Consider the following 576,716-nt stretch of genomic DNA (forward strand, 5'->3'; position numbering starts at 1 on the left):
CCAAAAGCTGCTCTGGCACAAGATGTCACAAAATGTTAAATGGACACTCAATTTGAAGGTGTCTGCCAGGTTCACCGGCTCTGACTGATTTCAAAACATCACATCGATCAGCATTTACAAAGCAATTTGCAGAGGGCATTACTCAAAATAAACTGGAATTTGTCAAAGTCACTGATACATGTAATGTTTTTTATATATTTTACCGTTTAAAAATAAATACGCTTTCAGCTTATCTGTCTTCCAATAGCTCCAAAGTATAATAATTATTTTTTGGATGGATGGCCTATAAAGCAGGACAGGGTATTTTAAACAACTGTTCCCTTCAAAAGAATCACATTATTTTCATGCCTTGGCATCACTTTGCACATAGTGACAGAGCCAGGTATTTCCAGTGTAAAGGTCCAACCAACGATCTGACAGAATATTATCATGTCTTATTGGAGTCACACATGGCTTGCTGTTATAGCTCTGTATCAAGAGCAATCCAAATCCTGCAAGTGGTAGAAATAGGTTTATTATTTGCAAGACAGAAAGAAGATTTCAGACAAAGTTATTTGCACCAAAAGCCAGACTCAGCTTGTTTTGATTTCTCGACTGTTTTGTTCACATTTTTCCATGGATTTTTTTTTTTTGTGTTACACACCATAATATTTTTTCTGTGAATTTCTAACAGAAATAATGATAAATAACTGCTAATCTATTATTATAATTTATTTATATGGGTTTTGAGTTTGTCCTATTAGTTCCATCCCTATGGAACACTACTACCTGGTGACCCTTCTGAAATGGCAGTACTCCAAAATTGTTTTGACAATGAAAATGCATGATTAAAGGCATTCCTGCCATCACATATACTGGTAGCTTTCTGAAATTTAGCTTGATTTAATCCTGGTGTTCATTCATCTAGAAAAGCTGGGTGTAACAACTGTAGCCTGCACACATTCTTTGGATTTCAATGACAAAGTTAATGGACTTTTCATGCTTCATCCATTTCTCTGACTGTGGACAAATTAACAGTCATGCATAGTTATATTTCTGCATAACTTTAATATATAAAGCTCTCTGATTCCAAGTGCATCTTGGAGTGAAATCCTTTCTCCTCTCGAGCACATAATAAAACTTCCACTGATTCCTGTAAGTTTCATAGACTTCACCTGTGTTTGTTTGACTAGGATTGAATTGTACAATTCAGATCTGGTTCTGGATTTCAAACACTGCAAAATTTGAGAAAATCTAAATCCCAGATTTAATGATTGTCCATCTTGCATGAACCTGTACTTATAAAAAAAAAAAGACATTTTGGGACTGAATACAAACAATATTAATTTTGCATTCGTGTTTATTTGGGCAGGGTTTTTTATTTTATAGGGACTGTCCAGATAACTGCTGTACATCTGTGATTTAAAGTAAGACTGTTTTAAATCATTACCCAAATGCTAAAATCCTGATACAAAAGACTGCACCAGTTCCCTGACTGTTGCCCTGCCATCCTATTAACTTCTCAACACATAATGAGGCATAAATCATAGTATTACTCATACAAGTTCTCTAACCCTTGAACACTGCTACAGTGGTTGACATGAGTTTTGCCCAGAATTGAACATTTAGTCCTGACCTGGTTCAAATAATGGAAAAATAATTTTATGAAGTGCACTGTCATTCTGAAGTTTCTTTGTTTCTAAAGGCTTAAAAGTTGACATTTTTTTCCACCCACATGTTTGTGACCTTTCAGAAGAGACTATTCAAATTGTTATTTTTTCCTGTTCCTACTTTTTTCCTTTGAGTATAAAAAAGAACAAGGTTCAAGGTTTACTTTGGGTTGCTTTTTTTTCCCCCTGACTGCTTTTCATCTTTGCTATTCTGCAACTATTCAAAATTGCTCCAATTCTGAAGCAGTTATCAGATCATATCTCAGATATTTTTTCAAAGGTATGGAACTGCTGAAAAATTTCTGGCACAAAGAAGAATATCTAAAAATAAAGGAATAGAGGGAAGATGGTAGATAACAGTTTCTTATATGAACCAAAAGAAGGGAAAAACAAGGGGAAAAGGAGAGAAATTAAAACCAAGTTTAGTTCTCTGAAGATTAGGAGAAAATGGGAAAAAAAAGGAAAAAATTTTTTTATTAAAAAAAGATTTTTAAATTAAAAGTTTGACAGCCTTTTTCTTGGTTCTGCTGATGATGACTCAGTTTCACTAAAGAGAGATACCAGAACACAAACCAAAGTTGTACATCAGCTAACGATCTTAACTAATTTACATAAACTAAAATAAATTGTAAGAGTTTAATTTTGGGGTAAGGTATTTTCCTCTATAACAAGGCAAAATTTGACTACTGTAAAGTAAAACATCCAGAAGAGGTTGTCCTATTAGGAATCAGAAGATTTTTAATCACATCATCTCTCCAGGATTCCTTGTTGTTTGGAAGAGAGCCAGATGCTCCTCTAGGCACACATTATTCTGCTTTGATCCCCACTTGGGAACACAGAGGATCTGTTTCAATATTTAGGAATTGTGTTAGGAATTGAGAAAACTAACATCACTTTTGAGTACAAGTTGCCCTCTCTGTATATTGGGTTCACTCATTTTACGACAAGTTCAATAGGACTTACCTGTGGTTACACCCTTTACTGTGCTAAAGCAAATCTGTAAAATTCAAAATTACATTCTTATTGTTTTGCCAACATTATATATTTGTCATTAATAATAACAACAATTTTCAAGGCATTCTTCTTCCAGTATTTTATGCATTCTTATCAGGTTGCATTAGAAGGATTAGGCAATGCAATAATTACATTAGTCATCCCTCACACCTCTCTGTACAATCCCTTCCAGGTGTTCCTTACTATTACTTTTTCCAGATACACCTGGAATGTAATGAGGAATTGCAGCTTCTCACTCCTGCTTCAGAACATTACCTTGGAGATGAGCTGGAGATTGTTTATCATTTAGACAATGGTAGAGATGAATGATTTATGGCAGTCACTCAGCAGCAGTGAAGTTAGTGCAGAGTAATGCACAGGTTGTCATACCCGCAGAGCAAACCTATTAACTGTGCAGGATAATTGCATAATATTCCAGTCACTGAATTACTTCACATTAAAATCATGATAGAAGATGTCCCAGATGTCTGTGTTTTAAAAATTATGCTCTAATATGAGATTTAAGAGGACTTATATTTTTATGCAAGAATAAGAGGAAGCAACAGATTAACGTAGTGACTTAGAGTATTAATTTTCCAAGATACTTAGGAATGTGCACAGCATAAGTAGCTCTGTCAGAATCTTTGGGACTCAAGGATCATTGCAGAATTGCTCTTACTCTGGAAAAGCATGGATGCACCTTGTAGCTTGTCATCAAAACTCAGAAAGGAGGAGGGATGGAACAAATAATATCAAAGAGTAAGCCTGCTGTACTAGTACTTGTTTCTTAGGAGGAAGTATTATCAATTAATAAGTAATCAGTACTGCTTAGTAACAGCAAGTAAGCTGTTCACAAGCACATACAAATCTACATAAGATGATTTATTGTCTCAGATGCCCTCCAGAATGTAGTATGAGGTGTTAATTTGTTTTACAGTAATGATAGCCATGCAATTAATGTGTGAATGCTGTGTGACAGAATATTGATGTGTCATGCTGTTTTGGAGCCCATAAAAGAAAGAACAGTATTGGAAATTACTAAGATTTTTGGTGAAGTTCTTCTATGCCTATCCTTCATAATTACGCTCCTCTGAATTTTATTTAAATCAGAAAATAAACTCTTTCCCCAAGTTTTCAAGCAAGACTGTACTGGGATCACCTTGCTTCCCAAAAATTAGCAGCAAAATTCTCTTAATTGTAGTCTGAACAAGAGCAGGTCCAAAAATAGCTGTTCCTGAAGCGTCTGACCAGAGAGTTCAGCTGTATTTTCAGACATGACCTTGTGACACAGCATTCAGATTCTTTTCAGCTGCCCCAGAAGCTGGCACTGCATGTGAAACTGCTGTTGCAAAGCCACAATACCAGCAAAGAAGGGTATTAAAAGGGCTGTCAAACAAACAAGGAGGTGAGCAAAAGGTAAAATCAGATATCAGTCCCAGAGAAATAAAACTTACAATAATATCTGGATTCTACATCTGCCCAGCATATGTAATTTCTGGCAATGAGTAACTACAGTTGGAGAAGTAAATAAAGAAGGATGACAAAAGAATCAAGCTCAACACTAGGGCTGTAAAGATCAGAGGGCCAAGTTAATAATGAAATAACATCAATGGTCAAAGACTGCTACAGCTTTTCTGACTCTTTCTGCTTTTTAGAAAAAGACTTAGTCCTGCACATGCTGCAGACAGGAAAATGGTGATACACCAATTGCCAAATTGTATTTTGGTCCCCCAGAGCTGACTTAGCAGACATAGATATGTCAAAATAACACAGGTAACAATCTCCTTCAGTGTGCTCACCAAGTTGACATTTTAGGTTGTTCTTTTCATTCTGCAAAAGAAAAACATGCAAACATGCTCTCTAGACCAAAAGGTGTTTGTAAGCCAGAGAATGCCGAAACAGTGCTTGTATTTAGCATGGAAATGCAGTTCTTTGTCCTGGGTGGATCATAAAACATTTAGTTTAAAAAGAAATGGAGTAGAGAATTGCTGTCCTCATGATATATCTTTTTATAAAGTTCTTCTAAGGATCAGCTCAAAGATATTGACCAATATTATTTTGGGGCTCAAAAGGAGTACTATAGGGTACTACAGAACATTCCCACATGTTCTTCTAATGAGAGAGCCTAATTTTGGCCAATCAATACAAAGTTTTGTGTTGGAAAAACAAAGAATTTCTTCATCCCCGTGGAACAGTGTCTGTATTGGTCGCAGTCCCAACTGAGAGTGCAAAAAGAGTGCTCCAGTGTTTTCCAAGTGTCCCAAGTGAAGTCCAATAACCAGAGTGAAGATGGCTTTTTCTTCTTTATGGGAATAAACTGCAGAAAGTAGCTTCAGCATGCACTTTCTGCTCTCTGTCACAAGACAAATGGCTTTTTAATTCCAGGGGAACACTACTACCTTGGAAACTGGTAGTCATACCAAGAGAAATAGCACCTGAAGCCTCTGCATCTCAATTGATAGAAAGTTTTATGTGCTTAGGACAGACATCCTAAATATCTGGGGGCTTCACATGGGAGAAAGCAGTAATATAAAGTTTTCCAAGCAATCTGTCCTGCTACCAAGTTGGCTGCCATATCTCATACAGCATATGGGTCTTCCTGGATTTCTTCATTTTCATAGTAACTATGAATCATTATGGCTGGTTCTGACCCCAGTAGGAGATGATGCAATGTCTGGCTTTTCTAAATTATCACCATTATTTTTGCCTCTCCACAAGATTTGTTCTCACATGATAGGTATAGGAGTCCAGCAGGTCAAAAATTGGTACAATGACCTTATCTAAGGACCAGAGCTGGATATAGATGAGATTTTACTTGAGACAAGTCCCTTGTTTTGATCAGCATCATCCTTTAGATGTTGCATTTTACTAGCCCTAGAGGAAGCCAGAAGGCAATGATGGTCATATTTGAAATAAAAATAGATGTTGAGTAGTAATCTTGCCAACACTGGACCTGCTCAGTTCCTTCTGCTTCACTGCTCTGGATCTGCACCTGTGAGGGTACAGTCAGTGCCTTGGTGTGAGTCTTGGCTCTAGCTCATCTTCTCTCATCTCACAGAGCAGGCCTGCAATGACAACCAGCCTCAGCTAACAGTCCAAATTGCCAGGTAAATCCATAGGGATGGGACAGCCAGAGTCAAGCCAGAAAGTCAAGTCAGTGGGTGAGGATCATGGCCAAAATCAGGGAAATAAAAGGGTGGGCACTGGTGAACCAACAGTGTAGCTCAGGCAGAGATCAAGAGGCTGAGCCATCTGACAAGCACCAGGTGAAGGAGGGGCAGGCCCCCGTTGCATCTTCTCACAGCACTGGTTTACATCTGAACATCTCTGTTGTCAAAATTGGCCCTGAGCCCAGGGTGCCAAACCCCCAGGAGGAATATGTGGTAAGATCTATGACTAGGTAAAACTACTGAGAGTTTGAAAGTACTGGTTGTTGAAAGGAAAGATGAGAAAAAGAGGATGTTAACTTACTTGAAAGAACACATTTTTACTTACTTACCTATTATTTTAGGCTGTCTTTCTAAATCTTGGGAATGCCTTGTAGACATCTGTTGCAAGATTGGGGAGAACGGGCTGTATTCTCCCCATTCTCCCCAGTCTCACCCTAAAAAGCATTCTCCTAGTAAAGGTTTATAAGACCCATGCCCTGGGGGTCTGAGCACTTCACTGCCAAATGTCTGATTGCTTTTCAACTCTATATACAAGCTGCTACCAACTTGCCTTGATACGTATCAAAGAGGCTGAGTTTTCAAATACACTGAGTAATGAAGACATTAATAGAAGTCTCTAAAATCTAGGGATGAAGTTCACTTACACTTGCAGCTGCTCTTGCCTACCAGGGTCTTCTATGAGGCTGTGTCTGTGTATGATCTGTACCAGATTGCTGAAGATCAGCCAGCAAATTTGGATGAAGCATCCCACAGGTTCATCTTCAGAAATGAGACACAGTGCATAAGAAGGATGCCAAATAATCATTGACACTCTTTACCTGTTTCTAGGATGCATTAGAGAACATTCTTTGATGCTTACGTGATATAAGAAGAGGTGACAGTAATGTTATTCGTCCTTACTCACCTCACCAAGCAGGGAACCCTTAAAAAAAAAAATCAAAAAATCAAGCTTCAGATACATTTGCTATGAAATTCCCTCAGCAGCCCTTTGGTTTTGAAATATGTTTTCTCCTTTTTGCACTGCCTTTTTCAAGACCAACAGATACTGATCACAAAAAGTCTGATGCTGTCCTAAGCTTGTAACAGCTTTCAGAAACTCAGATTTATACTTTGACATATGGAACATGTAGAACGTGTTTCTAGCCAACCTTTAGTCCATGGCATCCTAGAAACCCTTTTTCTTTGCCTCGCTGTGTTCCTACCCACCAGTCTGAGCTTGCTGAGTCGTTCTGAATGCCAACACCCCAGACACCTGAGAGTGCAGCCAGCATAGAACATGCTTGGAAATTTGCCACCTTTCCAACTGAGAAAGGCTCATTAAGTGTTTGGAAATTAAGAAGGCAAATAAAAGGATAGTGTGATTGGTTTGGGTTTTTCTAAAGTCTTTTCGTTTTAAACAATTGGATGGAGTTTTTAAGTGATCTGGAGAGAAAGAGATGTTAGCTACAAATTTGGGGCTAAAAAGAAGGATACAGTAGTTTCTATTCTAAAGAAAATTAACTACTTTCTATTCTAAAGAAAATTAACTCTAAAGCAAAGCAGAAAACTGTTGAGCAGGCAGAAAATGCAGAACAAAGATTGAAAATGTTTTAGTTCCAACCCTTGTATTTGCACATTAAAGTAAAGCTATGCAGTACGTGTTTTAAAGTGATTTATCAAATAATAAGCCCTACAGTTTACTGCAACCTGGAATTGTTTACAGAACCTCACAAACAGCAGTTCTGTGGGCAACAGCTGTGCTCAGCTGTGAGCAAAATCTCTTCAGGCAGAAAAAATGACATTTTGAGAAATCTCTGCATTTTCCACCCCAAGGTCTGCGAAAGAAGGTGTTAAGTCAGGACAGTCTGATGGAAGATAAAATTTATAAGTTTTCCTTAAAAAAAAAGAAAAAAGTTTACCCTTGAGAAATTGAGGACTGGGGAAGGAAGAAGGTGTTAAGTATGTGGAAATGTTTATGAAACAGCATTTTCTTTTCATTCTCTCTCTGTTGGAATTTCTTTCAGTCTTCATTGCACAGAGCAGCAGGAGAAGAGGAGCAAGTCCAAGCTCAAAAGAAGAAGTCAATCAACTTATCATGTATGATCCTTTCATAGTGAACAGAGAAAGGTGAAAGGTCTTCCAGAGAAAGACAGCAGAGGAGAAGCTTCTTTTATGCCCTCTGGGAACCTCTCTTTCCTCATCAACTATACACACCTAGAAGTCCCCAGACTACTGATTTTGGCATCTAACATCCCTGAAGCAGGGAGGTGTGATTGTAGCCAAGAATGATTTATCTCTTGGAGACTGGGGAACAATAATGGAACTGGGTCTGTTTGTGGTGCCCCAGGTGGCCTCTTCCTTGCTGTGTTTCTAAGAACTGTTTTTTGTCCTCTGGAAGACAGCTTTAAAATTTTCCCTTTTTTGAACTGTTTGGTTGACACAGTCTGAATGCGTGCCAGAGGATGAGCCCTGCTCTCTGGCACCAGGAACTGGCTCCAACGAGAAGCCTCTCCCCATTTCCCTCATACACCAGAGAGCATGAAGGAGCTTTGCCCTGCTGAACTAAGCTGTTATCCTAACTCTTATCTACAAGATCTTAAACATCAAAAAAGCTGGAGCTTGAGGTGTCTTACAGTTTCACATTGCAGTTGTAATTTGGGAATCACTTTTTAGCTCATTCTACCAAGGGCTTCTGATGACTTTGGACTTTGCCATTGTCCATGTAGTCTTTTTAAAAGTTTGTAGGGGAGAAAAAACCACTTTTCATTTTGAGGAGTCTCTTTCCAATTTATTGTGGAAAAGGGGAAATGATGGAAAGGCTCAGCAGAACATTTGCAGTCTTTGTTGTTTCCTTAAAAAGCCTTGCAGCAAACTTACAGAGAGACTGAGGAATCCAGTACTTTCTCCCTAATATCTCCTGAACATTTGCCTAAGGCCACTGTGCAGGAGTTTTCCATGCTGCAGTCCCTCTCTGGGAAACTCTCTCAAACCCTTAAAGTCTGTTTTAGCAGGTTGAACTCTAGCATGCATTCTGTGCTTTCAAGTGCTGAGGTACTGTAACAATGCCAGTCAGCTGTCAGGCTTTGGAGCTTACAATGTTTAGGGCCAACAGTTCTTTATGGAATTCAACCACAGAAAGCTGCAAAAGAACAGGCACAGGTGCTAAAAATATCTTGTATGTTCAATATTTTCAGGGTATTTTTTTTTCATTGTTGGGGAGAGCTTGCACTGATACGCTGGAGGTTCTGCCATCCTGGCAAACAAGCCAATATGGACATGAGACTGAAAATAAATAATTCCTGATTTTTATGTCTACCCCCTTCTTAGTTTGAAGACTTGCTTCTTGGGAGTATTTTTCCTCCAGATAAAAGCCTCATCTGAGATTCAGACATATTTGAGTTTGAATTCCAGACGCTGACTTGGAAAATCTTGCCTTGCACATGGAAAAAGTGATACCTGACTCTAATGGCTCGCTGTAGCTCTATCGTTTTCTCATCTAGTGGCAATGCTTTCCTAGCGTTCTGTGCTTAACAAAGTTCTCTTTAATGAGGTCCTGCAAATGATTTGCAAGCCCTGTGAGGAGAAGTCCAAAGTTTGCTTTACACAGTTGCTATCAGAGCTGAATGCCAATGGGCTGCACTGTGAAAACCTACTTTTGTCCACACGTTGTGGGCTGTGTCCCTGTGAGTATGAAGACACCTCCTGCTATACTCCTGAGTATTCCCAGGTGAGGCTGCCTTTAATCCAGACTGCACTTTGTACAAGTGCAGCCTTACCACCTCCATGCCCTTTATTGCTCATCTACCCCACTCCTGCTTCTTGCCAGTTGTCTTCCGGTCTGGTTTTGATCACTTGCATTCAGTCAGCCAACTTCAGTGTGTACTAAAGAGCTTGGAAACCAATGCATTTGCAGAAGATCAGTTAGCAAACTTAGTTTCATTGCCCTATGTAATTTTCTTTTTTCCTTACCCCAACCAGTTAAATGAATAGGATTGTAAAATATTCCTAGAAATTGCTTAAATATATAAGGAATGGAGGTAATTTAAAATGGCATCTGGAGGCCAAGAGAAATTAAATGAATCCAAGCCTAAATTTTTAATTACTAAGGCCTCTTCTTCTGCAGTGCAGTTTTTGGCAAATCAAATTTCTACTGACAAATGTAAACAAATATTATCAGGATTTCACTCTTTGAATGCTGTTTTACAGGAGAAAACAAGTTCTGCCAATATCTCCCTCAAATTGTTATGGAGACTTGAAGCAACAAAATTCTGTTCGGAGTGTTGTGTTTTTTCTTTCCAATGACTATTTCAATAGACCAAAGGGGAAATCTCCCCACAGTACTTGGTTTGGTCCTGTTTAAAAGGAAAAATCTGTAAACTTTATTTGAAATTTTTTATCTTTATCAATCTCTTCTGACAGAAAACAATAGCTGTTGGCTGAAGTGCCTAATGCTACAGCCAAATAAGATCAGGAAAGGTAATATTAGCTTGCATATCCCAGAACTGTTCATGGTTTGTGATAACCATTGAATAACTAGCATCAAATCAGTGTTTTCCTGCTAGTAATTTACAAACGAGCTCCCAAAATAACCTGTTTCATTGTGATAAGCCAAGGGCATGAGGAGACAGCATTACTGATGAGAGGAGCTGGACAAACCCACCTGTGCCTGAGTTCATACATCAGCTGAATGGAAATAATAATGCTTGATTTATTTATTTTACAAGTCTTTTGCAAGTTTAAGTAGTAGCTGTCCCCACGTGGTTAACAAGAACTGTACAGTCTTTCTATTATTGTGACACATCTGATAATTTTCTTGGCCTTAATGATGAATTTCCTTCCTGTCAGCAGTCATTTTGCTATATATATTCTGAAAAGTTGCATATGGTAAATCCAACTGTAGCTACTTTTAGCATCTATTAGAGTCTGATGTTATTTGTTTATGGAGCCTAGTGCAATTTCAAATTGAGGAAAACATAAATTTATTCTCACCTTGGAGACAATGTCTGCTTCTTTACTTTCCTATCTTCAGAATGTCAGATGATAGCTGTGGCTCACCTGTTTACAATGAAGTTCCTTCAGGGCTTTATTTCCTATTTCTGGCTCTGCCTGATCTCTTCAATATGGCCTGAATATTTCTTTGAACTTCAGTTCTTCATTGTATTTAATTTCTAAGCTGATGGTACTGAGTCATTGATTTCTTTTCATGGATTTGAACTATGTTCCAGTTCAAGACATGATTGGAATTTTTTCCTCACACCTACTAAATATTGCTTGCTTACATATCAACTCCTAGCCACAAGTTATTAATCTGGTGTGCAAATCCCATAAATGTGGCAATTATTCTTCTTTTCATCATCCTTATGTAGGCTCTTATCTGATGTTTGCAGGCAGCCAAGAATGTCTGCAGCACATTTAGAAAACCTTGCAAAAACTGCACTTTGATCCTTACTCCCATTGCTGCTCATGCCTGTGCCAAATTCACTTTGCTCTTGAAATGTCTTCATAGGATCCTGCAGACATCATAGCCATTATACCTTACCATTTTGATGCCCTTTCAATCAGAAAATTTTATTTCTGTAAAATTTAAGAAATAAATTATTTCTTACATTTTACAGAAATTTATTTAAGTATTTAAGTCAAGACACTAAAAAATCAAGATTTAAGTCTGGAAGGGAAAAACACAACTTAATTAATGCCAATGCGAGTCTTTACTTGAGATATTTCATCACTGGCTTGTAATCTTATCCTCCTCTGCTTCTTTTAATATTGTGCTAAAGCATTCAGTAGGCAAGATGGGAATTACAGAGAGACCATGCACTTGTGCATTTATCAACAAGAAACAATTGAGGAATAGTTTATAACAAATGTATCTGATCAACATAATATAATTTTATTTTTTGCTGCAACACATTAAATATCTGTTCAGTCCAGTATTTATCAGCTCACCTCCTCATCAGAAATTTAATTTAGTTCTTTTTAAAAACAGTGACAAAATGAAATAACCCTGTGAGGTATGAAGATGATTCCTTAGATCTATTTGTGGGTATCAAATACAAGCAAGATTGTACATCTTATTTTCCAAGATAATGAGGCACTTAAAGATTCAGAAAGACACTTTGCAGAATTGTCAGATGCACATAGACACTTGGCTTCCCAAGATGCAGAGCACAGAGATTCAAGCCCAGAAAGAACATGGGGGCTATGGCATGTGATACAAGAGTATCCTAAAGCAGAACCTGTCACTTAGGCTAGGTGATGGGACTCTTCTCATATGGCACAGACTTGGGAGCTTCAGGTGAAGAAAACAAAGAAACATCAATTAAAAGGCAGTTAGCAGCAAGCATAAGCCCTTCCTTTGATGGGCTGTTCTTTTCTATTTTGGGCTCTGTATTAACTCTGGCCTCTTGAAGACTGGAGCGTGAAGCCACACTTCAGACTTCAGAAAAACAGAGCAGAGTCACTCTGTTTTTTCAGAGACAAGTTATTAATTCAGCAGGTGGGCACCTGTGATGCTTTAAATCAGAAATCTGAGCTCAGAGACTTCAACGCATACACACCTTCTGAGGATTTTTAGAATCTGCATTTTAGACTTCAGTGTCTGTCTTAGCCAATCTTAATACATCTGAGTCCTTTCATGACCAGAACCTAAAAGGTATTTTTGAAATTTCCTAAGTCTTTGAAGTTCTTAATGGGTGGTTATGTATACCTTGGGGTAACACAAGACTTTTGCAATTCTGGATACGGTTGGGATTTGAACAAACAAATGTGGAGTTGGAGTAGGGATGTGAACCAAAGGTCCTTCTGATCTGAATAGTTACATATGAAGTCTAGTGTTCATGAATACTAATATGTTGATATAGATGACCTCAAAAATTTGTTCCCACAAACGTAAGTGCTGCTAGAACTCCATCACTTTTATGTTTCCAAAGAAACAAAGGTAAAAAGGAATGTGAGATTGACCCATGCACCATTTAAAACTTTATAGGGTTACTTACATTAAAAATGTGCGGTATTTGTTGAACTGTTACTATAAATGTAGCTTTTAAAGTATCTGAGACCCTGGTCTAGTTATTTATTGTTCTAGGAAATGGCTTTTATGAGAGCTGTGCAGAAACCAGAGACTTTTGATTCTAAGTCTAGACTAAAGCTCAGCAAACAGTCCAGAGAAAGTGGCTTTCTGACTTATTGCCCAATGTGGAGGAACAGCTTCAGTGACAAAAAGGGTTACCTCAGATGAGCAAGTCAGCTGTCATCACTATGAGATTTTTTTCTCACAGGTCATTCATGTGCTGTAATGTCAAGTAAATTTCTCTGAGGGACTGCAGCCAGTTTTCCCAGTTTGGTGACTATGGCATGCAGAATTATTTGAAGTCTCTTCACCTGAAATGTTGCTTCTATTCCACTTTTCAGTACTCTGAAATTGACAGTCAAAAAAGATGCTACTTATCCACAAACAGAAAACACTGACTGTTTCTCCCATCTTTGAATAAATAGGGCAGGACACGATGTTACAAAAAAGCAAAGCAGAATCCAGCATAGAAGACAGAGCCTGTAACTGGTGATGCAACTTCCTTGTGCAATAAGATTCTACCCTGGTGGTACCCATCTGTGAAGGCAGGTAATGTAAGAACAGCTCTATCACAGCAGATCCGAAATCTTTCTCTTCCAGTACTGCATCCCTGGCATTGGCATCTGGGGGATGCCTAGAGAAAGGAGCACAAGGATGAGATAACCATGCAGTGCTATTTGCCAGCACATATTCTCTGCCTCCATAGGTATGCAGCTGGCTGCCTCTTCCTTTCTACTCTATACCTTTCAAGGGATCTTCAAAAACAAATTTTTTCACTTATATTTGTGAACTCATAGAGCCTTTGGCAACCAGGATTTGGATTTTGAAGTCAGGGCTCTCCCATGTTCTGTGCCTGTTGTGAAGCAGGGACATGCTATCTGCTTAGAGCAGTACCTTTCAGTTCTGTTTGATTTGCAGGTCCTTATGCATTTGTAGTATAGCAAAAACAATCCTTGACTGACTTATTGTTCTTAGTTACAGCTTGTGGCTTCATTACTAATAGTCTGTGGACTCCCAGAAGCCTTCTAACCCCAGGTTTTACTCTCTAATATCCCTATGACCTCTCTTAAATAATGCTATTAGTCTACCATACAATTTTCCCAAAGAGACCTCTTATTACATCACCAGACTTTTGCATTGGAACTATTTATGTTTCCAAAAGACATTCCAGTTTTGTAATAATGTATTTAACACCATTAACAGTATGTAAGAATATTAGACTCCTTCTGTCTTAAATTGAGCTTGATTTTTCAAAACAAAGTTAATTAAGAGTACACATGAATTATGCCATCTTTAAGCCTGACATATTAAAAAAGTAATTAGATTCATTGAAGAAATGTGTATTTTATTTGTGATCTGTAACACCAAGAAATTGAGATGTTCCTTTCAGTTTTAGTTTCTATATCCATAAATTTTATGTGGAAAGTATTTGGATATATGAATAAAAAGTCTTACATAAAGACTGAATACTGTTCTGCTACTTAGTTGGCAAAGGTACATTATATAACTGTGTCAAAATATAGAAATACAAAAATTTCTATGGCAGTCTGAATCAGACCATGAAACTAATTTCTTGAGAAGGCCCCTACCAAATACTTTAAATAAATTTCAAATGCAGCAGGCAGAAAAGCTTGCTCAATACTCCACTGAAGTACAGAGTACTAAAGGGTATTTTCATTCTGTCTGGCTGTAATACTGAAACCATACTATTTCTGGAAGACTCAGTAGTATCGTATGGCAGTAACTTTCAGATGTTAATCAGGCATTGTGAAGAAGATGTGTCAAGGTTGCTTTCCCATTCAGAGCCTTTCTTTACCTCTCTCCATGACAAAGCAGAAAGCTGGGGACCTCCAATGCACAGAGAGCATTCATTATTTTCTGAATGGTTTGTAAGAATTACCTACTGGAGCTCTTTTGTCTCCAGATTGTTTTGCAAAGAGAAGCCAAAGCAAATATCCTGAATAGCACTAATGTGTTGGGTTGTTTTCTGTAGCTGAACCTTGTGTGATTCAAGATCTTAAACTGCTCAGACAATGGTGGGGGCAAAGGGACCTAAATTTCACATTGTTTGCACAACAGTGCTAAGAGCTGCACCAGAAAGAGTTACTTTTTGATTCTAAATAATATGTGTACTTTCCTGGTATTAGTGACTGTTTAATAATTGATTATACAAGACTTGGAAAGGGGAAAGTTGTAACCACTGAGTGGGCCAGTGATGAGGGCAACTGTGTTCTGGTAGGTGAAAGACAGACAATAAAAGGGAATAAAAGAAAAAATGTACCAAACAAGTGACTCAAAACCACATCACTCTTTGGAAAGTCATCTTAATTTCAACAGGCACATACACAGGCCAGTTAAAATCTTCAGTGGAGGTCAATCAGCACATTCTTCCATTAACATGAATGACCTAATGATGATTTAATCTACCAGAGGATCTGGCCCTGAGCATTTAGCCGCAGGTTAGATCTGATTCTATCAGGTTTTCAGCCTAATTTTCCTGCCTGGACACTTGGAATGGCTCTCCTCTAAGCACACAATGTTTTCTGTGTCATCATTTCAAGTTAGCCAGCAAGTTCTGTATGGCACCAAAACCAGTGCTGGAATGAAGTGCAAGCCAGAGATCCCAGCTAAGACAAGCAATGCTTCTGAACTCACATGCTCATTGTCCAGAGTTTGTGCTAAAGAACAAGCCCAAAACACCTGCCAAAAATCATAAGACATTTGCACAGCTAGAAAGAAAAAATAAAAAGAAGGAAAAAGTATCTCGACCAAAGAGTTTTAAAACTATTCTGAAAACATTAAATAAAACCTCATCATCTCCAGGCTGGATTTCCTTTTTTTCCTCTAAAGCATCTATTTAAAACACACCAACCCTCTACAGATACCCTCTTCCATTATGAAGTCTCTCATTTTTGGGCCAAGGAGCCTGAAGGAAAGCATCAAATCAGGCCAGGCCAGGTGACTCAGGGCAGAGTGGTTTGCTTCCAAAGTCAAAGCTCAAGGGTATTTCATGACTGTAAATTCTTTTCCTCTTACATACAGGTCTGGTGAGAATTTACAGGAGAACAAAACTGCTCTAATCTTGGACTACGTTTTCTAATCTCAAATATTGTCATTTCAAGCCAATTTATTTCAAAGTAGCTAGAGGAGTGCTGCAGCACCAGGGTGAGGGTGCTGGTAGGAAGGGCTGGGAGCAGCCTGGGTTGTGTCCTCCCTCCCTCCCTCCACGTGCTGAGTTGCACAAGAACAACCTGGATAAAACAGGTTCAGACATTGCATTTTTATTTTGTCTTTACAGGTCTGGGGACTGTGCTAGCCTCACTGCTTTGTGGTCCTACAAGAGAGGATGTTTGGGTGGGATGAGAGAGGCAACAGAAACTTTGATCATTCACCACCAGCTCCAAACCCTTGTCAGGTAATCATGATCCATTGGCCTTCCATTAGGAAGAACTTTGTTAAAGTAACAAAGCAAGCCTTTCCCTACAGAGGACCCCAGGCACTGTGTCACTACTAATTGCTACATGCCATCTGGAATTCTGATAGATTTAAATGTGTTATTACCTTTTGACTAATCCCTTTATTTCTGTCCCTCCCAGCAGTGCCATTGCTGCATGGCGGGAGAGGGGAGAAGATTATCGCCTGTAGATGTGGGCACTCTTTTGGTTAAGAGAACTGAGAAGGGAATAATCAAGAACATTTTGCAGCTCCCTGAGTAATGAAAAAATTTACAGCCAGTAAGTCGGCGCCAGACTTGTAATTCTGTGAACTTGTGCAGTTTACCTGTGAATGGGAATCCAATCACACCACAGCATCATCACACACAGACAGGCAAAAGGCCAAGGTGCACAAAGTCTTTGTCCAGTACAAGAAGGAGCCAAACCCATGCCAAAATACTCTTTGAAAGATATACATGACATTTTGCATGATACTGTGTTTGTGTACCTTTGAAAGCTGTCCCACAAATGAAGAACTAGTTAATAAACATTTTTTTTCCATGTTCAATACATCCAATTCATAGTAATATAAGATATAGACTTTGAAATCTATATTTATGGGCAACTTTGGAAAATTATGCTCTTAGGAAGTGCTGTTTGGAAGGGAGCTGTTTACAGAAGCACAGGTCCTGAGGAATAGCCAACAGTGCTTTTGGCCCAGGTTTGGTACCAGCTGAGTTGTGTTCACCTTGCTTTGGGCTTGTCTCCTCCACAGTGGGTGGAGTACAAGGCTGAGAAATGCAGAAGGGAGCAGATGAGAAGTGAATGGAAGAAGGATGAAGAAGATGCAGCATATGTAGAAATAGTGTGACAGAGAGAAGAAACCTACTGAGCAGAACTCTTGTAGCAAAGGAAGAATAACAGATGGGACAGAGATGAGAAATAAACATGCTGCAGAGCACATCAAATAGAGCATATGATGATAATGTGAGCAGGTGGCATATAATCACATCCTATTGAATGTGGATGCTTTTTATCCATCTCTACAACATTGGAGTGCCTGCTGTGGCACCGTTTGCCAAGTCTGCATTTCCACGTGCCACATGCCTCCAGGTTGCCACGAGCCTGCTGCCTGTTTGTCCTGACAGCACCCCAACCATTTGTGTAATTACCCTTAAGTGAATCCAGGCTCACAGACAGGACATCCTGAACTGAGTGGGAAGGACTTGAGTTGGGTAATAAGAATCACAAAGCATCAGGCATTTTGAAATTTATAAGAAAATGAAAGTAGCATCTACTGCCATTTATTTTCAGCTACATAAAAGTTCAGAGAATCTACTCCTGGCCCAGGGAAGACTAAGTATAGAAAATAGTTGTTTTGGACCAAGAGTGGAGCTTGCTGTGCAATAGAGCTTTTACAGCATGTATTTACTTCATAGGAAAAAAAGGTTTATTCTCTTGGTAACCCTTCTCTTTCAGTTACTCAAATATTAGATACCCTCATAACAAACATACGTGGTTGTATATGAGCCACTGCCATTCTGCCTTTGAAAAAGGTCCCAGGTAAAAAGAAAAAGGCTCCTTTGCTGGATTGTCTGAAAAACGATTTGGAGGAACCAGTCAGCATGTTAGATCAGAGAGTACTGTGTGCTTTTTATCTTCTTGCTCTATCTCCCACCCTTGGTTTCTGGTCAAGAGTTATCTTCTCTCCGGCTTTCTCTGGAGATAACTTGTTCATTCTCAAAGCTCTTGATCCTGGCAAGTTTTATCTGCTACAATGTCTTACATGCTTACCACACAGATTTTCCCATGCTCTCTTTGCTCTAGCCAAAATATTTGCAGGAAAGCTGAATATACATCTCTTCTGTCTCCCTTTTACCTTACATTACCTAAATTAATACTTAGTTATACTCTTCTTAGTGGTATAATGTGGTGAAGGCAATTTATTTGCCATTTCCTGGCATGTTTGCTTTTTGTTAGTGAAACTAAGGGATGCTAAAAGACGTCCAATTGGAGACATATAATTTTACCAGGGAAAAGACCAAGAATCCTTTAAATCACATAAGTACATGTATGCTGTTGCATATGGATGTACTTAAGTTTTTAGAGGGCTAGACATTTTTTGCAGTTAATGTGTTACTATAGCAACAGCAATACTTATTTTGGTTCCATTTGACATTCAGACATTAATAGCTGACAGCATTTTGGATGGGTTATTTGGGGGTTTTAGCCTCCATTAACCTTGCAAATAGCAATGAAAATTAAGCATTGGGACAGATTCTGTTCATATTTAGAGAGGTGCAAGCTTGTTCTCAGCTGAAGAATTGCATAAAGTGATCAGTAGCAAAACTTGGCCTGTCTAAAATATATTGGGAAAATCCCTTAAGAAGATGAGCCCTTACCTTACAAGCTTTCTGAAATGAGCAGCAACAGAGAGCTAAAAGGAAAAAGTTCTTTGGTTTTTCCAGAAAATAGGTTTATCTCTGTAAAAGTAAAGCTTGTACTAGGTCTCTCTTCTTTGCAAAATATAAAGTGCTTTATTAATATTTGACTGAAAATACCCTTTGGTATCATGATTAGATGTTATGGTATTCACTGCTTTGTGGATTAGAATTCCTGGATGTTCAGAAGTCTAACTAATCAAATTGGGAAACACTGGATACTGCTTGGCAGAACATGGTGGTTAATCCAGGGAATAATAATTTGCCTCAGAAATTGTGTTGATGAAAACAATTTGGCCCATGGTGACTGCAAGAAGCTGCCCTTCCATACTGAGAAAGCTTGGCATTCACCTAGAAAAAGAATGGGGTATAGAGAAATGCTGTAACTTTCACCCACGTATACTATCACTGCTTGTCCACACAGATATATGCAGTTATACTGCCTTTCTGCTTTACCAAACAAAAAATATCTAATAATACCCTAGAAAAAGGCATCTGTAAACATATCAGAACAATATCTGTGTTTACAATGCAATATAATTTCAAGGCCTTTTATTGATAGTACAATAACTCTGTTTATGTTTCTGGCAGAGATTTTAGAGTACATAATACAGTATAGGAAACAGGTGGGACAGTAATTTAATATTCCTAGTGGCATACTTTAATATCAGAAGAGGCCACTGAGAGTCTTCAAAGAAGTCTCAGAACAAGAATCCTTTACTGAAATGATGTGTAGTGTGTACCAGATTTTGCATCAAAGCATGCTTTTAAAGACCACTATAAAAGAGGAGAAAACACCACTTTTATTAGGAAATCTATCTTTACAAAGGGAAAAAGTCCATCATCATTGCATTATCTAGGCAGCAGCTAGGAAGCGTTCCAAGGTCTGGGATAAGTTTACGGAATGGTAGGTAAAACATTTAGCCATAAATGTTTAGGCATAAATGAGCATAATTCATGTTAACACCAATGTCTCTCAAGTGGTGCAGTCACCGACCAACTTATCAGAAAGTGATCTCCTCAATTCTAAAGTTATATTAAAAATCTTAAAGGAAAAAAAGGTAAATTGTTAAACTGATGGGTGAGGAGCTGGATGCTAATTTCCTGTTTAAAAACAGTAGGAGTTTTAAGTTTGTTACCCTGCTGTAGTAGCAATGTCATTGTAATAATGATGACTAAGGAATCTAAGTGATTTGTAGGGCTAAATAATGTGTTTCTGGGCTATAAAGAATTGCTTATAGCTTAAAAAAACATAAGCCCTTTTGGCCTTTAATGTGTGGCTGAATGGGACAAAAGCTACTGCTTAAGTGAGAGACGTGGTGTTTTTGGCAAACTGGCAATCTTGTTTGCCCTCAAAAGACAGTGCTCTTGCTGTCTTTCCAGGCAGTGTGCCTCTTTTTCACCAGATGGTTTGTTTTAGCTGTTATTTATACCCCCCTATCTATTCCTGCACTGAAGAAGGCCAGGGTAAGGCTTTATTAAGGATTGGCGGTTTTATGAAAGAAGTAGACTGGATTTTTCACTTGGAAGAGAGTCTCCTTCATGTACAGTTGTACTGTGAGCAACTACCCAAATGAAAGGTATGGTGGGATTTCTTTTATTGCCCTTCATTTCCTTCTGATTCAGATATTTTCCATTTGCTTGCTTAAAGCTCTAACCAACCCTCTAACCAACAGCCATGAAATATAGCTTCCCAGTCAACACCCTCCATTTAAAGAGGAAATAGGTCTGTCACAAACCTACTAATAGGAGAACTATGCAGTGCCAGTTACCATCCTTTTCCCCTGACAAACAGGCATTTTGCTTGTTTTGTCACACAGCCTGGCCTCAAGTGAAGAGGTAAAAAACCTCACAGTGGCCATCAAGATGGTGCAGACACAGAGCTGCACAAGCCCAGTGATAAAGATGACATTCAAGCATCTCTATTCATCATCAACAATAAAAATTCTGTGAGTTGTTACTAACCATCTGTTGTTATTTCTGCTGCTGAAAGGCAAAACTGTATATATTCTGGCTCAGCATACCAAGTCTCTGTTGCTTTCTTCAAATTAGGAGGTCTTAAAGGGAACTGGATAAATATTGAGATGTCTGTCAAACACCATTGGTATGTTTCTCAGCCATCTCAGAAACTACCCTCATCATTTATTAAACTGAATTATTTGATTTATGTAAGTAGTAGCCAAGATAGCCTTCCCAAGTGCAGTAATTATAATAGCAGAGAACCACCAAAACCCATAAATATCTTTGGAAAAGCTGCAATGTGGGCTTCAACCTCCCATGTGTCTATCCCCCTCCTCTTCCTGTTTTGTAAAAATGATTAAAATATGATGTTGAAATAGTAATTGTCTTTAAAAATTTCAATTGGAGACTCCACATCTGAATAACAAGTCATGGTATATTTTCCATATGCGGGGTGGAGATCCCAGCAAGCTAATGGGAGCTCATTTGCAGATGGGGTATACTGCTGTGTTCATTAATGTCTCCTCTGGATGCTTCCACAAGACTTATCTTCAAGACTTACAAGACTTAAATATTGGCATAACACACTCACCCAGCAAACAGTTCATTGCAGGTAAAAAAGGTTAATAAACATATGGTGCAGATGAGGTAAAACATCTATTCTAAATTATATCGAATAATTGGGGAAAAAACCCCCAACAGATCAATTAAAACTATACAGCATAAAATGTTATTGCTTTTTCCAGTGTGAGGCAAATCAGCTAAGAAGCCAACAGAGTAGTAGTTCCTTGCTGTCAGAAAGGCATTCAAAGCATCTGTATAAAGGGGTCAGCTCTGAGGAAGGGTAGCAGGGCTGTGGGATGCTGGGGACCAGCCCTGCTGCAGCATCACTGGGGCAAGAGCTGGGGCCATGGGGCTGACCTGGCCATGGGCAGGATGCAGGGAAAAGGGGCAGTAGAGCCTGAAATTCCCTCTGGGTACAGACAATCTGGTCCCTATGAAGCTGCAGACATTTCAGAATCCAGCCTGGTGCCCAGTTCTGCTGTATATTTGGGGAATTTCAGATTCAGACTGAAAATAAAAAGAAAATTAAAAAAAAAATAATCTGAGGCAAAAGTTCCTTTACAATATGATAGCCTTTCTTGCCAGACAGGATATTCTAATGATGTTTTTCTGCTGAACAATATGAAACATCAAACAAGTCACTTTACAATAACATGGGTGGATCTAACTGCCTCCATATGCACATTTTTAGAGCATCATTGTTCAATTAATACTTTATATGGTAAAAAAAAGAGTAACAAAAATATTTCATCTTGAAATATGATCAAAGATTTGTTTCTCTCTGCTGAATATTGTGAGAGTATATAATATGGGACATAAGTCAACTTCTTTTTCCAAAAATGTCTTTTCATGTAATATTTTGCAAGTCTTATGGCTTTTATTGCAAAGACTATATGAACTGTCTGGGGAGGAGAAATATATGTCTATATATGTCTCAAATCGTCCTGAAATGCATCAAAGAGGGGAGAGGGGGAAGGGGAAATAGAAAGTCATATTGCAATATTGTTCTCAGCTTTAGCAATGAAATGACCATGATGTAATGTTGAGTAGTTATAGGGTTACTGCAGTTAAAATAATTATTTTAAGGGACAAACTCCTGGAATTCTTGATTTTCAGCTGTTAAAGTCATACCTTCTAGTAAAGAGAGGGAACATCTTTTCATCACAGGAATAATAATCTTGTATATTAGAAACGTGAAATATTAATATCAATTTTCATCTATTTCTAATTCAATAAACCAATATAGATTAGAATTATGTCAGAAAAAATAATTCTCCATGTGACATTTCTTATTGCGTGGCATGTTTCATTTCAGGGTGAAGTTATGGCTTCCTATGATAAAGGTCATGGCTACCTGAAATTCCCAATGATTTTGCAGCAGAGATGGCCTCAGGTCTGTGGTCTCCTTCCAAGCACAACAAAGAAAACACAGATTAAAGGCAGCCCTGGGATTCCTGATTTCTGCATTCAGAGCTTGGCTCTATCACCAATGTGATGTGCTACAGGGAGCAAATTCACTTCATACTTTCTAACTGTGAGTTGAAAAATAGGATAAATATTTTTCTGTACCATTATGGTGGAATATACAGGGAAAAAAAATCACCCATCAAGAAAATAAAGAGCAAAGAAACAGACTGAAAAAGTGTAACTGAACTTCAACTGAACCCAAAGGACATCCACATCTTTACATGGCTCCAAGCACAGATATGTCTACTCAGTGGATTCAGGGAATACAAGCATCCTCTATATTTTGAACCTGTTTCCTCCAGGGAGGAGCAAAGCCATATTTGAAATAAAGGAAAGACAATGACTTTGCAGTTCCATTTTTTTCCTTTGAAGTCTGCAGAGAGAGAAATGTGGTGGGCTTAAAAATGCTGAAAACAGCAATGCAAAATAAAGCTGATTGATCCAGAAGTTTTCCTATGGTGAAAACGAGTGAGGCAGATTAATGCTAAACATAAAAAAAAACCCCAACAACCTAACAACTGTAAATCTCACTTGCTTCCTCATGTTAAGGTATAAGCACTTTTTAATATACATGTGCACATTCTATATGAAGAATCCCCATCCCTTGAGGTGTCTGTCCCTAGGGAAAATTTATGTTTCATGGAATTTTTGCTTTGTTCTCTGTGGTTTTATAATTTTCAGTTTTGCAGTTTTGGGAGTTTAATTTATTTTGTATAAGTCAGAACTCTGAATTCCTTGTAACAAGAAGTGTTTTCATGATATGTTGTTAAAGATGTAATAGGAAAAGTTTTTATGTTTTAACCACAGGCAAAATGCCAGAATTTTGTCTACTCTGGACAAAAAGTATGTGTCTAAACAGACCCAACAAAACACTTAATTTCTCCTCATAGCCAGAGTATGAATTCATACTTCATTTTCTGAGGTACTTCAACTTTAAGGCAATAAAGTTGAAGTACCTCAGAAAATACCCATTTCATGACAGATGCCATGTTCAATACAGGGATTACACCATGTGATTGCAAAATCTGTTTACTATATTCTTTTGAATCCCAGTTTTGCTAACACTCAAACTAGATCATAGTGTATAGAATAAATCACCTGAAAAAAAAGATCACCTGCAAAAAAACTCCCACATCATAACAGTGCTCTTTCATTTCCCTCCTTAGCCTAGAACCAGCTTGAAGCCGTAGCAGGGAAAGAGAAAAAAATGGATTTTTTATTTTAACTGAATTATTAATTTAGTATGTCAGACATTTTTTAATTCAGCACTTCTCTGGAATACTTCAGTCAAAAATTTATCGTCCCCACTCGAATGTCCTTGGGATGGGCAAATTACAATATGTGAGATATGCACTCCTCAACACGTTTCAAGATGAAGCCTATCTATCTCTTTCCTTGGCCCAAGCCTTCTGGCATCCAAATCTGTATTGCACCTGAGGAGACGTTTTCCTCCTGCAGACATCTGTCTGCATCTCTGTTGCAATGAAGCTGGTTGTGTAAATCATGGAGAGGAATGTCACATTGTGATCTGCCCTTCAGCTGCGCATTCTCCTCCACGTAAAGAACCGAGAGGCCACGGGGAGGAGACCGCCAGGAAAGGTGATCCAACTACAATAACTGTTGGCATCAGGTTAAAGCAGCCCCTGCAAAACACACACAGGGAAGGGAGGCAGGGAGATGAAGATGAAAGCCCCTCCATTGGCCTCGTGCAAGCCTTTCTCCTCCTTCAGTACAGTCAGGGCTTTACATACTGAACTTCAAAAGTTTGAAGACTTTTAAATTATTAAAACATCCCTAACTCAGCTAAGTATGGAGACTTGTTCTTTATGTCACGCTAGTCTTCTCATTTCCAGGAAGGAAGAGATAATGCAAGGATGATTTAAGCGTTGCTATTTAAAATGACTTTTTAAAATCGTGATTGAAAAAATATCAAATCTGTGACAGAAACTGATGAATGTGACGCCTGGTAAACTATGACTTTGGACATCTATGTCTAATGGCGGAGCACACTTGAGCTTCTCATACATTCTGAATTAATCGAAATACACAGGGGTTATCTGTCAAATTTTGGTGGTTGCTGAGGCCGGTTTTCACCCCTTTGTCACACAAAAAGGGAGGCTATAAAGTCTTTTAAAATACACTAAATAATGACAGAAGAAAACATATATTTTCCCAAAGAAAATATGACCTTGAAGAAGATTTGTTTTACTGCTGCAAGAGTGACAATTTCAACAAAATAGAAGTAGAACGGTTCCCATTATGGCACATTTTTATTAAAGATAACACAATGCAATGGAGTGGTGGGGAGCATCTGGACCATCTTCTGTATGGGGAGAGAAGTGACCAGGGCCACTTCAGGAGCATGAGCCTTTATTGATACTAACTTAATTGCTTAAGAGACTCAACAAGTACTCTTTTTCTCGTCATGTTATTCTTAACACATAAAAATCAGGATTTCCAGATGTATTTTTTAGTACTTTTAAAATGAGACTCCTTACCTGCTGGGAGTAGAATGGCCCATGCTGGCCTTTACCAAATGCAGCAAAGGAAGTGGAGCAGCCCTATGGCCCAAAATTTGATCAAAGCAACTCTGAAATGAGTTGTCTTCTGATGAACACTTCTTGCAAATACTTCCTTCATTATGTTTTGCTGTGCAACTGACTTTCCAAATGGGACTTGTCACAGCAACAAAAATATGTGGCTATGGACTCAAAATGTTGTCATTCTAGCTTTGCTGTTGGTGGGATGGCAGAGGAGACAGTGCATACAAACAGCTGAGTCCTCAAGCAGGCTAATGTGCTTGAAAAGCTTCCCTTCAGTAGAGTGAAAATATTTATCTGCTGTGCAATCTTATTTAATACTAAGTTAAGTTCAAGTCTCCAGGGCCAAGCTGAAAATCAGGATGACCTTTCTTCTTTTTGGTCTAGTAGCCTATTAAGGTTATTCCTACTTCTTATATATATCCTCTATTTACTTGTAGTCCATCTCAGAAAATATTTTTGATGTTTTCAATATTTTGATTGTCATATAGCATTAATAGCTTTCCGTAGAAGTAATCATCATTCTTCTTCATGCAGTTCATACTTTAGGGTGAAGGAGCTTACAATGGCTCCTTGATTGAAGTACTGTCTAGAAGTTAATAAAAATGGACTGTAATTTTTGTGTGTGCATTTTGTAGTCTTTCTATTAATTAATTCTTATTGCTCTAATTTCTTAAGGTAGCATTCAAAGGAACAAAGTTTTAAAACAACTGAATCTGAAGTTCTTTTGGCCTTGTCATCACGTTGCTTCAGACGGGAAGATTCAACACAAGAATCTGTCACAGAGTCAACAAATTATTTACAGCACTTCCCTACCTTTGGAGGTCTGGCACATACAGAACCATACATGTACTTTTTTGATTTCCTACTTCAGAAGACAAACTCTGCCCTTTTTTTTAACATATCCTAAGAGAAACTACAATAGACCTATGGATAATCTGTTTAAAGAGATGTTTACATTCAGAGCCAATACATGCCAGATTGTACGTGAAATAGACTTTACATAAGTCTCTTCACCTCATCAAGTGCAGCATATGGCTGATTTACACAAAACAGCAGGTCTTATTTAGTGAAGTATAGCTTTCCAGAGCTTCCACCAATGTGGTTTCTTCTGTGTTTTTCCTTGATGGCATGGCCCAAGAGAAAAAAATTGGGGTTTCTCATTCTAAGGAGAGTAGTCTTCAAATGCTTAGAGGTATGCGCAGTTTGCATCTCTACAGTAAATAAAAATATAACAGTGTCTGGTGGTCATTGCACAACTCCACTTGTGAGAATAGCAAATCTTCCTAAAGGCGTGTTTGGGAGGCTGCAACGTCTCTGGGAGACGTGAAAACAGGCTGGATACAGTTCTGCCATGGTTCAGGAAAGATTGGCCCTGCTGTAGGCTAGAGGGATAGCTCTGGAGGTTTTCTTCCTATTTTGTAATGCTTTGTCTCATGCTTCCAAAAAACGAATCATTTATTTGTGTGGCAAAAATAAAATATAAAAAAATATAAAAATATGTGAGTTCCTTTTCCTGTGTCTTGATTTATTTCATGCCACCAACTTGGAACAGGGTACACACACACACAAAAGAAATATGGAGATGAAACTTGACAAATTTGTTTTGTTAGTCAACTTATCATCTGGTGTCTTAGTTCTACAAGAGTGCTTCAGGTGCAATTTAAACTACACCTCCATCATTTTTCTCCCCAATTCAACTATCATGTTGCATGTTCCATGGAACAACTGCTGTTCTCATGAAACATCAGCTAGGCGAGAGGTTGCCAGGTGCTCATGTCTCCTAGACCAAAGTTTTACAAAAGAGAACTCTTGTCTGTCTTCAAAGTCAGGATAAAGCACACCTGAGGTTTAAATGGGGGAAGAGATCTTTTTAGAGTATTCTTCAGATTTGCATTCATTTTAAAGAAATGGTGCAAATGAGAGAACAAGTGTGCCATCGTGTTCTTGAGCATCCCTCACCCAATGCTTTTTCCTCAGAGCGCTGAAGACATGATATGCAAGTGCTGAGCAACGTTCCAGAAACAGTGTGCTGCAGTGTATTTATTTCCTTTGCATGGGCTTATCACCAGTTTTGCACGTAACTTGTGACCCACTGTTTCCCTTCATGGCAAGCAACCAAAGGGAATGTAGGCCCTTAATAAGAAACAATCCCTTTTGCAAATGGACCTCAGAGTAGCTTTGAGAGGCAGCAGGACTGTGAGTGCTAATGCTGTGAGGATGCCCAGGAAACATGCCCACTACATAGTTTTGGGTGTTAAGTACTTAAAAAAAAAAAAAAAAACAACAAAAAGAAGAGACATGTTGGCTGTTATTGGGTATGAGCCTTAATAAGGTTGTTTCTGCCATTTGTTGCTAGACAGAACCTAAAGCTATTCAGTGAGATTATCTGCATAAATTTGTCTTTAGAAAGCAGCTGCTTACCAGATGTTCTGCAACCCATACAGTAAAATTACAGGTAGATATATTCCCTTCTTTTTAAGCCACAAAAACATATTGATAGGCATGAAATCTGACTTTAACTATCTTCTTACTATTGCCTTCTAACAGAAAAAAAATTTACAACATAGTGCCTATTAGCAGTCACATAAAAGTGTGTATGCTTGCTAATTACTTTAAATACATTGAAGATTCCTTTCAGAATGTGCTGGCAACTGTCAATATGGAACTGATTAATCCATGAAAATGCTCCTGTGATTCCAGAAATATCTGCCTGCAACATTCATTCTGCAGCTATCACTATGGGAAGATCAAGCAATGTCATCTACCTAGACATCTGTAAGGCCTTCAACAGTGTCCCACACAACATCCTTAACTCCAGATGGGAGAGACATGGGTTCAAAGGAAGGGCTATTTGGTGGCTAAGGAATTAGCTGAATGGACAAAGCCAGAGAGCTGTGGTCTGTGGCTCTATGTCCAGGCTGAGGTCAGTGACAAGTGTTGTCCCTCAGGGCTCTGTCTTGCCATCAGTGTTATTCAATATCTTCATCAACAACACAGACAGAGGGAAGGAAGCTGAGTGGGGCAATTGGCACAACACAAGGATGAGATGCCATCCGCAGGGACCTGGGCAAACATGAGGAGTTGGCCCATGAGAAGCTCATGAAGTACAAGTCCAAAGGCAAGGTGCTGCACCTGGGTCAGGGTAACCCCAGACATGAGCACAGACTGGGGGAAGAACTCATGGACAGTCCTTCCCTGTGAAGAAGGACTTGGGTGTTCTTGTGGATGCAGAGCTGGTCATGACCCAGCAATGTGCACTGGTAGGCCAGAAAGCCAAAAGTATTCTGGGCTCCATCCAAAGCAGAGTGGCCAGCAGGGTGAGGGAGGGGATTCTGCCCCTCTGCTCTGCCCCACCTGCAGTGCTGCATCCAGCTCTGGGGTCCCAGCACAGAAAGGACACTGACCTGTTGGAGCAAGTGCAGAGGAAGGACACCAAGATGGTCAGAGGGCTGGAGCACCTTTGCTGTGAGGACAGGCTGAGAGAGCTGGGGAAGAGAAGGCTTTAGGGAGACTTTGTAGCGCCTTCCAGTAGTGGGAAATATACAAAAAAGGGAGAGTGACTTTACACAGGCAAATAGTGACAGGATAAGGGAGGATGGCTTTAAACTGAAGAAATTCTTCACTGGGAGGAGGGTAAGACAATGGAAAAGTTTGCCCAGAGAAGCTGTGGATGTTCCATTCCTTGGAGTGTTCAAGGCCAGGCTGGATAGAGCTTTGAACAACCAGGTTTAGTGAGACGTGTCCCTGCCCATGGCACAAGGGTTGGAACTAGATGATTTATAAGGTCCCTTCCTACCCAAGCCTTTCTGTATTTCTGTATTTTTTATGATTCTCTCAATTCTGTAAAAACAACTTTGATACATTTTTACTATGCAGTACAACATATTTTTTAACAAACCCTAACAGAAAAAATATTGAAGACATGCAAGTTATATGTGCCACTGTTATATGTGCTTGTTCAAAGTAAATTACTGCTTTTATCAGTAATTACAGAAAAATTCAGAGCAATGTTGCCTCACATAAAATTGAGAACGGTTTTGTAGAAGAAGAAAGTCTGATAGAAGTAGTCAGAGAGATAATTTTTTCAGAAACAAAAACTATTCACCAGATTAAGCCGAGAATAACTAAGCTTGACAATTTATGTGTATCACGGTGTGTTAGGAAAATGTATTTGTTTGCTGCAATTCTATATCCCCTCTTATTTTAATTTATCTTTAGATTTTTGTTGTCAGTCTGATATTTCAAAGTGCATCTGTAATAAAAAGAAAGATCCATAGCATCTAAAAAGGCAAGCAAATGTTGAGCAGATGCTAGAAAATGAAATAGAGAAATCTGCAGAGGATAACTAAGTCAAGTGGACAGAAGTATCTTCTATCAGTGAAGTTGTCAGTGGGCTGAAGAAGCTGCTTTTAAGAGAAAGGTCCAAAGGATGGTCATGAACTCAGATTTTTCAGGGACCCATGAGGGACTTTACTGCAACAATACCTAGAAACCATTAAGAGAAAGATGCTGTCCTTGTGGTGGGATGATGAATGAAAATGTGTCCCAATTCACTATGTCTTATAACAAGTTTCTACTACATCTATGTTTTAAAAATAAGGATAGGGGGATTGACACCAGCAGGCAAAATCAGCCTGGCTGAAGTTTCTTGTTCACAAATTTACGGGACAACCATGAAAACCACACACCTGATGAAACACATCTTTACCGCCAAGATGAACCTGCAGGTGAACCTGAGGGGAAAAATCCATTGCAGTAGGAAATTTTAGTGTAGGAATTCAAGAGGACCTCAGATAAACTTTGGTCTACACAGACTTTAAAAAGCTTTTGCTCCTAGGAATTCTTGGTTATCTACCTAGCACATCCTTGAGAACCATAGTCAGACCCTGTGTGTGTGTGTGTGTGTGTGTGTGTGAGAGAGAGAGAGAGAGAGAGAGAGAGAGAGACAGAATGTGTCAGATCAGTTTTTCCTAGATCTCTGCAAGACCCAGGCATTGAGTAAAAAGGAAAATGTCATAATCTGGAAAGATATTTGATGAATATGTTTGGTGATAAGAGACACTAATTTCTACCTTATCAGAAAAAAAACAACAACTATAGCAAGGCCCCTTTGCATGCAAGAAAGCTTTAGAATAAAACAAAAATATGGAAAGGGAAAAATTTTGCTTCAGGTGGAAGCCTTGTAGAAGAGTTAGACAACAGAACATGATATCAGCTGTGCAGAAACATGGATTTATAGTTTTTTTGGGACAGCATAAAAATGCAGCAGACTAACCTTCATCTTAATAACAGGCACAGTGTAATGTCTGTCTTACAGAATGTCTTTAAGGTTGGATTTGGTCATGTTTTGGAGGGTAGAAATAAGAAAGAATTCTGGCAGTAAAAATCCCATAATATTTATCTCACTGGAACGATACTGCAGGATGATAACACTGATGTGTGTGTGTGTACAGTTGTGTCTACACACGTACTTTAGCACCTGCTCTAAACAAAAGTCTGTTCTCTGCTCTGAATGTTGGAGCTATCTGATTAACAGACCACCTGGCTACACCCTCCTTCCAGGCAACTGTAGAGGCTGATAAGGATTTTCCTGAGCCTCCTTTCCTCCAGGCTAAAGAACCCCAGCTCCCCCAGCGACTGCTCATAGGCCTTGTGCTCTAGACCCTCACCAGCCTTGTTGCCCTTCTCTGGGCAAGTTCCAGCATCTCAACATCCTTCCCAAACTGAGAGGCCCAGAACTGGACAAAGCACTCAAGGTGTGGCCTCACCAGTGCCAAGCACAGGGGGACAATCACTGCCCTGCTCCTGCTGGCCACACTATTCTTGATACAGGCCAGGATGATGTTTGCCTTCTTGGCCACCTGGGCACACTGCTGGCTCATGTTCAGTGTGCCATCAATTAGTCCCCCAGGTCCCTTTCTGCTGGGAGGATTTCTAGCTGCTCTGTTCCTAGCCTGCAGCACTGCAGGGAGTTGCTGTATCCAAAGTATACTGGCACTTGGCCTTGTTGAACATCATGTTATCAGATTTGGCCCAACAGCCCAGCCTGTCCAGGTCCCTCTGCAGAGCCCTTCTACCCTCCAGCAGATCAACTCTCCCCACTATTTGGTGTCATCTTCAAATTTCCAAATGGCAGACTCGATCCCCACTTCCAGATCATCAATAAAAAAGTCTTAAAGAGCACTGGGCCCTGCTCATTCACCACCACTCTCTGGGCCTGACCATCCAGACAGTTCTTAACTCGGCAAAGGTCCCACCTCTACAAGCCATGGGCTGCCAGCTTTCCCAGGAGGATGCTGTGGGTGATGTTGTCAAAGGCTTTGCTGGAGTGCAGGCTGACACATCCACAGCCTTTCCTTCATCCACCAGGTGCAGAACCTGGTCATAAAAGGAGATCAGGTTGGTCAGGCAGGACTTGCCTTAAACCATGCTGGCTGCATTCCATTCTACAGGAATGAGTGCCCTGTGATGCAGGGAAGATCACTGATGTGAAAATTGAGATAAGTCTAGAGTATGAGCATGGTGTAGATCAGGGATCAGCAGTTGGGTTTTCTCCTGGCAACTGGGCAAAAGAAGCATCTAGATTTTGAGCCTGATCAAAGCTTGTCAAAGAAGCAGATGCGGCCTGTAGTTTTATCTTCAGGACCCCTCCAATATCCTCAGGAGCATGATAATATCTCCCCCACAGCTTGTTATGAGGTAAACACCAAGCATGTGCACACATGTAGGACAGATTGTCAGAATCAAGCATTAATGCAAGGAGCATTAATGCCACATAAGCCCAAAATGTCATTCTAGCTTATATAACTGACAGCAAAAGTGTATTTAAATACTTGTGCTACTTGGGTAACTTTTGGTGGCAACTACAGCAACTTGACAGAGGGATTATCTCACAAAACGAGAAATAAGTTAAAATATTTGAACTTTCACATTTTTATCCTATATGAAGAAGTATATTGTCTTTTATGTGGAGTTTAGCAGGAGGCTGAGGTGACAGCTTCCAGCTAAAAATGAATTGCATCTAAAAATTAATTGCAACAACAGAGCTTTTTTCCAAACTCAAAGTTGTTATGCCACTAAATGCTGAGGCAAAGATACACAGTAGACAACAGCAGCTCAGAAACACATGGTCCTTGGGGGCTAATTTTCCCTAATACTTGATGAACAGGAGTTTGTAAGTGGTGTATGTAAACAATTTCAAGTTTGTATATCTATGCAATCGTGAAAGAGAGGTGAAAATTTTCTCAGGAAATACCTTCTGCAGTGACAGGAGAGGGAGTGGATTCACCAGTCACCACATGGGGGTCACACCACAGCTCTGCTGTTCCAGAAACTCCTTCCATTTGCTGGTGCACTGCAGATAATATCCCCAGTAAATTCATTGCATGCAAAATATGTTAAAGGTGGGGATAAAAGATTATATGAATGCAAAGAATTTGCTTGTAGGTAACAGCAAATTAGAGACCTGCATAATGGTCCCTTAGCTATGACAGAATAAAAGAAATCCAGCAAATCGTTTTAAAACCAGCAACAAGCGCATGTCCGTTTACTTTAAACATTTGATGCCATGTTTATGTTGACCTTGCCATCTGCTTCTTTCTACATATGGGGCTTTGTGGGTCTTGAAATCAGCATGATTTCCCTTTCCAATAGCCAGCACGTCTCTGGAAAGAGGGACTCCTTTTGTTTTTGTCAGTTCTTGGGCTGCTGCCCTTCTGGACAAAACCAGTCCAATAGTCTCAGCAGGAAATCACAGCCAGTGCTGTTGGAGCCAGTTGGTCTCCTATTATCCTATTCCTGTGGAATGGCTTATCTTGACTCATTGTTTCTTTACAGCCTCTTTTTAGACTGAATCAACGTACTCACACAGTGTCTACCCTGTAATAAGGCCATCAGAATTTTTATATACTTTTATGGCCCAGTCAACATCCTTCACAACAATTAACTTGAGAGATTTCTGTCAGTGTAGAGATGGGCCTTAGGCCCACAGAATTTTGGCTGAACTAAAAAAAAATCTTTTAGAAAGACACCCAAAGCTTAAATAATTTTTGGAAAATATGATCAAATCCTTTATAAAAACAAATGTGTAATGAGGCAAAGAAATATAACCATAAGAACATGAAAGACTGGGCAACCGTTTTTCTTTAAGAGATGGGAATGTGATATTTGAGACAATAAATAATATTAGAAAACAATTTCAACAACAAAGTAATAAAAAGGATCAGGAAGAATACCCTGGAGATCAGCTTCACTGAGTCTGGTTTCCACATCAATTCTTGAGTGTACTAATATTACTCACTCTTGTCCTAAAACTGCCCCTTCCAAGCAAGACACAGTTCTGTGTAGCCCCATTAATCCCCCACATCCCCTCTCTGCTGATTAAGTGGCTTAAAGAAGTTTATTTAGTCTCTCTAGCTTTCAAGATGAAAGGCTATTTCCTCAAATACTCAAGACTTGTAGATACAGAAGGTTGAAGCTTCATTCCATATACTAGACAGGAATATCCTTGGCCAAAGGAGCCCCTCAGAACACAAACATCAGAGCACAGCTCACTGGGAAGTGCTAAAATGAGAAGAGACAGGATGACACCACTTACAGGGACACTCTTTAGCTCTTACAGGTCTTACAGCAGCACTCTTACAGGTCACAGTGTGCTGTTCTTGCAAGATCTACAAGATAACAAAGAGAGTGAGGAAGGCAAAACAGAGCAGTGTCTGCTTCACTTGTCACCTTCATTCAGAGGAAAAGAGTGAATGAGAATCTATCCTCAGCCATGGCTAAATGTACTAAGGGGCAGAGCTACTTAACTACTTAATATTTCAGTAAAATTAAGGCAATATTCATGCAACAGCCAAAGAGCATCTCAAAGCTCTGTCACAGATTGGAAACTACTCATTCTGTGTGGACATTTCTCCTGTCTTGAGCCTTCTGGAGCATCTGTCTCATGAGATGTCTAACTTATCCAAAATTGCTAGATCTCCACATCATGAAAAGAAAACTTCCAAAGGCTTTTTCATCCCTTTTTGCAATTTAAAATTAAAGAGGTTATCAATAGGAATACTAATGTGAAGCTGTATTGAAGTTACTATTAAGAACAAGAGATAAAAATAAAAGCACTTTGGCTGAAATGTGAAAAATTCAAAGTTAAACTCCAGGATTTGCATCAGGTAGGTATAGAGCTCCAACATGAGACTTTGGCCTCTCTGGAGGTCCCTGGGCAGAGGAATGAGAATCTCCTTCCCTAGTACATGTGAATTTCTGCACGGACAAACCTGGGCCATGCCCAGCAGGTTGGATCCAACAAGGAGCTCTCTCACTCAGTGCACAGGAGCAAAAGTTTTACCTTGGTGATGAGTGGTCTCCTCTGCAGGGACATTTTCAAGTGAAGGGAAGAGCATCAAGCTTTCACTGGTTCCATCAGCATGTGCAGCTCTGGCACACACAGAAATAGAAACTTGCTTTTAGCATGATTTTAACCATGCCTTCTGTTAGCAAGTAAGGACCAATAAAGACAATTCTCCTGTTCTGGGAGGACACACTGATACTCCAGGTATCTTTCAAGCTAATTCACCTTCTCTCCAAGGCAATAAGGTAACAAAATACTTGAATACAACTGGCAGGCTTGCAAATTGACTGGACTTAAAAAAGGGCATTTACAGTGCTTATCATACACAGTGTGTATGTGGAGCCATATTCAGAAAAAGTGCACCTTGATTACTGACATTTTTACCATTTGAATTTTGCCCAGTAAATCTGATAGAGGACAAGTAGGGGAATTTGTTCAAGAGCACTGTCATGTTCATTATTTACAGCTGCAATTTTTTTTGAATGTTCACTGCAACTGTATCCCTGCTTGCGTCTAGAACACTCTAACAATATCTAATTTTTGCTTCTATCTTTTGAAAATGTTAATGGTAGATAAAAATATATTAAATCACCGTGATCATTACCAGCTTATATATGCAAGGAGAACACTCAATGTAAGAATATTTTTGGTATTTAAGTCTAAAAAATATGGAAGAGAAATAAAGGGAAATGGAAAATTTGGAAAAAAATTGTGAATGAAAACTTAAAGAATTCTGTGAGAGCTGCTGATTAGATAACTGAGTTTCCTGATTATCCAGTGGGGAAAGAAGATAACTTTGGCTAAAATCTCATAATTTTTAATGGTTAAGTGAAATCTGTAAGGTGACAAATGTCAAAAGAAAAATAAGATGATGGTAGAAACAGAAATCATGTCTGGCAGAGCAATGAATGTTAAGAAGAAATCTGAATATACTAGTCATTAATTCTTGTAATAGGAAGGCTGTTTGTTTAGGAATGTTGATGGAGAAAAGACAGAAGTCTTTTCTGTCACTAATATGACACTAATATTTCTATTCTGCTTCTATTTCTGTTCTATTTGAAAAGAAACAGAACAAGATAATGGTAAGAGAAAAGTATGCTTGTAACCACTTTGCTAAGCAGTATTCAGTGAGAGAAACTAGGAAAAATTACTGAATATCTTGAATGCTAAAGTTCTGAATTTTTTTGCTGGGTGGCCTTTAGTCCAGGGAAATAAACTTTTTATAATACTTTGAATACCAGCAGGAATCCAAACTGTGCAGGAGTCAGGGAGGGCAAGGGAGTTATCATGCTGGACTAGAGCAGGCTACTGTTAGTCCCCCAGAAACTAAATGGAAAAATTACTATGGTATTGCCTCAGCTGGAGGTGTCCAAGGACAGTGATATAATTAATGTGTGTTGTAGGAATTAAGTTCATTCATAGGAAATAAGTCCATTTAAACAAGTCCCACGTGGTTGATGCCTGTTTACAAAGGTGTTTTTATGCATGCAGATCATCTGCTGGCATAGGTTGAGGCTGAGGAGGTGAAAACAACAATACTCACTTCTGCTAAGTGGTGATTACCTTTTCTGAGCTGGGCTTTTCATGCTCTAAAGGCACTAGTTAAGGACTTTGTTCAGACACATTCTCTTCTTTCTTCAGATTTTGGAGAGCTACTAAAATAAAAGCACAGCAAAATTTGGTTCCCTGCTTATCCTGGCCAAGATATGATCTGCAGCATAGAGAGAGTACCTCACACCAAATGAAAGATGCTTTTCAGCTTCATAAAGCCTCTTTATCTAAGTGTTCTTGTACGTCTCTAGAGGGTGCTGCTCCAGGTGATGTCTGGGTGACTTGAGATGTCCTCCATGTGTGTGAGGAGTGGCATCAGCTCTGCATTTCAGAACTCTCCTTGATGAGAAGCTAATCAAATGTATCCAGTATGCTGCAGTGGAAAGTCCCCCACACAAAGTCCCTGGGGAAGTTTTCAGGATCACCTTCTAGAATTACTCGGTTTGGTCAGGCTGGGTTTGGTTTGGTTCTTTGTTTTGTTGTTTGTTTCCTTTTTCCATTTCTGCTCCACTGTATGAACATCTGGGCAAACTTGGCACATTGTACTGAGATGCAACTGGACAGTAAATAAATACTAAACCCCTTGTTTAGATTTCACACAATGAAATCATGGGAGTTGCAACTACTCCACCTGACAGCATGGATCAGTCCATTATAACGTAAAAGACACACATTTTAGATGGCAGTGATATTTTGTATCCTCATACACCAACTTTAAATCATCAGGGGTGACACAGAGAGAGTACTATAATTTAAAAAAAAAATCTCTCCAAGAACTTGTGGTCTATGTCAATGCCAATTCTACTTTGGGCATAACTATATGCACAAGAGTTATCACAGACAGTAACTTCTGCCAAAAGTTCTTTCCAAAACTGTGGTAATGCAATTTCTGCCAAGTATAAGTAAAGGCTTTGAAAACACAAACTGCTACAAGGCAGTTATCCTGCAACCACACTCCTCTAAGTTAAGAGTCTTGTATTCATTGGTTGCAGCATTTAAAATGTTGACAGGCTGCTCTTAAGGCTTATGTATTTTTCAAGAAGTCATTTGCTATCATGTGCTACAAATTCAGAACTGTTGAAAATCCACTTAAGAATAACGCAGGCTTTACTGACAGCCAAGTATTTTCAGACATTGGTGCACTCAGATTGCATTCACATTTTATAATGGGAACAAGGAAAGATTGCCTCTATTCCTTGTTGCTGTGGCAAAGTGCTGTTTTATCCTGCAGCTGTTCTGAACACAAGCATCCTTTAGTCTGGTTCAACATCAAACCCTTGGTAAGCAACCCTGACTAAGTATTACAGAAACAATTCTGTATCCAATGGTATTAGAGTCTACTCTGAAATGCATTTACAGCTCCAAGTTGCAAAGATGTCTAATGTTCAAAGTAAAAGGAAGAAATTCCCTTCTCCTTCAGTTTGTTCTGCTGAGGTCACACCTGTAGCTCATAGAAGCAAGACAATATAATGATATCAGAATGAAGAAGCACCAAATTCAACTTCTGTTTTCTGCCTATCTGCAAGTCCACAAAGATGAGTATACATAATTGCCTACAAAATTTAATCCATCACCTATTCAAAAATTATACATCCATTTACAGTCCAAAAGCATCACATCGGAGCATTTTGTTTTAAACTACCTTTTACTGAGCATTACTGAACTCTTACCATGAGTATTGATATTAGCAGTAGCACCTTACAATCTTTCTGAAGTACAATTTATATCTATAATTTTCCATATTGTCTTGATTTTTTCAAATGGATTTCAACAGCCTCACTCTAATAAGGCTCACAGATGTATCAATTTCACTTGTATTATTCCATCTTCAGTTTTCTTGATCTCAAATTCCCAGTGAAGATATTACAATAAGCAAATTGTAGATAATAAGTAATTATTCCTTTACACAGGCAAATTCTATTCCTTATATCAAGATTCGCTTAGCCTTCCCATCTATTACCTCTTTATCTTAAAAATAGTTAATTTTCTTTCTTCCTCTTTTTTCCAGGAGATTCACCAAGACTAATCACCTTTACAAAAACTGTTGGTTTTATTTTCCTCATCAAGAAATTCCAACTCCATTCTAATTACTTTGATTTTGCAGACTGGATTCTACAATGTGTCATCATATGTGCATTGTCATGTCCTGTCCATCACTACAAATTTTACCTCCTTCCCTTTGACATTATGAGTTTTCTTACAACTTTCACATTGAAGTTTTCCTTTTCAAAGCCTCTACATTTGTCTGTGCCAGTAATGATAGAATAAAGTCAGAAAATTTTTGGCATGAACTAGTGGAGAGCATGAGCTTATTTGTCTCCCTCACTTGCTAGCAGTAGCTTCTCCAGCAGATATGAAGATGACATTAGGAAATGAGTGTTTCACCCTTGTTTCTGGACCCCAGGAAGGAAACACAGAAGAGGAGCACAGTGACATTAGTCGGCAAATGGGATGTGGTCAGGGTTCTGCTCTGAGGAGCCTCTTCTCACTCTTGGGCCAGCACTCTGGTGTCAGGGATCACACAAGGAAATTTATAGATCCCTTGTAATGAATTCCCGGAACCTTGTGCCAAAAAAAATAAAGAATGGACAGAAACAGTAACATATGATGATGAGTGACTGGAACACTTAAGCTGATGAAAGAGAAAGCCAACCATTTCCTACTTGCACTTAGAAAAATTTCTCAAGGACTTATTCTCTTCATACTCTGTAAGGAAACTACCTCTAAATACTGCAGAGATGGCAATGTTGTCAGAAACAGTATACCTTCAGTAAAGATTTTTAAGAGTTTCCTGCAAATTGTGGTCCTTATATGCAGAAAACATACATATTTTCTACAAGCCAGCCTGCTTTCTCTCCACAATTACACCCTTTTAACTGCCAAGGAGAAAATTAAGCTGCTAACAGTCTGACTGGGGAGACCACAGAGCTTTTGACTGTCATCTTCCTATTTCCTCTGATCAGATTTGGCAGCCGGGGATGAATTGCATTAAACTTTGCTTGTATCTGCTAACCCAAATGCTTTAGTAAGAAAGAATAACTTCTTCAGGGTGTATGAAGAGTGACTGAGATAGACAACAACCCCAGGTTTGACTGAAGGTTCTGTGAGTGAGATCCCTGGCTGCAAGGGGAGTGATCAACAGCACATTTCCCTGAGCATCCAGAACCACTAACATAATCCCCCTCCAACTTCTTCTTGCTTAGGGGAGTTAAATTTGCTACATTTGCTAAATCCTTCTAGCTGTGCACTGAAATACTTCTTACCAAGATCTGGTGCAATTTAAAGCACACTGCAGCCATCTCCACAAAATTCAGCCCCCAGCTAAGATGAGAGGGACCTCAGTGCCCTCTTTCTGGGGCCAAAAGACTCTTTGGCATCTTGTCTGCAGCCTCCAACTTGTTCTCACCTATTCCAGTAGCACTGTATCCTTTTTTAGCCATCCTGAGGGTACAAAATTTTGCCTGAAGGAGCCCTAAGGCTACTTGATGTAAGGAAAAGAGAATAGCATCTGTTACCAGGGAGAATTTCTGGCTTTTTCTGTGTCCACTACTGCTCCAATATAGATAATGACAACGGGAGTCACAGGCCATGATGCTGATGATGCTCAGCAGAGTCCAGCCTCTCAGAGCCTGAGGAATACAAACTCCTGGCACAAACAGAGGTGCAACACCAGCAGAACCACAGATTATCCCATATTCTCCAGTCAGAATTTTATTACAGCCCAACAAGAGGTGATGCCCTCACTGCCACACACAGAATTTGTGATTGTCTGAAGGCAGCAAGGCCCAGACCAGCTCCTTTTTATGAGCCATGCCTCATTTTTGTTGCACTTACATTTTTTCTCACCTCAAAAAAAAAGCCTTGGTAATTATCAAATTCTTAAAACAGATTAGATAGTCTGTTAGGGCAAATCCATTTAACAGCCTGTGTGATGTCCCCTTTCTTATCTTCTCTCTTTGTCCATACAAACTGCCCCTCCCTCCATATAATGACAGAGGTCATAATCAATCCCCTTCTTCTTGTCATGTAGTTTAATATAAAACTCCTCTATAAGTAAGCCTTTCTACCTTGCACATTAAGCTAAATGTCCCCTTCCTAGCCTTCCAACTCACTGCTGCCCTTGGGCTTCACTTAGTCCAATGCTTGAAAAGTTGCTGTTAAAATGACCTCTGTGCTTTTCTTTGTTGGGTTTGCCTGTATAACAAAATAAGAATCTTGTCCTTGACTGTTTATTTTTACCTTATACTGCCAATTTTGGATTCCTTTCTGTTACCCAAATATCTTCTTTCCCAGTATCCTTTCTGCCACAGGGAGTGCTCTTTGATGGAGTCTGAATTTTCATATGCGACTTAGTGTTCCCCTTTACTGGGACTGTGTGAGGTTCTGATGTCTAAACACATAGGAAGTTGTGATTGTAGAAGAGAACACTAAGAATGTGTAAGAAATAGGTGCTGATCATTCTTCAGGAAATTCATATCCCAGTATATTTAGATCTCCAGCCTTGTTGTTCGCCGAGCCATGCTCTGAAAGATACAAAGAGCAGTAAACCCTGCTACTTTCTAATAGCGTCAGTTCCCTCTACCAATAAATAATCTCCAAAGTTAAACCATGCATATAACCATCTCATTTTCTTCCCACCTTGAAAAAATATGTTCTGAAGTCAAGGTAAGAAGTTACCAGATTATAGAATCCACTTGCATATTCAAAAATTCCCTTAAGGTGTGACAGAAGCATAAATTATATAATGCTGTTGAGAGATACATGAAAATACACATATTTATCCATTACATACCATGATGTAAGGTGCACTCTCAGATTAATTACTAATATCAAGTAATCTCAACTTTATGAATACCCTGATTACTAGAAAGATTTACAGGATATTATCAAACAATAAGCAATTAGCTCGTCATTATGTATGCCAGCTAAGTAATTCCTATCATAGAAAACTAAGAAAACCTAAAGATGGTAGAAGTTAGTTTTGTATGGAGGGTGCAGATTTGGAGAAGTAACTATTTACATTAAGCAAAATTTGTTGGCAAGAAACTTCTTAGAGTTCTTAAGACCAGCCTTAAACCTAAACTTGTTAATTTCTATTAAACTGTGTCTTTCTGTAAAGAAATGATAAAAATTTTGTAATAGTAAAGGAGTTTCTACTGAAATTTTGTTTTCCTATGAGGAAATTTACTGGTTGTCACATTCAATAGTAAAAGAAAAAAAAAGGCATCTGACTGTTTCAGGTTGTTTTGTTTTCAGATTTTGTAGTGTTTTGGCTTCTAAAAAGATGCGGAATTTCCAGACCATTTAATTCTAGATGCTAACTGTGTTTTGTCCCACACGCTTGTAATCTAAACACATTTGAGATAATTTCTCTGGAAACAAGGATTCAATCTTTATTTTCAGGCTATGGTGTGCTGTCCATTCTTGAAAGAGAATTCCCCAGTGTAACTGGTAAGGTTAAAATGATTTAGGGCCTTTTTTGCCAGAGAAGAAATTCCATTTTCCGTCTAGTTTAACATTCTAATAATTATCTTTGGGGGCTTGATTCAGGCTTGCTGATGTCCATCAGGCTCTTTCCACTGCTCAAAGAGCCAATATCATAAAATTTTCATTTGGCTTTGGTCACTACTGCCTGATTTTCAATCTACTTTATCATTACACTCACAGTTTGTTTTATTTAGATCAGAACTGCTGATACAGGGATTATTTATTTATTTTTTATTAACCTGTGCAGCCGTTGCTCCCCATAATTAATGCAGCACATCTGGGTGGTGTTCCAGACAGACCTGTGTGAAGGCAGTCTAGCCCACATTCAAACAGGTATCTTGCCATTTTACAAGAAGAGTTTCCTTCTTTCTTGACTTTACTATGAGTTCAATAATTTTCCGTAAGTTTATGCGAGGAAAAAGTTTGTTGAAACAATATCCAGGGCCTCTTTTTAACAATAATTTTCCTTTGCTATATCTTGCCAAGATTATTTAAGCCTCCCAGTGCATATTTATAGGAAGTTTGGACAATGATGGAAGGAGGATTCATTTTTTTGAGTTCATGTTCAAGAGTCTCAGTATTTCATTGCTTTATTAGAAAGGAGAATTTTTACCCTGCTGTAGCTTTCTGATTCCTGGGAGAAACGTGTTTTCACAGGTTACTCCAAGGTCCATAGTACACATATTTATACCCAACAGACAGTCGTGGTGCATGCCTTTACAGTGGGTTACATATTCCAGAAATGGATCTATTCCAGACCTTTTGTCACCTGCTGGCCCCTCACCTGAGCCCTGCCAGGTTCTGTCAGAGCTTTGTGCTCCCTGTACCAGGGATAGGATTTCAAACCACTGCTGTAAAGCAAATGCAGAGCTCTTCCAAGATAGGCCTGGCTAATGCTGCCTACAGATGGAACAAGTAGAATGTTTCCCGGAGGCTATGACACAGCTTTGACTCACCTTTGCCTTCAAGTTTGTCCAGTTTTAAGTGCTGTGGATTTCACTGACAGTTAATTTCCTTTGTTGCTTGCTAACTGCTGTTCTTCTTGTATTAAGTATGGAACAAAGAAAGGAGACGTACAGAAGTCAAGACTAGCCATTTAGTCTGTTTTCTAGGCAGAAAGATCTGTACACTCACCAAAAGAGGGCTACAAACCTCTTCGCAAGATTTTGGCACATGCTTAAAGCATTTCTGCTCATTATAACAGCAATTATAGAGCAGGATATGCCCATGGATGTGTCCTGAGGCACTGAAAGAGTCTCACCACCCCCAGTGCTGGTACACATCTGTACAGTGACATGTTCCATGGTGTTTTGCAGCTACATAACAAATTACATGCTCTGGAATTGGCTCAAGCAAGACAGAAGGCTTGGTGCAGCAGTGGGAGAGAGGTTGGTGTTGGAGAGAAATGGACTTTGAATCTTGGAAACTGAGAATTGGTATTTTTGAGCAGAATACCTCTTCAGATAGGTGAGTCCTGCTCCTACTCAAAATTCACTCAGAAAAAGCTGTGGAGAGGCCCTCACTGGCATGACACTTCATGTAGGCTGTGTTCCTTTTGGGATTTCCCAGCAGAGGTCTGTCTCATCAGAGCCATGCCAATACAGGCATCATTCTTCATTTCCTGCACAGAAACTTGCAAGAGGTGAAGTTTTGAGAACAGCCCTCTCCCTTTTCCAAACTGCATTCCCATCAGAAAACTTGGAGAAGTTATGATAGGAAAAAATAGTTTGTTTTTTTTCTTTAATTGCTTTGAAGGGTTTATAAACCAGGGCATGCAGCTTTGCAATGGATAATCTGCATACTTACTCATTCCCTGACTACAGGCCAGAGGCTTCTCTGTGACAACAAATGAGTTCTGACTGGGCACCAGGTCTGAAAAATATATGTATGCATTGTCACGGCACATCTGGAATTTAGAACTGCTAATGGATATGCTGTGATAGAAAAGTGTCTGGCCAATAAACTTGGTTTATATATTTATTTTAAAAAGCATTACCACATTTCTGGCTAGTAGCCTTTCATCCTCTAGACTTTACACCAGTGCATCTGGAATGCTGAGCAGCTCTTTCAGGGATGCAGCCATATCCCAAAAAGCACCTTTTAATTTGAAATAACTTTAAAAACTCATTAAAAAGGAGGAAGGCTTACATACCTAGCCTTGTATATCAGCTCCTACGATCTCAGAAACCACAGGTGAGAATTCTCTTTCAGACTGTCAACCTATTTTATTTTCCAGGGTGCTGCTATGAACATGTGCAGCTGTCTTTGAATAATATATTTTGACCTCATTACAAGTACAACTCAAAAGAGCAATTGAGAGTTGCTTTTTCCCAGGACTAGCAGCGGAAGTCTGAGCATCAGAGCTCAGCTCAGCTTCTGTAGGGGCAGGGACACCACGTTTGTCAACTCAGTCTCTCTCCAGTGCTGGGAAATAGCAGTAAAAGAAAGCATCAGAGACCAGCAAAGAGACAAAACTGCAAGAGCGCTGCCTCTCCAGGCATGCTTACAGGCAGCCACCAGAAAAATACATTCCACAATGATGCATGAAGAGTATTTCAGCCAAGTTGAAGGCAAGTCTTGCTTACAGACCACCTTTACAGCTCTGAAGCTCTGCCAGGGACAGTGTTTCACATCTTAATGCAGAGGCAATGTCAAAAGCTTCCCCACATAGAGACAACATAGAGACAACATAGAGGTTGTCTTTCATCCTATTGATGTTTGCTTCTGTAGATCCCATACCTGTATGCTGTGTGCTCTGTGCACAGAGTATTTTTTAGGCAGGAGCCAACTCCAAGCTGATGGCAGTCCCATGTATGTTTACGTGAGGATTTCTAGGGCTGGAGAGTATTGAAAGCTTGGAGAACCAGAGACACATTTTCACTTTCCTGTCTCAAGATTAAGAATGAGGCTGTAACTGTGGAACTAGGTGTAAAGGATCAGCTTTTTATGATCAGGCCACTCAGATGGCTTACTGGTAGCTGTTTTGATGTCCACATGATGGCATTGCAGGCACATGGGGGAAATGAGGAAAAATAATTCGTGATCCTCCTTCCCATCCATTTTCCACCCAAGCTCCCATGATTGGCTTTACCAACAAAACCAGAACCAGCCCAGTCAGTGCTTTATAAAGCTTTATTGCAAGATGTGTTTACATAACGCTGTAGAGGTGAGCTTTTCAACTACTTATATCAAGAACTTTTGGACACTGGTCTGTGGTCAGTTTTCCTCATTGACCCTGCATGGCACAGAAAAAAAAAAAGGGTGTGATTGGATCTTTCCACACAGTTAAGTGGGAAGAGTGGGGGGAGAAGAGGCAGATAAAAATAAAATCCCCCCTAGTTTACACTAAACGTGACACAGCTTCTGAAGGATCAATACAAATGGTAGGTGAGCTTTGTGTGTAATAAAATCTTAAAAGAGTAATTCAAGTTCTTTATGAAATAGAACAGAAACAAAAATGCATTTTCATGGACAATTAAATTTAACACAGAATGAATTCACCTAAAATGAGAAAACAACAAACAAATCCAAAAACTCAACCAAAAGGACCTGTAGATAATATCTCTGACCATGCATGGCTTGTTTTTTAAATTACAATTCACAGAATAACACTGCTGGAGAGCCTATTTTACACTATGCTACACAGAACATGGAAAAACATGAGTAGTGACATTTACACAATTTTACATTATTTCTCCTTTGTCTAAGAAACACATCCTCTTCTACTTTACATTTTTTTACAATTCCCAGCTCACAAAAAAAGGACACTATATGCGCAAAGACAGTCTTTAAAAAGGAGAAATGTATCCAATGCTACAAATAAACTTTTTCTTTCACAGAAGCCTCTGTATTAGATAGTGATTAAACAAAATATATCTCTATCTGCCACTCAATGCGAAATGGGACTAATTAGAATTTTTTTTTTTTTGGCATAAACATCAAACTATACATCTCTGAAACTCCTTGCTATGTAACTATTAAACTGCTTGCCAAAAACTTCCTGGGGTTTCACATCTTTCACATCTGAAATGCCAATTGAGCCGGTTGCTGCCCTAGTTGAAGCAAAGAAAGGTGGGCCTTACATGCTGTTCAAATGTTTGTGAATGGTTTTCAAAGGTTGCCTACAACCAAGCATTTTCTCATTCAAAACCATTTCAGTTTATTTTCTTTCAGAGCCTGTAAGTACCTGACAGTTTTTCCTCCAGAGGAACATCAACATTCATATCCCTTCCAGCTTAAATAAGTATTTCTCGCATCCTGCTGCTGCAAGCACTGAGCCACCATCCGACTGTGTCCCAGGATCAGGCTGCCCACCAGTGCACACTGAGCCTGCCTTGAAGGTAATGGGAGGATTGGAACATGTGCAGTGAGCTACAGGAGTGAAAAGGAGAGAGGAATATGCTCCTGCTTCTGCCTAACACCATGTCCCTGTGCATCCTCTGGATAGAGGCAGGCAGTGCGTGCGCCTGTCCATCAGCTGCAGTGGAACGAGGAAGGATGAAGGATGTGAAACTGGTGGGCTGGCACCTTGTTCTCATTTTATCTCTGTGAAATCAAAGCATTGCAATAGCCACAGCTGCACAGTGAACCTGAACACAGACTGCTGCCCTCAGCCACACATTTTGGACAGCCACTGGCTGTGGGCACATCCCCAGGGAGGCTGCTGCAGGGCAGATGCCTGATAGAAGGAACCATTGCTGCACCTACAATGGCATCATGCCCCTGGGGGTTGGGGTGGTTGTTGAAATCCTCAACGTAACTTCTCAATGGCTTTTAGTGTTAGCCAGGGTACATTTAGAGCACAGCACACCAGGGATTTAAGGTGCTGTCCTGTAGAACCTTACAGAAGGTCCTTGCTGTTCACTCACATCATGACTGACTCAAAATTTCTGTTAAATTGGGACAATAACTCATACCTTGATATTCACATGTGAGTATCTATTACACTAAAGTCAAATTCTTGTTTATCTACAAAACTGATGTGTTATTTTGCTGACAGAATCAACCAGTGAAAAGATTCACTGAAAAAGGGTGTCAAAAGAGAAAAAAAAAAGTATTTTTAAAATCATGTTTGAAGCTACTTCCAGTATTTAAGGGAGAAAGAAAGACCCTCACTGAACCATCTTTTTTTTGTTGATTTTGGATTCTGGACAAGGAGCTATCAAACAGAAAGGTCATACATAGCAGCCAAAGGGCTATAAAACATCTGGAATCCATGAATCTGGTGCCTGGCCTGACTGAAGAGTGAAGAGTGATGAATTTAACTTTTGTGAGGGATCTTTTACTCTCGAGTGTGGCACACAAGCATTCCCCGGGGGTTTCTTCACTGCAACTGGTACTGAGCGTTGTCTCCACTTGGGAGTGAGATTATAGAAAGCATTTGCATGCAGTCTGCTTTTAAACATTAAGTGAGATGAAAGAAAATTAGGATAGCTTCCCTTTGGAGGTAATTTCATGTGCTAAAGCTTACCTCAGCAGCCAGATCAGGAAGGCTTTATGGTGGCAGTCAAGCAGACACAGTGCTCTGGGCACTGCATCTGCAGCTGACTGTATCCATCGGAAAGGGAAGAGAGGTAGTTATTATGGCTGCAAGTGTTTATAAACAGCCTTCATGGATCTCTGAGTGAGAAATGGGAACATGTGTTACTACACTGTGTATCCAAGATTTTTATTTTTGTCAGACACCAATCCATATCTCACACAAAACTTGTCTTAAAACAAGTGTTACATCCTCATGGTGAGTTCCTCCAACGATGGAAGGGCAGGCAGTAGCTCAAAACCTGAAGATTATAACCTCCCTAGGCAGAGGGAGGCATACAGATATAATGAATTCCTCCACTTCATCTGGAATCCACTAGTTAGATGAAGGGGAAGAAATGTTATTTCCACAGTCAGGGCATGCTGGCACTCTGGAGGAAATACTGCCCCCTTACAGATTAGTCAGTCTTTTTTAACAGGAACCAAAATGGAAATCTCTCCTATAGTTACTGGGCTACACTGAGTCTGATCATCTTGTTGCAACAAATGGTGAGGACAGTGGAATTTATCTGACTGTATACTAGTGCGTAAACAAGACCAAGTTATTCCTCAAAAAAGTTGCTATCAGTTTTACAGATAGAGAGCACAAACTGAAAAACGAACGCCATGGAAGAACAGAAAAGGAAGAATCTGCTTCACATGCAAGACACATCCAGAGAATCTGAAAGAAACCACCATTTTTTCCCACTGAACCTATCCCAACCTCTATTATTCCCCATATTTAATGTTCTCCTTGGTAAGGAGCATATGAACTTTTGCACAATTTAGAAAATACATCTGCCCAACCATTAGGAATTCACCAGCGTTGGTATGTCTCAGAGACAGATGCCGTACTATGCTTAAATGAAACACAAATTTGTTCCCTGTTAGAAAGTGGCCACCAACAGCCCAGTGGTCACCAATTTTGCACATTCAGCATATTTTAATTAAAATATGAATTTTTAAGGACTTGTTTGATTTTCTCCCTCCAATCAAATATAGGATCTTTGACAGCATAAATGTGCTTCGTTGCATTTATGGTTTTTTATCACTTAGCAAGTAGGACAGTTCAATATGACCATTTACATTCAGGGTGTCTTCCTCTTGTTTCAGACTTCAAACACCTCCACGAACCCCCATTACCTTCAGTTCTTTGTTCTAAACATCCTTAAGCAAGATTTTAAAAGTCCATAGTGGTGAGCAGCACATAAAGATCCACTTCAAAATCCAGATGCTCAAAGGTCTTGCCTATTTCACAGTGAAATTAGTTATATGCCATTTCTGTTTCCTAACCAGCTTCTTCCTTTCCATAGCCCTCATATACACAACATATTGTATTGATTATCCAACTACTGCCTCCTGTCTACTTGTAAAATTGGCTTTTTAACAAATTGAGGGGAAAACCACATCAAACTCAATGCTGTTCTTAAGAACCATTGCTCATTAGTGACTTTTTATTCCATGGGAGATTCAAGGCATCGGCAGATAAAGAATGAAATGTTACAATCAAGAGGGTGGACAGCACAGGTAGGATATTCAGCCACAGGTCTCCCTGCAGTGTTGCCAGCTGCCTGGCTCTGCCATCACCTGGATGCTGTGCTCAATGCAATGTGATGGGTGACCATGGTTTCAGAGGTTTATTGTGCTCTCTTGAACAATCTCCACTAACTATCCTGTCCTTAAAGAGAGCAGAGTAGAATAACCTGAAGTACCTACCTAGCCTGGGTGCCAAAAGCAACATTGCTATGGCATTAAGACCCCAGCATAGACTATTATTTAACTCTATTTTCCAAGTGTGTTTTGCAGCCAAAATGGAACCCTGTTACCATGACTAAACTGCTGCAGCTCCTCAGTTAACCAGCTTGAACAAAGTCTCAGTTGTTACTGCTGTGCAGACATACCCTTAATCTTAGAGGCTAAGGCAATGGAAAGAGACAATCTTTTGCATCCTTGAGGATCTATTGGACATATACAGACTTTGGCTTAAGAAGTTCCCTTTATGTTATTGTTGTTTGCAGTTCTCTTTAAAATACTTCAGCACTGGCTGGGATGACTGTTCAATTCATCCTCACTGCTGTACATGTCCTCCACTTCAAGGCAGATGAGTTGACTAAAGGTTCTTCAAACATGCTGAGGGCAGTTATAAAAGTCTGTTATAAAACTGTGAGATAAGGGCAAAGATATTGGAGCTGTTTACTGTGGTATCCACTCCACTGGTATCAAGGATAATCACAGAAAACTAGTAAAGAACAGCAAAAACACAGCAGGCTTTTTAGCAGGGCTATTTCATATTCAGATTCATTAAATCGAAATAAAATCACCACCACATTATCTTGCAGAAGAGAAAAGCAGCATGAAGGGCACAGGCAAGTGAACAAAACTTCTTGATCTTAGCATTCAAATGCATTTATCGAGTATGTAAAATTGCTGGCGCAGATCTCTCTGAAACTGTACAAATGCAGAGTACAACCACAGCTCAACAAGAGGGAGGAATTCTGTTCTCTCCTCTGTGTGCATGCTGCTATGTACAGTGTGGGTGTGCACTAATGGACATGAATTCAGGATCCTAAACTCTCCATTGTATTGCAGGCCATGGCCTGCCCCACAGGGTGAGTCACACTGAACAACACTGAGTTCCTGCAAAAAAGACATTCTTTTCCTCCTGTCCAGGTGGAACAGTAAGGCCCCACAGTGAAAATCATGGTCCAGCTGGCTTCAGCAAAAGCATGATTTCACACCATGACTGCATATGTACAGATACATGCACACATGTCCACACATTCATTCTGTACATATACAAAGGTACACATACATTTTTACATTCTTTGGAGGCAAAATAATAAAATACCCAACAAACCACAGGGTTGCACAGACTGTACATCTTTGCTTAATGAATCTGCTTGAGGGAAATTTGTGTTGCTATAACAGGAGTTATTTTGCCTCTTTAAGGACTGTTCCTTGCATTGACAAAACGCCATACATTTACAATGACTAAAACAGGGCACAAGGAAAGCCAACGTAAACACAGCTCACATAATGACAGATAACTTAGAGAGCCCCCTCCTACCCACATGAGGAGAAGAAGAAGTCATGTGCTTTCACTTAGGAACACTCAAATGCTTCCTCAGTTACCGTCTGGATGTCATGCTGAGCTGTGGCACACCCTTCTTCTGCCCTGGATGTGGGGTTTTGCTTTTGTTGCTTATTGAAATTGAACTAACAGAGGAAGGGATGTTGGGAGCAGCAGAGGAGGCTGGCAGTCCAATGCCACGCTGAAGGGGTGTCAGCCTGTGTGCTTCAGATGATCGGTTCTTCTTGTGGCCACTTCTGGGATGTCAAACCTGCATCTCAGAAGTGCTGATGAGGCCCAGTGCTTTGGCTTCTTCTGGTGTTAGCCCACTCTTTAGTGTCCTTCTCACTGCACAGTCGTGAGTTCCAAAAGCAGACAAAACAAAAAAAAAAAAACCAAATAAAACAAAACAAAGCAAAAAACAACAGAGAAAATACAAACAATTAGAATCAGTAATTACACAAGACTTTCAGCGGAAAAATCCCCTGTTAACATGCAAGCTGAATCAAATCAAAAGTTTCTATCTATTTAGGGCGTCAAGTTCAGAAACACAAATGCCCTATGCCAAACTCATGGGAGCATCAACATCAACGCCAAACAGTCAGGCAAAAATACATTTGTCATTTGACATTTAGTCAACAAAAAGTCTTAAAGAAAAATACCCCAGCTTTTTAAGATTTTTTTTTCTCTGAAATTGTATCAGTTGATTTTCAGTCCATAGCAACTATCATCTGCCCTATTATTTTATAATTTCATAAGAATTTTTTGAAAGAGCTTTCAGATCTTTATAGGGATCTATTGAATTTATCGCCATTAAATCATTTGAGAATATTTTAATTTGTAAAACTCTCCCCCCCAACCAAAATTAAAAGACTATAAAAACAACTACTTTATAGTTGATTTAAATCATTAAAATGACTGTTTTCATACATGGTCCCCTTCCTTTTGTAATGTTCCCCCACCCTAGTGCCATTTGTGTCATCTTTGCTATTGGTAGTTTGCAGCATTTCAGCTGAATTTAAATGATAAATCTAAGCCAAAATCTTGTTTCTTAATTTTCCATAGAGTGTTCTGAACACTAGCCCTGACAAGAGTTTTAAAATTTGTGATTGCCTTTTTTATTCAGAAACAAGAGGCTGTGACTGCACACATTGAGCATCAGTGTCCTCCTAGCTCCACTGGTGCTTTGATTTTCAGGTGGGGATGGGTTTTAATTCAAGACACAAGTGGGGTGTTCATACTTTAATGTTCCTCAAGTGCAAAATGCACATTGAGAAGTTCAAGCTTCATGCAAAGCATAAACAGTGACTTAATATTGAACAGAATACATTTAGAGCCTAGAAACAATGAACTCTAGGGGAAATGAATCTTAGAGAAACCAATTGCAAAGAGTGGTCAAGGAGCTCTTGCATCATTTAGCACAATTAAGATCTCTCATTTAATGAGATATTCAGTCCATGTAACTGAAACTGGGTGGTCACACTCAAGGGTTGATCAGGAGTGAGAGAAGGGAACGGATTGGCATAGAAAATAAGGGGATAAGATAAAGGAAGAATATGGCATATCTGAACATTTGATACCATGCAGGTTAAATGAATGGGGTTTATTTCTGATTATCAAACCACTTTCATCAGATACTGAGGTTAATCAAATGAGCTGGGAATGCCACATTTCTAGTTCCTCCCTTATCAAATCCTTACTTGTAAACATTTTTCCAAAGCTCACTCCTTTCTCCTAGATTATTTGTATTATTAAACACCACCAGGGGTCTGCATGACAGCCTTTTAGGATACCCAGTTTTTCCTACAGTACCGATCAGCAACATCTCCCAAGTTTACCAACACTTAGCTTAAAGCACTGCAAGGTTAAATGAAACTGCCAAAACTAAGTTTAAGAAAGACCAAAAAAGTACTACCAGGAGAGAAATAAACTTCAGAAAATGCTCTGGTCTCCTTGCCTTGGTAAACGATAGCCAACAAGATTTTTGAGTCAGTTTTTATCACTGTCACTATTTCTGGCTTCTCAGGTTTGATATGCAAAATGTCCATGGTGATAAGTGGTAATTTCTAGACATAGGCTGTGGAATACCTTAGGATCTTAAGGTCTCAGTGAATCACCCAATCCTTATTTCTATATCAAAATGAACTGTATGAGGAGTGGAGTGGAAGAAAAAATCCAAGAAAGCTGCAGTAGAAACATTTCTTTCATATTAAACCCAAAGATTTCCCTGTGTATTTCGCCTGCTTAGCTGCCTACTCTGCCTCTCCCCTGAATGCTTTTTTCTTTACCCTCTGTAACATCAACAGCCAAACATGGACCGTAGCTTGTTTGGCAACCAGACAATAGTGTCATGCTAAATAACACAGGGGACCAAACTTTCTCAGGGTGGCTATCTAGATGACATTTTATCTTCCCACTGATGCAAAAATGAACTGGAAAACCAAATGTGGAATGAATTTCCATGTTTTAGACACTTCTGTGGAAGTGTCAAACCAAATGCATTCAGGACTGCTCTCATACGTATCTCCAACTCTCTCAGACCACACTCACTCACTCACTCACTCACTCATTCACATTTTCAAACTAAGCACAGTAACTACTGTAAAACAAAGCTGTTTTTCTTGTCAGACAGGAAGAAAACAAATTGTTATTCCTGTTTGTAAACATTTCACAGGAAATTATGTACTCTGGTAACACTGGTTAGATATCAGACTAATGTAATTTCTGCTCTTATTTATGATAAGATAAATCTGGAACAACCTTTGTTAGATCAGTACAATTGCTACTGCACAAATAATTGAGCTGAGAGTCTGTGTAACAACTGAAAGGAAAATGAGGGCCTCTGTAAATTCTACCAAGCAGAACACAGTTGCTAAATTCCTCCATCAGCCTGAGTGAGAGAATTACTAGTTTACTAGGAAAAGCCAACTAGATCTACAATAATATATAGGTTTCTTTGAAGGAAACTACAGGAGTTTATATTCAGAAACCATAATTAAGAGTTAAAATACCATGGTAGAAACCATCTTCATGGAAAAGCAAGTAGTCTTCTTTATGTTAAACAAGATAAGTCTCTGAATCTCCAGATGCGTACCTTCCAAACACACTAAAGTACTAGACTGATGCCTTTTTGTATTAACCCTTTGATGACTGAAGGAAAGAAATCCTGTATGTAGCAGGTGGTAAAGATGAGTGCCCTTTTCTGGGTTTGCTGTATGATTCACACAAGAAGTCTGGAGACCAACCCCACACTTGTATTTTTTGTGCCACTGCAAAACAAGTAGGAATGGCAATATTCAATGAATTACTGGGACATATGCAGTTGTAATTAAACAAAACAATCCCAGGTTCTAACTTAGCTCTCCTTTAATACAGACAATGATAACTTGGGTTTAAAATATTACAGGGGCTTAAGCAGGAAATTTCCAGCAGGAAAAAAGAAAAAAAAAAGAGGAAAAAAAGAAAGAGAGCGTCAAACAATGCAGAATTGTTGTGGTCATAATGAGATTGTCAAGAAAATAATAAAAAGCAAAGATGTGAAGAATATTTTCAGTGACAGAATGATTCCCATAAAAACTGATGGCTACTGACTTGTATAAACTAAGCATGTGGGGCCAAATACTGCAATATACTGTGGCTACTGGCAGGATTAAAGCTGTCCACCATCAATAGGCAACTGGAAGGATAACAGCTGACAGAACCATGGTCCAGACTCAAATGAGGGAATTCTTAACCCTATAATGTAACAGGCCAGTATGACACAAATGAAGCCACTTAGCGTTTGAAGTATTATGTACTTAGGGAGATGAAAGTAGTTTAATAAAAGGTCTCTTTTATATAAAAATTGTATCTACTATGCAGAGATTACAATATATTTCCTCATTTGAAGATATAGTGGATGGGTGCAGCATACATAGTAATACAAGTTCCAGCCCCACTATTTTCTGCACTGATTTGTTGAATATAAAGGCTTGTGGGTGATGAAACCAGGAGAAGGCTGAGTTATCTACAGGAGCAAAAACTGCTGTGGGAGGTGGGTGAACCTTGTCTTGACATTCTGTTACACAGATGTCCTCAGTCATTTGTCTATTTCCTCATAAAGCTTGGTAGGGTTCCTCTACCTTAGGTCATGAACATGTTCTGTCATCAAAACTGAATGCAGGGAGATATTTTCCTTCCATGTTTTATAGACAAGGCAAAATTACATTTCTCAACCTAGGTCTTCACTCTCCCTGCTTCACTGAACTTTGTCATGTTTCTAACTGGACTAGACATAATATCTTGGCCTGTAAAACTCTTGGCCTGCTGCAGATCACATTAAACTGAGTTATGGAATGCATTTTGGAGGCAGTGACAATAAAAATAAGACTTTCAAATGACCTTTTAGGTTCTTTGAGCAATTTTTAAAACATTTGCTAAAGAAACATAACACAGACAGAAAATAACTTTTACTCTTGTCACAAGCAAAGCCTGCTGAGATCCCATAACCAAGAAACTAAATGTTGTTTTTCTGGGGTTAGAGTGCATTATTAATAATGAAATCTAGAATTCTATTTGATATTCTGGCACAATGCAGTGTGCTTAGGATGAACTCAATGACTTTGACTGTTGGGTCAAAATCTACAGACATATAGCCCTTTCTTTATGCTGGAAAAGTTTTTAAAAAGAGTAATTCCTGAAGTATAACTTCTCTCTTGGTCAGAGAACATAATTACCTAGTGTTTGGTTGTTTCTTTTAAGAGCAAATAGCACTTCAAAATCCTCTCTCCATACTTTTTTTCTTTTTTTTTTTTTTTTTTTAAGATTCAACAAAGAGTACAGATCAGTCTGGCTGGCACCATTTGTTCTTGCATTTGCAATGGCTTTTGGCATGTGTGTCTCCATTTGTGTGAGTCACTTGTAAGGCAGATGTGACTATTCTCCTGCTCAGGCAGTCACAGAATGAGTGCCATTCCTGCTACAAAGATGTGGCAGACACAGAACTTTCCCTCGGTCCCAGCTGCAAAGGTAAAGCAGCAAGTTGCTGATTTGGAATGAAGAAAATTCCACATGGTGTAAATTACACAGTGAGGACAGCAAAAAGGGCAGATTATAAGAGACAACACAGGCCAGCTTCATAATCTCATTTCATTTAATGTATTTTAGGTTTTTTTTTCTGTTACCTATCCACATACAGCTTGCACTCTTAAGTCTATGTTTTCATATATTTACATTTAGCATATTGTTTTGGACTTTATTACAGTGAGTCCAGCAATGGCAATTTCCAACTCAAAAGTTCAATCCATACAGTCTTGCTCCTATTTTCTTATTTTAATCCTTGTCATATTTTTATGCCACTGTCTGTATAAGTTATGTTTAATTATGCGTATATCGTTGCTTAATATGAGTAAGCCTAAATGCTTCATAGAAATGCTGTAACATTTTGTGTAGCGATTTTCTTACAGAGATTTGTAGGTGAATTTTTGGAGTATATCACACACTACTCTGAAGAAGTACAGACCACTGAAATGTGGTCTTTGTCTGGGTCAGCCACATAGAAAGCTCTCAGAACCAACACACGGTTATGCATTATTATTCTGTAGTTTTGCTTTAAGTCCTGTCAGCACTTCACAGAGGGCACAAGTTTTTCCTAACAAGAAATCCAGTAGGTCACAACCACCTTTGGGTGTTACTTATGGTGGCTGTGAGATAAAGAGGAGTCTAGCAGTGGGAAAGGACAAACTGGCACTTTATAAGGAAAGCTAAATTTGCTTTTTTCATCTCCAGGTGGCTTATATTATAGGGAACAAAAAGTAACATTGCTTTAGAGAACCTGGGCTGCATATGAAGAGCATATGTGTTTTCAAAGTAATATTTAACATGTAGTTGAAACTGTTAAAGTTTCCAACTTTATGTATTTCACAGATCATCATTTACTCAGTCCCAACAGTAGGGCATAAAAGATTTAACTCCTTCCTTGAAAGACCTCTGTGACAAAATCCCCTTAATTTACATGAATTCCACTATGAAGAGTTACTACTAAAAGCAATCTTGCTGCCACCTCTTTCATAATTTCTCCACTTAACGCCACCAGTCAGAAGTGATTCCACTATTAACAGGTAAAGCATCAAGAGTATAAAGCTCACCAGCAACCAAGGCTGCATGACTGAGGATACAGTGAGTCATGACTGAGTCACTACACACTGTTTTCAAGACCAGACTGTGCATTAAATATGTACAGGTTGGAAAAAGACAGGAGATGGGTTACAAAAAGTAAATAATCTATTGTAAATGCTTAAGGCCTGCAGCCTTTACCTTTTATTGGGAATTTTAAAATGACCCACTAAGGGTATTTATCAAGCTCTGAACACAGAGATGTCTCTTGGAGAGTGACTAAGCAGAGGAGTGTGACCAAGCTTGAGCACCTGGTCTCTGCGGAATACAAATTAATTATTCCCATTAGGAATCCACGCTGGGGAATAAAACAGTACACGGCATCCTCTCTATGAGCCCATCAGATGGAAAATAACTGTGATCAAAATAATCTTGTAAATTCACTGATCAGATGGTGTTATTCTGCCTAGAGAAAGCCACATATACATATATATATTTTCTTAATTTTTTGTTTCTTGGCCACAGTGCTGGGACAAGATAAATGCAAAATAGCTTTTTGTGAAACATGTTTCTTCTTCTTCTAGGAGAGACTTCCCTCCAAACACTGACACTCGTGTCCAAGCAAATCCCTGCTTTCCCAGCTCCTCCTGCTAATCTCCTTGGTGGCAGCAGAGGGCTCCCTTTGGCAGCTGTGGCAGCGCCCAGCTCCGGAAAGCCACGCTGGGGATGGTGATTGTTTGCTGCACTCCTTCAGAAAGGCAGCATGAAAGCTGCACTGCACCTCTCTGCCTTCTCTCCTTCTCAGATGAGGTGCTTTCCAGAAGAACTCAGTGATTTTTCCAGCCAGCAACTCACTGCTGCTGAGTTCTTACTAGGATTGATGTTTTACTAGAAAGACATGATCTTTCAGGAAGGAAGGATGACAAAAATAAGGAATAAATTACTGACTGGAGAAACATTTGCAACTTACTTTAATACCGAGAGAAAGCAAACAAAATACATGTCTTATTGACTTTGGATTAATGGTGTGCAAATCAGCTATCTCTATTTTTTTAGATACTTAAAACTTAGGTATCCTACTTTTGGGAATGAATCCTGTGACAAGAATTCAAAAGCCTTTACCTGTTAAAGATATCAATTAAAATGAAATCAGAGGACAATATAGAGAATTGACTGATGTAGTAAATGATAAACTGGCAAAAGCGAAAACAATTTGTATGTCCTGTAAGAGGCAAACAAATGGAGTAAAATTATTTCTTCTTCCTACAGAACTACAGTTGAAAAAGTAGCAAAACTGTGTAGCATAATGGCATTTATATAGAAAATGTCAATGCCAATATGCTGTGATCAGGGAACAGGAACAGCTTTTTTCCCTACATATAATACTGATAGCACTTTATCAGCTGCTCATCTCCTGCAGGTTCCCCTGCATTACCTTCAGCTTGTTCTCTCCTGAAATTAAGGAAGTGCCACTTGGCTAAGAAGAGTTGGCCAGAGAGATTCCAGCACTTCTAAGTCGTTGTCTAGAAGCCCATGGGAAGTTGCACTTGGTTGTCCCAATGTTGGAGACACAGCACAAGGATGGCCTGCCTATGCTGTCAGATCCTGGGGGGACACTGGCTTCACCTGGACAGGCACTTGTCCCATGAGGTGACAGCTACGCTATAACCACCTGGGACCACCCATCTTAGCAGCAGCTTTCTCCTTGTTCCTGCACCACAACCCCTGTGCTTGGGTTGTAATGTACATGTACATGTGAACGTGTAGTGTTCCTATCTCTCTTCTCCCTGTGAAGTGAAATAAACAGGGATAAAAGATATGTAGCTTTTATAAACATTGCATATTTAATTCTGACTTACCACATCAATGCAATGACTTCTTGCCCCTTTTTCAGGTGATGTATTACAATAATACTGCCCAGTTTTAAGCAAATACTACAGTCCACAAAATCTCTAATAGTGGTACAGGAATCCAACATAAAGTTAAGGAATGGACATATTGGTGAAGCTAGGATAATTTGTTATGTGCTCTTTATTAACAAAAAAAAAAAAAAAAAAAGCTATTTTAATCAGAAAGTTTGAGCCTAGGAGCACCAAAAGAAAAAATTTCTATCAGAATAATACTCATTTTAGAAATGACTCACAGATTCCTCTAAAATAGTGAGTGGAAAATTAATTTAAGCCTCTTTCACAATCCATTTTTTAAACAGATATTTAAACCAGCCTTTTAAAAACCCTTTTGTTTTGAAGGCTATGTGATGCAGAATTGTACAGGATGATTGCAAGTTCCCTCTACATTGCTAGGATCAGGCAAACACTCTTGAGCCAACCCTGAGGTATGAGAGAAATGGCCTGAAACTCATGGAGACTGCCAACAAAATATATAGGTACTACACATTTGAACATACAAAAAGTAGAATGTCTACCCCTATCTGTCAAAATCAGGTATCTTAAAAGAAAGCTATTGAAAAACCCCACAATACACATTGTAAAGCAGAAACTGAACACTTACAAATAAATGTGTGCCAACTTAGAAATGGTATTGACATCAATTACAAGGGACAAAACTGAAAACATGGAACCAACTATTCAGCCTCAAGAGTTAAATAAATTTATAGCTATCAAAACTCATGGCAAGTCCTATGGGTCACACAACTAATGGCTAATGGTTATGCAGCAGAATGGCAGATATGGTGGTACTTAGGCAAAGGTTGGACTTGATGAACCTGGAGGTCTCTTCCACCCTGAGTGATTCTGTGCTTCTATGATTCTGCCTCTCCTGTTTGCTCTCCTATAGCTGTTGATGTTGACCTCTGGCATAGATGAGCTAGGGGACTACAGAGGCCTCACCCTAATTAGATACATCAATTTCTAGAACTTACTGTGCTCAACTGCATTTATTATTACTTCATGAAGTGCTATTAATAATTTAAATTCATTGATTTTGTTTTTATTTATTTTAGATCATGGAATTCTGTTCTCCTACTTTTGCAAAGATCTTTCCATCTTAAGGATGGAAGAATGTATTACTTAAAAGGCATCCAAGACTCAAGCTATCTTGGCATCTAATGGAGATAACCTTCCAGCTGTCAGAGCTCTAAGTGCTTTATCTCACATTCTATTTTTATTCAATAATTACATTTTTTAAAACCATGTACTAGCCTTTTGAAGGCTCAGTTCTTTCTGTAGGAACAAACAGACTTTGATACTGAATACCATCAGTCATACATTTACTTTTTCTAAATGCAAAGAATGGTTCCTAAATATGCATCACTAACTAGATTACTCTGCTCCATAGTCTAACTCCTGATAGGATCCAGCTACTCAAATCCTAAATAATTAATTGCAAATTCAAAGTGATGTTGTTTGCCTTTAAAGCATTTTATACAGTCTTTCTTCTTGCAAGGTTTTCATTTTTTTTAAAGTATAATTTCCATTAACTCCTGCTTTTGGTCAGGCTATAAATACCAGAAGAACAGTCTCCCTCCTGGTATTTTGGCACTTCTGTACATTTTCAAAGCCAGAAAAAGTAAGTGAAGAGACATGAATCTGAAAAATCATGAAAATAACAAAGAAAATATGAAGAAAAAGTTAAATAATGCACCCTATGAATGCTCAACAAAAAATATGCACCTTTGGATTCAAATAGTGTCCCATGTAGTACTTTGTTTGCTTACAACATGTTTATTCCAAAGCAACACTGCATGTGGTACTAAAACTTGTCTAAAGCTGGCCTCCATGCCTGGTCCTTTGGCACAGCTCTTTCCCACATTTCAGCACCTGATGGCACCAGGCTGATTCCTATTTCACTTTTACAGTATAAATAGCCTGACCTAGGATGTTCTGTAGTTAAATTTAATCCCCCAGCCCTGAGTTTACTTGTCCAGGATTCAGGTAAACTTGACACAATTCCTATGTGCACCTACTTGAGTGGCACCTCAGACCCATTTCTGCATCATGATTTGTAAGTATTTGCTACTCCCTGCAAGCCATTACACAAATAAATAATAAATCCTTATGAGATGTTTCCATATCTCTAAGGTTTGTCATTATTAGGCTGGCACATGATTTCAAAGCCTGATAAAAGAACAAGGCACTATCATGTCTCTCTTTCTTTTAAACATCATAAAGCAGTTTGATCATGTTATCTCACATAAATATTATATTAAATTGTGATTCAATTATTATGCATTCCAAACCCTCTTTTCTAACTCAAATCTTAAGCAGATTTTAGATTTGAATGAAATCTAAGAGTAATAGAAGTATGTGCACACAGACAGAGACACTCTGAGTTATAACAATGTGAGGGGAAACAAGCCTCTCACTCTGTGCCATCCCCATGCGGTGTCTCCAGCAGCATCTGATAAAGCCATCAGTGTGCTCCTCATCATCAAATGCCATTCACACCCAGGCCCTACACTATAGTTCATCATCCAGGGTCAGATGAAGATCTGGATCCAAACAGAGCTATTTCCTTTGAAATAAATAGTCCTGTTTGGCTATTTATTTCTAAGGAATTCACAAATGTTGCTCACAATCTCTAAGCATTTTCCATTTCTAAGTGTTGCCCAGCATAGGCTAGAAGTAGTGCAAATATCTTCCATATGCTTATTCATGTCTAATAAACTGGAGTGATTTTTCCTCATGCTGACTCATAGGAATTGTATTATTCTTCTGAGACAGATCCATCCAGTTCAATGAGACCAACACACAGATGGCACTACAGCAAGGGCCTAATCCTGAGGAGACTGATTTTCCTTTAAGGGAGCTATATTTAAATAGACAGCATGGACAAGTAAGAAAATAGTAGTATCTTCCTATTTGCTATTATGGAGCTTTGGGGAGGCTCTTTAATTAAATGTATCTAAGTAAAACATTGTATCCTAAGGATGATACTGCTAGTCTTTATGAAATTTGGAATATCAACTAGAGTGATTCCTAAACTTGCATTCATTGTTATGGCACCATTTGCGAAGGCTTTCCTAAACTCACCAGAGAACCAGACAATCCTAATTATATTATCTTTATTTCATTACTAAGTTGAACATGTCCCTATAATGTTATAGAAAACCTTCTCACAGGAAGCTGCCCTCAGACTGCAAGAACAGAAACAATATATTTTCAACTTAATTTTTATGCTTTTAAAACATGCTGAACTGACATCTCAGGTGGCTGGAGCCTATTTTTTTACGCACAGAATATAAATATAAGAGAAAAAAAAAAAAACCCACAGCAGAATCTTCCCATGGCATATTCCTTTGAATCTGTCTTTTAACAATTACCTTGAGGGGATGACAGAGCATTTCAGTTCCTGTGGCTCATTCAATCCCGTGCCTTTCTGATGAACAAATACAACTGCAATGTTATTTTCTGAGATATAATGCCAATCTAGTGTATCTGGTAGGCAGGTCACTAAACACCTGTCATAAGGCAGTGACTTCCAGTTCATTAGTGTACTTCTAAATGACAAATTTTATCCTGAAAATCTTCCACTGTGTAAAGGTCTAGCACAGAATCTCTCCAGATCATCACAGGAACTCAGTTGTTATGCACTTATCATGTACCTTAGATTTCTGTAATTCACTTCAGCTCCCACTGAACAAATTCCTTCCTATTAGTCATATCTTGATTTATCAGTGACCCTTTCTGTCTTCAACCAACACATACAGACATTTTCATCTGTCTTTTGTTGGGTGACTCCCTGCCTTATTCCTCCTCAAATTTAATAATTTTGATGATTACCCTGAGCTTTCAAACTCCTCTACATCATTATCCCCTAACCAAGCTCTCTCCATACCAGTCACACTGGTCAACAAACACAAAATGTAAAATGCTTCAAATGAACATATCAAGATGTCTCATTTTCCCATTGCAACAATTTAATATGAATTTAACATAACATTTTCCATAAACCTATTTCCGCTTTCCCCTAGCTATAAAGGACTTGATTAATTAGTATGGGGTTTTTTTTTTCTTTTTTTTACTTCACATTTCACTGTCTTTTTGATGGGAAAAAATCCCTTGCCCATGAGAACCTTCTGCTGGAACCACAGCAAACGTTTATAGTGCAACTGCATATAAATATTTTGGGTTTCTGATTTTGCTAGAAACCATGTGTCTCAGTTCATGCTCACTAAAATCTTTGCTGAATGCTAAGTAAGCCTGACAAGTTTTCCAGTTGTGCACTGAAGGCAATGAGACATATGCAACATGATGTACAGGGAAAATAATTCCTTTCAAGTGAGTTTCTCTTTGATGTTTCTGAAAAGATTGAATACCAAGCTCACGGCAAAAGCCAAAAGATGTCTGAAGATTGAAGGTGATGAATCAAATCTATCAGATAATAGGGTCTCTTTGCTCTACAGGTAATAAATATCATAGTGTCTGCTAATCTAAATCATTGAGATATGCCTAAAAATCTACTTTCTTACATGTTTATGTGTTTCTAACTGGACTATCTTCTGCTCATTTAACTCACATCATGCATTAGCAAGGGTTGATATCTCTTCATTTCCTGGAGATGTCATATTATCAGTCCAGCTGAGTGCATTTTAAACTACTTAATTAATTCATCATCCAAGTATATTGACTATCTCTCAGAGTGAAACAGTTCAGTTAGGATATTCTCCTTCCATGCTTCTGCACATGTCAGCTAAAAGAGACATTAAACTACTGAACTTTATGTTTGTTTTGAAACTGTCTTTTAATCCACTTAAGAGTCTCATCCAGATCTTGAAGAACAAACAAGCACAAGAACTGGATTCTATCATGATTAATTACAATGGAAATCAGTCCCAGCCTAAACATTTACTGAATGTTTAATCCTTTTTTAATACTTTAATGCTTTTACTGAGTATAAAAGACAGTTCAGTTGGAAAATAATATAGTATTTTTATTATCATTATCCTGTTTTGTTGTTTCTGCAGCAAGTGCTTCCTAGGGAAAAAAGGTATCTGGCAAAAATTAGGAATAAGAGGTTTTGGTATATGTATGTATGAAGACAGTGTTGCCAAAAGCAGAGATACTTTAATATGGGATAAACCACAGAAATAGGGATAAAGCATGGAAATAGGCAAACATACAGGAGATTTATTTGATTTGCACAAGCCAACTGCAGCAGTCAGCACGTGCAGAATGCCAGAACTCTGTGGGGAAGTGGGTAGCAGCAGGTGATGCCAGAAAGAGGTAAGGCACGGTGTATGACAGAAGGTAAGACAGACAGTCCAGTGTCAGCTCATTTTCTTTGTTTAGAGACTGGCTCATCTAAGCAGAGTGTCCACTTTGCCTCTGCTATTGCCACATGCATAAGTTCCTTTTTTAGCATGTTGGGGAAAGTGAATATGCTTTCAGCACATGCTAATTTATAGCAAATACCAAATGTTTTTGATCACCCATTATGTTAGAACAACTCCACAAGAAAGAAAATCTGTGTCATTTTTCACTCACTGTTGTTGTCTCCTCTTTGTCCTAACTTCCCAGAAATGCTAAAAAAATGGATGGAAAGGTAGTCAAAAAGCCACATATGGTTAATGACTTAAAACACTAAAATCTTATGGTCTTTGCGTAGTTATCCTTCTCATAGTATTTGCACTAGTTTCTGCACATTAGGAAAAAAAAAGAAACCCAGAAAGTTTTATCACCTCTTAAATACTGGATTTACTAAACCATGAAACCAAACTCCTCAAACTTGAGTGTCGCAGCTCATTCCCAAGGCCACACTACACCATTGAAAGACCACCTTATAAATGTGCTACCTTTTCTTCCCAGTGGAAGTTAAACTCCTCTATAACCACTTTGCAGCCAAGCAGCAGTAGACATTTTGTTTTCAGGGCTGCGGAAAGATAGCATACAGCACGAGAGAGAAAGATTTTAAAAGGTGAAATATCTCAGACTATTTTTTGCTTTATGAATAAGTTCAGCTACAGACACAACTATTAATCTTTATGCCAGTTCATGGTAGGTTACAGCATTTTAAGCAGTCTCCATCTGAGGTCCTGATCTGAACTCTCTAGTTATGCATAAGCACTGTCATAAATCACCATAAACCATTCTTCTTACTCTGCTAAGGACATTTCAAGTTCTGTAGAAGACAGAGTCACCCACTGCATACCACACTGATTAAACAATAGTAAGAGGAACATAAGCCAATCATCAGCACACACTCAAGCCACTCCCAATGCATGTCTGCCTACCCAAGGCCTGGTTCCTACCGATATACATAAATATTTGCACATTCCCTTGCTTTGAGCAATTCAATAGCCTTATACTCACATGACTTCCTATTTGCTCGTGACCGCTTCCTCTCTCTAGGCACCGCTCGCTGGCTTGGCACTTGGGTGGCGGACTTGACGATGCGATCCATGATCTCATCCGCGGCGTCATCCGTCGCGTTCGGCGAGTCGTCATTGCCAGCGTTCCACGAACCGATACGGCCTGGAAAAGTCCAGCAGGTGATTCAGGGAAGAGAGGAAGTCTCTTGCGTCACTTTGGTTTTGCAGTTGGTTTTTTTTGGAAATTACAGCAGGCAGCTCAGTCATCCTGACTTCAACTCGACCAAAAAAGAAGAATCTGCCTAATGGAGAATATTTCTAAATAATAGCCTAGACTCTCTGCTGCACCAGGAGAGAGTCAAGAGCTCAAACACAATTATTATGCATATTAATATACACACTTTCTATTCCTTTAAGCCGTAGTGTCTTGCTGTTGAGCACACAACTGGCAAATGCCTGCTAGAGGCTGCCTATAAGGCAAGGATGGATAGTGTAATGTGACCATGTTTCTCTCTGCTCCTATTACAAAGACAGCAGAAGACATGGCACATCTTAGAGATTGATGCAAATCAGAAACACAGGTCCTTTGGTACTGAAAGAAAGACATAACAATTTCTGAGCATCTGTATCACAACCTAGTGCAAAGGAGACAAGAAAAGGGCATAAAGTGTGGTTTGACATGTATTGTTCCCCTCACAATGAAGAATTCACCTTCTTATCACAGAGATGCACATGTCCTGGTGTAACTGTGTGTGCCCTGTTGTGAGTGGAAGAGTTGTAGGCAAGCTGAAAAGCTGAAAGCAGTTTTGGTTAAAACCACAAACAAACAAGTGAGCCATATTTCCAAATCCAAGGCTCTGGCACTCCTCACCCCACAGACCATTGTGTAACACATCTCTGGGCTCCTTCACTACTGGCAACTGTTCTGTGTGCATTTTATTTTTAAATTACTTGAAGGCTAGTGTGCAGTGTGAATATTGACAGTGAGCTTTGCAGAAGTGGATGTGGTACAATTGCAAGCAGCTAAGCAATCACCAACAAGGCCATTTTATACCATAACTCTGAAGTCCATGAACAGCTTTGATTAAGCCTTTACTCAGCTCGTTCATCTCCTTGCTTTTACAGGAGCAGTTCTACTATAACAATGCTTCTGAGAAGCTCTTGTCTGGCTCATCCATCTTCTGCCTCTGCTGTTTTTCTGGGGAACACAAGCTGACTCTCACAGTCACACAAGCTCCCTCATCAGCATTCAGTGGATTACTTCAGCTGTTCAGCTTGTTGCAGTGCAGCTCGAATTAGTTAATCTTCATGCTTTACTTAGCTGACTGGCTTCTGACACTGGGGCTGTAAAACCTCTGAATTAGCCAGGACCATGGTTTTAAGCCTTAATAAGCTACACATACACAGACTTAGAGTTGGATGCTGTAGATGTGCAAAAGTTGTATCAAAAAAAAGGTATCAAGAAAGTGTAAGATATCCAGATATGAAGGAGAAGAAATACCAGGTAAGAAAATGAAGACTTGAATTTTGGTGCATCATCTTTACTCCAAAACCATCTTCCATGTATTGCAACTATGGGAGTGATGAGGGGAGCACAAATGCAAGTACCCATTACCTTTGCAGTTTAGCAGGGAGGTGGTCAAAAGACACATCATCTTTTTCTACCTGTTTTCTCCCCATTTTCTCCCCAGTCATTCATAAAATGCTGCAAGGTCTTTTAACTTGAATTTGAATTGCTGCTTTCTACTTGCTTCTATTGAAAACAAAGAGAAAACCGCATCCTGGATCCTCCAGACGGCCCATTTTGCTTTCATGATGAGAATGAGAATTGGTGTGTTAGTGGACAGTCACCATCATCATGCAGGGAGAAGTGAAATTTTCTGCAGGCTTAGACTCCTGATATCCCTACTCTGGCTGTGAAACATCAGGAAAATTGTTTTGAAATGTCAGGAAAATTCTTCTTCATCCCCTTGCCTCAAATCAATTCTATCATGAAAACACCACTGGGATGTTCTCCTTCCCCTTCCACCTTTACAGCCGTGAGTGCTACCCAAGGAACACGACCCACGTCTGGGCCACGGTGCAGCTCCCACAGCCCAGGAGAGGTGCCCAAGAGGAAAAGTGGCGCTCACCTCGGCTGGCGCGGCTCCGAGTGCGCACGCCCAGGGCCATGGTGCTGTCCCCCCCCGCGGAGCAGGTCTTCAGCACAGCCTTCATGTTCTCGTGCTCGGCAGCATCCTCGGCGTACTGCAGGCCCTGGGGCTGGCTTTGGCAGGGCGGGGAGCTGCTGGAGAACTTGCCAGACTGCGGGAGGAAATGGAATTGTCAACTGAGAACAGCATGGACAATAGGCCAGGGGCTTGACTGTGAATTGCAAGGAAAGAAGTGTTCTCCTAGGCTTGATTTGGAGTGGGGCTATTCCCAAAAGAGCCCAGCAACAGTTGCTCCTCTCCCAGAACATTCACTCTGACCAGAAATAAACCTGACACAGGGTGACAGCAGGGAGCAGACACAGTCAGAGAAAGAACAGATGCATTAGCTTGAGCTTTGTAATTTTGACCTTATGTCTGAGAGTAAAAGGTACAAAGCAAGGACTTGCTTTGAAACCTTCGATCCAGACTGGGCCTGATCTAGGGTCAGGCATAATGCTGAGAGGAACAGCATGAGACCCAACAGAAAAAAAGAAATTGCTTTTTTTTCTGTACAATCAACTTTCACCAGCAAGGCAAAATGGTGACAGTGGTCTAGGAAAAGACACCATTCCCTCCTGCCTTTCTGCTCAGACAACTCTTAGTCTGCTCTAAAATCCGATTATCTACAGGTAACTTTAATACACATTATCACTAACACTTAAAAAGTCCCTGGTTCCAAAACACCCAGACAAATTATTTATGGCTGAAACACAAAAATTGCAGTCAGAAGAACAAAAAAACCTTACAAGAGATTGAGGAGTCTGCCCTCTGCTTCCCTGTCACCACGACTATGTGAACAACAGCAGTTACACTAGCTGGGCATGCACAGTGTGTGTATGCAGCATCCCCACCAGTGACCAAAACAAACACCTGGGAATGGGTGGGGGCAGCAGGAGTGGATACTTCCTAAGGAGAAGGGCTTGCATTGCTGGGCTGCTCTTCCTTCCCAGACTCTGCCTCCAAAGGACTTGGATGCTGGTATTCACCACTGTGCTCTTATCTACAGAAAGGTCAAAGCACCCTCGAAATACAGCCCTGACTGCAGGAAATACCGACCCTGTTGACAGCAAACAGGCATCAACAGATAATAATAAACCTCAGTACTCTCACTCATATCAGCCCAGCATCAGACACAGAAGTATGTTTTATTATTCCTTTTAATCTTTCTTACTCTAATTCAGCACAGATGAAAGGACAAGTGCTGCATTCTCTTCTTCCTTTGCATAATAAACAACATTAATTATTCACTTGATGATATCAGGCCAGTTAGTTAAAGGGATGCAAACCTGCAAAGCTCTTTGTCACAGAGTGGTAAATTGAAAGAAAAGACTGAGCCCTACTTTCAGAGCTTTGATCAAGTCCCCATCTCAAGACTGCAAATTGAAAAAGTTTAATCCGGAAACCAATGATAAGATGATTCTATTTTAACACAGTGACTTTTTGGGGTAAGATAGCAAGTTAACTGAGTAGCAAAACAATAATCCCTACAAGGCAGTGAGCTAAATATATCAGTAAAAGACCTATTTTGATAGCTAGAAGTTTGTTTTCTTGTTAAAAGATTATCTTGAAACATTTTGATGTGAAAAGTATGCAAGTGCTAGAGTTTCACATGTGAAATTAAGAGACAGAAAAATATTAGAGAAAAACTCCTATGAAAGGACATGCCGTTTTCACATTAAGACTACTCTCTTTTACAAAGTGGGTTGTTCAGTAATCAATACAATTTCCAAAAAATTCCAAAGGATAAAGCCTCCACATAACTGTTAGCTCCTGTTCACACAGATTAGTTACATGTTGGCATAAACAGGCAAATTAATGTAATTTTCTTTCCATGCCCTAAGCTATACAGCACAAACCATGACTGGGGGGCAAAGCTCTAGAGCCAAAAGTTTTATTTCATTTTCTTAATTTTTGATGTTGCCATAAATTGCTGCTCAAACCCCAGCCTGGTGGGAAAATGACCACCACTATGAAACAGCATTAAGACACATTGTTTATGTTCAGCAAATTGAAGAAACCTCTAATGCTGAACAAAAAATGCATTACAAAAAAGATGCTCCTCAAATCAATAAACTTTTATTATGAATATAGCTACAACATCCCCTTCAGGAGCACTTTATGATAGATACATGAAATACTCCATGGCTCACCTCTATGATGAATGTAGTGTCTCATTCTCTATTTACACAACAAGGCAAACAGTTAGGATTTGCTTAACATCCCCATATCCTGATGCTTTTGAAAACTTTATAAAAGAATACCATATGGGGTTACACAGCTTAAGGAGTATGAAGTTATCCTGGTAATCCATAGCCCAAGGTAACTTATGATATCCGTAACATTTAGATCACTGATGGTTTGGATAATGGGGAGACTTTGCAGTACATTACAGACAGTAAGATAAAGAAATGAGGAAACTTAAAATTATTCAGGCCTCAGATAAGGATTTCCTTATTCAAGAGGACAGGAATGCATATGGTTAAAGCTGACTGTAAAAATTTATTCTTATGATTGAGACAAAAAGGTATGAGAAGTATGTCATGGTTCATAGTTCCAGTTGAGCAGATGGAGTTGAGCAGTCCATACTGAGTTAGGAATTAGATGTCACAGCACACAGGAGACATGAGATGACATGCTTTTTCAGAGAACCATACCTCAACATCCTCTTCTTCATCGGTCTGCCACTGGAAACAAAGGACAAGGTGGAGAAGGACAAACAGCAAGATTTAGGAAAGACAGCACTGTCAAGCCATGACAGAGTAAGAGGTAACCATGGTACTGTTTATGCAATCAGAGGACATAAAAATAGAAGACATATAAGGAGCTCATTTTCATGCCTTAGACAATCAGCTTGGTTTTCTTTCTCTTTTTTTTTTTTTTTTCTGTCCCTGCCAGTACTGTATGTAGAAATTTCCTGATTTTCCTTACTAAAAAGGTGAACTGAAACTGCCCTTAACCCATCCCATTTCTCTCCCTTGAGTCATGAGGTTGTCTGCCCCATGGAAGCTGACAACACTAGGTAGGGCTCCTTCTCCTTCTTCCAGCTCTGTGCAGCACAGGGAGGTCCTGGCTGCTGTTCCTCTCAGTGCAGAGGTCAACTTCTTGGCAATTCCTTTTCTCTACACTTAAGTGTTTGTTTTAATTCCTTTTTTCAGCTAGGGTTTTTTCAACTTCCAATTCAACAGAGTACTCAAATCAAATGCTGGGTAGTCTTTCAATAAATGCTTAAAGTTCTCCAGTAGCTGCCTGATACCTGATCCCGGAAATCAGAGTTGCAATTATCCATTGTTATTCAGGGCCTTCACCCTCTGTGACAGCAGGCACCTAAAACTATCTTGACAGTTGCACTACATTAAATGCAACAGACATACAAATATTGTGGGGTATGGAGTACTCTTAAATTTGGGGATTTACAGGGAATTAGCAAACTATTTAGATCTGTATTTCCAAATGTCTTGGGAATTCTTCACTGGGCTAGAAGATACCCCACATGGAAGTTTTCCAAAGTAAAACATGGCTTCTCAAGTATCTGGGCTCCCTGTTTCCATAATTTTCAGTTTGATTGTTTATAAAATGAAAACATAGTCCAGAAATTTTATGCACTTTTTTTAATTTGTGGGGTTTGCTTTTTTTTAGAAGAAGCATTCCACCAATAGTATTCCTCTCCCTTGTGTTACTAATACACATTTTTGGCCTTATCTCCATCTCAGTTCTGATTTCTGTCTGGGATTGATACATTCTGTTCCAGAAACATTCATCATTAAATATGAAAGCCTGATTTACTTTGGCCCTCAGTTTAGTTTCAGCACAATCTCCATAAGAAGATTAGCTGTGACTGCTGAGCACCACATTAACATTACTTTTTAAGGGTATGTTTTATGCAAAGAGTGAGATGCTTATTCTAATTTGGACACAGTGGTACTGACAGAAACACAGGCAGTGTGTTTTGCAGAGGGACCATAGCAGGTATGTTCCCTTTGCATTACATTTGTCTGCATTTTTTCTGTGCCCTGGGGGGCCGGGACACACCCTATAAAAAGCAATTTTTCTGAAGTGGACCACGGTTCACTTTTTGTCATGAGTAAGAAACAGAAAGAAGAATAGGCAATATAAACAGTCTAGTATTCTATCATCTATATCTATCTATCTATCTGATCTAATGCATCATTCTGTACATTCAGCCAATAAGTAAAGGGCAGAAAAAGAGTAAATTAACCTAAACAATACAAAAAGGCAGTCAGGGCAAGGTAAAGTATTAGAGAACACACATTACAAGACTGTGCTCCAAACAAAAGTGTATTTCTAGTATTACTTTGTATCAAGCTAGCTTTTTACAGAGTAAAGGCTCAGCTGCTGGCCTTCCAGTCCCATTTAATCTAGCTAGGAGTGATTTGCTGTGGACTCACTTTAAGGGCACGTCTTTGCTTGATTTTGCTCATCTCCAGTACCTGGGCATTACCATTTCTCTGCCTCCTGCTCCACATGGAGAGCACTCACTCCTACACCCAAAGAGAACCACTTTCCTACACCCAAAGCTACTCCAGTGCACAGGAGGAATAGTTCACCATTCCTTTCATATTCCCATGTCTGAAAAGGCATTTGCCTCTAGCATATACTGACAACAAAAGTAAAAGTAGCAAAATAAATAAATCAACCTAATGTTTCACAAGGGAATCTGCCCCTCACCGTGGTGTGTACATTCTGTCTCATATTTACATCTTTATTTCATCATTATAAAAACCATTGAGAAATAGCAATAAATAAGGATTTTTTTAACGTGTAATATTATCAAAAAGCAGTGAAAGAATATTGGTATACTGAATACCACTTGCAGACACAAGATGTTAATTTGAAGGAAAAAAGGCCATTTGATTCTTCTGTCATTCAATATTGTATGCTGCAGGACAGTTTGAGATCTCTCTCCTTCTCTTCTTCCTGCCGTCACATTTTTCCTTTAGGCTAGCATTTCTGTGCAGTGGATTTGCTGTTTCAAAATATTATGTCTATTACATAGCAATTTTGGAATTGAAACTCTTAAGTATCATGAAAAGCAGAGCTTCATAAATCTGGGAGACAGATGCTTATATTACCTACTATTATTAATAATCATTTAAAAGCCGAGACTTGTATCTATAATTGCATTTTTTCCCAATTTTGCTTGCTTGTTATTTTTAGAGTGCCTGAAATTAGTGCCATCATTGGCTAAAGCCAGATATAAGGTTACAGAGACTAGGCAATTTTCTATGTGAAACTGTGGCAAAAAACTTCTTTTTTTTTTTTTTTTTCTTACCCATCTCCTCCAGACAACATTCACCAAGATTTAAACTGACAGTGCCCAGTCCACTTCAGCTATTAAAGAACATCTAAACACAAAGACACCCGTGGTAAAAGGCTGAAGGAAAGACTGGAAATGTTCCCCATTGTGCTCCTGAGCCCTTCTCCATGTGAGCAGTTGCTGAAGTTGATGCAAGTTCTCCATGTCAAGAGCCAGCAGACTCTCCATGCAACAAGCCAGCACCCTCTGCCTTCCAAGTCTGCAGGGCGGACAAGGTTTGAGAGATAACAGCCCTTCTCCTTAAGAACTGGGCTGGTTCTGGCTTATTCCTTTCCTGCTCTTGTTAGAATCCCTCCTCATCTGCCTAAAAGCAGTGTACTGTGAGGTGATAAAAATGAGACCCTGAGGAAACTTTCAAAAGGACAGGGAGGTAAATTTCAAATAACTGTACAATACTTTTAAGTCATCAAAAGCAGAAATTAAAATTACATATGACTACTGCATATTATAATCACTTTCCACAAAGAATTTCTTTCCAATGTCAAGATCTCAACTTTCTTCTATCAGTATTTTGTAACTAGTGAATCATTGTCAATGCATTACTGATCCATCTCCCCTTTCCAAGCCTTCCAAAATAAAACACTAAGAAAATCAAGACCAGATACAAACCACAGCCAAAACAAAACTACAATAAAATTCCACGTTTTCATAATTCTTCACACATAAATATCTTCCATCCTGCTGACTTGGAAACTTGTTCTGAGGTAGATATAACTTTGAAGTTGTCAGAGAAAGCCGTGACAAATAGTCTGATGCAACTTCAATTCAGTTTTACCATATAGTACAGTTCAAATAAAAGGTAAATGAGGCCATATTACAGGGCTATACTCAAAGAGATTTAGCTATGTTCTGAAATAACCATGTGGCTACATTAATAACTCCCTTAAAGGAATATTCCTGTAAGGGCAGTTTTAAAGACTGTTGGTTTTTACTCATGCAGGCTTTTTGGTTTCAAGCTAATAGGACTGTTCTATAATTATAAATTAGTGATAGGCAAAATACACTCCCTTTTTAAAGATCTGTAAGATATTTCTTGGTCTAACACTAACTGTCAGATGGCATTTAATTCTTGCCAAATCTCAACAGAATCTTGAGCTTAACAAGAGATCTTCCTCCAATAATACTTTTGTTCTGGGAAAGGCCTTGATGCCTCCTTCCCTCCATTTTCAGGCCTTTGCCCCTAGTTCTGCCCCTTGCTGACTCACTGTCAAGCCTGATACTTTTTGAGGTTTGAAAGGGTCCCATTTCTCTGATTCCTGAAGCCAGCTGCCAGTGACCAGAACTCCTTTCCCTCTCACATTTTCTGCAGCTTTTTGTCCTGCCACAGCAGTTATTCTGGACAGATAATACATAAACACTACATTATATGGTAGGAACACAGTAGGAAAACAGTAATTCCTTTACATCTCTGTCTTGCGTAAACTAGTAAAAAGTGTCAAGGCTATGTGAGGGAATGAAAATTTTAATTTATAAAACGCTTCCGTTAAAACTGTCTTTTGTCTCCTTTAAAACACATCAGGAAAACCAAGAAGCAATTGCAGAAAGTGATTTCACTTCTCTAGTGGTACTTTTGTAAATTTGTATGACTATATTACACCCTTTGTATAAAATCAGAACCTCTGTCTAAACCTGAGACTAGACCAACAGAAAATAAATCCTTTGATAACAATGCAGGTTTAATATTTTCTTGAGATGGGGAAGATTTCCAAATGTAAAGAGGATATTGCCAGGAAAGATCTACAAATGATTTTGAGTCAATGACCTAAATACAATCTCAATTGATGTCAGTCCCAATACATATATATGTATTTATATATTTATATTGACCCATGTTGCCTGAGTCATAAAACTGTAATCAGCTTCGAGCTTTTCATGCCAAAGGCAGGGGCAGCTTCATATGCAATGAAACACTTGCATTTAATCGAGACTCCAGATCTGGATTTTGAGACAGCTGGAAACTTTTATTAAGTACTGGCACTTCTTAAAACTCTATTTGGATTGAGTCAAACTACAACTTAAAAAACAAAAGATAGAAAAAATATAAAAAGAGGATTTTAAAACCTATTATGCTAAGAAAACTAATCTTATTTTAATTTATTCTATGAGTATGCAATCTTACAGTCAAAAAATTTACAGAGTAACATCTACTGGGGACATAAATTTGTCCATCCTTTCAGAATCCCAAAGCAGTCTATTACCATAAAATTGGCTGGTCTGTGCTTAAAGTTAAGAAAAAAATGCATATGAAATACATGTGTATGTCCATATATATATATATATACACACAGACATAAAAAAAAAATAAAATGTTAAGGCTCAAGACTACTAGAATATTGTAAGATGGAGAAAAAAATCCATTAAAATTTGGTTGCAATCACTTAAATAGCTACAATGAGTCATCATTTAAATTATGTTCTCTGTTAGGACTATAATTTCTAGTTTATTTTTTTTTTTCATATTCTTGCCTGGTCAGATACACACGGCTCCTGATGTCTTCTAGATATTCTGGACACTGTCTGTGCAGCACACAGAGAAGCTCTTTTTGGATAATTAATTTCAGTTTGTTCTTGTCCTATACATTTTTATGAAGCAGAAATTATACACAATCAAGGGATTGCAAGTTTTGTCTTCTAATAGAGGAGAATTCATTACTTACAGCACAAGGACCCCTAAAATTAAAAATGGAATAACAATACTTCATATACCACATGCAATGAAAGAAAGTTTTAAAAATCCATGCTATGGGAGATACCATTTGCCACTTACATCTGTTATCATTTTTCCTCTGGTCTTGTTCCTTTCCCTGTGGTTAGCCCGTTTCTGTTTTTGCTGCAGGACTCGTTCCCTGGTGGTGCGGTACTCCAGAGCAAACTCACTGATAATCTTGCAGAACTTATTGATGTTGACTTCACGTATCGCGTAGGGAGGATGGCCCATAAATAACAAAAATGAGTGAAATCTGGAAAAAAAATGAGTTAGATGTAGAGGGAAAAAATCTTTATTGATGATCTCTTGGAAAAAAAACAACAACGCTATATTTCACTGAGTCCATTTATTACATTACTAGCTCCCATCATTTCCTTTGTGCTACAGAATTTTCATGGATGCTTTGCATAACATTGGTATGTTTTATAATTAAAACCATGAAAGTCTAGCCTATAATAACTTCATCCTAGTCTACTTTCCCAGGCTGATGCAGGAGATAAAATATTTATGGAACTCCATCACTTTATATGACTAATTTAGCACGTGAATGACCAATTTAATTTCTGTAGAAAAAAATATTTATTAAGTTTCAATTCTATTTATTTGTATTGAGCAACTTCAAAGAGGCTGTTAGGACTTTGGGCAAAGTCTAGACAAGAAGAATGCAGATTTACAGGCTAGCAAACACAAGAAGGAAAGAACTTCTGGTTCACAAAACTGACCATAAAATTATATTATCTACCAAGTACATTAGTTTGGGACACTCTCAATTCACAGTTTTACTGCTTCTGTGGCATTCAGAGCTTTTGCACTATTTGCAGTTTTTGCTATTGCTTCTATATTGCATGATTTACAGCAGCACACTGAATGTGTAAAAATGGGAATTCCTTTTAACTGCATCTACATCCCTGAGGACAAAAAGTCTTCCCAATCTTAGAAAGATGCAAGTATATAAAAACATTTTTAAAAACTATCATAGCCATTTCAGAATATCAGAGGAGAAAGTTGATATTTTTTTTACTTGCACAATGCATATGATAAACACAACAGGAAACTAATGAATTCACTTCCCTTCCATTGCAATTGGGATTTCTGCTTACTTGTGGCATAAACCCTAAGTCATTACAAAAATGAAAGAAGAACTGAATCAACTTCTCAAGTGTATACCCACAAATGTGGGATAATGTGGAATCCAGTTCTTAATTTTGACCACAGCAATTTGGAAATTATCCAGAAGTTGGAAAACCTCTCACAGTTTCATTAAACTCAACTGCAAATCCTAGGGAGAGGAATCCTAAATCTGTCTTCAGCTGGTATAAGCATAAAACACGTAGTCGAAGATCTTGCAAATAGGATTGGTTCTGCCTACAAAAGAACTCATTGTACAAGACTGATTTCAGCTTCTGCATATGATGAATTTGTCAAGAAAACAATATTTTTTTGCTACAGTCTGTTCTTGTTTATCAGACAGTAAGTCAAGTCTCCTTAAAAAAATTCCAGGGATAAACAGAAAATCTATCAACTTAACTCTAAAGCTGCTAGCTTTTGGGGACTAGGAGGAAAAAGACACAGTTATTACACCTTGGAAATAAATGATTGCCTGGATGATTGCTTTTTTAAAATCAAAAATATAGAAATTTCTGGAGTGGGGGTGTTTCTTAAATGGAGACTATAACAAAATATGCACCACACACAACTCAGCAACATTCCCTGCAGGAATGGGCATTAAACACTTACAAAACACATATCTTTATGAGGTCATAACTTTTACTTTTATCAAGTCATTTACTATCAAGGTATTGCTGTCACCAATATAATTCTGTACCTGTTAATTATTCTTCTATGAACAATCTTCAGGATTATGATTCTTTCTGCACAGTCTTTAAGGAACTCAGACATTTTTTGCTTTAGACTTGGCTTCATTTCATGCTTTGCTATAGCCTTAAGGTGATCCCATGATGCTTTGCACCGTCTTTCCATCTGACACAAGTTTTCCTGGAGTTGTTCAAAGTCAACCTGGAAAAAGAGAAAGGAAAAGAAAAGGTAACACTTGAAGTGAAAACACTGCAGTTGTATACCTGGATATCCAAGCAATGCAATCTGTGTATATGAAAGAGTCAAGGTAGTGGCAGCATGACATTATTAATTATTAGTAAACAATAAAAAATAGCATTCTCTATCACACTATGTCTAGGCATGTAATGCTAGTAAAGAAAAACTGAAAACAAAGAAATACCCATACACATATATTTGGTTTTATTCTTGGAGGCCTAACATCTAAAGACAGGACAAAAAAAATATTGTGATGTGTTTTTTCCCTTGCTAATAACTTCATGTTTGCACCAAGCAACTGCATGACTCAGTTCTTTCTGAGGTAATACAAAACTTTCTCTTTTTCTTAATCCTTTTCTCTACTATTCAAAGCTTTTTATACCCTGTTTACTGCTCACTGTTGTACCTCGCCAAGCATTCTCCATTTTAGGAAGTACTTGGATCTATTCCCTAGTCATGCACTGACTTGTTAATAGATGATCTAGTTCTAATCACAAAATTCATGGGCCAGAATTTTTTAAAGCTCTATTGAAAGTATGTGTTATTTAGTGATCTCAGGACTAACTTTCATCCCCTGATATACAATCCCAATTTACTGGCTTGTAACGAGATCATATAACGACTCCGAAAGTCTCTCAACACAGTAAAAATAAATGATTGCACCTTACAGTAACATTCATCAGGATAGAGGCCAACACATTCCACAGAAGGTGAGGGAGAGCTTCTCCTTTATTCATCAACCAAAAAAGGTGTTTAAATCGTGATACTCTTACAGGAGACACTCAGGACGTGTTGCTAACAACTCAACAAAGTGCATCAACGACCCAGCCACAGCACACAACAGATGAGAAAAATAAAACTACCCATGTTCTGGAATTCTGGAGAAAGGAAAAAATGATTTTATAATACCATTTCACAGTTCAGATGAACTGAAGCTATAAAGTACAGACTTAGTTCTCAGATTTTAAACACTTCAGTGCTTGGGATGTTACAGTCTCATACTCCAGTTAATTCCTTAATGCTAAATGAAAACCAGTGTCAGGGGTAGGTTTTATTTCATTCTTCTTAGCTGTGTGCAGCATCCACTGCTGAGACCTTTACTGAGAATAGCCATAAGAAATGCATTATTATTAAAAAGCTCCTGGTACTGATTTGATTTGTTTATGCTGTGATTTATAAAGTGATGAATTTTTCCTCTTCCCAAGGAAATAGAAACATCCTTTGATCCACTCTGCTATTCAGAAAAGCCCTGCAGGCGGAGCAGCTGTGGGGTATTTGCTTTCCTTATATCCATATCAATGCATATGTTGAAAAGAAAAAAAAAAGTCCTTTCCAGGTCAGTATTTTCACTGTTGATGATAAACACATTGCTGTTCTCCACAGATGGTGTATCTAAAACACACATGGAGAAAAATACTAGTATTCCTGTTAAGGAAAAAAAAAGACAAGGTTTAGGTCTTCTCAGTAAGAATTATCCAGCCTGGGTGAGGAAGCATCTCAGCCTCTGTAGCTGAGAAATTTAAACTCATGACATTTTATGGCAGAATGAGTTTTATTTTAATCTATCAAAAAAGGTCTGAGCTTCAGGCATGTAGGGGTTCAAGAAACATCTTTGGAGAACAACAAATCTGGGGGGAATGTGGGGAATTCCTGGCCCCTTGAAATCTGCCAATAGTCAGCAAGTCAGCACAATCACAGGAGTGGGAAGTTCCAGCAGGGATGGGGGCTGGTAGGTTGAGCTATGGGACACTCATGAGTTTTTTGAGCACAAACAAAAATTCAGTCCTCTATGGAAGTCCTAAGGAGACTGCAGTAAGAACACCACCTGAACTATCCTGGAATAAACCTCTGTGGAGCACAGGTGTGCTTGAGCAGGAGCTGTAGAGTCCTGGAAGGAGTAAAGTAGGAGCTCCAGTACAGGATAATGTACTGGTGTATTCCCCAAAGGCAAACTGTACAGCGCCTGAAAGAATGTGCCAAACCTCCATGGAATCTCTGTCTGCCAGCTCTCTAGTGTTTGGTCACTTGTTTGTGGACAGAAAGGAATATACTTGCAGAAAAACATCCTCATGTGAAATATTAAAGTTCCATTTTTTCTTGGATTCAATCAAGTACCCCACCTGATACTTTAAGAACTGCTTTTTCATCAGTGCCAATTTTGTGTGTAGACACAGAATCCATTACATTTCAGTCTGCTCCAGGTCTGTGGTTCTGCTTAGGATATTATATAAAAATGTAACAGTAAGAGTGATGAGAAATCCCAACTACAAGAGATCCCAAAACATGTTCATATGATAAGGAGAACATAAACTTGTTTGGGGTAATAATGGCAATTATTCAATATATTATGCATAAAGAAAACATAAAAAGGCATTTGCAATACCATACTACCTCTTTACCAGTTCACACAGCATTGCTAAAGGAGCATAGATTATGCCTTCTGATTTATGTGCTTAATTCCAACACTTCACTAAAGGAAGTAATGATGCATAATAGTAGAGAAATATGAATCCTCTTTTCTGTTCTTTCTTTCTTGAAATGAAAGATGCACCAATTCTTGTGTGCAGGTGGATGGTCATGCTGGAACTAAGAAGGAACTCAGGTGAGCTGTAGCTCCACGAGAGCTCAGCATAGGAGGTACTCCAACAAGAACTGCTGTGGCATTATTTTATAACTATGCTCCACTGACTGAAAGGAAGCAGTAATCTGAAATAGTCAGTACAGCTTTCTTGCTGGACAGTAGTGTGCAGATTTTGTACCTGGCCCGAGGATTTGGAGGAAGGTGGAAACATACATTCTTCTTCTTTCTCAGCACATATATGTGCAAGACATGCAGCTTGCTGCCTGAATAGTTACCTTCTGCTAAAATTTTTTAAATTAATACATGTTCTTTTCTGTGGGAAAAAGAATGAGTGGTCTTAGGCTGTTATGCAAAATAGGAAAGTCCTTTCTTTCAAATACTATGAAATGTTTATTTTAATTTGTAAACTAATTAAAAAACAGCAACTTTCTAAATGGTTCTGGGACATACTTGATATGTTCCTCATTTCTCTGGCCATGCTCCTCTCTGTTAACAATCACACTAGCTAAAAAATTTTCAGAACTATTGGTATCTGTGAAATCTCTTGCTAGGCCCACTGTTCAGTTTTCTGAGAAGTGCCTTACAGACACTGTTTGATCAGAGGGGAGTAACCAGACAGTGTATGCAAACAGGATGTAAAAGTCAGTTTATGTGAAAAAAGCCCCTCGGAGTAAGCCTCAGCAAACCACAACCCTAAACTCACTAATGGGCAACTTTAGAATCAAAAATCTATTTTTCAATTCAACACAACCATGTTTTTCACTCAGAAACAAAGAATAAAATGACTCAGAACAAAGAATAAAACCTTCCAACCACATGCCAGAAACAGCAGCACTCGCTTTAATCACTTTATATCATTATTTACTGCTTGCTACCATAGAAGCAGATGACCTTCCCATAAACAACAAAAATAAAAAGAATTCCACCAAGTTTCTCATTCCACTGGGCTGAGAATTCAGTACCTCGTGACAGACCTACAAACAAACATACCAGAACAAACAGCTTCTGTTCTCACTGTTTTTCACCTGACTCAAAAACTGCCACCACCATCAAATGGCTCAGCATTTACTTCCCTGCTTGTTCTGGTTCCCTGAACATTGGTCCTTACAAGGCATATTTTTTTCAAGTTCAACTCCATCCAATATCACATGCCATGTATAAAAGTTTAAAACTTTCTCATTCATTCATTCATGAAATACTACACCATGCTCTAGTCATTCAGGCAGGAAATGGATCAGGGAGCCTTTCAGGTCTTTGGGTTGGGATGTTATTCCTCTGTGTGGCCACAAATACCTCATGGCAACACAGGAATTGCACACTTTATTATTTTTAGGGAGAGAGAGGAATGGCTGCTTTGGGAATTAAATGCAGTAGTTCAAACCTGAAGTGCCTTCCACTATATATTCCCCAGGGCAGCATATACAACTCCAGGTATGCACTGCCATGCACTGCAAACAACTGCAGCCACTGTGAGATAAGAGGTCATTTTTCTTCAGCTTTCCCTTAGTTGGAATGTGCTTTACAAACACGTTTCCTCTTCCAGCTAAATCTCCTCTAGTCTTTGGGCTAAGCTCCCCCACCGCAAATACAAAACCATCCTAAAGTCAAAGATGCTGCACCTAAATACACTCACGTTTCCTGCCTCCTGTGTTAACATTCAGCTCTTCAACAGGGTCAAAGATGTCACAAGTGGATTGAAGCAAAAACCCCAAAATGAGGAAATTAATGGAAACTGATGAAAGACTTATTTTCAAAATCACTGTATCTAAAGTTTTGTTATGAAGGCCAGTGAATAACTTATTACATAGCCTCAGCATGCTTGCATAAGATTTCTATTGTTTGATACTCTATTGTTTATTGGTATAGCTTGCTTCTTTTAGTGGTGAACATATAAAATCCAGTTATTTTCTAAGGAAGACGTGGATTTCTGCATTTTCTTCTTAGTCACAAGGTACATTTAAGAGAAGATTGATGCTTTCAGAATGACACGTTGTCTTAAATGCACAATAAAATGACAACTATTTCATTGTACCTCATAGAAAGATATACATAACCACACACAAGCTTTCTCTTTTCAAAGTTCAAGATAGTTTCTGCAGCAGACCACAGTCTAGTCTGAGCTGTTTATAATTTAGGGTCAGACCGTTCATTCTCACATTATTACAGGGATGCGTTCTGGCAGGGAACATGAAATCTTCCTCTTTTCCTGAGTTGGTTCAGTGCCAAAGGAAATTCTGAGAATTGCTCGTTGCAAACACACTGTCATCTGAGAGCAGCGACCTTCTGTGGCGTATGTTCAAAACTCTGTCTCCTCTAATATTTCCAGACTGGTTTCCTTCACCAAGTGTCACAAGAATTATCCCAAGACCCTTGTTAGTCTGACTTGCACACTGTGGGCATGCATTTTAACCAAGACAGATGCCATCTCTCTTAAGCAAGCAATATATAAAGAAGGTTCTGCTCAGACATTTCTAATTCCTGGGTAAGAAGTGGCATCCTGTGAAAATAATTTTGGAAATGAGAGCACCTGAATCAACCCACTAATGAAAAATTACAGGACAGAGATGGCAGAGGTGCTTACTGAGGTATGGCCAGATGAGTCTGCCCAATTGTACACACATCTCTACTGCATTTTGCTTCATTAAACAATATCCTAACTACACGGGATCTTTTTGCAGTATGGCAATTCCCACAATCTGGGACAAAGAAGAGACATACCAAACAGTGGTGACATAGGTCCCTTCAGACAGTGTTATGTCACCTGCAACAATTCCTGCAGTCATATCACCTGGAATATTATTGAAACACCACAGTGCCATCAGGCAAATTTGCTAAACTTCATCTGCTGTCTTTGAAACACAACCTCAAAGTCTCATTTGCCATGGAAACTCCTTTCCCCTTGCCCCAGTATGCTCTGCAGCCAACAGGATCTGCCTCTCCCTGCTCTGCTTTCACCTCTGCTCCTGCTAGCCCATGCCACGATCTGAGGCAGCTGCTGGCATCACAAGGAATGACTGCAAGAAACCTTGCATTCCTGGACTTTTTTTCCATGGAAAATAATTTGACTTTTGGCATTTATTTTTGTTTGAAATAATGTAGGGAAAACATACTTGAATGATAACTGCACACAAATACTTTCTGTCAAGCGAGACATGAGAAACCGCACTGAAAGAATACAGGAGGCAACAAGATTTTCCCTACTTTTTAAAAACATTTTTTTAAATCCTTTCTCTGCTTTCCACTGTATCAGGCAGAAGCTACAGCATGTCAGATATCACTTCTGTTACAGCCAGCTCCAGCCTCCTCATGCCTCCCTGCTAAGGTCCTTGGAGGGCAGGCTGCTGCAGGCTTCCTTCTCCTCTCTGCATGCCTTAGGCTTATCCTAAGTTCTTTCCTATCAGCAATCCTTCTCTCCTCCTGTGTTGCTAACATTTCCTATTTCTTACTTTTTAAAGCTGCCTGCTCCTCTACTGCTTCGTAGCTGTGAGTGTCCTGTGCCCAAATGTCTTGCTGCAGAGGTAAATAATTAGACAGAAGTTTAACATCTTGTAAGTCAATTAAAATCAGGGGAAGAAAATTACAATTATAGTTTATCTATAGAGCTGGCCAGTTTTCAGGTGCACAGGGGAAGTATTTATAGGTAAGAGAGAGAAGATGAACATTTTTAATATGGACACATTTTTTTATTCACTAACAGAGGAGATACTGGGGTTGAGGCAACCACTTCTTAAGGAAATTTCTAGGAACAACACTTGATCTTAACTGCAGAAATCTGAGGGTCTGCTTCAGTATTAGGTACATCAGTTTTGGTACAACTTCAGTGAAAAAAACAACTTAAAATATCAAGAAAATAAAAAAGGCAAGTGATTTTAATAATGTGAAACTAAATAATCAGTGCTGTGCATGACTTTATAAATGCTTTTATTTATCTAGAATTGTATTTTTTCTCTAATTTTTTTCTCTTGTGTCTGTTTTTTTTGGTGCCATTTATGACTTCAGTCCTTCAGTAAAAAGCCACAAGTTTTGCAATAACTATACCATTTTGTTTCTGGTCTTTCTAGCTCTTTTTTGGTGGGGCAGCCTGTTTTCTTTATGATTTTGAGTTTTTTCATGAACTAATGCTCAGGAAATTCTTATATGATGCGCATTTCAGGGGAAGGGGCATCTCTGTTTATCTACAGGATGGAAATTGTTTAGCCTTTGTGGTTTCTGAAAGATGTTTGTAGGCAAAACAGAGCTCAAAACACAGCCTAATCCACAGTGATATATTAGTTCTCCTTTCCTGTCAGCTTTCCTAAACCAAGATTTCGCCTTGTCTGTGAACATTCCCTTGAAGAGGGCAGCTTGGATGGCTTCCACATCCTAACTCTCTGATTTGTGGCAGCTATGATCAAGTGGGAATAGAGCTTGTTACAGTAATCCATCAGTGGTTTAACACATGCAGGAACATCCCAAGGAGGGAGACCTTGGGCGACACGGGGAAGGTTAAGGCTATAATTTCTCTTAATGTGATTTTGTCTGGCCTTTCTGGATTTTTGTCCGCTTTGGGCAGGGCCACTGGATCAGCAAACCACAGACTGAAAAACTGTGCTCAATTTTGCACGCTCTTAGACCTAAATTTTTTTTTTAGTGACAGCAGTAGGTTAAGCTTTCTTCCACTTTCTATGACTGAAAAATAGAAGAACCACTTGGGAGAATACCATACATGGTGGTGAGAATTTTGGAAAACAAAGGCTCTTCTCTTTTGTGGTAATTTTTCTTCTTAGTGATTAACTTGATCCCAATCTAAGAAAAAAGGGAAATAACTTCTCAGCAAAGAGAAGAAGCAGGAAATGAAAAAGCAATATACCTGTATTGTAAAAAAGTAAGAATCATGTAAATTAAAACAAAAAACACAATAGAAAGTTAAAATCTTCCAAACATGAGAAACCAAACTCACTGAAGGCAATAAACCAGAACCTAAACATAGGCTGTACAAGAGGAAAACTAGGAGAAAAGAGATGGAATCTAAACAGAAAATATTTAACAATATAAAACAAAAGCAACAAATTCCTTTGTGGTAAAAAAAAATAAAAATATGTAGGAGGTCCTGGATCACTGGGGAGAAAAGAAGCTGAGGAAGACAAAAATCAGAGAAGGGAAGCAAGATTACTTCTTTTCATCCAGCTTCACCACAGAGGATGTTGGGGAAAAAACTACTCTGGTGCTCCTTTCTTTTTTCTGTATTATATTTTTAAGAGATGTGAACTGATAGTGAGGTTTGAAACCTTACTAGCAGAAATTCATGTTGGAGAGAGATGATATCTTACAAAGAAGTAAACAAGTAGAATACAGTAATTATGACATCAATTAAAATAAAGAAATTTAGCACTGGTTAAAATGAACATGGATACGTGTGAAACTATACTTGGTAACTGAGAGAATAAAAGGATAGTAGAAGTTTTGCCTATCCCTAAAAAAGCAGCAAAGTTGGTGCAGGGGTCCAGGTTTTGTTACTGTATCTGGTAACTTGGCTGAAAGGATGAGTGACAGGAAACTTAATACATAAAAATAACCACTATATTCTGAATGTTTATAAAATATGAAATAGATAATTCTAAGTAAGAAAATGAAATTTCAAAATCTTTTCAAGGGACTCATGGGAGGCCACTTATGAATTGTGACGTTAAGAGAGCAAAAGAAAAGAAGGAATACACATTGATTCTCATTTGTTGGCAGGGCTAAGAGCAGGCATCTCATGGGTTGTGCTTTGTATCATACTAATATTCAAAATTATCTGGAAACAAGGAAGCACATCCAGAAGGTAAAATCCACAGATGGCAGGAAATTATTCAGATTAGTCCTGACTGAAGATTATTAGGGGTTTGAGAGATAAGCAGTAAATCTTCTTCAGCAGATCATGGTCACTGCTGTAGACTGCAATGAAGTGCAGAGTGCACGGCAGCATGCCACTCCATTGGGAGTTCTGAATGCTCTGTCAGCTCAGGACAGCCTGGCTGTCCTTGGGAACTGCCCTGGGACAATGGGTGTCCAAAGGGTACCAGCAGTCAAAGAACACATCTAACAAAAGGTAGCAGAATGGACAAACACAGTAAGATTTGACAGTGATAAGGAGAGGCTAGAATACTGCATTTACTATTGTTTAACACATTCCAAAAAAGTAAGATGAAGGAAAAGTGTGGAAATGGTCTCATAAACAAAAGATATAAAAGAATAATTTAAGACTTAGACAAGGATCTGAGCAGCCTAGTTTAATCTGGTCTTGCACTGAAAAGGGTGATGGATCATATGACCTTCAGAGATCCTTTCCAACCTAAGTTATTCTGTTAATTAGAAAGAAAAAATATTTTTATTGTTCAGTATATTCAGACAGTAATTCCTGAAACTGGCAAATTGAACAGCAGAAAAAATAGATTATGAATTCATTGTTGCAAGAACTGCACTAGGAGCCAAAATAAGATTTCATTTTTGCAGTTAAAAAAAAAGTATTGTATTATACAGATGTCCTGGGTTGTGGGGGCAGAGTTGTTTGCCCTGACACTCTCCAGCTCCTCTCCCAATATCCAAATAAGGTGGCCTTTGGAAAATAAATCCTCCCTCTATTTGATGCACATAATGAGAATTATGGCTCATGAAATAACATTTTTCTAGGAGAAATCTTTCATTTCCTTAGGAAGTTCTTGTGCTCTTCTGTCAAGCAGCTGATATTGGCCACTGTCTGAATCAAGACACTGGACTAGAAGGACACTATAATTATCTGCTGTAATTATTACCATTTCCATGAGACTTGACTCCTAAAGAGAATTTTTATTTTTGCTATCTCCCATGTTTACTCCATTCATCAAGCAATGTACTATTTTTAAGGGTTATTAATGAAATTTCACACTCTGAGAGATTCAAGAGTGAGTTTACAGTGTTCCTATGATGCTGGTCACAGCAGTTATAATCTCCATACCATACTGAGCCATTGACCAGACCTATACATTAACTAGGGAATTACCATTTTTTGACAAGATTCTTTTATTTCTATTTATATTCCCTAACTCCTATGGAGATCTCAAGAGATCCTCTGGAGATGCTCAAAACTCGCCTGGACTTTTCTTCTGCAACCTGCTATAGGTGAAACTGCTTTAGCAGGGGGTTGTACTAAGTCATATGCTGAGGTCCTGTCCAACCCCAGCAATTCTGTGATTCTGTGAGTTAAACCAAGTATTTCAAGGACTCTTTAATTCTAGAGATAAATTTTATTAGTAAAAAATTAATTCCTTCCATTGGATTTAAAATACAATCAAGCATCTGCCTTATAAAAGAGATTCCCCCAAGCCACAGAATAAATGAACCTGAAGATACTGGTCAAAGTTTTAACTTGAAAATAGTTCCTAATAGTTATATGTGGGATCTCAGTCTCTCAGAACTGGGGTGCAGGGTGAACAAGACCCCCCCTGGGGGGCTCGGGAGTCCTGGAATGCTGCCAGAAATGTCTGGTGGCTGGACTTTGATCCCACATGGGAGATGACATCAGTATGAGGACGGGAGGATTTCACTGGGGTGAATGGTGAAGGGACAAGTTAATTGGAGTGTGAGATACAGGGTTTAAGATCCCTGTACAGGGGGGTCTAGAGAGGCAAGATGGAGGGATTGGGGCGTGCCCTTCTCCTTCTTCTTCTTCCTCTAGGCCTCCATCTTCTGTGGTGATGTTGGCACTCCGGGATTGGACCTTACTAGGGGAACACTGGTTAATAAGGGTAGAGGGTATTGGAGAAAAATGATAAATATTGTATACGTAACTCCGGGTATAAAGATAGGTGACCGCCCCAGGGGCTTTCAGTGTGTGCCCATGGCTGACTGCTGAGCAGAACTCTGTCAGGCCAAGAGAAAATCTTTTAGATAAGCAATTAATAAACACCGAGACCGAGAACAAATCTGAAGCTTCCTCTCGTCCTTTCGAACCCGGGGGCCCAAGGCCATCTTTGGGCTTTTCCCCAGACCATCTGAACAGCCGAGAAATCCCACAATTGGCGTCCCTGGGTGGGCTATCTCCCACCAAACCTTTCGGGGGGGGGAAAGCCCTGAAGAGCTGAAGAGCCAAGAGAACAGCACTGATAACTCCAGAGGAGGGAAGCCTGAAGAAAGAAAGAAGAAAAAGAAAAAACCGGCCGGGAGAAGCTGCAAAAATCAGCAGTCACTGAGAAATCCCATCTCTCAGCTTCTGCTGAAGACAGCTCGTAGCAGAGCGGCCTGGACTGGGACCAGAAAGGCGCCTCTGATCCATCCCTCGTAATCTGCTGGACGGAGAACAAGGGCCTCCAGACCACGCTGACGACAGATTCGGTAAGAAGGCCAAAATAAAATCATGGGGGCAACACTCTCCCAAGAACAACGGGAAATCTTATCCACCTTACAAAGTGTAGCAGAATTATATACAGAAGGGATCCCAAAGAAAGAATTAAAACAGCTGTTATTATGGGCAAGGCTCAATTATCCACTTGCTGAGACATATCTGTTGTTCGAAGTCGGGTTTTGGCAAGAAATTAATAGGCATTTATATATTTTAGCAACAAAAAAAAGATGAGACAGCGTTAAAGCTACTCTCGCCGGCAAGAATCATGTTACAAGGTATTTCAGTGCAGTCTAAAAGACTGGAAAAGCAGCGAGAAGCTGCGGTACCCTCAGAGAAGGGGGCGGAGCGGCAGAGCTCCGGAAAAAAAATTGCTCTGGCTTTGAAAGGCCAGGGGGAAAGGGCTCTCGAAAAAAGAGAGCGGGAAAAAATATTAAAACCCCCGATCAAAAAATGCAACAAACCCCAAGGGCGTCCTGAAACTCCAGAGAGTGTGGAGGAGTCAGGAGCAGAAGGGGGGGAGCAGGAAGATAAGGGATCGGGGGGGGGGCCTGTTCGCGGCGAAAGCGGCGACACGGCGGCGGCGGCAAACGCGAGCAGCGCGGGTGAGGATGAGGAGACGCGCGCGGAGGGCGAAACTCGCAAAAACCGGGGTGTAGACTCACACGCGAACGCGGAAGGTGGGCTGAGGGAAAATTTGCAGCCTCAGAGGGCCGCCGCGGCGGGACGCAGGACGCGCGCGGTTGTGACGTCAGAGCCGGTGCGACGGTCAGCTCGAATCGCGGGTAGAGCCGGGGTGCCGGCGGGAGAGGCGAACACAACGTCAGAGGAGGAGGGGTCGGATTCCGGGACAGACCGAGGGGCGGGAACCTCGGAGGTGAAACAGGGGGGAGACGATGATGACGTCACCTTGGGGGACACCGGAAGTAGCTCAGAGAGTACGCACGCGCAGAGAGTAAGACGTGGGCGGGCCCGAGCCCGGTCCCCTGTGACGTCACGGGTGAGGAGGGGCCGTGCTAGGGATTCTACGTCCCAGGGCTCCACTCCGTCTCCAGATCTGGCGCCTTTGGTCCCGAGCCTCGGAGTCTCAGTTCCTTCCCTTCATGGGAGACGCCGAGCCGGAAGAGGAAGTGGGGCAGTCGAGATTGCACCGTCATCCGAGCCAGGGAGGCCGGTGACAGCGCCACCTAGTGGCAGGAGGGCAGAAGTGCACGACATGCCGGGTCGGCTCGGCGGAGCCACAGCGCCATCTCGTGGCGAGACTGCAACAATGCAGCAATTTTTTCCAACAATATATAAAAAGAAAAGCACCTCGAAGAAGACAATGTTAACACAACAAAGGGATTATCCATATGATCCACCGATCGTGAGACATTTTCTAAACAACACGCAGGCAAAGCTAAAGGGAGATCCTTTGGTTTTGGTCAGAAACCCAGAAACAGGTCAAATAGAGGGTCCTTTCAAACTAATCTCTTGGGGAAAGGGTTTCGCTTGTATCTCCACAGATTGAGGTCTGAAGTGGGTGTCGGTGCGGCATGTGAAGCCATTCCGAACACGAGAGCACGAGAACGCTGATCCAAGAAACAAAGAGACGAGTACTCAGACAGAAGTCGAGACTCAGACTGCGAAAAACGACCCAGAAGAGAAATAAAAAAGAAACTAAGGACCTTGGGGGGTTTTCACACAAAAGCAAAGTAATGGGTTTCATGATGCTTATGTGCATCGTTCTTTCATTCATTGCAGTAAGCAGTGGGGGAGATTTACCTGTTAGTCAACCAAAGCAAAATGTATGGGAGGCTTTAGCTCGGGCAGCGAATTTAGATAGTATCTGCCTGACACATTCAAGACCAGGTAAACCGTTTTCAGCATGCATGGTTGGATTGCCAGTGGACCAATGGCCAGTTCCAGGGCACCCTGCAATTAACATTTCGCAGGTCATTAAAAATCCTATAAAAGAGTGGTGTGCTTGGACACACCTGCTTCCTGTGGCTTCTACAGAACCTCAGGAATTGGAGATTTTTGGGTCCATGACAATGAGACTCTGCATGCAGTTTGAAGCTCCAAAAGACACAAAGGCGAAAACTATTGATTTAACTCCCACTCATGAATTTTATAAGAATGCCTCAGCTTGGTGTAAATATACAAAGAGAACTACCAAAGGATCGATCCAAGTCCCGGTGCAATTGCCGCGGGGTCTGTTCTTAATTTGCGGGGACAGAATTTGGCACGGCATTCCTGCTAATGCCACGGGAGGTCTATGCAGCATTGGGGAAATTTCAATGCTATCGCCTGATTTGAACATGTTAAGAGAGGAAAGACACAGAGAAAAAAGATCAATACAGCAATATGCAGCAGATTGCAATGATGAAATGTTTTCTTGGGACAAGAAAACGAGTATTGCTACAGCAATCTTCTCACCTCAGACAGCATCGGGGGTGGCCTTAACTCAGATCGACCGCATGGGTTGTTGGTTGAGCAAACATGCGCGGTCTGTGTCTGTCACATTGGATGACATGTTAAAAGACGTCAGTAGTGTGAGACAGGCGACTCTTCAAAATAGAGCAGCAATCGATTATCTATTGCTCGCTCATGGACATGGGTGTGAAGAGTTCGAAGGGATGTGCTGCATGAATCTCTCAGACCATTCAAAGTCAATTCATGAAAATATCAAAAATATAAAGGACAGCATAAATAAGCTTGGTGAGATCACAGGATCATGGATCGATCAATTGGCAGAATTCTTTGACATCTCTCCCATTTGGAGAGGAATCTTAAAAATAGGGTTTTATGTTTTAATAGTTCTCCTAGTCCTCATACTTGTTGTCCCATGCATATTTGCATGTTTAAAACATGCAATGAATCGGATGGCAAAAAAAGGTCTTTTGGTGCAAACAGAAGGGGGAGATGTGGGATCTCAGTCTCTCAGAACTGGGGTGCAGGGTGAACAAGACCCCCCCTGGGGGGCTCGGGAGTCCTGGAATGCTGCCAGAAATGTCTGGTGGCTGGACTTTGATCCCACATGGGAGATGACATCAGTATGAGGACGGGAGGATTTCACTGGGGTGAATGGTGAAGGGACAAGTTAATTGGAGTGTGAGATACAGGGTTTAAGATCCCTGTACAGGGGGGTCTAGAGAGGCAAGATGGAGGGATTGGGGCGTGCCCTTCTCCTTCTTCTTCTTCCTCTAGGCCTCCATCTTCTGTGGTGATGTTGGCACTCCGGGATTGGACCTTACTAGGGGAACACTGGTTAATAAGGGTAGAGGGTATTGGAGAAAAATGATAAATATTGTATACGTAACTCCGGGTATAAAGATAGGTGACCGCCCCAGGGGCTTTCAGTGTGTGCCCATGGCTGGCTGCTGAGCAGAACTCTGTCAGGCCAAGAGAAAATCTTTTAGATAAGCAATTAATAAACACTGAGACCGAGAACAAATCTGAAGCTTCCTCTCGTCCTTTCGAACCCGGGGGCCCAAGGCCATCTTTGGGCTTTTCCCCAGACCATCTGAACAGCCGAGAAATCCCACAGTTATATACATCAATAATGTACATAACATTAACATGGCTGTCACAACCAATGGCTGCCTAAGAGTGCTCTGACGAAGGAACCTTGTGACAGACACAAATAAAGTTCAGGAGAGGGAGTATTGGTATCTTGGAAACTCAGTGCAAATGACACAATGAACACACAGTTATAAACAGTTGCTGCAACCAGGGAGGATCAAAAAATCAAAGAAGAGAATAGAATAAAATCTTAAATATTTCACTTCAAAGAGGTGTTATAAAAATTTACATGTAGATGTATTTACCTACTGGACATACCTTGGCTGACCTAGTGATGGCCCCAATCTCTGAATAAAGATCAGTGCTGTCTGGGAACTTTTCTACCACCATAGTGCAGACGTGGTGCAGGAGGGACTGTTTGTGTACTGTGTCCTTGACTTCTGGAACCTTCTCGAGGTAGCTCAACTCAAAAGCTTTGGCCTGTAATGAAAAGAAAAGGACATTAAAAATAAAGACATTTAAAAAAAAGACATTAAAAATAAAAATGCTTACTCCTTCCCATGCAGATTGGTAGACAAAAATGATGAGCAATAAGGGGTAGAGGGGAAAGAAGAAGAATCCTACAGGAGAGGAAATGCATTGCTTTTATTAATTTTTAACTTGCTGAAGACTAGGCCTAAAATCAGTCCATCTGCAGTGAAATGACCCATGACACAGTTCTCACACTTTGAATACAAAGCATCAATACTACACTTAAGGGAGTTACACTAGAACAGTGCTTAGCTCCACTTTCCTTCAGATTATGCTGAAAGAGGTAAGACACAATACAAAACACTCTAAGACAGAAAAAAAAAAGCACGTTATATTCCTTAAATTACTTTTCTGGTACAAAATAAATAGCGGGTTGCAATTTTCACAATGGTTTTGACTTTTGTTTTTTTGAAGGAAAAAAGCTAGAGAGGAAATCCTGGGACATCAGGCTTACATTGGTTCCATTCAGAAAGTTCCCAATGGCTAGCAGAGTAGAAAGGATAAATCCCAAAGTTTTATTGTGCTCCAGTTGGTCCATTCCCTCCTTCAGGTCTAGCAGCGGTTCTGCAACTTCCTACCATAGGAACAGAAACAAGAAAGTGAAGGTTAGTTTTTAATTCTATGGTTTAGATTAATTACTGCAAAAAGTTCCCGAATTGACGTCTCGCAGAGTGTAAACTGGCCATGTGTGCTGGCTTTCTTCCATGTTCCAGCTAATAAATCACATACAAGGACAGCAAAAAAAGTACATAAAATATTTTCCTACTGTTGTTCCTTTATGTATGCAACTGCCTTACTTGTCCTGGGGACTATCCTGTGATTCCATACAGGAGAATGCTGCTGCATTTCAGTTAAATCCATGAACATGGCCAAGCCCCAACTTATAAAAAAGGCATCTTAAATGTATTTTTTCTAATCTTTGAACAACAAATTTAAAAAGTTATAAACCTTACTGATTTAAAATTTGTAGCTTGACTCTACAGCTTTCTTCAAATGACAGCTATTTCTGTGTTTTAGATATAGTTTTGTGCTTATGAGAATTTAAAACTGAAAAAAAAATCTGCTGTAACCATAGAGCTTTAGAAATAGTTTCATTTCAATATTTTAATTTAATGCATCTTTCATCTTCACATGTTATCTGAGTATCGATGTGCATACTGGTGAGGCTTGAAATCATAAATTCTGTTCCATTACCTCAGGAAGTGAACTGCACCAGAGAGTTCAAAGGAAGAGAGTGAGGGTAATTGAGTTGACAGAACTTATTTCTATGTCTCTGTGTGAGGCCCAGGGTTATTTACTTTGTATGCACACTAACAGTTCACATTGTTCCTATCTTCAAATGCCATTCTAACATCCGTGAGCAGCATTCATTTCACAGAATCGTAGAATGGTTTGTTTTGGAAAAGACTTGAGGATCATCTGGTTCCTACCCCTATGCCACGGGCAGGGAGACTTTTTTCCCAATTTCCCATATTGTTGTACTGTTTATGAGCCAAGAAGCCAAAATTAAGCTGCTATTTTAGACCAAGAGGCAAAGTAATTGAGAATTTCACTTTCTTGGAGACACACGATGGTTTTTTCAACAACTGTAGTGATATTTTACCATAAAAGATGAATGAAATGTATTTCTAGTCCCTACAGAAAAATTTTTCTCTTGAAAAGAATATGGAAAATTCAAGACAAATTAAGATATGAGATAGTGAGCTAAGTAGTTTATACATCAGAGGAGAGGTGCTAAATAATCCAAGACATTATCAAAGTGAATTAAAATGAGACTGCTGCACAGTATTCTTTGAGTTGCTTTAAATTCACAGTTGATTTAGTTTGTTTTGTTGCATTATGGGATGACTCAATCTGCTCTGAATCTGTGGTAAACATGGGCTTCTGAACTATTTCATTTATATTAATTTTCAACCTGCCAAAAAAGCATTGCTAAAAGACTAATTTAAAACATTTTCCAGGTAAATAAGAAGGTGGCATAAGAGGCCTCCAAACCAGGCCATACTGAGCCCTTCACTGAGCTATTTAGACAAGTTATCTAATCTTAGACTTTTTTGCATATAGTTCACATTTGTAATTATTCTTTATTTCTTTTTTTATTGGAGGATTAAAGAACAATAAAAAAGTGTGCAACATACTGAACAATCAGACAAATTTCTGATTTTTTCAAATTTACCCCCTCTTTTTCCTATAAAACTCACCTTCCACCTAAAGAGGGCAGATAGATAAGGCAGAGCTACCTCATATCCTTGGATATCACATTTTTATTTTTCAGCTAAAAATTAGGTTTGAATGAAATTTGAGGACTGGTCCAGAACTTCTGTCTGAAAGACATCTTATAATGCCTGATCCAATGTTTGATGGACATGTACAAATGAACTCAACTCATTGTACTTTTTTCATTTCTGCACCTGCTTTTATTAATTTTGTGACCTTTTAAGTAGTCAGCAAAAAGGATATATTTGTCTGCAGTGATCTTAATTAAAAAAAAAAAAATCAAAGTTTCTATTCCTTTTTTAAGACCTTTACAGCCCCTTTGAGATAATAGAATTTGACAATATCTGCATCATAAGTATTTCCATATGAGGAATGAGTAGCAACGCAGTGCAATTTTTTTAACCTCTTCTGTCTGTGCATTTAAATTAGAATACCAAAAGAAAGGAGAGGGAAATTTTTGTTCCACTAATGACCTTCGGTAGGTATTTATGTTAATATTCATCCATTTTTCTTTAATTTTAGATTTTTTAGAGAGCAAAGAGTGAATATTTATTCATCCAGTTCAGCTCCGCACAGGCTGAGGATGCTCTCTACAAATGTACCCCTACTTGCTTCAGTTAATTAAATTCAAGAAAGATGGTTTCTCTTATTATGCCTGAAAAGTTTTTAATTAACATAAACAATGTATCACTTAACCCATTTCTTGAACAATTAACATTCTTTTCTTTCAGGTTATCAGAGATGAAGCTAAAACCTACTTAGGCAGAACTCTGTTCTTGGCAGGTTAGCAGAAGAGTCTCATGTATAAGAACACCGGTCTTACCAATAACTCAGGTATTTCACACTGCTGGTAACAGGGACCATCTAAAACTTCCAGCCTCATGGAAATAATAGCACTCATATCTTACATAAAATGAATGTGTGACTTGATAAATAATATGAGTGCAGTCTGAACTGCTATGAATTTTCCTCAATACAAAATAAGATTAAAAAAGAAAAGATCAAGCAAATGCCGGACAAAAAAAGAAAGGCAAAGCTGTGGAGCTAAGTGATTTTGGGACCTACTTTTCATGAAGGGTTTGACCTTTTGCAGATAGATCTACAAAAACATAGTTTCAAGAATAGAAGAATGGTAGCTGCTCAAGGGTCTCTTTTATCATCATAATCACTAATGCAAATTACTTCATTTTTTAAAAACTGAATATCACAGTATCTTATTTCAGTCCAAATAACATGTACATTTACTGATTACCTGGAACGCTGACCTTACTCTGTAACTGGAGACACCCAGGTGCTCACTCTGCCTTGCACTCCTGATGTCTGATCCTGTTTCTTTGTCCTCACCCAAGACCCAAGCTGTCTGTCCTATCTATGCTTGTCTGCTAGGCTTATCATGTGCTCCTCATACTTCATCACACTTATCACATGTTACTTCCTCTACCATTTTATGTTAAGTACTGTGCTTAGTCCTATCTACCTTCAAACAGGGACAAAAATGTTGGTTTTGTCTTCCCTACAGATGTTGCTTCTCTGAGTAATTTAGCTATTTGAGACATTTTGTACAAGCATGCCTTCTACATGGATTTTACCTGGCAATAAATTAACTTTGTGACAAAAGGAAACTCAGAATTTCTTTAGCTTTTAGTGGTGCTTCAAATGTTGCTTTTTGATTGAGAGGACCCTAGAAATTTTAGGTATATGCAGAGATTAGTAACTACTGCTAACTCAGCTTACGTGAAAGGTACAATTTAGCCTTGTGGTAACTTCTAAGCAGAATAAATAGCTGTACCAGAGTGAAAAAAACCCAAAACAGAACAAACTGGCAAAGAAGTATTCATGCCAGATACAAATATTTTGCTATACAAGTCAGAAAAGTAACTGGCTAATACTAAAACATTCCAATGAAAATCCTGGGTATTCGTGTGATTCCATGTCCTAACATCTAAGAAAATTAAATAAATGTTGAGTAATCTTGACAGTATCACCTGCAAATCAATCCACTGTTGCACAACTCATTAAATAACCATTTCTAGGTAAACATAAGGAATTTTCACAAGCATGTGAAACTTTTTTCACATGTTTCACTTTTTAGAATCCATATCACACAGTTATATTGATTTTTTCGATACACACCTATGTGCACAGATACAAAAGAAATATGTAGAGGAGAGAGCTGCTTTAGTGGCAATGCCAGGGGGATGCACCACAAATGCAGCCAAAAGGAAGCTCCTGTGCAGAGATTTCTGAAAACCTTGTGAAAGGCAGCAAGTTCCTGAAATCTCCTGAAACACAGCTTCATTCTGTCTCACATATGCATGAAAATTTTATCCTCTTTTTTAAAATTTGTGCCCATGATTCATCATTCTTGACAGATACCCCAATTATAGTGTTCTGTGAATGAATGCCAGCCATGGAGAAGGTGGCAACAAATGTATGTGACTGAGCTGAACTGTCTTTTATTTAGAATTTTGAGAGCTATAAACACAAAAACTTTAATGGATGGTGTTTTCCTTAGTTCAAATGGATGTAAGAAAGATCAATACTCTCATGATATGAGACTGAATATAGTAGTCCTCACTCAATCTATATGAAAGAAAAATTCTCATTGCTCTGAAGTAATTTCCTGAATAACAACATCTGGAGAAGATGTGGCAGAGATTTAACCCTCTTCTTTGTTTCAACATCATTAGTGACTAATTAAAGGAAGGAAGACATAATCTCTTAATTTTCTTTTATAGAAGGAAGAGATTATGAAGGATCAGTTTAGCTGTTTCCTGCTTGGCCACCAAAACAAAAGCGACCCATTTACCATTTCCTCAAAATGTCCATATAATACCAAGGTCAGGGAAAGATTAAGCAAAGCCTCGGAAGAGTCTCCACCCATCCCTGTGCTTTTCCTCACCTTTTCCACTATCTCATAGTCCATCTTGAAGGCCCAGAGCTGGAGCCTGGCGGAGAGTTCGCTGATGGAGGAGAGGGTGAGAAGGAACTGCTCAGCGCTGCCCAGGGGGACATCGGGATTCGCCAGCTGAGCCTCCTGGATCTTCTGCTTTTCCTCCTCGGTGGGGATCATGGTCAGGATTTTCTGTACAGGGGCAAAAGAGGCAAACATCAGTGGTGGGGCTGAGAGGAGTGTGAGGGCTGGTTGCTGTGTGACCCCACAGCAGCCACAGTCAAAGTCCTCAAGTCCTTGGCTGTTAAATTAGGACAGCACAGCAGCAACCAAGAACTAATCCACTGTACAAGGAAGCAAAACAAGGACTGCTATCTCACACATCTGCAGTTTGTTTAAAAATGTGTCTGGATTGAAATTTTTTTTTTTTTTGAAATCTGTGTTTAGTAGATAGTAAGTGGCTAATCATGGGATGAAACACTGAAGGGCATGAAAGGAAATTGGTTAGGACTGATCTCATCGACTTGCATATGTTTAAGTCAGAACTTAATATCTTTTTGTAAATTACATGTGGAAGTAAGGGTAAAAGGAGAACAGTTTTGTGGCCTGTGATTTACAGCAAGTGAGACTAGACTTTAAGGTCTCTTTTAGCCCCAGTATCTATAAATCATCTAGCGCAATTGTAAGTATACAGGAATAACTTGAAGACTCCTGTCCCTTGCTGTCCCCATAATTTCTTACTTTTGTTCAGTCTGTTTTGTTTTTCTTATGGAACATGGAAACTATTACAGCTTACTAGGTCACTCTTAAAGATTTCACCCTAACAACAACTTCCCAAGGAACACATTGAATTTAAAGCTGAATTACGCATTGCATAACATATGGCCTTTTTTCCTTTTATCTGAAAGAGGACCTCAGTATTTTCAGTTTCTGCTGTCAGTGTGGTACAAAATATTTAAATTTTAAGTCATGAATTTTACAGGCTTGCTTAAATGTGGCAGCTTTCCTTCTGAAATTATTGCTCTCTAAGGTATTGCTTCTTAATCAGTTTTTAACACAATAAATGCAGTTCAAAATAAAAAGAAAATCAAAACAACATAAAGGCATCAGATAAGTTGAGGTCTCTACCCTACTGATCAATGCCTCCTTAAAGCAAAGCAGATTTCTAACACAATTTATGTTTATTCATCTCAAGAATGACATGTTTTTGCTGTAGCCGTCTATAATGATAGAGGCTGTTTTGAAGGGGAGGAGAGAATAATAAAAATACAGCCAAAGAGCTATCTGACCTGCCAATCCAAACTACAGCCTTGTTCCAGCACTGGACATAGCCAATCCATCAAAGCAGCACAACTGCCCCCTTCCAGTACTGAAAGTTTCCCTGGCTGTTTCTACATTTCTACAGCACTGTAGCTAAGTGTGGATAGAGAGCAAGGGACTTCTCCTGGGCAATCAGGCCAAGAACAAAAGTGAAGCAGGCAAATAAGGTTCAATTTGTTGAAATGGGATTTATTTAATTTCAGCCACAGCATTTCTATTGCTGTCCATTTTCTTCTGTTGACTTCCATAAACATTAAAAAAGAAGCATTTTCTGTTAATGTTGCCTGCCTCTCTCTCTTGCTCTTTGTTATAAACAATGACAAAACCAAAAAAAAGCCTCCTTGCTTGGACACTCAAGATTCCACCTAAATAAATTATTTTCTTAAGAAAAAAAAAAAAAGAAAAAAAAAGAGGAGGAAAATCCCTCAACACACTCTGGTGCTTTTCCTTAGCCTGAAATGACTGCTTGGAAAATATTCTGATGTACGCGTGTTTCAACTGACAGCATTTGTGTATTGATTTTGAGATGTGCCATCCATCCATCCATCCATCCATCCATCCATCCATCCATCCACCTAGACATGTTAAAATCTGTAACTTGGGTCATACCTAACATAAAACTAGATTCCTAATTAGCTGCTTTATAGTCTCATTTCTGAATCAATACTCATGTAAAAAAGTCTGAAAAAACCCCCAGACTGAGCCTGAAACTCATAAAGAAAGGTGCTTTGCAGTGTGCCTTGAAGGAGTCAGGCATCTTAGTGCCTACTCCTCTTCCACAAGAGGAAGACGCTCTCAGCTGAGACAGGGCAGCTTGCAAATAGGATCATATTGGACATCCATACATGGAGAGTTTAGCAGTACCCATGTGATGGTTGCAAAAATGCTTCTGATGCATTTTTGAAGGCTAACACTGCAGCAGTATTCTCAACTGCCTCCTACAAATAACTAGGATTTTGGCAGCTGCTCAGGGATCCCACAAGTATTTTGTGGTGGGGCAATGCCCTCACTCCAAATTTTACACTGCTTTGGGGCATTTTAAAGAGAGCAAAGGAACAGTAAGCTTTATTTCCAAAGGGACTCTCCTCCTCCTTGAGCTTTATATAAACATCACAAGATAGATGGAGCTGACAAAAAGCATTCAAGTCCAAGTTCTGCAAGACTGCTGTGCTGCATACCATACTATGTGAAACAGGGCATGCCAAACAAGAGGCTGTGCTTCTGGTGCCAGCTGCTGAGGATCAGCCCTGCTGCTGAAAGCCCTGCCTTGGTGAGGCCAGAGCTGCTGGCAGATCACACACCATCCAGGGTGCAAGTGTCCCCATAACAACAACCTACACCAGCACTCCTGATCTGCTTGGGCAAATGATTCTGATCCTGCTGGTCATCATCCCTGGTGTGCCCCTGAGCAAGTAGTGAAATGCTCCTCTTCTTGATTTCCATGCTGTGACTAATTTGAGCCATTTGTTTGGTGCTGGAAACTGATGAGTACACCATCTGCCACTTTTTTATTATTTTAGTTTTTATTTCTATTATTTTTTGAAAAAAACCCCCACCCTAACAGTAAAAGTAGCATAAAATCACAGCAGGGCAGAAGGTTACTGGCACCTGATGTGACCATTAAATCACAAACAGCTTAGAGTCCAATCATTAGTTCATATTGCTCTTCCCAGTACACAGAATCCAAGAGTGGGTTATGTTGGAAGGGACCACAGTGGGACTACTGATCCAAGCTCCTTGCTCAAGGAGCCATCCCAGAACACATAGCACAGGACTGCAACCAGATGGTTTATGAATATCTTCAGTGAGGGAGACTCCACATCCTCTCTGGGCACCCTGTTCCAGTGCTCAGTCATCTGCACAGTAAAGAAAGTCTTCCTCATATTCAGGTGGAACTTCCTGTGCATCAGTTTCTGCCCATTGCTCTTGTCCTGTTGCTGGGAACTACTGAGAAGAACCTGGATGCATCCTCTTGACACCCTCCCTTCATATACTTAAATACTGTCAAGTTTGCTTTTCCCCAGGCTGGACAGGCCCTGCTCCCTCAGTCTTTTCTTGTAACTGAGGTGGTGTCAGCAGCCTTCAGGTCAATGAAAGAAAAACTGGTAATCAATAAACCCTATGCTCATATTCTCTAGCATATGTGACACATATACCAGAGAATATGAGCATAGTGTTTATTGATTACCAGTTTCATTTTTCATATTTCATCTTCACGCACTCTCACAAAACTGTTTGGGCCAGAGCCTTATGTTTTGAGGAAAACGTGTGCAAATACTCGAGGAAAATAAGCAATTTTTGCATGAGATAATGGACTCCAATTATTCTGCTTCCAGACTCAGCCACCTGCTTCAACTTTCAGCAAAGGGATCAAACTGCTCATTTCCTGGACTCTGCCATTCTGAGGTATAATTTCCAAAAGTTCCTAAGAGGGAGGACTTACAAAACCAACATATGGCTGAGGATGATGGACACCTCAGTGTGGGATGCAGGGAAGCACCTAAGCAGTAATAGTGAATAGCCCAGCACCCCTGAGGAAATTAGGTGCTTAATTTTCTCTTTCATGAGATGCTGGGCTTCTCAGTGACAATGAGGTTGCAGGAGTGTCTCATCTTTGGTGTCTGGTTTCACCTGATCTTACCAGGTGAACAACAGCCAAAGAAAACAGTAACTCAAATATCTGTTTGTTGTTGTTATTGTGTTCAAAGCTTTCTGTGGCTTGAGGACCACAAACACATAAGCTCCATCACCAAGCACATGTTAGTGGGTATTTCACCAGATATTTCACAGGCCTCAGAAGACAATCCAACTCCTGAAAGGCTCTCTCACATTTCAGGTTCCCAGGCAGCTGTTAACAAGACCCACGGCTGGTTTGCATTATCTGCTGAAACTCTAAGAAAATGTAACAGCATATGAAGGTCAGAACTTCACTGTAAGGGAAGCTGCCTGCACTAATATTATTACAACTCTTCCAAAAATGATCCAATTCTGAGAAAGAATTCCATCTGAAATGATGATGACCATCCTTGTAAATCAGGAACTGATACCTCAGACAGACCAGTCCTCTTCGTGTGGCTTTTTTTTTTTTTTTTTAATAAAGTCTGAAACAGATTAGGGCTGTGATATGCTGACTGTGGGTCAGCAAGGCACCACTGAGGCCATTCTCACTTCTGTGTAGACTTGTGAAAAAGGTGTTCTTTCAGGTCACACAACCTAGCATCGTTTGAAACATCACACTCTTACAAAGCATTAGACAAACAAATTGGAAACTGCAAATGTTGATGTACCATGTCAATGATCAGAATAAAAATGTAAATACCTTACTTGTTTCCAAAAATCAAATTTTGATTTCTTTTTATACATATCACCATCTGGCTTTTTAACATCAAGCTCTCACATCTTACCCCTTTTTACATCTCAGGGCTATCTAGCCACTCCAGACACCAATATATCAAGCTATTTATTATGGGTGTAGCACACCTGGGTATGGAGGGTACAGCACACCCAGAGAGATTTTTTTTTTTCATTTCGAAGCTTTATTAAAAAGCTATACCTGCTAATGAAATCAACATCATGTAGCATCACAAAGCCATATTGTAAAGCAGAAAACAAACCATGCTAATTTCCTCACAGCATTACCCTAATTTTAGTCTGCTAAATTAACCATAGCCTTTGGTATTAATTGATTTTGGTCCACACTTCCTTACTAAGCAACCCTTTATAGAGAGATCCACTCATTTCCTTCTGTACAGACAAGCACTAAGGACTGGTTTATTGGACTCCCTTCTTGCAGTTGCTTCCGATACACAAAAATTAGGTGCCAGGATTTTAAGCTTGCCTCTTTTGCTTAACTCCCAGCAAGACCTCTTCCACTGTAAGGAGGCAGTTCTTTATTCTGCATTGAGCTCCAGGTTGTTTGAACACAATGAATGCCAGGTTTTCAAAGAAAGGAAAACACAAACACTTTGGCAAATGTAAGGTGGCAAAAATTTTTTTTTAGCTGGACTGGCTCGTGCTTGCAAACACATGATGTGCATTCCTCCGAAAACACATTTCAAACAGTTCCTCCCTTGCATACTAAGTGGACTACATCTGCCTTTCTAGTGTCATGGCCCCACTTTCTGCCTTTTTTCACAGCTCAGAGGAACCTAACTGCTTTAAGACCTAAAAATATGCAACATACTTAGGAACAGAGGGCTATAAAATACCTAACTGCTTTAAGACCTAAAAATATGCAACATACTTAGGAACAGAGGGCTATAAAATACCTAACTGCTTTAAGACCTAAAAATATGCAACATACTTAGGAACAGAGGGCTATAAAATAAGTGGAGTATTTTTTCCACTTAGTCATATAATTAAAGTTAAAAAGTAAAGTGGATTACTAACAAGAATTCAAAAGCAAAGCATCTTTCAGCAGATGTAGGGCAGCAGTGGAGGCTCTACTGGACCCAGTGCTCTAACATGGGACTGAGCAGATTATGAATTGGGCTATCATGAACCTGGGCCTGCAGCCCACTGCATCCCTGCTTGTTGCTAGCAATAACTCCAGCACTGCTCTAGTCCTCTGTCCTTAGAGGAATCCTTAAGGTCAGTTTAAAGGCACCATTTAATCCACTGAGGTGCAGAACACACACACTCACATGACAGTGACAATGCTTCTCAGCAAAGGACAGAGCAGAGAGCTCTCTGCCAAGGCAAAGGATGGTTCAGATGACTTTTACACTGTAGGTGCTCTGCTCTTTGTTGGATCTGACAAAAGATGAAGATGATCCTAAATTGTAGCTTCTCTGAAATATCAGCAGTGAAGGTTATGTTGCCACTGCACATATCTATTTTCCTGTTCTCTTTACATCTCTCTTCTGCTTACCGGATGTGACATTTCTTCTAGATCTAGATCTGCACAATTATTGTGCAGAAAGGCTTTTGAGTGTCCACGGTGGTACAATTTTTTAATTAGGCTAATAGCATATTTTTTTCCATACCAGTCCTGCCTCAATCAACCCATGGATAAGAAATCAATTGCATTATATAGTAAATTGCTGTATTATCCGTGGGGTTTTTAATACATGAACCTGATTCTTACACTATTACTGATTCATTCAAAATGGCCACCAATTTTTTCCTTATATTTAGATAGATATGAACCAGAAAACTTCTAAAAATCTAGACTGAAAAAACAATCTGTCTTCCCTCTATGCTAACTTCAGGGCTAAACAGACAGAAAAAGAGAAGAGACACAGCAAACAAAGTTTGCCTCCATTGTAGACCAAAGGGGCAGTATAGAAAACTGAGGCAGGGATCTGCTGAAAACAGTGGGAATCAGAGTAAAGCATTTTAGTATCAACCTGTGTGCTACGTGGCCAATTCTGAATAGCTTAATCCAGCCCTCTCCATCACTATTAAGGTCTGACTCTGCAGCATGCTGTAAGAAAAGTATGTAATTTGGGAGTGAAAAGGAAATCTGAATTCAGTGTAGGGTTTTACCTGATAAGAAGTAAATAATATAAATAACTGAGGGAAAAAAACTTTTCTCCGTGGACATAATCCTTCCCAACCAATCAAGATCTCATTCCTCAAAGTGCAAAGTATCTGGGCTCAGCTGCACTTACCCTTTCTCTTGATTTCAAATACCTGAATGATCACATGAGGATTACTCACATCTCTAGCTTCAAGCCGTGGGGACAGACCTCAGAGACCTTTTCTTTAGCACTGGGCAAGTATATTAATAGTGCCCAATTTCCTGGTTTCTTGAATTCTTCAGATTGAGATCCACTTTCATATATATTTTAAATTAAATTATGGGTTCCTGGCAGCTAATGGAAAGGCCACCCAAAGGAGGGTGTGGTGGTACAAAGCACAGCTGAGGACACCACAACAGGTGGTTGGCACATGGGCAGCCCAGAGACACATGTTGGCAGTAGAAAGGATGGGCTGTACAGAGCACCTGAAACCAGAGGAGGACACAATTGCAAGGAGATGATACCCAGAAGTTAATGAAGACTTGTCCTCCTTTGTCAGCCATTTTATGTTATGTGCATGGAAACACTGCCTGCAGCACTGAGATCTACCTGGCTGTGAGCTGGGCTTGGCTGGAAGGGTACTTATCTCCGACACTTTAAAGCTTAGTACTGCAGACTGCAGTGGTGGGTATCTGGGCTGGGTCATGAAATAATCACTGGTGTTAGAGTGATCTGCCACCTTCATAATATGAGTAAAATATGCATACAGCGAAAAGTAATATAGCTTGGGGAAGAAATTATGTTCTATAGAGACAAATCAGCCCCTGGCTTCTAACCAGAAGGATCTTTTGCCTTAAGCATTTCTTTTTCATGCAACTGTTGGCAATACCATTTTCATTCCAGGAAGCTTTTCTCATCTTCTTTTGTAGTCAGTAAGGTGGAGGTGGAAAGGGGGAAATAATGAAACACAGTGCCAAACCACAAAAAGGTGACTGTAAATTAATATATGATTTCTGAGAGTCACTGATTGAGATTTGTAGTTGTGCAGATTACTCTTACTAGAAGATACAGGCTTACTGAAAAAAAAAATAAATTGAAATGAATACGACCATAATGAAAAAAACAGTGGAGCCACAGGCTTCTTTTACACTTCACAGAAGAAAAATGTTTTGATAAAAAAAATAATAAACAGAGCTCATCTTGGATCTCGGTAAGAATATCTGCAAAGTCAAACACTTAGTGGTAAAAATTACATCATCTGTAATCTTTATACCAACTGCTTTTCTTCAAACAACAGTAACACAGAAATGCTATTCTGGGCAGAACTAGTTGCTGTATTTGTTTTCCATTAGATATACAATCTAGAATGACTCCAACAGCTAGCTGGGCATGAAATTTATTAAACCCTGTACCAGTTGCATCAGCCCTAGTAACTCACTGCCTATTTTTGCTGCTCACAATGTTTCAGTCAGGCTTCAGATAATACTCTGAAAAACCTGATAGGAATTAACACCATTGCTACTCAAACAAAGCAGATAATCCATGGTCACTGAGCATGCCCAGCCCCATGATACTTCCTGCCTCTGAGTCCACTACACTGGTTTCACAAATTTCAACAATCAGACACGATATAATACACCCCCTTCCCCTTCTTCCATGCCTAGTCTGGCCTGTACCATATACAACATGAGGAAAAAAAGTATTGAAGATGCAGATTTGAAGACATTGACTGTTCTTTCTTACCTCTATTCCTTCCTTGTTTAAGGCATATTCATCAAAGTTCAAAATAGCAGTCTTGATGGTGCGGGGAGGGGGCAGCACAGTCAAGCCAATATTGATGGCGTTGCTCCGCTTTGAGTCCAACACAATGATCTCCTGTCGCTTCCCATCTGCAGCAGTTTTCTTGGTAAAGAATAGAACAAGGTCATTATTCCTCAGATCTGTTTTATAAAGGAAAAGTCACTCCTTTCACTAATGACTTCCCCCACTCAAGAAAGCTGACACTGAGTGTAAACCTAATTTATTTTTAGGCATCAAAACAAGCTGAATTCTTGTGGCACATCCTTATCCTATCAACATGAGCTGCCAGGATTCAATCACAGATCTGAACACCGCTGTGCAAAGCAGAGCTAGTCTGACACAGTCCTCAAAAGGGCAGTTTGGGGCAGGAGCCAGTCTGGAAAATACCTGAAACTGCCTCTGCCAGCCCAGAGCTCTGTTATGCAGCAGGACTGGCCAGCACAGGCCTGCTGGGGCAGCAGCTGGGCACCCAAGGGGCTCCAGGGCTCAATTCCCTGTTGGATGCACCAATCTGGACCCTCTCTCACTTGTGTGTCTGGCTGGGAAAAAGAGTAGTTCCCATGTGCCTGCCAGCATTCTCCACTGTTATAAATCCACCTTGGACACAGGCAAAGGAGCTGCAGGTGCCTCTCTGGAGGCACTGGCTTGGTTTTCTAACCTTTGGCTGCCAGGGAAAGTTTTTGCTGCTCATGATATGTCTGTCAAGTCCTTCATAGATGCAGAAACATTTAAACTCTTGTGCTTCTTACAAAGTTGTATTTGAGACTATCCATATCCTTGGATCTTAGATCCAGTACAAATAATAATAAAATCACAAAGGACTGGCAACATATACTTTAAATTCCATTCTAGATTAGACCCAAGGAATTTTTTCTCTTTCTCCCCATCCTTATAGTGACAAAATGTGAACCAGCTATGCAAGGTGACTAAAAATCCACTTATATGGCATAATGTAGTGTTGAATGAGGTCTTTGGTTTTACACCTCAGCATGTCTCTCTTTCTCTCTCTCAACATCCCATGCTAGAAGGTGTCTCTTTGGTAACTATGTATGTCGTGCTGGGTAGCTGAAAGGTGAGAGGACTCTGCTCCTCATACTCAGGTTTTTTCCTCCCTCTGCATATATGTGAACACTGTAAACATGTTTTCTGTGGTTCTTCTGCCTTTTCCCTATCAGACATGGGCTGAGGAATGCCATCAAGCACAGGAGTGTAGGGAGAAGTCCTGCACACTGATGTTATCAGTCTTTGATCTCTTGTGGATTTGGGGAAAGCCCAAGAGGAGACTTACTGCTCCAGTCTCAATCTGTGCTCAGGATTGTTTTTTAGACTATTGAGCTTTGTCCTTCACTTTCTTTGGGTCAGCACCACAGCCACTGAGACACAAAATACCCCACTGCCAGGCCTACGTGCTGTTTTTGAATTGGAAGTTAGTAAATATGATTTCATCAAAGCACCTCCAGCTGTGGACAGCCCATAATGGGGAATACAGCTGTATCATTAAAAAGATACCTTTTTCTGGCACAGCCCAGAACCTTGCTCACACAGGAAGAGGTTTGGCCACTGGTTCCTGCAGCCTGCTCAGCACCTGTATGATACCACAGCCCTTTCCTCATTCCAGAACAACTAACATGGTAGGATGCAACTTTTGCACACACATGGGACTCAAGGCAGGTGCTGTTTACAGGAATTAGGGAATACCACATGTATATGATCTGAGAAAGTAATAGGAGGGTTGTTTTTTCCAAACTTAAAAAGAAACAACAATTTTGCAGTAAACGGAATAAATTTAAGGAGAGCAAAGATAACATTTTTTTCGATGTTTTTCTATCAGTTCTGTCAGAACTGATCTCTTCTTAACAGCTTAAAAGCATCCCCAAAGCCTTCCTGGATTTTCCCTTTTTTAAATAATAGTCTTCTCTTTTTCTTGGGGAGCTACCTGAAGGATGTGAGATGCAGCTTCTCCTTTGATGCAGTAGCTTTTACTTCCCAAGCCGCTAATCACATTCTCAGGACCACAGTCAGTGGCCAAGACCACATTAAGACCAAAGAGGGTTCACCAGAGACTGCCTCCTTTTGAACTTGTGTTGCACTAAGCCTTTTTAAAACCATCAATTTTTACCTTGTTCTTAAGAACACAGAATTACACAGCTCCAAAGAATTTATGCAGAAGGGAAAAAGCCAGAGGAAAGGAGTTAAATTTAGGCTTCCCACATGTGGTATGGGTAAGAAAGCCTCAAATGTTCAGCTCTGTTTTTAGGCTCCCAAGTCTGACAGGACAGACACTTTAATTTGGGGGACGCAGGACGCTCAGAGCCGGGATCACTGCGATCCCTACAGTGCACACACTCCCAAGCAGTGAGTTATGGAAGACAGATCAGCTGCACAGGGCATGAGTGCATGCAGGCATTTTCCACAGCTAGAACTGCATATGGGATATAAAATGTTGGGGTGGTAACCCTTCTCAAAAACAGAGGCTGAAGAGATTTTAAATCCATTCTTGGGATGATGTCTGAGTTCCAAAGAAATCCTTTCCAAACAAATAAAAGGATGAAGAAAAGAGAAAGATTTTACGACTATGAACTTTACTACCTTACCCTCGGAAAATAATTGGTTTTTGTCTGCAGTGAAGTTGCACAGGTGGAAGTGTCTGACTGTTAAAATAAGCTACAACTACTAAGTTCTACAACAATATTTGGTGACTTCAATCTATGCTTTATAAATTCATTAACAGAGAGTGAGTTAAATGGCTTGAGGGAACAGTGAACTAGTGCGCTTGATTTTATATTTTAATGTGTCAGTATGAAGCGTAATCCCTGAACTTCTGAATATTATATGTACTATATTATTAGGTGTAATTACAAAGTAATTATAAAATACAAACATACCAGCTAGTATAATCTTTAGAAATCAAACACCTCTGCAACGTATTAACAATTATAGTGTTTATAAGACACTTTACAAGACCTAACTGGCCACATTCTCTTGCCTCTGTTGAAGACTGGGTAGTCCAGATGGATTATTTAAAACCTATTACCATCCCACAGAAAGGGATTTGCAGTCTGATGAGAATATAGTCTTAAACATGCCTCTTTGTTTTAATTAATATGGGAAGGAGAAAAAAATTAAAAAACTTTTCAAGTGGTCATTTAAATAAACAATTATATTGTGAATATCAATTTAGAAATATCTTCTGCCTTTAAACTGCATTTTGCACTACTGCAAAAGTAGTGCATAAAAATCTACCTTAATAGTGAGATGGCTTTTTAAATTTTTTAAAAAAATATTATTTAATTTCTATCTCAATTAGCAAGGATTTAATACAAGAGATGTAAAATGGCATCCCTCAGCAGCCACTGACTTTTTCCAGGATATCTGTATGCAATCTTTTTCAGAAATTCTGGTCCACATTTATGAGTTGTCTTGGCATTCACTGAAATTAAAACAAATCCTTCCAAAAGGAACATGTCTAAGCATGTGCACATGAAAACAGATTCCTTCTTCTCTCCTACTAATTTTTATGTCTGCGGGCACATGATGGATCACTATATCCCACAGGGTATACATGAATCAGCAAAATGATACTTTCATGCAAAACCAAGTGGATGGTAAAAGGGCTGAACAACAGCATTTGATTGAGGAGTGTCTGCATGTTTTCACTTCTCTTCACAGAAAAGTAAACACTTTGAAGTACTTTGCCAAAATACCTGCTTTGTTCAGTGGAGTGAGAAGGAAAGAAATACTACACTGGTTTGGAGGGGATACCTGATCACTCCTTCTATTGGCAAATATAATGCAGGGTGCTCTAGTCTAAAAAATAAACCATCTGCAACTAAAGGTGCTCCACTAAATAATATCAATGTGCAAGTTTCTCAGTGTGGCATAAGTTTTCCTAAAATCAAGAATCTCCTCTCGCAGTCCCAGCCCCCAAAATCCTGTATTATATCCTACAATTTTCAATCCACTTTATTTTATTATAGTCTATTGTGTTTAATGAAAAACTTCTCATGAGCCAGGAAGTAGCTGTTTATAGCTGTGTGTTGTGGAAATCACAGTGAAGGATTAGAAACTGGAGTAAAATTGGTTACAGCTGTATGAGAGAGCATAAGCACAAGACAGAGCCAAGCTCCCCCCCCTTTGTGCCCCCTGACTTTGCTTTTCCTCTCATCCTTCTGGACTGTTCCTTTTCTATGCAGCTACTTCCATCTCTTAAAATGAAATCTAGAGATTTGACTTCTGATTTGTTGCTCTGCACTCTCTTTTTTCAGCTGAACCAACTGAGCTGTGAGTCAGACTTTACGATATTATAGCATAAACCTGTTTTGGACTGCAGCCATTGGACAGGAGAAACTAGACACAATGGGGAAAGTGCTCTCTGGAAATAAACCAAGCAGTCTGGAAAAATCGAGAGCTATCCTAATTTGAGTGTAATCTTTGTACCAAACCTCAAGTCTTTCACGGATTCGGTGGTCTGCCTAATTATTCCCACTCTCACTTGATCTAAGGACCATCTCCTGCTCTGGAAGATTTGCTGGTGTTCACGAAAACCAGGCAGGAGTTTCAAAAGCCTGCACAGAGCTCTACTATGGTACTTCTCAGTCCCCATTGTCTTCTCTGCAATGAGACAATGAGACTTCTATGTCTGTGTTATGCGACAGGGTGGAAAGAGAGCCAAAAGTACAATGTCTCATGCAGAGAGCAGTTATTGGTAGCCAAGGGGAAAGCACCTAAATCATTCCTCAGACTTGCACTAATTTCAAAGAAACCTGCTCACTCATCTTCCAGCCAGAAGCCAAAAGCTCTGCCAAAGCATCAGGCAGGTTTGAGAAGCAAGTGTGAGGGAGGGAAAATGGCCAAGGGTAGTTTGGGAACATGCATGATGATTGACTGGAAAAGTAAACAAGTCATAACTCCAACAACTTAAAATTTTATCAAAATTTCATGTGAGAATAAAAAATTAGGAATCACCCAGAGTGCTCCATTACAATGCTGGCACTTAGCACAAAGCTAAATTTTGGAAATGGCAAGTATGTTATCATTCCACGTTCAATTCAAGGAATTAAATATTTTATGGATCTAAGAAAATGCTCTCATTCCTTCCATCTATGAACCATCTGTGTCAGATTTGTATTTACGGGGAGAGAGATGAGGAGTAGCACGCCACGGTGTCACCAGCATTCCTTCCTCAGCAGAGAAGGAATCAGAGAGAGAAATTAATCTCGGCATTGGCCAGATGAACAATCAGCTGGATGTGTTTTTAAAGGTGCTACACATACGTTTCAGATTTGTGTGCATCTGCGTTACAAAGAAATTCAGCTAAGAGCAGTGGCGGCAGGATCTACATGGGCCAGCTCTTTATGTACCTGTTGCATGCTAGGTACTTGGGAGCTTGATTATAGAAATTCCAAGGTTTCCACTTTGTCAAGATGATCAAGAATGACTTTTAGAAAATTTTGACTTAATAAACTGGGCAAGTGACACAGAGAACCTTTACTGTGAGACTTCCAGATTCCCCAGAGTAGGAGCAAACAACAATATCTGTAACACATAATAGGTGTAATAATTTTCTCTAGTTAAAGAGAAGTAAAATATTCAAGATGCTGACTGTTTTTATATTACTATAAAACATATAGGCATACAGAGAAAACACACAAGCCATTAATTTATTTTAAGAGAGATGGACATTTTTTACTACCATTTGAACTGGAAAAAAAAATTGTTTCCCTGATACCAATTATGCTGCTTAGAAGAAAAAGAGTTTATGTAGCCACGAAAAACAAATGTTCAGGCTAATAACTTTTTTAACGCTACTTCAAGTTCCTCTTAAGTGTAACTATAAAAAGGTTCCTTTTATTGTTGATTCCAATGTTAAACAACCATGTCATGAGCCTTTGTGAGTTTATTTTATAACAATACTAAGGAAGAGGGAATCCTAGCTACGGAGGTATTTCCTGTACCAGCTTCTGTCCTAAAATTGCCACATTGTATAAATTAAAGATTTAAATAGGCCTGTTCAACAGTACAAAACAAAAACCCAACACCCCTGCAGATTTCAGCTGTAAACATGACAATTCCATCCTTCAGGACAAAGCACATGTGCAGACTCTTTGCAGCAGATCCAGTCTGATATTCTAACCTTTCCACATAATGATTAGGAAAATATTACCAAGTGAAGAACTGTCAAATACACAGATATGAATCACCATGCTGTGACCTTTTTGTGAATGCAACAGAAAATATTTCAGATTCCAGTATCTAGTTTGGCACTCAGCTATGGACAATCTAAATGTAAAATTTGTTGGTATTTGCCACCTGGAGTGCTATCCCACAACTGGGAGACCTGAGACAGGAGGGCAGCTTGGCACATAACCAGCCTAGGCTCATCTCTAGTGTCAAGCCATGGAATATCTTCCGTCATAGGCCAAGATAGAAACACATCCAGTAATTTCCACTGGTTTGATATAAACAACATAAATCACCTAGATCTAATTCAGAATGAATACCAATACAATAGCAGAAAAATAGCAAACTGAATACAAGCTGTACCTTTGTGACAGGCAGTTCTTTGGATTTCGACTCAAAGAGATGCTCCAGTTTGGAAGTGTCTACCTTAATGGGTTCCAGTTTCGACCACAGGAATTCTCTGCAGCGTTTGTTGTTTTTACACTGCCACTCAAATGGCCGTACCTCATTCCAAAACAGACGGATGGTTTTCTTCTTCTTTATAAATGCTGGCTGACCCCTAGAAACCTGGGGTGACCCTAAACCCTGAGGAGTGCCGAACAGTGGAGGAGGAGCCAATAAATTACCAGAGGGCGGTGGTGGAGGCGGGCATCCAAACAAGGGGGGAGGTGGTGGAGGAGGCAAACCCAAAAAAGAAGGTGGAGGTGGAGGAGGGGGAGCAAGGGAGTCCCCAGGACCCATATCCATGTCTAACACATCTACATCATCCTCCTCCCCCAAGTCTGTAAAATCCATGTCCTTGATTTTAAGTTCTCGAGGATTAGCCATGAGCTGATCCCAGATGTAATCAGATTCCTTCTTTGTCTGTGCTGGTGTTTTCTCAGGGATCTGTTCACTGATTTCATCTTCAGGCACTGCTGTCCCTTTAGCCAGCTCACCACTGTTAAATTTTTCTGCAAAGGCTTTCACACTGCCTTGGTTGTCCAGATTTCCAATCTCCATCTTTTTGACACTTTCATCTTTGGCCTGCTTTGTGGCCTGAAGTATAGAGATCCTGCTGGCTAGGCTAGTGAGTGATTCCTCGCTTTCCTCCGTCTCCTTCTTTTCCTCCTTCGCCTCCAGCTCCTTCTCCTCTTCATCTTTGGGCTTTTTGTTATGCGCATACAACATGTCCAGCATAAACCGCTTGTTGTTGAGGATGTTGCTGCACTGCTCATTCACATCAGCATCCTGAATGGTCTGTGACCATGGACCTGCAATCACACACACAGAGACGGGAAGAGTCAAGGGAGGGAAGTCAGAGCACCAAGAACACTCTTCAACCAACAAAAAAAACCATGCAAGGGATGCATGTACAACTACTCTTAAACTAGGGAAACAGTTACTGTGAAAAGTTTGAAATAAGATACAGCACTGATATGGCCTGATCTTGGGTTCGGAGTAATTCTCAAAAAAGGAAGGGGACTAGAGAAACAACATGTAGTTTTGTAGGGACTATATAACTTTCAGGATTTGAATATTCAGGTTTCTCCTGAAATCTGTCAGGTTTCATTTTGTACTTACTACCTCAGCTCATTTTATACAGTGCATTAATTCTTATAACCCTTGGTATTTCAGAATTGGGCTTAAATATCATGACAATGACACAAAGCAGGTTATTCTTCACCTGGCCATGTACTGGAACAACCTCAGGAAAATATTATCATATGAAAGAGATCTTCCTTGCCTGATGCCAAGGCTGACCTGTTTACTTCTCCTCTTCCCACTCTGCTGGCTAGGGAAGGGCAGCTTTCAGATCCTCAGAACTCCCTGGCTGGGTACCTGGGCCATCTTCACAACACAGACTATTGGAATTCCAAAGTAGGCTGCATACCCAGGTTATAGCTCTCAGGGCAAAGAGTGTAAGCATAAGCAAGATTTTAAAAGTTGTTTATGATACGAAAACCTCTATAAAATACCTCTGCTCATCAACCACTGTTAACCTCCCTGTTATATGTCAGTGTTGAAAGACTATTGGCCTACCCACATTACAATCATTTAACATTTCACTGTAATGAACCTTCATCTTTCTGACTACTGCTTTTCTCACCAATAATAAGGAAAATACCATGTCTGAGACAGCACCATAAATAACAAATTATAGTGGTCAAACTTGAAAAATATATGATGTAAGCATCACTGTGACTTCATTTCCCCAAATTTAATACTACTAACCAATGTGGATAATGTGTCTAACAATTATGGTGTTCCTTTTTCCAGTGGGCATCAGATGAAGTGATTAAACAATGATAATTCTTCACACTTACTGTATTTCCTGTATGGAATTCCTTCTGTTCCCCACAGTCCTTACACGTTTTTCATAAACACCACTTCTTTTATTTCATCATTTTACTTTGATTGCTAGCCCGCCTTTTTTGGGGGGGGGCTTGTGGTTAAAGATTTTATTTTATACCTGTAGGTTGCCTACAGGTATAAAATAAAATCTTTAACCACAAGGCCCCCACAATCTTTATTTTTCTTAAACACTCATTTTATGTTGGTTTCTTCACTTATGCTGCCACTTTTTTCAATACCTTGGAGATTTAAGTATATTTTACAGCTTTCTCGGTCAATGGAGTTGCATTCTTACCACAATATCTAGTCCTGTGTTCTGAGAAAGTGTCCTCTTGGTGAGATACATCCAGGGTCCCACAACTCCCAGCCTCCCCTCTCTTAAAACAACATTGCATTAAAATGTAGGGCCTTGCAGCACAAAGTATATAGACAGCAGTAACTCCTGCCTCTATTTAGATCAAGGTCTAAACCACATTTTAAAATCAGTCCAAAGGTTTAATCCCACAAAAGAAAAAAGAAAGACTTTTTTCAGAAATGGGTACGACCTACTTTCCTGCTGGTGGACTGACTGCTTCCCTTATCTGCTCATTTTTCCTCAGACTTGATCCATGGCATTGCTCTCTTACCAATACTTGTCCACATGAGGTAGTCTCTGGTTTCTCTCTGAGTTTGCTTCATTAGACAACATCATTAGACAACATCACTAGACAACTCCTTCCCCACACCATGGATTCTACCCAGCTGTGCCCTCTCAGAGGATTTCCCCTACTCCAAGCCTTTCCTTCAAAGATGTTCAAGATGGCTCCCAAGATCCATCCCAGAAACCCACATGATCTACCCCTCTCAGTTTCACCAGATGGGATACTCTGGTGTTTAATCCCTTTGCAAAACTACTCATCAGAATTTGCCCAGACACAATCTCTAATTTGCATTCTCTAATTCCACCCCCAACTGTCCAAGCTGATCAAAGATCATATCTGTGAAGACTCTTGCTACGTTGGTGGCCTTTTCTGCTCTCCCCTCCACAGGTGGGGAATACCATTGGAGAAATAAGACTTGTTGGAAGCCAAATTTGGCAGTACGGCTAATGAAGAAGCTTGCACCAAGGGCAAGCCTTTGTCCTCAATGCACCTGGGCAGAACCAATGGGCCATCTTATAAATGGCAAAATGCTTCTTGAGAATGTCAAAACTGCTAGAGGAAGTCCTTGTTTGCTTTCCAGAATTCCTCACCTTCTGGACAGCAAACAACTCACTACATGAGTCCTCCTATACAGCACTACCAAATAAATCTTTGGTCCACTGGTAGTGTAGGACAATTTTAAGATGTTGATTTTAGTAAGAATACATTTCTTAGCTTTTAACAAAAGTACATAAGGACTTTAAATTAGAGCGGTAACAGGTCGGTAATAGACAAGGTAATGAGAAAAGACTTGCAACTGTTCTTTTTTGCACTTGGCCTATCTTGGACTATACCACAGTGTAGCAACATCCTTCGTCTGTGATCCTTCCCTAGCCTTTCCTACAGATATATCCATCTACATTCTTTATGAGTACAATTGCATTCTAGGTAACTCAATCTTGGTGCAGACTGAAAAGAAAATAGCTCTAAAATTTAGGATAAAATTTGTGGAATGCTTCCCAGAAAAAAAGTGACAGATTTAAACTTCAACAATTCAATCTGACAGTTTATGTCTGTGAGGTAATCGTTGGGATTCAGAACTATCCCTCTTCTTTCAGGACAGAGCAGGATTATTTCACACTATGAAGCACATCTCATTTTCTTATCTAGAATTTAGAGAATATAGGACAATTCCATGGTTCAGACCAAAGAAAACTTGGGAATCAAATGCCCTAATTATATTACATTTCTTTACCTCCCTATAAAAAAGGGAAAAGAGTAATCAACAAAGTCAAAATCTGCCATTTATTTCCTCCCTGCCTGGGCTGAAATAATTATTTTTCTGGGCAGAAACTGGTTATCATTATCTCTCTGGGCAAAAGCTTGGTACTTAGGGTGTTTCCCAGGCTGAACCTTTCCCAGCTGGTACCTGGTGGCCTATTTCACTAGAATCCCTCAGCACCATGAAACTGGTCTTTTCCAGATAAGGTGTATTTCATGCATCTCCTCCACATGAGCTAAAGACAGCCACAGCCCAGACCTATCTTCAGCAGCTCCTATTTATCTCCCTCTGCTGTCTGAAGCCTGTCCAAGACAGAAGTACTGAAGGGAAGGAACAAACATCTCAGCCCTCACTGCTCTTCCTTTTCCACTAAAATGATAAATGAGAAATGGTATCTGGAAGTTCATGATGAATCGTGCCAGCACAGCCCTTTGTCTCACTGCCTTATGTACAGAAAACCCAAATATGTTCTCCAGGAGCTAGAGATCCAAGTCTCTGCACATGCTGATTCAGTAGTTAATATATTAATCTTAGGGGAAGGAAATGGTCTCAAATCAAATGAAACTTCATTTCATCAAGGCCCTACTGTCCCTCAAACATAGTAACCCAAATAACATCTGGATGTCCAAGCAGAAAGTAGACAAGATTTGGCCATGGTGAAGAAAGTCTTAGACAGGTGCAAAGGGTTTGTTAGCTAATTAACACAATATCAGAGCTGCTAATTTAACACTTTTTTTTTCACCAGAAACCCTTCATTATTGAAAAAGCTTCACTTTACCAGTTTCATTGTCACTGGTTAACTTGTCCTCTCTCTCTTCCCTCTCTAAAGTGCTGCTTGCTGAGGATATACTGGATGCAGAACAGTTGTCTTTTTCATTCACTTCCTCATTCTGCCTCTCCTTTTCACTGAGTATTGCACTTTCTTCTGGCTCTTTCTCTGGTCCTTGCTCCACCTCACTCTCTGGTCCCACCTCTGCAGCCTCTATTTCCTTGGGTGTCTCCGTTCCCTGCTTGGCCTCAGCCTCAGCCTCCTGCTCTGGTTCTGGTTCTGTCTCTGTCTCAGGTTCGGGTTCACTGGCACTCACTGGTGGAGAGAACAATGGGAGAAAGAGATTCACTTAACAACAGAGCAGTCTCAGGTTCACCCCTCAAAACGAGAGCGACGTGAGAGTTGTACAAGTGCCTTGTGGAAAGAAAATAAAATGCAAGCCCATGGCGTGCTTAGGAACATTAGGAGCAACAGACTGATGGATGTTGTGTGACGACAGCATTGCAGGTGAGAGTGGCCTGGCAGGCCCCTCACTGGCTGTCTGGAGCCAGAATACTGGTTTTATACATACTTCCACAGCTGCAGTGTTGGACTCGCACAAGGATTTGAACGAATCAGCAGAAAATGGGCATCTCACCTGAGCATTGACAACTCAGTGCCCCTAGACAGAGCCAGGAAAGAAGAGATTAAAAAAAACCAAACAAACAAAAAACCAAACAAAAAGGAGGGTGATTGTGGCTTTTGGTTGAATTTTCTTTGGGTTCTGGAAGATTTCTTTTTTCACCTGATGAGGAACACTTCAACAAAAAAAAAATACAAATATTAGTTTTAATAGCACACTTGAATGGCACAGTCTCAAAATGGCACTGTCACACATTTGGCTGACAAAAACCATATGTTGTTTCATGCACATTTACTTCAGAATAGCCACATCAAAATTCAGCAAAGTTTCCAACTGCCTGGCATATGGCACATATTTAGTTCCAGTTGGTTGGCATATGGCACACAATGAGCTTTTTTATCAGTTGGCACACAGCAAACACTGTTGATAGTATACTTGGTTTCTTCTTCCCTGCTTTCTTAGTAAAAATAATTCATTCACTTTTAGGGTTTTTAGCAGTAACAGCAGACTTTCACATGCAAATATTCTCTGCATGCTGCAAAGAAAATGAAGAGCATCCACACATATTTGCATCAAGAAGCTCACAGTTCTCTGAAACCTGAAACGGCCATGCAAAGTGTGGCAAAAATGGACATGCATGTTAGCTCTGCATACTTCCCGAATTCCGTCTGTATATCCCTTCCTCTGTATTCCATCTTGTGGGTGGCTGAACTATAATGACCAAGTCACACATGTTTTGTCCCTCTGTTAACTATTTTTCATTACAATATTGCAAAAGAGTTTTCTGGACTTCTCATTGTCTTTGGATTGCACAAAATACAATGAGAATTTCTTCAAGTACAACATGAACATTTGAAGGGGAAAAAAATCACACTGAAATACTGGAATGCAATCCAAATATTTCAGTCCTCTATTGAACAGGTAAGTAGATTTATCCTAAGTAAATATAAGCCAAAATAATGAACATTCTTCTCCATTGAGAGCACCTAAATGTCTAATACTAGATATGCAAGCACCTCTGCCCATGCCTCGTTTCTCCAAATGTACCTTACCTATGGCTGTATCCTGGACACGGCCTAGGAGAGAGTCAAAATTACAGAGGGCTGTCAAGAAGCTGGCAGATGCTGCAAATCCCAGTGATGTGTTTCTCACCACAGCTGTCAGTGTGTAGGTATAGAATGAGAACACTTAAAAGTCAAGCCAAGATTTGAATATGACTGAGATGAAAGCTTAGGAATTCTTCAGGAGTTCCTGGAACTAATGTGGTACTTTAGCAAGAAAGATTCTCAGCTTGCCATGGTTCAGTGGTCCATATATACAAATGTCACCAATTCATCCATGAATTATCTTAATTTCAGATAAATGTTAGATATTTATCTCTAAAAAAACCCAAAACCAAACCAACTGTCATGCAATAACCAAAAAAGTCAACTCCAACATCTCAGATGGAGAAAGAAGCTAATTAAAACACGGCCAGGATTCCTAAAGCTTACTGCAACTTTGTCATCATGAAGCCTCATTGAAGATTCAATAGAAAAAAGTCAGAGGAGATGTAAGAAATGCTTGAGAAAATTTGAATGTTCAAAAGAATTCCAGATACTCTTCTAACAAGAAATATTCCACATATACCAGAAATACGCAGCAACTTAGCAAAATCTAATATATAACAAAGAGTAAAGAACACTATACTAACATTGTCTGCTCTTTTGAATTCCAGGAATAACAAAATCTAAGTACTGGAACAAAACAAGGATATATTGACACTCATTTTGACAGCCTCTCTCTCTCTCTCTAGGGATAATATCAAACAATCCACCTATATCCAAAATCACTTGAAAATAGTGAGCTAAGTCCAGCAGCACTTCCCTTAAGAAACAATAAAAAAATCAAATCTGCCAGGAAACACTATCAAGAGAACAAAGCCAGCAAGCTAGACATGTGTCTATCCCTTGCACTTCCATCATTGTAATCCAATGCATTGATATTAGTGGAACTTCTGAAGATGTTAAAAAAACCCAATTCTCAGTGAATGCTTGGTAGTGGCCTATTTGAAATGAGCTCAATCTTTCAGTCCCACACCTACTGGTTCCATTTTAATATCAGACAAAACACTATTCTAAGTGGCAACTTCACAGGTGGCAAGAGAAATAAATAACAAACCAGGGTCTGTCCCCTATCTTCAGACTTCTTGCCGGTGGAGACTGAAAAGACTCAGGAAAGCAAGCCTGGTCATATAAAAAAGCATCAACAGCAAAGAAGGTGTGCCTGAGATGTGAAGAAGCATGATACCTTTATAAGCTGATCCCTTCTGAAAAGCAAGCCTAAGGACTTATAATGTGGTAGAGGGATATGGACATTTCCTTTAATACTCAACTATAAATCAACTTTGAAGCAGACACAAGATGCTGTATCCTGCTGATAAGAACTCAACCCTACAGTCCCCTATAAGCCCTCAGAGAGAAGAAATATCCCTCTGGGCTCACATCTAATCCCCTGTCAGGCTAATTGATTAGCCAACCACATCCCCATCTACTTTCTCTGCCTTCTGCTTGGAGGCGTGAGATAGAGATGTTTGGTGTCTCTTGTGGATGCATACAGTAAGTCTGAAAATGTCTATGTCTGCCCAAGACCTCTTGGTCAGTTGTTCAGACATTGCCTAAAGTCTTGGCTGTTATCTCCCTTCAGCTACTCCAGCACAGGATTCCTCTTCCTTTGAATTCTGCAGGGACTCTTTATCCCTCCCCACTCCAATCTTTTCCTTCCATTCTTTGTGTTGGTAAGAACAGGTGCAGACTGAATTGGCTCTTTCTTCGTGCAGTCAGAAATGTTCATTTTTTATCCTCCAACCCCAGTTCCTCCTCAGACTTTCTGTATCATGGTTCCTTTGGCTCTGCAACTGGGGCTGCATTGGCCTCATTGCATGCTCATGCCCTGGTGCTTCCCCATTTGCTGAGATGGCCTTATCAGCCATGCTTTGGGCAGCATCTGAACCCTGCTCAACTACCACTATGTTCAGAAGGTGTCCTACTGTCCACCATGTGCACTTGGGTTGGCCTGCTTACTTTATTAAGAGCTAAAAAAACTGCTTTTTTCAAAGAAGGGTTCACCTGAAATTCCTTTGTAGATTGACTTCAGAGATATCTCAGTTATTGTTGGTCCTCCTTTACTGCATACTTGCACTTCACAAAATATTCTCCAATTAAATTACAAAAAAGTAAGTAGCTGCTCTGAAAAAAAAAAATATTAAGTTCCTTTTTGTAGTTACAGGACTGCCTTCATTTCCTCTGAATACCATAATACAAGTTTTACAAGAGTAAGTCCTACAAGACTTGATTACTTTAGTGGAACCAATTGTTTTATATGAGAAAACACTGCAGCTCAGTAAGTCCAGATTTTTATATTGGGTAATGGCACTGACACATTTCACAGTGTGAGACAAAGTTCCACAGACAGAATCCGTTTCCTTCTTAATAACAGTAGATACCGGATTGGCCAAAGGATATTTCAGCACAAAAGGAATAAAATAAATCTGACTTCAAAAATCCCTTATTGTTTAGCTAGTAGATGAACACTCTTTGCCTTTGACCTCAGGTTCTGAATTCTGCAGATGAATGTCACACATCTGTTAACACCATTCTTGCAGAGTCTTTAGAGCATCATATGCACAGAACGAAGGAACTGTTTTCCTTCTGCAGTTTCATTCCTGCTTGGGAAGATGGTAAACCTCATATTAAAAGCAACCCCATATTGAGGTGCAAGTAATCTGAGTTCTGTGCATGGCTCTGTTTCAGCTTTTCTTACAACTGACTTAAGCAAGTTAATGCTTCATTTTCTCTACGTATTAAGTGGGATTCATAACCCTTCCTAAAACCAGTAAAATTGAGATTTTAATTAAGTATGGAGCATAAGGAAGTAATAGTATAGAGACCATGGCACAGTGTCTACATTAAGCGTATCCCCTGCTGGCAGATATCCAATAATATGGGCACTTCCAGATGGTGTGTCCTGCCCACATGCTCATGACTACCTATGATCTTTCCAATGCTCTTGGTAGATCTGAAAAAACAGTCATTCCCCATGCCCAGACCCCACTGAAGTATGCAGATTTCAGGCCCCTGTTTAGGTTCTATCCTGGCTATCTGCCTGAAGCTGCCCTTGGCTGGAAGGCTACCCTGCCCCATCCATATAGTCTCTCCTTGTGGTCCATTTGCCAGGCTTCCAGGTGCTGCCCTCCAATGCCTACTATATTGCTAAGAGTTTTAGTAGAGATGTCCTGTCTACCCACATGTTGATAGCTTTGCCATATTCTGGCTGTCTGAAGCTGCCCTGTACACCTGCTCTAAATGTATTCTCCAAATGGTTCGTGCTGCTCCATTTCATGCTGCAATTTTTTTAATGCTTCCAGGAGAAATATGTTAAAATAATCATCAAAAGAGATATTTGCTCCCTACCCAGCTCTGAAATCCTAATGGTGGAAAAATCCAGCTTATTTGGTCTAAAAGCAATACAGCACTAAACAAAATGGGATATTGGATATTTCTGACTATCAGTATTGGAGGAAAAAATCTGTGGTTTCTAAGTTCAAATGATTCCACTGAGACTCTTAAGGTTCCAAACAAGAAAACTGGGGAATATAATTGGGAAAATATATAAAACTAAATAAAATAAACTTCACCTACTTAGTATGGTGAGGACAAACATATGCAGCATTCAGTATTTGTAACATTTTTCTTAAATTGCCTTGCTTTATAGCATGCTACCAGCCATAACACTCCATAAAACCAAGCAGTGCAAGTTACAAATGCATTAATCACCAATAGCATGTAGCAGGAAATCAAATAAAATAAAAATGAGTGATGGTGATAATTTGCCCTCAACATGCATTCTAGCTCCCCATGTTAATGCAACATCACGTGGTGCAAATATAAATCTGTATGGCATGTGTTGTTTTGAGGACTGAAGGAGAGGTACATGATGCAAGTGGCAGAATGACATACAAACATAGACAAAAAGCATTGCTCTGTACACCAATAAATTATGTGACAGTAAACCAACCATGCAAACACTAGTTATACTTTCCTTTTTACTAATTGTCTGTGGTCTCTTTTAAGTCCTTTATGACTTGTGCAACAATTTTAAGAGTTTTTTCTTGGTATTAAAAATAATTAACACACTCCCCTGCCTTCAATTCAAGAACTTTTCAGTTGGTCACATTCAGCCTGTGCTCTACTGGAAGGTTATTATAATCTTGGCATTCATCTGTTGCATTTCTTTCAGAGAATCCAAATACACAAAATCTGTTGGCAGGAATGCTGTTTGTCTAGTATTCAGTAACTCCTCATATATAAGGAATATGACACTAATATTAAGACCTTCTTTATTCTCTATTTTCTAATTATTCAATTTGAAAAGCAACAGAAAATGATAGTATGAATCATAGCAACAATTGGCAATGTATCCTATTATTGAACAGATTACATGATATCCAAATCAATGCAAAAAAAAATAGGCAATTTAGGAAGACAGGATGGAACAATGTAGGACCCTTTACTCTGGCACCCAGTGTAGGACCCTTTACTCTGGCACCTTACAGATTGCATTCTTGCACTCATGCATCAAAAATCACCAACCCAAGAGAAACTGATAAACCCAGGATAGTGTCCCCTACCCTCCTTTTCACTTACCTTCTGAGGGCTGAGGAGTTCCACTTGGGATGGAAGGGGTCTTCAGCTCTTCCTGGGACTCTATGGATGCTGGGCTGATGCACTTGGGTACAGGTGAGGATGGAGCTGAAGGGGATCTCAGGTTCAAGGACAGCTCACTTCTGCCTCGGCTGACACTCCGACTCTTCAGCTCCTTCTCATACTCCTCTGCTGCCAACTTCTCCAAGTATTTGTATCTGAAAGTTAAATTCCAGAGGGTTTCCGTAAAGAAAAAGAAGCCTGTGGCTGATGCTTGTTTATGGATGAAACACCTGCAGAAAATGAGCTGACGTCCTGACACAAGGAGTACAGCACTGAACTGCCTGCTTGCTCAATCTGCCAAAAAGTGCACACTAAAGCAAAGACTGCTGCCCTGAAAAATGTTAAATTACTCATTACAATATAAAAGTAAAAACTAGCAGAGTTAAAGAACCTTTAGCTACAGTATTTTGTCTGCACAGTTCTCCTTTTTGGAAGCATTTGTCTGTCCTCCTTTTTACCCTCCTCTTTCACCTCCTCCTCCTCTTCCTCCTCCTCCTCCTCCTCTCAGCCCTCCTTCTGCCAAAACTAAAATGGGAGAGAAAAAAAAAACAACCAAAAGAAGTAAAAAAATCTCTCCAAACCCAGAGCCCCTTAATACTGGTGCAAATTGCCAAAATCTGAGACTTGCTATAAGGAGAGGAAAATGCAGCAGACAAAACCAGATCTTCCTGAAAATAACACCAATAATAAACATCTGAATTGACTATCTAAAGATTCTGAACCTGCTTCTATTTGCTCTGAGAGCAATGCACTGGAATTCACTTTGTTCTCTCCAGAGCCTACAATGGAAAGTTTTTTTTTTTATTCTGAAAAATTTCTCTGCCGGACTCAGACATCCAATAGCTTGTACCTGACGTCACATGTAGTTTATTCATCAAAGTCACTTTAAAAGAACAAAGATACATCTGTTTTGCATTTTAGGCAGGCAGAACTCACTAACTGTTTATTAAGACCAGCTACCAATCATATTCTTCATAGTATGCTTTATACATTTCGACCAAAATAACTTTTAAATATGTGCCTGTTCCAGATGTCTGCTAATTTTATCCACCATTATTTGCTAAGGAATAAATTCATGAATACAGCTGGATCAGGCTTTAGACTGTTTGCCTTATCCACAAGTGAGTTGTTAAACAGGTTAATCAGGACTACTTCTTATGTCTCTGGTCATTCCCTATAACACAGTATTGTAAACACTCCATAACATTGAACACCTCTCCTCCCCCCTTCTGCATCACTGACAGCCCAAATTAGTATAAAAGGGTGCACTAAAAGCAGGCAGGGTAAAGAAGTCAGCCACATGTGGCAACAAACATGCTAAGTACATATGGTAGCCACACATGCATGCACATTTGCAAACATTAATATAGAGGACAGAAATGTGTCTTTGAAGAGCAGTCCTTGTGTTTTCAGAGGCAATTTGCCTTACTGCAAACAGCAATAATGAAGAACAAACTCATTTTCCTTTATTCCTCCAGAGGTATGCATAGGCTTTGAACAAATTCTGCAAGAAAAAGAACCCCTACAGACTCTGGATGAAAATATAACAAGCTACATACTTGCATGGTTATAAAATAGGAACTGTTTACAGTTCTAACATGAAGCCAATTCTCGAGACTGAGTCTTGCCTTTTCAATAGAAGGGAAAGCATTTCTCTGGCATCAGCATGATGTTTTGTTACAGTTCACGAAGCCACTCTTTCTTTGAATGTTGGTCACTTATATACAGTGCCTTCCACCTCCTCACAAGCAGAGCAGATGGGACTCCAGACTCATAAAGAGCCACTCAAATGGATCACTTGGCACTAACAGGTACAGCCCAGCTGGCTGCTGCCAAGGGGGTTTTGCAGTTTGCCAACAGACTACAACAAAAATCTGGATGGATCCTTATATGATGTGGGGAGCTACAATATTTTATTGTCCTCAGCTCTTTTTCAGGTGCTTTAACATTTTCTGTAGCTGTGTGCTGCACTGCCAACCAGCAAAGCAGAAACTATCATCAAGAGGTGACTTTTCAAAATGTATCTGATTATTATACTGAAACAAAAATGGGAAACAGAACAGCAACTCCAATGGCAGCACATCAGCAGAACTCATTATCAAATGGGAAGCTCAATAAATAGGTATCATTGAGAAATAAAAAAATATTCAAGAATCAGTTACCAATGCTTCACACTTGATAAATGACATTATTCAGGTTATTTTTTGTTTCTGACAAATATCTTCATATTGAATAAATGCCAGCAGCAGATGTGCAAGGTCACATAGACCAAAATCTGAAGGGGTTGAAAGGATGAGCTGCCATACCTCCACTACAGATTGACAAATTGCCCCTGCATATGCTGCCATATTCTTTTAAATCATGGCAACCTGCAGACATCATCTCAGCTATGATGACCCTTCTCTATAGACAACAAGCCAAAACTCTGTGGCTATCCATTTGGTATTCCTCATGAACATAACACTGGATTTATCATTTTCAAGTAGATGAAATTACCATTTTGAGTTCTCTAGGCATCTGAGTAATGCCCCAAGGGCAACTTCAAATGTTAAGGCACCAACAAAGTCATGGGGGTGGAGAGCATTTGAACTGTACTTCAAACCGGAGAGGGCTTGGGAGCTCCCCTCTCTTGGTTTTATTCTTTAATTACCATTGCAAAACACCCAGCCAAGCAAAGGGAAAAGGCCGCAAATCATTGAACAGCAAGAACTGATATGGAGGAAACATACAAATCAATTTTTAACTAGGATTTTAGGCACCTTGACGACAGGATTTTCTTACAGTCTATGCACTCTCCTAAAACAAGTTATCATGCAATTTCCTACAGGAAATAAAACTTCATTTGTGCAAAAGTGTCCATAAAAAAGTAGTTACAGAATGTCAGTGTAATGGACTACTGGTGCAAGAATTCATTTGCAGAAGTTTTTCCAATATTTATCTGCTGTGAAAGCAAACATATCTTTCCTCTTCATGAGTAGGAACTGATAGTTTTATATCTCAGTTCAAAAGAGCCCTAAGGATAACAAAATATTACTAATGAAGGGTGGAATAGTCTCAGATTGTGCAACAGTGATGGTGAACACTTCCCCAAGAATATTCCAGTTGACATTCTCCCTTATAACTTGAAAGTTCTAAAGAACTCCCTTCTAATTTGTTTCAAAACTTGCAGATGAGCATGCTCACTGAAGAACAGTTTTACTCTGCTCAATGATGATGCTTATGTGCTCAGATGCATATAATTTCAGAAAATGCTTTAAACTGTTTGCAATTGTTTTGGGACTGGAAGCACAATGGAAAGCCCATCCACATTTTCTTACTCTTAGAGATGCAAAAATATTTTTTTAATATTAGCTACTTCCGCCTCAACAGATAAAACTTCAGTCTGCAGAAACAAACTGTCCCCTGTGTGATGATTTTTGTGAAAAAAAAAAAAAAGGCCAAAACACAAAAGCAAACAGAAAAAAACCCAAGTAAAAATGTAGCAACACAATGATTTCTGAGATGCCTGCTCTCTTATTTTGATAATGTAACTCCAATTCTTGACAATCCAAAGGTATCTCCAGAGAGTAATCTCTAGAGGATCATAAAAGCAGAACTGAAGCACTCTGGATGATTTTTCATCTATTTGTACAGTAACTTGCATATTTTCCAGGTAAAAACAAGCACTCCCTCCAGGATGCAATTACTAGCAGGGGTAGAGATGAAGCTACTGAAAGACAAAAGTCCTTAGTTGAGCATTCCTTGAAAAATATGCTTTTATAAGCACATACCTCCCAGCCTAGCCCAGAGTTTCTAAATTTGTTCATTGAATTAAAAAAAAAAAAAAGGAAAAATAAAACCCAAACCCTCCGTCATTTCAAATATGCTATTTAAATAAAACTAAAACAATGCCCCAATGATAAACACTGCTAAGCTTTGTAATTTACTTGCTGATGTTTAAAGAGATCAGCAAAGAAAACTTGGCTCTGAAAGATAAAAATATGCCGAGAGTGGGTCAGAACCATTTCCATCAGCCTGTTACTGCAGTTTTGCAATGTTTGTGACCCCAATTTCCTTTATCCTCAATTGCCTTTTCTGACCCTCCAGAAAGCTTGGGACCCACTGGGTGAAAAAGACAGGCTTATCCAATTTATAACTCTACTAAATTTGGGCAAATTTCTGAGGCAAATGGGGTAAGCTTATTTCCCACACAAACAGATAAAGGATCATCAATCATTCTTAAGCATTCTCATTGCTCTTCATTTATTGCTGTGCTTACAGCTGGACTTCATTCTGCTCTTTAACAACTTCTTTCTTATAGAAGTCTTTTGGAATAAAAGTGTTTTGTGCAAGCAGAGTTAAAAATGTAAACATATGACAGCTCCACAGCAAAGAAGATAGGAAGTACAAACAACCAGAGGGAAGGATAGGGAAAGATGGATGCATGACATACAAACCTCTCTTCTCTTGCTTGTCTTAGTTCTTCTCTTTTGTCTAAATAATCCCGGCTAGAAAGAGAATTACAGTAAATTGCAGCAGAAACCAGAAGAAAAAGGGAAGTAATAGAAATATAAGTACAGTAGGAGAAACCAAGAGTGGTACACACAAACTGATTGGAGACAATGAAGGCTGTTGTTAAAAAACCTTTTTTTTGCAAAAATTACTGAAAACTGTACACTTATCCATATATACACCACCAAATATGTAGTTTGGAAGGTCATTCAAAGTAATTGTAAAAAACCTGCAAAAAGTGAAAAACTTGAAGCATGCTTTGAAATCTGGTATCTGAAATGAGATTCAATGAACTGCCCTTATCCATAGGGAGCAGGCACATGAGTGCCTATTAAACCATCCCTCATTGACTCCTTCTTAGAATGCCCCAAGACAGTGACTGAGGCAGTGAGCAAACCTATTTGCCTTCTTTCTAAGGAACCTTTCCTTAGTGAATTTTAGTTGTCACAGCCAGAAACAGGACAGGGGAATGGCTTTACTAAGAAGGACAATTCTGCATTCCAAGAGGGTGTGTGCAGCATCATTGGACAGATAACAACCTTTCACTTCCTCATTTTTCACATGGAGTTTTAGATACAAAACTCCTTTTATGTCAGCTGCCACTCCCACAGCTCCTCAAGTAAGCCATATATTTAACTTTTGCCAAGTCAAGTTTGCTGGATGCTTGAGTGCTATGATTTCAGACAGGCCTGCCACATCCACAAACATGGATGCAAATTTAACTTGGAGCACAGCAGAAGCGAGCAAATGTCCACCCTGTCTCACTATCACAGCAAGATGGTTTCTTACAATATATTTTTAATACTTGGTTGAATCTGGTAGACAAAACTTGTGTGACCTTCACCTTATTTGCTAGATTCTTTCACAGTGTAAGTGGTGAGTATTGGAAATATTTTCAGAACTACTCCTTTTATTAATAACTCCTTTTTTTCCCCTTTATATTGTGTCATTAAATGAATTACTTATCCATTATACCAATAGCTATCAAACATCTGGGTGCAAGTGCTCTTCAAAAGTCCTTTAACAGGGAACACACATTACTGTTTCAGGCCATCTCCACAGGCTTTGAATTCTGAACCGATTATACTTTCACAATATTTAAAAAGTATTCCAGGAAATCTTCAGCAGGCAAACTTTAACAATACTCTTTACCTTCTGACAATTTTCACTCTTCCCTACAGCTGAAAAATAACCACTTTATTTTAGGACATATTGTTCTACATTTGCAATGGATACAGTTGTTCTTCTACTGAGAAAAATGTTCATTCTGCAAAGCATTCCTTTAGTGAGCAATAGCTTATGAAGCTTTGTAGCTCTTCTCCTAATCCTCCAGCTCTCCTATCCTCCAGCTCTTTCACAACTAGTGATGCTTTCCTTTAAATTATCCTCAATTTGTCAATAATGGTGCCAGAACCTAGTGCAATGTTCTTGAGGCAGAGTTGGAAAGAATGAGATAACAAATTAGTCATGATGGTAAATCCAGTAAGGCTCACGAGTTTAAAGACTGAATTGCAAGTGCTATTTTTAATCAAAAATACATCTTCAGAGACTGGGTTTCTAGCCAGACTGATGATATGATAATGAAATCCCAGGAACTCTTATGAAACTGTCCATGACTGCTCGCTGTGACTTTGTCTTCCTCCTGCCAGACTGTTTAATCAACTGTGAGATGCTGTCTGTTTGTGAAGTCTGGTGGCTTTGGAGACCCTCTGCTCAAACAAAAGTTATAACTTTTGGGTGATCACAAAACTCAAATCCAAAAGATGAAAACACTGAGCATTGAAAAATAATTTTAAATATGTGCATAGCTATGAGATTTAGTTAATCAGTTTCATCCCTTCTGAAATGAAGGGATGAAAATGTATACTTTGATTTTTTTTTCTGATTTCAAGAAACCTCTTTCAGTGATAGAACAACCAGCATAGCTGACCTCTAATGAAATGTGCAGATCTGTCATTCCAACAGGTCGATCTGCCAAATGCCCTGTTGGCTTTTTTGGTCTGGGAGTTTCCTTTCTGAAAGATCATGTTGGCAGTCCATGGCAGCCTGCTGCAGCCTGATGATACCACTTAGAGGGAGAGTTTTTGGAAGAGGCTGGAAGACTGCAACCTTATTGTTTCTGTTTCAGGAGGACTTGGGCAGCTGCTGGCTGCCAAAGATCCTATTATGGTGCTCTTCCACCTTCCCTCTGCCTCTCATTTCCTTCTAAACTAGCTATCTTCTGGAGTCAGGAGAATATCAATCAACCACTCCTAAGCTATTCCTCTTTCCAAATTCACAGAATCACAGCCTGTTTCCACTTTTTACTAAAGGGATGATTACAGTGAAAACAATCCTGCATACTAATAAACAAGCTAACATGAAACCCTGTGCCATCTTTTCTGTAACTACCAATTCTAAGGCTACAAAACATTTATATTACTCTTCTGTAAGTTATTACATTATGTCTTCTAAATACCAAAAATAGGTTTGCTTTTCACTCTTGTCTATGAGGAAACAAATTGATTTCCTAGTGTACACTCTTCACACAATTTCAGGTACAGATTCCATATCAATCCTTGGCCCACTGCAGTCTTTGTTAATGTCTCTGCTGGGATTTCTAGGCATGGACTGAAGAGGTTGAGGGGGCTTGTCTTTTACTAGCCCCAGGCAGCACATCCTGGGATCCCACATCACACAGCATTTTCTCAGAAGTGAAAATGTGAAGTCCCACATTCAGCCATGCCATTTGTTTGGCCAAGGTTTGAACAGTCATTACCTTCTGTCAGTTGTTGATTCTAGGAGGAAAAGATGTGTTCAAAAATGCAGGAAAAAGTAGTTAAAAACCACTACCATACAGTAAGACATTTCTACTTTGCATAACTTAAAAGCAAAAAGATCTTTCAGTGCTGTCCCTTCCTCACTTTTTGATACATTTGTCCCACTGTTTCACCTTCAAATCCTATGCCTCACTGAGATTGTAATTTGGTGAGAATATTAACTAATAAAATTGAGCCTCTGTACATACTCAGGCAGTGTAATTGGCTACCTTTAACAAAAATAGCTTTTTATTAAATGCCAAAATTTGTGATGTGTTTAATCTATCAGTTTTTAAGATACTTAGGTCAAGACAAGTATCTAAAGAGACAAACTATTCATCAATTAAATTATTTTGCAGTTGAATGTCTTAATGATTGATCAATCTATCACACATTAAAGCAAGAGACTGAGAGCAAATTTGGGTCCTACTTGAATTTGTTTCTTTCTTCACGTTCTATCCTTTGCAACCTTTCTTCTCTCTCCTGACGCCGTCGTTCTCTTTCTGCTGCCAAAGACTCCTGGTGCTGCCGAAAAGATGATGTAAGGAGACCACCCAAAGCTGGCCTGCAGAAAAGGAAGATCAGATTTCTCAGTGTCACTTTTATTGATTATACTGGCAAAAAATGAGTGGCAGTCATGGAGCAAGTAACATAATCCCAACCAGCAGAATGACATGGCAATATTATGTAGAGATCTTTCAAAGCATTGGCTAAGTGTCTTCTTGCTGAATTGATTATAGATTCTGAAATGAGAAACAATTAGGGTAGGCTTCCTAAATAGCCAAATTTCTAAAGCACAAATAAAGTATGTGTAAAAATTCTTCAGTCTGTTTCCATTGCAATATTGTCTATTCTTTTTTAACTTTATAAACCTGTTAATAGAAAAGCTGAATCCTGTAACGGATTTTTGAAATTTTAAAGGAAAAAACTGTTATGCAATGATGTTAAAAACAGATGTGTCACAAACACCTGAGAATCTTCTATACAGAAAAACAAAAGTAAGAGAAGATGTCAGAAGAGCCCTAGAGAATCCAAATGCTCTTGTAAGTATCAGGCATATTTTTCCTTAATAAATTAATAAATTTGATTATAATGATTTCCCTGCTGCATGTGCTGTAAGTGCAAGATGAATCTCATATTAGAATACATCAGTAAAACACAAAGGGAGAGTCTTCTCAAACTATTTTTAAAAACTAACAGAAATTATGGCCTCTACAGTAGAAACTTTTCAAAGATATAAAGATACTTTTACATTCACTTATAGTTTGGTGCTGATATAGATTTTTTTATTGGCTTTACTCTAAGTAGTACTTTGTCTGGGAGAGTGGGTCCTCTTACACAACCCTCCCCCAGCATGGTGGTATTGGTACCACCAACCTCTGACATGGCAACTGAGTGACCTCAGAGTTAAACATGTCTTTCTTTCTGTCTCTTAGACAGGAAAAAATCTGAATTGCACAGGGTAGCTTTATACAGATGCACACTGATTGAATTAGACTGATAAAATCAAAAAGACATAACTCATGTAGAGAGGTTTCTGTGCATTGTTGTAACATGAGTTTTGCAATGAAAGGATTAACGAGAGAAATAGATACTGCCTTTTGTGTAAAAAGAAACTAAACCCTGTCTGCCTAGAGAAAGGTTCCTTAACCAGTAATGAGAACCTGAATAAATTTTCCTTATTTTTAAGAACTCAGACCCTCTCCCCTATTTATTTACTTGCCTATGGCTGCATAGTATAGGCATTTAGCATAATGGCACCAATTCACTAGTGAACAGAGGTGCAAAAGAAGATAAAAATATTAATGCAAACCTATCTTCCCCAAGAGTCTATGTCTGTATAAGCAGGAACACCACAAAACATAGCCATTTCAGCCCCACTGGCAGCAGGGCAGCATGAATATAATGTCAATAATTTCAATAAATTGAATTTCAATATGTCATATCCCACCCGCATAAACATTACATAAGATGGTATAAAACTTGATATTCTGTAAGAGTCCCTGCTGGCACTCCTCCAAAGCTACAGTATCAATGCTGGATCACACTCAAAACCATAAAAATCTCTAATATGCTTCAGCACTAAGAAAAGGGGGAAAAAAATCCTCAAATCCTGACAGTCAAGTACGTGTGGTGAATTTTCCCTTGAGCATATTTTAAATTGATTTTAACTTTTGACCTCTTAGTGCATGTTTCAAGAGAAAGCTCTTAGCAAAAACAGTAGCACCACTGTACTAAAATTCAAAAGCTAGAGCTACATCCCTGTAGTAGCGCAAAAAGCCATGGCTACATGGTTGGATTTAACATCAGAAATTACTTTTGGAAGGGGAAAAATGAATTCTGCCTCCATGTGAAGATATATGGAAATTAACTAGGAGAGATGGCAAAAGAGGGTCCCTATCAAGTCTTTGTTTTTATCTGTTTTGTGTATTCAGCTTGATATCCCATCCGGCCCAGCTGCCATGAAGTCTGCAAACTCCATTTACAGTCAAAGGCAGATATGGCTTAAAAGAAGACGGAAGGAAAAATAAGGGGAAGGATGGGGTGATGATGAGAGACCAAAAGAATGATTGCAAGTCTGCACATCATCTAGCAGGTTGGAAGCCTTCAGCTCTGACTGAGCTCTTTGAGGCCCTACAATAAATGCACATTCTTATGCAGGGGATTACAGGGAAATCACATGGAGATGCACAGCTTAGTCCTGCAGATGGGATTCTAAGCTAACCCCGGTAGTAAAATATCTCCACACCTTGTTTGGAGGTTTGATCTAGCATAGTTTGGCTAGCATTGCTCACTGGGATAAAATGTGCAGATGTATGAAGACCAGCATCACAATCTGAATAGAAGATCCACAGCTGTATGTCCAGAAAAAAACCCAGTGTGTAAAGAACTGAAAATGTTAGCTGGCCATCTCTTCAAAACTAATCAAATCAACAAAAATTTGTCAAAACTTGTAATTCCTGTATTTCCCACTGATTATGAGTGTGTACTTCAGCTGAATTACAAGCTGTGAACACACATAAAATTCCTTTGTCCCAAACACAGCCCTATCATAAATGGATAAGCAAGAAAATGGCTAAAAAAACTTCTGGCATTGAATCAAAGGCAATAAGAGTTTTTTGCATGAAATGGTCACATCTAACAGTCCAAGCTGCCAAAAGGTACTGTACATAGAGGCCATAATTAAACAGACAGGAGCACGGTCAACTGACCCCTTGTGTGACACTGACTTCTTGAAGCACAAATAGTCAAGGTTTTGGGTCTTCAGTCTCATTTAGAAAAGGGCTGGCAAAGAAACAGCACTGCCATAGCTGAGTTAGTGCTCTCTTAGTGGTTACACCCACTTAACCACACACATCTGCCCTCGGTGGGGACCACACCTCACACCAAATGCTGAGACCAGCTGCCTTATGAAGCCTCTTCAACTCACAGCCTCACTGCAGATATCAAACGCTGTGGCTCAACTGGTCTTTGGGTGCACCAATATTCTTTTTAATGTGAACTGCAACTGTAAATGCACAGTTTTAGTATTTAGTAAACTCTATTGGTAATTTTCTACATTAGCATAAACTAAACCTGGGCTAAGCAGGTTACTTTCAGGGTATACAAACCTGTAAAGCAGTCAGAGGAAAAACAAGAATTAAGAGGTATTCCTCTCACATTCTGAACAATTTGAAAAGGGATTTGTCTATTACAGTTCGTTGACAAAATCTGATTTTTATTTCTGTATTTCCCTGGCAATAACACTTAAAGTAAATGTTCCCTTTCAGTGAGCACATACTTAAATTGCAAATGGCAGCATCATTGGCCAAACCAGTTGGTGGGAAGGCTTGGGCTTAGCCATTGGGTAATTTTGTTGCTTTGATGGTGTTTGAAGGGTGACAGTGCCTTCAGGCCTCATGAATTTTTAGGTCTTATTGCTGCAGGCTGCATTTTAAAAATGGATAAGCAAGAAAAAGGCTAAAAAAACTTCTGGCATTGAATCAAAGGTGATAAGAGATTTTAACAGTAAAGAGAAACGTGAATGCTCAATGAAAGCATAATAGAGTGATCACTCGCAAAATGGGGTTACAGCTAATATATGCCAGCATTTTAGTGCTGGTGTCATATGTTACCAGCTGGTAATATCAACCATTTGTTCAGCTCTGCAAATACAATCCAGAAGGATGCTTACTCCGACTACTATTTTTAGTCTTGTAGAGAATGCAAGGCTATTAAGAATGGACTGTTAATATAAAAAAATGTTAAGTAAAGCTTTCTTATGCCTGCTGTTAAGACCAGTAAAAGCTAAACAAGCTATGTTATTATTTTCTCATTCCAGAAAGAAAATACACAACCAGAAAGCATCTAGGTCTGTGGATTTGTGAATAGAGCTCCTCACCACAGAATCAGGACACAGGGCCAAAGAGGTCACTTATCTTACTGGAAGAAGAGATAGGAAAAGGAACGAATGGGGGGTGAAGGGGGAGAAGGGAAGAAAAAAAGGCAAAACATAGACAGAACATAGGATATGAAGCCAAAAGGTTGACTGTAGGCCAAAGCTCTTCTGAATAAAAATTCAGCTAGTCTGACCTACAGCATTTAACACAGCAGTGAATTAGTAATCATTATTATAAACACCAATTCATGCAGACACAAGATCTCTCACACTTTTTTGCAAGTTCTTGCAGTTTCCTGAAAATACTCCATCACAGACTATACATTGTGAAGGGGATTATGTGCCCTGAATTACCCTAATGTTGTTGCAAACTGAAGAAAGTATTTCGGTCTTACTGAAAGCTTCAAACGTTCTTCATTCATGTAAGCTCTGAGATACTATTTTGTGGCTGCCTTTCCCTCTGTTTGGTTGAATTTTTAAAATTTTCTAAATAGAAATGGTTATCTACAGGAAGAATACAAAATAGAAATGTATATTTTTATGAGCTAAAAAAAAATAGATGACTTATGAGAGGAAATCCCTTTAGGTCATAAGGTTAATATTCAGAATTGTTTTTAAAACAACATGAGGCAGAGTCATTAATAATTTTAATAAGGAAGCACTAATTACCTAATTTTGCAAAGTGCTCCTGTTCCAGCAGCCATGGGAATGCTACAGAGAGGGCACAAAAGTAGGCAGCTCCCACTCGGCCCTAAGTAACTCTAAAGTCTCTTGGCTTCAACAAAATAAATCCATTTTCCAGCTTAGGAAGAGACAAAGTGGGAGGCAAAGCTGCCAAGAGCCATATTGCTTTTCACAGTTACAGAAACTCCCTATGTGTTATGTCTCCCTACATGACATGGCAAATTCAAAAACATGTTGATACAAGACTTTGCAAACAGACTAAACATTACTTAAGGAATCTTTATGAAACTTCTCTCAAAAATAAACATAAAATTTAGAGCTAAAACTACTAATGCTTACTTTAGGAAAGAAATTTGAGAATGACCAAGGGAAGAACTGATTAATGTTAGACTTTTAAGTGGTACAGGGACTACCCAAATGAGAACTACAGCAGGACAGAGCAGCACACAAAGCCTGGGCAATGCACAAGGACTTTCTAAATATACTCTCCTCTTCCAGCTGACCTCTGCAGCTTTTACACTGTGCTTCTGTCTTTCTCCAACCTGCAGCTTCTCATCCTCATCTGAGTTACACCTTGCCTGGAAGTGACTTGCAGAGCCCAGGTGTAGATCGAGGCAAGGTGGGTGAGCCCTGAGCATCAGCACTGCACATGGCATGTTCAGCCAGCAACACTCTGCAGTCTGAAACCACAACCAGTTCATGCTTCTGTTTAAACATATGCCCTCTGATGAAGTCCACAAAGCTGCAATCAAGAATATTGCTTACACAGTAGTTTGACAAGCAGCTAGGCCAGTGCAAGCCACCACTGCTTCCCAAACTGTAAATCATCAAGTATTTCCTAAGGCCATTTTTCCTCTTAAAATCTCAGCAATAAAGTTGAGGCTTTTGCTCTGGGCCACTATTATCAGCTACCAAGCTATCTGTCCCTCATTATGTTACTCAGACCGAGAGATGTGCTTGGCAGTTACCACAAGGAAAAATCTCTGGTCTGAGAGACCAGAAGTACATACAGAAAGGACAGAAAGCCAAGGAAAGAGGAGCAGTTCTTGGGAGAGCAGCAGCTTTGCAGGCTGTATAGCAGGTTGTGTTTCATAGGCTTTTGTTTTACCTTTGTGCTTAACAGATGGAGGAAGGGAACTGCAGAGCACAAATTAGTGATAAATGGATAACAAAAAAAAAAAAAGGAGCCTGCCAAGAAGCTTCATCCAGCAGCATCTCCCTGGTGTTGTCAATTACTGAAACCTGGTTTTTTTTTTTTTTTTTTTTTTTTTTGGTTTTTTTTTTTTTTTTGTTGTTGTTTGTTTTGATTTGCTTTAAAGAAAGAAATTTGAAAGAAAGGACCAGATTTCCAGCAAATCACTATTTCAGGCACCTGGAAAGGGAATAAAACTCAAAAGAAGAGTATCTGCAGACTTTTGCTGCACTTTATGCTTATGCTTCAGGTACGGTGTTTAAGTGTCAGAGGAGAAAAAAACCACCTATAATCTAGGCATGCTAATCTCACTGTCTGTGATCTGTTTTAGAATTAAATGTTTGAAGATACATTTCCTTTAAAACATATAGAAGAACATGGAAATGAACACAATATTCAAGGCCCTGCATCATGGGAGCCCAAGGTAATGTACTGCTGTAGATCACAAAGCAAGTGAGATGGAAAACATATTAAAGAATGTGAAATATATTTAATATCTCTTAAGCCTATTTTCTAACGCTCTGGAAAAGCTGGAGATGCTTCAAACAGGAATAAGCTGCAAACACCATAGCAGGCCTTTACCAGGCTTGCAGATTTGGAAGAACTTCTGAGGGAGCAGCCAGAGGTGGAGAATAAGTTCACAGAGACTGGCCAAGAGCCTCAAGAAGGAGGTTTGCAGGCTGAACTTTTTGGCATTTGATTTAACAGATAGAGGTGAGACCCTGAACTCCTGCTCCTTTGGCAGGAGTGCCCCGAGAAAGCTTTCTGAGCTAGGCTGACTGTACTACTGTTTGACTGTCCAGCCCAGGGGGAACCACCTCCTGGCAAATGCATCAGAAGAAACCCACCCTGCAAAACACACCAGCAGGATATTTTTCTGGTGGTGGAATGAATTAAAGCTGGTGCTGAATTTAGGAGCTCTTGCCTTAGAAGCTACACTCCTTCATGATCTCCTTGAAGGATAGCCATGATCACCAGTGCAAACATTTCACCACCAAAAGGACACTATGAGGGGGTGTGAAGCTTTGCAAGTAACAAATTTGATGTCCTGTGGCAGACTCCGGGCTGCAGTTTCAATTGGAGTGACTGTCTTAGATTCCGAGTCTGACAAAGCAGTCTGGCTAGACAGAAATATCCTAGGTGTGACCATAAGGCATGGAAATGCAGACTAGTCCTACAACACCTTCTGGCCTCGGGCAAGGGGTCAACTTGGAGAGACAGAAAAATGCTTCTCCTCCTGATGTGTCTCAGTCATGCATTGCTCTTCCCCTTTGTTATTAAAATTTATGAGGTTATGAGATTGATTTTAAAATTTTTTTAATAACTGAGGAGAAAGAGTTAATTGTGATTTAAGTTGTGAAGAATGGGAGCAGCGTATTTATGGAGCAAAGCACTCTTTGGCATTAGAAAACAGGCAGACTGGGTTATACTTATGCATTAGGAGCGACTTTCACAAGCAGAGATACAAGAGAACTGGCACACACCTTCTTCTCTTCCAATGAAGGGCTGAACAGAAAGTGCCTTGCAATTTGCCCTCCTTCAGCAGGATTCCCATGGCTGCAATATTCACTTCACAAACATGGCTCTCCATAGGGGACCCAGGGAAATGAGAGGGAACAACAGCATGGCAAGAAGTTGCCAAAAGGGTGCAGCTGTATTTAGAAACAGTAAAGTAAGCCTTTTCTTCTGCTGTACAATCAGAAATATATAGATGATGTGGATTTCAAAGAACAAAATCCAGCTACTTTTGCACTGACTTATACTGCTCTTATGATTCCCTACTGATCTCAGCCAAAGAGGGTTTTAAAAGTATGAATGTCAAAATGTCAACCATGCTGCTTCTTTCCACCTAAGTTGTGGCTCTTGTTTACATAAGCAATATGCAGCTAAGGGTTTGAAAGGCCTGTTAGGGCAACTGAATGGAGCATGAATCACTGTGCTGGGCACTGCTCTAAATGCTGCTCCTTCCTTCCTCATCATTCTCGAAGGTCAGATAAACGGTACCAGGACCTGCATCTGAAGCTCTTCCCAGCATGATAAAAGACAGGAATCTTTCTGGGAAGGCTTTGCATAACTGAAGCACAAGCTGAAACTAGAAAACACACCTTAGAGCTAACCATAGATACACATCTGCTTCTTATCAAATGTCTTCCTCTCCCCCCCACTCACAGCTTTTAACTTTTTTTGGGTGTTTGAATCCATGTAAATTTTTACTTTCAGGTAGGAAATAGTGTTTACATAATCTGAGGCAAACACCATTCATAGAAAACTGTGAAAACCTCCACAATAGTTTCCATTTACTAATTAGTGCCAAGCATTGTGTCATACACTACACGGCTTACTCTCCAATAAGCAAATTCCATCCGTCAGTCTCTACATGGGCACTTCTTCAGTGCATATCTTTCAGGACAATGAAATTAAGGAAGGCTTCTGCCCTTCTTCAAAGCAGTCAGTACTTTAGAGCTTGCACAAGTATACATCTGCAGTGGCAGCACTCTCAAAAAGAACAAGAGAATACAAAATGGCATCTGAAACTGTAAACTTAATTATCTTTAAAGAAATAACTGCATCTATTCTGCAGACAACACACAGCCGTGTTGTACACACGTTTTTCACGCTTCTTAGAGACTCATATACAGGAAGCATCAGGCTGCAACATCACTCAAATATAAAAATGCAGGAACCCTTGTGAGCTCATGAACTACCATGAACAGCAAGCTGCAAATTTAAACAAGAATACAGAGATTTTTATCATGTGGAAAGCAGCAAATATAACCTGAAGGAAAGACAGAGATGCAATGCTGAGCACTGTGTTCAGTCCCTTACAACATGTAAGAGGCAGCTGGTAGTTGAAGGTAGAGCCCTTTAGAGTTTCAGAGAAAAAAGAAAGATGAGGTGCGTTGGCTGGAAGATGCTGCTAGAAAAACTGGCTTCAAAATATAAAATATTTTCCTAGCAGTGATAAGAAATATTGGAATATTTTCAGGAGAAATCATGTGCTGCCACTTGAAAACACATGAGAGTACAGGGGTCTTTCATTTCGCTTCTGTGAGACCCATTGTAGGTCACAACAGATGATTGCAGAGCTCCCCTCTGGCCTGACTCTCCATGAATCTGCAAATTTTACAGCTTCATCCTGTGGGGCCAAGGCATTTTGGCTCCAAACCAGCAAGGCACTTACGCAGATGCCGAAATGAAAGCTGGCTTTCCTCACTGGAGCAGGGCCAGCACCATCAGCTTCTTGCAGGACAAGCCCAACCATCTTTAGCCATCTCAGCGTTTGACCACTTTGGGGTTTCTTTGCCACAGTAGCAATCAGAAGCTTACAAGAGCAGGAGCTTGAAAACCTTAAATTTCCAAACCAGCGGGATACTTTTAACTCTTGCTTATCTTGCATCAATTTTGCTGAGGTAAACAGGGGTGAATATGCTGGTGTAGAGGTTTTTATTGTGGTTGCACTTGGCAATAATTTAATTGAGATCAGGAAAGACAAATCGAGGCAAGGTACTCCAGGAAGATGAGCAAATGAAAAACAATGCCTTTCTCCAAAGAGAAACTTAATCTAATTACTCACTTGAAAAAAAGGATTAAATCAATACGTCATGACTACAAATACATGCATGCTGGAAGAACCTAACTTGAACCATTCTGAGTAGCAGTCTGGAAAGGATGTGAGGCATTAGGAAGGTTCAAACATATATAGATACACAAACACACATACATTTACAGAAATATGCCAAAGAGTCATTAGCAAAAATTAACTGGAATACAGAACAAGAATCCTGTACAGAACTGTTTTACAAAACAAGAGTCCTGTAAAAAACCTTAAGTTCAGAAAACAGGATAGAAGATGAACTTTTTATGAATCACAGGCCACTTTGGAAACAAACAATCCAAACCTCATCTGACCTAATTGGATATTATTTACATTATTGTATCATATTATTGAATTAAATTAATCAAAAGCTTTTACCTTTCCTTCTTAAAATCAGCACGGTATCCTTTGAAGCTGTCATTTACTCTTAGGCCGTAACAGATAGTTAATTTCTTGTGGTCCAAACCTCTTGCCAAGAATTTCTTTCAAGTATCCATAACATTTTCCTATTTTTTTTCTTCCTCTAGTACCTTACATAATTCAAAAGAGTATTTTGATTGTTCGAAACATTTTTTTTTTTGCTGGTTTGGGTTTTTTCCCCCTTTAAATTTTTTTCTTAAAGCAAGCTGATAACTGTTTGGTTATTAGGAGTTTGCTTTAGCTACAGTAATAAATGTTTTGCTTTTGATGAAATACAATGAGATATATCACGTATTTTGAAGAAAGGACAAAATTATGGCCTAGGAAATTCTGAGCTAAGCACATTTCCAAGATTTTGCAGTTGATTTAAAAGGATAGAAGTGAAAATAGATCTATCTGAATTTATTTTTAAAAATGGAAAGAGAGAAAATTTTAATTCAACTTATAATACTTAGAACAGCTTATGTGCAAAGCAACTCTGCTTTATCCATTTAAGTAGAAGAAACAGAAGTGGGATGGAAATACACCCAACCTTTAACACAAAGTCAGACAAAAAGGCTTGAGAACGAGTGGGAAATGAACATATTTAGATTTTTTTTCCATTTTTTCCCAATGTTAAAGAAAAACTGGCTAGAAGTTATTTCCAATACTCATTCAGAACAGCTTACATTTATCTCCTTCATTCTGTCTGCAAAGGAACTGTTGTCAAAACACTGATTAATTTACAAACCTGTCAGATTTGGTCTCCTGAGGTGGTGACAGAGTTGTCCCATAACGAGTAGTGGGCGTTGTAGGGGCACTCACACCAGCGTAAGGTCGTGGAGAAGAGTAAGAGCTGCTGCCATAGCTATTGTATCTGAAGAAATGGGAAGAAAAGAAGGAGAAAGGGAGAGACAGAAAAAATCCATCAGCAAACCAGCATGCAACAATAAATCCTCTTGTTTTCAGGGTGGTAATGACTCCATACCCCAGAATTTTTCAAACAGTCACCTTCTGAAAATGTTACTCTATTTCCAAATATGCAAAAAATCATGTACTCTTAATATCAACCATGGCATGAACATACATGATGAATCAGTGAACTATTGGCAAGGGAAATAATGAGAGATTTGAATGGTCCTCCCAAGTGACAACTCAGGACAGGAATACTTGAATACTGCTCAGTTACTCAGAATTATTAGCTGTTTTGGGAGTGATATCCAGCCATTATAAAAGGGATCAAACCAGTCCAAGACAGCTGTATTCATATCTACTAAAATTAAGGAAAATGGCAGCACTCCTGAGACATGATCTGAACATGGGCATCCATGACATCCAAATACTTGCAATTTAAATAGAAAAGCAACCACATTATTTTCAATTAAAGCCAGCAGTATTTTCTTCCCCCTCCCCCAACCTAAGTAATAGCTTATGTGCCATTTCTTACAATGCCTGTAAAAAATCATCACCATGGTTAAAAAGACATGTCTCCGGAAGCACGGCTTTAGAAATTTCTATCAGCCCTTCTCTCCATTAAAAAACCCCATAAACTTGCTTCACTTCAATGGGAGCTTGCTGATCAAAGAGAAATTGTTTCCAGGACTCCTGAAATGGCCACCTCCCCAGAGTCCTTTCTATCAATGTTTTCATCCTGGCTCCTGTACTGAATAGAAAACGCAGTCGTGTTGCTTTGCTGTGCCTTTTAACCATTGTACTTAAACAGCATGTCAAAAAAAGATTCTTGATTTGGGAAAATGTTAATATTCCTCTCTTTAATACTGTTCACAGAAAATGCCATTTTCCCACATGGAAAGCATATGGTGCTCTGAAGATCAGTACTCAGCAAGGTCAACTCATCCAAATTGCAAAATTCATTTCAAGAAATAGAGCGACATCATTCTCCTTATTATACTTCACAAGATATAATATATCCTCCTTCGCCATATCTTTTCTCTGATGCTTCTTCCCTCACACACATCAGCACTAAGTAATTTCACTCAGCAATTTTATTTGAAAAGCCTGGTTGGTTTCCTTCAGCTCCACTTAGCACACTCATCTAGCCATGCAAAATTTCATTCAAAGTTTCAAGTTTTTCCTTAGGGTTCCTGCCAAGGCCCATGTTAAAACCAGAGTAGATTTCAGCTAGGTGCTTTTATAATGGAAGGGATCGTGCTTTAGAGAACATGTCCTCTGGAACAGCATTTCCAGGTTAATGCTTTAGAAAACACTCCCCATTCCTCATCTGTTTTTGAGACACTATACTGACAAGCAACAGGGAAATAATTTTGGAAAAAACTCTAACATGCATGTTTCTGAGCCACAAAAGGAATTTTGCAGGAAATAATTGCTGTCCAGGTCTTCTTGTCCTAGAAGAAAACTAACAAGGAACTGGAGACAGTGGTCACTGGAGACTGTGTAACTGGACAGTGTGGAGCTTCCCTGGTAGCACAGACCTAGCTTGGGTCTTCTCTCTGACACGCTCAGCCCAGGAAATGTTCTGACTGTGCCTGTACTGACTTATAGATGAGTAAACTCCACTGTCCTGATAAGAACTCAGAGCTGATTTGGTATGATCTGACAGAAACCTCCATTTCCATTTTGATCAACAGCAAGGAGACCTTCTTATCAACCACTGCATGCGCTTCTTGTCTCCTCTGCCCCATGAAAAAGCTGACATAGAGCAGAGCCCTTTTTCAGACCAAGGGTTTTCAATTAGTCCAAAGATAACTGTCATGTAAATGGAGGGAATGCACCTCCTATGGAGTCAGACCAACAATAAAAAAAATCAAATTCAGAGGGACTGGTCTGGACACAACATCCTACCAAATTTAGAGAAACACTGAGTTGCTGTAATAGGAGCAAGGCAAGACCAGAATACCAGGTTAAGTCTGTATGCTGTACTCAAAGTTTATCTTTCTAACCTTCTTCTGGTACTGGCTATTGCTTCCATTTTCCCTTCTTGTCTTATGTACTAGTGTGGATGCAATAGTCTTATCCAGCAGCATTCACCCTCAAGACATTTTCCTCTTTTATGGGCATATTATTGAATAAATTGTGCAGGCTTTGCCCTCCTTTTCCTCCAGATAAACCTGGAAGAATCTCCATCCTCACCCCTGAAGCTCTGTACTAAATGAAAGCAGAAAAGATGGTCAGAGGAAAAAAAATCCCTGCAGAAATACTAAATACTTCAGGACTAGGAAGTATTTAGGAATCTACTCTCTGAAGTTTAACAGCAGCAGCAATGGGAGACCAATAAACGAGTGTGAGAGATCTAATGGAAAAATGCACCTATGAAGGAAAATGTAAATTTAGAGGAATCCCAGTGTTCAAGTCGCAGGTAAAGAAAAAATATGTGAACTAAGTCACTTGTCAACAACTACTTGGATTTACAGACTTTTCAGAAAAATGAAAAAGGGACAAAACACACCCACTTATTAGGAGAGAAAGATCAAAAATTAAAAGGATCAAAAGAATCAAAACATTTGTTCACACGCAGAAACTCAGAGGGACTGCTGGAGAGAGGAAGTAAATACGCATGCAATATAAATGTACATTTTCAGCACCTAATTCAAACAACAATGACAACTGTAAGAGACAGCAAAAAATCATCAACCTCTTCAAGGTGATTCTCTGTCATTGTTTTTAGTGCTACTTACTGTCAATTTCTTTCACTTGAAAACAGATGAGACAAAACAATATTTTTCTGTTTTATTTTAGAGGGGTGGGATGGGGAAATTAAAGTTAAAAACTAAGATAAGCACATGAGGAACAAGTAAATTCAACAGATGTTGTGGAGATAAAACTGTCTATTCTGAGTGCTATATTATCTTTATAGATCTCTTATTACAAGCATGAGCTGAAATTGCACATGAGATGGACATGCACTGTAACCAGAAAACAAATTTAGGATTTGGCAGTTCAGCCTTTGAAGCCAGGACTTTACCCCTGAATTTCAAGTGCTGATCTGACCTCTCTTGATTTTATAGCAGAAGAGCTCCATTAATTTTCATGAAAACATGTCTGTAAATTACATTGTTGTAAATGAGAGCAAAATGGTGCTCCTTTCTTGGAAACTATTGGTTATTTACCCACTCCTTTATAGAGGAGGCCAGGATATTTATCAACTACAGACCTGGAAGAAGAGTAATGATGTCAGCAAAGGCAAGGGGAAAATATCAAATCAAAATACAGGCTTACAGGACTAAAATTAGAAATAGTATGTTCTGGAAATAATACAACACATAGAGTAGCATTATTAGCACTGTAAAATTCTTGAAAGGTTTTATTAATTTATCTAAAAATTATTGTTAGCTTTATAAAATCTACCTGTTTTCCCTCATCATTTCTGCTTCCTTCTCTTTCACAGATGCTGGAGAGTCGTCAAAGTCATACGAGAAGAGGTGAAAAGGAGTGTGTGGTACATAAGGCAATTTCTCCACTGTTGGAGATGCCTTTGGAGTAATGGATGCTGAGGAATTTTGGGGAGAGCTCAGCAATGCTGTTGCAGGTGAAGATGGTGATGAAAGGACAGAATTATGATGAGAGATAGATGAGTCAGGCACAGAAGAGGAGTTGCTAGAAAAGCTCTTTGCTCTAGAGCAGGTGAGAGGCCTCTCAGCTGGAGAAATGGCACTGGAGACAGCTGAAGAGTCAGAACACTGTGAAAAGCTTTCCTTCACAGCCTCATGCACATCTGGAACCTCACTGCAGGAGGAAAAAATCATTAGAAAGGGAAGCAGAGAGAAAAATGGGGCGAGGGGAGATCACAGATAGTATCGCTTGCAGGGAAAAAAAACCAAAGAAGAGTCAAACAAAAACTTCCACAATTTAGACAATCATCACATCTTTTTAAATAAAGAGAACTCACATCTTTGTATCCCAGTGGGATTCTTCTTGTGGCTGGAAATACTGGGGAAAAGAAACAACTCATTCTAAAGGAAAAGAAGGGATTTAACCTATAGGCTTCAGAACTAATTTTCATGAGCCTTTTCACATCTATTTTTGGAACAATCTTCATATATTTTAAGTTAGATTGTAAACATTGTCAGAGCAGTACAAAGCAGACTGAGCACACTGGAAAACACTCCATGGAGTACAGATGGTTCAAGATACAGTCTGCAGGACTGCTTCTCCAAGTCCAGCTATCTTATATAGATATCTCTAATGTCTGATATCTGGCTATTATCCTCCCTGGGAATCTGATCTTTTTACTAAAATTGTTCATCCAACAAAGATGAAAATAAAAAAAATACTCAACTAACACTGTTCAGTAAAAAATCAAGTTTAAAATAATTTCAAAAGCAGCACTTTAACAAATATTTTTCTAGGTATGAAGGCACTAATTTCTGGTTTCTCTGAGTGTCAGCATTCCATGCTGGTCTTTCATAGAGACTTGCAGAGTTTGCATCAAAGAAAAGACAAAACACATCTGCTTTGCTCTGCTGAAGGCAGCTGTTGGTGAGTGACAGAAGGCACAAAGCAGGTGAGAAGCCATGGGATCTGCACTCCAGGGTGTCTGTTTTCACTAGGAACTCCAGCACAAACACTGTGCATTGGCTTTGGGCTGGATCATTGGTGTGGCTGATTTCATTCTCCCAAGAGCACTTCTGCAATCCCCCAGCAGGCATGGAAGGTACAGTTCTTATTTGAGGACTGTGGGCTTGACACAGCATAGGCAACAAAACCAAAATTTATGTTAGATATGTTGGGATCTTATGCACTTAAATCATCAGGTGTATACCAGGTAATTGTTCTCTCAATGGAAAATCTGGAAACCTTCATCTATCACACCTGCTGTGCTTGACAGGAGACACTGAAGCCAGGCCAGTCCTACCTGGATGTCAGCATCCAACACAAATAGCCACGTTACAGATAATTTTTTTAATGCTACAGAGACAGTGAAAAAAAGGTTCTTAGGAAAGTCATGGGAATATCACCTAGTTATCTTAAAGAGATAATTACCTTAAAAAGACCAATGACCTAAAAACATATTATGCTCTTCACATTTCTTAATGAGGCTCTTCCTCACTTTTTAAAGCAATATTTTAGTATACTCATGAGATTCACCAGTAACTTGTGTCTTAAATTTGACTTTTAAGAATCAGATTTGAGGAAATTGTCACTTAATTTTGAAGTTTCAGGCAGCCATTGGCAAGATTTGCAGACTGGAAGATAATAATAACAAAAGTACAGTATTTTCTTTGGAATTCACACATTAAACAGTTTCCTTTCTTCCTTCTTGCTGTACAGTGTCTGCATGAATGTGGTTTATGTAAAAAAAATAAAATTCCAATCTCATTTGCTGGGTTGCAAAGCCAAACAATTTAACCTAAATCAAATGGCTGTCCAGAACAAAGAATATATTTTCTTGCTTTCAGTTTATTAGGATCAAGTTGCCAAATGCCAAATACATATATATATATATCTCAGAAATAAGTGGAAAATTTTTACACAAGAGTATTGATAAGTGATAAAGCATATTGATTGGTGATTTGCTTATATCTGTATATATAGATATAACGGCAGACATTTATAAAATTTTATATAAACATATGTATGTGTATATATATATATATATATTATATACACATCTATATCAGTTTTGCCTCAAAGTAGTTCTTTGCTATTAAAACATGAACAAAACTTATATGGAATCTAAGGCAGCATTCAAAAAATTTCAATTTACTGCATAGCAACAGATATTCCTAATAAGGTGAAGACAGGGATGAAAACCTAAGAAACCAAACAACATCCTCAGTTAAGCATTGTGGTGTTTCATCATTGCCTTAACTAAGAAGTTAAACCAAACCGTGCTTAAAGTTATGCTTTTCACTAAAGCTTTTAGGATTTGTGAATATTACCTAAAGGGAGTGAGTGCAGACAGTTTATAGTGCACTGAACCTACATAATAGAGTGTTTCTGTTAGCACTGCCACCCCCCAGTCCCTTCCCCAAAGCTTTAAAATGCAAAAATATTTCTGTGGGGAGTGGCTTTAACAGGTGATCAAGGAATGTGAGTGAAAAGGTGGATGCTGCTGCACACTGGGCTGGTGAGTTCACGCCAGAGCCTGAAGAAAAGGTGGAGGGAAAATGCTGAATCCTGGTACCTGGCTTTGACCTGCCTATTGGCCTCTTCCTCCCCCTCATCCTCAGTATTGGGCTCTGTGACTGGCTGTTCTTCTTCCTCCTCTTCATACTCGTCCTCTCTGAGGTCAGACCAAGGAAAGAGGCATGCAGTGGGATGGAAAGAAAGAAGGTGGAAGAGAAAACAACATGAGTCCCCAAGAAAAGAAATGCAATGAAGTTAGAAATGGAAGGAAGAACCTGATGAAGTTATGGGCCTCTTATGTTAGTCCACCTAAAACTTCCTGCTAAGTATGTGTTTGCATAAGTATGTGTTTGTTTATACTGATATAAAACTATTATCCTCTCCCCTATTAACATTTTTACTATTATTTTAAGATTAAAAGCTGCCATTGATTTTTCTTGACCTTTACTTTCCATTTGCAGTTGCCCTACCTGCAGAGGCATTAATGGAAAGCATTCATGGCAATAGCAATGTTCAACTCATTAGTCATTAAGTTCTGTCTTTTTGGCCTAAAGGACAGTACACGCTGTGCTGGTATGGGACAGCTGGCACTGGACATCACACTTCCTAAATTAAACCAAATAAAACATTCCTGCTAAGTAACCAATAGCTCAACTGGAAAAGAGAACAGGGTGAACCACTGAGTTAGAAACAACAGAGACCAAATCAGTTCAGGACTATTAGCAAATAGCATTATTTAAGTTATCAGATGCCAGTACACGAATTATTTCAGTAGAGTCATTACTATGGTCAAAGCAGGCTTCAGTTCAGCAGCAATTCCGGCAGAAGAGAAGTGGAAGTCATGCATAAAGCCTCCACAACCTAAAAACCACATGTACAAAATAGGAAAACTATATTAAACATAATGGAAAAGCTACACTGTCTGCCTCCCATCCCTCGTATCTATGCTTTTCACCTTCCCAAACCAACAGACTCACAAAGATATATTTGCAGTTGATACAGTTCTCCACTTGATTTAATAATGTGTACACCATTAAGTTATGTTCCATGCAAAAAAAAAATAAATTCAATCAGTAATGAAGTTTGTAAGACACTTCTATTCCTTGCATTTTCCTGAAAGCTTGTTTTCTTTTCTCTGATTCTGAAGGGATGCTCTATGGCTTTTCCCATTTAGAATTAGTTTCCATGTTATAAGAATAATGAATATTTACAGTGTGAGATCATGAACTCATTGAGTGCAATGTAAAGTGTAAATCTAAAATTTGATGCATTTATGTGGAGTTACAGAATAACCAGGCAAATGGCGGCGCCTGGAACTTTTCCAATACTCTGGCAAACATTTACAGAGTGAACACTTTCAACCATTCCTAAAGTGACTTAGTGACATAACCATCTCAGTTGTCATCTCATCATCTCCCTGTCCTGCCCACAAATATGCACCTCCCTTACACTGACACCTCTCAACTTTCACACATTTATTCATTTACTGGAAAAAAGAAAAGAAAGAGTTGGACCAGGGAGCATTCATATAATCCCTTCTTACTAGCTCAAGCTCTGCTATTTCCTATGAAGGGAAACCTCTGTATCTGCTTGTCCTACAGCACTCAGATCTAAGAAATAACTCATTAAGCTCTGTAGGATCGTGGTTGTCTGTTTAGAGTACAATGCATCCTGTAATGCTGGCAGCACAGCTATTGCTTATATGAACAAGAGGGTCCCCATTATTGCTGTGTTTAAAGCTCCCACCAGGATTCGACATTGATGATGTCAAAATTTCTCCTCTTCTCAATTGTGTCAAAATTCCAAAAATCATTTGTGAAATACTCATTTGATATGGTGGATCTAATTAATTTGAAAGAGTTATTTGAGAATTTATTCCACCTTATGAGGGCATGGCGAAAGCAACAGGAGTTTACACAGCACGGATAAAGGAGTTGAAAAAAAAATTTAGAGATTACAGAGTGATAATTCTTCTGTCATGCCAATAACTCCTTCCTCAAAGGGTCCTTGAGGTCTCGGTCAAACTCTCAGAAGAAGCTTTGATTGGAAAGCTCTTTTCCTTTGCTATTATTAAGTGCAGGAGTGCAGGAACTACATGGCAAGGGGTTGAAAAAGCCAGAGGAAGGATCTGGCTCTGTGTGACTTGGTAGGAGGGATGATCAGTGTGCACAGAGGCAGGCACACCCTCCAGTCTGGGGAGCCAATGTGGTCAAGGAAAACTTGCGCAAAGGAAATAAGTGATGGCATAGGGGAGATACTCAACACTCTTTTAGCAACTAAACTCAGAGTCCTTGAGTATCCTCAGAAGGGGGCTCAGATACAGATCAGAGAACAGGGGTAAACTCACAGGCAGGAATGATGTATGTTCTTCTTTTAAACACAGCAACAGTGGCAGTCATTTCAGTCTTGTCAGAGGACAGATATTCCATCCAACAAAACAGGTAGTACCTGCTAACTAAATCTTTCCTAAGGGTACAAAAGGAAAATTTCCTTGTGAATATTTATTAAAATGGGAAAACACTAACTGGAGTCAGATGCTCAAACACAACAGCAGACAGGTTTGTGAACTCATCTGAACTGTTCAGAGTTATGTGTTCATTTCTGTATGCAGTGGAGAAGGGAAGGTGTGGAAAAGCTCATTGTCCCTCTCACATACAGATGCAAATTTGGAGTCAATGCAGTAGTGGAATTAAATTAAGAGAAAAGGACTCATGGGGAGCTTTCCAATTAAATGAGGTTCAGAAGCCAGCATGGTATTTAGTAGTGCAGAGGAATCTATCCCATTTACAAAAGGAAAATATTTATCCAGTGGCAGGGAAGAAGGTCTTCAGCTAATGTAGAAGGATCACATATATTCAGCTAACCTTAAGACTAACTGTTCCTGGGTAACTTCAGTTCCATGATAAAAGCCATCAGGTTAGAAATATTTAAACAAAAGCTTTATAGCACTGAAAACAAATTTCAAAACAATCACTCTGTTTAAAATGCAATCTTTAAAATGCATTACTGCTACAGGCTAAAAAACCTAAACAAATAAACAAAACCCCACCCCCCACTAATCTTTAGAAAGTATATCATTGATCATGGCAACTAACAAACATCATCTAGAGCACAGGTTTTGCTCAGTCGTTTCAACTAAAACTTGACATTACAGTATTTTTAGCCCCTAAAAATAATGTGCATATTAAAAAAGACTATGAAAGTGCAGTTTATGGAGAGTGAACCATTAGACAGACAAACAAAATCTTGACAGAGAATTTAGAACTAAAGGATTAACTTCTCTCCTTTTTAGAATGGAAACTTGCCCAGCTGATATTAAATACCTATTCAAAGCTGCAAAGAGAAAAGCAGTAATAAATGCAGACTGATGAAAGGAAATTATAAGAAATGGACTCTTCTACAAGTTTAGCTGAAGGCAGGGGCAGAGTCCCTGAGATGCCAGACCTTGCAACTCACACACACCTAACCTGGTCACAGTTGGATGATTTTAAAAGTAAGAGCACTCTGAAGACAATGGGTCTTAGTCTACAAGAACTCAAAGCACCAAAACTTGCTCTTTCTATCACACTGGACTCTGGAGCTGAGCAATGTGTACAAGGTTTTGTGTAGTCTCTGTGTTCTCCAGACTCTCCCCAGTCTCCTTGCAGAGTTTTGATGAAGGCAGCTTGAAAGAACTTAGGATTTCTTTCTAGCTTGTAGCCCAGAAACACAAGTTTCTCACTACTTGCCTCCAAAAAAGTTCCAAAGGTAGAGCTAAAAGAAGAATCAAAGGCTGTCCTAAAGGAACAAAAAATGCCCCAAAAAACAAACAACCCCAACCAAACCAAACAAAAACCCACACCAACAAATAAGCATGAGCACAGAAACACATTCTGCTTTGCTCAGTATCAAAGGAAACTTTGAAAAGGTAAGATACGCTTCAAATCATTTTAATTCAGGATTAATTTAACCAGTAATGAACCCGAATATAGAACATTGGAAAAAATTATCATCTTGGCACAATTAGGCTACCAAGACTTTGGTCAACACATAAAATGCACATAGAAGCTAACTCATGAGATCTAGTAAATGATCTTTAAGTCCCTTCCAACACCAACCACTCTATGATTCTGTGACCAGGCCTACAAAGCACATTCAGTGAAATAAGACCACCATTACCCATTTCACAATATTATTTAAAATTGCATACTACAGCTGATGTCACAAACTTTCCTTTCAAGGTTGTTTTCCACCCTCTCTCCTGAAAACCTCTGACCTCTTTTACCTCGTGCACAGCTGCATCCCTGAACTCCAAATGAGCAAAGAAAAACTGAAAAATGTCCCATCAAGGAAAGATATAAGTCACAGTGGATGTAATTTTATTTTCTCTTGCCATTGCTTGCCATTTTCTTCAATTTATGAGTTCAATTCCACTTTTATAGCTTAGATGGCACAATTCATAGCCAAATTCCTAAATCCTTGCAAAATAAACAAATGCTTTGGTACACTTCTTTTGCTTCTTTCTTCCTTTCTTCTATCCTAGCTGCCAAAACAGATTCAACTAGTCCTTTAGGTGAAAGCTAAAAGTGGTAATAATTCAAATTCAACATTTATAAGTCTGTATAAAGATATGGCAATACACTTTCCTCCTCCATTAAAAATAAAACCAAAGAAACCACCTATTAACCCCACTACCTATTTCTATTCCACTGCAGTTGGTAGAATTATCTGAAGATGAAATTAGATAAAATTATATGGATAACAATGTACTTACAAAGCCTCAAAATTTGACCTTTTGCATACAGGAAGACTAAAGTGACTAATTACAAAGGTCAAAAGAAAAATGATCCTGGTATTTCTGCCCTAGATAAAGAAAACAGTCCAGACAAAAAGGTGAGGAAATGTCAAATACCGTGAAGTACATGCACTCACTATGCCTTCATAGCTGTCTTTTATCTTTAGGTTCCTGTTACGTTTTTATCCCTCAATTATGATCAGCAACAGCTTTTATGATCAGCAACCTAAATAATACCTAGGCAATGCCTCCAGACTTAACTGCTGCAGTTGGTTTATACAGGACACATCAAAGCAGAGCAAGACAGCAGAACATTGCATAAGATACGGGCAAGGCTTTGCAAAGACTTCAAGAGTCACAACTCTCTGATCATTGAACAGCATTGCTGTTTTTACATTTTTAAGAACAGAGAGGTAAAGAAACAGAATAATGATGCAGATAGATTTTTGGAGCAATATATACTGAAACATGTACAGAATGAGAGAAGAAATGTTATTTTCAGAGCTTGGAAGTGCATACTGGCTAACAGTTGAAGGCCACTGTTATTGACCCTTCAAAGGGAAATACCAAGCTGCTGTCTTTTCCCTCTGCCCCCCACCATTGCATCCTCTGTGTAAAAAAGCCTTTCCTGTTCTCAGAGGATCATGTTTACAAACACTGGGAGCACACTGGAGAAGTGAACTCTCTAAGACATGTACACTCCAGTGCATAAGACACTACCATAGAGATCCAGAGAAATGCATTCACACCCTGGTCTGGCATTGCATTTCCTCAGGTAGCTCATGAAAGATAAACACACAGTGGAAAAAAACAAAGTAAAATAATTAGGCTAAGGCATGCTGTGATTTCATTTGCCATGCAGCTATAATCTATTTAAATTTCAGTGCTTTCTTGATTCCTCCTGAAGTTCAAATAGGAAAATCTCCTATTGCCTTTACAGCAAAGTGCACTCCTGTTAACTAGACTCTGCATGTATATATACCAAGCATAAAACGTTTCCTTTCAGAGAGATGTGCAGTCAGAAAAGAGTATCCCTACTAGAAAACCTGACACACACCTACAGAGATGTTTTAAATCATAAAAAAAAGATGATATCAACTTGAAACAGTAATTGGACATGGACCAGGGATACTCATCAAGTTGTAGATTTTAATTTTTTCTGTTATTATTATTACTTATTTGGTCAATCCCTATCTATACATCAACGCAGTCCTTTTTTATGGTATGGCTTTAAAAAAATATTTTTCTTAACCTATCTTATGCATCTTCCTCTACTGCATTCCTTATGGGAGCTTCCAAGATATTCTTACAAAGAGGAAGATTGCAAATTTCACACTATTAGGGTTCTCCTTTAGAATCTGCTGAACTTAAAGCTTCAAATCCTACCGGCGCAGAAGAAATAATGTGTTCTCCTGCTCCAAACTTAACATAGCAGGTGAGATTTTTATATGATATTGTTGTCAAAGACTAATAAAGAACTGATGCTATGAACAGACACCATCTTGGCTACCTTACCAAGCCATTTCATTTCATAGATAAATCTTTCCAAAACCTCTTCTTTTTTATATCCCATTTTCATTTTCACCCGTACCAACAAAACTGTGAAAAGTTATTATCTCCCTCATAACTGATCACATGCCATTCAATGTCAAAGCACGCACAAATGCTGGGTGGCTCTGCTCATATGTATATGTGTATGTCTATGTGTATGTACATGTATTAAAGAGATTCACATCCGCAGATTTGTGCCTGCATGTTTATTGTGGAGATGTTTTCTTTGTCTAATTTCATGCCTCAGTTGTTTTAAATATCCAAAACTAGGAACCAGAGATAAACATCATGGGAAAAAAAAAAAACCAACCAATGTGTTTCTTTCTATTACAGCAATAAAAGAAAAATTAACTTCCTCTCTCATCTGGGCCTTTAGTAATGTATACCACAACCTGAGTCTTACATCAAATGATGATGTTGAGTCTCCCCACTTTGCTGTTTAATATCTATATACCACTCATCATATTTGACATAAACAGCAACTCTAAGAGATCCTAAATAAAATGAAATAAACCCCACCCACCACTTTATCTTTGATCTATACCCATTAAGTATTTATACAATCAAATATTTTCTTCTTATAGTGTTGTGCAAAGTCACCAGAACTTGAAACATCATGACAAAACTAGAATTTTTCCATAGTAAATGCTAGAGAAAAATAAAAGATTAGTTATGGTTTGGGATGTCTGAAAACATGGAAAATCATGATAATAAAAAAAACAAGTCTCAGCTGTATCTTGGGCAAACCAACCCTGCAGTCCTGGCTTTACATGAAGCAATTTGAACAATCAGTTAATGAGGACTAATAAGCAAACTAAGGTCTGTGCTGTTGGTTAGAAACTCATCAGGAATCCAAAGCTGAGCCAAAAAATGCTTAGCATCAGAGGCTCAGCTGTATTCATTGTTTTCTGGTAAAACCAAAATAGCATCACAATTTCTGCCTGCATCTTGGCAATCCTCAAACATCAGAAACATGCATTTTCTAACAAACAGGACCTTACAACTTCTCAGCACAGCTTTCCTTTATTTAGACAACTATTTGCTTGTTTTTTTCTAGGCCCATAAAGGGTGTTAAGGACCTTGAGCCCAGGGCGCACCATGCCATGGAGCTGTGTCCAGCTAGCCTAGGAATTTGTGGGAAACTTTGGAATTCCCTGTGCTACTCTTTGCTCAGAGGAACAGTACTAACAGGCTTCCAGGCAGGACCCTGAAAAAAAGCCAAGTTCATAGATACATAATTCCCTGTTTCTCTGTTGTTTTTACCTTATCAATTTAGCTCTCTTGAAGGCCAGCTTTCTTCAAATTTAAAAATATGGAAGCCTCAGATGGACCTGAACAGTTGGTCCTCCTCATATCTTTTTAGCCTCATGGTCTACTAAGATAAAGCTTACTAAGGGCAGCTTTGGTCACTGATGCAGATTGCAGGCTCCACTCTGATAAGTTCTTAAGATGGCAGTCAGTTCTTTCATTTGTTAGGTGTCAAACACAGGAATACTGAAAAGAACATTCTAACCATGGCCAGGTTATCTCTAGCTGAATGTGTTTAGTATTATAAGATCAATCTTAGCAATTATTTGGTGGTTTTTGATAATATAAAACAAAGCAAAGCTATGGAAATAAAAAGCAGAGTCTAATGAAGAGAGGAAAACACCTAATTCTAGCTATTTACAGCTTCATAAACCTCAGTCTTTGACCTGTAACTAATTCCATAGTGATGGAGCTGTTCACTCAAATGCTGGTAAGAGGTGTCAGTGTAAATCTCCCAGAAGCTAATTTGAACATATTTGCTAAGGTCTGGCTGATACAGCTCTGATGGGACACCCAGAGCAAGAGATGAGTATGGTCTCTGTGCAGTACTGAAGAAAAGGAAATGCACAGCAAAATGTGAAACATTAATTTGAAAAACTGGGAGGAGCACTTGTTTCTGATTTTGATGTACAGAACTCAGAGAAGCTGTGCCATGCTCAAGAGAGCACTGAGAACTTCTGACCAGGCTGCCTTTTACTTTCTGAAACCCAGTCAGGAAGAGACTAAAAGACAGAGAGACAGAAATTTGCCTTTTAATGCTTATTTAGCCAGAAATCACTGCATACAATAACAATATAAATCTAGTGCAAATCCCATGCTACTCCTTGCATTTTTCCCTGTCTCTATCCATGGTGTGGCTGGAAAAAGCTAGCTTTACTTTAAAAAGAAAACAATCAAACAAACAACACAACCCATGGAAGAATGTGTTTAAAAGACTACTGCATAAGAAGCAGCATGCTAGACCACAGACTGAGAGCACTCAGTTTGGGCCAGGGCAGAAAGCCTTAGGAGATACCTCCAGCACAGCACTAAAACATCATGCTAAACAGGACCAAAGTTCCCACAGGGCTTATTGGTGCTCTATGCCATCATGATAAGAGAAAGAAGTTTTAGCAAAGCAGACCTGCTGCTGGTCAGGACAGGGATATTAAAGTATGCTGCAGTAGGTACAGACCTTTAAATCAACCTTCGGCCTTTCTTAGTTAGTAGTTGTTATCAACTTTACTTACTTATTTAGTAACAGGCACATCAGGCTGAGCTTTGCTCTCCATGAAAACTATTTTAACACAAAGCAGATTTGGATCCTTATTTGTTTTGAACCACAGGCAAAAAAACAATACATTTAGTTTGGAAAAAGGCTGCCAAGTGGATGAAAAAGGCCTGCAAGTTTTCCTTTTGGTCGCCCTTAGCATTTACTGTCAACTTTTCCCAGCTCAAAACCCAAAGTCTGCTCTCAATTAGCCTGGCATAGATCAGAACAACTCCATTGACTTCAGACAACTTTTCTGGATATAGAGCATTGTGAGACAGAACAGAATTTGGCCAATATTGTCCTTTTTTTGTTGTTTTACCGGCACCATGAATTTCTCTCTTTTTGGAAGACTTATCGGTTGACACAAAGCAGATGATTGTGGACAACCTGTTTGATGTGGTAAACAAAAGCAAAGCCATTGCCAAAACAGCTGATGAGCTACAAAGAAAAGAAACATTAATATTGTGGGAAGGAGAATGATGGGAAAGAACTTGAACCTTCTCCTGATTTTGGTACAGAAGTCCAAAAATAACCTAGAATATTTCCCAAAATAAAACTTAGTACAGTGTATGAGTGCAACTTCAATCTCTAACCGTGTTCATCAGAAGCAATTCCACTGGGTCTAATCCACTGTAAAACCAGACATAAGACATCTGCAGCCACACACAAAGTTTAGAGCTTTTAGCAGGAACAACACAGTAAGATTATCATTAGTACTGTTACAATTCCTACTGGGAAAGAAAATGTAGTGAAGGAATAAAGACTGAAATCCATTCTGTAACTATTTTTTGGAAAATAGAGCACTGCAAAAACTTACTGTCAAATTTTTTTTCTTTCTCAAGAGGAACCAGGGTTATGAACTAAAAGGTCATTAGCAGGAGACAGTTCTTTCATGGCTGAACAGAAGTCACTTTCAATTTACAGAGGTAGTGAGTAATTTTATCCATTTGTATAGATTCCTCTCTACAACATTAACAATGGAAGCAACAGGGTCATAATGAGCGTTTCTTCTGACAAAATCAAGTGATGCCTGCATCATATTCTAACATAGGATTTTAAAATTTAAATGCAAACTGCCACAAGATCAATCTAGCCAAGTCCTTTAAACCCATAAAGACCAAATGCTCAAATTTGAAAATCAGATTAGAGAAAACCTCTTTCCATTTTAGTCTAATTCAAATTCTATAAATTTGTAAAAACCTTAAAGGACACATTCAACTTCACTATTTTTCTGCCTAAACATTAATGAGTAGAAGCCATAAGGCTTTTAGGCTTTTCCTTTTTTCCTTTCCTTTTTTTTTTTTTTGGTCTCAATTTAGCTATCAGGTGTAGAGATACTGTTGCACACATCTGGACTATTTCACTAGAAGTTGAGAGTTACTGGAATAAGATAAAGCAGGAAGGCTGTTTTTCCTCTTCCTACCACAACTACAGATTTGGGCAGATAATGAATCTAAAAATGTGAAGGACAGAATCTGCTTATCTGAAAAGCTTGTTTACCAGAAACACTTTACCAGAAAAATGAGAATTATAGAAGATCCAACAGTTGACTAACTTCTTTTTATGGTAACTTAAACAATTCCACTGAGCATAGAACTTGCATCCTCAAATCCTGAACATACTTTGTAGTCTGTAATGTCCCTTGGGAAAAAAATCTGATTTGCTAGCTACAAATAATTCCCTGCCTTTACTTGTTAAGAGGACTGGATAATGGGGGTGGGGGCTGAGGCAGTATTTTTATTTAACTAATATGCAAAGTAAAGATCAGAATTACACACATTCATAATTGCATGCCTGTTTCCTTACAGAGCCAGGTGAGTAAGCTGGACATTCCAAATGGAAATGAAGAGAATTTAATTATTGTCTTACAGAAGATAACTGCAACACAAAATTAAAATTCACTGCTTAGAGAAAGATTTCTTTCTTGTATTTAAACTTAAAATAAGGTTTAAAATATGTCACTGTCAAAAAGCGTGTGAAGCAGAACTATATTAATTTTTTTTTCAAAAAAGTAGCATGATTATTGAAATTATGTTATGTTGGTTAAAAAATATTTCAAAGAGCTTCTGAAACTGATTTGTTGTGGTTTTATTCTCTCTATTCTATTCCCACTAAAAATTAGCTCAAATGCAAATTTATCAGAAGCTACTGAAGCCTGCAAAATAAAGCTAGCAAGCACACACAATAATAGTGAAAAAACATGTTGGTAGAAGTTGTTGTCCTGGATGGCTTCTATCAGTTTAATTAACAGTAAGGGAATGAACAATTCCCTTCTGCAGAATGGAAGCATCTCCTCCTTTCCAATCCAAATTCATGAGTTTTACAAAAAAAAAAAATCATATAAATCATATAACCATAAATATCTGCTCCACATTCATGGTTACAGATTCCCAGTCATATTGTTAAGTCCTGAAGCAGGGCCCAAGGTCATGCACAGGCATCCCATGCAGAGCAGCTGAAGCTCCCAGCTGTACTCACTCTGAAGATGCTTTAAACTCATCCTCAAATGCACTGTCATCCTTGTTATCAGCCTGTAAGAGCATGGGGCTCTCAGCTGGCAGCCCACTAAAGACCAGGCCATGGAAGGTGATGGAAAACAAGTGTTAATGTGTTGTCAAATGCCAAAAGAAAAAAAAAAGAAAAAAAAAAGAAGAAAAAAAAAAGAAAATAAGGTGCTATATATGTGGTATACAACCTTCAACTACTATTTCAGTTATCTGGAGTCTTACATTTTCATATTGCCAGAACCCATTAAACTTTAGTCAACCCAGGTCTCTTTGCAAGAAGGACTGCTTTACATGCAACATAGGATTTTAAGACTCTAAGTTTACATCCCCTGCCACCCAAGAGAAACCTTCAATGAACTTCCCAAAAGTTATAATTAATACAAGATATGCTCTTGTACAGACCATGCTTCAGTTTTTCAAACTGCATCTTCAGCAATGAGATGACAGTGTCCAGCTTTTGCTGTCTGCAGCTTTCATGTATCACCATCTGAGCTAGTCAGCCAGATTCCCTTTAGAATCAACAGCCAGTCTCAGAGCTTGATTCATCTTGGTTGAAATTTCAGGCATGTAGAACACATTAGATAACTGAAGGCCCACCAGCGCTTGCTGCACTGCACTGACATCAAAGAGAGGAGGGCTGATCAGACATGTAACTGTGGTGAATTACTTCCAGCCCTGTTGTGCAGCAGTCAGACACGCTGAGGATCTGCAGCTCCTTTTTTTCCTAAGCACACACAGCCTAAGCCAACCATCATAGGACTGGCAAAGACACCATCTTCAACTGACTCCACTGTTGCAGACTGCTGCTCAGCTAGCCATTGCTGCCTCTCTTTTGCTAATTATAAAACATTAGATATGTTCACTACTCTGCTGTAGCCTCAAAGGCAAATATTTATGCTGGAATGAAGAGGAGGAAAAAAAATAAGAATGAACTGTAACATACACAGAACAAACAGCTCTGAATTAACGTTACCATGCTCTTGTTACAATCTTCTGTTATGTGAACATAGTGAATATAAAATCTGTCAATGGATGAAATTAGTTCTCATACCAAATGCTCTATGTCGTGTGGTTTGGGTCTCCTTAGGATGGATGGTGCCAAAGAACTTAGCTATGTAGGTAAGTCACCCACAAATCCATTTCCTTTTTGTGCTGCTGTTTTAACTCTGAATACGCTTTTGTTTTTTTCATTTTTATTTCAATGAAAAGAGGAAGATAAAGAAAAGCCTATCATATTAATAAAGTGCAATGAGCAGAAAGCGACGGGAGAAGAAAGGAATACCCCTCAGCTTCTGCCCTTACCTCTCACTGAGCTCCTCCACGCGCTGCCCGTGGCTCAGCACGAAGCTGGACTGCCCGCAGGGGCTGGCAGGGGCTGACAAAGTGCTCTTGATGCTGTTGTGTGCCGAGTGCCTGCGGCTCCGCCGGCGCTCCAGCCCCCTGCGCTCGCCCGCACCGAGGCTGGCCCTCCTCCGGTCCTTGCGCCCGCTGGGAGGCGGCTCAGCACCCTCATCTCCGTCCTCATGCCTCAGCGTCACCTGGGAAACAAAGGAACAAGGCCCACACGGTCCCCTCAGCTACCACAGGTCTTCACACCTAGGCTTAGAAATTTCCTGGTCTCAACATGATGAACTCCAATTAGCGTCACTGTTTCTACAGCTATCCCCGAAAGTCACTGTCTATCCATTAGTGCAGTGTGGCAGCTCTAACAATGGAATTATATACTGATGTCTTGCATACAACATTGTATACTGATGTCTCGCATACAACATTACAGGACCTGTAACAACACATTTACGTGCCTCCTAATCTGTTTGTCGTCTTTTTAATGTGGGACCAAATTTTCAAGGAAGCTGAGCAGTCTTGGACAACTAGTTCTCTTTATATCCTTCCAAAATACTTAGGCAAAGACTTGGTTTTATTGATGTTAACAGGAAAAAGCTCCATGCATTGACTGATTCAACACTTCTTCATGTTCAGACATGACACTTGTAGTGATTAAGTGGAAGTTACCATCTAAAGTGTGCTGGAATTAGCATGGGTGCAATGCCAAATACCTCAAACTGCTGCACGCCTCAGATGTGCCAATGTGAACTACCTCTAATAGAAACTACCTCTAATAGAAACATGAGGAGAGAGATTCCTGGCTGAAACAACGTAGTATCTAATGACTCTCATCTGAAATGCAGCCTAACATCTAAATAATCATTGTAAGTGAAAGATCTACTCAAATGGGCAGAGGTACAGAAAGGGTGATGTGTGCCATCAGAAGAATTCCTATCTTCTTGTTCCTATTAGTCTTGTTACTCTGGTAATTCTTACCAGAAGTTTTTTTTTTTTAAAAAGGGGGGGAAGTGAGATATCTCTGCTTGGGGTGTAAAATCTGTTTCTGTAAGGAAAAACAGATTTTTCAGGTAAAAAACAGGATTGGCAGATAAAAGAAAGAACCTGAAAAGACATATTTAAATTTAATTTGGTCATCAAGAAAAAGCTGACACCAACTAAGTCAACTGCCAATTCTGCAAGTCTTTCAGTAGGTGCAGCATGCACAAAAAACCAATCCATCCTTTTAAGAATAATCACTACATTTTAAAAAGGCCATTATAAGATGATGCCTCCGATGATAGAAAAAGAAAGAACATTACTGATCCCTCTCCTTCTCTTGCTCTTCCTAGAAATTGCTGTGTATAAAGCTTAACTCTGCTAGTTAGTGAAGTGGCATGGGAGTAGAACTGATGGAGAAAATGGAGAATCAAATCTATTAAATCCTTTGCTGGACTTAGGCAGTGATGAAGTAATTTAACTTTGTCATATGAGAACGCTAATTCACATTTACATTACAACTTCAGCCTAAACCTCCTACCTCCAACACTTCCCAAAATCTGAAAAAAGGCTAATTATTAAGAAACTGGATTTCCTACCCCTACATATAAATGCTTCAGAAGAAGTTATTTTATACCCAGGTGGTAAATGTGGAGTCACTCATTACTGCAAACTGCATAGGATCTGGTCCAGTGTAAACTCTTAAACACGGACTTGCTGGATATTCAGTTGCAGAACAAGTGGTACTTGTGAAGTTGAGCTCAGCTGAACCTTTTTGATGAGCTGAATACTTTCGCACATGGGAAGAACTACTTGCTTCAGCATGTGCAACTAGCAGTTGCAGAGAGGAGGCTAGTAAATGTGCTGGTTTGCCTTGGACTATGCCCCAGCTTTAATACAAAATGCCTTTGCATAAAAGGCAGCTATGTGCCATAGCAGGTTACATATACAAATGTGTACAGTACTTACAGCAACCAGATGTTTTTCTTTCAAAATAGGAGAGATAACCAAATTTCACCTAGGTTACATTCCCCCCCTCCTCTCAGCTTTGAAGTTTGCACAAGCTGTAAGATGCATAAAACAGGGCATGTTATGTTACCTCATAAATGTTAAATTGCTCAACTAAGTCCAAGTCTGTTCCTTTCTTGTTCAAGTGTCTCTGTGAAATAGCTTCGATGCCTAGCTCTTCCAGACAGTCCACCACATCGTAGAAAGAGTCTTGATCTGGCAATCCTGACAGCGTCTAAGAATCAAAGGAAAAACATTTAAATCTGTTTGTTTTGAAAAGAATTAAACAAAGGATTTTAAAAGTGGGTGGCAAGTGGTGCTATGTATGATTTCAATAAAGTAAAACCCATGATGTGGGAGTAGAGACACCGATAGAAAATAAAAAACAAGTGGCACAGCTTTTAACAAACAACTCTCTGCACTATGTAGAAAAACGAATAATTGGCAAAACAAATCAATGTTGTTATTTTATACAAAAAAGTATGGAAAATGTAGGTCTTTAAAATACACAGTTGGATTCTTTCTTGCGGCATTCAAGTGCAGACTTAAAGAACAGAGAATGTTAAACCATCAAACACAGGGATAAAAGCAAAGAGGGAGAAAAAAAACCCCAAAATGCTTAGCTAAAAAGAGCAAAGCTCAGTTCCTACTGATTCTTTTAGGTTTAACCTTAAGAAGAAAAAGTCCAATGCACAGCTATGTGATGTCAGGATAGCAGGAAATATCCTGCACCATGTGCCTACTGCCCTCCACACTTGCAGCAACAGTCATCTTCCCTGAGCACAAATTGGTTTGTACAGAGATAGTGACTCCTCTGCTCCCTTTCAAATTAAAAAGGCTTATTAAAGTTACACTGACTCCTTAATTCCTATTCCAGTTTGCTACTGATTCCTAGTCACTTTGTGCTGATTTTTCACTGCTCTTTATGCATGATGCAGAAGGACTAGTTTAATCCTGCAGATGTTGAGCAGAAACAACTGTACACACCATGCCACCTACCTGCAGGGCAAGGACATCCCTCCCTGCAGGAACCAGTCCATGCAGAGCTGCTGCTGCAAAATACCTGAGAGTGCATGCTGGAAGCAACACAGTTTTTCTGGATTAGCTCATCAGAGAGGTTTACTCCGAAGTAGTTTCTTCTCTCCCATTCAATTAGCTAAGTAATTTATCTATATTCCCAGCTGAGGAGAGAAAGAGCAAGGCAAAGAGATGCAAAACCCAGGCCCTCTCCAAGAAGAGTTACATCCTCTCATGGCTGGGATGAACTGTGCTTTGTGAATGCTGTTTTTCTGGAGCCCATCTTCTCCAAGGTGGCTCTGAGCAGCAGAGTGCAGAAAACAGGAGACCCTCTAGGCTGCCTCCCTACACCAAGAACCTTCACATTCAGAAAAATGGATCTGGATTACATGACTAATGAGAGAAATGGGAAGCTGACATGGCTGTCTTGTTAAAGCACATCTTTCCTGTGATGCAAGCCATGAAATATGTGTACCAACAAAGTACATTTTAATTTTTTTTTTCTAATTAAACACAACACAGCAACATTTTCTTCAGTCATTACAGGATTCTTAACTGGTGAAATCCACAACAACAGGAATTCTTAGCACAAAGGTCAATTAACTGTTAAGGTTATATGTTCAGGCTTTAATTAGAAATTTCTCTCTTTCCAGGATGGCACTTTGTTTAGAACCCACTGAAGACTATGAAACTAAAACATCCTGCATAGTGCTGAAAACAGGTACCACATTTATTTTGTTCCTTCCTAAACTGACACCTAGCATTGAGTAAAAATCTAAGGATTCAGCAAATGAAGTTCTCATACTGCACATTCAGTGGAACTTTAACTTGGATGTGGAAATATTATCATAGAAAAGTGTTCAACTATGAGGCTTTCAGTTGCAAATGAAAGACATGGACAGCAACTATTCTGACCAAAATGCCTTCATGCACAGTAGGATGTGATGTTTATCTGCAAAATGGTGGAGGAACAATTAGATCTCTGAGCATTTACTTCCTAAAATAACAGGAAATTATCTTCATGTTGATATGCAGATCACCCACCTTCAAGTACAGCTTTTTTAAAATCCAAACTAAGGCAAGCTGTAGACTGGAAAAACAGCAGCATAAAGTAGTATTTACTGGCAACTGCTGCTGTCAGCAGCCTTTTATTGGTTATTATAATTTTAAATCACACAGCAGTATAAATCCATTTTTCACTGCATGTTGTTGACCAGAACTGGACAATAACATATTTTTTTCTTTGCATGGTTCATCATTGCACTCACAGATTCACTTTCAGAGCCTAAAGCATATCAAATTCAATTTCTAACTATTCCAAGAAAAATAACAAAGGTTATACTGGAACTATGCATAATCAGAAGTATCTGCACTGGGATCACTCTCATCTAAGAAATTCATTAATACCTAAATCCTCACAAATTAAGAGAGGGTTAATAAAATATTGGCATAACTAAATTGGTTTAGCATCAATAAAAGAGAGGGAGAAGATAAAAGGACTATAGCAATTCTTATGTCTGGGCAGATATGTTTTCTGCTTTGGAGCAGGAAGGAACACAGTCTGTAAACGGATACATGGAGAAAGAAAAAAAAGTACAGACATGCTTCCTTAAGACAAATCCTTCATGAGGACTCTGCCCGCACTGAAAACTTTGACATTTCCTTGTCTAGAGAAGCCGAAACCATCTGAGCCTTCTTTGTATTCTCTTTGAGGTAAAAAAATTACAACTGTTACATGCTGCTTGCTGTTTTCTCTATAATCATGAAAAATATCCCATTAAAAACATCATAAAGCTGCCCATAAGCCAGATCATAATTATAAGTGTGGATTTGTGGGATTCCTCTCTTCCTTGATCTTCATAACTGCCTTGCTTCTTTGACTGTGACATGCTTTTTCTTTTTGAATGTTTTTAAAGAACTACCTCCTCCTAAAAATAGCTTTAAATGTACTGAAAAACTCAGAATAATGGAATCTACTACAGGACAATAACAGCATCAGCAGGGAAAACCTTTGAGGAAGTCAAACACCAGGTAGGTTACAACTGTGCAAATGATGAAAAGAACTCTCTCAGGATGAGGAATCAGTACACAAAACAAGGTGGAAAGCAGAGACATTAATGACTGATCACCTTGGCTTTAATAGCAGATACAGACAGAAGCATATGTAACTGCTGATGCTTTTCAGAAAGAGTACAGCAGTAAAGTAAGGTGGTCTTTTAAAATCAAGAGGAACCTTACTACTGTGGAATCAGGAGCAAAGGTCACTCTAAGCATAAGTACAGTAAGATCAGTAATATCACCAGGAGAAGTTAGTCCTTCTCAGACATATTTGCTGGAAAATATCTGCCATTAAGAAATCCTTTTATTTAAAAAAAACCAAACAAAAACTAACAAAAATCCAACAAAAAAGCAAAAAGCAACCCACAATTCCAATCATGTAGCCAAGAGCCCAATAAACTGGCAGCTTGGTGTATAACCCCCACGAACAAAATCAGCATTTTCAAGTGAATACAATGAGTAATAATAATATTTCCTAATACTCTGCCCTATTAAGTATAACCATAAAACACACAATTATTTTGTTTGCCAAGAGTATGCTGGCTTTCTGTGCTCTTAAAAAAATTAATCTTTAATTTTAGTACTCCCTCCCCCTACAATTTGTCTGTGACTAGATGCTGATTTTTAAGGAATTTACAATTATAAATTTCTAACTTTCAAGATCTTTCTATTTTCTCCCTCCCAACAGCATAAGCCAATATTTCAGAAAATATTTGACTTTACTGCAAAACTATGACTTACAAATCCAGTCACCAAAAAATATAAGGAAATCAGAAAAAAATGTTACCTTACTTTTTTAAGCAGAAGCACCCTTACTAGCACTCAGACCTGTTAAATTAATCATATTTATATCACAGCAAAAAAAAAAAAAATTAAACTATATGAACTAGAAAACTGTGCATGACACAAGCCTTTGTGAGCATGTGATCTTTTCACCAGCACTTGCATTCCTTCTCCCCTTGGATAATCTGTTGAGTTACTTTGTCATGTTTTCCTTTAGCACAGCATTGTCAGCCCTGGGAGAGGAGCCATGTCAGACCACAATTCCACACAACAACCACCAAAATAACACCTCTGCTCCCTGGTGCTGCCTCTGGGTGGCTGCAGCACAAGTTACAGGAGTGTGCTGATTGATTATAGCTTGTCCTGCAGCTTCTCTGTGACAGGTCTCTTCCATCACATACTCTCAACAGGGAAATCCATGACACAATTGAAAACAGCAATATTATCTGCACCAGTCATGCCAACAAAGTAAACAAACCTTGTTAACCAAGGTCATTGCATAAACCAGTAGTTCCGTATCAACTCCATCCTTCTCCTCCAGTATCTCCATGATGTTGGACCATGGCTTGACTCCTAGAGGAAAAGCAGAAACTTTGCTTATGGTGATCAAAATGGGAAGCTACATAAAAAGCTTCTACTTATCCACAAAGTGGCACAAATTGGAATATGTGGCCAGGTGAAAGCTTAAGCAGACCAGCTTTGTCTACAGTCTCTCCCGCTCCCCTGAGAGTGACGTTAATGTAGACAGTGAAAACTACAATCCAGCCTATTGCAGGGATATAAAATATGGCAGGTGGACTCTCTACAAAGGCACCAGCTTCTCTCCCTTGTTGATGAAGGGAGCACAGCACACTGTGCTTTGTTAGCACAGAGCAACTGACACCAAAATTCTGAAAATCAGGTGACAGGAATTTTACCCAGCCTATCATAGGTTCACATAGGCTTTGATAAATCTTCAGCAGAGACCTACGTGCTGTGCTTTCAGTGTGCCTGCTGCTCCTATTTCTAGTGCTATTGCCGAGTTGCGCTGCATTAAGGTAAGGCCGGTTAACAAAACATTGTGGCAGAGAAACAGTTTTCTCAAATTACAGGCTATATGTCTTGGACAAAAGAAACGATCAGTGAGGGAAAAGATCTTTGCTGTGGCTCGTTCCCAAAATACTTTAATAGGAAACCCACCTACAGAACTTTCAGATATGATTCTTTCATTTTTCACTAAGAAAGGTCAAAATTTGTGCTTGTAGTTATTTGCTTGATTTGCATTTACATATTTCTCTGATACCTAAACCCAAACAGTTTAGTGAGTTATTGTGCTAAAAATATCAGGCAAGCAATACACTACCCAGACTCAGCCTCTTCTGTGGAAGGTAGCTTGTAAAACTGTCCTATCTCACTTGACTGAATGGCAAGATGGCTGTATGTACCAAATTTTATCTAGGAAAACTGAAATAAATAACGAAAGACTGCAATCCAGTGTTTTGTTAAGAGTAAAGTTAAAGGTGAGGAGGACTTATAAATCCAGTCACCAAAAGCAGAGAGCTAACCTTAGCCCCGAGTTACACTCAATTCAACTACACAACATAACTGTGATAGTCTTTCAGTTTCAGAGGGAAACATGCAGAGTATTCCAACAGCCCACATCCCCTGAACACTATATAGCTGATGAGAGTTTGAGTATAATCAGGCAGAAAAATGCAAACGTGCCGTCATAGCCACCTGTTGCTGACTGATCAGTCAACCCCAAGGTCTAAACTCTGTATTACCCTGTAACAGCCCTTGCTTATTAAAGATGGTATCCAATAGGTACCCTGCTACACAGACATAAAATCTCTGCTAACCAAGGATCTGCGTTTTCAAGGCAATGGCAATGAACTGCGTGGAAAAACCTGTCTAAAAGTGAATGTGCAGACAGCAGTATTTCTCCTTTTTTTTCTCCCCCCTCAGACAGTCTCTGATCTTGACCAGTCAGGGCTTTTTTATCTTAAGCAAAATCAAAGGAGGAAGGGGATTCACTCTCAGATCTCCAGATGTATCTATATGCATTCCTAATTAAATACTAATTCAAATACATGTCTGTAATGAAAATACACTAGACGCCTCTTTACCAGATTCTCTATATTGCCAGGCATTTTGTGCAGTATATGTTCAAAAGTCATGTGGAACAAATTCACTCAGCTTGCAAATGATTTATGATCAGCAGGAATGATATTCTCACTACAAAAATGTTTTCCTGTGGTTTTCAGTGAAAAAAAAAAAGAAAAATGGAAGGAAATAGGAAAGAGAAACAAAATGGGGAAACCATGCAAGTCTGTCTCACAATAACGCCATTTGGAAAAACAGTGAGTTGATAACAACATAAAAACATAATTATTTAATCCACTGAATTATTCAGTGAGAGTTCTTTGTTATTGCAGGCAGGTTCTACTCTTATTGAAACAATCCTGTTTTTTTTTTTTTTTGGGCAGCATCCATGTATCATAAAATAATAATTTCATAGTCACCTTGCTGTTTTCCTGAAAGGATGATACATAATATTTTTCAAGCAATACTGCTATTTTATTTCAGAATGCAATTTTTAAAAAATATTGTCGATTGGACACACCTGCTAGTAACGCAGCCCTGTAACAGCTCATCTATCTTGGAAAAGCTTTCTTTATGCTTCTGCTACTAAACTTCCAAAATCTAGGCTTAAATTCCAAATTCTTCATCTATTCCCTAACTACAGTCAAGAGGAGGCAGTACTATCAATAACTTTGTCAGAGCTATTCCAATTTGTACCAGGTTAAACCTTTCCTTCAAATGTTATTTCCTCCATTTTGATCTCAGTCTGAACAGCCAAGAAGTGAACGTGGAAATAGCTGTGAGGACATCTACTACCCACCCAGGGTAAGGCAGTTCTTCTGTGGAAGTCTCACCATGAGCTTCCTGCCTTGCTGTCCTTGGGTTAATATTCTTCCACATATATAATGAGAATCTGTAGTTTCCAACTTATGATCCGTACAGCATGGGACATACACAGATCCAGCTCAGCTCCCCCTTTCAGAGCTCCCCTTTCCAGAGCCTGTGCAGTCCAGCACACTTAAAGTGAAAAGAGTCCTGTTCAGATTAAGATCATAATGAGGAAAACTGCATTTGAAAATAAAGGTTTCATCTTGTACATATTGGAGTAGCTCTGCCAAAGTCATTGATAGTACTGCCTCCTCTTGATTCTAGTTAGGGAACAGGTGAATGTCTTCCTTCACCAGATCCTGATGTAGAAAAATGATGATCTAGAAGACTGATGATATAGAATCCAGTGATTTTTCTGGGAGCAGATGGGTAAGACTTTGTGGGAAAATCAATGAGAGTGATGAAACAGGCTCAGTGAAGTGAAGCACCAGAGATTGAGTTTTGTGTGTTTTCCTGCCTCCTAATGGGTAAAATGAGAACTGCTTGACTGCCCTTTAGGGGCTTGTCACTTGGAAGAGCTCTTTGTCACAGCTGTTCTGACAGGGAGGCTGCAGTTTCAACTCTGATGGTACTTGCAGTGTTATGAGCAACCATGTATGGTGTATAGACAAAGAACAATGAGGCTGCAACAATTAAGCAAATATTAAATTAATTCAGTATATTTTCAGAATTACATTGCCCATTGTTTTAAGTCCCAGTCTTTTCTGTTTCCTCTTTGAATGCTTTTACATATTTATTTGAATGCTTTTGTTCGTGTCATACACAAAACTTGACACTAGAACTACAAAACAGGTGCACAGTTTGTATAAAGCATGAAATATCATGCACAAGGGCAGAACCTTGCATGATAACTGCCACCAACTTAGAGAGTGTCTGTCTCCAGCAGCTATAGGCTGGAAAGGTAGTGATACTTTTGTAAAGACCTTGACATCTTGTACTTCTGGCTATTTATATTTGAATGAACTTATATCTTTCCATCATACCTACAGTGTGTGAGTTAATTTAGTGGAATCTAACTAGGAATGAAATTGCAGGAAAAGCAAAGAACAGATAATGAGGGCCATTTGGCTCTAATCTCTATGCTAAAATACGATTGTGATAAAGAAGCCCTAGACAGCAGAGTACAGTGCCAGCTTCACTTCCCAGAGCCTTTGCATTCTTATGCTTAAACTGAAAAGAGACCAAATTCCTCTAGAGTTCTGAAACAAAAAGCATGGGAGAAGGGAGGAGCTAGATGGAAGTGCAAGGACAAGCTAATTCCTACATGACGAGGGCCATGCAGTTACTCATTTATGGTCTGCTTGTACCTCAGAGTAAAGGCAGTACTTCCATGGATCTCTGCACTCCAGTTTGCATGTGGATGTATTCACACATAGAAACCACAGCTGGGATCATTTTGAAACCAGGCTGAGTTAATATGGGGTTCTAGAAGTTAATCATGTGTGCTACACATGTTGAAGAATTATGTCATATCTCATCACCTTGTATGTACATGAAACATCGAACTTTTATCAAAGCAGTGCTGAACTTAATTACATACCTGCAAGATTTATGACGATGGTTCAAGAAAAGGAATATTGCTTTTCTCTCTTTTTCTGCTTTGTTTCATCAGTCATTAAAAGCAGGTACTTCTCATTTTTAGGCCACAAATTTAAAATTATACATTAAAACACAGCATATGCACATCTGAAAGTGAAGGGCTTTGACATTGTATCCCACAGCATTCTTCTGGAGAAACTGGCTGCTCATGGCTTGGATGGGTGCACTGTTCACTGGGTAGAAAACTGACTGGATGGTTGGCCTAGAGAGTGGTAGTGTCTGGAGTTCAGTTCAGCTGGCAGATGATCACTCTTAGGGTCCCCCAGGCCCCAGTGTTGGGGACACTCCTGTTTAATATTGTTATCAATGACCTGGATGAGGGGACTGAGGGCACCCTCACGTCAGTTTGCAGGTGACTCCCAAGTTAGATGGGCGTGTTGATCTGCGGAAGGGCAACAAATCTCTTCAGGGGAATCTGGACAGGGAGGATCAACGGGACAAAGACAGTTGTATGACAATCAGCAAGGTCCTGGTACTTGGGTCACAACAGCCCCATGCAGCGCTGGGGCAGAGCAGCTGGAAAACAGCCTGTCAGAAAAGGACCTGGGAGTGCTGGTCCACAGCAGCTGAACATGAGCCACCATGTGCCAGGTGGCCAAGAAGGCCAATGGCATCCTAGCCTGTATCAGGAACAGTGTGGCCAGCAGCAGCAGGGAAGTTATTGTCTCTTTGTACTTGGCACTGGTGAGGCCTCCTCTTGAATCCTGTGCTTGGTTTTGGGCCCCTCACTTCAAGGAGGACATTGAGGTGCTGAAGAGTGTCCAGAGAAAGGCAACAAAGATGGTGCAGGGTCTGGAGCACAAGCCTTATGAGGAGTGACTGAAGGAGCTGGGGTTCTTTAGCATGGAGAAAAGGAGGGTCAGGGGAACCTTACTTCTCCCTACAACTCCTGAAAGGAAGCTGTAGCCAAGTGGGGGTTGTCCTCTTTTCCTGGTTAGCAAATGACAGGATGAGAGGAAATTACCCCAGGTTGCATCAAGGAAGGTTTAGGTCAGATATTAGGAAGAATTTTTTTCACCAACCCAAAAGGGTTATCAGGTTCTGGAACAGGCTGCCCAGGGAGGTGGTGGAGTCACCATCTCCAGAGGTATTTAAAAGACATGCAGATGCAGCACTGAGGGACATGGTTTAGTGAGGAACTTGGCAGTGCTGTGTTAATGGTTTGACTCAGTGGTCTTAAAACTCTTTTCCAACCAAAATGACTCTGTGATTCTATTATATTGATGACCTAAAAAGGGAACTAAATATAAAACAAGAAAGAAAAATCTCTTAAGGAGCTAAGAACAACTGCTTAATGAAAATAATTTTAAAAAATAGGAAAAAGGAAAAACTGGGTATTTGGGTTAAGGTATTTGCAGGAGTTCATAAAATAATCCACTAAAGCACAGGTATGAGAATTCCTGTAAAACCTCTCATTATGCTCTTAACATATGCTCATCTAACTACATGCATCAGTTTTTTCAAGTCTTGTGTTGTTACTTAAGTTGTTTTATTACTTTGGAGCATTTAAAGGATTGCCTAAGACTGCTTTACAGACAGAGAAGGGAATAGTTTGTTTCTCTTTTTTCTTTAATAATGAATTTACTAGCATGTTAGGAGATATAGGGCATTTTGAACTCATTGAGAATATCAGTGGGCTCAAAAAGCTGATGAAACATTAAGAATGACTGACAAAAGGAGTCACAGTGCTCACAGGTACATGAATATTATAATCATATTTATGCTTATGGCATTGTAAGGTTTAGTGCTTTTAATTTAAAACAGAAAGCCAACTGGCAGAATTTGCTGTTTGGAATTGCCCCTGCCTGCTTCCTTGCTATAAGAGATAATTTGGGTTTTTTCTTTTCAACCCATTCTGATAACTGAAAGCAAAATTTGGCATCTTTTTCCTATTTCTGGCACCACCTTTCTCCCCAGCCCCCAACATTTTCTTGTTTCACTTTTACCATATCAAGTCTCTCAGACAAGTTGAGTATAGAGGCAGTTGCTCCACAGAGGGAAGCTTGCTTTCGACCTCCATGTTTGAGACCACAACAATGGATCTCCTAACCTCAAAAACTCTCCTTGAGGCAAAGGAATGTTTTACATCAAGAGAGAATGCCCCAGGAGCTTAGTGATGGCTTTGTGGGAAGAACAAGAAAGAGCCATTTTTGTTCTATTTATTTGTAAAAAATACAGTATACATATTCAAGTATTTTTCATGAGCCTGAAGGGTAACAGATTTCATAGTATAATATCTGCTCAAGGGCTTTATTTTAATGTAACAACAGATGGTTTTGCTTTTAGTATAAAGCCTGTACTATTACTGACCTCGTCTTTCTCTTCAAAGGGATTACACTGATTAGATATCATTTTCTCTTCTAAATCAGACTGCTGCTTCCCAGAAGGAAGTGGAAAGATGGTCTTGCCCAAAGGAGCCTCTGAGTCGGAAGATATGGGGGGGGGGGGGTTTACTTAGCATGTGGGTGCAGGGAAAGGGCAATGACTCTGGCACCCCAGGAGGTAATGGAGTTCTTCAGTTTTCACTTTTCACTTTCCCATTACAATTAATTCTTCAAACAACCTTAGATTATATGAATACTTAAAAAATGCTTTTAAGAAATAAAAGGTATGTTGGACAAAGCAGGCATCGATGACAGCAACTCTAGGACCACTGAAAGCAGTGATGAAATGCTACCTTGATCTCAGCAGTGCAGAGATGTTGCAACCCCCTGGTAAGGCTACTCACCTCTCTTTTCATCCACAGTGGATACTGCCTGGATCAAAAGTGGGGAGTTGGACTCTGTGTACTCCACAAACACCAGCAGCAGCTTCAGTGCTGTCTTTACCACCAGGCGAAACTGGAAGAAAAGAGTGCGACTTGTCATTCTCCAAACCGCAGCATTCCCAGCTGTGGGAAGTGACACTGGGCAAGAGGCAAGCCCAGCAGTCCACATCTGGTAGTAACACACAAACAGAAGAGATTAAACTGGGACAGCATTGGAAAAATGGAAGGTAAACAGCTGGCTGAGAATTTCATTCACTGGACAGTGCTCTCCTAGGGAACCCCCAGTAGTCAATGAATGCAAATGAAAGCTTAATACTGCCACAAGTAACAAAAGGGTGAACATCCCACCTCTGCATATTCCCAACACTGTTGCCCAAAGCTTGATGTATACAGAACTTACTGAGCTAACAAAGCATATATTTCTTTACTTCTCAACACATTTATTTCCTCCTTCTCCTCTGAGACTTTAATCCTGCCAAAATGCTGTATTATGGGATGATTTCCTCCTTATGATTTCTTCTCTTCTTATAATGCTACTGCTTAATCCCTAAATTATTAAATAGATTGATGTTCACTATTAAACACAACTTTGAAGGAAGTGTGTTTAATCTCCAACTATCCCACCCTGTCACAAAATGTGTGATTTACTGGAACTGAGCATTCTGCCTACAAGTTCTCAAACTCAGGTTTTCATACATCCTTAGGAGGGAGTGTTTATCAAAGACTTGACATTGGTAAAATTCAATAGTCAAACTCTATCAGTTTCACCTCAGAGTTCCCACTTCCAGGGACTAATAGAGCTGAGAAGGAATTTTTAGGGATAAGCAAGTATGATTCCTTGGCATGATCAGGTATGCAAAAAAACAACTCTTTACTTGAGGGGAGGATTTTTTTAATAGGCAGGGCTCTGCATACTAAGAGGGCTTTTACTGCAGGAAATGATACTGGTTCAAATTTGATATTTTTTCAATCTCAATAATAGATTACCATACAGTTTCTGTCAATATTGACTAATTCCCATTTCCAAATTTTTTTTCAAGTCCCCTTAACACAAATCCTAAGAAGCAAAAAAATCATTATTAATAATTTCATAGATGTACACATGGTCACAAGACAGTGACTGTGTCTTCTAAAAAAGACTGCAAGTGCAACAGGCATAGACTCAAACTGCTGTGCTCACACAGTCACTCATGGAGATGTACTAGAACTCACTTGAAGGTAATGAGCAAAAATGCAGCTTTGCTGCTGTTAACACACTGTTCAGTGTCAATAGTGATCCCAGCAACTTGCCTAGTTTCTTGGGGTTTACCCACTCACATAGAAGTGAGCTTAATGCCTCCAATGGCGCTACTAGCAATGCAAAATATTCTGCTGTTGAATCTAGGCTTTTTCCAGGCTTTATGTGTTGTCAAATGGTTGAATTTTAGGGCTGACAGCCAGGAAATCCCAGTGACAAACCTGACCAGGTCCCTTAAGACCTTTGGTTAGTCTAATTAGCAGTTGTACTGCTGCAGTGATACTTCATAGATACATGAGATAGTCAAGGGAAATTGAAACCTGATAACACAACAAATCACCTCCCCACACTTGCACTGTACATCCATGCATTTGCCTGTCAGGCCAATACCATGGAGTTGCTGGTCTGCATTGACATTTCTCTTAGGAATCAAGTTCAATTGTTTAATAAGCACACTGAAAGAATTTCCAAAAAGTCATCACTTTTTTGTGAAGTTACTTTGTAAACAGGAGTTATACCAGACTACTATAAACTATTCTAGCATTAACATACTTCCCAGCCAACCATTTACATACTACCTACTAATCTGATTAGGGTTTTTTATCCTTGAAAGGAGAGCTTGTATATTAATTTTGATGGTTCTTAAAGCCTCAAGCCTCAGCCATGTGGTGACAACAGGATGAATTCTCACAAAATTTGGCAGTACCTTTGGCAGTACCTTTGCTCAGACTGTTGCCTGCAGGCCATGGCAGCTGCTGCAATGAGGAGCTGGTCCCTCTGCACCTGCCACGCAGCAAACCCTGAGCAGCCTCAGGGCAGCCCACTGCACTTGCACCAGACCAAGGCTCAAGCTGGCTGATTTCAGGTGCTATCTGCAGGTATCAGCTTCCTGTGCTTAACAAGCTAACAGTTGGTTTGTAAGGAGTAAATGCCACTCAGAAGCAGTCCTGGAAAAAAGGAGCGATTTGGAAAGCTACGTTTTGCTTACTATTTAGTTCCTAGAAGGACACTCTAAGTTCAGATTTTCAATCTGCAAATTTTCAGGGCTTATTCAGCTCCTCACAAAATCAGCCCTAGAAGTAGATGTGCTTTCCACTGAAGGTGCATACCATGGCTGCTTTCTTCTTGCACCACCACAAACACTAGCTTTGAGAAAACCTGCATTTAAAACAATGCTGTTTCCTGCTTAACAGAAAATCGCATTTGGGAGCCCTGTGGGCACTTTTAAGCCCGCCTGCTGCTCTGGACACTTTGGGCAAGGACAAAAGCAAAACACTGCAGTCCTAGACTAAGCTGCACAATGCCTATGCTGAGGACTTACCTAGCTACCCATGACCCACACAGTCTTTGTGCTCATCCTGCAGTGCTTTTCTAAACTGCAGTAACAGTGCTTCCTGACAGGAGCAGGCAGTCATTGAGCAGCTGCACTGCCCCAGGAAACTGAATTTTCAGTCAGCCAAAGCCCCTCTGAGACATCTGATAGCCTTGTCACACCCAGACACAAAAACAGTCCAGAGCCTGACATAGTCACACTTAAACCAGCTCTTATTGTCCACTGTGGCACCAAGAAGTCTCTGAAAGGTTTGTTCAGGGATACCTGCAGGACCCATGTGAAGCACAAGGAATTTATTTAATGTGGCCTCCCATATGCTGTCCAATCTGTTAAATGTTCCCTTTGTGACCACCTGTGGGCCTGAAGTTCCTGTTTGTGAGTAACTATTTGACTGCCAAAGATCCTCACAGCTTCCTGTGTGAGTTCTAAAATGTGTTTGCAGGACATACCTTTTCAATTAATTATATAGCTAGATTGCAAATAAAATAACAATCTCAAAATTGGAAAATTGCTATACAGGAAAAAACAGCAGGTGTTCACTGATTTTCTTGCTTGCTTTTGCAAAGTCATGGGACTTTTTGCCAGTCACCATAATTTCATTTCACATGATTTACCCAGATGGCACAGCAATGGGAGCAATAGAAACATGTTTCATATTTCATTCACAAGCAGGTGAATCACTAATAATGCGAATCGCTGTTAAAAACTAAATGAAAACTTTTAAGACTGTGGGATTTTTTCATGGTACTCATTTACTATTGAAGAGAGGAACAACTGCTTTCTGAATCTGCTTCAATAGTCAGAGTTTTGTTAAAACCCATGGGCCAATCACAATTCTACTTCAAATAGGACTAGAAAGGGAACAAAGAAATAGATATGCTAGTTCAAAATAAGTCCTGTTACTATCACTCTGCAAACATTGGTTGTTCTAACTAAATCCAAAATTCCATTTAAATATTTCTGCTTAGTTAAAAAGGAAGGCTCACTGAGACAATATGCATACTTGCTGGCTTGGTAAAATAATTTTTTAACAGTTCTGAGATTAAATCGGGATTCTTGAATATCCAAACAGTGAAGCATTAGAACTTCTATTAAGCGAGAAAATAAAGTTCATGTTGTATTTTTGTATCATGTGCAAGTCAATTTATAGAGAGGAAATGATGTTAGCATCTTCTGGCTAAAGATAAGAACAAGCCAGCAATGCAAAAGGAAGAAGAAAAATTATAAACATTTTCCCTCTGACTCGCTTTACCTTATACAGTGCAGTTTGGCAATCCCTTTCTCTTTTATCTTTTTATATTTAGACAATTACAGACTCAGACAGGGATACCACACAACAGGCTGCAAAACTCATGTCTCATGGAAGGGCTTATCACAGTTGTTAATCACTTGTCTGGAAAGGCTTTAACCTTTACAAGGAATGTTGTCACAAAGTTCATTGACTTAGAGACCAAAGCAATATTTGTAGAGTTCAGATTGAAACATTCCAGATTCAATTATTTTTCCTTTTAAAAAGGAAGAAAGTAAAAAGGAAATTGAATAAAAATATTTTACTTGGGGACATGTAGCTACTTTGGATTTACGCTATTCAAATTTAAAGGAGAAATGGGCATTGAATTTTTAAATAAATATTTACTACGGTCAAATCCTCTGAAACCTAATCCAAGTGCAGACTTGGATTTACTGTAGGTCAGCTACTCATCCTTTTTGTAAGATACAGCCAAGCAGAGCTGCAGCTAAAGAAACATCCAGTACAACCAGTACAGCCTGGCTGGGAGAGGTGCACTGGGAAGCTGGAACCCCTCTCTCTCATGGGGTGCAAAGATGCCCCCAACTTCAGGTCTAGTGCTGCAGGAAGAGCCCATTGGCATCCCGCCAGCATCTGCAATTCTACTCCATTTCATGTTTTGCAAGGGAATAAAATCACTTCTGTTCACAAAAGGAGGAAAGATCTTCCTGGAATTGAAGGTTTTATATATATATATATAAATTAAATACCTTATATATAAATATATATATATAGTGTATCTATATAAACCCACTATTTATTATAATAAGCAACAAATACATAAAATAAATATTAATATAATATGGTAATATTATGATAATATATTGTTTTCCTTTGTAATAATCAAAAAAAGGAAATATAAATGGTGAGCTTGAGAGAATCTCAGAGTAATAATTTAAGTTCGAATGGCCCTGATAAGATTTTCCTTTTTATCTTAGGTGAAAAAATCCAGTTCCTTTCCTCATATAGCACGACACGCTCTGCCCCATCTGACCATCATGGTGAGCCTCACTGCACTTGCTCCAGTAGATAAATATCTATCTCATACTGAGGAACCCAACACTGGACTCCTGAACTCCTGATGCTGCCTTATCAGCACCAAAGAGGGAGAGGCACTTCCTTCACCTCGGTGGCTGCGCTCCCCTCAGCCCATCCTGGGATGTGTTTGACCTTCATTCACACAAAAGGCACACTATTAATGCCTGCTCCAATTCATATTCTCTTATTCAGAATAAATACACAGACTAAAATAATGTGATGCTTAAAGAAACACCTGTAATTTTCCCAGCTTTTATGAAGAGAAAGGGTAAGGGCTTTAAACTGAAAGAGATCATAGTTATACACTAAGAAAAATTCTTCACTGTGAGGGTAGTGAGGCACTGAAACAGGTTGCCCAGAGAGGTTGTGAATGATCCTTTCCTGAAAGTTTTCAGGGCCAGGTTTGATGGGGATTTGAGTAAACTGGTCTAGTGGAAGTAAACCCAATAGCAGAGGAGTTGGAACTATGTGATCTTTAAGGTTCCTTCCAACCCAAACCATTCTATTGTGTGATTTTATGACATTCCACTATTTTTTAATTAATATTAAATTTTCTGAAATCTCTGCAACAGAGTTATTTCAGTATTTCACATGCTGTCCACCCATATTTATGTAAAACAATGCCTCTGCTGCATCCAACATCTTAGCGAACCTTTCCCACATCTGCACTGCAGAAAGCCAACCAAGAGCTCCAGCACTGAGTGCACAAGCAGGAAGAGCCACCTCAGTCTCAGAAGCATGCAGGGCTGCCTAAACACCACAAAGAGCTTTAACAGCTACAGCAAGAGCTTTGGAAATATGAGTGCTTACATAACCCAGACAAAATTGGGGCTTGAGGTGCCAAGCAAGCAAGGGGAAAGACATTAGAGGGTAAAACATTTGAAGCTCCCTAATCCTAGGATTTGCAAATGCCTTACAGAACATAGAAACAACCCAAATTCTTTCTAGTCTCTCTCTCGTCCAAAATTGACATTTGAGGCCAGTTACTTCAGTCCAAAAACAGGTGACAAGTCTATTTAGTAATTCAGTTCCTTTTTATTCATAGTTCCTGAAGGCAGGAATGATCAAAAGAATGAGATCCTTCTGTGTCACCTATGCCAAGAACTTCCAATCACCCTTATTTTCCATCAGAACTTCAAAGCAGCATCTTAAAGATGGAAAATTAGAAATTCAAATGACCTACAGAATACCAAACAAAACTTTGTAAATGAGTGTAATCTTCCTTTATCAGAAGGAAGAAAGAATTCATATGTGCTAGGGCCCTGAAAGCTGCTTGATGGATCACAATGAACAGGTGCCAATTCCCACACTTGCTTTTCAGAGATGCAGCATCTGCCCAAGTCACAGGGCGTGCACAGCACAGGGAGGATTGCAAAGCTGGGAGGCAACAGTTCAATACAGTGTGCACAAAGCATGTGAATAACCCCCATTCTAGAATAAATACATATACAGTAAATACAGTGTGCACAAAGCGTGTGCATAACCCCCATTCTAGAATAAATACATATACAGTTAAATACAATGTGCACAAATCATGTGAATAACCCACATTCTAGGTACTGAATACTGTGAACATCTAGGCATTTTATATCATTAAGGATTTAACTATTAAACAATCTGTGTTTCTGTGGGTTGGTTTACCAATAGAACAAAAAAGAATGCATGAGATGCCATATCTATATTTTAAGCAATTTTTATAAGTTTTATATTAAAACAATGCCAGATTGCATTTTAATATTCAGCCACTTTTGCTCAAATCTTCAAAGAGGGATGGTTAAATAAGACAAACGAACTGTTGCTAAGGGCTTTGCTAGCTCAGGACTGAAGCTGTGAAGGGAATTAGATTGAGTTGAAAACCCCTATAAGCTTAGATGCAAGATGCTCCAAAACCATCAGTTAAACAACAGTCGTTTTATTCTGAATGTTCCTTTAAGATTTTTTCCTCCACAGAATGGGTAATGTTAGGAATGGCAGAGATATACATGCATTTACTATTCTGAAAATGAAATTTCTCAAAACTTTGCAAACATACTGGGTAATGATTACATGTTCTGCACACTGTTACATATGTGGTGTGTATCTGTCATTTATCTGTGGTGAGACTTCTGACATGAAGAGAAAGAAGGTCATTAAAAAGAAATTCATCTGGCCTACCAACAAAACACAGGGATGAGCAAATAGTGATTAGTGAATGGTGAACAAGGGAAAAAAAAGAGGCTCATGCCTGGAAATTACTATGTACACCATCAATCATGGTCCAGAAGAAGGGGGAAATACAAAAAAAAATCTACACAGAAGTAGGCACCTCATACAACAAATCAAAGCCTACTGCAGGTCAAAGTGGCACTCAGATGAATACATGCAGTTCTGATGGGAGCTTTGAAAGAATATGTTTGGGGTAGAAATCAGCCCTTTATTAAGTCACTCCTAATGAACTACTGATGTAGCTGCATTTCTCTTCCACCAATTGCCACATCAGACAGACATTGTTTGAATAAACCTGAGGCTGCAGTGTTTGGAACAAGACGTGAGATGCTACAGGGTTTTTTTGAGTATTCCCCTCTCCTCCTTTTGGACTATCAATGACAATGTTCAAGAGGTGAGGAAGTGATTTTCTGCTCCCATAAAGTAGGTCTAAAATGACTTTTTTTTTGTTTTTGTTTTATGACAGGATAAATGAAAGACCATTCACAGCTCTCCAGGACAACACACAAAGTGAGAGGAATCTCATTGTGCTTTTCTCCCCTACAACCAGGCCAAACCCCCAGTGTATCCCACAAGAACTATTCATTGTGTAAAAATCATATGTAATTATTGAGCTAGAAAGGAGGACAGGGTAGGACTTGGAGATTATAGGACATAAAAGGATTAAACTTCTTTACCCTCAGGTGACTTCTGAGCTGGTGTCCTTGCACCTTTGTCAGGGGCCCAACCACAGGCCTATTAGGTGTTACACAGTTTTAAATGCCTTTCTATTTGGCTTTTTTCAGATATTGCTGAAACAAAAGGGTTTGGTTTCAATTAAAGTTTTAGTTTTTTCCATTGCAAAACACAAACCAAAAATATTTCACTGGAAATTTGCCATCAGCCTGTGTCCAGACTAGGAATTATGCGTCGCTTGTAAAGATTTACACTCAGATTTAATTTTCTTTCTCTCTTTAAATAGTGCAGTTTCATTGTATCATCTGTTGATTCTTTTATTAACCATTCCCAAACACTGGGACCTTTTAGGACTCCAGGAAAATAAACAGTATCAGTACCTCTAGCCCTGTCTTCTCTGTCTGGATAAAGATTGGGATTGAATTATCTTAAATAAGGTATAAAACACTTAGCTTGAGAGAAACCACAGTAACATGAGAACCAATTTCTGGTTAGACTCATGCTTGTGTGTAACATGCTATCAAACATGATAAGGAACAGACCTCTTTATTCTCTTTTTGTCTTCTACAAACATGAACCTTATTTATGTCTAGCCTCAGTTTTCTAGCATTTTCCTGTTATGGATCATAGAGCAAGATGGTCTAGTAAAGTCTTTTCCTTTCATTAGATAGCAAAATCTCTGTTGGGTACATGCTAAACTAGCTTTATGCAAAAGCAACAGCAACAATATATTATGACATGAATAATGTCATTCTAACACAACTTAGCATCTGGAAACATACTGCCTGACTAGGCCATTTTTTGGTAGTTCCAGCAAATCCATGACCCTAAAGTCTGTAACTCACAGTCAGACCTGATGGGTCTTTGGGATTAGTCATATGTCTATTAAATAAAATGCATGCTTCTCATCAGCAGAATAAATTAAAGATTGAACAATACCCTGATGATATGTTCAGCAATAGATGCAATAATGACATTTCATATTTTGGTAACAGTAAGGTAAGTAGATAATAAACAACAAGATTTGAAGCCATGCAGCATCAGAATTCCGTATTAGAAATGAGTTTGCAAATTGAAATGGATCACAAGAATGGGTTTTGTGCGCCTGCATGAGGGAAATATGATTAAGGCCATTTGGCATGTTTTTTATTTATTTATTTTTTTTTTTTATGACTGAGGAGTTACATGCAGAGCTTTCCCACCAGCCCCCTAAATTGATGTATGATTTTAGCCTTGAACTGTGCTGTCCTCAGCAGATGGTCATTGGGCTGAACCTCTGGCAACCGGAAAGGTTTGAGAGATTGGCAGTTTCAGCAACTTCTTTTCCTTGGGCAGGGCCAAGTTGATATTTCCTTAACTGTGTTACAAAAAAAATGGGAGAGGAAAAGAGTTTTTATGAATTTAATTGCAGATAGGACTTTATCTTCACTCCCTGCTCTGAAATCCCTTTCATATCACACTCCTTTAGCTTTTGTTGTACTGCTGAATGACATCTCTGTTTGACAAAACATGTGATACAATACAAAGTCACCTTACTCAAGACAAAAGGCAATTAATTTTAAAGAGAGAAGGGATTCAATAACCTATTACTAAGGTATCTCATGCAAAGCATGGAAGCATCTGAAAGTCATCTACAATTAATCAAGTAATGCAACAGTTCTGCGATGTATGCTATGTTTGATCACATTTTATGTACAGAAAAGCTGAAGTACTGTACATTTAAAAGGCAAACAGAAGATCTAACACTGCATCTTATTTCTTCTTTTAAGCCTCCAAGTAAATATTTGACTAACGTGTTTTCAGAAATATTTTAAATTCTGAATTAAGTATTTAGATTTAAGATCAAATTACTACTGTATAATTTTCTTGAGTGACTAGAAATTATGTAGAAGGAACTTCACTTGCTCCACATCAATTTTCCATAGCAAACTATTTTCTTCCAAGACCCACTCTCTATCATTTGATTTATATAGCTGGTGACCAGAAATTTCCTCATGACAGCAGCAGAGAGGGCTTCACAATCTTCAGTATGTTTGATATGGGAACTGTGTACAAAACAGAATATTAAAACTCTACTATCTTCAGGATGTTAATTTTCCTCCTGGCCAAAGCAGAGTGGCTCAAGTAGAGCTCAGAGGTCACCCTGTCCCTGATTGTGAAAGCCATCACCAATAAAATGAATGAATTACGGTCAAAGTCAGAGGAAAACAGAAATAACAGAACTATTAGGGCAACTTCTCTTGGAGCCTCTTGAAAAATTAAACCCACTGAAACACACAACAGCCATGAGGAGCACAGCACTGTCACCCTTGTTTCCTTAGGCAGCTCTGCTGTCCCTCTCACTGCCTACTTCTGGACTCTCTCCTGTAACTATGGGATATATCTGCCCACTGCTCTGTCACACTTGGCAGTAACGGAGTTATGTTACAACTCAAGTTGAAAAAGGCATTACAAAAGACGCCAAGTTGGTAATCTCATAAGAGAAAAGGAAGTTTCCAGTCATTTTGAAAGGGACACAGCTAGAAACTTGGTTCTCCGTCCGCAGCCTTACACCAGCCATGCTGCAGGCTGCCATTTGCACAAAAGACAGCAGGCATGGAACACACAGCAGGACTGAGCCTCCAAGAGCATGTGGGATGGCAAGGAAGAAGCAAGAAAGAAGGAAAACAACGATAACAAATTGCTTCATTAGTTCTACTGCTTATGAAACAACTTGCTAGAATTAGTGGCCTTGGAAATGTCCTGTTTAAATAATATCAAGGTTGAGTTCAAGGACCCTAGGGGAAAAAACTATTTGAGTTTACAAGTACAGTGGAAAATGACTCTATTATTATTCTGTGGTTTTCTGCACGTGAAATTTGTTCTTTCAACAGTTTCATTAAAATGTACTCATATTAAATACCCAAACTTTGCCTGTGTTTAAATAACTTCGCCTGAAAACAACTGTAAGTTCAATGATATGGTTAGCAGTCCTTTCCTGACACTGTACAATCTTACAGACAACATTTCAACAGCAAAAACACAAAATCATAACAATCTATGAATAAAGTGTATGGAAATGGTTGAAGATAGTACATCAACAAAGATTCCAAATTATAAAATATTACCTATTGCAATATCTTTCTTAACCAATTCATTGTAAACAGGTTATTCTTTTTAAGCATCTTAAAAAGCAAATGCTAGTGGTTTGAACTACTGAAATGATAAAACTGTTGAAAGAACAAATAGCACACATCAAACCATGGGACAAACCCACCACAAGTAATTCTTCTTGAAAGAATATATAATAAAGCAAAACTAGAGAAAGGAGATATATATATATGTACACATATATATATATACACACACACATATATATATATTCAATTTATGACTATAATGATAAAAGCAATATTGTTTCACTGTACATAAAGACTGCAGATTTTTCTCTATTCCCAAACTTCTGGGTATTATCAGGCATAAAAAGTAATTCAGAAGCAGAGGTTTGACTGCAAAACCAGACACTTATTTACCTTTGGATAACTTGCCAAATAAAGTTAATAAATAATATACTTTTCCCCCAAAGAGCTGGGGGCCATGTGGACATAACAGAAATGATCATATTTCTCCAGCAATCATCTGTTTGTCTGTCCTAAATCTGGAAGAGGCTGCTATCCTCAAATCCAGTTCTCGTTATCAGTCTAGTCCAGATGCTTTTTTTGTAAATCCAAAAAACTTCATGTTGAAAACAAAAATGCAACAGACTAGACATTTCCAGCTTCCCACATCATGGGAAGGGAGTGGCAGAATACTTCATGGAGCCATTTATAAACCTGATTTATGGAGACACAGGTCTCTGCATATCAGCTAAGACACTGCTTAATTACACAGCCCTAGCAGTGTCACACTATTCTAACTCCCTCCTTTGCCAGAAGAGGACAAGGATGGAGTTATTCTCAATTTTGGTTTTCATAAGTGCTAGCAAGCATGCAACTTCTGCATACAGGTCTACAACTGTAAGGATATATTATATTATTGTAGGCTTCTCTCAACAGGGATCTTCTATTAAAGTGATAACTATTTTTTAAGAGTTATAAAGCTCAGTGTTCAAAGACATAATGCAATTCCACTCTTTCAAGCTACCTTCTTCCTCTGACTTTTATACCAAACTCATTACATCCATCCCCAATTTTACAGCAAATCAAACAAACATACAAATTGAAAATATGTATGGTTGGTTTTGAATCCCAGAAAGGTGAAAGAGCTGGAAAAAGACTCCTCAGACTCCTGCTTTGATAAGAGAAATGGAATCGTTTCCATACAGCACTTCTGGTGATGTGGCAAAGGCTTAACAATACGGGCTTAACTGTAATCACACTCATCTTCAATTGTGCTCCAAAGGTCTGCAGATGAGATGAAGTTAACTTCAGCTTCACTAACCTCCATGTCTGGATCCCAATTTAGTTTGACTAAAAGCAAATGTCTTTGTTACAGCTCATAAAAAAGATCTGGCTTCTACAGTTTTCCTCAAAGTATAAAGCAAACATATGTGGGTACCACTACAGCAGGAAAAAGAGGAGGAAGTTTGGGTGATTCTCTTAAGGGTTGAGCTGGAAGGGACCTCTCTGGAGATCATCTTGTCCAGCTCTCTGCAAAGCCACCTACACTTAGTTGTCCAGGATGGTGTCTAATTTATTAAACGTGGTTAAAAATTAACAGATATAAAAACCATGAATTAAAAAAAAGTGATTCTTAAATATAAATTTTAAACTTTTTTTTTTTCAAAGTATGGCACTTGAAACTTATTTTCTACCTCTCTCTCACACACTCATACCAGCTTCCAAACACACATATACTGAAAGAGACAAAAAAATCCCTAACACTTATTTTCACCAGATCACAGAGATTACCTAATTTCACTATAACAAAGCAATTCCACGTAAGTTAAGATTCAAATGCCTATACATATGCCCAAAATGTAGTTCTTAGTTCATCTATCATGTGAAGACAAGACTTTTTATGCAATGATACCACATAGTTCTCTGGACACCAGGTTTGGTCTGGGATTACAGTAAAAATCTGTGATACTGTATATTAATTGAATTACATTTTCTCAAGCATTTAAGAGAATACTGAGTGGTTTTCTCAGGAATGAGCAATGACTCAGGTTTTGTGTCTCAGGTCCTCAGCAGCACCACAGTAACAGCAATGCTCACTTTGGGTCTAGTTTGACAGCAGACAGAAAGGGATAGAAACATGTTTTCTATACAGCAGAATTGGAACATGGAAATGAGAAGTATTCAAGGCTTGGAAACTCATGGTCAGAACTGACAGGTCCAGCAGGGCTTCTGAACTAACCCATCGGCATATGTAGTCTCCCTGCAGCCTACTTTTGTGGAAATCTGGATGTGCAGCTCAAAGACAAGACTGGACTAGGTTCTCATCTCCCAAGTGAGGTTAAAAGAGCCTCCGAAGTGCAACAGAGCATCATCTGAAATCACCTGAGATGTGACCACAAACACCAAACAGCAATGTAATAGCTGAAGTTAAGTTTGTGCCTGTATATTCCGAAGAGACTGTAGCTGCCAAACTATAGGTTTGCAGCAGCAGTGACAAGGGATCAGATTCCAGAGTCTGTGTTTCTCTTCATCTGAATCTTAGTGCACTGTTCTGGACCTAAAGACTTTTGACTAAGCATATTTGACTAAGCTACTGCACAGTGAGATGTGCCTTTACTTGTGGCATTGTTTCACACATATTTCAGTTTTTGTTTCATCAGAATGAAACCTATTTCAGATGCAGTATTTAAGAATTATTCAGCTTCTGGGACTTGAATAGTTTTTAGCCAAGTAATTGCCGGTCATTCAAAGAGCTGAACCCACAGAAGCATGAGATCATAATCAGCAGTGATTTGACTTGCATCATAGATAATTTTGAGCTGTTGTTTCAGTTCTTTGGGAGCAGTACAGAGGGACAGAAAGCAGACTGTGGGGCAGGGGTTGGGCAGGGGAATCCAACAAAAAAACCCCAACCCTTTCTTCTTCCTGAACTAACCACAAGACATTACTTCCACTTTCTTCTGAAGTCAAGAGTAACTGTAGACAAAATCAGTAAATACAGTGATGCCTTAATGAGGGGCAGCAGTTAACAAAAGCAGTAAACTGCTCCAGAACATTATCCTTTGTATCCAAGAAAGCTCAACTGAAATGCACTGCGGTAGCTGTGTAATGCCTGATGTGAATAGTTCCGATAGATTTAGACAAAAGCGAATGTAATTGAGATTTGACCCTTTCAATGCAGTAGAGTACAGGTTTTGAGGAGGTGACTTTATTGACAGCACTAAAATCACACTGAACTCTTACTTTTGGTGCAATTTTGCTTGGTTTTGGCAAGTTTTTCATGGTAGGCTCTCATATGGAGCAACCGTGTGAATGGCATGAAAGACATCACCACAGTAAGCATGGAAACACCAGAAAAAAATTTGGGTTTTTCTGGTGGTGTTTCCATCTCCCCCTGACACAAGTTAGTACATAAGCACATTTCCTTCTATAAGAGCAAAATGTCTTGCAATATTTGAAAGAATTATTTAAAATTTCCACATAGGGATTTAGTTGTACAGTTCTTGAATATTCTTCTTATTATTATTAATAATAATAACAAAATAATAATAACATCAGTTTTGCCAATGCTACCAGGCAAATTAAGTGTCTTGATAGACCGTCACCTGCTTTAATCAGGAAAGTAAGATCTCAGAACCTGGAAAGGACTGGACTTCAGCCTTGCTGCCAGAGATCCCTCTTTACTGCCTCTGAGTAGTACAGCAGATCAGCCTAAATGCATAATACCAAACTTGCAGGACTTCCCTGCAAGCTGGAAGTCCTACTCCTCCTCCCTAATTACTGAGTCATGTTTTTTTAACCCATATATTCACAGCACAATTCACAGGAGAAACAGTGCTACTCTAGCTCAGTATAACCAGCTACAACTCATGCTCTGACAGCAGGTCTTTAATTGCAGCCCTGACTTTTCCCTTCGATCTCCTAGACAGCTTCCCACAAGTGGGTATTGCCAGAACCTTTCATTTCTGCCTGTTTAGGATAGCAGGATGAAGGCTAAAAGGCTTTCTAAGCTATGGAGATGAACAAAATTAACCAAGGGAGAGGCAATAGGCTGCTATAAAATCACAAATAAACGCTTCACATTTGCTGCTCAAAAAAATGCTCCATGTTCTGGGTCCCCTAGAAGAACAAACATGTAAAACAACTGCTTTTAAAAACAGAGACATCTAGCAGCTATGGCTTAACTATTTTACAATACATCTTTCCCTGATGAGGATGTGCTTGCTGGCCTCTTCAGAATCTGTGCTCTGGCAGTATTCCTCAGCAGGCAGTTGGCTAATTCCTCCCCAGCACCTTGGACTGAATGCAGACAAAACCATAGAATTCTATGATAACTAATTCCATCACTCTGATTAAAGTAGATGTGTTAGAAACACATGGAGTTAAAGAGAAAAACTCTAGATTACAAAAAACACCCCAAAACTGAGGATGCATTTCATTAGACATGCAGAGAAATTCATTAGCTGTATGAAGCTACAAATATCCAAACTTAAAGGATATCAATTGCCTGAGGGAAGGGCAGCACAACTCAGTTTTTATCAATAACCCGTGCTAGATGCTAGATAGAATACGTCTTTTAAAGCACATAGTCCTGCTCAACATTGTATTCTCCCAGAGGCATTTTGCTCCAGTCCTGCCCTCACACTCTTCATTCATATCCATCTGTGCCTGCTAGGTGGTGCTGTGGGATGGTTTTTCTAAGGCAGAAAAGGCAAGTTGCTGTTTTCATTCCCCTCACTGATATTTTTTTTTTCCTTCTGCACGAGAACAGCTGCAGTGTTTTCTGTATCTTGGCTGTACAGGATGTGTCCTGTCAGGTCTCTTGTCAAGCACGTGGTGGCCACCACTGAGGGTGCTGCTTCTCCAGAGCAATCAGGGAAAATGAGTGTATCAACTTTCATCTGCATTTATCCATGCAGGAAAGCTGGAGTATTAGATGGAGGTAGGAGGTATTAATATCTACTCTAAAATTTTCAAAATTTTCATTACCCTTTGTTTCAAAAGACACAGTTAAACAAACTATTTCCATTGACAAAGAAGGATTTAAAATTAATTCAGATACACAAATCAAAAGCATGATTTCAAAGAAAAGGAAAAGACTAAAACTTCCCAGAGGCCCAACGAGTAAAATGTCTCCCTTTTTCCCCTTCAGACTGCAACTTACTTGTATGATGAAAAGCAAACTACTGCAAAAACTTTGGAAGACACCCCTTGAAAAGGGTGGTAACAAGAAGGATGCTGGTTTAGGCTTAATTTTTTTTCTGTAACTAACTAATAACTCAAGTGGCAGGATGCTACCAGTGCTATAACATCCACAGTATCATAAATGGTGCAGACTGGGACTGAACTAGTCAGATCTGTAGGTAAAGTAAGTCTGGTCCATCTGTTCCACATAACTTCGCATCAGTTGAGCCAAAGATGACGAATAATCCTAACCCACCCTTCTGAGCAGGAGGGAAATGAAACAAAACAACCTCCAAGATGAGTAACTACATCAAATGATGACATCAGGAAAATCTTGTGCTCTGTTTTCAGATCCTGTCCCATGGCCCAATGCCTTGGGACACCCTCGGAGCCTTTGCTGCTCCTATACAAAAGACACCCTAACAAATGGCAATGTGTCTAACATAGCCTTTAACCCTTCTGTGTAGTGAATAGAAATTTTTTGTCTGATGCTCTGCTGTGAATGATCTTCCACTGTCAGAAGCTGAACTTGGGCATCCATGTTGCATCCCTTCATCAGACAGGGATGACAAGGAACAAGAAGGGAAAATTTTGCAGACCAGTGACAAAAGTTGAAGTATATCCTAATTCTAAGGCAGTTTGCCTCAAATCTCTCTATTGGATCCAGCTACTATGGGCATCCATCTGAGCAGTGCAGATCTGGAAGCAAATCTACTTTCAGGTGGTGGAACATGTCTTTCCCCCTGCAGCCATGCAGTTTTTACTTCAAAAGGCTTTAGAGTTCCTGAGTGCCTGGAAGGGTGGTCCAAGAAACACCCAACATGTGAAGAGTGTGTATTTGTGGAAGCTTGACTGCAGATGAGAAAGGGAAAAAGAAAAAATTACCTGAACAGAAAACACTGCAAACCACACACAGTGGCAGTGACACAAAGGAGCAAAACTTAAGAAGTGAAACTCTACTTAATAAAAGGAGTAAAACATTTCACTATATTTAATAGACATATTTAATATAGTTTTAATATATTTAGTATCTTCAGGAAAACACAGTGAACTAAAACACAGTCCCCAGGGATTAACAGTTTTGAAGTAACTCCATACATTAATAGCTGCGTAGCTTGTCCCACTTTACTCTTTCTTTACTATAAGAAAGCCTGTGTCATAGGAAAAGCTTAATTGGGGAAGCAGAAGCAGTCAAACTCTAAGTTAGAGAAGTGTTACATTTCCCTCCAAAAACATAACAATAAGATGCTTAGACAACCACACTGACATTTAAAGTGCAATGAAGAAAAAGGGTTCAGAGAGGTTGCTTTAATTTTATTACTGAGCTAAAGAAGGAAGCAGTTACACACTGCTGGAAATTAAAAAGGCAAAGCATACATTTACTACAGTTGTGTGTCTTCTAATAAGAAGATGAAATTCAAAAATAAAAGGGACCAATCTACAAAAATTCCATGCTGGCTGAGGTATTTACAGTATGTTTTATATTGAACATCACATTCTTTTTTTTTTATTAATGCGGTCTTCAAAAAGTGAAAACAGTGAAGAGATAGAGGGGGGCAAACCAAGAAGCATCTGAACTCCTTGTTCAATTGCTGTGATCAAAGAGGGTTAGAATATGGGAAGAGAGTACACAGCAGGCCCAGATGAGGCTCATTTCAGTGTATCATGGGAGTCAGCTAGAAAACAACCTGCTGGTATGCTGGAAATTACTCTGAAAAGTCTTTATATGGTATAAACTACTCTTAGAGAACTGTGGAGAGGAAAAAAAAAAAAGGAAGAAAGAAAACCTATCAAAGAACTTTCCTTTTGATCTTGATCTTATGAAAAGTAATTGAGGTCCACACACCTTACCAGACCTTTTTCTTCCTAAGGACAAGTGCTGTAACTGAGGAGACCAACAGAAAATCTGTGAGGTAGCCACAAGTCTTGGGTAATACCCTGGTGAGGGTCTGAGCTGCTTGTACCTCAGAGGTTCCTTGGGGTGCACAACATGCTGAATACAGAGCCATCATGTGTGTTTTGGTAGTTTCCATTTTTGATACAGCCTATTTTTTCTGTTATCCAAGTATTTTCAGCTAGTAGCCTTTGCTTTAAAAACAGCTATTCTAAATAAAAGAATGACAAACATTTTTGAGTGATGCCAAAAGAGCAGATATGGTAACAATTAGTATCAGGTTCAACTTTTACCTATGTATCTGTCTTCACATATAATCTGTCCTTCTACTCCCTTGTGTTCTTCCACCAGGCCTCTAAAATCCAAATAATAATTTTCCAGATGAGGGACCAGGGCAAAAAGGGATTTGAAAACTGGTTCAAGAATGTGCCTGGCAGCTGGATTCAGCCTGGGTCTCCCAATGTAAAAACTCTCTCCCTATCTGGGCCATTCTTCCAGGCTAAGCTACAAGCCAAACACTGGTATATTAACTGCTGTGTTGGCTGAACTGTCTCAGATCTGGTTTATAATGACACTGCAAAAAATGTTGGATACCACCTTTCCTGCAGGCAGAATTCCACTACTGCACTCTCTATATGGGAATGAGGACAAATACTGATTTAAGGAGAAAATTACGATGAATTTAAGAGGAAAAATAAAAAGTAATAGCAATAATAATAATAATAATAATAATAATATAGTAATTAAAAAATAGTAATTGTATAGTAATTCAGTTTCTGTTCAAAAAGAGGAACATTCAGGAAAATAACAGAGAGGAGATTAAGCAGAACAATTCTGCAGAAAAAGAGGGGTCCCATACATATCATAGCAGCAGCTGCAGAGTACACAGCAGATTTAAGCCATATTTTTGGAGAAGTAAGAGATACTTGCACAGACAAACATTTGAAGAGACTTTGTGTGGAATTTCTGCTACTTCCATGCAAACTCTCCTTGCATTTCTTCAAAATCCTGTAAAAGGATCCATACCAATTGTACAGTTCTCAAATATCTTTAATAACAATTCAATAAACATCAAAATAGGGGTGAGAGAAAGAAGTAACTTGGTAATGAAGTTACAAAGTTTACTACAAACAGTTTGAAAAATTAAGTGATTAACAAAAACATCCTACCCACATTCTATGAATCAATTGAACTCTGCTTGTACCAGAATAAATATCATAGTGCATTGAGATAAATATGTAAACTGAGCCCAAAGTTCTGTTAAAATAAGGATGGAATACCTGCATTCTTCAAATCTGATGGAATAAGTAACAATTACCATAATCCCCTTTCTTTAACAGTCAAAAAACCCCAGAATGTTAACACCAACTCAAAAATGCAAAGGTTGGCTGCCTCCTTTCTTCTATAGGAGTTCAGGAATCTTCTCAGCACCACCACTGCAACCCTCCACCCCCATATGCTGCTTTCTACTGGCAGAATAACCAAAAAGCTCTGCCAGAAATTCAAGACACTTAACTAAGTCTCAGGAGATCTGGATGCCAGGTTTGTTTCTTACACTGGTCTCACCACACAGTTCAGATAAGGCACTGGTACTTTGTGGAAACATATACATTCACTATGGTGCATTTTCACAGAACCACAGGATATTCTGAATTGGAAGGGACTCAGCAGGATCATGAAGTCCATCTCTTAAATGAATGGCCCATTCAAGGATGGAATCCATAGCCTTGGTGCTGTTGGAACTGTGCTGTAACCAACTGAGCCAATCTCATTTGGGCATTTTCTTATGTTTCATAGTGATCTATCTCCTGTACCACACATGCCACTGACATGGCCCAGTCAGTAAAAGCAAGAAGGAATGACTGAGCACAGAGGGTATTTGCCAGCATTACAGGATGTTTTGAGAATAATTACTTTAACTATTAGATAGATTAAGAAAACTGTATCACTTGACCTTCACTAAAGGTCTGAGCTAACACATTTGAGTTTGGTGATATTTCAATGACTGTGCACCAGAAGACGTTTCCCTGCTGCTCCAGTTAAACTTTCTAATAGCCTACTTTCTAATGCCTTCTGCCAAGCACCACAGCCACTGTCATAAAAGATATATCACTAAAACACCTAAGAGCAACAACACCAGAAAATGGGAAACTCTGGAAACTGAAGCATTATGCATTGTGCACCAGAGTTCATGAAACAGTGTTCCCAGAAAAGGTGCAGACACAGCTACTTATTTTAATTTTAAAACACTCCTGAAAATGCAGCTTATTAAACTCCTGAGTTAGGATTATTGATATTTCTACCCTGAAAAATGATAACACAGCTGTCCCAAAAAGTTTGTCATAATGACCACAATGTGCTTTATACTGGCCAAGTTGATTTCTGCATTCAGATATGCATAAAAGTCTCATGTATATACTGTACCATAAGCCTGGATTATAACTACCATCTTTTTATCCTTCAAGAAATTCTCTTATATTTCTTCATTCTGCTTCACCTGACAACTTATTTTCTATTTCTTTTGGTTAGGCAATTAATTTTATTGTCAAAGACATTTGCTACTGGTGGCTTCAAGCATGCTGGAATAAGTAGGCTCCATTTTCTTTCTTTAGTCTCAGTCCCCAATACAGACAAACTTTCCAACTGCTCCTTCTCCTTCACTGCAGTGCTGGACATAATGTTCATTAGAAAACACTAGGAGCTAATATCAGATATAGATGTTATTATAATAGTAATCCATTATCAAATAAAGATATATATTAATAGCTAGGGTGTGAAGCACAGCACTTTGCTCACACACGTGACACTGAACTACTGTAGTGAGGGAGACCAAGGCAATCCTAAAAGCTAGTACGGACTTTAGGGTTGCTTTTCAGTTTTTACCTCACCTAATTCTAGTATAACTCTTGCTTTTTTCCCTCTTGCATTTCCTTCACAACCAGAAATCTGTACATCTGCATAGATGCACGGCATTTTCTGGGAATAGTTGGACATATTTCACTCATCTCTAACCCGACACTTTCTTAAACAGTTTTGAACAGATGAGACTGAGTGAAAAGTTGTGTCTGAGCATTGGCCACATTGTTGGCAGTTAATCATTACATTTTCTCATTCCCCACTTCAAACGAGTTGAAATCAGATCTCTGATATCTTGTGAGGCAACTGTGTGTTTTCTAGTATCTCCTTAATCTACAAGAGTTCCTTTTGACCACAGAAAAATGTGTATTCATCCCTTCAAAATATTCGTAAGGGAATGCAACAGATGGAGCTACAGGAATAGTTAGTGCTGCAGGACTCAACTACTTTTATGTCTGATGGAAGGACTTTGAAATCTACCTACAAATATGTCTGGTAAAGAGCAGCAGCACTCACAGCAGTCTGTCTGCTGAGTTGGAGAGACCAAAACAAGTGCTTAACACAGTCTGTGCTGGCTAGTGCATCCTATTCCAAGTTTATTGCAACATCCTGATCCTTATCTTCAAAGCACTAATTAAATACAATTCAAAATAAACTCAGTTCATGCAACAGTGCTGATCCACAGTTCTGAGTGTAAGAGGAAGAAAGCTCTCTGATGGCCTGGGTGAGCATAGGCTCAAGACCTCAAGAAGTAGGAAATAGGGAAGTCCCAGTCAAGCCAGGATTTCATTTCTGCCTCCCGTAGCCATTTACATAACAACAGTTCAATGGCCAAATGCACAGTAGATTAACTATAAGAGGCAGCTGCTAAGCTGAGATGGATGTTCAAGGTTTCAGTAAACTCAAAGCAGTTGTACCTGCTCACCAACATCTCGACTGCCGGGCAGCCGATGGGTGAGACTGCAATAATTTTAGGCTTTGAGGGGAGATCCCAGTTTTGCTCTGAACACTTTTAGGAAGCAAAGGAACCAGAAAGTCTGTAAGACTGATACCCAGCTAACATTTCTACTTGGTCGAGGCCTGAAAACAGAACAAAACCAGAGGCTTGCCAGAGTTGTGGCTAGAGGTAAGAGAGGAATGATGCAAACTAAATAGCCTGAGCTTAAGTTGTACGGGGCATCTCATTTGTCAGAAGCTGCAGGAAGGTTTGTTTACCATCAGGGTAGCAGATTGGGAAGAAAACACATAAAATTGATCACAGCAGGTCTCCAAACTGGGTGATTTTTCCTGGATTCTTAATTCTTTTAACTAGCCAGAGTTTCTAGATCACCTTCCAAACACATTGAGAATAAAGCATAGGACAGTTCTACAGCACAGTCCGTTACTCACAAAAATCAGGCATATGAATAGACCATCTATACACACAACTATTTTTCAAAATATATGGCCATAAAATTCAATGAGATCCAAATACTTTGTATTTCCAAGATTGTCAACAAGAGGGCATACCATCCAGGTTGGCAGTGATTTCATTCAACATGCTTTGGGGTTAGGTTGTACTTTTATTCATACCTGTTAAGACCCTTAGAATTCTAACCCTCTCCATTTCTACAAAACAATTTTTGATATTTATTTGGAGACCCACTTTAAAATCCAGTTGCATAAGATTGGGTGAGAAATTTCTTGAGGAAAAGATCAAGTTATGGAATTCTCAAGTTTGTTTCTGTCTTCAGTGTAGCACATGTATAAATGGCTTGTGAAATGGACACTAATTTAGTCAAGCTTTTTAACAGTACCTCTACATACCTTAAATGATTAATTTGTACTAAAAAAAATAAAAATTAGGGTTTTTTGTGGATATTATTTCTCTCAAAATTCTCATGAAATGACTACCAACCACAGGCATGCTTTAACTTGCCTGTGGCACCATGCAGAAAAAGAAAAAGCAGCCCCAAAGGGACTTGTTTGAAGCCAGGTTGATAGGGCCCTGAGAAACCTGGTCTAGTGGAAGGAGTCCCTGCACGTGGCAGGGAGAGCCTGGAATTAAATTATCCTTACTAACCCTCCCGATGCAAACCAATTCTAGGGTTCTATGATTCTGTAACTTTCCTTTTGCAATCAACAAGTTTACCCACTAAAACGACATTGTTTTATCTGAATGTGTCACGTTTTGTTTTTCCTTTTGCTTTGAAATAGGTTTTTTTGCTTATTTCTCAGAGAATGATATTTTTAAATATTCAGAAATCATTTCTTCAATACCAAAGCAAGCAAAAGGTTCACACAAGGCACTTTAACTTGATAGTTAAAGTTTGTAGTTAACTTTGCAATCTCAGACTCAGACAGAAGCAAAGTAGGAAAAAAAATTAAAACAATATGTGAGATAGGAATCTTTAATCAACCTCGTTGTATCAGCCCGGGCCCAGCATTCCACCCTGTCTTCTGAGGTTACCCAGCACCACTTTGAAAATGGATTATTTTCCACTGAAAACAATGCCAAAAAGGGGCTTTAGCTCCCCTGGGGGAAATTAGAACAGCCTGGATCATCAAATGGGAAAAAATAATCATTATCAGGAGCAGTAAAAAACAGGGGGAAAGAAAAGGTGAAACTAACCTCAGATTTTGGACCACTTTATGCCTTAGAAGTGGCTTTGAAAATCAAGATGGATTGGCAAAAGCTTGTTAGTTTGTGAAGCAAAGAAATGTTTGCTTCTCTAGATAAAGAGATATAGAGAAGATACAGAGAAGCTGCTATGCTTTTTTCAAGATGTTTGGTCCAGAAATGTACTTTTGTAAACAGTCAATAGGTAGTCCTGGAGGACTGAAAGCACTGATACACTAAAAGTGTTGTACACCTTCTCTTACTAGGTTAGAGGAATTACCAACACATATGAAAGATTTTATGTGTGTGTGTGTATATATATAACACCTTATATATGCCTATAGACCAGAAATACATTCTATGGACTTAATATGGCTTAATATATGCACGTCTTTAACTTGGTGTCCCTTCTTTTGGATAAGAGAACTTTTCCAAGATCTATTACCATTTACCTGCCAGTGATCCACCAAAGAGCTCCACTGCCAGCTGCCAGCATGAAAAAATCCATTTACAGCCAGCCTAGATATATTTGCAATACAACATAAAACCAAATCCAATGGCAGGAGTAGTAAGGCATAGGTGACAGAAGCACTGAGAAGGTGGTGAAATATCATCTCCCAGGTACCGTGAAGTTGAAACATGAGTGCTACAGCACGTGTCCAGTTCAGGCACCATCCTTGACAGGTCAGTTTCAAAAAAAAAAAAAACCCCAAAAAATTAAGGAGCAATTCTAAAAGCACTGTTAACTACCATTCAATTAACTTCTAGTTTTGTCTTCTAAGAACCAAACTCTCTTGCACAAATGTCCCATGCTAGCACCAAATGCTAAAAGAAAACTTGGTTGACACCAATATTTCCTATTTACATAATTTGTAGCTTATATAAGATGGTTAGAGCCTTGGCCCTGCTGTAGCCCTCTTTTGCATGCCTGCAGCAGCTCACTGCTGACCTCAGTTATGTATTAAAGCGATCTGGAAGCCAACAACATGTAACCATACACCCATAATTGAGTACATACTTGAATGCTTTGTCAAACAGGGAACCACTGATGAATTGCTGCCCATATAACTAATGATGAAATAATAGTAATGTGCATTTACATTGGGATTATGCTGCCAATGTTTTATGCCAGGGATGTATGAGCCACTGATGATTGGAAAGCAGTCTACAGGCAGCCTGTGAAAGCCCACTGCCACACCGTGGCGTGGTCATTTATGGTTGGACACAACTTACAAAGAACCAGCAGTGGGCCTAAAAGTCTGGGATGTGCCAGTAATGCTCTTATCTCCACGTAATATCACTAAACAATGGTACAGCTACCATCACACTTCCAACCTAGTGCCTATATAATACCAATCTGCAACAAAAGGCTCTTTCTTTGTGTGCCATAGCAAACAAGTCATCTAAGATTAAGTTTCTTCCTGCTTTTCAGTTCTTCACCCTGACACAGCTGGTGCCTCTAAACTGGTACAATGACAACAGTGCCAGTGCAGTCACACCACTGGAATTCCAACTGCCTTCCTAATAAGTTTATTGAGAGTCAACTTAGATAACAGCACTAAAATGATCAACAACTTCTGATAACCCATCAATGTAAGCATTCATTGATGCTCAGTGGGGTAAAACTGCAGTAGAATTAGCAATAGTAAGGAATACAATGGCAAAAATCTGAGGAGGCTTTCAGTAAATTGCTTAGTGTCCTTCTTTGACACTAATTTAAACTTTTATTTTCCACATTTTCCCTCCATCTTTATACAGAACTATTGCTGGGTGTGTAAAGTGATCTTGGAGTTGGGTACCAAAATCAGAGCTGTTGCAGTGCTGAGCATGCCAGCCCCCAAGGTGCTCTGCTGAACCCATGTGGTGCAACAATCCACTGCTCAAAGTGAGCAAGGGTGACAGAGCCAGCAGCCCCTTGCAAACAGAGCAGAGTAAGCAACAGTGAAGGGGCAAAACCACTACAGATTTTGATAAAACAATAAAAAATATCTGTGGAACAGATTCAACAACCTCCACTGCTAAGTATATTAAACCCAGTCAGAGCTCTTGAGAAGGCAAGAAACCATGTGTCACAGCTGTGGCAGCTGAATAACTATACTCCTCCTGCATCCTATTAGAGGGATTTGTCCCAAGACTTAATTGGCAGTTTCACTATTCCTTTTTTGCTCAGCAATGTTAACGTATTTTTCATCATCTTTGCTGTGGAAAAGGCACCAGCATAGCCGGGCTGCAACTCAGACTGTAGGTGCATTGCAAATTCCAGGGCTTCATTTTTCACAGAAAGTCAAAACCACCTTTAAGTGAGTAAAGCAGCTGTCCCACCACACTGACAGTAAGCCTGCCATACCTTTGGTTAACTTCTGGCACACAGACAGGGACTTAGATCTCCTCCAAGACAGTCGAAGAATAATGAAAAAGCAACTTTGATGCTACCTGAAACCAAACTATTCAAAGCACATTGCCTGCATTCCTCAGCTGCAGGCACTGAGCCAGGACATGGAGATAATCATTCAGGCTGGCAATGGGGGAGGGAGAAAGGAGCTTAAGGACCCAAGAGCTGAAGTACTCAGAGCAAGAAAATTTAGAAAGAATTTAATCTGCAAGGTAGCAATACAGTCATGTTTCTCTCCCATTCCACTCCCATTATGTGCTTTAGAGAATTAAAATAGTCACCGACATGGCAGTATTTTTGTTTCTTTTTTGCTTCTTCATCTGTTCCATAGAAAATGTAGATCTATATATGAAGCAAATAGTTTCTCTCTCACCTCACACTGCTTTTTCAACTGTGGCAACATCCCTGTTTCAGAAGGACAAATGGCTCAGAGTAATGCCTAGACTGCCTTGGAACATTTTACACTGGGAGAAAAGTTTCCCCTTATCTTTTCCCAATCATGAAGCCTGCCCTTTAAGCCTGAGATTTGATAACTATAATGAACTTACTTTTACTTATCTACCAATATAGGTGTGCCGACCCAATAAAAATCAGTTCTTTCAATACTGCAGCATCTGTTCTTTGACTTGACATTCTGCTGCAGCAGTGAAGTTTGCACTTTGTAAAAAAAATTGTAGTTAAAAAAGGACTCCTGGGACATTCAGCTCTTCCTCCTTGTGTTATGAGAGCTATCAGAGGAAAAGAGGAGAGCAGCAGCCTCTCCATGTCACTACAGTACGCAACAGCAACTTTGTGTGACTCAGACACTTGAAACATTCCTGGAAATTTCTTAGTAACTATAACTATGGATTCAACTCCCCCAACTACAGCAACTTTTGAGCTGTAAACAACTAGCATACTCTGTTCCAGCTACTGTGTCATACATATCTATCTATGTACAGATCTGCATGGTAAGAGCAGCAGCAGCCCCTGGCAGGCCTTAATAAGCTCCCTAAAGCTCATTAAGAGCCAACAGGCTGGAGCAGGGTACATTTGTGGGTTTACCTATCCCATGGCCCCTCAGAACAGCATGTCAGTAGAATCTGTGTTCTGCTTGCTTTTCAAATTCCAGCAAAGATGGCCTTAAAGGTAGACTGCGCACTATATAAATCACTATTCCACTGGAAAAGACCTACCCAAGCTACATATATTCCAGCTTTCAACTTTTTGTCTCAGTATGTGGGAACCAGAAAGAATACCCTGCAGGCAGGTACATGATTTTGCCTTCAAGGTCTCTCCACGCAAAAGACTTGACATTAGGATACATTTCTTTGCTAAGAGGGTGGACAAACATGGGAAAAGGCTTACTGGAGAGGTGGGCAAAGTCTCAAACCTGTCAGTGTTTCAGAAGTATTTGGACAACGACCTTCATAAAGTGAAGCTGTCAGGCATTTGGTCTAGATGATTGTTGTAGGTAACTTCCAATTGAACTTGTGTATTCTACTTTAAGAGGGGGTCACTCTGAACTGTCCTCTCCCAGTGCTCAGCAGAGGTGAGCAGCGTAGAATGGCGAGTAGAGTGGTTCCAAAGAATGCCTTGGGAACTGCAACTACAAAACCAAAAAACTGACCATTTCTCCATGGTCAAATGCAATGGCAGCGCAGACAGTAATGAGGGCATCTTTGACTTTAAGAGCAGCATATGTGCTGACAAAAGAGTGAAAAAACAGTAGAAGAGAAGTATCAGCTCAGTGTGACCTGGTTTCCACAGAGAATATTATGGAATGTTTTAGAGCCTAACACAAAGTCTATTTATACCCTAAAAGCATTAAAAAAAAAATGCACTAAAACAACACCAAAGCCATATAAAATTGGAATATTTGAGAGTCTTACCTTTGAGCCAATAAGCGTGTACAGCCATTGGATGGTTTCATTATGATTTATCACTCCATTCATGCCATCGACGTAAAGCATTATCTGGCCCAAGGCTATTGCAAAGGAAAGAGAGAAAATATAATTAGAGCTGGTGAAGACTTTTTATAATTCTAAGCATTGCTGACAATTTTCTCTGAGCAGCGTTTACCAGAGAAGTCGGGAGCTCAACTAACGAAAGATATATTGGGCAAGATTGTGCTGGATTAAATCCTGGGGAAACTTCACAAACTTTACTGACTTATTCTGAAAATATAACTGTGAATTTCATCCAGAGACAAGCCCAAACACTTGTTCTTTCCTAGAAGATGGTGTATTTTATGCTCCCCAAATCTGCAAACAGTACTTTACACATGGCTTACTGTCACAATGGTTCCTTCAGCTACAGTGCTTTTTATATTATGAGCCAAGACTTTCACCATTTGTTTCAGCACCATATATAATGTTTGGAATTAGTATATTTGGATTGACAGTTTCAGTGAATTCCAGTGATATGAAATTAAAGCTGGACAATTAACATCAATAAGGACATTCACTACTATTCACTACTGCACAGTGCTCTCTTGAAAAGAATTGGTACATTTTACTGAGAAAATACAGAAAAAGCAAAGCATGGTTATAGCAAAGAAGTGTCTTTATTAATTTATCCTGAAGCTTTTACAACAGCATTAAAAATATACTAGTAAAATATTTCATAACAGTAATTTCATAGTTTGCAATTGTAATAATATGAGACTTTCAAGAGACAACAGCTATTAAATCTTTTCTGACTGATAAGGACAGACATTTTTTGTAAGGATTATGAAAAGTGAATTAGTACAATTCATCTATCATCTTCAAAAGTTTCCACTGTTAGATCTTCTGCTTTATAGCAGGAGATCAAAGCCCAGTGGGATGAAAAAGAAATCACTGATGTAACACCTTTTAGCACAGCCTGTTGGCATAACAACTCAATTATTTAACGAACAGCCTGATGAGCCCCTAGAACACTGCTTTATGGGGGGGAAAAAAGGGGAAAAAAAGGGTGAGGATAATTATCACACTATTAATCTTCCAAACACATTCTGAATGTTTGCTAACTTTTGCACAGGTTGTGTGCAGTGCAGCGTCATTTACCTTGAGGGCAGATTTTCAAAGACATGTATGCTAGGAAAGCACTTCGGTACACCTGTAGCCAAATAGCTAACAGTCATTCTTGCACCATCTCCTCCTTTTCCCTTTGGTCTAGTTGGTCAATTTATAGTTAAAAGCCTGAGGTAATAATTTTACATTCTTTATCTTATCTGTCACACAAAGCTAGAAGGAAAGCCACACTCAGTGAATGCCACACAATCAATGAAGACTGAGAAAAAGCTGGCAAGAGAGCTCTGGCACAGAGATAACATGTCTCCTAGGCAAGCATTGCCACTGGAGTATGCCAGGCACTCTCTGCTCCTCCTCTCCAGGAAACAATCACTCAGCACCCTGTGAAGACATGCCTCTCAGGTGAATAAAATCAGGTGGGAGGGACACAGGCCCAAGTGTTATGGTAAAATAAAAGATGTAAGTCAGCAGTAAAAAGAGATATGAATTACACTACCTGAATAAATGGCTGCTTTGAAGCATTTCATTGCAGGTAGAGGAAATGCTACTATCCCAGCAGTAATCAGAGAAAGTTCTTAATTCTTGTTTTTACTTCCTTTCAATGCTGAAAAGATTTGGCACTGGATCAGGATGAGATCCAGTCATGATAAGGTCAACAAATCCATTTTTTTCCCCTTGCAAATTCTTTGGTTGAGGGTGAAGTGCTTTAATTTGAATTTGAAGCAAATGTGAAACAAATTTAAGTCTTAGAGCATGCTTTCCAAATTAATATAGAAATCAAAGACAACAAAAAGTTTGCTTTAAAAAACATGTACACAACACAAAATTACTCCACTGCTTATACTTAAGACTAATTAGACAGGAAAGCTAAGTGAGATCTGGCATGCATTTGTTTTCAGCCTGTTAGATGTGACTCTTTATAACAGCAATATGTTAAGGCAAATTAGTAGACCTTAGAAAGAAGCCAAAAAAATGTTTTAGGGATTCTTTAAAACACAAGAAAAAAACCACTCCCATTGCTGCTTGAACTAGTGGCCCATAAGTTTCACAGGGCAAGGAATGATAAACAACGCCATCAAACAACAAAGATGTAAACACTTATGTGTCCACATCCAAGTCACATCTCCAGCAGTTATCTGCCACACATGAAGCTCTCAGCCGCTGCCAAACCTTGGTGTGGATCTTCATACTGCTATTTCCTGTCTTCAGGGGTCAGAAAAATGAGACAAGATAGGTATGGTTGAGGAAAAATCTGTTTTCATTAAGAGATAGAGTCAGATAAGGAGAATTTGTACTTTGTACAAAGCTGAAGCCCCATAAATTCTTAGGAAAAGAAGGCCAGAAGAAGATCTGAAAGGAGGAGAATGATGATTTTTCAGACCCCATCAAGTTTCTGTGCTGAGCAAGAACAGGTATTTCCTTTACCATAACCACACCACACCGCCAAAATGGAAGACACCACCAAAAACACCAGTGTAGGAGCAGGCTGGAAGTCCTTGGGCCCTTCCAGGCCTTGGGTCTGGCTGAGTAAGACACAGCAGTTTGGCACTAAAAGGAGACTGACAGAGGACATTTTACATTCTTTGAAGCTTTTCTACCCAACTGCTATCTCACCTCCCACCCACAGCCATACTCTGCTGAAATGGGTGTGGCTGAAGCGCAAGCTCCACGCGTCCAGCACGCTCACACATCCACCACCAACATCCAGGGCCCCAACAAGGGCGGGCAGCCTCATCTGCAAGGCAGTTTGGAAGGCCAATCTACGCCAAAATAATTTAAGTTCACATTTGTCTGTGCCTTTAACCAAACTTTTTTTTTTCTTCTTTACCAAAAAATGAGGAGGCTATTTAATCCATTTAATCCCATCCCTCAGCTAACTGGAATTCTTTTTGGAAGTATATCAACAACCTACTTGTATTAGGAAAGTTTACTATGGTGCAACAAGGGGCTGGGAGAGGGGAGTTTAAATACGAAGCAGACCTAATTTGGAATTTCTTTGTTCTCACTACCCTTGTCAAACCCTTAATCTTATGTGAAAGTAGTCTGTGACTTTACCCATAGCTATTTTCAAGTGGAAAATTGATGGATTTCTTAGGAAAGGCTTAGGCTAGAAAAGGAGAGACCAGCCAGAAATCTCAGAGATTTCTGTGAAATAAGAGGTTTAAGAAAGCCTCTAAAAACTTGCCAATATTGGCACTGATACTCTCCTGGGATATAAAGTTTATAGGACCAAAGAGGAAAAGCTCTAGCACAAAACATCATCACAATGAACATCACTTAAACCTAAAGTCTCTTTATCCCACCCAGACTGGAAAAAGTTTCAAAGCTGCTCCTTGCCCAGGCATGCACCTACTCCTCTAGTCTTCTCTGCTTATGTTTTACCACAAGACTAACTTAGAGAAAACAAAATCACTGAATGAGCAGAAGACCTATTTTCTTACAATTTCCCATGAGTCAAACCCCTTCTCATCATGTCAAGAATTATGGCAGGGATGCCTTTTCTGATTGCATTTGTTTCCATCAGAATAAGCAAAATGTACAGCGTGAAGCAGGCCAAAGACAGACCTTGTCACTGCCGGTTTCACTCCCAAGAAAGCTTTGGGCCCAAGTTCTTCAGTTCATACCCAGTAGCTGTGGTGCATGTCATGTGCTGCAACATGCAGCTACATGCCTGTACAACTACAGGCAGGTGTGCACAACAGACAATGGTGATGAAACTAATGGGGAAGAACAACCAGCTGCTCAAACTCATATTTTCATTGCTAGCTAAACTCTTACCATCATCAGTGAGAAATCAAGGGTCTGTGTGATTGCATTAATTACATTTGAAAACTGACTGCTAGTTTCGGTATGCTATCCTGGGCACCAAAAAGGCCTACTCCATCAAAGGAAAGCTCGTGATGAAGAAAAACCCCATGTCAAGTGAGGAATCCCATAAAGGAGATAATGCAGTTACCTAATATACTGCTATAGAGCTACTAGTATACTACTACTACTACTACTAGGTGGTAATTCTGAAGAAAACAACCATATTCCAGACTTCTTTCTTGGTGTTTCCTCATTAGAGAGAGGCAAGATCCCAGCTACCAAGTGGCACCATCTTGAACACAAAATCTCCAACTCAGCTCAGCCTCCATACACTGGATGTCAGAAGCTGCTACTTTTGCTTGTAGCACATTCCCACCATGCTCGCATGCCCATCCTCCAAACAGAGCTTATTGTCTCTATAAAATCCAAGAATATTTCATTTCCCTGATGATAAATAATTATTAAATACAACTTCTATACCATCCAGCTACTTGAAAATTAGTAAAATCACAGCAGAGCTCCTTCTTCTAAGAGGTGACATCAGATAAAACAGATGACTTGGACTCTCCACTGCTTCTGAAAAGGATCTTACAAAGCAACACTGTGGCAAACCTCATGACTTACACTCAGTCCACATCACTAGAACCACCTAAAATTTGTGTGTTTGGTCTTGGTTTTGTTTTTTTCCTGTTACTATTTGTATGGGTTGGTTTAAGCTTCAGTGAAAAATCTGCTATTTATAGAGCTATTCTCATTTCTTTACTATTGTTGACTCTATACGTAATGTCACCCAGAAGCTAAAAACAATCTTGTTCCTCGCCACAAGTGCATGAATATTTTGTTTCTTATCAAATATTTTAAAATCCCAAATCTTTTAAGTTTGCATTTTTGCCCTCTCTTCATTTGTTCTTTCTATTATAACACACATCATGGTTGAAACAGGCTAAGGAATTAATTTTCAGAACTCCCATATTAACCACAGGCTGAACTTCTATTACACAAGAACTGAACTATCTCAGAAAAAACACATCGAAGAACTAATGCTATGAACCAAAGCTGCAAAACCAGTTCTGAACAGAGGTCAATGCATTAAATTGCTATTATACTTCAGAAGTTCTTGTGCTGGTCAACGCTACTTTCAACTCAAACTTTTTGTCTTACGCTCTTTGAGAACTTCTGCAAGCCAGTTTCAGACCTAAAGCATTACTCAAAGTTCAAATCTTTTGCAGAGACATGAGTTCCCAAATCAAACTCCATCTTCATTTTTCCCTCTGTCTACTTTACAGAGAATACATAGGGACACCACAAGTTCACCATCACAGAAACATTCTACAGGGGAATTTTCTCCTCTCCATGTTTGCTCTGCCACCCTTTTCCTCTGGTGTTTTTGCCTTTAAAACAGGACCCAGCCAAGTCAAAGGGGACACAGCACCTTTATTCAGCTGACATGTTTCATCAAAAGCTGATCATTATACACACCATGAAACACCTGTGGCAGTGGAGAGTCCCAACAGAGCCAAAGCAGCTTCTTTTCCAGGATTTCTTCTGTGCTATTTTAGAAAATTTAATTGAGTGCAAAGAAAGAATGGACTCTCACTTGACTCTGCCAGTAGTTACACTACTGAAGGCCTTTTTATATGAATTAAAACCTGGCTTACATTTATGCATTATAAAAGGTTTGCATGATTCATCATAATTGTTTTAATAATTATTTTATGTTGCAGCACTCCAGTTTTAAATGCACTATGTTCTAGCATGTTTTACAAGATTAATAACACAGCAATGTAAAATTAACTGGGTACTGCTTATATGGCAATAGGTAAAAATATTTCCTCATGAAGAATAAATGTCTAATTAAAATACCTTATTTATAAGTGAGCAATTATAGCTGAGAACTGGAATGCTATTATGCTATTTTGCAAGCTGACTAGAAGCATGGAAGAATGAAAAAAAAGAAAGAAAGGAACACAAGGAAGAATTAAGGAAGGAAGAAGATGGGAAAAAAAGACAAAAGAAATGAATATGAAAGGTTGAGTAGATGGTTTTAAAAGATGCTTATTCATCCTCAGTGCTTCATGAAGCAAAATGCATTCAGAAAAAGAGGTGTGGTAGCCTGTAATTAAAATTATGCATATGCAGATATAGAGCTGAAATAAGGCAGCTCCTTCTTAATGGAGTCAATACTGGCTGTAACACTAAATAGTCTTAATCCAATTTATATATGAAGTTGAGTATTTTTCTTAAGAACTGAGATTTTTTGGGTTTTAAAGCATTTCTTGAGGAGACTTCCTCACTGGCCCTCAGAACTTAAATTCTGAGGGAGCAGGACATGATGACGAGATTGCCAGATTTTCTTGTGAAGGTGAGCTATTCTGCAAAAGCACCATAACTGAGCAGGACATTGCCCATGCAAACACCGAAGACTTATCTCAATAAACTTACCTCACCTCCTAGCTATGGACTCCTGCAATGAGTACTGATGCTGCAGCCAGTGAGAAGTGGCTCCATTTCAGGGCAGAAATTAGAGTCTATTTCAGGATTAGGTCTCTCTTCTTATCTTTAAATGTATTTTAAACTCTTTATACTGGATTTATCATGCTAGAGGCTGCCTAGCCCAACCTGTCGCTCAAACTAGGGAAATGCAGAGCAGGTTATTCATGACTCTGTACATCTGGGTGTTGAATATAGCTCCAGTTTGCTGCTCAGCCTCTCTGAGCAACCTGCGCCAGTGCTCAGACACCCTCACAGGATTTTTTTATTAATTTTTTAAGTTTAAATCAAATTTCCTGTATTTCAGCTAGTGCCCATGGCAGGCCTCTTGTCTTTTATTGTGCATCTCTGAAATCTGGCTCCATTCTTACTCTCCCAATCATATATTCAGTCCCTTTCATAACATTGAAATTTAATTAAACTGAATTTAAACTGAAGATTAATACACAGTCAAGAAACCAAAACTACACATTAAGCTAGAAGTCTCAAAAAGAAAAAAAAGTAGCTTTAATTTTGGAGTAAACCAAGGAAATTTAGTGAGCCTCCCAAGTTTAGAAGTGATACCTTAGTGCTTCTGTCTGGGAATTGATTGAGTAATTTAGTCTGGCAATGTGATGGATTTCAAGGCCTTTCCCTCTCCATTAATCATCATGAACATAAGCCTTCTGTCCGTGTAAACAATACTAATCCTGACTTTGAAGGTACAAAGAAGGAAACACAAACCAAGCTTTGCAGAATGGAAAAGATAATTTCTGTAGCTCCCTTTCCTGAGCTCCTCAGACACCTATTTACCCTACACAAAGAAAGGTCCTGCAGGTGCAGGCTGTCTTTTATCAATCGTTATCAATTACATACAGCACATCAGTTTGGAATTCCAGCATCTGCTTCACATGCCGAAAACCTGAGCTTTGAGAATGAACTCAGCCTTTGGATTGGGAAACACTGTAGGGTCAGAAATGGGTTTGGAAGAAAATGCAATCAGGACTCAGTATCAGCAAAAAGCACAGGTTATTTTGATTGTTGGACTCTGTGTGTTGCTGCACCTGGGGCAAAGAAAAGTATGAGGGAATACATGGAATTTTTTTTTCTATTATACATCAGCAGGATTTTGCTCACTGCAAGTAGGCTGCCAGTGACTATGGAAAAAAGAACACTGTCATGGGGTTCCTGCCTTCTCTGGCAAGTAAAGAATTGTGGCACAGCTAGGCTATTTAGCAAATAGACTAACACTAGAGCAGAGGAAGGACATATGGTAGGGTAAAAGCGTTCACATACCGAACATTTTTAGTCATCAACAGTGTTTCTTCTTAGTACATCTGCAAACCTTCCAAAATGAAACCTGTGGTTTCAAAGTGAGCAAGTGATAAATTCTCACTGACAGCTTTTCCCCCGTTTCTCTTGGGGGAGAAGCCACACTTTCAAATATTTATTTTTTTCCTAAAAGTAAAGAAGATCCTCAGGGAAGCAAAAGGGGGAAATTCAACAATTCCAAGCATTATTGTATTCCTCTTATTACAGAAATATTATACTACATTCCCATAATTTAATAATTTATAATATTCATATTTCCATACAATTCTTATTAGAGAACTATATTGTTGTATTTTATTCTTCTTATTAGAGGACTACAAGAATAAAAAACAAGATAAAAAACTGTGCCAGTCAAAATGTCAAGCATTGCCCAGCTCCACAAGCACAGCCTTTGTAAAGCATAACATTGCCCAATGATTTCTTCCTGTTGTGTAGCAACAAATTGGTGATATCATGAGAGCTAGTGTTCTCCTAGATAGCACTTCTTTGTCTTCTAAGCTCAACTTCATTCTCTGAGGTCCAGCCCCGGGCAGGTAAACATGGGCTCAGTTTGGCATCCTGGGATAACAGCATTGCCATCAGTATGGTTGCTAAATACACTTAAACCAGGGTTTAGCAGAGAGGCTTACAGAGAGTTGCAATGATTTCCAGGGGCATGTAAATTTACCTCTGCTGCTCCCATGCCAACAGCCAGTCTCCAAAATTCATGTATTGTGGCATTCATTCAATAAACCTGGACCTCTAAAACATGACATAAACTATATGCCTGAGGAACAGAGAAGCTGTGAAAGAAAGATGAATGAAAACCACTGAAAACAGTAATCGTACCACTTGTGTTTTACTTCGCTTCTCACAGTGTTTTGCAGGAAACAAAGCATGTTACCAAAAGTGACTCTCAGAAAGCCATCCGATTTTGAGTTAAATTCATACACTGTTTATTCTAGCCATTAGAATAAGGTATGTTTGGGGAATACCAGGGTAAAGATGCACTGAGAATAAAAATACAAGTAAAATTCTGCAGCTATTTACTTCAATATAAAGCTGTTTTCTTAATTCTCACATAGTTCCTTCACCTGGAGATGCATTCCAAACACAGCTTCCTCTTCTTCCAATGTGAGGTACCACATGTGTAAAGCACAATAAAAGAAAAATTAAGAAGCACTACAAAAAACTTTATGTAGAATCACTTTTGTAATTTCTTGTTACTTAAGTGACAACAGGTACATATTTTAGACAAATCCAGAAGTTCCTAGAAAGGGATCCATTGGCTTTCATCATCTCAGCAGACCAGAATGCAACGAGTGCACACACAGCACAGACGCATTAAGATGATTTCAAGGCACTTGAGTAGTAATTTGAAATATTAGTGTCAAAAAAGATAAAGAAGTTCTGCTTTTTAAAATGATGCTTTTTAGTATAAACTTGAGACTTCAATGCTTTTATCGTCTTGAAACCAACTGATTGGAAGAGCACCGTGGAGCAGCACAGAAAGTCATATTTTTCTTAACTGTATTCCAGACCATCCAAAATCCTTGAATAAAAGTTTCCTCCCCTGCTCAAGAAGGACTGACTCAAGGGCAGAAATCAGTAGGATAAACAAGAACTGACTATGCCTTAAATTCAGCAACTAAATTAAAATAGTTTTTAACAAACTGGGTGAAAAAAATGTCTGTTCAAAGCAAAGGCAAAACTGGAAGTAAGGCTTTCTTACAGCACCCCAGCCTCTTCAGCATACTGTGTTGGCTAAAAATGAATCAAACCAAATGGCCTGAAAATAAAAGCTCTTTGAAACAAGATCTCTGTCTCTTATCTACTGAGGAATAGATCCCAACATCCAATGATTTTATGAAAAAGACTGCATCTGTCACTTTTTATTCATTTATCTGTCTTAAAACCAATAGTGAGTGTATCTTTCTAATTTTCTTTATTGTAATTATACCATGACAGATGCTGAAACTAAATTCCTGATATACTTTTCAGATATTTATTGCTCTTCAGCATGCTCAGCCTGTCTCTAACGTTTCAGATAGACTCTACCCTGCAGTAATGTGCATGCCATTAAAGAATTCACTTTCATCTCTTGAATTTATGCTTGTTAGGGCAAATTAATGAAAGACTCTATTCTTTAAGTACTGGCTAAACAAAGCCAAAGTCAGCATTAGAAAGCAAACCAATACAACACTTCATTAAATGTGCTTTTTATTTCTTCTTTTTTCAAGTATGTCTGCTGCTATGTGAAATTTAGGGTTATACAGTCTCCTTTCAAATCTCACAGCAAAGAATGTCTCAAGCCACAAGTTCATACCTCCCATTTGAAGTGGACTTACCATGAGAAAAGTGCAGGGAAGAGACATAATTACAAATCCCTTTAAGTACAGAGCGCACACTCTCCCAAAATATTGACTGAAAATGCTGTTTTGTGTCCTTGCTCATTCATCTCAGATAATGAGCAAAGATTCCTTCCAAATTAACTGTAATTCTCTTCTAATCCCTCTATTCTTTTTTTTCCCCCCCTTCAGCACAGTGATAGTGAGAACTCCTTTGAATTCTGAATCCCACCTTATTACAGCAATGTTTCGAGAGAAACATAACAAAATCATTGGTGTCATGCTCAGACTTCTCTGCTCTCTGACTTCAAGAGGTGGACAGCTAAGCACAACGCACGCCAGTCCTGTTTTTTTGCTTTCTCAAAATTTGCAGTTGACATTTACAAAAAAAAAATTATTTCTAATTTCTGATTGCAAGAACAACAGAATAGAGAATCTCTGCTTTGAAATTTATTTCCTTAGCATATAAAAAAAATTAATAAAATCGATTCAAGAAAAAAAAAAAAGTATTTGGGGGCATAAGCTTAATTTGACCAAAGAATGTAAGGTCTGCCATTGGTAACCACTTGTCATCCATGTGGTGGCAGGGAGAGATAATCATGTAATAGCTGAATATGAAGATGAATGTGGTGGCTTTTTTCAGGTTTGACCATCTACATTTTTAACTTATCAGTAACCCTGTAAATGAGAAATGCAGTTGAATAACCATATTTTATTTATAGAGAATATTTTTAGGTGATTTTATTCCTTTTGCTGATTATTCTATGATTCAGTGATCACAGCATTATTGGTAATCCTCACACAAACCAAGCAGGTTTCCATGAGTGTATTATTGGTCAGCACTCCCTTAGCAGGCATTACTGCATGGTTATAGGATCCCAGGATAACAACACTGAAGAAGACGGTGCAGAGACAATTTGGAGACAGGAAGTGTTTTACAGCTCCTTGTGTTAGTTCAGAGCAAGGTTGCTGAGCTCTGCTGTATGACCAATAACATCAGGCTCCACATAGAAGCAGCTAAATTACTTCCAGACCCAAACCAGTCCTGGAAGTATCACGGACACTTCTGCACAACACTTCTCCAGTAAGTGATGTGGCCTGAACCCAAACCATCTGTGCATAACTGGAGCAGAAGGCTATGCATCTATGAAATAATTAGTCCACAAACAAGAAAAATCCATCATGGGCAATTAGCTGTTTCTGGGTACTAAGAAAGAAGTTAAAAGAACATTAGGTGCACAAAATTCAAGCACTTGAAACTTAAGAAATGCCTGAGTTAAGATTCCTGGAGAAAACTTTGTTCAGCCTATTCTGTGCACAAACTTAACTATGTCAAAATCAATTTCAAGAAACATTATTCCTGAGCTTTGGAGTACTTCCTCACTCAGAGTAAGTGCTGCAAAGTACTGTCTATAAAGCACTCTCTCACTGTGTGGTCCCAGGAAATTTTTAGTGCAAACCTGCTGTGAAGACAGAATATTTAATTTCCTGCAGGATGATGTTCATCAATACAGTGAGTGCTTCACAGGTCTGAATACTTTTTCTGCATAGCACATTGATGAATAGTAAAGAGACTACTCTGTTCTGGAGAGAAGTTGGGGCTTCCACTAGCTCTGGAGGTCACATCTGAGACACCTGATAATCTGACTTGTATTTGAGAATACCTTTTGGTATAATAGCACTTGGAGTTTAGGTTAAGCTCTGCACATTACGGTCTCAGATTGACCCCCCAGAAAATAATAAACAGTCCTTGATAGGGAACATAATTATACTTTCTGACAAGTTGAGCTGAAATTACTTGCCTAGCAAGTACAATACATTCTAATGCTGTGGCAGAGGTTCAGTTAAAACCTCTCTCCTGCTACGCCAGGAACCTTAAAATGTGTAGTACCACCAGCCCTTTTCTCTCCTTGAACTTCAAGGACTGGCAGCCTTATTTCCAATGTCTGGAAAACTTGGCTTTATAAACATTCTAATCCTTTAAGTGTTGGATTCAATGATCCTTGTGGGTCCCTTCCAATTCAGAATATTCTTTGTAAGCTGCTTTTTTGTTAGATTGGTTTGTTTTGGTTTTGAGGGAAAAAAAAGATGTCTGTAAAAGAATCCCTCATCACACTCATCATGTGTAAGTGGAATGACACTGTGATGCTCATCACACTGGGTTTTGCCATTTAATTTAATGGAACAAATACTTTTCCCATTAACTTTTTACACACCCTAAAGCAACAAACAAATCTACAAGCTACTTCTGGTTTCTGATAGAAGTCACACTGACAGAAGTTGCTTCAACAGACATGATTTAAAAAGTTCAGGACATCATTGCAACAATACTTGGAACTTGAAGAAGCAAGAGTCATTTCAGATGGGCCGCAATTCAACATATCTAGAGGTACTTGGCTGATCAGTTTTGATACCCTTGAGCTTCCCAAAAACACCACCCACCATCCATCATGCACAGCTTTGTCAGCCTCCAATTTATTCCCTGGATTTGGGACACCTTCTCTCTTCATTCATGTTTCTCAACAGCAACACTGATAAAATGTCACAAAATGCCAAAGCTTTCTCATACCCTGCTGAACCCTAAGAGAATGATGAGCATCCTGCTGCTCTACACAATGAATTCTGGCAAGTGGAGATTAAGAGATAGGGAGAGAGAACAGACCTCTGATCTGCTCTAAGCTACTGTTCCTTGAGGCTACTGCTCTGGTGCCTCCCAGTTGTCCTGCGTGGGCATCTTTAGCTCCAAGCATCTATTCAAAGTACATCTCGCCTTCTTTTGGGGCTGGTATCCATATGTCTGGAAGAATGCTGTTAACAGTATGATCACTGTTACTATACAGAACCACCTCTTTTAACAAAAGATTATTAAACAAAATCAGGTAAATTACTTGCTTGTGAAATGAAATGGGTGTATGCTGTCTTCACCCTTCCTCCTCTTCATAAAATCACACCTACTTTCTCTAGAATTGTTACTTAAGAATTAAGTAATTAATTAGAGAAATATTTTAATTAATCTCGTCCCTTCTGACTACTCAAGGCCAAAGGGGGATTTTTATCACAGCATACAGACCATCCACAACAGTTTTTCACTTTTCACACAGTACAAATAATGCAAAAGTTAAAAAGTAAATAAAACACCTGAGTTGCTTTATTGGTGTAGAATATAAAGTGGAAATAAAATACACTCATTTTGATTCACTGCTTGATCTACAGGAATTTATGTTAGCACAAAGTGTAAAAGCAACTAAAATCTTTAAAGCCAGTAATTCACATTTCACAGTCGGATAGAAGAAAAAGTAAAAGCTAACAACAGTTATCAGCTAAATGAGGATGGCTGCTTGCTACCGTGAAAAAAAAATTCAGAGCTTTACAAAATCAACACTGCAGTACTATAGCTGATATAAACCTGCAAAAAATTATTTTACAACCATTACATAATAAATTGCACTCAATTGTTTCGCATCTTCAAAATAAAGTATTCAGACTCCAAAACACCACTCTGTGTGAACTTTTGAGAGCTCCATTTTTGCATATCAACTTGGGAAAACACTTCTAAGTTGGTTACATAAATACATTGCCTACAATGCATCCAATCCAAGTGACCTTACAAATAGAAATAAAATATGAAGTGATGAGAGAAAGAATCAACATTGCTGGTACAAGCACTAAAAAAATAAAGTCTATTCTTTTCTGCCTCCCGTAATTTCATTTCAAGTTTAACATACAGAAAGGCTCAGAGCCAGAATTCTTATCCAAACTACATAAATCTATAGGCAAACTCTCCATACTATATGGTCCTGTCCCCATAAAACCTTGCAATTCTTCCTAATGGTGCTTTCCAGCAGGAAAAACTACTAGAGAGCTATCTTTTCTCACCAAATCTTTGATCAATCTCTTCCTACCATATCTTTCCTTAGAAGAATGAATACCCTTCCTTGTAATATGTCTATCAAATGAAATATGTTTATCAAATGAAATGGAAACAAGCCCCCAAACCCAAAGTGAACTCTACAGCAACTGTGTACCCCACACTGGTGCTGAGGCTGCCTCTGAGAAAGACCCAATTAATTCCCTTATTCCCTTCCTGAATTCCTGAGCAAGGTCAAAGGGAGGCAACACCATTTACCACCACACAACCTATTTAAGACAGCTGGTCCAGCTAATAATGTAAACATGGTAACACCTTGGAAAGGTCAATCAGAGGAATGGAAGCATTAGCAAAGCAATTAATTTTTGGGTTGACCACATGCATATTTCCCTCTTACTTTACTCTCCTCCCTTCCTTCCCTCACCTTCTTAAAGGAAACATAAGGAAGAATTTTCACTCATCAAAACACAAATTTTCAAAAGGTGAGAGATGGAATTTTCTCAAACATTGAAAATGCCTTATTTTCTTGGGATGATTTCCAGCACAATATTTTATTTATCTGTTGCCAAAAGAAACACCTTTTCATTTTCTCATTAGTCAAAGGGCTTTAAGAACACACTTGAGGGAAATGATCCAACTAACAAAACAAATAAAACCTTTCCCTGCACTTCACATGCTCCATGAAAAGCAGACACTTCATGGAAACAGCACCGGTAGAGTTATCTGTTCAATCTGAGGTGTGTTTACTATCTCCTTAACAATCATCATAAACCATTCATCAATGCACATGGAAAAACTGTAGATCCTCTTCATCTATCTATCTACCATTCCGTTCTTCTACCATTCTATTGTTTTTCAGTAAAGTGAAACTCGAGGAAAAGGAAAAAAAAAAAGTTCTAAACTCATCAGATTCAACGGTCCCCTTTCATTTCTCTGAGGGTTTAATTACACGACATTTCATAAAGCTGGAGAGTAAATGAAAACCAGAGACAGAGCAAGGCACCAGAGCCCCAGGTGGATTTCCAAGGTCACACTGAGCTTGTCTGCCCTCCAAGCCGCTGAGAGCTATAAAGCTGAAATCAGATACTGCTACATTTACCTCCTGTCTTCTTTCACCACCTTTTTTTCTTAAATCTAGACTGCCAACTTTAAGCCTTCTGTGGGCATCACACACCATACACATTCCTCATCTAATTGACATGAAGAATATGGAGCTTATGGAAGGAAGAGCTCAAAGACTAGAGATGTGACATAGTCTCTCTTTGTAGAACTGCCACAGTGCTTTCCTGTTTGAGCTTTTGTACTGTGTTTTTTCTTTGCACAACCAGTTACAAACACTCCAGATCTAGCAAGACTGGCCAGGACCCATGTAAGGAATTGTGCCTTCCAAATAGGGTAATATTTTCCTTTTGGTTTTCCAAACTCACCTACATTAGCATCTACAATTACGATTAAGCAAATAAACTTCAGAGATCTGGAAGATTAGGAAGTATTCAAATGCAGATTAAATGCATTATTGCAGTGTAAACGACTTCTACCAGGTCACTTCCACAGTTCAGCAATGCTTTTTATTTTCTCTGAACTGTGTGTTAACATGCTTGGGTATTTTTGTGCACATATCCTTGCTTTTAAATACACAACACGTTTACAGATGTATATCTGCAGATAAAACTATTTAACTGTATTTGAATGCACATATCTCTCTCTCAAAATTCTTACAGTATTGTAAAAAATGTGTCATTTCATGATGCTTTCATATGTGCATAATTAGTTTTTCAAAGGATTGCTGTTTATTTGAAAGATTTTGTAGAAATAATGCTTAAAAAGCCCTGACCTTCACAGTGGTTTCAGAGTTCTATTTTTACAACAAAGTGCATACTACAAACAACAGGCAACATTGCCTTGTTTAAGGTCCAAGATAATGATGTATGGGGAAAGAAAAGGAAATGTTTCACACCACTTTCACCACCAGTTCCTACTAGAATATAATTTCAGTGCCTGAAGAGGTAAAACCCAAAGAGCAAAAGAAAATTCCTAAATTTAGCCTCCCTTCAATGAAAGAAATACTTACCTCTTTTTTCTTCCCAATTTGACAAAGTTTATCAAGGTTAAATTTGAAATCACTCACTCCTTACAACAATTTCACAGCATTTAGTGAAAGAACAGTGCTTCTGCAGCTTTCATTTTCAGAGTTACCATGCAAGGTATCTTTATAGCCTGAATTTTGAACAGCAAAAAGTCAATCCAATCAAAGTCATAATTAATGTGACACTTAAAAAGTAAACAAAAGAGAGTCAACTGCCACAAGAAGTTTCTAAAATCAAGTGAAGGCATATGAAAACATGTGAGCAACACCTGTAATTTCTCACTTTAAAGAGGCCTAAATAAACGAGATAATATGAGATACCAAGTAGTGGTTGCTTGTTGCAGTCTGCATGACTTATCAGCACTCAGTGCTGGAAAGTAGGATTTTGTGTTGTGTGATCTGTCTCATTCAAAGTAGGAAGCCTGGCAGAACAGACAGTAACATGAACACAGCACTAACACCATTTTAATTCCATGATAATTTAGTCTGGATGCTTTTTAAATGTGCAATAGAAAGGTCTGAGGTAGAGAATCAGCTTTCATTTTTACAAGTCACTTTTTGCTTAAGGGGTCCCAAGACTGCTAGACAAGAGCTGTATTTTGAGACCAAAAATTTAGCATTTCTGACACAGAGAACACCAACCATATATATAACCCTGGACAAGTAGTCCACAGCTCTCCAGCCAGAACAGTGATAGCTGCATTAGGCTATGAACCAAAACCACAATGAAAAAAGGTAGGGACCAGTGGATTTCCACTGTATTAGGAATACCTGCAGGACAACAGCACCTCCAGATTCTTAGGAGGCAAACTCAAAGCAGTTCAAACCCCAAGGGGCAGAATGGGTTACCCATGGTAATAAGGATGGCAAGAAGAGCGTTTTGACTTGTTTCCCAGTTTGTAGGACATCTGTAATTCACTAGAGTGCTTCACCCTCCTTGGATTTTGCATCTCAAAATCCTGAGTAGGACTGGATTCAAAAGAATGGGTGTCAATTTTCCTTTGCCTTGAGCAATAAGATTTCTTTCAATACCATTGCTCGTGAAAAGAGTTAGATGTCAAATAAAATGGAACCTAGCTGTAATCTAGGTCTCACAACATGAATAACTCAATCTGATAACAGAAAGCAAACTTATAACAACCGTAATCCTGCTTCACATATGAGTACTTAGAAAAATGTGTGTGAATTCCTGAGGATATCTACCACCCTCCTCTCTGATGCACTCTAATATAAATATTATACCTATTATGCACAGTGCCATTATTTTGAAAGCATTTATAAGTTCATTGGCTTGCTTTAGATGAATTTTACACTTACTTCCCAGCAGTCATCTCTCAAAGTATGGCTTTAGGTGCCTAAGTACCTAAGATTCTCTGGCTACTCTCCTGAAACATATGAATAAAAACCGGGCTTTCCTCTTCATGGTTTTCTTGAGCAGTCTGTCAGTCACCCAGTGGCCCTAAGGAACTTACCTTCTTCATTTAGCTAAGTGAAGTGCTGAAAAGCCTATATACTTCATCTCTGTTCCTTTTTCCAAAGGAGAGAAGAAAAATATTAGCTAAGACATTCTTCCCTTTCTTTACTCAGTCTAATAAAATCTGTGGCATCTTCTGAGAAATAACTCCAGGAACAGAGTGACAGCCCACACAACCTTAATATGAGCATCTCCCTAAGGCAGCAGACTAGTAGAGGATTCAAACAGTCAGAATGTTGCTTCCCTTTGAAAAACACAGGCTGGGTTAGACTGTGGCAGCAAAATGAAGAGACAAAGCTGAAAGGGTGGTACTTATCACTGGAGATGTGTAAGACCTGTGGCAACCAACTGCTGCTCTGATCCATCTCTTTTGCAGCAGCTGCAAAGAGAGTTCCCCAGGTCACTTCCCAGCTGTCCTTCCTATTTGCAGCTTCCTCCTCCTCATCCAGCAGCAGAAAGCCCTGCTGCTTCTGCCCTCAAGCAGCATAAACCAGTTCTGATCACAATGGAGAGAAGCCTGAACTGTTAGAAATATGGAATGGTTTGGTTTGGAAAGGACTTTAAAAATCATCTTCCAAACCCACTGGCATGGGCAGGGATACCTTCCTCTAAACCAGGTTACTCAAAGCCCCATCTAACCTTGCCATCAACACTTCCAGGGACAGGACATCCACAATTTCTCTGGGAAACCTGTTCCAGTGTCTCACCATCGTCATTAAAGAATGCTTTCCTGATATTTAATCTAAATCTACCCTCTTTCAGTTTGAAGCATTTCCCCCCATGTCCTATTACTACATGTCCCCATAAAAAAAAAAATCCCTCTCTTGCAGGCCCTGGGTAGGTACTGGAAGGTGCTCTAAGGTGTCCTCAGAGCCTTCTCTTCTCCAGACTGAACAGCCCAAGCTCTCTCAGCCTGTCTGCATAGGAGAGGTGCTGCAGCCCTATGAGCCTCTCCATGGCCCTAGTCTGAACTCAGTTCACCAGGCCAACCTCTTTCTGGTGTTGGGGGCTCCAGAGCTGGATGCAGCACTTCAGGTGAGGTCTCATGAGTGCAGAGTAGGGGGCAGAACCATCTCTGTTGACCTTCTGATTCCTTTTGATGCAGACCAGGACACGGTTAGCTTTCTGGGCTGTGAGCACACATTACCAGATCATGTTGAGTGTGTTTTCTATGCATGTTTGACAGAATACTGTGAATATATAATTTTGCCTACAAACTTAAAAAGAAATTAGAGAAAGGGAATATATTAGCATAAGGTTTTACAGATGGTCACATTGAAACAGCTAGAGTCAAAAGTGCCTTACTTGAAATCAACCCCCAAGACAGTAACAGCAGAAAGCAACCAAAGCTGTCTCAGACAAGTCACTGGAGCAACAATTCCACTTGCACTCTGAAACAGCCAATGCCATCGCTGGAAGATGTTTTCCCTCTCCCACTCAAGGGTACCATTTAAATTTGTACTGCTGTATCTGTTTATACATGCCCATGAATAAATGGATCAAGAACTGAAAGAATTTCAGACCCAACCAATTAATAGGAAACTAGTGAATTTAACACATTCTGGACAAGTGGAGTGGATGGTGTGGAATATGGGAACAAACAGCAATAGTGCAGAAGGACAGGAAGGGAATGACATTTTGTTCTGCTTTTTTGGAACAGCAAACTAATGCTTTCCCTATGTTCTTCCAAATGGAGTAGAGGCAGCAGAGGCTGTCTTTTCACTGACAGACATATAGAATAGCCTCCACTGTTGCAAAGAGATGCAAAGGAAAGCTTAATGCCTGTTACAGTGGAAATATTGCTTTGTAAAAGCAAAGCTGTCTCTATGATTTTATTTTGCTGGATCTTATCTGCTGGCAGTAATGGTGATGTAAAGAAGATGCGAATCATCAAGAAGAGGAAATTAAAAACTGAAATTTTCTTTTCTTTGCCTAAAAGCTCTCTGAATTTCATTTGATGGGGAAAATAAGACAAAAAAAAAAGTTTCCAAAAAATATAACATGCTGTGTTCTTCATTAGCAGCATGAAGAATATAGATTTAAAATTCTTTCAAGTTATTAGCTAGCACATATAAAAAAGGCCTCAAACACAATGTGGCTCTCGTCGTGAACACAAGTGTTGAGAGAAAACCAGAAATGCCAAACAAAAATAATCAATCACTATATTTAGAGAAATCATAGTCCTATGTATTGTATACAATAAGACATCTTCTGGAATTTCTTTATGTATAGTAATGTGTTTGCGTTCTCACAGGATAACACAGAAATCTGTTTTAATCTAAAAGCTTAAAAAAACCCTTATAAATAAACATGAAAGAACACAAATGAAAAATAAGCTCTTCAGCTAAAGCAGCACTGCATTATCCTGATTATTTTTAACAAACTTCAGAGAACCTACATAAAAAAGCTCTTGCGTTTCATGGCTTCTTCTGAAAAGAAAAATTGCCAGTAAATGTCAATACAACATGCAGAAAAAATAAAGATGATTTTTTCAATATGAACATATTTATCAAGATTGCTGTGTTTTTGTTGGCTTGAACAGTACAAGTGAAAGGCAAAAAAATTGGAAGACTTGGAACTCTCTTATTTTTAATTATTTAAGATTCTGGACCAAATCTGTGTTTCACACACATGTCAAGAGTTAACTCCTACTCATGTCAGTACAATAAATAAAAGCACAATCAAGCCCTTCAGATCTTAACCTACTTTGAAATAAAACTTCGTAAATTACTACTGGTAAGAACCATCCTGTTTTACAACATTTAAAGCCAGAACTGAGAGACCTGGTTATCATGCACACACCTTGTACCTGTGTGCTGAAGCAGCTCTTTCAAGAGCCATTTGCAATCAGAAGAAAGATTATTTCTTGTACCATCACCTTATAAGGAGCAGTAACCTATTTATGTTGTAACTCCACAGCAACCTGTTTACGTTTTAACTTCAAGATCACATTTGGAGTGATGTCATTAGCAGACAATCTCCTCTATGCTTCTTGGTCTTTTGACTGCAGAGTAAAACTTAGAAATATTATACCTCTTCCATGCAGAAATCATTCTGAAAATGCAGAGAATCCAGTACATTTAATTTCCAATAATTCAGCGTTACGTAAGCTTACCTTACAACTTAAGGCATTGGTGTTTACCATGCTTTCCCTCAGTTACACACAAAGGCTAGAGTAGTCATAACACCATTTCCCTGACAATTGCAAGTGCAGAATGGGGAAGAACTCATAAATAAAAGAAAGAATATGCGTTGCCTTATTTATATTGACCACATATCAAGAAGTTTCAGATTCTTGAGAGTAACCATTAGATACTCTTCAAGTACTCATGCAGTATTTGAGTATTTCACATTTTATCCTTACAGCTTATGAGGAATAAGCTTCAGTCTCTCAAGTTCAGACTGCTTTCCTGGCCCAAATACATCATACACATCCATCCATGTTGTACCTGGCCTTGTCTGAAACAAGCGCATGACACCAAATGCCAGTAGTGAAATATTTCAGGATAGAAAAAGCTCAAACAAAAGCTCCAACATATTTTCTTTCTGCCACAACCTTTGCAAGGGGATGCATCCAAGAACAGCCCTTGGTGGGTAACCACAGCCTAACATCTAAGTGTAACCAAGCAATATATTTTGATACACATCTGCAAAAAGGCTGTCAATACTTCCACCATAAGTTAGCTCGCATGAAGTTCTAGTACCATGGAGGACAGAGGTTGCTTAAGGTCAGTGGTTGATCATTGTGGTCAAATGAAGTGGCACATAAAGAGTGCAGGCTATGACTTCCTGAAATTCACTCACACAGGCATTCAAAAAAGGTTTTCTCAGCATCCTCTGGGAAACAATCCAAGAGAGGACTCCATGAACACCTCTAGTTCTTTCTCAAGTCTACAGGCAGGAGTAGATTTTTCTAATCTCAGCATTTTAAGAGCCTTGAGTAGCTCTGAACCAAACACAGAGTACTGAATCTGGAATGCCTGTGAGAAAAGGCTCAGGAGGATTTACCTGTTTTACATGCACTCAATAATAACTGATTTGGCACCACCTGTGAAGGCTTACAACAGTGTTTTCCAATGAGGCTGTTAAACCCCAAGTCTTCAGCAGGCTGTGGCTGAGCTGCCCCTGTCCATGGTACTCAAATAAGGAGCTCCAGGCCAACACAGGTCTCTGTGTGCAATGATTTTGGGTTTAGGTGGCACATCCAGCCTCTCTGGTTGCCAGGTCTGGAACACATGCACTACAGTTTTGTTGGCAAAAAGCTGACTTTGCTGGCATAGTCTGGTGAATAGGATTCAGGTTTGCTCTTCTGAAAGATCTACTCAGGTCTTCCTTCAACTGAAGCAATGAGGCCAAATCCCCCTTGAAATAACAATTCTGCCAACAAAAATGCCAGTCAGGGAAAGCGAGTGAGCCCAGCCCTTGACAACGCACAGCTTTGGGTATCATTCAGTTCCAGTGGGACGCAGTACAGAACACAGACCTTTTTTTTGACCAAGTCCTGTGGGGCAGGCAGACCCCTGTCCTAACTGGTCTGATAGTCCCAAGTATGCAAGAACAGTTGTATGTACTCATCAGAGATCCAGGAGATCTGATTTTGCAGGTGGTCCAAATGTCCTTCCCAACTTATTCTTCCAGATCATTCCCAACTTGTTCTTTCAGAATCAGCATGGCTAAAGATACGTATTACACATGGGTGGTTGTTTCTATAGTGCGTGTCCAATTACTAGAGAGACCTAGGGAAAGGTGACATTCACAGTAAATAACCTGGACACCTAATACAGGAGCTCAGCCTTCCTGAGCCCTTAAAATCAAAGGGGTAGTCTTGCCCTTGAATTAGGTGATTCAGGAAACCATTACACCCACTAAGAGCATAATGGAGCCCCATTTTTGACTATAGCAGTGTCTATGCCTATCGACAGCAACAACAATCATGTCACATCATCAGAATTTCTAAAGCCTGAAAACATGAAGCCCAGGTGTCTATGCTCTCTGATTTTCAAGCACAGGAGCAGAAGACAGGGGTTTGTCTCTCTTTCCTCATCTCATCCAGTCTCCAAATACATACCAAATGCAATCGAAGTCACTGAAAAACAAATACTTTTCTTAAAGGTAACTACATACCAGTTTATTCAACCTCTTCAAGGAGAGACAGATGAGACTCATTGTTTGAGGGAAATGACCACCAATATTTACTGAGACTCTCCACAACCAATGGGTTTCCTGTCAGAACTGAGGAAGCCTACAGATCCAAAGTGGTTTCTGTCAAGTTCCCTCAACTGGACTTGAGGAAGAGTTCCAATTAAAATGAAAGAAATTGCATCAAATACTCAAGACTTTCCATGTTACACTATAAGTTCAGACACAGACTCATGACTTCACAGGAAAAAAAACTGAGAAACAAAAGATAACAATGGATATCAAACAAACTACTAACCAAGGAGCAAATCCAGTTCAGCCACAAGTGTGTACCCCAGTACACTCGAGGAGTCCACCTAACTACTTGAGACAAGGTAACTGGAATTAGGTGAGAGGAATTCTATCTTGTAATATAACTAAAAGGTGTTATTATTTTATCACAAAAGTTCCATACCTTCTTAGTGATTTCTCATGGACATCTCCTCACAGCACAGCCAACAAACTCCAACTCTCCCCTCACCCAGCTCTCCCACTCTTTTGTGGCACTCATCCCTATTATACACAGCTGTGGCCTGTTAAGGGCAGGCCTGTTCCTAATCTTTGGTGATTAGTACAGCTGCAACTCCTCAATAGGGAGATTACTTTTTACTATCTTTATTTTCTTACATTCTATCACCCCAACAAAAAGGGATTATTTTATACTTCCTACATCTTTAACTTTCATTATATATTCCAAGGGATTGATATAAAGGCAAGATTCCAACACACATTTCTGATAAACATATACTTCTCCATCAGACCTTGCTCTACTAATTCATGATGAAGATTACTACACAAGAACTCAACATTAAAACACTAAATTGAAAAAAAAAAAGTCAGTTCTTGGTAGGCAAAATCCAAACAATTACACTCTCAGTGTAACTGATTCAGTAGTCACCCCATCAAATCACATTACTACAGCTAAAGACCAGAGTAAAGCAATACAAGCCATTTCATCCTTGTAGCCAATAAAGCAATAGTTTCCTACGTATTTTCAACATTTGAAGTGAGCCATCAGCCTCAGAATGACACAGAAATTGAAGGCATCCCTCATATGGGACAGTCTGCTTGCTTCTAAAATAGCCTGTTAGTTCCCATGAAAACAATCCAGGATTTAGCTGTCCATAATTTCCTCAAGTTTTAGGTTTGAACTGAAAGTTTCCCTGTGGTGTTTGAATTACAACACTTTCTTTTTTTCATGGAAAATTTCCAAAATTTATTACATTTGGGGTGGATTTCTAAAAGGCAGGAAGAAAAAGGAGGAAGAGAACTTATCACTGAAATTGAAAATACTACTGAGAATATTTTCAGAAAGATGAATATTTTGGGAATATGAGCTCTTTGGAATACTCAGAAGAGCTATAACCTCATGTCAGTGAAAAAGTTCATACAGAAAACATTAAAATGTGCCCAAACTTTGTGTGATTATAAGGTTTTGAAACAGCTGTTTGACACTTGTAACAGCCTCTACTGAATATATATAATAAGCTGAAATCTCTGTAAACTCAATTCTTGAAGCTCAAAATATGCCCATAATGCTCCCAGCTGCTGCCCTCCAAGGAAGGCCAAGGCATTCAAAGAAAGAGTAGCAGCTTTTGAGAGTTTTTGTTTTGTTTTAAAGAACTACCTTCTTACTCAAATGGTAAGAGGAATTCTAATCTGAATGCAGAAGGAAACAAAATACAAACCTAGAGATGGTCAAGGAAATGAAAGAGGGAGAAACTCTGACAGAATACCCGATGAGTGTCTGAGAGTTATGAAAAGAGATTAAATGACTGGGATTAATGAGGAAAATAATGGGAAAGACTAACAGCTATTTGGCTGGAGGAAACACACAGATTAGGGCTGATGTGAGTGACGTTGAGGAAAGAAATGTACAGAAGATAAGATACTGAAGCTTGACTGGATCATTGATAGTGGCACCGCAACACTCTCCCTTATTTGTTTGACTCAGATCAAAATCAGGGTTTTTCTGGCACAGGAGTTTGTGTCTCAACATTAAGAAGTGGAAAGAGTAACTCAACAGTACTATAAAAAAAAAAATCCAAAACAATAACAATATAACAACCTTTTCATACCCATTTTTCAGATGAACACATTCCTTTGTCAAGTTCATTACACCATCTCACAAACATAGCTGCGGTGTCAGAACCCAGGACAGACAGTGCAGAGGTGGAAAGATGTGAAGGGAAGAAAAGGCATTTAAAACAGCTTAAACTGGTGAAGAAAATAATGTAAATGAATTTATGAATATTGTTGAATGGATTGATGATGCAAATAAACTGTCAGACTGATGGAGGTTAAAGGAAGGTGATGTGAAAAGCATGAAATAGAAACAGATCCAAGAAAAAGAATTAGGACAGACTGGAAAAGGGTCTGAATAGGAAAAGAAGTGCTAAGAGTAACAATAAAAAAAGGAATAAACAGAAAATACCACATCAACTTTGAAAAACCAGCCCAAGGACAAGCTCCAAACCATAACTCAGAGTTACTGAGTCTTTCTGAATTCAGAATGTGTTTTCAAGTGCCTCATTTCCTTATCTGCCACACAAAGATAATGCTGCCCTTTGAGCTCTTGGATAACATCTAGTGACAGAACACAGAATCATGCATGAGGAAAACAAACATTTTATAAGAGAGTTCGCATAGCATGAAATAATTGAAAAGCCTGGGGAAGGAGTGCTGATAAGAGCAGCTATTTAAAAGATGTTCAGTAATTGCACAGGTGTGATGGTGCTCCTTGGCTGAAGCAGAGCAGCTGAGGGCAAAAGCTCTGTGCCATCAAAAGCTGAATCAACTGCCACACAAAGGGGGCAGGCATGTCTGCAAAGAAAGCTCAAACAAGTATTTTTAATTTTCAAGAGTTTTGTTTATCAACTTTAACAGTATTCTTTGTGCATTTGTCCATAATCATCTTAGGGTAAAAAAACAAAAACCCTAAAACATCTATCACAAGCAAATATAAAAAAAATATCCTTATCAACCAATATATATAGTTTATAGACAATACAGTCAATATTTCCATTATTGATATTCACTCAAATACTAAAGCAAGCTCATGGTGACCCACTACCGAATTTTGGGAATGCAGAAACCATGTTTAGAAGATTTAAAACCAGAATTTATGCCCAGTGAGTGGATTTTGCCTGAGTGAAAAACAGTGTCTGCTCCTAAGACTGCTCCCTGCATGCCAGGGAAGAGTAGTGAGACTGGGAACACCTGGGATCTCAGTCTGCAGGCAGGGACCCTTGTCACTACAGAGACTTGATGCCCATCAGGAGTAAGTGCTGTGCAACCTTGCTGCACCCAAAGCCAGTTTGGGGCATAAGTTTATAAATCACAGAGGTGTCTCTGAAGAAGGGAATTGCAGGGGGGATGGCAAGGGACAGAGAAAGCAAGAGGGAGTTGAGAGCCTTGTCTATGATGGTGATAACATATTGAAGGAGGAAGGTTAAGTAAGAGGAAACAGGATATTGCCCAGTATTGGCAGAAGTTCTTCAAGACCCCACCTGTCATTGAAATAAACCTACTTAAAACACATAACAGACACAGCATATCCTGTGTAGCACTTCAGTGACTCAAGCCAAGACCATTTGATGGCACTCCTCACAGCACACAACAGTATTTTTAGTGTTTCTCAACTTCAGGGAACCCAAAGCATTTATAAGTTCAGAGGACAGAAGAATATTTGTTTTCTAACTGTAAACAAATTAAAGAGGCAAAGGAAAAAAAAAGCTTATTTTACATAACACCTACATCAGTAAACTCTCTTCACTAAACTGACTGGGAAGAAACCTCAAAGCAATAAATTACTGAAAGACACACCCTGAACAGCAGAGGAACTGTATTTTTAGCAGCTAGTGCAGGCCAGTGATCCTTTCTTGCTTGAGTGCAGGAGGTAGGCATAGTCTTCTCTTTTGGCATGACACCACCAGCTTTAGTGCCAAGAATTTAAATGGAAAAAGCTGGAAATGCTTCACACACTGAAAACAGAAAAAAAATCCTTATTGTCAGGCAATATGGAGAGAAAGAAATCATGTCACAATTAATAAATATTGTACCAAACCCCACTTTTTGTAAAACTGTAGGAATGGGATGAACCTCTGCTTCTCCACACTACAGGCAGGGAGCCCCAAGTACAACTCTTCTGCCTCTTGCAAAAGGAAGACAATATTCTGTCTGGCTTTACATGGCACCTTGAATTTGCTGCCTGACCCGGTCTGCTCAGCCCCTGCCTGTGCATCCACTGACAGCTTCACACACATGTGGGGCATGGGGGGATGCCAGCCCCCACTCTACTCTCCTCACTCTAGTGCACCCTCAGTGTCTCCTGTCCTGTGTATGGAAGGAGGTGGAGATGGCAGAGGAGGAGGATAGGAAGTAGAAGGCTGGCAGAAGGTGAGCTGGTCCTTACACTTCACTACAAAGCAGCAAAAAGTTTCACTCTTTCTCATTCAACCCATGTATTTATTTGTTAGTTCTGCTTTCCTGAGGGGCACATGCTGCTCCATTCATGCTTCTTTGGGCTGCACAGAAGAACAGGCAAGCAGAAACCCTCCACTGCAGAAACAGAAACATTATTGCTCCCATGTGTTCACTAAGATTATCCTTCACTGCCACCAGCCTACAAGCATTCTACAGTTTTTCTTAGACACATATGTATGAGCACAGCACTTCCGATCAGTTAATAATTAAGACCATGCTAATACAGGCAAGTCCCATGGCTTAGCTTTTAAGTTCTTCAATCATCTACAGTTTCTTGGTATTTGATGCAGTAGTGATCATAGACTTAAAAGCAGGTCACTGCCTAACAGTAATGAAAATAAGTATTTTAAGAGTTTACAGTTCACTGGTCCAGCTTCCTGATTGCACCTATGAGAACATGATTGATAAAAATCCATACTCATGCACATTTGCAAGGATTCCAGACACACAGAGCTAATATGTGACTTAAAATAATGTAACTGGATAAGGAAATTAACTCTGAAGATATCTGAAGAACTTCATTTTTGTCAGGTCCTTATATCACACAATAATCACCTTCATGGAATAGCAAGAACCTCTCAATTATCTTACAAATTTGATATTGTAAGATAATTACAATACTTACAATGATATTGTAAGATAATTACTCCACCTCTTCTAATTGTCATTTAAAGTCTTTAATTTTCCTTGATTATGTATCAGGATGGAGCACTCTGTGTGGCACTCTAGTGACTACCATCTCAAATAGCTGTGAAAGTCTCTAATCTCAAAATGAGAATAATCAAACTCTATTTCCCAATGATATTTTAACATGTTTTATGTGCATATATTCAATGCAAATAATTTATAGTGAAATTACCAGCAGCCGTTTACTTTGTGTAATTATTCATATTTGTGCTGGCTTATGAATGTCTTTACTTTTCTACTCATTTTCTCCTTCTCTACTTTTGGGCTACAGTATTACTACAAATAGGCAGAAACAATCTGTAATATGCTCATAACCAGTTGGAATCAGTACATTGTTTTCAAGGCTTGTTCATGAAGTTTGAGTAGTTAAAGAGTAAAATATCCACAATGGCTTTAAAGGCCTCTGGGAGTACTTCCCAAGTACTTAGTCTTTGCTCAGTAGTTCAGGATGTGCATTTTTTATATTTAGTTCCTCATTTTACATGGAGTCTGCATAGTCTGAGGTGTCACATTTCATGGGAATTTCCCAAGGCATAAAAATATTACCCAGAACCTAAGATTCATTTTCATAGAGACAGAAAGCATCTCAAAGGCTCCCAGCCCGTCAGCTTTAAAAAAAAGGGAAATCCATAATTTTATGGTGGTGTTACTACTGAATTCCATGTAGACTCTATATCCTCTTCACCAGCAGTCCCAGCATAAAAGGGGACATTTCATATAATGCACGGTGCAAGGAACAGCTCAGGTTTTTTTTGTAGATGTGTAAATTACTATAGGATGGTTAAACTTTTGAACTCAAATTTGCTTTGATGCCAATTCCCATCCCAGACCGGGAGGACTTGTACTGTATGCTCTGTGTGAGGACTATGTGGCTCTGCTTCCAGATGGATCATGTATAACTATCACATCCTGGGAGAAGGGAGGGAGGAGGAGGACAAAGGAAAGTGCAGTGCTTGCTCCAACAACCAAGGGAATGCCTAAGGTTGTACTCAGTAGGGAACTCAGTGTAATGCATGTATAGAACAAGTTTAATAAACATAATTTTAAAATATGCAGATGAGAAATGAAGAAAGGAAATGCTAGAAGTGTAGAGTGGAAAGGAGAGAGGATGTTTTCCCTCTTTATAACTGCATGGCTTCCAATGTCAAGCTCTCCCAACTACCCCTGTACACATAAACAAATGCATTTAGTCTTAAAGAGATATTTGCAGAAGTGAAAGAGGATTCACCCACTGAAACAAGGAGGTTTATTGTTTATATTATTAATCATAGAGATAGTTTCTGGTATAAAAAAGAGCATCTTGACATCATTATTTCTAATCTAAAGGGTTCATGAATCTGGATGCCAAATCCATTTGTATTTTTTTTCATTTCATAGCTTTTCAAGAAGAGGCACATCTTGAGGTTTCTGCATATGTAACAGAAAGAATTACTGATCCATCAGATACATGGGTCTGATTTTTCTGGGACTGCTACTTTTCATCTGAACTACAAGAAGTGGTACCTATAACGTTTGCTGATGGAAAACTGGCAGCGTAGTCCATTTCACAAAGGGAGATAGCATGGCTGCATCCCTGCCAGGCTGTAACTCAGCTCAGCAGTGCTGCTCAGTAACAGGTCTTGTTAGCCCAGACACAGTAATCTGTGACTGATTTGCTCACACAGGGCTTGGTTTGGTGTCTTTTATTTCACAGATTTTTTTGGAATGGTGGTAGGAAACCTAAGTTGTACCTCCATGTGGAGCTGCCCTGTACTATGTGGGCATAACAACTTCCAGGTAGAGTTGTCATCTGTTGGTATGGTTCCACAGGAACTGTGGTTTGATGTCCAGCATAAAATTGAAGGACATGAATTTTGAAATGCCCACAGGACAAGTGTCCAATTCTGATAAGATTTCTGAAAGGCCAAAGAACTGAATTTACTGGGAAACTGTGCCAGCAAATCTCTCAGAAGAAACACTCCCAAGTAATCAAGCTACAAACACTCAGTTTGTCTTTAAAGTTCAGGCTCTTACAGCAGGTACTTGGAGATAGAGTGAGAAGTTTACATCCTATACTGCGCATAAGAAAACAACTTGGATATGTAGAGACATATATAGGAACTTCACAGTTGCATAAGGATACCTTCACACTGAAGGCTAAGAGAAAGAATACAAAGGTAAGCCTAATCAAGTGCTGTCTATTCCTGTTTACTTGGGACTGGGATACTTTTCTACAGCTGAAAAACTTTAAACAGTTCTCCAGTTCACACTAAAACAAGAATATTGCAAAGATATGGAGTATTGAATATTAGCTCCCTGTTCCCTACTAAACTTACATTACTACCATCTGTTTTATTGCTGCAGTACCAACCAGCAAGACACATCTATTTGGGATAGAAATAGCCTATCACAGACTTTATTTCTATTTTCTTTGTTATTTACACAACACCTGCTTCCCATACGGACATTTACTGCAGAAGAACATGCTTCTCTATACTCAATGCTTTGTAATACCTAACCTTTAATGCAAAAGCCTAATGCATTTATGAGGCTGAGGGAGGAAAGTTCAAGAGCACTGGAAACATTCATGTCCTTTTAAATAACGAGGGGTCTTTTTGATAAAAACAGCCAGCCAATTCCTGGAAGCAGATCATCCCCGTGTTACAGAGAGCACACTTACAAACCCCAAGCATTCCTAGTAGCAGTTGGCTCAATGCAGAAATGCCACCAGCTTGCTGATAACTTCATGCCTGGCTTTCAGAATGAAAGGGTTATCAGCAGAAGCTTCCACTGCCTGCTTGCAAAACCTCATCCTCACCTTCAACTTCCTCTAGCTCCTTGACATCCTCGGGCACACATGGTGTCCTGGTGACAGACAGTAGCCAGATGGTCTTTTACCAACCAACACTGACTCATTTCAGGAATTTAATCTGATTTCCCAGAATATGCAGCACAGCCCTTGGTTCCAAACTTGGCATGCAGGTGGGATTGCATGCCTCTGGCTCTATAAATAGGCATAACTGTTGGTGGCTTTGGTACATGTCAGTGTTTGAGCTGCTTGCTGTTAGTTTGTAAAACCTGAACCCCTGCCTGGGCATCCATCTGTGGTTCTGACTGACTGTGGTGGCTCCTGTGCACGTCCAACCACCCTGTGACGTGCAGGGAAAGAACTCAGCATCTCCTAATTCCAACAGCAAAGTCACTTTCTGTTTTACAACCTAGTAGCTCTTCCAGTAATTTCTTTCCATTTTTTATTGTTGTCAGCTGCATTGTACTGCATAATTAAAAACACATGCAAAATACAAATTTAGAATCACCTCGCTGCAGTAGGAAGCTGAGGTTACTAAAAGGGTAACTACTGTGATACAGCTACACTCTTTCTCTCTTCATCCGTCCTTTGCAAAGGTTGGCTCCCATTTACCAGGTAGACAGGTGAGGACTCAAAATATTGCCCCATTCTTATGCCTCAGTGGGGGATTGGAAAGTTTCAGGCTCCTCAGTTCTCATTGCTCTACCTTTGGAAGTCACGGCTCCTCTTGGGAACTTCTCCATCGCTGGCAGTTTACATCTGTGCAAATTGCAACTATCAGAAAAACTGAAGGAAAATGTTTTAATGGATCCCTCATAATTTAAGCATATAAAAAAGATCAAAATGTGCCTTGGAATTATGTTTCACATGTGATTTTAGTGTTTTAACACTCAGTTCTTTTTTATTTACATTTTAGGACTCATACAGAACTTTTCTAGTAAAAGCCCCTCATAAAACTACTTAGAAGCCCCCAAAAGTCTTGCAAAACACAGAAAAAAAAAAGGGAAAAAAGAGCATTATTGTATACTCATGCTATCTGCATGAAGATAAAAGTATGCTTGTACAAATGCAATTCCAAAACAAACTACTATTTACTATTTATAACAAAAAAACTGTAGGGCATATAATAATAGTAAAGGTGCTGTTCTATCAGACTGAAGATGCTGTTGACTTTGTGCATGAATTTATAAACCTTTAATCCTCTTAACTGGTATGTCACTGTCCCTCAGAGTATGTCAAATCCCTTACTCAGGTCCATTACCAATATCTTCTGTGCTTGCACCAATATCTGTAGAAACACACAGGACTTCAGCACTTTATCAGAAGTGCAGAGTATGTGAAAGGAAAATGGTCTACTGCAACCTAGTGTTCTGCCCAGATTAGTGAATTAAGTCTAAATTATTGAAGTTTTGACTATACTGCCCTTGGAGATACTTAAAGGAAGTGCAGACATGGTGCTTAGGGCCATAGTTTCATGGTGGATTTGGCAATGTTAGGTTAATGGCTGAACTCAGTGATATTGAGGGCCTTTTTCAACCTAAATCTTTTAGGATTCTAATTATCTTTAATTTTAGATTACAGTAATGGTTTAGGGATTTACAGGAGAGTGGTTAACTTAAAGCACAAATATTACCTCAAATCATAACTCCTAGGCTCCTCCAAGCACTTTATTTCTTCTTTTTTAAAAAACCCTGCACTAGAAATTCAAAACTGCCCAACAAAATTGAAACCATCTCTCATCCAGACTTGACACTCAAATTCTTATTCTCCATATAAGCACACAGCTCTCACTAAATCAGAGAGCTGCATCCAAAAGCTGAATTTGATTTAAGCATAGTCTAGTATGAGCACTTATGACTAGTCTGCTATGACTGCTGTCCTATTTTTTCCCTCAGCCTTAGCTCCTTAGACCTTGCAGCAAGGTGAAGGCCTTTGCCTGCTCAGACTGAACACTTGGCTTGTGCTTTCAGATCACAAGAACAATATCTAGTTTTCATCTAATTATGGAGACTTCTAAATACTGATCTGAATCCATAAGCAGCCAAATATGGACCCAAGTACACAATTAGACCCTACAAATGAGACTGGATGACCTTTTGACAACCTTCTCATTTGATCTGAGGGACAGACAGCACAGGACCCCACCAGGCAGAACTTACATCACAGGGCCAGCAAAGCCATCCCTGAACCTCATAGCTTACTTATTAAGTATATCTTTAAAAGAATCAAGCCTTGGTCTGCACAAGCTGCTTTGTTCTTTTCCTCACCTTCCCAACAGCACTGGCCAAATTATCAGAAAGCATGGCTACCACGGCATTTCATGTGTTGTTTTCTTATTCTGTGCAAGGAACAGATGCTCTCAAAATTATATCCAAAGATTCTTCAAAATTACAGTAAGGTTTATATTAATCCTCATCAGTAATGGATATTTTCATTAACTTTAGTCCTAGCTGGTTTTGAATATTTAGGTAACATCCAGCATACTGCAATCTTGTAACCTGGACAGAAAATTTTAACTTCAGTGTTATCCAATGAAGTTCTTCATCTTTGTGGAAAAAATGGAAGAGGGAAGAAATAACAAAAGGGAAACAAGCCTGTTTCCATGGGGGGGGAAGTCCCTCAAAACACGGTTTCTTTAGATGGCCATAATAATTAAAAGGAACATTGGAGAATAAATTTCATTTTAAGAACTGTTAAATAAGGAGAATCAAAAGCTGTTTTCTAAGCCAGATTTTTTAAAAAGAAACCCTTGAGAGAAGCCTGGCTACTGTTGGCTTCCAGTCTATAGGTTATGTGCTGACAGAAGGGAATCCTTTGGGAAAGATACAGCCAAATAGCCCTAGTGCAGGGACCTGAGAAGAAATAAACAGTTCTTCCTTAGTATTCAACAATAAACTGTCTGTATTTCTCAACACCGTACATAAAATCTCCTTACCTTCTCTACACTCACCCACCAAAGTAACTAAAATTTTCATGACTCATATTTAATCATTTTTGGCAGCTCAGTCTGACTTGAACCAAGTCAAAACCCCTTAGCAGAAATTCACAACTAGGGAACATTAGAGTGAAACAATGCAGCCTTTTGGAAAAAGGAAAATAATATCTTCAAGAAACAACTTGTACCTGGAGTTGAAGCAGCTACACTGAGGCACCTACAGCCCTTAAGCCTATGTGTATTTCCAGCCTATTTTCCCTCCAAGGTACATAGCCATTTCTTGATGAGTGCAGGCAAACAAGTTGATATGAAACACTGGGAAATTGCTCAGTAAAGGTGATGAACAGTTTCATGTAGGTGAGTCCTCCAAGCAAACGAGGTTATGCTGTGCCTAAGGCTGCCACTTACCGTCACAAGTGGCTGAGTTAGAATTGCCACAGGAAAAGAGTGAATGACACCAAAGGTGCTGGAGAAATGCCAGAATATGGAACTTAGGAGAAATCCCATCTATTCATGATTTAGGCTAAATGCAATGAAAATAAGAATATTCCACTCCAAAAGGGTCTGCAGAACAAGGACAACACAGCAGGAAGGCAAAAAATGTCTAAAAAAAGACTACTTTTTACTTCTCAAATCTCCACTATGTAACACTAATCTTAGAGCTTACAGGACCCATCTCTGTGCTAACAGTGATGTACCTTCAGTAAAATTTATTCACGTATTTACCAGTACTCCAGGTTTTGTAAAATGCAGCATTGCAACAGGTACACACAACTGTCACCAAAAAAAACCGTACTTCCAAATCTATTGTTATCTCATTGCACATGGAGACCTACTAAGAAAGTACATGATGCCTCCTGGAACTGCAAACCACCTGACATAATTTTGGAGTTGTAACAACCTTTGAAATTCCTGAAAGACAATCAAGACCAAAACTGAAATGAAGCTCACATCACAAAGAAAAAATAGTATTATTGTAAAGGATACTAGGATACACTACTCAGAGAGAAACTTCAGCTCCACACAGCAGCAGTATAGGGAAAAAAACCCCCTGATTTCAGAAGCTACCAATCCCTAAAAGCATCTTCCTAAAAGAATGTTTTTACCTTTATGGCATACTTCAACATAGTTAGTTTTTGTTATTGTCAATGTTGTTTTGTTACGTTAATTTTGAACAAGCTGTAATCACTTAATAACAATGCAACAAGGTGAGTTTGCAGTTGCATTTGTATGATGCCATGGACATTGACACTAAGTCTCTGTTTTATCTTTAATTGAATTCACATGAAAATTTCTAATTTTAGATCATGGAAACCAGGCTCTTGAAAGCCACCACAAGAAAGAGACCATTAGATCTCCTTGAATGCTGGATGCATTAGGGTATGGGAAGGGAAGGAGAATGGGAAGGCTCCTAGACTAAGGGCCAGAATGTCCCATACAGCACTTTTATTTTGCTTCCAGTCTGAATTTTCCAAGATCATCTATGGCCAGTTTTTTCCCAGAAACTTCTAATTGCACATGTCTCTGTGTCCTTGTCTTCTATTCAAGTACTTTTATGTGACTGCACAGCTACTGACATGGAACATAATTCCTGTAGTACTGGTTTGCTTCTTTTACACCTCCAAGCCTGGTCTTATCTTCAATGTCTTCACATGAAGCTTCACTTACTGTTTGAATCCTTGCTTTCCATAATTCAAGTTTGTGCAATAATAATTTCTGGTTTGTACAAAATCCTTCTACTTATTTTTCTTGTTTCTGGGGGTTTGTTTTGCCCCACAATGTGTAGTTTGGGTTTTAGCAGTTAAATACCTCAAAGTGACATTTTTAAATACAGCTATATACGTCAGTCTAAGAAAACTCAAATGAGCAATCTACCACAATTATGTATTTGTAATCAGCCTCCATTTACTATGAGATCATCCAGCAGCAAAAATCCCTTGAAGTGACTATTCTCCCCTCAAATACTGAAGAAACTCTCCAAACTTACAGCCCAGGTTCCCTGGCTAGATGAAAAACACATGCATCCATTTGCCCCACAACAGAGGAAATCAGCTTTCTAATCACGTAGCACACCTTTTTCCAAATCCCTCTCCAAACCCCACCTTTGCCAGTTATCTTTTAAGTGCAAAGAACAGAACATAAGCCTCTCATTACCTGTTTAACTCCAAAATGCCACATAGCTTAAAATGGTTTCCAGCAAACTGACCCCTTAAGGTGTAACTTTCTCCTAGTCTATTCCATAAATACTGCATGATATCCAAGAGATACCAATGATGTTGCATTCTGGGAAATTAATTAAGAAAAGAAATAAGAAAATAAGAAAACACATCTCCCAACCGGGTGATGGAGCAGTCTAGGTGCTGCCCCTCTCTGTTTCCCCGGGAGTTTTCAACTGTCTAAGCAGCATGGAGAAAACCCTCCATGCTGCTTGGGAGGTCAACAGCCACCCATCACTGCAAGAAAGGAGAGAAACACAGCTCACAGAACTCCTCCTGCTCTGAACAGTTCAACCTGTTCACAGCAGCTCCTTTGTAAAAGATGACCAGACTCCACAGTCCACTTTGTTCTGTGCCTTCTGACACAGTTATCCAGTAAAGGCTTTAGAATGCCTTTTCTTTCCTAGAATTAGAGATCTGCAGTGTAATCTACAAGAAAAGGTGAACAATGGGGAGAATATTACAATTCCAAATATTCCAGTTCATTCTGCTCAGTGGTGAGCATTAATCTTCCCTTAGCTTTATGCATAACGTGAAAGAATCAAGACCAAACAGAAGCAAGTTCAAAGACACTTTGCACAGAAAGTTGGTGCAGACCTGTGAGAGCTTCCAAGCAATAAAAAAAACTTTTGGATGCATTTCCTTTACCTCTCAGGATGTAGTTCTGATAATTTTGGTCAGCTTCTGCTCCCACTTTGATTAAGCAAGTCAGACCTTCAGCAACAACAAACTCATGAACCAAGTCCTTGTCATCCTGCCACAGGAGAAAGAAAAGCTGAATTAGATTTTTGAAAGACAAAGAAACAGATTATATCATAATGTAAAAAAAAAAAATGCATGCCTGCAACACTGATTTTATGTTTCACATGTGGTAAGCAAGTCGATATGAAAGTTGTTACACAGAGGACCAAAAGCAAAATTTAAGTTTTAAAATCAGAATGAAATACATCAGTGCAAAGCAAGAAAAAACATGCTTTAATCTTTCAGTCAACTACAGAAAATTAAAATCTGCAAAATATGACTTTTCCTTTTTTTCACTGAAGGCTTCCAGACATTCTCCACAATACTAAATCTCTCATCATACCACAGAAACAAATATCATAAAAGCCCCAAAGTGTCAGGATCAACGAGAGAACAGCATCTCTATTCCTTAGCATAATTCCGGTTTCATATTTTAGCTGTGTGCAGCAAAACTTTAAAACTGGTTTTATTGCAATGTAATATTACATTTACTACCTTAGCATAATATTAATTAATTATATTTAAAATGGGAAAGTAAAGTGTTAAAGATAAGAGCATTAGTAGACAATATGCCTACACTGTGATGGAAAACAGCAAATACAAAATTTCACAGGAGTTTATGCTTGCTAAAGTGGCTCACTATTTTTTCATCACCATGTCTTTCCTCAGGGTAGCAGAATGATCCCATAACACAGTGCCACCAGGGAGTGGAGGGGTTCCCTGAGCCTTACATGCAAAACTACTGTGTCAAGGGACTACAGAGCACCACATCTAAAGCTTGTCTGCTCTTACAGAAGGCTCATGCAGACAAATAAGAAGCTACTAAGAGCTGGATTAAACAGCCCTTAATGAATTAGCTATGCAAATTAGGCACAAGACCAATTAAAGGTATTAATGGGAGAGAATTACTCTGCTGACAATCCCAGTTGCCCACTGCCTTCTTTTAAATAATCTTAATTTATGCTTTCAGACATAAAAGCCTAACAGACAAATTCCAGCCTTCCAATAATGCAGCTCCAAGAACCCAAGATCTGTACAGTAAATTTGCTGAGAGTGATTTTTGAATTCATGGCAAAGACTTAGCAAACTGCCAAGAGAAATCAAATAATCAAGCCCCTTTTTAGTGAGACAATTCACTTACTGCAAGTTTGCTTCAGCTGGATGGTTTATTTACTATGAATTTCCTTCTCTCACCAGAGATAATTTACATAATTCCTACAGTCTGACCAAAGGGGTTATTAATAACTGGAAAGTGATCTATCAATTTGTGAAAATTTTAGAAATTATGAGAAAAAAACATATTTCATGTTTTAGCTTGTCAAATTTGCTAAAACAATTTGAAAAATCTTATAAAGTAATGTACAGATATACAAATTTATCACATGATAAAGGTGATTTATTCTTTAAATAAAGTACAAAAGTACACAAAGTGGAAGCATGCAATCATACCCCATGTCTTGGTGAAAGGGTGTAAAAGCCCAAAATACATAAGATAAAATTCACCCCGGCATGTGCACCCTTGAGCTAAAAATTCTTCTTATTACTTAGTCTCAATGTTTTATCTTTTACGAGTGCTATTATTTTTCCCAGTAGCTAGATATAAGCCTTAATAGTATTTTCTGGAAAGCTAAGAAGTTTACAAACTCACATGTCAGACCAAGGCACTACAGATGCAAGCCCACAATTTTACGAAGACAAATTTCCTCTATTCATTTTCACCACCAGATGAGTGCTCCCTCCCAAGTACCCCTTGGTTAGATGGTGTTTTTAACTCAAAATACCTGAATAATTTCCTCTTCTTTAAGAATTTTGAATCCAGTTTCTCTTCAAACTCAAGAGAGGAAACATATCTATGCAATCTCCTAACCTTAATGTAAAGTATATTAAGGTTTCAGGTAAACTAAGGCTATGTGAAATGGCAACAAATTGCCTAATGTAAGAGAAAATATATATATATGTTTCTCTTAAATAGATACATAAATATATATATATATATATATATATATAAACATATCTAATTATTGAGTGAAATAATCACAATTCTTTTCTGGATGGTGATGTTATCATAGTTCAAAAACATTTCCTTTTTCTTAAAATGTCTTTTCTTGAAACTTGAGCATATATTTTCATTTTGCATCAAGTGTGTTTGCATAGTCCTTGAACTGAGGAAAAAAGGAATCTCTTCTGGATTGACAGAAAGTGAAATAAAGAACATGGAAATAAAGAATTGGAAAAACAGGAAAAAGTAGGAATAACTGTGGTCTACGGCAGATTCTGACTTTTATTAATAGATCTAAAATGCCTGTTTGGGAAAAATAAATGACATTTGGATGAACCAAAGAAAAAAAAGTCTATATAGCAGAGAAGTTAACATTAGTTAAGTCTTCGAGTCTTCCAGACTGAACCCAAAAAACAAAATAATTTTTTTAATTGCATTTAGCAATTAAGGGCTGCTGACACTCAGTGAAAGATCAACACTGAAACCCACTGTAACTTTAGAATGTTTTCACATAATCTTAAATAGTGAATACATATTAGTGCATCACCTGGGGAAAAATTAGAAATTAGCATTTGATTGTCAAAATAAATCAAGGAAAAAGTCTGGGTTTATGTTGATGGTATTTATTTATTTGTCTAGTTAGTTATTTAATTATTTATTTTTTAATATGGACCTTTTCAAAGCAAATGTTGAGGTCTGTCTTCTGGAACTTTTTCAAATCAATCAAGTCATAGAGTCACTCTAAACTGAAAGGAGATGTATTGCAGGGCAACAGCAGAGGAAATAGAGGGGATGAGGAACTCCAACTAGACTGCTTTTGGAAAGCACTGAATAAACAAATCAAACCTGAATTTAAAAAAAGGCTTTTAAGATACTTCTCCTTTCCCAAATAAAAGGGAAAAAGAAGGTGTAATGAAGTAGAGTACAAACACATCATGCCTTAGACATAAATCTCAGCTCAGTACATTATCTATCCCATCATGTATATACGATGAGAGGAAAGAAGCAAACATCTGGAATGTGCAGTGAAAGATGAAAGGCATGCAAGCCCATGCGTTCTACATTGAAAGGAGAATGTTTACATCAATTTTGGTCTAGGATAATCTTTTCAGACCCATTAACTCACTGACTTGCCAAGTTAGGTGACCTCAAGAGTAAAGGCTACTCTCTAGCAGTGGTTAAGAGGTTCAGGTTACCAGGAAGAGAGCATTCATTGTTCAGAATATATGGCATGAGCGTGACAATGATACCTACAAGTATATGCCACACGTGTGTGATAGCAGCTAGAAGGAGGCAGGGAAATGTTGCCATTTGCTATGAAAATGGACTCCTCTGCTAATATTGCAAAGATTTATGAGCCCTTAATCAGCAGGCATTAAGGCACTGATGAGAAAAGCAGCAAAACAGGCAAAGCTGTCTAAGCTTACTGCTAAGCTCTTGCAACCATAAAGATTGTGTACTGACACAAAGGCTGGCTACTTAAAAGTCTTTATGAAAAGGTACCATTGGCCTCATCAGACAAATATATTTTGCTCATTTATTCACCAACTTCAATTAGATCATGTCTCTTCCTTTTTTACGCTTCTCAAAGAAGATAATGTATGTTTGTGCAATAGAAGTCTATTTTCATCCAAAGTATAACAGAAAAGACACTAAATATACTCAAAGTGGTAACTTTAAAACTTGCTTGTGTACAAACTACACTTTTTCATCTCCATAACTCAGCCTAGCAACTAAAAAGTCCCCACAAACCCTGTGATCAAGCAGTCTGTGCCATGGGCTCCTGTGTCACTGGCAGAAGCAGCAGGGGACATGGCCTTCCTTCCCATGCATTTGTACCATTTGATATATTTTATAATGCAGTTTTGCAGGGTCTTACCTGAAGATTGAGACTGAAGATGTTTTTCTAAGGAATGGCATTTTGCAAGAACATGTTTTGTCTGGTGTGCAGCTTCCATGTGCAAAGATAAATTGTTTATGTACTGTTTAAGATAAATTTTTCTGAAGCCTGCTATTTCTGTGGGCCATATGGTTGAAAGCTTTTACCCAAAGCATCATTATTTTTATGCCATGAGAAAGTTGCTTCATTTCCTAATAAGAATTGAGGTTTTGGAACATAGTTTCTCGAGGGGATTTTTTTTTTTTTATAATCTAACAAGCACTGTTGAAAGCTTCATTCCAAGTATTTGGGGAAACTGGATTAGTAAGGAATATTCACACTTGGATATGCACATATGTATTTCTTTCTTACGTGGCTAACAGCTGTGCAGAATACTGTCTTTCCAAGGAATCATAAAACAAAACAAGTTGCTTGTCTATATGATTTTCACCAAGAAGAATTTCATTTTTATGTTTTGAGCTTCCCCCTCCCTTTAATAAGCTAACCCATTGTTTCTCTGTGCTTAAGCATTCCCATATTTAATTCTATCTTGTACAATTCTCTCCTGTTTTTGTAACAGAATTAAAGACTGAACATTTTATAATGTTCATTTCTTTAAAGATGGAAAACCATGAGTTTCCCATGGTTTCCAGGTTCCCCAGTCTGTGCTCTCCACATGACACACTATTGAGAGAGCCAGCAATCACATTCCGTACTGACCAAACCTTCCAAAATGCAGAAGTTGCTGCAATTCAGCCTAAAAGTGAGAGCAGCACAGGCAGACAGAGTACCAGTCACAGACAAGAGAATCTCCTCTCTAAGCCTTGCCTGTGGGTTTACAAGAGGGGATTGCATTCAAACCAGCTCCAGTGGCTGATGCATTTCACTGTCTGCTAGAGGACGAGCTTCCCTCTCGGCTCTGTCACTCTGCAACATCCCTATTAAGAGAGATTTAAACTCCGATTATCAGGTCAGCTCTGGTTTTGTCTGTAGAGCAAATCTTGTAGCTTCACAAAGATATACTGCATTCACATTCCAACACTATGATAATTCACCTAGGCAAAAGGTAAGATGAATATTGCCAATTCACTGGGCATCATGCATAGGAGAAGAAATATATATCGACTTAAAGAGGAGGAGCAACCTCCTCTGCCGCCTGAAATTTTTTGGGACAAGATGCTGCCAGTACATCAATACAGAATCCTAGGAGCAGAAAGGGCACAGCTCATTCAGATGCTACCTGGCCTGGCTCCTGAAGTAAATATCCCTACTTTCCAAGAGGGAGAGCTTGTGAAATTTTGATTCATTCCTATGTTCATCTCTGAAGCAGTATCATAGCAGAGTGCACTGTCCCTAGTCCACATTATTATGTCAGAACAAGGTCTCCTTGGAAAGCTCTCTTCCTCAGATTCCCCTGCCAAGAGTTCACACTGCACAGCAAGGAAACAGAACTGAAACAGAAACCCCAAATGATTAAGCTCAACATGAAAATAAAAAAATAACAAGGAAAACTACATGGATCAATAAAATGTCAGTGCATTTTAGCCCTCTGAAAAACATAAAAGATGGCTGCACTCTTTAGAAGTTAAAGCATATTTTTTCAAGTAGCCCCCACCTCCCCCTCTCTTTTTTATTTTTAATCTCCTGCAAAGTCAAGATAGGATCACAAAGTTCAGCTGGTTTTAGGAGGATTAAGGTTTAGGGATTAAGCTTCATTCATTTGGGGATGTAAATTAGCGGCAGAGGGATAGCAGCTGACTGGTGAGGAAAGGGAGGAAGGAGGAGGCAGGTCAAAGAGCAAACCATGCACGACTGCAGGCTTTCGCTGGCATAAATCTCAAATGACAATGTATCTGGCACTCCACCACCAGAAAGTAAAATAAAGGAATATTGCCCAATATACTTCAAAATCTTTCTCTGTTACTGAGTGCATAAAGGCAGAATGATAAAATCCAGATTTCTATTAGCAACAGCATCAACAAGTAGGTACTTGTTCTGCCCTTCCTATACTTAATAGTACCAGGAGAATAGAAACAGAATTTTTTTCCTAAGCATTCCTCTGGATCAGGAACACCTTCATATATATTAAAAAAAAAAAATCCCCCGCAAAAAAAATCCCAAACTTTGCTCCTAATTTGACTGTCCTGGGCAGCAGTAGCCATGTGGCAGCACAGATCAGAACACACTTCCATGACCTGAGAGTCTTCATATCCACAGGTTCCCTGTACAATTTCAAAGGCTCATATGATTCCTCATCCCAGCAGCACTGGAAAACTAACACACAATTCCTCTCATCCACCCTTTCAGGTGCCTACCTCTGAATCCTCAGTGACTACATTAGAAATATATCAAAACTAAGCCTCCACAATAATGTTTTTAACTATTGCTACCTGCCTTCAGTATGCATCACATCTGCTGAAGTTACCAGCAAGATAATTACTTCCACTGACAAGACTAAAATGATGTAGTAATAAAAGTTATTTCGTGCTCTATTAGAAACAGAAATCCCAAAGTGTTTCCATGGTCCAGCTTTTTTATTGGCTAAACGACAGGTTGCATTTTGCAGATCAAGATTGGCTTGCAATGTTTGCCATTAGAAAAACTCACTCTGGCTTGAAACTGAGTAAACATACTCAGGAAGTGATTGAAGGAGCACAGATTGCCAAGATATAATTTATAGTTGCTTTCCCACACTTCAAACTATAGTTCTGTTCTTTGGACTCCAAAATTATTGATATAATTCAAATGCTAGATTGCCAATCCAGAAGTGCCTGATATTATCTAATTGTCACTGTTTATTTCAGTCCATTTTAAAAGCCAAGTCATCAACTGCAAACAAATCTAGAAAGAAATCATTCCAAAAGCATACACACACGCACATGTACACACACATCCATACAATAGCTACACACATCCATCCATAAACTGAAGTCCAAAGAGTCTCTCAAGACTGTGTTCCCATTGCAACCTTAATTATTTACGAAGCTACAAAACAATTCTATGTATGGACTAGAAGAGCCAGTGGTTGAGTAGGCAAGTCTTGTTCTAAATATGAAACCTCAGCTCTATTTTGTGTTAGGACATTACTCCTAGAAGATGAACCAAACACTGAGAGTCCTCTGCTGTGACAAAGAGTCCATTTCTCTCAGACATGTATTTCCACTCCATGATACTTGGTAACCCAGAAACTAACCTAGATAGGTGCTTGGCAGGTTCACTTGCTGTCTTTTTCTGTCAAATTCCCACCAGCACACCTAGAAGAACAGCTCCTTGAGAACAAGATTGCCCTGGACTAGGATGTCCCAAAACTGCTCATCTGCCAGAAATAAATGAGGTAAAAACATTTAAGTGGTAAAGGATCAAGCAACTGTTTTGTATCTCCATGGAAGCTCCTTCCCCTTGCTCCACTTGTTGATTGCAAATCACTTCACCCACTTTACAGACCTCACCAGCTTTGCCAAGCTTCCATTCCTCTTCCCTCCAAACTTTTCCCTACACTCCTCCATGCTGTGGCTCCACTCCTAATTTTCTTCTGTTCATCAGCCTTTACACCTTCCCAACTCATTTCATGGACATCTGTGTAGAAGCATGGCCATAGCATGACACAGAGACATCAGTATTTTTACATTGTTCCCTTTTTTCCTATTCATTCATCTATTTACATGGAGCAACATTTTACAACAGCATGGATGGAAATTACCATCCCCCCCTACCTTCAGTGAGGCAATATACTTAGCCAGCATGCAATGGCTTCTTCTAATTAAAATTATCCCCAGTTCTATTGTTGGAAGGAAGGGATGCCATCCAGAGGGACCCTGACAGGATTGAGAGGTAGGCCAATGCAAACCTTATGGAGTTCAACAAAGTGACCTGGGTAATGGCAATTGCAGACACATTTACAGGTGGAGCAGAGAAGCAACTGATAGCAGCCCTGTGGAGAAAACTTGGAGGAAAAATGTAGGGGATACTTGGGTTGATGAAAAACTCAACATGAGCCAGCAATGTGCACTTGCAGTACAGAATGCCAAAAGTATCCTGGGCTGCATCCAAAGCAGTGTGGCCAGCAGGGTGTGGGAGGCGATTCCGCCCCTCTGCTCTGCTCTGGTGAGACCGCACCTGGAGTGCTGTGCACAGTTCTGGTGTCCCCAACATAAGAAGAACATGGAACTGTTGGAGCAAGTCTAGAGGAGGGCCATGAAGTGGATTAGAGGACTGGAGCACTGTTCCTACAAAACCAGGCGAAGAGAGTTGGGGCTGGTCAGCCTGGAGAAGAGAAGGTTCCATGGAGACCTCATAGCAACCTCCCAGTATCTGAAGAGAGCCTACAGGGAAGTCAGAAAGGGATTCTTCATCAGGAACTGTAATGATAGGACAAGGAGTAATGGGTACAAACTGAAAGAGGCAAAATTTAGGTTAGACCAAGAAGAAAATCAGCCTAAAGTCTTTTATGTCTACATTTTTCTGATAGATAACAAGTCAGTAAAACACACATATTGGCACCTAACATGGAGGGAAGGAAATAGAGATTTGCACAACTAGGACAAAACAAAAAATTTCTTCAGTGGATGTAATTGAAAACCCCAAAAATTTACTGTTGTCTTATGTTAATTAAGGACAAAATTTAGAGAGGAAAGGGTCCTTAGCCTGCACAACAAAGTTGCTCCCATGTCACTTATGTTCTTTAAGTTTGCTTTCTTTAATAACCAAGATTGAATTATTGTGATCCTGCCTCATCTTCACCACTACCTTCTTCAAAAAGTCTTATTTCCCCTTTACTCTGAACATTTCCTCTTCTGTGACTTTAACTTCACTACTTTTACATAACCTGCCTGATTTCTGCAACAGATGAGGGTAGGAAAGCCACCTTACTGTGATGATATAATGTTTACTTCTAGTGCTCCTGCTGAACTTAACTTTGTACCTGGGATGAATGCCATGCTCACCTGAGAAAAGTCCAGAGCTATCATGAGGTTCTACTACTGCAAATGTTGGGCTGCCTTTTTGGGTTGTGCAGAACAATTAACTGAGAGGGAACTGAACTGTGCTACAATTCTTAAAACAGGCTGAAAGGACCAACACCGAAAAGAAACTCTGCTCCTACTTAACATGTTGAACAATTTGTAAGTACCTTTCTGCTTTCAATACTTCATTTTATTCAGTTAATAAGGCCCAGATAATTAGAAGATCTTTTTTCCCCACATAATTTTTTCTTTCCCCTGTGAGTGCAAGAAGCAAGCAAGCAAAAAAAAAGTCACACCTTAGTCTCACATTGAGCTATTCAATTATTAGGCAGAAAATCTTTGGTTGCCTCCCCCCTATAATGGCATTTAGCGGGATATGAACAAAAAAAAAGCCCTGCTGTACTTATCTCTGTTTACCACAGTCTATCTCCCTATATACACTCAACCACCAGATAAAAATAGCAGTGAAACTAAAGACATTTTATGCCACCGATTTGATGGGGACAGAATTTCTTTTTTTTTTCACCTTTCGTAGACAGCAGATATATCAACACACTATATGTTTGATCTCTCACTTAATAGCAGAATTAAAACTTCCTAGAAAAGTTACCTAGAGCAGACCCTACCAGGAATATTCCTCATGGCAGATAAGCAACAGATCAAACAACATCTAGGCATTGTATTATATACCTGAGGAAGCTAAAGTAGACATAAGGGGCATCATACTAAACAACATTTCCTGTTACAATTCAAACACTCACAGTGATTAGAGAAGGAATACTGGTGGGTTCCCAAGTTTTAGGCTATCTTTATGGTGTAAGCAGTTCACAGTTTTTACTCTCATTAAGCACTGTTTAGATCTTGGCCTGTAACATTGTCTAGACATGAAGAAGGCACTCTACTTGCTAATGAAACGGAGAAACTCATTTTGACATTTAATGTGTCATATCTATTTTATTTATAATCTCTAAACAGTAATGAGACATCTCCTTTGTAAAATAGGATTAAACAGATCTGTAAACTGCTACATAGAACTCTGGTGAATTTGATTTGTGAAGGAAATGAAGGTTTCTCTTTTTCATGACTTAAACAAGAACTCTTCCAAGAGGCTCTTAAAGGGGAGAGGTGGCAGGCAGCCTCCTCACAAGTGATGACAGCAGCCCCTAAATCAAGTGTCACACAGCTTCAAACCCTAAGGAGTCATCAGTCATGCTTGCAGGAGGGAAAGGAGCAGCCTCCTTCCTTGAGATCAATGAGGCAAACACAGAATACTCCTTCTGCACTCCTAAGGATGATTGATGACTCCTTAGCAGCTGAAGTGTGTGACATTTGATTTCACTCACTGATAAGATTGTGTCTTCCAAACACCTTCTAGTTAATGCTTCCAGGGCCCCCACATAGCTGTTCTTTGTGACATTTTTTAACACAAAGCTCAATTGTTCAATGATTAATGAATTTCTCAACAACAGATGAAAATTTTATAAGAGAATTTTGTAACTGTGTCCCTTGATAGTCTGATCACAACACAAAACAGGAATCTAGGCTCCTTAAGAAAACTGATGGGAGATCTCCTGCCCCTGCCCCTGTCAAATGACACTTGCAGGCAAAACAATCCTAAAAAAGAACTATCTTTTTTTTCCTGAAGAATTTAAAATATACACTTGAGATCTGCTTATCAGAAAACCTAATGCATTTATTGATATTGATTAAAAGTATTTTCCAAAATTTTAATAAGCAGATTTCCACAAGGTTATCAATTTCCACAGACTTAAAATGTGCTTTACAGCTTTCTTATTTTTCTTACAGCACCATATTCTTATTCAGTTATTTCCTATTTTGAAATGATGCAATCAGCGTGATTTGAAACTATGCTTTGTAACTCCAAGGTACACTTGCTTATAGGTTTTAAAGTATGCCAGCTTTATATTGCATCCTGTTGTATCACAGGCCATGTTACATAAACTTTTTAGTATCACTTAAATCTCACAGCACTATTTATATTCATTTTTGTGGTTTTGCCCATTTTTTTGCTTTTAAGAGTGATATTGAATTAAATGCTTTAAGCAGATGTATTTTTAACTCTCATGAAATGAATAACATTTTTTGATCCTGATTTTCTAAGTTTTGGCTGGATTCTCCTCAATGCCTTTGGAAGTTTTAGCACTTTGCACAAAAGTCATGAGGTTTTGATAAATACAAGTCTGTCAGAAAATCCATTGAAAAAGAGAGAAACTGTACTGGTTGACAATCCCATCTTACTCTGTAAGTTTATTTGTCAAAAAACATACTGGTAAATAGAGGAGGAAAACTGCAGTACAATCCAGAAAAAGATGATGACTGTGGCTCTCCCACCCCTTCAGAATGAATGACTGGAACAGAATGGCAGCACTGTCAAAGAAAAACGCTCCACATAACCTTCATCACTTTGCCAAAACCAGCCCACCAGAAGAAATCAAAGAGAAATTCCAAGTGTGGACTTGCCAAATGAATCTTTCATCTAAATTTTGAAACAAAGACATTGCTCTTGCCAAACATTGCTAAGCTTTGCCAAGGCCTCACGTGAAAAATCAAGAACTCTGACTATTTGGAATTCAAATTCAATGTAAAACTTGGGCTTACTCCCAATTAATGCAAATGAGACACTGCACACTACTTGAAGGTCTTTAAATTAAAAATGATCCTGATGTAGAACCATGCCAAATTAAGTCAGCAATGATGAAATTATAAAAAAATGGTGTTATGAACTGTCCTGGCACTTAAAGACATGATGAAGTCTCCATAACACTTGGAAACCTTGTTATTATGAGAACACTCTTTTTAAGTCAACATCTTATTTCTAAAATGTTACACTCTCAAGGAATTTAAAATGCTCTCTTTTAATGGCATACAAAATTAAAAAATATATTTATGTTGAAAAACATACATTAAAAAAACTATTACCATAATGACAAATTTCTAATGCTGACATACTTTCATGTCACACACACACACAAACACAAAAAGGACATTTTGGATAAAAATATTCCATTTATAATATAACCTTATTATATTTACTTATATTTTTTTTCAGTAAAAAACTGGAACAGCTTTTCTTTCTAAAACTGACACACAATTACTTTACATTTTCTCTCATGGTTTATTACAAGATAAACTAAAATAACACTCAAAGGATGCCCTTAGCAATACTGTTGCTAAGGGCAGTGAAGCTGGCAGGTAAACCTGGGTTGGCAGGGGCTTGTTTTCCAATTGAAAGTGTACTGCCTCAAATACTTGTGCATATTCTATGAGTACTATCCAGCCCAAGGAACACTTTTCATGTTCCCCCTAAGAGAACACATATTTTAAATTTATATGTATTTTAACCTGTATTTTAAGATTTTTTTAAGGGTACATTTGCTCAACAATTAACCACAGTTCCAGCAGAAAGAACTTCTTTATGTGATAACTGATAATTCCCAAATTCCTTTCCCTACCACTTTCATTAGATTACAAGAAAATTAAATTCTTCAAGGAAAATTATGTCCTGAAACAGCCCGACAGGTTTCACTTAAAACTCAATTCATACACAGATATGGGTTTGTGCATTGCTTTTTCCTTCTCTCTTGTTACTCTCCAACACAGCCAACCCCTTAAATTACTAGGATAAATATTTAAACAGCATTTTCATTAGAACAACTTATCAGCTGGAAGAGAGAGATCTTACTGGTGTGTTCTCTGAAAGCACTGAGCACTTGTGCTCAGAAATATCTACTAGACTTCAAATAACCTATAGGGAAGAGAGCATTTATGAATACTCAAACTAGGAGAATTCATGATGGAAGGGCATGGATGATGGAAGGGAATTAATGATGCCATGTGAAGGATGGGTGGCAAGAGAAGCTTATCTTCTCATTGCTAAATATGTGCAAGTGCCCAGATTACCTGTGTAACACATAAATGCAGAGAAATACAAACATTTCCCAGAAACAGCCAGGGTGCACAGAAAGAGAAAAAACCAGAGAAGACTCTTGGAAACCTGCCTGATTTCCTGTGAGCACCCAGGCCACATGCTTGGCAACCTCACAGGGATTCCCAACTTGCATCACTGTGAGTCTCAAGCACTTCTCTCCCTCTGGGAATGAGGGACTGTTTCTTGAAGAAGCAGTGATTTTCCCAATCTGCACTCATGAAATGACCAGACTGTTTTGAACTGGAACTCCTTTCTTTGTCCAAACATTTCAAAAATCAGGGACATTTTCTGACCCAGCACACACCTTCAATTACACCAAAATTTAACATTAAATGGTCCACACTTCACCACTCACTCCTATTGTTTAGAAAATTTTAATTCTGGCATTCCCTAAATTCTAAATTTGAAACCTATAAAAAGGATTATGCATTTAGAAAAATTGCAATTCTGCAGTCTTGCACATTTCTTAAATGTTTTTATTCTTATTAGAATAAATGTCTAGTTAAAACGAAGAAAAAATGTTAAACTAAATATTAAACTAACTTTCCACCTATGTATTATAGCTAAAAAAAAGAATTATAGGTTTTCATCCTCCATTTGGATCCATTAGTAAAGAAGAGTTCCTCTTATTGTTCTCACTTATATTTACTGAAAATGGAATGTCTCAAATGAATTCCATTTTAGAATTGCATTGAGAGCATGCTCTAATTAACACAGATGGGGTTTTTTTTCCACTTTTCCTGACCTCTCCTATCCAAAAGTTTCCTTGCATCCTGCAGTTTACCCAAGTCCTTCTCCTTATCCAGTGAAACCAATCTGAAATCCAAGATTTAATTCAAGCAAATGAAGTGGTACCACACCACTTGTCTATCACATTGTCTACTTCCCCACAGGACCCAAAATCCTCCAGATTTCAGATTTCCTCCATTATGAACATTCACATTCAAATCCATGCCTTTCCTTAAAATGATCAACACAGTCTCTGCCATATCCTCCTCAGCTCTATGAAGCATCTTTTTGCCTTATCAATAAATCTTTTCCTCTAAACTGAGTCTAAATTCAAACACATTCAGAGATGTCTCAGTGCATTTTGGTTCCTCATCAGGACTGTTGCACATCTCCCACAAGTCTTTTAAGTTTTCGATATGGCTGATTTTGATAAACCCAGAATTGGCCAATTCCAAATTACAAATGAAGTCTTAAAAGTCTCTTTTGCCAGAAGCTGTAAGATATTTTCTAAATTAAATTTTAAAAAATTAAAAAAACCCCTTAAATTCATGTTCAAATCACAAAATAGACAGCTATTATTTGCTCACCTGAAATATCTGTTTCAAGGAAAAAAGTGCCCGTCTCAGCTCCCGTCCACTGGAATTGTAAAGTTTTTCTGGGAAAACAAAATAAGACAACAGAAAAAACTTCAACATAAACAAAACTGACAACACAACAAGAATGTAGTACAGTTTTTGAAAGAATCATACATCCACTTCCCATTAGGCACACTTCTCTTAAAAAAATTAGTTTTTTAAAATATAGATGCAGGACTTATTCATTAAATGCATATAAACCAGGATTTAGTTGTCTATAACTTAAGATGGCATCTTCCAGGTAAATTCAAAATAGGTCACAGGATCCATGAGAAACAATTGTCTCTGGAGTTTTTGAAAATGCTGAGAAATACTGTTCTTTCTGCATTAGGTAAATTTAGGGTTTACTGAAAGTACCAGATTAATCTCAAAAGACTTGTCTGAGACCACTCTTTGCCTTTGTTATCAAAGCTAGAGCCACTGAATCCCATCCTTGACTGCCTTCCCTCTAGACATTCTTTTCTCATGTTCTCATCTTTCTATTGTTAAATCCTTTCTCCAATAGCAATGAACATTAATACCAGAAATAGTCGGACAGTCTGTTCTTAGCATAATTCAAAACAGTGTTTTATTCTCCTGAAAACTGATCTTGACCTTTTTCTAAATGAACCAGAAGCCTTATTTTCATCATCCAATACTGAAATGTATTACTTCATTTATTCCCCTACTAATGCATTCTCACAGAAATAATTTAAAGACAAAAGCAACTCTGCTATCCTTCTGAACCCTGCTACAATGTTTGTGCCTTTGGAAGAAGTCTTGGACTGTGCCTCTCAAGTCTGTTGTTGCAAATTTGTGACTGTGCAGGGATGAAGCAGAAGGTGAGCTCTTCAAACCTTCCTGGTCTACTATGCTTGGTGTATTTGATAGAAAGAGACTTTATACAACACATCTACAGTCCTAAATTTAATTTTATTACACTACTGTAATCCAAGAGCAATGACAAAGGAAAATCAAATCTTTATGGTCACCTCAGATGACACACTAGCCTCATCCACAAATCATCATGAAAGCACCCTCTCTGCAATCGACACAATAGTGGCCTGTAGTGGCCAGTAGGTCTTGAGATCAAAGCTGGAATGCCCATGGAATGATAATAATCTTATGAGAAAATTAAATATCAAATCCCAACATTTTATATCTTACTTTCTCTTGTCTATTTCTCTTCCAATTACTACTTTACACTACAAAACCAAATTCAATTTTATTTCCCTCTGTCAGGAAGTTCCAAAAAAGAGACTAGCACTTGAGGGTTCAATGCATTTATAAGTCAGAGATCATTTTTTACTTCAATCAAGGAAGGTGGGGTCTAATTTTAGAAAAAAAACATTTCTTATTCCAACAGTCATCTTCAACCAAAAGGAAAATACGAAGCAAAATGTCAGCAGAACTAACACTATTTTTTTTAAACATTGAAAGTAGTTTTGTTCATCCCTAATTGCCTCTGATTTCAAAGGCAGAATGTACAGAACTGGCAAAACTATTGTTTTTACAAGTTGTCTCCTTTCTTGCACTTCTATAGATTCTTGACGAAACATTGGAGAAACAGATTTCACTTCAAGCTATAAACTTAGAGGCACACTTTAATTACTCTCACTTAAAAACGCACTGGCATGTGGGACCACATTTCTTGGCAGGATAAAGAGTAATTTTGTCAGGAAAGCCTAAAGAATAATAAAGATCTTCTAAGACCCGGTCTGTCAACTTTACATGCCACATTACACAAAATATTTCTTTTTGAAAGTTACCTCCATCTGGCATTTGTTATTACTAATTTCCCTCTATTCATAATTCACCAGCATCATTATGAGCAGAATGTCTCCAAACAAGGCAGTGCATTATCATCTTAATTAAGAGAGGCACCACTTCTTAAAGTCCTGGCAACTTTGTACATAAATATCAATGTCCTAACAAATGCCATCTGTTGGTCTTGGTCTTGAACAGAAATCATCATCCCAGCCTGGGGTGAAGTCCTAACAAACCATTGTTATGATACCATAACACTGGTTGTTTCGTTGGTGCATGAAGATTTTTGGTACATTTCAGAGGAACAATGCTGAACATTTTTTCTCCTTGGTGTTTTCACAGAGCATAACCTCATCGTTGGCAGTCAGCACAAACAATGCTCTCCCTGCTCGTCTGCAGCAAGGAGGACAGAAGTTACTGACTGCAGCTCAAAAAGGGCTCTATGGATAGAGCTAAGAACCAGCAACTACTGCAAGTATCAAGTATGACAACAGTAGTGGCACGTGTCACAAATGTTTGAGGTGGGTTACAGATCCATCTGAGGAGTGACAGTCCAGATAAGTCATCTCACTTCTGACACCTTCTACCAGAGACAATGTACACTCGCAGGTACCTCCTCCCGCAGAGCTGCTCTTGTTCACCCAGCTCAAAGATACAAGTCCACAGCATCTTCACCTGTTACTCGTACACACAGACAACACAGTCTCTGCATAAGTCTTGACACCCACGTCTTACAGTGTTGGCAGCCACCAGAAACATTCACTGGCCATAACCCAAGGAGGAAAGTGAGGTGACCATGCTACATCAGATGTTTTGGTTTTGAAAACCTCAGCACAGGATGAACCTGACCCAGGGCAGGAAACTCCACGGACCCTTAAAAAAGCTTGTACTTGTATTGTGTGCGCTGTTTTTAATGTTACAGCTGGGGGACACTTGCTAAGATGTTCTCAAGGCCTTAGAGAATTCCTACTTGTTAACAGTAACTTCGGCACCCCAGGGACCTCAGACTCATCTTGAAATCTCCAGACTGCTAGTGAGGCTACAAAATTGCATCAGCAGAAACTGAAAGCAGAAATCAGTTCTGAGCTCTTTTCCTATGGCAGAAAAACAAAATTTAAGAAAAAAAAAAAAAAAGAGAGTGAGAGGAAAAACCACAATTGCTTACAATGTTTTCACACTGCAGATGATTCAGAAACTACATAGCAAATGCTTTTTAATGCTTGTTTGACATAAGCAGTTTAAAGTGTTGCCCTATGAAGCAGACTGAGAAATAACTTTCCACGTTACAGCACAGAGGTGACTAATTCCCACAGTACCTCCCTGGAAGAGCTGTCTGTAACTGAAACAAATTATGCCTACAGCTTTGAAACAGGAGTCTAGACAGCCGCCATCACCAAACCCAGAAAATTCTGAGGTTCTCCATGGACAGCCCAAAAGATTCACAAGTTTACTGCTTTGTTATAAGGTGTCTGATAAGCTTGAATGTGTACACCAAGACTGATTTACACCAGAAAACAAACCTCTGTATTTCAAGCAGGAACATGTGCTGCTACATTCATATACTTCAAGGTAAGATAAAACAGGTCAGTGAGTTCATAGGTCAGGGAGTTTGTGATACCTGACACTGTTAATGATGGTGGCTTTGACAGCCGTGTCCTGCTGATAAGTGACACTATTACAGCCACTTTTACTACCTTTCTTCAAGAAATAAAGAGCTGCATCTGTGGCTGTGAAATATTTTTAATTGCATATACACAGATGACAAAAAATTCTCCTTGTGGCTCCCTCTGACGTTAGCTAACACTAGAGGGCACTGCTTATTTCCTTATTCTATGAAAGAAAAGGCACTCTGCCCCTCCATGGGCTTCCCACTGATAGAGCAGCACTGTTTGGGATGCAGAGTTGATACTCCATTTACTGGGAAACCCTGTTTTTAATCTGTAGACTGTAAGATCTGAAGAAATTGAAAAGCATCAGCTCTGCCGATCTCAAACATTCAAAATCAGAGTCAACTCTTTTGAAACTGATAGAAAACCAGGTACTGGTATGGGCCTGTGTTTTATTTACTGCAAGAACGAAGAGTCACATCTCCTAAATTATCCTTCACATCATAGCAGGGAGGTACATATCCTTGGAAGACAGAGAGATTTCCTTAGCTCAGCACTTGTTTCTAGAGGCGGAGAATCACAGATAACCAGTCTTGTGGTAGACCAGACATGTGGGACAGGTAGCAACCTGCAAGGGGCTATTTTGGTTGCTGTTGCAACTTGCAACAGCAGAACTTTGGTTAAGAGAAGCCATTATGCTCTTAAAAAAAAAATATTGTTTGTTACTCTGTATTTTTTGCTTGTGTTTACTTCTGTGAAAAATAACTCAGGCTAAGTGAAAAGGGATTCCTATAGGTAAATTTGGTACAAATGTAGCAGTGGAGGGAAGGCAGATTGGTTTGAAATCAACATCTTTTCAGAAACAAAGTCTTTAAAGATATTTTATCAGACAACTTGCAGCTTTCAAATGGATTTTGTATTTTCAAAGATAATTGTCAGAGGCTCAAATTTCATTGGTTTTCACCTCTTTTGATTACGTGGGAAAAGGGACTTTTTAAAGAAAATAGTAATTTGTCCTTATATTCTTAAATAAAATATTGGCTTTTCTTCTGCCTTCTTTGAGGGGAAAAAAAGAGTGTTTTCAATCCACAGTAATAAAAGAAAAAGTGGGACTGGCTGAACATTGCTTGGTTCAGTCCCATGTGTTACACCTGACCTCTGACCGACAGGGTACCATCCTCCTCCCTTCCTCTTCCATCACACCCATTGAATTAGTCCCTGGGATATAGTAATTTATACAGCATCAGCCTTTGAGCTGTTGGCAAAGGCTTGTGAACATCTGGCTGAGCACAAATGGGAGTTGCTCTGCTTCACTTGCTGCTGCCTGAATGACCTCCATGTCTCCCATCCATGCCTCTTTTCTTTAAACTATAATTTCAAGATGAAGCTCCTTTCCTTACAAAAACATAAAAGGGAGATTAACTCCACATTTGATTACATTAGCAGGATACCTGGTGCAGATCCACTTAAATGACATTTGAAACATTTCCTGCCATTCATTTTTACCTGGCATTGGACAGAAGTAGCAACATTCTTCCAGTAGCCACTTACAAATTAGGCAGTACTTAGTTTTCTAAAAAATTTCTAAATTTTTTAGAAACTAAAAAACTTAATTCCTCTCCCTGCAACAAGTAGTAAAATATTATTTTAAATGCTCACTAGGACAAAGTGTTAATAAAACTAAAAGGCTTTCAAAATTTAAATGAACTGCCTACCTTTCCAGCAGCACAGATGGGGAAAAAAAAACTTGAAAGAACAAAATAAGTGTTTATAATGGTAAGAAATTTTGGCAATCATTCTTTCTGTGAATGCCCATGCCCCACTTCTAAATTTAATACTGAACTATTCCAATTTTAAATGCATGTTATTTATCTGAATGAATGTATACAATTGTAGAACTAAAAATTTGAGCTGTGCAAATACAGCACAAGTCAGCAACAAGTCAGGCAAACGGGTCCACTCCTGTGAACAGGCATCAGGAACCAGGCAGGCAGACTTCACTCGAGCAGGCTCATGGGTACATACAGTGCTGCAGATCTATAAAACAACTGTATATAAAACTAATTAGCGTAGTGTGCCAGTCTTTCACTTTATGTCAAACAAATTAAAGCAGTTCTCTAAGAAAAGACCTGGTCCTGTGCCAAAAATAGGCTCTTAGTTTATAGCTTTTGTCCACGAAAGTTAGTCATAAATGTGTTGGCCAGACAAGGCACTCTCCTTTTCTTCCCAGACCCCCTAGAAAATGCACGAAGAAGGGATTCATTCACAGGCGTATTGCCCACTATTACATTAACATAATTGCTGCTTCTGCTGAGATTACTTTGCTTTGCATATTACAAATTTCCTTTTTTTCTCTCTGAATTCAATCTAGTTTTGTCTGGATAAATGGATAATGCATTAATTAGTAGAACATGTCACATGTGAACTCAAGCTACATATTCTCCCACTTATCCAGGGATAAATGGTTAGCACTTAGCAGAGGAAAGGAGCTTTCTCACAATAAAGGACCTTGGGCAAAGCAAGTGGCCGTGTACGAATTTCGGGAAGCCGAGCCCACATCACTGTCAGCACCGACTGCTTTGGAGGAATGTGCAGGCTGCCTCCAAGGAATGCCGCCCCAGCTCCCCGGCAGGGAAAAACCCTCCCTACTCTCCTTTTCATTCAGACACACAGCAGCTGCTTAGCTAATTATCCGGGACAGTGGGTCCCCTCAGCGAGCAGGGTCCTTTGCCCCCACTGGGAGAGGGGGATCCTTTGTCGGGAAAGGATCCTATTACAGCTGCATATGAGAAGAGCTCAGCTTCAAGCCTGCATCCTTATTCCCTTTCCCTGTAAAGGACCTGCAGGTGGGGAGTGGGAGGAGGGAAAGACAAAATAGTCTTGGACACCCTTTCCTATCCCATACCCTAAAGCCATGTTGGCAAAGGCTCAAAGTAAAGAGTGCAAAGAGCCACCTGCAAACCCCAGGGAGTCTGTGGATTTGGACTGACAAGCAGGGAGAACTCCAGGGCAGGATCTCCCCTGGGAATGAAAAATACCCAATTTGGCCAGCACTTCAGAGCAATTGTATACACTCACGCATGGGCTTTTCTGCCTCTTTGAAAGTAGAAGTCTGCTCTCCTGACACTGCGAAAAGCACCCAGCTGAAAGAGTCCCTGGATTTCCACAGGGAGAGTACACATGGCAAAACTCCTACTCTGAGAAGATGGGTGGAGCTAATATTTTTGCATATTTTTCTGAAATGCCAAATGTCTTAACTTCTGTCACAAGGGAATTAGCATAAGACTGTCAGCACAAGAATGATTATATATTTAAATCCACTGAAAAAAGTATCTGCTGCTGCAGGTGCAAGTGTCCCCCCTCACGTCTTGCTCCTGTGTTTCTAAGAGATATGAAATGATGCTCAATCAATTGTGGGAAATAAGTAATATATAAGAAAAGTCCAGAGGATTACAAGGACTCTGAGGAAGAGGAATCAGACATATGCAACAACAGGTCCTTTACATTCCGAACATATAATTCCTGAATGTCCTGGTGACTCCCCTACCCTTGGTTCTAGGTGTTAGTCAGTGCTGGAGGCATAAACTACAGTAACATCTAAATCATTCCACAGGATTTAAAAGAAGGAGGTTTTTATGCAGATATCTGGTAGAAGGGACTTTCCAGTCTTTATTGTACTCCACTGTCATGGTTTAACCCCGGCTGGTAGCCAAGCCCCAGGCAGACACTCACTCTCCCACGAGTGGGATGAGGGAGAGAATGGGAAGTGTAACTGAGAAAACCTGTGGGTGAGATAAAGATAGTTTAATAGTAAAGAAAAAGCCACCCACACAAGCAAAGCCAAACAAAGAATTCATTCACCACTTCTGATGGGCAGGCAGGTGTTCAGCCATCTCCAGGAAAGCAGGGCTCCATCATGCCTAACAGTGACTTAGGAAGACAAACACCTTCATCCCCAATGTTCGCCCCCTTCTTCCTTCTTTCCCCAGCTTTATATGCTGAGCATGATGCCATATGACATGGAATGTCCCTTTTTGGTATGCTGAGGTCAGTTCTTGTGCACCCCCAGCCCCCTCACTGATGGGGTGGTACAAGAAGCAGAAAAAGCCTTTACTCCGTGTAAGTGCTGCTCAGCAGTAACAAACACATCCCTGGATTGCCAACAGCGTCTTCAGCAGAAATCCAAAACAGTCCAAAAGTCTCTCCCAAACTAGGTAATATGAAGAAAATTAACTCTACCTGAGCCAAAATCACTCTGGTAGCATAAAAGAACTATAGTGATCTCAACCATTTCTACCAAACTTCCTCATATCCTGCATGGTTTCAAGCAAACTACATGTCATGGATAAACCATCAGCCAGAGTTTCCCCTTTACAGAGCTCTAAATTACCTTGCTTTTACTTCTATAGACCCATCCACATGGAACTAGGAAGAACATTTGTTGCGCTATCTGCACACATTATGGCAAACAAATGCCAATGATATACACTAAAGGGAGATGTTAAAACACAGGAAGTGTTTATATAGTTAAGTGCAAAAGGAAACTTGAGTCTCCATCTGCTGGATCCAGGCATTTAAAGCTGTGGAAGATGGGGCTCTCTGTGTATCCTGCACTGCATTATGCTAGAGATCCTAAAAACTGATGGTGTCAAAACTTCCTCTTACTGTTTCCATTTCTAAATTAGCATATTAAGGCCCTGCTTGCTCATAAGCAAAAGAAAGGACATATAAGGCAATGTGGACTGAGATCAGGGTGAAGCTGCCTGACAAAAAGGGCTTGTACTTTTCTTCTTAGTTTTATATGTCTCGGCTCACTACTGATTTCCCAGTTCTCTACTGCAGAAACCTGTGTTAGTTATCTTTGACTGCTGCTGTGGAAAAAAAGACATAAGCAGTATGAAAGCCCAACAGCAGGAGAGCACAACAGTAGGTTCTACCTAACGTATGAGGTAAAATCAGAGTGGGACATTAAAACTCAGTGTCAACAAGGAATCACTTCACTAAACAAAAAGCAACAGCAATGATCCCAATAAACTTGAACAGTTTGCAAATTTCCATGATTAATACCCCCGGGCTTTTAAAATTAGTTGTAGCTGGAGAGATAAAGAAAATGCATGGAGTGTTCATTGCCAAAAGACCTTTTTTAGAACTGCCTTTCAGGGTCTGGCTGGGAAAAATATTGCAGGGCAGCGCCACAAAAAGTCTTCCGGCCCTCTATGAGCCAAAAACTGTGACTGGAACAGCAAGTCAGCTCTGAATCCACTTCCCATCTGGTTATCACCACAGCTTTCATTTCCAGTTCCAAATTAGTTCTCTCATGTCTCCTTTCTGATTTTGTAAACTAGAATACAGAATTCCTCTTTGCAGTTGCAGTTACATTTCCCAGTGAGTCTGATGCCTACTGATAACTTCGAACCCATGGGGACACTATGGAGGTCTATGCACACAGAACAAACTGCTCAATCAGCTCAGTCTTCCTTCCTTCCTTGAAATAAAAAAAAAAAATATTCAAAAGATACAGCCTTTCCAAAATATTAACAAAATAAAGAGCCTCTGCTTCTTCAGCCTACTTATTCCAGCCATGGAACAGGCACCATAGTGTACTTCCCTACAATGATTTATTGATTTAGGTGCTCTCCACTTGGATGCAAAAGGCACTAATATGCTCTTTAGTTCTGAAGTGCAGGAAACAGTACTTTGGGTTGACAGCTTCAAAGGAGGGCACTTCTGCATGTCCAGAAAATGCTATGACTTCTCTTCTGTAAAAGTCAAAGGGTTACAAAAGGGAAAAGGCTGAGTAACAAGGTCAAATATTACAGCACAGTATTAGAGCAAGTGGTGATGGAAAAGACTTGAGAGGTCATCTTGTTCATCCCCCTGCTGATGCAAAATTGTTCCCTAGAGAGTAATACAGCAGGAAAGTAGTTCTTATGCTAAAATATAGGTTACATAATTCAAGAGAATGGGGCTGGGGAAAATTGCTAGAAAAGAAAATAATATAGAAGAACTTACTGCTTCTTTAGAGATTACTGTAGCAAAACAGAGGCTAAACCACAATTTTAAAAAGTATGTGGAGACCAACCTTTAATGTTTGTTTCAGTTTACAACTCAGTCTCTGAGTTGCTGACCTGTGTATTTGTGCTTGAACAAGCACATTAGTCAGTGTCTCCTGGATTAGAAATATTTAATAAGAATATGCTAGTTGTGATTTGAGTTTTCTGGTTTTATTCTGTTTTAAATACAGTGCCAACATTTTGCTCTGCATGTTAAATCAGTATTAGTAAACAAAGAGCAACAAGAAAATTACAGCAACCCATCACAAAAAAAAGTCAAAAAATTTGGGCACACCCTCACTATTCCTTGAATTATGGATACCTTATCTGTGCTGACAGCTTGGTAAAAGGCAAAGCGTCTGAGCACAAAGACATCACAGCTTTGTGCCAAGAACCTGAAAGAGCTCCTGAGCTTTAAAGCTCATATCAAGTTTTTCTGTTGCATAATACATGACAAAATATGTCAGATGCTCTCTCCAAGACCAAGTTGTTGTGGTGATCCTAAGTCCAGTCTCAACAAGTCCATCAGAATTTAATTAATCCTTTCACTTCAGAGAATGCAACCTCCTAATTAAATGCCTGCATTGAAGCATCAATTTGTTCAGAAATTTGGAAAGCAAGAATGAAACCACACATCTGATAGCAAGGCAACAGGCAAAAGAGGAGCAGCAGTTCATGTTGAAAACCTGATAAAGTTGCTTCTCCTCAGATTGCTGCTAGCAATTAAAATAGTGTGTGCATTTTTAAATACCTGAGCCTGTATTGCCTATGTGCTTTCCAGTCTCACAGCCATGCTGCTGGAGACAACTGGTTCCAACTCAGTGTTAGGGGGTTTTTTTTGACCATTTGAAGTGGCCAAGACCAAGAATCCACCACAAAATCCTCAAACACAAAACCCAGTAGATGTGCCTGTGATTGTGACACACTTTTAATATTAAGGATTAGTGTTTAATTGTACTTCAGCAACCCCCAGAAACATTATCCACACAATCACAAAGATCCCTTCTGGAAAGCTTCTAGAGGTGACACCTAAATCCAGTGGGGCTTCATCTTTATGATTCTTTTATCCCAAAATTAATTTAAAAAGAGAATAAGCAAAGAATGCCACTGTAAATTCCATAGCATCTTCAGGATATTTCTTTCAATTTTTCATTACATTTAGTGATGATAATATTGATTTCTAAAACATTTTTTTATAATTTAAATTCAATATACAGACCTCCTCAATCTGAAATTCTTGCAATATCTCAATATAACAGCCTTTTCCTTATGTTAAGAACTTTATTTGTAATTTATCTTTTCTATACCTTTCTGCTCTTGAGTATATCCTCTAATCAATTCACATCTTTAAATGTGTAAACCCAGACACAGCAATACAACTAAGGCTTTACTGATTTTGAGTATAGAGGGGAAAGAGCATTTCAACAGACAAAGATTTGGTTTTGTTTTAGTGTAACAGTCACACAAAAAAAACAATCCCTTAAGTAATAGTCTCATAGTTCCTAGCAGATGTGATCTCAGTCAAAAACAATAAGCTTGTTAACCAGCTTTGTTCTAATAACTTAAACTGCCTTTTCCCATGTGTCTTGATGCATTTTAGAGTTTTTTGGAAGGATGCTTCAAGAATACTTGAAGGATATAGTTAAATTAACAGAAATTAAATTTACAGAGATGGATTTGCAACAGAGGGAGAATGAAGAAATATCAGATGTGCAGAAGGAAAGACTGCAGCACAAATACTTTTAGCAGATGTCAAAGTAATTCAGGGTCAGCAAGTTTCCCATCATTCTGAAATTGCTGGGACATATGAAAAGCACACTATTTTGGCAACTCAAAAGCAAACCCCACAAATAAACTGGAACAGAACTGCTAAGATCTCAGGCTAAACCCATGCCAATGCATGACTCTCATCTGATGCAGATGCCAGATCGAGCACATGGCCAGTCCTCCTTCAGTAGGCTGGGGAGGCTTGAAGATCCCTGCTATCTGCTGGACAACTCACTTCCCAGCATTCCTCCTGCTGCTGCTCCCTGTGCCATCTCTGGGTCACACTGGCACACAGGGGGTGCAGGTGGCTGGCACATCCGAGCTCCATCTGCTGTCCATGTCTTACAGCAGCAGGGACAGGAACAGGCATCCCAGGAACGTGGCACAGGCGCCCTGAGCAGCTTAACACAGGAGGAAGGAAGGAAGGAAGGTGACACCCTGGGGCAGCCAAGAGTCTCAAGCTTCTCATGCTGCACACAGCAGCCCTGCAAGAGAGAACTGCTGCTGTCCTGTACTCCAGAGCAATCTCTTTGTCCTTCAATTACTGTCTTTTGTTATGATTCAGACTGTTGGGAATACAAAGGCTTTTTCAGAAGTGGAGACACCGTTGTACTCTCTTAAGGACCTGGACATCAGACTGCAAAGATTTAACAGCAGAAGTACCTCGGTATTTCCATCCATAAAAGATTATGTAAAAGTAGGATACGTCTCCATTTTCCAAATACCATTTCCAAGTTCCGTGATTAGGGTGAAGAGAGGTGTGCAAAGCTACATGCATTAAAATCAGGAAATTACTGATAAAAGACTGTGTTCATCAGGTAGAAATTTTCCTTTTGGAAATTCTCCCCCATTTTCGTGGCTGAAAAATATCCTAGATTTTCTCAGAAACAAGATGCACTATGCTTGTAGTCCAGAACAGTATGATTGGATCTTTGAGGAGGAATACAAAACCAATATCAGAACAATCATTTCAGCCCCGTTAACAAACACAACAGCTATACACCTCTGTGCCAGATGCTTCCCTGAGTTCTGTTTGAAAATCAGTGAGTTCAGTTAAGTGCATTTGCAGCCTGGTACATAAATCCACCCACTGCTCTGGCAACACATTTTCCCTTTTGAAACAAAAGCTGGCTGATGCCTCTCCAAGCAATGGTGTGCTGCCCATTGGGGCATCAGCTCTTTACCTCTCTCTCTGTCTGCAGAGACAGAGGTAAGAGAGACCTTGGAGCATTCCTAGCCTCACTTGGAATGAGGCTAGGAACTTCCTGCCTAAGTTTCCCCCTCAACATCTCCTCATCAACAGTTTTTACAACAAATAATTTAAATGAAAAGTCATTCAGGCTTTGGGGTTCCTTTCCATATGGCCCCATCCTCTGCTGGATCAGGGCAGCCTCCAGGCAAGTTTGCAAGTTCGCAGGGTGAAAAGAAAGGCTATCCTCACAGTGCTCCAACCATACCACCCTACCAGACATTTACATTTTCAGACATTCCTCAAGCACAATTTCTGTTTACCATACCATGTGGAACCCGGCCTGAACTTGTTTAACACATGTTTGCATTATTTATCCAAACTCATTCATCACAGTTGTAAAACATCTGACAGACGATGGAGGTTTTCCAGTGTGCATCAGGCCTCTCGCTTAATTTGACCGCTGATTATTTCCACCTCTAAGTAATTTGACCAAAGCCACACGAAAGCATTCAGCTATACTAAATCTTTCTCTGTTTGTTATTAACTCAGTCACTGGCTGTAAAGAGCTCTACCTCTCTCTCACTTATTTAATTAATCAGAAGATATCTATATACACATGTATACGATATATGTTAACACACATGATGTATACCCACATATACAATATACCTATCCTACACATATAAATACAATAGCTTCTTTTTAAGAGGCTCCATGTGATAAGAAAAGCTTAATTGCTACATGGATTGAATTGTCATTTGTACCATAAATACAGCCAGCTGCTGTGCAAAGTGCTTCCCTTGCAAAATGCATACACTACAGCACACATTAAACACATTCAGCTACTTAATGTGGATTTTTTTAATTCTCAGTTTTAGGAAAAGCATAGTAGCATAAAATCCATGAATTCACAAATTCACTTAGTATAAGCACACCAAGTCGATGGAGCTTTGAATCAGATCCTGAAACTGGAATGTAAAAACGGTTCTTTCTGTGATACTGAGCACAGACACTGTATTTATTGCCTTTTTACTTCTTGTCTCTTGCAGAAGGAAGACCTTTCACTGTTCCTCTTATTTTTTTTCTTTTTTGCATAATTTCCATTGCTCATTAATCACACTGACACAAGTCTGTAACTATGAAACTAGAAGCAAGTTAACAGCTAAGACCTACAAGAACATTAAAAGGACCAAATCCTGTCTTCTCTCTAGGCTTCCTAGATTCAAAAAAATTTGGTTCAAAAAGTGTCATATGTGCTGCAGGAATTCAAGATCTGTTCACTATTCCTGGCAAACCCTCAACTGTTTGCTGCATGGTTTGCTGTCTCATATGTTCCTTTTTTTCCCCTTTGGAAAACTGTATAAAAAACCATTATGAACGATATCATCATTCTTTCACTCGACAGCGCAGGCTCGTTAGTCCAGACATCAGAGTAAACCAGTAAGTCCCTGTCCTTTCTCACTTCAGGAATCAGAAGTGTCCTGTGAGTTTGAGGCCAAGGTAAAAGCTGGGACAGCAAACTGAGAATGAAAAATCTCTGCTTCTCTTAAGTCAATGGTGTTGTGCCATTGCCTTTGAGAATCACTATGTTCCAAGGGCTAGTATGGATCTGACCCCTTTGTCTCCCTCAATTCCCACCTTATTATTATTTCTAAAGCCTATACAGAGACACTGGAAAATAACAATGATGACAAGGGATGAGTACAGAAGACAGCTCCAGCAAGAAAACAATAGGGTTTGCACATCTGATTATATTCTATTACATTCAGAAAACAGGGAAATGTGGCTTCTTAGAAGAAATCTAATATATATTATTACTGTCAACTAGAGAAGGAAAACCATGAAGAAATAACCAGTTGCTCAAGGTTGCCTCAGTAATGTTCCTGGTCTCCAATCACTACTAATCTTTCATACAGAAAGCAGGCAATGAAGCTGAAAGGGCCAAAAGACTTTCAGAAAAAAAACCCCAACAACATCCTTATTCTTTTGACTGAGGAACACTTTCTTACTGTATACTTTTTTTTTCATTGCTCTTGGCAAGGCTGTTTATGCAAATAAGTGCCCTACAGCCTACTGTCATATGCTATATATAAGACAACCTCTCAAGTGTGTACAGAAAACTTAGATGATGTAGAATTTGGCAACTTGTTTGTTAAGTGGCACTTTAGTTCATGAGTATATTAATTCCATGATGCATAATCTGCTTGGGCAGCCTGCTAGTTTTAAGATGTTAGTCTAGACCTATAAAGCCCTAAATGTCTTGGGACCTATTTATCCAGGCATTGAGCTTTTTTGGAGGTTTTCTGATGAAACAAAAGTTATAATCAGAAAATGTCAGTCACTAAATTGGAAACACTGCATTCAAAGTCTCTTGCAGCCAAGAAACTTGCTTTAGATCCAAGACAGGATCCCAAAGAAGTCTGCCTCTATTCATTGTAACTGAGGATCCAGGAAGGATATGATCTTCAGCCTTAAGATTGGTGCTGTGGGAAACTGTGGTGCTGCACTGTGATGAGGCAAATCAGAGAACAAAACTGCAGGTCCTAAAAAGCTGCACTGCAGACAACCCAGAGAGCCCAATCCTGAGTGCAAGTGCCAAAAATCAGTCACAAACTTCAGAAAAGAAAAATTCATTTGTACTCAGACTTGTTCACTTCAATATCAGTTTTATGCAGAGGTATTAGGATGGTATTTCCTGAGTAGTTTCCGAGTCGTGCCACAGAATATTGGGTGTGTTTGTGAAAGCTCTGTCACTCCTCACTCCCTGCAACTTCAGGGTTTTGCATGTCTGGAACAATCTTTTTGTTTTCCGGTGTTTCATTAGCAGCCCCTTTCTGAGAAATGCCAGGTGGCACCATGCCCAAAATCACTTGCCAGCTAATCTCAGAGGATTGGGCATTATGCCATTTGAATTAAAAGAGCTCAGCTCTAACTCACTGATAACATTTAGGAATCAAACCAATAAAAATGGGAAAACAAAACGAATACAAATAACCTCTGAATGCACACAGATGATAGCTTTTAACTGAAAATGTATACAGTTGTGGAGAAAGAAAGAAAGAAAAAAAAAACAAAAGGCAGTAGAGATCTTTTTCCAAAACTTAAACAAGGGTTCAAGTGAGAAAAATCAGCTATGATTACATTGGTTTCTGAAAACAGCCAAAAGAAAAAGAAGGAATTTGCACATTTAAGTACAAAGTTAATGTCACAGGGTTCCCTGCAACCGGGGAGCTCAAACTTTAGGCAAGCTGTGCTATGCCAATCACCCCATGAAGTGCAGAGGAGAAAGAGGAAGAAAAGAATTTGCATTTGAAGGGAACACTGGAGTTTCCCTCTCAATCCCTTCATTCTGCCATTTTGACATGTCCTTCCTAAAGTAAAAGCAACATTTAATTTATGAAGACCGATAAAATCATAAATAGCCAGTTAAAAAGTCTGCATAATCCTAATGCAGTCCACATCAACAGTAAAACATGGGATACTCCAGCATGTGCATGTAGACGAGCGGTAAAAACACAGACTAACAATTCTGTAAATTATAAACTTCTTCTATCACAGGTTTTTAAGTTTTACAGGCTAGAAATTCCCACGTACAACACACTTCACAGGAGGGGTAAGGGAAGGAAAAACACAAGGCTAATAAGGATGCGACTATTAGGAAATAAGACAATTCAAAACCATTTCCTATAACACAGTTAAAGAAAAATATGGGAGGCAACTTCGGCTTGCTCTGACTTCTGTCTTTATAAAAGCGTATCTGTATTATTTACATCTTCTCCTCTATTCTTTCAGAGACCATGAGTCAGTACAGGACAGCTATTTTTCCTTTCACTTTGTCATATGTGTCCTGGAGAGTCAGAAAGCACTGGTCTTGTAGTATTTCACAGCTAATTAACAGAGATAACAGCTAATCAAATTAAATAAATCACACAGAGAAACTGCCTTTTTCCTGTGGCATAACAGCATCCAGGAAATTTTTATAGGAGAAACAACTGAGATGAGAGTTAGCAGATCTCTCCCCATCTTACAAGCAAGGATAAGGCAGTTTTAATTTTGGTCAGAACAATCCCCCAACAGTTCAGATGGCTGAAGGCCCACGAAAGTTGCTTGCTTTTCTGGCTCTGTTTGCAAAGCATGGACATCAGCCATGGTCAGACACTTCAGCACCCTCCACAGAGAGGTAGGTATTTCAGAGGGGATGCAATCCTGTGTGAGACGCCTGCCCTCTCCGTGCCTTTGCCCCTCATGTGCCCTGCTACCCGTGGGGACTGCAGGGGCTTTCTCTTCACAAAACACACATTTCTTCCAGTGAGAAACACATCTGCCTTGCTACTGATCCAGACAGAAATTCAGAGGGAAAGGGACTAGCTTTGGAGGTGCAATCCATAAAAATGTTTGCTACTTGCTTTGTTGGATACTAATCATTCTGGGGTTTCTGGGGTGCCTTGTCAATCCTCAGCAAAGCTTGCTTGTGACAAGACATGCAACAAAGCAAAACCAAAAACAAACCCTGCTCCAAGGAGAGCAGAGCAGATCAAACCTAGAAATTAATGAAGGACAAGAAGTGGAATTACAGATGACATTTGTACAAGGTCACTTCCACACCCCAGCTGTGTGTTTTATACAGATCTTTTAGCTGCTGTGGGGCTAGATTAGTTACAGTGATTACACCAACAAAGGTAGTTAGATTTTTAAATAATTCCATACATCCCATTGCTTTCAAGGATATGAACACACTTTACAGAACTCCTCAAGACATCAAATGCTATGGATAGACAGAAACTACCTCTATTTGTCCTGTGTATTATATCACATCCCTTGTCAATACTAAGCAGTAATATAAGATGAATTTGCAAGAAATATATGCACATATACAAACACACCAATAAAATTAAAGTATATTTTGCCATTTACATTTTTGGTACCTTGTTTTAATCACACTTTTGATCAAAATACACTGCTGTTTTCCCCTACCAATAATATTTATCCAATACTTGGATACCAAAAAATGCATTTCACTGAAAAATTATATGCCCTGAAAGAAGTAAAGCAATTCCACCACAACTGCTTTTGCTTTGGCATGCTGGCCTTCCCTGCATCATGAGCTGTGACAACAGATAGACTACCATTTAGAGATTGTAAGTAAAGTACAATGATGTACTTTACTTATGTAAAGTACATAAGTAATCTTCTATGTCCAGGGGGACATAGAAGATCACCAACTATAAGCAACCAGAAAACCACCTCACTTCAAAATCTCTGACACTAGAAAACAGTAATGAAAAAAGAAAAAAATAAAGAAATCAAAGTTTCTGTGAGAAGCAATCCAGGATCTGAACTTCAGATTCAATTACTCCCTAAGCCCTGAATTCATAGATGAGCCTGAATGTGGCAAATATGCTCTATCTAAAGACTATGAAAACAAATGAGACTTTATCATGCAAATAAAATCAGACATAATTTTTCTATCATTACATCAGAATTTGCCCAAAGAAATCAACATTCCTGAAGCTGGAGTACTGTAGCCATGCTACACATACTGTTGGAGGCAGGTTAAATCAGTTGGGAACCCTAAATGCCTAAAATCTGCCTTCAATTTTCCCTGGCAGTTACTTCCTTAGCACTAAACTGCATTGAATCAGTACACTGACAGGTAAGTTTCCTTTTCCTTCTCTTTTTGAGATATTGTCCTATGAAAATCATAACTAAAAGAAATATTTTGCAGGTGGATGGAAATTACTTTGCAGGCTACAGCCTTCAATACATCACTGCACTACCTACCCACCAAAGACTTCTGGCACGAGATAAACATGTTCGTGTGTCCCTTGGTCATGTTTTCGTTTTCTCTTGGACTGCTTTCTGAAGACAAAGCAAAAGACTGTGAACAGACTTGTGTAAGTGCTTTGGCATGGGAATGGCTTCACACAGCAGCATTTCCATACCACCCTGATGAGGTAGGACAGTGCTGGTCCAGTCACACTATGTCACACCAGTTTGTTCTGTCTGGAGACAAGCTCCCCTCCAATAGACCAAACCTGCAGAATCCACACAGTTCTGCCTAAATTGGAAGAGAGTATGTAACAGCATAAATGAACTTCTTTTTTTTCTTCTACAAGACAAGCACAAAAAAAAATCACCAAAAAGCTACAGAGATATGGTATGCACACATTTGGTTTGCGCTTTCCTCCCTTTTGATAAACTTTTTAGTTTTAGTCAAAAGTAGCTTTCATGACAAGTCCTTGGTTGAAATCCTTGAAACTTTTACTCATTTGGCTCACTTATATGAAAGCCCAAAACATAAAAACTTTTGTTTTCATGCCATCCCCAGCAAGCGGAACCAAAGCAAAGACTTGACGGCTATTTTATGTTTGAAATATTGGCTTCAAAGCAATGGGGACAGCACAGTGTGGGTGGGCCTGACACTACAGCTGTCTTAAAACAAAGAGCCTATATATCAAAAAAAGCTCACAAGAGACAAGATTTACCCGGAAAGAATTACATCCAACAGAAATGAAGATGAGGAAGAGGACATGCATGCACACATGTTCAGGGGAAGCAGGGGGAAAAGGGTAATGGTGCAGTTAAAAATTAAAAACAAACAACAAAAAGATACTGAAGAATGTTGTATCCATTTGCAGCTGTAACCATTTCCATGGGAAGTATTTTTTAAAGAGCTTTCTGACTGCATTATACTATCAGTGCAGTATCATAAAAATGAGAAGAGTTACTTGAGCTAGCAATGGGGCAAAACACTCAAAAAGGGTCTGCATTCAAATGAGGCATCCCATGCATCTATAAATTAACTTGGAATACCAAGATCCATAGGGTGAGTGAATAAAAATGTCAATGAAGTGGTTAATGTTTAGATCATTCTTTTAATCTCTATATTTCACTGCAATGGATTCAGAGTGATTTTGCTGTTTAAGCAATGGGAAGCAGCAAACATTAAAATATCACACCCACAAAATTCTTGTCAGCATGTATTATCAAAATAATAGAAAGCCTAATTTTAAATAGAAGTGAAGCAGATAAAGATTACAGGGGCAAATTATTGCCACAATTACCTCTGTGTCTGAGTTTGCCAATGGAGTTTATGACAGGTTAATGTTTTGACTGCAGCATCAGTTTAAAACATTTGACAGGCATCCAGGCACTGGGAGCTGTTAAGTTCCCTGAGCCTAGATTCTCTCCTCTTACTGTTCCAACTGCTGAAGCCAGCATGTTCACACACAGCAGCAGTGTCTTCCTATGCCTGTCCCAACAAAAAGCTATCAGGAGGTGAATCTACATGGGCTCATCTCTGTCCCTCCCTCCTGGGACTGCATGGGACAATACAATACAGTTGGACAGAGCCACCTTAACTCCGAAAGACTCACTTTGAAAATAAAAAATTATTAAAATGTCACCTGCTGTTTTGCAAAGGCCACCATGGTGTCACAGTACACACACTGTGCTGGAAAATGGAATTTCATCAAACCTCAGAGGCAAGCTGGTTCACCTTTGGGACACAGGCATTGCAGATTTGAGATGAGAAGCAAGGACTGTAAAGACACACACCCATGTGATGCTGAAATCAATACCCTGACACTTCCCTCTTGGAAAAGACAGTGCTCTGGGTTATGCTGCAACGTGTCAAACATTAGAAGCCTCTCCCTTGGAGCTGGAATCTTGATGATCCACACCACACGTATCCACCATTCTCCACAGCCTAACAGAGCTGTGTTGTGGGCCAGCAATAAAGAACATCATCAGAAGGGGCAGAAGCACTAGTTTAAAGCAAACCAGTATACCTTTGTATTGTAAATTTGTCCCCTCTCTCACCCACACATGCACAAAATCTTACTATTTAAGTTGAACAAAACGATTTCTGTTTCAAAGCTGGGACCCTTCAACTAAGAAAAACCATTCAGTGGGGCAGAGGCATCTCTCCTTCATCATACCTAGAGAGAGAGGACATCCACAGCTCCATTTGCTCCCCAAAGGGCCCTCCCTTCACTTTAAGGGCCCCCACACAGAGGAAAGCTGAAAGCCTCTTTTGCAAACCTTTCTTTGTTTTGTTTTTCCCCTTTGCCAACTATGATGATTCCAGAGCCATTGATAACAAAAGCAGATGTTTACAGCCACATGGGAGGCTTCCCTGTATACAGTGGCTACTGCATTACACTGCATTAATCACTCCATGACATCCACCATATGTATCACATTGATTAGTAGGCATTTTAAATCCCATTGACAGTGGTGGGATTAGATGTACACAAATATTAAAATGTAGACTCCTTCCCCATATGGTGGTCATAAAAATGATTCTCTAAAACATTGGCTTTTTCAGGATTCTCATTTCTGCAACTGAAAAGTGAGTGGATGGTTATATATCTGGCTGAGAAACAACTATGAGGCTTTCTTAGTACTTAATGCAATTGCAGGATCTAAGATGAAGCCTTCACAGTCTTTTACTATTTTTTATATATTTTAGAAAGCAGAATTTTCCTTTTATTTTGCATATTTCTGGAGACAGTGCAAATACCTCTGTCATTCAACACAACTGACAGCCTTGGAAGATTACTCTATATAGCTAGAAAAGGTTTCTTCTGAAAGAAGAAACAAATGTCCTGAAAATGACTCACTGATATATTCAGATCACTGCTAACTGGTCCCAGCTGGCAAAACTCAACCTGTGAATTGCTTCCTGCCATCTACTTAGTTTTGTTTGTTTTCCTCTGGTTTAGTACAGATTTTTGGTGTGATTCACTGATTGCCTTTCACTGACACCAAGTCTCTTCACACTGACCATCAGTTTTGCTTTCATCCATGCTGAACCCAGTGATGGTGTATCTGATCTTCTATCAGCTCCATCCATAATCGTTATTACAACCAAGGCCTGTTAGTGCCAGTATAAATGTTAGGTCAGGGGAAAATTATGGGTACAAGTTACAGACTAAGCACTTCCCTGAAATTGCAAGTAAGGCTTTAAATTAGTAACTCACACAAACATCAGTGCATTAACTGGAACAGAATTACTCATCAGCTGAGACCAAGACATCCTCAGTTGTATTAGACGTCCATGCACGTTAGACTACGATTATCCTATACTGATGGAGGCAGAGATTTCATCTATCAGATGAGGATAGATATCAAACATAAAACTTTTCTGGTGGTATAATTTGTAAAGAAGACTTAGTATTTGATGCTGTCTAGGATCTGGCATTGTTACAACAGAATCCTGAGGAGATTACTTCCAAGAAATTACATTTTATAAACATCACCTATTACTGCAAGCTCTGCGGTGCTGACTTCCAATTGCACATTTATTTCTTATGCCAAGCAGAAATGTGAAATCTTGTATTATTATCTGAATGTAACTTCAGGGGATGCTGGGATTCAGCTGCTGTAACTAACGAAGCCCATTTTTAGCGTTCATATACTGTCATAATGGGAACAAGCTGTTTTCTTTACAAGGCTGATTTCATGCTCAACATGGCCTACTGCAGTATATTCATAAGGAACAATAAAAGTAGATAAAACTATCAGATAAAATCCCTGATCCTTCCCACAAATAACTAAGGTGTTACAAAATCAGATAAAAAAGCTTTTGGCAACTTTGGAAATATCCATGTATAGAGATAACTCTTTTTTAGCAGACTTTCTCAGAAGATGTGAACTTTTCTGAAGATGAATGTTGAACGATCTTAGGGGCAACTCAAGTTTTTTGGTAGGCTGAATTCCCTGGCACTGACTGCCCTTAGACTGATGAGCAGCATCAAAGTCCATCTCCTCCAGTACCCCTTTCTCTTCATGTCGTGCAAAGAACTGTTGGGACGACAAGCTCAATGCTGTGTTTCATACCCTCATACTGGTAGTAAATTTAATCACAGCTCCCTAGACAGCACTCCTTGTGCTGGAAAGATGGGAGAATAGAGCATTTACATTTAGGAACATTTTTCTCCATTCTGGTGCAATTTGTGCTTCTCATGACAAAACAATGCTGCATGAAAGTCGGCAACTGTGGCTGTGCCAACTCTCAAGCATGCCAGTGAACTCTGGATAAGTTTTAATTTCACACTAAAGAGCTTGTTAAGTCTCATTGGGACCTTGCTATTAAGTATTCCAACTGATAGATTCTGCCAGCTGCAAGCTAATCCCATCGAGGTAAGCCCTTGCTGCAGCTCTCAAGTGAGAGAAGTAGGAGATCCATCTGGCTGCACACATTTCTCCTTACATATCAGCTACCACCTCACTGACTCTTACATTTATACCACAAGCATCTCACAATCCTTTCCCCTTGACCAGAATTAATTACAAAGAAAGTGATCTGGGAGGTGAAGGACTGAGGTACACTGAGACAATCCCAACAAAGTCATACCTGTGCAAGCAGGCTATGCCTTGACTACTAAATTCCTCAGCACTTGTAATTGTGAGCAAATCCCCAAAGCAAAAAAATACCATTAGTGTGCAAAGATTAAGTATTAGTTTTTGCTTAGCTATTTTTTGCTTATTTTGTCATATTTAAAATGGGCACAATAGTATTTTCATACTGAACAGTAATTCAGATACGCCTTTGGAGCAGGCTGCTTTAGATTGTTTCATGACAGATTTATTTGTAAGGACGAGTCAAACATAAATAGATTTCTTAATGAATGCAGGATGGCACAAACATTTGTTACATTCTGAACAGATCAGTTTTACTTTAAAGGGAGCAGAGGCAAAGCTATGTAAAATGCCAATTTCCAGCCCAAGAGCTATGAGATTGCTGCTATGCATCTCTTACACCTGGGTTTTCAAATAGCTGGGCAGTGGAACCAAATGCCTTCATAAATTTTGTTGCACTTGGAACTTTACTTAGCTGCACGGCCAGCAATTTGCTCGCTGCTCAGACCCTCATCAGAGACCTGAATGGCATCTTGCTTTATTAATCAGCAGATTTTAGACTTGAAAATAATTTTAGAGTAGCAAGGGGGGGTGCAGGGGGAGTTGTCAAGATGCTTTAGCTCCGATGGCTATGATCTAGGATTTCAATCTGCTTTCGAAACAGCATGATTCCCACATAAGTCCAGCATGAGAAGTTGAGCTCTGTTGTTCAGTGGCACCGCTCCTTCCCTAGCAGCAGACGCTTGGAAACAGCAGAAGGTGCAAAACCCAACTGACTCCAAGTTCTCCAAAACATTAGAAAAACACGAATCTGAAGCTCGCAGCTGCATTTTATCAGATTTATCCATATAAATAGACCAAACCCAAAGTGGATCCAGACCTGAACTTTTCACCTTGTGTCCCTCTGTGACGAAAATGTATCTCATTTTGTTACTCAGGCTAGAAATTCTTTAAAGACTTATATTATATTTCTAGCTAAGGAATGACGCTCTCACCAAAACCCTACTGTGTTATGGTGCCTAAAATAGTTAGCTCACTAATAGTGTCCAGGTTTGGAGGTTACATTCTGAACAACATGTTTTGACTGAATAAGGATTTTTTTAATAATCTTTTCAGTTTTCTCCCATCATTTATCTTCTTGGAGCATAAGCGCTCTGAGCCTGGACTGGTTACAAATACCAGTGAAGAGAACACTGCTCTCCTGTGGGCACTACCAGAACATCTTTAAGAGAGGAAGAGATGTTCAGGAGGATATCACAAGTCTTTTGTCTGGTCTTCAGTGTATCATATACCTTGGAATGTCTCATTAACTCTTGGATAAATGTCTCCCCTAACGCATAATAAAATTACTGATGACTGATCAACTACCCTTCTTTATCAAACCCTGTCTTTCATCAAAGCCAGACATCTTCACAGTGATTCTGCAGTATTTCTTTCCCCAAACTTAAACTGAAAACACCTCCCATTTCAAAGCCAGAAACTGTGAAATTTCAGACATCATTAAAAAAATTGAAAGAGTACAAATCACATGGAAATCACATGTGAATCACTAAACAAACATTATTAGTATATAGGTTTTGGGGGTGGGATTTTAGAGCTCAGAAGTTGGGAGTTTGGGTTTAAGTAACACATTTTGCTGGAGCCAACTCTCCTTTAGTTCTCCTAGTGTGGAATGAGTGTGATGCTGATATTCTTGTTAAAGAACAAGTATGGCTAATGTTGCTGGTTCTGTCTCAGAGAGTCAAACTCAGACAAGCTTTGTGCTGCAGTCACCACTGTGTTCAGTGCCAAGGCGACAAGAAAAGACAGCAAAGTCTGGTGCCTGAGCTACTGCCCCAGTTGACTGAAGCCAGCCTGCACAGAGACAATGTAGGGATCTCCAAGTGGTAATACAATCTGGCTAGTTTCCTTATAATAAACCCAAGGTGTTTTCTTTTCACAATGCATATTTATAGGCAGAGGTTAGCTTTTTAGTCTTATTCAGATACCTAAATAAGTACAAAACATCCCCAGGCAGCTTCCAAATAATGAGGGACTTACCTTCTTGACAACTGAAAGGGCTAGATAGCTCAATACAAAAGTACTGCAAACAAAAAGCAGCACAAGGGCTTGCAATAGCCACAACTGGCTACTGTGCTGTATTTAAATGGAGGATGGGCCATGTTGCCTAATCATTCGAAGTGGGACAACTTTCTTTAAAATCAATGGAAGTTGTGAGTAAATGGCAGGATCCACAATCCTTTTTTTTTTTCCTTCTAGGTCTGTTTGAAAATCCATGCAAATTAAAACCTTATGCTTATTGTTTAATTTTGTGGAAACAGATTCATATAAAGCAACAGTCTTGACTCGTAGGAGATGGTTGAAGCAGACTGATTTTAAATGAAGTAACAGCTTTCTAAATCAGTTCTGGAGAGCATCCACTGTGTCATTCATTCACTTGTTCTCTGATGATTTTTTTTCCTCAACTTAAATTCACCAGTAGCTTATTTTTCTTGCATTGGTAGTGATGGGAGTCAATCCTACCAAACCATAGTAGTTTTTTTTTTTTTTTTATTACTAACCTTACAACTCTTGACAGCAGTAAACTCATGTTTGTATAAAACACACTTACAAATAGCCAGTGGTCTGCTCTACAGCCACAGAAAAATAGAGGAAGCCTAATATACAAGAAAGAATAAGCAAGTCCTCAAATGATCTGCTGCATGTATCTACAGGGTACAATCACTGAAAAGGAGAAAGCATAAAGGAATTAATTTTTCCATCAATGAATCAAAACAATTCATATTTCCAAGTTTCTTAAATTACTTTAGATATCTGCCCCTCACCCCTCTTACCAAGGCTTCACTGCTGCAGCTGTGTCCCCCAAAGAGAGCCTTACAGCCCCCAAAATCACAGTACCCACATAGGAGGTGTGGAACTCAGACGTGCAAAACACTGTACTTGGTATACAAAAAGAAGACTCCTGCTCCTTGATCCAACCCTGCTGCAAACTAATTAACAGCAACACTGGCTACATTGCTGTGCAGGATGCTCACAGGTATTAGTTTGGAGAATCTACTCTCATGCTAGCCCATGACTACACAACACAAAGAACATGGAATTAGAAGAGCGCTGACATACATCTGGGTTTGTATGTCACAAGATGACTTTAAGCTGGCTACCTGCACTGAGAGCCAAGAAACCAGAACTCAGTCTTTCCCAGAGGTCTGTCTCATATTTGTTCTTGTATTTGTTCCTGTGTTGCTGCAGATGCAAAAGCAGCGGATCCTGTTGAGGGGCAGAGGAAAACATGGGAGCAACAGATTTCCATTTATGCTACACAGAGAGGAATGGACTTTCTCTCATAACAACAGATCAACTGACTGTTGACTGTGTCAACCAAGGGCTCCTTTCATCATCACCATGGACTCATCTGCCCTTGGTGGGAATCTTGAACTACCTTAATAACAAAGTGCCATGGTTTCAATTTGCCATACCTGCTAACAGCAATCAAGGTGCAAACATGCTTCTAAAACAAACCCAGCAAAAAAAAAAGTATAAAGTTACAGAGTCAAAAATAATTTAGGCTGCAAGTGAAGTCAAGAACACCTGGTCCAACCACCCACCCAAAGCAGGGCTCCAAAAACCTAGGTATGAGCTACCTGAAGCACTGCATGCAATAAAACCAGAAAATGTCAAGACACACAGTTCCAGCTTTCCCTTTAGTGGGACCATATTTGGCTACATGTAGTTGTGAAGCCACCATTGTCCTAAAGACAACAATCAGATCTGCTTTCTTCCACTGAATGTTCTCAAATGCAAGGGATATATCATTTAAATGGCTGTTTTTTTCTAACCAAAGACATCAGTTACATCCAAGAATCTGCAGCTGTTAAAATTGCTTGGGCTCCTACAGTGAAATAGCTGTCTGGCTACTCAGAAGCAATGGGTAAGACTCTACAGGATGGTTAAAAGGGAGTCCAAATTTAAACATGAGAGATAAAAAAAATAAATACACTTGAGCTGAAAAAGAGAGCTGACCAGAATGGAATTAGAAATAATTTTTTGCAAATGAGAGAATTAATGTAGGCAGTGTGTGAAAAAAAAAAAAAAAAAGAAAAGAAAAAAGAGCAAAACATTAGTAATGATTGTAATTTTCTTGTTTTCAGAGTTTGAAAGCATTTGAATAAATACTAAAAGACAAGGGTGCTTTAGAGATAAATGACCTTCATCCCATCTCTCTGTCTCTCTCACTGCATGAGTTAAAAATGGCATCACTTCTCAGTACTATATATAAAAGGTAGGGACTTCAGGGACTTGCTCACATTGGTATGTCAAGTGAGTATCCCCAAAAGTTTGCAAAGTTTATTTAATTCACATTTGAAGGTCTCTATGCAGGACTTCTGAAAACATGTAATGTGTGAGCAAATGGCAGAGCAAGTGATATAATCCTACTTTTACTAAAAAGCAATGGATAGATTCCTGTTTGCTCCAAGAGGCTGCATGTGGCCATGAATATCTGGTTCCTTTACTGCTCTGCCTATCTGATTTGCTTAAAACATTTTTTTTTGATTCAGCGTTTTCCTCTCTGGATCCTCTAAGAGTATTTGAGTTCTGCCTGAACCTTGGTAGTTATTTCATTACTGTAATGTCAATTAATGCACTAACCATACAGCTTTTTTGATGTCCAAACAGCCTTGAAGAAATTATTTTACACACTTTGCTGATTACACCAACCAGACTTTGTGATTTCCCAGTACAGCTGCTTTCCTAAGGTATCCCTCAGTTAAACTGTGTAATTACATTAGTTTTGTACTCTTCCACAGCCTAGACTTATTTTCTGATGTCTTTCTCATCATTCAAGTGTTTGCTGTAATGAAGCAACAGACCTTCAGCTAAGGGCTGCTTTGCCACAGGGAAAATATATCATGGCATGAAGGGCTGGAGGACGACTTCCAACCAGAGATTACATGGGCTGGAACCAAAACAGAAATGCCCACGTCCAGCTGTTCTGCTTATGGACCCTGTGGTCTCCAGCCAAAAGGGCAGGGTATTTCACACAAACCCAAAATGCCAATTGTGCAATTCCTTACAGAAAATAAGCCTCTGGCCACTCAGATTTAGCCTCATCAAACAGCTGCCAGTGCAGCAAAAATAACCCAGGGATCGTGCAGAGAATGAAACAGTGAATGTTATCATATCACATTGGAAGCTCAGCACCAACAGATGAAGAGAAACCACAAACACTTCAGCAACACCTTTGGTGAAAGCATACATTCAGCCATAATTAAGCACTGAAACTGAATGCTGCTATTTAGGTATTGTTTAAAATGTCACGCATTTAAAATGGACACTTTTAAAAGGTCTCCTCAGGGCATACAAGGAGATCAAGTGTCTCACAATGAGGTTGCAGTTTGGACAGACAAGAGAAGAAATGTGACTGTCTGCAGTTGGATTTTAATAAAAAACCATCAGTCCCATCATGCAGCAGATACTTCTCCTTTTCAGTAAGGAAGGATGTCATTTAACTGAGAGTAATCCATGAAGAAAATTTTTGATTCCTCTGAGAAACTCTCTGGGTAGGATTGTCTGGATCCATGTTAAAGATTAAAAAAAAAAATACTCAATAGTCATGCTGAAGTAAAACATTTGAGTTTAAAACCTTGCAAATATCATTACCTGTTATATTTATGACATCTTTTCTATTTAAGTAGTTAAGATTTAATATCATAAAATAGCATTATTTTATGACAATAATTCTGATCTCACATCAGAACTTATCCATAATTAAGCTTTTACAAACTGATATATACCTGTTACATAACTCCATAAAAATTTGTCTATGAAATTCTCGTGTTTCCTGAGAATCTGAAATCCTTCAAAGGAATTTTTTTTATTCAAACATGTAAATGAAATATTCCAGTAAGTGAGTAATCAAGATCAACATACAATGGCTTACCATGACAGCACTTTTTATTCCAGTTCTTAATGTAAAGTTAAAATTATTGCCCTATTACTGCCATTACTGCCATAAATGCAACAAAATTTGGGATTACAACTTTCCCAACTCTGAAATTACTTGTGCACACTCAACAGTTGAAGTTGTTTAATACATTTTCTAATCCTGCATATAAAATCCTATAGCTACAGAAGCCTTTGTTTTTTTCTTATAGTTGAACTTTCTATCTAGTACATTTGAATTCATCCTGTCCAGAGCTCTTTCAGCTTCCACAGCAATGATAAATACACTGTTAATACAAAGAAATTAGAAGCCATTTTGAAAAATGTCTTCAAAAGTCCCAGCAATTAGAACTGAAAGATGCAGCTCCCCAAATCCAAGTTATCACAAATGTTTAAACTTCCTCTCTGCCCCAATTCTTTCCCTGAAAACCCCAGAGAAGGTGCTGCAGCATGGGCTTCTTATAGTTGGGGGGTCAATTGTGTCTCTTTAGCAAATTGTGAATATCACACAGAAATTTCAGGTAGTTCAGCTCCTGTCAACAATGCTGAGGCACCCATTGCATCTGCCCCTGCATTTCTGCTGATCCCTGCGTAACTGTGTGTGTGTGAGCAAGGCTGTGTGCAGTTTTCACGCCTGAAGCTCTGCTGATGCCGGTCAGCACTCGGCACACACCCCTAATGACATATTTTTAGGACTGTTGAGAGCCTTAATGCAAACTTGCTCTCCTCTGCTAGCCATAACACGGTACCACAAATAGCTTAGCAGTTGGCAGCACTTTCTATGTCTCATAAAAAGTTACTTCTGATCACAGACCAAGCTTTTCTACACGTACTATTCTGTCCAAACAGGCAAAATATATTTTGGGTGTAATGCTATCTTCTTGGGCAAATATCCTGGACAGAATTTAACTTTTTTTTATTTTTTATTAGTTTGATCTAGAATTGCACCCTGAAGAACTCAATATAAAATTGCAGCAAACATTTTTGTGCTACTTCTTTCATCTTGGCTTACTCTATATTAAGAGAAATTCCACAGCAGCAGGGCTAAGCATAACATTTGTTCTCATCATCTTTTAAGCTGCAAGAGTTATCTGTTGCATCAGATCCAGTTTTTACATTCGGTTTTCTCTAAAATCACCATGTATCTGTAAGTGGCCTTAGGTTTGAAATAGGGTCTGATATGGGGTCTCAGATGCAAGAGACTGACAAAAAAATACTGGGAAACTACCCAGGCACAAAACTCTACCAGAAGATCATCAATCTTCCCCTTATTCCTGACTTGTTCCTTTCAGCCCTCAGTTACACACAACCTTTTGTCTTCTCCACTGCCCACAGCAGAACAAAACCCATGCACAGTTCAGCTGCCTTCCCTGGAAGAGGGCCTGGGGAAAGTTGCTCCTACAATTGGCTCGCTGTTGGGAGAAACCCGTCTTCCAGCCACCACTGAAACATAACATCTGAAACAGAGCAAAAGCCATCAGCCTGAAAAATACACAGAAATATGCTTACCAGTGAAGTGACTAGGTATCTCAAGATATGATCCATGTGATCATATTCCTGTGTTCTCCAGGTATGGAAACAAAAAACAGGCATCTGTCTTATTTAGTAAAATATGAGAATACACTGAAAAGTTTTACCTCAAGGCTATAAATTATGAAAAGAGGTTTTGAATAGCCTGAGAAAACACTTCAAACTGGTAGTTGAAGTGTTGTTCCTCCAATTCCTCCAGTGTTGTGAAAATGTAAAAGGAGAACACAGCCAAGGCAGCGTCTGAGGGTGGGGGAGATTTAGAAAAATACAAATATTTTCAACTCAGCGTTCCTACACCTTTTTCAGCTCTAAGATTAATAATACATTAAGCTAAACTTAATAAAAAAACCCCAAAAAACCAGGAGTTGTGTTATCTAGAAGGCTGCAAGGTAGAAGAGTTATCTGTGCACAGACTGTGAGGGGCTGAGGGGGACAGGCTAATTTACAGATCTAACTTGTAACCAACCAAATGACTGCCACAAGTGACAAGAAGTACCCCCCTGGTTAGTGCTCTCAGAGCACAGGTAAATGAAGTTGCAGTGCCCATGAAGCATTAGAATCCCTACACCCAGGGCCAGCAGTCAAGTCTTGAGCTGAAAGCTGGCCGCTGAATCCTGGTGCCAGGATGTTCTGCGGAATCCTGATTCCCCCTGACATGAAGCAATCAATATTCCTGGAACAAGCACTTCATTCACTTGAGCCAACAAACCCATGAATATTACAAGTGACTCCCAATTATCAAACAGATTTTCCTTTATAAATTTCCTATACACTGACCAGTTTTCATCAACGAGTAAAAAGCTCAAACAGGTATAAACATCTTAACCATGCACTTATCAAACTCCTACTTGTTTCTCTGACATAATAAAAGCAAAACTGACAGTGGATCTGCAATTTTCAGGACCTACCAAAACCAAGTGGTATAATAAAAACTGGCCGTAGGCTTTAGGACAACTTTCAAAAGCAGTGAAGTGACTTAACAGCCAGGGTCAAATTCTGAAAAAGAGATCTAGGATACGGATCATAAATGCTTAAGTGGCAGTATGAAAGAGGTAATTTTTCTTTTCCAAGCCAGTGGCAGAGCATGCTGATAGAACTCAGCAGAAGCTGAGTCAGTTCCTGGAGCTGACACCTCCCTCCAGGGGCTGTGCACTCCTGCTCCCAGGGCAGAGGGGGACCTGCTGAGCCACGCAACATCTACCCACGCACCACTGCCCGTGCCCAGCTTGGGGATAGCAGCTTTGGGCACGTCTGCAAGGGGAACTGGAGATCTCTTGCATTCATGGAACTTCACTGCTTTCAGACAGGAATCTGTCACAAATTCATTGATGCTTTGATTGAGCTGTCAGAGGCGAGAGAAAAGCACATACATTCAACACCTCCCTTGCTCAAATTAGGCACCTCTGATTCTGGACCCAGCCCCTGGAATAAGCTTCCACACTCTCTCCTGCTGGACATGAGACCCCCAGTACCATCATGCTATGCTCCAGAGACACTATCAGGCCCCATGAATTGTTGGCATGCTTTCCAAACTCACACTCCTGTGCGTTCCTGATTTAGAAAGTGCTTCTTCAGTTACACTATGCAGTTGAAACAAACAATAACAAGTTTTTCAAGGAGTTTATCTGAAACATATATGCATTAAATTCCACAGGCAATTATGCAGCACAGATGAAGATAAAACAATCAACAACCAAAAACCAGAAAAACCAAATCTTTACGCCAGATTAGTAAAAAGACAGACATGGTAGCCATAGCCCTTACCCAGAAGCTATAAAGGTCCATACAAAAGACTCAGGGTGGAGATAGAAAGGCACAGGGCAATCAGGGGTGAAAAAAGGGATACCATACAGAAAAAAATGCAGTTTTTACAGATTACTACCATGTGAAAAGTGGAAATGACAAACAAAAAGCCTCCCAAAATATAATACACAACATTCTAATTTGGGGGAATATTTATCATTTTAACTAAAATAATCATAAATAGTTTCAGTTATGCTTTGCACTTATGATCCAGTTTCACTAAAATGATGTGAAATATAGCCTCAAAGACTACTGAGTAATATCCAGATATTCTTGAATAACAAGGTTTATCTCTTTTTCTTGTTTGTATCTAACAAGACAAGGCAGTCAAGGTAGATTTCAAACAAACACTGAAGAAAACAAGGAATGCACCTAAAACTCCTGCACTTCAAAATTCAAGAAAAGATGTCCTTCCCAAGTCCAGATATCAATAAAAATCCTTAAAAATGGTTGGTACATCTCATCTTTTTCACTCTATACACAAACACACATATTCATACACTGGGTTGCTGGAGCAGCAGCCCTTCAGCTAAGAGACAGGACTTCCCAGACCTTACCTTGATGTGGAGACCGGGGCTGCTCCATTCCCACAGGAAATGTCAACTTGAGGAGATTGCACATGCAGTTAATTCCAGTTAGCAATTATTTTCTAACAACACTAACACTTGAAAAAAACTCTTACTCTGAAAAAATCAGACATGGCTGCAGTAAATGTAAATACAAGAACCTGAAGATTTTGAGATTGAGAATAAGAAGAGAACCTAAGCTGCATGAAAAACAGTATTTTGCCAAACAAACCTCAATAATAACAATGAGAAAACAGAGAGTATGGGACATATCTGCAATTTCTACCTCTGGAACTTACAAAACACTGGTTTCCAATATTCCTTAGAAATTCTCAGCCCACTGACTTACATCTAGTGTTAAAAACAAAAAACTCATTTTACTTCTATGTCAAGTAAGATGAGCACAGATGTTCTGTAAAAAGACCGTACAAGGAAGTAAAGAGGTGAAGAACATGTCTGTGTATTTTCTAATTGTGTTTCAGCTATTGTTAAACTAATTTTATGGGATTTGAATCTTTAAAGAAAAACAATACTTACAGAAAATTGTAGACTGTAAACTGAACGTATTCAAGGAATGCTGCTCAGCTTACAAATCAGATTTTTCTACTCTGCTAGAATACCCACTGACTTGCAAACAGGAGCAGTAAGGGTGACATCTCTTGATCTCAACTCAGGTCTTCACCTTACAGAGTGGGAAATTCTCACTTAAAGAGAAAATTAAACCTAGGAGGAGAGTCTTATTTTGGTATGTTGTCCACCTTCAGGATTTTCTTTTTCCACAGTATTCAAAAATTCTTTTAGTAGATAAGAACAGGGAGTTTACTTCCTCACCTTCTTTCTCCACTGTTGCATCACATTAACAGAAATATTATAATTTAGTAATACTTCTCTTTAGAGATGAACATAGTAAAAATCTCCTTTCCCTTTTGTACAGTGTTGTCATATTAGCTTTGAGACAGATATCAGACAGACTTAAAGACCTTAGGGTGGGACAAAACCATAACAGCAATGTTTCTTTTATATTTCAACAGCTGATTAAATGTCTCAGACGAAAGTTATGTGACATTTTAATCAAGACTAAGCTGACTTACAGCAGCAGAGCTCATGATGGCACTTCTGCAGGCCACGCTTGGCAAATGTACTCTCTAAAATCTATTTCAGCCACCAAAAGGAGATGGGCATGAAGATCCTTGTATTCCCCACTTTTCATTACATATGGCTTGATTGCTCAGGTTCTGATGGAGGGGTAGCTAAGCTGACACCAGCATTTTTCACATACTCCTCCAAATACTGGTCATATTTAAGGGTGGTTTCAGCACTGATACCACACAGGAAAACTAAAAAAAAATCTGAACCCTTGTGTGGCCCAGGACTGTAGAGACAGGTATCAGCATTTTGAGCTGTAACAGAAAGAAGCTGATAACTGCATAGCATTTGGAAGAATGATGGAATTCATTCATACAATTCAAGAGAGTAATGGAATACATGAAGAATAATTAGTCTCCATTAGCCAGGCTATTTTCAGTGACAGGACAAGAGGCAATGGGCACAAATGGAAACAAAGGAGGCTCCATCTGAACATCAGGAACCTCTGAGTGTGGCCAAGCACTGGCACAGAATGCCCAGAGAGGCTGTGGTGTCCCCATTCCTGGAGATGCTCAAAGGCCTTTTGAACAGAATCCTGGAGAACAGGCTCTAGGCGTCCCTGTTTGAGCAAGGGGTGAGACCAGGTGACCTACAGTGGTCCCTTCCAATTCTGTAATCTCACCCATTCTGCAATTCTAGCACTTGCATTTCCCTGTGTATTCTATGTATATCCTTCCGGACACATTGATGGTTAGCTTCTTGCCAAAATTAAGAAAATGGCAGATGAAGACTAAGCACCAGAAATGCAGGCACTGAGTGTAATTTCAATCTAAGACCTAGACTGTGAATACATGGATGAAAACAGAAGCAAGCACTGATACTTTGGTATTCATTTCTCAAGCTTGGACTGGGGCCCAGGCCAAAGTGAAAGAGTTAATAAAATTCCCTTACAATGTGAAAACTAATGTAATAGACCAGTTGTTCTCATGTGAAAGAGGATATAAGGCAGACTTTGTGAAACAGGAAAAAAAAAAGACCTAAAATGTATAAAAATTAATACTGTGATTCAGACTAAGGGAACTCTAGCTAAGAACTGGCTGATGCAAGGCTGACAGACCAAGTGGTGAGTGGGGGCCGAGACATGAGTAAAGTAATGAGAAATTCTTAAAGTTTGAGTTTACAAGGCTTACTAAAAGCACACCACAAAACTTATATAAATGTACACTTACTGCAAAAACCTGGCACACAAACTATCCTCTTGTGCTGTAAAAGATGCTTGTTGGGCACTTCTACTTCAACCACCAAGAAATACAGGACAGGAATCCCTGAGCCAAAGCCCAGCTTGTTGAAGCAACACGGAGCTGCAGGGCTTGGCAGTTGAACAGCCACAGTCCATTAACGAAGAGCTGAAGGATCCAACCCCTAAGGTGACCAAAAGCTCCACATAGAAACAGTGTCCCACCCAGCCAAGACAGCAGTTACCTTAGGAAGTTGAGGCATAATGCTCTCTCAGTTGCAAACCCTGTTGCACATGCTGCATCAGGTAAATTCCCCAAAGGCTGTAGGCAGCAATGAGGCCATGGCTTCAGCACAGCAAAGCTCCCACCCACGGCACACAGCATACAGAGGATTATAGAATCATAGAATATGCTGAATTGGAAGGGACCCATTTGGATCATTAAGTCCAACCCCTGGCCCTGTGCAAGACATGCCGTCACCTCCTTTAAGGGGGTTCAAGAGCAACCCAGGATCAAAAGTTTTCTTGCAAACCTTCTCAGCAGGAGTTGAAAGATTTTTTGCTGTGTCTGTACAATTCTGTGAGGATGAACCACTGGCAAGTCACTACCAAAGAAAGAACTCATGTTCTTTCTTTTCCTTGCTGTAATGTATCTTCAGGGGAGGAGGAAAGGAAGAGAAAAGCAAAGCAAAAACCTTAAAGAAACAAAGACTGCAATCACTCAAGGGTTATTCTTTCCAAAAAAAGATTCAAGACCGTATTGGTAATGGCAATAAACACTTTAGTTATATGCTTACTGTATTTCAGATTAGCAGATATGTTAGCAGTCTGTCATACAATAGCTTTAGGGGCCAAATAGTTTGCTCAATTCAAGTATCTACTCTGAGACCCACAGGAGAGTAAGTAAAACAATTTGAGCCAAGTATTTGTGTAAAATACTTGTTTTGCCAGCACCCTAAAGAAAATAAGCAGAAAAATCTCAAATTGCAACTTAAACACGAACATCTATTACCGGTTCCTTGTGGTCTATAAATCTAATCCTACTGCCCATACATCAGACTTAGCCATGCCTTCTGCAACTCCTCAAGTGTCCTCTCTTTTAGGAAGCCTTAATCTGTATTAGCTTTTCTTCTTCATGTGCATTTAAGGTGCAAAACTGCACCTTGCTTCCTGAATTTGTCTTTTTAAGACCTCGCAATGACTTTTAGTTTTCTCCTCTTCCTAATGTAATACACTAACGTAAATCTAATCAAAGAAGTGGTGTGGCAGCTGTCCTGTAACAGATTCTGATGATCAGCAAATTTAGCACAAAGCCAAAACCAGAGAAGTTCAGTGAGAGCAATTTTAGAAGCAAAAAGGGCCATCATCCTTTCGGAAAGCAGTTTTATTCTGCCAATGTCAAATTACCAAAAGATGAAAATTGGTTTTGATGTTAAAATTGTCCTTGATTTTGTTTTCTGCATTATTGGCTTTTTAAAGTCATTTTTTTTTTATAGAGATAGGTCTCTCCAATTCCTAGATTACCACTCAGAAAAACACTTACACAGTCCCTTCTGACAAACTTAAAAAATGCTTTTTTTTAAAATGGTTAAATCATTCATCTAATATAGCAATATTCTGTACTCAGCTTTATAAATTTTTACATTTTATGCCCACATAAGTGCAAATCTCTGAATTTGAAACATTTGTGAAAATTACACCACAGTCTAATAATAAAAAAACCCAGACTACTTACTCTCATTCTTAGATAAATAAATTAATAATGAAAAAATAACCTATCAATTATGAAAATAGTATCAACATAACCACTTATTGTATCCTTAGCTGTATCCGAAGTCTACAATTAGCTAATAATAAAATTCCTTTTTCCCTTTATTTCCAGGCAATGTTTCCCTGTGGTCAACAAACAGTACAGAAGGAAGGATTAGAAAGCTATCCCACAGAAAGCAGCATGAATGCTTATTAACCTCAAAAGACTGACTCAGAGGAAACTAAATTCCAAAACTTGACACATCCTACTTCTTGTATCCCAACCAGCTCTGTGGTTTCCACCATGATTTCTCATTCTCCATCAAAAACACTGAACTATTTGGAACCAGATGCAGTTCAGATGGTAATGGAGATCCCAAAACACAGCTTTTCTGAGCCATGGACACACATCATCATCCAAGTCTGGGCTTACACAGAGAGGCATGGTTAAATGCAGATGTTATTCTACTGGAGTTGCAATGGCTTTGAAGTTTTCCAACTCATTTAAGAAAGTTGCTGCACAGCAAGAATGCTGTCAGAATGCTGTCATATGCAACAAAACATTTGTTGCTCACCAAAACCAAAACCACATCTTCAAACTTCTCTGCCTGCCCTTTGTCAGCAGGACACAAAGAGGCATCCATTTTCTTGAACACAGGACTGTATCTTACAATGAGTTGATTAATAAGATTGCTTTTTAAATCTTTTTCCTATGATACTACAATGCAAACTACTGATCTGGTAAGATATTTTTGAGGCTTCATGCTTATTACATCTAAAGCATTAAACCCAGTATATTTTCTCTTTTAAAAACAGGTTAAGTCACATGAACAAAAAGCTTATAAGAAAACAATTAGTGCATCATTTAACAAACACTAGCACTCCAAAAGTTGTCAGACTGGAAGTCAATATAAATCCTTTAAACAAATGTACTTCAAAAGTGCTGAACAACAAAAACCCAGGGAAGATAACTGTATGCTAAAAAATATTAATATTCTACCATCTGTTCAGCAGCTGCTTGAAAAAAAGTCTCAAAACCTTCTAATGATTAAAACAATTTTATATTTCCAATGAATGAATGGAGAATGCATCTCAAAATAAACAGATTCTGTTTCCATTATCTCTGTAGTAGGAGCAAGAAACAGTCAAGAATAGGAAGATGGCTTTTCATGGCCATGAACACACAAAGTTCCCCATGATGTGAAATGTGCCACCATCTTTTGTCTGAAAAACATACAATAAAAGCTAACAAAGGATTGCTACACTTAGGAGGTCAAACCATGAAACAATCACATAGTTATCATGAGATGGCTCATCAGGTTAGAAGATTTCCAGCTAAATAATGGAATAATGGAATCATACAATGTAACTGTAAAGATCATCCAGTTCCAATCCCTCCACTATGAGCAGGGACACCTTCCACATACCAGAATGCCATTCAACCTGCCCTTCAACACATCCACAACTTCTCTGAGCAACCTGTTCTAGTGTCTCACCCATCACCCTCCTACTAAAGAATTTCATCCTAACATGCAATCTAAACTCTTCTAGTTTAAAACCATTCCCTTCTGCTCCACCATTATCTGCCTGTGTAAAAACTCACTCTGCTTCTTTTTTATAAGCTCCCTTTAGGGACTGGAAGGCTTCAATGAGGCTTCCCCAGAGCTTTCTCTTCTTCAGGCTGAACTCCAGCTCTCTCAGCCTGTCCTCACAGCAAAGGTGCTCCAGCCCTCTGACCATCTTGGTGTCCTTCCTCTGCACTTGCTCCAACAGGTCAGTGTCCTTTCTGTGCTGGGACTCCAGAGCTGGATGCAGCACTGCAGGTGGGGCAGAGCAGAGGGGCAGAATCCCCTCCCTCACCCTGCTGGCCACTCTGCTTTGGATGGAGCCCAGAATACTTTTGGCTTTCTGGCCTACCAGTGCACATTGCTGGGTCATGACCAGCTCTGCATCCACAAGAACACCCAAGTCCTTCTTCACAGGGAAGGACTGTCCATGAGTTCTTCCCCCAGTCTGTGCTCATGTCTGGGGTTACCCTGACCCAGGTTCAGCATCTTGCCTTTGGACTTGCTGAACCTCATGAGATTCCTGTAGGCCCATTTCTCACGTTTGTCCAGGTCCCTCTGGATGGCATGCCATCCTTGTGTTGTGCCAATTGCCCCACTCAGTTTCCTGCCATCTGCCCTTGATCCCTCTGTCTGCATCATTGATAAGGATACTGAAGAACAATGGTCTCAAGACAGAGCCCTGAGGGACGACACTCATCACTGGCCTCAGCCTGGACATAGAGCCACTGACCATAACTGTCCAGTTGCGTCCATCCAGTCGAGTCCTTATGAACTAAGTAATCCACTCTTCAAATCTACGTCTCTCCAATTTGGAGATAAGGATGTCACGTGGGAAATGAAAAATCATCCTTATCCATTTTAGACCAGACTTAAAAGTGAATTCTCCCAAGTATTATCATGGGTTTCTAAGTTCAGCATTTAGATAGTTTCTGATATGGTCAAAAATTTTATGTTCATACTAGCAATGACTGCCTTCTTTAGAGTAAACATTTTCCACAACCTCCCATGGCATCTAAGCCATTCTGTTAACCACAGACATATGTTGCATATTACTATTTGCAGTAACAATCTGCTTGCATTCACAGTCTTTTATTCTGATTTATCAGTGAACCTCTGTCACACAATGCATATTCACTTCAGTGGTTTTGGTTTATTAATTTTTTGTCCTGTCTTTGTTAACTAGCTTCTTCCAATTTTCTGAAGTTAACAATTAAAAAAAAAAAAACAACACTCAAACATTCAATGACATAAAATGGTAAGTAGAAACAAAAGAATGCCATTGTGAAATTTCAAATAAACATGATCTAACGGTTCTAGTCTCACTTTTATGCTCTCAGATCCCTCGTATTACAGAAAATAATTTGTTCTATGTATCATATTTTATCTGCACACACTAATACTACCGCACTTTTTAAATGATAATTTCAAACAATACTTTTTAAAGTACTAGGAAAAGGAAAAATAGTTAATTCAGCCAGTTTAATGAATCCAGTATATCCCTTTTCATCCTTCTAATGAATCGGCAATTCACTGAGGCAAACAGTGTTTGCTGTCCTCCTTTCTGTTTTCCCAAAGAGATCTGGCAGAATCAGACTTCTGTTTTGCCATGGTCAGCCAGACTTGATTTTTCAGACAGCAAATTCCTGAAGATTGAATTAAGGACTTCTAAATGATAGCCAGCCAGATGATTAAAGCTTCTTCTGCTAAAACAATGAGAAACACTTAATTTGCCTAAATCAGTACCCAAGCACCAGCCACAGAGTCCATCAACAGCTCACACAAAGAAATGAGATGCAGCGTCATCTACTTGAACGTAAGCAAGTAGGTATCAGGAGGGTGGGATGGGGCAGGGAGCAGATTTGAGAAAAGGGAGATGGTGATTTAGTAGAACAGGTGTCAATCCTCAGATTTGGTTCCCTATTTTGTCAGATGCTTTGCCTTTGAAGGAGGCAAAGAAAGCCAGAAACAAATAATTCAGCTTAAGGGTCACTGTGTATTCTGCTGCTGCTTTGAGCATAAAGACCGAGTGCTACCATGTGTGCTAAAAATAAACAAAGCAAATTTTTGCAATATATTCTTTTTTTTTTTATTTAATCAATTTTTTCACATTCCCACTGTCCTTTTCCAGTTCTCAGAGATTGCTTTCCTCAGCTTTTCTAACAGCACTGCTTTTGGAAGCAGCACAAGGTAACCTGGATGCTGTCCTGTTTGGCCTGCTGTGCTCTTGCAGTTAATTTTGAGAAAAAACACTGCATCAGCACAATTTCAGAACTCAGGTTCCTTTGCAAATCACAGGAAGCAAAGAATTTTGCAAGTTGGCAAAGCATCAGAAGGACACCATTGTAGTCAGGAGTGCAGCAGTTACAGATCACAGAGAAAAGCCTGAGGACATTGAGGGATGCAATTCCAAGGGCATGGGTTTTACCACCACCACCACCAGATAGCGAGCAGACTTTTTAAGTGGTGCTTTTCAGATGAGGGCCAATGGGATTTTTCCACCCTGTCACTCAATATTACAGAGTTAGCAAACATTTTTAATTGATCTATCTGGTTGTTCCCATCCTTCAAATAACCTCTGTTGACCTATCACTCTAGGCTGTATACTGCAAACTCTGCCTCTGCAGAGTTCCACATTAAAACACTGCTGGCTTCCTCTGCAAATTAAACAAAAACCTTCTAACTGCACTTTAGGCAATATAGCACCAACACACATGAAGTCTTTTAGTCAACAACCTTTCAAAACACACACTTTTTTCTCTCTCAGAAAGTGTTGTTTAAAGTTGAAGTACTATATCTCTTCTTAAATCCTGGAAAGCATTCAGCTTCCCTTCACCATCACAGTTCATTTATCTTCCAAGAAGTTTCTGAGTGCTTGCTACAGAGAGGAAATTTTTAAAAGGCGCAGAGAGAGACAGAAAATGTCACAGTTCCTGACACTGGGCTCTGGCCCTGACTCACGCAGGCTGCACCTTGGGGAAGGCTGCACTCAGACCCACACTGGAACCATCATTTCAGCTGGCCACCACTTTCGCACCTGGAGTTGTGAAAGTGTGAACAGAGGCACCACAAAATTATATGCTCATTTTATTCAGGATTTAACAAGTGTTTCTCCAGAGAACAGTTTTGTTTCTTTCTGATTTCCACTCAAACATACAGAAATTTTCAAGAAAGCATCTAGATACAAAAGACCTTGTAAGCTAAAGTTATACAGAATGCAGTGAGCACATTCCACAATCATACTGAGTGATTTTTTTTTCTCAGTTCCTCTCATAGTCACCTTAGTTCTATTTTTGAAAACAGAAATCCTTGTGTTGAATACCTCCTCCTGATCCTCTCCTCCCACAGGGGAAAAAAAAAGTTAAAATCAAAAAAGAATGCATTGGGATGTCTGGCATAATCATGGCTGAGACACAGCTAAGGGGCATTTAGGTACCCAAGAGAGAAACGTGTAAACCTTTTTGAAGTATGAGTTGCCCACACCTTCCTGTGAGGCAAAATGGGAATATAACCTAGAACTTTCTGTGACCTTGCAAATAAAATGGAAAAGAAGCAAAGTATCTGTTTGTAGCCACTAATTTTTTCTTTTCCAAATAAAGAGAAACCTCCACCTTCTGTGAGGCTGAAAATATTCAACCTCCCACTTTAACTGTCTTCAAAAACCTTCAATACTTTGGCAACAAAAGATACAGAACCTTGTATGAATGTAGACAAGTAAAGAAAATGCATGCAGCTCTAAGGTTTATGTCACACTGATATATCTTAAATGTAACAGATTACCACTTAAATTTAAAAGAGACTAGAGAGCAACATAGGTAATTAACCAATTTGAGGTCAATGTTCAAAATGCACACATTTGGGTGTGAGAGCCACCAAGGCAGGGATGAGATTCAGTTTTGAGAGGACCAACTGTTAGCATTGGAAGGTAATGGAAAAGAAAAACTATCATCTGAGAGTTCATTGAACTTATTTTCTGCCCTACTGAGTGAGTTTTTCTTCTCTAAATTAATTCTGGCCAAATACAGATATTTACATAGGTCTCATTTTGCAGCAGGTAACAAGAGAAAGTCTTTACACATGAAAGTTGTTTGGTCACTGATTACAAGAGTCTTTCAAAGGCTTTTTTTCCTTCACTTAGCAGCAATTTCATTTTTCACCATCTATCCAGCCACACCATTCTGTGAATTGTAATTCACTCATCACCAAGCAGAGGCAATCTAATCCTTATCTCGTTAGTCAGTACTGGTTCCTCAGCTTCATTTATTATTTGTTCTGTCTGTAATACTTCAGATGATGGATAGAACGAGGAATTAATATGGGGAGTTTTCATAGATGCATATAAACATTTAATATGGCCACATGACGTGAAGACTGTGGACTGGGTCCAGTTAATTGGGGCCAAGGCACTGGCTTCTGCAAATGCTCAGTGAGAGTATTTGCTGGAAGAAGGGGGTCTGTAACACCTGTGAAACACATTCATTTTGAGAAAACTAAAAGATACTTCAGGCTCCTACTTTTTTCAGCCTGATGTGAAAGGAACTGATTGATTTTCTGTCCTAGTCTTAGGAAGCCTTTCTTGTAAGCATCTCCTTTCCTCTTGAAACAAAACCAGCACCAGGTGAAAACAGCCCCAGTGGATGCAGTGACACAGAGGCAGGGGAAGCTGGCATGTCCTCTGGTCCCGACCCCACACCAGCATCCATCTGACAGATCATCTCAGTGTGGGGCTGAGTGGGGATGAACCCAACCCACCAAGCCCAGCCTCCTACTCACTCCTTCCTTATTTCCCTCCTACTGATGGGCAGCACACTGTTTGCAGCAGGGATCCTCAGAGAGCTGACAACAGGAAAGCACGTAAATGACAAAGGGTGAGGAAAGAGAAACAGGACCAGAGCCCATTGCGTCAATCACCAAAGAAATTGAGGAGCAGTTGGCAACATTGGAGCTGTTTCTCACAGGAGCATCTGCTTGGCACTCAGTTCTCATGCTTCGTGTGACTGCATTCCATGCATCTGTTGCCATATGGGAAGGATAGAAGGCAACTGAGATGGGAACATCTCGGAACATCAGAATTATTTCTGTCTTTCTAACATTTGTCTTTACATCAAAGGAGTTTTCGGTTGGCTTTTTGTTTGTTTGTTTTCTTGTTTACTTTTTTAGTACAAGGACAAATTTGACCAATTTGGCCATGGTTTGGAGCAGGCTCCAAAAAGACCATGGAAGATGGCGGATACCTATTGACAAGATATATCAGGGCTCCAGAAGGCATAGAAACTAAAACACTGACTTTTGTTAGAAGATTTTTGCAGGGGCAAAAGCCACCTTGAATTAAATTACTTCAAAATGACTGTGGCAACAACCCTCAGGAGGAATTTCAATTTCTAGTGAGGAGGGGAAGAAAATAAAAGTGGAGGGAAAAGCAGTAACATATGGAAAAGAAAAAAAAAATCTTATTTAGGAGGGACAAGCTGAACTCAGAATTCGCAAAAATAAATCTTTTTTTAAGACCCCAGCTGGGGTGGAATTCTCTCCCATACAGGTAAGTTAAAGTTGCACAAGGTTTTATCTTATAATGACAGAAAATTAAATCTTCTGAAATTTAATCTTTCAGTAGATAAGCCTAATGATAACAGGAACTTGAAAAAAATTATTAAAATATGTCACAAGATTTAGCTGCATCTTAGATGTCATCTTCATTTAGAGAACATGCTTAAATCACCAAAACAAGACCTGAACCACCCAGCTAGAATTATTTAGGAATGATAATTTAATCAAATTATCTACTGAATACAAAACCTGGTCATTTTAGTGTACAGGGTTGCAAAATCAGCTGATTACTTAAACATGTTTTCTCCTGTTTTTAATTGCTACAAGGGTTACTATGCCATTTACTCTGTACTAGCATTAGGCTTTCACAACTAAAGGAAATATAGCGTGCTATAGCATACTATAAAATATCAACATACCATAGAGTATACTATGCTATAGCACACTTTTGAAAATACTACCCTCTTAAAAAAACATTTCTTACCATCCTTCTTCAAGATTTGGCTTGTGTCAGACAGGTAAAAATTTTATTAAAGCATAAAAAATAAATCATAAGAAAAAGTTTCTCAGTTCTACAGTAAGAAAATGACGGTAAAACCCTGTAAAAAACAACAGCAAAGAAACAAAGAGCTTTTAATCTTTAACCCTGTTTGGGTTTGAAAAACTCTCACTGAAGAAGGCAGGGTTTGTGCGTCAGCAGCTGAACTTGAGACTGCGACCAGGAAAAGCCACTGTGCAAGTGTGGAGAAAAAATAAAAAGAGCACAGAAAGATTAACAGCTTCTCCAAAAAACTACATAATAAGCTACAGAACAGAATGCCATTTCCAGAAAAGATAAGAAACTATTGCTTTTTGGTTACAACCAAAGCTTAGTCTAAGATTTCAATCTAGCACATAGTTGCAAAAGAGCCATCTAAGGCGAGAGCAGGATATGGGCAAAATGCTTTGCTAAATCAATTTCTAAATGTTTCACAAACAAAGGATGATTTCAGAAAAATAGAACAATCCACATTTGAAGATGCTTTTGCATCAAGACACCATACATAAATAAGATTTTGAAAACTGGATTTAACCTTGCAATTCTGCTAATGGAGTTTCATACACTGACAAGGTGTCCTGTTAGGGAGTGTACAAAGATTGCATCCCTATGGGCATCTCCAGCTTTGGCTTCTATGGAAAAGTAAGTAATCATTTGTTAACTCAACTGTTACTGCTTTGACTGCTTCTTTTTTCTCAAGTAAAAATTTTGATGGGTGAAAAAGATAAGTAATTGTTACCCAGGAAGGAAAGCAGCATATATTAAAACACTTCTCAGGCAAAGACATTGTTCCTGTATGGTCTGAAATGAGACCCAGTGAGGAAAGTATTTCATGAATGTTAATCCAGGTCCACTGAGCCTCAGTCCAATACCCACAGGTTTGCATACATCAGTTCCACTAAATTACACTTCTATGCCTGTCTATCTGAGGTAATAACAACGATTTTCTCTTCACCATTACTCTGCTTTGGTGGAAGTTATACTAATGTATGCATGTTTATTTTACATACAAGTTCCTTCCATCATTTGTCTAATAAAATATAAATTAAAAAATACTCTGCAGAACATGGATGCAAAAGAAAAGAACTTACTGTAATTTCCACACAAAACTTGACAAACTATACCAGGAACACTAAAATCAAAGATGGCAATGTAAGACTAATTTTTACTACCCTTTGTCTTTTCCCCTGAGGATAGGAGTCTTCAATTTAACTTTGATATGCTCTTCTAAAGACTATGTGCAAATGGGCTTAATAATTATGATTTCTGGGACCTTACTTGATTTTTTTAATACCTGCTGCAACTTGATTCTGGGGTATGTATTTATCCCGGAGCTGTAAAACAGAATGCACTAATGCCTGATACAATGCAAGGAATGCTACTGTCTGCATAGTTTACATATGAATGGGGGGACACCAGCTCCTACCTGGAAAGCAAAGTCTGCAGGGCCCATGCCTTAGCATGTATATAAATTTTTGACCCTGAGACACACTGAAACCTCAGCAAGTGCTGGTGCAGTCAGCAATGGCTGTGGTTTCAAGTGCTCCGAACCCTGTGGGCAGCAGTCACTGAACCAAAGCCAGCTCAGCTCCTTTGAGAAGCCATCCATGTGGTCCAGGTTCTGAGCAGTACTGGAAGAACGAGCTCCAAGAGCCAGGTGCTTCAAGAAGAAGCCATCTGTCAAATGGGACAACTGAGCTATTATCCTGAGACAACCTGGAAAACAGGCATGTTATCTCATCTTTTAGTGGCTGTTCTGTACTTTCAAAATACTCTAGTAACATCTGCCATACTATTTAGACATCCTAGAAGTGTTTTCTGCTTTAAAAAAACCCACATTATCTGAATTCTAAAACTTGGAAGAGTCAGCTACCTGCTATCCTCTGCAATATGGTAAAAATGCTGAAAGCAATTACTGAGCAGTAATGATTAGGCAACAGTGGGGTTGAAAATGTTTTTCAGCTTTGTGTCAAGCATATGACATGTGCTGTGAGGCTGGAAGATTAGAACGTGAAAATCTAGGATGCAGATGCATGCATTAAACTGCAATTTAAGGACACCAAGTCAGAAGGTCACCTTTTCCAGGCATGGGACTAGGGCTGTCCTACAGAGAAGATGGCCTGCAGTGTGCCAGCTGCTGTCAGGCAGGGCAGCAAGCAGCTTCTTCCGTGAGAGGCTTCAGGGATTGAGGAGCAAGTTCATTGTGGGAAAATTCAGAGTGCCACTGTGAAAGCAACCCAAAACTGTCAATTTCCTAATCACACTGCCTGCTCCCTTCAACACTCACAAACCAGGTTGTTTCTTTTTTATTCCACTGTGCTATAGTATGCAAGCGAAAGCATGCCTTCCTGCTATCAATACATCCACATCAACCAGTGATTGAGCCCAACCAATTTCTTCTGAAGGAAAATACGAAATGGAAAAAAAAGGGATCTATTGATTCAATAACAGGAATGGGTTATGTTATTTGTTCCAGAAAGGCCTGACAGACTTCACCTTTTCAGCTTTGTATTTCTTTCACTGATTTTATTTGAATGATACACATGAAAATATCTTCATAAAAATTATTCAAAGCAGGTATCCATTTGCCATAGTCCAGTGAAATTCAGATTGAAATAAAATTTATAATTGAAATAAGATATTAAAATTTTTAATATGAATTTTTGATTGAAGAGTGGAGTTTCATTCCATAATTCCCTGTGATGCTAGGCACAGTTGTGGTCTGCTTGCTTGTTAAGAAGAGAAGTTACATTTTCAAGCATCATTGCTTTGCTGTCCTGAAAAACCCAGTCATATTTCCTTCAAGGGAAAACAGACTTCTCAGGGGCAGCCTCACACAGCGCCAAGACTGTAATGCAAAGTATCCTTTTTCAGAAGCAAGTGTAACACAACAAAATATATTTTGAGAAATAATATTTATGTAGCAGTCTGTAATATTTTAAAATGTTCTGCTACAAGAAAAAAAACCGCAACAAAACAACAAACCTCCAACTTTTAACTTGCAATGCCGTGGATATTTCAGCTCCTCAAAGTATCATATTATCATACTCTCAGACAACCCAACCACCTAGCCTGTTATATTAAATATGGGAGTAATTTACAGGCCAGACTTTAGGTCTAGTTTTACAAAAGCAGTCCCTCAGCAGAGGGATGTCAGACTCATTGACCTGGGCACTGAGTCTGACTTCTCCACAGAACAGAAGAAGGGAAACAGAGAGAGCTAGAGAGAAAAAGATGAAAAAGATGAAAAGTTATGTAAAGCCAGTATTCATAAATGCTTGTCCTTATTTTCAAAATATATCTACATAAAACTTTTTATTTTTCCCCTGTGGTTGTATGTAACATTCAGCAGAAGAAAAATTATGCTGTTACATATTTGCATATTTTGAATCTCTACGAAGATTTGAATCGAAATGCTTGATACTGGTACTATACTCTTTCCAGTTCACATCTCTCTTCCTCACAAAGAGAAAAATCCTGTGGATGATTAAAGACACTTGCTCGTGACAGAAATCCCACCCACCTCCCAGGGAGAAGGGTGCTAGGCTCGAGCTCTGCTAGCACTTCAGAGGGGACACGGGCTCAGGTACATTCGTGCAGCTGTTGAGCCCTGGCAGGGCTCAGTGCTGTGCACAGATCTGTGGGCACAGATATGTACTCTGGTCATCTATTGGTCAAATGCTGCGTAAGGGATACAGATCCCTAAAGTGGGACCTAGCACAGTCAGTCACCCCTAGCCAATTCTGAGCCATCCACTTCTGCTCTCACATCTTCTGCTACGGGGCAGATAACAGGTTTAGATGAACGTGGATTTTCTGGATTAATTTCCAATCAACTTGGTTCTCTGGTCTAGCTCACCATGTAGCTGGACAAATACTGCTTGCTGGGAGGAGGACAGGACAGACGCTGCATTTCTATTACACTGAAGCAATTCTTGATCCAACCCCACATTACCAGGATTCAGCTGTGCCTGCAGTTCAAGCACAGCCAGGCACACTGAATTTTAACTTCTCTCAGTGAACCAAGGCCATATCCAGTTCTGGTATATTAGAAATTGGTTTCAAGTTACCAAATACAGCTGTAAGCAAATATTTGATACAAAAAAGGAGGTATTTTCATAGTACATGATAATTAAAAAATTAAAATACATTTCATCTGCTATAGAAAGTAAGAAACAGATGGGAAGAAAGGGTGGGGAAGATGAGGGCTGCCCACAGTGAGAACACAATGGGTTGTCTTAGAAGTTCCTCTGAGGAAACCACACTGAAACAGTAAACCTCCAACACGGTGAGCAGGATCACTGCTAACGTACAGAGCCGAAGGGCCAAATTAATTCCTTGTGTAACCCTAGTGACTTCAAAGGAGTTAGCCTACAGATGAGTTTGGCTTAAGGAATTTTGAAATGGACCCTAACCAATTCTCCCTAAGTAGATTTCAGATCTGCGGCTTCTTGTGTTACAAAATTGCCTCAGCTCTGCACTGTTACTGTGTCCTTTATCAGCATTTTTATTCATAAAGAATGACTAAGAACTCCAAACCAGTAGCACCACCTGATTAATATCATCCACTCTTCAAAGCATTTGTCTTAACACCAGGGGTTGTTGTTTTTTCAAGCTGGTGGGTCTCAGCACTGATGACTTCATTGTGTGGTCCGTCTGGTCAAATTTGCTGCTGAAATCCAGTCTTTTTGCAGCTGAAGGGTAATATTTTAAGTTAGTCATGAGCAGGGATTGAATGCTAAACTTGACCTTTCCACCTTTTCCAGTGTGTGTATTTCTGTGCTTCCTCTGCAGCCTCTGGATGCCCATGTGCAGTCTGCTTCTTCTGGCTCCCAGAGAGACAAGATTAATATTGCCTTGTCACGTATCGATAGCCAGCAGCGCAACATAAACAGCCAAAAAGCTGTAATGAGTCCTACTTACTATCTTTATATAAAACAGGATTTATGGTGACAGACTACTTTTCCAGCAGCCAAAAGATGTGTAAGGAAGGATCATACAGTCTAATTTGACTGCTCGTCTCTGCTACGGCTCTAACAACACTTTTGGGTGGCTGGGACTAAGTGCACCATTTTTACACATCTCTCCCCTAATTGTTCAAAAAGCAGCATGTCTGCCAAACACCACCTCTGCAGCCAAAATTATGCTTTAAAACTCATGAATGCATTCAGATGTGCTGCACTGCCGAAGCAGTTCCAGTAATTTAAGGGGGGAGAAAGGAACCACTCTGCACAGGTAAGGTAATCACTATTGGGCCCACAGGCATCTATACAGCCCTTAAAATATAACCTATATGTTTTTTTCCACGGTCTGAGCAAAACCATACTCAATCTAGAATATCTTTCTCTTCAGAAGCTTTGCTGTGACAGTGTGGGTGGCTGAAAGAATTGTTTGAATCTGCTTTGTCCTCCACATTGCTTCTTTCATTGCAATTTTTGTACGTCTTACAGGATATTCTGTTTTTCATCAAACTAGGATAGACTTTCAGACTGCACTGCTAAAGCCTGACCAGCCAAACTTTAGAAGAAAATATACATCAAAAAGTGGTATGAAGGTAAAAACCCTATTAACAACATATATTCATGGCTCAATTCCAACTTATATCATGTGCTTTTTACTACTCTCTTCATATAAACTCATTCAAATTCACAGCAAAAAATCAGTGACTATCAGCAAAACAAATAATTTAACTGGGAGCAAAAGGCATTCAAAATATGTAGCTTCCATGCTTAAAGTGAATGGCAAGTAGATAATTTGTATGGTGAAAGACCTATTTTCTATTTTGTTAACAAATTCATTATGTCTGGCTCATTGTTTTCATTAAGTAAGTACATGTGGCTGCAGTAAGGAAAGCGTGATGATTATTTTATACATGATTTTGCTTATCATTTGAGAAAAAAGGTGAAAATCGATTCATAATAGAAGTCAAAATGAAAACTGAGGAAGACAGGAATTGCCATATTAAATCAGAGTGGAGGCACTAGTGCTTGACAGCTGTACAGCCCAGCTGCTCGAGAGACAGCTGTAAGACCTCCATCACAGACAGATGTGGGATAGTCAGCCAGCATCCTGAGGCACATCTTGATCTCCAACAGATAAGAAATTGGATTATGACAGATAATGGTTTACTATACCTTCATGAACAGTAACCAGACACAGATTTACGGCAAATGAGGAGGATTCACAGACAGGGGAGAGCTCTAATCCCATTCCTTTGGTATATTAGTATGTCCAAAAGCTTAGCAAAAGCAAAAGAAAAGTCAGGCATTTCCTTCCCCCTCCCCTCCAATTCAGATCTAGATGAAGCCTAAGAAGAGAAAGCATCCAATGAATATGAGGATGTCTGGAAATTCACAACAGATTAAGGAGAGAGTATGCACTACTACCTTACTCTGGGATATATCTGTAGGACCCATACAGTTTTCCTTTTCTCTCCACATGCTCTGAAAAACTGAAGGAAAATGAAGGGTGTCTCAGCATTGAGTTGAAAAAAACATTCTTCCCCTCCTGTCTTGCTAAATCCATTATCTGAAATCACTGTCTACATTACACGCCTGCATAAATAAAAATTAAATGCAATTCTCACATACCTAACTAGGGAAACACACATGTGGCCTCATTTAATGACTTAAGCTAATCATTTATAGTCACTGTGGTGCTGTTATCTACTATCTAAATGACATGGAAAATTACCACTATCAGTGTCCTAATGCTGATATATTATCCCTATCAGGAGTAATTATTTGGTTTCACATGCAGAGTTTCAGTCAGTATCTGGGGTCTATGCCAATAAACATCAACATCAAATAAAAGGGCAGCCATGATACAAGAAGACCTTTACCATTTTGGGATAACTATCAGTAAATCTCTGAGAAATCTGTGGCTCTTCTTTAGGGCTTTTAGATTTTTTAGAAAATATTAAGTGACAAAAAAAAAAAAAAGACTTTCTAATGTTTTTTTTTAATTCCTGAACAAAGCTGAGGCTTCTCTTTTCAGCTAGGTATCTAATAATTATCTTAGCAAACAAATGCATAGTGAATTGTTTCAAAACACTGAAGCACATTAGAGTCCTTTCTAGTGTTCAAAACAAATTAACAAATATATTATCAAAGTAAATCATAATACTATAAAATAAATAGGAATTTCTTAAATGATATGCTAACTGGAATGGCTCTGAGTTCTTCAATTTAACTAGCTTAATCTTCTGAAATTCCTAAGTCAGAGCTATTTAGAGCTGCTTTACTGCAAATTCACTATCTTCTTTAAGGGGTCCTACGGGAAAAAGCAAAATTTGGTTTGATGAAATAAAACTTGACAGCTCTAACTCTGCCTTCAAATATCACAGAAAATTCACTGAATGGGACTAAATCACACAAGTTGCTTTAGCTGGTTGAATTTTTCTGTTGGTTGGTTTGTGGGTTTTGCACATAAACATTTTACTACTAACTGTCTCCTCCAAAACAGAGATGTAAGGTCTTTCTCAGGTCATTCAAGGAAACATAACTGTTGCTGGATAAAGAAATCTGAATAACCCAGGTGTACCATTCATCTGTGAAAAAAGCTTTGTCTCCAGTGATTGAGCATATTACTGATCTGAATTTTAACTTTTTAGTAACATTTTTTTTGTGAGTCTTAGGATAGGAATAAGCCAAACACTGTCCCCTTGTTCCCCAAGTCTAGGACCAAGCACCAGAGCAAAAATTAATTTTCATGTACAGAGTTATTTTATTCAGGCTAGTAAGTAAGTGCACAAAATCAAGTGAATTGTCATACTGAAGCCATTGAAATGAAGCCTACTGCAAAATGAAGCTTCTTTTTCTCTATCTAAAAGGATCTGCAGGTTATCTTCAGACATCCTAAATATAAAAATTAATCATCCCAATTTTGGCCTCAGTACCAGACCTCAGGAAGGCAATTCAGTCGATGCACAAAATGCAAGTCTCAAGAGCATGCTACTTGTCTTTTATGTATTGGTTCTCCTGGAGACAAGCAATATGTAATTCTCCAAGTCTGAAATGCTATCCTACAAGTTACATATATCAGTCCAAAGAGATAAAAACTAAATCCCTTTCCTAAGCATGCAATGATCATCATCCTAGATATTTTCATATGTTTAAAAAAGGCATTAGCTCCAGAGATCACACGTTGTATCTTAATCATTATCAACCCTCTCCCCACCATTTATGTTATAGGACAACTATGAAAGAATTTAATGTTCCTTCAATTAGTAATTAAGGGCTGCATTCCTACCAAGATCTTTTCCATAACACCACCGAGGCCAGTGTCCCAGTTTTGCATCTCTATTCTGCAGTTCTACATGTTGATGTTTCAGCTTGTAGCATTTACACTGCTGGAAATCTTTTGTCAGCTCCCATAAGAGTCAGATGATCAAATATAGCTCCCTTTATGAACTCGTTCACTGCACATAAACATGGTATAAATAAATATTTGACATGCAAGTTTTATGAGTTACTTCCACTGAATCCTCACCAGGATCATGAGAGCACTGTATACAAAAAAATGAAAGTTAAGAATTTAGTGACACAAAAGTAAGCGACTCAGAAGAGAGAGACTGGCTGGAGGAAGACAGAAAAATTACGTATAGCTCATATCCCATATGATCTACAAATACATTTTACTTCTAGCCAAATGGTCCTCCACTCTGGAAAGCTTTATTAATACCAACTTTCCAGAAGGGCATCAGATTTTTACGTTGCAAAACACACAACAATGCTCTAAAATACATGAATCCTCATTTTTGGGTTCCTACTCATTAATAAAAGATGATAAATTCAACACTTACCAAACTCTGAGAACAATGTAAGGTTAAGATTTAAAAGGTGTTACAGAAAAGGTTTTATTTGAGCAATTTCCTATCTACAAGTTCCATCTTCCAAGTAACATATGCCAAAAGACCACAAAGGTAAGGGTGTATGTCTGTGTTGTAAATACTGACATTTTCCCTTACCAAGTGATAGATTCTTCAGTGATACCTAACAAACAGCTCCAGAAATCAGACAAAAACAGAGTGGCTGCCACTGAAACATAATTTATATAGGGGAATTACCTGAGTGCAGTTCCTTCATGAGCTATGAATGCACGTGCCTCCATGCACACGTATATGCAATAATGGCATATGGTATGGTCTACTCATGTATGCATGATGTGCATGCAGATACATTTTGTTAAAATCATGTTTGTTAAAATCATACAATTATATATATTTTAGAGTAAAAAATTTAAATGTGTGTGTCAGTGGGGATGCTGGTTTAATATTTTTAAAGGGAGTTGGTTGGTTGCTTCTGATTTTTAAACAAGATAGCAGCGTATTGCACATAGTCATGATGGGAATACCCAGGAATGAAATACCTCATACAGAATAAACCACATAAAACACCACACCAGTGAATCCTTTCGCAATATAAAAAGTAATCTCCAAAAACTCTGTATAATTTATACTGAACTTAACCACGCAAACAAAATGAGATTCCCTAATGGGACATAAACTCTGTCTTCTTCTCAGCTGAAAAGCTTTAAGGCAAATATTGTTTCTACTGGAATTCGCCAACTACTCATATTTTACTGTTTTTAGGTTTTTTTCTTGAACTGTAAGCATGATGTCTAAGCAGCAGAATGGTGTTCTAAAAATACTATGTACATCTATGTAGATCTGTGAACAAGAAAGATGAAGATGATCTTATCAGCCTCTAACAAAAAGGAAAAAAATCCTGAATTTCTAGAAACTGTACCACCTGGTCAAACATGGGACAAAAGATGAAAATATGTCACAATATTTCAAATACTGCCTTAAGAAAGTCCTTATTTTGCAGGTCTTCTAATATATCTCATTATGGTATCAATTTCAGTATTTCTTCCTGAGAAATTCATTCAATTCAGTAAAATTTCTGATGGCCTAAAGACATAACTGATGTTATTTATCTTTCCCACACCAACCTGTACATCTATATAGCTTTAAAGCACATTCTGATGGCTTCTTACAATTTTGCTATTAACATAGAATATTATTTTTATAATATATATAATGTTATTATATAATTTTGCTATTCCTGCAAAAGAAATCTCTGCTCTGTGCAGTCAGTGGTCTACATTTAAGCTGCATCTTATTCTCTAGCACTTTATTCAAAAGACTTTTTTTTCCATATACTGGAGTTAATGAATCTTTTTTTGATTTTTTTTTTAAATGCCTGGGGTAGTAAGCAGGATTCAGATTTTGGTAAAGATTGAGCATGTGACTACACTTGCTTACAACACTTAAATATCAATACATAAATAATTAGCCAGGCTAACTGTGCTTTGGGGGATTTCCACAGGCAGTAAAATTCAATGTTTCTCATTCAATGAGGAGATGCTTTTTGGAGCTTGTGGTGGTACAACATGCACCAGTTCTTTCAGTTTTAGCCAGAATTTCTGATTTGTACTTCAGGCTTAATCTACACATAGAAATCTATTACTTACAAAAATTAATATCCATGATTTTTAAGTGTAGAGAAAGTGTGAAGAAAGGTCAAACACAGGAAGACTCCACAAGAACAAAAATTAAATGTGTCCAGAGGACGCAATGAGGCTGGTGAAGGGCTTGGAACACAAGCCCTATGAAGAACAACTGTGGGAGCTGGGGGTGTGTAGGCTGGAGAAAAGGAGACTCAGAGGTGACCTTTTCACTCTCTACTTCCTGAAAGGCGGCTGTAGTCAGGTGGGGTCGGTCTCTTTCTCCAGGCAGCAACTGACAGAATGAGAGGGCACAGTCTTAAGCTGTGCCAAAGGAAATATAGGTTGGATATTAGTAAAAAAATTTTTTACAGAAAGGGTGATAAAATATTGGAATGGTCTGCCCAAGGAGGTGGTGGTTTTTAAACCATCCCTGGATGTGTTTAAAAGAAGACTGGAGGCAGCACTCAGTGGCATGGTTTAGTGGAGGTGTTAGGGCTGGGTTGGAGTTGATGATCACGAAGGTCTCTTCCAATCTAGTCATTCTGTGATTCTGTGAATCTGGAGAGTGTAACTCTAAGATCCCTATCACCAAATTTAAAATAGACAACTTGACCAAAACAAAGTGAACCAACAACACCAGAACGTCCATAAGTGACACACATAAGAAACCCCTGTGTTTTCTGAATTAACTACATGCATGGAAAAAGTTGGTGTTTTGCTTGGCTCTCTACAAGGCAGGTAACATTACAAGTAGAAAGTATTCTTCACAGGCCAAACACAGCAGATATGTGTACTGCAGAAAGACCTGTGCAAGCACCATTTACTGTATCCTGAAACCAGGTGTGTGCTCCACTTCAGAAGGACTCAAACATTCATGGTAATTCATTGATTTTTTTTTGTTGCTTTTGCCGAACAATTCCTAAGTTTGCCTTTGCATTGTAGTATAATTATTTGCAGAGTAGCAGCAAAATTAAATACATCTCTTTACCAAATGAAAGTCAAATAAAATAGTAAAAGCTCTTGTGTAGTATCAGACCATTTACTCCAACTACTCTTAAAAAGCTTATTCATCTGCTACCAGACCCTTAGGCTACCATACATTAAAAATCAATGACAAGTAAGAACAGTTTGGCTCCACTCAAGAAGTGAGTTCATTCAGAAGGAGCTGAAGTGGAAAGCTGTAATGATTAATAAAATGAATGAAACCTACACCAGTTTCTGCAAGCATACTTAGAATTTAAAGCACAGACATTGATATAAAGCATAAAGAAAAAGGTGAACAAGAATCATTTCACATTTATTATTTGCCAACATACACGTTATTCCTTTATTAAGACACAAGATATTACATTCAGCTCCACTGCAATTCTAGCAGTAAGGATTTGGCTGTATTTTTAGAAGACCTTACATATATTTTTCAATAAAAAGTGCTTTCTTTTACTGCTTGTATTTCAAAGTCCTCACAACATAAAATGCAGTCAAGCAGCAGAATAGGTGGTTTGTGGTCAGAACACCAGCACACATTTTGATAACTTGTTAGTTTGTTTGGCTAATTCTTTTTCCTTTATTATTTCTTAATGATAACATCACAATCATGAAAATTGAAAGTACTTTTATTTCCAGACTCCTTTCTCTACCTAATCAAACTTTTTAGGAGGGACTTCAACTGACTAACAGCAAGTTATTTTTAAAAGAGATTAGTTTTGAATAGATCTGGATAAAATAATTTTCCAAAAGAAACCTGTAAACTTGGTTGAAAATCTTTGCAAAGAATAAAATCATTACAGTCTAAAGATAAAATTAGTGGAAAATCCTAACAAAAAGTTGTCTAGGAAACCTACCCAGCACAGGTGCACTACCATAATCAGAGTGTGTTACTGCGGCACTGGTATGTGGTTGGTTGTGGCCAGGAGAAAACTGAGGAATGTGGATTAAAGCAATTGCAGATCAGAATTCCACTCTGCATTATGTTAACTTTTGTTACCACTACTGAACAAATATCTCAGTCACCTTGCCCCTCACATGGTTGAGAAAAAATATTTCTCTGGCTTCTGTGTTTGACACCAGAGGTATAAAGGATCCTTGGTCTGAGAAGAATCAATGGCCAAGGTCAATCTTGTGATATCAGTGACAGTGGTGACTCCTGGATAAGTCTGATAAGCTCCATAATATTTTCCTACTCTGCAAATCCAACAGACATGGGGGAATCAATATGGTTTTGGCTGCTGGAATACCACTAACAAAAATTTGGTCTAGACTTGACACTCAGTGATGTTAGAACAACCTAAATTTCTTTCCATGTACGTTAACTAAGACAAAAATTAACCTGTGATGCCTGGGATAAAGGCCATCTTTCACAGCCCCCATGGCTGCAGCTGCAGAGTTGGAGGATCAGTGCTGTTCACCCACCCCAACCCCTGAGTTTGGCTTTACCTCTGCTCTTTTAAGGCGCACAGAAACATTTAGGGGATTTGCAGTGTTAGTTTTTCAGGTCTAGACCAGAAAAGGTCAATGAAATGGCTGAAGCATGTCACTTATACATGCTCAAATGGAAAGAACAGCTACAAGCCAGGCTTCTGGGTAGGTCTTTATCTGCAGGTTTGACACTTGACTAGAAACTTGGATTCAGTCCTAAGCTGATTTTAAAAAAATTAAAAATGAAAACTAATCTGAAATCCCTCTAAGGTTTCCCCAAACTCACAGACCTCCAATATTTCCTTCTGTCTCCTGTCACTCTCCTGGCCCCTTCCAAAATGTCTGGCAGCTTTCTGGCACGCTGCCAACAACCTCAGACTCTCCCACCGGATTGCTCACCTGGTCTGCCTGTACACTTCTCAAAGACTAAACCTTAATTTAAAATACCTTTTTCCTTCCATTTTCTATCCCTGCCAGCTACTTCACCCCCCCATACCTAAAAGGGAACTGGATTTTTTTTTTTTTTTTTTATTCCTCTGACTCAGAAGTGGAGTTGTGTGAAATTTCTGAGGGGAACTGGCAGTTACTTTGTACCATCATCAGATCCTTATAATTCATCAGTTTTACAGGGCTTTATTTGTTCATTTTCTTTTGATTTCTTAACTGCATTTTCCTTTATATGCTGTTGGATTGCAAAACTATCTATTTTTTGATAGCCAAGTGGCAACACCAGTCCCTGCACTTCTTCACTTGCTCCTGCCTCAGGAGACTTTGTGGAAATGTTGAGCATCCCACACAAATCAACAGAAAATACTCCCAGTGGGTTGGAAATATTTTCAATACTAAACAGATATAGGGTATTTTTTATACTTTCTGGCATCTATATGAGCCTTTGATATGGTTCCCTTCGTTGTTTTCTAAGGCTATACTAAATCCCAAAAGGCAGCAAGTCCAAGAGAAAACACGCATCATTTAACAGTATTTCTGCCACTTAAGCAATTCGAGTGTATTAGTTTCAGAAGACAATATCTGGACACAAATGAAACTGAACTAAGAAACAGGCTTGAAGGCAAACGCAGAGATAAATTTTAGTTTTATTGCAGTCAAAATTCAATAAGATGTTGAATGGCAGGAATGAAGAAGAGACTGTCTTGGCTGGATCTCAGTCATGGGGAGAAAAAAGACAACCCTGAAATGTAGTTAAAAAGAAGTAGTAGGGATTGATTTGACCCCTGGAAGTTGAATCAAATTTTCTGCTTTGAAATATGAGAAATAACAGATTCACTTTAAGTTGGTCCTAGATTGCAACAGCAGAAGAAAAGCATCTGACAAAATCATAACATAAATCTGAGACTGACAAAAAACACTCCTCCCTTTTCCATCTTTGTCTTCATGAACATCAAATGCAGAGCAACACCAACAGCTGCACAGTGAGTGATTGACTTCAGCAGAAGAATAATGCTGCCCCAAACCTAGACTACACAGTTCAGAGCTTTCTGCCTGTCTAGACTCAAGGGAGTGTAAGATTTATCATAGATTAATAAAGCTGCTGCTAGATCTGGCTTTGCTGTAGCTCAAAAACACAACACCAAACTGTCAGAAGAACATTGCCACATAAACAGACCCTGCTTTCTCTCTGGTTCTGCGCCCTGAAACCCACCATGGGCTGCAGCCTCTTACTCTTACAAATACCTGACAGTGAAAATATTTGCCATTTTCAAATCTTGCCAGGGCCCAATGCTGTCAAAATCTGCTGGTTAGAAATCTTAAGACTTTTTTTTTTTAAAAGATCGAATCTTCTTAAAATTATTACATTTGATTAATTGATTATTAATTTGATTAATTTTGATTTATTTTACTTCTCGTTTAATTTCAAGTTTTAGGAGACATGCACAAATATTTTCACATGACCTTCCAAGACGGAAGTCCAAGATTTTCTTCTAATAAAAATTTACCCCAGATTTTCACCCAACCAATTTGCTTGTGAGACTGATTTTGTAAAATAATGAAAGAATTCAGGTGGCAGCCAGACCCCAGGCATGCCTGGTCTCCCACACTACCTCGGGTTGGGAGCAGCAGCAGATCCAGAGGAAAAGGGGCAAGGTCTGTGGCAGTCATGCAACACTTGTGATTCTACCCACCAGCTCTTCCTCTTGGTTTCAGTGTAGAACAGGTTTATTTAGGGTCTCAAGTATGGAGTTTAACTACTTTATTGATCATAAAAAATACTTTCACTAGTGAAAGGGCAACAAGTCTTAGGAAATTACAATCAAGTGTGAAAGATCTTATTTAATTGGAAGTACTGAATGCTCCTGAGACTTCACAACTAGTTGAGTAGCTTTAGTGTTGAGTTTTGCACTACTCTTCAATATTTTAGAAGCATTTTTGTTCCTTAGCAATAAGCTTCTCCCACAAAGCACAGCCTGAGGGAAGAAAATAATAGTAAAAAAAAAAGAATGCAAAGCAGAAGAAGGGCAAAAATTGCCAAAAGTGAGTTGGTTGCCCCTGACAAATGTCTTATTTTCCATGTATTATGTTAAATATTATTTAGCACATTTCCAAGCTACTGAGATTGAGAGAAATCATCTATAGCAGAGAATACCACAGCTCTCTGTCTTCCCTAAAGCAGGAGACTTCTACCACTTGTTCCTGGACCATGGCAAATTAAAGGGCGCAATCCCAGCTACACACAAATGCTCCTGAGCCAAAGCAAGGACTCCGTCCTGATTTGCTTCTATCAATAAAACTTCAACCCAGGAACAGTTCCTAAAACCAAGTCAGAGAATCATGATAGAATTTTGCAGAGTTCAAATAAATAAGCTCTGTGAAGTTACTACTTCTGTTTACTGAGATTTCCAGAGAAGTTAGAAAGTTGAAAAAGATGAGATAGATTCACAATTCACTCACTAGCTTGAAAGTCTGGTGTGAACAAAGTCAGAGCAAAATCTGGTTAATTACTCCAGAAGAAATGGCAGCAAATCTGCTCTAGGTGTCTTGACTACTTAGCCAATGACATAAGAGACTTCTGAACGAAAAACTGAGTTTTAAACAACAGCACAAAAATATCCACCTTTAGCAGTTGGTTGATGCAGAGGCCACCCACTACAGTGAACAGTGAGAGTGAAAACCAGGTACCACCCAGCCAAAAATAAGCTCCAACATATCCCAAAACAAATCACGATATGTGAATATACATGCACAACACAAAGAAAACAAAGACAATCGAGCCAACAAGCCAGAACAGAAACCACAATATATTGACGCACAGCAGCCATAAAATTGCTGTATGTAAGGAAAATCTTCCCAAGTGGATTAACAGCTTGATTGACAGATGCCATTGGGCTTCTGGCTCTACCAGCCACTGCTCAGAAGTGGCAGTTCAGCTCTCCTTCAAACATCTTTGCATATAACAAGAAAACAACAAATATGCTCAAATGGAATGGGAATATTACAAGAAGGCTGTCAGACAGAGGTAGACAGTGGAAGCTGAAGGACAGGAACAATTTTTACAACTAAAGGGGGAAGACCATGGAAACAAACACTGAGCTGCATGACATGGAGCTCATAAATACCATAAAATAGTAAGCCCATAAATACCATATAACCTGCCTGCAAGTGAATATTCAGGAAGGTATAAAGAAGTAATCTCTATCAAAAACTGCAAAAATAAAACAATGCACTATGAATACCACCAGTTTTTTCTTCAAGAAAAAAAGTATTCCAGATTTATTTGACTTCAGTTAAAAAGCAGTTTTCCCCAGGTTTAAATACACTGTGTTCTCTTTGCTTCTTTTGTTCCCATTTTTTCTTACTGACCTCCATGCTGTAGTGGGAAGCAGGCCAATGGTGACCACTGATCTATCTGCTTTAGCTGAGATGTCAATGCATTCCATTAGAAGTCAACCTGACACAAACACAGATATTTCTCTGTAATCTATACTAATTTAATGCACATTAGCTCTACAAAAAGACAATTAAAAAAGGTCAAAGAAATATCTGCTTTATATTATTTAAATGAAAAGTTAAGTCTGTTAGGAAAACAACTTTTTGTACACTATCATAACTTTATATATATATATACTAAAGATCCCCACAAAAACAAACAAAAATATAACCTCAAAAAATCCCAAAACAACCACCAAATGCTGAGAATTTTCATTAAATGGCATTCTGACACACATACTTGGCTCATTCCAGGAAGAGAAAAAGCTTTTGCTAGGAAATATCAAATAAAATATTTATTAGCCTTCTCCAGGTTGCAAATTTCCCAAGCTCCCACATTTTGTAATGTCAGGAAATTGCTACTATAAACAGCCTAAATCTGCCAAAAATTAAAGTAATTGGGGTCAACGAAAGGTTTCTCATCCCTCATTTCCCATCCCTTGGGAGGTTCCTGCCTCAGGGACACACTGAGCACAGGTGCTGCCTTGACACATGTGGAGCCAGGGGCTGCAGAGAGCTCACCTCCCCTGCCTGTGACCCCAGGAGAGCTGCAAGGAGGTGGCACAGGCAGCAGCTGCAGGCTGGAGCAGGGTGGGAGCCCCAGGAGCTGACTGGAGCCTCCACAGCCAGGCAGGGTTGGAGGCCAGGGGCTTGGGAGCCATGGCAGCCTGGAGCCTGTTGTTCCCCTGGAAGGCCAAGATTCCCAAGAACTTAATCTGAAGCTTTTTAGCTGCCCTTACACAAGCTTAGGTTCTTAAATTTCAGATGTAATGTTACTTTTTTTAATCTCAAAGACAAGATTAAAAAAGGTTCTGATTATTTTTTCCAAGTCAACTTCACCTCTTGCTCCACTTAGAAACAAGAACAAGTTGACCATTTCACAGTGGCTTCTTCAAAACTTCAAATCACATACGTTCAGTGGTTTTATTTACTCAGTGGTTCAAAGTTTCCTTTCATATCAACATTGCCCCAGACAATCCCTTTCATTATGTTAAGAAAAGCTAAAATTGGAAACTTTTCATGTAGCCCCCACTCAGGTTATTGTGGCAAGGCATGGCATTTCCACCACCCCGCCAACACAGGCGCTTTGTTAAAATGTGGCCAGACAAAGGCAAGGCAACAGAGCACTCATTGACTCCTTGCTGGAGCTATTTGGGCTGGCACCAACCTCTGACTGACTGGGCAGAGCCTCTCCAAAGACAAGATGCTTGCAGAGGCACCAAGGGCCTCCCACACAAAAGATGTTACTTTACAATGCCAATCAGAACTCAACTTTCTTCGTCCTCTTCCCTCCTTAGGAACCTAAGTCAGGCCAACATTTACACGCTTACCAGAGAACACTAAAGACTGTTAATTTCTTTTGGAGGCAACTGCCCTAAAAAGCACCCTCTCCAAAATAAATCTGCTTTAAGGCAGACTGGAAGGGTCCCAGGGAGCTGGCTGTGCTACCACCCACAAGGGACTGCCAAAGCCGATACCAAAGATCAGAGCAGAGACAGGGACCCAAAACAACATCTATGCCATGATACATATTTTTTCAAGCACTCAGTCATCACTCATGGAAACTGAAAATAACCTTATATCAGATATTTTACAAAACTTTCCCTCAAACTAAAATCAGATGGGAGGGGGCATCAAGCCTCTTTCTCAGCTTTAACTTGCAAATACAGTAATAGTTGTTTCTGCTTCATGGAACAAAATAATTATCAATAATACATAATAATTATTGAAATAGATTTATTCATATATCTAGCTATTTTCTTTCTCAGGTATTTTGCTGGATAGCTAATTTTCCTTTAGAGAATCCTGAACTACCTTTGTTTTACAGGTTGGCAATACATGCCAGATGGTGGTTTCTTGTCTCAAAGCAGTATGTGACTCCCCCAAACTAAGCAAAAAGTATTTTTGGATTCTATAGCACCTTAAAAGTTATTTATAGCTAAAATTTTATAAGCAATTCAGAAAGTCTGCTGTGCAGTTCTGGATCCAATGTCCATCGGATCCGTCTCTTTAATTTTCAACCTTAACCTTACATTTTGGCAAAGGCTATACAGAAATTGAATGCAACACATATTTCTTTTTGGCCTCTAATTGGGGAAGATTACTTACACAAGAACATTATTTCAATTGAGTATGAGTGAAACGAAAAAGATCTGATAAAATCGTTCTTGAGTGAAGTTATTGTAAGACCTCTTAGTTATAAATATGCCAGAGATGCTGGTTTATATAAACACAAGCAGCAACTCAATTGCAGTCACCTCATTTGCTCCTGCCCTGAGCTCTGCCTGGAATGATTGCATCAATACATCTCAGGAAATTCATTTTTCCTCTTAAAATTCTATTACAAACAGTATCAGATCCTTCTAACAAACTAGGAAAGCCAACATCAACATGTGTAAATGCATGACAACTCAGCAGCATCAGCATAATGCACTGCTTTAGCATTTACTTTTTCTTTGCCTATTCTGTATTTGCTGTCCCTTGCCTTCTCTATTCCTGATTCTCTCCTGGCTGTGGAGCTTGCTGCCACTGCCCAGGCACTGAGGGAAGTGTCTGAGAGGCACCAAGAGCCAGGCCATGACAAGGTGTGCAGCCAGCTGGTAACAGCTTTGCCTTCCTGATGTGGGCAGACCATCACCACATGGTCCCTCTTGCAGCTGTTGTGTGGTTCCTTGTTTCACCTCATCCTCATCCATACAATCTTCAGTGCTCTCCTGCCACCCTTCCCTTACACTCTGATTTAAAGGCTTCTTGAGTCCCTAAAACCAGCACACACTGATATCAGTGATTTAGAGGCTCAGTTATGCTTTCAAAGAGGAATATATTTGCAAGTTTTATCAATCACTCTAAACCTACTCATTTACACTGCACCTTCCCCAGGTCTTGATAGCTAAGTCACCATTTCCTCTGCCCCAACCTCTATCCTCATTCTGCAGAGGATGCCATGAACAAGCTCTGTATGAAACAGAAATAGATCATCTCAACTACAACACTCCATGTTATATCAGAAAGCAGAAAACATCACTGAAAAATCTTCATGTGCTATGGAACTGGCTGCAGGGACTTATACAGAAAGGGAAAATAAGAGCAGATTCACAGAGGAACATGCAAGAGAAAGTCAAACAATGTACAAGAGCAACACAAAAACAGGTAGTTGCACATGGTATGCATCTGCCCGCACAGAAGGATCATCCTTGAGAAATTTCTCTAGGAAAAAAAACTGGCAAAATTAATCAGCTTAATAAAGCACACAATGAAAAATAAAATTTAAAAAATGTATTCTACTTGCATGGAGGAAAAAAAAATGGCCACAACACCTCCCCAGAAAAAGAGAGTTTTATTAAATCAGAAGTGCCTGCCAAGTAATAAGATTTCTAAAAAGAGCAGGATTTAAAAAAAGTTTTGAAATAAGAAGAAGCGGCAATTTGTTTTGAAACATGATTCCAGCTGGCTTAGCATCTGAATGAAAGGAAATTATAGATCACAGTAAACATCATGCGTAAAAATAAAGAGTAATCAGAGTCCCTCTTAAAAGAAAAAAAAGTCAGACCAAACAAGCTATCCATACAACCAATAATTCTGAGCCACTTCCATGCCAGCTGTAATTGCCACACTGCAAAATACATTTTTCTTAACAACACTCAACTTCTTTGTGAAGTTCGCCAAGTAACTATTGGAAAGCAGAAAGAGCAGCATGGGATTCTCATGAAAATAAGTTAAAAGTATCATTGCAAGAAGTATTATCTTGGGGAATTCAAAGTACATGCCACATGAATGTCAAATGTTACAGCAAAAAATGAAAGGGGACACTGCTGCTTCTTTCAATGAAGAAAACATATAAAAGTGCCTTAAGTCAAACTTACAGCAAAAACAATTATAATATTCAAAGAAAGTATGTCAACCTGAACATGATACATGTGCTTTTAGCATGGACAGGTCTTCAGAAAGTCCCAAATGCAGTCATTTGGAGGTGAAGAACCAAACCCATACAGCACAAATTAACACTACAGTTCTCTCTCCTGCTAGCTTGAACCCAGCATCCTCAATTATATCAGAAACACAGAAATCAATACAAACATGAAGATGTTTTCTTTCTTTGTAGAAAGTTGTTTATGGTGCAGAACCAGGCTGAAAGGACAAACAGTGCACTGTAAATTTTAGCGTACCACAAGAATCATACAGCACTGAGTCAAACTTTTTGAACCAAATTAAGATAAAGCATCAATTAAAAAGGCAGGAGTCAGAAGCCAACACTTCTTAGGATACAGTCTACAGCTTAATTTCATATGACCAATGGCTGATTTTCTGTTTGCTATCACCAAATACCACAAAGATCTGCATTAATACAAAGAAGGGTGTCCTGCAGAAGAGTATCCAAAAGGCTTCACTGACTCCTTGTGAAGGAGCTGGTTCCCTGTTTCTGGCCTACAGCACATGGCACTAACCCATGCAAATACCAATAACTACCTGTCAGCAAGGCTGGAGAATATTTCATGCTCCAAGCAACATATGAATGCCATGAAAATTTCTAGAATACAAATTATGAAAAACCCCCAAAGAAAAGCACATAAATAGATATATCCTAGTAGGTTCAATCTAGATTTGATAGGCTTTGCTATTATATAAATATTTGTTGGACATTTAATCCTCTTTCCACTGCCCCTAATCCGTCTCCTCTATCCTGACCTTCCCATAATAATAAGTTTACAAACCAATTTTAGTGCACTCTTCAGAGTCCATTACCCTTCTGGGAAAGGATATGTAAAATATGTCAGGTTTGCCTAGAAAGATACCATGCTCATAACAGTTTCTTAAAAATCAGTTCTACTGACAAGATTTTGTTCCTTTTTTACAAACTGGTCACAGATTCTTTTAGGAAGCAGTGGGATGAGATGGAGTAAAATTACAAGTGGCAGAAATAAAGGGGAACAGAAGGGGGAAATGGCCCTGGTACAAAGTTCCCCAGCAAAATCTTCCATTCAACTCCTGTATCAGAAATCTGATATCAGCCACTTGTTCAGCAATCATCTATATTCTCAGACCTCAAGCTGCATAGCCCTTCCTTTTTTCAAAATCTTCCCTAAACAGTTTACTACTGAGTGTTATAATGGCTTAATAACCCTTAAAAGATTAGGTATAGAGCACAAATTAGATAACATAGATTCATAAAACAAAGTCTCAAGATTAAGATCTAGATTTACTATCTCTATATCTAAGGTGCTTGGAAAAGCCTATTGAAGGGAAACAGTTTCAGGTCTCTGAACTGAGCACGGGTTCTCCTGGTGACAAATGTCTCTAGTGCTTCAGCTGGGACCAGTCCTCAGCTGAAAATCAAACAGCTGGCATTAATCAGTGTCTCTTCATACACAAGCCTCCATCCCCACGGAGAAGAATTAAAAAACATGCAGGAAATCCAGCCTTTGTGTTTGCTTGCAAGGCAGATAAAATGAGCTGTCATCCTTTCTCACAGCAGGAAAGACTAAGGACAACTCAGATGAAAGTGCTGACAGGCCTGGCGGCGGGTGCTGGGTGACAGGACTTCGAAAGCACCATGTGTTCATAGAAGACCACCAGCTAGCAAAATAAAACATTGTTTAACACCAGGTACATTTACAATGATTAAATACAACCACAGTTTACCTAATGTTGCTTAGTTCCAGAGAATTAGTTTGTTTCTCTACTTTACAGGCTATCCCAAAACAATAACCATGAAAACAACAAAATAAAAAGCTTGGTGTTTTACCAACGTGTTCTTTGTATTATCTCCTGTTTGAATGACTAGGAACCAGTTAAAGGCTGAATTGCCCTTTTGAGTCACCATCAAAAATTATCCATGTCACACTAGTCTGCACAGAGTGGTCTTGCACTGCAGTGCCAAGACAGTACAAAACATAACCAAAAATGAAGACAAACCAACTGAAAACATCCTGTGGCATTAGCTCACAAGTGCAACATTTTCTGACCCAGCTGGACTTCAGATGGAATTTTTAGCCAGCCATTTAAAGAAGTTTACTTTCTATTGCTAGAAAGCTTTGAGGAGAATATTCATCATGGATGAACATTCATCACCAATGGTTTGGGTACAGGCGCCAGAAGCCTGCAAAAGGAAATAGACTTTTACCTCATGACATGAGGTGAGATAGATAGGAAGGACTGATGCTCCAGAAAGTACTGAACAGTATTTCATGATGATTGAGGGAAATATCATGAGTCAGCATTTATGTCTGCATACAAAATTAAAAAATCAGTAAGGTTGTATGTTAAAAGAAACAAAAGTCACATTAAAACTCAAGCTAAATTACTAACAATTTTCACACTACATAAGTAGCACAGTGGTTTATTTCAGGTTTAGAGATACTTGCTCAGTTTAGGGAGATCAAAACTTGAAGCTGCTTATTTAAAAAAAACAAACAAAAAGCAATATATGAACTTACGCTCCCACCCAAAGCTGATATCTCCGATAGGAACCCACATTCCAGGAGCTGAAGTTTTAGAAACTTCAATTCCTCAACATTTCTGACTGAATGACAAGAAAAAAGGAGAAGAGAAGCTTTTAAAATTAAAAAAAAAAAAAAAAACAAGAAAAAAACCAAAGCAGAAAACATAGAGCAAAATTGCAACCAAACTTGTCAGGAAATTAGAGGAACTGAGTTTTCAAAATGCAAGACTGCTTGACTGACCTAGGTCACAAATTACTGTTCCTATTCTTTCCTCTTCAAACTGAACAATGCCTTCATAAACAAAAGATAACCTGTAATTTCAACTGGTTTAAAAGTGAAGTTAAATCACATGTTTTGTGTGTTGGTTTTTTTAAAGCAAAGAGAAGGAATGCAAACTGATATATGGGATGAAATATATGACTAGTGAGATCCTTTGCCATCCAGACTGGATTCATCTCTACTCTAAAAAGCAAGGACCTTTTACAAAGCAATATACAGAGTGACAATAAGAGATGTCTCCCTCTTCCCATTACCTTTAACACACTAAAAAACCCAAAGGGTTGCAATGCTGACATGCCCATGGCCCTCTTCTGGCACACAAATGAATCACCAGAGACGAATGATGACCCTTCTGCTATCTGTCCATCAAAGCTGAGGCATAGCAATGTTCAACAAAACTCCAGGTATGACAGGCATGGATGCTTTTTAGGCCTTACAGCTTTCTGCTTTGCTCCAAACATGGGCCCAGTTACTGGGATGCTACTAAGAAACATGGTTATCACTCAATTATAAGCTCCCTATCGGCATCACTTAAAACTTACCAAATCCATATCCGGTAGCAATCTGGTGTGGGAATCCTTAAAATAAAATAAACTGGTGTGCTATTTTGACTGGCAGCATTAAAGACTGTAAGCCATTTTTGATTCAAAATATATATAACTGGGCTGCATAAAAACTTACAAGACCAGAATAAAGTGTAACTACACACAACAGCAAATGTTTATCTCGTTACATATCATAGACTTAAGACCTTGATCCTCACAACAGCTTTTTCCATAAGACACAACCACATCTTTGCTTGACAGCATCCAGACTACCTGGAACGCCTGTGCTTTCTGAATAAAGGCAGAAATCAGTCACTCCGAGGTTTGTTCTGTGGAACCCTCCAAAATACCAGCATTTTCAATCTTGAGCATTATCCACAAGTATTTAGAATACAAACATGTCTTTGGTAGACACCTCACTGTATCTGCTGGTGTATAAACACTGCAAGCAGTCTCTCTTGGCTATGTCCAAGCATAGCAGAGCGTCAGAGCCAAAGACCGTCATCCTTGATCCCTCAACAGCAGCAGTTAGAAAGCAGAGATAAAAAATGGCTTGAAAATCCTGACCTTTCCTCTGCAGGCTGGGGATAACTGGGCAAGAGCAGCTGCTGCCATCTCTAAACCAGACATCCCATAGGACAGGGGCTGCTCTCACCTGAGGCACATGACACTCACTGCCCTGGCACTGCTCCACTCCTCCCAACTCCTCTGCTCCCAACACAGAGCAGTAGCAGGTGAGATGGGTAGAACAACTGCTCTCTTTCAATCCCACCCATCTCATCATCTTCAATCCCATATGCAAAAATTTGAAGCAGAGAGCTCTCCATGTCTAGGGGCAAACATGGTTTTCAGAGCAGAGATCAAACACACAGACTGCTATTTCATTTCTGTGCTGGCTCTTCATACCTTGTCCTGACAGTATGAAAACTGATTAAATCACTAAGTTGAAAGGATGTGGTAAAGCTACCAAAGCCAACAACTTGACCTCTAAGTTAGACCGCAGTACCTTAAAGCTTTCCCCTAATTTTTCACATCTCAGTAAGACGATCTACTATTTGCTTACAAACTTTATAGTGTGTATTTGTTTGGTTCTCTTAGGAAATTCACAACCATCACTCCTGATATTATGATTCTATTTCATAAGAAACCTACCTCCCTATCTTCTTTACTGCTTCCCAGAATTTTCTGCCTTCTGATCCTAATAAAAGCAAGAAATCAGTAATTTTATCAGCAGCTTGCTTTTGAGAAGATGATGAAACATTCTGCATGCTGCACATAAAAGAACTGCAAGCTGTTCTCACTGCTCAAGCCAGCCAAACAGAGGGCAGGCTGCACACATTTATTTGCAGCAAACAAGAAGTACACATGCTTAGAGTGGTTACTGCAGAGTATAATTTGAAACCTACCTCTAGTGATGTGATTTCCACCTATTCCTCTCATTTTTCAATAAAAATCAAAGGTTTGATGTATATGTGTAAAGGCTGTCATTACTTCAGAAGCAGCAGACTGCACAAGTTTGCCTTGCTTTCCCTTTCCCTGGAGTTTACACACAGCTTCCGAACAGCATTAGGGACAGAATGGAGTGAATTAATCTACCAAAACTATTTCCAATGTTTATTCAGTTTTAATGTTTTCTTTTGAGGTTTCTCTAGCTGGCTGACCTGAGACCTGTTTCCCCCTGCAGCCTGTGTTGTGGTGCCAGCCCTTTAATTACAGCAGGTTCACATGTAGCAGTGAGAGCAGACGAGAAGGAACTGCAAGCTCCCTGCTGCTGCATTTGGTTAGCAGCCTCGTCCTCCTCCCACTCTTCAGCAGATGTTTCTGCTGTTTTACCACAACAGGATCTTTTCATACCCTCACAATTCCTAAAGCAAACAGCAGCCAAAATCAGAGACCCATCTCCAAAGAGCCACAACAAAAGCACTGACCCAAACTACCACCACAATACAACTGGAATAAAACCCTTGGCCCTTGGAAGAAGAGGAGGTTGTACACATTGTCACCAGGACAGTGACTAATCTTTGGCAGATCATGTGAGAAAGTCCTGAAGTAGCTGTAGTGACAGAGAACAGCATGAAAACAAATGGATGATTCAGATGTGCATAATATTCCTTAGAAGTGATATTATCAGAAGCTCACATAAAACATTATCCAATCTTTTTACCATTCAGAAAAACCAATGGCATTTACAGCCGTCTTCCAGATGTTGAGCATTTTCAGTTACATGTGTCTCTGCGCATGTGCATGAAGTCAGTGGGTTCAAAACAGGTGGGATTTCTAGAATCTCCATTTGAAAACAAATTCCTAGATACCACTAAACATACATTCATAGAGTAGGAAAAATCAGCTTTCAGACTCTGCGCCAGGCTCTTGCAGCTTATGTCAAGTCCATGCTAGGAATTTTCTCACAACAATGGAACCAGACTCTGGGAATGAAACTGTTATTCCTGGGTTCCTCTGGGTTCCAGTGGCTGGCAGGGTAGAAAAAAGGTCCATTTGGATTTAAGTACAGCTATGTATGCCAACTAGTTAAGCTAGTCTCACTTTAAACTACTGATATACACACAAAAGGCTCTACAGGAAGGTTCTCTGAAAACTACTTAAACTAGTTTGCCCCTATTCCCTGCCCTCCCTCCCCAATATTGTCTTAAGCTTTATTTCCAGTAGCAGGTAAAATTACTCTTATTTATACATGTAGAAATAGACACCATATTGCTTTGTCATTTAGACTCGTTAGATGTAAGTAATTTGTGCCACTGCTGTGGCAAATACAGCAAACCCTACTTGGTGTGTCACTGTCATGTATTTACTGACAGAAGGCATCTGCACCATGCAGTTCAGGTAATAATCAAAGCTATGGCTGTGGCTGAGCTAAGGGCTTTGCCTGCCCTGCACTGCTACTATTGCCTGCTTTGAAGAAGCCACATGTGAAATGCTATGAGGTGATGTGAACATTACCCAGACCTTCCATCTGGTTTCCAACACTCCTAGGGCTGAGTGCAAGCACATGTGTGCCCATGCACAGATGTCCAAAGAAACTGCACAGCCCCGGTCTTGGCTGGCCTTGTAGCACATCCTGCTGCCATGATCTCCACTTAACACATGAATGGCAGCAGTGCTCTGCTGCCATTTCACTCCTCAAAACCTAAAGCACACTCACTCTCAGCCAAGCATCTATCCTTGCTGCTGCTTATCCATACAGGGTTCCTTAGATAGCTGGGTTTCCTTATTCTTCCTTAGGTATCTGCTTCTCTTTGATGTTCAGGCTTTCATCTGTGGTAACAATGAGGAATCATCTGTGGTAACAATGAGGAATCATCTGTTTGGGGAAGAAAAGCACAGTTCAAGATATTCTTAGGAGAGAGAGCTGGATGCCAACAGCATCTACAGAGGATGACTGCAAGTCAACTACTATTTTCCACCTGATCTTTAGCCTGGAGGTGGTTAAAGGGAAGCTGAATGAATGATTTCCTTGTTCTAGCAACATTTGTAAATCCTGTGTAAACGAAGCTATCTTTGACAAAATCTTGGTAAGCCTTAAGTTAAAATAACAGTGGTGATGTCATTGACCGGGCAGTTGTACTGAATGCTTCCTACAGCTTCTGTTGAACTGCTCCATGAACACCACACTGGAAAATTCTCCATGTTTTAGCCATCTTTCAAAGTCTGCAATTTGATTTCATCAAGTAAAAATACCTGCCTTTTTTATTAGCTGTTCTTTAGATGATGATTAAACCCAGAACAAATGACTTTTGAAGCATCAAACATTCAAACTAATACTGAAAACAGGTATGCTGAGTTTAAAATCTTAAGTGATTATGGTGGAGGAGGTTTATACAGACAATTTTAAGAAAGATGAGCTTTCTTTCATCAGTTGTTTTGCATAGAGCTTCTAGTGAAGATTTTGGTGGGATTTTTCTGAAAAAATGCACATTAAGTATTATTTTGAGAGCTTCTTCAGGGAGAGTTTTGAGAACAAATAGAAATATTTACACTATAAATGCACTTTAATCTTGTGGCTCTTACTTTGGGGAACAGATCAGAGTACCACCTAATCCATGGGCTTTATAATAGAGGTCAACAACACAGCTTGGGATTTGAAATACTGCCCTTCAGAATAGATTTCTCACAAACAAGCTGGAGAACAAGCACTACCTGCAAGAATTATGCAAACACTTCCCATAGTAAATAACTGAAGATTGATACAATTTTAAAAATTTCAGATTTCTTGCAGAGTGAACTGCTTTCTTATTAACTAAATTCTTGTGAGAAGATTTAGTTGTTACTCAGAGAACACTGGCAGAAAAGGATGTTCAGCAACAACAAAAGATAAAAAATAATTAGAAAGCTCAAAACTGAATTGAGGACTCATTAGCACTGAGAAATGAAAACTGAACTGCTAAATGACAATGAAGACAGTCATTTGTATCCAAGCTATAAGATATACCATAGGGATTCTTCAGTTTTTGTTACTTTAAGCTCAACCATTATTCAGAGGGTTAGAATGACATTTGAAGCCTTTTGTCTGAAATTGAAATTCTTATATCCAATGTATTTCTCAAGACTTTATTTTCGAATAGGTGGTGTACCTAGACTTTGTTTGTTTCAGTTTTTGTCTTAAATCAGTAAAAGGCTCTTTTGATACAGCTCTCACACCATGGGTGCAGTCACATTAGTGCTGCAGAGACTGAGGCTGGTCTGCTTCATTCTGCTTCAGTAAGGAGTGACTACTGATACAGGATTACATTATTGCAATAAAACTGTGGCAACATTTGGCAAGGTTTTACCACACTGAGGCACTTACATGGGCATACTGCAGGTGTCTAAATTCTTGACTCAAATATTTATCTTTATGGATGCATCCTACATACATACTGGGCAAGGCAGGTACATCCAGAAGGCTGTTGAGAGCAATCACTTTGGATGTCTAATGCTAGACTGGTGTTCACTTTGCACAGAAGTATTTTTTTTTTTTTTTAATATTGTTTCAACTGGCCTACACTTCACAGAGATGGAAGACCAAGTGAAATTTTAGGCACCTCAGGTTTAAGGACAAATCTCCTAGCCTCCTTTGAAGGCCAGAATCTAGCCTTCAAAACCAAAAAATTTAAATTTTCATAAAATCAAATATCTATTATTCCGAGACATTTCTGATGCACTCAATTATAGTGGTTTTGCTATTACTTCTCCTTTAAATGGAGTATGTTGTTCCAACCAAAGTTTATAGAGAATGATAGCACAGCAATGGACTCAATTAGGAGATGGAAGGAAACACAAAGGAAATTCAAATATTTTTTCAGGCCTAAAATAGAACTAACAAACTTCCAAGATAAACAAGTTGAGAGTAACTGCTTCAAGTTTAATTTGATAAACAACATTACAAAATTACTTTATAATGCTCAGCAGTTTGATGGCACTGGAGATATCTGGAAACAAGGAAAATCTGAGCCTCTCATGAGAAACTTTCTTCCTTAACATTTTATATGATGAACTAAAAAAATAAGGCAAGAGTACCTAACACTACATTTTACATTCTGTCTTAAATCCCCTACATCACTTCAGCAATAACTAGCAAAATGTCGTCAGTAGAATACATGGTAATGACCTTACAGAGATAAATGTAAAGTTCAGATGTGAACTGCATAAAATGCAGTATGTATTGATAAAACTCTGTGCATTTGCTGTACACAATGAATTTTTGAATCTTAAGTTTTGTGTATCCACTGCTGCAGGCTTGTGAAGTCAACTTGATCCACCAGAAGTTACTGCAGCCTGCAGGTCAGCTACAGCATAAAGGTATTAAACATAATTAACCACTTGGTGTTTCAATGATAAGCCAGAAGTTCCTCTACCATGTGTTCTATTTCTTAAAATTATACCCTTACTTTTTAAAATCCCATTATTCTACAGTATGTTTTTCTCAATACATCAAAACTCGTCATTTCCAGGTGAGTTTTGTTGATACTGTTCAACTTCAAACTGTTGACTATCACTTACAGAATCTGCATTTTCTTCAGACCTGAACCAGATGAAAACTTGACATAAGTTCAGCAAATTAAAAAGAGAACATTTCAAGGTGAACAGCTCAGCCATGGGACAACTCAAACTAGTTGTCTTCTAATAACTCCTATAACAGAAGACTTGGGAAAGCCCCTTCCTCATTCCAGACCAATACCACTGAGAGTGAACACTGAAACTTCATCTTGTCTGTTTCTAAAAATGCCATGATTTTCTGGGGTTTGTGACTATCTGAAATTATCTCAAGTACAAAGATTCAAGATGTATCATCAGGTTTTCAGTAGTCTCAGCCAGAAACAGACCTCAGACACAAGACAGAGGACAAAGTTTCATTACATAGACATCAGTTCATCATTAGTTAGGAAAATAACTACAGCCCAGCTCCAAAGAGGCTGGCATGAAGCTGCAATAGGATTTGAGTACTGTTTAGGCATGCAAGAGCTTGGACACCTTTATTTAAATATCAAAATTTTAAAAATTGTGCTATCAGACTTTCATATCTGTCTACATACTTATCACTGAACACCCAAGAACTCATCACAGCAAATTCTACCAAAGTACATTATCTGGATCATGCAAAAAAATTCCATGATAATTTAAACAAAGTACAAAGAAAGGATCTGAATAATGACATTTCTTAAACTGTGATGAGGTTGGGCATCTTTCTTTGTTGCTTGGACCTCAGAATACAAATAAGTGAAAGTACAAAGAATAAACAGAAGTAGAAATAGCACTGTCACAAAGAATTAAGGCACACCCAGTACCCTATTCTGTATGATGACTGATGCAAGTAACATGTGGAATATACCCAGAGAAAATTAAAACTGACAATTTTAGTTTGTCTAAAAAAAAGCCTGCATTTTTTTAGCTTTTCAGCAACTTAAGACATTAATCTATTTCTTTGGGATGTCTCTGCTGTTCATTATTTCAGCTTATTCGTCTTTATGCCTTGCTACTATTCACTGAGCAGTAAACAAATACAATAGCACACAGGAAGCAGCAAACAAAAGTCCTTTTAACACTTGCTCACACTACTTGCTGCACATGTCAGGGCTGCCCAGAGGCTACTGGTTTACAACTAAAATGAATTTTCTCAAACACATAGCAGAACAGTATCTCACTTTGAAAGTCAAGAAAGTTGGATTTCTTAAAACTTGAGGGAGCAGGGTAGAAAACAGATCACAGTGCTGACACAACCAGCTTCCTTTATGTTTTCTTTATTTAAGTGTTCTGAACATTCCATTGAATTCTCACAAATAGTTTTACTGGAGGCATTTAGCATACATTTTCTCTATATTCACTTGCTCCTCTGCTAATACTGGCATTTCTTGGTGTTAAATCATTCTCAGAGATGAAGACACATCACAGACTGCCTGTTGGCTTTCTAGGCTGAGCTCAGGGAAAACTCAGAGATCAGACACTCTAAGTACTCCTTTTCTGTTTGTATGCAAAAGAAATTACCTGATAGGTATGTTTAAAAGTCACAATGTGGTCTAGATGTCCACTCTGCAATTATTTTCAGAAATTTGGCCTAAGTACTTAGAAAAAAAAAAAAAAAGTTTTTTTTTTTAGGAAAAATTGTTTAAGTTTTATAGTGGCAAAAAGGTTAGAACTATTTTTTCAGTTTTTCTCTAAGTGGCAGCATGATCCATCAATACTGCAGAGTCTCAGTGAAAACTCTCAAAGAGCACATAAAATTCCATGAAAGCACAAATTTCAACAAGTACGATTTGGGAAAATTTATCACTTCGAAACTAACTCATCACAGAAATTTCTCTTGCAGTCTATACCCAGAAGCAGCATTACCAAGGGCAGTTAATACAGGAGGCATCTGATTTACATGGCTGTCCTGTGCCAAATGCTTCACCTTGTCAAATTCCAGCTGCACAAGCTGTCCTGCCTCTTACAGGAGAAAATGTCAGTCAAAGACACACATAGTCCTGGTTTTGCTGGGTGAAGTTACAAAGAGAAAAGGGCATTTCTGTACTAGTTTCTTAGAAGTTGTTATAATGTCTTTTTGAAAGGGAGGGAAAGCAGGAGGATAAACAGAGAAAAAAACAAATACTTTTATTTTAAAGTTTTTGTTATGGACCAACATGCCTTTTCTTTTTGTTGTAAATTAACACCATGAATACAATAATGAAATATATATCAGTGGCCTAGGATTTGCTTTACATTTTTTTTGCTGTGTCCTTCAGGCAATAGCTAAGCACCAGCAGTGGAAGCCTTACCCTTACCTTGGAACAGCTAAACTCTTTTGTAAAAACATGGAATTTTTTGGCAAAGGATAAAATTAAAGAAATTAAAATGGTGATGGAGTCCAGTACCCATCAAAGTAAAGAAGACAATGAAAAATTAATTCAGAATTCTAACACAGGATATTATGTTAAAACCAAGATCCAAGCAGAAGACTAATCTCAGTAAACAGTCCCACCACCTTCCCATTTTTCTGTCACAATGTGGTTGAAGTAGCTCTGAGTAGGGCACATGTCATAATGTACCCTCTACAGAATAAGGAAATTTTAAAAGTTTGGGGCTGTTTTGGTTCTTCTGTGTTTTGTTTTTCTCTTTTTAACTCTGTATCACAGTTTTGTCATTTAAGGACCTTAAAAATAATTTAAATCACCAGTAAATTGGACAAAGCTATAAATCCACGATATTGAAAAAATTGAAAAAACATTGCACAAATGTTCAAATTTTACCACATAGTATTACTGCTTGATTTTATCATAAAAGCTTTTTTATGTCTAATCCATAATATCTTGGCACTTGAGTGAGGGAGAAATCAGAAAAAATAAATGTCACCAAGGGAAAAAAAAAAAAAACCCAAAAAAAATCAGCATAAATCAACAAACCAAATCTCTATCTCCAGAATAAAAAAGAAAAAGAAGAAAAAAAAAGGGCTTAGTATAGCACACAGCAATAGTAAAGCACAAAACACCTTACGAAAGCAAATTCTGGCTCTGTAAGATCACCTCAATTCAAGCAAGCATCAGGGAAAAGGAGGAAACAATTAGGAGAAAATAAATACTAGTCTTATCCTAGGAACATGAACAGCTTTGGGGCAAGGCATATAACTCACCTTCAGGTTATAGAAATACATATCTATTTCCAGCAGGCACTCCGCCAATAAACCCCCTAAAACCCTTGTTATTTTTCAAGGTTATCTAACAAAGTAGACAAAAACTTATTCCACCTGCTCTCTTTGTGCCTCATTTCCTCCCCTTCAGTCCCATCCCTCTTGCCCCTTCCCTTTCCTGGTTTTATATAGATCCAAAAGTCATGTTTCAAACCAGTACATTTATGCTAGCATAAGAGGCATGGAAAGTGCTACCACAAACCTTAAACTGAATTATAGTCATGTGTTTCAAATAACAAAGAACAAGAGCAAAATACATGGTTAGGCCCCAAGCCTCTCTCCATAAACACGAGCAGAGCCAAAGGATGGCACAGATGTTTCTTTAGGACCCTACACAAATGTTTGGAAGGAGAAGCACAGACAGGCTGTCCAGCAGGGGAATGTGGATCTGGCACAAGTGGGAACCTCCTGATAGACCCACTTTGTCACTCTGATACCAAAGTTAGGGCCAGGCTAAGGGCTGCTTTATCAACCTCAGACTGACTCATGGAAAACCAACATGATTATTTGTCTTCCCAGCAATAGGGAGACATATGAAAGGGAAAAGGATTTGTTGCAGATGGCAAGGACATTTCTGCAGACCACTGGAAAGCCAGCTGCATTGGGAGCACCCTGAATCCACAGATAGCTGAAGCAAAGTTGGCTGATGTGGAATGGTTAAAGACTTTTTCAAGAAATACAAAAAGGATCTTGGAAAAGAAATTTCATATAAAATTAATCTTGCAAAATTCACATACTTCCTGTGGAAGGGTGGCTTCATATGCATCAGCAAGAAAGGTGAGCTCATCCAAAGGCAAAGTCTTGAAAGCATTATGAATTGCTCATTAAATTATTTGCTTCATTTCAAATTACTGTCAAATTGATGTCAGCCCATGACTCTCAAAACCATTAATCATGGCAACAAGTCAGCCTGCACACAAAGTTCAGACCTAAGCTGTGCCAGCCCACCTAAATGCTTCCACACCAGCACATCACTAACAGGGATGAGTGACATCCAGCTTGTACAGCAGCTCCTTCCTTCTCCTTGTAACTATCTGCTGTTAGAGAAATACTAGGAAGAAGCTCAAAATATTACCCAGTTTCTTAAGTACACTGCAACAGATGCTAAATCAGACAAGAGCCCATTCTCTCTCATACTTGTTTTAAATCTGTGGATGAGTTAGTGCTTTTGTTTTGCCCTTTAGTCTCTAGAAAGATGTTAGAGCACTACAGTATAGAATGGCTGCTGTTTGAAAAATGTAATTCTAGGAGTGGTTCATCTGTAATAGATTATAAATTCCAACTATGCATTAAACTTTTCTGAGGACTTTTTTTTTTTTTTCTGATCAGCTCTCCTTAAGCAGTAGCAGATTCAACATAAGCAGGATTTCTCAATGCACCTTTCTTTATAGTGAAAAGAGAGGTGCAAACATTCATCAACCTCCTTGATAGGCAGCCATGCAGAGGGGACAGGACACACCAGCAATGTTGCTGAACTCTTTTCCTCAATTCCTTTTCTTGTCTCTGCTTTCACAGTATTTCTCATCAGCTATATGGCAGGTTAATCACATTACCCCATTTCATTCCTCTCCTTGCCAGTGAGGGAGAACTATAGTGGCAGAGTTATGATGTGTCAAATCCTGGCACATACTATTTCATTTTCCAGAACTGCTTGAAATTGTAAAACACCCCTATTGTTCTTATTGTTTTATCTTTGTTATCTTTGCATCTTTCTTTCTGCATGACGAGCAGACACTGCAATTTCTACAAGTCCAGTTGGATGAGCAGACTTAAAAGTGTTCATGTTCCCACACAGAATTACTGCATGCAAGTGAGATGCCATGATCAGCTAACAGAGTGGGTACTCTAAGTTTCTGGCACCAAAGAAATAAAGGGAGGAAAGACTTCTAAGCTTTGACTAAGTCACTGCATGTGAACAAACTGACTTTTTATTATTAAAACATAAACCCCTTCCTCTTTTCAGGAATGCACTTACAAAACATGAGAAGCCAAGTGGATAAAACTGCACTTGAGGCCAATTGAAGGTTCATGACAATCACTGCAGGATCATTGCTGACTAGTTTCTGCTTCTAACCACCCTTGGAATTTTGCCTTCCATAAGGGACCACCTGATAAAGGAGGCAGCAAAATGTCCAATAAGAATAGAAGATAAAGCCAAACAAGTGCGAATAAAAGATATTTTTCCCCAGGGATATGAAGTTTCAGTATTTGCCACATAATTCCTAGCAGCTAACAACACATTCAAAAAAAAATACAAACTGGTCAAGGTTATTTCCTTTCAGCTAAAGTAGGAGAACTAAAAGGACACCTGAAGCAGAAACTTCTAATTATCTTCCCCGAAATCTTCTTGTAAACCAAAGAATAACTGTTCCTGGTATTCACACTAAATAAATAAATAAATAAAATTAAGTCTGAAAACAAACAAGCAAACAAAAGACTCCACCAAAACACTTTGCACAAGTAAGCCTAAACACCACATTTTAGAAGTCCTTTAAGCAACCCTTTGCCATCTGTAAATAGACCAGGAAAAGAAATGGCCACTTAAATGTTCCATGTGCTATCTTACTAAAAGGTTACACAGCCCATTCAAAGGTTTGACAAGCACTTCCCTATCTTTTTTGTTTATCCTGCAGATGGTATAATTACACAACACAGAGCAAAAAACAGACTGCCAGTTTGCAGAACATTTTAAACTGTATTTTGCAGGAGAGTTTTTAAGTGTTCATAGAATCACAGAATATCCTCTATGGATAGTTGGAAGGGACCTGAGGAATATCGAAACACAGCTCCTGTTAAAACAAACAAACAGCTTGCATTAATGCCAAGTAACATAACTGGGAAGAGAGATGGTATACATCTAATAGTGTTTCAAAGAGACAAAAGCTTTGCCAAGATTGTCACATTCTCTTTCTGGATATTCAAAAGATATCACAGCTTCTGCTCCTTCATGCAATGTTCTGAAATATATTTTGAAAATCTTTGAAAGGCATTTAGAGAATAATGCAATTATCAGGCATAGTCAACACGGGTTCGCAAAGGGTTAGTCTCTTCCAACCGAAATATTCTATCATATTCAAATATTCCTAATGTACTTAGTATTTTATGACCTCCAAAAGAGGAAGAATCCAAATGCAAACCAGCACAAAAGTATTATTAACATTTTATCGTAACTTCTTAATAACATAAAAGCCCAGACTACAGAAAACTAGATCAAAGTCGGGTTGCATTCATGGAACAACCACCCATCACACAGAGAGAAGTTCCTCCTTCACAATCTGGTTATGGCTCCAGCTCTCAAGATGACAGAGTGAAGTCAGGCACATGTATAAACAGGAATTGGGCATGAGATGCTCTTTGAAACAACATTATGATCCTTGAATTTAAAAAAGGGTTAGAGCTTTGAACCAGCTCCAAGGTGAAGAAAGATGAACTATGTTCACTGCAAAATCTCAGCAACAATTCTCACCTGGGAAATAGCACGTGCCCGAGGATGCCATGACAATGCAGCTTCCTGCAAGTAAAGACAGTCTTCTGCTCATGAACTTCTCTTTATAGAAATTCATGGGGCATTGCAGGAGTCTATCCCTGGCATCTTAGCTAACACCTCTGGAGAACACTACCAGGACACCCTATCAATTAGGCTGGCTAGACTCTTAAGGTCTGTTACAACATGGATAGAAACTGTGTGACAAAACACTCATTACCCACTTAAAATTTACCTTAAAAATGTTTAAGGCATGGACACAGAGGAGGTTATACTAGATACATAATTGTCAAAGCTAAAGGAATGTATAGACAAGTCATGTATTTACTCGAATGTAACAAGCATATAACCATGGGCCTCTGTCAGGGTCAGACTTCACCCAACACTAAGAAAAATGGGGAGATGGATTTTTCTCAGCTTGTTTGAAAAGGTTTGTCATGTGTCAGACTGAGATTTTAAATATTAAGTTTCATCCTGGCAAGCACTCCATTACCGTGGAGGTACCATCAGCCTCTGAAGCAGGATTCTACTATGGAAATGCCTTACATGTGCAGTTCTACCAAGGACAATTAATTCCTGAGAAAGTCTTCTTGGAATCACTCCAGCCATCATTTTGCAGAGACACGTACACACGGTGCTGACCCAAAAGCCAAACGTGCTCTGTAAAGGGCTCCAACCTATGCAAAGCAGGAATAAATTAAAGCTACTTAGAGACAACCTGAAACTCACACACCATGGCTGTCATGGCAGACAATGAGGCCAAAGACACTTCCTTTTTTATCAACACAAACACTGCTGCATGGGTTATTGGAACAAGTCAGCAGCAACAAAACCCCATGCTTGTGTTCAAGCCCTGGGCAATATACCTACCACTAATGTTTATTACGCATTGTTATTATATAAAAATCATTCCAAAAACTTTCAGGTTTGGGCTGTTTTCTTTGCTGTTGCTGGATTTTTTTAAGCAAAAATGACAAGAGAAAGATAAAAAGACCTATGTGAAAATACTATGAAGGTCATGCATATAGGACCAGAGACTTGAGTGATGCTTGTCATACATGAAAAATGACTGCAATATTCAGTCTGTACTCTACCAGCTAATGGAACCATGAAAATAGATGCTTTTTTTTTCATGAAGCACCTGTGTAACTTCAAAACCTTTTTGTATAAAACCCCTTGGAAGATTAGAAGCTCTGAAGACACAGACTTGATCATGCATTTCTGAAAGGGAAAACAAATTAAATCAGGATACAGAAACAGATCTAAAATTACTTATATTTCAATACCTTTCCCATCCTGTGAACACAAACTACATCTTATGCTTCATCATTGATCTTGTGTCTTGACTGAAACCTTCTCTCACAAGTTTGCAGTAAAATAAACACACATAAACAGCATTCACATTTTTGTAAGAAGTATTTATTACATGGAAACTTTGGTTAGTGGTATGTCCAAGATCTTAATTAGAGAGAGACCAATCTGCTCAAAAGCGTGACCATTCCCACAGGAATGAGAAGAAATCCTTCTTATTGAAATAAGAGCAGAAAAATAAAATGGAATTCGTTCTTGTTTCTGGCAAGAAAGGCATTTTCAAATCCCATTTGGTGTTGTAATTCTAATAGCTTCTTCTCTCAACACTACACTGAAGAACATGTTTAATCTTTCCAAGACTCTGGCTTTTTCATTGTCTTTAACAGATTTATACATATATTAAACACTAGTACCTCCATCCATACACATATCCCTCCCTTTTTTTGTACATCCTACTTAAGTTTGTCAAATATAGGAACTGAACTGAGTAACAGACTGATCTGGGAATTCAGAGATCTCTTAAACCGTGAAATCAAACCTGCTGCTACTCAATCAAATAATGCTCATGACCTAACATTTCAATCCCCACCCTTATCTGACCGATACTAATTTTACACTGGCATCCAAAAAGGTCATGATTTCAGCTGGAAATCACCTAAGGAGATTTTATTTTTTCTGGGAACTAAAGACATTTAACTCCTTTCTGACTAAGACACAGAACTTGAAATATTCCTACCTTTAGCATCACCATGACTTCGCAGTCAACTTAAATGACCAATACTGGACAGCAACAGTCGGGACAAATAATGTTTTTCATTGTTCCTGAACTTTACGGCAAAAGGGAGAATCTTTGCAAAATGAGGTTCAGCAGAGAACTGGGAATTAAAAGCAGCAAGTAATATTCCAGGGCTAACACCTACAAACTGTTGCAAATTTTTTTTTTCTTTTTAATTACCAATTAACCATCTAATAGAAATGAAGTGGATGTGTGATTTAATTTTCTTCCATTTTCCCCTCTAAATGTACTAGGGTGTCATGATACTTATCAATGAAATAAGACTACTAAGAAAACAGAGAGAACATTTTTATCTAAAGCTGACTTCAACTGGTTACAATATGAGCTTACAGAACAACTTCCAGCCCATGTGTTTTTGTCATGTCAACAGTTTCCAAAGATAATAAATGCTCTTCAGTATCATGCCTGGCATAACTAAGCCTGAGAGCAGGCTGCTAAAATTATATAGAGAATGTACAAGTGAACTCTTCAAGCAGTTCTCTAATGACTTCAACCCAAGAGCAGCACTCCAGCAAAATGGAGGGATTTGGGCAGGAATGCAGACTGCACAATAGGCAGCTCTAAATAGAAACCAAACTTCGTCACCACCAGCATCCACAGCGCGTCTCCACATTGCACTGCACAGTGCTGGCTCTACCTCACCAGCTCCGGCAAGCGCTCGCCAGGGTTGGCACAGCTCTGCTTCACTCCCTTCTAGCTACAGCCCACTGCAAGGGCTCTGAGATGGAGATATACATATATATATATACACACACACATTTAGGCTCTTCATCATCTTTTCCTACATTTCACCAGCAATTTCCATGCCTTGGTCCACGGACCATTTGAAAAGGGTACACAAACAACAGTTAAAAAAAGCAAGGCTACTGACAAGCTTGAAATCATTGTGCAGATTGCTGTTCTGGGCTCTGCAGCATCCACAGAGAGTAAACCCTGTGCACATGGTTGTGGCACAGCCAATTCCTCCTTAGCAATGATGTTGTGCACTTTGCAGGCAATCCTGCTAAGACTAGATTATATACATATATATGCACACACTAATTATGAAATAAAATAAACCTATTAATTTAGCATAACATAACAGAGGCATTAAAAAAATTTGTTCAGAACCCACGTTTACTAAAAACAAAAAATTTGGAATCAAAAATAGGTAAGTTTTGTCTATACAAACTACTGCATCCTTTAGGCAAGATCACAATGTAGCTGAAACTAACATCACAATCTTGCAACCCATCTGAACAACGTTTCACTTTTGGGACAATATTATTTCCTTGAAGTTCCAGTTCCTGCAATCAAGACACTGCAAATGAATTTTACCATTATAAATTTAATTAATTAAAATAAAATAAACGAAATCACTTCAATCTCTGAAGCTGGGAGACTGAAGATGTGTTACCTACTTCTGATCACATGCAAAATACCAATGGTCCAGCTCCTGTGAAAAAATGCCTGAGCAGGCTTATGTACCTTTTATACACAATTTACTGTGAAGTCTTAAACTGGGCATCCAAGGGGCACTCCAGACCCATGTGAGATCTCTCCTCAGGGCTGGATTCGATCCACTGATGACAAAGGGCTCAGAAAAAGCTTTCTCCTCTGATAGCATGGTCTCCCTGACAATTTCTTAAAGGACTTAGAATGCAACTTCTTGAATTTCAAAGCTTTCTCAGGTTTAGTCTTTCTCAAAGCTGATTTTCAAGGAGCTGATCCAATGCTCAGGGAAGCAAGTGGAAAGACTCCAACTAAGTTCAGCAGCCTGTGGATTGGGCTCTGCAGCTGGAAGAGCTATTCTTCATCAGGTTTTTCATTCAATACAACAAATGCCATAAGAAGCATGTATAATCTTACTGATCAAAATGACACAATCTAAAGAGACTTTAAGATAAAATTTGTACTCAGTTATGTCCTTCTGTTGACTTTGGAAACATTCAGAAATATAAAATATATTCTTTTTTCCTTTATTTCTTTCCTTTTCTTCCTTGGCAAACATCTCCTCTTACTATTACTTCTTAAAAAAAATATAAAACCCACCCCCCCCCCCCACAAAAAAATATTAATTTAAAAGAGAGTTATGCAGAAGTCAATACTGTACTCTTCAAAACTCATAGTAATTGAACGCAAGGTAAGGTCTTAAAACATAGAGAGGGCAATATTTGAAACCACTGACAAAGTTAAATTTCTTCCACCTTTTCTGAAGAATTACAAACTATGCTCTTAAGCATCAAATGGTCAAAAGCAACATGTCAGAAATATATTATTACAAGACAGCAGTATTGCCAAAACCTCATTTAAGTTGCTACAGCCTACAGAAATATTCATCTTAAGGACTTTTCCACCTGCAGCTGAGAAAAAAAATTCTTTAAAAAAGTATGGGCTAAACTGGTCTTTGCCTCCATCCAAAGAAATCAAGAGGTGTAACAGTTAGACTTTATCCCACCACACACAGCTGTAAATATGACACCATTGATCCCCTTCCTTCACACAAAAATTTTAGACAAAAATAACCAAACAGTCCACCAGCAGGAACTGTCATCCCAAGAAACATCTTCTTACTAATCTTTTATCAGAGAGAGTTATAGTACTTGTTCCTCTTTATTCATTTTTGCTCTGTTTTAACACCAAAGCAACGAACAAGGAAGACTTACGAAATTATTTCATGGCCTGGTGTTTTTATGTCTCCATTTCAAAACAACTGAAGCATTAATGGGCTCATCTCTACAACTTTCACAGGTAGGCTAACAAAAGAGCAATATTCCACTTGCAAACAGAAATTGTTATAAAACCCACCATTAATAAACCATATAAAGTTCAAGGAAACACTCATACTATTCTACTTTCAACCAACTTTACATTCACATGTTTTCAGTGATAGTGTAACTTCAGCAGGGAGAAATGCAGCCTGCATGCTGATCCAAGTGCAGTATTTCTCAGGTTGCTGCCTTTTGTCCGTGGTGCAGTTAGGTGACTGCTCATGGGGCTTGGGCTTGAACAAAGCCAGCAGCACAAAGCCCTGACTGCTCTCGCTGCTTTCCCACAGCCCCTGTGCCAGGGGCGGCAAAGGCCTTTCAGGGGGTGCCCTGGGACTCCCAGCTGCTGTTTGACATGCAAATGGCATCAAAGATCTTTCAATCCCACCTCGAGGAGGGAAGATAAAGGCAGCAGTTCCCAGAGGAGCTCTGCTTCCAGAGCAGCATCCCTGCATCTCTTCAGGATGCTAGCACTGCTGCACACAAAAAAAAAAAAAAAAAAAAATCACCCTTCAGGTTATGTGAAGGACTTAAAGGAAGCAACTGAGAGGAATTAAAGAAAGGTACTTGAGGCTACAATTTTTCTCCTGAAGCATAACAACAGAGTATCTTAAAAACTTCACTTTTATCTTCTTATATGCAAGCACACGATAATTCCATTTGATAACTCCATCATTTCCATTCCACATTCAATAATTCCATAATTTCCATTTTATTTAGAGACCCAACACAAATGGCAAAATTCACGTCCAAATTTCAGGTTCTTATTGCTTCTTCTATCTGTCCAGCTTCATGTGCTATTTATTTTCCAACAAGTTTCAGTGGAAATCAAGCTCTGTAAAGCTATGCAACTTCACAGACCCCTAAGTCATCCCACAGATAGCTTATAAGGTTTTTAGAGTTTCTACTCTTATCTTCAACCCAAATAATTATTATATCACTTTTATTATAAACACACCCAAAATCAAAATGCATTTGCCCCCTCCAGTTTAATACAACCATCTAAACCAAATTATTTCCAACTGGAGGCTGACAATTTACCCATTACTGAAATAAAAGTTGAGTAATTTTCAGACACTCTCAAAAAACAGAAATGTGTTCCCATGACTTAAACCAGAAGAGTACCAGCTGATCCTTGTTTGTAAATTAAAGCTCTTCCAATTAAGTTGCTTAATAATGAAATCAATATTTTAAAAGATTATTATTATAATTACTACTACCTTCAGAAATACAGAAATACATAGCAAAGAAGTTAACTAAACTCTGAAAGTTGGAAAAACTTGTGGAAAATATGAGTATGAAAGAGAAAGAATGGAAGGAGCAGAAATAGCATGCATGAAAAGATCCTACCTACCATATTATCTAAGGGAAAAGAAGCTTTCCCATTATCCACACTATAAAGTATACCTATTTTTTAAATGTGCCTTATTTCATTGATTACTTTTTTGTTACTAAATTCATTTGTTACTTTCATATCCTCTTTATTCTTTTTCAGTCACTCAACAGAACATGCTACTAAGTAACATTAATGTCAAAATCAGATGGCAAAACAAAACGTGACCAATTGCTTGGGATCAAATACTGAACAGCTTTCAAAGAACCCATTTCCTCCTTGCTTTCTGCACATCTTGAGAAAAAAAAATGGTATCTTCATCTCAGCGGTGCTGGTAAGAATAAAGATATAATAATAAAGAAATATAGAGAACTGAGGAGAATCTGAACACGTTAGAGACATATACAGAACTAGATATGAAGCAATCAATAAAACCTCATCTTGGAATTGATGCAATGGACTCCGATCTTCTCATAAGAAATACATTAGTCAAAGAAATCAATCAGATATTTTACTTTACAACACTCATAAAAAGGGCTAACAAGTAGCTTGCCTAGATTCTCCCTTACCAGTTAATCTTGCCTCCTTACAAATCATACTCCATGTCTGCATTTCTAAATACTTATTGCAACATCACAAAAGGATCTGTACTGATTCAGTGAACAGCTTGATATCTTCCCAAAGTAATTTTCGCAATCCAGATGATAGTTATGGATAATAACTGAAGACATTGCTGTAAGAAAAATGCACAAAGGATTCCTGTCTTAAACTCAGGCAGTTTGTTTTTCCCTCACCCTGAATTTCAGCATTATCATGGACTATATATATGTTTCCTCAGCCAAGGCTTGGAAAAAAAAACTACGTATCACTTATTCAGCTTGAATGAAGCAAATGTAGGTTGGCTAAGGGTTTTCTGTCTCTCTATTTAGCATCACATTTCAGTTTCCAGCTTTCCAAAAGCTTCTAGATTGCTGGACTTGGTCATCATATTAGCACTGTCAAGGCAATTCTTAAAAACAGTATTTTAAAGCATCAAGTAAACTCACTAAAAATTAGAAATTCAAAGACCCTGACATTCTACCTAGGCATCACAGTTTGTTCCATTCCTGAAAGGATTACTCAATGTGAATCTGAATTCACTCTGTATTTTAAGTCACCAAAAAAGCCCAAACACTATCCATAAAAAAATAAACAAGCCTCCCACCCCATCCAATCCCAGTAAAATTAAAATTGAAGTGTGCAAGAACAAAGCACATGCAGAATTTAGGGGCATAGTCCTTTTAGTTACAACATCTAATTCATTTCAATACAATTTACAGTTGCACGTATATAGATAGTGCAAAACACACAACCTAAGAATTAAGACACTGAAGAGATGTAATAGTGGCATTTTTCAGCATAAAAGACACAGTAGTTGTGAAATAGCTGGTACATGTTTTTCCCATATGACAGACTCCACCTTCCACATACTCACTTGAAATTACAGGAATGCTTAACTCAATAAAGCTCTAAACCTGTTTGTATTGTTGCATACTGTGTAAAGAGAAATTCCATGGAGTCAAGTACAAATCCTTTGTTCTCTCAAATTTCTCAAGACAAAGAGCCACAGCATAATTAAGAGTTGAATGGGTAGTACAGTAAGCATTCTCATGCACATATTGGAAATATTTAATAAACACACACAAATTACTACCAGAAGAAGGAAGAAAACTGAGAACTACGAAGACTGCATTCTTCTGCATGAAGAAGTATGCTATACAATGGTTTAGGTATTTTTCAATCCTACAAAGCAACAATTCTCTCTTGAAAGGTGCAAAATTACTGCAGTTTGGTGGCATGTCAACTCCACTGAGACCCTTGTCCAAAGAACAGCAATTGCAGCACAAGGGAACACTGAGCACAACTGCTGAAGTCTGTTCATGCACTTAGGGCTATTTATATGCACCAGCACCCTGGGGATTAGACTCACAACACAGACCACTTGCAATCTCTCTGGGTAATTACATAGTAAAATGATGACAACTAGTTCACTTGGAACATAGAAGCTTTTGGGTATGTTCACTATAATTAACCAACATGCACTTTTGTCTTCTGACGTTAAACTGAAAACAAGTACCTTGCATCTTGCTTCAATTTTTTAATGCTTTATTAATGAAGTTGATGTGAAAACAGAAACATAAAATAAATTTAGTGTGCTATTTTGAGAGTTTTTTGCAGCAACTCTCATGTCAATACAGAAAAAAAAATGTAGTGCTATATATATATACACACACACACTATATAGACTCCATTAAATACATGAAAATTTAACAAAGAAAGGGGGTTGAAAATCTTCTTGTAGAGGGTGAGTGCTTAAACACACCCAGGTTGCTTTTTCATAGCACATGACACATTTGGGAAACACCAGTTCTGAAATAACTCTCCAGTTCATGTACTTGCATTTCGAGTCACACTGCCTAACCAGCAAACACCACCCACTGCCACAATCACTAGAAATAACAGCCTGACACGGAAAGGTGCAGGATCCCCCTGTGGCCCAAAGCCTGACAACAGCCATAGCCAGAAATGTAAATGAGCAAGACTTCTCTATTTCATTGAACCAATAGTACCACCTTGAAAACAGCAATAGAACATTTTCTGGCCCATGGTAAATCGTTACCATCCCCCTAGAAGGAAAGACATCAATGGCAGGACTTTGTTGAACAGCATTTTTTTTTAATTTACTGCATAAGCGACATTGCTAAATGTGACAGGCTAGATGGAGAACTACAGCAAAGCATTTCCATCAGTTGATTTTCTGGAACCTCTCTTGACAGCTAAATTTGCCTTTGATAGCAGCTGGAGTTGTTTCAAAAGAAAAAAAATTCCAGCTTGCTCCCACTAATCATTCATTGCTTTGGTTTACAGAGAAGTTTTGGTGTATGCTGACATATTCCTTCTTTTGGACATAAATTAAACCAGAAGTCATGATCCAGACACACAACAAATATGTTCTAACTCCTAAGGACAAAGTGAAAGTCCAAATCAATGACTGGTCTTTTATACAGCTGTGAGTGACACAAACTAGCGTGAGTGCATCCAAGGGCCAACTAAATGCAATTTGAAGACTCTGAGTTGTATACATAGTACAGAATTAGAGGCCTCCAACACCAATCATATCAGTGTCAACATTTGATCATATCTCACCATATTATACATTGATTTGCATGTAACTAGAATTTTCATTCTAGAGATCCATTTATGATCAAGTAGGAGTCAGGACTAAAAAATCCAGCTTTTTAAAAGAACATCTTAAGAACATCTTAACACATACATACTGTAAATAAAATCTCCTACTTAGATACTCTCCAGAATTATTGATGGATCTCAAAATATAGTAGGCAAAACTTTGCCTCAAAGTTTACAAAATCATGAACTAGCATTTTAAATAAATCTAACAAACAACTAGTACTATCAGAATCAATGAAAGAATCTACTCTGACGCCAGTTACATGACAAATCAAAACTTATTCTATTGCAGTATGCATTTAAAAAAATCTATTGTTCAAACTGTGCTATCATTTTATGAACATGACAGTTTCCTATACAGTAAAATTAGCAACTGATGAAATAGTCATTACAAACAATGATCAGGGATAGTATTAGTGTTTAAATATACATGTTTCAATAATGTGCAAAAGCTCAGTAATCTCTAAACAGAGGATTACAAAGTTTCTGCACTACAGAAAGACTACACATGCCTTTTTTGCCCAAACCTCTCTAGGACTCAGAACTCAAGCAGCATGGACTACATGCTTCCTCATACCACAGAATAAATCCTATGCCTGTTCCCATTTTCAGCAGTACAACCAGAGGAGACCCAACCCAAGAGAGACCAGTCTCTGCTACAGAGAGAACGTATCTCAGCAAGGCCAATTTTGTACTGTAAACTACTGAGAGCTGTAATGACAATGCCACCCCTCTGACAAAACTCTAGCATTCAGTAATAGCTTAAAATTTAAGCTACATTTTATTACTTAGTTACTAATATAAAGACAAAAATCAAAATATGTATTATGGAATAAGCAATGTAACTAAGTGCAATGCTGACACTACAGGAAATAAATATTCTCAACACTTCAGTACACAATTAACAACTGAAGGACATAGCCCAACATATTGACTTAAAGAAAGAAAACTAAATGAAAAAACCTCCTGTTGTTGAGGGCCACCTATGCACCCCTCCTGTGCTCAGCCAGAAGATACTGGTAGACAAGTGCTTCTCAAACCACCAGGAGTGGGACCTTTCCCTGTCACTACCCCACTGTGCATCAGAAAACAAGAATCATCCCTGCTTCCTACTTGAAAAAAGCCTTTCAGACCTACTGACCTCATTTCACTCCCACAGACAGATTTCAGCCTGCACACCTCCTGCACGTGGCCTGAGCCACTGGACAGAGGGAGATTTAGGGATGCAGACTGTCCCCACCACTCCCAATAGCCCATGCACAGTCTCAGCCATCATGCAGTCTGTTTTTGTCCATCACTGGCAACATTTGAAGGTCTCTTTGTCCCAAAGGGTAACATGACATTCAAAACTGAAATTTGGGCACAGCTCTGCTCCTGAAAATGACACACTGGGACACCACAGGGCTGTGCTAACTTAAGGTTAGGAAGGCAAGGACAGACGTTGATGCTGGGTTTTAAATCTTGTTCTATCTTTACTCAATTCTTTGTTAAAACTGCTAGGTAGAAGTTCTCTTATTGGATATTCCATACCCTTTTAAGCTTTGAGCGAAGTCGTACAAGAGTACGACCCTGGCTGTTTTCAGGGACTGTTAACACCAAGGGGAAGACAATTCCCTTTTGCATGCTGACCACATGTACAATCTGATAACCCTCATGGCAGCTATTCTATGTATAGGCTTGTAAGTGGTGACAAAGAACAAGCCTATTAGAAAAGAAAATATAAGACAACACCACTGCTGCATCCAACTTCAACAGTAATTGAACTTTCCTCCATCTTAACCTGACTCCGTTTACTCAGAGATCTTGACTTCCTTCGATAGACACATCAGCCCACTAGTACCCATCAAACTGCTTCAGCAAGGAACAAAATCTGATTACCTACATTTGCTATCCAAACTCAAAGAAAGTAAAAGGATTTCAAAGGAAAAAAACATTATTAATTTAACTATTTATTTCCGCTCACTCTAATCCAGGATGTATTTCACTAATTTGAAAAGCTAGTAAGGGAAGAAGCAATTTAGCTGTAACAGGACTCCCTTGAACTTTAGTAACAGAATTAGCAGATAATTAGGGTGCCTGATGTGTGGATCAACAAAAAGAAGCATTTCCACAAGACTTTAGAGAATTTGCCTGTTGAATATTTACAGAACTGCTGCATTGCTGTGGTATACCAGTGCACAGCCACTGCAAATTCAGAAACTCGTTGATTTTGAATGAGCAACAAGCTCTTTGGTCTCTTTAGAAAAGAACAAACTATTTCAGAAAATGAACAGAATTCTTTACCTGGCATAAGGCTCTAATGATCTATCATAAAGTTTGTCAGAGTTATGAAACTAATGAATCAACATATTTTATAAAATATCATGTACAAGATAATGAGTTGATAAGTAGCAATGCAGACTTTATAACAAAGAAATTACTTATTCCTCAGTTTTAGCTATCAGATTCTCTTCTAGTAAAAAAAATGGGGTTTTTTTACATTTATATGCATTAGGCTTGTAAAAAAAAACAACTTAAACAGAGCAGTAAAATCAAACAGTAGTGTCACTGCCTTTTTCTTCTAGAAGAAACTCTCAAGGAGCTGAACCTACTCATCTCAAGAGAAAAATGTCAAGTGTCCCTTGCATTTAGAGAATGACAAAGAAATAGGAGGCAATGACTTGTTTTCCTTCAAATACTGAGATATAACTGATGTCCTCACTTGCGAGCTTCTTTCATTGCTGTCCCCTTCTGCAAACAGGAGTACAGTGCTTCTCATAATGCTGAACATGGATATACACATAACTGTTAATGTACACACACCTCACGTCTCGCTTTTTAACAGGTGATCTCTTTTTAAATATCACAATCCTTCCTAAAGGTGGATTAACAAAATCACTACCTCAATGACTTTCTATTTTCTATCTGATCCCCAAAACATGATCCAACACCATTGTATCCAACAGCCAAAGGAACTGAATTTATAATACTGTAGTCAAAGTGAGTTTAACATAGCAGCTTCACTATGCAGCTGCCACAGAGTAATGTGAAGTTGAGTAAGAAGCTTTTATAAATAGAGCTTGGGGATCCCCTGTCCTGTGGAGCTTGAATTTTTATTTGTTTTTCTTTAAAACGTTAAAACAGAAATAACATGGGCAGGGAAACATAGCTGCTTGGAGACAGCAGCAGAAACTTGCGTGCAGCCAGATTGACTGTACTCCTGATGCCCAGGTGGTCCAAGAGGACACTGAGCTAGGTGGAGGTGGTGTAAAAAACTCTGCCTCCGGGATACTGACTCCAGGGAGGAGGAGGAGGAGTAAGTGGCAGCCCAGCACACTGCAGGACACAGACTACCTGCCATACACAAAACCAATCTCCTACAGGTTGTCACTCTGGTCACAGCAATGTTTCAAAGCTCCAGTCCAGCACTTGAAAAATTTTTACTCACCCCAGCCTCTGGAGGATAACTGCTCTTCCAGAGCACTTTCCACTCAGCCCATGGCAGAAGCAAGGAGCCAGCCTAAAGGCAGCTGCACAACACAGAACTGGCAGGACAGCCACAAAAGGTTGGCCTTAACAGTGAAAAATAAAGTTTTGGAGGATAAGTGGTTCTTGCAATGCCTGTAACCATCAGTTTACAATGCACTATTTTGCATTTCCCTCAGCCTCTTAAGACTTCCACAGAAAACAGTTCTTTGAAAGGCTTTATAGGTATTTCAAATTAAAATAGAATACACACAGCTGTGTACATCTCCTAAATAGAGGTAATAGTGAAGAGATACAATGAGATACAATGATCCAGTGAGCTGCTAATACCTGAATATATGAAGTCATCATGCGACAAAAAATATTGAAGTGATACAACTACATAAAACTTAGATTGCAAAATCCTTAGCAATATTATCCATGTACATTTAATTCTAGGATCACACAATTTCACTTAGTTTTATTTCAAGTAATAATAAAGCCTCTCACCTTCCAAATGTTGTATCCATGTCTAGAAAAGCTGATGAAGAAACATACAAATTATATTTTAAATATACTGTATCGCCACTCCTACCTGGTTTGCTATACTGGAGACAATATATTTATTTATTAGTTTATTTTGATTGAATTGTAGAGTATTTTGACTGCCAATTTTTTGTGTGTCAATACAAAGAAAAAACAGATTTCTATACTCCTGTAAATTGTGAATCTAACAGGGAAGAAATGACAGGGAATAGAGAAGGAAAAGAAAATAAATGAAGTTAACCTGAATTGAACCTCTGAGATAACACATAACCCATACAATAGCCACCTAGAGCTGCAAACAGAACAAGAAAATGCACAATCCAGTGCTTGGCAACCAAGGGACTTAAGTTTCGACATGGCACTTTTCCTGCAATAAATTGCCTGCTGGAGGTACTGGCAGTCACACATGGTTTACCTCCACAAGACGTCCTTGGCAATAACCTCCTTTTGGAAAGATTTTCAAACATTGGATATGGTCTTGGAGGTCGACTCAGAGAAAACTCAAATGTGTATGCTCGTGCTAAAGGTTTTCTTGCACAGTCTTTATACTCAGTGGGATAATTTACAGCTTTTGGTAACTACTGTCCTAAAAATAAAGGAGAGGAGAGGGAGGGTTCAACAGTGCACTGCGCCACCCATCTTCTTCTCAGTTACAGAAATGTAAGAAAGTTAAAAGTACACTTGTTAAATTGTTATTTAATGAGAATTTTCTCCCTAGCCCTACGTGTTGATAGAAGAAGCAGCTGTTTTATCACTCATCCTTAGTGAGTGACACTTCTGTCCCTGAACATTAGTAGGTTAGCTACAAGTGAGTCTGGTAAACTTTGCCACTTGTTAATATCACCTAATGCTTGTTTTTATAAGACTCTACTCTTCACTGTTTTTTTTTTTTTTAGCCATCTGGTCTGCTGCGTGTCCCCTCTTCTCTCCTTCCTGGGAGGCAAAGAGGCAGTCAAGGAAAGATAACAAAGGGAAAAATGGTTCAGACATGGAAGAAAGAAACTTTATTCTGTTCCTTTTCTCCTCTACCAGTAGCTAGAAAATCTAGCTACCAAACAGAAAAACTTGGTGGTTTCTAATACATATTCCCTCCAGCAACTGAAGTTAAATCTGAGCTTTTAAATGTCAACATACTTTTGATGCAAGTAACTGAGAAAACCACTGGCAAAATATGAGTTTTCACAGACAACCTCAACTTTCCCATGCCATCCATTAGGGCAATTCCAGCTGTGCCAAGAAGTCCACAAAACAGATTCACCTAAGTCTCCTCAGAAACCCTGCACTCAGCCCTGGATGTCACACATCAGAATTTGACAAGAGCCTTTCTGCAAGCTGAACACAACTCTTAGACTTCTATGCCATGCTTAATTAAGGAACAAATCCCAGCTGGGAAATGCACTGCCCACCATCACTTCGAGGCTGTGATTCCATCTGCCAGTGCTTCACTCTGCCCTTTAATTGCCTGCAGGATGGTGAGAAGTGTGCCACGACCTACGGTATTTGCTGCAAAGGTCCTTCCCACCCAACATCTAACGCACACAGTTGTCTGAAGTAGCAGAAGGTTAACTCCATAAGCAATTATCTCCATTCAGCCTTTTCTTCTTCTACAGAATACATGGCCAAGAAAAGATACACAGATAAAAAGTTCATAATAAAAGCTTTGAAATCTACTGCAGTTCCAGAGGTCCCAACTTTTTAAAGTTTTACTCTTAACCTTAACTGTTTTAAGTATTGTCTGGATGGGAAATTAGGCATTTAAACTACATATATCTTTCTACATTTCTGTAGTCAAAAAATGAATGCTTTGAAGCAGAGATTATCCTTTTCAAGTATTTGGAAAGTACCTTGCATATAAGCATATAAAAGATATCATAATATAAATAATACTTTGTTTCCACTTTTATACTCCTTCCTTTTGGTGTTACAGCCAAAGAACTCCAGGAAGGTTGCTGTTGGTTCTAGCTCTAGTCATGTACATAGAGTCATGCAATACATTTGTCTCCTGCCCTAATTACCTTACTCTTTTTCAATCTCTTTCCCAAGCAGTTTTCTCTCTCTCTGCTGCAGCAATATTTTACCTCTGCTCAACTGACCTGCCCTCTAGGAGTGAGCCTGTATTGAATTAACTCACCTTCATTTCAACCCAGGTATCTGTTCACAGCAGCACTGAAAACTTCCCAGTAACGCTGTCATTTTTTTCCTAAAGCAATAGGGAAATTCAAGTGTTGCATTTGAATATGAAGGTAACCTAGCCCACTGTAACATGAATATGCACCACTTAGATATTCTTTATCCTCAGAAGCTGGCATTCCCTCAGGAAGGGAGGGAAGGGTGAGTTGGTCAGGTTTTATTCCCTTGAGTTAGCTTAGTAGCCTCGACAGTATGTCTATATCCTCAAATTTCAATATCCTTTTTTGTGCAAAATAACCTACTGTAACCCCAGAGAAAGTTCAGTGAATTTAACTGCCTTCACAGCATCTCCTTTGGAAATCTGCAGGATGTGCAACACAGCAGCATCCAGCACCAATCTGTGTCATAATTTGCTCAAGATAAATTGCTTGGATTCAGAAATTCAAGACTCATGGACAAACTTGTAGTCTCTTCCTTCCCACCACTCTAGACATTTGTCCAGCGCTTCTAAGTTGTCAATATTCAATGAACACATGCCACATACAACACTCTGTTGATTAAAATCAATGCAATGAAAATATACTCAGCATAAAACTAATTCTACAGAATCCCTAAAGGAGAAGTGCTGCTGTACAGAAATGTTCAATCTGAAATTTGAGCATGAGACCTTAATTAATCTCTGACTGCTGATCTCTACCCCAACTGTGTTTATCTTAATTTTATTCCACTCTCAGATTCCACCTTGGAAGCTCCTTGCTGCTTTAAACCCAAAATCTACAGAGCAACAAAGGTCAGCATAAGTGTTTCACATCTATGCATGACAGAAATGGCACACAGGCTGTACCAGCTTCTCAGCTGACTTACAAAAGAATTAGTTTGCACAGGCTGAAGATCTGATTCAGCACACTCAGCTGTTCCCAAAGTTTGGATGCCAAGTCAGATCAGCAGCAATTAAATCTTGGGCTGCAGGCCTAGCAGAAATTCTTTTTTATCCCAGATCTACAGGGTGAATTTAGAAATCTGTAGATGCAACTGAAAGCAAAAAGAGTGGCTGTTGCAATGTCCATGTATGTTAAGTAGGAATTTTATAGAGGAGATTATGAAATGTGGGATAGCAGAGTACTGCTCTCAGAGGATGCCCTTGCCAGTCTTAAATCCTTTCATATACTAGCAAAAAAACCAAACTTGTCTAAAGTGATTTTTACTAGATGTGATGTAGTAAATCAACTTTAATATAGAATGGTGAAAAACAGCAGTGATTTCCCAAAGCACATTCTTTATAGCGTACAGTTTTGAAAGCATGCACAAATTTTCAAATTAACATCCATAAACACCCTTGTGCATAAAAACTAAAGCAGCAGAGGATTCTTTTTTCCTTGTGGAAAGCAATGTTTTCACCTCATGAGTCGCTTTATATTTCTGATATGCAGATAACAGATTTGCAGACATTTTTTGAGTTTCCACGGTAAACTGATCTCCTCTGTACACCGGGTGTATCAGCTGCCCTCCCAGCTCAGCAGTAATTGCCCTCAAAACCCCCTACTTTGCCACTGTGGGTCAGATTTACACATGCAAACAGACTGCAAAGCTTTAGGATTTTCAACCCGTATCAAATGGGAATTCACAATGACTGAGCAACCAAGTAATAAAACTGAAGTCGTCAGCACATTTCCCGCTGGTGAACAAGTACCAGTGACTGAAGTCCACAACTCTAAGACACTGCAAAGCAGAAAGGGAAGAAAAAAAAACCAAAACAGACCTTCAAATAATGAGTACTTGACAAATACAGGGACTGATTTCAAGATAAGCTAATGTCCCAGAGTGACATTCAGCAGAAATTAATGCAACTGTTTCTGGCTTGAAATGGGAAAAATCTTCAGAGAGTGAAGATAACAGGAGGACAAGGAGATCAGGAGATTTAAAACATGTTAGATATAAACCAGGAAAAGGAACAAGTTTCTTCAACAGAACATTTTTACTGGTTTGGATAATGCATTCCCAGTTTGCACAGGTGATGCAGATTGCTTTTTCTTAACCCTTTGAAACATAGCACCTACCTAATAACATTCAATTTTTTTAAAACAGGATGCTCATATTTTTTTTTGGTTAAAATTGAGGAATGTATAAAACATCTTTTAGCGCTGTGTTTGTAGTCCATCCAGAACTTGTGCCAGGACACAGACGGTGATTATTCCCAGGAATCCCACTAAATTCTGGTGGATCCAGCAAGGAACACAGTCTAGCAGAGGCACTTGTGGGACTGAGAGGATGGCAAATTGTGGTGGAGGGGCAGGAGGCAGAAAAGTTCCTCTTGGAAAACACAACCTGAATTTAGCTAATCCTCAATACACACAGGGTCCTCCAGCTGCCCCAAATCACCAAACTGACCAGGAGGTAGAAAGCTGTTACTGGATTTAATTTTCCTTCCCATGTGCACCCAAGGCATGACATTAGTGGTTGGGACACCCCACTAGCCTTCTTAAACCCTAATTATTAGAAGTCATCAATTGGCTCAATGAATTGCAGGACCTTTCCAAACACGAAAAGTTCCTCAGCAGATGTCTGCAGAAAATCCTTGCATTCAAGCCTTATGGAAGTACCATCATGAGGGAGAAGAGAAAATCACCCCTACAAGCACTCACTGTGTCTTTGGCAGTTCAGTAAGTAGAGACAGAGGAGTGGTGTTATTTCTGATTAGGGAATGAGCTTGTAAAGCAAAGACCTGTTTTCTGTCAAATTATAATCATTATTCCTACTAAATAACATTAATTGAAATTTACTGGTGATATTCAAGCAATTTTACTCAAATGATCTCAAATTTCAGCCAAACACAGAAAACCTTTTTCTTGAGTCTGTTATGGACTCATGAAAAATCAGTGATGAGCAAGCAAAAAGAAGTATTAGTTACATTTTGATTAGAATGAAAAACAGATGTGTGGTGATTAATCACATTCAAGTTAAGACAAGCCCATCCTGGAACAATGAACACAAGGGTTAGTTCTGGCTCCTTCAATATACCTAAACATGCATCACGGTACACCTTCATTTTCACATCAGAAGAGATGTATTAGTGCAAGCTCAGATCTTTGTTAACTCCTCAGAAAGTCCAGAGCTAAAATTATAACCCATTTATACTTACAAAATTTTAATATAGGGTCTAGTGAACCGATCTGATGAACAGGCCCTGTGCTGATTACCATGATCACAAAAAAGGTGAATAAAAACTTTACATGGAAAGGGAGAAACATTTGAGTAGAATGAACAAAGGAGATAAAAGTTACAGCTGTGAAGAAATGACAAAGGAACATCCAATATTTACTGGGTAACAGAAGAGACAGATGAAATTCAATGCACAGCAGTGTTACATATTTGGTGTGGGGTTTATTTTACTTTGGGTTGTTTCGTTGGGGGTTTTGTGGGCATTTTAGTGAGGTTTTAAACTCATACAAAGCCTCCACATAGTTATGGCCTTGAGTTGAATTTCATCACTCAGAAGCTGCTCAGATGATACAGCTCTGTAGCAACATTGCTCTTTAGCTTCTCCAGAGCAAAATTATCTTTGGAATTATTTTAAAAGGAACACAAAGAAAAAGAATCATTAAAGTACCGTTTAAAGAAATTGTGTACTCACATTTTCAATAGCAATTACAAGTGAGACCCTGAGTCTCGAACATTATGCATACAGCTCTAGCTCTTCCAGTTTTGCTATTAGTCAACTTTGCCACAGTAAGTAAGTGTTGAAATATTTTAAGGAAGCATAACACAGCAAAGACAGTCCAGTTTGGAGCCTATTGCACTGGACACCCAGACCATTCCTAAATACTTTACAGGCCATTCTCATCCTTTATGGGGATTTGGGGATTTCCACTCAAAGAGATAATCTGGTGAGAGTGCGGGAGAATAACTGAGAGACATAGCCACCAAGCTTTCAGCAGAAGCCTGAAGGTGAATAGCAAACTCCTTTTCCAATATAGCTACAGGGAATAAAATTAAACTCCAAAGTAAAAAAAAAAAAAAAACCAAAAAAAAAACCAAAAAAAAACCCACAAAAAAACCAACCAACCAAACAAAAACACCCAACCAGAACAAAACCCAAAAAACCCAACTAATCAACTAACAAAAAAGTCAAAACAAACAAACAAACAAAAAATCTCTCCCTCACCCACCTGCAGTTGAATTGTTGGAACTCATGCTTGCAATATTTTATAGACACTAAAAGTTTGAAGGGTGTCTCAAATGTAGCTGGGCAGGTTCCCAGAAGAAAAATCTACAGAGGATGGCAAACTTCATAGACAGCACCTTGAAGATACCACCTTTGAGTCCCTGAAGCACAAAACTGTCAGAGAATGGAGAACACTCTGGTGAAACACTGTCACTTTTCTTTATATTCTTCACTTCAACAACTCAAACTAGCTGTTGGAAAGAGAAGCAGGATTGGGGAACTGGTCTAGATGAAGCTTTGATCTGATCCAGCAAAGGCCATTTTCTTACACAGCCCATTTGTGAATCACTAAATGGTTGCCCATCCTTTTTAAAAGGGAAGATGAAAATCAATCAGAAGTTATCCATTGGGAATTATCCAATTAATGTCTGTAAAATAATCGTGTACAAAATAAAACAATCACCTTCATAATAAGTGCTTGCAAGCCTATTTTATTTCATCAAAGCACAACAGCAAGACCATGCATTCAAAACCTTCCTACAAATAACTGCTTTCTGAGGATGCTGGAGTTATTTACCACTACATTATTAACTGCTTAGTTTTCCAAACATGCAAACCTGTGTTGCAAGGGGTGGATATAGTATAGTATAGTCAAGTTGGTTCCTAGGGATTACAAAGTGATTTCCCTTTAGAAAACAGAATAAGGTTTTATGCTTTTACCTCACTTGCTAGCAAGGAATGCTCCCACAGATCCTGCCTGTACACTGTTTTCTACCTGCACAGCTGTCCGCAGGCAAGAGACACTAAAATTTTTCCTACTGCACATGAGGTTCAGCTGCAAAAGGGAACAGTATTCAGGTTTCAGGAGATGATCAGAGAGAAAGTACGCTTAAAGAAAGGCGGCACCTAAAAAAAAAAAAAAATCCAGGCTGGAATTTTCCAGAGCTGAAAGCAGAGAACCAAGTGTCTCTAACCAGCATTTGTTTTGCAGCTGTCCAGAGGTGTTCGTTCATTTTCTCTGAACATAAGCAGCACAATATGGCCTCCCCACTCATGCAGTTCAGAGCAGCCAAAGTACCAGGCAGCTACAAAAATCAAGAGAATGTGGAAAAATAAACATAAGATGGAGAAAACTGTGGTATTCGCTAACACATCTTTAATGAAAGTCTTACAAATCACAATGGAAAAGAAATACCCATTCTCAGCAAAACCCATTTTTCCAAGAAATTTAATCTCCTTATATTTGACCAAAACTATCAAAGAAGTGAGTCTGAGAAACATAATCCTAATTACTTCATAAGGGAAAAACTAATCCAGTCACTTTAGCTCATGTGAGAAATCCACAGAACATGAACATCACCTTGTCCCCAGTGTGTGTGTTTGTTCAGTCTGATTAAAACCCCTGAAAGCCACAAGCAAGCTACCTGCTTTTTCAGGCATGAGGCAGTGCTTTGGGAGCCTCAGGTTCAGGGGAAGATGCCAAGTTCTCAGTTGCACACACACTTCCCACTGCCCCATGAGGACCATGGGATTACTGGAAAAGCACTAGACCAACAGAAAGAGAGGGACCCAGCTGCTCAGGCCACTGCTTTGGACAGACAAAGGCAGGGGTGAATGCTGAAGGCATTTATACCAATTTACACCGGCCAAAAAACTTCCTTGTAACACTAAAACACTCAACTTCAAATCGGATATGGTGCTCAAAATGACAAACACACATCTGCAAGCAAATGCTCCATCCACAACAGCTACTTTTATTCTGAAATGAGAGGTGGATGTAAGTAAATATAAGAGGTTCCCTGCATAATTCTGATGTTACTTAAACCCAAAGTATGCATGAAAAGAAAGGGTAGGCAGATAGGAATTTGGGCTTTTCAGCCAAACTGTGCTACTGTTTTTCTTCCTGGAGAAAACAAGCTAACCTGATAAGAAGTACTGAGGTTGTAATACATTTCACATACTATCAAGGAGGTAAGAAAAAAAGAAAAATTAAAAACAATGTTGTTATGCACGTGAACAGCAACAGTACAGACAGATCTGAAGAGGTCACCGGGATGTAGTTGGGTCACTGTAATGCTGGCTGTCATATCAAGAAGGCAGAATTGACAGGTCTAAGTCACAATTTCACTATCTACCAACAAGACAGGGTAAAAAGGGTGAATGCTGACATGTGCCACAGCCACCCCTGATAAGGTATCTCATTTAGATGCCCAGGACATTCAGCTGCCCTGAAAACAGATCCCTTGTTTTTTCAGTGGGGAGAAGGCAGGTACAGCTACAGCCCACAAAATTACTCTCTCCTCCTCACTATTCTTTGGAAACACAGACAAGATCTTTCCAGCTGAGCTGACCCTCAGAGGCAGGACAGGCAAGCAGGCCGTGCGCGCGGCACCAGGGCTGCCTGACCCCCACCCATCTGTCAGCAGGAGGCACAGGCAGGCAGCCGCCCCCAGAAACTGCCAGCTGCAGGGCATCAGGCTCAGAGGAGGAGGAGGCAATGCCAGAAAGTTACTCTTTGGCAGCAACAGGAGATAGACAACATGAAAATAAATTCCCTTTTTAAGCATTTGCAGCTTGGCACATAACATAGCAGGCTCTGCAACATGGGAAGCTCCTTGCTTCCTCTGAAGGCAGTCATGTCAGAAAGACCAGAGTAAAACTCCTTAACTTTCCTCTTTTCCTGGGAAGGCATGTGCCTGCACATCTGATCCCTGGGAAATTGGCTCGTACAAGTTATCAAAAAGCACCATCACATTTGAGTGCAAGACTGGTTTTCCATAAGGGCAGAATGGACCAACTGTAACACCAAACCACCTCTTGGGGCAAGGCTTTGCCCAGAAAGTCTTGTGCACCAACGCTGATAATTTCTGTCTCAGTCTTAGCAAAGCTTTCACTACACATGCAGAGCAGACTCCATCTCCATTTGATTTCATGTGATGGGCCTTAGAGCCAATGGAGCTAACTCACAGCCTGAATCCCTGAATCCTACCCTTACTTTCTTTTCAGTGAAACTTCAGAGGAGTTATTCCAGCAAGTTACTCCAAATTTACATACACAAATTACGTATTAGATTCTGACAGGAACTAGGAAAAATAAATCAGTGCAACTATATTCAGAGCTTGGCAAAGAACCAAACTTCAATAAAAAGCCGCGATCATTCAAGACTGACTATCAGGACTCTGAAGACAGAAACCAGAAATGGGCAATGGACCACATGCATACCTCTCAACCAGGCAATTTGTCTCCCAGATGTGTTCCCTTTATGGTCAATGGAGCAAGAGCAGTTCAGGGCAGGACCATAACTGAGATGCTCCAGAGTTCCCTCTGGGCTGGTTCTGCTCCCCATGGCAGAGGAGGCCCAGTGGCTGATGCAGCGGCCAAGCAGCATGCCTGGCATCACTGGGAGGCTGACAACAAGAGAAACCCTGGCAGTGCTATAGCAGTAAACCTTCACCTAGAAACAGGTTTTTCCTACATACTTAAAACCAATTTAAGCAATATGAGAAAGAATAACTCTGCCTGACAACGTGAAGCAACCTGGCAGCTGAAAAAAAGGCTTGCAAGGATCTTACTGCTTTCCTGACTCAAAGAAATGAGGGAAGATATCCAAATTCATACTGTTTCCTTGTCGCATTTGGAGGATTTTTTGCATTGGAGGGTTCTCTTGAGGCCTGGGTGATCATTTTTTATGAGTTTTTGATTTTATTTTAAAGAGTAAGACGAAAGGTTCTCTGCCTTCACAAAACAGATACAATTGTTCTTTCTGCATAGCACCTGAGGTTTTCCTGTTTAGCTCTTTGTTTTGCTTTTTCCTATTGAGAAATTTAGAAAATGGGAATTTCTGTGTTGGAATTGCTCCCACTTCCTGCCTTCCCAATATGCATCCCCAGGGGCCAGCTGGAAACAGTACCCAGCATCCCAAGGTAACAGGCAGCTAGTCAAGCAGGTACTACCACAGATGGTCCTTTAGGTCCTGCTAGTTGGTACCAAACTATATGCATTTTAGTGGCTTAAAACAAAAAGATTCAATCTCACAGCTGTTGGGTTAGAAAAACTCCCAAAGTCCTAGTAGAGATCTACAAATGACTGAATGTCAGCCTGAAACATGCACTGTACGGAAGGGAAGACCACACACAACAGCAGCAGTACACAATATAAAACAGGAAGACCCTGGTGACAGCAATGTGCAGATCACTAAGCTCAGGGTGAAAATCCAGGAGACTCAGTCACTGCTACCAGAGTGTGTTGTCTAGGGTAGCTATAGGTGCTTGTTATTCATCACTTGTACTCACCTTGTGTCAAAAGCACAGCATGTGCTCACAGCCAGGGCTTCAAGGAGCTGTTCAGAGTACCCTTGTAGCTTTTTTCCCAGGTTACACCACCCCTGAGAATACTGCAGGAGGATCTGGTTATTCCAGCAAAGATATAGGGGTGGATTTTATTTGCTCATGCACTCTTTCTGGTTCCAAAGTATTTTTAATGTACTGTGAATTTTAACATATTGGTATTAGTAAAAATTACTAAGTTGTAATGTACTGTTGTTGAAGAGAATAACATAGAAGAACTTTCTTGTGAGAGATTTGACAAAGGTTTCCTGGTTAGTTACTTATGGTGCTAGACCTTTCATGCAAACACACCCACATTTTCTTTGGCAAGTTTTTCCTAAGTGCAACCCCAAGCATTTCAGCATTAATGACGGGGTAAAAAAAGGTAAGGAAGCCTCCTGATGTATCTGTGATGCAGTTACAAGGAACCACTCATGCATGCTCTGAGCAGCAAGAAGCAGAAAGGCAGTCACAGGTGGCTGCCATCCTGCCAGCATGACCACCACCCTCCCTGCCCAAAACAGCTCATGCAGCGCCCACACATGGCAGAACAGGCCCTACTGTTGAAAGGGCTGAGGAAAGCCCCAGCCCCTGGGCACAGGTGAGATCAGTCCCAAGCCTCCTCCCATGCCCAACCAGATGAAAACTCTTCCATACTCTCAGCTTTCTTTATTTCACACAAAGTCAAGGAGAAAGCAAATGTCTCCACAGGCATTTGATTCTGAATAGGCTTTTAAGTGTCCGTTGAATCTGAATTTAGGCCTATGGGAAGAAGTAAGGAAGACATCCAACATTTATATTTCACTCCCCAGTACAGAAACAAATTAACTGGATATGCCAGTTTTTAGACATTCTGGCCATTAAAGTTCACGTATAAACCTTGTGTATAGCCACAGGGAGAAATAAACCTGCAAAAACGCGACCTTTATTAAGCAAAGAGTTTACCAACATACTCCTCTTCATATTTTAATAGAAAGACCAGAGCTAAATATTTAATGTCTGAAAGGTTAAAAGAAACCTGATCTATAACTTCATACATATCAGACTTATCTCAAACTGCTAAATATGAGTTGACATAGCTTATGACATCCTACATCCTACAATAGCATGCTGCTGAGCCACAGTAACTGCTGGGGTACTAAATAAAGAGGCTGTAACTTTACCTCTTCATAGCCTAAATTTTTATGCGCCTTGTTGAGTCATAAGCAGGAAAAGAAAGCCTTAAAGGAGATGTTATCATTATTAAAATAGATGCTGCACATAAAAAACACAAGAAAACCAATCAACCAGGCAACCAAAACCAACACCAAAACCAAACAAACTCTCCCCTCCCCTACAAACACAACACCCACGCCCACAAAAAAGACAGCTCATACTTAAAAACACTTAAAGACATGAAAAGTTGTGAAATAAAGCTAATTTTCCACATTGCATAATATTCCAAATTAAATACTGCCATCTCTCTCTTCCCCTTTTCCAGACAGAGATACCATGATTTCCTCAATTTCATCAAGCTCATACAAGTACAAAAACCATAATGAAAATGAGTGGTGCTTCTTCCACCATTCATGACCACATTTGACCATGGCATGTTCTGAGCCCAAAACAAGAATTTCATCTAAATGCTTCCCGAGGTACACCATCACAATATTTTTCATAATAGTAAACACTTTATTCTTGAAACTGGGTTGATTTGGTGTATCTCACTTGAGAGTCTTAGAGAAAACAACATATATTACATCAGGGTGCTCTGCCACCTATTTAAATAAAGCTCCTCAATCTTTGAACTATTTCTTTCATGAAAGAAACTGAGAAGCACACAATTTACAAATTAAATCATCTTAATTTCTGCAGAAATAAAAGCAGCTGCACATGAAAATGATGAAAAGAATATAAATGAAAGTGGAATAGAATTGCTGAAGGCAAGGAAAGAACAGTACACACTACTTGAATGCCATAATGAAAACCAACAACAGGGAGCAACTATTTCTTGACTGCTGAATTATGAGATAGTGCATTTATCATTACCTATCATTGTGGGAAGGAAAGTTATTAAACCATACAAAAAATCAGTTGAACAGCATTATGAAACCACATGTATTTTACGTCATCTTCCGCAGTGAGATCTTCAAATGGTAACAAAACCTAACCTTCCTTTCAGTAAGTATAACGACTGAAACAACATAGCCCTAGTCTAAACTATGATACTTACACACCTGGCCTTGCAGCAAGTTCACAAAAAGTTGGTAAGTGGCATTTGCTTGAAGCATCATTGACCATGAGTTTGCACATTTTGAGTATGCCATTTTTTAAAGATAATCAGTCTGACAATGTTCAAACATACATCTCCTGACCTTGCATTTCAATTACATGCACACCTTTTTCTTTTTTAAGCTAATATGAAATAAACCATCATAAGGCATCAAAAGCTTACATGTAATGCTTAATTTTGAAGAGAAGCTTACTTTCTAGCATGATTCCCTGTTTTTTGAACTAACACCCTTCTTCCCTTGAATTACACTACATGAGCAGGTCATGCATCTTGCAACACCTCCAAGAGGATGGAACTACATTTCGCCCAATTTCATTTCAGCAAAATCAGCAACCCTCGGCCTTCCTTACAAACAAAGCCAAATCAGAAGTTGTGCTGAAAACAACATCACATGGAAACACCAAAATTTCCTATTCCAAACCCACAGCTTTTAAGTAACAGTTTCTAATTTTGCTTCCATAGTTTATGTCCTTAATTTTGTTTTACTGTTCTACAGGTAAAGCTTAAAACATGAGAGTGTGCTGGACTGTTTCAAGAGAACTAATCTGAATCCAATTCACTTGTTTGGTTTATATCTTATGTATAGAGCAGGTTTACATGGAGGCAGGAAACAATTCTGTTCTTTTCCAAGTGTAACGCTAATTTATTTGAAGATATTTCTTATGAACTTTTTTCTCCCCTAATTAAGGGCTTGAATATGCTGTACTTCAGTCTACAGCAAAATGAGTTAACAGCTCATCTGAAGACAGACCATATGAGGAGGAACTGCATTGTCTGTCAATACAAATATCTGTAATGTATGTAGGAAGTGCAAATAGCCAAAAAGGGAAACTATATGAAAACTATCAACAGCTATTGATGTGCTATCAATCAATAACATTGACCTCATTAACATAGATACAACACTTGTTACCATTTTTTTTATAGGAGTCCATTATAAGCAGCTATAAACTGTTTAAATTGTTGCACAGATTTTTTTTTTTAATCTTCAAGAAGATATGTTTAGATTGCAGTGAAAAAAATCCCCTTACAAAAATTCCATTATGAATAGTATGATACTTTTAAAGTCCTTTAAGAAAAAAAATCTGAAACAAGTCCAAATGGACTTCTGTTGGGCAGTGGGAAGCAAAGTATCACACTAATTTACCTTCCTGGATTTATGAGGAGATGGTTTCCTTTATAGTACCACCGAAGATGATTGAGGAAGTTTTGTTGTTTTTATTTTGTTTAGAAATAGGACTTGTTTTAAATGTCACTGTTCAGAGTCAAAAACAGAGTCCATCTTCCTTGCAGATCTTTACATATGGCAAAAACAAAACAAACAAAAAAAAAAATAGGAAAGTTGTCAGGAAAAAAAAGTCAGAAAGAGGATATGGAAATTCAGATACATTTCACTCAATTTCGGCAACACTACCCAGTGTGAGTTGAGACAGCTAAGCTTTCACATTTTAAAACAATGCTTCCCGAGACAAGAAAAGCATCCCTCTAGCATGCCCCAGACATGTCCCTTCAAATCTGGAACAAGGCCATCTAATGCAAGAATCGACCTTTTCAATATGAAAATGCCACTGCTAGTGGAGACATTACCTGCTCTAAAGTCTCTTGGCTCTTCTTGCTAAAAGGTCTATTTAAGTATCATAACTTAAACCAAATGTGCAGGGCAAATCTTGGAAATCTACCCTTGTCTCAAACAACTTCTGAGATCCTGCAGGACTGCCCAGAGCTTTCCCAGTGAGATAACAGAAGGTAAATCACAGGTTATGGGGAAGTACCATGGTTCATACCCACAAAAGAGACTGACCAAACACGTGCACGACAAGTACAACAGAAATCTAACATTTCAATTTATAGAGGTGTACATTTTTAAAGCAAACCCACAAGTTATTTATATGGATAGATTTTTCACAAAGTAATCGGATCTGGGAACCAGAGGATTTTATTTAGAGCATCTGTGTTCCACATTCTCAGGAAAGAAAATTTAAATAATCCTAAAAGCTGAAAAAGGTATTTTTATTACAGACTTTGCAGCTATTTCACATTTCACTCAAAGAGAGTTGAACCAGATATCTCAAATCACATCTGGATGCAGGCCCCAGTAAGTATTGTGTGCACTGCTTTAACTAGAACTCAAATTATTCTATTAAAAAAAGCCTAGCCCTTAAAAAACTCCCCCCAAGTTCTGGCATTCCTTGTCAGGTTTTTTCAATTTGTGTGATGTCAGTTTACATCTAATAAGTATGTTGTTTATTATCTTCATTTAAGTCAGGACTTCTACCAAGTTACAGCAAGAGTCATAGGAAGCGTATCACAATTACAAATCCATAATGCATGCAAGATCCCTGTGTAGCACCATTATATCCATTAATCACAGTCTTTTTGGTCCCAATTATGCTAAGAAGATATTTGATAAAGCAATTTCAACTCACCTCTCTCTCTCTCTCCTGTTACCATCAGTGCAAAGAAGGCAAAACCACAGCGCTTCCGACAAATTCTCAAGGCACCTCTTTTGTTCCCTTTAAATTAAATCCGAATTGGTTGCACGTTTTACTGAACTGCTAATGCTCTCCACATGTTCCCTCTCTCGGACTGAAAATGTTTTCTATTAGGAATGCCTAGCACTGAACATAAAACTGTAAAATGTCCTTCAAACAACCCAAAGTTCCTCTCTTTCTTTGGAATGTATCACTACTTGCCCAAATGAACAGCTCAAAGTCCTACAATTAAGCTGCCTTTAGGAAAGCTTTTTAGTAAGACTCCTTTTCTTAGTGTGTTCAGAAACACCCTTATTAAAAGCAAGCTGTTTATTTTAAAATCCATTAAGTTATTTCCTTTCAAAAAAAAAAGCACCAAGGATTTGAAGCGTGAGCTAGAGGAACTTCAAATTGTCCATGGCCATGAAAAACCTACTCCATCACTCAGCAAATGCACAAATTCCCGAAGGATGAAATGGGGTAATGATACTTGCAGGGAGAAGCTTCTCATGTGAGACAGTACCAAGAACATGGGTTGTAGGCTCAAGCTTAACTTTGTTCTCAGAGAATGAAATGCAACATGGTTTCACATTTCCTTAACCATAACAGCACTGACTTTTCAATGCTCTTATGAGGAAAAACCATGAGTTTTCCCCCTTTCAGTCCATGTATCTCAACTTTTCTGCAACAGAGGGCCAGGTAAAGGTACAGACTCAAGGCAAGATTTTGTCTTTTTGAAAGCAGAGTGGTTCCACTCCAGAGGAACTTGTCCCTCCATGTGCTTGAGGTGCAAGTCCTACCAGAAGGTTCAATAGACCCACAAATAGTTGTAGAATCTAATCATATCTGCTCTAACACATGCAGCAAGTCCACATAATGGATAACAGAAGGAAAAACTGAACTTGGAAAAAAGGACTAGGTGCATAGTTCAGCTATTACAGGACAAATAAAAACAGATGGATTCTACTAGCCCCCTGGTTACAGCCAGCTTACAGCTTCCCTCAGGTATCCCAGAACAATACATGCTCAAGAAAATATTTATGGCTACATTTCACAAATGATACTAAGAGCAAGGGGATATCAAAAAGATAATCCCAAGAGCACTGTGGAAAGGCTGAGTTATTGGTGATAACACTGCTGGTTAACACAGATGCCCCGATAGCAGGGGCTAGAAAGAGCCGCTGTGCAGCGCGGCAGCACTGGTGTCCCAGAGTTGGGAATAATCCACTGTGGAGGTAACTCTGCATCTACTCACATGCAAGAGCCAATAGATCAGGATTATAAAATGGCTATAACAACTTATACCAAAGCTGTATTATACATTTTGCAAGACTCTTGCAATAATATACTTGCACTCTGTTTAGGGCCCTAACTGGATCAAGCTATGAAATGCAATATACACAAATATCTATGCAAATTATTTTTAATCTACTGGTAGATAAAAGAAAACTTTGCACAAATACAGGAGAGAGATCTAACCATACAAAAAGTGTAATTTTATAAAGCACAAGCATTTAAATAACCAACTGGGGGTCCTGGGTGTGCGTTTTGGTTGGTTTTGTTTGCTTATTTGGCTTGGGGTTTGGGGGGATTTTTTAATAATAAACTGACACAAAAAGGTAGTAAAATTTAAAATACTCCTTGCAACATTTGCTAACCTTCCAAGCCACAGTATTCTAAGTAATCCCAGGTCAATACATTCACTCAGAACCACATCAACTTTTGTTATTTGCATTCTTCTTGTATTACATTGTATTAAAAACTGAAGCTTACACCAAACTTCTTTTGGCAGAATCATTCTAAGTCATTGTCATGGATCCCTGTCCAAACATCATTCTCAGCACTGATTGCAACACTCCTGATTTAACATCACAGGAATAAGCATTTTAGAAGAGGACATAGGAGCTCTCTTGGGCTAAATACAGCAGCCAGATATATGAGAGCAAATGGTGCCTTTTCCCTCAGAGATCACATCAGATTTTGAGAAAAAAAGCCATGAAGCAATGAACAAACAAAGGAAGCAGGAGCCACAATCAGAGCTGGCTAACCAAGGACCTAATGGTTAAACAGAGTCCTTCTGCAGGAAATGTGGAGCTGGTAAAGATCTTTAAAACTTCACTGTCATCATGTTGCTCTGACTACAACCTTCCTCTTAGCTTCAGGGGCTAAAACTTTTGACATTGTTGGTGTTCACTTTCTATAATTATATTCTCATTTACATTAGACTTTATCAAGGCTTCAGCTGAGCCCTGTAATTGTTAAATATATACAAACTAAAATAATGTTAAGACACAATAAATACAAAGTCATATGGCTGCCAAAAATACTAAAAAGACTTTTCCCACAAGGGTAGTAACTCATAATAAATGTGATTTGAATAAAAGGTCAAATACAAAAGCTTGTGGGAAAAAAACCCTACAGTTGACACTATCTGATTTAAGGAGCACTCAGAGTCCAGAAGGCCAATCATGTTCTGGGTTCCATCAAAAGTATGGCCAGAAGGCTGAGTGAGGGGCTTCTGCCCCTCTATTCTGCCATTTTGAGACCCCAGATGGAGCTCTGCATCCAGCTCTGGAGTCCCCAGCACAGGAAGGACATGGACCCGGCAAAACAGGTCTGAAGGGCACAAAGATGCTCCAGCCCTCTGGTCACCGCTCCTGTGAAGACTGAGAGAACTGGGACTCATCAGCCTGGAGAAGACAAGGCTTCAAGGAGACCATATAGCTGTCTTGCAGTAATCAAAGGGGTCTTTTAAAAAATAAGAGCCACTTTATATATGGATGGCTAGTGATAGGACAAAAGGCAATAGTTTTTAACTGAGAGACAGCAAATTTAAATTAGAAGTCAAGAAGAAATTCTTTACTGTGAGAGTGCTGAGATACTGGAACAGGATGCCCAGAGAAGCTGTAGATGCCCCATCACTGGAAGTGCTGGAGGTCAGCTTGGATGAGGCCGTGAGCAAGCTGTTCTAGTGGGTGGCATCACTGCCCATGGCAGGGAGTTAGAACTAAATGACTTTTAGTCATTAGGTTCAAACTAAATGATTTTTGGGTTCCTTCCAACTCTCTCTATTCTATGATTTTATGATTCCTCCACTAAGGTCTTGGACATAAACAAGTACAAAAATACATCTATAATTTTCAATTAGTTACATTCTCTGAACAGAACTGTTTTCAGGAATGCTCTTTTGATGTAAAGAAACATTCTAAATATTGAAGTTTATATTAAAACCACTTAAAAGTATAAGCTATTAATCAATCCTGATAATTTAATCAGGATTAAGCCAAAATGGGAGAATAGAGTAATATTTAAAAGAAAATTTATTCCTTCATGCTGAAAGTATATGTACATAATATGTACATAAGAAAAGAACTGAAATTGAGAGCTGAAAAAATAGGAGAAAGTAATAATGCATTAAATTAAGGTACTTAACAGGGACTTGTATTTAACAGAGTAGAAAATACCACAACTTCTGCACTCAAGTTATTAGGTATTATTCCTTCCCTGGTCTGCTTGAAACCAAAAATCCTACCCAACTTGACATGAGACTTGCTAAGTCTTCCCAGGTCTCAAAAACATCAGTAGTAGTAGATCTAGTCAATACATCCTCTGACACTGAAGCCCAATGAATTCTCCAGAGATCCGAAGTCACTAACGATGGAAAACTTTATCTGGACATCTGAACATAAACACTTCTGTTATTTCCCACAATTTAAAAGTACAATGATTTAGGAAGAAGGAAAAAATAGTGATCCAGCTTCAAAATGGGAGAGTTTATGGAAGGAGAGCTACTTCTTTACACCTATCAGGCCTTAAGAAGAAAGTAAAACTCCGAATACAAAGATGACAGGAGGCTCTGCAGAAAGGTCACTACACAACAAACCACACCTTCTCAGAAGGCAGCCCTAGCTACCTGTTGGGGACTTTGCAGAGTCAGTAACATTGCTAACCACAATTCTTTCCATGGAGATTGTGAAGACTGAAAGAAAACACCCAAAGCGTGACAGTTTTACTCCACGTAACAACATCTCAGATTCCTTTAGCTCCTGACTTCTACTCCAAATATGTAACATATCTTTTAACATCTAAACCTAATGCTTGCATTTCAAAAGAGACTTAACAGGCAGCTGATGTGCACACACACACACCAGCAGTACCCACTGTGCCAGTGAAACAGCCCTCTTATTCTGTGACAGGTTTGACTGCCAGGCACAGCTCTGCAAACAGTGCCAGTAGTAAGAAACACAGAATGTTCCCTGACTTGTTCAAACTATCCCATACCAAAAAAATAAGACAAACTCGATATGAAAAGAAATGAAAAAGAAAATAAGAGAAAAGAAACTACATTACATCAAGCTAGGGGCTGAAACAAAACCTTACCCCAAAAATCTAAACTTCAGCAGGGGGGATGGAAATTAGATCCAGAACTTGCATTTGGCTTTTCTGACTATAATGAACCAAGCCAAAAGCCCATATCCAAACACACCTCTTCTCTAGGAGTTTGAAATGTGGACTCAAGTTTTGCAGCCTGGCTTCCTCTGTACTCACTGCTGAATGCATCACTGCCGCCAGAGAGCAACAGCACCTGACAAGGGATTACACTTTCATACAGGAACAATTAAGATACATGCACGGTAATATGGCTAATTGCCCACAGTAAGCTTGAATGAAAACAGATAACAACAATGCAACCACACGTCGACACTCAGAACCTTATGTGCTCCAATTCCTCGATGGCTGCACTCTGCAGAAAAAAAAATTACATGAAAATTCTTTTTATAAAACCTCAGTCTGGGAAACTTATCAAATCTTGTCTTGCTGTACTGGTCTGTTTTGCCAAATATACTTCCAGACCTAACAAGAACAATCTTCTACAAGCTGTTCTTAATTTCACTCACATTTATAAAATCAGTTTATACTTTGCATCATCTCTGTTCCTTCTCTAACACTTAACACGTACGGTTGCTCTACTGTTCTTCCTCAAGTCAATGGTAGTAGAGGAGAAACTTCCCGCACAAGGCAGCCTAGAAATTGTTCTCAATGAGAGGTATTTGTGGAATTCTGTAGGTTGCTTATGCTCAGTTCAAATTCTCAGAAATGCCATTTCATAACATATCCTGGGGGCAGGGGAAAAGGTTTAGCTGTATTTAAAGCCTGAATCCCTCCAAAGTCACTGTAGAAATGACATAAAACTTTGACTTTCTCCTCTTCTTGAAGGAAGATATATTTCAAGGCTTCAGCTATGATATCTTGAACCAAGACCAACAAGTTAAACATATTACACTGTTGAATCTACTATGGAGAAGCGGAAGACAACTGTGGCACAGACATACAGGATTTCTAATTTTTTTTGTTTTAAACCAGCCACCCATAGAATCTGTCATACTGTCACCACAACATGAGCGTTAGATTTTCCACTGACACTCAAACATTCTGCTCTGTAGCATGCTGGAGAGCACATTAACACCATCCCAGACCTTTCATAGAGAACATATTAACACCATCAGCCTCCTTTCATGGAACCTTAAAGCTCTTTTGACATACACATTATGACTTTCATTGGACTTTTCCTTGTGACAGCATTGTTCTAACCAGGGTTTTTAAGACAGTGACAGTGTGATAATGACAAATATGCAGCCAAGATCTGCAAGATGTGAAATAATAAACTTTATATGCTATTAAAATATAGCAGATAGCTGTCAGCCAACAATTCTTCAGATCCCAATCCAGAACACAGTCTTTTTCAGGTGCACACAAAGGCTGTGACAAGACAGACAACTGAAGATTCTTCAAAGAATCACCCAACCATCTGACATCACTGCCAAATGCTATACTTCCCAGCGATATTTAACATGCTTTAAGGATAGTGTAGTTAATACAACCTAATAGCAGCATGCAACAAACAAAATAATAAAATCAATTTATTGGCCATTACTGTCAATTTGGAACACAGCCAAGTGCAATTCATACTCCCCAGATTTGCTTCTTGGAAATCAATTCTGTTTATTTGTTCTCTTTCAGACATGTGGAACTTAACTTACCAATGCAGGCATGGACTCTCACTGAGAGCTGGGTCCTCAGAATTATGCTGTGCTTCTTGCCCCTCCTAAAATGAGAAGAAAAGTAAGTAAAGGTATAGTGAGAAAGAAGAGGAACTGGAAATAAACAAGTCAAGTTGAATCTAGGAAAAAAAGGGTGGGAGGGAAAGGAAGACATCAGAAATTTTGTCTTTGTTTCTCATAATCGACTTCAATTTGCAATAAATTAATATTCCTCATCAAGACTGTTTTGACTATGATAGCAATGGTTAAGGGATCTCTCCATCTTTATCTCAAACAACAAGTTTTCTTATCCTATTTCCCCTCCCTTTTGCTGAGGACAGGGAGCGAGAGAAGAGCTGGGCAGGCATCTGGACAATTGCCAAGGACAGCACACCACAATGGAAACTGTTAGAGAAGTATCAAGTGATGACTGCACATTTTAGTTTTCACAGAAATACTTTAATGCTAAGCATAATTAAGCATTAAAAGAAAATCCAAGGTTAAACAAATCATTTACACTTTGACAGATCTGCCTGCCTATGTAGCCTAATGCATTTTTAGAGCACAAAAGTAGCTATGTTTTTCATGTAAAGAGGCAAAACTGAGGTCCTTTTCCACTCTGACTCTCAGTTGCATACCAGGCTTAAATGGAATGACTATTTTAATTAGCTGCTAAATACCTCATTTGGTTTTCACTCAATTTACCTTTAGTTGCATTTCTTCAACTGGGACAAGAGCACAGTTTTTGATTTCTAGGTGCTACACCTGCACACTGACATGAGAGCACCAACAGCACCTTGTCTCTTCATCCAACCCACTCACCTGATGGAAGGTGGGAGAGTAAGAAAAGCCAAGTGTCTTTTATGCTTGTACAGCATTGTATTCTCCCTCTGTTTTCTGAAACTAAAAAGGCAATTCCTGGACAAGTGGCTCTAGGTGACCCAGATAAACTCCAGAGGTCCCTTCCTACTCAGCCATTCTGTGATTCAGTCAATTTATTGTGGGAAAACACTCATGAGGACACACTGTTTTTAGAATGAAGCTTAGTTGTCATGCGAACTGTAGACCCAATTCAACATACAAGTTAGAGCACAAACCAGCACAACCTTTCTCAGTTACATATTTTGCTACCCTGCTGAGAGGATTCAGGCCCAAACCCTTGACACAGACACCCAGCAGAATCTTATGCAGTTTTCTAGTAATAACAGAAGTTCTTCCCCACCTTACTGTTTTCCTGCCCACAGTTATTTTGCAGAACAAAATATTTTTCATTATTTTCATGAAAACACTAAGGAAAATTTTTTATTATACTTCTCCGAAAGATTTTCAGGGGAGGAAAGGAAGGAAAGTAGTGACAGGTATTTTCAGAAAAATATTGCCCTTAGGAAAATATAAGGGAAAACAAAGAAAAGTAAGGACCTGATAAAAGGTGATGTTGACCTGTGTACCTGCTAATAGAGGACTTTATTTCAGTTTCAATAATTGATTTTTCTATAGACTAAAAAAAAAAAAGTTAAACAGAGGGTTTTTTTAAAAAATAGCAAAACCAAAAACCTTTAATCAAAATTACTCTTTAAAGGATCCATTTGGACATCATTAGTGGGCAAAATGTCACCCTTCTCTTAATAATTTGAAGTTCGAAGCAGGATATGCTATTGCCCCCACAAAAGCAGGCTGTAGTTCGGACTGTGAAATTCCCTAGAGCAGTTCCAGGTTTAGGATTGACTCTGTCCACCTAAACGCCTCCTTTTGTTCTGGTAGGACATAGTCTTTGCCTGCATTCAAATTCTGCAGATTTTAACAGCTGCTCCTCCCCACAGGAATGCCAGGATTCCTCCAGAATATTGAATTTGCCAAGTTAGTGAAGAATTTTTGACGAAACCTCTTGCCCTTCACAACATCTGATTCTGTACAGAAGCTGCTTCTCTTGATCTCCCTTCTTTCATGGACTTGTTGACACACCTGACATATATAACTCCTCCAAGATAAAATCAGAAAATGGAAGAATTGAGTCAAGATTGTTTATTTCAAAACTGTAAAAGGATAGCCCAGAATTAGCAAAGAAAAAGGAAGTTCATATAATCAGACATATATTATTCTTCCCATCCTGAAAAACTGTTCAACTAAAAGAAACTGAGATATCAGCAGCATTTTACGGCCTGTAGAGATTCAGGCGCATTACAATTTAATAGTTTTCTCCTCCTTTTCTCAAAACCCAATGCACAATGTTTCACAGTCTAAACAAGGCCTTTATTTTTTTGGTAGTTCTCCAAGCTTCAAAAGTGATGCTACTTCCTCCTCAACCTCACCTCCTTACAAAGACCCCTGAAAACTTAAAGCAAAACCTAGAGCAAGCTCTCTTCTGCAGGCTCTGTTCTACACTATTGTTGCAACTGTAATACCTCCCAGGACAGAAAATTCTCACACACGCAAACATTAATTTTTATCTCCCACTGGAGATGCACTGGCAATTTTTCTAGCCTACCAAAATCAGTATGATTCAAGCCCCAGAAATTACAAAGATGAAGACTCACTTATGATGCTGTATTTCCCCCCTTCCCCCCAGGCCACACCATGATCGTCACCACAGAGACATTTTGTGCGGTTTAGGCATACTAGATTTACCACAGAGCAGCTAATTCTAATAAGACCAGTCACATGTAAAATATTAGAAATTACGCAATTTCCTGATGAATACTTTTGACTATCATTCAATATGAATAATACTTTTGCAAAATGAAGATCACCTCTGAAAATTACTGCATCCGTGATACTACACATACCAGTTTCCTGGAAAGTATAGTACAATAATAAATTAAAAAAAAAAAAAAAGGCTAACTTGAGATCCATCCACGATTTCACAGACTCATGAACTACTGGCCAAATAGTACTAGAAAGAACGCCTGTAGGCAAGCTTGCCATGATATCAGGACAGGGAAGGGGGTACCACAGGACAGACAAGGCATTTGAATTAAAAACAATGTAGGTTCAAAAATACACAGAAGAATATTTCCAACAAACAAGGTTCATTTATTCCAAACAAAGTCTAGACATGTAACAAAGTTTGTAATCTACTCTTAACTAAGGCTTATCTTTTTATTGATATGTCTTTAAAAAAAATGTTTCAGTGAGTGCAGTTGGCTACTGTTTATTTAAAAAAATCCAGTAAGTATTTAACAGAGTTAATTTAATAACTGAAACTTGGCAACAGAAGAGTAGGTAAGTTTCACAAATTGTCCTGAAATAGCATTCTGCTGATCTGTATTGAGATCAGAATCATTACTGCAATAAGATTAACTTCTAATCTTTGGAGTTACCAAGACACAAAACTTTTTCTATATTCAATTTCTCTAATAAATTAAAGTAAATGCCAACAGCTCACTGAGGGCCTGTCTCATGGAATATAAATGCTTTATTTTGTCATTGTTTTTGTACCACATTACAAATAGTTTCCCTCAATTATACATTTTCAAGTCTTGATTTAAGTGACATTTTGAAAATAGTATCTCAATTGACAGTCTTAAACAGTTACTTGTTTTGAAGCAAAGCCTATGTCTGAGCTAAGCAATCCTTTGACCAGATGAAATATACTAAGAATTTTATTAGGCATACAGAGGGGAAAAAGCATTAACAAAGTAATAATCATTTCACACTAAAATCACACATTAAAAGAAACCAACACACAGTCTCCTCTCAATGTTTCAAGGACACTTTGAAAGGAAATTTTAAGAGAGTTTATTTTATTAAGACATGACATCCTTCTTCTCAGACCTACACTAAAGACCTGCTGGTATGAAAAATGGGACTTTTATGTAAATATCTAATTAAGATTCATTAAGGTTATTAGCAAGACAGACCACAATCATTGCTTGACAAAGCTCATCTTTGTAAAATAGGAGAAAAGATCAATTAACATACAATTTCTATTTCAACGTTTCTTTCAGGAAGCAACTATTCAGACTTCCTAATGTTCTTCCAAAGGGCTAGAGATTTCAATTTAAAAAATTTAGCTTCAAAAAATCCCTAGATTCTGAAAATACATTATTTTATCATTTAAAACCAAAGTAGAAAAATCACTTTTCTAACTTTCTTAATGATTGTTTAATAACTTAATGAAGAAAATTCATTAGATTAAAGGTGTTAATTCTACAAAAGGCCACGCTATGCCCTTCTGTGCTCCTCCTGCTTTCTACACAATACTTGACAACCATTGAAAAAGCTACAGTTGTACAGCACAGCAGCAGACAAACTGCAATGGTTTTAATAACGCTCTATAGTCACACAGACAAGTAAACTTACTATTCTTCATTGTATTTGCTCAAAAAATAAAATCTGTTGCAGACATCTCAATCATGAAAAGGCCATCGTAAGCAGAAGCTGAGTACAATGCTGTTAGAAGCCATGATTTTAAGCTCACCGACCATTTGGATCTTTTCAGTTAATGTAGAGTGTCCAATCTCTGCTCTTAACCAGGGTCTGTACACTCTTCTATTTCAGAAATATTTAAAGTATTTCAAAAAACATTATCCCATAAAGGCAAACTTGGATTTTAATCTTTCATGCAGTGCTACACACATTCATATGGCAACACAGCAACGAAGAGTGATGCATCTTTTTGGGGTAACTCTGGTTTTTTGGGACTTTTTAAAAATAAATAAATAGATTATAATAGGTAACTGTATCCTACCCTCAGAGCAATTTTCAAGTAGCATATTCCCACGACTCTCATTGTACTCTGTTCCAAGCAGGGATTTCATCCATTAAGATTAGTGTTATCAGTCAGTTGTAGACACAGATAATTCTTGAAGATAACTCAGAGAGAAAAATCATTTGCTGTGCTAGAAAGTACAATTATGCAAAACCTTTGAGAATTACAAAGTAGCTTGTTTGTGCACATAGAAGTTTGGATATTTAATCAGTGTCCTTTCCCTCATATCCCAGTCAATATTCTGGAAATATAGCCTAGATGTGGTGGAAAATGAATACTAGAAGTTTCAATTCAAACAGACAATAACAGTAAAGGGATTGTAAGAATGGGGGGTCCAGAGAACAGACTTTACCCTTCCCCCTGCACTGGGCTAACAGCAGAGCTGAGGCCCCTCCTCACCCTACTTTAGAGGAGCACTGTAAAGAGCAAGTGGTTCCCAGCTGCAGCCTGCTTTTAACTTGTGGAATAAACAAAACCTACAGGTCTGCCCTCCTAAGTTTAACCAAATCAAGGAAAATAAAGGAAAATAAAATCATATACTGGAAAACAGTATATAAAACTTGTATTTTCATTATTTAGTTTTTATTAGATGGGAAGGTTTGCTGCTCCCCTAGCCTCCAGCCCTCCCCATATTTAGTTTTCCACACTGCTATGAAGTGCAGTATCAGTCAATCACTCACAGGAAGGCCAAATCTGAACCAGAGGGAATGAGATGATCCAGGCACACATTTACCTGACACCAAGGCTCTCTTGAAATAATCAGATGATTTTTTCATTACCCTTCAGAACCACTCCCAAAGCCAACACATCAGGCTACTGAACCCAGCTAAACTAACACCATGAGCTGGTGCCTGTTTATCCCAAAGAAGGCAGAGGCTGGATGGAAAACTAACTTCAACCTGATAACACTGAAACTATTTCCAGACTTGGACAGCATTTAACATCAGCCTAATCTGACAACTTACCCTATAACAATTCTGTAGCTAATTCTGCCTGATGTAACAATCTAAGTATTATAAAAACCTATCTAGCACAGATGCTGCTTTCAAAATACACATGCACAACACATGCTTCACATTTTGTTACAGCTTCTCATAGCACTCAGGTTTCTTTGTGGGCCATTAACCATCTCCAATAATCACATCCATGTTTTCCAACAGAAGTAGCTTAATGAGAACAGCATCCAGCAACTCTTGAGCTCAAGAAAGAATCACTGATGCCCACAAAAGAAACCTAGACTACAGTACGCCATCGGAAGCAAACACATGGCAAGAGACTTGCTCTAGAGTGCATTTCTTTTGCAAACAGCTTCTGCTTTTTCATTTTAGAACCCATCCATTTCCATCTTCACTTGCACACTCCGTTTAGGGAGTGGAAAACGCTTCTGCAATGGAGTATTGCCTCACAGTCACTTCAGTTTAAGATACTCCACAGCAGCAACGGAAAACAAACTGTTCCTTCTTGAATGCATAAGGGATGAAATTTTTGCCAGAGTTCAAGCACTTTAGTCTATCAGGTTTTCCCTGAAAAAGATCTGCAAGCCAGCACACACACACAATAAGGAAAGTGTTTTTTAACCTGCTATTAATCAGACAGCACAAATCCTAGGCTTTGATTTCAAAGCTGTTAAGATACAGTTTGACTGCCATTTCACTATGATATGCTTCTCCAATCAACTGCAGATTCAAGAGATGGGAAAAAAAAATTCTGACACTTCAAAAAAAAGGTTGTATAAAAGCCAAGTCTTTTTAAAGTGAGAGAGTGCACATGTGCATGGAGAGTGGAATTAAGAATCTCCCTGAAACTCACCCGAAAATCTTATCCAAACAAGTAACCTTTTTGAAGTTCTTAGGTGACTATTATCTAAACATCCAACTGTCATGTTCAAGGTCATGTTATTGCCATTGAATAGTGGAAGCAGAGGAGCTCAGGAAATATTATCAATAATTAAAAAGAAGTGTTTTACATGCTAATACCCTTCACCCTGTGACAGCACTAGCAACCTATTCTAGTACATGACGGGCTGTATGAGGCAAACACACACTCATCCTCAGAGTAAGTAAGCCAGTGGGCTTTTCTCTCTTACCTCATTTTTTCCATCTAAAAAATTAGTGTGAAGTCACAATGTGTCTACATCCTGTTCGTGTAATACATTTGCAAGTTATCTAATTATTTTGCAAAGTGGTTTTATTCAGAGCATTCCTGAATCATGACAAATTTACTAAAGTAACAATCATTTGACAAAAGTAAACAGATAGTAACCATTCCTGTCTGTTCAGTGTGCATTAAAAAAAAAAAAAATCAACCAAAAAGCCAAAACATAAAAATAATTAAAATTTTACTAATCCAAGTAGAAAAAATCCCAGCATATTCCCTAAGCAAAAACTAGATGGCAAAATCTGGCTAATTATTAAATCAAGAAACAGTATCCAAAAGAACATAGTATGATCAGATTTGTATGCGTTTTCCCTGCAGAGTATTCTAATATTGTGTGCTGTGTTTGTCAACATGATTTTAACAAATAACTGCCTCATCCCCACTAAAAACCTATAAACCACCACCATCTGAATGCCAGAGAGTGGAAGAGCATCCTGGCTGACACACCATTGTCTGTATAATTGTGCAAATAAGGACTATCTAACTGTCACTATGAGGTGCTGGGTTTTTATGCCCCCCTAACTCTTCATAAGTACATTTACTAGGCAGGGTTGCCATTTTTTTTTTTTTTTTCTTCTATTTTCCCCCTCTTTTTAAATGGAAACAAAATAGGATAGAAGGAGAAGGGGGAAGAAAATGAGAAACTCAAAAATGTGGAGTGAAACAATCAAGGGATTCACCAAGTATGCATTATAAGCCACATGAATATCACCAAATTATTATTTACTAATGTCGGTAAAAGGTGCAGTCTTCCGCGTATCTCACCACAAGGTAATAATTTTTGCCAAAAGATAATGAATCACTTTTACACTCTCTAAAAGGCAATTAGTTAAAAATGGGGGAAACATTTGTTCCATTTGTCCTTTTTAGTAGTTTATGTGCAAGCAAACTTCAGAAGCTGGAAAGTGAGAATTCCCTCCCCACTTCCTTCCCATACCTTCTGAATCATCATGCTGGCTCTTTCTCACTTGTTAATGGCTCAATTTCCACACATTAAAACAAAAACCTTCCAACAACCTCTCAAATATTTCAGAGCTGATGGCTGCCTTCACAGTCAGAAAATACCCATTTTTCAAGAGCTGTCATTCATGAACAAAACCTCATACCTTCCCAACCCAAAAGACCCAAAACTCGTAATTGTTTTGAGTGGGATGTTTATCCTGTCATTTTGTGAAACACTGATTGCATTTTCAATTAAATCTCCATCTTATATTTTTGTATTAAGAAAACACAAACTTCATGAGTTGGAAAAGAGTGAAGAGAATTGCATTAGAAGACCTATTTTAACAATAATATTGTTTCTGGATAAAACACAAAACCAAAAGCATTGTTTCCACATTTTTTTGTCAACCTTGCATAATGTTCCTCTTCAGAGATGACATATCACTTGACCAATGCTTTCCAGTTCTTGGGTTATGTATTTCCCACTGCTGTCAGTAACTGTCAAGCTCTGGCTGCACATTCCTCCCAGGAATCTTTACATCAGGTAATTTCTGGTCATATGGTTTTGCTATCACCATACTTGAAATTCACATTACATGAGGATTTTCATTTAAAACCTCTTCACACTTGGAAAAACAGATGCCTTTGAAATATCTGGATTTTTGGGGAAAAAGTGTTAGAAGAACTGGAAACCTACAGGACAAGGGCAAGGAGGAAAGTAAAATAAATTATCCTCCAACAGCTGAGTCACTTGATGTTTCCACACCTTCAGGCAGAGTCCTTCCAGTGCTTGCAGCCACACTGTGGGACCCAGAGTTTTGGTTCAGGACCACTGCGAGTGATCTGGGTGCATTAGGAAGAGCATTGCAGCAGGTCAAGGGAGGTGACTCTGCCCTTCTACTCAGTCCTGGTGAGGCCACATCTGGAGTGCTGTGTCCAGTTCTGGGTTGCTCAGGACAAGAGAGACACAGAGCTCCTGGAGCACATAGAACAGAGGGCTACAAAGATCATTAAGGGACTGAAGCACATCTTATGGGGAAAGGCTGAGGGTGCTGGGCCTGTTCAGCTTCCAGAGGAGGCAACCAAGAGAGGATCTCATCAGTGTAGGTCAGTATCTGAAGGAAAGGTGTCAAGAGGGTGGATCCAGGCTCTGCTCAGCGGTGCCAAGCAGTAGGACAAGAGGCAATGGGCAGAAACTGATGCACAGGAAATTCCACCTGGACAAAAGAAAGAACTTATTTACTGCACAGGTCACCAAATACTGGAACAGGCTGCGCAGAGAGGTTGTGGAGTCTCCTTCCTTGAAGATACTCAAGAACCAGCTGAACACAATCCTGTGCAATGGCCTCTCGGATGACCCTGCTTGAGCAGGCAGTTTGAACTAGAAATCCCACCGTGGTCCCTTCCAACCTGACCCACTTGGTGATTTTGTGACCAACTTCTAATGAAGTTCCATAGTTTCAGAGCAGAAACAAACAGCATCTGAATAATATTTTTTTTTCTTACAAAAGCTCCTGATACCTGACATTAATCTGACTACCAGTTCCAAAAGAGGCACCATTTTTTTAATAATTAAAAAAAATGAAAAAAATTGACTCAGTTTGTAAAAAATAGTTCTAAGAACTTTTCATAAATATTTCCCTTTTACTAGAAATCATTCTCTACTACCTTAAGGGAAAAACCCTCATCTTGTATGGTTTTCCAATTTAATTGACGATACTAAAGAAAGTAAAGCAGATATTATCCAAAGCAGCACAACACATTTCAAAGCAATGTCCTACTCATTTACACTTTATCAGAATGCAACCATTTTAATCAGACTCAGCAAGAACCATTTAAAAGCTCTCCTACCTTGCAGTAGAACATGCATATGATTATGTAAGTACATAAAAAAAAAGTTTACTTTGCACTGATCAACATACTACTTTGTGTCTCTTTCTTCTTTTGCAAGTTTTCCATTAGCATCATATTTGGCAAGGGCTTCTTCCTAACCTGACATACAAATTTTTAAATATAAAACACTGTTTGCAGACCACTTATTTCTCCATATTAATTCCACTTTGGAAATGGGCTTTACATTTATTGCTGGGCCATCAATGCTTTTGCTAGCAAGCACAATTACTGAGCAGTAAATGTAAAATAAACTACTGTTTTGCTGCACTGCTGTGGTCTTAACCCTGGCAGTATTCACTAATTTTCATGGCTTCATTACTGGAGATCCTGGACTAGTCACAGATTTGCAGCAGTTTAAGCTGTTAGCTCACAACTGGAGGTTAAATGGAGACACTTATTTTTATTAGAACCAGATTGCCACCTGAGTTTAGCCAGGGGTAAACCAAATAAACACACCACACACCAAGCACACAGACAAATGGATTCCCATGGGAGAAAAGTAAGCCTGAGCTTGCTTACACATACCTTTGCATTTACGGCCAGGTAGGAGCACATACAGAAACAGTTGCCATGGAATAGGAAGTGTAGCTAATTCACAGCTTTTATCAATTACCCAGCACAAACTCCCTTGGCTGCCCACACACTCTGGGCAATGCTACACTGGTTTGCCCCTGCAGACTGGCAGTGAGTGCCCACGGTGCTGGTACTGTTCCAGGTTTGGATTCGAAATCAGTGGTTCTACTCCCAACAGGAGTTCAGAGCAGCCCTGAGCACTTTCTGGCAGCCTTACCTGAAGCCCTGCAGATGATCTATTTATGGAGAGAGGAAGGGATTTCCTCACAAGTTGAAGGGAAACACATTTCCATGCCTCGAGAGCCACTCACTTATAGCCTCATCATCGAGGAGGAGGACAGAGTGCAAACACAGCCATTAAGCAGCTTCAACATTAATAAAATTAAATGGTTTTAAATAGAACATCTGGCATCAGCTGTTTCCATAAGCTGTTTTTATTTAAGTTTCCACCAAAAAATAGTGGACTTCTCAGCTATTTTCACATGCAAATCTGAATGCCAAATTAGGCTGTCTTTAAAAAAAGTTGTCTTAGCAAAAACTGTAAGAATTATTCACATGCTTTTTGGTTTGGCACTTCATTTGGTATGTAACGGACTGGGAGAGAACTAAGCACAACAGTATTTTTGCAATATATTTTTAGTGGAAATTATTTTTCAATAAAAGCACTCATTGCATTCCTTTGCCAGCAGTAATCACTAAATTCAAAACCAGCAAACCTTCAAATGTTTCCACAGGTACTTTGGTACAGATGTAGTTTTTTTTCCCTTTACGACTGAGTAAACTCTGGGGCAAAGTGGGAGAGAAAGAGACACAGCTGCTGCAGTATTGAGAAACAAAAGCTGTGGAATAATGAGTCAAGCTCTTGAACACCCCAACATTTAAACACCCTCAAAAAAACCCCAAACCAAAATCACACAGAGGGTTGAGAGCTCATGAAGCCTCCTTGTCCAAGCCAGGGGAGCCCCTGCTATGGATGCTGGCTCCTTCACAGTCAGAAGGATGCAGTACAGTTCCCAAGACTGGGGCACTTGGAGAAGAGCAAAACCAACTCTGCTTCCCTTTGAAGGACATGTTCAGCACATCAGTGAAAGTTAACACTATTCAATATTGCACCTTTTTTGTTTGTAGGCTACTTGCCTGAAGGTTCCCCATCTAGACTGGGAAGAAGCTGTCAGGTGCACAGACTGCACCCCCATCTGACATCCCCAGACTTCTGCTACACCCAGTAAGATGTGATCCCTGTAATTTCTGTGCTTACTGTCACACTCCAGACCCCTCCTAGACAGCACACACCAAAACAGGGCACCAAAACAGGTTATTTTCAAAAGATTGCATAGACTTTGCATTTTGTGTCTTTTGGTGTGAGCAAAGTGGCTTGCAGGCTCTGACCTCAATATATGCAGAAGAGATTTACTTTTATACCATCAAGCCAGCTTTAAAGCTGAAAACACGTAAGAAAACAAACCTTGGCCTGCAGTAAAATTTATTCAAGTTTGTTATTATTTTGAAGATGCTTGTTTTCTGAATACATTTTATATTCACAAATCATATTTATTTCTTAACTACAAAAGTAGTAGCATTTTACTATTAGTAGGAACCCTAATTTGTCAACCATTTCTTCACAAGATACTGTGTCAAGAAGACCCACTGATAAGAAATCTCATAACTGGTGAATAATTTTCATGGTGGAACTTACAACTGTTAATTGCCTCCATCCTGCTTTCAGAGCACATCCCTCAAAGTCACATGTCTCTTTTTCCAGGCTACAAAATATATGCACATTTGTGTAATTATTTTGATTACATATTCTGGAAGCAGGAATGCTCAGAGATGCCTTGCCAATTGTTCTAAACAGGGAAACCATATGGAACCAGCAATTTTATTTCATTTTGCTGTCAATGGTTATTGCAAGATAACTATGAAAATGAATTACTACAGTTCCACCTAAAGATTCATTTCCATATTTTACCTAATTATTTTTTTATATAAACAATGAAATTGTATCATTTGGAAATACAGGTGGTAACAGTTATTGCCCTCAATCTTTTGAGGTAATTAAGAACAGCACCAACTTACTCATCCAATGTATTTCTTTAGGAAAGTGAAATTTTCATCTGTATCACCATTTATTCTGCATCAGTAAAGTTTTAGCAAAACATCCACATCAAAATGCGGTTTAGCATCTCAATCTGATGCATTATAGAATGAAATATTGCTAGCCTAGAAATTCTTACACCTTCCAAAAAATTATCATAACCTCTCAGCCCAGGTGTTTTAGTTTGATGTTTCTGGGGAGCTGTTTTTCTTGTGCTTTTGTTGAGTGTTTTTCTTGCGCTTTTGTTGAGTGTTTTTCTTGCTTTGTTGCATGCTTTTAATTGTTACTATCAATTGCATTTTTCAGATTCATCATAATAGCTAAATATCAGAGAAATCAAAATATTTGGGCAGAAAACATGAGTAAATCATGTCACTAAGTAGTCACAGTCTTCTGTTTGTAACAATGCAATGACAATCTTTCCCTGATACCTCCCTTATTTTTCTTGTTGTTGGCACTGAGAAACGTAAAAGTGACATTAAGACAAAACACGGAGAGAAAGCTATCAGAAGTTGAGATCATTTTCCACCCATGAACAAACACAAATACATTCTGTTTAAATTAATGCAAAATCAGCACACAATCTGCTAGATTTCAGTACTGCTTCAAGAAATAAGCCATACCATTTCTGTAAGACAAAAACTAAATTAACTTTCAAATGCATCCCCAACTTCCTTATGTAAACAAGTGACAAAAAGTTTTCATTCCCACAATTGTGCTATTTGCAAAATGGGAAAAGATACAGTACATAAGCAGGAAAACAATGTTAGAGATCCTTGCCAGACTCCACTGTCTCCAACAAATTCTGAATGAAGACCAGGATGAATAGCACCATCAAGAGGGAAAAGGTCTATCATGGGACTCACCCAACCAAAATGGCTTGAGATAGGGTGTCTAGAAGGATTGCAAAAACATCAGAGCTGAAGCCATTTATCAGAAGTACTTCAAAAGAATTCCTGCTGAACAGGAGTCTTGAAAATATTTTCCCTGAAGAAATTTTCACTGCTCATAGTATACTGCCTGAAGAAACTCTTGTTCTCCATTTTAGGACAGTGTTACCTTGTGGGCTCCCATGATGGCCTCTTAAGACATATCCACAAAGAGAGCTTGAGCAATTACATGCTAATTTACACACAACAGCATCTTGACAATTCTTGCTTTCTCTGTAAAACCTCAAGGAAGCCAAGGAAAGGAGCTTTACCTGTCCCCAACACAAAGCAGCCAGCCCACCTAAACAACCTCCATTGTGTACTACCCTACACAATGAAGCATCCACCAAGTAACTTGTGTTGGAAGCAAGAGAAAAAAGCCAAACAGCTAAGCAGCCCAACAAGCAAGTGAGCCATGAACACAATCCAGACTTGAAAAGAAAGGTTGCTTTCCTACATGCTCCTACTGTCCCTTTTGCTTGTCACAACACCTTCTGTAGGGCAAGCTTCATTAAGGTCAAGTTGTGGAGACCAGAAAGCCACCCGTGTTTTAGTTAAAGGCCACTTGCGTTGGCCTTTCTCCTTCACGAGATAAAAGTTTCCATTCTGCTGGAGTGGACAGCAACTAACAAAAAGCCTCTTTTCACTATATTCAGTAACAGAATAGCATTCATTTCAAATTGCATGAACTCATATGCTTCTTGTCCAGGTTGCTTACAGATACACATATCATAAACCTCCAGCAACTGCCACCATTCTGTTCTTTCCTTTTGAAGGAAAATCCTTCATGTTTTCACTATGCTCATCCAATCCCTCACAGAGAAAGCAAATACCTACAGCCTTTCAAACCAATAAATTTTTTAAGACTTTGCTTTCTGCTTGTTTTGTTTTATTTACAAGTCTCCTTTCAACAGTGTTTAAAAAGAACATCTTCATCATTTTGCCCAGGATGAACAGGAACTTCTAGCAAAAAGATGCTAAAACCAGCCAGATTACAGGACATTGGGCCATTTTGAGTAGGAGTTTCCACAGCTAAGGTTCTGAAATTTTAAAAATGCCACGAATATCCAACTACTAAAGCCTTCACTCAGAGTTCAGCAAGCTTCAGTGACCCTGATGAGCACAGCAGCTTTGGCATGGCAGAAAGGCAGGTCCTGAGGTAGCCTAATCTCAGAAAATTAAAAGCTTTGAAGATTAAGAGCAGGACCTTGAAATGACCCAGACAGAAACAGAGAGAGACTAAATGGTTTCTGCAGCCAGTCCCTCCCAGACAGCAACCTGATGTTAAGCTCTTAATGTCTGCAGCCAGAAGGTCCAGCTCAGGAGCACTCCAGCTCAGTGTTTTGTTCTCAGAACTGCAAGGTCCAAAAATGTAGTTTAATTTGCTAGAAACACAGGACAAACAAGATATTACTGACCGCATTTGCTACCCTAAGTCTAGAATATTCCAGTTTTATGAATAACATCATGTAATCTGCATTTACCATGAAGTAACAATGTTAAGTCCTACAGAGAAGCTTATCCCACATACTTCCCAAAGCTCTGGTGGGTCCTGTTTATCTCTTCTTTTCTCACAAAACATGGACAAAAATGAAATGCAGAAATTCATTTGAAACCTCACCTTCAAGCACCAGTTGTATGTTTTTTGTTTTGTTGGATTTTTTCCCCCAGGATAGCTACCACAGAGAAAATTATAATTGTTTCAGGAACAAAACATATCATTGATTTTATATGCCCAAAAGAAGCAGATAAATAAAACAAGGTGGACAATACCCTGCCATTTCAAGAGCAAACTCTGGCAGGAAAAGCACCAAATTGTTTCTCATTTGCCTGATTGCTAGGCAGTGCCTGATTGCTACTGTGGTGTTAAAAGCAGTGAAGTTAAAATTATCAGAATTATCAGAGAGACACCAATGGAAGGGAAAATATGTGACAAATTCAAACTGTATTGCTACCCCCCAAAAAAAATCCTTTAAATTAATGGCTTTCAGCTCATTATAAAGTTAGTTGGAAATATGAATCTGGTGTTCTTTGCTGTGATTTTTATCATCTATGCACAAAACTGAAGACTATATCAATTTCTACACTCAACACTCCTGTTGCATAGGAAAGGAAGCGCAGTTCAGCTTGTATAGGCTGCTCTATCAACAGACTCTCTTTTAACTGATTTCTAACAGAACAGTTTTTTATCTCATAATGGTTATAAAACATGCCTCAAACTGGTAGGGGCAAATAAGACATACACAAATGCACACAAGTGGATATCTGGAAAATATTATTTAAAATTCTTCTCCACATAAAATAATCTTCAGAGGCACAGTTTAGATTTATAAGGCATATTCAAAGACAAGACAGCTACCAGAAGTGGAGAAGAAGCATAAGTAAAAGGGTTGTATCTCCTACTGTTAACAAACTCTGACCAATTCAAAATTCAGTTAAATACACCCATAAAATAACCACAACTATCCAGTCCAATAGTAACCAGAAATGCAAAAACAGATCTAGACTTTCTATTCATTGTACATCTTAAGTAAGATAATAATCTGAAAGATCCATAATAGGAAAATTCTTTAAAAAAGCAAATCACCTATGTGCATTTACACAAACACACACTGATGCTAACTTCTGCTTTCACTTTCAGTTCTCAAAGAGATGATTAGGGAAACTGTGTCATAGCAATCCATGTGTGCCAGCAATAACTAAATATGAAAAAAGCAAGAGAGAAGAATATTAAAAAGTAACCATGCACACCCATCCCTTGGACTGATTCCATCAATTCCAGGAGTAAAAGAAGAAACCAATACAGGTCTTGTCTTCAAAAATATAAATGGAGGACTTAACTTACCAAGGCAAAGTAAATTGAATTTATAACTTCAGGAACATCACCCCAATATAATCCTCTACATGACTAATATCATAAGAAAGATCTCAGAGTTCTCCAAACAAACCATCCTCATTTATCAACTTTCAAAGAACTATAAAATCTTACTAGACTAATCAAGATATTCATATTCATAGATTTCTTTACACTATGTCATATTTTAGAGAAACTGTAAGAGTGAAAGTAGAGAGAGAAGTCATAAAATTCTTAATCATACAAAGGGACAGACAGACAGGCATACAAGGGAAAGATTTTTATCTTTTCGCTTCCATGCAGACCTGAACACATGAAGTAAACTACATGCTTATTTATAAAAAATTAGTAAACATTTACTTACCCAGCATCCTCCTGAAAACCTTCTAGTTCATCTCTTTGCTCTGCTAGGGTGGATTCTAGATCCAGATAGGTACCATTGTGAGACAATTGCAGGGTGCAGTCATCAAGCTGTAGAACAAAAACCAGACCATCACATTAGAGCAGTCTTTTTCTCACACATACCTCTAACATTGCCTTCTCATTTTCCACATCCCCAGACAAGATCTCCCTAAAACAAACAATATGTTGGGAGCAGGTAAGAAAAATTTTTTGGCAATTTACTCAATTCCAAACCCACGTTCCCTAGATCATGCTTGGTTACAATATCAACACAACCAACAAAGTGAAATTTATTAGAATATACAGAGAAGATTAGAAGGCTTTAGCACAGAGCCTTTAAAATGTAATATAGAAAGAGAGGCTAATTTCAATGTGTATTTAGGATATAAATTACTGTTCTCTATTCTTACAGTAGAGTTTTAAGTTTAAGGTTCTGAGCCCCTGGATGAAGACAGAGGGAAGAAAGAGCTGTTTTTTGAGACACTGAATGGCCTCTGTGAGGACAGCTATAGCCAAAAGACAGTGCAAAATGTGGCAGCCAAGAGTTGGGGTCCTACAGAAAGGGTGAGGACAGTCAAGCAAATCACAGATTTTTCTGGAATTCTGCTTTTACAGCCAGGCACTAACCAGCCTCAGAAGGTGCAGGAACAACATTCCTAGGCCCTGGGTAGGGGGGGACTGGAAACCTGTGCCAGCTTCCTACAAAGGTACTGAGGTAATCAAGGACTAGACCTGAAAGCAGAAATCTACCCACAATGATGCTGGGAGGGAGGGATTAATAAACTATCTTTATTTCTTTTTTGTATTCCCTCATCTTAAAGTTTTCCATTAATTGTTCCAGCTGTTAAAAAGAGGCAAATTTGACCAAATTTAGAAAAGAAATTTTCTGGGGTTTTATTTGCAGGGTGCTCATAACAATAGAAGACCAAGGATGAATCATCCCAGAACTCTGGCCAACTCATTGACCAGGAAAACAAAATAGTTACTGATCGAGAGAGAAAAGTAAAGAAGCTGAGAGAAGAACTAGAAAGGAACATGAGCTCCTCTCTCACCATGACATAACTCAGTGTCAAATAACAAATAATGAGGAAAAAAGCCTTCCCAGAGAACAAGACAACATTTACCAAGGGGCAAGTGAATGTACAGTGTTGTCCTACCTCACCACTAGGGAGGTAAGTGACCATCTGCTCATAGAATCCAGTCCAGAAGCAGAGAAATGGACATCAATGAGTCCAGTTGGACACACTGCTGGGACCATCATGTGCAGCACTGCACTGGGGGTCCTTTTGTAACTGCTTCCAAGCTCACAAATATTGTAAACTACAGACATGCTGTGCTACTAGAAACAAAATCCTGTCTGACAGCCAAAAGGAACAGAGAATCATTAAGGCCAGAGAAGACCTCTGCGATCATCAAGTCTCAGTGTTAACCCAGCACATGTTAACCACTAAAGCATGTTCCTCCATGCCACATCCACTTGACTCTCAAACACTGCAGGATGGCAATTCCACTACTTCACTGGAGAACCTGTTCCAACACCTAGCCACTCTTTCAGTGAGGAAATTATTTCTAATATCCAATCTAAACCTCTGCAGATGGAACTTGAGGCTATTTCCTCTTGTAACAGAATCAGAATGGTTTGGGTTGGAAGGAACCTTGATCACCTACTTCCAACCCCCTATGTCATAGTTTTACTGCTGCACAATGGGTTCCACTTCCTCCCGTTGGCTGCCCATGCTGCATGTGTATGTGTAGATGCACTTCATTTGGGTGATCAAGCTCACTGCCTATTCATGGGAAGAAGCTCCAATTCCTGCATGAGCATTCCCAAGTGCTTCTGCAGTTTCTAGCACATGAGTAACCCTTGCTGCTGCATGGATCTCCATCCCCTACCACTAACAAGACAGCAGACCAAAGGACCTCATTAGCACACTGTCAAACAGTGGCATGCTGCCTCCAGGTCTCTCTCTGGTGATCATGATTTTATCCCCTCACCCATCCAAATCTTGTTTAAAGCTGTAACTGCACCAAAGGGGAAACTGCCACAGCCACAAGGCTGGGACTGGGTTTTCTGGTTCTGTTTGTTGTTAATGCTGTAATTGTTGTTGATGTTGCTTGTTTTTTATACACACTAGTAAAGAACTGTTACTCCTATCCCCATACCTTTTTGCCCAAAAGCCCCTTAATTTCCAAAATGATAATAATTCAGAGGGAGGGGGTTCATATGCTCCATTCCAAGGGACACTCCTGCCTTCCCGAGCAGACACGTCTTTCAAGCCAAGACAATCAAAGAACCCAAAATGAAGATGGTTTCATTCCTCTGGATTTTGCAAAAACAACCTGACATTCTTTGTATGCCTCCGTCTACCAAAAGGCAACCATGGCAATGGTGGTGTAACCACACATCCCTGCTGCAAAGGCCACTTTGAGAATGGGCAAATATTTAACAGCACACTTCATGGGCATCTTCTGCCACAGGTGTCAGCCAATGACTCTCTGAAGGAACGAGCAGGGGTCTAAAACAGCCAGTGACTCAAGGCAAGGAAATTACCACCCTTTAGCACTTCTGTGGAATCTTCTTTCTACTCTTTTTAATACTTAGAAAGAAAATAAATTAAAGTCTATCCTTGATGAATTATCTCTTTTAATTTCCCATCCAAGCTTTGATTCTCAGTACCTTTTCAGGAAAAGCCTAATAAGCAGCCACTTGTCTTATCTGGCAGTCAATACCTAAACTTAGTCACTCTGTTTCCTGCCACTGATTTATATACAAGAAAGGAAGACAAATAGTGTATTCTGGATTGGCTACATTGGAAATACTGCAGAAAAGCTCATTTACAATTAGTGATAGAGTATGACTTTTGCAATTTGAAAGAAAAGTTCGACCACTGGACAAAGGGTAGCAAGAGGAGGTATTTGTATTTCAAACTGGTTCCATTTTTTTTTTTTTTTGCTTTCTTTCTTGGATTTTTCCCTGGTAAAGGAGTAAGCCATTAAATAAGGTGACATAAGATTTTACTCTGATTCCCAGGGATTAAAGAAAACAAAGAACCTGCAAGTGCAACCCTCTGATATTAAAAACACAATAGCAGTACTACTCTGCCTCTTTCCAGTTACAAAGGAGATTATTAACCTACACTAATTCAAAATACACTCTTCAGAAAAGAAAGACTAAATACTACTCTGGGAAACTTTTTCAAAGTAGTTCAGGGTATGTAATGAAATGCTAATTTATTCAAAGTAATGCCAAAAGGCAAACTTCTAATTAGATAAATGTTGTGCTGTCTCTATGGAGATTAGGAGATTTGCCCACAATTTCCATTTATACTGCATAATTAGCGAAAAGAAGTTGTGCCTTACTAATATCTTGTGACTTTAGTGTACAAAAAGCACTATGGGAACAGGAAGTCCTTCATGGACAAAATAAGTAATAATAGTACATTGTACCTATGTTCATCTCATTTTCATAGTTTCAGCTGAACATGGTATTCATTCGGGCTTTAAGGCACTGTACATTGCATGCTGTATTTGTTAACAGAAGTTATGGTAATGAGAGAAATGGCAATATCTTTTATTTCCCTTAATTATGAGTCTTGCCAAAAAGTTGGAGTTTTTTTATACTCTTTCATGAGTACACACAAAGATGGAAGTGATCAAAACAAGACTTTAAAAGTTAAGGTAAGTATTAAGGCAATAAACTCTTAAAATCTTCCTTATATATGATCATTTCACTACTTTGCCTCCAGCTTCACTTGTACACATATATTACATGCAGAACACAAAAAGAGAAGCCACTTTATGAATTATTTCTAATTAGTAAATTGCCTGCATTTTTCAACACAAAGGATGCCTGATGTTCTTTCATTAGTGCTTATTAGTAACAATTCAGGATGTTTGTCCCTCCCCTCTGCTCAACTTTAATCCCATGCTTATCTGCTATACATCACTTCTCCTGTCTCTAGAGACTGTCACAAATAGCCCCATCTAGCTCATTCATTACATGCTTCTCCATGCTTGATCATAATTCCCATTGAAATCCTTATTAAAAAACATCTCTTAGGAAAATCAAGAGGCAGAATTCCTACAAACAATATTTTAAAGAATATTTAACTGAGTTGGTTTACATCATCATGAATGAGACTTCTATTCAGCTCTTGGGAATTTATTTTATTTAATCTTTTTTATTCATAGTTTTCTTTAACTGTTCAGTATTCCTTACTAGCCTCAAAATTCTGACCTGCATTCTGTTATTAAATTGTATAATTCATTTATACTACTGCCAAAAGGTGAGATTCTTCAAGACATTTGCAAAATCTTACAAAACTATTTGTTCTAAAAATCTCTAACCCACCCCTTCAAATTGTTTATCATTTTTTTGCATGACACTTGACTGTACTGTCAAGAAGATCCAAAAGGCTGATGCAAGCCATTTAAATGGAACTCATCCTGTAGGCTTTTCCAAACTTTCCTATAATCACATTAAAAGAATACTACCAGTATTGTGGAACCATAAACAGAAATAAGCACCATCAAATGGGACAAAGATAATGCTACTTCGCTGAGTCAAACAAAGGGTTACTCCATAATCAGTCTTCCGCAAAATTTCAAGGTTTTTGATTTTAGTATAAGCATTAAAAGCTATCAAAAAGCCATAAAAAAACCCAATGTATTCATTTCAATTACATTCTCATCTTTGCAAATGAAGAGTTTCTTTGGAAAACATCCATGGTGTATTTTTGAATCCCTGTGGAAATTTTTGAAATCTCTACGAAGAGTGGGACTACCTAGGAGTAGCCTCATTCACACAAGTGAAGAAAGAAAAACACACAAAAGAGTCAACAAAATAAGTGTTTTAGTCAGACTCACCAGCTGTGGATAGTTAGACTTGTCCACTGGGTTCACAGAAAGGAAGCAAAGAAATTTAGACTGTCTGTACACAGGTCATCTGTGGTCATCATATTGCAAAGCTCCCATACCTTCTCAATGATTTCTCACAGCCAACTCCTCACAGCACCGACTCCTTCCTCCTCACAACACAACCAACAAACTCCAACTCTCTCTTCACCCAGCTAACCCACCTTTTGTAGCACTCATCCTTATTGGACACAGCTGTGGCCTGTTAAGGGCAGGCCTGTTCCTAATCTTTGGTGATTAGTACAGCTGCAACTCCTCAGGTGTGAGACTGCCTTCTGCACTATTTTCTTACATTCTACCCCTCCACAGTCATCCTCATTAAAAATGTAACTGATGTGCTAATTATCATCCTCAGTTTCATACTGAAATGGTAAGATCTGTACTCTGTCCTGACCAGATCAGTTTCAAGAAGTAGTAGTTGCTTAGGTGCTGATGCACTGACTTATAGCTGTCTATTTGAACAAGAGGAGAACCTGGAAAAGGCTTCTTAAGCAGCACTGACCTCACTAGCTACTCACTGATTTTCCATAACTGACCAGAAACGTAGAAACAGTGAGACAACCAGATGCTTGTGAACAACAGCCTGACATGTAAGTAGAGCAACTAAATTAAACCATTCTTTCTGTAATAAAAGTTCTAGAAGAAGAACAGAGAGATGTTTGAGCTTTTTCAGATTGTATCTGGTATCCACACAGTGGCAACTGATCCACACCACCTACACACTACAGTACCTATGCTGCAGCCAAAACAGATGGAAAGCATGAAAGCACCATGCACACAAAGCTAAACACCACCATCCAAACAGTTCCATATATATACAGGGATATAAATTATGCATGTATTTTAGATAGTTTTCCCTGCAGTTAAAAAAAAAAGTAACAATTGCCTAAATTTGACAGACGCATCTAAAACAGCTGAAGAGGAAGTACATAAAAAGATCATAAGATTGCAAACAATATTTAGACTGTTATATACTTATACCTACACTGGTTAAAGTTTCACTTAGTTGAGCACAATTCATTATGCAAAATCAAAAAAACATTTGATTAAAAAGTTAAAATATGAGAATATTCAAAAGCAGAGCTTCCTACTCCTTCATATTTTGCCATTTCTCACATATGGAGTAAAACTGTACCACACAAAAGCATAGGGGTATCCTGGCTTCAATTATTGCCAGGAACAAGCATAACAAGGTCAGAGCTGCAGAGCTTGATCCTGACTCTAAATCAAGGGTCACCCCCTCCTCACCAGCACATGGAGAGCCCTCAGCAGCAAAATACCCATCTGCAAAATTGAACACATACAGGTTCATGCACTTGCACACGTTCCTTATAGGCTACCAGTAAGTCAGGAACATAGGGCAGAAGCTCAGTTTGTTATCTTCTGTCTCAGGTAACCATATCTGGCTAGTAGTGGCTAGTTCCTCATCCTGTGGGGCAAAGATAGTTCATATAACAAGAATACCAAGCTTAAGAAGACTCAGAATAGATCACTAGTAGTATACCAGTGATGATTATTTTTTTCTTATTTCCAGCACTGACCCACACAAAGAGTAATTTTTCTTCATAAGGAACATAAGGAAGTCCTTATTGCTGTGCAACAGGAAAGCTCTTTCTTTTTTTTTTTATTTTTTTTATTTCATAATTGAAGTACATCACCAAAAGGAGCAAAGAATAGCAGGGGAAAAAATAAGAGCAGCAAGAAAAGATGTTGAATTAGCCAGTTACCTGGTGCTGAAAAATGACTGCTGCCACTTTCAGAAACTAGATAGGTAACAGAAATTAAATTTTAAAAATATAAATGTGCATTCAGTCATTGTTTTCATCTATTGCCTTCAGTTTCTTACAATCCAAGAGAAATATCAAGAAACCAAGCCCAAGGGGTGTGAGAAGAACAGAGCCATTGCACAAACTGAGGACTGCTGCATGCTCCTCCTCACGCAAACTCACACAAATCTGTTTTCCTTCAGAAGGCTTTGATAGGCACCAGTATACATCCAAGTGGATGTTCCTTGGTTTTAATGTCTCTGTCCCATGGCAGCAGTAGGCTGGCAGAGGTTAAGGCAGGGAAATGGCAGATGCACCCTACTTCCATATCAAAAAGGCACAGCAGACCCACAAGCCATTCTCCTCTTCTCTGTTTATTCAAAGACATCAGAGTTGTACTTTTTCAACAAACAATCATGAGAAATGCTCTTTTTTCACCTCCAACTCCCTGCCCTGAGAATCTATTCAGAAGAACATCTTTTGAACAAATCTCTCTAAATGGCATGCTCAGTAGATTGAGTGAGCTGATTGTCCACCTCTGCCTGAGACCCCAGCTGAAGTACAGCATCCAGTTCTGTGGTACTCAGCCAAAGATGCGGACATATCAGAGGGTTCCAGAGGAAGGCCATGAAGATGGTCAGAGGGCTGGAACACCTCTCCTGTGAAGAAAGGCTGTGACAGCTGGACTTGTTCAGCCTGGAGAAGAGGAGGCTCCAGGGAGACCTCACTGAGGCCTCCCAGTACTTAAAAAAGTGCTTGTAAATAAAAGGGAGAGCAGCTTTTTTTATGAGTAGATAGTAAAAGGACAAGGGAGAACAACTCTAAACATGAGGAAAGATTTAAATTACATATTAGAAAGAAATTCTTTACTCAGAATAGTAAGGCACTCTAACAAGTTTCCCAGAGAAGTGTAGATGTGCCATCAATCATAATACTCAGGGCCAGATAGGATGGCCTTAAGCAACCTAATCTAGTGGGTGACATCGCTGCCTATGGCAAGGGGTTGGAACTAAATGATCTTTAAGATCCCTTCTAACCCCAACAGACCTATGATAAATGCGAACAAAGTGTTACCAAGTTGGCAGCCAGTGTGTGTGCCAAGATACACCAAGTATTCTCTTCATATTACCTTCTATTTAAATAAAAGTAGGCACACCTCAAACATTTATCAAGGATTCAAATAGTAATCAAGGATTCCATTCATAGGACAAAGGGCCCTACAGTATGAGATGAGAGGAGGGTACTCTTTTTTACTGGTGTTAGTACAAATCACCAAAACCACTAAAATTTGCAGTCGCTCACTGGAATCACAGCCAGCTCTCACCAGATTTCCAGTAATTCGAGCTAGACCCACTGGACAGATTACTTTGTTCATTTGGTTGTTTCCAAAATTTACAGAGAAAGGGAATGAGAGAGGGAGAGATTAGAGTAATCCAGTATCAAACTGCGGAAATCAAAATCCTTCTTTAATTCTAGCCTTTGGCACAGCCTCTGAAAATCCTTATCTTACTCAAATGTCTTAGCTCATCTTTCATTTAAACATGATTGGGTTACAATTGTTCTTATTAGTGGTGGTGCGCTCCTTATTCACCTACAGCATGTTCTGCAGAGTAGGATTGATGAAAATCAAAGTTTCTTTACGCTCAGTTTTCCCTTTTTAAATCCAAAGCCTTGTTTAGCTTTACACATCACGAGTCTGACGCATTCACACGCTCAAGCTATGCAGTTCTTAAACACTCTCCCTTCTGCTTCAGCTGTTTCCAACACAATGGGAATCCTGTTACCAGGGCCATCAAGTCTATTTTCCCTTTGCATTCCCATATCCTCTCCTCTTCTTTAATAAAACAAATTACGCCTCAGGAAAAAGCAGAAAAAACAGCTCTTCCTACTCACCACCACAAAGGTATTCTATATTTCTAAGCAAAGTAGTACAAATTGATTGGCAGAAATGAATATTTAATACCATGTCATCCAAGACCAAGCTTCACATGAGAGTGACCATGCTGTTTTCAGAATGTGCCATATTTTAATGTTTTTCAAATTTTATTGCAGATAGGCAGATCAGGTTTTCTGTACCTGCACACAGTGGTCCTTTGGTGGCACTTTAAAACATAGCATGGCTGCTGTCACTGTTTGTTGTCACAGACTAAGAAAAAATAGTAATAGTCTAATTGCATACCACAGATCACAGCAAATGCAAAAACGATTTATCTGACTTCAGTTACAACCAACTACTCTCTTGTGTGCCCCTTCTCATGTGAGTAGGTGCTACCTGGTCTGTGTCATGTCATCATCACTTTAGGTAATATGATGCAGAAAGAACAAAGTACCTAGGCCAGGACTGATGCTACACAACCTTTCTTGAGTAAAAAGCCTGACATTCATGAGATAAAAGGAAAGCAAATAATCTGTAAGTAAGCCACATGTTACTGCCCAAAATTAACAGTGGACACTAAAAACTACTCTCATTTTCAACTACGACAGCAACCCCACACACCATCACTATCTTGATCTAAAAGCCTGTGTGCCAAGCAGCTCCACTGCAATTACTTGAAACTAAGTTGTACTCCTTCCCCCATACCTTTCTCCTTTCAAAGCTAATTTTTGTAACTCAAATTATCTTCTAAAAACAACACAAAAATCTATCCTTTAAAATTCCAACTAAACCAATACATCTGTGAGGTCAGAGTTTTAAAAAGTCAGGCACAGGGGCTATACAGAAGGTCATTTTTGGAGATGGCAACTGAGCCACATTCAGTCATCCATGCTCACAAGTCAGTGGTTGCTGAACTCTACCAAACTCACTCTTCCATACTCATTTAGAGATTGATGGAAAGACCCCTCATAACTTCCTAGATCTTAAACTTTACATTATAAGAAGTAATCCAGCATGTACAACAGTATCCCAATTTTTTCAGCCCTTTAGGAGTGATTAGCATATCTTGTAGAAGTAGTTATTAATGCTAATGCTCATGTGATTTATTTTTAGCACAGTAATTGCCATTGTCAAAATACTTCATAAACTGTGCTCACTTTGCAGAGCTTATGTGCAGTCACATTGACCAAGCCATGCCTCCACACAAAGGATAATCCAAAGGTTTGCACAACTGGGCGTAGGGACACAGGAGCACAATCATTTTAAAAGGAACTGCTACTCTGATATGGAAGTGGTGGTATTTTGAACATGGCCTGCACTCCTAGTCTGGAACAGCAGCTTTTATCTCTGGTCTGGTAGACGCCACAAAATACTCCGGGAGTCAGGTAATACAGGGCATGAAGTGAAACATAAATGCCACATTAGATCCTCAAGAGCCACTGGAAAAATACACTGCCAATAAAAATATTCTGCTGAAATAACAAAGACATTGAAAACAAACACAGAAAGCTGTTATATTAATATTATGGGTTTGACTTAAGAATAACAAAAGGAAGTTCAGAGTTCAAAATTCTGAAACTGCTATTTCAGAGGTCTCAAGTACAGGCAACACCACAGTGAACACGTAATGAGTGGATGCCTACCTGTTGCTATTCTTGGGCAGCTTTGTCACTGACTCTCAGACCTTTTGCTTTGCAGTTCCATTTAACACAGTGCTCTCCAGAGAGTAATTTAGAATTTATTACAGCATCTGCATCCAAGTGTGACACCGCAGCTTCCAACAGCAGCCACATAGGCATTGTTAGAAAGCGTACGATTGCTCAAAACGTCAATAGTCATGGAACAAGACAGCTAAATTCATTTAGTGTTTAGTGCAGTGTTTGCTATTAACTAAAAAAATTAACTGAAAAAATTTAAAATAATTGCATTTCTGCATAAAAAAAAAACCCTGACAATAGCATATGGGATGGGGAATTAACACACTTAATTCTACCATTTTAATTTACTTAAATTTGAGATGACACACAAACCAAACAGGCAACATAACTCAGCAAAGTCAAATTTAGACTAAAAAGCTACATCTCTAACTCAAAAAAACCCACATTTTTCTCACAGTAAACATAACAAACCTATAGCATGAGAAAAACTTAACCTCTACATCTATTCAAACTTTTTGGCATCTAGTTTTTCAAATCACTTTCCTCATCTGTGTTCAGCTTTTCCTAACCAAGACAAAGAGCTGGCTCTCCTCATCTTCATGATTAAGGACATCTTCAGCTGAACAGAAAGAAGAGATGCCATAAAACCAAGATTCTTTATTTGAAAGTATATACAGCTTTTTGGCTGATACATAGGGGATCCCTACAGCTGAAAAGCTCCCATTAACATTTGGCTGGAATTACTGTGAAGGTATCCAAGGAAATGGAAATAATCTCAAAGAAGGAGATAGGTCAAGAAAAGTGAGAGGAGGAGGAGGAGAGATATCATTAGGTTCAATGAAGTTTTTCATCTGAGGAATCTTTTGTTCAGAGTGTGTCTATCTGTGTGTAGGAAAAGCACTGAGTTAAAATCTCAGAAATCATTATTTTAAAGGGAAGTAGTAGTCCAGGAAGGCAAAATGATAGCTACTTCATGATAATTCCACCTGTCTTTTGTGCATCTCTTATTAAACTGAAAACTGAAGTATTTCATATTTGAAAAAGGATTTTTGTAGTCATGTAGGAAAATGAATGTATAAATTGCAGCCTCTTATTTTTAACACATAACCTTGAGTAAAAGCTTTCTATTGATATCCTCCATCTTGCACACAAGGATTCTACTATTGCTATTCTAACTGCATTTGGGACACCACAGGTAGCTCACTATTCTATCACAAAACTAAAATACTAGACTACTTCAGAACCAGCCACACAATTTACAGATATACAGGAATGCACACAGTAAGCAATTACCCATCTTTGGCTGTGGTGGTTTCATTGCCAAAACTGGCTGAACACCTACTAGACAATATACCACAAAAAAAAAAAAAAAAAAAGATGACAAAAAAGATGACAAGCAATAACACTGTGTGTAGATGGCATTTGCATCTATATGACCCACATCACCACTCTTTTAAAAATGGTGCAGCTGAAATGTCAGTCCTGCAATAAGACGTACTTAAAATCAGTATTAAATAGAAGTAGTTATTTGCATCCATGGGCACTTCTCCATGAAAAATCAAAACTAAGAAAAATGAGAAAGGTCGGGGCAAGATACCAGGCCATTTGAAAACCTAAAGCATGAAGGTCCTGGGGGAAAGAAGACAGCTTCAGAGAAAGAGAAGTAGGGAACAGTTCTGGAACAACAGCAGTTCTAGTAAAATCACAAATCTTTGAGGGCCAAAAGAGATGGGGAGTTCATGAGAGTCAGAGACTGAACCAGTAAAAGATATAAGAAGCCCAGAATAAAGTGTCTTGTTATAATCAAACTCTGACTCAGAATCTTCTGATCAGGTGTCTGAAAGCTAAAAAAACCCAACAACAATAACAACAAAACTAAAACACTAGCGCAAACCTATAAGTTTAGATAGAAGAAAATACTCTAAACATATTCACAAAAAGGGTTTGCATGAAATACAAAACAAAATAAAGTATGGCAACACTATCAAAGAGAACATCATACATTTGTCAACAGAATCATTTTTCAGACATAGCCTGAACCCTGGAGGTTTAAATGAAAGATCTGCTCTACTAACAATATTACAATGAGTACAGTCATCAACTCTTCCTAATACTTAGACTGCCTCTTAAAAGCTTTGCGGTTTCTAAACCAAACATCAATTGGGATGTCATTAAAAGAGCAAGATTAAAGCTTATGAGACTGAAACTCAATATAAGAACACTGAAAAATAGGGAAAACACAAGTATTCTGCAGACTCTCTTCTTAGCTTCAAGATTTTAGAAAAGCACAAAGGATCTCAAGTCACATTTTCTCCCCTTAAGCAGGATTTTTTTGGCATTTGTGCTTCATTTTTTTTTTTAATCAATCATTTCTTCCTTGTTTGATTAGCTGCCAAGAAGTTTCAACTCTCAGCTTTAAAACAGTTGCCTGGACTAGAACAGGCAAACAAAAAAACCCCTCTGAATTCATTAGGATAACATCTGAATAACACTAAAACAAAAAACCACACTGTTCAATGCAGTTACAAGTAAAATAATAGGTTTGTGGGGAAAGAATGAATGCAACACTACCAGCCATATCTCAACAATACTAATTCTTTGCTTACACTCTGATCATCCTGCTTTTTTCTACTTATTTTCCTGATTCATCGGGAAAATAAGTAGAAAAAATGGCTTCAATAACAAATCCCTGATCTATTTTCCTTCACAATGGACACCATGGAGACTCTAAAAGACACCATGGAGGACTAGCTGATGCCCTAAGAGGAAAAAAAAGACTGTAGCTTGGGGAATAGCTTGGGGAAATAGCAATTGAGGATCATGGTACTCCAGAACACCAACAAAAAGAAAGTTAATTATGCTTTTAGCCTGATGGAAATGCAAAACTGTTTAAAAGTGAACATTCAAAACATTACATAATGGGCCAATAAAGCTCATAATTAGAGCAAAGCTTAGATATCAAATCTAGTTTAACTAGATTCCTACTTTTAGGAATAGGAAGATTAATTTTTTTGTACCTAAGAGCAAATAAAACCCCTATGTTTCAAGACATCAGCCATCCAACAACTATTATTTAAATTGGTTCATTAGAGTGGCACCCAGTATAGGTTATAGACTCATAGGATAGTTTGCATTGAAAAGGACCTTAAGCATCATGTAGTTCCACCTCCCTGCCATGGGCAGGGACACATTCCACTGCACAAGGCTGCCCAAATCCCCATCCAACCTGGCCTTAAACACTTCCAGGGATGGCATATCCACAACTTCTCCGGGCAACAAATCCCACTGCCTCACCACTTTCACTGTAAACAATTTCTTCCTAATATCCAATCTAAACTTACTCTCTTTCAATTTAAAGCCATTCTGCCTTGTCCTATCACTGCAGGACCTCGGAGAAAGTCCCTGTCCAGGTCTCCTACACCCCATATAAATACTGGTAGCTGCTGTATGAACTCCCTGCAGGCCTCTCTTCCCCAGCCTGAACAACCCTGACTCTCATAGCCTGTCTATAAAAAAAGATGTTACAGCCCTCTAAGCATCTTTGTGGCCCTCCTCTGGATTCTCTCCAACCCATCCATGTCTTTCTCATGCTGATGGGGCCAGAGCTGAACGCAGTACTTCAAGTGAGGTCTCACGGGAGCAGGGTCTCTCTGGATGGCATCCCTTCCCTCCACATGACACAGCTGGGTGTCATCAGCAAACGTGCTGAGGGTGCACTCCATCCCACTGCCCATGCCACCAACAAAGATGTTGAACAGCGCTGGTCCCATTACCGACATCTGAGGAGCACCACTCACCACTGGTCTCCACTTCGGCACTGACACACTGACTGCAACCCTGACAATTTCTCATCCACTAAGTGGCCACTCCATCAAATCCATGTTTCTCCAGTTCAGAGAATAGGACTTTGAATGTGACTTTGTTGAATGCTTTGCACAATTATGGGCAGATGATGGCAGCTGCTCTTCCCTCACCCACTGTGACAGTGGTCACAAGGGTTTTCAGGGTGAGAGAGAGGCGAGAATGTTGATTCCATGTTCAGAAGGCCTGATTTATTATTTTATGATATATATATACTACGTTATAACTATACTAAAAGGAATAGAAGGAAAAGTTCTCAGAAGGCTAGCTAAGCTAAGAATAGAAAAGAATGAATAACAAAGATCTGTGTCCTGGCAGAGAGCGAGAGCAGCTCTGCCGTGAGTGGTCAGTAAATCCAAACATCCACAGGAGACCAATCACGGATCCACCTGCTGCATTCCACAGCAGCAGATAACCATTGTTTACATTTGTTGCTGAAACTTCTCAGCTTCAGCAGGAAGAAGTCCTAAGAAAGGATTTTAATGAAAAGATGACTGCGACAACCCACCAACACCAGAACCTCATCACAGAAGGCTACCAAATTTGTCCTTAGTGAAGCCACGTTGGCTGTCACCAATGCCCTCATGATTTTCCATGTGCCTCCACATAATTTCATGTGCTCCATGACCTTGCTGGGCACCAAGGTAAGACTGACTGATATGTAGTTCCCTGGGTTATGTTTCCCCTTCTTCAAACAGTCAACCTTCCCCAGAATGCCACAGCTTCAGCTTCTCAGATACAATGGGTAGTGGTTTAGCAACATCATCGCCAGTTCCATCAGGACTCATGAATATATCTCATCAGGTCCCATGGATTTGTGCACTTTCTGGTTCTTTAGATGGTCTCAAGCCTGATCTCCTACAACAGGCAGCTCTTCAATCTCACAGTACCTGCCTTTGCCTTCTGCACCCCGAGTGGCAGGGCTGGAGCATTTGTCATTTAAGGCCTAGGCAAAAAAGTCATTGAGTACCTCAGTCTTTTCCATATTTTGGATCTCCAGGTCTCCTGGTTCCTTCCATAGAAGGCCAACATTTCCCTAATCTTTCTTTCATCACTGACATGCCTGCTGAAGCTTTTACTGTCCTTGACATTCCCAGTCGGATTTAATTCTGTCAGGGCTTTAGTATTCCTAACCCAATTCCCGCTTGGCTGCTTGGACAATTTCCTTGTATTCCTCCCAGACTACCTGTCCTTGCTTCCACCTTCTGTATGCTTCTTTTTTGAGTTTGAATTTGTCCAGATGCTTCTTGTTCATCCATGAAGACCTCCTGGTGGTTTTGCCTGACATCCTTTTTTTAGGGACGCATCACTCCTGAGCTTGAAGAAGGTGAACCTTCAATATTAACCAGCTTCTCTGGGCTCCTCTTTTCTCCAAGGCTTCATTCCATAGTGGTCTACTAAGCAGCTCCTTGAAGATACAAGACTGCTCTTCTGAAGCCTAGGCAGAGAGCTTGATGCGCATCCCCCTGGCTGCCCCAAGGATCTTGAACTCCACCAGTTCGTGGCCACTGCAGCTGAGGCTGCCCCTGAGCTTCACATTCCCCACCAGCCCCTCCTTGTTGGTGAGAATAAAGTTCATCACACCACTCCTCCTCAATGGCTCCTCCATCACTTGGAGAAAGAAGTTATCATCAACATATTCCAGGAACCTTCTGGAGTGCTTCTGCCCACTGTGTTGTCCCTCCAACAGATAATGGGATGGTCAAATTCCGCTTTGAGGACCAGAGATTGTGAACATGAGGCTTCTGCTATCTGTCTACAGAGGGCCTCACCCACTTAGGCAGCCTGTACCAGATCCCCACTAGAATGTCCTCCCTTTAATCTTGATCCATGAACTCTGTGTTGTATCCTCACTCACCCCTAGCCAGAGCTCCATGCACTCCAGATGGTCACTGACTAGTGGTCAACATCCCCACCTTGTGTCCCCTCTCCCTGTCCCTCATAAGGAGCCTGCATCCATCCATTCTAGTCATAGGACCCATACCACCATGTCTCATGCAAGTGGCCAGCTCCTGGCAGGTCTTTGCACTTCCCTGGGATTTCCCCATTTCAGGAAATCCTCCTATATGCTGTGATCTCCTACTCTGCTGTGGAACATGCCTGCATCACCTCAGTAATCCCTCTAAAACACCTGGCATTAGCTACTATAGATCAATGACATCAGTTATCACTTTCTTTTAATGCACAAAAGAACAACTAAGCATCTGTATTTCGCTATAAGCATAAAAGTTCCTATAAACCAACCCACTTGGGGCCCTTGTTTTCAGTGCTTGCTGCCAACATAAAAAAAAACAACCAAACAACCAAATCTGAATGACCGAATAAAAGCATGAAGAGCACTTCTGATAAGAGAAATGGGTCAAACCCACTAAGACTGCACATGGCTTTCTGCAGTACTTGTCTGGACTTACAGAAATCTATCTTAATTGATTTGAGTGTATTTGCCTGCAAAAAAGATACTGGAAATGGTCGCAGACACCTACAAGACCTACAGATGTACATGGCACCTCTATGTAACTATGTATCATTGTCAGGCAAGCTGGAACTTTGTCAGCTTCAGAGCAAACAGTCTCCTGAGTACTCCAGCTCCTGGCCAGCACTCACAACTTGTAACGTAGATCATTTTGACAATCTACCTCACAACAAATGGTTGGGTTTCCTTGCAATGCAATTGGGCATCAAGCTGTCAAAATAGCCCTGGATCAGCTGTTTGGAAGTGTCTGATGGAGATTTGCAACCAAATCCATGCATCATGTGAGAACTCTCCTTTAGAGAGCTGAGAACAAGCAAGGAAGTGGGAGATGCTACTTTGAGTATTAAACTGTCAACATTATTTCACAGATGTCCAGGACTATTGTGGTCCTTCGGGGTGCGCTCAGATGAGCTGGGCAAGACCACACACAGTTCTCCATTCTCAAATTAATTGATGTAATATTTTGTACCACAGATAAGCCTTCATACCCATGTGGTTGAGAGCTCAGATGTTCCTTGCTGCTGCCTGTAACAAAGTAACTTGGAATACCCCATTACATACAGAATATGCCCTGAGGCTGTATGGATTATCTGGTCTAATATTTTCCAGAAGGTGCAGGAACACCGTACTTGCACCTTTCAAAACTAGGGACTTCCCAACTTTGTGGGGCAGGATTTCTCTTAAAAAAAAAAAAAATAAATAAATAAATAAAAGAGAAGTAAAAAAAAATCCTCAATAAGCACATTAAATACCCTGATTTATGATTTTGAGTTAAATAGGAATGTGTATGTGGTTTATGAAGGGAATTCAGCTGCATGTAGACACCTTTAATACTAAAAGTTGAAAAGACTTTTAATGTTTTCACATGGAGAAACATGCCCAATGCTTGAAGTTTGGAACAAAGCTAGGAGCAAATTTAAAACAGTGGGAAGAATCACACTTCCCACAGCAGAGGCAACCCTAAGATGGTTAACCCACAGTCACACAGCAAGCTTCTGGCACATCCAGAAAGAGCAAATGTTCTCCCAAGCCTTAGATCAAGGCATTCATCTCAAGCTTATCCCCTCTTTCCAAACATGGCCTTTTGGTACTTGTTTTGAGACCCAAAACTCTCAAAACAAAAGTATAGGCTTTCTTCTAACACGAGAATTAATTCTACACTACTTTACACTAAAAAAAGCATCATATTAACTAGTAACAATGAATAAAATAGGTTTCCCCTCCATAAAGCTGCTTTAACCTCATTACAAAAGGATCTGGCTCAAGTAAAAGGGCAAACTCTCCCCTCTGATAAAAAAGCACTCATTTTGAGCAACTAGTAGAAAGACATGCCTGTTTCTCATTTCATATATTCCCTCCATAGTCACCATACCTTTCACTGACTTAAAAAATAAACAGCAGCACAATGATAAACCCCCAAAACAAGTAAACAACACATTCAGGGGAAAAAAACCCAAACAATAGCCATTAGTCTCTCTCTTCAGAATTGATTTTACTATAAATTACAACAAGAACTAATTTACTTTCAGAGTGAGCTTAACCACTATTATACCACAATAACACAACAGAACTTTACCTTGGAGCTGTTGCTATTCATCCTTCCAGTTTCATTCACTACAGGCAAATGTCTCACATAGCTCACACTCTCTAGTGGGAGCTAGCTACAATCAAAAACTCTGAAATACGACGCACATAGCTCTGTTTTATTCATGGTGCTTTTGTTTGCCAATTAATTTGAAAGCAATTTTTACAGTGGGAAGAGAAGCATGGCTTGGCTAAGCTGCCCTCTTAGACTACACAGTGAAAGGACAGAGGCACAATCCCTATATAATTTTTTAAATTAACATGTAAACAACTGCAGTTTGCAAAGCATCAGAGCCTTTGGTGCCATTCTACACTCACAATGTATACACCAGTGTAACTTTATCAGCTCTGCAGGGATGATGTCATCCTCTCCAAGAGCTTGTAAGTGAAATAAGAAACTGGTTCTTTCAATAAGCAAGAAGGCCTATTCCTTTTGTTTGGCTTTCATAGAATCATAAAATCATTTAGGTTGGAAAAGACCTTATGATAATCAAGCAAACCATTAACTGTAGCGCTGCCAAGTGAACCCCTAAACCATGTCCCCAAATGCCACATTTACACATCTTTCAAATACCTCCAGGAATCATGACTCTACCACTTCCCTGGGCACCCTGTTCCAGTATCTGACCACCCTTTCCATAAAGAAGTTTTTTCTAATATCCAATCTAAATCTCCCTAATGCAACTTGTGGCCAATATCCTCTTGTCCAGTTAGCTGGGAGAAGAGACTGATTCTCACCTCACTACAGCCTCCTTTCAGGGAGTTGTAGAGTGATTAGGTCCCCTCAGCCTCCTTTTCCGCAGGCTAAACAGCCCCAGCTCCCTCAGCTGCTCCTCATGCGGCTTGTGCTCTAGACCCTTCACCAGCTCCACTACCCTTCTCTGGACATGCTCCAGCACCTCAACATCTTTCTTGCAGTGAGGGGCCCAGAATTGGACACGGAAGGTCAGTGTGGCTTCACCAGAGTACAGGGGGATAAACACTGCCCTGGTCCTGCTGACCACACTGTTACTGATACAGGCCAGATGCCATTAGCCTTCTTGGCCGCCTGGGCACGCGCTGGCTCATGTCCAGCTGCTGTCAACCAGCACCCATAGGTCCTTTTCCAGTTTTCCAGCCACTCTGTCCCAGCCTCCAGTGCTGCCTGGGGCTGTGATGACTCAAGGGCAGGACCTGACACTTGTCCTTGTTGAATCTCACGCAGATAGCCTTGGCCCCTCGATTCAGCCAGTCTAGATCCCTCTACAGAGCCTTCTTAGCCTCCAGCAGATCAATCTGCCCAACTTGGTGCTGTCTTTAACTTACTTAGGGTACACACGACCACGTATTTATTATCATTTATTTATTGAGGACCATTTATCATCAATAAAGATGTTAAGCAGGACTGGCCCAAATAATGAGCTGTGGGGAACTCCACTTGTAACTGGCTGCCAACTGGTTTGTAACTCCATTCACCATCACTCTCTGGACTAGACCACCCACATAGTTTACCCATTATTTTTTCAGTGCACACAGTCCCTTCTTGAAGCACTAGTCCTTCTCTATTTGTAAGGGGTAAAACAAGGACTGAATACTGGGGGTGCATTCAAAAGGCAGTCTGTGAAAGGGGAGACAGTTTTGAAATTCTCCACAGGTGCTTTGCTGTTGTAATTGGTTGGTACACAGCCATGGAAACCCTGGGCACCCAGGAGCATTCCTGTGGCCATGGATACTCACTCTTCTCCTGCCTGCAGTACTCTAGATGACTTTTCACTTCAAGAGCAAAATATTGAAAAAGAAAAAAAAAAAAAAAAAAGGCAAAGGCAAGAGGCAACATTCAAGCCCATCTTGGCAATGGTCCAAAGGAAAAAGTCCCAAACAAAGCACAATCCAACAAAGATCCATAGATTGGGAAAATGCTGACAACCTAAGCAGTAGGAAGTTTTTGATGATCCAAAAGCCATTGTGAAGCCCAGTTAAAAAGAAAACAACAAGTATGGTTGCTCAGTTTGGCCAGGCAAAAAATAGATAACTCAATCATCCTAAAACAGGAAAAGAATGAACCTTTTTGTCATGCAAGAAGAAGGTTCAAAGTAAGAAATTAGAAATACAGGTTTTCCCTCCATGAAAAAAAAAACCCAAAAAAATTAAAAAAAAAGTCTGCAAAAAACCCAAACAAAAAAATCAGAAAACATTTTCACTAAATGTCAGCTCAGTGAAAAAAGCAACTGTGAGCACAAGACCTTCCTACTCTTTCTTTATTTTGAAAATGATACTTCAATTTCTGCAGTGGAGGCATTTCAGGTTGAGATTTTTGAGTCCTTTTTTTCTGAAGCATTTCATTGCTCTTCACTGGTAGAGCAAACATCCTGGTAGTTATTATGTTTAAATACATGCTTCAAACAGTTTTCAGGTTATTTGGTTTTAGACAGAGAAATAAGCCCCAGATGTTTCACTGAGAAGGTTTTCCACCAGGAAATTCATGGCCCTTCCAGATGTCTCAGATATCTAAAAGTCAAAACTTATTTTTTTTCATGACAGGCATGAATATGTTCTTTCCAACAAGTTGCTTATAAGATTATTATAAATAATAGGCTATAGGTGCAGATTGTACCAGATGGATTTGGGATTACTTGAAAGAGTGAGCAGCAACTAAATCTTCCTAGTACCTTCCTCTTAGTAGTGTTTTGCATATCTGTATCCTTGTTTGGCACACTATGGCAAGCAAAATTTGACAGAAACAATCTAATTAAAAAATACATCATCTCTATTTATAATTACATGAAGTAGGTTGAAATGAGGGCTGGTTTTCCTTTTTGTAAACCTTGGACAGTCTTGTAGCTTTAATGATGTGTAGACCCATCTTTTAGGTAGTAAGATGCAGAACCCTTGATGATCATGTTATTTCAGTAGCCAAAATTCCTATCTCTCTGCTTTTCCTCATCGATAGGTAACTTTTGGATGTCTTGCAGGCAGCAACTGCTGCTTTTTCTTCCCACCCTTGCTAACATTGTCTCTGCACCCCAGTTATCAGACATCTTCCCTCTCAAATTTTTTGTCATGTTAACATGATCTATCACAGAGTGCTCTGACATTCAGGCCTCAGAGTTCCTACTTCAATTTCAGACCCGAGGAAAGGCTCACCATCTAAGAAAAGAACCCTACTTCTCTTGGCAGCTTTGTCTTTTTTTCCTGAGACAGTGGCACAAGAATTGTAAACAAGCAATGCTGGGAAGAAAAATGAATACCGCATGCTTTTTCTTTAAACAGGAAATATGTCAGCTGTCTTCTTGGGAAGCACTATACAAGACCAGGTTTGCAGGTTTATTTAATGTACTCTTGTTGGATTTTTCTGGCAGCAGCACCTCCTACTCCTCATAGATATACAGGCACAATTCCAGAGAAGATACTGGAACTCTACACGGCCACCTGTAGGAAGAGACAGGTTTTGAACTCAGATTTCTTAGCCACAAAAATATATTGAGTTGAGAAATACCAAGCATGAAGAGATGAAGATCCTGATTTTTCAGGAGCAAACAAAAAAGTGTTCTCCTCAGAGGGACAGGAGTGGGGTCTCTATCATACTTATGGTTATACACCAACTTCTCATTCACACCATAAGTGCAGTTCTTCCATAAATCTCCACGGAATCAGCTTCGATTTCTCCTGATTCTCAGAGCAAAACAGAAAGCTCCGGCAATACAGTTTACAAGGATTTGCTCAGAGTATTTGCTTAGAAGGCAGTCTTTTCTTCTTTCTATTACCTGATTTTTCTGAACACACAGAGAGAAGATCATATTTAACTGATTTGTATTTTTATAAGACCAAATGTACAAAGTTGTATCTTGAGCTGTACTAGCAAAAAATTTTAAATCTTGATTAATTGGGGCACAAAAAGCTTCTGGTAAAACAATTAAATCTGTGAGATTTCCCTTTTTCCCTCTTCTTTTCCAGTTGGACACAGTGTTTATGATATGAAATTGCCGAAATTACACTGATGAGTGACTGGATGAGTTACTGCAAGCCTTATGAACCAACAGAAAAGCTAATAAACACAATTAATTTGTCCTGACTGTCCTTCCAGAACCATATGAAAATATTGATTACTAGTAAATAAATAGTCCTTCTTTAGAAACCACTTATTAAATAATCGAGATGGGGGGTTGTAAACAACGTAGGGTATAGATCTGCAGTCAATTTCTACTATACTTTGCAATTATTACATAAGTGGTAACTTTGTCCATATGCTGGAGGGGAACCATAACTCAAAGTCCATCATTGAAAACAAAAACCAAGAATGCTGCAGATACATGCTGGACAGAAATCCTGCAAGTAAAACTTTGCAATTTCAGTTTATGTTGGATATCTCAATCCCAACACTAGGCTCCCCTCATTTGCTTTGACAAACAGTGGATTAAAAATTTAATCTGTTGGGCATATGCAGTAACTTTTACATACTTGTATGCCTTAATGGCCCTGTGAGCTGTAAAGGTAGTAGGGCTCCCTGCTAAGCAAAGGCCACAATTCAAGCACAGGTGACAGAAACAGCTCTTAAGTCACACAGTTTTGTGAGACACCAAAGCAGAAAACTGATTCCATAAAACAACAACAAGGCTTCCACAGTATAGAGGATCCCATTGCAGAAATGCATATAAGAGAACCTCAGTATATAAATGCATAACATGCCAAAGCTAACCCATGCCAAAGGCTAACCCGTGCTTCCCTTCCACTACAGCCTTGGTTCGAATTTAGCTTCAGGTGACACAAGTCAATTTGAGAACATTGGTATATTTTGCATAAAACATTCAAGAGATTCTTTTCCCAGGTCATAGACCTTTCAGGTACACTATGATCATCTTTCAAAGAGTGTAATCAAGTCATTCAGTAATTTCTACTCCAGAAAGATTGGCTCTGATTGCTAAACAACGGTGTCATGATGACAAGCTGACCGTGCTTTGGCCTGATTACACATAGTGGTTGCTGAAATCTCAACAGGATGTGAAGAGAAAGGAATCCAAGATCATTACTAGCTATGGTTGATTTTCTGCTGGGAGGGTTTTTGATTGACAAACCACTCTGCTGAGTTACCCTTAAACATGTCCATCTTCCCAAAGAATACTTCTGCATTCTTTGTAGCAATTCATTTGTTTGTAAAATGCAAAAAAATATAAAAAACGCAACAGATTTCATGTAAAGCCTATAGCAGTTTTTGGATGACTGTTATTATAAGCCTAAATGATGGCTTGTGACAAAACAATAATTGTAATACCAAATAAGGGTATTTACTTTTTCCAGGAAGAAGAAGAAGCAGAAGAACAATCAGGCTCAACAGACAAGTACAAACCAGAAGCAGCTTATTCTTGTATTATGAATACTGAATAATTTGACAGCATAATGAAAAACACTAACAAAGGGGTAACAGACAACAAAAGTACATAATCAACCAAAAAAAAAAAGCAGAATAAAGAATGCATACCAGCACTAAATGTTCATTCAGTAGTCAAATGACATCTACAATATATTTGAAAAAAGTACCTCGAGTTTGGATAGTAAAACAATTACTGTAATTTACACAAGGATAGCGCACAGAAACTTACTGTTTAAGCCATTATTTCACTAAAAAGAGCTCTTGGAAAAATAACATTTGAGAATCCATCTGAGCTGCATATTAAGGCCATGCTCATGGCTCACTATTCCACCACATCCATCTCAAGATGATTCAAACTTAAAAGAAAAATGTCTCCTCTGACCCATACCTAGAAAATCTCAGTGGAGATAGCTAAGCAAGTAGGAAAATGGCTTTCAAGTACCAGTCATTGACCACTGTGCTACGGAGACACACACACTAAAATACCAAAAGTACTCATGGTAAGATCCAGAGTCAAAGTTCTAGCCAGCACCGTGTCATCAAGAGCATGAAGAAAATATCCCCACCTTTGACAACTGTCCGGCTACGATCTGTTAAATAAGATTAAAATTAATTAAAACACATTTGTGCAGAGAGCACCTTACATGTCTGGAGAGTCTTTCACCACATATGCCAACATGGTGTGTTCCTTCAACAGCAAGTATTTTGCGAACAAGTATCTTCCCATCATTCATTTTCTATGTGTCTGCCAAAACTGAAGGTAGCTCAAAAAATCTTGTTATCAAATAAAGTTTTCTTTTAATATTATATTTTTATTAGGTTCCTATTTACATGTTCCTTCTTTACTTTCTTCAGTTTAAATTACTTGAACTGAACAGCAAAAATATATACTACTTTTTAAACAGAGTTCTTACTCATTATAATAATTTCAAATATCAGTAACATTCTCACAGGAAACATGACAGTTAGAAGACTCTTAGGCCATTAAAACAAGTACATCCCTAAGGGAAGTCTCATTAACACCCTTCCTGTGTGAATGATAGGATTCAACATGTCAAAACTAGGGTGACCTGCAGATTGCAGCATGGGTCATATTGTCAAACATCACCACTGCCTTGTATGCTGGATTTCTATTTTTAATACAAATGTGCAATGGTCCACATTTAACAGTGACAGCCGTCTCCTTAGAGATGAGAAATGGATACAGATTTCTTCGGGCAAAGGAAACTGAATGTTGAGTCCTGTTCAAAAATCAACTGCTTAAGCAGGTACTGACATGACTATCCTGACAAATTCCATTAAACTTTTCATCCCAAAAACTTTTTCCAACAAGCATTCAACTAACTACTTTTAAACACATGAGGTTTACACTGGAGACAAAACAATCCATCTAGATACAGTTTTATTGCACTAACTGGGCATTTTTAGCGCATTGGACCAGCATATTAAAACCACGGCCTAAACATGTTTCACCCAATACAGTAAAGCCAGTTTTCCTCACAGCAACTTGAGACACCTGCTGCTCTGACACTGATGAGACTATGATGTAAACATAATTTTTCCTCTGGACAAATAAAATAACTGGGTACCAACTCACAAGTGAAATGAGTTGTAAAAGTTTTCTCAGGGGCTGGCTGAAGTATTACAGTTAGTTAGGGAAGCTGGATAGACTTCATATTTTTTCCCTGGCAATAGATATACTTCTTAAGCTTATTTTCACTTTAGAAAGTTTGAGGAATTTAAAGACAACAAAATAATTCCCCTGTCTCCAAATCATAAAACAATAGATTATGTACAAACTTTTTTTCTCCTGAACCAGAACAAAACAAGGTGCAATAAAAGATTGCTTATCAGTTTAGTACTTTATTTTGTACTTTAGAAGACTATGCTAAGGTTGTAATATACAGTCAAAGGAAAACTGCATAAACAAAACATTAACTGTATAATGTGCAACAGCAATGTTGCTATTCAAACATCATGCCAATTTTTCCATTAGGAGCCATTCAGCTGAAATGCTTCTCCTGGAATCCCAGGCACTGCTCTCCTCTACCACCCCACTCACTCCTGCACTCATAGAGACAATGACCCATGCTTCAAAACCTTTTGTTTCTCTGGGAATATGAAATGGCTCTATTCCAAGGAATGATACAGGAAAGAAAATCTGTTTTGCATTCTTTGTTATACCACAAACATACATGTGCATCCAGGGATGAGGTAGACTTTCTCTGTATTACAAGGCTTTTGTTTGATTCTTCCTTTTGGTCTAGCATAGCAGCTCTGCCAGTTCTGCCCTTCTATACTGATGTGGTTCAAAGCTTCACCTTTTCTCTACTTCAAACAGAAGCTCTTCCCTCAGCGGCCTCAAAAAATTAACAAATCATCTTTATGTGACCCACTGCAAGCAGATCTGCAACTAACAGTAAGCATTTCCCAAATGTAGATCACGAATATGGGCAGGAGTACAAGGCTTTGAATATTACGTTGTACTTCATAGTTCAAATGCAATTTCCTTACTTGCTTATCCTTTTGTTAGCACTGGAGATTACAGCCACACCCCTTTTAGAGATGGCCCTCCAGAAATTGCTTCTGAGAATCAAGCAATTACAATGACATTTCTGGCTTTTAAATAACCCTTTTCTTAAAAAAGAACAGACTTTCCTTTTTCTGTTACCTGTACTGCATGAAAGGAGCAAGCCCTGGTTACTCAAGACAGCTGTCCCATGCACCAAATGCCCATCAGCATAGTGTCACCCATGAAGAGGAACAAAGTAGTTATCATCAGTCGCCAAAATCTGTCTCCTTGAGGAGCCTGACTCACAGCAAACCACAAACCCACATCAGCTTTAAGCAGAGCTTGTACCTTCTGACATAGCACAGGCTGCAATACTGAAAAACAGAAAGGGGATGGGTAGGAAGAATGAGACATGGCACAAACCGCATAGCCTGCTTTGCTACATAGGCCATTGTAACTGCCCAAACACCTCCATGTGTTTGTATAAACACTCTGTGGTTGGGGATTTGCACTCACCTCCCTTCTCCACAAGACAAACAAACTAAACACAGTAATTAGCTTCAGCAGCATCTGATTAAGTAAATAGGGTTTTCCGTTTCCATTAGTAGCTCATAAAGGTAGACACTAATATGAGCACCACTCAGGTCATTGCCCAGTGGTGACAGTTTTACAGCCAAAGGTTCCACTGCAACAGCAAACATCAGTCAAATTCCCTAGTAGGACAGGCACAAGTCCACACAACTATGCTGTTACAGGCTATGGTAAGAACATCCAAGTCAAATCACTCAGACTTGCCCAAGCAGCTAATTAGAACTTCTCACAACAAAGCCTATCAATACTTAACAGAGATATCCAAAAATAAACAAGGGGTTTGGTTTGCTAGAACAGATTGTCCTACAAAATATCTTGACATAACACCTATTCAAGTTACAAGTGACAAAGTGCAGTCTACAATAGATACTAAATTTGGCTGGCAACCTGCTCATGATTGTATTCTTGCTTCTGGGCCAGGAAAGCTTTATAGACTTCCTTTTATTTCTTATCATGTACCCTCATCCTACTCCATCAGTCTTTGGTTGTCTCAAAAATCTGCCTTCAAAAATAACTTGAACCATACATCTTATTAGTAGCCACATGGAAATACAGCATGAAATCAGTCACTTTATTTAAACTGTCAAACATCCAGCTGGTTAAAAAGTACCACAGGGGCATGGCTTCAATAATAACCTCCTATGACTCACCTATAGAACACACTTCAGCCTTGACTTATTTTGAAAAAAATGGACAAATAATCAACATGAGAAAACAAAGGCAGGATTAATATTACTTTGATTGCAGTTACATATACACACAAATGTCCAAGAAAGTAATCTTTTTACAGTAATTATTTGTAGCTTACTTTCCCTTCCCTGATTTTAACAATTAAACACAGAGACTGAGTACCCATCAGCCTTTATCCCATGGTTGGTCCTGCAGAGGATTTCAGTGAGGAAAAAGGCAGATTTTTTTTTCCTTTTTGAGTATTTCTACAAACCATAATTTATGAATTGGTGCTTAATTATCTCAGACATTTAGATTGCTCTTCATTTCAAGAAATCTAATTTGGTGGATGAAGAACATGAAAGCATAATTTCAATCAGTCTCCCTTGAAACTTCTTAAAATAACACTAGCTGATGACTACTCACAAGATAGTAAGCTATTTCCCTCTTTTCAGCTGCATATATCTTTCGGAAATATTTGTTGGAATATCAGTGACAAACTGTAATAACATAAAGGAAGTAAATATAGTTCAACTTACACTGCACTGAAAAATATTTCTAATCTCCTTTTAGTCACTCAAATCACACGTAACTCTAATGATTTCCAAATGCTATGGTCTATTACCAGTGGCTTTCCCACAGAAGCAACATCAATCTAAAGAATGGGTTTAAGACAAGGACATTCTTTCAACAGCCTACCAGAACTATAGAAGAATAGTATAGTAGGTCATTTATTTGAGCTAAAATCATGTGAGCCAAATTCATCAAGTTAAGAAAATACCTTCTTCAAGCATTAAATCCTAGAAATCATGGGACAGCATTCTGCCTATGGCCTTTGTCAACTTTTAATTATGTCATGTTACCAACAGGCTGCTAAAGCAGAGTGCAAGTGATAGCCCACAGCATGTCTGAGTACAGCCTATTTTTAGTCTGCAATTCAATCAGCACTCTTACAATGGCAAGGATTACAGTCCAAGACAGCCACATTGCTGTATATAGGCCGATGCAATTACATGTTGAAACATGTTGAGAGAACGTGGTGGCAAACTGGAGTCAGTGTTGGGAGGAGGCACAGCAGACACGCAGCTGCTCCGTGGTAGCTGATGTCTTTACGGGCAGAGCCCATGCTCCCATCTCACCCATCTCTGTTAGCAGACCGCAAAGGAAAACATTGAAACAAATGACAGTTTTATGCCAATTCCTTTCAATATGATTTGCCACTTATGAAAGACAGACAACATTTTGCCAATCTTGAAAATCAATATCCTTCTACCTTCATTGGCAGGTGTTCAGAAACCTTTAGCTTTGCCATCTCTGAGCAGCCCCCTTCAATCCTGCCTGAGAATGCTGCCAATGAAGAGACAACACTGTCTTCATTCTGGTTCTCCTGAACTCTTGTGCTGAGGTAGTTACAACATTTGCAAGGATGCTTTTAAATAGCTGTCTTTCATAACACAGAAAAGAAAAATTAAGATTTTCAAGCCAATATATTTTTACACATTCAAATGCTAACTCTTAATTAAAAATGTTACGCTCTAGTTATGTTTTTAATCTTCAGGAGTCACATTTCAGGCTTTTCCCATCCAACTATACAAACTTTTTTTTTTTTTAATTAAATGAACCTTGCTGTGTAACAGACAGGATCAGACTTGGGACCTATAGGACTTAATGCTTTGAAACTATCAAAACAAAAACAGGTGACCCCACAATACAATCACTTATTCTTTAGGACACAGTTAAATGATTCATCAAATAGTAAAGACTTTCATACACTAAAACTATGGTTGAATACTAATCAATGACATGAGGAAGCTTATGGCTGTGTTCCGTTACCAGTTTCCCAGGACCAATTTTTTTTTTTTTTTATACAGCCTCTGAAAGAAGCCTAAATAGCATCCTATTCCTCTTCATCTTTATACAAATGACCACTAGGAAACACTTCCTTCAAACCCCTTGATGAAAGAGAGAAAAATACTAAAAGGAATACATACATATTCTGAGGAATTTCAAGCCAAACACTTCTATAAGTTATGGGCACATCTAATTGGCAAAGAAAGAATTCTGTATCTTGAGATAATTCTCTCCATTATAAAAAGCTCCTAGATTTCAAACTTGCTACAGGTGGTCATTTCTTCAAAGGGCACATTTTTGAGTGCTGATCACTTTTCTTTAGCAAGATGAAATGAAGGCACCAAAAAACCAGATTCAGAGTCTCTGAACAATAAGTTCAGAAACTCAAAGATACGGGCACACCCTAGGCTTGACATAAATTCACAGTGATAACTGGTGGCTTTTTCATCCACATTTCAAAACTAAGCAAAAAAAAATACTAAGAAGACAGAAAACCTAAAAGCATTTTAGGTTTTAGTAAATTCAGCAGCATCTGAACTGAGACACCCATCTTAAGCCCCAGAAACTACACTTCTTGAACTTGTAAGAGATGAGGATTTTCTTCGACCACTTTCCCCCACAACTCTCAGCTTTGTCAGAAAAATTACTCCTTTTTCTTCCCAGACAAGGCTCAGTCTAGAAAAAGCATAACAACAGTAACGCACACATAAGGCAGAACAGCATACAGTAATGCCACCATACAGTAGCTGAAACAATACTGCAGACAAATTGACTTTTTAATTAGGCTAAAAAAGGAACAATTGAAATCAGCATATAAACAAGAACATATTACTGTCTACAAGGCAAGTGTAACAAATCTAAGTGCATTACTTGCAGTTATTCAAGCTCACTTCTGTGCAAAAAATAAAGGAGACATAACAAGTAAAATAATGAGCAATACTACAGTATAAAGTGAAGGATGTATATAAGACACTACAGGAGTGCTCAGGTCACAGGCAAACACAACTGTGGATACTAAACCCAGAAGAGTTGCATTTCTTTCTGCCTTGTGTAGTCAGACACAAAAACACCTCATGCACTATGATCAAACCAGAACAAAAAAATTCACAGTAAGATGAGACCCCTTCAGCTGTGACCAGCAATGATCATAGCAATACATTAATCATTTAGAATGTTCATATAGGATAAATCAGTCATGTCCGTCTGAAATAAAATACACTGCTTTTCCACCTGTGAATGAAGCCTGCCTGCCTTACTCATAGCCACTGGGATTGCAGGTTGCTTGCATTTATAACTGAAACTCAAATCAACTAGTAGCATGGTAGAGTACTTGAAAAAGAATAAAGAAAACACTAAAATAACACACATAGAGACTGAAAAGCACAAACAGTGTAATTTAGCAGCACTTTTTCTTCCACAGTAAGACTTTTTTTTTAAAAAACACCTATTTTCAAATCACATTACAATTTCCTAGAAAGATGCCTAAAGGAAGGAGTGTGATGAAATGTGCCTCATGAGGGGGACTTCTGAAATTCAGAAAGCCTTAGGACCGGCACAGTTCCATAACGAGATATACGTGAATCTGCATCTCCTTGGAACTCACCACTATAAAGCTTCCCAGTCCCTGCCTTTTTTGAAGGTGACCAATTTTAACAAAAATAAGTAAGCCCAAACCAAAACACAAAGAAAATCCTGCAAATTCACTTACTTTTTATAGACAATAGTCAGACAATGAGGTCCTTCCTGCCTATGAGGCAAGGCAGCACAGAAAAATCTTACAATTTCAGGAATCTGAAACAGGTATCCTTAATTCTCTGCCTGGCAGACCTGGAAGGGTCTTCCATAACAGAGACACCAAGACCTCCTTTAAAGAGGGCAGAGGACTCAAGATTTTCACAAGCCAAGTCCCTCACAATGCTAGAGCTGAAGGGGAAAATAACAACCCTTTGTGTGCGGAGTCAAAGGTCATGCTCCTGGGCCAGCTGCTGCAGCATGGGAATAAACAGAGCATAGATATGTGGGTTTTTCTGATTTCTTCACTACCCATAAAATGCTAAGTTTTTCCAAGTACTAGAAGTCTATTAATGTCCACTCCATAGCTAGAATGGGTTCATCACTGGCACTTGGAGAAAACTCAGAACTTTAATTCCACACTGAGAAAAAACAGGCACAAGATCCTATTTGGCATTTTACTAGCACAGATGAGATTCTTGTTGGTTTCCTGACTGCAGACTCCACTAGTACATTCATTCCTTGCAAGCCTTGCAGTAATGAAGTAAGAAAGCAGTCACAATGTGCTTTTTCAACTAGCTTTACCTGGTATATGACACTCAGATAAGCAACTTGGCGGGCACAGCTGTGAGAGCTACAAGTGCCTTTTTTGCCAGCCCCCAGATCATGTCAGGTGGTTCACAATGAACACGCAGAGAAAACCCACCAGACAGAGTCCAGGGACTTCATCTTCTTCTTGTCAAAAACAAAGCCATCCCAAAAAAAAACTAATCACAAAATCTACAGGCACCTCACCAGCAGTAGGAGCAGCTACTTTACCTGCAATGCTGCTACTTGTGGCTGCAACAGTATATTCACAATTCTAAAGAAAATACTTATTTTCTCAATTTCACTTACAAAGTCTGAAGGGCTCATTAGTAAACCTGAAGCAGCTAGCTTCAAGGAACAGCACTGAAATGTCCCACATTTTTATTTTTTAACTAATATGAAAGTTGCTTAAAACTATCCTCTTAACTGGCATAATCTGTAGCTTATAGAAGAGAAGAAACACAGAAACCATGATGAAAGTAAATTTTCTTTCCTAAATAAGGAAATACACCCTATCTGTAAGTGCATTTTATTCCAATAGAATCATGCATGCTGTGTACATGAGGAAAAGTGTATTGCTTTATCCATGTTACTAGAGTTAAAGCAATACAACTGCACAAGATACAGCTTACTACTTTTGTGGCTGATGAACATAAAGCTTCAAGCCATACACAACCCCCACCACTGCATGTAACCAGACATACCTGATTTTACTTTGTATTACAACTTGCTTATTTATGCAGCTTCTTCTTATCATCCCGAAACTAAGACTTTAATTGTTAGTAAACACAAGAGTTAATTGTTAGTAAACACAAGACAACATTGTCTGTTTCATTTTTACAAGTATATATATTTTGTCATACAAACCCCTCTAGAACTAAAAGAAGATGAAGCTGGTTTTCCAGTTACCCCAATCCTTTCTATTCAGCCTAATGACCACTACCATGTAAAATGATAACCAATATGACCAAAAGATTAAAACTAGTGCATGCATTGCCCATATTTAATGATAGCAACTAGGCATGCAGGACCAAAATTAGCAATTTTCCAGGATTCTCTGGAATAAAATAAATAAATATCCTTCTCACAAAATACACAGAGGGTCAGTTGAGAAGTATGACTACTAAAGTCAAGCAGTCATACTGAAAGTAAAGGAAAAAGTCTAAGCTTTTTTTTTTTTTAAGCATCCTTAAAATGCTGGGAATGACAGAATTACTCTTTTTAACTTGGAAATTGGAAACTGCAATGCATTTTTGTGGTATATATGTGTTGAGCTGATGACGTGGACAGTCTTCAATAGTTTCATATGCCAGACAGTTGCAGATGTTTCTAGGTAGCTGGGCTTACTAGAGAGCTCACTGCTACTATTGTCCCAACTCATTCCACTGCTAAAAATATGTAACAACATTCCTTGCTGTCTTATTAGTAACTGTAATACAATATAAAGTTAATATTAATATAACACAATCCAGGTTGTGTGGAAAGTGATGACAGAGGTGTAAGTAGCTGGCATTCTTTCCTCTGAGCTGGTAATGAAGTAATATCTTAGCACATGGGTTCAGCCTAATGAAGCAGCATTTACCAAAGGAGCTGTATAGCCCCAGCCCAGACCACTTCGCATCACTCAGAAATACAAAACACCTTTTGAAAGAGTAGAGGTACCAACCTGTCCTGGCTGAACTCCAGCCACAGAAATGGACTGTAAAACCAAGTAGGGTTGTCATCAGTGACAATGTGATGGATGGGTGAGCTACAGCCCAGCTGCCTTGCATACATTTGCACAAAAGCTGTAACGCTCATCGCTCATCGTCACAACCCAGCGAGTGAGATCAGACAGAAAGAAAAGGGATTCTCATTTAGACCCTAATTACTGGCAAGGTAGGATGGCTGTGGATGCACTAGGAAGTGAAAACTCTAATAAAACTTCTGTGAGAACTTTTGTTCTTATTTGGAACAACACAGGAAGAGGAGATTGCAACAGGCCAAGTCCCACATATCTGATTATTCCTTTACCAACATAGATATGAACTGCAGTCATCTTAGTTTCTTGCTCGGTTAATCCACTAGTAATCTTTACACAAGAAGAAATTTGGATAAAATGAGGTATCTACAAACTGGTTTTGAGAGCAAGCATCAAAAATTGGAACTGCAAATACGAGATTTGTGGTAGGATAACAGCAAGGTCAGACTTCTTCCTATTAATCTCCTTTCTTTGACTAAGAACCTCCAGGAAACACAGGGTGATGATGTGAGTTTCCAGAGGCTGTATCTGACCGATCTGTGATCTAAAAATTTAGTGGAATCCTGAGAACTACCAGTACACTTGCTCCTATCATTCTTGAGCTATGATCAGCCAAACTCAGTGACCTGCAAGAGAGGTGTCAAAGTCAGAAACTGAGTCTCTGGGATAGATAGATAGATAGATAGATAGATAGATAGATAGATAGATAGATAGATAGATTTGTGTCCCTGATTTTACAACACAGCTTTTAAGCCTGGATCAAACAACTGAACTGAACTGCAACTTGTCCAAACCATAACTTGTCAGAAGAACCATGCAGGAACTTCAAAGTCCCCTTACCTTAAACTCCAGAGGCAAAGCCAGGCATTTGACAATTACTTTGTATCTGTTCTACAGGTATTTCTTCTCCTTTGAAGGCCCACACCACAGAAGACGGTCAGCTGGTAGAGACTGAGAAGCTTTTCACAGTTGTGCTTTAGGGCAGGTATTTATACTCCCCCAGAAAAGTGTGCTTCTCAGAGGATTCTGATGCAGCTTGTGCTGTCAAGTCAGGAGACAGAGCAGTATCCTACCCCAGTCTGCCCTCATAAATAATTCCATATAAAATTCGAGCATATGTGTCTGCCACAGGATCAATCTCTTGAAGCACAGGAATTTGTCAGCTCCAGAAATACTTGCTAGAGTCATAACACTTTGGAAATCTTTTGGAAACAACCTTTGTGTTAAATCCCCTCTCCACTCGAAGGATGACAAAAGGCAGATGTCCACCTGCCTCAGGCAAAATATGAAAGACCTATGTGTCTTACAGCCCTCAACTAAAATATTTCCCAGTCCTCAGCATCAACACTTGCAGAAGATACCAGCCAGTTTCCCTTAGGTGTGGGTTCATTTTCCCTGGGAAAATGACAATATTCCAGTTTCCATCTTCTGTTCTTCAGCTCCCATTAACAACATAATGACTAACCCAAAAATATTCTCTTCAGAGAAGAGAAATGCTCTCTTCAGCTGCTCTTTATCAGTACCTACATCAGGATTCAAACCATACTTTCTTCTTTTTCTGCCTAGCCTCTGTGGACCAATGCATTATTACTAAATGCCAAGAAAACCCAGGGAAGAGGAGCCAGCTGGTAGGCTTACTGCTCTCAGAAAACCTGAGGCTGCTGCCAGGGTATAGCCTGGCACTCAGTTCAATGCCAGAGCTGAGCTCCATGCCAGGACACAACCAGTGGAACTATCCCTGCTATCAGTTTACATCACACCATGCCTCAGAGTGAGCCCTGGCTTAAATGCAGGGCTAAACCATGGCAGCTGAAGACGGAAATGTGGATGGCTTCTTTATGAATGAAACTCCTGAATCCCTCTAGCACACACTGCATTTATTTGCTTATACCACTGTTTTCTAATTGAATGACACTGTTCCTAATTACAAATTCTTGAAAGGCATTTAAACACAGAAGTTGTCTCCAGCTTTCTCAGAGGGAACAGGACATCAAAACAATTATCCTTATCGCACTATAACTCTCCTTTACACTGTCTCCACCAGTATCCCATATGGAAAGTTTTTTTTTTGTTGTTGCTTTCCATTGTCACACAAAGTATTTCAATTACATTTTCTTGATAAATTAGGCAGTGTGACATCCTATTATTGTAAAGATGTATTCCTTACAGAGCTGCCCCAACACTGGACACTACTGTGGCATGTGAAAACAGACTATGGCAACATACCCAGCATGCTGTAATTATGTGAATAAGTAATAATGAAGAAGATCTCTAAAAAAAGCACACCACTTGACATTGGCCATGTATATATAGCTACTCTCCTGAGCAACCCTATGTCAGCAAGTTATAAGTATCAAGTAACTCAAAGCAATTCAAAACCAACAAACCCAATGTACCGAATTAGATTCAAAGAGCATTATTGGCACAGGGCCTGAGCCACAAATTTAGTCCCAGTTCTGAATTTTCCCAAGGTTCACAGAAATGGGCAAAAGGGACATCTGAAGTCAGAGTCCAAACTAAATCCAGTTCTACTTCATGCAACAGACAGTAAGAGTGACCTAAAATCCTCATGAACAATAAAAGCCAAATTCAAAATGGCACCTTAGGCAGCCAAATCAATATAAGCAAACCACAAAAACTCTGCAATGTGGCATACTTATTCAGCAAGAATTTATAAATGTGGCTAAAATACTGTAACAGAATTTGTGGTACTTGATTGCATTGTCAGCTAGGATAGTGTGTTACCATCTAGGACCAAATCACTCATAACCACGGGGGATAGCTGAAACAAGCATTCCTGATGACAGTGTCCTGCCCCATGAGGCTCAGTGTGCATGCCAGACAGAGCTGAGCACAACCCAATGAACAACAAGCTGCTGTATCCAGAGATATGGATGTAGAGAAAAGTATGTGCACAGAGAGAACCAGGGAAAAAAAGAGGAAGGAGGATACAATCAGGCACCCAGTCCCAAGTGAAAGAAAGATTGCAGAGACTCTTCTTATTGGTTTTCCCTATCAACCAGCTTAGGTACTCCAGATTATTCAGAGTTGTAAAGACCATCCCAGACATTATTCTCAGAACTCAGTTTCTTAACTTCCCAGTGAACCTCCATAAGGATCTAAAAACATTGCTGCTCAGAAGACAGAGTGTAGATATAGACTTGCATCCTAACTCAGGTAGAAGTGTGAGTTTAAAGAAAAGAAGCAGTAAAACCAACATGCAAAATTGAGTTGTACTTTCAAAGAACTGGAGTGAAGAAATCCTGCTCTTTGGAATCAAGCAAGAACATCTGTTGGTTACAAAAAAGCTACTAATGACATACTATGACAGGTCCGAATGTCAAAGCATTTTTAGTTTACTTTTTAAATGGTTTTCTTAATAATTATTTATAATGTTTAACTTAAAATGACTTGCAGTATACAAGTTGTCCTACTAACTACAAAAATACTACCGTCACTACACTGTCGTCATTACTAATTTCAAGACAGCAATGGCGAAACCTGACCCCACTGAAGTGAGCTGGATTCCTGACACTGACTTCATCCTATCAAGTGCTTCCCACAGAAGTAGATCATCTAAAAGATGTGCAAATCATCCAGTGGTGTGAAGGAAACAAGCTGGCAGCTTTCTTCAGACAGTAAGTGAATGTTCACCCAAGTCAAGAGCAACTCGCTGGAAAAAAAGTATAATGCTGATCATTCAAACCTGCTGGCAAAAAGGCTTACAGTTTATAAAACTTCAGAAATTATTTAGGAACACATTGGTGTTCCTATGCATTTCATCATCATCATTGTCATAGAAAGGCTTGGGTTGCAAGAGACGTTAAAGTTCCAACTCTCCTGCCGTGGGCAGGGACACCATTTGAGCTAGAAACTCCTAGGTCTGTTTCAAGATATTTTGCTCTAGTCACCGTGATGATACTAAATGGACCCTCAACCCATTAGCTCAGCAATTTTCAAAGTAATTAATCAATCAAACCTCACATGCGTTGATGTGAACCGACACCTGAATTTCAACCTATGCTCCGCTTTGACAGCTGCATTCCTCTGAGATCAGAATTTGCCCTAATCTCTGGGTGAAATGGAGCAAAATTCTTCTTAGTCAAATAATGTGGTGATCTTCTATTGACCAGTGAATATGGTCTTGAGGAAAGGCCGCAGAAAGAATATGCCCACCTCCCAAAAAAAAAAAAAAAAGGCAACACAAATCAGTTTATTTTACAGATTTACAGGTACAAAGATGTAATGCCAAACACAGAAATGCTGCCCTGACTGCAAGTGCAAACACGGAACTAAGCTTTCATTATCATGAATAAAGGTAAACAAGTCTAATCAACCAACCCTTTTTTTTTTTACCTGGTAGAAGCCAAGAGACATAATTAAGGCAGAAATAGGAGGCTCTGCAAACACAAAGGTAACTGTAACCATGTAAGCATATTTCAATGAGCCTGCCTACACCTTCTCAACGGAAACAAAGTATTTGGAAGAGCCAGAACCATAGATTAACAACTCTCTGGGCCAGGACTTGCCTCTATCAGAGCAGCTATCTTTCAATAGCCAGGTTTACAGCACCTCTAGGGACACAGGCCATCTCTCACCACAAGTCTGCAAGTACACTTTCCAAACATTAATTAAACTTGAGAAATGCTGCACGCAGAAAGACTGGGCAGGAGTGAAGCATATACAAGTGGCCATGGATTTTGGCTGGCTCCTAAGATGCTAAACCAAGTTAGTGGCGGTGTTAGCATAAAAAGTTATAAAAAATTGTCAGGGAAGTATTCAAACGAAAGCAAAACATAACAAAGTGAAATATTGCTGAAAATGAAGTTGAATTAACTCTAAATCCAGACTTTAAACTATCTCTTTATTCACTTCATTTGGTGTCAGAATCCATCTTGCCTTTCTTTTAATTAGCTCTAACTCAAAAAAAAAAAAAGCCTCCCATGAAAACAATGGGACCACTCTCTGAATTGAGGATGACTGAGCACATGAAAACAGAATTGACCCAGCGCACCAAGAGCTTCCAAAGTTTTTGTGCTTTAGGCAGAGCTCTGTTCACTGGATGCTGTATCCTTGGAAACTATTATGCGAGGAAACCGTTCTACAAATGCAAAACTTCTGTCTGCTCCATGAGCTTTTCTCTGAAATACTTTTATGGGGTTTTGGATATCCTTAAATCTAAGGGGACACACAGCCCTTTGTCATCTTTCCACAGGCTCCCATGAGCATAATACAACAAGTGATGTTAAGAGAGTATTTTCCTCCCACTTCATCACAGAGCAAATAAAATTTTTTACAACTTTTACAACTTTTACTTTGTAAAAAAAAAAAAAGTGGGCATTTTTTCCTTTCTTCTTCAGTGCACTCCGCAGAACTAATGTGCAGATACAAGATAATAATGAAAAGACATTATTATTATGCCAATCAATGGCATTGCTTTGAAAACTAAAAATTCAAGAATAATGCTCGGGTGCCTGATTTCAAGGGCAGAGCTACAAATGCCAGCACATGTATTAGAAGAAGCATGCAAGAAGAGATAGGTAAGACTTGACAAGGGCCATGCTGCAGTCCTTCGCAAGAGGGACTAATAGCACCGATTGTTTCAAGGGCAGCAGACGCTGCTATTTTTACCAAAGCCCCGGCTGGAACTGCCTGGCTCATTAAATCTCGACCAGGCAAAGCCTGGGTCCTGCCGGCGCGACCGTGCCCGGCGGCCCGACACACCACGTTATCCCGCAGTATCCCCAGATACCCAGGCAACGCTAGCGAAGGACAGGCACCGAGTACTTGATACCCAACTTGGCCTCTGGTGTGATGAGGTTTTTCTTCTCCTAGGGAAAGAGTGAGGCAGCTATAGCTAAAGCAGAGGCGGTAGCTGCCCTTGAGAGCGTTTGGGAACGCGGGAGAGCAGCAGAGGGAACCCCTCCGCCGTCCCCCGGGGCCGCTCCGCCGGACTTAGGGAGATGCCGATACTGCCGGGGCTAAGGATACCGGAGGCAGGGGAGCCGGCGGGGCAGCCCCGCCGCCGGGCTTGGAGCCCTGGCTGCCGCCCCGCAGGGGCCGGGGGCCGCCCGCCGGCCTCCGCTCCCGCTGCCGGGGAGGCCGCTGCCCTCCCGCGGCGCCCCCCACTCACTCGCCCCTGCCCTCCCCCGGTACCTTCTGCGGGGCGCGGAGGAGGCGGTGCACCCCGGCCAGCTGGGTGGCGAGCGGGATGTCCTCCCGGAAGGTGTACAGCGGCGGCCGGGTGGGCTCGGGGAAGTTGGTGCTGTTGAAGGGGTCGGTGTCATCCAGCAGCTGCACCCGGCACACCAGCGTGGCCATGGCGCATCCATCCACCGCCGCGGCCGGGCGCGGGCGGGAAGCGGCACCCCCAAGTCACCGGCACCGAGGTGCTGCCTGCGCGCCCGCCGCCGGCTGCGAGCGGCACTCCCTTCCCCGGCGCAGCCTGGCCGGCCGCCGGCAGCCTCTCCCCCCGGCTCCCCGAGCGAGCGCCGGCCGCCTCACAGCCGCCGCGCCTCGGGGAGGCGGCCCATGGCCCCTTCTCCGCCGGGATCCACGAGTGCGAGCGCGCTTCAGGCCGAGCGAGGAGGAGGAGGCGGCGCCGGAGCCGCGGGGCGCGGGCAGAGCGGCAGCAGCGGCGGCGGCGGCAGCAGCTCCCCCATTCCCGGCCGCTGCGCGCCGAGCGGGCAGCGGGAATGCCGTGGCCGGCACGCGCAGCCCCCAGGCCGCGCTCAGGGCCTGCAGCGCCCCCGCGCGGCCGCGCGCCGCCGCCCCGCCTCCCCCGGCCTGAGGAGACCTCCCCGCGGCCGGGCGGGAAGGGAGAACTGCCGGGATAGCCCCCGCCTCCGCCGGCCTCCGCGGGCACGGAGCACGCACCGAGGGGCCCAGAGAGAGAGAGGGGGGGGCCAGCGGGACCCTGGGCACGGAGACACACACCGAGAGGGCCGGAGAGAGGAAGAGGGGCCAGCGGGCCCGCCGGCCGCGCCCGCTGCATCACCCTTGGCTCCCGGCAACAGGGCGCGTGTACTGAGCTCGGTGTTGCTGTCACAAACATCCCAGATGTCCTAAATCTTCAGTGTAATATTTACCCCGTTCCAAATAAAAGCTTTAAAAATACCTGCCTTAAAAAAAAAAAAAAAAAAAAAAAAAAAAAAAAAGTTTTCGAAACTGACCTGAAACATGGGTATTCTTTAGAAACTGACCTGAAACCTGGGTATTCCTTGGAAGCTGACCTGAAACCTTGTGGGTATTCTTTAGAAATTGACATGTAACGTGAGTATTCTTTAGAAACTGACCTGAAACCTTGTGGGTATTGTACACAAGATCGTTTTTCTGTATTTGTACAAAACCATTTCTGCCATTAGGATTGTGCATAGCCGGGGTTCGTCTGGCTTCCCAGAGCATAGGGCCTGGGCAGACTTCCCATCCCAGACAGGAGGCTGCCTGTCTTTGCGTCTTGGCTCTCTCTTGCCTTAAGGCTGCTCTTTCTTTCTTTCTTTCAGGGGAAAATGGGGACGAAGTGCCAAGCTCCTGGGTGGGCACAGGGCAGAGCACTGCACTCTTTGCTCTTGGAGGTGGAGCTGTGCTCTGTCTGCAATCTCCGGGCTGGGATTCAGGATGCACACCCCAGTGTTCACTCTTGGGGGCACGGGGTGTAGGAAGAGCAATGAAATAAGTTACAGGTGAAATACAGAGAGTGAAGGGTCTCACCTGTGGGAATGGCTGCATTTGCGCAGGCTGAGTATCTGCCCAAAGGGATGCTCCATGGTTTAAAGCCATGGTTCATAACCTTTCATCCTTCACAGACTGGCCTGTGGGATAAGACCTGAAGTGCTGTGGGAACTGGGGGATTTACCACAGAAATGTGTCTTAGGCAAGAAAGTATGACCTCTAGATCATAGTGTTTGCATGAAGCAACAGTTTCCTCCCAAAATGATTACTGGCTTGGGAGTATTTGTCAGAACTGAGACAAAAGGGGATTTCTGTCCACACATGGTCTGTCCTTCTGTTTCTGTTATTCTTGAGACTAACTTGTCATGGTTCAGTTTTGCCAGCAGTTATGCATATTTTCAGAAAAGAAGTTGTATGTGGTTGTGATTTTTGCATCTAATGATTTTAAAATTCCTATTTGGCAAAGAAATCTGTTTTCACATCTCCTCTAGTAACAGGAAGTAAGTTTCTAGAGAAAACAGTACTGCTGTATGACTGTCTGCTTATTTATGTTATATATTTTTGTCACCATGTGAAGTGAAAGTTAAACAGGATATTTTGGTTTTCTTAATCATAATTTGTTAAATTGCCATTCAACTTCCATTTTTGTAAAGCAAATTTCTACATTTGCTGCTAATCAGTGGTTAATATGAGGTGGCATAAGATTGCCATCCTTGCTATTCATTGTATTAACCCTGATTTTTTGTAAATTAAAATCTGGCACTTGCCTCATTGCAGAGGTATTAATACTTGGAGGGCCGTTTTAAATAAATCATGGAAGCCATGATTTTGAATAGAATCTATGTGACAGCATCAGCTTCTCTTTCATCCAGTACTGGAAAATGAAAGCAAAGGATGGCTGCAATCCTTGGATCTAACAGAGATCAGATAACTCTGAAGCTCAACATCTAGCCACAGACTCTAAAGCCCATAAGGAAGAGCTATTACTTGCATGTTGTGGTCTTCAACTGGATTTCCAAATACAAGGTGGCCAGTGGAGAGACATTTTATGACCAAGATGGAAGGAAAATAGAGCGATCCAACCATCAAAGCATCCTGAGTTAGCCAGAGCTTTTTTACAATTATTTCTTAATTGTAAACACCCCCAAACCACTATAAGGCTATGAATTTCAAAATCTGGGTTTTACTTGAATTTTAATTCACTTTATACAAGTAGAAAGAGAAAACAAATCTGCTGGATAAAACAGAATAACATTACAAGGTCCTTAAGTGTGAGTGTAGAGGGAGAGATACACACCTAAATTCTACATTTGAATGTTTTCCCACCTTTCTACATATTTTTCAGGGGCCTTCTGAATCTGCAGTCTCTTCTCATCAGCCTGAGCCAGGGCTGTACATAGTTTGCTCCCTCCTCTTCCAGTCATCAGTTTATGATTCTGGTGCAAAGTTGTGAGGAAAAGTCCTTTCCTCACTCACTGCCTGCTTTTGCAGACTGCAGGAAAGTGATCTCTCTCTCTTCTCTCTCCAGGTTTTATTTATTCAATGCAGCAGCTAAACCAAGGCAAGCAGACAGACTTTCCTTCTCACTGTTCCACTACAGCCTTTCAAATGAATGTGAGATTCTTTTAAAAAACCTTAACACACAGTCAAATGCAAACAGTCAGATACCACCTGTTGGAAGTCTCTGGCATGAGGCACCGTGGGCATTGCACCTGGAAAGACACAGACACGACAAGAACAGCATAAGAGGTTGCCTCATCCCATTCCCCATGATGGAAGGTAAGGCCTTCTCAGAGAGAGAGAGCGCATTTACTTCAGTCATGCTGAACAAAATCAGCGCTCAGGAGCTCCAAGGAATTGCCAGCAAAGGGCAGGCTGTGTTCCTTGTGCCTTCAGTGGTATCATGGGCTAGCCAGTCCCATTCCTGGAGGAGGCACCTGGAGGAGACAACATGGGCTGTGTTACCTGCTGACCTTGGGGTCTCTGAGGGCCATCTCACACACCCTTTCCAGGAAAACAAAGCTTGCACTATGAAGTAAAGTTCAGTTTCAAGCTCACAGGTTTGTTTGTTTGTTTCACATAATCATGAGGGAGAAATCTTTTATGTGCACGTATTTCTCAGGAATGAAACATAACTTAGGAGTTGTTATTTAGGACTGATTTATTCATCTTAACCCATCCCACTATTGGGATTTCTTAGAAATACATTGTTGAGTGAGTTAAGATGGTGTGTCAAGCTTAAATTTGAATTTTATTATTGTTGAAACCTCAATGTTAAAATAACATAGGGTTTTTTGTGTTTAATTTCCTCTTTTTTATTAAAATAAAAAATATGTATTTGAGGCAAAGTTACTGAAAGCATATTTTTTAACTCAAAGACCACCCAGACACAATGTAAATGTATATTTAAGCAGTTTTAAAAAATGATTCTAAGTCTCAGAGAAATTGGAAGAGCTCCACAAGAGTATTATTTTTTCTGATATATTGTCATGTCAATATAGAGCTAGATGCATGATGGTGAGATTGAATTCTAAGTATGTGAAGTGGCACATCCTTTGACGCTATCTCTTACTTTTGGACAAATTGAATTGCTTTCCAAATTTCCTTGTTTGAACGTCAAGCCAATTTTAGTTGTGGGAGAACAAAAGCAATTTTAACTTCCATGATTTATTCACTTAACATTAATAAAGCTGAAAAATAGCAGTCTATTTGGTAATGGTAATCAAAATGAGCTTGCAAACCACTGGAATTGAAGTATGGTAATGGAAGTGCTGACAGATCCTCTACCATAGTGATGGGAACAGTATTTCTGCTTTATCCACACTATAATCTGTAAATAGTGCTTGGTTCTCTCAGTGAGGTGTGGAAAGTGATTTATTGTCACTGTTAGCATGGACAGGCAAATAGCCTAACACACTTTCAAAATAATGTTAAGTGCAATCCAGTCTGTCACAAGACCAAAAAAGAAAAATACTGTGGATTTTGGCCTTCATCATCCAAGGATCTCAAAGCTCTCAGCTACCATTAAATGTTGTCTGCTTGTTGCCACCCTGCAGATGGGGAAACTGGGAAGCTGACAGGTCAAGAATACAATACTAATATGATTTTTTTTTTAACTGATTGCAATGGAACCTGAACTGATATGATTGGGTCACAGAAAACATCCACAGAAAATCCCATGGTAACACAAATTTTTTCTTTGGTAGCTAAGGACTTGTAATAGTCCCAGAGTTTGTCAGTGGTCTTCATCAAGCTTAAATTGCAGAATCACACATTCCAATTCTGTTGAGGTCTACTGAAAAATATTTTTCTGTGGTGGCTGGCTAATACTTTATATGAAGTAATAGATATGCTATTAACACTGGGTAATAGTGCAGTCTGGTGATGAAGCTCAAGGTTCATAATTCTAAAGTCACTCAATATTCGAAGATAATGCACAGATCTGTAAAAACCAAGCCCTGGATCCATGGATATATCACCCCAGGATATAATCTGTTAGGTGTTCTGGTGGTGATGCTGCAGATCACCTTCTGTGCAAAGTCTTCACCTAAGACAGCCAGGTCTTAAAGATGTAATCATCGCTGAAACGGCTGAAAAGTGAGGTTTCTGTGATGTGCACACTTCTCAGTGCCATTTAATGCAGTCTTTGGTTGCACAAGCACACGTTTGGTTTCCTAAAGGACTGCAGCCTTTATCAGCACGATGAGCAGGGAGCTTGATTCATGCATGGAGGTGTTTTACTTCACCTTCACCGTTTGATGCTCAAGGCCTCCTGCCATATCCATTGCACGCTACTTAAACCCTGTTCTGATGACAGAACTAATTTCCTCAAGAGCTTTGCTCCAGTGCTCTGTACTAAAATAGACGATAGCTTTGCAACTATTTATTAATTTATTTTCATGGCACTCCTCTGCAGAGAGAAGGTCATTTTGCCCCCCTTAGATGGTTGGAGTGGTACCAGAAAAAATGGAAATGAAGTCAAAAGTAACCACTGCTGTCAGCTCTTCAGTTCTGGGCTGCCTTAAACCAGTTTTCAAAACTTCTAGAAACATTGTGCTTTGGAAGTGCAGCTGAGAGTGACTTGACTGCACAGAGGAGGAGAAAATGCATGCAGTGAGACCCTGAAAAAGTTCCTAGGAGTGATTTTAGCTATGCACTGGAATTTTACCATGGCAGAATTTATGGGGCTTAATCATGACTTCATTTTGGGGCTTAATACTCTTACCTGAGTCAAAGCCTCTGGATTCATTCACTTTAAGTGACTTAACAAGTGAGGTGGTGAGCTTGCAGGAAACAATCTTCTCTGCCACTCAGCCACGATTCATTCTCAGAAAGAAAACATGTATATCACATGAAGTTGTAAAGTAAAATTTATTCGGAAAATATTTTATTCTGCACCTGTGTAAGCCTGTATATCCATGTGCAGAAATTTTTCTTTAGTTTCCAAAGAAAATTCTCACTACCCTTTACTCTCCATAACTATACATCAAACCTCCAGCCTAGGATCATCCATGCTTTATCAAATTCCAAATAACTGTCATTGTTCAAGCTCTCAAGTCCCATGGATACCAGTGAGGTCACAAACGTGTCTAAGGTATATAAGGACATAAGTGTGAAACAATAAGAAAGAACAAGCATCAGTAAAGAGCTACTTCTGCTTGTGGGGTCTTTTACCATTTGTAATATTGCAGGGCTGTAACCACATGTGGTTTTTGAAATGGTGACTGATTCTCCGGGACTGACCATCAAAATCAGACAAAAACACAATCTTCAAATCAGAATACTCATTTTGTCACCTAGTTATGTCTTTTATGATTTTCTGACCATTTTTCATTATCCTTTAAAAAATCAGAGACTGTGTAGATTCTTTCAGGTGACATTAAAGTTGCTCCTTTCTGGGAATTGGCTAATTAGGATGGAGGGGAGGAAGTTGCACACCTTAAAGTATATGGCAAGGTGGAGAGTGAGGGTCCCAGGAGGGACCTCAGAGCCTGTAGATCATACTCAGATGGGGAGGTTGCTGAGTTGGGCCACAAAAGAGCTGGAAAGAAAACCTGCTAGGGGGCAGAGGGGAAGGCACAGAGCTTGCTGCTACTTCGAAAGTTAATGAAATGACTGAAAAGAGAACTGGAAGACAGGTCTGGCTTAACCCTGCCAGTGCATTGAAAGAGGAATTGGCTACGAGCATTTTCTATTTCTGGGTTCTTCACTTTGAGTTTACTGGAAATATACTAGCCCATATTCTAACACGTCTGGCTTTTGAATGGAAAAGCCATTTGAACCACTTAGGAAAGTTCACTTTGGGGAAGGGGGGTCAGCAGAGCTTGCCTCACTTCATCTCTCTCCTCATTCTCACTAAAGGGGAACAGCAGAGTGGTGAAAGGGTTTCTGGGCTTTGCCTTCAGAGAGGATATGGGGAAAAGGTATTTCCAGAAGCCAGGTGAGACTATGATGGACCAGTTGTCCATCCTAGTATGGCAAATTCTATAAGGACCCCCAAAACTTTGAGTAATTTCCTGTCCAGTAGTTAGTTGAAAACACAAATGTTTTTTGGCTCAGCAATGATGTTGATTATTTCTTTTCAGTGGGATAAAGAATAAAGCACAGTCCTTTTTTTCCATTATAAAAGAGCACCTGAACTGAAAAAAAAAAACTCCACCTGCAGCAGTGAGAATGGTTGTTAAGGAGCTTCTTATTCTTTGACACACTAATTCTAAAATAAGCTGACATTGGTTTTATCAAATATAATGTTATCTTGCTAGGATAAGATCTTACCATAAAACTCAGTTAGTCAATCTTTGTTGGAAAATTGGAAGACACTGCCATAGATTATATTACTTTATATTACTTAGCAAACAAATTTTATTTTCATGTGTAATCTGTGTAGCTGTTTTTTTTAATTCTTTCTACAAAGGAGAAAAGCTCGTGTTTCATACACATTTGCACAGAAAGCCTCTATCATTGCAGGGCGAAGGAGAAGAAGGAAAAAGGGATAAAGCAACCTGCTTACAGGCATGCCGTAGCTGTGGTGGCCGTTTTTGCATTTTCAGCTCAACAGAAACAAGCACCAGACAAAAGCAGTGCAGACATTTAACAGACAGCAGCCAGGAATGTGGTGGCCATTTGCTGGCACATGACCATAACTGAGCACAACTGAAAAACTATCAAGACCCAGTTCATTTTTAAAAGTATTCTCTAAGGTAAGAATAGCATCTCCTTGAGTAAAAACAGTACATTTTGGTTTGAAATCTGAGCATCCAAAATTTGCTTTATTTGTCTGTTACCAGCAGCATTTATCCAGTGATTCATTGTTATCACATTATTTTTATCTTATAAAGTAATGCTGTTTTGCCTCAGTGACTTGTATAACCTAAACTTTTGACATTTTACATTTTGAGTTTCCACTTTGTATTGTGGATGTTCGTTTGATGGAAACTGATCTAGAAACTGGGAAGGTTAAAATAAGCAGATTTTACAGGGACAAGTGTTTATGGAAAAAAACCCCACAAATACTTGGTGTGCTTGGCAGTTATCAGTCCTTTTGTCAACAAAATGAGCTTCTGCAGCTTTACAAGCTGTCTTTGTAGTTGGACATTTGCACCTTAAGTTAGTTAGATGCTAATTAAAATACTACTTAAAATATATTTTCCCCAGTCAGTGTGTACACCTACAACAAGTGTATCCCAGGATTGGACCAAGAATAAATATTTGTGGTTTGATGAAAACACAGGGGAGTGTTCATATCAACTTTTATAAACAAGTGAAGTGACTGTAGATAATCCAGCATTATTTATTTTGACGTAAAGAGTTCTATGCTGATATAAACATCCTCAATGCAAAATTACTTGTGACTGGTTTTGTAAACACAAGATCATAAACAAATTTCTGGGGACAGTTAAAACAGGAGAATATTAGTCTTAGACCAATATCACCTCCCCCAGGATGAGAAGCAGGGGACTCCATATTAAGAAATTGCAAGATAGTTAGTACATACTTTTTAATTATAAACACTTTTTGGCAGATGACTTTGTATATTCCACAACAGTTTTGGTTTTAAATATTCATCTTTCATACACTTTTCTAGGTCCATATGCTCTCATAGCTGTAACCAATCCCTCCTTTTTTCAATACAGGCATATTGTGACCTCATTGCAGTTTCACATTAAGAAGTTCCACAGGATAAATATGGATTTTTTTTTAAACCTTCCACTTCATCATTTTGGAATTCCTCTATTTTCAATTTTCTTTAAAGATTACATTAGTAGACAGCTGCATAGATACTAATACTTTTACCTTTACAACATTCATTGTTTTAAATAGTTTTGTTCACATCTTTTTTACTCAATTCCTTTGTAAAATAAAAATGTCTAACATTTTTTTCCTCTCTTCAAATGAAAATTTTACATTCCTGTGCTATTCTGTAGTCCATCTCTGAACATGCTGTATGTTTGGCTTGTGTTTTGGGGAGTGGAGAATTGAAAATTGGACAGAGAATTGTAAGAGTAACAAGAACTATCTTCATAAAGCCATTGTAATGTTTTCTATATTAGTTTTTATCCCATTTTTTATGCATCCAAATAGTTTTATTTATTAAATTTTTCGCTTTCCAGCCCCTGGTGTACGTAGAGCAGGAGTTTCATCTCTCTTTTCATAGTAAAGCAATGCTATTTTCCTGGAATGGGCACAGTTGCTATAGAACCTAGTAAGACTTTGTACCAGATACAGACTGCTTCTTCCAATATATAGCAGAAACACATTGCATATTTTAAGTTTTCTGAATAATTTGTTGTAATGACTTGTCTTACCTCATCTCTCTTGTGTACATCGATCTCCTTGTATATTTGATTATAAATATTTGTATGCATAGGCAAACAGAGAACTCCTGCATATCCCTTATTATGGGAGCAATTAAACATCCTTCTTGAGTTGCAGGTGGCCATTTTGAACATGGGATTTTTTGAAGACTTGCAAAATAATTCTCTACTAAGACTCTTATTTAGAATCTCCTGCTTGAGGGCTAAATGGCACAAGAATCTTCATGTCTCTGGGTCAGTGAGATGTTTTCTGTTTTGCTACTCTACCATGTCTTCTACCAGGCTGTAGCCTGAGGCTGTCACTTACAACTCAGTAAGTGTCCATTTTCCTTTCCCTGAAGAAACATGAAGGGATCCCTATGTATTCCAGATGGATAAAAACCTGTTCTGCTGGCTAAAGCTTGCAGGCTATTCCTTGGACCTGTGCCACTTGACACCAGCCAGCTAAGGAGTTTGCCTTTTTGGATATTACTTTTCAAATCAGTCCTTCGGATTTCTGATAAGCAAAAGTCCAACAAACCTGCACAGAGATTGCTTGTCTATCTCCTTGAACTGTATTTGGCCAAGAGGGAAAACAATTACATCTCTCTAACCATTTCCTTGGAAGCATTGGCAGTGCCAGGTAGACACAACCACCAGGCTCTTCTCCAACAGACTCTCCACTCCTCAGTCTTCATGTTGGGCACCAGGAATATACAAAACCTGGTGGCTTAGGGCAGGGACTAGGTGTTAGAAAGCTCTGGATGTGCTCTGAGCCCAAAACATGGAACTATTCTAGTCATGTGAGAAGTTTATTATCCTGGTGGACTAGTCATGCTGAATAGAACACAGAGGCAAATCAAAATTCATCCCCTAAAGAGTAATAGCAAAATCTCCTGGAGCACTTCATTTATGCACAGACAAATATTTCACTTTTTGAAAAGATCATTTGTTTTTCATCAGCATTTTTAATCAAAAGAAAGGAACTCCTTGAAGGAGCTATTTATTTTGCTTAGTTTGTGCTATCCTTAAAACTCTGGGTACCAGCCTATCCTGCTTACCACTTGAACTGTTGAATCAGAAGGCACTACACCCTATATTTTAATGTGACACCCTTTCCCCCTTTCCATCTTCAGAAAGCACCCCCAGACCAAACCCACAATGTGTAATCCTGGTGGTCTAGTCCTCACCCCATATCTGCCAGCATCTGAGGCAAGGAGCAGAAATGACTCACAACGATTTAGGAGGACAGAGGGCATTTTCTTATTTAATCATGAGACATTAATTTTACAAAATATTTTATTAGTAATATTGAAAATGTCCTCTGGAAACACATTTGCATCAGCATGCTGCCCTCTCCTCTTGTTACTCTTTCTACTGTAGAAAGGTACTTCTCAATGTTATCTGTATGAAAAGCTTTGAGATTTACTTTCTTTAGTTTGTGGGATTTTTTTCCCCTTAACTGCTGAATAGTGCAAATAACGTGTAGATCTCTGCTGAGATAAGGAGTAGTGAATGGAATTTTTGCTTAAGGCCACTATGTTCAAACACAGCAGCCTGGACACCTCCTACAAACCCCTGTAATCAAGATTCAGAAAATGACCTTGCCCTACCTCTCCCTTCAAGCCCCCAAGTGGGTGCATGTGAGACTGTGGATACTGAAAGCTGATGAAGCTGCAGCTAGAATAAGTCACATGTAAGATTGTGAATGAAGCACAGATGGCTGAGGAGGATCACAGACAGCTTTTGTATTGGAGAGAAGGATCGGAAGGCTGCAATGAAGTTCAGCCAGGACTTCAGTAAAGGTGGTGAGAGTCCTGATTCCCAGTGGGATACAGGAATTATGTTGATGGGCTCAGTCTGTCAGTCAGCATGAAGCAGCTCATGTTCAGCACTGCATTAGCCATAACAACTACCCCAACATCTGCACTCTCAGTGCCTCACGCTGCTGCAGTAGCGCCATCCTCGGATATACCCAGATGGAGAAGTACATGTACAACATGCAGGTTTAGTAGGAATTTATTATGAGTGTTGCATTGGAGGACAGTATTGGGTCAGCCAAGTGACTGATCATGGACACTGGAATTCAGGACAGTGACATCCTTTTTTGCGTTTGGCACCGAATCTTGGTATTTGCTTAATGCTGATTTTCTTTGATTAAAAAATTTGTTGAGCTATCCAGACATCCTTCCTGTCTTTCTGTTCTCATCTTAACTGGCTATGTAGCAAAAATGGAAACAGTCAAAACCCATGAACAACAGTACTGAAAAAGATCGGTGAGGTAAAAAGTCATAAACTCCTAAAATACACCATTTGTTTCATTCTTGATTTTGAGACTGACTTTCCTACCTGCAACATGAGCCACTGTTTTCTTTTCTGTGATATTCAGTTTAATAGGTAGTCCATCTTTTGGGTTTTAATAGTCTAAATCAGTTTGGAATACTTTTCCTTGAAGTGGTCACTTTTCTTCAAAAAAGAACAAATCAAACTTGAGAATGATTTTGTAGTGTTGAAAAGGTAATGCATTTGTCTTCCTTTTTAGGGTGTAATCTCTCCTCCATGTTCAGAGGAGATCTGCAGTCAGATTCCATGACAGCAGAGTTCAGTGCCCATCAAAAAAGGACCTTCCAAAATTCTGCGGAGAGTAACCTTGTTATAAAGTGCAAGCAAAGCAAAGAACAAAAGCTTAAATATTCATGTAAAAGTGGTGCAACATCAAGAATAATAACAGCATATGGATATAATTTTTTCCTCTGAAACTGGAAATTATGATTTATAATTGATAAGTTTTTTCACTTGCCCTATCTGCTCTATCTGGTGTTTCTAAAAGTAAAGCAAGGTTAAAGGCAGCTGATGACTCTGAAAGCCAAGAGCCAATCTGTCAAGTGAATTCTGAAGGATGAGAAAGCCGAGGCATCATATTAAAACAATTAGAAGATCCATGGCAATTAATTAAAAAGAATTTACTTACAGCTGAGCTCAAGAACAGAGAGCGTTGTTGTAGTATTGTACAGTCATACAGCAAGCAATATATCCTAATTGGCTTTATAGCTAATGAAGAATGACATAGAATGCAAATCTCTTATTAATCTGGATTAAGCAGAGAAAACAAACTTGTTTTAAACCCAGCCTTATAAACAGAAGGCCTAATCCTGAGCCTGCTTGTATAGGGGTGTTAAACTAAATACAGTAGGAATGGTGTGTTTGCTCAGTGGTGGAGAACAAAGCAGGAGGCAGCCCTACACACTGCCTGTGAGGGGGTTACTCTTTGCAGTGAAATATGAGTCACAGGATCACACACTCAATTAATAAGCCAAAATCAACACAGGCGGGAACATTAGACTCATTTGTTTAATTATTCACTACAGACAAAGTCTGTTCATTTGATTTCAGAATCTGGGCAGCACCGTTTTGCACTGGATCAGTCCTCATTCAGATCTGCCTCTAGACCAAACAAGGGAGTTTCTGATCCAAGCAATGGCCACATGTAAGAACTTTGGATAAAGTAGTATTTAACTTTTGTCTTGGAGTTGCAAATTGTCTGCAAGCTATAGTGGCTTAAATTGACACATGCCAAAAGATCACTAAACTTTCAACAGCTGCATTATGTATCAAGAAGCATTTTTATAAATAACATTCACAAGAAAACAATTACAGACTAAAATCAGATTCATTCAAACACTCAGGATTTCTGTGAGAATCTTTGTCATTGTGTTTTTGAAGAATATTTATGCCATTAAAATACACCATTTTGGCCACAAGGAAATATTTCATGCAGAAGTGTCTGTGCTAACAGCAGTTTAAATGGAGTATTTTATCACATATATATCAAGGTTTTGAAAAGATAAAGATTATTGGTTTTGATAATCAGAATTTGTGTGGCTGGAGACAATTTTATTCTGTGACATTGTTCCAAAGACGTGCTCAGCTCACTGTGAGCAGAAAGTTGCTCACACTTCATAATTCATCAGGAAACTGAGCAGTGATCTGTAAGCCCTCCCTACAGGGCAGTAATTATTTTGCACAAAGGGAAACTAAGGTATCATTTACCTTTTGAGCATTAAACACTGCCTGATAAGAAGCAAACACTGAATTTTACTATTCATTTATTTTCTAAAGGAAAGATGAAATAAGCTAGCGTCCCTTGGGTATTAACAGTAGGATCTGGCCACCAGCCTAAGTCAATGCTTCTCTGAGAGACCTGATGGCAAATGTCAGGCATCAGCTTTTCTGCAACAATGAAGAAAATAATGATTACCTAGATAAAGCTGTTACTAGCTCAATATGTACACAGAGCTGAGTTAAAAGGAAGCACTCTGGACTGTGCTCCTGTGGGCACACTCAGGCACTTAGTGCATGTCTAGATGTTCACGAGTCCTGACCTCTCTCAGCTGGTCGGTCTGTGGCTTTCAGTATTTAAGTAGCTGAGAAGGAGCTTGCAGGCTCAGCACTTCAGTGCATCAGGCCACCTGTTGAAGTGCCTAAATATAGTTCTCTGAGCTTAACCTCAGGCTTGACAACCTTAGCTATTACAAACCGCTATTGCACCTCTAGCAGTTATTCTAAAAGCAGTTCAAGGATCCTGGGGGTCAGGAAATTAGCAGGAAGGCAACCACAGCTCTCTCTCCTTGCAGAGAGAAAGGCAAAGCTGAATGAATTAGCAAATAATATAATGAGATTTGGCAAATAGCTGAAGTGTGAGGAACCACCGTGTTACCACTTAACGCTACAGCTGATGCCTGGTTGAAGCTTGCCACTAAAGACCTAATGGAAAATGAGCTGTACACCCTTCTTTTAGTTGCTGTATCACATTTAGGCTACCAAAGGATAAAAATCTAACTGCAGTATGTAGCTCAAAAGTGGAAACTCATAGAATTTCTCTGGTACTGGATGTATCTGTCTCTCCTGGTAAGCATTGATTTGGTTAGGGAGCTGAAAAAGTGACTGGAGAACAGATTTTCATGGTTAAAATAAATCAGGTTGTCTCTAAGCTCTAAAGATAGAATTATTATGCACAGGAATGCTTTCATGTGACCATTTGGTTTTTAAACAAGATAATTGCAGCAGCATAAGCAGATAGATCTGTGTATAGAGCTGTAGTGTTATTGAGGAGACTCACACCAGCCTAGTTATTCCAATTCTGCTGAAATGACCACTGGCAATCCTGAAAAAAAAAAAAAATCCTTTTATAGTGCTAGGTCTGCAGAGATCTTACATTTGTGTACATTTCTGTGTATATTATGTAAGCAGTGCCTCTACCCTTAAAGTGAACACAGCCCTTGGATTAGCAATTTTGACAAGATCATCAGGCAGATCTTGTTGATAGGATTAGCTCACCTCATTTTCAGAGTAAGAGAGAAAACAAGAATCTGGTGTCAGCACATTTTGTAAGCACAAACAAAAATACTACTGCAGTACAGTCACTTCTCAGTTGAAAAATAATACTGTTTGTCTGTCTGGAATGCCAGGGGACCCACTGAAGAACATGTGACAAAACACCAGGAAGGAATACAGCGTTGCAAAAGGAAACACCAGCGCAGTTACGGTAATGGATGTGCTGCGCTGCTGGGGGTCTTGCTCAGAGACCTCCAGTTCTGGAGAGCGCTTTCAGCTGCTCCTGATTAAACAAAGACTGGCAGCACAAGTCCTGAGATCTATTTCCAGTGAGATCTTTGAACCTTGTTTATGGCTAGCTGCCCCCAACAGCAGCCACCTGACAGCGGGTGATGTTTCCCCTGTGTGTGCCGAGCTCACAGGATGCTCTCACATCACACAGCCAGAGAAGCACAGCCTCCAGCCAGGACACCAAACGTCACTGCAGCATCAAGCACTACATCCCATCCCATGTGCTCCCCTACATCTGTGCCCCACATACATAGCCACGCTCTGCTTTCATACCCTGGATATAACAGAGCATTGTAACTGCAGAAAGTTGCTCCTCGGAGACACTTTGGACTCACAGAACGCTGCTGGACTGCTATGCACATAACTTCTTACCTACCAACTTTCATATGCAAATATTTTTCAATGAACCTTGCACTTAAATTGAAATTATGAAGATCACACAGTGTCAGGCTGCAGGACTTGTCAGATGGATTGCAATGTTCTCAGAATAGAGGGTTTGGTCCTATTATACCTCCAGTTAATTGATAACTAATTAACTTGAGTTAGCTGAATTCAATACTAAGTGCTGGTCTAGACATGCCACAAATGTTTGTTCCAGAACATTCAGAAGAAAAGCCACAAGTATTTGAATCCTGGAAGAAAAAATGTGTGGAATATCCAGACAAGCATTTGCAATTGTGCTATTATGTCAAGTTAGCATTGCAATTAATTACTGTGGGGTAGAGGGTACTAAAATGCTGGCACTAACGTACCTAATAAATTTGGTGCTCTAGATTGCCACTGACAGAAAATTAGTTATTTCATGTCGTTTGTAGCTGGTCAGTAGACATGTGAGAATTCACTGATCTTGGAGTATAAGGTTGTAATAAATATGTAAATGTTTTGGGTAAAATAAACTTAGCTACAAAAACATTAGCAACTTTCTTGTTTGTGATTTCTATGTGTTACCTAAAGTTCTAACAATGTATTTACATTACATCCTTGCTTAGGTATGTTAATTAACTTAAGCTTAACAGTCATAAACCACCAGGAATGTAATGAAGAAAACTAGTATTTGCTTTACTACCTTTTTCCATACTTTGAAATATTGATGTAAGCTCAGTTTTTATATTCTTATGCTTTTTTTGTCTTTTAAGCCTCCCCCCTTTGTATTCTTAAATCTTTGTTCTTCATGGGTGGGAGAAAGCAGTTCCATATCTCAACCTTTTCCAATTAAAATAATATTTAAAAAAAAAATTGTAACATTTTCTCTGACTGACATCTTCCAGAAATAAGTGTTATGATCAAATGATAAGCCAGTTCCTGCCCCATGCACTGCACATTTATGTTCTTAGTTGCAGTCTCCCACAGCCCTGCTGCCAGCCAAGTGGGATATCTTGTGGTATTTGCAGTTTGCACCTAACATTTTATCCCCTGCCTTTCCACAGGCAAACCTCCTAGCTCCTTGTGTTATGCGAAAAAGCAGTGGCAGATGTCTGGCCTTTGGCTCTTCCACAGTCATGTAAATCCCAGAGTCTTGCAGAGGAGGAGTAATTAGCATTATGCTGCTCTCTGGAGAGTGAGCCTTTCAGAAAGTCCCTTTGAGCACAGGGCTGGAAGAATCCCCTCAGCACCCACAGTGAAGGGGCACAGAACACATCCCACACAGTGCTTGTTGGATGGGACCACAAGCCTCAGAGTACGTGTTTGAGTTTCAGGAAAGAGGCTATCAGAGAACTTGTCTCACTTCTAGGCTGACCTACCATGGGCTAACTTACACGTGGAAGATCCCTCCCACAATGCCAGCTTCCATAATTCCTTTCTGTCTCTGTCCTGTACATTTGGCAAACTCTCTCAGAAAATCCGTGTAGCCACAATCCCACATGCAAGTCAGATGGTGAAAAAAGGCATGACAGCAGCTTTCCAGTACTTAAAGAAGACTTGTAAAAAAGGGAGAGGGACTTTTTACACAGGCACATAGTGACAGAACAAGGGAGAAAGGTTTTAAACTGAAAGAGGGAAGGTTTCAATTAGCTGTTAGGAATAAATTCTTTGTTCAGATGGCTGTGAGCCACAAGCACATGTTGCCCAGAGAAGTTCTGGATGCCTCATCCCTGGAAGTGTTCAAGGCCAGGTTGGATGGGGCTTGGAACAACCTGGTCTAGCAGAATGTGTCTCTGCCCATGACAGGTGGTTTGGCACTAGATGATCTTTAAGGCTCCTTTCAACCCAAACTTTTCTGGGATACTCTGATATAGAATGCATCAACCAACAATAAGAGCAAGTGCACTCATGAGGAAGAACAAGCTGGGAGATGAGGATGACCACAACACAGACATGAGTGTCACCCAGAAAATACAGCCCTTGAGCAGGGGCAATCACGGAACAGGAGAGCTAAGGCTTCACCAGGACCCCACTGAGATCTAGGAGGTGAAACAAAATGTCAGGTCCAAGACTAGTTCAGGAAAACCAGCAGCAATTTGGAAGGACCAGTTTTTGAAAGAAGGCTTGTTGTAAAAGGAGATGCCAGTCAAATCTTCAGCCCTGCCAGCTGCTAAGGCAACAGAGCTTCTGCTGAAATAAGTTAAAGTAAAAAAACCTCTTGTATTTAATACTCTGGCTGCTTATACCTAAGGTTTGGGCGTGTGTGATCTGGGCTGGTGATGGAAAAAGTCTGGGTGACATGACTTTAGCAGGCAAACCTAGAAAAACTAGATAGATTTGCAAGGACTGTAGGTGCTCAAAGTTTGTCAGTGGATTGATGTGATCAGCAGTGGGAAAAGGCTCCATATAAAAATGGCCTGGTTTGGCAGATGAGTTTTCTAGAAAGCTAAACCTGGCTACCTTTGACAGCAAATATCTGGAAATGTGTCCCTTCTGGCCCTCACAAATTCTTCTGGCATTATTCATGAGATAGTATGAGGCTGGTGAAACTGGGACACAGGCTACAGGAATGTGGGAAGGGGTGGAATATTTTGGTGGTAGAAACTGAAATCAACAAAGGATGGAGCTTGTGGTGTGAGTATGTGGATATTTTTGTCATAGGCGAAACTCTAGCTGCTATGGGGAGGTCACCCAACCATCTTGGAAAAAGCTCATGGTATGCTAGAGATTACAGGATTTCATTCACTCTCCTTGTGAGTGAAGCAGAAATGGGATATAAATCAGGCCGCTGGTTTCACAAACCCACAGAACAGCTGAGATTGAAAGGGACCTTTGGCAGTCATGCTGTCAAACCCCCTTGCTCAGGAGCATAGGCCCATGGTCAGGTGGGTTTTCAATATCTTCAAGGGGTAAAACTGTTTGGGGATGGTGAAATGAGGGCAGGGGAGTTTACACTGGGAGCAGACCCATGAGTTTCTTCCAATATCTGTCTTTGTCTTGGGCCTTACCAATCATTAAGGAACAATGGGGTAATTGTTGCCTATTAGGACCTTTGGGGTAGTGGTAAAATTCTGGCCTTCCCCAGAATAGAATAATGGTTATGAAGGAAAGCTAAATTATGCTGATGGCTTTTCTTTTTTCTAAAATTCAACTGAAAAAATGTTACCTGATCCTTCTTTAAAGCTGTCATGAAGAGACTGTATGTTTAATCTGGGAAATTCTTCCACACTTTGAGCCCATTGTTTTTTCTGTAAAGTAAGGGAGATCAGCTCCCTTGAATATTTTTTGTACTGTCCAAATCAGATTACCTGTTTGATAATGTTGCCGTCATATCAAATTAGTAGCAGCAAAAGCCTTCATGTTCTTTCCCTAGCACATACTAACTATTAGGCATAGTTAGTTGTATAGTGTTCTCATGGAAATGGGCCTCTTTCAGAAAGGGAGAAGAGACTTCATGCCTTTGGGTGTAGCTGATAAACTTCTTAATTCCTAACCAATGTTCTTATTCAGCATCTGTGCTTGTGTCATCAGGCAGTTGTGCTTCCTGTAGGCCTTGTGCTTATTTTCCATGTGACCTTTTCAGATCCAGCTGTATTCTGAATTGCAGGTTATATGAATGACATCCTTTTTATCTTGATTTTCTCAGATTTCCTTTTACCTATAGCATGATAACTTAGAGCTTCAGATGGACTCCATTATGAATCAAATATTAATCTTTGCGAATAGCAAAAAGCAAATCTATGGAAACATCTTCTTTCCCAGTTTTGTTGTTATTGATAAGCTCTTCATGCTTGGTTTTGTAGTAATAATGCCGAGATGTCAGTGGGAAATGGTGTCCCACTGATGTAAGGCTCTTTCCAGATATGCATGAGAGCATCTCCAATTAAGTTTTTACAATATAAAAGCTAAAATGGACACAAAATGGGGCGGGGAGGGGGGGGGGCGGGGAGGAAGCATGTGCTCTTTCTGGAGCTCAGCAAACATGGGAAGACATGGCGAAGGGGTAATGGGAAGCTCTTGCACCCTCAGGTAACAGCTGTATGATGAAATACTCTGTCTACCCACAAGACTTCCTAAGCTGTCACATTCAAACTGTTTGTGTCTCTGCCTTCCAAACATAGGGAAGAATATATTAAACATTTAAGGTTCCTTCAAAGGTTCAAGTCCTAAGTATGGAATATCCAGCTAACCCTAATCCTAACCTGGAGAAAAGAGGTGTCCAACACCAAGGGCTGATTTTCACAAATGTTACTTCACATCAGTAAAATGCACGGAGTAACAGTGCATGCAAGATGGCTGTGATAACGTCTTTTTAGATAAGAATCATTATTTTCTACATAATGGATCAAACACAAGCCTTATGCTGCTACTGTCCTTGGGAGAAAGGGAACCAGTGAGGCCTTACTGTGTTGGAGGTGACTGATTTCTTTTCTAGGTGTAGAGTGCCACCTGCAGCTACAAGTTTGAAGCTGAAAAAATGAGGCAAATAAAGCCGGAGCCATAACTGAATATAATATTATTATTTATGTAGGGTAAGGGACAGATTCACAGGACTGAAATTGAAAAGCATGTAAAGGAACCATACCAAGATGGCTCTTTTTTGTCTTTAAAATGACATAAGGAGATTAATGAATATTCAAAATGAGTAAATGAATTTATAAAGTCAATACAACATTTAGTAAGAAACTATATTGTTAATTTTTGGTGGGATATATCCAGAAATATATGTGAAAAGGTGTAATGAATGTCAAATATATATTGCAATTGCATTTACGTCAAGGAGTGCTTAATTGTCTTTTAAGATTCCTTAAGACTTTTAAACTTACACTTTGATTACTGTTAATTCAAAAAGTGTATTTGAAAATATACTGTTAGCATTCTTCACTGAAATTGATTGAAACTCCTTTATTCCTAAGTAGCTAAATGAGGTCCAAGCTTTTAAACAGATTTCATAGTTTGTCTCTGTATGCGGACAAACTACCATCCCATATTTCTACACACTTGAAATCAGAAGAAATTAAAACCTATTACAGATCCAAGTTTTAAAGCTTGTTTTAAAAATATTTACAAATTAATTTGGTAAAACGTCAAACATATTTTACACTTTAGCAGTATAGTGCATGCAGCCATTAAGTAATCTGCAGATGGAAGGTGATCTTTAAAGAATTCAGAAGTACAAGAAATCTGCAAATGAAAAAGAAAAAGGCAGATGGTTGTGGCAGCTCTGGCATCTTTTCACTGATGCCTTGTAGCCATCATATCTCTGGCTTTGAATATGAAAAAGAAAGCAAGATAAAGCACTTATATAGTAAATATGTGCTGGGCTGGAGCCATGGCTTTCAGATGCTGACAGCATATTGCAAAGGATTTACACAGAACAAACAGTACAAGGAAACTACCATGCTAACCCTGAAAAACCCAGGTGGCCTTGGGAATTAATCTAAGAATTTTGTTTTAGTTACCACCAACCTGAATTTGACATAATGTCATTTAAAGGCCAGTGGTAATTTTATTGTCAAGGTACAAGGACAGAGGAATTGGCCTGTATTTTTAGGGCTGAATGGAATCAGATACTAGTTTTATGGCAAAAAAACCCCTCTTTGCTGCTGTAGTCAAAAGACAAAAAAATAAATTGGAAAGCAGGGTGTGATACAAAAACACTCTGAGGTACTCAATTTCAGAGACCAGAGACAAATTGCAGCTTTGAGATTCAATGATTTTTGTAAAAATTGTTGTGATCTACTAGTCTGAGAAACACTTTGTGCAAGTTTCCATTTTTATGAAATATTCTATGCAGGATTTTAAAAGAAAATAATTGTTTCCTTCCCTGCCAATATTTCTGCTGGCTTCTGGGCTAAACAAAAACAAAACAAAAAAACTCAAAAAACCAAAAAACAAATAAATGAACAAATCCAAGCTAAGAAAAACACAGTCATTAAAATCACCTTGGGAGCTAGATGTTGTGAACAAGCCAAGAGGACACTGAAGATATCAGTGTTCTTTTGATTAGGGATTTACTTTTTACTTTTAAATTGAGCAAAAAAGCTGAAAACCCTAATGGAAAACTAAAACGGAAGTATAACCAACTTCTGACATAGGGATTTTTTTCTAAAAATGTAATCTATTTCTTAACTTTATTAGGCACAGCTAGTTTAATCAAAATAAAGTCACAGTTAACATGGCTATCAAGAATGGGAATACATTTTACAGGTTCAATTACCTAAAGGACAGAATGAAATCTTTCAGCTTCTAAATGAAGAATTTGAGGAGGTGATGTCATATTTCTCAAAGAAAAGAGTAGGAAAATAACTCTATCATTCATTCTGAAAAAAAGCTTTGAAACAATTAGAGTGGATTTTCAGCTAATACAGAATATTCAGCAAATAAAAACTGTAGCAGCTTGCATTTCTGTCCCCTTATTGATGTCTTTCAAATGTGAAAATTCCCACTTTGCAATAAAGGTACAATTGCAGTGGAAAATTGAAATACTTACTAATTTTCCCTTCCTGTACTTTCAATTTTAGCATAATGCTGATTTTTTGTATATATATACTCTTGCATTATGTTAGGTAATATTCAGGGTTGCAAATTCAAACTGCGAAGTGTGAAAATCTAAGATAAAATATTCAAATCTAAACAGCTCATAGTAGTGTTATAGCTGTATTTCTTACACTGCTGGTGGAAAAGAAGCAGGAAGCCTTTTGTCTTTAATCCCATGGGACCTTAGAGAGAAAAACTTAAATTTGTGATAGGGATATTTCATTTGTATCTGACTGTGGTATGGTTTTTACACTTGTCCCAAATTCCAGTTTACTCTGTGGAAAGGCTGCATTCCCAACAGACCTTTCTGTTGTTTTTATCCAAAAGCACAGTTCAAAGCCTTGCAAGGCAGGTTTGGGTGGCCTAAGCCACTCAGATCCATGGCTCACAGATGGGGAATAGTTGACCTTTATGCTACGTGGCCTTTCCAAACCCACAACTTACCAGCAGTGTATCCCCTTTTATGTTCCCTGAGTTACAAGGTGTTCCCCGAGAGTAAGTCAGGCAGAGCTGCTTCAGGGAATTTTGAATGGGTCTGTAGGGAAAAAAGACCCATCCCTGTGAGAACAGCTGGTTTTGACTAAGCTGTAAAATAAGAAAATCTATTATTAGAATCTCCACAAGAGGGCATTATTAAATATTAAAAGAGCATTAGTTTCCAGAGCCTGTGTGTGGAAGTGCTGGTGACACTATGATTAATCAGATTTATTTTCACTCAGTTTTTCGTGGGGCTGCCTGAGTTCAGAGATTAGAAAATCCTAACACTGAGATAAAGGCAATAAGAGGCAGCAAATACCAGTCCTCCATGTTATCTGTAGCACAGATTATGCATGTACTATTGCCAGCTCCCATCATCGTGGTGAGATTGAAAAAAAATTATGAAATGAGATCCTGGGAGTCAGTACTCCACAAAAAATAACTCCTGCCTAGTCAATTACATGAGGCTGTGCTTAATATTAGTTACCCTGTTAGAAGATAAAGGATTTACTTGGAGATATAGGAATATAGTTACTTTACTTGGTGGACTCACACTCAATCAGACAACAGCAGGGGAATTTGATCTTGTGGTAGGAAAAGCTAGAAAAACCTAAGTAAATGGAAGGAATAACTAAGAAAAATAGGTTGTGATGTCTGGGAAGGAATTGTGCCAAATCCTGAACAAACAGTACAAAAAGGGACAAAAAACACTGAAAAAACGTTAGCAGAAAAATACAATGAAAATAGGTGTCCTTGGTGTTTTAGTTATTGCCAGGTACAGTGCCCATGTCCTTGACTGTGCTTGCTCCAGGTGGTGTTCAGTGATGGGCACAGCAATCTAGCCATCCTAGGTCCAGTCACAGCCCTGTGTCCTTCCATCCCACATGGTCCTGTTTATTTGCCAGGCCTGTGTATGTGGTTGCTAGCCCTGATAGCTCAGCCATGTCAAAGGGTGTGAATTCAGAATTATAGGAAGAAGAAATAAACAGAAGTGATTATAACAAAGAAAAAGAGCTCCAAGGGGCTTGTGTTTATAAAGACTTTACAATTCAACCATGTGGTGCATTCTGCTTGTACAAATGCTTTTTTTCCATGCAAAAAATGTTGCCTATAACCACCGAGATTCAGCCTGAAATCTGCCACAAGAGTTTTCTAAATTGCAATATCTTTTTCTCTTGCAAGAATCCAGAAAAAGCTAAGACTTGAAGCCAAATTATTTTTCCCTGAGAAAGAGTATGTATACACAGAGCAGCAGTGTGCTGTATATCTTGTTGATCTGGTGTTTTCTTCTTTAGAGCACAGTTAAAGCCACTAACTCTCAGAAACCTGAGGAAAATGTTCCCCAAGTCCCATATTACAATATCGTTACATTCAATTGTGCAGAAACAGCTCCCTACCACACTTTGCTATTGGGTCTTTGTTAAAATACTTCCATTTTTATTGCTCCCTCTCCCACCTGATTTATTTGTTTATGTATTATTTTGTTAACTTGGAGGATTGAACAGCTTCTGGCAAATATATAGGACTGGCTGATCATGAAGTAATTATTTTTCAAATGAGTTTTCATGCTTGAATGATTCCCTCTTGTGGAGAACTTCCTTTGGCTCTGAACTTTTTTTATAAAACATGCTTGAAAAACAAGTTGCAAAATGATCACACCCTTCAAAACTGCTCTTCTAATAACACTTCTAGCAAATTTGCTGTGAGGAAAATTTTTAATATTCTTCTGAAAGAATTCAAGTGCATAAACCAAACAGGACCAGTTTATTAATGGATGGGGAAGAACAACACTTGTGGGCTAAAGGACTGAAGGTGGGAGAGGAGATATTTTCAGCACCTGTAAGGAAAAGATGAGGCTGGATCCAGCCAGAGAGGTAATCATCACCTTGGTTGTAAACAACCAAGAATGGATCAGGAAAAAATTAAATCAAGTCATCTTAATTCTAGAGGAGTAACAGAAGGAAGACACACCTGGGTCTTCCTCCTCCAGATAAACCCGAAGGATCTGGTGAGCTCTGATCACAACTTCTCATCACCTGAAGAAGGTCACCAGGAACCCACTAGGGTGCCCTGAGAAAGGGATTACAGCCCTGCTCATCACTGGTATCCTTCCCCAGGGGTACTTGAAAATACCTTAAAAGGCAAACATATTCTGCTTGATTTGCTGTTTTTGCACAATTTCTGGTGTTAAACATAGCACCTCCATCTCCACAGAATCTCTAAAGCATCGACAATTTAAAAAGAAAAGCAACGCAATTTTCCTCTTTTTCCTTTCAAAATATGCATGTTCTCTCAGTTCGTCTCCTTTGATATCAAATGCTGAAACTTTTCATTTGTGTATTAGAGGGATTTTTCTATATGTAAAGTTTTGCAGAGGTTAAAATGATTCTTTATGGTTTCTAGTATTGTGGCAAGAAATGTCTTAACCTTGAGAAGGAAAACTCTAGCTTAGTGCTGGAATTTGCTACTTGTTTCTTCTTTTTGTGGCAGCAGTCATATTAAACGCACTTTAAATATAGAAATCTTCCATTTTAATCTAAATTTATTTATGATTATTTTGCCATCTCTAAGCACCATTCCATGTAGTTTTACCCAGGCACCAAAAGTAACTGAAGAAAGCCAGAAATGGTTCCATTTGGTTCCAATGTTTCCAAGTGGTTCCATTCCAAGAAATGTTCCAATTGCTATTGGTATGTAGCAATAGCTATAGCATAGCTTACGGATAGCAATATTAATATTTTTTCTTCAATTAGGAATTACTTGTGTATAAATTTAAGTTAATGCACAAATATTTTTAGAGTAGAAATTGGCTGTGTGAACCTTCTTGTTAGATTTTCGAAGGAAGCCAGTCTTTGGTAGTGCAATGATGTACAGTTTTACTGAGAGTGGATGCATATGGGCCCATTTGGTGCCCTTGGGTATTTTCTGGGACTATCCTAGAAGTTGTGATGTGAACAAAAAAAAAGTGTGAATATGTACAAAGATATTAGCAAAAAACATTTGAATTGGATTGGAAGAGGAAACTGATATTTGTTCACTGTGCAAGCTAGAATTAGAAAGGACAGGAGTCACCAAATGAAAAAGAAGAGTAGTCTAAGTTGCAGGATGTGGACTGAGAAATGAGTTTACTCTCTGTCTTGTTTGTTGTAGCCAGAAAAGCCAGTAACAAAATTATGAGTTGTTTCTGAAGATATATCTGGGGGTGATGATGAGAAGATGAAAGTTGAGGTTAATTCAAACAGTTTTTGACTGAGGAAGAAGGGGAAAGGTTTTATTTTGACCAGATATTTGATGGACTGTAAAAGGCTTAGTTAAAAAGTGAGAAAACATAGCTGTGACAATAGGTGGCAGTGTCGTCTTAGAAAAACGCATTTCTTATATTTTTGCTTTTGCCTGGATTTGCTCTTTTAAGGGGAAGGGAGGGAATAATAACCCTCTTTTGCCGTGGAGAGCATCAGGGGTCAGGAGTCAAGATTATTACTAGCTTTCATCTGAGGTTAATTTTCTTCCTGGGTTTTTCTTTTTTTTTCTTTTGTCATCATCCTGGAGATTTGTGTGAAGATCTATTTGGAATTGACCTTGAATCCCACAGTTACAAATGCAGACCAAAGGTAGTTTTTAATACTTGGTCTGTATTCTGGGATTTGAAAGCCTACAGGGCTCAATCAGCTGGAAAGCAATTCAATTGATTAAGGGATGAGTTGAATTTGTTTAGGATGCTCTGCCTGCCTGTCAGCTCTTCTGGTGATTCCTTAAGGTTTCATATTTCCTGGCTTTGTGAGCAGCAATCTCTTCTCCCTTGCTGCAGTGTGAGACCTTGCATGCAGCAGCAGTGGGAAATGTCACTAGGCAGATGAACAAAACTATTCTCAAAGTTGGTAGCACCTGAGAAACAATCTGCCTTCCAGGCTCACAGAAGTAACTTTTAGTTACAGGCTAAAGGAAAATGATGGTCTGCAGCTTTGAACAGAGTTCAAGGCATCTCAGCTCCCCACACTATCCCAGATGTTTTTTCCTGTGACCTCTGGCAAGTTGCCTAATCTCCCCCTCTGCTGCTTAGCCTGTACAATGGAGATAGCACTTTAATTTGCCTGACTTCAGGGTAATGCTTGTCTCTCAGCCTGCTGTCCTCTGCTAGAGGCATTCTGATACTGACTTAGACTTTTGGTTGTGTAATATGAATAAAATTAGCTGTATCTGCTTAAGGGTTTCCAGGTTTGAGGGGAGCAATAGAAGCAGAGTAAAGGTAGCACAGGAAATCACCTAATATGAAATGCTTCAGTGGATCAGGACCAGACTGGAAACCAGCAGCTAGACCACTGACCTAGAATACTGAAAGATCTAGATTAAATTGTCTCCTCTGCCAGAAAATGTTTAAAGTTTCCAAATTACCTGAAAGAACATTGATTTAAAGGAAATTGGATACTTAAGGAAAAACAAGGCTTGGAATCTTCTCATATTAATTTTGGGTACAAAAGAGTGAAAATCATAATTTACTTACATACTTGGATCAGTCAGATGAGTACTAAGAATTGTAACACAGGTCTTGCCTGCTCAGGCTGATATAAGGAGTGCTGATTGTGAATAGGTAGCAAAAGCAACTGGGCATGATTAGAACTGCCCTTTGTTACCTCTCCTGTGGCAAAGAACTCAGCCTTGGTGCCTTACCCTGCTAGTTTACTGCAGAAGGCTATATTGGGTAGACTCCCTTTTTACTTTCCCAAAAACCTGGGCATTCAAACTCTGCATAGATTTTTTTTTTTCCTCTGTATTACCACTGCAATCTTTTTTTCTGGGCACCTCCTGGGTTTGCACTAGTGTCAAGGTGCAGTGTCCAACATTGAAAGCAGAGGTTCTCATGTACCTGAGAGGCAGTGGGCTGCCTGTTCTGTATATCCTTCTTGGTACTGGATCCTCAGAGGGTGTAGAAATCCCTGGTGCCAATACTGCTGTGGTAGCTGATGCTCAGCTGCAAACATTGAACATGTTTGGGCTCTGAATCCTCTGGTGAATTTGGGTAAAAGAGGTCTTGCTTCACTGGCTGACCTGAAAGCTGTAAACTGACACTCTGCTCCTGTTGTGAAGAGCTGCTGACCCATGTGGCTGAAAATTAGGCTCCTCATGTGTTTCCTCATCAGAGTCTTGAAGCTGCTTGGTGTGCAGTGGGAATTAACTCTCGCTGTTGGCATAATCATTTTGAAATATCACCCTGTGAAACATATTTGCTATGCAGTTAGATGAATTCTGGAAAATAATTGAGCTTTTCTCTGGCTGTAGGTATGTGCACTGGCTACTGCTGTGATTACAACTAATCTTGGAAATGCTTGGCTCAGGGAGCTGGTGTGCAGTGGTGGAGAGAGCTGACACTGGGATCACAAGTTCCATTCTCTGGGTCCTTCGTCACCAGTTGTGCTCTGCTCTGTTGAAAAGAAGTGTGTATGAAGATAAATGCCTTTATGATTCTATGACAATAACTCTTCAGTAGCTCACTGCTGCAAAAGAGGGAATTTCTTTGTGCTAAGTCCCTGCCAGATGACCTAGGACAATAAACCCATAATAAATACGGAGAACAGAGTTATTCTAGACACTCTGAACAGCAATCAAATGTGGGGTGCTGTTGGGAAAAAGGAATAATTTCTCAGTCTATAGATTTTAAGCAGCTGTGGTATTTTAGATATAATACAATAATTATCCAGACTAACACTCTATCGCCATGCCTGATGCCTATGGGAACTCTACCTCCTACTGGAAGGACTCCTGAATATTTGCTTTCTTTATATCTGCCTTCCCTGAGGTCTGTAGGGATTCATTGGGTAATGACTGTTTTCAAGAGCCCCCGAAATATGAAAATGCTTAAATCCCACACCACTTTCAAGAAGAATTAAGTACCTAAACATATGTGAGTATCTGGGTTCTCAGAATAGTATTTTTAATTAAAAATCCCAGATAGAAATATTCAGATTTGAATTAATATGAAACTAAGAGGAAATATATGGTTATTGTCTGAATTATTATAATATATAGCACATAATATATTAATCTGTATGCTATAATTCATGTTTTATTATAATTGCATATGAATTATGAATATGGTATGGTATGAATTAATATGAAATCTATGGTTAAATTTGCACCAACCTCCACTAAGTTAGCTGTAGAAGAATGAGCAGGAATGAGGTAGCAGAAGACAAATCATGAAAACTGATATTCTCTGGTTCTTTTTTCTTCATCCACTGCTATTTAGTTTGTTGCTGCATTTTTCACCATGGAGTGGCCATTTGCAGAGGATGAGCTGTTTTCCTGAACTGTTTTCTTGCAAAGCACTGCCCAAAGTAAATGGAGATGGGGAAGGCTCTTCCACATGTGGCCTTCTACAAAAATACTGTCACCTATTAACATGAGTTGGATACTTGAGCCAACTATGGGAACTTGGATATGTAATACATATTCCTGCTGCAGAGCTGCTATGTACAATTGTATAGGGTATTTTTGCAGTAGAAGAACAGGAAGAAAACAGCAAAAAAGTCCCGCCTCAGTAAAAAGTCCCACCTCACTGCCTTCAAAAACATTACTCCAAATAGTTGAAATTATCTGATAGTCAGCACTAAACAAATGAGTTATTCCTTCAATGCTCATGTCAGTCCATTTTGTCTGCATTCTTTTGCATTATTTCTTTAAGAATATATTATTCTGGTTTCTGTTTTTATATGAAGTCTGAAATTGTGTTTACCAGACCTGTCAGAGCTGGCCTAGAGCACTTCCAGTCCTGTCTAAAATCTTGATATATAAAGGAGAATGTAACTTCATTATACTTTTCTCAGTAGAGACAAACACTGTTATTGGTTTTCTTCTATGTTCCTTTTGGTTTTTTAAGCTGGGGAGTGGGAAAAATGGAAAATCAAACTTTTAATAGCAGGCTACATTGTGTTGTGTATTAAAGACATATAATTAGTGTGTTAATATCTGTTTTATTACTAAAATCAAGTCTTTCAAGAACTAAATAAAGTATTCATAGTATTTCCTTGCCCTAATGCTTAGAAATGTTGGTAAATGGTAGAAATATTCCCTTGTGGAGATCATACTGCTAGCTGCTAAATCCTGAAAATCTCCTAAGTCTTTTACTCTTAAGAAAAATATTATTGTACTTAAACAGTAAGCCTTTAACTGTAATCTTCCTTCACTTATCCCTCACATGGCCTCACATCCCTGTGGCCCTCAGTTATACCATGACAACTTATTGTATTTGGGAAAAATGAAATAAATAGCTTCAGTATATTTCTGTCTATGTGCAATTAATATATTGAGGCAATTGTCAGCAAAAAATACCAACAGATGGTAAATCTTTCACTGATCTTTCTGTGAGTAAAACTTGTGGCAGATTTGGTAAAATACATTTATAGGTGTCTTTATTTCAAGAAATTAAGAGAAAAAAGAGAAACATTATTATAAGCAAGGCATTTTTTCGGAACTTGACTTTTAAAGTTTTGTCTTAGATCCAAGCAAAAACACAACTAAATATTTTTTCTGAACTAGCCTGTCCCCAGTGCAAATACTGATTCCTTCATATCTCCACATGTCCCCTTGTTCCTGATCTAATGTGCAAACACATTTCCTGCCAAATTACTTTCTGCTTAGCATCTGATTACCAATGGTCCTTTCTGTATCAAATCGATTCCTGATCAGAGGTATAGGTTGGCTAAATTCTACAGAAATCTACCTAGGAAACCATGCTGTGAGCATTCAGGTGGGAAGCCTGAATGCTGGAATAGCTATTTCTTTCATTAATATTTAAATACTTTCTTAGAGGCTGTTATAGCTATACAAAGTAAGTAGCTAAAGCTGTCATTTCAAGTCCAAACCACATCCAAATACAGTTTCAGAAGAAACTGCTATCAAACCTTAAGCCTGTTTACAAGCTAGGTTATGTTGCCTGTCTTCTTCAAATAAAACCTTTTTCCTTTCCTTGCTGTTTCCAGTCTCTAGTTCTCCTGTTTGCTTATGACTTGGGGGTGTAATTTCAACCCAGTAAGCATTTCCTATAAAGTAATCTTCAGCATTCTGTAGAAGCAGAGGTAGTGACACTGGAACTGAGCTAGCCTGCCTCTAAAAGATAAAGCTTAAATGAAAGAAATACTGGCTTCTAGTAATTGCCAGGTCAGGCCAAAAGTACCAGGAAGTTGTTTCAGCTGTTAAATGCTGTATTTATAAGTACGGATGGGGAAGATTGATTTTTTTTTGCTTTGGACAGCCTAAACAAGCTACCTATTTTCCTGCATCCCAGACCCCTCTCTTCCCAATGCTTTTGAAGTACAAGACTGTTGCTTTCATGTTTAATTTCTGCCTCCTGCCTTGTATTGGCTGAGAAGAAAAATGGATTTCCTAATGGGCTAAAGTGAGAAGGAAGAGGGAAAATATGACTTAGGCACCAATCTTGCTGTCTGTCAAACTTAGTAAAATCATTTAAAGTGACCTCATGTATGGATGCATGCAGATACCAAATTACTGTTTTGCTCAGTGCTTGCTTTTTGGGTCACCAGGTTTGGAATGCTGTAGGCTTTATCCTTGAAACAAGTCTCCAAACCAAGTGCAGAAGTTGTGTATGAAGTGTAACAGAGTTGGTAATTATACTGTAGCACACACACAGTTATTTAAATTCCACATCTGACCAAGAGGTGAGGTACTGAAAAGGAGCATTTTATTTTGCAGAATTATGTTAATTTCCTTGTTGTAAATACAGCCCTGGATCCATCAAGAAAGATGCTCACAGTAGGGTTCTTCTGTGTTTTCAAAGTCTGCTCTCTCCCACTGTTTCCTAAACAGCTATACTTTAAGGTCTTTCTTGAGCACCTGTGCAAGAAAAAGGAAAAGCTGATTTGGGGTTTAGCTTCCTGTTCAGTGGGGAATGGGAATGACAGGATAGGAGGGAGGAGGAGGGATTAGTCCTTCCCACTATGGCACTAATGAAAGTATGCTTCTCCATGAAAGAAATTTGTTCTGCTTTGAAGTCAGTGGAAGGACTAATGATATGGAGGGGTTGACTAGTGATGTGTGACACCATGCAAATGTCTGTATTTGAATCTTTATACTGAAAGCAATTAGTGCCTTCTGTCTTGTCTTCCAAGGAGGCATTTTTCTGCCACTTGTTGTGGATATTGTTCTTCACATATCCCAAATGCACAGAGTACTTCATCCTAACATAAAGACCTTTGGTCTGAGCATGGGCCCTGCAGGCATAAATTCTAGTATGTCCAACTTTTCCCTACAGAAGAGTGTGTGAACAAGACTAACAATATTCTGAAGGAAGCAGATTTCCAAAGGAGTGAGTATTCAGAGTCTTTCAGGTGTTTATTTTCTGTTTTGTGGAGATAGCTTATGCCAGTCAGATGGTTTAAAGTTTTCTGGGACCACTAGTCCCAGGAAAGAAACTCTTTAATACCAGTTTTGAGGAAAAGAATCTGAAATAAAAGGCAAAAAGAGGCAGTACAATGTAAAGTGTCCTAGGGGTGCTTCTGGCACACTGTGCTGCTTTATCCAAATACATGTTCCCTCCACCTCTTCCTTCCCCATTGGAATAAGTGTGAAATTACTTTTTCATTTTTATTTTGTTCTTTGATAAAGGTATCAGGAAGAGCAGACTCTGAACTTTTTAAAAACAAATCTACTGTGTTAGGGAGGATAGAGAGTGATTTTACCCATGTGTAGATATACTACTTTTGGTTTTCTTAAAAGGTGAACTTCTGCAATGAAGAAGGCTTCCTCTGAAAGCCTTGCTTCCTTTTTTCTAGAACAAATTCCAAATAATTCTATATTGAATTTAAACTCTTAGCTGGGCCTGAGTTCAAGCAGGTTTATGAGACTGTCTTGGTAATATAAAAAGCTCTGGGCAGGACTTTACAGTGTTTAAACTTCCCCCACAATGGGGAAAGAGGAAGGAATTCAGAAAATCTAATTCCCTTAGTAAAAACTGAGCAGCCAAGGAGTACTTTGGAGTTAAATCAATCAAAGAAAGATGACCCTTTTCCTTAAAGAACCACAGACCCTGTGCTGATGGGAGCTGTTGAAAAGTTTCATGTACTTTTTGCTGGGTGTTGCAGTGTGATGTTGTATTTTATTCCAATAGCTGGGTTTTCTGCTTAGACTGAATTTCGGCTATTTTCTTCCTTTTCCTGTCTTTTCTATAGTGGACACATGATTCAACTGTCCTTGATGATTATTTTTTTTAAATACTACTTTCCCATGCATTTCAATATATGTTTTAAATACATACTACATGTGTAGCACTTCAACTGGGAGTGTTACTGCCAATTTGTGCATGTAAAACATGCTCATCCCAGGCTCTGAAAAATTAGTTTTCCTTATAACCAGTAAATATTTCTGCTTTATATTTTGCTGGCAGTAGTTCATCTCTAGACATTATGTACATTTGTCTAGGATGCCTTCTAGCAAGATCTGTGTTGGAGAAATTGCTCATTCCTGGAAGCTTCCAGAAGCCTGAAAGGAACAGGGACCAGATTTCACATGTTTAAGGTCAGCAAAGTGAGGTCAGGAAGGAACCAAACACACTTTAGCTTAGTTTCCAATCGTTACAGATGTGAACATAGTGTGGTGCTGGGGAAGGATAGTATACTTACAGAAGAAGCAACTTGCAGGTATCTGTCAGCTCATTGTTCCTGCCTGTGGTCCCCAGCCCAGTGGAATGCAAAAATGGAGCTATCCTTCCCAGCACAACAGAGAAACACAGGAGCTGCTTTTAAAAATGTCAGCTGGGGTGTTACACTTGAGATTGCACCCAGCAATATCCATGTTTGGATGGTGATGTGTCATAAGCATTTATTCTGCATCTGGCAAGGAAGACAGGCAACTGCCTAAAGCCCTTCCAACAACCCAGACACTGGGAAGGCTCCCTGGGCAGCAGATGGGAGTCAGATGTCTGCAGCCCCACTGGGCCATATGTTGTTACTGGGGTCTTCAGCTCCTCTGAGAATAAGTGACTTCAGCCTCTTGCTGCCAGCTGACAAATCCCTGCTGTAGGCTATTCTCATTGAACTTGGCTTGCTGGCCACCATGGGAGCTACTTTCCTTCTGCAGGAAGGGCAGGGAGCACCAACACCAAAAACAGTCTTGGCTCTGCCACGTTTCCCTTCACCTTCTGCGCCACTTGCCCACTGGAATTTTCCTCCAGGCTCTTGAATATAGCTGGGAGAGTTACCAACTGCATTGGCACTCCTGGGTTATGTGCTCTAAGCTTTCTGTCTGGGCATCTTGTAGGAGCTCCCCCAGGCCTGGAGCCAGGTGTGTGTGCTCAGCAGAGGCCATCCCACTGTGCTCCAGGAGCTTGCATTAGCTGGGGCTAATGGTGCACACACAGTCCAGAGAGGGAGACTGTAACTTCTCTGTCTCTGGGGCTCTTCAGTTAGTAGAAGTGATGCAGAGATGATGCAATCAGTTTTCACAATTAAAACTATTTTGAAGCCATTATAATAACTTCTGCAAAAAATTCCTGATTGCTCTTCAGGATGTAAATGAGTGTTCTGTTTCCCAGGAAGGTCACTAAATTGAGATCATTAATCTAAGGTCTTTTTGTCTCTCTGACTGTTGATTTAATAACTCCTTTCCCCTCTGAGCATCGTCTATGGATACAAGTTTCATACTGCTCCCTTGCAGATAACTGTTTGCTACCTGTTTTTCAGATCAGACAACAGAGAGATTGTGGTTTTGCCTTGCAGAACTGGAGCTAAAAATTCAAGCTGATACCAGAGGCATAGCAAAACTTCTTGTCATGCATGGGTATTTCCATTTGTTGTGGCTGAAACCAGGACACCCTTCCATCACACGACCTATCTTCCCACAACTCAGCTTCATTGTTTGCACCCCTGCATTAACAATGGTTTTTGAGAGGTTCATTGTTTGCACCCCTGCATTAACAGTGGTTTTTGAGAGGAGGTGTAATGTAAGGGCTCCCTCATGGGAAATCTGTTCCCCACCACCCCAGTTCTCTGTAGCTCTGCCTTTTTCCATGTATACCAGACTGAACTAATTTGCTTTGCCATGAGTTCTTAGCCCTGGGGACAGACACATCTGAGGATGCATGGCACAATACCTTAGGTTATATGCAAAAATGTAAACTCCTGCTGCTGTCATGATTCCTCAGATTAATGTTCAGCAATCCAATTAAAGCATATGTCCACACGCCTTTCAATTTCAAGATTACAAACTCTCTTCACAGATAGAGAAACCTAATGCACAATATCATCCACTCCTGTAAATGCTAAACAACTGAAAATGTTTGTGTAGCTGTCTAACAGAACTGTAAATCTGCTGAACTTCCCAGATTTCACCCTAGCTGCCAGTAAGTAATTTATTGTGAATGTAAGACTGAATTCAGATCTTGGTATGACTGATGTGAAGGCAGGGGGGATAAAAGGGGAGATACCACAGTTGTCTTGAGAAGAGAGGATGCTGCTTGGAGACAAATGTGAACATTTCAGAAAGCAAACTTTGCTACACAGTGCATGCCTGCCAAGCATCACTAAAGTAACAGAGCTGTCCATCCACAGGCTGGTTCTTTTGCACCCTCCTTGTTACTGGGTGAGACAGTCTTGTATCTCTTCAACTCCTAAATTTTATGATAAAGGCACTGCAGTATGTTTTGTGGGCTGTAAGGTGCCAAATGGGAATTAAAATGCAAATTTTATCAAGGCTCACACTAAGTGAGCATCTTCACTATCAGATGCTGCAAAGTCTGAGTATGTTTTTTCCTGCTCTTATCAGAAACAGTATGGGGAAACCGATATAAACAAAATATTTAATTTGAGCTTGATGAGAACCCCAATTTATCAAATCCATGAGTCCCAGTCTTCCACCACCTTTATTCCTTTGCACCCGTCAGTGGGTGCAGGATTCTGACACAGCAGAATCACAGACCTGCTTGCTGGAGTACTGATTTGATTGCCTGCCTTCCCTCTAAGGAGAAAATTTATAGCCTGCTGCCTATTTGTAACATGGCAGTTTAGAAATGCCAGAGACTGGAAATTGGACCAAATGTGCCATTCATAGAGTTACAAATGGGAATCATTTAATGCTAAAAACATCGCCTGCTTTTCCTCTACTCTCTCTTTTCTAAAGGTCAAGATATTTGTATAGAAACATTAAGCCAGCTGTAGAGAGGTTGCAAGACCATTCCAGCTACATTGTGATGTGATTTTTATCTCCCACCCTAACAGGGAATGTCAGTCATAATTACTGTTACACATAAATTTCTCATTGGGATTCAGGTTTCACATGATTAGGAACTAAACTATGTAGAGTGCTGCTCTTCTGACTCTGTAGTTTCAATTATCAGATTCAGCGATGAAAAACCACAGTGAGAGATAATGGCTGAGGTCAGAGAGGTTATCTTTTTTTGTAGCAGTTGTCATCATAAATGAGAAAACACAAATGAAAGAGAGTTTCATTAACCTGACTAAGGAAATGGCTGCTGCAGATAGCGTGTCAGCAGGAAAAGTGTGATCAGGACAAAATCCTTCCCATGGCCTTAGTCACTGCTATAATCATCCTAATCCCCAGCGAGAATGGTGATGATGTGCAGTGCAAGCCTGCTGTAGCCTAGCTGTGTTTTATTGATGAAGCATATAAGCAGATTATTACTGGTTTGATCAGTGCTCTTGCCAATCAAGAAACTCTCCTTACTTTAGAGCAAAGAATAAGAAAGCCAGAAGATGAAATAAATACTGCACAGTGCTGGGCAGAGACAGAAATCCACTACTGCAGTTCAGGAAAGTGACCCTGGATTTCTTCTTCTTCTTTCAAGGGGCTTTAGAGCTCTGAAATCCCATCCTAAGAATTATTCAAGGGATAGAGTATTTAAAGTAGTTAAAAAAAAAAAAAAAAGATACAATTATAGGGCTGGCATTAGCATTGGAAAAGTAGGTCTGCCTGGGGCAGAGACGATCAGCAGTGGACATGCTCCATGCTTGGTCTGTGTGGATTTTAGGGAGCTGTGTGGGGTGACTGCCACAAAGAGATATTATTATGAAACCAACTCTGTCGGGAATGGTGATTGCCAAGGAATAGAAATCTTCCAAAGAAAGACTTGCAACCTGGGCATGAAGATGCTGACTTGACCCTAGCATCATAATCTATCTAGAAAGACCTTATCTAATGGAGGAACAAACGTGTTCTACTTCTCATGGCTGTTTTCACAGTATGGAGTTCTTCTAGGAGTTAGAAATATCTGCCTGCCATTTCTTCTTCTCTCTTTTCCTTCACGAGACCAGTAGTGTGCTGGCTGGAAGGGAAGGATATTCATATCTTCCAGCAGTTGCTTGATCTAAGTACATGAGTTAAAGAGCTATGCACCTATGTCATACAGATGCTGTCTGTGTGCTATTTGTAAGGTCTTAGACCAGCACGGAAGAGTTGGGGGTAGTTTCTTCTTCAGTAGACTTCTCACTACACACACAAGAAGGCTTTGGGTATCTCTGCCTTGAAAAATCACATATAGGTTGAATGTTAGAATGAGGAGGGGCAGAAGAGTAATAAAAAACCCCATTTCCCCTTAAACTTTTTAGTCACTGATGCACAGTGATCTTCATCAATGTCACCTACTACTGGCACAGAGTGACTTCTGTGTATGCAGATAGCTCAGAACTTTGGCTGTTCACATCTTTCAGTATTAGAACTCATTTGCATCTATAACTGTTCACCTTGATAACTGCTCTCTGTCACATGCTTGGAGTGGCCTGCAGTTCCCAGTCTGCATCACCTGGCTCTTCTGGCTGATGTTCAGGCAATCTCCAAGCAGAATGCCTATGAAACAAGGTTATAAAATGAAAGATCTCTCTGCTTTCAACATGGATATGCAACTGTTATGTCCAGAAGACAAATGAGTTTTGATTTCCCTTTTGATTTTTAATGAAAACAAATAATTGAATAAGAAAAAATATTTTAAAAAACTGTAACTGCTTATAATTTAAGGAAAGGACTGCACTGCTCTCTTCCAGCTGGTCTCTGGTTGTATTGGTCCTTACTGGATGGTTGAACCTGGTTACCAGCTGTTCTTGAAAGGCTGTCAGCTCTCAAAGCAGACACCTAGCACTTTTTTCCCCTTCATTCAGTGGGAATTAAACAGATATCTCTGGGGATAGTGACAGTTGGATGGATTTTCTTCCTAAATCGGAATACTTTTTTTTGTGATAATGCAGGGAGAGTGGAGAGTGTTAAAAAAAAATACTTCATCACAGCCTTCCTGACTGTTATGAAGGGTCAACCATAATATGGGAGAGCAGATCTGAAGTTACAGATACAGAGCTGCTTTCATTTGAAAGTAGCATCATTAAAAGAAAAAAGAAAGAAAAAAAAAAGAGAAAAAGCATTAAACAAAAAAGAAGGGGGAAAAAAGAGAAAAGCATTAAACATCTGAAATACATTTTAGAAAGACAGAAGTAAATGTGAGTTCTAGTACTTTTGCAAGGAGTTGTATGAAACAAATGCTTTCAAGCAGACAGCATAATGGCCTATTACAGAAACACAATGTCACTTGTAGGTGGCTAGAAGTACAAAGTAGGAAGATGATAGCGTCACTAAATGCTTTTTCCAAATTGCAAGGATGGGTGTTCACTGAAATGTTTTCTGGCTGAGTAAAGCTACAAGTGCAGATAGATGGGGGCAGGAGGAGACAAACAGTCTGTTTTCCCCAAAGGCTGTCTCCTGTCCCTTCATCTTTATTCTGATTCAAGCATCTAAAATTTGTGGGTGATTTACTGAGGCTTTAACATCATTCAGCTATGAATAGATACCCAGTGACCATGGAGAAGTGTCCATGTCCCTTTAAAGCAGTGTCCACAATGCCATAATATTGCTGTCATTTTGGGGGAGGGAAAAAATATCACCAACAAATTCTGTTTTCTGGAGTGTGGGGGAATTTTTTAGCTGTTTTATTTTGGTGGCATTATAGAAAATTAACCATATATATAAAGTGTGCTGAAAAATGCAGTGTAGGTTGGGGATGTCTATGCTAATTTTAAAGGACTCAACTTGAAAAATCAGGAGTTATCTAGCTGTCACTGTACAGTGCTCTGCACTGACTCATATTGTCATGTTATTCAGGCAAACTACTCGTCAAAAGTTAACTCAGTAAGTGCATTGCCTTAGCAACCAGAATATTAACACACTACAGCAGCAAAGTATAGCCAGTTTATACTTTGATTTCAGGCAGAGGAGTTTGAGGTGGTGATATATGTCCTGCAGTGCTGTGCAGGACTGGGATAAAAAGTAATGGTAAAACTAAAGAAGCACCAAATGTAATATTTATTGTGTATCTAATGCTTAGGTACTTCTGGTTACTGGAGTGATTTCAAAGCAAAAAAAAATAAAAAAAGAAAATAATGCATGAGCCAGAATATATGGGCAGATCACTCCATATTCTCTTTCCACTTCTTTGCCTAACCTTCGTTAATTTTACATCTTTTTCCTTCATGAGCAAAACCTATCATGAGCTTTTTAGTGTCCCTTATTTTTTTCCTGTCATTCATGCATTTCATCCAATATGTAAAACATATTGCCTAAATGGAAAATGCTTTTAAAGCAGCAAAAATGTAGAAAGTGGCAGATACCTGGCAGAGCATCATCTAAGAGAATAGACTGAGCTCTTAATATGACTTAAAGACAAAATTTAATTTTTAGATGACACAGTATTTTTCTGCATATGGATCTGAAGTAGGGAGCAATGCAACCACTATGAAATGCAACATTTCTTATTATCCATCCAGGACAGCTCTGATTTACCTTGTTTTATTGCTTGCTGCAGCTGTGGGTACACTTTATATTACTTCCTGAATCCCAGTGTGCCCCAAATGTACTTTAAATAAGACGCTGTCTGAACTAAGAACAAACTTAAATATTCCATCCCTACACAGAACGTTACTTCCCATGCACATGACCCGTTATCACCATCTCCAGCCTTGCCCCAGGGGTGTGAATGTGACTGACTCATGTAGGATGCAGAGAACTACTTTTATTTCAAACTTTTATCTCTAATTTTGAATTCAAATGCAAATCAAAATGGGTATAAGCAAACCCTAGAGCACCCTAATGGGTGGTGTAAAGCCATATAGAATAGCTTTATAGAACTCTTCTGATGATCAGCTGTGGGACAGCTTTATGTTCAATTCTGTTTTGCCCAAGAATTCAGAGTTATGTGTAAAAAATTGCTCAAGCATTATATCATCACAACAAAAGTCTTCCTTTTCTTCTATGAAACATCTCTTTATTTATACAGAAATTATACTTCTGGAGAGTGGCATCATACCTGTAATTTTATCTAAAAAAAAATTAATATGATTTTTTTTTCTTACATTGTTTCTTGTTCACTCCAGTCCTAGACACAAAAGGGAAGTCTTGAATTCTGTTGTTTGAAGTCTGACTTGGTCTATGCAATAGGGACCTAAACAAAAGCCTGCTTAAAAATTCCCATGTATACTTTGTTTATGTCATATATTTAATGCTCTTTTGACAGCCAGTTTAATATTGTGTTCAGGTGATACCCACAGAAGTGTGGGCAGTTTGACAAACCTGTGTAAGATTGTCACTGACATGCAGATTTGCACACATGGAAGCAGATGGTAAACCAGCTAACAGTTCAGGGAGATAGGCATCAGGAAATTAGACCAGTGACAGAAATTAAAGATTTCATGCCAGTGGCTCAGTTTCTTAAGTGGTGTGAATTTCTGTATGTGATGGACACGGTATTATGAAAAAAAAAGAGAAATGGGGCTAGATATTGCATAGTATAGTTGCTCTTTTAAAATAATCTTGTCCCTAAGCACTACATTTCCTACAAAAAAGTCTCTCACAATGCTTAAAAAGAAAAAAACAAAAATGAAAACAACAATCCAACCAAAAAAAAAAAAAAACACAACCAAGAAACCCAAATAAAACTAACCAAGTCTAAATTTTGAAATATTTTTTCTTTGAAAAATTTTGCCCCCTGCCTCATTATTTAACTTTTTACACAAATATGACTTGCCACTTTGCTCTTGTGGGAATCACTGGATGTGTGACCCAGAGGGACTCACTTCTGGGAGGCTGAAGCTAGAATAAAGAAGTCCTTGTGGTGGGTTAGAAAATCAGTTTGATGGATGAAGAAATTACTGCCCCTACCAGCAGAAAATGTCTGGAGATGCATGCATCTGGGTCATAAGCTAAGAGTAAAAAGTGTTTCATACAGGTTTTCCAGCTCACCTGATTTTGCATCTCAGATAAGATATCTGTTACAACAAACACTGCATTCTAAAAGTAACACAGGACATCCTAAAGAAACAGTTGACTTCTTCTGTTTTACTTTCTGAGTACCTCTTTTCAGGAAGGAGAAGAATGTAAGGAAAGTCCTCTCATGCCTAAGTAGTCAGGACCCCATCTTCCATTATTTTCTCTCTCAAAAACATCTTTTCCTCATTTCTGCATCTTCAGAAGGAAAAGAAGGTCACACTACTCTCTCAATTCCTGCAAGTGCACATGGTGTACATATCCTTTTTCCATGTAAGGCAAAGTGGTATTTGGCACATGTTGATGCCCAGCATCTATGTTTGTGAAACAAACTGCTGCCTTGTATGACTCCTGTCAGATAGACTCTGGAGAAAAACCCTCTTTTTTTCATTCAAGTGAAAATAAAGGCTGGGGAGAAAAGATTGGGGATGGGAAGAAATGAGTGGGAGGAGTGTGGAGAGGAGTAAATTGCATTTACTTGATTGTCAGGGCAGGGAAGGAATAGAAGGAATAGAAGTTTGAAGGAGTGTTGCTTCAGGTTTCAAGCTGTCTTTCTGATCTATAACTCTGGAAGCAGTATGACTAGCTTGGATGCTTTGTCTAACGACATTCAGACCACAAATTCCATGGAAATTCTCTGCTTTATACTAATCCTATAAAAATCTGGTTAAGACTAATTGAACTTTTTATTTTGGGTTCAGCAGAAAGCAAATATCCAGACATCTCGGACTTTGCATAAAGCTCATCAATGCCGCATTATTAAATAAACAGGATAGTTCCTTCAATCATGATGGCGTTAAATTTCTGTTTGTTTGTCTGGATTTTATTTTTAAGAAAATAATTTCATCAATGTGGATAGCTTATTTTTTTTTTTATTTTCTCACCCAGTTCTCATTGTGTGGCTACAGAAGACCTGTTCCACCATTTAGGGAAAAGACAGAAATCTCAGTTCTGAGGTTCCAAATAGAAGTTCTGCCCATGGCCTGGAAACAAGGGTCAGATTAGGGACCAGCACAGCTGTGATTTTATTTGTTTCAGTTTTACAGATATATTAAAATTGAGTGCTTTGTAGAGCATCTACTTAACACAAGTGATGGATTTGCTGAAATTACTGCCTGTTTCTGTTCCCTTTTATGACTTCCACAGCTGGATATATGTTCCTACTATGACATCTCTTCCTAATATGAATGTCTGGCTTGCAATGAACCCTGAAGTCTTGGGTTCTGTACATTAACCCACATTCTGAGAGCAATAGTTCTTTCCTGAAAGATTTCAAAGCCAACCACATGGCTAATTAGTAATAAGGAACTACTTATGCTCCTGTAAGCGTCTCTTTGATCCTTTGACAAAGAATTGTGATAGCTGTCAGAAACGCCTTAGAAAGCAGTATCAATTTAGTAAACAATGCTGTTGGTTATTTCCAACAATGTTGTTGGTTATTTCAGTGTTAGGAAGCCTGGATAATTCCCTCCCACTCACAGATCCAGTATATACTTGTCTATGTGGTTCATTTGCTTTACAAAGAAATTGCATGAAGAAGCATTAAATGCTAAGTCTGCTTGAAATATGTGCATCCTGGTAAATATCATCCTGGTGTCTCTTAATTGTGGAATAAAAGAAATGACGGGTCTATGCCAAGCTAACTCTGCTGCTGCTAACTGTCTATAAGTACAGAAAGATTCTCAGGGGGAAATGCCATGGAAAGGTGCAAAAACTCCCCTTTATTTAGGAATTTCATTTTTTTCCCAAGAAAATGAGGAACATAATTTCTGCAGAAATAAATATTAAATAAGGACTTCTTAATCAAAATCTAGAAGTGTTTATGGTTGAAAAAGCCCCAGTAGACCAGTTGAGTTGCACAGAAAAATTGATTATGGACTAATCGGAAATAACCGGACATTTTGACTGTACTTCCCAAGTTCTTGGGGGTTTTTGGGTTTTGTTTGGTTTTTTGTTGTTGTTGTTTTTTTGGTTTTTTTTGTTTTGGTTTTTTTTTTTTTTTCCCAGGAATAGAGCTACTCGGGAACTGTGGGTGTATATGATAAAACTTTGTTTAAAAAGCATATCCCACAGAAATTCATGGCTCTAAGCTGAATAGTGGATTTCTGATTACCAGTGGCATGGATTTATAAATTCATTATCTTCATTTAATCATACAAGAAAAACCTCCTAATCTCTGTGGTTCACAACTTCAGCTTTTCATTACAAACTAAGACTGATATCAAGAGCACAAAGCTAAAATTCTTGAAATAATAATATTTTGAGGGTTTGCCAATGACAGTGGTTTCCACTCAGATTATCAGCTTTGCCAAACATGCTAATATGTTAGCTTAGTATTTAATAAGAAGAGAATGCTTCTGTGCATGTTCTTTTATTGGAAATTTAGTTGCTTTGAAACATGATTTTGCTTGATACCTGTTCTTTTTTCAACGATTTCCCCAGTTTTATTAAAAAATGTCAAGATACTCATCTAATCGGTGTCTGTTTCTAGCTGTGCTTTTGGAAAAAACTCAGTTTTCACATCTATTTCTTTTTTTATCTCTGAAAGCATGCAGTTGCTGTCTAAAGTTCTCCTGCATGCTACATGGAATGTGTGTATCTAAAAGCTATATTTATTAGTCCCAACAGGATACATTTGGAATCCAATAATCTTCAGAATTTCCCTAGCAATAATTATGTCATTTACATACAGCTTTTATGTTTACCATTGCTGTATTCTCTTTCCTATACCATTAGGGAGATGCCTGTAGTTCCTCACTGCAGGGAAGAACAGAAACTCTTTATCTTTTCTACACTCCATCTGTGTAGCATTAGATGTCTGCCTAGGCTGTGGGGACCTATGCACAGCATAGCAGAGAGCCAGCCTGAGCTAGACCAAAGATTTGTTTGGTCCAGCATCCTGCCTCTGGCAGTGCTGAAAGGCCAGAGAACAAGAGCAGAGCAAACTCAGTCTTCAAGGGTTTTACAAGCAGCAGCACTGGATACAGCAGGGTGATCACATCTTTTGAGGATCCTGCTGTGTTTGGTGTGGCCCAGGGAGGGGTTTGGTCTCTGAGCTGCCCTGGTACACACACTGCTCTCTCAAACTGAGCTGGTCCCTTTCTGGGGCCCACGATTTAGGAAGGTTGTGAAAATTAGTGAATGCATCCAGAGGAGGGCAAAAAAGATGGTGAAAGGGCTGGAAAGAATGTCCTATGTGGAGCACCTGTGACCTTTGGTCCTATTTGGTTTGGATAAAGGAGTGTGATGGGCAACCTCATGGCTCTCTGCAGAAATCTCAGGAGGGGAAGCGGAGAGGGAGATGCTGAAATCCTCTCCTTGGGGTCCAGTGGAAGATGCATGGGAATGCTTCAAAGCTGTGCCAAGAAATGCTTAGATTGGATGTTATGAAACATTTCTCTACCAACCAGGAGATCTAACGGTGGAAAATGCTTCCTAGAGATGTGATTGATATCCCAAGCATCTCAGTGTTTAAGAGGCATTCAGATAATGCCCTTAATTATATGCTTTGACTTCTGGTCAGCCCTCAGCTGGTTAGAGAGTTGGATTAGTTGATCACTGTTGGTCACTTCCAAGTGAAACAATCTATTCTAGTCTGGTCTAGTCCAGCATTTTTTAGCATAGGGGCTCTATGCATTTATACAGTCTCTGTGGATTTACCTATGAATTTACCCAGTCATTTTGTCACATTTGGTGTAGCACTTCAATTTATCTCATACCACCGTTTTTTTTATATCTTCACTACCTGCTATGAGAAGAATCAAGCACTTCTGAATAGTCTCAATTAATAGTACCAATTATTCAATTGGTAACTTTATTGAAGGCCTGCTGCCCTCACATTTGCAGGAGAGGGGAGCAATTGATTCCTATCTATCTATTCCTATAGTTATACACAGATTTTGCAGATATATGCAATGTCCTAATTTGTTTTGATTTGTTTGTTTGTTTGTTTCTTCTTTTAGAAGCCATTGCATATTTTAAAACCTTCTCTGAACTCCCTCTGGAGGGAAAAGGAAGGCCCGTGTTGAATACGGTGTTCAGCCACAATCGCACACAATTTGACAATGTGAGCATCCATTGTGTTATTTAGTTCTTTCTTAATAATTCTTATAATTGATTTGCTTTTCTGACCACTACTGAGCAGTGAGTTGAGAGTAACCCCAAGAGTACATGCTGATGGCTGGAAATCCATTGTTCCATATGTGAATATAGGACTGTTTTCCCCATGTTGCTTAAACTGTCATAAAGATACTCTATTTCTAAAGATACTCTATTTCTCACCAGCTTCATGAGAAATTTCAGATGTGGTTCCTTTTGTTCTAAGGGCTGAAAGTCAACTGTAGGAGAAAATCAGAGAGGAATCCTTAAGGGCACAAGAACTGAGTTTAAGTTGGTTTTATATTCTGTAACCTCCAAGGGGCATCATATTATAAAGTCTGTACTTTACATTTGTTTTTTTTCCTCTCTCAAAACTCTGAACTTCTGTTTTGCATCCATGACACTAAATGATGCCTATGGGCAGCTGTCAATCTTTTACTGCATATTCGTGCATTAAATTTTATGTACTGTTAGAGGTGAAATGCTGCCATTAAGAGTAAGCAGTCTGCTTTTCTAGTATAATGGATACAAAACTCTGAAAAATAAGGAACGCAAATGAAAATTTGAAAGAGACACAGGATTTAGGCTATGTTAGCAAAATCTCTGCTGAATGTTCAACCACGTCCACCTACATCTCTGCTCTTTTTTAATGGCTAGGCCTTCTGAAATTGGGTCTATTCTGCATTGAACCTTGCTCTGTAGTATAGCAAGGTGTACATGGCAGATTCTGTACCTGTAATGTCCAAAAATCTGGAAAATAAGCTATAGTTTTGAGGAAGACAGACACATCAAGTTGCCAGGTGTGTTACTAGAACTATTCCTACACTCATAAAAGTTTGGCTGCTTTATCAAAGCCCCATCCATGTCACAGGTGTGCACTTTTAAAATGAGGAGGAAGAAGCGAAAAAGATAAAAGGAGACAAAATGTTTTATTGGCTTCTGGAAGCAGACAGATTTTTGTAAAATCTCATAAATAGCTCTGTTCCCAGTGTATGGACTTACAGAAAGCATTTTTTTTTTCTATTTCTGCTTACAGACATCTGTTCACATTTTCTGGTGGGAATTCTGGGATTTAAACAGCCATCTGCTTCCTACTGTAGCAGCTCAACAACAAAGGGCATTTTCTCAACTAACAAAGAAGAGTCTTTGACTAATATAAAGGCACAGTTAGGAACATATGCTACTTTTTCCTTTTAACCTTAGTCAATATATTTTTCAGTCTATTTAGATTACACCAATTTACCAAAACAAACTGAATAAAGCATTCAACATTTCATCGGGGAGTCAAAACTTTAAATAAAGCTGCAGGTGTGCAGCTATTGTGTGCCTCTGCATGAGCATGTTGCTGAATTCTGCAGCTTAGCAAAGATGGAGAAATTCACTGGAGTTGTACTACAAGCTTATTTGTTTCAACAAGAAGGGGAAAATGGCTACATGGCTTGTAGACTAGAAAGCAGACAAGACCACACATGCCTAGGAAGCAGAAGGCACCTGGGAGCTGTGTAGCTGTCTGTGTCCTGTTCCCCTGAAGTCTAAATCGTGGCATGCAGTATGAGGCTTGTAGGGCTAGGCAGTTTCTGACGTGTGAGCTTGTCTCTGCAATAATCAGAGTAGACAACATTTATTGTAGGTTTATGGGCAATATGTTGTGTATTAACTACCTATAAGTGGTACATATTAAATATAATATTCAAAAGGTCAGCCTTCCCTCCTTCCCCCTCCCCCTGTGAGGGCATTCCAAGTATTATTGACAGTGCTTTGTATTATGTGAATAATCATATTACATTTCCAAGATATAATCTATCCCTGAGCCATAAAGAAGATCTTCAAGAATTAATTCTGGGACAGATCTCCATTCAAAGTAAGTAGTATGTGCATTATATATATACTTAATGAATGGAAATGAAGCCATAAGTTACTGTCAATACAGAGGAGATTAAAACAGAGAAGAGCTAAAATGACCCAGAAGAATTTAGAGGGATAAAAAGGAGATATAATACAAGGTCACAAACAAGAATTTCTGCCATACAGCAGGCATTTATTAAATAGAAGCTATGTCTGTACTCATTAAATCATTCTGATTCTGGAATGCAATTTTAAGTTGTACCCAGATATGTTTTTCCACTGGTCACATACAGGACATCTGTGACCCTTGTGATGTAATGTATGTTATTTTTGTTACTGCACTTGGGAAAGATCTATTCCAACAAACTAGAGAAGAGATAAAAGGCTAGTCGGAAGAGTGGACACTCTTACTTATAGGCAAGATTTAAAATCATGTAATCACTGGCTAACAGGAGGTTAAGAAGACATGAGCATACTCTCAATACATTCAGTGGGGAACATGCAGTAGGAAGAGTAAACTGGGAAGTAGTCAGGAAGGTGATGTTGGCACAAGAGCAATAGGTGTAAACCAGCTATGAAAGCAATGTTTAAAAGGTATTTCATTCTGGAATAATTTTTTAGTGAGAGCGGTATAAACAAGGACCAACAACCTTCAGAGAGACTTCAATCAGTTTATGAATGGGATTAGATAATATATTTTATTACAATGACCCACAGTGGTTCCCCATCAGAATTTCGGGGAGGTGTCACTCCTGCTCTACTGTCATATGGAGATACTATACTTAGTGTTTGTTTAAAAAACTCAAATGAATCCTGTCTTAATATACCAAATTTAAAAATTTATAAATTTGTGGCGTTACTAAGGGCAAAACCTCCACAGTCCACCCATTTTCTGGACTTGACCTTGGCAAACGGAATCTAATACAGAGTCATGAAATGCAGTGAAAGTTCTCTAAATGAAGATAACTTTGTACTTCTTTCTACTTTCTTACTAATTTCGGTCAGTTGGCTTTTATGGACTGCTGGTGGGACACAAAGCTTGAAGATCCATGGCCAGCCTTATATGAAAGGTCAATGGAAGAAAAATTATTTTCTTTGTTCTCAAACTACCTGTATGCAGGTCATAGAATTGAGCTTTATGTTGTAACTCCAAATCATCCCATTGCTGGAAATTTCTACATTTTTTCCAGATTGATTTCAGTTATGAGTGACATCAGTTCTACCACAATTAGGGATCACCTAAGAGAAAAGATATGCCTATTCTGCTTGGGAATGGGCACATAGCCTGGAGTTCTGGAAGCAGCTATTGGCTTTTGAGGAATTAGTTGGGATTTTATGAGCCCTTCAAAGATCTGCTGTTTTCTTACCAACAAGACCACCTAGAAGTAATAATTAAATTTTAGCTCTTGGCCTCTGTTATTCAAAAATTATCTTTTTGTCCACTAAAATCCTTATGAAGGTACTGTATCATGGCAAGTGGAACAGCTTGTCAGTCAGAAGACTGTTCACTCTGGAGCCACTTGAAATCAGTGGATGTTGGCCAGAGGGTCTTGAGACCCCCTCTTCCCACTGGTATTTGAGCTGGAAGATTAGGTACATCCCCTGTCTCTTTGGTGCTGGGCCAGGGGAGAGGAAATGGGAAAAGTGACTTTTTTATTGCACATACAAGAAACAAAAATATTTAGGAGGGAAATGGTATGCATCTGTTTCAATAAGCAAAACAAGACAATTGAAATGGAAAACAATAAAAGGCCTAAAAGAATTAAAAGTACTATCAGATGAGACTAATCCAAGATGCTGCTGGGATCCATGTACGTGCACACAGACCCTTACACTGAATTCTGAGAGGTTACTTGAGATTAACTGTCATTTCAAAACCAATAAAGTTGTCCATGCAAATCCACATTTAATATCCTACTGAGATGCATTTAAAACCCATTAGCAGGATAATATTCATATGCCTCATAGAAAGGACATGAAAAGAGTGGATTTTTAAAGAGATGAATCTTCACCAGTTTTACTGGGAGCTTGCCTAAGGAAAGACAGAAAAATCATTTCACTGTCTCTGTCAGTGCTGGCAAATGGAGCCAAGGGGCCAATCTGCTTTGGCAACCAGGTCTTGGCAAAGAGGCAACCCTTTGATTCCTGCCTCTCAAGGAATTCCTCTCAAGCTGCTGCCCCTACTCAGTTAAACAGGTAGTTTACAGTGGAAGCCCATTTACTCCGTTTTCCAGTGCTGGAACAAACTATTCAAGGTCTTTCTTCAGAACAGTTCAGAGTGTGAGGTCACACTTCTTCATTTGGTTGTGCCTGAATGCTTCCTATTACATCCTGCTGAAATGTTTCAGCCTGATCCATTGCTGGTGACCAGAATATTTTCATTAGTCTAAGCAAGGGATGTTTGACTCTCTCTGATAGGTTTATCTTTGATGCATCAAATCAATAGAAGATGGAAAGTCTCTTACACTTTAACCATTTTTTTGCTATCACAAGAAGATTTAGTTATCTCCCTAAACGCAAAGACTGTGTGTTTTTCAGTATATCAGTTATCAGTTATCCTCTGTTTCTAACCACAGCAGTCAAATTCTATGTGACAGAACAGGTTTTTGTAAATGATTTCCCTATTATGTTCTTATATTCTTTCAGTACTTTTAATTGTGGTGCTCTCTCAATATTATCGTCTCATTTGCTTTATATAAGCAGCATTCTTGCTCCACCACCTTTCTAACGCTTCCCTGAGAGAGACTTATTTCATCTGTTTGGATGCCTCTCTTTCAATTGTTCTTGCTCTTGTGAGTTTTTGACATATGAAGTAAACCAACCTTCCTTCAACTGTACTAAAACCAACTTCAGAAGCAATCTGAATGAAAGTGCAAAGAGAAAATTTAGTGTTATAACTTCAGACAGAAAAATATAGCTGGGTTTCTACAGGAATGAAAAACATGCCCTCTACACCAGAGCTGCACGAAAAATGGTTTATATGGTTGTTTTTCTCTTTGACCATTCAATTCAAACTCAAAAATGGAATCCTACAAAGAAAAACTGAAATTGTGTTTAGAAGTGTACCATTCCAATCCTGAGAGCTGAAAGGAAAACAAGAGAGACATAGCTAACTCCTTGAAATCTGGAGAGGGGAGGAAGCTTTCCCTCCACTTTTTTCTGTAGCCCAGAATTACAGGAATTGTGCAGAGGGATGAGCACCATTGCTGTGGGTAAGATAGTCTTTATTTCAAGAGTTTCACTTAATTTAATGCCAACTAACAAACTTCAATTTACTGATTTGGGCACTGAAAAAACCAAGATAAACAATTAAACATTTACTGAAACATCTTTCTTCTCACTTCCCCAGGCTCCGTTTCAGTCCAGTACCTCTCCTCCTTCCTTTCTAGTCTCAATTCCTCTTGTTTTTACAGTGAGTTATGCTCAGTTCCCTCTCAATTCCCTCTGTGAGGCAACAAGTGCTGCTGGAGGCTGGAATCAGAGCATAATGGTTTCTATCAGCTGCTTCTTGCTTCTTACTCTATTTCACCTTCACTGCTCCATGCCCCTTATGTCAAAAACACAGAACCTGCGAGGTCACAACAGTTTGAATAAATATCCATTACAAACTCCACCTTTTATTTTTGCATAATAGAATACATAATAATACAGATTTGTATTACAAACTTCTGGCTTCTCTGTGCAAGACTCTCAGCCTAGAACGCTACAGCAGTTTCATTATATATGCATTACAAATTCCACACTTTATCATTGCAAGGGGATATCTCCTTTGCAGGAACAAGAGGATTCAGCCATCACTGATGACAAGGTTATCTGGCTTCTGCAGGGCAGCTTTTATGGGGGAGCAGCCCCCAAGTTATGCAGATCAATGCTCTTAAAAAATCATCTCTACCCCAGCAGCATCACTTTGGTTGTATCCAGGGGAAATGTAGATCTCTCATCACAACTAACAAGAACTAGGACAAGAAGAAACAGCTTCAAGTTGTGCCAGGGAAAGTTTAGATGGAGTATTAGGGAAAGAGATTGCCCTAGGCCCATTGTGTGTGGGCTGTGGCCCCTCAGGGCTACCCTGGCCCCAGTGCATGGTTCTTCTCTCCTCATGCTCCTGTCCATGTGCCTGAGCTGGCCTCTCTGACTGGTGGAGGTTCTGAAGTAGGTTTGGTCAGCCAAAGAACCACCTGCAGCTGACTGCAGGGAGGCACAAGGCAGCCCACAGCCCCCCCCCTGCCCTGGTATACCCCACTGGGACCAAGGAGACCCAAATTCAAATGTCTGGAGAGTATTCTGTAGGCCATGGAATGGGCAGTTCTATAGCAGGGCTCAGCATAGGGGCAGTGTTCTACTGGCAGCAAACACTGGCCAACTCATCACCAGAGGGATGGTGAGCCCAAAGGGGCATCCTTGGTCACTACAACTGGAGCAGTCTCCTCCATGGTCCAGAGAACCTTCCTGTGATGTGACAGAAACACTGAGGGAATGACGAGGGAAGCTTTGGGAGCCCTTGGTCACAGTGGTGCAGTCTGGGGCTCAGAAGGTAAAGCACTATGTAGAGGAGTCTGCATGCAGCCATTTCAGTTCAAAGGTCCAGTGGAATGAAAAGGAAATATCCAGCAATAAAAGGATTGGGGGAACATTAATCTTTTCCTCAACTCTATACTTGTGTTTTTCTTCTGCAGTTTCTTTAAATTGTTTTAGTTATAGTTTTTAGATGGCAAGATACTTTTTCTCACTGAGCCTATTTGTTGTTGGTGGCTCCTAAGTGATTCCCAAGCTGAGTGCTCCTTGCAGACCGCACCACAGACTGCAGAGTAGTCCTGAGCAATTTCATTCCCCACCCTGACTCTTTGGGAGACAATGACAAACTGCTGTCTTGACTTGGCTGTCAACAAAATTGGATCCTTACTTACCAAGAGTGATGTAGTCTTTTAGGCTGCACTCTTATTGATCCTATTAGCTTTCTTAGCAATTCATGAATATTTATGGCAACATACCAGCTGCACAGTTTACTGGTTCCCTTAGAGAGAAAGTTGTATTAAATTGGACATAGTTCAGTGACTTAAAGGCATCAAATATTCTCAAAGCTCCTGAGTGATGCATCCCAACAAAGGGGAAGTCAGGCAAAAATGCCGGGAGGAACAAGGAGCTCTTGAAGCAGCTCCATCTCAAAGAAGAAGCCTGCAAGGGCTGCCTACACAGAAGCTGGCCGAGCACCCAGGGATCAGGTTAGTTAATCTAAAGCACTGATAAAATTATATCTGGTAAGGGATATCAACAGCAACAAGAAATGCTTTTATAGTGATAAAATGAAGGCTAGGAAAAATGTCCATCTCTGGAAGGAAATGGGAGACTTGGTTGCCCAAGACATGGAGAAGGTTGAAGTACCCCATGACTTTTTTACCAGTCTTCACTGGCAAGTGCTCTAGCCACACTGTCCTGCTACATTTCAAAGGCAAAGGCAGGGACAGGGAGAATTAACTAACTGATGTAGGAAAAAAACTTGGTTTGAGACTGCCTAAGGAACCTGAAGGTGCACAAGGCATCTGATGAAATAAATTAATGGATGCTCAGGAAAGTGGTGAAAAAAGTGGATAAGCCACTACGGACCATATTTGAGAAGTCATAGCACTTCAGTGAAGTTCTCCTGACTAGGGAAGGAGAAAAAACCCTAATTTTAGAGAGGGAGCTACTGGGTAGTTAGTTTCACCTTGGGGCCTGGAAAGATCATGTAGCAGATCCTCCTGGAAACTATGCTGAGGCACATGGAAAATCAGGAGGTGATTGGTGACAGCTAGCATGGCTTCACTAAGCAAATGGTGTCTGACAAAGTTGGTGGTCTTCTATAATGGGGTTAAGGAGAAGTTGTTGCTGCCCCATCTCTCAAAATGTTCAAGGCCAGGGGTGCTGCACAACCTGGTCTAGTGCAAAAGGTGTTGCTCTAAGGTTCCTTCAACCAATACTGTCCTATGATTATGATTCTGTGTTTTGAAACTCATGCATTTATGGTGAATAAATCTCCAAGTAAATATACAAGTTGTATGCTTTAGCACCTCCCCCTTTCTTTTTTCAGTTTGAGTAGGTTGTATAGAAGTGGACTTGCTGTGATCTAAATCTTAGTCCAATTCTGACTTGCTTAGTAAATAGAAATTATGCTTTCTATAGGGACTCTCTATAGGATTGTAATTGCAATAGATTTTAGACTTGCTGCAGGTTTTTGCTACTGTTGGTACAGATCTTTAATCCTGTTATCTTTTTTCCTGAGAAATTTAGTTGTTTCAAGTCTCATGGCAAGAACCAAAGGGGAGACTATATCCTTAAATAGATGAGGAAATGCCACATGTACCTGACTGAGGACAAGGACAGTGAATGCATCCCAAAACCATTCCTGCACACTCCTAATCCTTGTGCCTTTTAGAGTTTGAATCACCAGCACTAAATGGAAGGGTTACCCATGTATGCAGCACTTGGATTAATCCGCCCTTCTCAACAGCTTGCTTGATTTGCATTCTGCTTTAGAAAATAATGTAACTTCTAGTACATGTAAGCTGCAGACTGAAGGTTGAAAAGGGTGTCAAACAGGCTTCAAGCTATATTACAGATGTCCTTTCTGGTACTGAAGACACCACTCTGCATACACACTGCAAAGAGAGCAAGAGTATCTGAACTGTAGTGGCCTTCTGTGTTAGACATGCCCTTGTGGCTACCTGAACACCCCCTCCCATCAGTAATTTTTGCTGGGGTGTGTCTTGCAGACAAGTTTCTGCCACAGATGGTGCTGAGGCATTGTTTTTTGAATCTTACTTTGGAGATTTTTGTTTGCTGTCGGAATCTTCTGGATAACTACTGGGGCTGAGCTGAAATGATTAAAACGGAGCAATTAAAAAGAAGGGATAGCAGGGAATGCAGCCACAGAAGCCAGCCTGCTACTGCAGTGGTTTCACAGCTGACTGCATAACTGGATATCTGACACAACAAATGTTGCTTTGAGCTCTGTTCTCTGCTGAGCCATGGCAGTGATTCCATGGAGGCTTTCTTGTGGGTTATTATTATTAAAGACTTCTGATTAGAAAATTAAACCAGCTATGTTCTGATTACTCCAAATGTGTCTTTGCAGAAAGGAAGGAAATAACAAGGTGAAGACCAACAGGGAGGGGAAAGAGTCTGGGGACTGCTGTGATGGTAGTTTCTGAGCAAGCACATGAAATCTGTCATTCTCCTGCCCCATAAGAGAAATCCTAAAAGGCAGAGATTTTTGAGAGTGTCTGTCAAGTCTATATTTCACAGATTTAAAGTGGAAAAAAGAAAAGAGGAAAAAAAACCCCCAAAATAAGAAGAAATGGACACGTGCCTTTCTGGGAAACTGAGCTTACAGCTTCTGGCTGGTAAATATGCGAAAGTCTGCCAATTAAAATAAAATTTTGCAAAATTCCTGTATAACTATACCAAATATTTAGGCTAACAGAAGGGAATTCAGCACAGAGGCTGGAGGAAACATTAGTCAGGGAAGATGAGAGAGCTAGAGGTGATGGTGTATGTTGGTGCTCTGAAAGAACATTAAAGAGGCAGGTACTGCCAATCAGTTTAAAATGGAAGAGAAAAACAAGAATCAATATATTTTGTTTATTTTTATTTTACTTACTTTTACTTCAGGTTATGAGAAATAGATTTTAATTTCTCCTTTCAGAGGTCACAGTGTATTATTGGTTTTGACGAGAATACAGGCCCAGGCATGGAAACGTTTCTGCTTATCCTGTGTTAACAGATGTTATGGGGACTTTTCTCACAATCTCCCACTGTATCACCACAAATGAAAACCCCAGGATACTTTCTAACCCTAATAGATAGCAGCTTACATGCACTATTATATGAGTTACTGCAGCACTGTTTTGATATTAAGATGAATTAATGACAAATAGCAGAGGTATAAACCTGAAAAAAGACTTTTTGTCAGCCTAGTGCAGAAAAGCACATTAGAGACAGAACAAAAGCTGTGATTTTACAGGGGAAACAACCCAATGTTATTTTTATTTCTTTTGTAGTAAAGTAGGTGATTGTAGTCAGTTTGCCCTGTTTTAAGTCATTATTGCCTTTGCACCTACTCTTAATTATGTATTTGGAACCAATGAATCTATCTGAAACTGTTCCTTCCATTAGTGGTGCCTCGAACTTGTACCCCTTTCACAGTAAGCCTACTTCAATATTAACTCAAAAAGGATTTTGTGCTTTCAGCAGGGGAGGTATGGATAAATTTGTCAAAGGCAGAATGTTAGTAGTTTAGAGTGTCTGTCTTGTCAGATGGTGGCCTGCTCCTAACCTGAGTACAGCACAGTGAGTACCTGAGAGAGAAGTGTAGTCATGTCTTCTGTCACACACACATACATAAATCACAAAAGGACATATGGGCAAAATGGTGTGAGGAGAAGCTTTAGAAAGCTGTTTCAAAGTAATATCACAGACAATCCATCAGTTGCTGGAGTTATTTAAGGAAGCGATGACATGAATGTTGCATTTGGCTTCTGGTAAGCTCCTCTACACAGACTTTAACCTTCCTTTTCAGTGTGTGCATTTATGTGTGCTTTGCTCTTCTTTTACAGTGACTTGGAGAGTTGTTTCCCTCATAGGAATGGCAGTAACTGCTTCATTCCAAAATGCCTAAATGGAAGATCTATTGCCATGAGTTTTTGGACCCAGATACAGGACACCACAAACATCAGATTGCAGGACAGGAGAAAGGGCTCAGAACTAATTACCTTTCTTAAGAAAGTATCTTCCAGGGATTCCTAAACTAGATGTGCAAAATGATCCATATTATGAAAAAGTAGGCTTCATTTGAGAAACCTTGCCAGCTGGAGCACAGGGAGAGAGAAGTCCTGCTTTTCCTGTATTGTGAAATGGATTGAGCCAGCACAGAGGACCTCTTTGCCTAGACAAAAGAGACAGATGGCACTGCACTTAGGGCAGCTTTTTTCTTTTAGTTTTCTTGGCAAAACCAAAGGAGGAGAGGCCTGAGGAACTAAATAATGGAGAATGATGCAGACTGTCACAAGCTCAGACTGTCTTAGTGACCGGCAGACCTTGGTAGTGCCACCCTCTGTGGAACAGGAAGGATGTGATGTGCCTTCTGACAAACTTCCAAGTTTGCCGCATGTGGTTGTGATTTTTATTTGGAAAACACTGGAATACCAGCTAATGTTCTTGTGGAGAGATAGAATGTAAGAGAATAGTGCAGAAAGCAATCTCACCCCTGAGGAGTTGCAGCTGTGCTAATCACCAAAGATTAGGAACCTTCCTGCCCTTAACAGGCCACAGCTGTGTCCAATGAGGATGAGTGCTACAAAAGAGGGGGTGAGCTGGGTGAGGGGAGAGTTGAGATTTGTTGGCTGTGCTGTGAGTAGCTACCAATGAGAAATCACTGAGAAGGTGTGGAACTGTTGCAATAAGATGACAGCATGTTCTCTGTTTTGGAATCAGTATTGTGGTATCTGATGGTTTTTTTCTTCCAGGGTTCTATAAAATCTTCTACAATTTTAACTGTTGTGGTTATGGAATCTGGATAAGGACTCTCTTGCTGAGTGAAGCAGACCAGAGATTTGAGTTAGACTAAAACACTTTAAAATGGTAAGCAGTTCTGTGGGTATTTGAGGTCCTTTAGCTTTTCTTGGGAAGGTTTAGCACCTGTCAATTGTACTAGAAGCCACAGTTGTCCTAGCAAGGGCAGTCCTTGATGACATAACAAGCTGGTGCATATTCTTGTCAATTCAGTGTTTTCTAAGGGCTCTCTCTTTGTGAGAACACAGCCTGTTGAGAAAAAAAAAAAAAAAAAGCCAAAGTAGCTCATCCAAATAACATGCTATGTGTGGATAAAATGATAATCCAGTGGAGATTTGAGTTTTGCTCATGTGGAGCATCTTGGGGAAGGGTAAATCCTTAACCTTAACCTTTCACCTGATTACTACCAGGGGTAATTAAGATGATGGTCAATTGCACCTTAGTGGCACCCATGTGTCTGTCATGAAGCATTCCCCTCTGAGACCTTTAGTGTATTTTGTAATGCTTTCTTTTTTTTCTGTTTTTGAAAAAATTTATTATACCCTTCACAACACAACCATCTCATCATAGAGTTTAGTCATTACTGCACAACTTGAGCTGTCAGTAGGGTGGCACAATTAGTGTGTGGTTCCTTCACTGTTTTTTTAACATAAACCCTGGAAAATGTGGTTTTTTGTTTTTTTATTTTTTTAAAGGGCAGCACTTTTTTTGTTTTCCCCAGCCTAAGTTTTAGAGTATTATAATGCTTTTAAGTGCTTCAGAATTCACAGATGATGGTAGAAACAAGGCTTGGTAGGCACCTGATGAAGAGTAGCTCTTTCCTTGTGACTTTCTTTTCCTCCATTCTTTCCTTCACAGCAGCCTTTACTATACAGAGTTTGTGTACATCTTTATATGCATCTTCTGTTCTAGGGAAGGACTTTTTCAATAAATATGAGCTGGAGTAGCAATATTTCTAGACAGGAATCATTAGCTAATGGATAAAGCACTAGACTGAAATTCAAGAAACAAAGTGGTTTGAAGTGAAACTTTGCAATGGAAGTGGTAAAAAAGATTATGCTTTCCTTATTTATTGTGTTTGATTTTAGACAAAGTGTGCTTGGTTCTAAAACAAGGGAAGGAAATGTGTGAATCAGTGGTCCCAAGTACTCCCTTTGGGACCCAGAGGCCAAACTGCCACATTAATTTATGGACCATTACCAACTCCAAAAGTTTCCACTGGCAAAGTTATGTAGCTATCCTGTGTCTCCTGCCTATTATACAAATGAATTATACAAATGAAAACCAAACCTGTTTGGTATAGGTGGGTTTGTCCATGGTACCTAGTTATTCTGTGTACTATCCTTTCACATTTTAAAGAATTGGGTGCCTAGAGCCCTGGGCAAAGAAAGACATCAGAAAGGATACACATTGTACTCCTGAACTGGGACTTCTGATTACTTAAGTAGCTGCTGCAGGCACTTATCAAGTTTAAATTACTGCTGAAAGGCTATCTTGAATGCAGCTAGGGGGTTGTTAAAATGTGCTAATGGCTTATGGTTTTCATTGTGGGGCACCAAGGTGGATGACTTCAGTTCCCATGACCTACATTATGTCCTGTGCAGGTGCAGGGGAGACAGAAGAGATTTTCATTTTAATATAATTTATTTGAGCTAGAGCTTAAGCTAAGGCCTTAAAAACACTTCAGTGGTCTCTTTGTGTAAAAGATGCCCTGTGAAGGGCAGCTGTTAACTGTTCACACATGGGAAGGCCTGGCAGGCTGGAATAACCTGTTTTCAAATTGTGCCCTGTTACACCTGTGATCATGACTGCGAGTCTGCGCTGATGGACTTAATTGTCTTCAGTGGGACTGGGGCTTATGGAGAGCAGTTTGGCTCAGCAGGTGAAACCAAGGCAATGTGCTAATGTGTCAGACTTCATATATTGAAATAAGCAACCCATCCTTTCCTTACTTGCGGCTGTGTTTGGAATTAGCAAACTCTTCAATGAGTCAAAATTCTTCAATTCAGCAAAGATGACTCTGAATGTTCATGGAAAGTGAGTTTGCACAGTGAACGTGTGCCACCTTTGCACAGTGTAATTGTCTTGCATGGAGACTGAGGGGTGGGTTTGCTGAAGGGAAAGGTACAGCTAAATCACCAGACTGCTCCAGTATTTGTGCCTGTGCTGCCTTTTGCAGCTGCAGGCATGGGAATATGCAGCCTACTGACTGTTTGAGAGGGTGAGAGCTCCTCTCTGCATAACACTAAATTCTCTGTCTTGGTGTTTGCACATGTGGCATTAGATTAGCTCAGAGTAGAAGTGTATGGGTGGTGTCAGCTCTTGTGACTGCAAAAGGGCAGGTAATGTATGAATTTATTGAGTTTAGAGGTTCTAAAGGTTTCAATTTGTTGAAAGTAGAGGTTCTTTTGTACAGAGCTCAGAGGTGAGTTTAGAATGAAGCCTGGCTGGAAGGGCTGTCTATGAGCTTACTTGGAAGAAGGCAGGAAGGTAATGTTTTTAATCTGTTGTCATGAAAAGGACATTGATAAATGAAGGTTAAAAGATGGTTTGATGTAGAGGCACAAATAACTTCTTGCTGTTAGAAAGACTCCAAACTACCATATTTGGAAGTGTATGTGTAATCAAGCAATTGTTGGGGGTTTTTGTTTGCTAATAAAGGAATTTCATTGGAGAATGTTGTTTTTTTGACCTCTCAAAAAGTCCTATCAGCTGGCTTGATGTAGAATAAATTTTGCCATAACTCTGTGTTGCCATTTCTTGAAAGCTATCTTTGTAGCAGAAAAGACTGTTCTTGGCTACAGGTGATAGAACATGTGATGGCTGTAGAGGTGAGAGGATGTGGTCTGCTAACAGTGATTTCTATAGCATACTCAGTGGTATTTTGAGGGAAAAATAGAATAAAACCAGAGAGTTCCTTGCCTTCTTAAAAATAAAGTTATTTCCCAAATACTGTTTGTGAATATACTGTTCATTCAAAAACACTCTGGAAATGTTGTAACTGAAATAATGATTCCTTTTTTCCTTTTCTCAGTTAAATAATAAACCTTAGGCCTAGAAACCCCTATTGGAGCAGGATAATGGGGTTTACCAGATAGATCTGGCACCAGGAATAATAATCACTTTGTGAATGGACCCAGTAAATACAAGAAGCAATGATAGAAGCCCTTTCCTATGAAAACCAAAGTATGTCTGGATAGGAAGGTATTCCTCTTGCTCTGTAGAGCAGCCTGGCTAGTTGGAACTGGAAAAGAAGGACCATAATGGCTTGGGATGCATAGCTCTTCAAGATGCTGATGGTTAGGCTGATTTTGTAGCCTGGTAGTTGGAGCATTCACTTGGAAGAACAAAAATGTGTGCCTGATGTTTAAAAGCTTGAGATATTGCCTAGTTCAAGGGTCACAGATCAGAGTCTGTAGAGCTTATTGCCTCTTCCTTGTCTGATAATGAACTGTACTGACTATTTCGTGTATTAAAGGAGCATAGATGTGGCTAATTCTACAGAATGTGCTGAGGAAAACAAATTTTCTGTGATTTAGCTTCAGATTTGCTGTCATTGAGTCATAAAAGTCTATAAACTAGATCACATTTTTCTTAAACTACTACTGATGATTTCTGTGTATTTTCAAAGAATTGATCTGTAGCTGTCTTCTGTCAATCCATGCTGAAGATGACTTGCTTTCCTTTGCTCTGAAACAGCAGAGTGCTCAGGCAAGCACAGAGCAATTCACTCAGTGTGTTGCCAAAGCACCTGTACAGTTTGCAGCTGTTCTGCACAAAGGAAAAATTCCGTCTTCAATGCCAGCCTGACACAACCTTCGTATTCTGGTCAGAGGAGGTTTTCAGGTATCGTAGGAAGAGAAAAGAAACTCTGTAAAGGCTGGGAGAAATGGTCTGAAAACTAAGGCTCAGATTCTAACTCAAATGGTAATTTGTCTTGCAGAGTGAATTTGCTTCCTGTTAGTTAATTCAGTGTCCTGCTGCATGTCTGGAATGTGAAGTTCAGTGTAGATGAATAATAAATGAATGTAAGAATGTTAAATTCAGGGGTTAATTTTAACAGCATCACATGCATTAGTGACAGCATTAGAAAAATGCATGTGGATTTATAGTCTGTGAAGCTGTGACAGTTATTTTATGTGACTCGCCAGTACTTGTAAATCTTTAACTTAGATGGTGCTCTTGCCTACTCTACTCCCTAATTTTTATGTTCTGGGCTGAGTTGAGTTTGACATGGGATTATTCAAACTCTAGTACTCTGAGATATGTGATGTACGTGTGTGATAGCTTTAAATTAACTAGTCTGAATATGGCTAACAATTTAGCTATGAGATTATAAAAGTACTTTACATGTCTGAATAAATGAATTTGTGGATTGCTTTTGTGAAATTTAGCAGGATTGTTTTTCCTGTGCTCTCTGGCTAACCTGAGTTATCAAATTGAACATCAAGAATCTAGTTAAATGTCTAAGACTTAAGGATAATAATATTATGTAGCTTAAATTTTTTGAGGAGAGATGTCTTCATGCTTGTAGCCTCTCCATTTCTCCAGCCCCAACATCTGGTTGATATTCCTAGAACTCTGCCTGTTGTTTCTTAAAGCAAGGATTGCTGAAGTAGGGAGCTTTTCTTTTGTGATTGCACCCTTGGTTAGTCCCTCATCATGAATCATTCTTGGTTATTTGTATAACTGTCAGTTTCTAAAAGAGATTATTTATAAGCTATATATAGATGGCATAAAAACACGATGGAAAAGCACAAAAGCACTATGGTTTTTGAGCCAACCTCTATGAGCAAAGAGCACTTTGTTGTTGTGTCACAGACATGTTTTATGGAAAATCCTTTCCTTAGGATTTTTTTCCTGAGAAGCCCAGGCCTCAGAAGCAACATGTAAATTATATGTTGCTGTGGAATGCAACAGGTGGATGTTTGATTGGTCCATGTTGGTTGTTTCTAATTAATGGCCAATCACTGTCAGCTGGATTGGACTCTGAGAGTCAGGAACTTCTGTTATTCATTCCATTCTCTCCTTTCCTTGCAAGCCTTCTGATGAAACTCTTTCTTCTATTCTTTTAATGTAGTTTTAATATAATATATATCATAAAATAATAAACCTGCCTTCTGAAACATGGAGTCAGATCCTGGTCTCTTCCCTCTTCCTGGACCCCTGTGAACATCACCACATGGTCGTGTCTGTGGTAGCTGTGTAGGAGTACCTCTCCAAGACACTGTTTGGCTCTGGAAAGGGGTTGGTTCAGTGATCATTTTTTTTCATGGAATTTAGATTATGAAGCACAAGTTAAAGGCAGAAGAGGAATTGTCTTCCAGGCTGGCAGCTACTTTTTGTCCTGTTCTTGTAACTCTGTGAGCAGTCCTAGAGCCTTTTGGCTACTGCAGAAACATCACTGTTACCCTCAAACCAGACTTGGCATGTGGATGAGATCTGCAAATTAATTGTTCACTGCTCTTTAAGAAGTTGCCTCTTTGCTGTAATTTAGATTTCCTGATTTTAAGAAAAACTGAAGAAACCGTTTTTGATTCTTTTTGTGCTTCATAGGTCTTTTTTTATGCTAACTAGCCACACTTGAAACAATCAAATGTGTCTTATGACTTACGTTTTGTATCAATTACTGTTGAAAGAATGATGGTGTAAAAAATGTGTGGATTGCACCAAAACCAATAGATGTTAATTGTTTTCTGATATTCAGAATCTGTGGCCCCGTATATAATTGTATTATCAGTAATGTAAATGGAACACATTTGTACCCAAGATGGTCCTCTTTTAATAGAGAAACTTTACATATTCAGTAGATACATAGGACTTTATGTAAATTCACAACACCTCTGTGGAAGTTGGAAATAAAAAAATTATAAGTGGTGACATGTATAAATCTCAGATCATCACTAGTTTTATTCTACTGTTATGAAAAGTCAGGATGGAGTGATCACATGATAATAGAAAACATTAAAAGAAAATTGTCTCACTCATTTGTATACTGAAGCAGCATACTTTGCTTGGAGATTGTCTATGTAGAGCAAAGTTTGAGTTCAGCAGTACAAGGGACAGAACATCTGTGATGTTGCTGAACCAAACTTTTATAAAAAGACCTCAAGAGATACTAATGAACAAAGCAGTGAATACCAGAGACTACTAAAAAGGGATCTTGGTGACAGCCTCTGTGGACCATGAATGATAATATCAAAAGCTTCTGTCTAGACATTTTTCCTTTTTATTGTGTTCTGTGAATGTTTTTCAAGGGTATGACTGTCAAATTTTCAGTTATTCCTTGTAATGAGAGGGTTTTGTGTTCCATTTAAACATAATTCTATTTACTAACTGTGCAAGCAAGTTTCTCACTTTTTGGGCCTGATGGTTATGTGTTTCTGCTGTTAGTACGTATTCTATTTAATGATGCTTGGAAGATAGAGCCAGTTGTAACTTGGAGACCTTATTCTCATTCTATGGAACAGGTGACCTGTATGACTTGAGGTACTGTGAGGACTTAAAAAGCACAGTTGCCTGTTTCAAACACTTCTAAAGGCCATGGAAGGACTTTCCATGAGATAAGCACAGCAGGGAGCAATAGGATGGCATCAACACCAGGCCTGGCAGAGGTGAGATGTAGCTAGCACATTCTGTGTAATGCATCCAAACAAAAATTCCCACTGCAGCACACTGTAAAGAAGCAACTGCCTATGGTCATGTCACAGTCCAGAGTAAGATCACACCCAGTTATGGGACTGATGGCATCTGAAACCATGGAACACTCTGTCTCTGCCCTGACCCTTTCCTGCAAATGTCTGTGTGGGTACCTGGAACTGGGACTGTTAAGTCACCGTGACAGAAACCTGAGAACACCTGGACAATAATATCACCTTTATCTTATCTCAGACCTAGGAGGGGTTAACAAATTCAGGGGACAAGAATGTATCACTTATAATGAACACAAAAATGTGGGATTTATGGGGCACAAGGAAAGTTAGTTCAGCAACTGTGCAGAAATCAGCTCCTACTTGATAAAACTTAATTTCTGCAGGGAGAAGCCGTGACCACCAACTCATGGTATGCTAACCCAAGAAATCAATGACTCAAAAGAAGAGAAACACTGAGCATTTGGACTGATTAGCATGAGAAGCAAGGAAACAATTTAACCAATAGAATAAGAGAACTGTGTAGCCAATGAGCAATAATTGCTTTGTTTGCAACAATGTATAAATAGATAATTTTGGAACAGTCTTGGGACCCCACTACCTCTGGGAATGCCATGGTGAAAAAGAGTGAGTGGAATGCTGCTGGATCCACCAGTGGTGACCATCTTCTGCTTGCTTTCTCTCTGCCCTTCCCCATCTATCTATCTCACATTTAATGTTAAATAAATCTGTATTACTGACTTTGGTATATGGTGCTGTTCACACCTCTAATTTTGGTGCAAATTACAGTAGTGAGACATCTCTCACTACTTAGATCATAACAGGTACTGAAAGAAAACAAAATAATTTTGGAGACTGAAAATATGCATTATTTAACTGGGATTGCAATGTTGTCCTTTGGACTTGAATTCAACACTTATTTCTAAAGATGAGTTGGACAATCCTACCTATTTAATAACTTGGACTTCTTTTCCCAAATAGTGAAAATGGGGAAAAAATGGTGATGAAAAATGATAAATTTGCCGTTAAAGTCCCCATCAAGTATGAAGTAGGTATATTGGATAGTATGTTATTATTCAACTATTAAAAAAATACAATATGGCATCTTGTTTTGAGAGAGACACATCAGTGGTCTGGAAAGTGAGGCATGTGCAAGATAGGGTGTGGGAGGAAATACTGGAGCTTCCATTTATGTACACTTTTTAGATTAAAAAAAAACTCACAAAAATAAGTACTAGTAATACTTAATATTGCTTGACACTGATGCTCTGACTTGGTCCACATGTTAGATAACATTAAGGTCACAAGGTCTACTCAGAGAAGAGTGGATGTTACAAAATGTAGAGAGGTTGACAATGGCACTGTCACTTGTTCATTCCCTTGAAATATTTTGTGATGTATTACAATTTGCATGTGTCTGGTTAAGTGGATTTAAACATTATATGATCTACTTTTAGCTAAACTAACTCTCACAAAATAGACAAGTATCTTAAAAATATGCCTGCAAAGGAACTTGTTGATCAAATGTAAGGCTAATAATGTGAGAACAAGTGTACAAGAAGGAAATGGCAGAGCTGACACTTATAGTAGAAAATGTCAGCTTCATTATGAGCTGAAAGCAATGATCTTACCAGATCTGACAAGAACTTAGAAAAAAATGTCATTATAGAAATAAACTGAACTTTGGACCAGACTTTTGAATTGCTGCATCACAAAATGTTGTACCAAATTGGCAAAAACAATGGACCATATTCAATTACATATGTCTCCCTAAAAAAATGGAAAAAAATAGTTTTATTTTTAGGGGAAATCAAAAATGGGGGTTTTATGCTGTTAATAAGTACAGTTATAACTAAATTATTGGTTATTTAATCCTTAATTTACTTCATTGTTTGTTTTAATATGTGCATAATGTATTAAAAGAGTAGTACATGTACATAACTTTTAAAGAAAAAACTATGCGTGTGTTGGGAGAGTATACTCAAATTTATTTTACTTTATGCTCAATAGGCATATCTGAAAAAAATAACTGGAAGCTGTTCTACTAGGGAATAGACACTTAGAGTAAATAGAGATTAGATTATTTACCTTCATTTGTTCGGCATCCTATGACACTCTACACTGTTGGTGTTATGGGGAATGGAAATTTGCCTGTGCTTTACCACAGTTTGCTTCACATGGGATGTCTCAGAGGTGAATCAGTTGTGTCATGTACAGAATACAGCATCCTGTGATGCTGCTGCTGCTCTGAGACATATGTTGTGCAGCATCTGAGTAATGAATTCAGCTAAAGAGTCTACATATTAACTGCTAGCGTTTTGTTGAGTTCATTAGCATCCTTTTTTAGGTTTTAGCTTTTTAAAGTGAGTGGCTTTGACCAGAGTGATTAGCACTAACCTTGGTGCTGGTGGGAAGGTTAACATGACATAAAATTTTTTGGAACACAAACTTTGTCATGGTCATCATTATATGAAACACTGCTGTATAGGTCAGCCAAGGACACCTTGATTAGTCAGTAACATCTTTTGATTAACACTTTCTTTTTCCCCCAGTCACAGATATTTATTAATACAAGCTACATAATGAAGATTTATTTCTTCTACAGACCTATATACATGTTCTTGTATTTCTGATTATATAGCAATTTTTGAATTAATGGTAAAAGACTAATGACCTGAGGAAAGATTTGTGGAGATGCAAAACTTTGCCAACTCTGACTGTATAACATGGTGCTTTTTATGTTGGTTCTGCATGAATGAATACATAATCATGTATTTAATGTGAATATCAGACATTACTCTGTGGTAATGAATTAGGACATTATTTTGCATGAGAATTACACAGGGAAATGCAATCAATGACATTTCATGTTCATTTCAGCGATTGTCATTATTTTTATAGTTTCATTTCAGTCTTTTCTTTCACTTCAAAAGTCTAGCGCTATTATTTTTTGTGAAGCAACTCTAAACTCACATTTATTAAGGGCACAACTTTTCGTACATCCATAGTAATTCTAGAATTTAAACTATGGGTGTGCAAGTTAGGGCCTGAGATAAGAATTTCTTTATGTAATTATAATTTTAGACAATGCAATGCTTTTGCCATGAATATGTCAAGAGGAGAAGATATTGTATTAACTGATTTTTCTTTTTCTTTTTTTGCTTAAATGCTTTTCTAGTAGTTTTTAGTCATACTTGGTATGTTCTATCCAGAGAGGGAGGTAATTTGGGCATCACTCAGATCCATTGAAAACGATTAATTACTTGGCGTTTCATCTTTCTGTGGTCTTCCTGTGCATTTTCTGTCTGACTCACTGTGAAGGCAGTCCCTTTCCACTCTGCTTAGTTATAAACCTGGGATATCTTTCCCTATATCCTCTTTATCTGCACCTGTGCACCATTTTTCTGTGCTGAGGCAGTTACTTTGCCCTGCAAAATAAGCTGTAAAGGTCAAACAGACCAAGCCTCTTCTCTGCACCCACCACCTGCTGCACTGATCAAAAATGTGCTGGTGGTGCTAAGCACCAAAGAGGACTTGTAGAATGGACTATTTCTGCTGTGCAGGTGACCTGTCTGGAGCTGTTCTCCTATGGTAGAGGGTGGGTAGTGTGTCTGTCTAGAAAATGTTGCATTTCTGGACTCACTCAGCTTCTCCTAAAAAGAATTCATGTGTTCTTTTCAGAGAGCAGGAGGAGATCAGAAGACTAATTGTTACTGCAGTTTGCTCGTGTGTTGTGTTGGTAACTGGTGGGCCACCACTGATGCTGTTTTATAGAAAATGTGCTGCCAAAATATTCACAGAGGTCTACTGGGGAGTGGAAGGAGAGCAGGAATGAATCTTAGAGGATGTAGTTCAGCAGAAACCTGGAAGGTTTTTTTAGTTGCAGCAGAATATTAGGAAGTTTTTCTGCCTTCTTGTTTTAAAACCCACAGCTTCCAGGCTTTCAAAAATATTTGTGTACATTTCAAAGGTATAGTGTAGTTTAATTTTTTTCCCCCTGTTATTTATGGGAGACATGGGATCCATTCTTTATTTAGAGACTCATTTGAACTTAAAATGACTAGATTTATTAAGAATGATTGGCTCTGCTTACATGCGAGGTAACTTTCCAGCAAGTCTTTTACAGTTGGGTGTTTTCTTCTATTTTGCTTCAGTTCCAGATCTCCCTCTGCTTTAAATTTTATTTCAGTTCTGAGATGGGTTCTTCCCACTTTAGTTGTGTTAAATATTTATATCAAATAAAGAGGAATAGCGGAAGAAATAGACTTGGGATGAAGTTATTGTTATCCAGTAGTACCCTGGAGATACAATGAATAAGTCAGGTGTTTAATATGAAAGAGTGATCAGTTTAATTTCTGCATCCTTCACATCTCTGTGTAATCATGTAATTTATCAGTAGTTAGCACAACATGTCACTAGTGACAATGTTATAAACAGATTTTAATTTACAGATAAATGTTAAAATACAGAAAGAAATTGAACTCCTTTTTCCATCTGCTCATGTGAATTCCCACACATATGTCAGGACTGCAGCAGCATATACTTAAATTATGAGTAAAATATGTTTAAGTAACTATGTAGTACTCAGCTTTAAGAGAGTGCATCTGGTCCTGCTTTTCAGTTTAATATTCAGTTTTTAAATGCATGGAGACTTAACTTTGGGGTTCAAAGTAAAACAAATCTAGGGTCTTTCCTGTATTTCCTCTTAATCTTTTGAGCCCTTATTTTTGTTCAGAATAAAGCACCAGTGAACTGTAATACCAAGTCCCTCACTCTTGCATTTCTCTCAGCCTTAATTTTTTTGCATTCTCTCTTGTGTTCTTAGTAATGGTGTGTGGAGGGTTTTTTAATTTTTCAAGCCAAAACAGTAGGATAAGTGCAGATTATCATTCTTTCCTCAGGCTCTACTTTGCTCTTGTGCTTCTTGAACTGAAGTAATATTAACTCTTAAATGAGATTAGAATTGCTTCCTTGTGGCAAGAATAAAGTCTGGTTTTCTATGGTATTTTGGCCTTATGAAATATGGCTTTGACAAAATAGCATAAAAATGGGCAGGAAACCATCTTTACACAGATTTTTGGCATGCTGGTTTTAGTAAGTCCCATCTTCCACTGCATTTCCATCTTGCCTAGTCAAACAGGAGGAGGTTCTGTCTCAAGATTAATATTCTGAAGTTTTCATTGATGTCTGCTCCCTGAAACTCTCCTCAGCAGTCAACATTTCACAGTGCTTCTCAATAAGGTTCCTGGTTAAGATTTTTCTGAAGAACAAGTTATGTATTATGCATAAATAAAAAATACCTGAATTGGACAAAAAACCCCTGATTTTGTGGCTAGCTGTGGACAACTCAATGCATCAAGATTTTCAACTGATCTTGATTAGATGTGAAGAAATAAAATCTCCTGCTAACTATGTGCCACATTTTTGCCTCTAGGACATTCCTCCTGCTCTAATGACTGAGTTTGAACATTGTTATAACTGAGTGGCTCTAAGCAATGTTGTTGCCATAGTTCTTTACTTTTTCCTTGGTGTACAGTAAATAAAAGTCTGCATTTTTGCATTTTTAGTTTGCATTTTTTTAATGTTTTAACACAGCTAAGTGTAGACTGTGAGTAATATAGACTAAGTCCTTTGAGAATTGCCTTGTAGAGTGGTGAGAGTGTACTTCTGGGCTGTCATGGTTCATAAATTTTATGTGGCTGATGAATTACACAGTAGATAACCACCTCATACTTTGATTTCCTGCTGTGGATAGAGAAACTTCCTGAGCGCTCTGTGGTAGAGAGGGACAAATAATTTATTGGCTTTTCTCACTTCTGAGTTTTGTAGGCAAAGGACCAAAAATACTTCTTGCTGTATGACAGGAAACCCAGACTTTTTCCTAAGTCTGCTATTCAACCTTCTGGGAAATGATGTTTGTTCTGCCACAGAAAAAAGAAATGCTATTTAATTTCAATGCAGTTGAGCAAACTTGAAAGTCAGGTTTTTCATGTATAAATGTCATTATAAGAAGCATGTCTCCAATAGTGCAAGCTAGTTTTTAAGTGCTATGACTGGGAAGTAGGCTTGTTCTTCATGCCTTCCAAAGGATCTTATCCCAATTGAAATTATGGGATACTGAAGATTTGCTAGCCTTGGCCACAGCCAAGAGTATCTTGGGACAGCTGGATGCCTGAGGCACTGCCCCTGCATCCATTGCTCCCATGCTCCCCATGCTGCTCTCTCAGAGAACTCTGCTTAGGGCTCACAGAGTCATCTCCAGGTCCTCTTCCCACATCCCATGGGACAGAGAACTCCTTGTCAAGCTGGATTCCTCTCCTGCTACTGTTGAAACTTCTCTTTGCCCCTGTGGTCTTGCAACACACCTCAGAACACCTGGCTTTTGCTTTAGTCTTCCTATTTCTCTAAGGATGAGAAACTTGCAGGTTATTGGAATTCTAAACACAAAAGTGTTGGAATGGACATGGTGAGAATATGTTTTGAAGGATGTTTTGCAAGTAAACTGAATAATGAGAAAAATATCTTTGAAGTAGTTAAATTTCTTTGTGGTGAGTACTTGGCCTTTGATTACAGGTATCTGAACAGGTGCACAGAAATGAGCTTTGAACTGGGCTGACTGGTTTTTTCAATGCAATGCATTGAAATGCAAACAAACGAGTGCTCTTAAGCTGTTTGAGGTAGCAGTGAAGATAGACTAGAAAACAAGTGGAACATAAACCTAGTTGTCCATGTGCATTATGCTTTACACATACATCAGAAGTTAAAGTTTCCTAAACAGTAATTTTGTTTATAATGGTATATTTTTGCAGTCTGAGATGGAGTATGTCTACATCTGTATAGTTTATATCTCTATCTGTTTTATATATATTGCCTCAAAACCAAGTAGTCCAAGGATAGTATGGGGCCTCATAGCAATGACAGGAATAATAAACCACAGAACAGTTTTCAGGCTTAGCAGAAACTGCAGAGAGCTTGGAACAGCAGGTATTGCCAGCAGCTGTGCTTGACTGGGTAGCTGGGAATGATGGACAGATTTATCACAGGTGAGTTCATAAAGGTCTCTGATTCCAACAGCAGAGCAAATATATTGGTTGTAGATGCTGTATTTCAGAGGCATAAAGTCAAAGAAAGGCTATGTTCCCAGAAGGGATTAGAGAGTCATAATGTCATATGTGCAGAGTGACTGTCATTTGCAAACAGACTAGGGATGTGTCTTACTAATGGGCTTAGACTGAGCAAAGCACTGCTGCAGAAAACATGTGAGCCACAGCTGATCATGTTATCAGTTTCAGCGATCATTAGAGCTGAAGGAAAAATAGAAACTGGCAGGTGTATGTTTGGAGAAGAGATGTGCAGGTTTAATTTCATTAATTTGAGACATAGTGAGTAGGAACCTTTTTGGTAGTGTCTTAGGGAAAAACCTTTCTCAGGCACTTGTTTATTGGTTTACTTGAGAATATAAACTGTACTCATAAAGCAATAGGAAACAGTAGTTTTTAAACTCTGAATTGCAGTGCCACTATTTATTTTAGGATATCAGATTTTACTAGCTAGTTTCTTTATGATCCAAGAGCTGATGATCATGTGTAGAAGTCTAATTATTAGCTATTAACAAAGGTATGAGTTAATTGAACCAGTATGAGGAATTACGAGGAAATAACATTTTTCCATGCCGAGAACCCTGAAAAAAACTACACCACAGGAGCATATGTACTTAGTCATGCCAAGCCATTGTGCATTCCTACCTTGTCTCTGATAAATGGCTGGGAGGAATAAACAAGCTAAGAATAAAATACCAGGGCAACTGTCATTACAAAGAATAAAAGAGCACGGCAAATGTCTACAATACATATTCCTGATTCTTGTCCAATTTTTACTGGTAATTTCCAAAGAATTTCAGAGCCACCTGTGATTTCTCCACTGTTATGTTGCTGTTAATGGATTGGTTTTTGTGATTATGTCCACTCTCTTCCTGTACTTGTGTAAATTTTTACTATAACTATATCCTTGTCAAGGAATTCTATGACCTGTCTCCAATTTAAGAAGTAGCTGACTGGGCTGTGAAGACAGATGCTTACTAGAGGTGTCCATTTTATTGAAAGTTTGAAACCCACACAAATTCAATGGAAAAATGTTGTCTTCTGCATGGTATTGACATACATTTTATGTCCAATATTGTGTCTACGTGACACATTTAAGCATATTGATTTGCAACTCTTACTTAAATAGAGTGGAAAAGAAGCGAGAGAGTAGAAATAAAAAAAAAAAAAATGGGATATACTGATTAATCCTGCTGAAATCTGGGGTATGTCAGCCTGTTCAAATCGGTGTGATGGCTGTGATTGTCAGGAATCACACCTTTGAACTAGAGTGTTGTGACTTGTGAGCCAGCAGCTTTGAGGAGTTTGTTGTGGGAGATGTGACAGTAAATTGGTGCTATGGACAGGACGCTGAAAGGGACTGAACAGTCCCTTAGAATTTTTATCTGGAATGAGCTCAGCTTTCTCCATCCCTGAATGGGAGATAAGATGGATTTGGAACATGCGGGAATAGGACATGCTAACCCTTGAACCCTTTCACTTTGTGGACAATACTTGCCTTATCCTTATCTTCCTAAATGAAATGTGCCTTATGTGTCATGCTATTGCAGCCTGAAAGAATAAAAAGATTTATGACCCTTTATGAAAACGTTTAGATCAAGTGCAAAATGAAAGAGAAATTTTCTACAAAATCTGTCTGCCACTTGACAAAAACTTTCACAAGTTCTGGTTGACTTTGTACAAAAACATTCAAAAAATTTGGTTGTCTCCTTGCAGAAAAGTTCAGATGGGGAGCAAAATGAAAGGGTGAAATTGGCAACTCTGCTGCACCTAGGAAGAAGCCTTGTCTGCCACCTGCACTTTGTGCCCTGTATGGCTGCGGAGTGGGAGAAATTACTGAAGACACTGGATGCTGGGATAGGAATGAGGTGTTGGTTTTGGGAAGATTTTTTTTTGTTATTGTACCATGACTGAATTGTTTTAAGGATTGAAATGATGAAGACTGCTATGGGAAATCTGGGACTGAGCCAGTGAGGAAACCTGGTCAGATTACGTGAGTGTGGGGTGTGTAATTGCAAAGGGGCCTTGATCCCAGCTCAGGTGGTGCAGGTGTGGCTGCCAGAGTGGCTCCTGGATGGCTGGAAAGGGAAATGCCCTCAACAACTGTACAATAAAACATCCAACTTCCATGATATGTGGTCTGATGTCTTTGGACAACGGGAACATCTCTTGTCCCCTCGATGGGTTGTGGCACTGCTTCTTGCTTTGTAGAAATAATCTATTGTGTTGTTCACTGTTTTCCCTAATGGATGTGATTCATGTCACCAACTTGAGGCAGATCTGGGGTGAATTTTGAGAATGAAGGGTGGATCTTGACACATTTTTTAAACATAGCTTCTTCTGGCATTGCATAACATCCATTTCTTCTGGTGCTCAGAGACCTGCAGGAGTGTGAAGGACAAACAAGGATCCATCTTTTGTATTTGTGTAGAAGTAAATTCAAACAAGTCTCTTAGGTTTTTATCACCCTCACCCCTTATTTTTAAATGAAGAAAAATATGTCTCCTGTCAGGTTAATAATGACCGGGATTCCTCTGATTTCTTTGCTCTGTGCAGCAACAGCAGCATATCATACCATTGAAATCATCACTGAAGCCATGATTATGGGTAGTGCAGGCAGCTGTGTTTGACACAAGTCTGAACTAACTAGGAAAGCACTCCTCTTATGTTGTCCTGTTATGGTGAGAGAATTCACCTTGATTTTTTAGTAGTCTCTCTAGTTTTGTGAAACAGGTGGTATTTTATTGTGGTTATAAAATCATAACTTAAAGCTGAAATGTCCTCAATTTTTTTTCCCTTGTATGTAATGAACCATACCTGAAAATACACACAGATGTAAATGTCTGCAGATTTCTCTGCTACAAAAGCAGACTGTCAATTCAAAATGTGGATGGACTGCTAAGAGCTGCATGTCTAATAATATTTAAAAAGCCTCTTTAAACAGTTCTGTGTCATTCAACAGGAGCACTTCTATGAGAGTGTTATTTTAGGAGAAATTACTTGAAAACATGCTGAAATATGCATTGGAACTGAATACTTAGTATTGCTCTAGGAATTCACATTCAACTCCGCAACTCCTTGTTTTATTCTGCACATTTGAAGTAACTTTATGGTGGTCTCTTGTGAATCTGTTGTGAGTGCATGTGTATGGTGTCTTGTTTAATATATTAGAAATTCTGCTTTTTCATGAGGTCTCTTCATAAAGAGTTAAGGAAGTGCTACCATGTTAATGTGAATGCCTTCAGTTGAGCCTAAGAGTGTAGTGCAGGATAATATGAACCTTCAGAAATTTCCAAGTTGTTTTTGTACCCATACTAAGGCAGCAAGTAATAAGAAATTAATATGATCTCCCTTGGTATTTCAGCATGTTTCTCTTTAGGTATCTCAAAGCACTGTAAAAGACCTGTGATACACTGGTCTAGATGAAGTTTAAGGTCCCTCCCATCCCAAACTGTTCTATGTTTCTATGAGGTATTTTTACTTGGGAACAAATGATCAAAGCATATTCCTTTGCAGACAAAACAAAATTTTGTTCTTTTTCTTTCTTGGGATGTGTGTGAAAGGTGGAAAAATCCTAGTCCTACTATATTCTTTTACACAAACACTCTTCTCTCTTGCAAATAGTTTTTAGTTGTTGTCTCAAAAGGTGTTCTTCTCAGAAATCACTTGGAATGCAATTTGAGCCATATATTTTCAAGTGAATAATCCCATATAGTTCATGCTTTTATATCTACTATTTAGGTGATTAAATTGAGCTATGTGTCTTCTCTGTGCACAGCTGATAGAAATTGTCATCTCTTTCATAGATGACTGTTTCAGAGCAGAAGAGTAATGTGCTTCAGCTGTGTGTGTTTTCTGCATGGTTCTGCATTTTTCCCTTTTTTTAGTTGTTGGTTCTGTTTGGTTTTTCTAAACTTATCTTTCTGTCTTACTCTAAAATTATTTGTAGAAAGATTTTTTTTGCCCTTTATCCAGGACAAAAAATTATGCTTTTCCACTGTCCCCAGGTCAATGCTTGGTATTTTCGGTGCAGTAAGAAGTGGAACAAAGTGTTTTTTTCAAATCACTTTTCCTTAGTTTTGGAATTGGTTTATATAGGGTTTTAGAATTCTCTTCACTTCCAGAGATTTCCTACTGTGTAAAGGGTCGTGAAGAAGCAGATGAGCAGATAACTGATGGGTTTGTGATCTGCAGTCACTTGAAGAGCTGCACTTTCTAGCCCTTTGTTATGATTCTAGAGAGAGGGATCCCCTTTCCCAATGCAGCTGTCAGATCACACAGTGCATGTTCCAGGTAATATTTCAGAAAATATTAACTCTTCTAATTTTAGCTCAGATCATCCTAGATCCAAATTTCAAGGGCAGAAAATGGCCATTAATGTAAAATCAGTCATCTGACACTATTCGGTGAAATGATTAGCTAGATTGCTCTGGATTATAAAAGGTGAACAGCATTGCTTCATGTTGAGATAAAAAGTACAAACTGCACTATGGGTCTTGGAGTTTGTTGTTGATGACAGAATGGGCAGTTGAAGCTGCTCTTGTGAGTGCGCAGGGTTTGTTGTGTTCTTAAACTGTCAAAAGCGTTTATTGCGTTGGGAGTGTTGAACTAGACAATGTCTTGTTTTCTGTCAAGTGTGTTGCTATTATTTCTCTAATATGAGAGCCTCTCACTTTGTTTTCAAGATAATTCACAGACCTGCACATGCACAAGACCACAGGATTCCAGGAGGCATTAAAATCCTCTACCTGATATTCCTGGCTTTGCTCTGGGGCAGTAGCTGATAAAAAAAAATTACTTAGAGTCATTAGACTTATGCTTAGAGTTAGACCTTCAAAATACTGTGGTTGTGAATAATTAACATGCAAGGTAAGTGGAAATTTATTAGAAATATTTCAGAATTCAGTGGATGTGGAGAACAAGGGCTCTGAATGAAGAGCTACTCTGTTCAGTGGAGTTCCTCTGGTGATCAAAGGCATTACCAACCTAATTAGGGCTGGGGCTGGAAACCCAGAGCTCTGCATTCCCATGGGCTTTTCTGGGATGGAAGGTTGCTCTGTTTCCTCAGGACTTTTCAGGATATTGGAGAAAATTCTTGTGAAAGACTATAATTTTATGAAAGAAGAGACACAGGGGAGTAAGGAGACTAGGGAGTAACCTGATGTTCAGGGTGTGAAGCTGATATGTCTGTGTGTGGTAGTGTAGCAGTGATAAAGTCAAGATGTGCACCAGCACCTCTTTGCCAGAACATTCCTAACCAAATTGCCTTTTCCAAGTCACGAACTTCTCTTAATTCCAAAGCAAATGTAGTGGGCTTATCTAGAACACTTACTTATTTCAGGAGCACAAAAATATTAGCATAGATGGAAGATGTGAATGTGACATGTTCATTTTAATACATGTTGAATTGCATCTCCTGTAATACAGGATGATTGTGAAGTTCTTCAGAGGAGTAATAAAGGTGGTAGAGGGGTCTCTGAGGAGGACATGAAGGACAAGAAGATAAAGTTACTTAAGATGGAGAAGACTCAAGATTCAAAAATCAGGTAAAAACAAGAGAGGTAGATGACTTTGTTATATAGCAGTGCATAGGAAATGGAAGACTGTGATCCTGCTAATCTGGAGACAGCAAAATTTATTTAGAGCAGGTGAAAAATAACATGTTCTAAGTAATATCAGTTCTTGTGGAAACACTGATCTATCTAAATGGCATTGCATTATTTAATACTGGAAAATGAACTAAATTCCCACAACAGGAATATGTTTATATTCTATAGGTTAGGATTTCAGAAGTTCTGTCAAACTTTATTTTCATCTGAAACTGAAGTTAAGAAATATTTCATTACCTTATGATTTTGACAGCTAAACACTCTTGAGATCTGCTTACATTGAAAATACTTAATGTTTTGAGTTTGTATGTGTGTAGTTATGTTGCCTGCAGCACTTTACTATCATCATCTGCTGTGGTTGCTGTAAAAAGGTTAAGATCATTCTAAAAGTATTTTCCCAGGGAAGAAAAACTCAGTAACAGAAGAGTCTTTCAATAAACTCTGAGAAGTGCAACAAGTATCAGTGTCTCAAAAATGAAGCTGGAAAAAAAAATCAGGCAGAACTCAAATAAGCCACACTAAGTATAATGTTTTGGCATCCTTCACACACCAATTGAAGTGGATTCCATATTTGGTGCACTTAGTGGCAAGGGATAATATTTTTGCACTTGTTTTTGCTGTACTGTCCTCTGCTTGCTTTCCACCAAGATGATATTGACTAATTTCTGTGCAGTCCTGGAAAATTCCATTTTCATCAAATTCGAAACTAAATCTCATGTATTTTATTTGCTACTTCAGGTTTAAGGAGTCTCACTGTTACTAATTGTTCCTTTTTTCTAAGCAAGTTAATAGCAGCTCTGTTCTTTGAATTTCTTTTTTTTTAACAAGACTATCTGAATTTAATGAACTTGGGAAGAATGCAAGTGGGACTAAAACAACTGAATGGATTTGTGAGCTTTACTACAAGTGAGGAGTCTGACTTGATAATTTAGTTAACTGAGAAACACTCAAACCTACCCTTTTTGAAGACCTGGGTTTTAGGCTCACTTCTTTTTCCTGTTTCTTTTGATTCTCTCTGAGACGTTGCATCATATTTTCCCTCAATTATTACCAAGTAACAACCAGCAAATTGGCCTTGTCTTTAACAGGAGAATGCTTGGGTATTGTTTGGCTGAAGATGTTTCTTGCTGCTTGACTCCCTTGAAAAGAGCAGTAATGTCTACTTATTTCTGCTAGGAATTTCAAGTATGTTGGAAGGGCTTTTTTACTTCACTGTGCAGGTGGCTTCTTTAATTAACCATTAACCTGGGTTGCAATGAGCCTTTTCTTCTCATCTCAGCATGCAGTAGGGCATTCAGTTTCTGGAGACAACTTTTAAGATTTCTTTTCTGCTTGTGGGTTTTTTATTTATTAAATTAAATTAGCAGTTCTTCCTTATTGATTCTTCACACTGACACAAACTCTGGGCTCTACTGCATCTACAACATTCAGTGTGGATGTGTGGGGAAGTGGTATAATGTTCTTTTTAATCTTTGCTTTCTTTACTTTTCCAGTGAGGGTCATGATCCCAGTGTTCCAAATTCTTAAACATAAAACCCCCAAACCGATATTCCCACTGTTGTACACAGTTTTCTTTTCCTGAAGAAGTTTCAGTACAGAGATTTCTGCTGTAACCCAAGGGGTATTGAAAAACCTTCCTTAAAGCAACAATTACCACATTGATAGAAGTCCTAGTCTTTTACCTGCCCATCAACCCTTCTTACCCACAAAGCCTTTTGAAGTTCAGGTATCTTAGTTTGATGTGCCAGGAAACTATGCCAACTTCTAAAATGAATTTTAAAAGCTCTTTCTACAGTAACTTGTTCAACTGTAGTATTCAACACCAGTATATCCTACTTTGAATCATCACTGTGGTGATCTTGTGAGCCGATTGACATGGCCACACAGGCCTGTAGGCTAGAGGGACCAAGACCATGCCTGGAAAGTGGTAATCCATCAGTTCAATAGTCACAAATGGGATTACGTCTCAATGAATGCTGTAGAAGTGATAAAACCTGTAGCATCTTAGGAAACTTTCCATTTTCATCAAAATATCTTTATCTTTGAAGGAGACTTAGTCTGCTTCAATAAACTGCACTTAATTTTGCAGTTTGTGTGTACTCAGACATGTGTCACAAATGTATACTCTCTGAGGAATATTTAGTGGGTTATACCAGGTAGAAATTCAGACCAGGACAAAATTAGTGACTAGAGTGATGCTTTCATGGGCAGGTCTGTTTCAGACTTGTTTTTCTTAAGAACAGTAAGCTACGTGTGCTGCCTTTACCTCTGAAAGAATGAGTGAGCTCTGCGGAACTGAGTGGTATCTTTGCCACTGCTCTGAATGCTTTGACAGGAAGATCTATGTTTTGACTAAGCTTGACTGATCTTTCACTCTTATATAAAAAAAAATATTTCTTTCCTTATCTATCTTTTTGATACTTAGTTGTCTCAGACTATTTAAGCCATGTGTCTCCACTGGTTGTGGCTGGGATAAAGTTAATTTTTTTGGAGCAGTTTGTGTGTTGCTATGTTTTGGATGTGCTTACAGAGTCTTTTCTGTTTCTCAAACAGTCCCACCATCCATGGAGGAGGCTGGGCATGCAGAAGAAGGTGGGAGAGGACACAACCAGGACAGAGACCCCAAATGACCCATATTATATAATGTCATTACCAGGGGGCACAAGGAGAAGAAGGAAGATGGGAAAATTAGGAGGAGGGGGTGACTTTGGGAGTGATGGTGTTTGTATTCCCAAGTTGCTGTTAAATGTGACGGAGCCTGGCTCTTTGGGGAATGGCTGAACAGCTGCCTGACCTTGGGAAGGGGTGAACAAATGACTTGTTTTGCTTTGCTTGCATGCATGGTTTGTTTGTACCTTTCAAACAGTCTTTATCTGAACCCATGTCTTCCTGCATTTTTATCTTTCTGATTCTCTCTGTCATGCCATAGTGAGGGAGTTAGCAAGGGTGGTGTTTTGCTGCCTGCTGGGGTTAAACTGTGACAGAGGAAAATTCTTTAAATGAGTGGGTCTGTTCTGCACTGCCAGTGCCTTAAATACTTTTTCCTGTGGACTTCATCCAGCAAAGCCAAGCAGGACCCCAAAATGAGCCAACGCATTTTTGAAGGTTTCACCTTCTTCTCCAATGAAAATTCCTTTCAAGAGAGCAAGTGATAAGGTCTAGAACAAGTATTATTTTTTTTATTCAGCCTTTATTCTAATACAGCGGATGTAGTATACCCCAGTATATGCATATGTAGAATATGCATGAAAATCAGAGTAGAATTTTTGGGTGTGGACTTAACAGTGTCAGTGTTAGAGCATACATGCAATAATGTGACTCTTTTCCTACTGCCCTTCATATCAGTTTCATAGGCAGAACAGCTGTATATTGTCTGCGGACATTTTTATGGGAAGTTATATTGGATGACTGTGGGAACTATGTTATGACGTTGTATTACCTTCTGAAAGTGGTACTATTACTTATGTCAAGGTAGCCTACTTTGTAGTCTGTACACATTGCCTAGTGGCTAGAAAGCTAATGATTTAAAGATCATTTTATGTTTTAAAAGAGGCTTCTGTGGATACGTTTTATGTTTTGAAAGAGGCTTCTACTTCTGAATGTGGTAGGATGCAATTAGTTGTAGAACATGGTTTGTAGCTACTCATTTACAAATAGCAGGCTAAATATCAAGTGTTTCAGCTGCTGCTGCGAGTTCTGGAAGATGCTCAGTAGGCAGCCTGCAACTTTTTTATTAGAAAACCCTTAATCTTTGATCTGCTAAACTTTGTGTCTTCAGAATAACGGCACAAAAAACATACATCAGGCATTGCATTAGGACCAGATGATGATTTTTTTTTCTTACTTTTGTCTCCATCTGTACCAACCCCTGTTTTCAACTCTTGGGAGCCTGAGAGTATCGCACCTGTGTAGGGGAAAAAAAAAGGTCCCACAAAATCCCCATGCTATCATCAGATGTTTATGCAAGTTAGTGAGCACCTTCTGGTTGGGTTCAATCCAAGGTGCAAAATTAGATGTGTTTGTGTTTGATAGTACCTGGGAAGGGAAAGAAGGTGGCAAATCTCATCCATTGTGAGTATGAAAAATAAGACGTAAGAATTTGGTGTACACATATGTGCATGTTCTTCAGGTTCACGGCTGGGAAATTGTAAACTGGGTAATGACATTTGCTTGAGAGATGGATCTGAGGTCTGTAGGAAGATTGTGATGACATCTCTTACTTTTTTTGGGGCACAAGAGCCAGAACTGAGTTCTGGCTCAGCACAATGTGAGTGCTGTGCTCTGTCCCCCAAAGCAAATGGGTATGGCTGAAAAGAGGTGGTGACATTGCTACTCCCCCTTCTGCTTGAAGTTGTCTAGCAGTGTCTTGAAAGTCCATCTGGCTGTAGAGATGGACAGAACTCACAGGCCTTATTTGGCTACTAGTTTACCCCATCCTTTCCTATTCTATCTTCTTCCCCTGATGGAGTAAGTTTTCTTCTAGGACTCCAAATGTTGAAATTCTACTTCCATAACTTTATAACTTGTAAAGTAAAAGTTTTGAAGACTTAGCCGGGAAATGTCACTTTTCTGCTTGAGAAACCTTGGGGTTTTTTTGGAATATCCAATTTTGGTGTGTAGTAGGAGGATTTATGCTTGCTGACAGAGGTAACTGCTGAGGCATGGCAAAACACATTTACTTAAAATTTCGGCATTTTTTTCCAGGTAAAGAAAAGAAACAGTATGAGTAAATGAAGTGAGGAATGTTTATGAATTAGATGTGATATAAAGAAATGAATTTCTTACTCAGCAGCCTGAGTTGCTGCAAGTGTTGCTATATTAGAACTCAATGTCATGGATGCGCTTGTCAATATTAAATCTTTGGTATAAATACCATTTCTTCCATATCTGCTAGGAACATGGTGGACTCTACAACAGGAATTGAACTAATCTGTAAGCAAGCACGGCCTTTAAAGATTGCATGTGGTAGCGTAGGCTATTCTTATTGAAGGGAATTAAGCAAATAACTGTTATCTTCTAGAATTTTAAGTGTAAACTAAACTTTTGTTATTAATTTGCCTTCTGCTTCATGAATACTTATTCTGTCTTTGCCACATGTCTGTGATATATTGATTCTATTATTGTATTTTTCCTGGTTAACTCAAAAGGCATCAACACTTCAGTCTTAGCCAGCCTTCTTACAGGGGAAAGCCCTGTAAAGGTTATGGACAATGTTGTCCAGTTCTAGCAGGTTGTTTTTTGGACAGAGCATTGTCACTTCTTAGTGGTTATATGAGCTCTGGGTGTACCACCATTGCAACAGCAATGTCATTTGGTACTTTTTAAAGTCCTTAATACTACAAGTGAATCAATAATAGCACTTCTTGCTGTCCTTGGGAGGGGTTTGGACAATGGGATTCAAAATAAAGAGAATAATGATGAAGTTTAGCTGGTCCTCTAAACTATTTGTCACTTAAAATTTCAAGTGAAGGAAGAAGTAAATTTTCAGTGGGAGACTTAAAACGTTTTCCATCAGAAGGAAAAAATCCTTTACTGTTTCATTCTATTGTGTCTAAATGTAACAAAATGGATACTTGATTGCTTCTGCTGGGTTTTTTGTTCATTAGGGGTTTTTTTTTAATAAAATGATAAGCAGTAAAAATATAATATCACTTATCCCACTTATCTCAACATTATTTTTTTTCCTCAAACTGGTTTCTGTGTATTCTCAGTTTCTGAGTTCTCATTCCCCAAATTCAGCATTACTGCTCCAATTGTTGGTCCTGTTTTATGGGATCAATAACTCATTATTCTTCTCTTTTTAGTGTACCTATGTCTTGCTGAGAGATCAATTTTTCAAATATGAAATCTGAGAAGCAATGATCATTGGTGTGTCAAATATGTCAGGTTGGTGGGAAAGATTTTGAAAAGAAAAAGATAATTTCTAGTGAGTGAATATGCTTGGACAGAGCCATTCCTGAAGGATTAAAGTAGAACGTATTTATTCTGATTATGATCAAGCATAAGAAATCTTCTGATATCCTATTGTTTTTCTTTTGAAGTGGATCATATTGTAACTTGATTGTGGAGGAAAATAAGGGCTCCTGAAGCTCGTTCTTCAGGAGTTAAAAAGACTATCTCAGGTTTCCTTCCTGATTGCTACAATACATTGGTGCTCTCTTGCATTTATGCTAATTTGTTCGTGAGATGATGCGTGAACACTTAACAAACCCAAACTGAAAAATCTTCATGGAAATAATAGCTTGATTCAGGAAGAAGAGGTGGGATAATAAGCCAATCTAAGAAAATTTATATTAAACTGCCACCTCTGTAGCTAAGTTTTTTGTAACACGTGGAACTATAGCTTTCAACTTCTCCTAATTTGTGACGCCTTATGTACTTTTTCTTTTATGAGGATGATCAAGTTGATGTGTCTGAAAGCAGTTTTTTGGTATATAACACTCTCTAAATTCGTGCTGAATAGCTGTATCCTGGGAAGTGGTCAAGGGGGAAGGAGTGTTGTGAAAGCACAGAGCTGCAGTTGTGATTTACGGTCCTCTGTAAATACAAGCCACATTGTCTTGGGGAAATAGTCATGTATGGCTGATCAGTTTTTAAAAGAAAGCAAATGAACATGAAAGATAAAAATCAGAATATTATTAAGTTCAGCTTTAAAAATAGTTAAATGTGTGTTCCAAATTTGACATTAGAGGCAGCAGTAGTGGCTTACCTGTTATTCCAGTGGTGATCTTACTCTCCTTTTGGGAAGGATCAACACTTATTCATAAGGTTGTGTTGGTAAACCAGACATAGAATGAAGATAATTTGTAGTTAGTGTTTGTGAATTTTAGGTTTTTTTTCAGACTCAGTTGTGTTCATAGGTATAACCATTGGAGGTGTTTCAGCCAATTGGAAAAATTATTTCAACAAAAATCTTCCTTTTTTTTCATCCTGTTTTCCACATAGTTATTATGTGCCTTTACTTCTTTGATTTTGTAGGAGAAAAATGCAATATTTAAGCAAGGTGTCTCTATGAAAAGCTTGGATATGTTTCTTGCCTTCTGAATGTGCTATGAAATAGTTGACTGACACTTCAGTATCTTCTTACTCTGTTCTACTGCCTCCAAAGAACAAATCTTGCCCTGTTTTCTTACTAGAAAGAGCAGTTTGTCTTAGGACTTTAACCTACAAGAGTTACCTTAAGGCTCTACAACACTTGAGGGTTAATTAGAAACATTGTCTTTGGTCACTGGTCCTTTGAGATGTACTTGCCATTGGATATGCAACATTTTAATTTAAAGTTGGGAGGTTTTGTTTGTTTGTTGTTTACTGCCTAGGCTGCACCCCCTTAAGCCGGTTAAATTATTGTCTTTTGTGTGTATTTCCAAGTTTTAAGGTGTGTTCTATATCTTCTGTATAGTTTAGCTGAGAAGGTGCTTTAAACGACTGGCTTGTATGACATTTTACAACCAATCACTGTTTCTGTGTTTTGTGAAGACAGATTGGGATGAATTCAATCATTTCACTCAGTGAAATGTCATGGTACAGACAGTCTTTCTAACAGCTACGCCTTGATTTCAGTGTGTGCAGTTACTGGTAGATAGCTCCAACAAAATATGGACGAGTCAATATTGTGCTCTGGTTTAGTTAATGTTGGAGACATTTTTTTTGTGATTCTCTGTGCTATTGTAGTGATGTTGTCATTTTGTCTCTTCAGAAAAGAGGAATGCTATACTATCTTACTAATGAGAATGAACAGACATTCATTCTAAAAATTCGTAAAACTTTTGTGATTTCCAAGTGTTGTTTTTACACAACTTGCTACTACAGTGCTCCTAAATGACAACAGACAAACAGCTCTGTGAATTACAAAATAAAAAGGCCAGGCAATAATTTGTTGCCTGGAACTCCGTTCCAAGGTCCACAGCTTTGTTGGATGGCTTGCACTGACTTTTCCAAACAGCTGAAACTTAGTTGTCTTCTGCAAGGACAGGTATTAAAAAATCTGAAGGGAAAGTAGCTGTTTACTCATAAAATGTGTTCTGGCAATGCATCCAGTCAACGTTTTTTTCCATTCACCAGTGCTTCTCTAGTCACTTGTATCCATGGATTTTTATTTTTTTTTTAAACAGCAGCTGCTAGTATTGTATCAGAGCTGCCAAAAATCTCAGTTAAACTCTCCAGTGTGACGCAGAAATTTGAACAAAATTTACTCAGAAGTGCTGTAACATATTTCAACCTAGAATCTGAACATCTTTGTATCTTTGCATTAGTGCATCACTGAATATATATAGGATATTTAATCTATGAGTGTGTTGGACATTGTAGGCTTCAGACAGCTTCTTCTCTCCCTGTTTTCAATGATCACTACTTACCGTAAATATTTCAACCCACAGACATAATTCTGCATCTTGTTTACACATCATACAGTTTGCCATCTTGAACAGTCTTCCAAAACATCAAAAATCATTTGGATTGGAAACTCTGCTCTTGGAAAGGGCGAGTAAATCAGTTTTCCCTTATTAATTTTGTTTGTATACAAGAGCTGGGGGCCATAAGGAATAAGTGAGCTAGGGAGAACAGTGGCTGTTATAGTGGAGAGGAAGAAGAAATTTCTGCCTTTTTTTGGGGAAAGCTTGTTGTGGAGTTGTCTGTGGGAAGCACTGTTCTCTATCACTTTGCAGCATTGGTATCAGTATAGTGTGGGAAAAAAGCTCTTCTCAGGGTAATAATTGACTGCAAGTATGGCACTGCTCCAACTACCCCTGTGACAGGCACAGCAAATAAATTGTATCTCCTTGTCAGTGTCAGTAAGTGAACTCTTACGATGATGAGAGAATTTGACAAAAGAAAGATTTCTCCTTTTTCTCTGCAGGATGTAATTGTTCGAAAGAGATGTAAGCATTACCCCCTGCTGTAAAGCAGGCCACAGCTCAGATTAGGGTGAAGCTGGGAACCAAGGATAAAATTCGTGTCACAGAATTTTCAGAGGGTGTAATTTGCTCTCCCAGCTCAACTGAGTCCCAGTGGCTGCCTCAGTGCCCAGCCCTGATATGCAGCAGGGCTGCAGAGCATCGCTGCTACTGCAGCAAGTGCAGTTCTAAGCTCAGTTTGGGAAGAAACTCTCATACCAGGATGATTCATGATCATCCAGAACAAGGAATAGAAATTCTGGGAAGAAATTTTCACTCTGCACAGCCCAAGAACAGGACTTGTTCTCTTTGGTATGTCTTGCATTGAGCATTTTAAATATATCTGTCAAAGTAGAATGCATTTTAGGGTGCATTTTATGTATTGAACTTTAAAGTTCAGTGAGTGCCTGGTAAACACAGAAATTGTAGCCTTCTCTGAAGATTTTCCTTGAAATTTTATGATGTTTGCAGTAATGTGTACTTTTTTCATAAGATTTGAAGATCAAAATGCGTCCACCTTGCTTTTCTTCGAGTGTGGTAGTTTGATTGGTTTCTTGTTTTTATTTGTTTTTTTTTTTCCTTCCTCAATAAATAAAATAGTTTTGATGGTGGAAAAATCACAGACTTATAGAGCAGCTTGGGTTAGAAGGGACGTTAAATATCACTTAGTTCCAACCTCTCCTGTCATGGGCAGAGATGCCACCCACTAGAGCAAGTTACTCAGGGCCCTTTCTAACTTGTCCTTGAACACTTCTGGGCATGGGGCATCTGCACCTTCTCTTGGCAACCTATTCCAGTAACCATCACTGCCATTTGAGTGATAATTCTGAACTAAACTGGACTGCTCCTTGGGTAATATTAATTTTAAATCTTTGACTGTGTTGGCCCTGTGTTCCTAAGTTCATCTTGTGTTCTCTAACTACTTGTATGATTTTTTTTTAAGTACTCTTCCCAGTGCTACAGCTGCATCTACAAACCCTTTAAAAAGCATTCAAGGCAGCCTTATAAATAGCTGTAACTGACTGTATTCCATCACTTTTTTCTCCTGAGACATTATTCTGAGGAGTGCGGAAGTACTTCTTCCAGGTAGCTCTCCTGAGGGCCAGTCCTCTGTCATGCTGATTTAGGCTGTTTGAGCAATGGTTTTTGTGTTCCAGGTGTTCTGTGTGTAGGCAAGCAGAAAATGCCTGTGTATTCACTCTTTAAATTCACTAATTTACCTCTTAAGTGTTTAAACACACATGATGGCATTTTGCCATCTCAAAAAAAGCAGAGTAATTTTTCTCTGCTTGGTAATGGGAAAACTCAAGGTTTTGAGGATTTTTTTCTCCTTTTGTAGTAGACTAAAATTACGTATTTAAATGTTATTTGTTTTATCCAATTTGTTTTGGAAGCTGGGCAAAGGCATGGTGAGAGGTGAAAACAAACCATAGGAGTGGTTATCTAATATGCAAATATACTGAAGCCCACTATTTCTCAAGGACCAGAACAACACTGTGGTTTTATGACCAAAATGTCTCTGAACATTTATTACTCTTCTACCAATAGTTGAGAAAAATCTTGCTAGATAATTTAGTTCACTGAGCACTTGAAAGCATAAGAACTCAGCTTACACTTTGTAACTTGATGATGTCTGGAGCCAAGAAAGCAAAGTGTGTTGACATTTTCCTTCCTTATCATTCTGTGATTTCCTATTTCCTGGAAAAGAATTTAGGCTCTTTGAGATACTTCTTAAGAGAAGTGTGTCAGTTTTCAAAAGGTGTGATTGCCCAGATCTTAAATATTTAAAAACCCAATGCCTCTGGAAATGAAAGTCCTTTTGGATAAAAGAAATGGATTATCAGGGAGTGTTATCAACATGCTGCATTTATTTTTAGAAAACATATTTGCTTCCAGCAATGTGCAGTTATGGGCTCAGTACTAATAAATCTTTGCTACTATATATCAGGAAGGTTATTTGGTTTAGTGACAAACAGATTTCATCAGATTCTTGCCTTTTGCTTTTGTCAGATCTGTGCTGTCCAAGGGGAAGGCATTGGGGATGCACTTGCCAGAACATGACTGCAGATGCTTTTGCAAATTAAGTTTTCACAAAATAATGTAACAGCATGAATCTGCTCATAAAAGTACTGCAGAAAAAAGGAGAACTTTATTCAAGTATGTTTACCAATAAGGTATGCCATAAAAGATGATAATTTTGACTTTATATTGACATAAATCACTTACTGGTGAGCAGTACCTTTTTATGGAAGTGGCATCATAAGAGCAGGCAATAACCTATTGGAAAGGTCATTTGACAAGCCAAGAACTTCAAGCATCTGTTTATTATTGACATTTTTCTTTTCTCTCTCAAACAGAAAACAATTTTCTTTCTGTCACTTTGAAGTCTCCATATAAATTGTTGAGAGTAGCCAAATACCTTGGCTTCAGGACCTGAAGGTGTTCCTCCCCTTTCTGTCTGCAGTTTCCAGATCCTGGAAGGCTGATTATGTGCTCCCAGTTGGTGCACCCACACAATACAAACACAAATTTTTGTACAAAAATTAAAACAGACAGGAAAAAAGCACATTTGGGGACATCCCCAGAAAACATGAACAAACTTACTGGCCCCTCCTGAATCTTCTTTTTAGCTAAATCGCTTTAATGTGTGCTCATGGAACACACATGCATTTTCATTCAGCTCATGAGACTGGCATTATTAATGGGGTTATTTGGGCACTGATGATCTTGGAAAAGATGCTGATCTCCCTCCCAAAAATCTTCTGCTTTCCTCTCCATTAGCAATGGAATTTTGGGCAATCCTTGCATTGCTTCCCCTTCAACCATGTGTGAAAGCCATCTATCTCTTAATGTGCTTTCAGGAATATGTCAGCAGCTTCATGTTATCCATCTATGTCCCTCAATTTCTTAGGTCACCTCAAGTAGTTTCCTAGGTAGCTAGGTAACTAAGTTACTTAAATTAGTTGGCTCGGCTAGGTAACTTGAGAGAGAGACTAGTATTCTGCCTCCAGCCTCAACAAGTTTTTTTCTCTTTCTTTATGTGCCCACTTTATTGTATGATACTAAAGGCTTTGGCTTAATTCTAGGCAGTTGTTGACGTAGATGTCCCATGTGAGGCTATCTGATCTGTACTTTAATGTACCATGTCGTGGTTTAGGAATGGTACCCCCAAATCCAGTGCTCCCACTTAGTGTCCCAAACTACACACTGCTGTCTTGTACCACCTCACCCCTGCCTTCTCCTTCCCACTGCAGGCAGATGGACTTGAAAATTGGAGGCACAAAAGGTGAAGATTACAGGTTGAGAGAAGAACACTTTACTGGAAACAGCAATGAGATAAGGAACAGTAACAGCCACAATATTAATAACAAAAGTGTACAAAAGAGAGGGTAATTCACATGCAAAAATTCTCACCATGGACCCTGAGACAATGAACAATGGTAGACAGCCTTGCCACTACCCTGTGCTTCCAGGCATGAGGCATCCACAACTTCTCTTGGCAACCTGTTCCAGTGTCTCACCACTCTCAGACTAAAGAATTTTTTCCTGAAAACTGATCTAAACTTACTCTTTTTCCATATTGAAAACCAGTCCCCCTTGTCCTGTCACTACATGCCTTTGTAAGCAGTCCCTCTTCATCTTTCTTGTAGGATCCCTTCAGGTATCCAAAGGCTACAATTAGGTCACCTAATTAGGTCACCTTTTCTTCTCCAGGCTGAACCCAATTCTCTCAGCCTTTCCTCGTAGGACAGGTGCTTTAAAAAAACTTGATGGCCTCCTCTGGACTTGCTCCAACAAAACCATGTCCCTCCTGTGCTGGGGGACCCCAGAGCTGGCTGCAGCACTGCAGGTGGGGTTTCACCAGAGCAGAGGAGGGGGGAAGAATCCCCCTCCCTCCTCTGCTGCCCACGCTGCTTTGGATGCAGCCCAGGACATATTTGTTTTCTGGGTTGTGAGTGCACATGGCTGGGTCACTTCCAGCCTCTCAACCATCAGCACCCCCAAGCCCTTCTGGGCAGGGTTGTTAAACCCCCCCAGACTGTGTTGATATGGGGGTTGCACTGACACAGGTGCAGCACCTTGAACTTGGTCTGGGTAAACCACATGAGATACCAAATGACCCACTTTTTGAGCTTGTCTAGGTCGTTCTGGATGGCATGCCACCCTACAGGGGTGACTACCATACCCTTCAGCTTCCCTTCATCTGCAGATTTTCTGGAGGGGTACTCAATCCCTTTGTCTACATCATTACTGAAGAGATTAAATAATAATGACAAATGGAGTCCCCCTCAGGGGTCTGTGCTGAGAACAACAGCACAGACCCCTGAGGGGGACTCCATTTGTCACTCTTATCCATTGATCACTACTGTCTGGACATGACTGCCTAGCCACTTCCTTCTCCATCTAAAAGTCCATCCATCTAACTCATTTCTCTTTAGTTTAGGGAGAGGGATGTTGTGAAGGACCATGTCAAATGCTTGACAGAAGTTCAAATAAATGACACCTGTCCCTAGTCCATGGATATAGAAAGCCACTGGACTGGTCAGGCAGGACTTACTCTTGGTGAAGCTGTGCTGGCTTTTGAATAACAGAGTCTCTGGATCACATTTTTTAGCATAGTGTTCAATATTGTTACTTCAGGTTTACTTTATGGAGTCTAGATTTCAGGGGGTGAATAATTTATTATGGTGAGAAATCCAGGTGATTCTAAACCAAGTGCCATTTAGGCCCTAATGTTGTCCTGTTTCATATATCACTAAGTACGACTAAGCAGAACACAAACTAAGAAAATTAGCATCAGAGGAAATCATGGAATTTTTGACACTTCTATTTGGTTGTGAAGAGAGGGCTGAGGAAGGAGGATTGAGAGAGAACAATTGGAGTAAATAGTCAAAAAATCAGTATTTTGTTTAAAAATAGTACTTAATTATGTATTTATTCTAAAAATATGAAAAATCTACATGGCATTTAGTAAGTAAGCAAATTTCTTTCAACAGATGTGAGGATGCTCTTCATCTTAATTGTGTAGCATTGTGTGATATTGCTTGGCATTCAATATCTTCCTGTAATTATTATTGAGATTTGTACTTCCTTGGTTGTTTAGAGAAATTCTGTAGTTTATTTGTAAAACTTACTTATACTCTCGAGATCTTTTTAATGGCCTTACACATATTTTCATGTAAACTTTCTGTACCGTATGACAGAAACTGCTTCTGAAGATTCAGTTTTCCTTTTTAATTTTTATATTCCAGATTTTGAAAATCCCCTCTGATGTATTCCTGGGCATATGAATATTGCACAAAGAAGTGTGATGTAGAAATCTTAGCCTGATGGAGCATAGACCACTTCCTCAGATTTTAAAAAAAGCATTTATTTTTCAGTATGGCTATGCTTTTCCACAGATATCTATTCAGGAGCAGGTGCTTTCTGTCTCTCTCTATCATCTACTTCCCTAAACTCAAGTGTATGGAACTACCAGAGAGATAAAATCTGTTTCAAATATCTTTTAAGCAGCAAAGAGGTAGGAGTCAAAACCTTCTGGGATTTGACTTTAATTTAGAGTTGCTTTAGCTAGTTTTTGAGGTTGGAGGTAAATTCATTGGTAATACTTGTGTAATTACTTTAAGTTAGATTTTGCTCAGTTTTTAGCACAAATAGCTTCTTCATAGGCCATTTCCTTTCAAATTATTCATTTACAGAAAAACAACAATCAGTATGGTTTTTTCACTCTTAATGAGGTTAAAAAAATTGTGCACACATTTTGTCACTAATTATATGTTTCTAGCACTTTAGTTTTCAACATTTTAATTGCTTCAATTCAAATAAAATAGTCCTCTTAAGGCTTTACTTCCACTTTGGGATCTTTTTTGTAATATTGTTGACTTGGGAAAGTTGGCTACATGATAAAATAATGAAAACTCTTTCAATATATAATAAGTATATATGGTCAAACTTAGTACTAACTTCATGTAGCTTTGACAGTCTACTTCTAAGTAGTAAAATAAAACATGACACTGTAGATTCACAGATTAATGGTTTTGCTTGTATTTCCTGATATGTAAGTGCAGGTTAGTTTCAGCATTGATTAAATGGATTACCTAGAAATTCTAAAATATTTTTTTAGGCACTCCTTATCCAAGTGCTTATGTTACAGAAGGTTATGGACGATCCAGAAATGAAGAACATATGTTTTAGAGAAATATGTCACTTTTCCTAACGTGAACAAGGCTTTATTTTTATAGGCTGGAGAAAAATTCTGCCGCTAGAGGGATAAATAATTAATTTTAATGGTTCTAAGAATATTTAGATGCAAGGATCCAGTACATAACCTCTAATCTCCAATCAAGTCAATGCAAACTGACCACTAAAAAGTGCCAAGTTCCTATGGGACAGAGATGAAATGCTGCAATATGAACATGCTATTTTATTCAGTGGGAAAATTTCAATCTTCCTCGTTCCAGAGGGACCACTCTACTTCTCAGCGGTCATGAATGTATAAAACATGGGAATATTCATATTCATTATTTAGGAAAAGAATGTTCATTGCATTATGGGGAAATCTGAGTTATATCCTTTTGTGGATCAAGATAGGCACGTACTTGATGAGTTTTTTCCAGGACATATATTTTTGAGAGAGCAACCCATTAAAGCAACCTTACTGTAGTACTGCAGAACATAACTGTATTTGTGGAAATACAGACATGAATAAGTTAAGATTTCCATTTACACTTTTAAGTAGGTGTGGTGGTGGGTTGCCCCTGGCTGGATGCCAGGTGCCTACCAAAGCTGCTTTCTCTGTTTCTCAGCAGGACAGGAGAGAGAAAATATAATCAAAAATCCATGGGTTTAGACAAGGACCAGGAGAGATCAATCACCTGTTACCATCATGAGCGAAACAGACTGGACTTGGGCAGATTAGTTTAATTTATTGCAAATCAAATTAGAGTAGGGTAATGAGAAATAAAACACCTTCACCTCATCTCGCCATTCTTCTGGGCTAAGATTCACTCTTTATTTCCTCTACCTCCTCCATCTCAATCACTCAGAGGGACTGGGAATGGGGCCTGTGTTGATGTTTTGTTTCTGGGTCCCAATGGACAAGAAGCTGACCCCATAATGCTCCCTTGTAGCAAAGAAGGCCAGAAGCAGCTCAGGGGGGGTGACCCCTCCCATCTCTTCAGCCTGAGAAGGCTCAGGGGGAATTTATCATGTATGAATACCTGATGGGAGAGACCGAAGATGGAGGCAGTCTCTTTTCATCAATGCCAGTGATGGGACAAGAGGCAATGGGAAAAAATTCGCATATACAAAGTTTCAGCTGAACGAAGGAGAACGCTGTTCTGCTGAGAGGGGAGCCAAGCAGAGAGGTTGTGGAGTCTCCATCTTGGACGTACTTGGGAGTCAGCCGGACAAAGCTCTGGGCAGCATATCCAAGCTGACTCCCATTGAGCGGGAGGTTAGGACTGTATAATTTTGAGAGGTAACTTTCTAACTTCAGTGACTCAGTGATTTTGATATCCCTGATCATAGTCATCGCAATTATTTTTATTTACTTTTTACTCAGTGCATCTTAAATTGTTCAATTAACACATGCGTTTAAAAGCTGTTTTATTTCCTTGTCGAGAAAGATTTTATTATTAAACAACAGAACTCATCTGGAATTTGCAAACCAATTTACAAGAGAAATGCTTATTCTTTTTTCTGTTACATCCAGAGTTCTGAAAATGTAAATGATTTCTACACTCTTTTCTTTGCAGGACTTCAGTCCTACATGCAGAGATGTTTCATCTGCTAGAGTAAGGTGTCTAGAAAAATTAAGGTACATTTGTTCTCTGAATTTGTTACATTATTTACATATCAAAATATAGATTGGGTACCTACATGCAAAATACATGCATGTAGCTTGAACGCTTTTCTGGTTTTCATGCTTTCTTGCATGAAAAATAAAAAAAAAAAAACATAATTAGATGATACTTCATATTCCTTCGTAAGAAGTAAAAACATGAAGCAAAAAATTTGCTAAGTGAAAAACAAAGATGGGGAGTTGATCGTATTTCTTGTCCATTCTGAAATCATAAGTTTAATTTATTGGGACAGATAGGATGAGCTAGACAAGTGGATTCCAGCCAAAATTTAGTTATTTTGGTTAATCCTATAGCTTTGCTATTTATGTATTTAGCATTTCAAAAGATCCTGGAGGCTTACACATATTCATTGTGTAGATTTGTGTCTAAGAGGTGATTCCAAGTTACCAGCACTAGCCACCTTGAAGGCAGAAGTCATCAGTAACCCCTTTGGTTCTTTAAGATATGTCATTCATCTACTACATGTGGGATTAAAATTCAATAGATATGGCTGCTTTGGAATATGTAAAAGAGGAGCTGATGAAGTAGTGAAACTATAGGTATAAGCTTTAAGAACTGCATCAGTTTACAGCCTCTAATCTGCCACTGAGGAAGATATAGAAGTTTTATTTTTCCTTTTTTGTTCAGAGACTCCTAGATTTTCATGTCCTTGTTTCTAGCAGCCCACAAGACTATGCAGGTGACTTCTTGTGGGTCAGCAAAAAAATACCTTTCACCATTGATTACTCAAAAGGCCAGATGCTAGTTTTCAACGTGACAGATATTTTTAATGCTGAATAGAGAGTGGGTTTTCTTAGAGAAGAAACGTAAATCACAGGAATACTATTGTTTAAAAAGGACTAAAAGAAGCTAGAATATTTCTTGAGAAATTTATTGGTCAAGAAGGACCCATTGGTCAAGCATCCACCTTGTTTTCTAAGATTTAGCCTAATTAAAATGAACACTGAGCAATTAAAACTTTTCCAGTTGTGTTTTAGTTTTAGATCACTATATTCTAGGTATGTGAGTCATAAGCAGTATTTCTTGGACCCAATTACCAATTAATTGGCAATAAAAGTAGCTACAGGGTGACAGAGAATTTCTGAGGGGACAGGAGGCTTTTCTGAAAAAATAAGCACCTAGTGAGAAACACATGAAGAATGTGGTACTTTATTACTGTTACTGCAGTTAATATTGATGCTTTAATTGGTTGTATTAATAGCTAAACTGTACGGCACTTATTTCAGGGTCTAATTTTACTTGCAGTTATAATGAATAAGAGTTCTTGAAAATGGCTTTTTAGCTGAAGGCTTCAAAGTAGGCACCTTTACGCCGTGTAAGTGGATCAACAGGACAATCACTGCACAGAGCTTAGCTGGAGAGAAGGGACTTAATGCTATGTGAAATGAATTATTATACAATAGTGTTTGGCTGCTTTCTCTAAATGGAAATAGGTTTCTCAGTATTTGTATCGTTTAAGCAGATGATGAAACTAAATTTTGCATAGAGCTCCTGCCTTTTCGGTGGTGAAATAAAAGCCAAAGAAAACAAAAGAAAAACAGAAGTGTATAGAAAAGCAAAGCCTCAGGGTAGTAGTACTTCACTAGCAGATAATATACCTAAATTTGTCACAAAAGTTTTGAAAGTAAAGTGCATTTACCATTAACAAGGTAATTTTTTTTCTTATTGTGTTGTATTTTCTTACTCTTTAGACGCAATTGGCCAAAATCCATTAGCAGTAATTGTTGTGTACTTGGTTTTTTGGTTGAAGTATGTAATGACTCTCTTACTGTTGATTTGTGAATGTATAACTGTATACTATGAATGAATTTAAGATTACCGTAATTGGTTGGGGCATGGTGCTAGGGATGCCAAGGTTGTGAGTTTGATCCCTGTGTAGGCCATTCACTTGAGTTGCACTCTATGATCCTTGTGGTGAGCCCTTCCAGCTCAGAAGACTCTGAAAATTGTTTTGGCATGATTGTTCTCTGTATGTTTTATTTTTCAGGGTATTGTTTACATATTTGCAAAAGGCTTTTTTTGGTGGTTGTATTTTTGCTTTCTTTTTTTTGCAGAATGTCCTGCCCATCCAGACGCATGTGAATGTGTGTGTATTGTATGTACGCAAAAAACCGATTTTGTATGGTAAATATGGTACCTGTTGTTAGACCCTCAGAATTTCAGGATTTGATATTTGTGCAGCCTGCTTTTCGTAACAAGACTTTGGTTTTCTGAAATAAAGTATACTTTGTTTGGACTGGCACTAGTTCCAAATCTGTTCTCAGAAAAAGCTTTAGAATTTGTGAAACCATGACATTGACTCAGAGGACTTAAATGCTTCTTCTTTCTGCTCTGACATGATGTTGACTTTTCTTGTGGTTTGCTGTCTTAAAGAAAACTGTATCTTGTTCTTTAAAATTACTGTGATGGTGCAGGTACAGAATTTTTAGAAGTATGTTGTGATGGTTGCAATTTAAGATCTTTAGACTTATTCACCTTAACTTTTGTAGTCCTGCCTAAAAAGGTGATATTAGTACCTGACTGCATTTTATTCTGGTTTCAAAATGTTAAAGGAAATGGAAATTAAAAGAATGGAAAGGCTCTGTATTAAAATGGAAATTTTAATACACAGCTCTTGAATTGGAGACATTGTAATTGTTAGAGGCAAAACTCAGTAATCTGTGTTTAATGTAGGTAGAAAGAGGTAATATTGAGAAGATATTTTTCCACAAAGCCATACTGGGTGCTCACATTGCCTGTGAATCTTAATATTTCAAGAAAATGTTGCTCTTAAAAACTAAAAAATTGGCTTTTTAATCAGAAAAATTGAATGAATTGTTAACATGTTTTTATATTATTATGTGCCCAATGCTCTCAATATTTGATCTTTCCATGTAATTGTAGTAAAACTGAGATATAATTGGGGAGAAGTAAGAAAACCCCTCATTTTTAAAACAAATGTTTTTTAACTGAAAAATTTTGAAAAGAAGAAACTTTTAGCATAGCAGAGAAACTTGAAGTCAGTCCACCACTATGGTTTTTCAACTGGCAGTGTAAGACTTGAAAATTTGAGTCTGAAATGCAGAAATTGTTTGCCCTCTGTTCCTCCACAAACTTCTGTATGGATTGAATTAATGTTGTTAGTGAATTTACTTTGTAATTCTTACTCCATTTAGTAGTGGGAAGTGTTATGTGCAATCTGGGCAGCATACGTACTTCAGTGTCTTAGTTTAAGCCATAATAGAATAGAATCTCTTTAATCCTTACCAAGGGGGTCAGCAACATGCAAATGGACATAAGGACATTATATTCATTTATTCATGGAAGTAGGTTTATGAATGCTGAGGCTGTGTAGAGTGGCTACTTGTCAGTTAGCCATTAGAAATTGGTATAAGTTGTTGAGATTATTTCTTGACAGAGTGCTCTGGTTTTGCATTGGAGCTACTCACAGAAGTGATTTTTTTTTTCCTGAGAGGCACTGCTGAGAGCTTTTCTGTGCCTAGCAAAACAAACTGCTGGTTAGCTTTGAGAACAAGCATGTTAATTAGCCAATCAAAACTAGATCCGCCTCTGTGAGATTCACATTTTAAAATGAACAAACCCCGGGAATGCTGTCTAAAGTGTGAGAGAAGGACAGAGGAAAGACATGTAGAGGAACAACATAAAAACACCAAGGTTAGTAAAGAGAGTCAAGTCCCATATGGAAGGAGATGAGAAGATAGCTTAATCTTGGGCTGAAATCCTCTTGTAAGGCTATAGAGAAGATATGATTGATACATCAGACACTTTTTCCCTGTAACTCTTTGAAAGTATGGAAGGATTAAGTGTTCTAATTTGTAGATATGAGCAAAGGCATCCATGCTAAAGCAAGCAAATGTTAAAGTAGCTGTGATCCCATGAGAATTTTAAACAGAAAGAGAGAGAAGAGTGATGAGGACCCTTTGCCCCCAGGGAGAGAAGAAAAGCTCTGTTCTCAGAGATGAAGATGATCTCAGAAATAGATAAAGAGAACCTTTGCTCTTGAACAGCTCATCCTTAAAATAGTACCCCATAAGGTGACATTGCCCATAAACGCAGCTGTAGGAAGGCTGTGAAAAGGAGGACTTCACAATTGCAGATTCCCAGGTGGCTGCTATTTGTGGAAATGGAAAGCTACAAGAGAGAACTGTTTTCTAGTGGAAAAGTCTCCATAAAATCTCAAGAGGAACTCCTCTCCCTTAGTGAACTAAAGAAAGACTATTTTAGAGGTAATTAAACTGACTGAATTGTTTCTGCCCATTGCTAGTATGAAAGAAAAAGTTGTAGTGGGAGGAGATGTGTTCTAAAAGTTTTATTCTGATTCTTATTCCACTTTATTTTACTGTTAATAAACTTTTCTCTATACCTTTTTGAAGTTTTGAGCCTGTTTACCTTCCTCCTAATCCTATCTCACAGAAAGAAATGAGTAAGCATATTTTAGTGAGTGCACTGGAATTTAATCAACACTAGACCCACCACACTGAGAATGTAGTGAAGCACTAAGTTCATTGGATTCAAACCTTTGACTTTTGTTTTGCAATCCCCAAGTATCCAGACATTCCTAACTATGTTAACCCTGCTTCAGGAATGCAGAATTTATTAGAATACCTAAGACACCTGAAAGTCAGATTTGGTACTACTCCTTTCAAGACAAGGTGTTTGCTCTTGTGTTTTGTCTTGCAAAGTGAAGATGAAAATATTTAGAAAAGTAGGGAAGACATATATGTGTGCTGCTGTTGTACATCCTTTAGGCTTCAAGTAAAATGCCAAGTTGAATTTCCTGTTTAAAACCAGTTCTGATGAATAACACTAGCAAGTGTCATTTTACCCCTGCATATGAGAATGGCTTTTCAGAGCCATTTCTCTTTTGAGTTTTCAGTTATAATTTTTAAATGACCTTCTGACTACTCTGTTTGAACTGAAAGCTTCTGAAAAACTCTCTGATGTATAGTATTGCTTCATTTACATTTTCCTTTCTCTTTTCTTCTGTGCTTTTCTTTCCTCCACTTCTTCCTCCCTTTTCAATCCCTACCAACTTTAGAGTTGCTGAGTAGTCACAAAATTAAAATTTAATTTTGTGGTTAGGGCATCTCTTCTTATTAGCACAGTAGGGATTAATACCTGCCTGTTTCTTCGAGAGTACACATCATGTATACTGAGGCCAGCTGTTAAAGATAATGGTAACATCTACCTTGTGTCTCACTGTGACTGCTACAGAGGGCTATATTCAGCATTTCCCATTGCAGTATCATTCATTGCTTGCCCTTTTCTACTTTGAAGGTCTAGGATGTGTGGGTTCTTCCCAAAGAATTCAGATTTGTTTGGTTTGGAATTGCAAGTATTTCTATTGGAGACCTTGGATGGCATTTATCTCTGTCCATATAACTTTTTCCTTTACACGTGTTGCACCTTTCCTCTGTGCCTTGCCCATACCCAACACTAATCAACTGATTTTTAGAGTGGTGTAAGAGTGAAACAAAAAAAAAAAATAATGTGAAATACAAGTTTAAAGGTTAATATTAGTTGGAGCAAACTATTTTAAAAGAGCTGAGTCAAAACAATTAATTTGAAACAATGAGCTTTCTTAAAGACATGTTCTACAAACAAAGCAGTAGATCAATAGGGATCCTAAAATTCAAGTAATGCACTGAAACATCTAATTCACAATTATTTCTACTGTGTGTGCTGAACAGATTGGCAGTGATTGCTGTTGATGAGAAAAAGCCTGCCTCCATAACTTGATGAGCCTTTTGCCTCTGGCATCAAAAGTGGTTGAGATTTTACTGTTTTGTGGGTTTCGTAAACACCGAGAAGTTCTTCACTTGTCTGTCCAGGGAATGGAGAATAAGACACAACTCTTCTCCATCCTAGTGTCTGTCATAAAAATACTCTTCCTTAATGTTTGAAAATGCTGTCCTCCTCCTGTTGCATCTTATAAACAAGAGATATTGCAGTCTGAGAGCACTGCATAAAGGACTATTTTGTAGTCTCTTCCTTTGGGACTGCTCTGAGGAGATGTGTCGCATGAAGAGGAAAAGAGGTCTATTTCTGGGCAGTTTTGCTGGGACTCAAGGGAGTGTAGAGAAATTAAAAAATAACCATTATACCAGTTTGCTTTGGCGGTTCTGCACAGATGTTGCAGCAGTTTCCCAGAAACCTCTTTGGACAAGTTTTCCAGAGACATGAGGCAGCTGTAGGTGGCCCTATTTACTGACACTGAAATTTGCAAATGGAATCAAGTTGTTAATGCTTTTTGTTTCTTTAAAAAAGGTGGAAAAAAGAAATGGGGTGGGCAGCGGGAAATGGAAGAAAGCCATTGTGTGTGTCTTGCTGCTCTTTAGACTGTTATATGATGTTAATCAATATCCTCTGATAGAGTTTGAACAGAGGTTGAGATTGTTACTAATGATCAGTACAGGATATTTGAATGTTTAGCAATCGATGCTGAATATCAAGTTTGTTCAAATTACACCAAGAATCTTTTTCTTCTTTTCATTCCCAAGGTAAGTTTTAGATCTTTTGTTATCCTGGCAATAAATAATTTTGCTATGCATTGTGTTGTAATTTGACAGTTGCACTGATGTAATTTATTTACTTTTTAGGATGGAACCTTTTCTAGGGATGTAATTGGGTCATTTGTTTTGAATAAGGGAAATTTATTTTCAGCCATGTCTCTAGAATATAAGTATTCAGGGAGATAAAATCTTCTAATATAAAGCTTGCCATGTAAAAAAAAAAGAAAATCATATTCAGTCTCTGTGCTCTTGTAGAATTCTGCTGTCAAAGTTCTGCAGTACAGTGTAAGCTGTAAGACATTATTATCTAGTCCTCCGTATACACCTGTATAGGCAAATTACATAAAATGAGCTCCATTTACCAAAGGGAAGAAATACCATGATAATCCTTCCTAATAAGTAGAAATTCAGACTTAACTCCCAGTCATATAAATTCACTGAAATATAATATTAGGGAGAATTTTTTTTTTTATGTATGAGGTCCAAGACTGGTGGGTTAAAAGAATATGTGTTATACTAAAATAGTAGGTTTTTTTGTTCATTAAGGTAGTTGACTATTCATATCTCTCAGTACTGCCAAAGGTGAAGGAAAAATAAATGAATGTAGAAGCATATAAAGAATGAGGCAAGAAGACAATCTAGGAAACCTGCAGCATGTGTTGCTTTAGTTATTGCAAACATTGGTCAACAAAGAGATACAGAAAACCTCACAGAGAGTTACCTATCTGATCTTTTAACTGTTGTGGAACTACATTAACAAATGCCTGTTCAACATTTGGCAAATGAAACATTTTTGTCAGGTACCAGCAGAGGAGATTCTGTTAAGATTATCACTCTAAAATAAACACATTTTATTCCTTCCTTAACTGCTTCCATTTGCAGCATCTACTTACAGAAAAGAAACTACAGATGGAGCTATTATTTAGGCCATTCAGGTGCTATTTAGAGATAGTTGCTTACACAGCCTGGAAATGCAAACTCGTTGGTGTTCTAGCCCATCTAGTACTGGGCTGCTTCCTGATGGATACCTAACCTGAAAATGTCCTCCTTAATAATGCCTGTTTAGGAGGAGTCAGCATCTGGTGCATATTCCCAGTTTCCCAACAGTCTTGAGCATAGAATCTGTCAGTACGTAACTTCTATTATTCTTGTTGTTTACTTGAATCAATATAGTTGGGAATTACAGAGGAGCTATGACTAACCAAAACCAGTTACTTGCAGATATCCTAATTTTCTAGTTTCTTGCTTCAGATCTGGTTGAGTACTGCCTGTAGCCATTGTGTAACTTTACTTTCTCCTGAAACTTAGATAAACATTCAGCTTTTGTAAACTGTGTTAAGAACAGTCATGGTGTTGTAGTGAATTAGAATGTGCTGAGTAGTGCATCTTTGGTGATTAACTGTGGTGGAAGTGAATGATCCTCTCTCTGAAAGTCTGCTGTGGCAAAAAGTGTGTCGTGCTGACAAAGACTGCCCCCCACCATGGGTGTGATTTGGCTTACCAGCAGGACACATTAGTGACTGGAGTGGAATGAATTTTCCTGCCTTTCTTACTGATAGGCAGCAGGTGGGGAACCATTGTACCCTCCTACAATATAGTCACTGCAAAAACTACAGCAGCAACTGCATCTGGCTTTGAAAAACAAACTATCTATTCTGAGGTAACATAGATGTTTGGTCCCATTTAAAATTGTTCAGAGCTTTTTTTTCCCTTTGGGTAAAAGATCTCATAATTATATTTAAAAGGTTGCACTTCCTTGTTATGTATATGTTTGTGCATGTGTTTTATTAGAATTACTTTAATAGAAGTACAAGGAAATTGAAAATTCTGGTTTCAGAAGGAAGCCTATCTTGCTGTAGTGGCTCTAGGTAGTAAGGTTCTGGTAGTGGGGAGGTGGGAGCTGCAGGGATAACCTCTGAAGGAAGATATCATGGTCTACTTTGTGCTGGTTCCAGCCTTCTTTGTAATGGACTTAATGGAGAACACATTGAGCCCATCAGCTCATTGAGCCCACTGTGGGCATCTCTGGGAAAACTTACGTAAGACAGGTAAAGAGCAAACAAAATCTGAGGGTGGAGCTGAGATAAAATTTGTTTGCTGAGAACTATCTTAGCATGGCAGTTTGGGAGGGTACAGGACTGTGAATGCCTGTTTGCCAAAAAAATTTTAATTAAATCTATTTATCAATTATCAAAAATGCATCACCTCAGCTCCTCTTAGATGTTGTATTTCTTTGGTGAGGACTTTACCTTGTACAGATTATAAATAAAGCTAATTAGAGAGGTGGTTGTTTTGTTTTTTTTTTTATGCTTACCTTTCTACCAAAGCAAATAAACTAATTTACTACAGTACAGGAAGGCAACTGGATGCTTCACACTTTATTTTATCCTTCCACAGTAAATTATCTTGCCTTTTGAGTTACTCTATTTTGAGTAACATTTCTGTGACACCTCAGCTTCAACACCTTCCACATACACATAATAAACCAGTAAACAAAGTCACTATGAGACCACAGGGCAAGAAAACACCTTGGTAAGTACATATTTACTTTACAATTATGAGCTAACTATATGGAGATACTGAAGTATTTCATGCTAATTTTACTAAATTATCATATGATTACACAGGTAAATTGACATCTGCAAAGTTGTCTGAATGCCAGGCAAGCCCAGCAGCAACATATTGTATAAATTCGCATTTTAACAGCATGAAGCTCAGTCCCACAGGTCTGCTATTCAGTTATTGTTCCCAATCAAGCTGTCAGTATTATTTGGTGTGGTTCAGGTGCTTACATGTACTAACAGTGCTAGATTTTCTCATTCTGAAAGCAAAAAAGATTAGTATACACCTAAATATGTAAAATAAGATTATCAATTCAAGTAATTATATGCTAGTATGCATCACCAATAAAACATTTAACTCAAATTCCCATTTTCATATTTACCATCTTATTGACTTTTATTTGTCCCTCCTAGGTCCCATTACTTATCATTTTTCCTTTGTGAATTAAAGCAATATAATTTTACATATAAAATCTTACATGGTATGAAAATTATGCATAACAGCTTTTATCTGGGAGGTATTTAACCATAATATTTTATACGCAGCATAAAAATATTTGTGCCCAAGTCTTAGACCTTGAGACTTCAGCAGTGATTTCTAGCCTTTTTCCCCTCACCAAACTAGGGGAATGGTTGAAAATTAAATAATATACTGTCAGACATTGGTCCTGCTGAAGAGCCCATCAGCTGTGACTCTGCTCAGATGCACATGAAGTTCAAAGGTACCTTCTGTGAGAGCAAGACATAATACCGTAAGATGAAGTAAACAAGCTCCTATCAGGAATAAGGAAGACAATCATGTTCATTATTCAATCATTGTCCCAGAAGGCCATAAACTCTTCATGCTTAGTCCTTATTCCTTTCAGTGAAGACTCTCCCTGCCAGCTAAAGGTTGTTGGGCTCAGTTCTGCAGTTTACTTGTAAGGGGAGGCAGCCCATATACCTGAGGAGGGCCTGTCACATGTGTAGTGTTAAGAGCTCAATTTAAATAAACTACAGGCCTGCCCCATGAGTAGCCCTTTTTTTGTGCAGTGGTGTCGATCTGCTAGAGGGTAGGAAGGCTCTGCAGAGGGATCTGGACTGGCTGGAACAATGGGCAGAGGCTAACTGTGTGAGGTTCATAAAAGTTGTAGAAGGCCAAGTGTTGGGTCCTGCACTTGGATCAGAACCAACTCCTTGCAGTGCTCTAGACTTGGGTCAGAGTGTCTGGAGAGCAGACCAACAGGAAAGGAACCCAGATGCTGATGGACAGCAGGTGGAACATGACCTGCTGTGTGTCCAGGTGATCGAGAAGGCCAATGGCATCCTGGTTTGTGTCAAAAATAATGCAGCCAGCAGGACCAGGGAAGTGATTGTCCTCTTGTACAAGGCACTGCTGAGGCTGCACTTCAAGTCTTTTGTTTAGTTTTGGGCTCCTCACTACACAAAAAACATTGAGGTGCTGGAATATGTCCAGAGAAGGGCAATGAAGTTGGTGAAGAGCAAAAATCTCATGAGAAGTGACTGAGGGAGCTGGTGTTGTTTAGGCTGGAGGAAAGGGAGACCTTATTGCTCTGAAACTATCTGACAGGAAGTTGTAGTGAGGTGGATTTCAGCCTCTTCTCCCAGCTGATAAGTGACAGATTGAGAAGAAGTGCCCTCAATTTAGGTCAGGGAAGGTTTAGTTAGGTATTAGGAAAATTTTCTTCATGGAAACAGTGACCCAGCATTAGAACAGGGTTCCCAGAGAAGTGTAGGCATCTCCATCATGGAAGTGTTCAGAAAATGTGTGGATATAGCGTCTCAGGACATGCTTTAGAGGTGAACATGGTAGTGGGACTAGCTCATGGTTGGTCTTCATCTTAAAGTTCTTTTCCAATCTCAATGACTTTGTGATTCTATTGAAATACAGAGGAGTGACAACTGCCAACTCTTCCTTCCCATGTGCGTTGCCACGGGGCATGTAGGCTGTTTCTTCTAACACTTAAATAAATTCTCTTTCATTGTTGCACTGGGAAGACTGGGAATCAGTTCAAGCACCAGCTCTCAGGACTGACAGGCAGATGGTTTGTCTTTCTTGGGGAAAATGGCTATGTTGCTGTTTCAGTGTAATGTATTCCATAACTGCATGTGCAGAAGCATAGTGAGGAATAAAGCCCTGTTGGGATGAGTGATGTCCAAAATAATTGACAAGTCTGTGAACAAAGGGTCTGCCAAATGGCATTCTGGCATTGAGTCTGATACCCACTACTCTTTGTTGTTCCTTACTTATGGTTCTTCTCTGTATGATGTAGTAACTTTGTGATTGCCAATTTGATGCATCTGGTGCTCATTCAGGATAAAATCGTTTTTACTGGACCTGCTAGTCTGGAGAACTAGTACAGAATATCTCCTGTACAGACTATCTCCTCTGCATGGCAATCCCTCAGATGATTTCAGTGTTTATATCAGAGATCAAGAAGGCTAAGATAAGAAGAAGGCTTAGACCAGTGGAACAACAGTGGTACTGTTTCCAGTGAATCCAGCCGAAAGCATCTGGTGGACCCAGCTGGATTGCTGTGTTGGGCTCAGATTGAGTAGCTTAAACTCTGGCACAATTGTCTGCAGTGTTCATTCAGTGCGGCGTGTCATCATAAAACCATCATCATCATAGTTTTGTGAAACCTTAAAACCATAGGAAGGACCTTAATGATTATCCAGTTACAACCCCCGTGTTTTGGACAAGGATGTATTCCACTAGATCATGTTGCAGGAGACACCCACAAAAATAATTTCTCTGGGCAATCTGCACTCTGCTACTAACATTGGTAGGTTGGAGAGTTTTCATACTGTAAAGAATATGACACACTCCTTTAGAGTTGCATCAGTCTTCAAGATCAGTATGTAAACTGATCAGAAATTTGCAAAAGGGGGAGAAAAGGGACGGGGGGGTGAACCAAATTCCTGAAAAGAAAGAGCAATTTTTTTCTGAAAGCTTCTACACAGTTGAAAAGGCAACCAGGCTTTTGTTTATTTTCATGATAATTTTGGATTCTGTAATAAAGCACAGCAGGTAGGTTTGTTCTGCACAGATTTCAAAAGAAAATGTTCATCTGCACAATAGAGCATATTTTTAGGAAATGGTGCTTTGTATAATGTGATTACTTTCATAAATAAAACTTCTAAATGTTTATTTTGGGAGTTGTTGAACTTTGAAAGAGGTTGGACAAGACATACTAATCAATTAATAATACTTTTGCAGAAGAGGAAAAATAGCAAGAGGGCTTATGTGTAAATTCTCATGAGGTCTAAATAACGATATTTAAAGGAGCTTGTAATAAGAAATGTAGCAATAGAGAAATCTGTGCACCATTATTTGTCTCTGGAATTATTATGGTCTATTTGTTCACTCTTCAGGATATTTGAATGATGTTCCATGGTTGTAGTAGGCAACTTCTTTGATTATGATTTCAGACATTTTCTGATGTGGGGGTTGAATGTCATCTACAGTTCTAGTTCCTTTGGACCTTGTACTGCAACCTGTCTTCAGAACACTGAATCTCTTCTTGTACTAAATTGGAAAGAATTTGTATTTTATCACAAGAGAAAGAACTGTTATTCCAGGATATGTAAGTTTTTGGGTTTTTCCTGCATATCAGTCAAATATCTTTGTACTTTACTGTGATCTTCAGCAAAGAATGCATGCAATAATTTAAGAAGCAGTTTTCAATTAATTTTAATTATGAGGATCTGTGCTGTATACTAAATGTGAAAAATGGGAAAGACTGGAAAGGAGGAATCACCTCAATGTGCAACACTCTGCTTCTAATTTCACAGTTCATATCCATCACGTGAAAAAATAAAGACCAGCTTCTGCACAGAAATTTTGTCTTTAATTGTATATATTTAATAAAATATTTATACCATTTAATGTATTTAATCTACAATATAGAAATTAACGATAACTACAGCTCGAAACCTTACTTACATAGCCATCTATTTCCACTGCTTCCTTGTTCTGCATTACAACTTGGCCACTCTATCCCAGCTGTCTGCTTTTCCTGCTCCCATACTGAACACATACTCTGCTCCCAGTGGACTCTTCATTGTCTATCCTTCTATTTGTTTTGTCCTTACTGTACTCTCATGACTGATTTTTAAATTTTTGTGTGCAATTTTCTTCAATAGCCCCTGAGTTGTGTCAGTATAACAATTTTCACTGATCCTCTTGCCATTGTTGCTCTTTGCTAGTCCCCTAATTTACAGCTGAAAATTTTTGCCTTATCTTGTCCCAAGTACTGTAGTCTTTCAGTGATGGTTGCTTTTCTGACCTGACATTTGGAATACTCCTCTGATCTAATTTTAATTTTCCTGTACAGATTTCATCAACTTTCATTTTTTCTCATAGTTTTTGTCTTCCATCTCAGTTTTTCATTCCTTTTGTGATATTTAGTCAGTAACAATGGTTAAGTGTCAATGTTGTTTGACATTGAAGGTGCAGGGTGTGTCTCTAGGATACTGCAGCTCTGTGACATATCTTTGAACGCCTCATTAATTAAGTAAATTAAAGCAGCCCTTTAGAACCGAGATGAGATGTCTGAGAAGTCACTCCCTATTTCCCATTTTTCACTCAAAAGCGTTTCCTTTGGGAAAGATGTGGAGGGCCTAACTTTTTTTTTTATCCTTTGCCAGTTGAGCAGCAGTGTATTGAATTGAAAAAGTTTGTGTTGATTCTGGCATCATTGTTTACAGCAGAGTGAACAGAAGTCATTGTTCTCATCACCTGCCACTGCAATGTAAAATCACACTTTTTAAAAGTTCATCTGTCCAGCCACAGTAGCTAACCTGTGGTTACTTGAAACACTTTATATTAGTTTGTGATTGTTATGGGTATTTAACCACAGATTTTAGTGTTTGGCCAAGGATTTCTGTTTATCTTCTCTCTTTTTTTTTTTACTGTTCTCTCCCTTTTCAATTCTATATGTTTAGAAACTTCCTACTACAAAGTATAAAACATTAACAGAAGAGTGAGCATAGCATTAAGAACTAGATGACCCCTTTGAATTCATCATCTGTGACTTGTACATTAAATGTGTACAAAGCATCTAGCAAGATGCTTTGCTTTTCACCAGGGTGTTTTTCATATACAAATGACCCTACTTTTTGAAAGAGTGCAGGAGAGTAGATCAAACGTTAGGAGGGTGAAGAAGTTCTGCTTACAGATATTAGCACCTTACACATGATGCTAGGGCTTAGTCAGTCGTGGTCGAAGTCCCAAATATTTTTGGTAACATAATATACGTGTAAAGTAAAAAAAGCCGTGCCATTTTTGTTAAATGCCATAAACCAAGGCAGCATCTAGCTGCCACATCCTTTCTCACTAGTGTTTCATTAGCGAATGCATGAGCAAGGTTAATACCTTTGGTAATAGTGATCTCACTCACGATGCACAGTGAGTTTCACAACTCTGAAACTGCAGCAACTGCTCATGTCCATGCAGAGTGAACAGTGTCTTGCATCTGGAATATCATCGTGCCGTGAGTACATCAGGCAGTTCAAGGAATGGATAACAGGAGATGTTAAAGCTGCTTTTAGGCAGCACAACTGTGAAGCATTGCAGCAGTTATGTCCAACAGTGTAAAAACCCAGCTTGGTTTTAATGTTTTTTTTTCAACAGAGTGTGTGCTATGTATCTAATTATTTCTTGCCTCTTTAATTGTCTTTATTAATAAAATAAGCATGTTTTCTGCATAGGTAGTAATATAAATTGAACTAATATAAATAGATTTAATTTGAGGAATTACAATGCCGGTAATTTATAAAATGAAGGAACTGTGATGTTGAGGTTTGCAACATTGTAGCTGAGCACAGAGATTAACATGTTCCACTCTTGACTGTAAAGATGTAGGCTCAAAGTCTGGGGTAAAATGGCACCGTTGAAATTTGACTCTTTGGGCTTCTGGATTGTAGAAGCTCAAAAGACAGCTGAAGTGCAAAGTTAAAGATAAGTCTCATTTGTGCTCCTGCTTTTTGGAAACATCTGAGCCTGATGCTGGGCTGCAGTGGGATTTCACAGACAGATACCCAAGGAACGTCCACCCCATTAGGTGGGGTGTACAAAGCCACATCACCTGGGTACAGCTCTGTAGTTGTGCTGATCTAGCACCAAAGACAAGATTATTATCACTCTGAGGATATGATTAGCTGAAGTGCAGTGTGGTAGAGGTAGAGCTATACTGGTCCTTGCTCTGCAAGTACTGTGGTTTTTCTCTACCTTTGCTCTGTCTTCAATCAATAAACTGACTCCCCTTTGGTTTTTCTTTTATGGGTTTTTTTCCCTTTAAGTGAAACTTTGGTGAGTTGGCTGGTCACATTTCTCAAGGAGAACTTTGGATTTATGCCTTTAGGTGGAGCTCCATCCTCATCTTCTGCTGAGGCGGACTCACTGGTGCGAAACAAGCAAACCAAAAAGGCAAACCTTAAAAGACGACTTCTAAGTACAATATCCAATTTGTAAAATTTTAGAGAAGAACATGCTTAAAATTTTATAACAGAATGTTTCCAGTTTTCAAAATAATGAGAACTGATAGCAGTTTTATGGTTGGAAAAACCATGTTGTTTGTTTCCTTTACTTGCTCAATCATCTCAGTGGAAGCAATTTCTTCATGTTTAGGCACCTTATTCAGCCTTATAAAATTTTAAATCTTAGTCAGGAAAAGGTAGTAAAAGCCCCTTTATTTTTCCTTCTTTTTAATGATTTCTCTAATATGAATGTCTAAACACGAGGCTCTGACTCCCTTCCTGATAAAGGGATGTGTCAGCAGTCTGGATTTGTCCATGGTTTTCTTCTGTGAAGCATGAAGATGTAGCAGATATCAAATTGTGGATCAGTCCTTTGCATTATAATCCCCTATTTAGCAGAAAGTAATTTCAGAGTCACCTCTGTCCCAGTGAGCACTGGCTGTGAACACCCTCAGGTTTAACAGGGGGATTTGAATTCTGTCATGAGAAGAACCAGCGCAACCAGGGTGTAGAATGGTTACTCTTACTAAGTCTTGAAATTAGCTTCTTTCTTTCTGTGGGGACTAGGAGACATAACTGAATTTGGGTCATGATATGGGAGTTTTCAGGTGATTTCTCACCTGTATGAGTTTCAGTTCTTCACTGAATGACCTTTTTTGTTTGTTTTCTTACTGTTTAATCAGAGCAAATAAAAAAGAAATCTGTGTTCCTAATGGGTGTTATTATAAGAAATATTTTTTTACCTTGTTGGCTTTTCAGTGACGTATTTTTTTCCATTCAAATAACAAGATACAAATGCTGCAGTAAATAGAAATCTCTTCTCCATAGAGCCTTTATCCATTCTTCTCTAGATGAGTAATGGTGATTAGCTTTTAATGTGCTTGGAAAAATGGATGTGAGTAAATCACTGGTATCTGAAACTAACAGAACCCCCCAGGTACAGTCTCAGCAGTGTATGCTCAGTGCTCCTACTGTTCAGGGAGAAGCCTATTGGCTCCTTTAATGTACTGTTAGTCCACTTACAAGTTATAGTATAAAACAAACAATTCCTTCTGGGACAAATGATATCTTAAGAAGAGGCAGCAGATGTGTTTTAAAGTGCTAAATTTTCATTTTGCAGCATTTTTTATATAGTATGTTGATATTGTCCATTGACTTCATTATGCTGTCAAAAAAGTGTATTCTTCTCAGAATCTGTTTTGTTTAATTCCTTACAGAAATATCCTTGCAGTATATGGGACTAGATTTTTGTGGGTTGAGGGATTATTGTGTGCCTGTAATAAAGATTTGTTGGAAGAAAAGCAAAGATGGGTAAGAATATCAGGTGATACACAAACATCCCCCTACTCTCTCTAGCTACAGTTTTACTGACAGTGGTTATTCCAGTTTTTGAACACCTGAGATAGAACATATAACCTTGTTTACAAATAGCTTCTGCTGTTTAAATATTTAAGAGCACTAAGATAAGATTTCCTGACTTTCAATGACGTAAATGACAGTACAGTGAACAAACATTAGATCCTTAGACTTAAGGATAAAAAACTCTTAGATTCTTCTGGAAATAGTGGCTAGCTTAATTTTGAGAAAAGGAGAGAACATATGAGGTATTAAGGGTATGTGGGAACATCTTTTGCTGACTAAAATGTGACAGCTTGATAACATATCTGAAATGCAGTATGATATTAGTTTCCACAGGTAAGCAGACTTGTTACTGACATGGTTTAGACATGAAAGGTTTTTGGGTTTTTTATTTGTAACTTGATATATATATTAAATGAACAGAATATTTCATGCTGAACCGACAAGGCAAAAAATCTTTCTATGATGTTTCTCTGACCAGGGCGGTAATGTTAGGGGAGGTTTTAGTTTAAACAATTCTGGTACTGGTTTATAGACTAGGAGTAAGCCTTGACATCTCAGCTCTGGCTTATTTCCTTTACCCTTACTTTTTTTATCTTGTTTTTGTCTTTACAGAGTTCTCTTTACCAAGCTTCACTTCAGAAGTAAAAAACAAAAGCCTGCATGTTTTTCTAGAAGATGCAATATATTCCTTTTTGCCATCTCTAGACCATGGGCTAGCTGATTCTACCTTCACTTTAGTCTAAAGTTGGGGCTGCAAAGGCTTGTGGTTGATGTCATAAACATTCTGCCCTCTAGATACAGATTCACCTTGTCTGTTTCCCCCACCAAATTCCTAATTTTGGCCTGTATCTTACATTAAAGTTATGGATATAAGGAATTTGTTACTTGTTTTAAAATCCTAGAGACTGATCAGGTCTGTTCCTGTTCATTTGTAGCTTTTCAAAAGGGCTGGGACAGCCAAATAGATCATGCTGGTGTGTTTCGTGCTGATAGTGCCTGGAAGCAAGTGAATGCTCTGGGTGCAAAGCTATGTCAAATCTGTCTTATGGGACTGATGCTTGACTATTAGAACGCCAATTTTACTCTTCCCCTGCAGAATGGATGTTTCTGAGGCACCTTGGGGAATGGATGTATTGATATGTGGATGACTTGTGGGAAAAGAACAGGAGTTCTAGAACTGACATAAAATCAAAAAGAAAAAAGCAAAAGGAGTGGGGATATCCTGAACTTAGGGGAATACAAATCAAGGGAAAAATGAATGGAGATGAATTAAAAGCAGATTAGACATTTTCTTGCTCACAAATACATGTTCCTTTAGTTCTAGAGTATGTGCTGGATTAATTGTAGGAATTTTCATTCTGAATGTTTGCCTCTAAAAATAGTCTTGTATCCTAAAGTTATACAGTAGAAACATTTTTTTCTTTTTCAATTACTTTTTTTGACCAAATTCAACTGCTGGTGACAGTCTGCAGACTTATTGTAAGAGTAAGCCTTAAGTGTGTGGTTTTGGTGATACAGTATTGATCACATTGTAGAAACAGAAACTGAAGGGCTTTTCCCTTTCTGTCTCTAAATATTGTGTGTAGTATTTTGTGAGTACTGAGTACTTTCAGTACCTTCAGTACCTTCTTGAGAAATAGGATTCTGTTATTGACTTGACAAGCTTTGAATTAAACCTTAAACTGGAATTATTCTTTGTATCCATTTCCATTGTGGTATAATTCCATTTATACATTCTTAATGTTTTTGGCCCATAGGAGTGTTATATGGAATAAAAATCAAAACTATAACAGCAAAACAATTAAGGATCTATCCCAGAATCCAAAGAAGTCATCCATAAGAGCCCCACTCAGCACAACTGCCCCCCTGCATTATGTATGACCAAAACAACAAAAAAATTGCTAAAATAGTTTCCTTTCAGAAGTCCTTGTTGTATGACACAGTGTTTTGATTATGACAATAGCATTTCCTTTAAGGGATTTTATGAACTAGTCTTTAAAATTCTACAGGTTATTTGCTCTACATCTCAAAAGTTCATAAAATCATTACTAGCATCCCCGTGTTGTGGGGTCTGAAACCTCTGAAATTCTGTGAAATATTTCCATTTGTTGTGCTTAATACAAGATCAGAGTCATTTTTGCTGATATCTTCCTGATAAAATTTATAGCCACAGATCATTGTTTTCTAATGACAAAAATAATTAGCAGTAGGACATATGAATGACTGTGTTATCAGGTAATGACATCTTCATTAATGCATGGCTCTAATCTTTGAAATAACTTTGTCAGTAGCTGCCCGTGGAAGGAATACTTAGAGAGCAGGGAAGGCTTTGATGTGCCTACTGTCCAAATTCATTAACTGCATAAAACTCAATCCTGTCTTCTGGATGGTGAGGCTATACCTCAGGTCTTTAAAGGCCAGGCTTGAATTCCCTTGAATTTATGCTGGAAACTCTCTGTGGTATCTGTTTTGATTTTGTATGTGCATGTATTTGTGGAATTCAAATGCCATATAGCTGATCAGTGAGAGTTCACTCTAATATCTAAGGATTATGAAGACTAATGTGCTAAAAGAAACCTTTATTTGGATTTTGAATTGAATTTCCTATCACTGCCTTTTTTCTACTGTGGACTGAATCTAGCTGCTATATCCTGGACTCTAGAGACAAAGAGAGAGAATGACATTTCTTTATGGATTCCAATTGGTTAGAAACAGCTTTTTTTTTCTTTTAACAAAATATTCTTTTTCAGGATTATCATGGAGACTGGTATGAGAACTTGGAGGAATTCAGTAAAATGAGTAATGCTGTCAATATAGCAGTAGCTTTAAGCAAGTTGATATTGTTTGCAACCTTTGCAAATACATTATGTTTTGTAGTTGATAGAGGGAAACAAAACAGGGAAATCCTTCTGTATTTAATTTTTCTGTTCTTTATTTAATAACAATTAACATAAATAACCATTTATTAATGACACTTATATGCTTATATTCCTTTTCATATTTAACTTCCAGCTCTTGGATATTCTACTGCAAACTCTAAAAGTGTTTTAATTATTAAAACACTACTGAGAATTTTCTTATGCCTTCAGAGCAGATATTTACAAATATCCGGAGTTACATGACAAAATTTCTATAACTTCTCTAGATGTGAGTTCATAATCAGAACAGGGTTCCATTCTAAATAACTTTTTGATTTCAATGTGCAAAACATGTGTTGGCTCCTAATAAGTTTCTTATTTTTCAGAATTTCATTGGAGGTGTAAAATTCTCAAGAAATTATTTAATGTGAAAGCAACATTTTTTGTTTTAACTTCATGATTTTTTTTTCTTTGTTACAGAAAGCCTCCCTGCTTTATGTAAGAATATAATTAGGTATTGAACTGTTCTCTCCTTTCACCCTCTGTGCCTAAATGCATTTCCTTCAATCTCTGAAGAAAACCCAAGCTGAAAGCCTAGCATCCAGGGCCAAAAAGTAGAAGCAGCATGACAGGTAACAGATGTAGGTGTGAAGAGTTGTTGCGTATTTTTTCCTAGTAGTAACATCTGTCATGGCAAGTTTCCCCATAGTTATGTGGAAGACCAGTGATCTGTCATTGTTTTTGTTCATGGAAGTGAATACTACCATTTACTCCTGTGAATTCCAGACTGTTGTTTTTCTTTTATATTGTCAAGTAGAGCGTAACTCACTTTAAGAACTACTCTGTTATGTTTGATGTAACTCTGTTGTTGCTATTACAAGATTGGAGTGTTCTAAGACTATTCACCTGTGGATACCTATAAAAATATTTATGGGTTTGCAAAAAATTAGCACTAATGCTTGAAAATGTACTAGTCTCCTGTTCAGAAATGTTGATTTATGAGTGGTTCTGAAAATGTAAAACAGTGTTTTAGTAGATTATTGATTTTACCATCTGACTAGTAGAACACTTAGTTTTCAGAAAAGTGGGGTAAAAGTCTATTGTTTCTCTTTTGCAGCAATATCATCATTTCAGTATATGTCTGAAGAGAAGAAAAAAGAAGACCCTTATAGCTCATCAATCTCATGTCTAATGATGACAAAGAAATGGTATCCTCTGTTTTCTTTCCTGTACCTTGTACAGGCCATATTTGCAGAGGTAGTTTTGGGGCCACTTTTGTTCTTTATACTTTGGAGTTCCACTTGTAGTTGACCAAGTAAACACAGGAAATGGATTTCTTTTTGATGGCTGAAATAATTCCCTGGGAATATAGTGAAGGATGACAGCTACGCTAATGTTATGCTGGATTGGGAGACTTTTTTTCCCTGGATTTGTTGACTTCATTTCCTCTAAAAATGAATGATACCTAAGCCACTGTGGAGGTAGTGTGACCCACTGAGGCATTCCATTTAAAGACAAGTATTGAGTCACATTGGTGTGAGAGACTGGAAAGGTTGGTGTCTCGAGACATTTTGGGGTACGGATGTGAGGGGCCAGGGGCAGGTCCTGTGGTGAGGTGGTGCAGCGCCCTGTGCACCACACCCCCTAAAGCCTGTATCCCTGGCAATCCCTGGCACACCAGAGCAATGCTCCACACCCACCTCTGAAGCCCTTAACCCAGCTCCTGAGTGGCCAAATGACCAGGATTCCCAGCTGGGGAAAGGGCCCAGGAAGGCCAAGGGGGTGTTTCAGGGCAAACATGCAGCAAACACATCTTGACTCTAACTCCTTTTAGAATTTCTATCTGAGCTCTGCTGGAGTCTAGGAGTTGGTAACTATAAGTGTGCTTTTCCACATATTTTGTGGTTTTCTCTCTTTCTCCTTCTTCTAATTCTCTTTTCTAGGAATTTTTTGAGTAACTTAAAACTGAAGAGGCTTAGAGTACACTAAGTTGGATGAGCCAAGTTAATGCTTTGAGAAGTGTTTTATGTTGGTTAAATGTTGCATTAAACCTTTTGCCAAAGTTCTTTGGTTTTCCAAAGTTGCCAGTAAAATGTTTCTTTTTGTTGTTTTGACCTCTGCAGAATATCTTGTCTGCATTTCTCCTGTGTCTCTAGCTCAGAGTAAATGAACAAGAGGAAGCCCTTTTAAAAACCTCTTTAGCTTTTTTTTGGGGGGAGGAGGAGTCCTTACAACTGGAATTTAGAGAGTCCAGTTTTACAGCTTTCCTTGTGGCTGACAAATAGTGTGAAGACAAGAATAATTGAAAGTGGATTGTAGTGGAAGTGATTAAGATGGGTTATAAGTCATGTCTACTCATGTGCTGGGGAGGGGGTAAGAATGGCACAAAGATGAGAGAGGGTAGAGAAGACTTGCAGTTGGAAAGAATAATTATACCAGGTCTGTTTTTTGGTGAATCATCTCTTGTGGATTTCTGGGTCCTTTCTAGGTTTCCTTAAAAAAAAAAAAAATATTTTAAGGGGTGAAAGTAGCTTGTTTCTGGCTTGTTCACTCTCATAAAGTTTAAATTGTGTGGTTATTTGAAATAGCAGAAGCTGGAGGTTGGTGTTTAATATCATGCAATACTCACTAAAGAACATGCTTATTTGCATGTAGCCTTCTGAGAACGCTTTAATCAGCTTCATTATGTTCTAACTTATAAAAGAGATTTCTTTATGATGTGTTGACTAATTCACAGTTGAGAGAGACTCCTTAAAATACAGTTTCCAGGATCATTAGATCATTTATGGACTGTGGTTTTCTTTACTGGAATCAGTGGGAAAAGTCATGCTGTTCTACACGACATTATTAATCCATTGGAACAGGCTTTTGTAATATAAATTAACTATGATGTAAAACAACAGAGGAAATCTGCTTTACATATTCATCACATAAATTGTGCTCCTTTTCCTGGAAACTAATAATTATTAATGAAAAAAGAAGAGTGAATAAGGGAAAAAGATTTTTTTTTTAAATGAGGAGAATAACTCAGTAAGTTAATATTGTAATGATATTTAATGATCTGCCATTAATTCCTGATCTAAACATAGATGGTTTTTTGCACTTTTGTTTTGCATGTATTGTGTTTGACTGGCAAACAAAAAACATGTTATTTTAAAAGAACTGTTATTTTTGTCCTTTAAAGAGAAACAAAACACTCCATAAAACTCTGTTTGTTTTTTGCATTGTACTATATTTTTTTAAGTTCTTCCATATGATAAAGATTAACCAAATGTTCCATGAAAAGATTTATTGTTTTTTTTGAAAGCTTGTCACTTGTTATTTTATTAATAATTTGTAGGGTCCTGGGCAACACCTTGTTGTACTGTTGCACATGAACTTTTCACTTCTCTGAAGACAACCAAATTTATTTTGACAAGATATTATCACCAAAAGTAGGCAAATGCTTAGTGATATGTACATCTTTCTAATGCTTTTTCATCCTAAATTTGTTTTGTTTCAGGTCCCAAGTGGAACCTTGTGTATAATTACCCTCATAAACGTCTTGTTGAATAATATTGACTTTTGCAAGAACTAAATCTGCAGGTTTTCACTGAGTTTACTCTTGCTTCTTTCTAAAAGTATAAATTCTGAAGAGTAACAACTTAATGCTGCATATTTTGTTTATATAGTGTATTGGGGAAGTATTTTTCCTCATAAAAGCCTGTCAACCAACTTTGTAGAAATAGAAATGTTTGCACAGATATTTTTGGACAAGGAAGCAGAAAGGGATAGGAGTGTACAGAGCCTAAATTGCTACATGGAAAATGCTAAATTATTGTGGGAGACTAATCCATCATGCTGATAGAGATGAGGCAGCTCTGTATCCTCAGGGCCAAGCAAAAGCAAGACTGAGAATGTGTTGCAGACACACAAACATAACTAGACACTGTGTAGATGCACACAATGCTCTTCACCTATATTTTAAAATGTATTCTCTGCCCTTAAGCAGTGACCCCCTCCTACCAAACTGTGCCCCAGAGACCTATCTCCTGTTAGTTCGTCTTGGGTTTTACTTCTGGATTATGGGGCTGATGGGTCTCCTGGGACAGCCCTGGGGCAGGATGGACACCCTGGAGAGGATATCCATTGGGTTCCTGACTGTGCTTGCTCTTCTGTGCATATCTGGACTTGTAGAGATGGATCCCTGATGGACCTGGGAAGAGCTAGGAGAATATTTATTATTCAGGTTGCTGCATACGCTATTGTCTCTCTGTGCTTCTGTGTAGAGATGAGCTTTTTATCACATGACCTAACAATAAGAGGCTCAGGAAACATATTTTTTGCCACACATCACCAATACTTGTCTAGAAAATACTTATCATAAGACTATTGATGACAATTAAGCTATGCAGTCCTCCACCAAATTATTTTCTGCTGTTACTATCATGCTGATATGAGCCTGTCTATTGTTAAGCTAAAAGTTGGGCATGATGTTGTTTGTTAAATGCTCTTAAATAACAGCATGAAGAGAGCTGATCTTCAGCTAATCTACTGGAAAGCTTACTTTTCCATAAGGGATATAATCCACATGCTTTTGACATCAGTGGAAATGCTCCTATGGACCTACTGCACAATTATGTGTATAAGCACCCTTGAAACTGGTTTTTTCAAACTGCCCCCTTGCTGGTGCTTGACTGATTGTTTTGAATAGGTACTATCAACCTTTTAAAAAAAAAAAAAAAGCACCTGGGAAAGCTGTCATAAGCTCGAGTGTGCTATTTTTTAGGTCTTAATTCTATCAAGAATCTGGTGGCATTCTCAGTTAAGGCTGTGTAGTAAGTGGACCTGTGGGTGAGGGTTTTCTAGTTTCTTTGGTCAGATTGCATTTATTATCTCACGTCAATTGACTCAATTCACCCTAGGATGCTCATGTTACTTTTCTTGGCCTACTTGCTATCTTTAGCTTGAAAGGTTCTTAGGAATTTAGGCTGTTACGATATTGTGCAGCAAGACAGAAAAGTTACTGGTATCAACTGCAGAGAGCTAGTCTAATATAAACAATAAAAATAATAACTAGACAATTACCTTGATACAAATGCCTTTATCTCTGATTATGGTTTATGTACACTATTACTGTATTTTTGTGGTCTTAGCATGTTTGTTGCCTGCATTGTTATATGTGAGTTTTTAATTTTATTTTTTTATGCAAGGAAAGTGAGACAGAAAAGAGGGGTTCTGTAAATGCATCTGTCCCCCTGTAATTTGATCACCAGGCTGTACCTTTAAAGCAAGCTCACAATAGTTTTATAATTTCAGTTTTCCTCCTCTTTAAGCCAGAGAGTTCTAGCAACAATAGTCCTGCTATAAATTTTAGCTGTGCCTGATGATTTAAACATGAGCCAAAACTCTGTATATAAACATTTCTGGTTGATACCAAAAGCTTATGATAAATATAAGTGGTTGTGTATCTTCTCTGCATGCATAGTACATAATTTTTCCATTGGTCAATTGAGTGCAGGCTCCTCTACTTGTAATTTAAGGCATATGGATTAAAAGAAAATGACAAAAGCTTTCCATAAAAACTGTTTGGAGGCACCATGGCACTACATAGCTGCTATGCTTCTCCCTGAGTGCCCAACATAATTGCTATTCTGCTGCTAAAGTGGCCACAGGTATCCCTGGACCAGGCTAAATATTGTTTAGTTCCTGTGGCCAAGTCAGTGTCTCTGCCAGGTTCATCCATTCCTGTGAATAGAATGGGCAAATGTCTGAGTGAACCTCCAGGATAAATTGATAATGTACAGAAAAAGGAAGTTTCTACTATTAATCTGACTTAACTGTCATAAAATCAACAGTAGAAACATGACAATTTTAAGATGAGAAACTGTTGTAGCAGCAGATAAATACTCGCAGTTAATCCTTTAATGGACAACATGACGAGAAAACTACATAAAGGCTTTGTCAGTGTAGTCTCTGTGCTAACCAAATTCCCCATCTTTTATAGCTATACCACATGTAACACTCCAGTGCTGTTGTTCATTGGAAATGTAGGGAGACACTAGACATTTATCTTGATTTCCAGCCTGACATTTAAATGTTGTTAGGTATCTTTTCAAGACTTTTCTGGTTTCCAAATGCTCAAAACTGTTTATTTCGGTATGTATGTGCAACTATATAGATGTATTAGTTGGTTGTGCTGACATTTTAGAAAATAGTATCTACTTTTCTTGGTTTTTTTTTTTTTTCATTGTGTTTTTTTCCTTACTGCTTTATGCTAAAAGAGATTATTAATGCTTCATTAATCAGCTGTTCAAAGTGTGATTGCTCCTGAATAGCTCTCAAAAGCTGGCTTTTTACCACTTACTTTCATTAGTGCTTAATTAACAGAGGAGATGAAAACTAAAATCTTCAGCCCACTCAAGAATGAGATATTGCTTTTCAGAAGAGCGATTCAGAAAAGGTCTGTGTTTTGCAAATGTGTTGCAAAAGTGCTGTAAATTTAGACCAACATTTTCTGTACGGACTAGAAATATCCCTGCTTTGTGCCAAGAGAAAAAAAGGTAATATTGGGCCATCACCTTAAACTGTAATGTATAACTTGGCTGGATGCATAAGAAACAGATAATGCCTGGGAAAACATTTCTAGATTTGGAAGCAAGAATTACCCCATTAAAATATCCCCTCTGTTCCCAGTCTTCTCAGCTAATGTAGTACTGATCTACTCTGGTCTGCCTAATACAATGATAGAAAAGGATGAAAATACTTATAGTGCAAAAGAAGATTGGGAGTGATACAGTTTCTTGAGCATCTGGCTTTGTTGGTGCTGTTTGCTGGCTGGTAGCTCAAGAGAGCCAGGTTTGTGTGAAAAATAACAAACTTCATATCATGGTTCCCCTCATTCGTCTTGTCTTTCATTACAACTCAGTGTTTGACACCTCACCTGATTTCCTATAATAGAATTAAAGGACTTTAAGTAAAAGAACAAATACATAAGATACATAAGATGCATGTCCTATGAAGGAATTGGCTGTCTCACTCTTCATGATTTAAAAGGATTAGGATTTGATTTCCTACTTTGGGATCATTGATTATTTTAGAGCCTGATCCAAATTTGGTCAATACCACTGACATGTGCTTATGTAAGTAAGTGATTGAACATCCTGGCCTTACTTGCATGTAAAAAAAGAGATGGTCTCAATGTTCCATGGCAACAAAAAATGTTATGGATTGGAGTGACATTATGTAACAGCCTAATGTAATAATGAAAATTACAAGTACTGTATTTTAAAATATGACCAGACATTAGAATATGCATGTGTGTTTAGGACTTACTTTTATGTTCTTGTTTCAGAAATTCAGATATTTAGGAAAATATTCACTCAGGTTTCAAATACTTGAACCTTTGCTTGTTGGTGCAAATTAAGGAGCATTCTTAAATGTAACTCTTTACTGAATTTTATGAGAATGTGTTTTGAATTTTTCTACTCCTCTGTATGTGCACATACGGTTATGTTACTTTCCCTTTCCTATACTTTTCTAAAGTTTACTTTATTAGCAAGTTCTCTACCAGGATGCTGGTAGTCTAAGATATATTTTGTCTTGTTCTAATTGCCATTATTTGAGATGATCTTGCTATTGGTATGTGTGGGGGGATAGAATGTAAGAAAATAAAGATAGTGCAGAAGGTAGTCTCACACCTGAGGAGTTGCAGCTGTACTAATTACCAAGGATTAGGAACAGGCCTGCCCTTAACAGGCCACAGCTGTGTCCAATAAGGATGAGTGCTATAAAAGAGTGGGTTAGCTGGTTGAGAGGAGAGCTGGAGGTTTTTTTTGGCTGTGCTGTGAGGAAGGAGGAGTCAGTGCTGCAAGGAGTTGCCCATGAGAAATCACCAAGAAGGTATGGGAGTTTTGCCATAAGATGACAACAGATATGCATTTAAACAAGAATGTATGTGAGAAACTGTAAGGCATGAGAGCATAATAAAATTTATAATAAACATACAATAACCTGAATACAAATAACTCCATCACCTTTTAGAAGGAAGTTGACTATAATGCTTTAACTTATCTAAAAACTTCAGAATGGGTTAGGGCCTCAGATCACTGAATCTGTACATATTTATCTTCCTTGAAACCTATGATGATTGGTTGTGAAAACACATTTAAAGATTTAGCCTGAAATTTGGAAGAGCTGATTCTTCAAATGTAGCCTGGCACATGCATTATCTGCATTCATGAGTATGTGTGGCCTGCCCTGGTGTTCTGTTCTGTGGGCATTTTTGATCTAAGAAACACGAAATCCCCAAGTCAGGGTACTTATGGAGAGTTGATGACAGATGAAGGAAATGAGCTGACAGGAACTCCATGAGGTTCATCAAGGAGAAGTGTCAAGTCCTGCACTTGTGGAGGAGCAACCCTGGGCACCCAGTTTTCCCGAGAAGGCCCTGGAGGCCTTAGTGAACACTAGGTGGACATGAGCCAGCAATGTGTCCTTGCTGAAAAGCTGGCTGATGATATTCTGGGCTGCCACTGGCAAAGCACTGGCAGCAGGTCAAGGAAGCTGATCCCTCCACTTTGTTCAGCACCGGTGAGTCCACACCTGGAGTGCTGGATTCAGTTTTGGATGCTTCAGTACAAGAGAGTCATGGACATATTAGAGATACAGAGAAGGTCCACAAAGATAAGGAGATAGAGGATCTCATGAAGGAGGAAAGGATGAGAGAGTTGGGGCTGTTCAGCTTGGAGAAGAGAAGGCTCAGGGGAATCTTGTCAGCAGATGTAAATACCTGAAAGGAGGATGCAAGGAAGAGAGAGCCAGGATATTTTCAGTGGTACTCAGTGACAGGACAGAGGTAATGGACGCAAACTGAAACATGGAATGTTCCATTTGAACCTCAGAAAACACTTTTTCACTGTGAGGGTGATGGAGCACTGGCACAGGTTGCTTGGGGCTGTTATGAAGTGTCTGTCCTTGGAGATATATTCCAAAGCCATTTGGATGTGATCTCAAGAAATTGGCTCTAGGTGATTGTGCTTGAGCAGGAGTATGGAGTACATGACCCAGCTTCAACCATCTGTGATTTCATAAAAGTTCTTGTAGAAGTGATTTGCTGTTTCTTCTTGAGAGACTAGTTCCCTCTTTATAAATTCTTCAATCTGACTTATGGTGCTATGCATCAGACGGTCTTTGTGACCTTCTAGTGTGATTTTTCTTTCCTGAGATTTTTATGATTTGAAGCTGCTTAGCTTTTGAAAACGATTGGCATGCATAAAGCAACCATATGTCATGGTTGCAGAAGAAACAAATGTTTTTTAAAGTCACTGGAAGTCAGGTGACTCAGCAGACTTAGACAAGTCCTTTCTCATTGTAAATTACTTGAGCATATTTTCCTCTACTTAATTGATACTGGGAGGTTTTATGGGAAGTTTAATCAGTCAGGCTTTGCCAGTTCTCAAAAACAACCCTATGGAACAATATTTATGTGATATTAAACCACTAGGAGTTACTGGAAAGGCTAATTAAAGCAGAGTTATTTGCTAGTTTAAAGCTGTATTGCATTTCCATATTTCATCCATGTCTGAGTTTTTAAATATATGTGTGGAGAAACATCAAAACAACTTATGCGTGTGCACACATATTCTGTATATTTAACTTGTGTCATGACAGTGTATCATGAACCAGAATTAATTTGATCTGTGGGTTTTTTTGTTTTTTATTTAAAGGATGAAGTATGTGCACCCTACAAGATCACAGGTAATTAAGCAGGTACAGTTTGGTTTGTTTATCCTCAGTGCCAGAAATTGTTCCATATCAGCTAATCAAGGTTGGAGTATGGTTCATTATGCATTTCTATTTCAAACCAACATTTTCAAATGCAAAATAATTTTTACGTAGTTCAGCAGTATTAACGCTCTTACCACAGAATGGGAGTATTTACTTTGCAAAAGATGACAAGGAGCTAATATGATTTACTGCTTTAAAATATGGCTTCAGTCCTCAAGATGTTTTTTGTTATTGTACAGGAAGGGAAGTTTTTAGTGACCTAGATGTGGAATAATAGGAAGAACAATCTGTACACTGTGGACAGGAGTAGAAATGGTGATGGATGGTCTGGCAAGATGCATTTGGCTTTTCAGGGTAAATATGCCTATAACTGCCAAATAATTCCTTTCTTCCTGCTACTGATGTGTCATTCAGTAAACCATATATTTCCATCAAACATTCTCATTTTGCCTCAGACTAAAAGCTCAGTGTTTGATGAAGAAAAGTGAACTTAAATATCTTTCTCATAATCAATGATAGAGTTGTAAACATAATATAAATAAAAGGATGTCTGTAGTAGGTTTTTATTTATGAGAAGATTTTTAAACGATAAAAACTTAAGAAGTGTATTGCTGCAAGGGATTGCTTAGGTGAATAGTGGTGTACGTATATACATATAAATCAGAAATGCTGGTGAATTCTTCACAGACCAGAAGATTGAAGTTCCTGATGGAAAGTGATTTTTTTTTTGTTTTATGAATGCGAAGATGAAGTAAAAAAAGAAGTCACAACTCACTTGATAATTATGGGATTTGTGTCTTTTTCTATCAGAATACATGCTGATATCATGTTTTCTTGGAGGCATCATAAGTAAGGCAAGCACTGCATGTAGTAGTCATCCTTTTATTGAAGTAAAGCCTCTATGACTAATGCAGGCTCACTTGAAAATGGAATTGTTATTGATATAATTATCCTATTTTCTGACATTTTAAAAATGGCACAGCAAGTGTTTCTCAAATTCTCAAATATTCACATTTGAAGTGAAGACATATACTGCAGAAAATACAGAATAATACCCCAGACTTTATTAATCACAAAGCCCTAGGTAGTAGTCTTGAACTGGTTTCTTTATCTAGATTGACTCTTTTCAGTATCAGTGTTATATGTCATGACTTTAGGTGAGAATTCATGAAATTGTTTAACTTAATAGAGAAGAAACCCCAAAGATTATAGGTGGGTTTATGCCCAACTTATTCCAAAGCTTGATGTCTTTCTGCTGACTTTGTCACAGCAGTAGCTTGTGACATTTACAGTAGACAGCTGTGCAGATCAGATGTCTGCTAAAAGAAACACATTTTAATTCTAAATTGTTGGAGAGTTTGGTTCAAGAATGGCTTGAAGTAAAAGGCCATGAGACATGCAATTGAGAGAAAAGTAAAAGGAAAAATTAAAGTAGTCCTAACGCAGTTCTCAGCCTTCTGATTTCTATAAACAATTAGACTCTCTTTATAAACAATAAAGTTCTCAGACTGTCTTCCCATAACAAGCAGAACCACCGTCTCTGGGAAAAGCTGGCAGCCTGGGAACAGATGAAGAAGTTTTGGGAACACTGGTTCTGTTTTTAATAAACAATTGTAGGTATTCTAAAACAAGAGGAGTGGTTAGAAATTTCTCTGTTAGCCTATCATGAAATTGGATTACAGAATATGCATGAAGTTCGTTACTATTGTTATTTAAGGTGATTGATTGATCAATAAAGTTGAGTTCGATGCATTATAGGATGGTCGTTCTCCCTTCATCTCCAACACTAAATCTGTGACAGGGTGTTAAAGGAAAATGTACACCAAAAAATACTGATGTATACTTTTTTAGTGTTTTTTTTAGACTGGAATTTACATTAAGTCCTACAGCTTTGATCTCTGGAAAAACCCCCACATTCTCTATGTTTAAAAATGTGGATTGAACGTGGCCAGCAGCTGAGCTCCTATCCAGTCATGGGCTCATTCCCGCACAGCAGGGTGGGCAAGCAGAAAAAACTTGGCAAAGTTGAGACAAAGGCAGTTTAATCAATGAAAGGGAAAACCACATAAACCAAATTATGTGAAGGCTGTCCCTCATCACCTCCCACTGGCAGACCAATGCCCAGCCTGTCTCTGAGCAGTGGCTACATTGGAAAAACTGCCACCTGACAGTTTTATAGCTGAGCATGATGTTATGTGGTCAGGAATGAGTCTTTGGTGAATTTGAGTCAGGACTCCGGGCTGTGTCCCCTGACAACCTCTAGACAATGTTACTCCTCCCATATCACTTCCACTTCAGCTGTGGTTTTGGGAGCCATCACTTTGGTGTGCCACCTGAAGATGGGCAGTCCCTCTGCTCCAGGTCCTCTCTTCTCCAATGGTGGTTGTCATCAGAGGCCCTCAAAGCTCAGCAAATTGAAGGCCAGCTACTGGGACCCCTGGATTTATAGGGCCTGGGACAGAAGGTATTGAAGTGGCTTATGTCATCAGGAGGCTGCTGTGATGACCCCTTCCAGATATTGGAAGGACTGGTTCCCTTTTTTTGTGTGCAGTACTGTGTCAGTGCATACATCAGTGCTGGACCATCATGGGGAGATGGTTACATAAAAGGACTCTAGTCTCCCTTGGATGAAAAAATTCTGTGTTGACAGGCCTTTTTGCATAAGAAGAGAGAGCCCTCCACCACCATCCTGGCTGCCAAGTCACTTGCAGTCTGACTTTCCTAGGCCTGTACAATTACATGGATTTCCTTCCCATCTTCCGTGCGAGCCCCTGCCTCTATTCTCTCCTGCTGCCTGTCTCCATAGCCTTAGATTTGCCCTTGTTCCACTCCAGTTTTAAGGACAAACCTTCTCACCACTCTTTCAGGTTTCTTGCTTAACCAGTTCAGAGAACAAAATTTCGGCATGTGTCTGCAAAGAGCTTCTGAATTGGAACCTGCAAGCAGGTTTCCAGGGTGAAGCTCCTGCTCTTCCATGACTTTGGGTAAACAGAAGTTGGGGAAAGATGAGAGAAACAGCATTTTTTTTTTCTGTCAGTAGCTTCTTAAGGGAGAGTAAGAGCAAGAAATTAGAAAAGTGAATAATGAGATCAGTTGAGAAATGTGTAGAGACACTAATTATGAAAGGTTTGTCTTTGCTTAATTAGTAGGCCTTTTCAGGATCAAGGTCAGTTCTTGACATAGTTAAGACTTTCTTCCTTGACAAACACTGGGTGTTTGTCAGCACTCTTTTTCACTTTTTCAGGACTAATAGTATTATCTTTTTCCTAAGCTAGTAGATAACCTGTACCATTTTCCGCCCTTTCTTCATTTCTTGATGTTCAGTCTGGGGATACGTATACATAGTAAAAGAAAAAACATTATAATGAAGCAAAATGAGAAACCAACCCCTAAAACCTTAATGGTGTCTTATTTTTGTACATATCCTGAGAAATCTGGGAGACTTGGTCAACAAAAGGGGTTGTTGTACAATGTCATAATGAATACCAAGGAAAACAAAAAGAAACAGATATTACCTCAAATGCTTTTTGAATGTACAGTATACTTTATGCCTATGCACATGTTATTCAAATTCTTGGCTTGCCTTTACTGTACATGTACTAATTTTAAAATTTAGTCAGTTGAATGAGTTCTCAGTGGTTTAGTTTTACAATTTTTTGTGCTGACAAGAATTATTTCCAGTTTTGTCTTCTTTTGCTTATCTAAAGAAATATGTACATCCTAGAATCTTTTCTTGTATCTTGGGGTGCAATGGATTTAGCCTCAGAAGGCAAGTATTAAGTCTTTTCATCAAATTATTTCTGTGAGTTCTTATTTCCTATCTCTGGTTAGCGTTTCCATGTTCAAGGAAAGCAAAAAACCAAGAACTCTTGCATGAAAACAAACCCTTTTAATTTAAAAATATTTAATAAATAGGAAAGATTATAGTTTTGCAGAAATGTAAATATCCGTATTACTGAACTTCTTTAACTTTTTCATTGTAATGAAGTTAGAATTATGGACTAACATACACTTCTAAAAAATGCTTTATTCATGTTAACCTTGATCTTTTGGTGGCTTTTTAACATCATAACCTTGCTCGGGATTTGTTGAATGATGCTGAAGTAGTTAATCACAAAATAAAGTACAGAACAGATGGAAAGGCAAACCCAGTTCATCCTGATTTGTTGTATTGGGCTTCTTATATTGCAAATTCATGAAGAAGTTGAAGGAAAATTCTCACTTCTTCTGTGCAGCCTCCAAAGTCTTTTTTAATGCAAAGAGGCAAAATCTGTGTATTTTCATTTATGTTTCTCTTTTTTGTCCAGTGAATTTAAGGAGACTTGCATGATTTAGGTACTCCTTGTACTTTCCAGAATCTTCAGTTTGCTGTGATGCTTCTTCTATTGGATGCTTTAAAGCCTCCTATCTAGGAGTTGTAAAACTACATTAAAACCCCCATACTATATAAAATATTTATTCAATACATTCATATCCATTTTCCGGAAGTTCTTTTATGATTTTTTTTTTCCTCCTTTTTTAAAAGTAGTCACTGAACTGCCTGTCTTCACTTCCTGCAAGAACCAGCTTTCTTCGGTATATTGTAGCAAGAGAGAACAAAAGTTTAGGCAAAATTTTGACAGAAAACTGCTGGATATTCTAATAGGCCTGCTCTCCACTGGCTTTTTAAAGTAAGATATATAGACAGCGCTTTGGTAAAGAAAAAATTTCCGTTGTTCCTGAGAATTGGTTTTCCAAAATTCCTTGACATATTTTGTTTCTGAGTTTCTGTATGACTTACTGTTTTGAAGTCTTTGGGTTTGAAGACTTCAAATTCAAATCCTTTTAATCACAGCATGTGGACTAGAGAAGACTTTTCCTAGTCATGATGCCATCATGAAGAGAAATTTTTGCATTGAGTTTTAACAGCAAGTCCTTGGTGGGGGATAACTAGACCAAAGAAATACAATCGACAGAATCTCAGAGCAAGGAGCAAAAAGCAGTTCCCTTAATACAGCAATCATTATATATGTAGCAGTAAAAGCTCTGGAAACCGCAAAAACCATTATTTGACTTGTGATTAATTATAGCATGATTTGTTTGCTTATGTTTCAGAAGAAGAATTTTGTTCCCACAAATAGTAGTTTTGTGGTTTTTTAGAGGAAGGGCTGCAATATTCGGTTTACTTGGGTTGATAAGCTCATGTTCTTTTTCCATGCTTGCTGTTGCCTGGCAGTAACATAGTCTTTGGTGTTCTTAATAAAAATGGCAGTTCAAAATCAGTGTGCAGCATTGCTGTCTGTTAGAACTGTTTATTAAGTTGTGGAGACTTTTTTGTCTTTTTTTTGCTATGTATCTCTGCTCTTGGGTTTGTTTTCTGTTTTGGCATCAAAAGGGGTAAGCAACAGGCTGTTTCTTTGATTGAAACTGCCAAAATAACCCCTGAAGGCTGTACACTGAAACACCTGTATTACTGCCACCTGTTTCACTACTCCAGCAATGCCAGAACATATGGTTTCATTCAACTTCAGAGCTGCAATTCTTTGCTATTTTTCAAGGCTATGCCTTAATTTTTTTCATCTGAGGCTTATCAACAGGAATATCCTCCTTATCCATGCCTTCTTTCCATCCGATTGATGGAAGGTTTGGGTCTTTGTTTTTATAATTTTGTGAGTTTAAATTTTCTATTGTGAACATGCAAATTCAAATTGTGTGAACATGCAAAGAGAAGCGTGCCAGTTACAGCATGTCAACCAACCCATAGAATTCTCTTAAGAGGGTTTTGACTTGCTTGTTTTTGACAATATAACAGGAGCTCTGTGTTTTTAAGGAGAAAATTCACTAAGGCTTTCTGAATCCTTACTGTTACGTCTGTGTTCTATGTCCTTATCCATTTGTAAATTAGAGAAGTCAGTATTTAACTGTAAGGTATAAAAACACTGACATGTCTGTCTTTTGTTGGAATTGCTTTGCTTTTCTGGAAATATAGGAATGTTTAATAGGCTGTGTACTGGAACATTGCATCCACTCACACTGTGTTTTGTACACTTTTCCCCTCAATGTGTTGTGATCTCAGTGGATTATCCTAAACATGATCTCTTTCCTGTTTATTTTATTCTCCCTGCAGAGTGCTTTGCTTCTCTGTGAGATCTCCTGTGACTCATTTCCATCAGATTACATCCTGTCACTTAAATAATAAGTGATTTCTTTTTAGTGAGACTTTAATAACATGCTCTGGTTCCAAACAGAACTTGAAGAAATTATTTTTAGCTGTGTTTTCTGAGACTCACAAACACATCCTCATTCACTTTCTTGCAAAACAATTATAGCATCAGCTTAGCAGGCAATTAGCACTAACTTGTATTTTGTTGTATATTTTTCCACTAGGGGAGTGTTGGTGGCTGAAAATTATTATATTCCTGTTGGTAAGAAATCTGATGCATGGGTAGTTTTGTCCTATATTTCCTTTCCTCCATAAAGCTTATGTTCTATGCCTTCAGAGTGGTGCTGTGTAATTTTAGGCATGTGGTAGAAGTTATGGTGTCTTTTTGGGTATGATCAACACAGGTGTTGTAGGATGTGTCGCTCTCAATTTCTGTAGGCAGTATTTTACTGTTGGTGGTATTTAGCTTGTCCATCCAGAGTGAACCAGCAGGGTTTGCAGGGTAAGAATAAAGCTATTAACACTGCTGCTGTTGCTTCTGGCAGTTTTGTTTATCCAGACTGTGGTTTCTATTGACTTTTCTACAAATTCCTGTGAACTAAAGTTTTTAGTTTTCTTACAGTGCACTGTTTCTTTCACTTTCCCAAATGTAGTGTGTTTCAGGCTTGGTTTTGTCTAGATCAAAATGAATGCAAACATCTTGGAGAAACAAAAGGAAACAATTGTCAAGATTTATGTTTTGATTCAGGAGGTAAACCAAAATGCAAATTTACTTTTTTGCTCTTAATCATATATGTTTCCAAAATAGTAAGAAAAATAATACTTGTTTCTTCCTTTCCTTTCTGCAACCTATAATTTGAGATTTATATGCTTCTTTACTAACATCAGAAGATATTCATCACAAAAGTGGCAGCTTTAGTAGGAGGTGCACTGTAAAGTGGGAATTGACTGCTGTAGAAGGCCACAGAAGGGTTTGAATTGATACTTTTGGTGAAAATGTAAGAACTGCATCCTGAGGCTTATATTGTCCTCATGCTTGCACTGAAAGTGTTTATTTGGTTTGTATTGAATATAGGATGAGTGACTGGGTAAAGTTTCTTTCCTTCCTGTACGACTCTGGCTTCTGGGAAGGGATGCTGATGAGTCAGGGATGGAATTGTTAGCGTTCAAAAACACATAATCACGGAGCAATTATATGCGGTGCTTTTTATTAAGAGCTCTGGGAATCGGGGTATATTCAACCCAAATCTGACTCCGACCATACATCCGAAATGATCACGTTTTATACTCTATCGTTACATAACTTTCATGTTAATTATTAAACTTATATTGTTCTATTGTATACATAAATTTAGCCCCTCTCTGAATTTCCAACATAGTTTCTCACTATTCTTCTTATGGTTATATAATAACTGCATTTAATTACTAAATAATCATCACATCTAACAATTATATAATTTATCATACTGCTTACGCAGGTGAAGTTGATCTGGGAAAGCACAAAGCCTAACATTTTAGATTCTATCTTTAACTTTTTCCAGGGTTCCACTATCCGAATGAATGACTCCAGTCGTCAGAAGGTGAAATAGAATTTTTGTTAGGAAGATGATGTGACTTTTATAGTCTGACTGGCTAAGCTGAGACCTGATTGGTCTCAAAGTGAAAACCTCTTGTACTATTGGTGAACTATGAATAGCACACTCTGAGAACTCTATCTATAAACAACGGTTACAGAATGAGAGATAATAATTGTTTGAATCATTCTCTCCAAGTTTCTCACAGCTTCTCACAGTTTCCCAGGAAAATCCTAGGAGAACTACGTCTCTCTATTCAGAGAATATGGGATTACCACAGGAAGTACTCAACCTCCTGACATATCCTTGGAAAAGTTGAATTATTTTATCTAGAAAATGTCAAAAATGAAAAGTTTTGACTTTTTAGAATGAAATGTATGATTTTGAAAATGTTGCCGTAAACTGTGCTGATATTATCAAATTCCCTCTTTCATTAAGGCTAAGCTACTTTGCACAATTTGACTCGCATGTGTGATAGGTTTTTCTCTGAGACAGGAGATCTGATGAATTCTCTATTTTCTGATGTATTCTTTGAGCTCTAAAGAAAACATCTGTTATGTTTTTCTTTTTTTTAAATTATTTGACATATATAATTTAATTTGGTCTCCCTTCTTTCAACAATTAAGGGCTACCGGCAATTTTAGCCTATATTTATGCATATATAATTTGTGGAGGTAGTCTGCTATTTTGGACTGCTTTGAACTGATCATTTACATGTTTAAAAGGTTTCCCTCCAAGTAACTAAACTTAATATGTTTTTTCTGCTTGAAAAGAAAACAAAGCAAAACAAAACTAACTTGCTTTACCTATATTGTTTTATAGTCTATCTGTAGGTTCTCTTTTACCATGAAAAAATTAAATCTGTTAATAGAGCAAAGTATGATGAACATGATAATGCCTGTGTTCTTTTTGTTGGATGAAGAACAGGGGTGGCTTCCAAAGACCAATGTAACCAAGGAAAGAGGGAGAATTTTCTACTAGAAAATGTATCTCTCTGTTTAAAAAAGGTATGATGCTTATATAACACTTACTCAGGCAGACCTCTTCACTTTCTTTACAGATAGGTGTTAAGTGTTAAATGAAAAAGGAACAATTAAAATTTCTTCTGGATGTTGCATCAAGTATAGCAGCAGTAATTCTACTGCAGCTTTCTCAGCCAGTCCTCTTAGGAAAAGTGTTTCATCCCTCTCATTGGCTTGTGTCCCTCCTCTGGACTTTCTCCAATGGGTCAATGCCTTTTCTTTAGCCCTCTGAGCGGGATGCAGCACTCCAGGTGGGATCTCAGGAGCGCAGAGGGACAGAGCCCCTCCCTTACCCTGCTGCCCACTCTGCTTTCGATGGTGCCAGGATATGTTTGGCTTCCTGGGCTGTGAGTGCACATGGCTAAATCATGTCGAGCTTCTCACCCACCTACACTGCCAAGTCCTCCTCCTCAGGGTTATTCTCAGTCCTTTCTTTGCCCAGCCTGTATTTGTACTTTGAGTTACCCCAACCCAGATGTAGGACCTTGCACTTGGCTTTGGTGAACTTCAGGTTTCACATGAAGCCACCTCTCAGTCTTGAGGTGTTGTATATTAGAAATCAGTGTAACGGAGACACGCCTGTCTCCTTGTGAACTGCTTCATCATTTTCAAACAATTATTTTTCTCCTTAGATATGAGTGATCCCTACTGAATATTCCACCAGAAGGAGAGACATTAAGAGTCATTCATGATGCTTTTCTCTGTTGAACTGTATTGTACCGCAGAATCAGTTTGTTTTGTCAAATTTTAAAATTTTTTATCGAATCTGAACACTTTTAAAAAAATATGTCTGACTACTTTAGCTTCTTCTTATTATGCTATATACATGATTAAATAAGCTGAGAAAAAAAAAACTTTGAGAGTGTTTTACTTTTAAAGCAGGAAATAATGAGGTGATCATAAATATTAATATATTACTGGAAAAGCGTAAGAAATTTTGGTTGTCTTTCCTTTTTCTTCACATTAAATTGGTAATTTATTGGCAAAGTTTTCTGTTCAGTACATTTTAGTTTAGAAGCAAGATTTGCCATTTAGTACTACGTAGTTTAATTGGAAGGGCATGAAATTTCTAAATTAAGTTTTAAAGCCTTTTTAGCGTACTGTACGTGGCAATACAAAAGACAGGTTGTCTGAACAGGAATGGGAAAGAAAATTTGTGTTCAAATGTTATGTTGTATATACTGTTTTTACTGCAATTCATGTTGTATTCTAGCATACTAGAATGTATGCTTTATGTATTTCACTTGAAACAAAAATTCAACACTTTAATCTTACTTGTAAGTGCCACAAATTCTAAGCCTTAGTGAATTTGACACAGATCTCCTATATTTATATTTTATTTATGGTGTAAGCATAAAGCAGTCACTAGTCATTTTTTTTAATCATAATTACTGAAGTCATTCTTGTCCTTTCATTTTTCTTTGGGGGAAATAGGGTTATAAATAATGAAGGGAATTTGATGGGACATGCATCTTTCATTGATTAACTTGAAAGACAGATTGCAGTTGTGGTATGGGAAAACAAATTTCACTTGCCATATGGATTCAACATGTCTTTTACATATAATTTTTGTGGTTGCTCCTTGAGTAGAATGTAACCTCAGTTAAACTCTCAGTGTAGTTTAAGACGGTTGCATGGTGCAACTGACTACAGAATTACCTACCTAAAACAAATCCCATGGTTGGATTTGGATTTCAATAACCTTCAATTGTGTCTTCAGGTCATGGACTTTATGTAGAGTGGAAAGTAAGATGTTTTCCTGTTACTTGTACAGTTCTTCACTGGTCAGTGACAAATTAATTGCTGCGAGATCAAGAGACCATCACTATCATGCAGATCACCTTTCATTTGAGAAAAGATTTCTCTTACAGGATAATTTAGGATTTTTTTTCCTCCATTTTTATGGTGGGTCACTCTTTATTTCTAACCTCAAGCTGCTCCGCTTACAGAAGTATGCTTTCCAGTTAAAAACAGATCTAGGGTAAGGTAAGTGAGAAAGCACTTCTCACTTCTTAACTTCAAGGCTTTTATATGAAATAATCATGGATGTGGCTGATACTTTCCTTCTTTGTGAAAATGTCAATGATATTTCTATATCAAGTACCATAGTGGTCAGAGGGTATGATATTGGAAAGAATTACTTCCTACTGATAGAGGTCCCAGCTGATGACAGGAAAGTGTAAGAAATACCCTCCTAGCTCAAAGTGGCAGTCTGTCAATCCTCATACCCATCTCCAACAGTGACTCTGGGAGATGAGGGTTAGGGAAAGCTTTGTGCATTCCTACATGTTCTCTGGTCCTTTGTCTTTGAGTTTTTCCAGGATCTGCAGCTTTATCAGACATGTGAGAGGGTGCATCCTTGCCCAGTCCTTTTAGTACATGACATGCAGAGCTCCTGAATTTGGCTAATCTGTCACTGAGCCTTCTGATACTGACTACCTTCACAGCCTCCTGTGGCAGCAAAAGATATTTGCTGTCTGTTTGCTGTCCAAAGAAACACTTTAATCTGCTTTGGGCTATCTCTCTCTCTCCCACTGCTTTTCTCAAGTGGCCACCTCATTCTTGTGCTGCAGGATTTGCTGAATCACAGTTTATCCATTGTTTTTGTGACATTATGCACTGTAGTCCTACCTTCCCTCGTGCTGCTTCTGTCTAAAATTGGAGTCTCAGGTTGTGGGGTTTTTTATTTTTTTATTTTTGGTTGGGCTTTTTTTTTTTTTTTTTTTTCTCCTAGTCCCTGAGCTCTGGGAGTGCAGCCAGCTTGGCTACCTGTGCTCTGTTTGTGAAAATAGTGTTTATAGGAGTCCAGCCCTATGGTGTTGGACATTCTTGGGGTTACAGGACTGCTGGCTCTGAATTTCAAATATAATTTCTATGATGCTAGCAAAGTCTGCCACCTCTTAGCCCAGCAAAACAATAATGTTGTTTTCTACCTCAGTAAAATTTTTATATGAAAATCTGAAATGTTTATATACATATTAAGGAGCTCTTCTTTAAATGAGAGTTGCAACAAGAAGGAAGAAACACAGTATGTTTCTAAGTAGAAACTCCTAAAACATGCTGTACATTAAATGATATGTTTGCTCTGCCTCATTCTTTTTATATAAACCATTACATCTGATTTTATTACATTAGAAGTTAAAATTGCTTCAATCAAGGCATAGCTTGGGATGCTTTGGGATTTGAGGATTTTTTTAACTATGATTTCTTGATTATACTCTTAAAATCTGCAGAGAAAAAGAGAAGTGATTAAAATGTTATGTTCTGCATATGTCCTCCAAGAGTTTTTACTGCTAAAATAGGAAAGTGAGGACATTATTATGAGAGAGCCTATATATAACCTCTATATAACCTATTTAATATAAAATCATACTCAGTAAATGGAATTTAGGTCAGAGAGCACACTGATTTGTTTATTCTAAGTATTTTTAGGCTTTCTCTTATGAATAGGGTATTAACCATGCTGTACTTCTTGAGGTACAATAACTAAATTTTCCAGCTGACCACCCAAAGGCTTTCAGAACTTTGTCTTGCAGCTTGACTAAATTCTTATGTCAAATTCAGGAGTTGTCCACATTTAAACATAATCCTCAAATTTAGTTGCAGTTACTCTTAAGAATATTTTTACTGTAGAATAATAATAGAATCTCAATCCTAGAATTTTTTATTATCCAGTGTCATGACACTGTAAAAGAAGTTATATTGAAAAGAAAGACACTCTGATCACAGTGTTACAACAAACAAATGTCTGAGTTCAGTTTTTGAGAAAATAGGTTTCTTTAACTCCGGGAATGTTCACAGTTGAGGATGGGAAATACATTGTGATGTTTGTTTGGTGGGGGTTTTTTGTTTGTTTTTGGTCGGGTTTTTTGGGATTTTTTTTGGTTGGTTTGTTTTCTCTTAGCATGACAGAGCTGACACTAATAGGCTGATATAGGAAGGACGCAAAGATGCTGCTGTAGTACTGCAATTCAAAATAAATCTGGTTATAAAATTACTTTCTGTTACAGAGAGACCCTACCACATGACACTGTAGTATTGTGATCCCTTTTCTTATGTACTGTTTTGGAAAACATTCATATTTTATGACTCAAGATATTCTATAGTTCTAAGTTCCAAAGAGGCTTTCAGCCTTTCAAGTGTGCTCTTAAATTTCTGGTGACTTGCCCATTTTCAGCTGTCTCTGTGGACATGTGGAACTGTGCATACATCTGTATTATGCAACTGTTCATGGACCAGAAAGCAAAGGTTATTTCAAGAAGAACTGTTTATTCAGGTGAATCTTCAATTTGATGGCACTATGTTGCCCACAGATGCTGCAGGTTTCCCTGTCTCTCCTTTACTGATGACTACTTACACACTGCAATTTTATTTATTAATTTTCTCCAAATATGGCTTTGTTCTTGGTAGCTATTTTTTATACCCACTTCTGGAAGAGTCTCTGTACCTGTGATTTCAGACTCTGGACAGCACTAAGCACAAATTGCTTGACTGTACTTTGGTTTATGAGAAAACATTTGTTTGTTCCAAGAATTTTAGGCTAAAATATGGCTATTGTAGAGAAGACTCTCACAAATTTACAGGGAAACCATTTGGGCTTAGGGGTGAGGCAGGATGGATTAGGGCAGAAAGAAGTCGACTAAGTTTTTAAACATGTACTGCTTTAAATTTCCCTATTGCCTCAGTGCATTAGTTGGAATGTCACACCACATTTTCTGAGCTCCTTTGTATTATGTCACACAATGTGACAGAGATAATCTTTGTGACGAACCACAGAAACCAGTGTGTCAGTGGGGAAATAGGAAACTGACAGTTTTATGAACAGTCCCATAAAAACATTCAATAAATTTATGTAAAAAAGCAACTTTTTAGAAATTTAGAATTTAGAAATGCTCTTGCTTGAAGCCTTTTTTTCAAGCAGACTAAGAAGTATTAATTAAAAAAATTATGAAAAAAGATGAAAAAAACTGGCATGGGAGGGACTCTGGATGGTACATGGGAAAGGCTAAACTGGAATGGGGAAAAGGGGATCCAGACTCAGTTTTCCCTTCTGCCCCCACGGCACAGTTGTCTGAGATGTTCATTCTGCAGTTTTACAGTCTTAAAGCTTCCCAGTGGAAATCACCCTGACTCCTGGGTAGCTCAGGAGCAACTTCTGTATGAGGAGAGCCAGGAGGTGTTTTGCTAGCTATACTAAAATAAATGCCTGGTATTTCCCCTGAAACAGAGGCAGGCTGGATCAGTAGATCCTCTCTCTCACTCCTCTTTCTGTCTTTGCACTAAATAATAATTAAATGTTTGGGCTTTCTCTCCTGGTAAAATGCTGATGTTGCTTGTGTATTTGTACTCATTTTTTGTATTCATCATGGTTTGCAGTTTCTATTTCAAAGACTCACCTTTTACCTTCCAAGTTTTCTATTTAGAAAGTGTCTCTATAACAACAACAAAAATGTCTTTGGTTCTTGGGTGGCAAAACCCTGCAGCTGTTATAAAAAGAGAAAGGTATTAGAGGTGAACTTTCATATTTTGAAAAACCTTTGCTGTATATTGTACCTGTTTTCTCTTTTCTCTTCTTTTTTTGTTTGTTTTGTGTGTGGTGTACGCTTGTAAACTAACCAAAGGAACACATCTCTGCCCAGTCTGTTCAAACCTTGCTACAGCATTCTCACTCAGATTACATGGGCAGCCCACAAATTTAAAAGTTGGAAGGGAACGTTTGTCCTGAAATATAAAGAAGAACTTATGGGTAACTGGAATTTGTGATTATTTACATATGTAATAGGCTCTTCTTAATATTTTCAGTGGTTCTTTCCAAACAATAGGAAAGAAACAAATGGTTGGCACTAAAATTAAGTTATTACATACAAACATAAAATCTAGAACCACTGATATATTATTGCTGTCATTGGTTTCTTGTAATTTTAAAATTTAAAGAAAATTGAATGATTGATAAAGCCCTCAGGCTGTTTAAAAAATAAGACCATGTTTCTCTGCTACAATTACTTCTAACGGTTTCTGATTTCCATTTCGTGGACAGCTAAACCAGTAGCATTGCTTAGGGGGCTTTATGAGCAATTTGTGGGTGGCTTGTCCCCCCTTGTTTTCAAATATTGTTTAATATAAATAAAAAATACATCTCTACAGGCTGTGATTTACATTCCCTATAACCATAATATTGCAGTAGTTTGAGATGCTACAGCAAGAGTGATGGTTACCCTAGTCTTAGAAGTTATGATCCCCAGGTTAGCCAGCACTTCTGTTTTTCCTATTACAGCTATCCTCTCTGGCAGAGGGGTCATCTCAGGTCAGTTGGAAGGGATATTTTAAACTCTTGCAGATATAGATTTATATATGTATATAAATATATGTGTATGTATATCATAGTGTCTGTACAGGGTTCTGTTTATTTTTATGGGTAAGCAAAAGCTGCACTCTGTTTTTGTCCTGAAGTTTGAGAGGAGGAATAGTTGTAAGATGTTTTTTTTGTAGAACATCAGTATGTGAATAACATCTGCATCCTCATTCTGGGCTGCCAGGAGGTGGGGGATGAGAGGGAGAGAGAAATGCTGCAGGGTGCTTTTGGAACTCAGTGACAAAGACCTGACAAAAAAGTGGAGCAATAATGTACCTGGTTTAATAAGATAGAATAAGAGGAAAACAGATAGCAAGTAAATCTTACATCCATTTAGATGCTGGGAACTGCATTTTCATGTAGCATCAGGATCCTGAACAGAATCTCTCATAACATGCTGCAGAGAATGGGTTCATGGCAAGCTTCCTCTTTCAAATGCCCTTGTGCCTTCCTCATGATCCTACTTCAGAGAGATTGAATGTTACCTTTAATAATATCCACTAATCTGCCACACAGACTGGCACAGGGCACCCAGACAGGTTACCTTACAACAGCTGCACGTGCCAGCATACAGGTTTCTCCAGGATATCAGAACAGACAGAGCTGGCATTGCCTATTCAGGACTCTGAAGTCTTCTGCAGAGTTCTTAGTACAATCTCTAGTGGATGCTAGTTACTGGTTTTCAAGACAGTGCTTTTAACTAGGGATAGGTTGAACATGCATGGGGAGGAAAAGCTGGAAGAAGAAAATGATACTTTTCCTGGATTCTTCAGGAGTGGTCACTTGTGAACTTGAAAAGCTATAGTTATGTTTTGCCATATAGTTATGTAATTTGCCTGCTGTAGTAAATCTTGATGACTACAAAGCGTCTCTGATGGAAACAGCTCAGGGATTTATCTTTGATCAGATAACTGCTAACAGTGAGTCAGACATATATTTCTCTACTCCCAAATTTGTTTTCTGTGATGATAGAATCAATTGCATTTACTCATGCTGATTTTGAAACAGGAAAATAATTTGTTGAATGACTCTTGCTGATGCTATCAATATTTAAGTGTTCCTACAAACCTGTAAAATAAGCTTATGTTCTTTTAGGAAGGAATTGCAATCTGTAACACAAACCAAATCAAATTTTACATTTGTACAGTGGGAATAAGGTATATGTGTAACACAGACTAAATAGGAGTTCAACATTTTTTGGGGAAGAAGACTAATTCAGTCTAATGTCCTGTTGACCACTAGTTGCTAAACTTTAGTTATCTCAGTTTTGAACCTAACAGCTTGCTTTAAGTACATCCATCAGACTAGAGTCTGATATCAACTTCCTAAGTGCCATTAGCAATCCCATATAAATTTTCTGTTAGAGGAAAAATTAGTGTCTGAAATCACAATTTCCCACATTCCTGTAATTTGTTACGTCACTTATGTAAAATGGTTTCAGCAATATATTATCCTCCCTCCGAGCCATCATAATCTTGGGTTTTGCATGTTAATGTAAACTGCTGTCTACAAAGAGGTTGCTTACAGTTGATTATGTGTGGTGCTTGCCTTGGTAAACAGAACTCTTTTTTTTTTGTTTTGTTTTTTAATATTTAAGAGCACCATAAGCCATCATATACCTGCAGCTGTTACAGAAAGGCATAAAAGTCATGTCATTCTTCCTGTTATCCAGTGGGAATGTGTTAGGAGTCACTTCTAGTAAACAAGATGTTTCTTGACCTCTTGTGTTTCCCTTTGATGGTCCAAGTCTGTGCAATTCCTTGGACTTTAGCTAAACTAGGATTTTTCCAAGCCAATTTCCAAGTCTGTGACAGCAGCAGGCATTTGAAATTTAGGTACTCACTTTCAGCAGTGGTCTTACATTCCCTCACTGATAACCATCCTGTTAAACCCTCTTCCATGTAAACATTAGTTGGCATTGTGATTTGAAAACTTCTAGCTGAGCTGTATCAGGTTACATCGGGATATTTATGCAGCACCGTACAGATATGTATAATTGTTCCAAGTGTGGTATATCCACACAATTCTGTGATATGCTATTATAAGTAACACTTTCCTGATTTGATTTTTCATTACTTTTCTGTATGTTTTTTTAGACTCTTTGATACAATAAATTTCTCCCAAAACTTAGATTTTGCATATTAATCCCTATTTATTTTTAGTACTTATTTTCTTTCCTACTTATGACTGCTTTCATTCTCTTAGCCTTACCCTGTAACCTGGAATTAGATAGGTTTGCCACAGCTATAGCCAATAGTTTTCTGAATGATATACTGAATATTGTGTTGAATTCACTCTTTTCTTTTTTTCTTCCTGTGGAGTGGGACAGTTTTTCTGGTTGTGATGCAGTGACAGAAAAGCATTGATAAATATCTCCGGTTTTACCAAATGCACAAATACTACAAAATCAGTGGGCTTTTTTGTATTATGGGATTCCATGAAAACTTTGGTGAAGGATATTTGGCTGAAAAATTTGTAAAAACAACAGTTAAAGCTTAACTAAAACCTTAATACAGTTTTGGGGTTTTGAGACAAGGATGAAAAGCATCTCCTAAAGGAAGTACCTATATTTTCACTATTCAAAGTGCTTCTCTCAGTTCTTAGTGTCTCTGTAGCCATCAGGAAGGGCAATTTAGTGTTTACATAAGTGGCATGTTGGTTGTATACTCTGTGGTACATACTCCTGGCCTCCAGAGTGTCTCAGAGGAGGTGTTCAGATCTCACATATTCATGTTGTTTGAAATAGCAGAATACTTCAGATAAGAAGTACTGTTAGATATGAATCTTGTTTAGGAAGCATCTTCCTACAAGGTATTGCTTTCCCTCCTATTCTCTTGTTTTGATGAAATCCTGGTTGATATTATGTCAGGGATATTTTTGCTGACTTTTACTTATTCAAGGGTATTAAACCCACAGGATCTGACTTGGCAGTTCATTCTGCTTTTGGCTTGGTCTTCCTGCCTTCTGTATAGAATTCTGTTCTTTTCAGACAAGTATGTGTACCTTACTTGCACTTTGCCGATTTTTGCTTTATTCCCCTTTTCACTTTGACAACTGTATTCACAAAGTGAGATGTCTTGTTCATTCTCTTGTTAATGATCATGAATAATTGAACACAACCTTTGAATTTTTCTGTTCCCCCTAACAAAATATGCGAGGAAAAATATTTTGCTGGATTTATTTTAACAAAGTTATACTTAAGGTCAAAATTGAAGAAATTTCTTCTGTTTGTTCATTTGCAGACTTGTTTTCCTAACTGTACAAAAGTCTGACTTTTAAATATTACATGACAGTTGAGGCTGAATAAGTGGAATGCACTTGTTTTTTTGTATCTGCAGTATTGAACGTCATGAAAATTTGGGCACATAGCAAATTCTGTGCAGGTCTGTTTTCCATCATGTTGTGTTATCACAAAATTTTTATTATTAGTGATTTGAAAGGTTTCTGTAATTAAATATATTGGGACATTTCAGTGTCTGCGGGCATGGGTGTATAACAAATGTCAGAATAATCCCGCTGATTCTGGTTGGTTATGCCAAGTTGAATTCCTCTCATTAACATAGGAAATTTTTTTATTTCCATGTTTGCACAGGGCATTACGTTCCACTGTGTTGCAGAGATATCAGCAAAATAACAGGAGTGTCACTGTCAGCTGGATCTTGGTGCTGTATAGCCTGGCAAAAACCGACACCAGAGCTAGCTGGGAAAATGGCATTGTTGTGACATATTGGAAGATTTTGAAACTTTCCATGTCAGCAATGGGAAAAAGCCCAAATTCTGCGTAGTTTTGTGTAATAGGATTCTGCAAAATACTGCAATCTGAACTGTTTCTTACCCATACAGATATTTCACTCATGTACTTTTAGCTTAAAAAGCTCTCCTTTTGTAACTTAAACCTGTTTTGGTCAACATTTTCCTGAAGCTTCCAGCACTTATGCAGGAAAACTACTAATTAAGAGTAAGTTTTGATTTGTCAGAAACCATAACTGATCATTGCAGCTTCATAAGCTGGAAAGATTAGTGGTGTTCTATCTTTCATCCCAAAGGCAAAACCAGCTAGAGTGGTGTTGCAGTGATGGATGAGTCTATACAGCTGATTGGCAGATGTGATTTTTGTTTTTTTCCTCTGCAGCTTTACTTAGTAGTTTAGTTTATAAGTATTTTTTTCTTTTTTTAGCATGTCAAGGACTTTGGAGCCATTTTCTGAATCCATGCACTTTAAAGACCCTGACAGTCTGGACACAAGAGCATATTCCTTCTACATGGCTTCCTTACTCCGACTGCCATGTAATGCCTTTGTGCATGAAATCACATTCTGCGCAGGTTTTATTTTTGAGATGTATACATTTACAGGACATTTCTATCACATCTTCAAACTGTGGATATTAAGGACGGTAAAAAAGCAAGAGAGCCATCTGGTATAGGGTTTAAAAATAGCCTAATTGGTCAGTTGGAAAAAAAAAAAGCCAGGAAAAATTGGAAGCATGGGATTATATGAAGACAATAAAGATATCTGCCTTGAGGTGTCACATCTTGGAGATATGAAGGGACATAAAAGTTTTAAGCTCTTTTGTTTTTATTTTCTTTTTCTCAGACCTTTGTTATACTGAAGCCTGCTCTTTCCTGGCACTGGCTTCACAAATTCTTGAGCACCTGAGCTCTGAGCTGGGAAACAAAGTCCAGTTACGAATATGGCAACAAATAAAGGCTTTGGCTGCCCTAATCCTCAGTCACGTGGGAGGAGGTTCAAGTGAAAAAAATCTTCGTTGGATTTCAAGTGAAAAAATTTTTCAGAAAGTTGCTAACCCTTTGGGGCAAAAAGAGGGAAACTTTCCTACATTTACCATTACAATAAAGTAAAATAAAAAATCCTGTTGGATGCTTTTGCTACTCTTTATTGTTTTTCTTCTCATAGTTTCTACTACGAGAATCAAATATCACCATTGTGTATTTGATGAATTAGAAATTGTCTTTTATTTGAGATAATCATCCAAGACGGCACTTGAAAGAAGTTTTATGTGTGAGACAATTATGAAGTTATTTTGGTTGAAGTTTTATTTTGATGAAGTTCTTTTTGGTTGTTGTTGGGTAGGTTTTTTTGTTTGATTTTTGCTGGGGGTTTGTGGGGGGTTTTTTGTGTAATGAAAGAAGTATTAGTAATTTTCCTTCCCTAACTCAGATACCTGCAAAAGAAACTTTTTCAGAAAGATTTGCAAAATAAGTCTTCAACCAGGAACAGAAGTAGTGTGTAGAGGTGCATGATGGTAACACATTGCAATATATTCTTCAAATCATAAAACTGATATCTAGGAAGGAAAATTTTAAGATGATTTAATGGTAAAGATAGTAAGATGATTTAATGCTAAATGATTTTTTGTTAAAGTCACTTTCTTAGCAAGGTGTCATTGCCTAATTACAACAAAGATTTGTTGCTAGAAAATCTAGTGACCAGTGAAATTAAAAAAAAATAAGATAGTTGATAATAAAGAACCATCTTCCGTTTTGTCTTGAGCTCTGTATTTTTGTACTGATACCTCATTTGGTACAGCACTGAAAACAATTCTGGCTAATTAATGTAGTTAGTATTTACTGAAGATGCTTAAGCATCAGCAAGTTAAATGGAGTTTTTTAGATTCAACAACCATTGGTTTGTTGTTTCCATATCTCTCAAGTGATTCAAAATTAGGTTGAGAGCATGGAAAGAAGGAGCAGGAAGTCTCAGGACACTGGGTTTGAACCCCAGGAAACCATCACAGGCAAGGCAAGTTGATTGACTTTGTAAATGTTCAGGGATATGCAGTGGGCACACTGATTTTGTCAGTGTTATTGGTATTGTGGTGTAATAATGTCATGATAAAACACACTGTGGGTTTACTTAAACAACTGCAGTGCTTTGTAAAGTTTGTAAGAAGTAAAGTTTCAGGAGACACAGGACTGGAGAAACATGAAGCTGATGAAACATGCCAGGGAAGAGAAGATTACTAAAAGGGCACTTCAGGATGAAAGGCAACAATTAGAGGTGGGGAATCTGAATAAACCTTCAAGTGAATAACTTATATAAATGGATTTGGTTTCCAGTTCTTTACTGTACTCAATTTTGGTTAGTGTTTGATAAGGTTTTTCATAGTGTTCCATAAGGTTTTTCTCAACTTCCGTGGTGATCCATCGAGATACCTTGACCTCTTGTACTTGATATTTATTGTGTTTCTCTTGTACTTGACACATGAAGTGTTTGGGAATTGGTGCCAGGAGGTGCTGCTCTGTTATGACTACAGCAACAAAGACACTTAAGAATGGTATAATTTAAAAACTATTTCTTAGAGTTAAAAAAGTTAATTATAAGTTAAGCTAAAACGTTATTTATAATAGTCTTTCCCTTCCGTTGCTGAGGGGAAATCTGTAACATTGCTGACAGATGAGATCATTGGTGGGTATTCCACATGGTGTTTGTTAAAGGAACCTAAGCAGCATGAGGAGCAACGTCCACGCACCAATTTTATGCCAAATGAGTAAATGAAAAAAATTTATGCAACCAGGGCAGTTCTGAATACTTCTTTTAACCATGTTTCCTCTGAAAAGTAGTGTGTAGGCAGCTTTTGTGGTATAAATACTATTTATTGTAAAATTTCTGCTAAGCAACTTAATGCAAAATTTTCAACCATTGTTACTTGGGAGTATGTAAAGTCAGGCTCTTACAAGAAATGAATGCTCATCTTTTGTTTCTTTGTCAGTGAGGCAGTCTCTGTGGGATGTTGGATCATTTTATTCTTTGTTCTATGTAAAAAAGAAATAAACTAGGAAAAGGAATAAATTACACTGACTTTCTTGTGCACAAGAGAACAAGGTTTGAAGTGATGAAGAAGTCATTTGTCTAAACATTTACAGTGTGGAAAGAAAGGGAGGAAGGTTTGTGCTTTCACTACAGCTCGTTGACTCCAGAACTAGTATTATGTAGGCAGGATGATTTTTTTTGTTGCTAACATCAGTAGATGACAAGGTTTTGAAAGTTCTTACTCTGGGTGTTTGCCATGGTTCATGGAAATGACTTTGTTTTTTGCTTTGTGCACAACCATGAAACGCTCACAATATTTGAGTTTGAACTCCTAGTGCGGATTCCTGTGCCAGGCACAAGGTCTGGGCCCTTTGCTGTCAATGTAGAAAATCTCCAAACACAGCTTGAACAATACAGATCAGCTCTTCCACTGAGGAGCTAACAATAGAAACTAACAGTAGAACTGAGAAAGAGTAGTCTCTAACTATGGTGTGGTTTATTCCAGGTGTAATTTTACAATGGCCTAGATCATTATTGAAAAATTTATAATTCACATCGGAAAAGAAGAAAATCTGGTGTTTTTATTTGTACAGTATAACCTGGGGAAGTGCATTATTATTTTGACAGGGATTGCATTATTTGATGTTGGTCCTGGATTTATATTTTCTATTAATTACTCCAAGAAGTACATCAGAAAGTGCACATTTCCTATGATGGGGAGGGGAAGATTGTATGTTTTTGTTTAAGAAGTTATTTATGCAGAGTGCTTTTTAATATATTCTGTGCTTTAAACAGCTGTAAGGGGAAATAAAAATGAAGTTTCCTTTTGGAAATTCTGCTGTTATAAAAAGTCTCTGTTAGAAGCTGTTTTTTCTTTTAAATCCCCATTAGGCAGTATCAACTGTATTAATTGATATCTGCATCTGGCATGCCTAAATCAGAAGCTGGATTAGGTCTGAGCCAGGCTGTTTTACTATGTCTCAGATCCTGAAGAGATAACAGGTTTATTGTCAAATTTCTCACCAATGTCAACCTTAATTTAGCGCTGCAGATCACTTTGTTTTTTGTACAAGATCTATACTTTCTGCCCTTGAAACTTCTAAAAATATGATTTGAGCAAGCCAAACAACAATAAGAAAAAAGAGATTTGAAAAAACCTTTCTGGTGGTTTTGACAAAACACTTTGTGGAAATTCAATTTCTGTATTTGTGCTATGGAAAGCTGAGAGTCTTATCCTGTTGCTTTTACTTGAACCTTCTTTGTACCATGAAAAATCAAGACACGCTGTGCCAGGAGGCTTGTTCTCAACACTTAAGTTGAGTGGGAAGCAGATGATGTTAAATGGAAGAGCAACATATGTGTGTGACAAAGCTTGTCTTGTCTTCTAACAGCAGCTATTTTTAAGGAAGGGTAGAAGGGTTCCTTCTCAAAGAGGAGGGTGCTGATAACACATGGCTTTTCTTTCAACCAGACAAAGGTAAGATTAATTAAAGACATTTTTTAGGCACACAGGCTCCATCTAAATTTTTCTGTGATGTGTTTTGTAGTGAGAAAAGGTGTTAAAAATGCTTCAAGACAAGTAATGAGCAAGCCCATTTATCTGAATCTGCAGCTTTAGTTCTAGGGCTGTGTCTAGCAGTGTGAATAAAGCTGGCTGTCTGGAAGGTCAAGCTGTGTGGAGAGTACCTGGAGAGTTCTTTGTGAGCACAGGAAACAGAAACAGCTGGGAAGGTTGCCCAGAGAGGTTGTGGATGTCCCATCCCTGGACATGTTCAAGGGCAGGTTGGATAGGGCTCTGAGTAACGTGATCTAGTGAGTGGCAACCCTTCCCATGGCAGAGGGGTTGGAAGATGATCTTAAAGGTCTCTTCTAACCTTGCTGCTTTGCTTGATGGCTCTCATGTTCACTGTTATTCCTTGCAAAACCTTTATAGTTTTTTTTGTTGAAGTTAGATGCTCTGTTTAGTTATACTGCTGCACATTCCTCTGTCCGAATCATCTGGACCGTAGTCCTAAATACCCAAACAGGTACCAGGTGTGAAAGGGACCAATTTTTGTGATATTTACTCTTGCCTTGCTACTGGGCAGTGAGGGGTCGTGGTGGTGTGTAGGCACACAATTTGTGTTAATTGGGAGTGGGGCTGGGGTGTAGCCTCATCCCCCGTGGGCTGCAGCTGTGCAGGACAGGTGAGCAGCACTGAAGGCAATGGGACATGGAGAGCTGAGGTGTGCTGACCAATCACCAAAGGGTGCAGAGGGCACACAGGTGTAAAGCATGTAAGATGAAGGGTACAAAAGATTGGGCTGAAGAGCAATAGGGAGCAGATTCTTGAAGCCTTCTGAGGTGGTGTGTGTGGGCTGATGCTTTCTGATATTGCATGGTGGTACTCTGTGTATTGCGGCTGTCTCAACTGCGGCATTTGCTGTGACAGTGGTGGTGTCCATGTGTGGGGTTGGAAGATGCCTCTGTGCACATCAGACGCACAATTCTAGCCTGACTGCCACAGGTAACTGTAGGTTTAGGGGTCTATAAACGTGTTGTATGAGCCATGTGGACATGTTATGAAAGGGTGGCAGGATAGCTGATTGAGTATGGACCTGCAGCTCTGGAGGGAAGGTGCTGGGGAAGTAAGACAGCCAGAAGGGGTGCAATACAGTAGGTGTGGCAAGTAGATTAGGAAATAAAGCAAGAGTAAGACTAGTTGGGAAACTCAAAGAGGAAAAGAAGTAACACAAAGTACAAATGGTGCAGAATTCAAAATGAATTCTTGTTCATGGTGAAGTGATTTGGCCAGTTTGTGTGAAGGGCAGCATTAGGGTCCAAAGGCTTGTGTTAACCTGCAGCTCATTAGCTGAAGATAATGCATAAGACCTAGATGGCGTTCTAGCCTGCAAAGCAATATGTAATTGACTTGTTCTTCACTCCATCTGATGTAATGCTACATGCTAGTGTTTTGCCAATAGATTTTTACCTGTTTATTCTTGAGTACAATGTATTGCATTTACACTTAAGCAGATGATCTAAAAAGAGCTACAAATATGGATTGAGTTGTGTAAGTAAAACTTCTGCATTTTTTCAGGCCAGGATGAATTATTTTAGAGCAATGCTTGATTTTATTTCAAATACTGGAAGAGGATAAGAAAGCAAAAAGAACATAATAGCTGTGGGGAGTTTTGAGTGGAAGTAGAGCTGGCTATATTACTTTAACAAAGAGGTTTGCTTATATTCTCATTTGAGTTTTTGTTTTTAGTTATTTAAGCACAGAGGTTTTCAGTAGAAATATGATTTTTCAACTGATTACCATGCTTTAGATTTGGTTTACCATTCTATCTTCAAGGAGAACCCCTTCTCAGGAGGTACTTGCAATAGGTATTTGAGCCATCTTCTATCAACCATCTTCCTGTTAAAAATCAGGGGGAGCATGGAAAATAATCAATGTTCTGCATGGAGCTTTGTTTGCTGTGTGTGTTTTCCCTACCTATTTCTCTCTGTAAGAAAAAGGCAAGGAAGGCTCAGTTTGGAAATGTTACAAAATGCTGCTTTGCCAGCTTAACTGGAGGATATTTTGAGGTTCCAGCTGTTAGAAGGAAAGTGAGCCACTTAAAATCCTGCCTAAGAGATTGCTTATCACCATCTTGCTGAGCCCACATGGCTCTTTCTCTGTGGGAATGGATAAGAATGTGCCAGATACCCAGTTTAGAGGGCAGGCTTCATACTTCTTAATACAAATGGCATTCTTCCTCTCCAGAGAATAATCCTGAAAGAACAGTAGTTGCAAGAGACAACTTTTCTTGCAGTAGGAGAAGGTCATTGCATGAATAGGTGAAGTTTTCCCAGATGCGTTCAAATCTTCTGAACTCTCAGTATGAGAGAGCCCAGAAGCTGCTGAACTCTTAATGAAGGCACTCAAACAAAAATAGACATTTTCATCCAGCTTCAGTGGATCTGAAACACAAAAGTTTCCAGTTAAAATATGGTTTTCAGGCTTGTTACTGTGTAGGTAAGAAATGGACATGTCTCTTTCGTGGCAGAGCTTGCTTTTATTGCTTATTGTTAATTATAGGCACACGGGAGTTGGCTGTGGGCAAATAATCAGGAATGGGGAAGTGGTATCAGCCCATCAGGAGAGTGTTATATCTTTAATTTTTCATTGTATTCTTTGTGAAATAAGGACAAACTTACACAAAAACTTTAAAAAAAAAATCTCTCACTAAGGAAGACAAGAAGAGAAGACTTGTCCATTTATACTTACAAAGCTACTATATATTTTACAGGACCATGTTTATGTTCACAGATAGAGCACCAGAAAAAGTCAGTAAATAAGGAAGACAATAATCAGTGAACTTCCTGAGATAGTCCCTTCTCTTTTATACTGGATGTTTCAAGGGCTTTATCTATAGGGTAACTCTGTTTTAGTAGTGAAACATTGCAATGCCTCAGACAACATCTGTAACTAAAAAAAAAAGCCCTGTAGGCTACTGGAAAAGGTTCTGTTTTCTGCAGAGAGAATAAGGGACAGACTTCAGTGAAATATTCAAGAAGTGACAGATATATTTTGTTGCCATGTTTTGTAAATGAACTAAATGGTTCCCTGCAGAGATGGAGAATGAGATGAAGGGAAATCCACAAAACTGATTATGCTAAAACCAGTGCTGCAAAGGCATGCTTGAAAGGACAAGGGTAGGTAACTACGGGAGAAAGTCTGTGTACCACACTTCTGTGCTAAAACAGCCAAGGCCAAATCTGAAGAGCTTTGGGCAACTGAATTTATTATCTGTTTTCATTCTCTCCTGGTGACCCAAACCACATGTGGCAGAGGCATTTTGCAAGGGTGAAGCTATTCTCAGATGTTCTAAGGTCCAAGCCTGGGCTCCTTTTCTACTGTTTAACGTGGTGTTTACCTTTCCTCACAAACAACCATGACATATTTGAGAGGTTGGAAATATATAGTCTGTGTTATTTAGTGTTGTGCTTATCTTGCTGTGTTGGGCTTGGCTTTTTTGCTAAAGCTTCTCTGTATTCTTAAAATTTGGAATAAATTAAACACTTGTATTAAACAGATAGTTTTAACAAGTAGAAAGTATTAAATATTCTCATTCCTTCAGCATTTTGCTGATATTTATAATTTTTTTCAGTTATTTTTTAAAGATGAGACTTGAACAAATTTGATTTATTCTATGCAGTGCTTATTTATAATCAGCTTTCTGATCCCTGTGGGCAGGTGTGCTATTGCCTGGGTAAAACACTGACTGGATGTCTGAGCACAGAGAGTGGATGGAGTTACATCCACCTGGCAGCTGATCAGAAGTGATGTTCCCCAGAAGTGATGTGCTCAGTGTTGGGGCCAATTCTGTGTCAACCAATATCTTTATCAACAATCTGCATTCTTAGCATTAGAAAAATCAAAGGACAGAGCCTGTGCATTGTATGCAGGCATGAGTTTGACAATAATTAATTTTGCTCTGAAAATACATATATTTTTGTTGGAATGTGCATTTCTAGAGTCTGCATTTCACTCTCAATGTTTGTCTACCACTGACTTGTCCTCTCGTTCTTCCACTGCACAATTCACTGCTATTATTCTTGTATCTCTCATGCACTTGTTGAAAATACGGCACTTAAGGTTAAGAAGGGAAGTCTTTCTTGTTTCATTAGGATCTCTTTAGTTTGCCCCATTAACTGGTTGAAGGGGACTTTTGTCCTGCAGCTAGCTTTTCCTTTCACAAAAGGCTTTCATTCCTCTTAAAGGCATTTTCCTATCACAACTGGATTCTGCAGGCTTTAGCTTCAAAACTGCAGTAAGGCACTTAGACATTCAAAGTGCCATTCTGCTCTCTGCCTCATGAGAACTCTTTCCTGCCAATGCGTTGGACCAGCTCCCCCTGCCCCAGAGCATCAACAGTAAGTTCACCTTCATTTGTGGTTCTCTTGCCTTGCTTGCTGTTCAATTCTGTGTTTTATCACTTGATTAAATGCAATTATTTGCTACTGTGAGTGATCTTCAAAATTTTGCATTTTGAAGCAAGTGCAAAGAAGAGGAGACTTCAAGACATCTACAAGTGAAATGTGTCAGACTTGTAGATGACAGTCTTGAAAAAACTGTTTAGGGAGGAACAAGTGCTGGTTGAATGAACTGTCAAAAATGGTCTGTTCTGTTTCATTTTGTTTGTTTGGTTTTTTTTCTTGCTGCTATGAACCTAGAACTGACTAGGGTGATGACACTTCTTTTTTCAGTATGGTTTGACAAATGGAGGTATGAGTATTTCCAATACTTGGTCAGGGCAGCTGTGATTGTGTAAACACCGTGAGTGGCTTGAAAACTCTTGAGAAGCTCCAAGAATGGGGCTTCCTCAGCCTGTGCAGTAGACTTAAGTGCAAAGGAAGCAGCAGGGCTGAAACACCTTAGTAAAGCTGTTTTATTGTTGTTACAGCTATTTTGCTAACAACTGCCATCTTTGCAATGGCTCAACACAACTTTCAGCTTTGTGATTCACAAGGTTTTTACAGGGAGAAATAAACTAGAGACACTTTTGCAATGCTTTTCCTCTGTATTGGTTTTAGGACTTGCATAATATCTTTCTATTTTTTAATATGCATGTTTGCAGCCATTATGTTGCTGGTTATAACACTTACATTTTCTTTCATCAGTGCTGCTAAGTCACTTGTGATTCAAACTATGTAAACTTCAACCTGTTCATCAGCATCTCTCTCACTAAACACATTTCAATTGACTCCCAGTGAGCTCTGGGGTGAGAGCATTCTTGGAGGAAAAAATAAACCAGCAAGCAGCCTTGTGTCTTGTTTAAATTAAACAAAAATGCAGGAATCCAGTACCATACCTGACCTCTCATCAAAACTGTAGAGGCCAAGTATTTCTGTTACTGAAAAATAAATTAACAATGAAGCATCAGCACAACTGAGGTAGGCAGCAAGTATTCAAACTCTGGTGCAAAACTGGTAACAAACAGACCTAGATGTATTCAATTATCATAAACCCACGTGTCTCACTGACACAATTCTATCTGAAGACCTGTGCAGCACAGCAAATAGACAGGTAAGAGTCCAACCAAAACTCAGAGTGACAAATTTCTTTTTGACTCCAAAAGAGAGATTTTGGTGTTTTGGGTTTGTTCTAGAGCTGGCTGTTAGAAGTCAAACAAAGCTGTTGCACAAGTAACAGAATTAACATCCCTGGTTGTCTATGAACTTGTTCCTCATCTCCTAGTTTTTCCTTCCTTGCCCCCACTGCAGCCCTTCTACCTGATATATTTGGCTGAGGAAAAACCATAGCACACATGTACAGCAGTACACTAACCACAGCGTGCTGGATTAATGTCTGGGGGTTGTCACTGGATTACACAGAGACCTAAGTTATAAATTATTCCTCAATGATACACTTAGTTATCTATTTTTTAAATGAAATCCATAAGGCTTTAATTAATGTATTTAAGGCACCTCCCTTTGTCAAATGTACTCAAATGTGGCTAATATATTCAAAAGGTAGAGGAGAGTGCAGTCCCTTATCATAAAGTCAATCTGAATGACATAACATCTTACAAATGTTTATTTGTGATGGAATGTGTCGTCTTACAAATGTTTATTTGTATCATGATGGAATCTGCTCTTATATGCTAAACGTGTGCTGCCAGGTCTTTGGGTAATGTTGGTGCCACTTTCTTTAAGGACGTGGTAGACTCACAAAAGTGCACCTACCCACACCAGAAGTAAGAATTGAAATAAAGGAAGAGCAGTAGCTGATCTCTGAAACTGAAAAAATTTATCTGCCTAATTAATAAAAGACTGTTAACAGAGACAACTGAGGGCCAGTCTGCCATGTAAGAAACTGATTTTTCATAAATACAGATTTGCATTAATGTTCTGTCTGACTAAACAGAAGAGTTTTGATTTGGACTAATACTTGAATTTTTGGTAGTAATTAATAGTATCCATTTGTTAGCTTTAATTGACAAAAGGAATTGGGAGTGCAATAATCCAAATATTGTACAGACTTACCATTTTAGATGAAAAGAAATACGATGTGTTTACTGCCAACCAGTCACATCTTTCTGTAATGTAAAACATCTTTATTAGTTCCTTAAGTCTGTTTGTTGTAATTTGAAAAACACAAATTTAGTGTTTAGTGGTTTTAGATGTTCAATGCATTGTCTGCAATTGGTTACTTTCTTTCTGTCAACTTAATTGTGTAGAGGAAGATGCAGAAGACAAGTATGAAGAAAAGTTGTGTGATGCCCACAATTAGAATACAATAGGAAAAATGCAGTCATGATTTTCACTTAAAAGTAAGCTAGCGACATGCTTAACCATGGTTTGGGGTCTAATGCTGCATTTTAGAAGTGTGGTGTATTTCCCTAGCTGTTTGTAATTTGAGTAGCTGCAAAATACTTGGTGATTCCCACACATTTAAAAAGAGACCTAGCACGATGAGACATGACCAGACTTTAATGGGAAATGCACAGTAGAGTCATCACTATAGAAACTCTTCCTTCGCTTTGAAGCTATGCCATGTAACCTGTCTAGGGCTTCATGATTAAAATACATACTTTTGTAGTAGGAGAAATGCAGAGTAACTTTCAGTAAGTAATGGTTTATGCATTCTTTGAAGCTGCAGTTTTATTTCAAGAAAAGAAACTCCAAATGCTTACCTCAGCTCTCCCCAGCTGAAGTGCTTTTCTTTAAGAAGAGATATATAATCTATAGAATTGTTTTCAAATTTTTGAGTCATACTGTTATGTTTATATACGATTCCATTTCAATAAATCATCCCTCATCTGAATAATCTTTAGTTTGATGTGAGTTGAACAATTGAACAATTTCAAACTCTGCATTGTTTTTGGTGTCACTTTTTGAGCTTCTTTGTTCTAGTCTTCTATTTTTCTAAATGTATCTTATTCTGATTTCCATGGCTTAGTTTTTGTTTCTCAATTTTCTATTGTTATAATTCAAGCATTTTTTACTGTCTTTTTGAAAGCAGTATAATCAATTCAATGTAGTATTAAAATATTTCACTATATAATTAACTTCAGGTCTTTCGATACTTGCTTCTTATATACAAAGATATCTTCTTTATTAAGTCAATAAATTAAAACTCTACAGAGCTTTATGAAACTTTAATGAAATGCTGTTTTATTACACTGTGGTGTATTCTTTCATTCTCAGTTTTGATATGGGTGAATGTAACTCTTGTATTTCCTAAATATCTTTGTGGAATATAAGGAATAAATGCAAGCTGCATTAATGATTACTGGTTAATGATTGTTCCCTGTATAAACAAAATTGAGAATTTTTTTTTTTAGTTTTACTCAGTTCTTTCAAACTGGAACATCTCTTTCAGTCCTTCAAAAGAAACCCATAATATTGGAATTAGTTTCACCACTTAGTGTGTTCTTTTGCCATTGATAATTTCACTTTTTTTCTTTCTTTTTTTTCTTTAACTGTCTAGTTCCTTCAATAAAAAACAACAACAACAAAAAAAAAAGCCACAACCCAGAACCAAGACAAAACCCATCAGAAAGTGGATTAAGAGGTGACAT

The 576,716-nt window shown here is 38.9% G+C and overlaps 1 protein-coding gene across 4 annotated transcripts; it reads right to left on the reverse strand.

Moving 5' to 3' along the window:
* Positions 1–48,820: 48,820 nt before the first annotated feature.
* Positions 48,821–423,784, reverse strand: FHOD3 (formin homology 2 domain containing 3). Of its 4 annotated transcripts, XM_054284854.1 has the most exons (26): positions 423,582–423,784; positions 384,226–384,332; positions 367,711–367,775; positions 251,853–251,920; positions 237,656–237,761; positions 201,233–201,327; positions 173,524–173,635; positions 166,726–166,820; positions 162,481–162,624; positions 160,362–160,597; positions 141,372–141,497; positions 130,803–130,937; positions 127,520–127,570; positions 123,024–123,238; positions 116,727–117,032; positions 112,076–112,965; positions 105,476–105,634; positions 96,960–97,142; positions 92,295–92,414; positions 91,628–91,789; positions 76,660–76,850; positions 74,895–75,087; positions 69,448–69,477; positions 66,734–66,905; positions 64,603–64,764; positions 48,821–50,587 (listed from the first exon to the last, which is right to left on the reverse strand). In XM_054284854.1, the coding sequence occupies exons 1-26, from the start codon at positions 423,744–423,746 to the stop codon at positions 50,505–50,507; spliced, it is 4,371 nt and encodes a 1,456-aa protein (XP_054140829.1). In that variant the 5' UTR covers positions 423,747–423,784; the 3' UTR covers positions 48,821–50,504. The 4 variants fall into 4 exon arrangements, with proteins under 4 accessions (XP_054140829.1, XP_054140826.1, XP_054140827.1 ...); XM_054284851.1 differs by lacking the exon at positions 69,448–69,477; XM_054284852.1 differs by lacking the exons at positions 69,448–69,477; positions 127,520–127,570.
* Positions 423,785–576,716: the final 152,932 nt, after the last annotated feature.

This window comes from Melozone crissalis, unplaced genomic scaffold (assembly GCF_028551555.1).
Source record: "Melozone crissalis strain CALT ecotype California unplaced genomic scaffold, PUWL_Pcris_2 ptg000042l_1, whole genome shotgun sequence".
NCBI classification, from domain to species: domain Eukaryota; kingdom Metazoa; phylum Chordata; class Aves; order Passeriformes; family Passerellidae; genus Melozone; species Melozone crissalis.

Coding starts and splice junctions, on each gene's coding strand:
- FHOD3 (XM_054284854.1), bottom strand. CDS start 423,746: ATGGCCACGCTGGTGTGCCGGGTGCAGCTGCTGGATGACACCGACCCC. Junction 201,328..237,655: donor TCAGAACTACATCCTGAGAG/GTAAAGGAAATG, acceptor CCTTTGCAATAG/CCTTGGGCCAGATAATGCTT. Junction 64,765..66,733: donor TCGGAGCCGCGCCAGCCGAG/GTGAGCGCCACT, acceptor GGACTTTTCCAG/GCCGTATCGGTTCGTGGAAC.